Source organism: Mauremys reevesii, linkage group 4, assembly GCF_016161935.1.
Source record: "Mauremys reevesii isolate NIE-2019 linkage group 4, ASM1616193v1, whole genome shotgun sequence".
Classification (NCBI taxonomy): Eukaryota; Metazoa; Chordata; order Testudines; family Geoemydidae; genus Mauremys; species Mauremys reevesii.
Window position 1 is genome coordinate 58,206,558 of NC_052626.1, and position 482,257 is coordinate 58,688,814.

At 42.1% G+C, this 482,257-nt stretch overlaps 5 protein-coding genes and 2 long non-coding RNA genes across 13 annotated transcripts; 2 read left to right on the plus strand and 5 right to left on the minus strand.

The window, feature by feature from the left end:
* Positions 1 to 11,073: 11,073 nt before the first annotated feature.
* Positions 11,074 to 230,131, minus strand: FSIP1 (fibrous sheath interacting protein 1). 3 transcript variants are annotated; one of them, XM_039533502.1, is made up of 14 exons: positions 229,927 to 230,131; positions 228,251 to 228,440; positions 219,563 to 219,694; positions 211,710 to 211,881; positions 210,506 to 210,595; positions 208,038 to 208,210; positions 203,311 to 203,404; positions 200,118 to 200,216; positions 193,177 to 193,289; positions 192,210 to 192,320; positions 183,417 to 183,581; positions 158,959 to 159,096; positions 63,342 to 63,888; positions 54,884 to 54,968 (listed from the first exon to the last, which is right to left on the minus strand). In XM_039533502.1, exons 2-14 carry the CDS (start codon positions 228,320 to 228,322, stop codon positions 54,934 to 54,936), a joined length of 1,941 nt encoding a protein of 646 aa, XP_039389436.1. In that variant the 5' UTR covers positions 228,323 to 228,440; positions 229,927 to 230,131; the 3' UTR covers positions 54,884 to 54,933. The 3 variants fall into 3 exon arrangements, with proteins under 3 accessions (XP_039389437.1, XP_039389436.1, XP_039389438.1); XM_039533503.1 differs by lacking the exons at positions 54,884 to 54,968; positions 228,251 to 228,440; positions 229,927 to 230,131 and adding exons at positions 11,074 to 11,141; positions 222,250 to 222,407; XM_039533504.1 differs by lacking the exon at positions 210,506 to 210,595.
* Positions 18,733 to 38,656, plus strand: THBS1 (thrombospondin 1). The gene is made up of 22 exons (XM_039533499.1): positions 18,733 to 19,070; positions 19,335 to 19,427; positions 20,350 to 20,927; positions 21,545 to 21,620; positions 21,905 to 22,101; positions 22,262 to 22,387; positions 23,408 to 23,501; positions 25,270 to 25,443; positions 25,900 to 26,076; positions 26,466 to 26,639; positions 27,247 to 27,374; positions 27,516 to 27,668; positions 28,216 to 28,434; positions 29,077 to 29,184; positions 29,868 to 30,027; positions 30,540 to 30,658; positions 32,847 to 33,081; positions 33,616 to 33,843; positions 33,977 to 34,248; positions 35,104 to 35,201; positions 35,327 to 35,466; positions 36,218 to 38,656. The coding sequence occupies exons 2-22, from the start codon at positions 19,361 to 19,363 to the stop codon at positions 36,223 to 36,225; spliced, it is 3,531 nt and encodes a 1,176-aa protein (XP_039389433.1). The 5' UTR covers positions 18,733 to 19,070; positions 19,335 to 19,360; the 3' UTR covers positions 36,226 to 38,656.
* A 6,757-nt stretch (positions 230,132 to 236,888) lies between the features above and the next one.
* Positions 236,889 to 304,736, minus strand: GPR176 (G protein-coupled receptor 176). Of its 4 annotated transcripts, none has more exons than XM_039533506.1 (3): positions 304,338 to 304,736; positions 247,621 to 247,873; positions 236,889 to 242,056 (listed from the first exon to the last, which is right to left on the minus strand). In XM_039533506.1, the coding sequence occupies exons 2-3, from the start codon at positions 247,863 to 247,865 to the stop codon at positions 240,946 to 240,948; spliced, it is 1,356 nt and encodes a 451-aa protein (XP_039389440.1). In that variant the 5' UTR covers positions 247,866 to 247,873; positions 304,338 to 304,736; the 3' UTR covers positions 236,889 to 240,945. The 4 variants fall into 4 exon arrangements, 2 of the variants coding, with proteins under 2 accessions (XP_039389440.1, XP_039389439.1); XM_039533505.1 differs by lacking the exon at positions 304,338 to 304,736 and adding an exon at positions 301,352 to 302,509; XR_005597357.1 differs by lacking the exons at positions 236,889 to 242,056; positions 247,621 to 247,873 and adding exons at positions 302,510 to 302,624; positions 303,229 to 303,420.
* Positions 304,737 to 315,751: 11,015 nt separating this feature from the next.
* Positions 315,752 to 383,083, plus strand: EIF2AK4 (eukaryotic translation initiation factor 2 alpha kinase 4). Of its 2 annotated transcripts, XM_039536294.1 has the most exons (40): positions 315,752 to 316,194; positions 319,962 to 320,077; positions 321,376 to 321,478; positions 326,854 to 327,027; positions 328,873 to 328,953; positions 329,492 to 329,640; positions 341,153 to 341,268; positions 342,364 to 342,521; positions 344,083 to 344,618; positions 345,010 to 345,119; positions 345,780 to 345,937; positions 346,620 to 347,035; positions 348,727 to 348,796; positions 349,953 to 350,036; positions 350,765 to 350,887; positions 351,284 to 351,388; positions 351,893 to 351,953; positions 353,155 to 353,234; positions 354,935 to 355,036; positions 355,652 to 355,702; positions 356,583 to 356,652; positions 357,107 to 357,303; positions 357,924 to 357,999; positions 359,732 to 359,853; positions 364,842 to 364,891; positions 365,018 to 365,186; positions 365,699 to 365,815; positions 366,569 to 366,634; positions 367,226 to 367,396; positions 368,091 to 368,225; positions 368,306 to 368,413; positions 369,128 to 369,256; positions 371,083 to 371,169; positions 372,647 to 372,759; positions 373,956 to 374,014; positions 374,654 to 374,751; positions 378,566 to 378,634; positions 379,313 to 379,357; positions 380,471 to 380,589; positions 382,652 to 383,083. In XM_039536294.1, the coding sequence occupies exons 1-40, from the start codon at positions 316,057 to 316,059 to the stop codon at positions 382,707 to 382,709; spliced, it is 4,989 nt and encodes a 1,662-aa protein (XP_039392228.1). In that variant the 5' UTR covers positions 315,752 to 316,056; the 3' UTR covers positions 382,710 to 383,083. The 2 variants fall into 2 exon arrangements, with proteins under 2 accessions (XP_039392228.1, XP_039392229.1); XM_039536295.1 differs by lacking the exon at positions 356,583 to 356,652 and having other exon boundaries at positions 316,057 to 316,194; positions 357,067 to 357,303; positions 382,652 to 382,709.
* A 2,292-nt stretch (positions 383,084 to 385,375) lies between these two features.
* Positions 385,376 to 389,382, minus strand: SRP14 (signal recognition particle 14). Its single transcript, XM_039533298.1, has 5 exons — positions 389,040 to 389,382; positions 388,073 to 388,145; positions 387,383 to 387,495; positions 386,512 to 386,544; positions 385,376 to 386,095 (listed from the first exon to the last, which is right to left on the minus strand). Exons 1-5 carry the CDS (start codon positions 389,061 to 389,063, stop codon positions 386,006 to 386,008), a joined length of 333 nt encoding a protein of 110 aa, XP_039389232.1. The 5' UTR covers positions 389,064 to 389,382; the 3' UTR covers positions 385,376 to 386,005.
* Positions 389,383 to 415,784: 26,402 nt separating this feature from the next.
* On the minus strand, positions 415,785 to 425,242 carry LOC120403246. The gene is made up of 4 exons (XR_005597504.1): positions 424,383 to 425,242; positions 423,819 to 423,924; positions 416,955 to 416,994; positions 415,785 to 416,828 (listed from the first exon to the last, which is right to left on the minus strand). It is a non-coding gene; the product is annotated as an uncharacterized LOC120403246 (long non-coding RNA).
* A 10,370-nt stretch (positions 425,243 to 435,612) lies between these two features.
* LOC120403245 lies at positions 435,613 to 448,607 on the minus strand. Its single transcript, XR_005597503.1, has 6 exons — positions 448,503 to 448,607; positions 447,639 to 447,718; positions 446,199 to 446,301; positions 439,890 to 439,997; positions 436,314 to 436,428; positions 435,613 to 435,793 (listed from the first exon to the last, which is right to left on the minus strand). It is a non-coding gene; the product is annotated as an uncharacterized LOC120403245 (long non-coding RNA).
* Between the last annotated feature and the right edge of the window lie 33,650 nt (positions 448,608 to 482,257).

The window sequence follows — 482,257 nt, forward strand, 5'->3', positions numbered from 1 at the left end:
TCTCTGTAAAATGCTGACCACAAAATCTCTGGCATCAGAACTAGCAAACCGCCCATCAATGCATGACATTTTGTGCACTTTATTCTTTAACTGGATTTGAGCTAATGAAGGGGTCTTACATCATTGCCACTCAGGCAGAAAAATGACAAACGCAGAGCAGATGGCACAATTCCTTTTCTGTCCAAGTACAGTTACCTTTAGTAGAAATATTAAAGCAGCAAAGTTTATTTGTCAGCCAATGACAAAGTCTGTGTCTAATTTTCAGCTACGCAAAGCCTAAGTGTCCAAAGGGTTCGGCAGTCAGGTAGCATCACACAGCCACCTTGTCTAACTTCCACGGTAGCCAAGAAATTAAAACATTCCTCTCATTTTGCTCTGGAAGATGCTTTCAGAAGCACTACTAGGCACAAAGAAGTTTCTATGTGTTCCGTTTTATGAATAGGCTTTTGCTGCAGCCTATTGTTTCCATCCGCAGTTACAATGTTTCAATCAGAGGAAGAAATGGTTCATTATGTGGCTAGGTTATCAAAATATAAGAGGAAAAAGTAATGAGGTCCCCAGTTCTTTGTCAGGTAAGAGGAATAATTCAGATAATTTAAAATCATTTATAAAACAAACTGTTTAATAAAATAGTTTAAATCCTGGAACTTTAATTTTTCTTGAGATTTGATTTCAGGTTTATAGTTGATGGTACTGAAAACTAATGAAGGGGAACTTTGATTTGAGGCTACTTTCTGCCACCCTTACTCACATTGTGAAGTGCCTTCTTCCATGAGTACTCCCACTGAACGCAATGTGACAGCTCATTCACCAGAAATTGACAGACTCTGGACCTTGGGGTAAAGTTTTCAAAAGTGTCTGAGGGCTTGTCTACATTTGAAATGTTGCTTCAGTGTAGACACTACATATGCTGACGGGGAGGGGGGGGGGGTTCTCCTGTCAGCACAGGTAACCCATTTCCACAACAGGTGATAGCTAGGTCAACTGAAGAATTCTTCTGTTAACCTAGGGCTGTCTACATCAGAGATTAGGTCGACTTAACTATGTCATTCAGGGGTGTGGATTTTTCACACCTTTAAGCAACATAGCTGGGTCGACCTAACTTTTTAGTGTAAACCAAGCTTAATTTTGAGCCTAAATCCCATTTTCAAAAGTTACTTAGGCACTTAGAAGCTGGGGTATCATTGAAAGTCAAGCTTTAGTATCTTACCAATTTCCCATTATTCCTGTTTCTTTTTAAATGGACACTTATTTATGACCTACCTGCAGTTTGAAATGATTTCTTATTTGGGAATAAAATGATTTGTTGAAAATACAGAACAAAATCCTATCCATCTGTGCAAATGGAACAAAACAATTAAAGGTCAATGTGATGTCATAGGAAAAAGCTAGATCCTGTAGTGTTAAAAGGATGATGTGCCTGTGCCTGACAGTGAGGAATCTTTTCATGCATGGTGCAAGAATGAAGATGACAACTAGAGGCTACATCTGACTCTCAAGAAGATGGTCAGAGAAGATGCACACTTCAGAATCTGAGTTTAAAAAAACTGAAGGAAGAACACCAGATGCTACCTGCTATCTGACCAGATGCTAACATATGTGCAAATAGCAACAGTTTACTCTTCGTACATTGTAGTACACCTCTACCCCGATATAATGCTGTCCTCGGGAGCCAAAAAAAAATCTGACTGCTTTATAGGTGAAACCGCATTATATCGAACTTGCTTTGATCCACCGGAGTGTGCAGCCCCGCCAGAGCACTGCTTTACCACATTATATCTGAATTCATGTTATATCAGGTCGCATTATGTCGGGATAGAGGTGTACATGGTAAACCAGAGCAGAACACTGACCACGTCCCTGAGGTGAGACTTCTTAACATCAGCGATTGTTGCAGCATTTCTTCCATTGTCTACATTCAGATATTATTATACGTTTCAACAGTTGTAGGTCATCCCATGTTTTTCTGTTATTAGATAGCAGAGATAACAGGGTTTTCTGCTGGAACAAACAGCAGGATGTTGGGAATATTGATAATTTAATAGCATACTTTTGTTTGGCTTTGCTGGGGGAGGGCACAGATGGGGTAGTGGGAGAAGGCAAGCTTTGGGAGTCCTTTTCATTTCCTCTCCCCTTTTACTTTCCAGTCACTAACTTCAAAAGCCTAGCACCACTTTGGCAAGAAAGATGGGTGAGAAGTGCTCAGCCTTGCTCCTTCCAATGCCATCAACATTATTCTGTGCATCGCCAGACAGAAGGGGTGGGAGGGCAGAAATCTCCCCCCTCCAATGAAGCCAAGCATGGGCTTGATCCAAAGCCTATTCAAGGCAATGGACAGAGTCCCATTGGTATCAGTAGACGTGATCAGGCCCCAGGTCTGCACTCCCAACCCGAGACAGCAACGGAGGAGGGCAGGGCCTATGTTTGGATCCTCCTAAAGCACATGCCACCTGGCTTGAATTCCTTTTGTCACATATGCTGTTATGTTCTTCACATCCTAGCTCAGGTACATTATGCTCCATTTCACACTAAAGTCTTTTTGAAAACTAATGCTCACTCTCATTTTGAATTTCTGGAGTGTAGACTCTCAGCTCATTTGTTAGGAAAGCATGTAACTGTTCTAGTGGATGTACTTTGGTATGAATTATTTCACTGTTAATCTACTTTCCTTCCCTCACATGACAGGATTAAGATTTTATGGGGCCCTGTGTAAAAAAAAACCCAAACAAACAATGTCATTGTTGTCACCCAATTACACATAGGTTCAAGTCCCATCTTTTTTCCTTCCTTCAGGCAGTTAATACTTCCACAAGCTATCTCTCAGGCCCCACTCTTACGCTCCTCTCACATGCAAGAGTGTAGGTTACTGGCTGTTCAACGACCTCCCCTGAACTGCAGGCAGATCATGAAAAGGTACAAGGGGAAAAGCAACATTTTTAGGTCAGTTTCTTCAGATTACGCTCATGAGCTGGCTGACAGCATCTTTTAAATTAATATCTGGGCCAGTGACATTTTGAAGAGCATTTGAAGTTTCTCTGTACTAGGACCCTGTGCAAGTGCTACATTGGCAAGAGCACTCCCAAATGACTCATGGCCAGACATTTGTTTTTAAACACACATGAGGAAGGGCCAGGGGTCTTCAAAATAGTTATTCTTCCCCAAAGGAATTTGAAAACAAATACATCTATAGGGATTTTCTTTCCACTACAGATCTGAGTCAATCTTTGACATGATATACAGAGAGAGCCAAAGGCTTGGTTATTCTAAATCATTTGTACTGTGTATATTATTTTGCTTTACTGACATCACTTTCTGTGCAAAACTATCCTCCTCATGAGAGATCCACAAGACATTTATTTTGGTTTTCTTCTGTAAAAATACTTTCATAATATTTTTGATAGTGATCAATTGTCACCCAAAAGCATCCTTTTTGTCTGCATTTATCTCAACTTCTTAGGTCCCAAAATCCCTTGGGAATTCTGGTCTTAACAGCTGGGTTAGAAATACCAAGAGAGTGAATGTTCTTGTGCTTTCTCTTTTTGGCTACAAGCAGGAGGGGAGACCATGTCTATAGGAGTTCCCATGCCAGAAAAGATCAACAATTTAGTTAGCTCAGCATCCTGTCTCTAACCGTGCCCCAAAGCTGGATGATTCAGAGCAAACCACAAAATCCTCACGTTACATTTACTTGTGCAATGTGATACGATGGGGGTGAAGTACAATAGGGTACTTGCCACACACACTCTCCCTCCCTCCCTTAAGGCCTGGGGTGACACTGCAGCACCCAGTTTCCCCTGCTCAGAGCCCCTTAACAACTCCATGCAGCCTGAAAGGTGTGAGACAGAAGTTCCCTGCTGGGGTTCTATTTTAGGAGAGTCCAAATAAAAATAAATAAAGTCTCTTCTGCCCAGACTCCAGGCAGCCCAAGCCCCTTATCCCTGAGGGACTGTCTCTTTCTGCTAACAAAGCACGTAGAGGGGAATACACAAAACCTGGCTTGCCTTTCTTTGCCTTCTCCCTGCTCCAGCCCCTGGTTGTCATTCAAGCACCTCATTCTCCTTCTGAGTCAGGACCCCCTAGTCCAGTTATAACCAAACAATCACTTTTACTCCCTGCTGGAACCAGCCTTGATCCCTGCAGCACTCACCTGTAGCTACTTTCTCAGACCAACTGCAGCTTTCCAGGCTTCTCTCCTGCTGGCACTCCCAGCCCTGACCAGCTGGAGTGTTATGCTCCCACTCAAGCTCCATTCCCCAGAGACTACCACAGGCATCACTCCTTTCCTCCCTTATCTCCCCAGGCTTGGCCTGAGTTAATCACATGTCCAAAATCATTCTCCCACCTGGGGAGGTGAGCTGATCTTGTCCCAGGTGGGGCTGAGGCCCCATTTCCCCATGAAGGGGCCAGCCACCATGTGACATGATTTTTTTTCCCCTGATGGTCACCATAGTTTAATGATCAATATATTTCAGCAATTCATCAGGTTAGATATCAACAATATCACCGTACGGACACCTTAATTTTAAATGGTGCATGCCCATTTCTCATGTTAATTTAATGTGCTGTGACATTCTCTCTTACACTGCTGGACTTTTCAGATATATTTCATATCACCAGCCATGCAAAATCACAGAATTGTTGATAATCTGAGATACAGTCAGACTTTGCACTGATGTCTCTCCAGTGCATTCTGAATGCTGCACTCACTTTACAGCAGGAATAAAATATACAAGCTAGATGAAAAAAGTGACGTGTCACCTTATTATTTGCCAGGCCAAGCTATTGCATGAAGTTCAGGCATGTTGGCTCTGTGGGGTCCAATAGAACACTGCCAGTCTTGTTACCTACCGTTCCCTCAACATCCTATCTTACCAATATGAAGGGCCACACAGGGCAAAGGACTATAACTAATAAGCAGTCACTGAAGCACCACTTGGTACAAAACACCAGTGGCTCGGTTTCTGAATACTGCTAAGAAGCAGTGCTGTATGTGTCAGCCTGCTATCACTGTCCCCCCACAGTGTACATCCAGCAGTAACACAAGGTACAGCCACAGCAAAGGGATAATAATCACTAATATGGCAAGAGCAGTTAGACTTCGGTATCTAACACTGTCTGATGGTGGGCAAAATCAGGCAGTACATCATAGGGAGCCTCCCTGCACAAGAAGCTAACGATGCGCCTACTTAAGCCCAGAATTTGTGAGAGGTTAGACTATCTGATCCCACTCCTGTCCCATTTACAGTAGTTACCAGCTAATTTTTCTTTGAGAGATATATGGTATGTACCAGCAGAGTGGGTCACCTGAGCCAGCAACATTATGGTATCGTTCACCCACAGCATCTCTCTCCCCATGGCTTTTCATGCTCAAAGGCTAACGTGCTGTAAGGTATGAAAGCATTTATACATAAGCAGAAAGAGCCTAACCCTCTAGGAAAACCCTGTGTAAAGCCAAGAGCTCTGAGTAGCAGGCGGAAGGCTGCTTTTATATAGCATTCCCTGGCTCTCCTCAGAGCCTGATTTGGGCCTTCAGTCCCTAGCCTGCTTCCTTACCCTACTCCGAGCACCTGTGGGAGAGCTGAGGCGGAAGTTAACTCCCTGCTTCTGCTGATCAGCTGGGGCCTCTATGCCCTATCATAGGGTCTATATAGATTTTTAAAACTCTGCAGCAATAGGTTAGTTTTGCATGTGAGTAAACTCATTATTCCATTGGTTGTTGATTGAAGTATATTAGCACAAACTTTCTAGCACATTCAGTTGCTAGACCACAGCTGTGTACTACCTAATGATGGTATTATTATTATTTTAAATACTTAGCATTCATATGGCATCTTCTATTTGAAGTTTTCAATGAACTTTGCAAACATTCAGTCATTTTCACAGCAAAACTCTCTGAGGTGAGTATTATTATCCCTATTGTATAGATGGGTAAACTGAGGCATGGATTGGTGACATATCTTGGATCACACAGTAAGTCAGTAGCAGCACTGGGAATTGAACCTAGAAGCCCAGACTCCCCATCCTCTGTTCTGATCACAGGATAATCCCTCCCCAGAATAGCCTTATTCTCTTCCTTGTTCCTATTAAAGTTCAAATACTTATTTTCACTTCCTACTTGATTAATAACACTGCAGTTATTCATGTTTATGCATCAACCTTTGTATTTTTGTCTCTGTACAAGTTTTCACTTTAATAACTGCCTGCACAGCATTTCATATGCTGGGAAGGGGAAGAATTAATTACAGTAACAACCCAATGCAATGCTGTAAACTCTGTAGTGGAAATGGCAATTAATGCAGAAAGGGATTTTTCTAGTTTAAAAAATAAGGCTGAATTGTGAAAACGTAGATGCAAGTATTTCCTGTGTCACTGAATCCCTTGTCTTATGAAACTACTGCAAGCTGACGTTTTCAAAGCATCATTTACAGACAGAAAGTACTAAAACATCATGATTTAAAAGATCAGCTACCACGAATGAATCAGGATTTCATCTGAAAATGTATCAATGAGTACATTATAAATACTGTCAAGATTTTCCTTTTGTGGCTACCAGTGGCATGCAAATTTAAAATCTAGTTACCTTTATGCAAATACATTCTGCATTCTAGTTGTCTGGGTTTCGATACATAGAACTCTTTAGCCTATTAATATTCTCAAGATCTTGTTTATATTTAAACATATCCAGGACACACACACACACACACACACACATATATATGGAACTTCAAATGCTGGCCTTCCATCTAAATAGCATCAATCTGTTCCCTATCTAATAAGGATGTTTATTAAAAAAGGAAAAGGCTGATTTAGTTGACAAAGTACTGGATATAAACTATGTCCAAATCATATAATCAATATTGGCTAGCTTACTGCAGGGTCAAAGCCTAGAGACTCACACTATAACCAAGCCATGGTCATAATTGATACTACAATACCCAAATAATATTATAATTCCTTTTGTAAAAAGAAAAAATCCTGTTTTACAGCCTCATAGGCCGTGTGTCTGTGTGCAGATAGATGTGGAATTCCCTGTCTCCAGTTCAGCTCATGCCAAGTTTGTAGCTACAACTCCATCCATTTAGTAATTTGCTTTCAAAATCTAGAGACACTAACTATTCAGAGAACTTCTCTACAAACATGCCTTTCCTTAAATATACCATGTGACAGTGTCTTTCAGATTAGTGGTCCTTTTCCCTTTGGCTTGCATGAGTTACCTGACTTCAAATTACATTTTCCAATAGAGAAAACGGGGGAAGCAGGGAAAGGAAAATAACTTAATTTTCTGTGCAGATCACACATTCCACTGCCCTTTTAGTTTGTCTTCTGAAAGCTCAGATTAAACACGATTTCATACTTGTACTTGGATTGGTTATTTTGTATAGAACATTGCCTGCTTAGGAATAAACATCTTGTCAGATACAAAGCAACACAGACTGATTTATTCAGCAGTATAAGAACTGTTTCTAGCATGTGATGAGCTGAAAAACTACATATTGATTTATTAACTCCACGGATTAAAAGTCTTCTTGAAGTAAAATGCTTTTTATCTGTTTTTAATTAAAACCAGAAGATATTCTGTTACCTGTACCAGTACATATATTCATTAAATGCAAATGTATATATACATGCTTAAGTGTGCATGGGTGAGCTGGAGGTTGTATGTGTTACATCTGCAAAGTTGCATCACCTTTGGTTCTGTTTTATGAATTTTTTAGGGCCCTGGAATAAGCTTTAGTAGCTCCAGCTTTGTTTAAACTTTTAAAATATTAAGTAATATTTTCTCCCCCCGCATGATGAAAGGTTATCCAGTGACCACAAAGGAGAGATTTTTTCCCTATCCTGACAGAAACTGCTCTCTACAAAGGGTAGTTATGGAATACTGGCATGTAGAATAAGTTATTAGGAAAGGTCATAAGCAGAAAGAGTATATACTTGAATTCAAAGAACAGCTAGATTTTTTTCTGGAAAAGGGCATTCAGTGGTGTGGTGAAAAAAAGCAGGAAGGCAGGATTAAGAATAGCCAAAAAAGGGCAGATACCTTGGGTCAGCAGGTAGGTTTTTAAAAAATACGTTTTACACACAACAAATCCTGCCACTTGGCAGGGAGTTAGATAAGATGAATCTTGTGGTCCCTTCTGACCCTGTGGTTCTGTGATTCTATGTGTGCTTGAGCACCTGAGCAGGGATCTAGATGTGCACACATGGGTGTATAGTGGAGCTAGAGGAGTTCCTTTGTGTTGCTGAGTAGCTGACCAATTCCTTTAACAACACCCTACATTGTTGGGCTGTCATTTAGGTGAAAGTTACTGAGAGGAAACTGCAAACTCCAGTTTCCTGCATACTGACTCTTGACCTAAACTTTCAAAGCAGCCTTAAAAATGGAGACACCCCAAAGCATCCAACTTTATTACTTAAATGTAGGCCCTGATTTTCAAAGGCCCTGAGTACCTGCAACTCCTACTGAGTTCAATGGATTTGGGAATACTCAGAACTTCAGGAAATCAGGCTTCTTATTAGATGAACATGGATTTAAGAGCCTAATTTATACATCCAGATTTGAAGATTTTGGCCTTTGTGTCTAAGTTTGGAAGCACAAAATGTGCAGCCTCCAAATTAGAGGCCACTTTTCCAAATGTAGTCCTCAGTATCTTCAAATTCCCCATCTGTAAAACGTGAACAATAAAGCTTCCCTACCTGAAATGTTCACCGATACTTCAGTGATGAGTGCCCTAACAATGACAATTAATAACATAAAAAATAAATGTAAGCGTCCCCACTTTACTTCACCAGCATGTGTCAGCCTTGACTCTGGCCCCTTTCCATGCCACTTACTGGTTAGTGGCATAGTTACTAAAAACAGTGTTTATATTCACATATCACATGCTTCATAACTGGTTAATAACCAGTGAACCTTAACAGCATGCTGCTCTGCGGGAGATCTAATCTTCCACATGGTTCCATTTCTGTAACTGATTGAGTGCTGTTTGCCGTGTTTCCAGGACCTCTAACTGTGCCACTGGAACTGATAAATCCAGTCCTTCCTCTTCTCATAACACTTTGCAGTTAGGCCTCCCACAAAGCTCTTTACCATATATTGTGGGTGCCATTCTATAGCCTTGTGTACAGTAAGGAATTTTCACAAAAAATTCCCACCTTAATACCACCTCACCTGCACCAGAGTCAAAAACATTGGGAGCACTAATGTAAATAGCTCTCTGGCCCTGGCAGCCATTTTCAATGGGGTGTTGAGTAGACTTTGGCAAAACTCTCATTGAGGTCAATGGGAGTTTTGCCTCGCAAAAGACTGAGTAAAGTTGAAGGATTTGGTCTCTAGAATCTTATTGGGAGTCACCAGATGGCACTAAGACAGTTATTCTAACAAGCTCTGCTTGACTGAATGCACAGGCAGTTAGACCTCAGAAGAAATGTGTTAGTTGCAATGCAGGGTTCTTTTAGTGTGTGTGTGTCACCAGCAAATCCCTGAATGCCTCTTTCACTGGAATAATTTCATAGCTGCATGACCACCACCTACTATGAAATTAAACAAGAGTATTATATGGTGTCAGAAACATTGCAACCCTCATGACTACATAACAATTCTAATGAATATCAGTTTTATATCCCAATCAAGGCAACAGGACTAAACTGGGAGGAGTGGTTGATACGCTGGAGGGTAGGGATAGGATACAGAGGGACCTAGACAAATTAGAGGATTGGGCCAAAAGAAATATGATGAGGTTCAACAAGGACAAGTGCAGAGTCCTGCACTTAGGACGGAAGAATCCCATGCACTGCTACAGACTAGGGACCGAATGGCTGGGCAGCAGTTCTGCAGAAAAGGACCTAGGGGTTACGGTGGACGAAAAGCTGAATATGAGTCAACAGTGTGCCCTTGTTGCCAAGAAGGCTAATGGCATTTTGGGTTGTATAAGTAGGGGCATTTCCAGCAGATCGAGGGATGTGATCATTCCCCTCTTCTCAGCACTGGTGAGGCCTCATCCGGAGTACAGTGTCCAGTTTTGGGCCCCACACTACAAGAAGGATGTGAATAAATTGGAGAGAGTCCAGCGGAGGGCAACAAAAATGATTAGGGGGCTGGAGCACATGACTTATGAGGGGAGGCTGAGGGAACTGGGATTGTTTAGTCTGCAGAAGAGAAGAATGAGGGGGGATTTGATAGCTGCTTTCAACTACCTGAAAGGGGGTTCCAAAGAGGATGGATCTAGACTGTTCTCAGTGGTAGAAGATGACAGAACAAGGAGTAATGGTCTCAAGTTGCAGAGGGGGAGGTTTAGGTTGGACATTAGGAAAAACTTTTTCCTTAGTAGGGTGGTGAAGAACTGGAATGGGTTACCTAGGGAGATGGTGGAATCTCCTTCCTTAGAGGTTTTTAAGGTCAGGCTTGACAAAGCCCTGGCTGGGATGATTTAGTTGGGTTTGGTCCTGCTTTGAGCAGGGGGTTGGACTAGATGACCTCCTGAGGTCCCTTCCAACCCTGAGATTCTATGATTCTATGATCATGTGACTTAAATTGACAGTCAGCCATTGCCCTTTTTCCATATAAATTATGCTGTATGTGGTTTGTATTTAGGAGACACAAGTCATAGTAGGATACAATTCTAAATGGTATTGTATAAGGACCTGATCCTGCACACACTTATTCATACCAGTGGTCAAGGCAACAGGACTATAGACATGAGTAAGGAGTATGGCAATGAGTAAAGACCTGCAGGATTTGACTCTGACTTTGTGATATAGAAAAGACTAACACAATTTGAAGATGGAAAGGATCTTCATGTGTTTCATATACACTGTGCATCTAGTATATGTACAGTATCCAGCTAGTTTACAACAGCAGCAGGCTTGTGAAGTTTCAAGTGGGTAAACTAATATTTCAGTTGTCTGAAGGACTCAAAGACTTTATGGGTCATTTCATGTTCAAAGTAATTTGGCAACATTTCTTTCTCCAATAAATTTTTGCAACAAAATCATGAAAATAACTATATGAGGCAATGTTTTTCAGTCTCTTCCTTCAAAATGAAACAGAATCTTTTCATTTCTGTGGTCTTCAGAAAGTTGTCCACGTCACTATCTATGTGCATGTTGTGTAACAGCTGCTGCATTGACCCACTGCTGATACCCTGCAGAATTGGTAAAAAAACAACACGCAAGCAATTACTTTTTGTTTTACAGCCCAGCAGTGCTGATGTAGCCTGCTGATCTAAAACAAATTCACAACACAGTTGTGACAGAGGCTGCTCCATCAGCTCCTCAGTAAGAAGAATTTAACAAATACGTTGCAATTTTCAAGCTCTCTTCCACTTTAAAATATAATCACAATGTCTGCTATTACTTTCTATGTTCCAATACTTTTTAAAACATCAGTAACTGAAAATGCAGTGCCTGAAAGTCACAGACTCAACAATTAGCATGCAGTTATTCTTTCTTCTCTGGAGTACATACAGTTTATTCATAGGTTATGTTAATTATCTTAGATACATATTTTTAAGATGTGTAATGACAGCACAGAAATTTCATATATATATGAGTGTATATATAATGTTCAACTTCTGAACATATCAGCACCAACCTAGTTCTATTCATTTCACACTATTATGTCTGGCATAGATCTGCCTTCCAGTGCTCTTTTCACTGACAGTTAAAATAAAAAATCATGTAATCATACAGGATTTGTATTTTTTTTAAACCCTATATTTTGATCCTATTAATTGACCTTTTCCTTCTAATTAAAAAAAGATGGAAAGAATAGAAGTAGGGTGGGTCCATATTTGACTCTAGCATTTTGCCATAATGGTCACATGTTGTGGTTAATGCATCTCTGTTCCTTCTCATTATAACTTAATCCTGCCTCAACTGTCTAATATAAAGGTAATTCAGAGACTCATTCGGAGTATGATGGTGCAGTTACCTCTCTCCTCCCATTTTGTAAGTGAGAATGAATTCAACAAATCTCTTTCCTACTGTGTATGTGATTGTCATGAAAGGAACATAAGATCCTCATCTGCTTGTTGAAAGTACAAGAGAACACACTTGGTCACATTCTGCTCCTGGATGCTGATGAGCGTCAAGGACCCCAGTGCAGCAAAACTCTTAAGTGCACGCTTGAGGCCATCCCTGTTCAGCATAGCATTTAAACTTGGGCTTAACTTCGGCACATGCTTGAAGTCCAATTAAAATCAAGGGAACTTCAGCGAATGTTTAAAGCTAAATGTGCTCAAATGCTTTGCTGAACAGGGATGGTTTGCTGAATCAAGGGTTAGATATTTGCATCAGAGGTTGAATATGACCCATTGTTAACAAAGTAAGTTAACCAAGAAGTTACCATTATAACGTTTTGACTGAATACAATACTATGCAAACATTGTTCCTATATTAAACTTAGCAACAAAAGTCAAGCTAATATTTGCGTTCTTTCAGTGCAGACCACCTTTTCCTTTATTAATTGTTTTAAACAGGAGGAAAAGCAACATTTCCTTTGACTTTGTAGTTTTGTTTTTTTGATAGTAACAAGAAATGTAACTTTGAAGGAAGAGGATCATTGCACTAACAGGTTCTTTTGATGTCCAACCACAAGGCAACTCTGACGTCCAGTAGTAATATTTTGGGTTGTTTGTTTGTGAAAAACAGCAAACTGGGGGAAAACAGTCTTAAACAGTTGATCTTGTTATTCTTGTTGTGCGTCTGCTGCCATCAGTACAGTAGCACGTGCAGTTGACTGTAAGCGAGTCATCTCACCACAATATTACTCCTTTAAAGCACATTCCTCCTATGAAACTGAGCTGTCCTTTGCCAATACCAAAATCTGACTAACAGTAAACAAATGCATCTGGGCTTATATTGCAATTTAGCAGAAACTCAGACAGCTGCAAAGATCTCCTCTTAGTAAGTGGTTGGGACCCAGTTCAATAACATATCAGTCAAGTGGTCATTTGCAATTTCCCACATTTTTTACATAGGTGTAGGGCCACATTTGATGCAAGGAATTGAAAGGCAAAAATATCTACATTCTGAGTTTTGGATGCATTCAGCATGCAGCTTGGGTTTGGATGAGAACATACATACAAACAAAAAAAAACTGATGTGCAGACCACCCCCGACACACAGACATACTCTGGAAGAAGAAATTAAGTTTTTAACTGGAATTTGTCTGGGTGGCCTCTTTCACTGAGATGCAATTGAGCCACCGGCCAGTGACCACACGATCAAGTATCATACAGCAGGAGTTCTGCCTGCACACAAATCCTCACTCCCAACATTATTTATCCATTTCCTTTCTGCAGCTAAACATCACTTTCCTTAAAAAAAAATATGACAACTAAATAGTGTTGCTCAGCCTGTGTGCTGGGTTGCGGGGATAATGCACCGGGAGGCACCAGGATGACAATGAAAATGAGGAGGAAGAAGATAATGGCTGACACTCCAAGGAAACGTGAGTGATGCGAGTCAGAGGGCTAAACGCTTTGCACTATCTTTTGGTCTGCTATTGTATTTCACTGTTTGCGGAATTGTTTATCTATAGTTCACCAAAGAAAGTCAGTACATGAAGCAAAAAGAGAATTGTGGCTTGTACATCATAAGATTTTTTAAAAGCATTGCTAAATTGTCAAGCAAAACAAAATAATCCCCATAGCTTCATCACTGATCACTGCAATTTAGAAGTTTGTGGTATAGTGAACAACACAGATACATTATACAGCTTCTTTGGGGACTTTCCATTTATGGGAATAAGATACATAGGGTCAGATCCACAGGTAGCATAAATTGTCATAGTTCCATTTACTTCAATGGTGCTATGCCAATTTACAATAGCTGAAGATCTAGACCACAGCCACTATACCCACAATACTTTGGTGTACATCATTACAAGTCCACTCAGTCCTACTTCTTGTTCAGCCAATCACTAAGAGTAACAAGTTTGTTTACATTTATGGGACATAATGCTGCCCGCTTCTTATTTAGAATGTCACCTGAAAGTGAGAACAGGTATTCTCATGGCACTTTTGTAGCCAGCATTACATGGTATTTATGTGCCAGGTATGCTTAACATTCATATGCCCCTTCATATTTTAGCCTCCATTCCAGAGGTCATGCTTCCATGCTGATGATGCTCACTAAAAATATAATGTGTTAATTAAATTTGTGATTGAACTCTTTAGGGGAGAATTGTATGTCCCCTGTTCTGTTTTACCCACATTCTGCCATATATTTCATGTTATAGCAGTCTGGAATGATGACCCAGCATATGGTGTTCATTTTAGAACACTTTCACTGCAGATTTGACAAAACGCAAAGAAGGTACCAATGTAAGATTTCTAAAGATAGCTACAGCACTTGACCCAAGTTTTAAGAATCTGAAATGCCTTCCAAAATCTGAGAGGGACGAGGTGTGGAGCATGCTTTCAGAAGTCTTAAAAGAGCAACACTCTGATGCGGAAACTACAGAACCCGAACCCCAAAAAAGAAAATCAACCTTCTGCTGGTGGCATCTGACTCAGATTATGAAAATGAACATGCATCAGTCTGCACTGCTTTAGATCATTATTAAGCAGAACCTGTCATCAACATGGACACGTACTCTAGAATGGTGGTTGAAGCATAAAGGGACATATGAATCTTTAGTGCATCTGGCACATAAATATCTTATGACACTGGCTACAACAGTGCCACGCGAAAGTCTGTTCTCACTTTCAGGTGACATTGTAAACAAAAAGCAGGCAGCATTATCTCCTGCATAGTTATTTGTCTTAGTGATTGGCTGGACAAGAAGTAGGACTGAGCAGACTTGTAGGCTCTAAAGTTTTATATTGTTTTGGTTTTGAATGCAGTTATCTTTTGTACATAATTCTACATTTTTAAGTTCAACTTTCATGATAAAGAGATTGCACTACAGTACTTGTATTAGGTGAATTTAAAAATACTACTTCTTTTATTTTTATAGTGCAAATATTTGTAATCAAAAATAAAGTGAGCACTGTACACGTTGTATTCTGTGCTATAATTGAAATCAATATATTTTAAAATGTAGAAAACATCCACAAATATTTAAATAAATGGTATTCTATTATTTTTAACAGCACAATTAATGGCATGATTAATCGTTATTAATTTTTAATTACACAATTAATAGCAATTAACTTTTGTAATTGCTTGACAGCCCTAAATAAAACATTAATATACTATCTTATACATTACTTATTGCTTTTCCCTTACAAGGACAGCCCATATTTTACTATACCCACACCATGGAAAGAGACATCACTTTTTTCCAATCTATCTTTTTAAACCATCAACCTTTCCCCACCCCTGAAATCTGGGTAATGGTGCAGATCCTCATCTGATGTAATTTGTCATAGGTGTATTGAATTCACTGAAGCTATAACAATTACACCAGTTGATGCTCTTTACATTTCCATGTCTGTCTCCCCACACAACCTCCACAGAGGGTCAAAGCTCTCTTAAAATACATGCAAGGGGCTTGTTTCTCAACAGCAATACACACACCAAGAGTGAGGAGAACCTCTTTCTCAGTTCTTGCTCCTTCATCCTGCAGAGATAGTCTGGTTAAAGATGGTTTCAGAGTAGCAGCCGTGTTAGTCTGTATCCGCAAAAAAACCAGGAGTACTTGTGGCACCTTAAAGACTAACAAATTTATTTAAGCATGAGCTTTCGTGAGCTACAGCTCACTTCTTCGGATCCGAAGGCATCCGAAGAAGTGAGCTGTAGCTCACAAAAGCTCATGCTTAAATAAATTTGTTAGTCTTTAAGGTGCCACAAGTACTCCTGGTTTTTTTGGTTAAAGATGATCACTCTTATGTCAGAGCAAAAGAAGTGCATGTTCACTACAGCATTTGTAATGTTTCTTTTTTGGGCCAAAGTACCCTGTGCTGTATATCAGAACATATCGCAGGGGATATTGTGTTTTTATGCTTGAATCATGCAAAACAGCTGAACCAATTGGGTTCCAACTTAAAAAAAAAACTATAAATGCCAGGCTGAGACCAAGCATAGGAAATTTCATTCCAAAACAAATTAGAGGAAGTTCTGAGCAATCAAAAAGGGTAAAGGGTGCTCTTTCCCAACAGATATTTGAGTTTCCAAATGAGAATGCATTTCTGCCGCTGAACACATGTAATGTATGGTTTCAGACTAGCAGCCATGTTACTCTGTATCCATAAAAAGAACAGGAGTACTTGTGGCACCTTAGAGACTAACAAATTTATTTGAGCATAAGCTTTTATGGGCTACAGCCCACTTCATTGGATGCATAGAATACAACATATAAGAAGAGTATATATATATACATACAGAGATAATGCCATACCAACTCTAAGAGGCTAATTAATTAAGATGACTTGTTATCAGCAGGAAAAAACTTCTGTAGTGATACTCAAGATGGTCAATTACAGACAGTTGACAAGAGGTGTAAGGATAGTTATCATTAGAGTCCTTTGCCATTTATCCCTGTCTGGACTGCTGTCTCCCAGTGTGTGGTGTAAATGCCACATCTCTTGATGTTTATCTTGAGGGTGTCTTTAAACTGTTTCTTTTGACTTCCCCATTTCCTTTCTCCTTTGGTGAATTGGACGTACAGCAGTTGTTTTGGTAGGTGTATATCAGGCATGTGCACACAGTGCCTGCTCCACCTCAGCTGGTGCTGGATAATCCGGGCCTCAACACTGAAGATGTTGGCCTCTGTGCGGGCACTGGCATTAGTGCCGCAATCCTCCCCTTTATGCTGAGGATCTTCTGAAGAAAGTGCTGGTGCTGATGTTCCAGGGTTTCCGGTGTTTTTTATAGGTCACTCAAGTCTCACAGCCATGTCCTCTACACACTACATACAATACACTCAGGGCCGGCTCCAGGCACCAGCTTATCAAGCAGGTGCTTGGGGCGGCAACTCCAGAGCGGGGCGGCACTTTCAGGTATTCAGCGGCAATTCGGCGGAGGGTCCCTCACTCCCGCTCGGAGTGAAGGACCTTCCACTGAATTGCCACAGATCGTGATAGCGGCTTTTTTTTTTTTTTTTTTTTTTTGGCTGCTTGGGGCAGCAAAAGCCCTGGAGCCGGCCCTGAATACACTCATACACTACTCACACACACACTGCATACTTATATATACATGCATTACACACACATTGCATAGTATATATACACAACTTACACTACTATTCATATGCACTACCCACTACATACACTAAACTCATACACTCCAAACATACCATACACTACATGTACTATACTACATTCATACTCAGCATTATTACTGGCACACACTACACATCGGGCATATGTACATAAAGTCACACATATCCTGCCACCTATCCAACCCACTCGTACACTAGAGTACACTCACTCGGAATTTAAACTGCATAATTAACCTGGAGACACGTGTCTAGCTGTTACTGATCTGACTTGCTATCAAGCTTGGGTTGGGGGGATGTGTGGGCGCTTGTCTGGAGAAGACTGAGAACCTGGGTCTCCTGGTAACAACAACAAGGCTGTACAGCTAGATCTGATTAGCTCATAGGACTCATCCCACCCACTCCATTGCGTGGAAGGGCTCTCACGTCAGTGCCAGAGGACATGAATGGGATTCCAGACAGCTGGAGTAATGCTGGCAAGGGACAGGTTCTGTCAGTGTGCACTGCACCGAGATCCCCTATACACTAGGAGAGTACTGAAAACTCAACCACCGCCACCCAGGAGAATTGCACAGCTTCCCAGACATTAACGTACATCTCCTCAGAAGCGCCCGGGGAACAGAGACGACCGGAAGGAGAGATTTTTAGGAAGCAGAGAAAAGAAAGAACTGGCAGCAGTTTCTTTCCCTGTGAGCGAATAGCGATTGATGAGGAATTTGGTGACATAATTCTCTTTAACACTCAAACAAGAATCGCACAAAAAGTACAACTGGGGAGAGCTGGTTTGCAGGGGTGGGGGTGAGTTTCTAGATGCAACTTCACTCTTCCCTGTAAAAGAAAAAATGCACTTTCCCCTTAGGAATGATTAACTAGAGACCCATTTCCCCTCCGGCAGTGGCCATAAGAATTCGCAGAGCGCCGCCACGTGGACAGCTTGGGTTGTACCACGGCGAACTTGACCGGGACGCGAAGGCTTTTTGAAAGTGTGCCGGTGATCAGGGAAATGCATCGCGTTAGAGCCCCAACCCGCGCCCCATTGAAGGTCCGAGCCCCGCTGTGCAGACAGCTTGGCCGAGACGGCCCAGGGTTTCAGCCGGTGCGCACGAGCACAGACTAGTAGAGCCGCAGCCCAGCAGTGATCCGCAATGAATTAACTACTGGGCAGGAGTGGGGAAACCAGACTGGGGGAATCAGCTCTGTCACTGCCGGGTTGCTCCCCTCTCTCCCATAGAGACCCGGGTGCTGAACCACTCCAGCGTGTGGGCTCGGGTGCGCGATCCTCTCAGGAATTTCGACTGGGGGCAGAGCAAATCCCTTGACAGGTCTATGGCAGTGGCATGGCAGAGCCCCCACCATGTGCTGCTGTGCGCAGAGTTGAGAGGCTGGAGTGTGATCATCGCCCTCCCCCCCCCCCACACACTTTCTTTTTTTTTTTTTTTTTTTTTAAGGTTTGTTTCTCTCTTGTTGTGAGGTAACTGGATAAACACCAGCCCGCTTCCTGCCCGGCTGCTGCTGATTGGCCCGCGGGACTTTCAGGAATGCGAGCGACCCTTTAAAGGCGAGAGCAGCTCCTCCAGCCACTTCACTGCACCGGCCAGGGGCTGCAAGCCAAGGGAAACCTGCGGGGGCCGCAAGCAGCTACCGATCCGATCCACCAGCAAGCAGGACTCGCTGTTACCCTCGGACTGCTCCGGGAACACGCGAGACCCCGCTGCAAAGAGACACGGGCACTACTGGCTGTGGGGCTTTGCTGAGCGCGTGTAGAGCGCTCGGGACAACAACTCGCCTGCGAGTCCCCAGGAGACTCCAGGGGCTTCAGAAGGATATTGGTCGCTCTTTAGTCTGAGGCTGCGGAAGATATTTCCTCCTCTGGGTTATCTCTAGGGTCTCATCATCTTTTCTTGTAAAGGTAAGTGCTGAAGTAGCACTTTTCTCCCCTCCCTGCGACGTACGGTAATTTCTAAGAGACAAATCAAGCAGGGGGAAAACCCAACTGAAATGCGCGAGGGTTTGTGTGCATCTAGCTGCATATGCACTCTCCGGTGATCTCTCCCCCACCTAGCCGCCCTTCGCAGTGTCAGGGCACCTGACAACCTTACTGACTGCCAGCGGCCCCGAACGTTACTGTTCTGAATGTAATGGCTCTGAGATGTCCTTTTATTGTTGTTCCAAGGTTTGTCTGGGGGACCGAGCTCTGCCATGGAGCTATCAGGCGGACTTTTTCTCCTCCTAATGCTTGGTGTCTGTGGAACAAACCAGATCCCAGGTAAGAGCAGTGGCTTCATTCTGTAGCTGGTGATTATAAAGCGATTTGTTGGGTCAATATTAATGGTCAGGTTTTGTTTGTTTGTTTTATTTTTTGTAAAGGCTTCTGGTATCTTTGGTGTTGACTTTGAAGGAATGAAACCTTAAACTGTGATGAAGAGCTGCTTTGATCTTTCTAGCCCACAAAAATGCATTAGCCTGAGGAATATTCAGATTAGTGGTTATGAACAGCAAATTATTTCCTCCTGTGGAGAATTTATGTAACCTTCAAACCAGGAAGGCTTGAGCACTCAAGGACTTGAAAGTAGAACATGGTTTGCTCCCCTTTCCACACTATGCTGGAAAAAAAAATGTAGCTGCGGAGCTAAAAGAGCAATTCTCCCCTATCTTGCCTGTACTGTGCATTAGTTAGCAGCATAGACCATGGGAGCCATATATTATTTATGTACTATTTGAGATCTCTGTAGGTGATCAGAGAACTCTCCTTAAATTTTAAAATGGGATGTGACAGAAGTGGGCTCTCTGCTCTCCTCCCTTTGTGTCTCCTGGTGTGCTTCCCCTCCTCTATTGGTGCTCAAAACTCCACTCACTGTCCAGCTACCTTTGTGCCTAAGTCGGGATGTAAGTGACACTCACCTGCCTACTGGCATCCCACCTGGAATGCACCATGCCCTTCTGCATAGCAGCCCCCCTACAGAACTGAAATAGCTTCACTGCTGCCCCTGCCTGCACGGTCTCTCCACCAGCTCCCCATGCCACTGGACTGACTTCCAACTCCCCTTTAAAAGCCCCCACTCAGCCTCAGTGAACACCAGCCCTTTCACAGCCCACAGCGCCAGAGTGTGCTCCCCCACCGCAGGGTTGCACAGCCACTCAGCCCCTTACTGACCTTGTTCACAGCGCTTGCTCTGGTCTCTCCACAGAGTCTGGGGGAGATGACAACAGTGTGTTTGATCTCTTCGAACTCATCGGCTTCTCTCGCAAGGGGGCCGGACGTCGGGCAACTGGGGTGCACTTGGTGAAGGGACCTGAGCCCTCCAGCCCTGCTTACCGCATTGAGGATGCCAGCCGCATCCCAGCCGTGCCTGATGACAAGTTCCAAGATTTGCTGGATGCCATCTATGCTGAGAAGGGCTTCATCTTGCTGGCTACCCTCCGGCAGGCCAAGAAGAGCCGAGGCACCCTGCTGGTCGTGGAGCGCAAGGACAGCTCTGGCCATATCTTCAACCTGGTGTCTAATGGCAAGGCAGGCACCCTAGACCTGAGCCTGGCCGGTGATGGCAAGCAGCAGGTGGTGTCAGTGGAAGATGCCCTGCTGGCCACTGGGCACTGGAAGAATATCACCCTGTTCGTGCAGGAGGACCGGGCCCAGCTGTATGTAGGGTGTGAGAAAATGGAGAATGCTGAACTGGACATCCCCATCCAAAACATCTTCACCAGGGACCTGGCCAGCAGTGCCAAGCTACGCATCGCCAAGGGTGGCGTCAATGACAATTTCCAGGTTAGGCTCCTTCTCTCAGTCAGCAGCTCCATGGGGCTCCTGCAACGAGAGAAATGCTTAAAGGCACAGTGGCCGCACCTAGACACCCTAGAGACACAGAGTAGTAATGAGAATAGGAGGGGTGCAGCCACTGATCAGCTTGTGCAGGAAAACTGTCCACGTCCAACATAAATAGTCTCTACAATCTACTTGGATGCTTGCGTGTTAATGGTGGGTTGTAGAAAATCCTCTTCAAATCCCAAGCTCAGTTAAGCTTTAGACTCATTGGGTGAGAGATGGTGAATTTTCTAAGACTACAAGAAGAACTCGAAGTTTCTGATCAGATAAATAGTTGTGTAGCAAATTTTGGTAAACAAAAACAAAGTCCAGAATATAGAGAGAAGAAAGGACATTGTGTGTCTGTGGAGTTATTAGACACTTAGAGCTGGGGAAAAGAGTGTTCAGACATAGGGCTTGCTATCACTGAGTAAACGGGGGTAGTGAAGCATTCTGGACACATGCCTCACCCTATTGCCTTTGATTTTTATGTTTAAATTGAAACTGGATTTTCTGTGCAAAATTACACTTCTCGCCCCTGTAATTGCTACAAAAAGTTGTCATTTTTCCTCTGTCCACAGGGAGTGCTGCAGAATGTGCGGTTTGTCTTTGGAACAACCCTGGAAGCCATCCTAAGGAACAAAGGTTGCTCCAGCTGTAAGTCTGCAACTTTTTCTGAATCCACTGACCTATTCAAAATAGGATTCCTCAGCATGCTAGGAAGACAAGTTGAGACAGAATTCAGAAGTATGCTGAAATGGAAATCATTATTGTATAAGAAATTACATGACTTTTTCAGGCTTACAGGCAAATAAATGAACCTGGTGACAGCTATGTTAGTAGGTGTTATGCACACTTCAAACGATGAATTTTTCACTTGTAATCTTGAGAGAGCAAGTGTGTGTATCTATATTAACATGCATATACTGTCTTGTTTTTAGCCACTAGTGCGATCATTACATTGGACAATCCCATCAATGGCTCCAGTCCAGCTATCCGTACTAATTACATTGGCCATAAAACAAAGGATAACCAGGCAGTCTGTGGCTTCTCCTGTGATGAACTTACAAATATGTTTGTGGAAATGCAAGGGTTGAGGTCCATGGTTACAACACTTCAAGACAGAGTGCGCAAAGTGGTAAGTGCCGAGTAAATCCAAAGTAGTTTTCATTAGCTAGTATTTGAGAGTGAAATACAACTCTCCTTTAAGACTTGTAGACCAAACTACAAGTGTTGGGACAAAGGAGAGCTTAGTACAGAAGATACCTGTAATGCTTTTTCTTTTCTGTTTCATTAAGACTGAAGAAAATGAATTGATCGCCAAAGTAGTGCAAATCACTCCTGGTGTGTGCATTCATAATGGAATTCTGCACAAAAATAAAGAAGAGTGGACTATTGATAGCTGCACTGAATGTACTTGCCAGGTAAAGACGTCTTACAGTTCACAGCATGCCAGCATCTGTATATAAACAACTGCTACCTAAATGATATTTGTTATGTAAAAGAATGAATCCTACAGAAAACTAGGCACACTTAAACTGCATATTGTATCATCCTCTGAAAGACCCATCTAGCACCCAGTGGTAGGCTGTGCTGTAAATGCAGCTTTCATTTTATGTTGCTGAAAAAGCATTTTAGGAGGGCGTAGGCTAAAAACATCCAACTGATATAGTAGTCTATTAACCAATCTATTTCAGTGATTTGGGGAATGCCTCTGTTTGGTTTACACAAACCAAAAAGTAAACTAAGTTAAATACTTGGGTTCCAAATTAGGCGCTCAACTGCACCTTTTACTTACTTAAATGAATAGGAATGAATCCTTGCAGTTCACCAGAAAATGTAACCAGTTAAAAGAAAATCCTGATTCTATAATGAAACTGTTAATGTCACTGAATTTGCAGACATTTTGCAGCCTGAAAGGAAGGACTATTTCAAAGTTGGTAACTGCTAGCCAAAACTACCACAGAACTATACAAGGAATTCATTCTTCAATCTGTTCTGTTCCTGTGGAATGCTATAAAATATCCTAAAATGCTGAATAATGCCATAAATATAATTCCACAGACTTCTTTTCTTAAAACTCCTTTTATGGCATTCTTCAAATCTTAATTATACCTTCTTAAAAACACTTTGGAGTACAAATCCCTCAAAGCCTGCTTCAATTTGGAAACCAAAGGCTAACTATTGGATATAAATGGAATACTTGTAGGCCTTCATATTCTTTTTAACTTGTTCCAGTCATTCCTAGACCAGTTATTAGCTGAATACAACTACCACTATTGTGTCAGCTCTAAATACAACAAGGAGTCATGCAGTAGACTTACTACTGAATCTTTTCCAAGAAGTTCAGTAGATAATAGTCTTTAGCATTTGACCATTTTCAGCTTAAAATTTCAGCTTAAATTTCTTTGTACTTGCTTAGTTATAATTCTTCTTCTTTGTAGAATTCTGCCACTATATGCAGGAAAGTGTCTTGCCCTCTCATGCCTTGTTCTAATGCCACCGTTCCTGATGGGGAGTGCTGCCCGCGATGCTGGCGTAAGTAGTTAAATTTGCTTGGAATTTTAGCTGTAATCTGCTCTGCTGTCTCACTTAGCTAGATATACTGTACTAAAATGTACTCTAAATAACACAATTGGGTATAGGGTTACACCACTGGAGAACCATTAGCCTTAGTTTGCATTAACTGAATTTTGACACCCTTAAATGATCATGCAGTCCTGTTCTAAATAGACTATAGTTGATAAATTAACTATATTAAATTCTAATTACCACTTATCAAAGTAATGACCACTGCGATACTGGAAACATGAAGATACTTCAGGCAGTCCAGGCATGTTTGCAATGAAAGGAGGGTGGGGTGGACATTTCAGATGTGGTTACTTGCTTTTGAATTTGGTCTTTATGGCACTGATCCAAAGAAACATGCCACATAAAGGAAGTTTAACTGTCCCTCAAAAGCCGGTATTACAAAGTACTGTAGACAATGTAGTCTGATGTAACCAGTATTGAAACTGGAATGCTCTAATACCAATCAAACATAAGTTCTTCTTTTAAATCATCTGAATTTGGAACTGCTGTATTTGGATAGCTTAGTATCAACTTTCTCCAGCAAAATATTTGACTTTTCAGTATAAAATTTGCAGAAAGACTGTATCTCTTAAAATATCAGAGAACTAAAGCTACCACCATCAGGTTCTCTGATAACAACTTTTCTGATTAGATTTCTATCTTCCTCCACAATAAATATAACTATACTGTAAACTATTTACAAGAATATTTTGTCTTGATTATGCTTTTAAAGTGAATCTTCAGAGATTTAGCAACTGAACTATGACCACAATATAACACGAATAATGAATTTAGGAATGACAATAAAAGCAAAAATAGCATAGAACTCAAGTCATAATGACACGTGTTAGTTTTTGATATAGCACAGCTTTCGCTGTATTACATCTGAGTGAACAGAGGGTGCTTGTATAGTAAACAAGTGGCCTTATATCTTCAAAGTTTATGGTGAAAAATAAGAATGCAGGTGCTAAAGTTACAACATATGTACCTAATAACTAGAGCTGTGCAGAGGATGGACATTCTGTTTCATGAAAGATTTTGAAATTTGGCTTCATTTTGAATCTGAACAAAACCTGAAAATTTCAAAATTCCCCAAATCAAAGTTTTGAAAACTTTGTTTTGGACTGATCAAAACACTTCATTTGGATTTCTACTCTTTAAATCATATCACATAAAATATATTTTCCCAACAAAAAGTGAAACAATTCATTCTGAAAATGTCAAAATTGGATATTTTGACATTATTGGAACTTTTTTTTCAAGGTTTCTCTCCAAAATGAAATTTTGGCAGAAGAAACATGATTTTGCAAAGCATTTAGATTTTGACCGAACTGCATTTTCTGATTAAAAAATGGCTCTGAAGTTCTTCCAAGCAGCACAACTTATGGCCTAATGGGTTCAAGATAAGCAGCAATAGAACATACATGCAGCCCTTGCCTAACTGTAAGCTGGTCCTCCAAACAGTGAACTGAGAAACTCTTATGAAAGTAAAGTTCAGCACTAAACTAGTTGTGTTGCCCTTGGCTTCCTCTGTGCTTGGCCACTGAGACAACACCACAGAACCTTTAAAGTTCATGCTAAAATGTTTTGTAAAAGGAAGGGAAATGACAAATGTAGCCTTTGGGGTTTTTTTTGTTTGTTTGTTTGTTTTTGTCGGGGGAAAAGAGTTTAAACACAGTCTATAAAATAGAAGTTTTTTATTCACATTTTAAGTATAAATGTACTTCTGTTACAGCCAGTGACTATGCAGAGGATGGCTGGTCCCCTTGGTCTGAGTGGACTTCATGCTCTGTGACCTGTGGGAATGGGGTTCAGCAGAGAGGCCGTTCTTGTGATAGTCTCAATAATCGCTGTGAAGGTTCCTCTGTGCAGACTCGTACCTGCCACATTCAGGAGTGCGATAAGAGATGTAAGTATTTCATCTGCTTGCATAGTTCATAAAAATTACCTGAGTCCACCCTTGGCTTCCACAGTTGTAATTTAAGTTTTAAATTAACACAAGTCATAGTAATGATTTAAACCACAATAAGCTGCTTACAGATGGTACAAAACATTAGTCTCTAGCTCTAGCAGTTCCTGGATTTTTGTCTACTAAACTCATGTCAAAATTGAAATGTATGCAATGGAAGCAAGCATGAATGTTTGTTTTGGCACTGGGCCTGAACTAAACATAGCAAAATCTCAGGCCAGCATGCATTTATTTTTTTTTTAATCTGTAGCTACAATGGTGGTGTAGTAAAACTCTGGTTTTTATTTAATAATGGCATTCACACACTGCCAAAAGTCTTCTAGGAACTATGCAGACATGCCTTAAAGAACTCACAGATATCTCATAGATAGTAATAGGTGTTTGTCTCTTCTAAAGTCAAACAGGATGGTGGTTGGAGCCATTGGTCACCATGGTCATCATGTTCTGTTACCTGTGGCACTGGCATGATCACTAGAATCCGTCTTTGCAACTCTCCAGTCCCACAGATGAATGGCAAACCGTGTGAGGGTGAGGCAAGAGAAACCAAATCATGCCAGAAAGACCCTTGCCCAAGTAAGTATACTGGTCAAATAGAGACTATTACATTATTTAGCTTAAACAACAAACCTCTTGAGCTGGAAGTTGTTACATAATCTATTCCTGGCAACTGTCTCTTGTTTAATCAACTGCTGGGTAAAATCTCATATTTTATCTGTAGTGGCTTTTTCTAATAAGAAGTAAATTAAAAATTAGTTTGAATAACACTCAGGCTCTAATTTTAGCAAACTTAGAAATGAAAAATTTAGGTGCTGCCATTCTGTCTTTATTATTTCACGATGTCTAAGTGCAGCAGTGGTCTTGACAAATACATCAATACCTAGGTTAGATGCAGCTAGTAGTATCTTGCTGAATTTACAATCAGTTCTGTGAATGGTTACATTTTGCATGGATTTGCTTTGTAGTAAATGGAAACTGGGGACCCTGGTCTCCATGGGATGTATGTACAGTCACATGTGGAGGAGGCATTCAAAAACGTGGACGTCTTTGCAATGATCCTGAGCCTCAGTATGGTGGGAAGGACTGTGTAGGTCATGCCACAGGGACCCAGGTCTGCAACAAGCAGGACTGTCCAATTGGTGAGTAACTTTAGTTTTAAAAAAATGATATTTTTGTAGCCCTGAGATACATTTACATCTTCAAATACCTGTGCAAAAACTACACCTCATCTGAAGTCTGTATTATCTACATTTTAGTGATGGGGAAAACTGAGAGTCAAATTCTGCTTTCCATTACATTGCTACAAATCTAGAGTAACACAATTGATTTCAGTGCCATTACTTTGGATTTCTATTTGTGTAACTGAGGGTAGAATACGACAATAGCTGGATGACTTTGTCAAGCCAACACAACAAGTCAGTGGCAAAGCTGAGATTAGATCTGAAGGAGTTTTTGACTCCTAGACCCATGATCAATCCATTAGACGACAATTCTTTCTGTAGCTAAGAATGCAACTGAAACCAATCACTTCTTCTTTTCTTTTGGCATTCTAATGTCACTGCCACGTAGAAATGTACCATTAGTGTCTTCCATTGGTTAGTGAGGCTGTTTTCAAGTCTAAAATGCTGCCATGCCCCTTTAAAACAGTCCAAAAAGTTTGTTTGAATTCACATATTGGCCATATCCAGCACCTTAACAGACTACTAAAACGATTGACATTTACCATGATTTACTCTTGTGTCTCAGATGGATGCCTGTCTAATCCCTGCTTTGCGGGAACAACATGTACCAGCTCCCCTGATGGTTCCTGGAAGTGTGGTGCCTGCCCTACTGGTTACCATGGCAATGGTGTTCAATGCAAAGATATTGATGAGGTGAGAAGTTTGAGTTCTGGTTTTTAGCCTTTTTTTTTTTTTAATAAAAGTACAAAACACTAAACTACACGTTAAAAATCCAAATGTCCTAAGAAATCCTCTGTCTAATTTTCCCTTTTACCCCAATCTTTCCCACATCAGTGTCAAGAGGTTCCTGATACCTGCTTTGTCCTCAGTGGAGTGCACAGGTGTGAGAACACTGAACCTGGATACAACTGCTTGCCATGCCCACCACGTTTCACTGGAACACAGCCTTTTGGTCGTGGTATTGAGGATGCCACAGCTAACAAGCAGGTACTGCCAAGTTGAGAATTTTCCTGGTTTATAAAACCTCCCAGCTGCCTTCTGTATTCTGCCTTCTGTGTCCTGAAAAGGTTTGAAGTTTTCAGAAAAGAGAAAAAGCAAGTTCTTTACCAGCCTTCGTGGTCTGGGAATTTAAAGGTTATCTGAAAAGAGACGGCATAGTACAAGCATATAATCTGCTTCAGTAAAATGAGTTTTAGAAGCTGTTGCTTTCTTAGCCCTTTAAAGGCGGGAAGGTGTGTATGTCATGAGTTTGGGGGAATGAACATTTGATGAAATGTTGCCAATTCAGAAATTAAGTAAATATTTAACACGTGACTATTTAGACCTGTACGTGCCTGATCCCTTTGAAGATGAAAGGTTTGAATAAGGAAAAATAGTAATTAATGCGAAGATGGCAACGCTCCAAGATTTTGTTTCTGAAGGATCTAGAATCAAAACAGCCATAAATTCCTCTTGCCTTAGTGGTATATCCAGGAAGAATGAGGATAGAGACTTTTGCAATGGTTTTACTGTCTTTGTGTGTGTGGTCTTTTAGGTCTGCAAACCACGTAATCCATGCACAGATGGAACTCATGATTGCAACAAGAATGCCAAGTGCAATTACCTTGGCCACTTCAGTGACCCCATGTACCGCTGTGAGTGTAAACCAGGCTATGCTGGCAATGGCATAATCTGTGGTGAAGATACTGATTTAGATGGATGGCCAAATGAGGACCTGGTCTGTGTTACCAATGCTACTTATCACTGCAAAAAAGTAAGAAAATTCCCCTGTTCTCCCACTTACGGTTTTAAGAAATTGCCTTAGTATATATCTGAGGAATGTGCTAAATGCTCAATATTTTAAAGGCTTATGAGACAGTCAGGCCTTTGAGTAATTACAAGTATTAAACTACCTATAGTGCAAGATAGGAATATATTCCTTCAGGGATATCATGGCATTGTATTGTCAGAAAAAGTCCCAGATTGTCAGAGAACCTGTTATTACAGTAGTTGAGTCATGCCTGTAACGTTCAGGAATTCTGAACATTCCAGTAATTACAAAAATACCACATGTATGTTCCTACAAAGAGCCTATTTTTAGCCACTCAAACATTCTCAAATGTGACAGAGGAAAGCTTTAGGCAAAAAAGATACAGGGGAAGATTATCAAGTGCTTAAGCACCATCTTCAAAAATAACATGCACTTAAGCTTCTAAGTGACTTTTGAAAACTTTATCTGCAGTCTTTAATAATTATGATGACTGGTTGAAATCAATGGAATTACACTGAGATAACACCAGTGGAAATGAGATCTGAATTATGCTGTATAGCTCTAGCTGTTCATGCTCTTAAAAAAAGAGAGAGAAAATGGCATTTATGCCTGGGATAAAAATATTGTGTACTTTCTCCTTTCTAGGATAACTGTCCCAATCTTCCCAACTCTGGGCAGGAAGACTATGATAAGGATGGAATTGGTGATGCCTGTGATGATGATGATGATAATGATAACATTCCAGATGACAGGGTAAGGCAATATGAAAGATTCATGCCTTTTCTAGTGTATCTTTTCCTTTCCCCACTCCCAGTGGTCAAGTCCTGGCCTCTGACCTTAATCTTAACAGAAGATTGTAGGAAATTGACGGGCTCGAAGGGAAAGTTGGCTATCTGAAAAGAGGTGGCTAACTCTGATTGATTGCATCTTCAGTGGTTCTGGGAACTAGCTGCAGCTGCCTGAGCTTTGAAAATGAGATTGACTGACTCTTGACTTCATGCTTTATTCATTACAATAGCAGCCTAACCAAGGTTTTCAGAATGTCATTGTAATTCACCACTGCTGCAAGTGAGCAACTTTATCACTTCTGCTATTTACACCAGTGGTAAATCTGAGATGCAAAGGGCTTGAAATATTAGCCAACGTTGTTAAGTAGGGTGCATGGTTTTTTGCAAATTCTAAATTTGTTTTATTCCACTTCTTCCTCCGAGACATCATTTGGATCCATTACAATCTGAGTTTATTTTTTAAAAGAAACTGTAGTTCTGATCTGTCCACTGAAGAGGGCTTAACTAGTTTGAATTTTCAAGCATTTTCTTAACTTGCATTAAATCTCTTCCTAAAACAAAAGCCATACATTTGAATTGTGTTGATAAAGCACCAAAATAGTTCTCTCTTTATTAATAGTGGTTTTGGGCCTCTCCTCCCTCTTGTAGGACAACTGTGCATTCATTTACAACCCGCAGCAGTATGACTATGATAGGGATGATGTTGGTGACCGCTGTGATAACTGTCCCTACAATCACAACCCTGATCAAACTGACACTGATAACAATGGAGAAGGAGATGCATGTGCTGTGGATATTGATGGAGATGGTAAGGTGTTCTGTTGCCATTTCCACCCTCCTACACATACGCAGATACTTCAGTACTGCATAGATGGCAGTTATATATTGCCTCTGTGGTGCCACTGTCTCATACTAGATAGAAAGTCAGGTGTGTGATCAAGTCACCTCCTAGTGACTGATGCTATAAGCACTAATCCTATTACAGCCAATAGACATTCTCCTTTTAGTTTAGGAGCCTGTATTTTTTTGAAGCAGGTGGTCCTGATTTATAGCCCTGTTCACACTGGCAATGGGTGTGAGATATAACTAATGAAGTCCTGTGCTATCCCATGGTTGTAACAGGTCTCAATCGGTTGTTAGATAAATTACTGTAGATTATGCTGTACAAGTGTGGGTATTTTAGCAACATACAAACTGCTGGCTTAATTGTCAGCCTTATTAACTTTTTGCAGTTCCATTGCCAGTATACAGTATTCAGATTGTGGATTTTATGATCTATGTAAGCCACTTGAATTCATCAACTCTGCTCTGCTCCTTTAGGCATTCTTAATGAAAGGGATAACTGCCAGTATGTCTACAATGTAGACCAGAGAGATACAGATTTGGATGGAGTTGGAGATCAGTGTGACAACTGCCCTATGGAACACAATCCAGACCAGGTAGGTTTTTTATTCTGACCTCTCTCTGGACCTGCTATTCAATCTTATTTACCATTTAATTTTTACCCTTTATTATACACGCTGTGCTGACATGACAAATGATGCCTTTATCAGGTGATAACATACCTCACAGGGAGTTCACACAGCTGCTAGCTATTGACTGAAAAATCGAGTAACGGAGGTTTGTGGGACTCTTGCTTGAAGTCATGTGTGTCCTGAGCATTTTTAATGGGAGACACTCATGTCTGTAAACTTGTCCATGGATCTTGTCAGTTGCAGTAACTCTGGGAGTACAGCATGAAATTCACATGGGTAACAACCAATTTTAAACAGCCTATGAGAATTTCTTCTCAATGATTCTACTGTACAGTCTGGAGTGTAGTCAAATCAACATGCTGTACAAGAAAAACTAAGACTATGTAAATTACAAAGACACACGCATTACTAGGGCTGGAGTTAAAAAAAAAAACACTGGATCCAAATTAGCTTAAAATAAAGGAATAATGTGACTCAAAAAGCAACAGTTTTAAAAAAAAAAAAAACAACAACCCCCAAACATTTGCCAGGTGCTTGACATTAATGCAGGGTGTATGCTGAACATCACAGTGTGTGCTAGGAACAGAGGTAGGTCTTAGGCATGGCAGGGCCAGAGGCTTAACTAGTGCAGTGCCTTGCATTTCATTTCCTATAGACACATTGCTTTTTTGAGACGAAGGTTAAAGCAGTACAAAACCACCACATTTCAAACGATTGCCCTTGCCAATACAATAAGGGTAATGCTGCCTGCTTTGCCCTCTTTATGGCAAAGGCTCAAAGGCATATTCCAACATTCATAAATAATATGAAGAACTAATCTTTACAAGATTAAGTGGAGGTGAGGGAGTTTCCAGCCCCTCCCACTGAATTTGCTGGTTCTAAGACACTTGACGGCAGCAGTGGGTAAAGCCTGTACAGTCCTGTCAAGTAAAAGGCAGTAAGATGAATAGCTTCAGGGGCATAACTGGAATGCTTGTATGGTTCCAGAAAAGTTGTTGCAAATCAGTGGAATCCAGTGTAGTACCGTAGTTGCCTGGGCAATGTTACATGCAAGGATTTAAATTAGGCTTAGAAAGTTAGGTGGCTTTACATTTGCCGTTTACTTGATTTCTTTCTAATAGATGGAGGTGAAGCGCGGGGGAAGCATGGTCCAGTCTATTGTTTTTGTTTTCATGGGTTTTCATGGAGTGTTTTCTTGAATCGTTGTTTTAAATTAATCCACAAAACTCTGTGTAAGTATTTCTGTAGGGCAGAGTATTAAGGAAAAAATAATTTAAACTCTAGTACTTGTAGCAATTCAGAATGTGTAAGTTAAAATGGCCTCTGATATTTCAATAACTCCTGGGGTCTGAGGAGTGTCTGCAAGAATATAGGACAGGCTCACGTTTGATAGCTCTAACAAATATAAAGCTAGATGCCATGTGATCATATTACAGAAACTAACTTTTTTTGTATATACTTTAGCAAAAACAAGATGCTAAAGTATATACAAAATACAAACAGAAGAGGTTTTCCAAACATAGTCCATTACTAAAGGAAGTAACTATCTCCTTACAATACCACGTAGTCTGTATGTTTATAGAGGGCTTTGGAGGCTGTTGCTGTAATTAAGAAAATTATGACATGGAGCGGAAGCCATACAACAGTCTGTCAAAACTTTCTTGTAATGTAAGAGTGATCTAATGGCTAGGTACATACCAAAGTCAGTTTCATATGGCGCTTGGAACAGAAAGATACTAGGTGCAAGACGGAGGGTAAATTGACACTAGATCTCTGCAAATCTCATGGAGTAAATAGAGACTAGCCTGCAGTGGCAGAACCATTACATGCATAATTGTACATATCCTGGGGAAAAACTGAAAACCACACTATTCTCTGAGCCCCAGATATTCAGATAAATAAGCCTAAAGCAATTGGTTAGTGAAATGTTAATAATAAAGTAGTTCAAAAGAAGTTAGCACTTATCTGAATCACAAAATGAGTGTAAGAATTTAATACTGGTCCTTTTTCTTTAAGTGAATAGCAATCCCAAATTCTAGCCTTCAAGATTTGTATTTCTATGTCTTTCTTGTCAGCATCCTCAAGTGCTGCAAGAAGTGTTGGCATTTTAAAGCTTGTTCTTCAAGCTTTTCCTCTTCTCCTTCTCCAACAGGAGGATTCTGACTCTGACCGCATAGGTGATAAATGTGACAACAATCAGGACATAGATGAAGATGGCCATCAAAATAACCTAGATAACTGCCCCTATGTGCCCAATGCCAATCAAGCTGACCATGACAAGGATGGCAAAGGTGATGCCTGTGACCATGATGATGACAATGATGGTATCCCTGATGACAAAGATAACTGCAGACTGGTTGCCAACCCAGACCAGACTGACTCTGATGGTACGTAAGATGAACATTATAATATCAAAACCAGTAATTTTCCACAAAGGCTTGTCTAGCATTACATACAGATGTGTAAAAAATTCTGTTATGAATAACTTGTTCTCTTTTTTAAATGGTTTAAAAAAAAAAGTGTATACAGTTTGTATTAGTATTATGTCATTCCTTTTTACTGCAGATCTTATGCTCATTCCCAGTAACTTAATGAAGTTTGGGAATATGCCAAAATGGAAGAAATACTGGGATAGGGAGAAAGGATATGAACATATTAATCCATCATGGCTACTGTAATTAATGTAAACCTAAACCATATCTTTAAAAAAACTTCTTGACACTAAGATACCAGGGTGAATATGTAAATAAATCTAGGCCTCTTACAAGAATTTGCCTTGTGGTAGTGGCACCGCCAAAACATTGCAACAGATTTCAGTCTCAAATATCATGTATGACTTTGAGGCAACTGTAGTGATACATCATTCTCAAATTATGCCAATGAGTTTTCAGAGTTATCACTGTGAACCTATACTTTTGTAGGTGATGGACGTGGAGATGCTTGCAAAGATGACTTTGACCAAGACAATGTGCCAGACATTGATGACATCTGCCCTGAGAATGTTGACATCAGTGAGACAGACTTCCGTCGATTTCAGATGGTTCCCCTGGATCCCAAGGGAACATCGCAAAATGATCCTAACTGGGTGGTTCGTCACCAGGGTAAAGAGCTGGTTCAGACTGTCAATTGTGATCCTGGACTTGCAGTGGGTGAGTACAACATTTTGGATCCTCTCTCCTCATAGTGTCTTATAAAAAAAAAGTCTAGAAACTTAGCTTTAGGTCCAGCATAAGACTAATAAAAGCAGAGGCTTCAAACTTGGCTTCCTTATTCTTCACCCAGGATTTGATGAATTCAATGCTGTGGACTTCAGTGGCACATTCTTCATCAATACAGAAAGGGATGATGACTATGCTGGCTTTGTATTTGGTTATCAGTCTAGCAGCCGTTTCTATGTAGTCATGTGGAAGCAGATCACCCAGTCCTATTGGGACTCAACACCAACCAAAGCTCAAGGATACTCAGGTCTTTCTATCAAAGTCGTGAACTCTACCACAGGTCCTGGAGAGCACCTTCGAAATGCTCTGTGGCACACAGGAAACACCGCTGGGCAGGTAAGAACTGCATTTGAGGTTAATTATTTTCTTGCACCGGAAGCCAGGCTTTATTCTAACAATAAGCATGGTAATTCTGGGGAGTTTATGCATCCTGTTAGTGTAGAAAGGGGCTCTTAGAAGAAACAATTATTTGTAATTTGTAGTTGTAGGATTTTCTGTATAAACTTGATTATGAAGCATAAGTTCTACATAGTTTCCCTTTGGAGCTAAGGGACTCTACTAAGTTTAAAACAAGTAGGGAGTCCATTATTTCTGATGACCTTCTGAAACGTTCAACATCCAGCACTAGGCAGATTGAATAATTAAATAGGAACCTCTCTAGGAGTAGAGTAAATCAGATGGGTTTCAAAAGACTCTATTCAGAGCCTGTCTTTTGGATACACCAGGGTTTCTCAAACAGGGGTCGCCGCTTGTGTAGGGAAAGCCCCTGGCGGGGCGGGCTGGGCTGGTGTGTTTACCTGCCCTGTCCGCTGGTCCGGCCGATCGTGGCTCCTACTGGCTGTGGATCGCTGCCCTGGGCCAATGGGAGCTGCTGGAAATGGCAACCAGTATGTCCCTCAGCCCACGCCGCTTCCAGCAGCTCCCATTGGCCTGGAGCAGCAATCCGCAGCCAGTGGGACCGCGATCGGCCGGATCTGCAGACGGGGCAGGTAAACACACCGGCCCGGCCCAATAGGGGCTTTTCCTACACAAGCAGCGACCCCTGTTTGAGAAACCCTGGGTTACACTATCCAGCTTTAGGCCCTTATTTTGAATATAAAAGCTTCTCGAGATGTTGTCATGGTGTCAAAATATTGCCTAAATAATTGGATTCCTCTGTTGGTTATTTATAATTGTATCCTTCTTTTTTAGGTGCGGACCTTGTGGCATGACCCTCGTCACATAGGCTGGAAAGATTTTACTGCCTACAGATGGCGTCTTAGCCACAGACCAAAGACTGGCTACATTAGGTAACTATTGTTGTGATATATCCGAAGGGACTTGAGGGCAAATGTCATTTTGGTAATGGTTAGCTTATATTAAAGATAAACTTACCGCAGCTGACAAGGATGATTTATTACTGCTCTTCTTGCAGAGTTGTAATGTATGAAGGGAAGAAAATCATGGCTGATTCAGGACCAATCTATGATAAAACCTATGCTGGTGGTCGGTTAGGATTATTTGTCTTCTCTCAAGAAATGGTGTTCTTCTCAGATCTTAAATATGAATGCAGAGGTAAGGATGGCATCTTGTTGGGATGACATTTTATTGAAGTACATTGAAATAATGTACATTGAAATAATGTAAACAATTGAAATAATTGTTTTCTTCAGAGGCAACTTTCTTTAAAATAAATTTAAAGGTGAAATTTATCAATTTAAATGCTGTGCGATTATACAACATTTTGATCATCTTATACTACTCTTGAGCCACATGCAGGATTTCTTTTGAGATCCGTGTGAGTTGTGCAGGGATGGATAGAGGACATCCTGTTAATGAATTTTGCATAGTTAAGTTACCATCCACTTAAAGTGAAATGTTGAAGAGACTTAATTGCAGGACATAATGTTTTAAGAGGCATATAAAATATATTTACTTCATGCTTTGAACTACAGCTAGTGATTGTTTTTTTTTAAACACCTGGCCAGATTTTTCAAATGCATGTGCATAAACTGCAGTCTGAAAAGACAAAATCCTTACTTTCATATTAATGTACACATATGCACCTGCAAACAAATCCCAATTGACTTGGACCCATGCAAAATGTATGCACAGCTCATGGTTTATGTGCCCATACAAGTCAGGGTTTATGTGTTCAGCTGAGTTAGAGTGCATGCACACTTGAAAACCTAGCCCATCACATAACTCAAATCTTTCTTACATTCCTGGCTATTTCAGCATAGTCCCTAATTATGATTAATAATACAGAAATATTTTAATTCATTCTGTAATAAGTTTTCTGTCTCCTTCTGCCCTTCCTCCACAGATCCATAATCACGAGGTTATTGATCCAGAGACTATTTAAAAATGCTGGTATTGCACCTTCTGAAATGTTTAATATTTTACAAACCCTGGGACCATTGTATTCCTTCCTCCTTTTCTGCCTGCACAAATGTGGACTCAAAACACATGACCTGCCTCAAGAATGCTTTTGAAAGAATGAAACTGAAAGTACACTCAACATGTGACCTCGGCTAAAATGGAAGGAAACAAATGTATTTTTAATGAATGAGAATTTGTCTTCATCTAAAAAGCACACATTTGCTTCAGCAAGAAAGACATTTGCTTTGCTGTTTATCATAGTGTAATGTCACTGCCTCTCTTTTACTGGTGGTCCCACCAAGTAGCATTTTTGTAATAAGAACATCTTTGGATGTGCTTTGGACTACTTAAAAATGAAAGACATTTCAATATGTGAGGAAAGGGGATTTGGGATGGGAGGGTGGACTTTTAAAGGTTAAACAGAAAATTGCCATGTTTGTCTAAGGTGTCTATGCTCTCTGGGGTTTATATCCAGGTAACTTGGAGAAACTGTTACATTTTGGACTAAATATCTTTCAGGTGATTAAAATATATTCGTTGATTTCATGATGTAGACTAGCTGTATTAGCAAGTTAATCCATACAGTATAAAATAGAAACTGTAAAATGGATCCCCAGTGTGGGAAGAGGGCATAAAGATTGACACACAGGATTACACCAGCTTGGTGAGAACTGGGATTCACAATTGGAATCTAGTGCCATTGCCTGATTAAATAGAGATATTTATTTTATTCCACATGTAGCAAGTGCAGATGTAGCAAGAACTTTTAAAAGTGTTGGAAAGCACACCATCTCAATTAGCACCTGTGCTGGCCTTCAAGGAACAATCTGTGCTTTATATTTTATGGTTAAAAAGGCACAACAAATGACAATAGTAACATTCCTTTTTCTACAAATTTCATGGACTTTTTTTTTTTAACGCCTCACTTTTTGGGAGGAGGAAGAAGGCTGTAGATAAAACATTAAAATGTAAAATATTTATTTTTTACCTATCCTGGATGTCGTAATGACTGAAGGACTATTGATAAAACAAAACACAATAAATGCGTCAAGACTATCCATATAATCATTGTTACAAGTCTTCAAGACTGTACAATTGTAAATACAGATTATTTATTAATTCTGTTCTATACTGAACCTAGATTTTAGTTTAGAAAGCTTTTTTGTTTGGATCAGATAGCTGAGATGTATTAATTACAAAAAGCAACTTTCCCATAAAGAATGTGGAGCACAGGGAACAGCAGCAGGCAGGGAATGGAATGAATGTTTGTTGGCTTTTTCTCAGTCAGCGTTTCATGTGTTGTGGTTTTGGTTTTTTTTTGTTTTGTTTTGTTTTTTACTACTTTGTGCAAGGCAATTGGTGATGGCCTGGTAGGTTACCTTTCTGCTTCTTTAAGAAACCACAAGGCCTATTTAGATACTGTCAGTTCTTATCTCTTGAGCCTGTTACTGGAGAGACTGGACAGCATTTGTTACTAGTTAATCATTTACATAGTGCCATTAGATGTACATGGTGTTTGACCATTGGTCAACAATATGCCAGACAAAGAACAGAATCCCTGCCCCGACAAGTTTTCATACTAGAGGCACAAATGGCACTTGTCTGTATAGCATTGGATTGTAGCCATTTATGAAGTTGCAGGTCGCACATTGGAATGATCCATGTGCAGTGGTGAAAATATGAGGCTTCACAGAGAAGGTGGGATTTTAGGTGCTCCTTGGGGAGGGGGGAAGACATATGTTAATTGAAGCTGTTCCAGGTGTAAAGGGCAGCATGATTATACCTATAATCCTTTGTCTTTCCAAAAAAAAAGGAAAAAAATAACAAGGTGAAACTTTTACGTACAAATATTACCTCATTGTGTGACTGAGAAAAAAATCTTTAGATCAAGCAGAATTTAAATGTCTAAAACTTTAAAGCTACTGTAGAACTTTTTAAAAAATTAAATGCTGTACATAGTCAAATTCTCTTTGCAGAAAAGTATATTCCCAGTAAGAAAATGGCATTGAAACAATGTTAAATACTATTTCTAATGTTGTGTTATATTTTTGTCATCTTGTATACCATTGCTTGTATTTTTATAAATTATTTTTCTCATTGCCATTGTAATAGTTAATCTCATAATTGTGTAGATACGCTATTTAAATAATTTATCAGGAAGTGCTACCTGTAGAGTTAGTATTTCTATTTTTATAAAATGTTTGCACACTGAATTGAAGAGTCTTTTGCTCCACCGCCCATGTTTTTGCTATTAGCATAATTTTCTAAGAACATGCTTTTTTGTACACATTTTTAACCATTTTACATTTTAAAGCTGTGTAAGTTGTACAATAAAATTGCTTACATACAAGGAACAATAAACCAATATGGAAATTTATATTTACATCTTTTATCTAGTTTCATTTCTTCTCGCTATGATTCTATGGGCTACTTGAATTAATGGGTCAGTTAACATTAACTCAGTTGTGAAGGCTCAACTTAATAAGGATAGCAAACTAATATAGTAATGATAGGGATGATATGAAAATGAAGATTTTCCTAGAAATATAGAACAGGGCCAGGATTGAAGTCAACGGCAAATCAGGATTATATCCTGTACGTTAAGCACCAGATGAAAGTATGATGTAGACATGAATGTGTTCTATACTGTGGGCATGCTCCATGAAGGCATGGCTGGTCAGTATGCATTAGAATATGTCAATGGTAGCCACTGACCTGCTATTGGAACCTGGTAGTAAAATGTCAAGTTACTGGGGTTTCACTCTATTAATATTAATATTTTTATTGGACCAACTTCTAGCCAACAGAAGTTGGTCTGACAACAGATATCTCACTCAGCTTACCTCTCTAATATGCTGGGACTAACATGGTTACCATGGCCGGCTTTAGGAAATGTGGGGCCTGATTCAAATAGTTTAGATGGGGCCCCGGCGGCGCTCTGGGTCTTCGCTCCAGGTCTTCCACAGCACTGAAGGACCTGCCACCGAAATACCAAAATGCCACCGAAGACCCGGAGCAAGTGAAGGCCCCGTCGCCAGAGCGCCGCCAGGTGAGTAAAAATTAAAAAGGCACCTAAGTTAGGCACTCTTCTTTAGGGCATGGGGCCCTCTTAGGCACGGGGCCCAATTTGGGGGAATCGACTTAAAGCCGACCCTGATGGTTACAACACCACTGCAAACATCCATTATCAGGGCTTTTAAGGAAGGCAGCGGTAGAAAAACTTTGTGTCCTAACAAAAGGAGGTGTGAGGGGGAAAAAGGAGAATCATTCTGTAGGGTGCAGCTGTCTCAACAGAGTGCAGTTTTCAGTCCCTCTGCACCAGCAGAGGGTTATCAAGCCCTTTTCATTAATGACACAATATGGCAGCCACTCCAAATAAATTTAGAGTATGGTATATGTTATGGATTTACAGTGTCTGTGCTATGCCCCAGCCTTTGAACAGTCCTCTGGGGCTACCCCTTTAGTGTGTTAGACCCCCGCAGGTTCACCCTGTTCCACAAGGGTAGGCCATGCAGCCTCAATAACTCTGGGAGTGAGCCACTGGGCTCCAGAACTCCTGTTTCACACCATTAGGTCTGCCCAGGGGGTCTGAATGAGCTAGACAGATGTTCAGAGATACTTACCCCCTTCAGAGATCAATGCATGTCAGTATGTAAAGCAACACCAAGCAGCCTTCTCAAAACCAGGTTGGTTTTAGTAGTCAACTGTGATACAGGGTTGGGAAGTCCTCAGGTTAGTATAAAGAAGCAAAGGTTAAGACAGAATTCATGCTGGCCAAAGCTGGGCTCCACCCACCCACGCTGCTGTAGAATCCATCTGGCCTCTCTCCCTCTGTGACCCTTTGCCTCTCAGTCCCAAATGAGCTGCTGTATATCTGTGTGAACCCAGCTCTTTAACACAGCTCCTGACATCCATCTTCTTTGTTCTCTCAACATCGCCATGTTATGTTTGCATGTTCAGTTACTTTTGCAACTAGGTGTTGATCTTTGGGGTTTCCATTATCCCTATGGGGTCCTTCCCTTCAAACATATGGATTGCAGCCCTTGATATCTCATTCACCCCCCACCCCAGACCACTATGTGACATACCTCATGCCTTCTCTCTGTTCCAGGAGAAATATTTGAAACTTATTGCACCCACTGGGTAGCAATACCAAGCCAAATGGGTCAACTAATAGGCCTATCATTCATAAAAATACTACAAAAAATTCCCACTTCCAGTACAGCACATACTTCAGACAAATTGTCAACGGCTTATATATATATGGAACTCACTGCTGAAAAGTAATGAGGCTGAAATCAGTTTGCTCAGGAATTTCTCAGTTGTTGCAATAGCAAATCCTGGAAAATATGTAAAAATCTCATGATGGCACCCATGACCCTCTGCTACTTTTCAGGGTGTCAGCTGGTGTTGTTCTAACCTCAGTGGTGCTACACCAATTTACCATTAGTTGAAGATCTGTCCTAATATTCCTTTTTCCACAGCTAAAAGATTGTTCAAGACACCAGAAGTATACAGACACCAGTGCTAGGACCTGCTGCCTGCTCTTGTTGTCTTCAACTGGATATTTTTAAAAAATTTCTTCTCTGGAAAAATAGCAAAGGGTCATGGATAGTTTTTGGTGTTCAAGTGTTCATTTTTTTTCTTAATGGCACTACTTATAGATGCCAAGAATTCTGAAGGAACTCAACTGTGAAATTGCAGAACTATTAACTGTAGACTGTAACGTAACATTTAAATCAGCTTCTCTACCAAATGACTGGAGGATAGCTAATGTGACACCAATTTTTTAAAAGGGCACCTGAGGTGATCCTGGCAATTACAGGCCAGTAAACCTGACTTCCGTACTGGACAAACTGGTTGAAACTATAATAAAGAAAAAAATTGTCAGACACATAGATGAACATAATTTGTTGGGGAAGAGTCAATATGGGTTTTGTAAAGGGAAATCATGCCTAACCAATCTACTAGAATTCTTTGAGGGAGTCAACAAGCATATGGACAAGGGGGATCTAGTGGATATAGTGTACTTAGATTTTCAGAAAGCCTTTTTCAAGGTCCCTCACCAAAGGGATAAGAACTAGATTAAATTCATGAAAGACAGGACCATCAATGGCTATTAGCCAGGATGGGCAGGGATGGTGTCCCTAGCCTCTGTTTGCCACAAGCTTGGAATGAGCGACAGGGAATGGATTACTTGATGATTATCTGTTCTGTTCATTCTGTGACATTGCACTTCTTATGTTTTATGGAAATATACTTATGAGTGTAAATGTGATGTAACTGGAATATGCTTTGTGCAAAAGGTTTCTTGTAAGGTATTATTACAAAGTGTATGATCTACTGAGTGTGTTCATCCTATTTGTTTGCAGGTATTATTTCTATGTCTGGAGTCAGGAGAATAAGATATAAACTTGTATTACTGATGTAAACATGTTAAGTGGAAGCCATTAAGGGTGCTTCAGAATCAATGAACTGTGAATGGGTTTGTTTACCTGCAAGCCTTCCTGTGTACCTGTCCTTCAGCTACTAAATGAAGAAGGAGGTCTGACAGTGATATGTGATCTTGTCACCTGAACTGGAATCCATCTTAAAACTGGTGTTTTTCCATTTAGAAGGAGGGGTGGGGATCCAGAGAGACAAAAGATTCCCGCCTGGTGCCAAAGCTATAAAAGGGGGTAGAACAGAACAAAGGGGGCTTCCGGTCATGAGAAAACCCCTAGTTACCACCTGAGCTGAACTAACAAGGACTGTGCCAGGGGAAAGGATTGGGCCCAGACTAGAAAGGAGTCTAGTCTGTGAAAGAAGCATATTGGAACATCTCTGAGGGTGAGACTTTCCTGTATACAGTTTCTTAATGTATTAGGCTTAGACGTGCGTGTTTTGTTTTGTTTTGCGTGGTACCACTTAAATCCTACTTTTTATACTCAATAAAATCACTTTTGTTTATTAATGAACCCAGAGTAAGTGATTAATACCTGGGGGACCAAACAGCTGTGCATATCTCTCTATCAGTGTTATAGAGGGTGGACAATTTATGAGTTTACCCTGTATAAGCTTTATACAGACTAAAATGGATTTATTTGGGGTTTGGATCCCTTTGGGGTCTGGATGCTGGAGACAGGAGTATTTGCTGAGCTGTTTTCAGTTAAGTCTGCAGCTTTGGGGGTGTGGTTCAGACCCTGGGTCTGTGTTGCAGCAGGCTAGTGTGTCTGGCTCAACAAGACAGGGTTCTAGAGTCCCAAGCCATCAGAGAAAACAGGCTCAGAGGTAGTTTCAGCACATCAGGTGAGAGTCCCAAGGGGATCTCTGTGAACGAACCCATCACACATTCCCTCTGGGGTACCTGGCATTAGCCACTGTCAGAAGACAGGATACTGGGCTAGATGGACCTTTGTTCTGACCCAGTATGGCCGTTCTTATGCCAAGGTTGGTACCAGCACACAATGGCTAGCAATTTGTTTGTAAATGACAGAAAGGAAATCTCTGCTGTGCTAAGTAAGCACCACTTGCAAATAATTTTTAAAGGGAAACATCATACTTTCCCCTCCTTCACCTGTGGGGAACCAGCAGAATATTTCTCTTATAGAATCCCTTCCTCTATAGTCTGGATCTCTGATGTATTCAGGGTGTGGTATTAGATTGTCATCAAACTGTTGCTGCAAAACTGATAATTTAAAAGGAGAGGGAACAAAAGCATGCAAAGACCATGGGCTCTTGTTTTGTAATAAATGGGAAAAGTACAATTTTGTACCTCATGCCCTGCTCTTTGCAATAGTCTGAACTACACTCTATCCACCATAAACCTTTTAGCACATATAGATTCTCAGTGACACATAAGGAATGACCGGTACAGCTGAGTGAGGGTAGATGCAAAATTGCTTTTTGCATTTGATCTAGGAGCAAGTTCTACATTGGTCCACACCCCAGTATAGCTTAGAGCAGCCTCACAACTTTGTGTTCTTCCCACTCAACTGGTAGTTTAGGCATTAGGGTGTGATGGATGGGAATAAGAGCTAAAATTTACTTTACCTACATGTAATTTTTCTTTCCCTGAAGTGGGCATCTTGTTCTCCATGTTCCATTACAACTGAGTTATTCTTCTTCATCCGCCAAGCACAGCTGGTGCTTTTTCTTTTCCTTTCATTTCAACCTCTCTCTCTCTCTCTCTAACTTCACAATGACTCCAGGTGGAGCTGTTCACAGAACTGACTGTCTGTAATAGCCCAGCCAACTGCTCAAGTTGAAAAAATGAATTATACATTCTGACTAATAAACACTATGAAAAATTAGCAATATCCTGGCAGGATACTTTATCTTTTGTCTACTTATTCATTTATTATACAAAAAATGGAAATGGAGACATACAGAAAAGAAGATCCCAATATGAAGAAATCCCAATATTTCTCCATCTTTCCCTGCAGGAATGGTCCATAAGGGAAAAAGGAAGGATTAAAGTATCTTCCCTCCAACTATATGTTAATGCAAATTAGGTAATGACTTGGATGGGGATCAGCATGTGCCCACTTCAGAGAAGAAAAATTGCAGGTGGGTAAGTGTTAATTTTCTCCCTAATAGACACTTAATGCTCAGTAAGCCATTCCAAGTTGGAAGTAGCCAGTAATAAAGCAATCACCACAAATGGGAAGGAAACTTAAAACATCAACAAAACTGAACCATGAGGAAAAACAGCTCTTACGTTAGATGCCTGGGTGTTTGTTTGCTTTCCCCTTTCTTCCTTCACCCACTAGATGAAGGATTTTCTGAAGGAAAACCAAGAGAGAGACAACAGAACCTTTTGTCCAAAAGCTGTATCAGGCAAAAACACAACACAACTATTTTAAAATGATAAAGGAATGCACTGAAGATCAGGAATTACTTGAATGAAGTTTCTTCACAGGAAATGGTCAGGTACCTGCCAATGTATCTTGTCTTTAATATGTCTGTCTTTCAGAGTGTAATAAGATCCACAGAACAAGGTCTGTCTTTATATTTGTGTCCTGTGCAGCTATGAGCACATTTTTGGAATTTAAATAATAAAATTAATTATATACATAAAAACTGAAAATAAGCGATATGATTTAAAATTGCTTGTAGAAACTAATACTTAGGGCAGGAAAAAGGGAGTATAACTCTATAGTGTATTACTTTTTTTATTTTGTTTGGGGAAGAGGAAGAGCTTTTCAGATAAAATTCATATCTGAAAATTCAGACAGAGCATTAATGAGTTTACCGAAATCCATCTGAATGAATGGAAATAATAATCTCTCTGCTGTCCATCCCTGATTATAGTGTGAATTTATCCTTCTTAGCATACGTTGTCTGCTGCTCTTTTCTACTTCCAATTTTTTCCACACCGTTCTGAATTCCTAACAAACATGATGTAGTAATACCTACTTTTATCATAAAGCAAACTTCCCCTCTTTAATCTGTGTGGTAGATCACCATAGGCTGTTCTTGGCCTGTGCTCAGAGTTTCCACTGACACCATGGATACCACAGGAGTTCTATGTGGGAAATTAGAGCAAAATATGCACCAGAGAGCCACAGAGTGGATATGATAACAGCCATAGTCCATCTCAGAAAAGACCATTTGCATCATGGTTTTTTCTTCTTTTTATGACACATTTGGGGTGTTTATTCTCCCTTTGCAATATGTATATAGTTTTTATAGCCCTAATGGGAGTATTTATGCCCACCAAGAGAATAAAAGATTCTATTATCCACAATTTCACTCTTTTGCTCCCAATTATCTGTAGTCCACAGATGATTTTGTCAGGAAATCCAGACATAGGCAGATACCTCCAGTACACTTCATCTAATGGGCCAGATCCACAGCAAGTGTAAACTGTCATAGGTCTGTTGACTTCAATGGAGCTATGACAATTTACACCAGCTGAAGATATGGCCCAATAATTTTATATCACTGTCCTACACCAAAACCAACACTTAAGAGTTCCTTGAATCACCATAGCTAAATAGGTATTGCAGAGCTTTTCCAGAAATCATGTAAGAGTGAGATATGACTTCTATTTTAAACATGTTAGTAGCAGGCTATGAAAGAGGTCTCAAATATAAATGCTCCTATTATTTGTCTATCTGAGCAAAAAGCAATGTGGAATTGATCATTAAAAGGAAGCCAGCCATGGAAAATTGACACACATAATCACTGAATAATGACAGGTTTCAGAGTAGCAGCCGTGTTAGTCTGTATCCGCAGAAAGAACAGGAGTACTTGTGGCACCTTAGAGACTAACAAATTTATTTGAGCATAAACTTTAGTGGGCTAAAACCCACTTCATCGGATGCATGCACTGACGTTATTCATTATCAACACTTGAGCATTTCCCAATACAGAACAATAGTGCTACATACAATATACATTACTCAGAGTTTCACTGACAATGACACAATGGAGTGCTCATTTTCTGCTCAGAAAACAGATGGGTCTTACGCAAAAATCTTCTGTTATCAGATGACGAAGTGCTGACATAAAATACTTTTTGTGAACAATCAGGTTACTTGGTAAATTGGGTACCTTTTCTTTTAGTAAAAACTTTACATTTTTGGAACAGAATTATTTGCAACCTGCTGAAAGACTCATACTGGGAAATATGACAAGAAACAAAGCAGTACAAAGTTGAACGTAGTCAAACTTTTTCTTTGCACAGCAAAAATCAACAGTCTCAAAACTGAAAAGGTCTGGTAAAGCTTGTGGGATAACTGTAAGTGTGAATATCCTTTGCTCGGCTGTGTCAGAGTGTAAGCAAAGAGCTGGGAAAGCCTAAAAAAAACTTCTTAAATACTATTTTGTTGCAAATAGTTTTATGGGTTGAAATGGTGCCTTTTAGTTTGACAGACCCGTTACCAAATCCTGATTCAGGTCACAAATGTAAACATATTTAAAGGTCTTAGCCTCTGGTGTTGCATCACCACACACACTAACAATCTCTTACATTTCAGCCTAGCTGGCAGACTGCCCAAGAATGGTCCAAAAGCAGGGGTTATTGCAGGTCATGACTCAGAGGCATTGGAAAAACTAGGGAAAAAATACTATTCTTTTGCACCCAACCTGTCTTTTTGCATTTCATCCATGATGCTTCAGCAAATGATATTTTGTGGTTACCACATTTTGTCTCTGTTATTATGAGTGTCGTTTTGAAACCAAAAGTTAAAATATTTTCCAAATGTTTTCATTTCCTGTGGTTTTACCTAAAATAAAAGAATTTAAAGGAGGCCTCGATTTTATGTTTCAATTACCAAACCACACACATAATGACAGGCAAGAAACGTGGTCATGCTGAAGAAAACTAGCTGTGATTTAGAGTGTTTGATACCAAAGTCACACAAACATTTGGGTTAGTATTTTCCAAAGTGGCCTCTGAGTTTGGGTGTCCACCTTGAGATACTTTGGGCTACATTTTTACGGGTGTTGAGAACTCACATCTTCCAGTAATGACAGCTGGAATATTGATTGTCCAGCACCTCAGAAGATTAGGCCTACAATGTCTCAAGTTCAGCATCCAAAAATGGCGGCACACAAAAATCAAAGACAACTTTTTACAGTTCCTTTTGTTCACCATGGCCACTACCACTGAGCCCAGTGCAGGGTGTGAATAAAATTGCTGAAACCTCTGGGATGCCACCTGGTATTTGTGCTCCATGCACTTAGCCATTGGTGGAACAGATGTTGGGGGTTGCCACAGTGACCTGATGGGTTGCATTATCACCTCATTTATACGAAGGGTTACCTTCCCTGCAATAGCCAAGTGCAAAATGTCTATATGTTTGTGAGAAATCTCCTCCAAAACCTCCATCTGAATACCAGGAGATACAGCTATCTTTTTCAGAAACTCTTTGTAGATTTTGTAGTCATCCAGTACCAGAGAGGAAGCTTCCAGTACAAGAGCCTCATCAAGTGATGAGGATTATGTATTCAATGGAGGTTGATCTTGCACTGCTGAGGTAGATTATTAGTCCAAGGCAAGTTGGGGAAGCTCCAGCAAATCTGTCTCTGGAGACAGTTTAGTAACAACCATTTGTGTTTTTTTCATACTAGGGTGTGGGGGGTGATTCCTGTCTTGGCGATTTGCTTCTATGAGGAAGCAGAAATGTTTATCAGGATTCCTGAAGCATCCCTCAATGTGTCCAATATGACCAGTGAGGAGGCTGATACAGTACTGGAGGCCAGTTGTGCCTATACCAAGTTTCCCAATCCCTGGATCTGCTCCTGACAGAGGGTCTTATGTGAGAGCAGGAGTGGATTCTGGAGGAGGCCCTGGACTCTCTGAAGTAGGAGACCTGGGAACCCACCGATGAGGAGTAAGAGAACTCTGAAGGCCAAGGTGGTCCAGAGGAGACTTTGGAGACCAGGACATGAATCTATGTTGAGACTGCAGTACTGGCAGCAGCACTGAAGGCTCCTTAGAAACTGGTACTGTGTGGAGTCAGTACCAGAGGCCTAGATATCAACACCAAAGACGCCAATGAGTGCAGTACCAGCCCAGAGATTGATGGGGCTGCAACAAACCCTAACGTTAGTGCTGATGACAGTGGCACATGTGCCGGTGCCAGTAGAGGATCTTCACCCTGAATCAGTGGTGATGGCAGTACTAAAAGGCACAACAGGTCCCTGGCAGCCACATAGGCTTCTGGTGTTGTTGGCACTGAAATGGATGGCTACCCCACTGTAAGCAGCAATGATAGATCTCCTACAGTCTCTTGTATGTTGGACATTAGAAAAAACTTCTTGTCAGAGTAGTTAAGCACTGGACTAAATTGCCTAGGGAGGATGTGGAATCTCCATCATTGGAGGTTTTTAAGAGCAGTTTAGATAAACACCTGCCAGGGATTGTCTAATACTTGTCCTGCCTTGAGCGCAGGGGGATGAATTAGAAGACCTCTTGATGTCCTTTCCAGTCCTACACTTCTATAATTTTACTGCCATCACTGATGAAGTAGTCGGCCTCAACGGTCCCAGGGTGGGAACCTGAGTCAATGGCTCAGCCCTTTGAGACTTACTGTGAGCTGGTACCAGGGAGTTGAAGGGTGCCCTCTACCTTCTGTACTGGAGTGGCCTTTCACTGCGGAGAAGCTCCGTACAGAGATCTTCAAAGAAATCATTGCCATCTTCCTCGTTTGTTTCAGAGGATGTGAGTGGTCCAAGCTCTTATGCCTTGAAGAGGACAACCCCAGTGAAGGGGATCGCTTACAGTCCTGTCTACAGGCAAGGCCAAGGGAGTATTCCTAGACTGAGTCTATGAATGAATTCCTTTTTGCAGACTGAGGGGGTTCCAATGTGGGGTGAAGAGCAGTCTCCATAAGAATATATAGAAGGTGCTCTTCTCTCTGCATCTTCATTCTGGATTTGAACCCCTGGCAGATTGGACATCTATCTCTAGTGTGACCCTCAACCAAACACTTTAAACAGCAAAAATGAGGGTAACTGACAGGCATTGGCTTATGGCAGGTTGAGAAGGGCTTAAAACTAGGGGATTTTGGCACAGGTTTCCCTGGTATTGGGCGAGGCCTGGAGGCCCACCAGATACAAAGAAACTAAAAGAAAAAAAGATGTCCATAGGTCACGTTAGATAAAAAAGCTAATTATAAGTAACTTTGTTCACAGCTGAACGGGGCTTTAAAACACAGAAATGCAGTACAAACCACAAGTACAAACCACAGACAGTAAGAAGGAACTGAAGGATGAGCAGGATAGTTGTTCCTTTATACTCTCTGTTGGGACACAAGGAAGACAGGGAGCATGCAGGTACCATTGAGGAATACGCTCCAGTACCGGTGCACGAGATGCATACACACCTGCAGTGTAATGGACATATGCAAGAACACAAAGAACAGGGGGCTTTGTTTTCTAATACAAGGTTCTTCTCAATAACCCTCTTAACCAAATTATATGTAGAGCTTACTGATAATACATTAGCCCTTTAATGCTATTTCTTAAAAATAATTAAATTATAGAAATTCCATGTATACGTAGGACGACATTAAAGGCCTGCAGCTAATTCATAGCTCACCATGAATATCATACAGTACATACACAGAAAATAGCACTGAACAACCCAGACATGTCCGAGATGCTCTGATTATATTTATTCCATTAGGACACAGATTTATTGTTTTAACAAAACCTTTCGGAATAAATTGAGCTGAGTAGATTTGTAAATGTCAGTGAAATCTGCTTACTGTAGTTCTTTTATCCAAAGAAGTGTGGCATATCAAATGCCCAGTACTTGTGAATAGTTGTTGCTAAGTGACTCAAAATAAAATGAAAAGACATTTACAAATTTACATTAAATTACAATTCAAAACTTTAAAGTACAAATATTAGGGCAACATTTTCTCAACTGAGTCTGCAAAAAAGTGAGTGCCTGCTATATATGCAACCCGAGTAACTTTTGAGAGAATATAAATCTCAGACAATATATACTGTACATAAGGGAACAGAAAATAAAGTGATTCTTCTCTGAAAAGTGATTACTTAACAGATCTGCTCCCTGAGTATTGAGAGTCATATCTGCTTACTACTTTTTTCTCCCATTAGAATGGCAGAGTCAATACAGCTATAAGTGAGCTGAATTCTTCCTAGAGAAGGGCCTGGCCACAGTGATCCATGTATTTTTCATCTCCAGATTGGAATAATGTAATTCACTGTCTCTGAAGTTGAATGTGAAAGCAAATTCAAAGGCTCCAGTTTGTGAAGAATGCAACTGCCCAGTTCTTCTATGGGTGATCACATCACCGCTGCCCTCTGCCTCCACTGGCTTTTAAACTATTTCTGCTGCAAGTTCAAGGCCTTTGCCTTGATCTTATTTAAGAATCAGGTCTCAGCTACATCAAAGATTGCATCTTCATCTAGGAACTGTAAGACAGATATGTTCCCTATCTGCCCACGATGAAGTCCTTGACAGCTGGAGATAAGGCAATCTCAGCAAGGGAATCCAGTTGTGGAAGACGATTAGACTAATCCAGAGTCTGACTATTTTTAGGACATACTGCAAGACCTTTGATAAAGCTTTTGTACCAGAACCAGAATGATCCTTACAACAATCATCACTGCAAAAAAACAAAACAGAACAATAACCAATGAAGAGCTGAAGATACCAGGAGGTCCATTAGAGACCATGCTATGCCAACTGAGTTAACCTGGGAAATACTCAAGTACTAGAGAGATAGGAGCTAATATAAAAACTTTAAGATAGAGAAATAGCAATCATGTTGCTCATGAGACTCTGCACAAATTGCACTCTGATCTGTGAAAGAATGATTCAATTCTTTCACATAGTCAGTCTGAGAATTCTCAACTACAATCGCTTTATGTGAAACTTCACCTCGATTGGAGGCATTTGTGCCATGTACATCCAAGGTTCAGGTTCCAGAACTAAAGAGTTGAGTATTTTACAAGTGTTGATGTCAGTTGTTGTAGCTATCTTTGGCCTTGTCTATGTGGGGATATTCAGAAATGTTACAGCAAATCAACTAAAGGTGTGAAGTCAATGCACAAAAGTTAAAGCATGTTAAACCCCTGTGTGGCTGCTCTCATACAAAAGTAAAGTGGCACGTAGATGCCACTTCTGAATGAGAGCATCCACATAAGGTTTAAGGCAACTTAATTTAGGAGCTTTAACTTCAAACCCTTAGTTGATTCATTTTAGCTTTCATGAGTGTCCTTGTGTAGACAAGCCCTTAGAAAGGTCCTTCCACCAAATTACCCATTTGGTTTCTCATCTGAACTCACACATTCATCTGAGGGGAATCTTCATCACTGCAACTGGATCCTTCAGCTGGCCCTTTTACTTTAGGCCCTGATCCAGAAAAACATTTAAGCACAGTTTGAATTCAATGGGGTTACTCATGTGCTGAAAGTTGAGTGAGTAATTAAGTGCTTTGCTGGATTGGGGCCTTAGTTACATGTGCCTTAGGAAGAGGATTGGAGTATGAAGAGAGGGAGGGGCATTAGGCAGCTGCCCAACTGAATTGAAGCATCACTTGTACATTGTCATTCTTTTAGCTGCATCCAAATGGGAAATAGTGTGGGTGAGCTCCCCAGGGATAAAATCGACATGGTTATAGAACCCACTCGATAGTCATGAAGGGTGGGCCAGGAAAAAGGAGAAGGAGTGGAACCAGGGAACTTGGTGTTCCCTGCACAAAGAAAATCAACTGAGAGATATCAGTGTAAGGGTTTTGGGGAGAAGCAGGTCTAAACCTGCTGGAACAGGATGTAGCAAAAGCAGCTGCAGGCAGGGGTAGCAGAAGAGCAAATGGCAGCAAGACCGCAGGGAAGGGGCCAACTGCAGAGGTGCACATGCCTTAATCACATAAACAGGAATTTTGTGTGGCTGTAGCAATAGGATGAACAGGGAGATCTGCAGGAGAGACTGCACACTACAACTCTACGTCTGGGAAGCCGGCAGCATGGAAACAACACTGTGAGGACTCTCCCCATTAGCATGCAGCAGTTGGAATTACTGAAGTGAGTGGGTAAGCAGAGAATGGGACAGAAGAGAGTCATGTGACAAATGGAAGGAAACACGTTTCTGAAAAAAGGGCCAGAGGGAACACCAAAAATTTGAAATAAACTCTACAATTCTAAAATAAGAAATTTACCAGCAATACAATTTTGAATTCTACCCATCTTTAACTTAAAATGAGGTAACACAAATGGCTACTGAAAGAGCCAGTAAATCAACTCTTCTTACACTTTCTAGTAAATCAACTCTTTTTACACTTTTTGACTTAGACACTTAGAGCTTGATCCAGGTCCTACTGAAAACAATGGGAGCCCTTCCACAAACTTCAGTGAGAGTCAAATCAAGTGCTCACAGAACATACTTTTGGAATACATGAGATGAGATCCTCACCACTGCTCTGGTCCCTTTAAGCCACATAAAATGGCCGGGATAGCAAGAAGGGGCCCTAAAAGGATTCCCCCAGGGCAGGCATTATGCTAAGGCCAGGGCTGGGGCAGGAAACTATGTGGTGGAGGGGCTGTATCACAGAGTACTGAGCAGATTCTGCAGCCCACTGTCATACGTTAAACAGGTTCCAGGGTCCTCTCCAACCCCCAGAGCAGCCCAAGATCAGGAGGGCATAAAGGGGGCTTAAAATTGCTGTAGCCCATCACCATGCACTGCGAGTTCTGTTCTGCATCTCTTGGAGTTGCAACATAGAACCTCACCCATGGAGATTAGGAAAAATAGAAGAAAGTAGGGTCAGTAAAATGGATACAAGAGAGCAGATTCTGAGACTTTTACCTATGTTTGATCATAGAAACTGGCAACATCTTGGGTCTGAATTTATTGTTACATTTTATACACATTTTACATATAGTTATGACTTTAATAAAGATTGCTGGTATATTGTTGTGACAGATAGTCTGCTCCTTAAAAAGATATGGGGAGAAAGGAAAGGGGTCCCAGACAATAAGGAATGAGCTGGGAGAAGGGGTCAGCATAAATGCTGCCTCCTTCTTCACAGCAGGGCAGGTGTCTGTGAAAGGGCCAAGCTGAGGAGAAAGCCCTGAAGCTCACCTGAACCACAGTCCCAGGAAAGAGAGCTGTGGGAAACTTCTGCGTTAAGGAGGAAAAGTATAAAGGACAGTTTGGAAGATAGCCCCATTTGTGCCAGAGAAGCTGAGAGGGAGGCCTATTTGTATGACGTTCTTCCTTTTGAGTTAAAAAAAACTAGACCCCTAAAGGGATGCTATTCAATATACAAGCCCCACTGGATTTATTAAAACTCTCACTTGAGGAGACTGAAGTAGAGACACAATGGTGGCACTGCACTGGGCTGTCAGGGGACACTCCATGGGTGAGGCCACCCACTACAATTATGTATTTATCTATTGTTGTATTACCTCACGAATATTTTGTATGTATGAGATATTTTGATTTAACTTTTTATGCTCTCCAAAAATGTTCCTAGGCTGCTAGTCCCCATGATAACTTCACTGTTAGCCTTTAATTTTCAGATGTAATATATAAATCATGCATACAATGTGGTGGCCATGATCTGGAGGGGTTTGGGTCTGGTTCCTGAGCCCAGCATTCACTAAACTGCTAACGGGACAAGTGGCACTTGATTATGGCAAATATAATGCATCAGTTATGTAAATTCATAAGATAAAACATACTGGGCTAGTTTCTGATCGGTTAAATCCATGTAAATCCCAAGTAAGTCAATGGAGTAACTCAATTTGCATTTACATTGGTATCACAGATTAGACTTTGAATATGTTTATTACTTTGAGTTCAGATTAGATCATGTATGACCTTTGCCATTACTGACTTTGTATCAGTACAACCAGAAGTTTCTTCTCAATGAATGGTGGATAGCCAGCATGATATTCTAAGAGAAAATTTATGGTTTTAGCTTGTGTTAACTGAACACTTGTCAATGTGATATATGTGGAGGTCACATTAAATTAATAGATTTCTTTGATGTAACCACCAAATTATCTTTGTTAGCACGACCATTTTTCCCCTCAGAATCTTTTAAAAAATCACTTTAAAAAGTTATTTTATTCTCACATAATAGTGAAAAGAAGATTGCCTCTTTAAGAAAGCAAAAATTCAAGGGACAGAGTAGCGAGGGAGGGAGTGTGGACAAAGTAAATTTTTAATACTGTTATCTCAAACATAAAACAGCTGCTGTTTTCCACTCTACTGCTAGGCATTACCAGAAGGTTTCAGATTCCGATATTATCATTCCAGGTCCTGCATACCTTCTGTTACGTCCAACTTCTAAATTCCGTCTTCAGTTCTTGTTCAGACAAAACTCCCATTAAGGACTGTGGATCTGACTTTCAGTTACACTATTAGGCTTCTCTATACTGTTAAATTGGTGTAGAGGAGCTTTAGTGCAACTGAGAAGCAGATCCTAAGAACGGATTACAGAGACTGACTCTCTATGCAAATTAGTTATGTACCTCAACGGAAACCTAAAGCTACTCGCCACATGATTAAATTCTTATCTTCACCTATTGCTTAATCCTGCAAAGTGATGAGCACTCTAGCTCTAATCCAGCACTTATGCACATACTTAACTATATGCATAGGAGTAGTCCTATTGATGTCAATTATTGTTTATTTAAAAATAAGCAAATGATTATGCACTTTGTTGAATCAGGGACAGAGCGCTCACCACTTTACAGAATCCAGGCCATACCACAAACAACTCCACTGCAGACAGGAACAGATGCAGTCAGATTTTAGCCATTTTTCTTCAAAACAGTTAAGTGTATGCAAAAAAAGAAAAAAATAGATTATTAGAATTGACATGTCATATTTTTTACAAAGTTCATATTCAATTTTACTGAATTCAGTACAACTTTGTGATTATATCTACTACTGTATGTTGAAAAAATGTACATTGCTGGTAAAACACGAACAATATTATGTAAAATATTCACCAGAAACGCAATTAAGTGGAATATTTTCCCTTTAGAACCCGAACTGCAATGTGTGACAATAATAACTTTCTCTGTAAGAAGAAACTATTTCACAGTAATAATTATGGTACGCAGTGTATATATGCATGACGATTTCACTGCATTCAGAGTCTGAAATGATCACGTATTAATGAAAAACACTAAGTGTAGTTTACCAATGTTTTATAAAAATGACTGTAAGTTGGAGTATGTATATTACTCTGGTGCCACATCTTCAATCTTCAGATCATCTGCACAAAAGAAGAAATCATACATGAATTGCTTGAAGGCCAATAATATTCACAAGTATCAATGAAAAAAGTAGTAACTGATTGTGATACACAATCTTCCTGAACACTAATAAGGCCAAAGAAAGCTGGGAATAAGAGCAGTCACTCAAGCATATCTACTGATTGGACTCTGAAAATTGAGAAATACCAACTTTTGATGTACATGCCTGCATCTGTGGATAAGTTCGGCTTCTGTTTATCCCAATAGGCATCACATGTGCATCCAAGGGTATTTGACCATCTGCCTTTACCAGTTCTCAATGGGAAGTAGCGACTTCACTCACCTCTCAATGATAACTGTAATCACTGTTCTCTTAAGGTAAGTGCTTTTTTAGCTCTGAAAGTAATTTTGCATCATAGACCATGTTATGATGTATTTGAAATTAAAACTCATACCATTTTGGAAATAAACAACTAGCTTTATATTTCTGAATTATTTGAAAGTGTAACATTATCCACTACTTAACTTAAACCACCACAGACGATGTCCAAGCTCATGAGCTAGATAGAGGTCTGAAATTTCGAAGAAGAAAATAGAAGGTTAGGCTGTAGAGCTCCAGTGACAGTTCTTTCCAGGTGAAAAGCTATCTCAAGAAAAAGGCACCCAGAAGATAATCAGTATAAAGAGTTTGAGCAAGATAGCTGGTCACAAAGATTAATAATATAAAGAGAAATAAGTCTGGTATTATGTGACTGTAATCAATGTTAGGTGTTTTCTTTTTAATGCAGTTATGAAGGTACCTGTGTATTTATTTAGAAAGTCAGTGTTTTTGATCACATGGTCCTAGCAAACAGTCCGCCTCCCAGGACCACTATTTCCCGGAAACCATTGACTTTACTGGAGTTACTGTCAGCTGACCGGGATGAGGGTGGTCTAGCCTAGTGGTGGGACCAAGCATCAGGAACCAAGGACCAAGATCAGAGCCGGAGTCAGTAATCAGAAGCCAGAGCCAAGGGTCAAACTGGAGGTCAGGAACTGGAGCAAGAAGGGTAGCAATCAAGAAGGGATTCAAGGCAGGGACAGGACAGAGGACAGGCTGGGTGCAAGGCAGAGGCAGCAGGAACAAAGTAACACAAACACAGTTGTGGGTATAAGCACTGAGTAGCCAATACGCTGCTACTAGCTTAAGAACCAGCCTACTGCCCCCTGCTGGTAGCGTGACCAATCAGGCAGCCTGCTACAGGCCAGATGTCTGGATGAGGCTGCCTGGAGAGTAGATAGTTATTCAGAATTTACAGTCATAGGAGAAAGCAGAATTTGGCCCATTTAGTTAATCTTCAACTTTCCTGCAGACCTGAAGACAACATTCTTCTTTTCATCAATTCTAGCAGCAGGGGCCCTATGCATAAAGAAGTCAAATCCTGCCAGTTCTGGTTAGTTGTCTGTTTTCTTGCCTTACCTGACACTCTACGCACTCACTGAAAAAGTGCAATAATAAATTCTCGATTTTGTGCCATAAATGGCAATGGATGCTTGAGTATTAAGATCTGATAATTACCTGCAAGTCTGTTAACTGGATTCTTTTTAATAGTACTAAATGTGTAAATCTTGCTAGGATTCTTCACTCTTCTTACAATGAAATTGTGTTTTTTAGGTAACTAAGTGATGCAGGAAGTTATAGTATCTCTTGAAGTTAAACATCTTCATTTACTTTTTTGATCATGAGAGACAGTGAGGTGAAACAAGGTTCAACATTTTTGTCTGAAAGCTAAATAAATGGATGACGCCTCAAATTCCTGCAGGGAGTTTAAGCTACCAATTTTTAATAAAATTTCTCTGTGTGTCTATATTGCCATCTAAATTGAAAGGGATTAATAAACCAACCATATGACAAACGGCCAAATTCTTGGTTGATCAACTATAACTCCAAGTTTCATGCCTGCATCTGGGAGGCAGAATGTATCAGACACATTTCTCTATGAGGTGACATTCTGTTTTACTGTTTTCTTCCAGATATTGAAGGACCTCAAGTATTTATGACATAGTTTAAGATTTTCTCTGCATTCTACAGATCAAAACATGCTCCATGTCTTAACTCTTGGGGGATATACATTGACATTGATGTAACTGATTATTCCTCAGCACAGAGTACTTCTAAAATATCACAGTAAGCACTAAAATATTACAGTAAGATATTGTAAAAGTCATGGATCGCTGCAGTCTGTATTTCTGCCTGCTTCAAGGGAGCTAATACTGTAAGATACTAGCATGTAAGATTCACTTGCATGACAAAACAAGAAGGTCCACTGCAAATAGTAAGGAACAGGTGAAAAGCAGGCATGAATCCCTATATACTTAAATAGAGATGAAGGAATATGAACAACTTCTGAGTTTTTCATTCTGTTTGCGGGATACTGTATAATATCTACTTCAGAAAGTGAATCTACAGGAATATATGTCAATACTCTAGAGTACATCCATTCTCCAAAGGACTATATTTTCATAAGTAATTTAAAGAAAAAAAGATGTGATAAAAATTGTCTTTTTGAGCTTTTGCAAGAACTTGGATAACCTTTTCCCTTCTCAAATAAGTTAAGATAAAATAGACTTTCTTGCCTCCTGAGCTCTGAAAGTCTCAGTGAACATCCCAAAGTAGACCTTATAAGAGAAATCTTATCTCTGAGAAAACAATACAGCCTTCAATAGAAACACTTGAGAGGTACAAATGTAAATACCGAAGGCCAATGCACATACCTTCTCCCAGAAGGGCTATAGGCCAATGCCCATGCTCTCCTGGCCTTGTAGGAAAGAGTAGAAACACTGCTAACTTTCTAAATTGTCTGAGTCCAAAACATGGTCAAGGATTTTTAAATAAGTATCTTTCACAAAGACCCTATCTTTTAGAAAAGCATAATTACCACATATTAAACGTCCATGATACTAGGAATTATAGTCATACTACATTTAGCAGTACAGTACATGGCTAACTATATTAGGATTTTTTCATTGAAATTATATATGCACAGTGTGCTTTAGTAAAAAATATTAATGAGTCACGATAAATCTATTTTTTCTATCTTCGAGGTCAATGGATAACTCATGCATAATGGACCAAATCTTGGTCTTAAATAGCTTTGTTGGATGGAGTTCAATCCAGCTGCAAGGCCCATCTTGAATTGTGTCACCGACTCAGATTCTCAGAAGTCAAATGTCCCAAAGAATAGTTCATGATTCTAAACCTCAGGCCTGAGTATTAGCTCTATTACACCAGCTTTACACTGGCATAATGCCATTCACTTAAACAGTTACACTAAAGTAAAACCAGAGTAACAGAGTGAAACATCAAACTCCCACATCCAAACTACCACATATGATGTTCCAGAGGTGTTTTGAGATGATATCAGAGAAGACAATGCTAACATTGAGAGAGAGGCTGGCTTCCTCCTCAGCTGAGCAAGAACTGGGGAAACTACATGATGGCCTGCAGAGGCTCTGAAATAAAGCTATCAGCCATTCTCATAGTAGTTCGGAATGTGTAAACATGCCTGATCTGCCTACAACCATGGCCATTAAGGTCTTACCGCTACCTTCCCTTGGATTTGGGGCTATGTGGCTAACCAGTGAAGTGGTCTGCTAGAATTTTTCACTATGTTTCCTATTTCCAAAAAAGTAAAACATTCAATTATCCTTAGTGTGGTTCTTGTATTAGGCGTAGTTTAAATATGTATACATAACATGATGCAATTATGGGGATGGCTCTTTTAAAAATAATTTAAAAACACAACCCTGGAGCTTGGAATAAAGGATTAAGAAATCTGTTTAAATAAATATGGGTTGAAACTTTGAAAAGAAATGTATTAGCCAGAGATTGGAATCCACAGGAGTCTCCAAGGGTCTAATTCCTACGTTAGTCAACATAATTTATCACATCTAGCTACTGGAGTAATACTGGGCTCATCAATATAATATTGAATAATTTCACAACCTGGATAAAGGTTATGAACTTCCAGACATGGCCATGAACAAATGTTATATCTACACATGATTTGTCTTTGCAGGAATCACTTTAGTCCTTTGGATAAATAATGGGATCTTCTCTTTAATGTTATATATATAATCAATAATAAACTGACAAAAATAATTAAAATACCTCACATTTGTCTCTGAATTTTAAGTTCTACATGTATTTTAATGTCAGAATGGCACATCTAAATACTCTCTATTGGCCTCAATTTATGGGGAACTGGAAAATGGTTGTCAGTTATGAAAACTGATATTATAAATGTCTGAATTCTTTTTTTATACTTCCTTTCATTCTGCCCTACAGATCATCAACTTTTCATGAGTCATATCCACTTGTTCCAATTACCTGACCAGAACCAATGTGATGAGTCTAAGGCCTGGCCTACACTGCGGGGGCAGGGGAGGGGGGTTAGCTACGTTGGTCTAAGTTACGCAACTTCTGCTATGAAAATAGCGTAACTGAAGTCCATGTACTTAGAGCTACTTACCGCGGCGTCTTCACTGTGGTAGGTCGACTGCTGACGCTCCCCCGTCAACTCCACCTAAACTTCTTGTTCCGGTGGAGTACCGGAGTTGACGGGAGAGCGCTCAGCGGTCAACTTCACTAGACGCAATAAATCGACCTCCGCTGGATCGATCGCTCCAGAGGTAAGTGTAGACATGCCCAAAGACTCATGTGATAGCAGGTAAATGTGAAGGGGCTTTTCATTATGAAAAACTGAACCACAAAAGTTTGGGCAGAAAAATCTCTGCTACTTACCTACTTTCTTTCAAAGTATTTGATAAACAAAACAGGTTGGTAAATAACTATGTGCATTTAAACTTTACATATCTTAAAGTGTATATAGCTGAGTATTATTCAACAATTAAAGAAACAAAGAATAAATACATCAGACAATGTTGTGCTGAGATAGTGAATGTTAGGTTCCAGGGAGGCCTCGGCCTACCCAAGGTGCTCTGCAAGAACGAGGACGACACACACTCTGTGAGTAATTGGCTTTACTGAAGGTAACGTGACACACCCGCAACGGGGACTCCAAGCGTGGCTGTCACAGAGGCGGGGAACCCAGCGCCTTGGAGCTCTGCCTGGTACGGAGTCCGAAAGCTGCTACAAAGCATACTCATATTTATATACCAATAGCAAGCCAGCTCATACATAATGCAAAAGGGGCTTTCCACCCTCCGGGACCGCCCGGGGCCGCCCTCCATGGCCCAGGGCCAGGGACTTTCCACACAGCGGCTGCAACCGGTCTTGGCCGGTTGACACAGGCGCACCGTGCCCTACAGTAACCTGGCGCTGAGAAAGCGGAGCTGCCTAAGCTAGGCCGTAACAATCTCTTCCGCAATGCCCTTGCCTTCCTACAGTGAACTATCATGACACTAAGACTCTTATATTATTATTAAGGCTACATTTTAATCATGGGTATTTTTAGTAAAAGTCATGGACAGGTCACAGGCAGTAAACAAAAATTCATGGCCCGTGACCTGTCCATGACTCTTACTATATACCCCTGACTGAAACTTGGTTGGGGGGGGTGCCTTGGTGGGGAGAGTGGCCCTGGAGGTGCCGCAAGTGCTGGGCGGGACGGCCCGGAGAGCACTGTGGCTACTGGGGAGGGGGATGCGGCTCGTGGCCACCACGGGTGTTGGGGGAGTCATGGCCTCAGGGGCGCCTCAGGTGCTGGGGGGGTGCAGTTGGTGGGGCTGGAGCAGGCTCCCTACTCAGCTCCTGGGAAGTGGTGGCCCCAGCTCCTAGTTCCACTCCACCCCAAGCCCCAGTTCTACAGCTCCCATTGGCTGGGAACAGTGGCCAATGAGAGCTGCAGGGGTGGTGCCTGCGGGCAGAGTCAGCACATGGAGCTAGGAGCTGAGGGAGGGGAGTTGCTGTCACCCTTCCAGGGAGCTCCCCCACCCCAAGTAAGCAACACCCCGCACCCCAATCCCCAGTCCTGAGCCCTCCCCCCACTCAAACTCCTACTGCTGGGGGGTCAGGCCAAGACTGCCCCAGCAGCAGCCAATGTGCCTGACCCAGGGGCTGCCCAAGCTGCTCAGGCAGTCCCCAGGCCAGCCACACCAGCCGCTGCAGAAGTCATGGAGGTGACAGAAAGTTACGGAATCCGTGACCTGGTGACCTCCATGACAAACATGGAGCCTTAATTATTATGTAATAAATCTAACAAATTAATTCTATAGACTTCAACGCTTTACCATGTGATGTTCTACATGGGAAAATTACTTACCAGTGTTTGTTTTGTTATGATCTCCTCTTTTCCCTACTCTGCAAGAAAGATACCTCAAGTTATGCTAGTATGGCTCCAATGTCCTATCAGGAAGCAGGAACTAAGTGAAATTGCCAGTCTCACAGCCCTATATGAGATGATGGATCAGCTGCAAATTCTGTCACCTGTTTACCCCTTTTTCCAGATCATTTGTGACTATCTTGAACAGCACTGGTCCCAGTACAAATCTCTGGGGGAAACCACTATTTACTCCTTTCATTCTGAAAACTGACCATTTAATCCTACCCTTTGTTTCCTATCTTTTAACCAGTTACCAATCCAGGAGAGGACCTACCCTCTGAAAGTCCAAGTACACTCTATCCACTGGATCACCCTTGTCCACATGTTTGTTGACCCCCCCCCCCATCAAAGAATTCTAATAGATTCTTGTGGAACAATGTCTCTTTACAAAAGCTGTGTTGACTCTTACCCAACAAATCGCGTATATGTCTGATCATTCTGTTCTTAAAACTTTGTAAAGAAGGCTATTTGCTTCCTGGCTTGTCATCTCTGTTTTGTCCTTCTCTGATCTCTTCTCTCTGTCATCCTTACACCTGTCATTATCGTATTTCTTTTGAGAAGGAAAGAGGAGAAAGATCTTGCAGAGTTGTTTCCCCATGCTTCCAGGATGAGGTGGTAAGATAAGACCGGGGTGTGGTAAGCAGGGTCTTATCTCTGCAGGCTCAGTTTTTGACAGTCTTTCTTACCTCCTCATTCCTGATATGTGGAGTGATAACAGTATAATGTGAGGCATCATTTTTACAGAATGGGGGAAGCCGAATAATGTGCAATCAAAGCAACCATCATAATCAGAGCTCAGAAATGCCACTGCAATAAGGAGGTGTGATGGTGCTCTGCTAAGTTATACCTGAATCCAAAATTGGAATGATTAGATATATAATGACAATAATTAGTAAACAATGAGGTCTAATTTAGTAAATTAAAGAGGATTTTGTTAAATTACAATATAACCAAACTATCTTGATTTATCACAGACTCTGTAACAATAAAAATGTTTTACCAATCTGATGCAATTTTAAGCTAACAATGATGTATAGATATGTTTCTAGCTGATTTATTAGAACATAATTCTTTTTTTAAAAAAAAAGACGGGTGATTCGCACTGCTATTAGGCTAAAAATCTGAATTTGGATTTTTATTAAAATATCGTAATACAAACATTTTGCATCAGTAAAAGAAATTAGAAATATGGACACCCCTAAAATTTTATAGTAATATATAGTCTCTATTTAACTCTGCACTGGGTGATATGTACAAGTCTGTCTTTACTGAATGTAAAGAACAAAAACCAATATATAGAATACCAATATGGATATTTAGTATACTTTTATACCATGTGCATGCTGTCAGCATATAGGGTTGAAGTGCTGTAAGCAATTCTGATTAATTTTTCTTATATTTAGATCATGATATCATTTTATTTTATTTTTTAAGTATGGAGCTTGTCATATCAGAGAAGCAACTCAATAGATATGTGTTGGGACTCATGTGAATTAGCCTGGAAACTACTATGAGACTAACAGATTCATTTGGGCATAAGCTTTCGTGGGTAAACTTCTTCAGGTGCATGGAGTGAAAGTTACAGATGCACGCATTATATAATAACACATGAAGAGAAGGGAGTACTCTTTGATACTATTGATAGTATAATCAATATAAGAAGATTCCAGGACTGTCACTCTGAAGCGATAGAAACAGCTACAAGCATGATTGAGGCCTCTTTTTGTTCAGAATATCACCAGGTTGAATCCTCACTGGGTTTTGCAATCTGTTACCATCCAATTTTTAAATTCTCAGTCATTTTGACTTTATGAATGATGCCCATGTGACAGCATGGGCTTTCAGCTACTAGTATTTCAAAAAACTATTAATTTTGGGGGCAATTACATCAGGGCAAGAATTTTGAAAAACAGCTTGCGTGTGTTATTTTTGGCATGGTTTTATGCTTTATAAAAGTACTTTGTTGCCCCACCACTGTAATTGTACTGCATTAGTGAATACCTTTGGTGAGAACCTGCTTCTTTTGTTCATCTTAATCAAAAGCCTATTCTAAATGGTTAAGAGCCTCACCTCCTCTGGTTTGCAATGGTATGCTGGGAATGTCAGCCTCTGTGGATAGCTCATTGTTCATGCTGATGCAATAAAATAGTTCATCCAAGAAAGAGGGTTTTTTCAATCTTTCTGCGCTGAGTGCTCTTGACATAAAGTAACCTTCAGTATTATTCTTATTCTCCATCTCCTGTGAACTTTCTAGGTCATCAGGTTCTTCTATTTGGGCCACAGAATCGTTTGATAAATGACTAATGGCCAAAGCTTTACTGAGATAGTAGCCAGAGGTTTCACCCTCTGCACTTTCACATATACTTTTATCTTCGATACCAGCCCTTTCCTGAGCTGTTAACATCCCCACACTATGGCCTTCATCTAACAGTTTGGATAGAGTAGACCTGGAGAGCAGGGTGGAGTCTTGAGTTGTGTAACAAGAGGGACTCATTCCATCAGAAAGAGATTCCTGTAGTTCTGGCACTGGAACATTGCTTATTGTTCTTGAGAACTGCATACATTCTTCCAGAAGAGTCACAAGCTGCCCTTCAGAGAGACGAGGTAGTTCTTCAGGCTAGAAAAAACAAGCAAAAATTTCTTCCTGTCAAAATATAACTATTAATAAAACCATCACAAAAGAGTTTGGCAGACACAAAAGAATGAATAGGACTCTTGAACATTGATGATATTATTTTGGGGGTTTCCTGAGTTTAAATATGCTTATATGTAATTATACTACTTATTAAACCATTCCAAAAGGTGCGAGATAGATTAGACACTGAAACTTGTTAAGGAGGCCTGCTGTACACCAGGCACTTAATGGAGAGGCCTTTCATTTCACCTGCAATCTCACACAAGTCTTCGTATTATTAAAGATAAAAGCATACCGGTAGTTGTTTACTTACTAAGTTAAACAGTTTAGTGAGTTTTTAAAAATATAATATGTCCTTGTTGATTTCAGGGCTCTAGTCTCTTTCAATTATCAATAGAAACAGAATACATAGCTGAAAGATCCATAGTAATTTGGATGATATATTTGGAGCTCTTACACCCATCTATTCTTTTTTCAGTCAATTTCTTATACTAACAATGAGGGGGCAGTTATGTTAGACAGGGCTTATGACGCAAAAGTTCAGTCATCACAACCTTTAATGCTCCTGTGTAACAGAACAGAGCAACACCACACACTGGTGTAAGGCAGGTACTGAAGAAGATTATGTTTTCCAGCTGAAACTACAGGGAGTTTAGATACTCAAAGTGTAGATACTCAAATCGCAATTTGGCCAGAGTATCGGGGTAACAAAATGTTACTTTTACAAAAAGTATAAGTTTTTGGGTTTTTTTAAGATCACAATTGAGCAGGGCCTCAGTTTTACCTGACATCCAAACATGATGGGCCAGATGATCAACTGATGATTTCAATACAGCTACACCAATGTATACTACCTGGAGATCTGACCCACTACAAAACCTCCAACACCTCGATCCAGCATTGATCCAGCACTGACTCAGAGAACAGTGCCACCCACCAGCATCAACACCATTTCCTGCAGTACCTGGCTTTTTTCTGCAGGACTCTTATCCAAGTACTGACCTAACATGACACTGCTTACTTTATGTGATGTGAAGAGATCACAGCCCAAAGGGGCATAGTTGCATGGATTACATGTTAAAACTGCTCATTCATGTTTATGAATCGGAATAGCCTTCAGTCAAGAAGAAATGAATATTTCTTTGTTAAATATGTCTGAGGTATTAAAAGTTTCAAGTTGACTCTACAAATCAACAAGTTAGAGATCAGGGGTCGCTTCCAGTCATCACTCTACAGTGAGTGAGTTTTCAAATCTTAGTGTCCTTTAAAATATCAAATAGATAAAAAGGATTTGAAAAAGCCTGCATTATCAAGCCACCACCAGGTACTGAATGACAGACAGTATGAACTGAGTTTATTTGCAGTGTTGCACAGAATCAACAGCAAGGATGATGTCTGGGAAAATGCTTTTAAAAGAACAAAAGCCGATCTAAGATCCCATATCAGTAGCAGTTATAGGTAAAAAATCGTTCAAAGCAACAATCACTCGACTTGAGTTACAATTTATACATATGGATTTCCAATATATTAACACACTAATGAGAACATAAAGATTACATAACGTTTTAGTACTAAGCAAGAGTATTAATACTTGCAAAGTCTTGTTTACAAATCTGCTGAGTGTTAATGCACAATAATTATTAATAAGTCCAGTCCAGAGGATGATAAATATTAAAATTCAACAATATGCCCTTACCTAGAATATTGTATTCAGTTCGCCCCATTTCTGAAAGGAGTTAGCAGAATTAGAAGGGGCTCAGAGATACAGTTAGGACTCCTCCATGACCACATGACTGTCTTCATCCTGTGCAATGACTCAACCTCTGAGCCCTTTGTCATTCAAACTGGTGTAAAACAAGGCTGTGTACTGGCACCCACCCTTTTCTCCATTTTCTTAGCAGCTATGAAAACGTTAACCCAAGACCGTCTACCACAGGGCATTGGCATCCAATATTGGATTGACGGCAACCTCTTCAACCTTTCTCATCTCCGTGCCAGAACTAAAGTAATATCAGCAACAATAACCAAACTGCAGTATGCAGATGATTGTGCTGGAGTTGCACACTCAAAGGAGGATCTTCAAACAGCCCTTAATTGCGTCTCTGAAGCTTACAAAAGCCTAGGGCTAACTCTGAACATCAGCAAAACAAAAGTTCTCCACCAGCCAATCCCTGGTCAATCATCAGACCCAGCAAGGAAGATCTATATGGACAAAGAAGAACTGGAAAATGTAGAATAATTTGCTTATCTTCCCAGCCATCTCTCATGGAGGGCAGACACAGACATTGAGATTCAGCACAGAATTCCCTGTGCCAGCCTTGCCTTTGGTAGACTCGCTGGGTGTTCAACAATCACATCAGAACACATGCTAGACTGAGGGCATCTTGGTTTCATTCCAATTGAGAACAATGGGAGATGGCAGCCATTTAACTAAAAGGCTGTTTACTACTGTTGTTTTTTAAAGAACAGTGCTAATTGTCTGTATTATAGGTAGAATTTTATTTTGGTGAACATAAAGCACGGTAATTACATGAAGACTTAATTAATCTAAAGAATAATGGTATAATTTAGTTTTCATTAACTAAATAGATCCTGGACCAAGTTATGGCCCTTTTATACCATTTTCTCATACTTTTAGGTTTTCATAACAGTGAAGAAAATCTTTATTAGCACGGGATGGAGCCAGAGACTCCTGTAACTAACCCAAAAATACAGGAGAAATCCATTTGAACTCAGGACTTTAACTCCCACTTCTAAGCACAATCCACTACCCCATGCTGTCTCTCTAAACTTCTTGTAGTAGTGCTTTAACTTGTAGGGCAAATTTTTTTGCAAGTACTTTTTATTTAAAAGGTAACTCGTGAGCATTTAAAGATATAGTGATATCATACCATGTGACAATTAACACACCACAACTAAGAAATATGTATTATTTCTGTCCTTTTAATCCACAGTGCCACTTACATGGGGATTACTTTTAGTGATTACATGACAATCTGCAGAAGTATGTAAATACTAACATAAGGAATTACACTGTGTTTACAAGGAACAGCATACTCTAGTTACCATGTAACTAAAGAGGTGTTATTAGTTAAAAATAAACACTTTAATGTACAGGGTTTTACAGCAAATATTTTTTAAATTTGTGCACCTATGTTTTGTATACAAAGCTGGTAATTGCACATGTAAATGAGAAACTGCATCCCAGATCCTCAAAGGTATTTAGGCAACTAACTCCAATTAGGTTTCCGAGGGGTAGCTGTGTTAGTCTGTATCAGCAAAAATGGGGCATCCTTGTGGCACCTTAGGCATGGTCTACACTAGTGGGGGGGGGATTGATCTAAGATACACAACTTCAGCTATGAGAATAGCGTAGCCGAAGTCTACATATCTTAGATCAAATTAAAATGACTTACTTCGCGTCCTCGCAGCGCTGGATCGACAGCCGCAGCTCCCCCGTCGACTTTGCTTCCGCTTCTCGCACTGCTGGAATTCAGCAGTCAATGGGAGAGCGATCGGGGATCGATTTATTGCGTCTACACTACACGTGATAAATTGATCCCCGATAGATTGATCGCTACCCAGACATACCCTTAGAGACTAACACATTTATTTGGGCATAAGCTTTCGTGGGCTATAACGCACTTCATCAGATGCATAGAGTGTCATGTGCTGTATATTTATACCGGCTTACTGTATTTTTCACTCCATGCACCCGATGAAGTGGGTTATAGCCCACGAAAGCTTATGCCCAAAGAAATTTGTTAGTCTCTAAGGTGCCACAAGGTCTCCTTGTTGTTTTAATTCCAATTAAAATCAATGGCAATTAGGTGCCTAAATATCTTTGAAGATCTGGGTCTAAAAGCACATTTTCCAGTTTGTCATTGTGTAATTTTCTACTGTATATGTAACTGTCCTTTCTACATGTGAAACAGCATTTGTAGGATGGGTGCCTATAGTTATGGTTGTGTGCCATTATCTGTTGTGTGCATACACAAATGTGTTCCAACGTGAGTTAAACTGTGAATGCATATTTCCCTTTGTATATGTTGGCCTCCAGATTTTGAAGATTTGACTCTAAAGTGCTACCTTCACTTAATCTGCTATTATTTATATATTTCCATTCAGAGTAAAATATTTTTGTTGAAAGGCTGACAAATTCAGTTAAACAGCTGCCTTTGGACATAGTTTGTCTGTATTTATATCTTTTCATGGGCTCTGATTTCACATTATTGCTTGTTCCCATGCCATAGAAAATATCTCTGAGTGTTCTTGAGCTACAGTAAGATTTTTAGTAAATGGAGAACGGATACTGAATAATCTACTGCAAAATTAATAGATTGTTCAGTAATGTGGGGAAGGCGTTGAAGTGTAGTGAATGTTCAGAAAAAACTACATAAATTAATTTTTTTAAAGATTCTGGTTTCCCTCCTAACAAAAGTGGAGCTGAGTTATCCTGTGCCATTTCATTTATTCAGGTGTGAGGGTTTCTGGTTTTTGAGTATCTTGAAGTCTGATCTTGAGTTATAAAAATATTAATCTATGAATGAATGCTTACAGTTGTGAAGGTTTGCTTTTCTAGCTGGTTTCAAAAAGCATAGAGAAATGGGAATATTTTCTACTAAAAATATTCAAAAACTAAAAGCAAAGACTCACATGAGTAATGCAATCCTGTAATTATTCACCCAAAATCAAGTTGCGTGTTCACTAGCGAAACTGATTTACACCTCTACCCCGATATAACGCGGTTGTGGGGAGCCAAAAATCCCTACCGCATTATAGGTGAAATGCTGTTATATTGGGGTAGCAGTGGCAGGGCTCCGGCAGTAATTTAAAGAGCTCCAGACTCCAGCCGCTGCAGGGAGCCCGAGCCCTTTAAATTGCTGGCCGACCCCGCTGCCACAACCCCGGGGTAGTGGCAGCAGGGTTCCAGTGGTGATTTAAAGGACCCGGGGCTCCCCGCATCAGCCAGAGCCCTGGACCCTTTAAAGCGCAGCCCGAGCCCTGCTGCCGCAGCCCCAGGGTAGCAGTAGCAGGGCTCCCCGCAGCCCTGGGTGGTGGGGCTCAGACTTTGGCTTCAGTCCCGAACCCCAGCAAGTCTAACAACAGCCCTGGCAATCCCATTAAAATGGGGTCCCGACCCACAGTTTGAGAACTGGTAGAGCAGAGAGTATGTTTATAAAATATGCAGATGATACCAAGATGGGAGGAGTTGCAAGCACTTTGGAGGGCAGGATTAGAATTGAAAATGACTTTTACAAATTAGAGAACTGGTCTGAAATCAACAAAATAAAATTCAATAAAGACAAGTTCAAAGTACTTCACTTAGGAAGGAAAAATCAAAAACACAGCTACAAAATGGGAAATAACTGGCTAGATGGTAATACTGCAGAAAAGGAGCTGGGGGTTATAGTGCATCACAAACTGAGTAAGAGTCAACGATGTGATGCAGTTGCAAAAAAAGCTAATATCGTTCTGGGCTGAATTAACAAGAGTGATGCATGTAAGACACAGGAGGTAATTGTCCTGCTCTACTTGGCATAGGCGCCAACTCCATGGGTTCCCCAGGGCTGCAGCACCCATGTAAAAAAAATTAGCTCCCCTCCCTCCCCCACTCCCATCCGCCGGTGGCTGCCACTGATCAACACCTCTCCTCCCTCCCTCCCAGTGCCTCTTGCACGCCGCGATCAGCTGTTCTGTGGCATGAAGTAGGTGCTGGGAGGGAGGAGGAGGAACAGGGACAGGGAGTGCTTTGGGGAGGCAGCAGAAAGAGGTGGGGCAGGACCTTGGGGGAAGGGGTGAAGTGGGATTGGGGCCTGGTGCTGAGCGGGGGTTGAGCACACCCAGAGAAAATTAGAAGCCAGCGCCTGTGCTACTCAGCACTGGTGAAGCCTCAGCTGGAGTACTGTGTTCAGTTCTTGACATCACAATTTAGAAACGATGTGGACAAATTGGAGAGAGTACAGAGGAAAGCAACAAAAATGAGAAAAGGTTTAGAAAACCTGACCAATGAGGAAAGGTCGATTAAAAAAATTGTGCATGTTTAGTCTTGAGAAAAGAAGACCGGAGGGGGGCCCGTTAACAGTCTTCAAATAAAGGCTATTATAAAGAGAACTGTGATCAATTGTTCTCCATGTCCACTGAAAGCAGGACAAGAAATAATTGACTTAATCTGCAGCAAGGGAGATTTAGGTTAGATATTAGGAAAAACTTTCTAACTATAATGGTAGTTAAATTCTGGAATAGGCTTCCAAGGGAGGCTGTGGAATTGCAGGTTTTTAAGAACAGTTTGGAGAAACACCTGTCAGGGATGGTCCAGGATATTTGGTCCTGCCTCAGTGCAAGAAGCTGGACTTGAGGACTTTTTGAGGTCCTTTCCAGCCCTACATTTCTATGATTTTATAGTGCTTTTGTACATTTTAAAGCTCCTAGATAGGATCACATGAAGTTAGTTTTAGAATCTTGAGTTAGGTAAAGTGTAGATGACTGAGATGTACATGAACAGGGTGGTGGCCTAATTCCTATGAGGTCAAGGGGGATTAGTAATTTATCATCTGTTTACGGGGCCTCCGAGTTATTCAGGGATGATGGGGCTCACCTATCCGACTGGGGAGCTGACATATTAAAGAAGATGTCAGTAAATGTCTAGGACCCTGGTCAGCAATGGGGAGAGGCCAGCCAAACTAATTGCTGGCTCCTCCTTGAGGTAAATGTCCAGTGCAGGTATTCCATAGAGAATGGATACAGACAGGTGGATAGGTAAAGGATTTTAAGGAGGCACTTTTTAAAGGAGCAGAGAAAGAGTGTTAGGGGCTCCAGTGACTGGTACAGCAAGGAGTCAATCCCCCTCCTTTATGACCCCCCTTAACCCTCCTAAGGGAGGGAGAGGGTGGTAGGATCTGAGCAGTGGGTTGGCTGAGATTAGAATGGAAAAGGGGGAGGGCTGATGGCAGCCCCTGAGTATATGATTATGGAATTACCTGCACTGTACAATTTTTATCAGCTGAGTACTCCCAGATATTTAAAAATAAAGTTGTGACCTAATTAAAACCACATCCAGTCCCTCCTGTCCTTCTTCCAGCCTAGCTGGACAATGACCCTGTCATCTACTCACAAATTGGGACAGGTGGTCAGTACTGAAATCAGAGCAAAGAGGCTGCTCTTAGTGTCCATTCAAGTACTAGCTTTGGAAATTCTATTTAGAGAAGTCTGAATAACTGGGGGAAATGATGGGAATATACTTACATTAAATGTATTGTTTATATGAAACCACATAAGCACTTTAATACCTGGGGTTATATAGAAAATTGATACAATATAATATTTGTATATGTAAATAAAATAATTCTTTTATGGTTAACTGTACACTTTTAGGAGGCTCAATACTTGGAATCAACAGTAAATTCTTAGGATGACACTAAATTCCAGTTCTTCTAAGCTTTCACTGTCCTCACTGTAATGTACTTACAAAACCTCATTAAACAGATAAAACATTTACATAGATACTATTTTAATAACAGATAAATGCATCATTCACATTATTCAGAATATAGAAACCACATACTAGACAAGGCAAAATGATCTATGAAGTCTGGTTCCTATTATAATTGGAAAAGCTCCAATTGTTCTTGCTAATTTTTAATAGGGCACTGAATCCCATTCAATTGCTAGGCTTTTTACTGCTAATGGTCCAAGAAACTAATTCCTAGCCTGGAGTCCTGGATGCCTGTTAATGACCTTTCCAGCAGGAATCTATTTATGTGTGCAGCTAGTTCTCCTGACCCCAGTTGCCTTTCTCTACCTGAGGGTCTTTTGTGTTTAGCTGAATTCCTCAGTGGCATGGGTCTATAGGATAAATCTTACTGCATGTGGTAGGAATGCACACTTGTACTTAGTTTGTGTACAGACCTGCTGTGACTCTGGGCTTACAAGTTCAAAGCATTAGGAATGTTTTCAATTTCTATACAATAATGGAGACAGACTACTAAATGCATTCCTTATATTAGAAAAAAAGACAGAAAGGAATATTTAAGCCTTTTTGTTTTGTGATTTGATATATTTTTGTTGTTCACCTTGGAGGTACTACAGTTAACTGCTGTGACTGTCTCTGAAGTTGTTCAGTATGATTCCTTAAAATTGTTGGAGATGTATTTTAGCTGTAATGCAATGTCAAATGTACGGTTTGTAATCTGTTCTGAAATAATCTTCTCCCTTCCTGCTGAAAGGAATCCATTACAAGAGTGCAATAACCTACTGAAACAATGATCTGGCTTTTGACATATCAGCACTGGTATCATTTGGAAGTTTTAAATAGTTATTTACTAAATGATAAATACCACTTTAAGTGCATAGCTCTATCATATCACTGACAAGGCAATCCTTGCCCTGTACCTTTCCATTTAGCATTTCACACCAACGCGCCCTATCAACAGTCAGGCAATGCCATACATTACCCTGCCTCCTCAATAATCACACATTTGTCCGTCAACACCACTCATTAGGATATTTGTTTAATCTAATACATTGCATACAAAAACAAATGGAGACAGTTTATTATTAAATGTGAATGATTTGCCTGAAGTTTTCCAAAACACATTAAGGCCCAGACCCTGCAAACACTTACACACATGCTTAACTTTGGGCAAGTAAATAGCATTTCTGAAGTCAGCACAGGACTGGGGTTTACAAAACTTGAAAATTGGTTTTAAGTTGCTGGGTCTTATGCTGATCAGAGCCACATGTTAATTCTGAAGTGCAATTGCCAGTTGCCCGTTATGTCTTTCTACTTTTTTTAGAAACACTAAGAACACAGAAAACAGATTAAAGGAAAAAAATTGTCTGCTATCTGTGAGGTTAATTCCAAGAGGAGATGTAACGAAGACTGCTAAAAAGAATGGGCCGCCAATATAGCTAAACAAGGGTTAATCTGGCCCAGAGTCTCCACTAATTTTGTGCCATTAAAAAATTAAGGAATGCAGCCAGACAGAATAACTTGAAATATTTATTTTGTTATTTGTAATCCTATTTGCAAATTTTAATGATGCTAAAACTATTATTATTCTAAAGTGTATACTCCACTGAAATGCTGTTCAGTTAAAATTTAAGGACAACAATTAAAACATCATGAAACACAGCATACAGAAACTAAATAAAATACTAACAAGCCACAGTACAAAGATATATTTACATCTGAAAAGAAATCAATTAGAGCTACACAAAGGCTTGCATCCGTTCATGCAAATGTCAGTTTTCAGCATTACACCAGGTTCATGAAGAATCCAACTAACTGAGTAACAGGCGCAATTTGTCTTAGAATCAGAGAATATCAGGGTTGGAAGGGACCTCAGGAGGTCATCTAGTCCAACCCCCTGCTCCAAGCAGGACCAATCATCCGGACAGATTTTTGCCCCAGATCCCTAAATGGCCCCCTCGAGGATTGAACTCACAACCCTGAGTTTAGCAGACCAAGCTCAAACCACTGAGTAACAAGACAAGACACTCGGCTTCTAGAGGCAGAGAGAGTACTCTGAATTAGCCAGAAGAAAACTAGTCAATTTCCTTCACACAATTTGAAATGAGTGATTAAAAAAGACAGAGGTATAAGGATCCCAGGTAATATTAACCATCATTCAACATCCAGAGGTATCAAGCCATTAGGGGTGGATTAGGGTGACCAGATGTCCCGATTTTATAGGGACAGTCCTGATTTTTGGGTCTTTCATATATAGGCTCCTATTACCCCACAACCCCCATCCTGATTTTTCACAGTTGACATCCAAAAAGCTTCTAACAGTGGTTGTCAACTGACAGAATTAACACATGCCCATCAAGCCAATGACATTGGAAAAACAGAAGCAGCAAACGCAGGATCCAGATGACAGATCTACCTTATGGCTAAACATGCCACTGCAAAAGAACTATTTTGATAACAAGAATTGGCCATGTGAGCAGAAACCCATTAATGGTATGTCTACACTCAATGTAAACTATGGGTTAGTGGGATTTAATCCTACATTCAGTCTTTTCTAACCCATGCTCAAGTCCATAATGTGAGCACATAAAGCATCCCTGACTTCTGCTGCCCGGGTGCAACCAGCTCCAACTGTGGTAGCTGCACTTTCTGGCTGAGGTTACCCATCCATCATCCCCTCTCTGTCATAGGTCCATTCAGAGGGAAGTGGCTCACCTCTGGCTTCACAAAGATTATCAAGAGCACAGCGAGTCACTGTAATGTGACAGCATTGATGACACTGGTATCCAAACAGTCTGTAGGCATCTCCAATGTGATTTTAATCTGCCAAAAGCACATTCAACAACCATTCTATTCCTGCTGATAGTGTAATTAATTTTTCTTTTGCTAGGGCCTCCAAAATCAGGGTATGGTTTCATAAACCAAGGCAAAAGGAGTATGTTGAGTCCCCCAGAATAATGGTGGAGACACTGACTCCATTTATGTCAATGTTATTTGGTGGGAATAGTGTCTCATCCTGTCCATGAATGTAGAGTCCCGAGCGGCTCTGGAGCGCAGACCCAAGTCAAACCAACCAGAGTCCCTAGTTCCTTCCTGAAATGTGGCTGCTCTAGCCCTATGACCATGATGCACAGTGGGAAAACTTTACTGCCTACCATCCATGTTACAGGAAGTTTGAATAACCCACCAACGCAGTCTGCCAAGCAGTCATTTTGCTCTATGTGCTCCCAGCTATCGGAGACAGCAACATGGAGGAGGTGCCTTTTGAAGAACTTCTCTTGCTTGTGCTTTCACTCCTGTGTCAGGAAACTGGCAGAGCATCTGTGAGGCACTGGTGGACATTTCAATGGTATTTTCTGTCCCACCAAAGTACCTGACAGATTTCCTGATGGAGCAGGAGGAAGCGGCAGAGGAGGAGTACCCTGTCATGGCAGACTTGCACTGGCAGATGTTGCTCAGTACAATTGGCATGGCCACTGATGCCCTCTACGTAGACAGTGCTTCTGGCGCAGGGCCACAAACACAGGCTGGTGGGATCATGCTGTCATGCAGACCTGGGCTGATCAGCAGTAAGTCCAGAACGTTTGCATGAAGAAAGCAAATCTGGAGCTTTGTGAGCAGCTTGCTGCCACCCTCCACCATAAAAAGACACAATTGAGGTCCACCTTGCCAGTCCAGAAGCAGGTTACTATTACTATCTGGAAGCTAGCTACACCAGACTGCTACAGGTCCGTTGCCAACCAATTTGGGGTTGGAAAGTCCACTGTGGGTAAAGTGGTGGCAGAGGTTTCTGAGGCAATCAGGCACGTGATTACCCCAATGAGGTGGTCATTAATGATATTCCATAGGTAAAGCTACTTTTGAAAGAATGGGGATTCCTAACTTCGCCATGGTCATTGATGGGACTTGTGCCCACAGTTTGTCTTCCTCAAGAAGCACATGGGTACTACATCTACTTGTGGACCATAGAGGCCAATTTATGAATGTCAATGTGAGCTGTACTGGAAAAGTTCATGATGCCTGAGTTTTTCGCCGCTCGGGACTCTACATTCATGGACAGGATGAGACACTATTCCCACCAAATAACATTGACATAAATGGAGTCAGTGTCTCCACCATTATTCTGGGGGACTCAACATACTCCTTTTGCCTTGGTTTATGAAACCATACCCTGATTTTGGAGGCCCTAGCAAAAGAAAAATTAATTACACTATCAGCAGGAATAGAATGGTTGTTGAATGTGCTTTTGGCAGATTAAAATCACATTGGAGATGCCTACAGACTGTTTGGATACCAGTGTCATCAATGCTGTCACATTACAGTGACTCGCTGTGCTCTTCATAATCTTTGTGAAGCCAGAGGTGAGCCACTTCCCCCTGAATGGACCTATGACAGAGAGGGGATGATGGATGGGTAACCTCAGCCAGAAAGTGCAGTTACCACAGTTGGAGCTGGTTGCACCCGGGCAGCAGAAGTCAGGGATGCTTTATGTGCTCACATTATGGACTTGCATGGCCCAATGGAAGAGGGAGAATAGTGTCTGTAAGAATGTGTTTGTGGGAGGAAGGGGCTAATCAAATGTTGAAGCAGGGCATTTAGTGCTTTGGAAGGTGTGTGGGCTTGATTGCCATACAATGTATTTATGAATGACATGATGATTAATGAACTGTGGGGGTCAGTATGGGGTTATGTATGGAATTTATTGAAATGTGAATTGCTGTACTTTGGGTTGCTTATTAATGTTCCTAATCATGTTTTTAGCTTATCAGACAGCTTGATTGTATCATGTGTCAAACTCCACATAAAGCGGGCACATTGTTGGCGAGTTGTTGGAGGTGCAGTCTTTGTCCCTGGTCTTCCGGTACTTGCTTTTCAGCCTCTTAATACACTCTCTGCACTGATCACCTGTCAGGAAAATCTGCAAGGCTGCCAGCCCTTTAGCTGTTGGTACACATGGTCATTCCTGGTGCTTTTGTTAAATTCCAGTTTTACTGGCCTCACACCAGAGATTCACCAAAATCTGGCTGTGCTCCCGTGATGATAAAGCAGCTCATTTCTCAAAAGGCATGCTCTGCTCAGGCTCCATTGCAAATCCAGGAGGCTCTCCGAGAGTGTGCTTGCAGATTGGTGATCAGAAGACAATGGGTTAATGGTGACCTGAACTGCTGCTGTACGCCGGGGAGTGGGGTGGGGTGCAGTGGTCAATTTCCATTTTCAGTAGAGTCAACTGGGATAGAGAGAATTAAGGAATTTGGCCCACGGAATTCTGGGATACTTCAGGTGGACTCTCAGGACACGAGTCAAGCGGGGCTGCTTCTACACTGCAAAGCAATTGGGCTCAAACCCTGGGTCCTGGTTTGACTCATCTCAGACTCTGCAAGGTCCTGGGACCCTGGGTCCAAGCCCTGCATTAGCATAATTGCAGTGTAGATGAGAGGGGGGTTAGGCTTGATTCTGAGTTTAAACATGGATTTATGTCACAGTACATTGCAGTGTAGGCATACCATAAAATTTGGAGAAAGTAGTTATTGACAGAAGCACAACAAATGGCAGAATAATCATTTTACTTAACAAAGGAGCTCAGGTCATCTATACTAACCTTGTATATTTCATATCAACTCTAGTAGGGCTTTTGATACTGTCTCACATGACCTTCTCATAACTAAACTAGAGAATATAGCCTAGATGAACATACTATAAGGTGGGTGCACAAGTGGTTTGAAAACTGTATTCAGAGAGTAGGTATCAATGGTTCACAATCAAGCTGGAAGGGCATATTGAGTGGGGTCCTGCAGGGATCTGTCCTGGGTCCAGTTCTAGTCAATATCTTCATACATGATTTGGATAATGCCATAGAGAGTACTCTTATAAAGTTTACAGGTGATACCAAGCTGGGAGGGGTTGCAAACGCTATGGAGGACAGGATTAGAATTCAAAATTATCTTGAAAAAATGGAGAAATTGTTTGAAATAAATAGGATACAATTCAATAATGACAAATGCAAAGTACTACACTTACGAAGGAATAATCAATAGCACACATGCAAAATGGGAAATAACTCCCTAGGAGGGAGTACTGCAGAAAATGGTCTGGGGGTTATAGTGGATATCAAACTAAATCAGTCAACAATGTGACACTATTGCAAAAAAAAGCAAACATGATTCTGGGACGTATTAGCAGGAGTGTGGTAAGCAAGACACAAGAAGTAATTCTTCCACTCTGCTCTTCAATGATAAGGCCTCACCTGGAATACAATGTCCAGTTCTGTGCACCACACTTCAGGAAAGATGTGGATGAACTGGAGAAAGTTCTGAGGAGAGCAACCACAATGATTAAAGGTCTAGAAAACATGACTTACAGGGGAAAGAGTGGTGGGGGGAATGATAATCTTCAAATACATAAAAAGTTGTTATACACAGAAGGATGATAAATTGTACTCCTTATCCATGAAGGACAGGACAAAAAGTAATGGGCTTAAATTGCAGCAAGGGAGATTTAGGTTAGACTTTATGAAAAACTTCCTAACTATAGGGGTAGTTAAGCACTGGAACAAATTACCTAGGGAGATTGTGGAATCTCTGTCATGGGAGGTTTTTAAGAACAAGTTAGACAAACACCTGTCAGGGATGGTCTAGATAACACTGTCCTGCCTCAGTGTAGGGGACTGGACTAGATGACCTACTGAGGTCCCTTCCAGGTCTTCATTCTATGATTCTATGACTGAGGAGAGTATAAAAGCCAGGATGAACTGGCTGCTTTTGAGAAATACGTATTTCACAAGCTCAGCAGAGAGGAGAACTATGAAGACATTTACTTGTGGATACCAAGGAGATTATCCATATAGAGATCTATTGCAACATATTAATATACTTAGTCATTATACTGCATTGATTTCTATACAATTGTTTCCCCAATGAGAACTTGAAATAAGTAAACTATTTTTTCTTCAACTCATTCCTTCTTCTTCTCCCTTATTGAAAAATTCAGTGCATATTTCATGCCTAATCTATTTTAATTGGGTAAATTGAAACTGCTTCAAAGTAAATTCAACATAAACTTAAGTTCAAATGAACAAAATCAACTCTAGTTTAATAGGCACATAACTAAAAAAAAACTAAAATCATTTTCTGCACAGAAAAAGAGGCCTAAAAATAAATATATCTGTAACACTGAGTTTGCTCTACAGTTTACAGACCAATTTTTGTCACAAAAGAACATCAAAACACCAATTTCACTGAGCTTTTCTTATTTAAATCTATGCTAGATGTAAAAAAAAATCATTGCCAGCCAATCCATCCATCCAGTTAATTAAAGTGCCTCTTACCAAGCATAATCCCAACTATCACTGCCGCACTAGGATTTTCGGGAACTGAAACCTGGATAGACAATGAAAGCAGTCTTCTCCTGAAGGTCTCAATCCTATAGTGATGCTAAGCACTCTGACTCTGATCCAACACAGTACCCAGACATATGGTTAACTTTAAACAAGTGCTTAGGTGATTTGTTTGCTCAGGCCGCAGCCGTCAGCGTCTGGCTGGATCAAGCTCTATGCTTTTGTGTAAAGTCAAAAGCACTGACAAGGATGATGCTGCCATTCCTACCACCATCAACAAAGAATCACTTTTGTCAGTGATAATCAACCTCCTTTTTTATTTTCGTCAATGCTAACCAAAGCCTCCATTTTATTTTTAAAAAAATTAAAACATAGGAATTGCCACACAGGATCAGACCCAGGGTCCAGCTCACTGAAGGAGTGACATGTTTGGAGTTAAACTACTACTGCTACTCTCTAGTAAGATTTTAAAAAGTACAAATTGCTAGATATTGGTTTGAAAGCAGATAATTATACCATTAAAGAATAATGTATATAAAATTCATATAGGACACCTAATCATTGTAGTATTTGTGTGCTTCATATTGTTTAAACAAAATAATATTAAAACAAACAACAAATACCAGTAATACTATAGTCTATTGGTTAAGGTCCTTAATTTACAACAAAATAACCTCCATGCAAGAGCAATGTTTAAAGACAATTGGATCTCTACATAGTTTTACATGTTTAAGTAGACTTCTAGTGAGTATTATCCTCCTGCATCTCAAAGCACTCTCTCATGATAAATGTAATTTTGCACATGAATACCACCACCACAGATAATATGTGCATGTATGTATGTATGTATGTATGTGTGTTATTATGGAGGGATGGTAGCCATTCCACAGTGAAGGCTGCAACTATCTTCTCATTATAAGCCCATTAGTATGCAACCACCCCAAAGTCATACGCATAATATCTTTTATTTTTAAATATACGTTTTGCATATGTCACAAAACAAGTCTTTCAGGAATGTTCTAGAGAGATTTCTAAAATGTTGTCAAGTATCAGAGGAGTAGCCGTGTTAGTCTGGATCTGTAAAAGCAGCAAAGAGTCATGTGGCACCTTATAGACTAACAGACGTATTGGAGCATGAGCTTTCGTGGGTGAATACCCACTTCATCGGATGCATGCATCTGACATCTATAAGGTACCACAGGACTCTTTGCTGCCTCTAAAATGTTGTAACTTTTTATTTTCAAATCCCTCTGCCAGTGAAGCCATGTGCCTAGAGCCTGAAACAAAACTTACTGAAGTCAAAGGGAGTATTTCCTTTGTTTTCAGTGGACTTTGGATCCAACCCCTAGTTATCATGAATCCAATTAAAATTGGACCCAATCAAAAAATGACCCAATCAATTTTTTTCTAATTATAGACACGTAATGACTTTAATGTAGGATATATGCAGACCTTCCTTGGACATTCCAAATAAATGCTCACTTGAAATCTTCTGCCCACTGGCATAAGGCTTCTGCTATCAGTTACCTATATTTAACTATCTACCTATCTACACACACACACACACGAGCTGCCATTGGGGCAGGATCAACTTCATTGGTCCTCCTGCGTGTTCACTGTATGCAGGGGCGGCTCTACAAATTTGGCCGCCCCAAGCAATCATGCCCCCGGCGCGCCGAGCGGAGCAGCGAGCAGCCTGCCGAGCAGCGAGCGACCTGCCGCTGCGCATGACCGGCTCCGTGGGTCGCTGGGCTCTGGCTGGGCGGCTGCGGACGGTGAGCTGGCGCTGGTCGGGGCTGCCGGCTGCGGCGGCGCCTGCCGCTGCCGCAGCGCGCAGCGGGACAGAGCGACCCCAGCCGCCCGCTCGCCGCCGTCAGGTCGTCATCTCGGTGTCCGGTCGGGCGGTGCACCGCCGACATGACGACGACACTGCGGCGGTGCGGCAGGCCCCCTGCCCCCCCTGGGAGGCCCTGGCCCGGGGCGCTTCTGAGCTGCCGCCTTCCCCCGCCCTGACTGTATGATATGGACAAAAGCCCAGAAAGAGAAGACTAACCTGAAGAAAAATCAATAGGTGTTTTAAGAAAAAAAAAGAACAGTTGTGTTGATTAAAGGTCAAAATCTCAGCTTTGTTTTAAAAATTCTTTGTCCCTCCTCAGATGGCCCACTGAAGCTTAACTAATTTGTGATTGCAGGAAAAAATTAATAATGGTATCATGTTGAATTCCTAAGTGTTTCGTGAGTAACTGCCAGATACATTCAGAATGTTTGCTGATTTACTAATGCTGCTGTTGGTTTATCTGAGTCTTTTCTTTACTTCACTTTTCTTACTTTTACATGACATGAGTAGAGATTCATGTTCTTACACTTACTAAAAGGAGTATTTTCTTTGCTCAGAAACCGGAACTGGTTCAAATAGGTTTGAAAAGCCAAAGAAAATGTTTTCCCAAAGCAAGTATACTGTTCATCACATTCTTCCATAGGGCTCTTGTGTATGGAAATAGAACAGACAGATGCATGTAGCTCCTTCCAAAGGCCCTGCCATCATTTCAGAAAGAAAAACTGTAGTCAGAAATTTCTGTTATCTTTCTTTTCATATTTTTTTCAGTAGCTCATAAAAATTATCCACACATTGGTGAGCACTACTACAATATGAGATTCCCATTGTAGCTTACCAGTAACCTCACCCTTAACCTGAAGAAACCACCTCCACTGAATCTGTGAAAGAATTCAAATTCCTTGCTGACTCAAACCTTGACATCTCATAACCAGACTCAGTTGTGCCAAAGTTACCTTAACCCCATCTATATACATACACAAATGTATGTATACCCCAAATGTATACCCCAAATTAAAAAACATAGTAAGGGAACCAAAAAAGTGCACTGTGGCTAACCAACAAAGTAAAAGAAGCAGAGAGAGGCAAAAAGGCATCCTTTAAAAAGTGGAAGTTAAATCCTAGCGAGGAAAATAGGAGGGATCACAAACTCTGGCAAATTTAATGTAAAAATATAATTAGGAAGGCCAAAAAAGAATTTGAAAAACAGCTAGCCAAAGACTCAAAAAGTAATAGCAAAAAAATGTTTAAGTACATCAGAAGCAGGAAGCCTGCTAAACAACTAGTGGGGCCACTGGACAATCAAGATGCTAAAGGAGCACTCAAGGACGATAAGGCCATTGAGGAGACCCTAAATGAATTCTTTGCATCGGTCTTCACAGCTGAGGATGGGAGGGATATTCCCAAACCTGAGCCATTTCATTTTAGGTGATAAATCTGAGGAACTGTTCCAGATTGAGGTGTCATTAGAGGAGGTTTGGGGACAAATTGATAAACTAAACAGTAATAAGTCACCAGGACCAGATGGTATTCATCCAAGAGTTCTGAAGGAACTCAAATATGAAATTGAACTACTAACTATAGTTTGTAACCTATCATTTAAATCAGCTTCTGCGCCAAATGACTGGAGGATAGCTAATGTGACGCCAATTTTTTAAAAGGCTCCAGAGGTGATCCCGGCAATTACAGTACTGACTTCAGTACTGGGTAAACTGGCTGAAACGATAGTAAAGAACAAAATTGTCAGAGACATAGATGAACATAAATTTGTTGAGAAAAAGCCAACATGATTTTTGTAAAGAAAAATCATGTCTCACCAATCTACTAGAATTCTTTGAGGGGGATCAACAAGCATGTGGACAAGGGGCCTCCAGTGGATATAGTATACTTAGATTTTCAGAAAGCCTTTGACAAGGTACCTTACCAAAGGCTCTTAACCAAAAGTAAGCTGCCCTAGGATAAAAGGAACTGGTTAAAAGATTGGTAACTGGTTAAAAGATAGGAAACAAAAGGTAGGAACAAATGGTCAGTTTTCAGAATGGAGAGAGGTAAATAGTGATGTCCCCCAGGGGTCTGTACTGGGACCAGTCCTATTCAACATATTCATAAATGATCTGGAAAAAGGGCTGAACATGGAGGTGGCAACATTTGCAGATGATGCAAAACTATTCAAGATAGTTAAGTCCCAAGCAGACGGCGAAGAGCTACACAAGGATCTCACAATACTGGTGGGCAACAAAATAGCAGATGACAGTCAATGTTGATAAATGCAAAGTTTGCACATTGGAAAACATAATCCCAACTATACATATAAAATGATGGGGTCTAAATTAGCTGTTACCACTCAGGAAGGAGATCTTGGAGTCATTGTGGATAGTTCTCTGAAAACATCCACTCAATGTGCAGCAGTAGTCAAAAAAGCAGACAGAATGTTGGGAATCATTGAGAAAGGAGGAATAGATAATAAGACAGAAAATATCATATTGCCTCTATATAAAACCAGGGTACACCCACATCTTGAATACTGCGTGCAGATGTAGTCCCCTCATCTCAAAAGAGATATATTGGAATTTGAAAAGGTTCAGAAAAGGGCAACAAAAATGATTAGGGGCATGGAACGGCTGCCATATGAGGAGAGATTAATAAGACTGGGACTTTTCAGCTTGGAAAAGAGACGACTAAGGGGAATATGATTGACGTCTATAAAATAATGACTGGTGTGGAGAAAGTAAATAAGGAAGTGTTATTTACTCCGTCTCATAACACAACAAGTGGGGGTCACCAAATGAAATTAATAGGCAGCAGGTTTAAAACAAACAAAAGGAATTATTTTTTCCACACAACGTACAGTCAACCTGCAGAACTACTTGCCAGAGGGTGTTGTGAAGGCCAAGGCTATAAAGGGGTTCAAAAAAGAACTAGATTAGTTCATGGAGGATAGGTCCATCAATGGCTATTAGCCTCCCTAGCTTCTGTTTGCCAGAAGCTGGGAATGGGTGACAGGGAATGGATTACTTGATGATTACCTGTTATGTTCATTCCCTCTGGGGTACCTGGCATTGGCCACTGTCGGAAGGTCTACACATGTTTCATGAATAGTAAATGAATGAAGATTCAGCTCTCTTGTTTTTCTATCTGAAGACCCACCTGTGTAACTAGGAAGAGACTTTCTGATGCCAAAGTTGCAATTCACATACACACATACATTGCTACCAACTCTCGCAATTTTATCAGAGGTCTTGAAATATTTGGTGTTCTTCTTAAAGCCCCAGCTTCTGAAGTCAAGCAATTAAGTGAAAATCTCAGCTTTCTTTTAGAAATTTTTAAAAAGCAAGTTCTCATGGTTGTAGAGAGAAGCTTGAAAACGTATGCCCCCATTGGCCCAGAACAGTGATCCGCGGCCAGTGGGAGCCACGATCGGCTGGACCTGCGGACGGGGCAGGTAAACACACTGGCCCGGCCCGCCAGGGGCTTTCCCTACACAAGCGGCGACCGTTGTTTGAGAAACCCTGCTTTAGATGAACCACGAATGCAGAACAATAAAGGCTGAGGGAGTGAAGACTGAAAACCCGAAGAGTAACTTTTATAGGGATCCTGTAAAAAAGGTCACTCCATTTATCCTTTGATTTCCACCCAATCCCTCAAGGCCCATGTTGAAAAAGAAGGCGGGGGGGGACATCATTCCATTTTACCTTTGACTGTCATGAAGTCCCCATAAGCCTCTTATTGTAGCAATTTTCCATTAATTAATGGTGGGACATGATTCCCTCCTGGGCCCAGTTAATATCATGCTCAAATTTATTACAGGGATGGACCACAACATAACAACAAAAATATCAACTTCCTCTGCATTTCTTCCAACTAAGTTGCCTCAGTGAATTCACAAATAGTATCTACTTTAATTTAAAAAAGGAATTAGATTCCCTTTGTTTACTAATTAAAATATAATTAAATATAGCTATTTGCATGCATGTTCTGTTGAAGAACTATCGAGCAGGACGCAATGTTAATGATTCCTGTTTGACAGATATGAGTTTCACATTTTTGCTTTTTCCTGCATAGACATTAATAAATCTGACTGCATAGAGCAGCAGTTGAAACATTTACTGTTTGCACTGATGACAGATACACTAAAATTCATTGTACAGGACTTTGATTAGCCAGCCAAAGTCCTGTACACAACCTTTATTTTCTCCACAAAAAAGTCGCTGTTCTTTCCTTCCACTGCAGTTATTTTAGTTTTGTTTAATTCTCAAGGCCTTAGAAATAAGAGCCACTTTCAGGGTCTCCCGTTGTTCTTCTCACTGATAAGCTCTTTCTCAAGTGCTAGAACACCAGACAGCTGAAAAAGTACATTCATTCAAATTCTTGCAATTCCTAGTTCTTTATCAATTCATCTACTGTAGCTAACCAGTAAGGGTGTCTTTCTTTAATAAGCAAGGGAAGGCTGTGGTAGTAGTACTTAAGTAGTAGGAGCCCTAGACCTGTGAAAACAACAAAGCTATATACAAACACCAAAATCACCAACGCTGTGTCACATATCTCATGACAGATGCGTAAGAAACTAGATGGAACCCCGCATATCTTATTTTGTACAGGGTCCCTCTGAAGGCTGGCACTACAATCATCCTTTTACATAATTCCCGTCTCCTTCCCAAATGGTCATCATGGATGCTCATGCTCCCCATGTTTCAATTAATGTGAAAAACATAAAAATAAGATATTTGTCTAGTGAGAGAGATTTTGCATGAATAATTCTTAAAGGTTTTTGCCAAATAAGATATCTATGTGAGCTTCCTCCCTCTCCAAACTTATGACTCAAGCTCTGTTATAGTTACAGGGTCAAGAATCAGCTGGCAAAAATATGTCACAGACAGTATGTTTTAACCATTGACCTTCAAATGTCTTGTGTCATACAAATATGGCAAAAAAGTGAAACTGCGCCAGTATTCACCATTGTGAAAATCTATGAAAATGTCATTTGCCAAATTCTCTTTCTGCACAAATCTTTCTGCACAATTAATTATATAGGTGACAATATTGCTATAGCAATGCAGCACAAAATGGTACACTAGGTGATTTTACATTACAATTACTTAGGTTGAATATATTGCACTTACTCAAAGTACCGTATTTTCTGCACCATAAGGCGCACCGGATTATAAGGCGCAGTCTCAATTACAGGATCTATTTCTGTACTTAACCCATACATAAGGCGCACCATATTATAAGGCGCATGCTAAAACATACGGTCTACAAAAAAAGGTAACGGTGTTCATAGTGTAGTAAAAAGGTAACGGAAGCAAAACAGTGAGTTTAGTTGAACTTTATTCTACTATTTAACAATACACTCACATTATTTTTTAATCAATCTTCTCCAACAAATCCATCAAAGTCCTCATCTTCTGTGTCTGAATTGAACAGCTGGGCAATTTCCCCATCAAACATGCCCGGTTCTCTCTCATCATTGTCGGAGTCAGTCTCGTTGCCAGGTGGCTGTTCAGCAATGATGCCGGCTTTCGCGAAAGCTCGGACAACAGTTAAAGCAGATACCTTAGCCCAGGCATCCACAATCCATTCACATATGGTGGCGTAACTCGCCCGGCGCTGCCTCCCAGTGTTAGTAAAGGTGTGTTCGCCGTCTGTCATCCATCGCTCCCACGCTGTTCGCAACTTCACTTTGAACGCCCTGTTTACACCAATGTCCAGTGGTTGGAGTTCTTTTGTTAATCCTCCCGGAATGATGGCAAGCTCCGAATTCATTTGCTTCACTTGGTTTTTCACAGTAGCGGTAAGATGGGAACGCATGGAGTCGCAGATCAACAGGGACGGTGATGCGTGGAAAAAACCATCCGGTCTCTTTACATACACCTCTCTCAGCCACTCTCTCATTTTCTCCTCGTCCATCCAGCCCTTTTGATTGGCCTTAACGATGATTCCAGCTGGAAACTTTTCTTTTGGCAGCGTCTTCCTCTTAAAAATGACCATAGGTGGTAGTTTCTGTCCATTACCATGGCAACCAAGAACAACAGTGAAAGCCGACTTCTCATGCCCCGTGGTGCGTATCGATACCGTGCTGGTCCCCTTTTTCTCCACAGTATGGTTCACGGGGATGTCAAAAGCGAGGGGGACCTCGTCCATGTTGGTGATGTGGTTGGGCTGGATCTTTTTGTCAGTAATCTTGTTACTGCAGTAGGTGCGGAAGATGGCCAGCTTTTCTTTGTAATCCACCGGCAGTTGCTGCGCCACGGTAGTTCTTGCGCGGATGGAGAGATGACGCCTTTTCATAAAACGAAAGCACCAAGATGGACCTCCTTGAAAGTGTTCGATCTTCATGTCTTGTGCTATCGTTGTTGCCTTCAGTCGAATGGTGACTGTAGAGAGGCTTCTCCCGGCTGTTCTTTGTTCAATAATCCATTGTTCAAGTTGGTCTTCTAACTGTGGCCACCTCGATTTGTTCCCGCAGAAACTCTGTTTCGTCTTCTTAACTTGGCGCAGTTCATTTTCTTGCTTCCTCCACTTCCGAACCATAGATTCATTGATGTTGAATTCTTTCACAGCTGCTCTATTCCCATTTACAACTGCGTAACTGATAGCCTGTAGTTTGAATTGTGCCTCGTAAGCATGTCTCTTCACTGGTGCCATTTTCGGGGGTCCTTAGACAAACAAATGTTGTTTTGCAGCATACCGGTAGTATACCTACCGGAGGAGTGGAGAAGGTAAACGTACGTACTGTACGTATTACGTAATGTTCTCTGATTGGTTTATCGCTGCCAGCGTACGTAGTTTACGTATTACGTCCCTGTGTCAGCGAAAAATGGTCCGACAGTCAATCAAGCAAAGCGCTTACCAAAGTCGCACAACAACATTTTTACAGATTTTGGAACTCAGTGCACACATAAGATGCACCGGATTATAAGACGCACGGCCAATTTTTGAGAAAATTTAAGGCTCTTAGGTGCGCCTTATAGTGCGGAAAATACGGTAATTACATTTGCCAAAATATTATTGAATAAAATATTCAGAATCTAAAATTAAACTCTCTATAGTTTAACAATACCCTTAAGTCCTTAAATTCAGTTACCTTTCCACTGATTTCAATTATACTTACACAATTAAGCACATGCATAAGTGCCATCCTAAATAAGGATGGAGTTAACAGGCTTAAATACTTTTCTGAATTGGGGGCAAAAAATTAAGTTGATGCACTAGTCTTAAAGTCTCTGTGACAAAAGTTTCTTACAGTTAATTATAAAATCTCAATAGTGTAGGAAGGTTTAGTCAACATATTTTAATTTCTGATCTATTTTGTGCAGGATATGCTGAATAACATTAATTGTAGACATTTCATTCATTCATTCATTCATGCCCATCACCCCAGTCAGGGTATGGGCCGCCAACCACAGATCTCCAGAGTCCTCTATCCTGGGCCATTTGCTCTAACTGGTTCCAGGTATAGCCCATTTTTGTGCAATCAGCCTGACATTTACCCAAACATTAATTTTAACTAGTTTTGCTTTTAGGAAAGCAAAACTATTCTGGAAATATATCACAGAAAGGTTCAAATGTTTTTGTATTCCTAGTAAGAGAAATGCAGTTAATTTCATTTCAAGTGCAGTTATATGTGTGATTTACAGGAAAGTTTATATACCCCAGCCATTTGAAAGATTATTTCCATTACAATTAAAAAGTACACATTTTAAAATTAACTTTTTGGTGATTGTGATAATTTCATTTATACCACTTTCACACAAATGTACCTACACTGACTTCAGTGGAATTACTCCTGATTTACACCAGCATGAAAGGAAAATCAGGATCAATACTTCTCTTGCTAGAGAAAAGACATCAATGCACAAAAATATTCAGATTTTTTAAATGGAGAAAGAATATGTTTTTAAAAGAAATATGTATGGTAAAATGATCATGACTTCACTGGAGCTAACTAAACTGTCTTTTTGCCTATGAGGTCAAAGTTCACATATCACTGATAAGATCTGAAAGATTAATTTACAAAAAGTCTGCATGATCACATTACAAGGTCAATGGTAGAAACGCAAAACTCTCTGTACCCAGCAGTTTGGTAATTTCTTTACTACATATTGGAATTCTTTACCCAGTTACTTTAGTAAAAAACAGCTAACATTCACAACTGTGCTTCTGATCTGAATTAATTTTGACAAGTTTTGGTTTAACAAGATATTGCACTGCTCATATTTATGTGGAATTTTATTATCATAGCTACTGATCAGCAGGCAATGCCACAGTCAAATATTGTATGTATATCTTCAAGGTATTTAACAGAAGGCTCCTTTGTTTCATAACACTAATTCAGACAGAGTGTTCCTATGGAAACACTATAGGAAAATTATTGTTTTTTCTAAAACACAATAGTAGCAGCTTAGGATGGATTAAATCAATTTAACCGACATAACTTATTTTGCCAAGAGCACTGATGATTTTATTGAAGTTTGAGCATTTAAACGGTTTCAGGATGGTCAGTCAAACTATTCAAGTCAAATGTACTGGAGTTCTGATTTAGTCATAGGGCAGCCTTAATATGAAAAATACCATAGGTATCCATGGAAAGATTTGTGTGCCTCTAAACATTCATGTTCCTCATCTCTTCCATAATCAATTTCACTAAATGTAGAATGTACATGTGAAGGCTACAGGTCTAGAAGTCTGGAGATTTTATGTTAACTATAGATTATCCTAATTTGCATATTTGATAGATGTGCATTTGGCTATTTTTATTTTTATAATGACAAATGGGACAGAAGGTAAGGTACTTTGGACCTTTCCCTGGACACACGAGCCAGGCCTATTCAAATTCTATACACATAAAAAATCAAAGCTGAATTAACCATGTAAAGAATGCATCTTCAAGAATGCATCAAAAGCACTGAACCATGGTTGTATCCTTCACAATCACAACTTGTTTATTTCCTAATTTAAATGATTTTATTTCAGAGAGTTACATTCAGCGAAGAGAAAGTTAAATCTGAGATGTGTATAGTTTTAAGGACGCAATCACTGAGTAAAGGGAAGGAATTTTTCACAATCACATAACAATGGTAAGATGATTACAAGTGGATAGCAAAGTAAGTAAAGACAGAATAAACTTCAGTGTAACACAATGGGCGATGAACTGGCAAAGAGCAGTAAAAGGTGGTTTGGTCATCTGAGTCTCAAAATCAGCAACATGGAGTCTAGTTGCAAAACATTAGTAATTTTCATCATGTTTCGTATAATAGGTTTTTCCATTACTCAAATATCCTGTTTAACTCATTGTTCTAGGCATTCCTGTGATTTGATTGCAGTGCACTGCCACCCTTTTACAGGTCAGTCGTGTGAACTCATGCATTCATGTGCATGATCACGCATTCCTACAACTATATAAAAAGCATATTACAAACCTATCTGATTGAACAAAGAAGGCTATGTGTGGATAAAAAATAGGCCTAAGAATAAAAGCTTGATTGAGCTTAGATGTACATTGACCCCTATGAGTTTTATATTACAGCCCTGTGCACTAACACTAGATCATCACACCACACAGATGAAGGTTCTCAGTGCATCTGAATAACTGAAACAACTAGGTGAAACAGCCTTGAGTTCATCTCTTTTAAATGCCTTGTAATTTTGCATCTCTTATTCATGGTTTAGGGGTTAAGGTAGGAATGCTTCTTAGATACCTCTCACAAGACTTTCTTTATGATGTCTGCAGACTCAATTTGTGTTTCTTTACTATATGTTTCTGTATTTGTTAATGTGATGTATAGAAGATTTTTCCATATATTCATATTTTGCATTTATTTAATCTAGCTCAAATGAAAAATGAATTTGTTAAGACAACAAAAGTCAGTTAGCAAAAACTTAGGAAAACAACTATCTAGCCATCTACAGTACTTCTATGGTCTCCATCACTGCAGTATCTGAGCACCTCACAATCTTTAATATATTTATCCTTACAACACTCCTGTGAAAAGAGTGCTATCTTCCCATTTTACAGATGGGGAACTGAGGCAAAGACAGAGTAAGTGATTTGTCACGGGTCACATAGGAAGTGTGTCTCACAGCATGAATTTAACCCAGATCTCCCATAGCCCATACTAATGCCTTAACCACTGGACCATCATTCCTCTCAAGATGTTCCAAGAGTTTATTTGGTCTAAATTCATATAATGAGGATGTCATTGAAAAAATGTGTCACTTTTAATGAGAGAATGGAGAATTTAAATTCCCATTTTTCAAGATATACCACTTGCCCTTTAAAATTAATTCCAATCTTGTATTCCAAAAGCACAGAAACACCAGAACAGGCACAGGCGGGGGAAAATGCATATAGTAACAATATAATAAAATAATAATATATTAAGAACTATAGTAATAATATGAATGTGTAAGAAATCATTCCCTATTCTACAGTGAAAGCAGCCAATTATATAATAAAAACATCCTCAGTATTTTACTCTTAGGCATACACATAAGCTTGGACCACAGTGTACCCAAAAACCACAAAGTCAACCCATATGTACATGAAAATAAGCTATGTGGAAAAATCCATCTTAAAAAAAATCAAGAATAATAAGTGGATTGACAAAATAATTTTATTTAATCAAGTATACAAAAAAAGGACTTTATTTTCCTATGACTTGGAGAAAAGTTTATGCTGGAAGACAACTTAATAAAACAACTCTGACAATATGTACAGGTGAGATATAAATAGGATACATATCATTTAGATCTAAGGGACAAGCTCTCTACCCCAGATCTGGCCTCTTTATGTGGTCTTAGCAGCTGGTTGATTGAGCTCAAAGCTCCCTGACACTGATGTGAAGGGGAGGTCCTGATTTGACCAATGACCATGAATCCCTAAGATCACAAAGGGCAGAGCTGGAGCAAAGGGAACTCCATGGAACTCTACTGCATACATTGGCAGGAACCATCCACCAATCCAGGGAAGACAGGATAGTTGCCGGTATCTGAGTCAACAATTGTCCAGCAAATGATGAGAGGGACAGTAGACAGATTTCAACCACCCTTGTATGATTCTGAGGTGAAGTCTAGCATGCTGAGTTACATATGTGCAAGCTGCCATGTGACCTAGAAGTTTCAGGCAATTCCTTACTGTTGTATGGGAATATACCTTGAATTCTTTGGATAGGTTGAATGTTGCTTGAAATCAGGCTTGTCAAATATGCTCTCACTGACATTGAGTCCAGAACCACTCCTATAAATTCAATCCTTTGTATGAGAAGAACTGATTTGGCAGTGTTGGTTAACAGATCCAACACATGAAAGAGGGACTGGATCTTCTTGATGACTTCAGGCAGAACATCCAAACACATACATTTTGCAAATTCATTCTGAAAGGTAGGGTGGTTAAGTGAATGAGACTTGCCATATTAGAAACCTGGGATGAAATCCTGGCCCTAGTGAAGTCAATAGCAAAACTCCCATTGACATCAATTTTCACCCCGAGCCCTACATTGCCAAGTTCAATGTTGGGGGGGAAGGGAGAGGAGTGAAAGAGAGGCTCTACATCTAGTTGTCCACTTACACTTGAAAAAAATGCTACACATATGGGCAACTTCATTGTTCTTTACATCTGCTTTGAATACTGAGCATAAATTATATTTTTGACCAGAGCTCTTTAGGTCAAAGAGATATTTATGTCTAGACTAGATTGAACACTTCTAATTTTCTGACCTGCTCCTTATCCTGACTTTGCCAAAAGGTGGGAAAATTCACAGATTATTGTTATCGGGAGCTCACATGATGTAATTTGTAAAAATAAAAGATGTGATGAAATATGTTATCCATGTGCAAGTTAAACAAAATGCCTCTTAGATTCCTGATCTTAAAGTATTTCCATCTGTCTTGATAAACGTTAAGTGTGCTTGACTCGTCTGTTTTTAATCAGTTGGTTACAGCAACCAGCACAGTATGTCTTTACAGATGTCCAACAAAATGAGATGGTAATGCAGGAAAGAGCCAAAGAAACATGAAAGGCAAGGAAGTGCAATCATTTGGCTCAAAAACATTAATGTGAACACCTTGGCAAAATGACTAAATAGTTAATCTAACATGAACACTTTATATCTGACATGAAAACAAAACCTTCTGATTAACAATTCAGAAGTTTGTTTTGATTTGAGTAGTCAACAAATGGTTTCACTGTATTAGCATCTATGGACCAGATTCTGACCTTGGTTACGCTGTGGTAAAATTGAAGTAGTTCCACTGAAGTATTTAGATTTACTGCACATTTTATACTGGTGTAACTGAAACTAGAGTCAAGCTCACTCTCACTGAGATTTCATATGATTTGCAAACTATGCTGTTTGGTATTTTAACAAATACAGTTCAATCTTTGTGTCAGAAACAGGAAATCCAAAAATACAATTTCTGATTCAGAGCATTATACGATCCAAATACTGAGCTGATGATAATGTTGTAAAATTTGAAGTGATCTCGCACTAACAAAGACTGGATATTAGATTCAGTCACATTGCTAGAAAAGCATTTTTAATGTAATTATTAAAAGATCTGATATATCCTTTGCTTTGCAAAATGTATAAGCTCTTTAGAAATTAATTTTTGAAATAATCAGTCTGTCACGCTGTCCGGAGTGGCTCACGATTATGAGTGCCAACCTAAGGGTACTCGGTCAAAAAGCAGCACATATATCTGTGAACAAACTTTGTCAGTTATGAAGCTGAATTAATGTAAACTGCGGTACTGCCTCACAGATGACCATCTGCATGCTGTACTTTACATGAGTGCCTCTCACTTTGAGTCAAATGTCAACAAATGGATTGCTCAGAAACAACCTCAGACTTCACGCTAACTCAGAAAGTGAACTCTTTATTTGTGATTAGGGAGAAGGTTATGTGTTTTTTCCTGTTTTTTTCCCGTTTTCTATCATTCTGTTTTATGCACTGATTTGTTTATTTGTTTTTAATAGACAATGCTGTAGATAGAAACAACCTATCTAAATATATACAAAAAAGCTGAATTTAAAATATAAATCAATACAGGTGACTTTAAATCTTATTACAATATGTTGAATCTGTTTGGCCTGTACAAGGTTGTGCTTAGGTTTATGTGGCCTTCCTCTGTTATAAGGTTGGTCACCACTGCTTTACACTATAAATTAATATTCAGTCTATGGACCTTTTCCCAGTCCCCAAATCATGAAGATGGAGAGCCAGTCCCTCTGCTGTAGTTGCCAATGCTTGTGTCATGGACAGTGAATCTACTAAAATGAGTTTATTTTGGCAATGAGAGACTGGCTGGATGTGCCTTACTAGAACAGATACCATGTGCCTCCTTACACTCTCTAGATAAGCCAATAAATGTTAATCTGCAATACAAAAATAATATACTTGCACAATAAACAGTCTGAAAACCATAGACTACTTAACACATAGTGGGAAATACAGTGTCTGTGGCAAGTTTTGGTTATTTTGTAAGTTACTCTTATTATACAATGTATCAGAGAGGTAGCCGTGTTAGTCTGGTTCTGTAAAAGCAGCAAAGAATCCTGTGGCACCTTATAGACTAACAGACGTTTTGCAGCATGAGCTTTTGTGGGTGAATGCCCACTTCGTCGGATGTATTATTATACAATATTAGGGTCTTCACACTATGAAATTAATTCTGACTCTCATGCTGAGGAGTCAATTCCATGAGAAAGATGAAGAGCATTTTTAACTTCCACTGACGCTGCTCAGCACCTCTGAGGTCTAGGCCCATACTGAGGTCTATATACGCGGGCGTGCACACACACACTTAAAAAAAATTATGTGGCAGTGTTTTACAGACTACTAATATGCCATCTCAAAACATGCATAGTGCATGTCAGTATAACATCACCCAATCAAAGGTTCCCTGTCCTAGATCTTATAGATTTGTGGATGTTTAACATGTATTTCCAAAGAGACTCTTTATTGTCTTGCCTGCAGAAACATAAATGACATACAACAGCTTGTGTTAAACATTTAATAGACTGTAAGAAATACAGCCCCATCACTTATTCCACATCAGCACAGTAGAACCCTTTGGCTGTTTCTACACATACCTTTTTTCTCTAAAATTTCCCACTATTTCTGACATCACTGGTACCAAAGGGAGGAGTGCTGGTGTAGAAAAGGCTTCAAGGGCACCAGCATTTTAAAAATGTAACATCTAACAATGCTCAGAGAGGTCCAGATCACATCGTGCTTAAAACATCAGTAGATACTGGCAGCTCGTCTACATTGACATACTACTGTGGATGGAGCTATACCAGTGGTTGAACTATAGGATATATTAAGAAAAAAAAATTCCTAGCATTGACAAGTCTTAACATATAGATAAATTGAGCACAGACATCATGGACTGGAATATGATCATCACTACTGAAAATACACAAACTTCCTTCCAAAAGGCATTTAGAATCAGTTGGCATGACTATGGCAGAATAGAAATATAATTGCTCCATAACCCCTAATAAAACTTATAAAATTTAAAATAATGTATCTGTTATTTAGAGTTTAAGGAAGGTGAAAAACTTGAACAATCCAAAACATGCTAAATAATATATCTCACCTTACTTATTTAGGTTATTCAAATACATAGTCTATTATCTAGCTGTAATACATTGTGTGTGATCCAGTCAGACCTTAAAAGCTATAATCTGGTCAGAACATGGATGGGAGACTTCTAAAGAACTAGTTGCTACAGTGAATAATGTTCATGATTCATCTGGCTGTGCTCTTCCCTTTTAATCACTACTGAATTTCAAGCATGGATGCTTGAAAGCACTGTTGTACTGGAGATGCCTTCTTCTGAATGAGATGTAAACTCAAGGTCTTAATCAATTTGTTAATAAAAACTGGTTACTGACCTTCCATAACTGTTGTTCTTCAAGATGTGTTGCTCATGTCTATTCCACATTAGGGGTGTGTGAGCCATGTGCACCATTTCTGGAGATTTTCCCCTCAATGCTATCAGTCGGGTTAGCTCTAGCACCCTCTATTGCTGTGTGCTTATGTGCAGGCATAAGGAGCACTGCTGGCTCCGCACCCTCTCAGTTTCTTCTTGCCAGCTAACTCCGACAGAGGGGTAGGAGGGTGGGCTGTGGAATGGACATAAACAACACATCTCGAAGAACAACAGTTAAGGAAGGTCAATAACAGTTTTTTCTTCTTTGAGTGCTTGCCCATTCCACGTTAGGTGACTCACAAACAGTCTCCAAAGGATGTGGGCTCAGAGTTCATGGACATGCGTATTGCAACACTGCTCTCCCGAATGTGGCATCATCATGAGCCTGTTGGGTGATGGCATAGTAGGATGAGAAGGTATGAACTGATGACCAGGTTGTGCAGATGTATTGGATCAGAACCTGGGTCAGCAATGCTGCTGAAGAGGCCTGAGCTCTCATGTAATGAGCGGTCAAGATGGCAGGCAGTGGAACATTCGCCTGCTCGTAGCATGCCCAAATACAGGAGGTTATTCAGAATGAGATTATCTGGGCTGAAACTGGTAGGCCTTTCATCCTCTCTGCTATTGCCACAAAGTCATCTTGATGCAGAAGAGAGGACATGCCTAACATCCAACGAGCGAAGCTGCTGCTCTTCTGAATTTTTGTGCCGCTTCGGGAAGAAGACTGGCAGGAAAATGGCATCATTGGTATGGAACTGCAAGACCACCTTTGGCAGAAAGGCTGGATGCAGGCGCAGTTGAACCTTGTCCTTGAAGAATACCGTATACGGTGGTTCTGACGTAAGGGCCCTGATTTCAGAGTCCCTTCTGGCTTAGGTAATTGCTATCAGGAAGGCAACCTTCCAGGAGAGAAACAGAAGAGGACACAATGCTACTGGCTCAAAGGGAGGGCCCATGAGTTTCAATAGGACCAAGTTCAAATCTCACGAGGGAATCAGTTCACAAACGTGATGGTAAAGTCTCTCTAACCTCTTAAGAAAACAGAATGTAATCTCATGAGAGAAAAATGACCTACCACCCACTGGTGGATGGAAGGCCTAAATTGTTGCTAGGTGCACCTTGATAGATGTGAGGCCGGACTTCTTGTTTTAGGTGGCGCAAACAGTCCAGAGTAGACTGAAGGGAAGACCGAGTTGGAGAAAGGCCTCATTAGGACAACCATATTGAGAAACGCTTCCGCTTGGCGAGGTAGGTAGCCATAGTAGATGACCTCCTACTACCCAGCAAGACCCGTCAAATGTGTTCCAAACAGGCTTGCTTCTCCAGGCTCAGCCATGGAGCTTCCATGCGTTCAGATGAAAGGCACCAGAAGGCAAGCTGTTCAAGTCTCCCTGTACCTCGACGACTGGCTAATCAAGGGTCGCCCAGAGGCCCAAGTAAAGAATAGCATCAGCCTGGTCCAAGCCACCTTTCAAGCACTGGGCCTGTTGACAAACGAGCAAAAGTCAACTCTCATTCCAGCACAGAGAATAGACTTTATCAGGGCAAGCAAGGCCAGATCCTTCCCTTTAGAGACTCGATTCCAGACAATGTTGGACCTGGTATCAAAGGTCATGGTCCACTCAATCACAACAGCCCAGGTTTGCCTCAAGCTCCTGGGACACATGCCCGTGTGTACTTATGTGATACGACACACAAGGCTGCACCTCAGGCCCCTGCAGGCATGGTTAGCTTCAGTGTACTCATCGAACAGAGACCATTTGTACTCAGTACTTGCTGGTCCTCACCTCCCTCGACTGGTGGAAGGATGCCCAGTTGGCAATGGTAGGTGTTCCCTTTGTTCCCCTCCTGCCCCCCTCCATCAATGTCCCTAGTGTCGGATGCTTCAGACTTAAGTTGGACAGCCCACCTCGATCAGCTCAGGACACAGGCCCTGTGGCCCCAGGAAGAGCTCTCCCTGCATATAAATGTTAGGGAGCTCAGAGTGGTCCACTTAGCTTGTAAAGTGTTTCTTCCCCAGATCACAGGCAAGGTAGTGCAAATACTGACAGACAACACTGTGACCATGTTCTACATCAAGAAGCAGGGAGGAACATGCTCCTCCACCCTATGTCAGGAGGCCATTCATCTATGGGACTTCTGTGTGAAGCACTCCATCGACTCTGAGGCTTCCCCGGAATGTCCTAGCAGATCACGTCAGCAGATCTTTCTTCACTCACCATGAGTGATCCCTTCACCCAGAGGTCACCAGGTTCATCTTCCAAAGATGGGGATCTCCCCATATAGACCTATTGATAACCAAGGAGAACAGGAAATGCCATCAGTTTTGCTTGCTGAGAGGGTACTGCCCAGAGTTCCCTTTCAGATGTTTTCCAGCTTCCATGGACAGAGCTATTCTATGCATTTCCTCCAGTTCCTCTGGTACACAAGGTCTATCTAAAAATCAAGCAGGACAATGCGAGTTATTCTTTTAACCCCAACATGGCTGTGCCAACACTGGTTTGGCACACTGCTAAACTTATCAGAAGCACCCACACCCCAACTCTGCCCAAACCTGATCTCACAAGACCAGCACGGGCAAGTGCCCTCTCTCAAAGCACTGCTTTTTATGTTTCTTCCTCAGCACCGGAGATGGAGAGCAGTGCCAGGATACACGTGGTGCTGGAGGAGCACTTTGTGCCAAGGCCAAAGTGCTAGGTGTCAAATCTAAGAGGTTTTGCTATGAAGGTGGTCTAAGGGCGGCTTCCGTTAGGATAGCCCTCTGTCTAGCCTCTCTGTCTTTCTTCGAGGCTTAAAGTCTCAACAAATCTGACAGCGCTCTCTTACATGAGCTTCTCCCAAACGCTTCAGACAACTGGAGTGTGGGTTGCTCATGGACGTAGGCAGTGGTGAGCTGGAGCCAGTTCCCACTGGTTTGCGGGAACTGGTTGTTAAATTTAGAAGCCCTTTTAGAACTAGTTGTCCCGCGAGGGACAACTGGTTCGAAAACGGCTTTTAAATTTAACAAAAGCCCCAGCAGCTCCCTGCCCTTCCCCCGGCCCCAGCTCACCTCACTCCGCCTCTGCCTCCTCCCCTGAACGTTCCCGAGGCTTCTCCTCCCCCTCCCCGGCTTCCTGCAAATCAGTTGTTCGCGTGGGAAGCCTGGGAGAGCTGAGAAGGAAGCAGTGGCTTCCCGCAGGTGAGCTGGGGCAGGAGGGAGGGGGTGCAAGGAGGGCTCAAGGCGCCACACAGCTATGGCCTGGCCCCCGACCCCATCCCCAGGCAGCGCGGCTCTGGCCCGGTCCCAACAGCGGCCGGCCGGGTGGCGCAGTTCCGGACCGGTTCCGACCTCGGCTGGCCAGGCGGCGCGGCTCTGGTCCCAACCCTGGCCGAGTGGCACAGCCCGGCCCCGGCCCGGCCCCCACCTCCAGGCAGCGCAGAAAGGGGGCAGGGAGCATGGAGTGGGTGTTGGATAGAGGTCATGGGTGTTGGGGGGGTGCATTAGTGTCGGGGCGGTGAGAGGGCAGGGAACAGGGGGATTGAATGGGGGCAAAGGTCTGGGGGGGCAGTCAGGAAGGAGCAGGGGTTGGATGGGGCGGCAGTGGGCAGTCACGGGACAGGGAAGGGGGGTGGATGGGGCAGAGGTCCGAGGGGGGGCTGTCAAGGAACGTGGGGATTTGGATGAGGCAGGAGTCCCGGGGGGAGGGGGCATGACACCATCATGGGGTGAGGAGGAGGGAACCGGTTGTTAATATGTTGGCAGCTCATCACTACCGATAGGAACCCTAACCTTAGCTCCAAGTGCCTTACCCTTAGGGACCCTAACCCTAGGGCAGGAAGCCGTACCTATAGGAACCCTAACCCTAGCTCCAAGTGCCCTACCCATAGGAACCCTAACCCTAGCTCCAAGTGCCCTACCCATAGGAACCCTAACCCTAGCTCCAAGTGCCCTACCCATAGGAACCCTAACCCTAGGGCGGGAAGCCCTACCCATAGGAACCCTAACCCTAGGGCGGGAAGCCCTACCCATAGGAACCCTAACCCTAGGGCGGGAAGCCCTACCCATAGGAATCCTAACCCTATCTCCAAGTGCCCTACCCATAGGCAGTGGTGAGCTGGAGCCGGTTCCCACCGGTTCGCGGGAACTGGTTGTTAAATTTAGAAGCCCTTTTAGAACCGGTTGTCCTGCGAGGGACAACTGGTTCGAAAACGGCTTTTAAATTTAACAAAAGCCCCAGCAGATCCCTGCCCTTCCCCCGGCCCCAGCTCATCTCACTCCGCCTCTGCCTCCTCCCCTGAATGCTCCCAAGGCTTCTCCTCCCCGTCTCCGGCATCCCGCGAATTAGCTATTAGCGCAGAAAGCCTGGGAGAGCTGAGAAGGAAGCAGCAGCTTCCGTCAGGTGAGCTGGGGCAGGGGGGCGAGGAGGGCTCCAGGCGCCGCACGGCTCCAGCCTGGTCCCCGACGCCATCCCCGGTCGGCGCGGCGCAGCTCTGGCCCGACCTCTGGGCCCGGCCGGCTGGGCGGTACAGCTCCAGCCCGGCCTGACCTCGGCCAGCTGGGCGTCCCGACTCCGTCCCCGTCCCCGGCCAGCTGGGCACCCTGACTCCGGCCCCGGCCAGCTGGGCGCCCTGACTCTGGCCCCAGCCGAGCGCCCCGGCTCCAGTCCCAACCCTGGCCAAGCGGCCCGGCCCGGCCCCCACCTCCAGGCAGCGCGGTAACGGGGCAGGGAGCATGGAGGAGGTGTTGGATAGAGGGCAGGTCAGTTGGGGGGGTGGATTAGTGTCGAGGCAGTCAGAGGGCAGGGAACAGGGGGATCGAATGGGGGCAAGGGTCCCGGGGGGGCAGTCAGGAAGGAGCAGGGGTTGGATAGGGCAGCAGGGGGCAGTCAGGGGACAGGGAAGGGGGGTGGATGGGGCAGGGGTCCGGGGGTGGGGGCTGTCAAGGAACGTGGGGGGTTGGATGGGGCAGGAGTCCCGGGGTGGGGGTATGACCCCCTCATGGGGTGAGGAGGAGGGAACCGGTTGTTAATATTTTGGCAGCTCATCACTGGATGTAGGCTTACCACAGGAGGCACAAGGTTTGAAGCCAGGAAACCCCCTCAATGATAAAGGAGGGGTTCTGATTATGTACATTATTTATACTACAACTACACTAAGATTAATAAACTACAGTACAGAGAAGAAACCACTGAAAAATGCCTTGCTGAAGCAAGAGGAGTTGTTTCAGCAACCATGATGGGTGGTAAGAAGGAACTGAGAGCATGCGGGGCCAGCAGCTCCCCTTATGCTGGTGCAAAAGCACATGGCACCAGAGTGCGCTAGAGCAAGCCCAACAGAGGCCATTGAGGGGAAAATTTCTAGCAACAGTGCACGCGGCACACGCAAAGAAGAAAGATTCCTTGTGTCTCTATGTAAGTATAGGGGGTTTAGCCTTGGTGTCTTGGCCAAATTCCAGTCCAGGTAACTTTCTGCCTAATTAAGGTATATGTTTCAACCCTGCTGATTTCTTTGGAGGGCGAAGTTTGTTAAGTGCTGTGTGAACCTTAAAGACAAAAGATACTATATAAATGTCAATTATTATTACTACTAAGTACAGGGGTGGCTCTACCTTTTTGGCCGCCCCAAGCAGTCATGCGCGGGAGGCGCCCCGGAGCCGCGGGAGCAGCGGACCTCCCGCGGGCATGACTGCAGAGGGACCGCTGGTCCCGCGTGGCTCGGCTGGACCTCCCGCGGCTGCGGACGGTTCGCGGGCCCAGCGGCTCCGCATGAGCTGCCGCAGTCATGCCTGCGAGAGGTCCAGCCGAGCCGCGGGACGAGCGCCCCCTCCGCAGTCATGCCTGCGGCAGGTCCAGTTGTCCCGGGGCTCCGGTGGACCTCCCGCAGGCATGACTGCGGCAGGTCTGCCGGCCCAGCCTGCCGCCCCCTTCTCCCCCCCCCCCCCTGCGATTTTGCCGCCCTAGGCACCAGCTTGTTTTGCTGGTGCCTAGAGCCGCCCCTGACTAAGTAGCACAGAAGAATGGTAAAGATTAAAGGAGAAATCTTGTTCTAAACTGTAACAGTGATTTAAAAAAATAAATCTTATACCAATAAAATACTGATAAATAAATGCATACAGTACTTTGATGAAGAAAGTTGTTCCTAACTATACTGTCATCCATCTACTAGAAGCCATTACATTTTGTCAACACAGTAATGCTCCAGGCTGACAGCCACTTTTCTTTTCAGTTATAGCAATCAGTGAGCTTGATTCAGGATCAGTCCATCTAGGGATTGACTGCAATCATAGCATACCCATCAATTCTGCATACCCGCATAATCTCTCACCTTTATCAAGAACATATGCAGAGCCCCACAGCATTTCACAGCAGCTACTTAACTGAGAGAGAAATGGGACAAGTATTGAAACACGTTTGAGACTTTTTCTTTGCATAATAGAGATGGAAATACCATTGTGGATTGATACTTAGCAAACATATCTTCTCAAAATTAAGGTATAGAATTTTACATGGTAAACCGGATAACAGGAAGAGGAATTTCTGGAAGAAATGCAATAGCTGCAAACAGGGGCGGCTCTAGCAATTGCGCCGCCCCAAGCAGGGCGGCGCGCCGCGGGGGGGCACTCTAGCGGTCGCCGGTCCCGCGGCTCCGGTGGACCTCCTGCAGACGTGCCTGCAGAGGGTCCGGTGGTCCCGCGGCTTGGGTGGACCTCCCGCAGGCATGCCTGCGGATGCTCCATCCGAGCCGCAGGACCAGAGCGGATCCGCCGCAGGCCCACCGGAGCCGCCTGCTGCCCTCCCGCCGGCATGCCGCCCCAAGCGCGCGCTTGGCGCGCTGGGGTCTAGAGCCGGCCCTGGCTGCAAATGAAGTATTGCCTATTACTGTCAATGTGCTGAAATGCAGGAATAAAAGTATATCTATAAACAAGCCTTCCAGAAAAAGAGGGAAACTTCTCCAAAACTGAATTAACAAATGAGCCTGTAAAGCAGCATCTGCCATCAATGGTTGTAGCTAGGACTATCAATGTTTACGTTTTATCAAGCCTAAAGTAGGCAAAATATTAAGACAATTTTTTTAAAAAAATTAATGTATATATAATACTTGGCATACTACATAGCATTTATCATAGAAGAACCTGAACCTCTAAGCACTTTATATTAAATAAGCTTCTCAAAAGATGGGGAAACTGAAGTAGGGAGAGGTTATTTATTTATTTTTATTTTTTTATTTATTTAATGGTCAAATTTTCAAAAGCTTGTGCAAGCAGCTAAAGAGCAGAGCATGTTTAGGTGCTCAGAGGATTTTAAGAACAGGTATTTAGTCATGTCCATGTCCTCTGAACACACTGGGAGATGAGCACTCCAAAAGGCAAGTCCAGGGCATAGTTAAGGTGTTGGCGACTCAACTGGCGTTTTTTTAAAGCAGTGATTCTCAACCTCTTTGGGCTCAGGACCTATTTGTTAATCTTGATGGCCTGTTGCAAGGCCAGGGGCAGGGAGTTGAGTCAGGTCCTGCCCCAAAGGGGTGGGAAGCCCTCGGGGGAGAAATGACCTGTCACAACCCAGTAAATAGGCCAGGGGGTCAGGTCCTGCCCCTGAGGGGTGGGAGACCAGGTCCTTCCCACAGGGTTTAGAGGTCCTGGGGATGGGTCCACGGCCCTGTGGGGATCCCAAGCCCACCTTGCACTCAACCTGGCAGCAGTGTCTTCTGGGGCTCTGGTCCCATGGGGCTGGCTGGAGCTGGCTCCCTGCTCTAGGCACTGCCTCTGGAATCACAGCATTGCTCAGGTTTGCCCTGCCTCCCTCATGGGGGGGCGAACTGGGCCAAATTTGTGAGAGTGGCACTGCGATCTGGAGCATGGGGTTGCAGTGCCAGTCACTCAAATTTGGCTTGACTGGCCCACTGTCATCAGGATGGAGGGGCGACTGGCCAAACCTGAGTGATGCTATGACCCAAGCTGGGAACTGAGCCCAGCCAGCCCCATGGAACTGGAACCCCAGGAGCCGCCACATGACCCCCTGAAACATTTTGGCAACCCAATTTTGGGTCATGACCCTTCGGTTGAGAAACCCTGTTTTAAAGCACTCAGAGCTCCACATTCATTCGACAAAGTGCTTCAAACTTAAGTCATGTCAGTGACTCTCCATTTTGATTAATTTTCATGTAGCCAAAGACTCTATTAGTCACCCCCGTTTCCTTAAACACTGGTTACACAGGCCCCAGACTATGACCCAAGCCACTGCGGTCAATCCCCTTTAGTGATATCTAATTTTAAAGCAAACCACTTTTTCTTAATAAAAGCCACTGACCATTTCTTAACCTGCATTTTTTCTGAATGTATTATTACCACAAAAATGTCCAATTCTGAGCAGTGACTAGATGCTGGCAAGTATGAATGTGCAGCACTGCTTGAACAGAAGGGATTTCACAACAACTAGTTAATTTATCAGAAAGTTACTGATCTCTTATCTTTGCTCACTTCTCACTACTGAGATAAGCATATTTCTGGTAAATCCAGGTGGCCAGAAGATCTTTCAGTGCACATCCTTCCTTTGTTCCTGCTGGAACAAGAACTCTGTTTAAATTCTGCCACAATGTGGACTGGCACCATTTTTAAAAACAAGTTACTGCTAAGCTGGCTGGTTACTCATTACACTTGGTAGAGAGTTGTGGTGGGGACAGGGAGGTTGAGCAGAGTTCTCTGCAGGGGATATAACTGGTTATTATTGTTATAATCATTTATTATTTGCATTATTGTAGCACCTAGGAACCGTATTCATGGACCAGGACCATATTGTGCTAGGTACTGAATAAACATAACAAAATGATGGTCCCTGTCCCAAGGTACTTAAAATCTAAGCTATTGTTGTCTGTGTGCCCATGACAAGAGGAAAGTGTCTTCAGTATCTTTTCATGTAATAGTGAATATCCCCTACCCTACTCCATCCCGGACCCAGTTGCAAGTCACAGAACATAACTCACTATAACAAGGGTGAGAGCGATCTTTGAGTTAGTACAATCTTCAGAGATTCAAGTTGCTCCTGACAAAGCATGTTTCCTGAGATGGTCTTGCATTTATATTCTAAATCAAAGCTTCCTCTAAGCTTCACAGCTGTGCAGCTGCCTATTAAGCCCCACGCAGGGGCTCAGGGCTGCGGTGGAGAGAGATGCCTCTCCCCACCAGCCCCAACATGGACCTGCTGCGGTGAAGAGAGATGCTCTCTTCACCGGCCCCAGTACAGACATACTGGCTCCAACATAGACCTACCTTGGATTTGCCACGGCCGGGGGAGAGGCACCAACCCAGCCCTGGCGGGGACCTGCAGTGGCTGGAGGAGAGGCACCTCTCCTCCCCACTCCCAGCCCAGGTGCTGCTGTGGGAAGAGAGAGCTGGGAGGAATCCTCTCTCCCCATCATAGCCCCTGGGCAGCCTGCGCCCCAAATCCCGTACCCCCAGCCAGAGCCCTCACTCTCCTGCATCCCGACCCTCTGCCTCAGCCCTGAGCCCCCCCACACACTCCGTGCCCCTTGGCCCCACCCCCACCACATGAATTTTGTTATGTGCACCAATATGGAGGTGATCACCTCCATACTGGTGCACATAACAAAATTCATTCCGCACATGCAAGGGAAAAATTAGAGGGAACACTGTTCTAAATACATCGATTTTGGGCCAAAATAAGCTGCAGTAGCTCCTTATCCAGCATACGCTCCTTGTACTCCTTTCTCCTACACTTACCCTTAGTAGGCATAATATGACAAGCAAGGATTTACTCATATCCATCCATCCACACATACACAAACACTGTGTAGTTTCCTGTCAAGTGCTTGGGCCCCAGAGTAGCAGAAGGACATGTTTATTTTGGCCAGCAATTCCGAGGCATCATTAGCTCCTATGATAGGAGGAAAGTCCTGGTGGCCAAGCACTTTTCTAGAGCCAAAGTGCAGGCAGTCGCCCAGTAGAGGGGTTGAATGTTCAGAGTTACAGCACCAGCTCCCCTCAACTTTGAAGCATCCAAAAAGAAATTTCTCAAATTCCCTGCTGTGCATCCAAACTGCTCCCACACTAAATTCTCCAGCAGTTGACTAGTCCAAGTTCACAGTGAGTCAGGGTGCATCTACACTGTGATATAAAAACAGAAGCACCAAGTCGCAGAGCCTCGGACTCCAGAGCTATAAAATTCTAAATGTAGACATTCAGGCGTGGTATGGAGACTGGGCTCTGAGGCCTGAGAAGGGGGATGGTCTCAGAGCTCAAGCTGCAGCTTGAGCCCAAATGTCTATACTGCAATTTTTAACCCTGCAGCCTGAGCCCCGCAAACCCAAGTCAGCTGACCTGGGCTCTGAGACTCAGTGCCAGAGGTTCTTTATCACAGCTTAGATGTACCATCAGTGACAGAACCAGCAAGGGATCCCATGTATCCTGATTCCCAGTCCTGTGCTTTAATCATTAGGAAACATTTGTCTATTGATTTTTTTCCTATACAGGTTAAGAATACTTAATAGAATTCTGGAAGTGAGAAAATAGAAAATATTTTGAAATTGACTTCCCTTACTCTATTCTGCCTCTTAGAAGAGAGAAGCAAGCTGTACTTTAACATTACCGTAAGAAAAAATTAGCTCACTGAACAGAAATACCAACTGCCTTGCCTTAGTTTAAATCCATTCTGTAGAAACAAATTAGCTGAGCTGCAAACTCATTGTAACAAGCACGGTGACAAAATAAAATCAACACAATAGTTTCCTAGACTCTGGAGAAAAGTTGCCCCCAACCATCTCTAATTAGAGCTAAATTGGCTTTAATTTTCTTTTTCTCTTATAAAATGATGGAATTTCATGGACTGACTAAAGCTTTTAAACCCGGCTTACACCAGTACTGAATATTGCAACAAAAGAACCTGAAGTTACATGCCTACTGGCTGGCTGGATTTCTGCCACTCCTGCTTACTATACAACACAATACCATTAACTGATGTCACAGTAGAAGAATTTTCCTCCCCTGGAGTCACATATTCTAGAGGTGGTAACGTTCAGGTCAAATATGCCAGATTCAGTATCCAATTTCAAATTCATGCTGATAAGGACTGAAGAGAAGGGATGGAAAATACACACTTGAGCCTTGGCAGTACCTGCAGCTATATTCATAACCACAATAAAAAAATTGTACTTGGTACTCACAATACTTCCTTATAATATGAGGTTAGGAATGAGAGTGGACTAAGCCATTCTCATTGAGGGGAACTTGGGCAGAAGTAACAATGTGTGGTGAATTGAGAGGAATAATGTAAGAAACAACAGGGGCTAGAGGATTAAAACAGTCTGAATTTAGATGATAAAGAAACAGACAAAGGTACCAAAAGAATAACTTTCAGATTTTTTTTTAATGTTTCTGAAAGCATTATTCAGTGATCCACTGTGCTCTATTTAAGTGCTGTTCCAGTGGGAAGAAAAGAATCTCATCAGGGTAGGTATTGTGCAGTGGAATTCAACAAAGCATTGTCCAGAGACATTGTCTATTCATCTCTGCCACCTGGTTTTGAATCCAGCTTCACTAATGGCAACTAAAAGCTTCTTGAATTGAAAAGCTTTAGGAGACCGCAAGTGAAATAAATGCAGAGAGACTCAGTATAGCTTTAAGCAAACAAGGGTTTACACTGCATGCTTTAAAACGTATGGAGAGTGGTACGCTTGCATTGACATGAAAAAGCAAGGATTTCTTTAATTTCATTAACTGCACAAAAGACTAATCTTCTATAATTCTTAGACAGCTATAACTGAAGCAATCAACCATAGCAGTGTCATGAGGTATATTAAAATAAAAGGAATCAAAATAAAGTTACAATAATGGCTAAATAATCATAATTTGTATTTTCTTTTCAGACACTGATTATTGGTGTCTAACCTCTGCAATAACCCACCTCTAACTTCCTTCCCCCTTTTATTACATCCCACAATTATGACAAATGCTAATAAATACTAATCCTTAAATTTCAATGTCAGATTAAAATCTTCCATTTTAGCATCAGTAGAGAATTTGGAAATACGGTAGTTTTAGAAAAGATGATCACTACTTAAAGCAGCTGTTTTCCTAAGAAAGGCACTGTCCATTTGCACCTGATTCATAGCAAAGTACATACATTCCCCACTCTTTGCTTTAAAATTGAGTTTCTGTAACTTTCACCACCACTGCTCTCCTCAGGTTCAGAAAAGATACTCAGATTTTCTTGTTGGGGCTTATAATCATAGAATCATAGGGTTAGAAGAGACCGCAGGGGTCATCTAATCTAATGCCCTGACAAGATGCACAATTTGTTGTGTCTAAACTATCCAAGACATATAGCTATCAAGCCTCCTTTTGAAAACCTCCAGCAAAGGAGTTTCCACAACCTCCCTAGGCAGTCTGTTCCATTGTCCTACAGTTAGGAAGTTTTTCCTGAGATTTAATCTAACCCCGCTATGCTGTAGTTTGAACTCATTGCCTCTTGTCCTGTTCTCTGTGGCAAGAGAGAACACCTTTTCTCCATCTTTTTTATGGCAGCCTTTCAAGTATTTGAAGACCACTATCATGTCCCCCCTTAATATCCTCTTTTCCAAACTAAACATACCCACTTCCTTCAGCCTTTGCTCATATGGCTTGCATTCCATCCCTTTGATCATCTTTGTCGCTCGCCTCTGTCACTTTCCAGTTTCTCTACATCCTTTCTATACATTGGACATAGTACTCCAGCTGAGGCCTAACCAGCGCAGAGCAGAGAGATACTATCACCTCCTGTGACTTGCTGGCTATGCCTCTGTTAATGCAACCTAAAAATGCATTTGCTTTTTTTGCTACAGCATCACATTGCTGATTCATGTTGAGGTTGTGATCCACCACAACTCCCAGATCCTTCTCAGCAGTGCTGCTCCCACACCAATTATCCCCCATTCTGTATTTGTGAATTTGATTTTTCTTCTCTAAGCGTAGCATCTTACATTTGTCTTTGTTGAATTTCATTTTGTTGTCTACAGTTCAGTTCTCCAGACTAACCCTAACCCTAACCCTGCATGCAGAAGGGGAGGAAAGTGCTGCCTCAGGAGATCCTGTTATCTGTTTACATGCTCTGCTGCACTGCCACTCTGCACCCTCCCCTGCAGTGCTGCCAAGACTGGCTTCACTTCCTGTTTCTATAGTAACAAGAAGTTCCTAAGGGAAGCATGTCATAGGCAGAAGCTAGCAGAGATCAAGGACACAGAGCATATGGCCCATGGGCACATAGCTTTGTTCTTTCCTTGAATGGAGGAGGGTGATGGGAAGCTGGGGCAGTCAGTGATGATAGAGGGTGTAATGATGGAAGAAATGGAAGGATGAAGCCAGGAGTAGACTGGGAAAGATCATGATAATTAATTTCAAGGTAAAGGAGCAGAGCAGAGATAATGACCACAATGGAGAGGTGAGGAAGGAGAGACAAAGAAATGGAGAAAACAGAGATGGAGGTGGGGACAGAGAAGTTGTGAGGGAGACAAAGACAGGAAGATGGGAGGACTTGGAAACATAACACAAAAAGAGGAGAAAATTGATAAAGAGGAAAAGAAGAAAAAATAGTATGAAACAGAGATGGAAAAAGAACAAGTCAACTAAAGAAAAGAATAAGCAAGAAACGACAAGTTAAAGATGATTTTTCTTTTAATAATGTATTCATTTCACTATTTTTCTTTTTATTTTGCTGGCAGAAAAGAGGAAACCTGAAAGAATAGGAGTACCTCTGGGTCAAATTTGACTTCTCTGGAGAACAGGGATACTTTGTTCAGGATGATTGTGGTCCTTGAGTGGGGACTAAGGGAAGGGAAGCTGGGCACTAGCCATTCTACTCCATCTCCAATTCAAGCACAGCTCCTCAGACATAAATATTTTAAAAGAGCTCCGCAGATAAATATTTCTAAACTTTTCAATAGATGGTCAGGACAATCTGTTTCATTTTCCTTTTGGCTAAATCATTTTCACTTAGGATAGGTGGAATCAGGACCGCCCAGAGTGGAGGACAAGAGGGGCAATTTGCTCCAGGCCCCGGGCGCCACAGGGGCCCCCACGAGAGTTTTTCGGGGCCCCTGGAGCGGGGTCCTTCACTCGCTCCGGGGGGCCCGGAAAACTCTTGCGGGGCCAGGCCCAGGAGCTTCTTCCGCTCCCGGTCTTCGCTGGCGGGGGGTCCTTCCACTCCGGGGCAGAAGGACCCCCCACTGGCGAATTACCACCGAAGCGGGACCCGCCGCCGAAGTTCAGCTCGGTCTTTGGCGGTAATTCGGCGGCGGGGGGCCCTTCCGTTCAGGGACCCGCCGCCTAAGTGCCCCGAAGACCCACAGTGGGGGCCCCCCACCGCCGAATTACCGCCGAAGACCGGGCTGCACTTTGGCGGCGGGTCCCGCTTCGGCGGTAATTCGGCGGCGGGGGGGGCCCCACCGCGGGTCTTCGGGGCACTTCGGCGGCGGGTCCCGGAACGGAAGGGGCCCCCGCCGCCGAAGACCCCAGACCCCCGGAATCCTCTGGGCGGCCCTGGGTGGAATTTCCTATGAAAGATCCATTCTGGAATAGACAGTTCCCGTTGCTGATTTGTTAAGTGAAAATGTTTAAGGAAGTAAACAATTTTTCCCCCCATCGTCTCTTCTCGAACAAGCTTTCACTGGAAGAGGTCAAAGCACTCCCAAGGAAGTTCAGCCTAAAAGACTGAGAAATATTTCTGTAGAAATAACTTTTAACTTGCTACCTTTAAAAGAATTTAACAATATCATAAAACACAGGCAGATATTGATTCTTTTTGCTACAGGATAGGTTTGCAATGAGGGATAAATGATAGCAGAAAGGTGGGCTTGAGCCAAAAGAAGTCCCCCTTAATTGCACTCATATTATTCTATGAAGTAGAGACACAAAAAGCTTGTTGGACACTCCATTTGCCCCCTAGTCATACACTTCCAGCTGGAAATGAAAACAAAAATAGAACATCCCGATGAAACCTTGAAGAAAGGGAATATATGAAGCTGATCATTCTTGCTGATCCATTTGTTACAGTCCAGGCTGTCTTCCTAGCTGATGGTTGTCAGACTGTGTTAATCAGAACTAAACTTTGGATCCCACATGCTTACAAGCCATCTGGGCAGCATCCAGACACTGTTCCTATTTCTGGCATCTAAGGGTACACCCCCTGCATCAGTGAGTCTCAGAGCCCGGGTCAAATGACTCAGGCTCACAGTATGTGGCTAAAACCAGCAGTGTAGATGTTCCTGCTCGGACTATAAAACCAGGCTGGGGGAGTGGTGGGGAATCTCAAAGCCCAAGCTCCTAGTGGAAATGTTTTCACTGTCATTTTTAGCCCTGTAGTGTGAGTCCAAGTCAGTTGACCCAGGCTCTGAGACTCGCTGCAGGTTTTTGGATTTTTTTGCAATGCAGATGTACTCTAGGGTGCAGAGTCCCTGTCTGAAACCTTTCTTTGGAACGTGGATCCTGAGGATATGTCTACGCTACAATTAGACACCCATGGCTGGTGCATTTCAGCTGATTCATGTTCGTGGGGCCCAGGCTAAGGGGCTGTTTAATTGCAGTGTAATTGTTTCGGCTGAGGCTAGAGACTGGGCTCTAGGGCCCTGCGAGGTGGGAGGGCCCCAGAGTTTGGGCTTCAGCAAACAGCTCCTTAAGCTGAGCCCCATGAGCCCAAGTCAGCTGGCTTGGGTCAACCACAGGTGTGTAATTGCAATGTAGAGACACTGTGACAGTCCCACTGCCCTAAGCCCCAAGACCAGTGCTGAGACTTCCCATAGCTCCCTGTCATTCATGCATGCTTCCCCAGAATCCACTTCCATGAGCTCTCTGGTTTATAGTTTAACTCTTCAGGGATATGTGGCAGGTAAAGTAACGAGCACAAGTTTTGCAAAGGAAATTATTAAACACAGTCATTTACTCAGACAGCATAAGAGTTACAGGCCTATGCAAAACAATAAATGCCTGGATCAATCCTCTACCTAACTGTACAGGGGAATGAGAAGCAGATAGCAACTCTACCTCTACTGGTTATTTCACTATCTCTTCCCGATTAAAATGACTGAATGATTAAAAAAGAGTAAATGAACAGATGTGTCCCTGTAATATCAAAGCAAACTGCACACTTACCAGTGGTTCCTACCCCTGCAACATACTCGCCTGTGCTGGACTGTAGGGACTGGCTTGACTGCTCGAGTCAAGAACAGGTCCTGGCTCACTGCACCACTGATCCCCGGTCACCTGTCCCCCATATTCCTCCTCCTCTTCCTCATCCAGCACCTTCTCTTCACAGTTCACTTCTGGGGCCTGTGACTCCAGCTCCCCCGAAGTATCCACACGACTCTTGAAAGTGGTCATGGGGTCTCCGCCAACGATGGCATGCGGGTCTTTATAAAAGTGGCATGTCTCTGGCTCTGCACCAGAGCAACTGTTAGCCTCCCTTGCCTTCTGGTATGCCTTTCTCAGCTCCTTGGCTTTCATGCAGCCCTGCTGCATGCCCTCTTGTAGCCCTTCTCCACCATGACCTGAGTGACCTTCTTGTAGATAACGATGGCTGGATCTGAGCTGTGCCTGCACAGCCTCTTCTCAGACCCAGGAGATCCACCTCCTGTGTGCTCGAGAGACACTAGATGAGCTCTCCACACCCAGGGGCGGCTCTAGACATTTTGCTGCCCCAAGCATGGAGGGTCCACTGGTCCCGCAGCTTTGGCGGACCTCCAGCAGGCATGCCTGCAGGAGGTCCGCTGAAGCCGCGGGACCAGCGGACCCTCAGCAGGCACGCCTGCGGGAGGTCCACCGAAGCCGCGGGACCAGTGGACCCTCCACAGGCAAGCCGTCGAAGGCACCCTGCCTGCCGCCCTAGCAGGGAGCAGCAGAGCGCCCCCCGCGGCTTGCCACCCCAGGCATGCGCTTGGAGCGCTGGTGCTTGGAGCCGCCCCTGTCCACACCAAGCAAACAGGAAATGGAATTTCAAAAATTCGCAGGACTTTAAAAAGGAATGAGTGTGTACCTTTGTACTGACTGCCAGGCAGCAGCATTCAAAATGGTGACAAGAGCGGTCACGGTGGGGCATTGTGGGATACCTCCTGGAGGCCACTAAGGTCGATGTAAGTAACACAGTGTCTACATTGACACTGTGTTAGTCTAACTACATCAACCTAAGTGCTCTTGTCGAGGTGGCGTTATTAGGTCGGTGTAACGAGTGACTTACATAGACAGGAGTGACATTTTAGTGTAGATGCTTACAGAGTTAGGTTGATGTAAGCTGCCTTACATCATCTTAACTCAGTAGTGTAGATCAGGTGTCAAAACCCTCACCATCCCTGAGAGCCCTTGGGTTTGGCTAGTGTCCTAGGGGGAAAGCAAAGCCTCTCCTCCCGCATTCCTCCCACTGTATCTTCTATTTCTGGGGATGGACTGGCCCCTTTGCTTAGAATGAATGTCAGTTATCTCATTTAAAAGCAGTCTGTGCCACGTTTTCTCTTTTTTCACTGGAGATTTTACAAGCTCCAAATCTTCCCCTCCCCCACCCCCTTCTCACTCACACACACACACACTGGATTGCTGGCAGAGAGTCATTAAGAGTCAATGGCTTGCCAATAGCAACCCCAGTGTTCTACAAGGGTACAATTATTCAATACTGATGGCTCCTCGATAGCCCTATTTCAGCTTCCAAGACAGTCTGTTTCTGCTACAAAACAGAGGATCTAATCTAATCCACACCAAAGGTCACAATCAGAAATATTTCAGAAAATATAAAGAAATAAGTTGACAGACATATTCCTCAAATGTCACACCATTCCATTGTGTCAACTATGAATTTAATACCCTTAAGACTTTGAGGAGAAAAAGATTCTCTCCCTTTCTGATTTTCCATTTCCCTGAGAGTCATGACTTGCCTCTCCATGCCTCCAAGAGTCACTAACTAACCTGCTCTGTTCATCTTTTTCAGGTGCTCTGCTGCTCCCCCATTTGAATCATACATAAAGTTGGGAAAGAGGAAGAGCCAAGAGATGACCCTCACATAAAAGAGATTTCAAATCATGCAATAACCCAATCAAGGTGCTGGTTTCACCATGTAACAATGTGATTCACACAAAATCAATGCCTCAGAAAGCTCCTCCTGTGACTGGTGTGTTTCCTCACAGAGCAGAGGATATATGGTAAATAGGAGACAGGTGGATTTGCTGCTTCTTTCATGTTGACTGGCACTGTAATAGTTACAACATGATAAAGTTATATTTAATAACTACCGACAGTAGCACATCCCCTATTTATTACATTTTCTTTTATAGCACACAGTTTGTATTTGGAAGCCTGCCCAGAAATATCTGATAGACATTTAATACATGGGAAAGCTTTGGAAATAGTAAGCAAAAGGAAAGTAAGTGTCTGCTATTCCTTGAGCAATGGAGAGTTCTTTAAGAGAGAAACACAGACACATGCAGTGATAGCAATCTTTCCAAAAGTCGTTCTTTATTGAAGGATACCTCTCGACCAATTTACTTCTACAATATACCATTCTAAAGGCTTATGTGTGAATGTATGTATGGAATAAACGAAAGTGTTAAATAGAGATATGTAAAACAAAGTATTTTCCTTTCATTGATCTAAAAGAAGACAAATAAAAACGTATGGAAACCACTTAAATAAGCAACTTACATTTAGAGATACAGTGTGGGTGAGGTAATATCTTTTATCATTTCAACTTCTGCTGGTGAAAGAGACAAGCTTTCAGGCTTACACACAGCTCTTCTTCAGGTCTGGGAAACTTAATCAGAGTGCCACAGGCCTGGTCTACACGACCAAGTTAAGTCGATGCAAGGCAGCTTACATTTACCTAACTCTGTAAGCGTCTACTCTAAAATGTCACTGCTGTCAATGTAACTCACCTGCTATGCTGACTTAATACCTCTACCTGCATGAGAGGTGTAGTGGTTATGTTGACATACTTGGGTCGATGCAATGTCAGTGTAGACACTGCATTACTTACATTGACTTTAGTGGCCTCCAGGGGGTGGCCCCCAATGCCCCACCATGACCATTGAACTCTGATACCCTGCAGCCAGGTACACAGATGAATGTCCCTCCCCTTTTAAAGCTCTGCAAATTTTTGAAATTCCATTTCCTATTTGCTTGGTGTGGAGAACTCAGATAGCAATTGCCCAGCTGACCATGTCGGCTCCACACTGCAGATGTGTTCCTGCCTGCAGTACACAGGAGGTGGTGGATCTCCTGGGCCTGTGGGGAGAAGAGGCTGTGCAGGCACAGCTCCGATCCAGCCATAGAAATGTTAATATCTATGAGCAGATCACTCAAAGCATGGTGGAGAAGGGCTACAAGACGGACATGCAGCATTGCTGAGTTAATGCCAAGGAGCTGCAGCGGGCATACCAAAAGGCAAGGGAGGCGAACAGTTGCTCTGGTGCAGAGTCACAGACGTGCCACTTTTACAAGGAGCAGCATGCCATCCTCAGCGGCGACCCCACCAACACACCAAGGGCAAAGTAGATACTTCAGAGGAGACAGTGTCACAGGCCACCAGAGTGAAACCTGAAGATGATGTGTTGGACGAGGAAGAGGAGGAGGGGACTGGATGATCCAGTAGCACAGCGAGCCTGATGTATGACAAGGAACCTCTGGTAAGTATGCAGTTTGCTTTGAAATTACAGTCGCACATCTGTTCATTTACTCTTTTAATCATGCTACAAGAGGTAGTGAAAAACAATAGAAATAGAGTTGCTCTCTGCTTCTCATTCCCTCTCCCCCGTTAATCAAAGGGAGGGCCCTGAAGAACAGTTTGCTCATGTGCACCAGGATGTCACTCCGATGAATCCTCCATTCCAGAGAGGGCAGTGGGGAAGCTGTCCCTGTCCTGTCCCACCCACCAGCTGTGCTCAGGTACGGGTCTGCTTGCTTGAGTCACTCTGCCTGCCACTATCGGTGAATAAGAAGGGGAGCTTCTTTCTTGCAGTGAGGGGGCAAATTGGGAGGGCTCAGGGTAGAGAGGAAGGGGGGATGCCAGGGACACTGGGGATGATCATGAGGATCCCAGGGTGGACGTGGAGGCAGCATAGGCCAGGGCTGGGAGTCTGGTAGGGGGAGGGGCAAGGAAGGAGCCATGTGGCTGGCCTGGATGAGCGTCGGGGATGGAGAAGGGGAGCAGCAGGGCCAGGGGCTCATGATTGGGTGTGGGGTGTTTGGAGGAGAAAAACCCACAGGGGATTTGTGTTGGAGAGAGATTTTTCTTGGCCTGGGTTCCTCCGGCCATGCAATAAGCTAGATGGAAATCTCTGATGTGCTTTTAGCAATGCACGGGATTCCTTTAAAGTGATAAAGGTAGGAAACAGGTATTTTACTTTAAATAAGGCCCTGCCTGAGTTCCAAATATTGCATGAGTGCAGAATCAGACTCATATTTCAGGAAAGGAAACCAAACTTCTCATGTGATCTGAGCCAGCCTACTAGTAGCTGGTGAGCACTTAAAACTCCAGTGCATCCTCCAAATGTTTGTTGTGTGTTAATATGAAATTCAAAGGAGGGGGAGGATGGTCTTGTGGTTAAAACACTGGCTTCTCTTTATAAGACCTAAATATTATTAGTTTGCCAGAGACTTCTTTTATGCAAGTCGCTTAATCATAGAATCATAGAACTTAAGATCAGAAGGGACCATTATGATCATCTAGTCTGACCTCCTGCAAGATGCATGCCACAAAAGCTGACCCACCCACTCCTGAAATAATTCTCTGCCTTGACTCAGCTGTTGAAGTCCCCAAATCCTGATTTAAAGACTTCAAGTAGCAGATAATCCGCCAGCAAGCGACCCCTGCCCCATGCTGCGGAGAAAGGCGAAAAACCTCCAGGGCCACTGCCAATCTATCCTGGAGGAAAATTCCTTCCCGACCCAAAATATGGTGATCAGCTGAACCCCGAGCATGCGGGCAAGACTCTCCAGCCAGACACTCAGGAAAAAGACTTTCAATATCCCAACATTGACCCTCGGTACTAATTACCAGTGGTCGCACGTTATTGCCCTGTTGACTAAATCACGTTATCCTATCAAACATATTAATTCTTCTCTGCCTTAGTCTCCCTATCTATAAAATGGGGATGATTCTTAGCTAAGAAGGGCATATAATGATGAACTTCTCTGTGAAACTTTGCAAGACTGTGCTATAGAAGGACAAAGTATTTATTAAAATATTAGGGATGAGACTTTAAAGAATGGGTGCTTAAGTTAGGCACATAGGGCATTATCTTGCATCGCTCAACTCAAGGATACCATTGCCATTGATCTTAATGGGAACAGGATCAGAGCCCTAAATCCTTATTGAGGTTCCTAAGTAAGTGGCCCAGTTTTTCAAAGCACCATCAGCTTCATTTTTGAAAAACTGGGTCACATATTTCAGAGCCTAACTGGAGCACATATTTAAAGGGGGGAAAGTCTTGGTCGGTGTGTCTGGAGGTTATTGCCTTCTTTGAGGCAACAATTATTGCTCTTTGGGCATTTTAAAAAAAATCGTCAGCCAACACTTGTAGAACATTTAAGAGCAATTGTCATGCAAGGGTATGGAACTAACTGACATGTGAGCAATATCAAGGTAACTTGGTGCAAGTTACTCATTCTTCCCTGACTATGAACACATTTTGCATTTGAGTAATGCTTGCAAAATTGTTATGAAAATTTACCAGCAGAGACACAAATTGTACTAACCTGAACTTACAATATTTTAATGAAAGCAATATTTTACTTGCTTGTTTCCCCTCCTCTCCCCCCCCCCCAAAAAAAAAATTGTTTACCATGCGTGTGTGGAGTTTTGTAAGGCAGAATCAAGTCAGACTATGGGAAATGCTTCAGGAATGTGTGCTGATTACGTTAGCAGTTCCAGAGTTTTGTAACCGATAATGTGCATTCCCTAAATTAGTAGATTAGAGCCCAATCCTTCAAACATTTCCACACATGTGCAATGTTATTTATACACGTAGTCTTATTGAAATCAATTAGAGTATGGTATGACCTCATCTGGAATACTATGCGCAGATCAGATCAGATAGGGATAAAGCATAAATAGAGGGAGTTCAGGCATGGGTGTTGAGATTAAGCTCTCATAAGTAAAGATATGGAAAAGACTGGCATATTTACCAGAAAGATGTGCTAAAATTTTCAGAAGAGCCCCAGGAGTTAGGTGTACAACTCCCATTGAACTTCAATGGAATTTCAGTGTTTAACTTTCCCAGGCGCCTTTGAAAATCCTAGCTGAGATGAATGAGGGAGGACCTGATAAATTTGTAGAAAACAATGAATGGTACGAAGAAGGTAGATTGGGAACTTCTGTTCACCCTGTCTCATACTCTGGGAACAAGGGGCTATTAAATGATATTGAAAGGCGAATTCAATTCTTGTAAAGGGAATTATATTTTTCACACAATGCAAAACCAGCTTGTGGAATTCACTGCAATCTCATTGAGGCCAGAAGTTGAGAAGGAGTCCAAAAAGGATTAGACATTTATGGATAGTAAGAATATCCAAGTTATAATAGTAATTATACGTTAAAAGAAATACCCCAAGGAATTTTGGAAGGGATATAAACCCTTAACATTCTGTAGGGCATAAGCTAACCTCTGCTTTTGGGGAATAGGAGTAAACTTTCCTATATTTCTGTGTTCCTGTTCTTAGAAACAAGTATAACAGATTTTTGGAGTCCATCTAGATTTAAAATTGAGGGTGTTAAGTATATATATTTAAAATAGCCATTAATTAACCCTATGCAATATGAATTCTCTAACCAACTTGCATCTTAAAAATAAAGCAAAACAAAGAACAAAAGTAAAATCTTAGTAAACTAAGCAGCATCAGTTGTTCATCTTGTTAAACTGCCATCTTCACAATAAATCCTGAGTTGTGCTGTTTACATTACTGAATGCTGGAGGCAGAGGCAGAAAAGGTGGGTAAATATGCATTTATTTTGTGGATTTCTAATAGTGCACTACAGTGCTGCATTTAATTGTGTGTTACCAGCTGCCTCATCATTCAGTTTATTTTTACTTTTTCTGCAAATGAAATATTCCTTTTTTTACAAGTCAAAAACTCAGGAGTTAATGAGATATTCATGGTTAACTGCAGGCTAAATCTTTCTCTTTGAGCCTTTTAAGGTTGGGTCCTCAACCTCATTACAGACTCGCCCCACTAGTGTGAAGAAATATAGGCCTATAATGTTTAACTATGGTTTGATGCACTGTTGTGTTCTGTGTATGACAGAGCCATTGAGCTTCCTTATGCTATACAGAACAGTTCTGTGCACTCGAGTTCTCTTGTGCCTCTATCTATCCCTTCCAATTAACAGGAGGATAGACTGAAGAAGAGAGTTCCTTCAGGCCTGAGCTCAATAGAACCTCCCAGTGTCTTTTTTGATCTCAGGTGTTCCAAAGAATAATTTTCCAGTCCTGGGTGGTGTTCCATGAATGCTTGTCAGCTTTATTTTGCTCGTCAAAGCATCTGTTATAGAGGTACAAACATGTGGTAATTGTTGCAGCTTAAAAATAAACCATACAAATTTCTCCTCATCCTAACAACAGGGAGTATCTCTGCAGACATTTTTCCACCAGATGCTCTTTCTCCTGGGGTCTTTCCGGAGCACAAACTGCTTGATCGATAATGATTTGTCAAGTTTCCAGTATATATGAAAGATCTAAGGTTGGCTGTAGAGTAATATTTCCTGAAAGCAGGGTTGCAAAAGTGCTTACACTTTTTATTAAGATGGCCACCATCCAAGTCCCCTTTACACCAGGCCTGTGACAGTCAGTCTGGAATTCCCTACGGGTCTAGGAGTCCTACATTCCTCACCCTCCAGGTGGGCAGAAATGTAGGATCGCGGCTAAAAACACGTCAACTTGAAAATCATATTTCTGTCTGAAAACTTTGTACCTACTATAGTGACAAGCTAACAAGTAAAATTATGAAAACCAAAAGAGATTAGGGTATGGGGGGGAGTCTCCTCTACTTTTTTTCAGTTTGTTTATTTATGTATTTATGGCAGTTTGTGTATAATCACTTTGTGCACAGTGGGATACCTATCCAGAGTGTACTGCTCTCTGCATCAATGTAAGCGCTGCTAGTGAGGATGCACACCACCAACACAAGGAGTGTAATGTGGACATGCAAAGGCGATTTAATTACTGTGGCAGCTGTATGTCGACGTAACTAAGATCAGCTTAATGTTGTTGTGTAGACTTGCTTACAGTTAAACACTGGATGGAACAGATTTTTTAGCATGAATAGTTAACACGTTTCAAGAGACCATTCAACATGAAATAGTAACCCGTTAACATCCCTCCAGTCACGGGGAAGGAGGAGGTGGGGGGAAGAAGTTGGGGGGAAGGGTTGTTAGTGAGTGACAGATTGTTGTAATCAGCCATAAAATCCAGTGTCTCTCTTTAGTCCATGATTTTTTGTGTCTAGCAAAGTCATGAATTTAAGCTCCCAGGCCCATTTTTGAAGGTGCTGTGCAGATTTCCTTTGATGATGAGGGCTTGAGAGGTAAGCTATGGAGTGACAGCATTGTCAAAAGTGTTTACCCACAGATGATACAGTATTCATATCTTTCATCATTTTTCTGTGTCAGTTCATTTGAGAGTACAGTGATTGTCTGGTTTCACCCACATAGTTGCTATTGGGGCATTTAGTGCACTGGATGAGGTACACCACATATTGTGAAAGGCATGTATAGGACCCATGGATCTTGAAAGGTGTGTTGTGGGGAGTGTTGATCATTGTAGCAGTGGAGATATGCCTGCAAGTTTTGCATCAGTTGTTCTGGCAGGGTCTGATGCCACTTTGAAATTGTGTGTCCTGGTCTATAGGAAGCTAGGCCAAAGCTGAGTGCTTTTGAAAATGCCACCCATAATTTTTGTGAGGGTTTTAAATAAGAGTTTTATGTTGGGTTTTTATTTTGGGGTTGCAGATTAATTTTGAGAATACTGATCAGTTATTTTGGGTCAGTATTAAGATCACTGTGGTGTGATGAAATGTATTTTTCTTTGTACTTGATAAGAATAATGTATTTATGTTTATCTTGTGTGCAGCATAGAATTTATTATGCCCTTTACTATTCATTTAGGGATTGATCCTATGAAGTGCTGAGATTCTTCAACTCTCGATGAATTCAAAAGAAGTTAAGGCTGCTGAGCATTTTGCCAGATCAAAGCCTTACTTTTGATTTTGAGTGCCTGGATTGTGTAAACAGTGTGATACGTAAGCACACTTTTAAGGAATCCTTTTAAACACAGACATTATAAAATACACAAAATTAAACAGACTAATATGAAAAGATAAAATGATTCTGATTTATGAATTATATTTCTCCCGTTTAAAATATATATTTTCCCAACAAAATAATTAAACTTCACCTCTTGATATTACTCTTATAGCCAAATATACTTCTCATAGCTACCTAATTTAAAAAATATTAAACTTTGGCAGTAAATCACCTTCAATTTTTCAAATGCCTTTGGTATTGAATTCTAGGTCTGCAGCTAGAGAAAAAGAGAAAACAAGACAAGTGTATTACTATTGCACAGCAGGATTCAGATTCCTTTTTCTAAGTAAAATTCCAGACATTCCATCTGTTTCCCATAAAAGGAGAAAATAGTCAGTGTTAAAGTGGATCAGAAGCGGTGCATCTACAGTTAAAGAATATCAGAAAAAAAGCTAGCCAAACCAACACACCTATTGCAAGAATATTTATGCTTAATACTCAGCAAAAACTGTTGTAATACATGAACTGCAAGTCATTGCTTGACCTTAAAATTAGTTAAAAATTGTCCAAATGATTTGAAGCTACTTAACTAGTAAGCGGATAAAGTCAGTTTTGGGTCTGATTTGCAAAGCCCCATTCAGCCATAGGTGCAACCACTAGGTTGGAGGCGGAGGCAGAGGGAGAGGGAAATGTGTTCTCCCCCTCACTTTTCACTATCCCTTTGATGTCTCCTAACAGTAAAGCTTCAGGTCTCTTATGACATTACATCTGGTTGCCCACAATTTTTTTCCATATTGGACCTATGAACATAACAGATTATCTATGCTGAATGTGCATAATTATATAAGCAAATCCCTAAATTTCCATATGTAAATCCAGTAATTGTATGAAATTACACAATTGGTGTGCCCAACCACTGTATGTGGATTATGAACAGTTTGCCAACTGGATGGGACTCTGAAAATTGGACCTTTTTCTGTGTCACCTGACTGGCCAAGATAACATATGAAAAAAAAATTATGTTAGTTTTGAGATTTAAAATCACAGAAAGTTCAGAAATAAGGCTTCCACAATAACTTCAGTTCTATACCTTTCTCTATATGCATTATAAAACAAGCTCAGTACTAAGTACATATCAAACTGGAGATTTAAAATGAAAGCTGTTTTTCACTTATTCTATCCAGGCATTTCTCAAGTTTTTTTAAAAAACAAACATGCATTTTTGTCATCTTCAAATAACTCAGAAGTGGCTCAATGGATTTTTGTGAAGTTTTCCAAAATAATTCACTTCTAGGCTTACTCCAAGTTCAATGGATAAGATTTTATTTTGTTGCTCTCAGATTTCTGAACATTCAAATTATGGCGCCAATGCTGCAAACACATATGTGAGTAATTCTGCTCACGAATTGCCCTTAGAATTCACATTACACATGTGGGCTTGTAGGATCAGACTCTAACAGCAATATAAAGAATCTAGTAACTTAAACAAGCTATGGAATTGGTTAGCCACATAAAGATTTCTGCCTGCATTAGCTCCAGTCCTGCAAACATGTAAGCACATGCACAGCTTTACAGACATGAATAGTTCACCTGGTTTCACTAAGACTACTTGTTAAGTACATACTTATGTCTTGGCCAGATCAGGACCTTAATTTGGATATAGGGTGACCAGATGTCTCGATTTTATAGGGGCAGTCCTGATATTCAGGGCTTTTTATTATAAGAGTGCCTATTACTCTCCACCCCCTTTCCTGATTTTTCACACTTTCTATCTGGTCACCCTATTTTATAGTAAGTCAGGAAGTAAGTAAATTACAGTAGAAATTTGTTAGTCATCTCAATCAAGTTCCTACTGGATTCAATGGCATGTCAAAAAACCACAACCACCACATTTGGCACCTTTCACAGCACTCCTAGAAAAGGCAAGGATTGAAGATGCAAGGAGACTTATTCCAGGTGAGGGCTGCTTCCACATATAAATTAGTTGTACCAATTAATTACAGTATCACTATTTACTTTATTTGTCATGCCCTAAATTCATATTTCTTTATTTTCTTCAAAATGGCTCAAGTTTTATCATTCTTAACTTTAAATTAAATGGCTTTTAATGCTGCATCCAGTCAAAACCTCATCAAGTTGTTATAGTGGGCTTAGTCATTTGTGAATTCACCTGTTTTACATTAAGGCAACGAAATGTAAGGCTCTCAAGTCTGTTCCACAGAAACATCTACATACATATATTTTGGCCATATTATTTCAAATATTATAATTATCCCCATTGTTGAGGGATCTGGGTACACTGACACATGAAAAAAGGAATAATTATACTATGTTTTCTTTGTAGAAATACTGTAATATCTCTTGTGAAACACACAGAGAAAGCATTAACAATTTTATGAACTTAGGTAATAGATACCCCTCAAGAATTTTTAATATTTAAGCTAAACTCCAACCCAGCAGTTTGCCTTGTTGTTACGCGGATGAAACACACTAGGAGCAAGATCACTATTTTTCTTATCAATGGTTCTGGTGTTCAGTTCAAGATCAATAAACAGTTGTCAAAATGAAATGATACTGAAGGCTACAGCAATGAGCCACCAGTATTTCATACAACCTAAGCCAAATTATTCTCCTGTTTCATTAATCCTTTCAGAACTAGAATGTTAAAGAAAAACAGATGTCTGAAGAGAAAGATGCATGATTGTTGTTTGTACAAATCATCACTTCCTTGCCATCTAATTAGCATTCCAGATTCCCCATCACTCTTGTTTTATTACATATGTGGTCCTGATGGGACTCTCAGAGTGTGGGGAATCCATTTATTGTTATATCCCGATGAAATAATCCATTTAATAGTTTTACTAGTGATATTCTCTCCTTCCAACAAAAACAATTACTTATGTTATTAACTTATAAAAAAGAAATTGAAATTCATATGCATAGAACATACATCAAGCTCCTTTTTAAGGTGTCTCAAAAGTTGAACATCTGAAAATGGAGATACCACAATAACTAGTCATTTTTGAAAATCTCTGCCACCATCTCTCTTTTCTCTATGCCGATTTACATAGATAAATGCTAAGGGGAATGACATCAACATGGGTAATATTAGGCACCCCATGAGACCAAACCCTTCATTCACTGACACTATATATGGCTGAGTACTGGAAAAATTTGGGTGATATAGCTTATACCTGCCTTTGTACTCAAAATAGAATATATAGGTATTCTTCTGAATATTTTAGGGTGGATCTCAGAAAAGTGGACTAGTCAAAAATGAGTCATTTACAACAAGCCCTACAGACCTTGGCATGCTACTGTGATGCTCGCAGATCAGGTGTCAGCTCATGCCAAGGTTCCTAGGCCACACTGAACACTGGCAAATGCATAGGTGGAGCTGACAATTGGCAGCCAAGACACCTGTTATCACTAAATTTTAACTCACTGCTTGTAGTTCCATGAGAGTTCCAGGACTGTGGAGAAGAGCTATTTTCTGTTTTGCATTCTTTTGTTTCTATGTTGGATGAAAGTCGGTCTTGTGGTAAACTCACCAAACTGGAACTCAGGGGATCTAGGTTCAGTTGTTAACTCAGCAAGGATTCCCAAAGATGCAATGACAAATAAGAGTACGCACTTCTGGCATATGGCTTCTGATAGCACAAACAATGAATCAGATGTTTGGTAAGTGATGCAGCCACTCTATCCCAGCACCATCAACTGGCAATGTCAAGCACATCCATCCACCATCAAGCGGGCAGTCCATAATCAAATGACATGCTGTTTGTTCTTGAGCTCCACAGGAGCAGGAGGGGGAGCTCAAGAAGCCCCAATGGCAAAGATGTAAGTTAAACAGCCCATGACTATAATGTATCCTGTTATAACAAAGAAGAATCTTTTGGTTCATATGGTTGTTCGGAGAGGCATGTGAGAGGTGATTTGGGGAGACTAGAGGATGCAGATCTGTATTGTCTATCGGCCAAGAAATGCACCACTTATCCAAAATATTGTCCTGCACACCCTGTTCCCGCTGTTCCTTAAAGAGGTCATATCCGATGTACTGTCTGAGAGGCTCAACTATTTCAGGAAAGAGATGTCTTGACTATGGTCAGCATTTTTGATGTTGCTTTGGGGTGAAATCGTGAAGTAAGTTATCTTAATAATTGGCTGCATGCAGTAATACAGCCAGGGCCCTACCTTTGTGCCTAATCGTCAGAGAAGCTATGCCCGCCAGAACTGGAAGGCTGGAGATGGAAGTTGTCCAGATCACACCAGTGGATCAGAGGGCAGAGTGGATCTTTGATTTCAACTTGCCACAATGATGACTGGAGTTCCATGCTGGCTAGGGTGTGACAAGGGGGCCAGAGAAAGTTGAACTGTGACTCAGTTCCAATAAACTATCATACTCTTCACTGATTTTCAAAAGGTGATATGTCCTTGCTGTCCAATCTTACTATTTTCCTCATGTAAAACTCTCATTAAAGCCACTGTGACTTTCATCTGAGCAAGGATGTCAAGATCAATCCCATACTCTCCAGTGTACATTTTTTTTCTCTTCCACGCATTTCAGACTTTGGTCAGACGCAAACATGAAATCCCTTGGCCTTTTTACAGAAGTGCTATTTTTTGGTTTAGTGAAATAAATCCTATTTAGAATTACAGTATGCCTGAATTTTAAAGTGAATGGATATGAATTAACATGCGTCTTCCTTACATTCCCAGGTTTTCTTGCAAAGAATGTTCCCACTAATAAATATTTCCTCAAAATAAATCAAGAGTTCAACATTTAAAATGTAAGTGATACTCCTGTGTCAGTCTTTGGAATTCTTTATCTGGATTGTGTATCAACACTATTTAGCTTAATCTGACATATGGCATATATGGATGGTCAACTAGCAGATCATAGCTTCAGGGAGTTATTACTAAACAAAACAGGGTTTGGGACACATGTTGAAACAGATTAGTTTAAGAGCAAACGGGGTTAGAGAATGGTAGGTGCACATTTTGTTGCAGAAATAGTATGACTGGGGAAAGTTAAAAATCAAAACCAAAACTGCACGTTAAAATCTGCAAGCAACGCAGTGAAATTTCTTTCCTTTTTTTTGCATGCACAGTAGAATTTTCAAAAATAAAATAATTACTATTATGTCCAAAAATGTTTTAAAGCAACAAGAACAGCCCAGAAACATATACTGTGACCTCATAATTCTACAGGCACACAGTAGGCTGAAAATGAGATCTTGTATGGTACTTTATTCATGCTACATACTGTGCCTAATCTATTCACCCCACTGCGAGATGTAAAGGGAAACATTAAAACTAGGCTAAAAAATGGAATAAAATTTGCCTGAAAGAAGTACAAAGGAAGAAGCAGAACTCCTGGAGCTGAGCAAAAGCTCTCCCAGAGCACATTCCACATGGTCGAGTCTCTTGGACTCTTTAGAAGGGGTCACTCCAAGGTCCTAGATACCTGTAATAAGTACTAGATGTCATGATAAATTGGTGTAATGTAAGTACTTAGATTAGATTAGGACAGATACATTAGATAGAGACAGACAAATGAAAAACAAGTTGGGGCAGCTGGAGTTCAGGGCTGGAGAACAACCACTCTACATAGCATACACTCCACCCGAACCATTAGAACTACTGCCAACAAAGCAAGTAGAAGACATTGCTGCTAGTAACAGGGCAAGCAAAGTAACGATAAATAAATAAATTAAATAAATGAAAGATAAGAGAAGGCGGGGAAGGAATGGGGTTACAGCAATAACATCAAGTGATTGTTTAGGTTAGTAATACAAGCAGCCTAAGAAGTGCTGCAAGGGCTTTAACATGGCTGTATAGTCGCAGTTCCAGTGCTGGGAGAGAGCTTTCCCAACGCTGTAATAAAACCGCCTACGTGAGGCTCCCAGAGCTGTAGCACTGTCTACACTGCCACTTTATAGTGCTGAAACTTGCATCGCTCAGGGAGGGTGTTTTTTCACACCCCGAGCGAAGAAAAGTGCTGTAACTGGCGGTATAGACAAGGCCTCAGTGGCAAGCCCTGTGGGTTTAGACTCCCTTTCAGGAGAAAACAAAGTAGGTTTAAGCATATTCCATTTTAATCAAAGTAGATTTAAACATACTCCATTTACTGCATTTATGTTTATCTTTCAAATATTTGTCAATTTTCTTGATACCCATCTAGCTACTACTAAAAATATTAAAATAAGGTATTTCCCTTGCATAGTTCCATCTTCTCCTACTTGATCCTGCACATTTACGATATCTGTTATTTACATGACAAAAGAAAAGACTCCAAGTGAGAAACGCTGTAATTAATTCAGTAGAAGATCCAGCTGAAGTGGAAGGTGGGCAATGAAATGGTATGCTCCTATCCATCCTAACACAAATATCAGCAGAAACAGAAAAGGGCTCTGAGAAAAACACTAGCCAAACAGATTTCCTGTTGTAGACATATCTTGCTTTACTTAAGTTTATTCCACTATCTTGTTAAAACATTCCATTCTGCTACCTGGGGAAGCCATTAAAATATTTTCATAAACATGAGAATGTCCTGGCACACCTTAGGGCACTGGAACCATTTAAAGATATTATCAGTCTAATAGTTCATTCCCCCATTTGATATACAATACACTTGGATGAAGGACAGGCAGGCAGTTTAATGAATTAATAACATTAAAAAGGGGGAAATGGTAATGTTTGGTCATCCCACAACTCAGATATATTTTCTGGACAAATTGGGTTGCACAAATATAAGTGAGGGCAAAATTTGTCTAAACTGATCAAACAAGGAATTTTTTCCATAAGGTTCATTTTCCCATGGATTTTTTTCCACCATATGAGATTACAGAGAGGTCAACCATGAAAGTACAAGCAAGATTTAACTAAGTCATTCTGTACCTGGCTGACATCCAAATATAAGGTCAGGTGAGGTAATATACTCAGTGGTTTGGGGATTAAGTTTTTACTTATTTGCATGTGAACTAGGTTCAGTGAAGTGTCAAACTTTAACTGAGATATTATTCTAATGCTTAACCACCATCCTTCCTTCCCACATTTTTAAGATTGCTTAGTTGTTAATATCCATTCACAACAATGGGAGTTCATTCTTCATTGTTTAAGGGCTGTGTTCTCAAAGCATAGAGATTCTTCTTATGCAAGTCTGTCCAAAAACTGATGTCTTGCTGATTCTCCCCATGAATATGAAACCAAGTATGGACTGGAGGGCTCCATCTCCCAAACTGAGTGATAATTTAGGCCCCAAACCTTCAAATGGCTCTGCATCAACAGACGCCTGAATCCACTGACTTCTGCATGGAGTATGGGATCATCCCATACTGGAACTAGCTGTAGAACTGTGTCCTTAAGTTTGGGCCCTTAAAAGAAATGCAAAAATTGATTCAGAACAATTCTAACAAGCAGGCTGGATGATTCAATGTATATGAACACACTAAAATACAGAAGGAAACCTAATTTAAAGATTAGACGAACTGTCAAGTTCTCTCTTCTCCAGGCAACAGATTGTTGCAAAAATGAAAACAGGGATGAGAGGGAGGAAATTTTCAAAAATGGAAGACATTAGGCTATTAGATACTGGGTTCCTCTTCTCCAAGCCTAAACATATCAAAACATGTTCCACACCAGTTAAGTAAAGACATACATGCAATTTAATAGTGCCCTAACAGATTTAATTTCCAACCTGAGAATGTATATAAATAATAGCTTACCTGCATATAGCACCTTGTTCCTGAAGGATCCCAAAGTGGTTTACAAAACCACACAGGAATCACTTCATTTACCACTTGAGTAGAATAAGTCAACTGTTTAGCAGTGCACAACATTAAAAAAAAGCAACATATGACAGGATGCAAAGAACAAATCAACTAATTAAAATTACAGGGGAATTTCAGGTATGCAGAATATAATTACCCATGCAGGAATTTGTCCAGGACACTGGGGTTAATACCTCTACCCTTGTTAGGAGTAATGTAGATCTGTAATGACCATAAGTAGTTACAGCTTCTGTTTTATATTTCATCCATCAGACTGCCATCCCCCTGGAAAATGTGCTGGGAAGCCTGCTTCTCAGAAAGAGAAATTGAATAAAATCCAATCTCTCCTGCTAAAGAAAACCATCAAGCAACAGCAGAAAGGTTTTATTCAAGATACTTCTTGATAATCAAAGAGATAAGAGCGCCAGTCCATCTTGAGTCTCAGAGACCAGAATCTCTGAGGGAGGGACAAAGGGAAATTCAACATGATCATCCCAGGAACCATTGTGCCTCTTCTAAAACAAGGCAACTAGCTATGTGATCTTGCTCATGTGGACATTTGCACAGTGTCCTTTGATCTGGCTGCCCTGACCATGTCAAGGGCCATTCAGTTCAAGACAAGGCAGCCTGTGCTGCCTGCTTTCAGGATATTTCCATGTCAGACATATGCAAGGCAGCCACATGGTCCTTACTCCATATAAATGTGATATTGCTTGAATTCTGACTCAAGGGAGGAGCTCTGCTTGGGTTTCTCAAATAGTGCAGCACTTGTTTCTAAGGAAAAGGAGCAGTAACTTTCCCACACCATAGAATGTTTGTTTCTTTATTGACTGAGACCTGTTTTTTGAGATGGCCAACATAAGTTTTGTGGTTTGGATGCATCCCCAAGCTGTCCAGATGTTAAACCTGATACCCTAAGAGTTATCTCACCACTTCCCTATTTTAGATTGTATATTATTGGTATTATCCTAGTACATTCTTCTGGCTGCAGTAGTTGCAGTTATATTCCTTTTTCTTTAGTGACATCCCTCAAGCAAGTTATTCTCCAGGAGTGAAAATCCTGCTCATATGGTATCTGCAAAACAGGGAGATTTACTTGCCTTTTAACTCTATTTCTCTAAATATATCACTCCAGTTGTGTTCTCACCCACCTGATGACCTCCCCTGAGATGCTGGAGAGGAACCTGCTATCGAAGAGATGATTTTCTCTTATATCTTTATTTCTGTAGCATTTTGAGACACTAATTTTTCAATCATTTTATTTTTGTTATGATTTTCTTTGCAGAATCTTCACTTTCTGCTCAAATAGCAACTGCCTGGAAGGTTTCAAGGATGGCAATTGAGAGTCCTGTCTAGTGTACGAATCACACATTAACCCCCTGCTGCAGCCCTAAAGACTACAAACATACAACCTTGAAGAGTTCCACCTATATAGCTGGAGGAAGCAACTGATCCAGTGGTGAGAGTCTTTCCAAAATTACATCTTCAGATAGGAAGGGTAGGAATCCCCTTTTGCAAGCAAAATTGGTATTTCCAGTATAATCTCCTTTTGCAAAAGCCTCCTAAGCGTACAGCAGCACAACTCCCTTTGAAACAGCTTTAGGGATTCTGAAACGGTTTCATGGGTTCACAATTTAATTACAGAGAAAATATTCTAGTCAAGCGTAAATAATTATTCAATGTGGTTTGATGGTAACTGCATGCATAGGAGGAGTTACAGCAGCCAACAAAGCTAAAGCAGGGGAGTTTGAGTTAAAAAAAAACTAAACAAACAAAAAACAAGTTATATTATCAGCTTTGCTACTGACTTAATAAGTAACATTGGGCAAGTCACTTAATTTTTTGGTACTTCGGTTTCTCCAGCCATAATATACCTACCTCTGTAAAGTGCTTTGAGATCATAGGATGAAACATACAATATAAGTATAAAATATTATGCCTACTGACATGTTGCACATTACTTTTTTCTTTTGCACACTTATTTTCGGTAACATTTTTACTGTTTTAGAAATCATAAACTTGGGGATAATATGTGTCATCCTTAAATTGCCTTATGCCACTCTTTACTTCCATGTATTATTTATAATTTGCATGGGAATGTCTACTTTATCATAATAATCCAAGCTAAAAAGGCATTTATAGTTTTCTAGCTTCCTGACTTTATTTAAATTTACCAAATCTGCTGAAAAGATCAGAATCAAACTGCGTAAAAAAAATGCACAACAAAAAGAAATACACCCATCATCCATTTCAGTTCAGTGCCCTAGACTTTCTATTGTAGTTTAATCCCATCATCTCTCAGAGTAAAGCCTGTTACTATATAAAAGGAAAGTGCAAAGCTCCCAATTTAAGGACTAGTTACAACTCATTAAAGTGAGGACACATATAATGTGAAGCATTAGAATTTATACGGAAATATAATGAGTGGCTATGAATCAACCCTGCATAGATTAAACTAATTCCTGGAATGCTATTATGGAGAGTACCTTGTGCAGAAAGAATGATCCTTCTGTTTGCACAGCAACTAAACAGCTTCAATTTACTTTTAATCGATTTGAATAGAGATAAAGGCCCAGCATTTCAAAATGTGGTCTTCTAAACATAATCAGCCAGAATTATGCCTGTTTCACGGTGCAGTACTTGCAACCTGGTTACAGGAAGAAGGGATAAGGCTGCACTCAGTTTATTTCACTGCTTAATTTATATGGTAATTACAGCACCATAGCCAGAATGGAGAGCATCTGCCAAAACTGAAGGCCCCACAATAATAAAACTGACATGGGCTGTGATATTGTTGAAGTGCTGACTAAGAAACTTCTTTTATCTCCTTTTGAAGCCATAAAATGGTATGCCTGTTATTACTAGCAGGGAATTTTAACAGCTTTGCATTGACAGCAATTATGTAACACATGCACAAAACAATAGAGTTTCACATCACTTAATAAATCCTTGAGCTCTCTTAGTGCCAGCTCTCTTGCTGGCTGGATTTTATGGTCTGGTGACTCCATCTGACCTCCAGAATATTGGAGTATACAAACCACAATAGCAGTAGAAAATTATTAGAAACAACTGGCTTTTGTCCCCATTAGATCGATTTAATAAACGGGGCATGATGCATAATCATGGGTTAATTAAAAGATTTGCTCATTCACTTTATTCTCTGTAGCTAAATGTTATGAATGTCTGGCAAGAAATCAAGCAAGATATATATGAGTTTACTCACTTAAAAGAACATCCTTTATCAAACATCTATTACGTGGTGGGAAATGTCAGTTTCTGAGCCATATCATATGAAACAAATGTCAAGTTGTTTTGGATTGAAATTTTATCAGCATAAAACAATTTCTGTTGAATTTCCCTAAATCTAAATCTGCATAATTGCCACCAATTATCCACTTGGGATCATCAGTCCGGAACTTCCAATGCTAAATTCTAATGCATTTGTATTAGTACTTGGCATATAAATAAACTCTTAACTCCAGTGCCAAGAATCTGGAACTAAACACACTGGAAATGTTCTTATTATTATAAAAAGTAAAGAGAACAAAGAGAAGATTAAGGGAGGACTAGATTGCAGTCTATAAGTATCTACATGGGGAACAAATATCTAGCGGAGAAAGATATACATGATTCAATGGTTGAAAGTTGAAGCTAGACAAATTAAGACTGGAAATAAGATGTAAATTTATAACAGTGAGAGTAACTAACAATTGGAACAATTTACCAAGAGTGGTGATGGATTCCTCATCACTGAATTTTTAAATCAAAAATGGATGTTCTTTGAAAGATATGCTCTAGGAATTATTTTGGGGATGTTCAATGGCATGTGCTATACAGAAGGCCAGACTAGATGATCACAATGGTCCCTTCTGGCCTTGGAATCTATGACTCTATGAAAGGAATACCTATCAAAGAGGGATGTTTGGCTGACTGGAAAAGATGAGTACAGAGAAAGGTAAATAAGTTATAAATGTAGCGTGGACTTAATACAAATACAGCTGTAGGGAAAGGTAAACTAGCAACAGGCGAATCCTTCCTACCTTCCTTACACCAACCTGCCTGAGTACCAAGACCAACTACCTAGGGCAACTGCAAATTATTATTATTATTATTAATATAAAAGTGTATTCCTTTATTTGAATCCTAAACTTTCTGCCTCAATATCTTGTAGTAGTGAGGTCCACAAGATAATTATTCATTACATAATTTTTTTCCTTTTTCAATTTGCTGTTAAATGTCATCTGTGTCCTCTTAGTCTTGTATCATTAGACACAGTAAAACAGGGAGGGAGGGAGAGAAGGAGCGAGGGAGCGGAAAATAGATAATCATCTATATATATTTAAAGGGAGACTATATTAAGGACAGAAAGGAATTGTTTAAGGAGTTAATTACATTCCATGAGTCCTACTTTATGTAAAGAAAACTGTATCCTGGGCAATAGAAACTCTTCCCAACAGAGTGATTTATCGGATTTTGAAATAATATTCCAAGGGAAATTGCAGAAGTCCCATGTCCGCTGTATATGCACAAACCAATACAGGCCAAAACATTAAAAAATATAATGTAGGGAATAATCTTGCACTGACAGGGGGAGTAATCAGGTGACCTAACAGCTCTGTTCCTTATCTACCTCCTATCAGTCCATATTTTTTAGCAAGTTACCTGCAGGACATTAGGCACATACCATTATCTATTTAAGCTGTGAGCCACAAGGACAGACAACTTTGTATGACAGCTGAGTGAATATCTCAAAAAATATTTCTAGGAATATTCACTCAAAATAAAATTCAATGTTGCTTTGTCTATGTTTGTCTTTTGGGGTTGCTTTCTGAGAACAGTTCATCAATTGAGTTTACTGGCAAAAACATTCACAAGAAACAATGAATTTTAAGTGAATATGAGAGACTATCTGCAGAAAGCAAATTCTGAACTTAAGCATGAGTATTTACATTGGAAACCTGCTTCTAAGAGTTAATCTCATTCACACAGCGATAAGAGAAAAGTAAACTGCAAAACGCCTCTGGCATCTGGGCTGACCTGTAGAAGTACAGGCAGGAAAAAGTGATGCGGCTAAAAGATCAAGAGAGCTGGATCCCATCAAATAGTCAAGGCCAACAGCCTTGTACAGCAGAAAAGGAAGTGGTCCAGAGGAGAATAGCGGAGATAGCCTTGAGCTTAGAAAAGAGATGGGCTGTGAACTGGAGCACAGAGTTCCTGGACTAGTAAAATTGTTTGTATGGATTTTTTTTTTATTTGAACTGCTGTTTGCATGCTGGTGGGGGAATAGCATTAGCAGAACTGATGTTTACACTGGGGAAAGCCATTTACTTGAACTGGTTTTGCATGCAGAAAGGAGGGTCTTGGTGAGGAATACACCGTTAACTTGTGGGAAGCCAAAAGTGTCAAGCTAATTCTATAAACAGCAGTTCAAACAAAGCTTTCCTCTCCTGAGTACATACAACCAGCTGAGAGGGCAGAATAATATCTGAATGTAAAGGGTTGGAGAGGAAGACAATCTTTTCTATTACAAGGCCCATATATATAGTCTATTCAGCTGACCAGTATCAACCTAACATTATCCACAAATAGGGACATCTCTTCCAGTATCATCTGTACCAGAAATACCAAATAAGCCGAATAGTTATGGAAGAACATCTCTATTAGAGTACAATACCGTGTAACTAAAAACCTGTTGTGTGATTAGATTCTTTAGATTCATGAGGGAAAGGTTCCAGAGCTTTTCCAAAATCAGTTTTAATCCTGTTTATAGAGTCAAAAGCAAAATGCCTCTGAGAAAGAAACAGGAGCATTCCAGCTGGAAACAGAAGAATGGGCATGAGGGAGATCAGGAGAAGGAATGGGATGGGATCACTGGGACAAGTGGAGAAGTTACAGAAGGAGAGCAAATGAGACACTTCTGTATCTGTGACAGGGAAGAAGGAAGAGAACTGGAGGGGAATTAGTGGAATCAGAATTGCTCAAGGGTGTTTTGTAGACTCTATACCAATAAAATTTAACAGATTCTTCTTTAGCACAAATAGTAGCAACCTCTACTTTGGAAGCAGTGTCTGAATTATCTCTCTGCTGACATGCAGTCCCATGTAGCCATCGTGTAACAGCATAGTGATAAATGTGAAGTCATAGGTAGTCATGGCTTTGTGACACTGTGTTTTCAAAAGTGAGAAAAAAATATATTTTAAAAAAGTAAAAAATTGAGAAAATGCTAGGGAAAAGATGTAAAAAGTAGGAAAAGTTGAAAAGAGTAAGAAAAAAGCTGAAAAAACAAGTGGGAATCTGGGACTCTTGATTTTTAATCCTACTCTGCTACCAATCTCCCTGTGCAATTTTTGATGAGTCACTTAACCTCTGTGCCTCCAATTTGTACACTATTATATACATGTTTCACAAGAGTGTGGTGAAGCTTAAGATGCCAAACCTTTACTTACTAGTGTGTGGAGAGACTGCTGTACCCACACAGAGCCCCAATTAATTCAATACCCACACAGAGCCCCAATTAATTCAATACCGCTCTGTGTGGGCACAGAAGTCCAGCCACTTGCTATTATATGCAGGATCAAGGCCTAACTAATAATAGTTATGAAGTCCTTTGAGATCCTGGGGTGCCAAGTAAAATATAAGTTTGCAATGTTACTTGACTGCTATAAATGTATTCAGTTCAATTGGTTTCAAGTGTTCCGGGAAATTATTTGTATGTGTTAAATTACTAACAGTTCATATAAATAAGCATCTTTTGCTTTTACAATTATTTGTTTTGAAAGTAATTATCACATTTTCAAATGGAGGAATTCATATTAAGAGAATTCTAGCTAAGTGCTCATCTTCCTCTTTTCGTTTTCGCTACTGTGAAAAACTGTCTATATTAAGAACATTATAATAATTTTTTGTTTCAAGCATCTGAGCAAAATAACTGCACAGCAGTTAATTTGTTTTTCTGTTGCATATTGTTTATGGCAGTGCTTTCTTATATCATTTTTTGTTTATACAGTAAGTGTTATGTGCAGAACATCTGGTTTTCATACTAATAATTACTTCCAGGAGGAAAGTGCTACCACTTTTCATTCTGAAATAGTTCTGTATAACCACATGAATAGAACACATATTGCAGAATTACATAAGCAAAATATGATTAAATGTTATTTATCAAACCTTCAGTACCTGCTGGCTAATAGCGCTTTGCTGAGGTGAGGTCAACACAGTGACAGAATAAGAGTTGTCTTCATTAAGACATGTGGTATGCTTTTTTCCTTTCAGTTTATACAGTGAAGCATTTAATAGGAAATCACTATGATAAATAAATATTGTACATGTAAACACGTTTATGAGGAAACCAGATGTTAGAGGATAGCGTGTATACTAATACATAATTTTTGTCTACTTATGTTACTTATGTATAGGCTTGGGAGAGTCGATTTTTGTATTGGTAAATGTTGATAAATGTCAATTTCACTGTACATACACAAACCACTGAAAAACTATCTCCATCAGTAATAATCCAAATTTACAGATAGACAAAGTAAGAAAAATGCTGCTAGAGAACTTATTAGAGTTTGATTTAGGGCTATTTACTTTGTATATTTTGATATATGAGATTGACAACTTGTGTTTTAGTGATAATAAAGCTCTAACTTTTTTAACCTCACCATTTACTGTCAAATAATTATTACCTGACCTCCCATAATTTCCCACGGTAAAAATTTAAAGTGATAAAAATAGAAAAATGCTTAAAAACACAGATATTATCTGTCAAATTATCAGAAATAAAAATTATATATTGACAAGTCTACTTCTGTGTTACTCAAGTTTCTAACAGACCACCACTGTAAGATCCAAATGAGTTCTGAAAACATGTTATGGTTATTTTCAAGATGTTACTTAATACGCTAGGATCACAGAAAAAAAACTGTATAAGAGTGCAAGCTCACTAGACAGATAACTATATTGTAGGTTTGACAAAACTAGATATGAGAAGGTTGCTCACCCTGTACAGTAAGTGGGGCTCTTTGAGATGGTTGTCCCTGTGGGTGCTCCACTTTAGGTGTTTTGGCGCCCTGCACTTATAATCGGAGATTTGTAATAGCGATGCCCCGGTTGGCCGCACCGCTCCAAGCGGCTACCTAGCATATGCAGCCAACCAACCCCCAGTTCCTTCTCTACCCCAGAGGATCAGCGTGAAACTCCGAAGAAGAGGGGAGGAGTAGGGGGGTAGTGACACACCCACAGGAACAACCATCTCAAAGAACCTCAGTTACTGCACAGGGTGAGTAACCTTCTCTTCTTCTTTGAGGAGTGTCCCTGTGGGTGCTCCACTTTAGGTGACTATGGAGCAGTACCCCTCAATGGAGGGGGAGCTTCGGAGTTGGTTTATTGACTGTGGCTAGCACTGAGAGTCCAAACTGTGCATCTGCAGCTGATTGTTGCTCGAGATCATAGTGCTTAGTAAAAGTGTGGGCAGAGGCCCAGGTGGCAGCTTTGCAAGTGTCCGTGATGGGTATGTCATTGAGAAATGCTGTTGCTGTTGATAATGCTCTAGTGGAGTGTGTGCAAACTCCTGGTGGAGCAGGTAGATTGTTCTGCTGGTAACACAAATGGATACAGCCCGAGATCCATTTAGAGATGGTCTGACCCTTTGATCGTTCTGTTGTGGAGAGAAAGTTGAAACAATTTTCAAAATGGTTTTGTTCTTTCTAGGTAAAAGGTTAGCGGTCTTCAGATGTTGAGCATGTGAAGAGAAGCCTCCCTGTTGTTGGTGTGTGGTTTCAGGAAAAACACAGGTAAGTATATCTGTAGGTTTAGATGAAAGGACGAGGCTACCTTGGGTATGAATTTGGGGTGCGGTTGTAGGACCGCTTTGTCTTTACAGAATGTGGTAGGTGGGTATACCATTAAGGCACCTAGCTCTCCTACCCTTCTCGCTGACGTGATGGCGATCAGGAAGGCCACCTTTATTGATAGATGTAGCAACAAACAAGTCGCTAAGGGTTCAAATGGTTTCGCCATGAGGCTACGAGGACGAGGTTAAGATCCCACATGGGTGTAGGGTCTTTTAGCATTGGGTAGGTATTCATCATGCCTTTTAGAAAACGCTTAGTCGCTGGATGAGCAAAGATAGTGGCTCCATCCATGTTATAACAGAACAAGGTGATTGCAGCGAGGTGTACTCTGATGGAGCTATTGGATAGCCTTGATTTTTTGAGACCCAGTATATATTCCAGGACCCTGGGTAGTGGGGCAGAGCATGAAGAAATATGGTTAGTCTCACACCAGGTGCGAAATCATGTCCACTTCTGTGTATATGTTTTCCATGTGCTTAGTCTGTGGCTGTTCAAGAGTATGCTTTTAACTTTGTCGGAATAGTCTTTGTCAATACCTGTTAGCCATGTTGAAGCCAGGCCTTGAGATGGAGAAAAGCTAGGTTGGGGGTGATTGACGCATCCTGAGTCCTGTGTCAGGAGGTGAGGTATTAAAGGGAGGGTTCGAGGTAGTTTCACTGCCATCTGTCTCAGGTATGGGAACCATGTTTGTCTGGCCCATGTAGGGGCAATGAGAATGACCCTGGACTTGTCTTGCCTGATCTTGTGCATAACCCGACTCAGAAGTGGAATTGGAGGGACCGCATATAATAGGGGTGCCTCCCATTTCATGAGTCGGGCATCACCCAGGGAGTGGTGTCGCAGTCCCACTTGGGAGCAGTATTGAGGGCACTTTGTGTTGTGAGCTGTGGCAAATAGGTCTATAGAGGGGAACCCCCATAGGTTGAAGATAGCGGTGAGGGTTACATAGTCCACCTCCCACTCGTAGGTTTGTGAGAAGTCTCTGCTCAATTGGTCTGCCGTGGTGTTCTGGTGTCCCGGCAGTTAGGATGCTGAGATGTCTACGTTGTGGGAGATGCACCAATTCCAGAGGCGTATTGCCTCCATGCACAGAGGGTTTGATCGAGCTCCCCCTTGGTGGTTTATGTAGAACATGCATGCTATGTGGTCCATAAGGACTTTGATAGTAGTGTTGTGGATTAGAGGAAGGAAATGCTTGCCTGCATTTCTGACTGCTCTTAGTTCTAGTATGTTTATATGCAAGTTGGCTTCCGCTGCTGACCAACAACCCTGGATCATGTTGTCACCTAGGTGAGCTCCCCTTCCCATGAGGGAGGCATCCGTGGTGATTGTTATTGTAGGAGCTTTCTGTTCGAATGGGACACCTGAGCAGACATTTTGTGGGCATGTCCACCACTCGAGGGAATCCTTCACTTTGTGGGGCATGGTGAGCCGCCTGTTGAGGGAGTGCTTGTGTGGTATGTAGCAAGTGCAAAGCCAGGCTTGTAGGGATCTCATATGCAGTCTGGCACATTTGACAACAAAAGCTGTGGCAGCCATGTGCCCCAAAAGTTGTAGGCACATCCTGGCGGACGTTTGTGGGCTGTGTGACCGTAGCAGTCAGAGTGGTTAAGTTGAGGAAGCACTGTTGAGGGAGGCAGTTGAGATAGGCTTCTATAAATTCTAATTGTTGGACAGGGACCAAAGTGAACTTCTGAAGATTTATTTGGAGTCTGAGGTTCATAAAGAGGGCCATTGTGGTTTGTGTGTTCATAATAGGCAGTCGTCTAGGTATGGAAAAATCATGACCCCATGTCTGCGAAGGTGAGCTGCAGTGACAGAGAAGACCTTGGAAAAGACCCTTGGGGCGGTTAACAGTCCAAAGGGTAACACTTTGTATTGGTAATGTTGATGTCCTAGGGTGAAGCGCAAGAATCTTCTATCATGGTGTCATGAAAGTAAGCATCTTGTAGGTTGAGAGATGAGAACCAATCTCCTTTTTCCAATGCCAAAATTATTATTGATAGGGTCACCATTTTGAATCACTGTGTTCTCACAAACTTGTTGAATTTGCATAGAACCAGAATGAGTCTCCATCCGCCGTTCTTTTTCTGAGTGAGGAAATAATGGGAATAAAATCCTCTTCCCCTGTGTTGAGGTGGCACTGGTTCCATGGCCCCTAATTACAGGAGATGGTTTATTTCCTGTTGTAATAGGGGCTCGTGAGAGGGGTCCCTGAAGAGGGATGGCAAAGGGGGCGGGTAGGTGGGATAGAAATAAATGGGATGGAGTAACCCTGCTGAATAATTTCCAGGACCTATCTGTCTGTAGTGATCTTGCTCCAGACTGGGTAATATGGTGACAGGCGGTCCCCGAATGTTGTTAAGGTGGGGTTAAGTTCTGATGTTAGAAAGTAGAGAGGTTTCAGGCCCTCAACCAGATCTTCAAAACGACTGCCTGGAGGTGGAAGGCTGGGACATGGAAGGCTGATCTTGATTCTGTCTTTATCCCATCTGCCTCTGTTTGAGGCATTCCGTATAGTTTCTTTTGGGCTGGGAGTATATTGCAGCCCAGAATTTTTGGCTGTAAAACCTGCCTTGCTTTTTTCTTGATTCCAGGAACATAGATGCCCAGAGTCTTTAAGGTGGCCCGGGAGTCCTTTAAAGTATGTAAGTATGCATCTGTGGATTCCGTGAACAGTTTCTGACCCTCAAACGGTAGGTCTTCCACAGCACCTCCCTCGGGAGTCTAGAGAGATGTAACCATGATGCCCAACACATGACAACGGAGGTCACGATGGAGCATGCTGCTGTGTCCGTGGAATCGAGGGAAGTTTGGAGGGTCGTCTTTGCAATGAAAGAGTCTTCGGAGATGTTGGACTTACACGCTTCTCTCTTGTCCTCTGGGAGATGTTCAATAAAGATGACATTGTAGAAAACAGGTTGTGAGTGTATTTTGCGAGCAATGCAGAGTAATTTGTGACATGGAATTGCAAGGTGGAAGAAGAATAAGCTTTGTGCCCAAAGAGGTCTAGCCTCTTCCAGTCCTTGTCATAAGGGGTGGATCTGGACTGTTGCTGTTTGCCCCTCTGATTTACTGCCTCCATGACCAGTGAATTAGGAGTGGGGTGACTAAAGAGAAATTCAGCCCCTTTTGCCGGCATGTAATATTTTTTATCCAACCTTTTGCATGAAGGAGGAGCCATGGCTAGAGTTTGCCAGATGATTTTGGCAGGATCCATTTTGGCAGCGTTAATTGGCAGTTCTATTTTTGCCACTGGAGAATGTCAGTGAGCTTACGTTGAGTCTCAGGGAGCTCAGACAAGGAGATGTCGAGGGAGTCCACCACCCTCTTGAAAGGGTCCTGACAGGACCTGAAGTCATCCCCCGATGTGGGAGGTGGTGACATGATCATTTCATCTGGAGATGAAGATGAGATATGCATAGGTGGCAAGGTGTCTCCTTCAGGTGTGTCCTGCTGCTCTTCAGTCTCCTCATCCTGGGCCTCTGAAGGCACTGGGTCCATTGGTGAGGGATGGAAGGGTGTTCTGGAGACCAGTGGGTTAGGCGGTCTAATTTTCTGGGCCCTATAAATGGTCCATGGGTCCCAATATGGCCAATTGGGTGGGAGGGCCATACGAGGTGACAGCCAGGATTGGGGCTGCCAAGCTTGCATGTCTACCAGTGGCTGGTTATGTGAGGGTCCAGATTTAGGAGAGGAGTGGCGAGGGGTGTACAGTCCTGGGTCATCCTCATCCTCATCAGTGGAGGGAGGTGGCGCCGAAGCCCCTGGGGTGATGATCTGGCTTGGTTCAGGCCTTGCTGGGGTACCATCTGTACCAAATAGGGGGATGTCTGGTGTAGAAGAAACTGTCAGGTCCACCTGTCTAGTGAAAAGTTCTGGTACCGCAAAGCTCAGTGCCTGGGATGGCAGCGCAGTCTGAGAGGAGAGGGTCAGAACTGCTGGTGCCAAGGTCTTGCTGAGCTGTATATGTGCAGCAGGTGGCACCATTACAGCAGTCAGTGCCAGGACGGTCTTTGGCACGGTTGATACTGAGCTAGGGAGCGTTGGTTTAGATCGCGTACCTTACTGAGAGCCTGCCCATACCAGGTCCATGGCTCCTCAGGAAGTCTCGATACCAGATGCTCCCTGTACCTCTCAGTCCGAGGCTCTCAGTGCTGTTGGTACCGGGGCAGATTTTTCACCAGGAGATTGTTTCTTTTTAGGCGAATCTCGCTGTGGCGATGACTGAGACCAGTGTTTGGTCACCTTTTTAGGAACAGGGTCCTTAGAAGCGGTCTTGGTAGTGGAGCCCTTGTCTAATGATGCTGCTGGCAACCATTGGCCAAGAGGCATCCTGGACTCTGGGTCAGAGGCTGGCCTGAGGGATTTCTCCATAATGAGTAATTTAAATTGGAGGTCCCTGGCTTTTAGTGTCCTGGCAGTCAGTTTTTTCCAATGAGGGACACTTTTGAGGAATATGGGTCTCTCCGAGACAGCGGACGCACTGAGCATGGCCGTCTGGCAGCATTTAAATCCAGGGGAACCAGGCATGCCTGAGGAAGGTCCAGCTCTGGAGAGAATCGGGGCAGCCCATTTCCAAGAAGTCGTTGGTGGTGGAGGGTCGCTAGGGTAGGAGGAGAAAAGCTACCCTAAAATATTTTTTTAAATATGGAAAAAAAAGGTTAACTAGATTAGAGGGGATAAAAGAAAAAGGAAGAAATATAAACGTTCTATGGAGTTGAAGGGGCACTGCTGTCACGCTGACTCAAGCCAAGGGCAGTAGAGAAGGAACCGGGGGTCGTCTGGCTGTGCATGCTAGGTAGCCGCTCAGAGTGGCATGAGATGGCTGTCGCATGTGTGTGGCCAACCAGGGCACTACTACAAGTCTCTGATTATAAGCGCAGGGCGCCAGGACACCTAAAGTGTACATTCCTTGAAGAAGAAATATTATTGCTTTCCTAAGGTTTTGGGGATTGGGAGAGTTGGGGGGAAGGGGGTTGTTGCTGTTTTGTTTGTTTGTTTGGACTTAGTACTGCACTCCTATTGACTTCAGCTCGAGTTTTGCCTCCATAGAGACTGCTGGATTGGGCCCACTGAGTTAAATTAACGCCAGTGCATAGGGCTTGGACAAGATCATATGCACTACTTTAGCCTCACCTAAAGTCCTAACATAGGGTTTAAATGGTGCGTGAGGCTTTGTCCAGCTTCTCGGAACTAAAATAAATTTTACCCTGTGACTTTCTCACAGACACGTATTGTACATCATTACTACCTACTATACCATCAAGGGTATAAGGAGACACTTCCGGCCAATATTTTCTGAAGACATCAATGTGTGCTAACATTTTCCAACTTTCATATATCCATTTAATTTGTTCTCTGCCCTCCCTATTCTAAAATGTTGACTTCCTCATGAGGCTCTGAAAATTATTTTTATATTTATATAATATATTTTCCCACCTTAAGATTTAAGTTTGTATACAGGATAGGATACAAAAGGTAAACACACAATACTAGAATCACTGTTAAGAATTTACAACCACATTTTATGCTCAGCTGTTGAACCACCTGCCTGGTCAGAATGATAATTAACAAACTCTTTCCACAGCTGTGCAGACATCCCTGATGACACTGGTTCTCAAATTAAACAAAACCGTGTTTGGCTTGTGCTCAAGAAAAATGGGTATGGCAGATATAACTAATGGAAAAGGATATGAGTAGTTTACTGGTACTAAGTACTGTGAAGCTGAAATAAAGAGAAACTAAACTATTTAAAAATAAGCTAATAGGGTCCCAATTAAGGTAATATGTCATCACGTACCCACCTGTTATTCTCATTTACTTTGAAAATACCAAAACAATTACAAGTACATAAGGTCAATGTGGACTTAAAGTAAAGCACTGGGAATCAAGATTTTTTTTGTAGCTTCACAGAAAAGAAAATATGGGGTCCAGAGGAGTTTCCTGTTAATAGCTTGCCTAGATGTAGGATCAAAATCCATCATCTTTGACACTGCAGAAACCCCATATCTTCTGAGTAGGGTTCTCACTTATCACAAACAGATAACTAATGGAAGCCATATTTCAAAATGTAAAAAACACCACTAGATTTGTTAACCTTTGTATACAACATTCCTTTTATCAATGCTCAGCAACAAGTCTTCAGAAGCTGAACATTTTTGAAGCAGTAACGACAATGCAGTTGACTAAACACAGCTAAACTCAATGGTTTCCAGGAAACTGAAAGATGAAAGAATGTGGAAAGACACTGCCATAGCTTCAAATGAAGAACAAGTGAACTAAGGCCAAAAAGAAAACCAAAAAGAAATTCAACAAGGGCCTAGAAACCATGGTCAGATAAATTTCAGTTGGATTGAGACTTCAGAATGCATTTTTAACATGGCATACAATACATTCCTTGGTATATTATTTCACTTAAGACTTTTTTTTAAGAAGTTGGGAGGGGAAGTCACATTGCAAAGCCCGTAATGATTCTCATTTACTTACAGCATAACAGTATAACTGATTTATTTTTATTTTTAAATACTAAGAACATAAGAATGGCCATACTGGGTCAGACCAAAGGTCCATCCGTCCCAGTATCCCATCTACCAACAGTGACCAATGCCAGGTGTCCCAGAGGGAGTGAACCTAACACATAATGATCAAGTGATCTCTCTCCTGCCATCCATCTCCACCCTCTGACAAACAGAGGCTAGGAACACCATTCCTTACCCATCCTATCTAATAGACATTAATGGACTTAACCTCCATGAATTTATCTAGTTCTCTTTTAAACCCTGTTATAGTCCTAGCCTTCACAACCTCCTCAGGCAAGGAGTTCCACAGGCTGACTGTGCGCTGTGTAAAGAAGAACTTCCTTTTATTTGTTTTAAACCTGCTGTCCATTAATTTCATTTGGTGGCCCCTATTTCTTATATTATAGAAACAAGGAAATAACTTTTCCTTATTCACTTTCTCCACACCACTCATGATTTTATATACCTCTTTCATATCCCCCTTTAGACACCTCTTTTCCAACCTGAAAAGTCCTAGCCTCTTTAATCTCTCCTCATATGGGACCCGTTCCAAACCCCTAATCATTTTAGCTGCCCTTCTCTGAACCTAATGCCAGTATATCTTTTTTGAGATGAGGAGACCACATCTGTACACAGTATTCAAGATGTGGGCATACCATGGATTTATATAAGGGTAATAAGATAGTCTCCGTCTTATTCTCTATCCCTTTTTGAATGATTCCTAACATCCTGCTTGCTTTTTTACTGCTGCTGCACACTGCGTGGACGTCTTCAGAGAACTATCCACGATGACTCTGTCTTCAAGATCTCTTTCCTGTTTAGTTGTAGCTAAATTAGCACCCATCATATTGTATGTATAGTTGGGGTTATTTTTTCTAATGAGCATTACTTTACATTTATCCACATTACATTTCATTTGCCATTTTGTTGCCCAATCACATAATAACTAAAATTATGACTCAACATTAAGGGGCACATGTTGCTTCCCTTTGTGGGTTCAGCAGTTACCAGATCCAGGGAGATTCTACTGCATGTATATGCAAGGGTAAGGGAGGAGTAGGTGGAGGCTGTTGGGATTTTAGGAGATAACATAGTGGTGAGCACCTAGTATTGGATGTCATGGACCCCAGGTCCACTGGGTTTCCCTGTGCTCTCTCACACAGGCACGGGTCAAGGGAGGTGAATAAATCCACCAACCACAGCTCCTTGCTGAAGAGGATCACAGATCTTACTGCAAACTGGAAGGGACCCTGAAAGGTCACCGAGTCCAGTCCCCTGCCTTCACTAGCAGGACCAAGTATTGATTTTGCCCCAGATCCCTAAGTGGGCCCCCTCAAGGATTGAACTCACAACCCTAGGTTTAGCAGACCAATGCTCAAACCACTGAGCTATCTTTCCCCACTCACCCACCTTGTCTCTCTAATTATTTTTATGACTGTGGCAAGCCATTTCCTAACACACAGTGTAGGACTGTGCACATTCCTGCTACCTGAATTATCAATTACTTCTAGTACAGACATATGTCAAACAGGAATTTTATTTACTTGGGAATTTAATTTGTTATAATGCAAACAGATGTAATATCTTAATAATCAAATCAGTAATAATATCATACATTTAAAAAATGTCATTCATACAGAAAGATAAAGCCCCTTATAAATATGCATATAAGCATCACATCCCCTACTGTTGAAATGCAGCCTCCTCTAAGGTGGAACATAGAAGTTCTTTTCAGCACACAGCCATATTACAGAACAATTTAGGGTAAAGTGAAGGAGAATACCCTATCCAAGTACAACAGGAATTTTAAACAGAGTATCGTTACCCAAACTAGAATTTGAGTCAAGTATCAGAGGGTTAGCCATGTTAGTCTGGATCTGTAAAAAGCGACAAAGAGCCCTGTGGCACCTTATAGACTAACAGACGTATTGGAGCATAAACTTTCATGGGTGAACACCCACTTTGTCAGATGCATGTGATATACATGTGCAAATATGAGTATACATCATAGCTGACATCCCTAACTTGTGGAAAGTGCCATGAGCTCTGCCATGATACAAGCAGTCATGATCAAGTTGAGGATCACACCCCCAGCTTGAGTAGACATACTCACGTTAGCTCCCATCACCTAGTGCACTAAAAATAAAATATAGCCATAGCAGCACAAACTGTGGGATGAGCTAGGGTCTTGGACAGATACATACTCAGGAAGGCTAGCCTATCCTACCATCTTGTGCTGCTGCTCGATAATGCTGGCTTGATGACAGCTGGTATGAGCATGTCTACTCAATCTGGCAATCACACCCTCAGCTCCAAGTGTAGATGTACCCTCAATTTTACATAATATAGAAGCACTTTCAGCAGCGCAATGGTCCCTAGCCCATAACTAGGCATTGCTTACTGACTCAGAGGGAAGGGTGCCACCTATTCAATAATGAACATTTCCTGAAAAAAAATGAGCTTTCAGGGCAAAGTCTGCCATCAAACACTGCCAGGGCCAAGCACTCAGTTTTGCCATGAAACTACTAGAGGAAAAGTTAAAGAGCTGCTTCCCTAACTAAGGAGTTATGCTATGCAAACTATGTCCAAAATTTTCAAACTTGGGTGCACAGGCAGCTAAGTAAATGTGGTCTGATTTTTAGAGAGACTGAAAAGTCAGGTCACTTATATTTAGCTTCCTATATACAGACTGGATACCTGAATGTAGCCATCCAAATTTGAAAATTTTGGCCTAAGATGTCTAGTTACTGCAGATGACATGTCATGATAATATAGGAAAGCAATCATGTTTATTAATACAGGGATCTAAAATTAGGAGATGATTGATAATCCAAAAACTAGTAATTTACATATAACCTTAATCCTTTTGGTAGTGGATTCCCACAATAATAAATGAAGACTGGGAAGTGGCCAGTTTTGGCATGTCATTATGATGTACTCTAAGAAAGTGACACAACAAATTTGGCCAGTGCTGAGATGTCATTCCAAGAAGCTTCACTTCTGAGATGTTGTTTCCTAGAATATCATTCATAACGACAAGATAAGTGGAGTATCTTCTGAAGGTTGATGTTCTTTCAATGAAGAAATGTATACTATTTTATTTTTATTATTTCATCTACTGGGAGGGAAACCCCACCTTAATTTACATTTGGATGCTTCCATATTTTATGCAGACAACCCAGAGAATTTATAAGATATGGCATATCCATATAATTTTGAAACTGTATGTCATAATTTCATTGTTATGCTACCAGCAACAGGTTATGTAAAAATGTAATATTTCCTTCAGAAGTAGTTTTATTAATTAAATGTTCTGATGTAGTTCTCATACTATGCAGTAAAGCTAACCTAGTCATGGCTGTGGCAAATTGCTGGCACTATTATGATGGGTCCCATGCTTTCTCCTCTTGTGGGGGTTCAGGGCACCATTTCTCACCCCGAACCGGGGTATCAACTGTCCCACTAGTGTCCCAGAAAAGGGGAGTGGAGAGGGAGGGACCCGGACCCGCCCTGTACTCCGGGTCCCAGCCCAGGGGCCCTAGGGATAGCGGTGAACCACTTGAACTAGTGATTCCTTCCCCTAGGCTACTTCCCTCTCCGGCCCTTCAGCTTGTGGGGCTTCCTGCCCTCTCTCTGCTTGGGCCAAATTTCTCCCAACCCCTTGTGTCTGTAGAGTCCCTCTGCTCTGCACAAGCCAGGTTTTCCTTTACCTAGGGTCTTGGTCTTCTGACCCACTACAGCACTTCTCCAAACTGCTCTCCTCCAAACTACTCTCCGCTCCAACACCAAACCACTCTGCTTCAACTCCTTCAACTGTCTGACTGAAGCAGGAGGGTTTTATCAGGTGACTGGCTTCAGGTGCTCTAACTGGCTTAATTGGTTCCAGGTGTTCTAATTAATCTGTAGCAGCCTCTCTTCCCTCTACAGGGAATAAGGCTCTCATCATCCTGAGGCTTACATATCTCCCATCTATCACTCTTCTGCTGCCCTCTGGCTGTGCTATATCACATATCCCCCCCCACACACACCCCGCTCAACACCATGGGGTTGGGCTACTTGGGACAAGAAGCAATGTTGTCGTGACAGGCCATCAGCATTGCCGTGTTGGCTTCCGGCCCTATGCTGTACACGGAAATGGAAGGGTTGCAAGAATAGGAACCATCTAGTCATTCTTGCATTCTTCTCCTTGTTTCTGTGCATCCACTGGAGCGGGGCGTGGTCTGTCACAAGGGTAAACCGCCACACCAGCAGTAGTAGCGGAGAGCCTCCATGGCCCATTTTACCACCAGACATTCCTTTTCAACAACGGCATACTTTTGTTCACTGGGGAGGAGTTTCCGGCTGAGGTACAGGATTGGGTGTTCCTCCTCCCCTACCATCTGTGAAAGGACGGCTCCTAGCCCTACCTCCGAGGCATCTGTTTGTAGGATGAATTCCTTCTCGAAGTCTGAGGCTATGAGCACTGGATGACTGCAAAGGGCTGTCCTTAAATCTGTGAATGCTCCTTCAGCCTCATCAGTCCACTTTACTATCTTGGGGCCCCGAGCTTTTATCAGGTCTGTCAACGGTCCTGCTCTTGTGGTGAAATGGGGGATGAATCTCCAGTAGTACCCTACTATCCCTAGAAATGCTCTGACCTGCTTTTTGCGGACCAGTCAAGGCCAACCCTGTATTGTCTCCACTTTGTTCCATTGGGGTTTCACCAAGACTCTCCCTACTACAGACCCAAGGTATCTGGCCTCAGCTAGCCCTATCACGCACTTGGGAGGGTTGGCAGTGAGGCCAGCTTTCTGAAGGGAATCTAGCACCGCTTCTACTTTTCCTAGGTGTGTTTCCCAGTCAGGGCTATGGAGGACTATGTCATCTAAATAGGCGGCAGCATAGTTGGCATGGCGTCGGAGCAATTTGTCCATAAGTCGTTGGAATGTTGCAGGGGCCCCATGGAGTCCGAAAGAGAGGAAAGTGTATTGGAACAGGCCATTGGGTGTAAAGAAGGCAGTCTTCTCCTTGGAATCCTTGGCCAGGGGAATTTGCCAATATCCTTTTCTCAGGTCCAGGGTGGTTAGGTATCGGGCCTTGCCTAACTGATAATTAGTTGGTTGATGCATAGTATCGGATAGGCATCGAATTGGGATACTTCATTCAACTTCCAGAAGTCGTTGCAAAACCACAGGGTGCTGTCAGGCTTGGGGACTAGGACAATAGGGCTGGACCACTGGCTGTGGGATTTTTCAATAACCCCGAGCTTCAGCATCTTCTTCATTCCCGTCCTAATTTCTTCCCTTTTAGCTTCCAGTATTCGGTATGGTCTTAATGTCACTCTTACTCCAAGACTGGTGATAATGTGATGTTGGATCAGTGTCGTACGGTCCGGCTGTGTACAGAACATGTCTTGGTTCTGTTGGATCATATCAATGACCTCTGTTCATTGTTCTGGGGTTAATTTGGGGGATATCCTCACCTGCCCCTGTGGGTCATCTGGCTGGGGTGGAGCTCCCTGAATGACCAGGCACATCTCTCGGTCATGCCAGGGCTTCAGTAAGTTGACGTGGTAGATCTGCTCTGGCCTTCGGCAGTCTGGTTGTCTGACCCTATAGTCCACCTCCCCAGTGGCTTCCACTATCTCATACGGCCCATGCCAGCTGGCCAGGAGTTTGCTTTCTACTGTCAGCACTAGCACCATCACCCTTTCTCCCGGCTGAAATCTCCATCTTTTCACCCAACGGTTGTAATATCTCTGCTGGGCCTCTTGTGCTTTTTCCAAATGTTCTCATACTATGGGGGTCACTCGAGCTATTCACTATCTCATCTGTGTTACATGCTCAATGACATTCTTTCCTGGGTTGGGTTGTTCTTCCCAATCCTCCTTGGCGATATCTAATATTCCATGTGGGTGGCGTCCGTATAGTAGCTCAAAGGGAGAGAAACCAGTGGATGCCTGGAGAACTTCCCGTATTGCAAACATTAGGTACGGTAGAAGGGTATCCCCATCTTTTCTGTCCTGTGCTACCACCTTCTAGATCATACTTTTAAGGATACGGTTAAACCACTCAACCAGGCCATCTGTTTTTGTATGGTAGACTGAGATCTGTAGGGCCTGGATGCATAAGTACATAAGTACATAAGCAGGGTACATAAGTCCTTCATTAATTTTGACATGAAGGCGGTTCCTTGGTCAGTCAAGATCTCCTTAGGGATGCCCACTCTGGCAAAAACCTGGAGTAGTTCTTTTGCTATTGCCTTGGATGTGGGGTTTCTTAAAGGAATGGCTTCTGGGTACCATGTGGCATAGTCAAGGATGACTAGTACATTTCGGTGGCCCTGTGCCAATCTTTCTAGCAGGCCCACTAGGTCCATGGCTATCCTCTCGAAAGGGACTTCAATAATAGGCAAAGGTACTAATTGGGCCCGCAAGTGAGGTCGAGGGCTATGCTACTGGCATTCTGGGCAGAAGGCACAATAGCGTTGGACCTCCGCGCATATTTCTGGCCAATAAAACCTTCTTAGGATTCTGTTCAGTGTCTTGTCTACTCCTAGCTGTCCCCCAATACATGACTGTGAACTAATTCTAGTACTGCCCTTGTGTGTTTCCGTGGGACTAAGAGCTGCTCTACTTCTTCCCCTCGTATTTGCGCTATCCGGTACAACAGATCGCGTTTGAACACATAATATGGCCTTGGGGCTTTGGTCTTTCCCTCCACAGGTACGCCATTCACTTCCACTACCTCCTCCCTCACATTCACGTATAGCGGGTCATTGGCTTGGTCCTGTCCGAAATTCTCACATGCTGGTCCAATCTGAGCTAATTCCAGGGGACCTATTTCAACTCCATCCCCCGGGTTGCTCCTACTTGGGTTAGGACCCGCCTCTGAGTTCTCACTGGCCTGAATTGTCTCCTGGCCTCTTGAACAGGTTCGCCTGCCAACAAGAGAGGTTTTCTGGTTCCCTGCTAGAATCCTGGTCCCTAATCTTTTATCTGGCCTCCTTTCCCACCTAGACTTTCCGGTTTTCCCAGGGGATGAAAATAACTCTGGGGCAAATCCAGCAAAAATTAGGGTAAGGCTATCTGCAGGTGCCTCAGTCTCAGTCTGGGTGTTGCTACCCTCCTCTGGCTCTACTAGGGGAACTAGGCTCTCAAACCCTGGGAAGTCCCTATCAATTAAGACCAGGTAGGGGAGCCTGGGGACCACCCCTGCAGTTACCCTGGTAGTGTTCCCCTGGATCTCAATCCGTACTGGGATTGGGGGGTAAAAATTTATGGTGCCATGAATGCACGTTACCGCTGTGTTTTTTGCCCAGGTTAGTTGGTCTTGCGCCATCAACTTCAGAGACCAGCGTGACAGCACTTCCAGAATCCACTAATGCTATGGCCTCAATACCATTCATTTTTATTGACCTTGTATACCCATACGGGGTCATTGCGACCCCTACCAGGCCAATTAGGCCACATTGCTCCCCGTGATCCCCCAGATTGCAGTGCATAGGCTCTTCCCTGTTGGGGCATTGGGCTGCTATCTTGGGGCTTACATATCTCCCTGTAACGGGTTGGACTCACCCCTGCGGCACCTCCTACTGGTCGTCCTCGGGAATTAGCTCAGTCCAGTGTCCAGAGCGCCCTCTGCAGGCCAGTGATCCACCTGTCTGCTACTGGCCCCCGTGTCCCTCCCAGGACCCCGGTGCCCCTTTAACTGGGTCTCTCCCTCCCAGGGGAACCCCCACCCCACTATTCCCACTTTGCCTCAGTATTGGCTACTGCCCAGTCTCCATCTCGCCCCTGTTCACTGGGGCAGACTGCAGTATCAGCCACTCATCATAGGCAAAGGGGTTTGGACCTGCTGCCTTTGCCTACCCCTGGGTTGCCCCCTGCAACCCCCAGTACCTCTTGGCCTAACGCTAGGCTGCAGCCTGGGGCTTTCCAGGCAGGAGCTCCCCAGCTCTTATGCCTTTCCCCAGCCCTGCTCCACTCTAGGTACCTTGTCTAGCTCCCTGCAGCCAGGCCCTTTTCCCTCTACAGGCAGAGGGAGAATGTTTGGGCTCCTGGCTCACAGCCTTTTATAGGGGCAAGCTGTGGCCTGATTGGGGTGTGGCCCAGCTGCGGCCACTTCCCCAATCAGCACAGCTCTGAGAGCAGCAGCTCTCAAGCCCTGCCAGGCCGCTTTTAAACCCCTCAGGGCAGGAGCGGGTAACCACCCTGCTACACTCCCATCTATCACTCTCCTGCTGCCCTATGGCCGTGCTATATCACATGGCATACACATTACTTCAGGCTGTTTCTATGTTGATAAATACTGTAAATAAATAATAGGCTCTAGTCATATAAGGTTCTATATGCATACAATCCAGTCAAAGAAACACGTTTGGCATGTTACGGGGGGTTGCGCGCCATAGCAGATACCAAGAAAACACTGTGTTGTGCTGATCAAACCTTGAAACTGAGCTATTAACATTCATAACATTCTAATGACTCAGTAGCCCATTACATTCCAAAGTGCAGTAATGTCCTGTTGTGGACCACCACACAGAGCTGCAGACACACTGCCTGTGATTATATTTGCCTCATTAGCAAGGGTCAGTGACGAGAGAGAGAGTAATGCATGGGTCAGTGACTGGAATGGATGACATAGCATGGATTTATTTTATCAGTTCCCCAGCAGACTTAATTCTGTTAAATTGAAGATTCACAAGATTGGCTTAAACTATTTGATTAACAATTACTTATATGCTAACCACAACGTACTAAGGTGGAGGTCAACCACAGTTTAGAAATTGAATAGATGAGGAGCTAAATATGTTCTCTTGCTGAAGTGGCACATATTTGGATGGAGTCCTTGAATCTCTCATTGTCTCTTTGGGTCTGATCCTGTACTATTTATGTAGGTAAACCTCACTGAAGTCAGTGAGAATAAAAGAGTCAATTAGCCAAGCTCACTTTGCAACACCTATTTAAAGAGTGCAAGATTAGGTCTTTACAGTGTGAATTAGATGGAAGGGTTTACGGTATATATCTCAAACTGGATTAATGTTGAAAGCAAGCTTGCTAAAAAGTCAGCCAAAGTTGGCAAGCAAGCAACAGCTCTTAATACCGCCTGTTGGAAGTTGTAATGTTTTTCTTTTCCTTCTGCCTTTCTTTGTTTCCTGCTGTTTAATAAGGAACTTTCCCTATTACGTAAATAAGCTCCCTTTATTTTTGCTTCTGAGAAAACTTCAGATTCAGTTATTTTTCTTTATCATCTCCTCTCTTTATGAAGGACCTTTGTACCCTCATCTTAGGATATGTCTAAAGTGCAATTAAAAACCTCAGGCTGGAATGTGCCAGCTGACTCAGACATTCAGCTGTAGACCAGGCTCTAGGACCCTGCAAATTGGGAGGATCACAGAGCTCAGGCTGTAGCCCAAGCCTGAACATCTACACCACAATTAAACAGCACCTTAGCCTAAGTCCCATGAGCCCAAGTCAGCTGAGACTGGCCATCCCCAGATGTCTAATTGCAGTGTAGACATACCCTTAGGCTGTTTGATCCTCCTGTGTCCACACTGTCACTCTCATGGCCCATTTGTGGCATTACTACAGAAGACAACCACAGTCATCTCTATACCCTCAATCAGTGACTGTGATATGCCCATTGTTCTCTGCCTCCACTGAGAACAGAGCTCCCTTTCCTCCAAGAGCTTCACACAGTAATTTCCCAAATATTAGACTTTGTTCAGCTTGAAAAACAAAATAAGTATTTTTGTCTTTTTTACAAAATGGAAGAAAAACAAAAATAGAAAATAAACGTTATCTTACACATTTAACATGTAATTTACTATAAAATTCTTTAAACAGGCACTAAAAATTAAATTACTGAATATTTGTATAGCTCACCTTATTCATCAGATAGAGAATGAATTCATTCCTATAGTAACAACTATATGACAAACATATAATATCTCTAGGAGTGTGACAGATCTTCCTAGAAGGAATGGTCTCCCTTCTCCCAAGTTAAAACAGTTATGGGGGAAAAGATCATTTGATCCCAAAATTTAACCTAAAAAGTCACAAAATACATATTAACTTTTGGGGGGAAAAATTATTCAGCCCCTTCTTTGAATACACAAATGTATAATTTATTTTTCTTTTACCCAGCATAATTCTTTTTAAAAAACCAAAACTTTTTGTATCCATCTGTTTAAAATGAACAAAAGGGAGTATATAATTGTCAAATATACCAAAATAAATCATTAACTTTCTCTAATTTTGTTTGGCTAAAAAGTACATCCTACACTTTTCTTGTACCAGTTCTCTTTTCATGTTAATTAAGAATCACACTAGCTCTGGGAAATATATTAATGTGCTGAATGCTAAATCTGTAAAAGTTCTGACTCTTGCCCCCCTACCCACTCCGCACTTCTGCAAACCTAGGGGTAGCTACCTACACAGAGGGAGGCCACTCAACATCTTATGATACTTAAACTACTGAAGATGATCTATCTAAGGCAATGTCTACACTATGCCCCTTATTATAGATGCAGCCTACACCAACAGAAGGAGGAGTTTTTCTGTTGGTACAGGAACACCACAGTCCCAAAGGATATTGTATACATTGATAGAAGCCCTGTTCCATTGGCACAGCTGTTTTGTGAAAAAACACAGGGGGGTTTGTCAGCATAGCTATGTTAGCCAGGGGTGTGTTTTTTCAGATTCCTGGCCAATGTAGCTATGCCGATGTAACTTTTAAGTGCAGACCAAGCCTAACGTATTTATGTGGCACCCCATTATTACAGTAACTGAGCATTTCACAATAATTTATCTTCAAAACATCTTTGTGAAATTGGTTAGTGCTATTATCCTCATTTTACAAATGGGGAACTGAGGCATGGAGAAACTAAAGACAGACATTTTGAAAATCCTAAGTAATTTAGGAGCACAGTCCCTTTGAAAGTCAGTGGGACTTGTGCTCCTAAATCAATCAGGCACATCTGAAACATTCATCCTAAGTCACTTGCCCAAGGTCACAACAGGAAATCTATGGCAGATGAGGGAACTGAATCCAGGTTTATGAGTCCCAGACTAGCACCCTAATCATCTGACAAGCTTTCCTCTTTGGAACAAAGACAATGTGAGCCAAAGCAACAAAAATTGAGTAAAAAGCAATCCAGTTGTGGGACTTATTTTCAAAACAGGGCCAAAATTTCCTCTCAGTTACACCAGTGGCATCTGTGATCAGTCAGTGAGGTTGTTCCAGTTTAACTTACAGGACGATTTAGTGCATATTAGAAATCAAAACTTCTGCAAATTTAAACACTCTTTGTATTGAGGTCTGGCTTCTTGTTACTGCCTTGAAAGCCCTGACTAATTCTGGCCCTCTTCACTTTAGTCTTGTTTTACATCACATGCAGGAGCGGATTTACCATGAAACAACAAGGGCTCCCCCCAAAATGCAGGACAAATATCTGACAACCTGCCCCCGAATCCTGGCTAGCAGTGCAGCAGGGCTCAGGCCACCCCCCTTACCCCATCCTGTACCCCAACCCCCTGCCCCAATCAAGGTATCTCACTTTATTTTCATTTAATCCCCTTAACTTATAATATAGGAGGAGGATGAAGAAAAAAAGGGGGGACAAGAGAGCACGTTCTTTTTCTTGGCTGGGTCGTGAGGGGAGGGGGTCCAAAAATGAAGTTGCGCACAAGGCCCCACTAACTCTAAATCCACCACTGATCACATGCCATGCCTTCTGCTCTTCCAGAGATGCCGGCCTCATCCAACCACTTGGCAGCTTCTCACACAAACATTTCTGTGGCTCCTTCTACATTGACCCCTACAGCATAGAACATTTTTGAAGGACCTACTCTTTCCATAATCCAGCTCATCTGAAGGCCACCTCTGCCTTACTACCTTTGAGAAATTTGCTAACAACCCAGAGAAATAATTTGGAATAGTTTACCTGTCCTACTTAAATTAACAAATTTATTTATTTATTTTTAACTGAACTTACAGTATACCCCTTTTTTCCTGCCTTCTGCGTGTCTGTCTATCTTTAGATTGTGAGTTCCTTAAAACAGGAAAGCACCAAGTGCACTGTGAACACTATCAGAAATAATAACACTACCAACAACTCCCCCTCCTCCTCATTAGAAAGTAGTGATCCAGGTTAAGAATCTTGCCATCATTTTCAACAATGGCCTTTCTGTACAAACTTGTGTGTCAGATATGGTTCAAAATTGCTCTTTTCCAAGTGCACAGTTTGTGTCATTATTTAGCCTGTGATGATTTGATGACAGCATGCCAGCCAGAGGGGCACACCACGCACTTCCATCAGGTGGAGAATGCTCAGTAGAGAATACCACGGTAAGAACATTTTGTTGCTTTGTAAATTTGGGGCATAACAAATGACAACACCATCTAGCCAAATTCTTAATCAAATAGAAAAGTCTGCTCAGCCAGTTCCAGGAGTTCCATCTGTTCCACCTGAATCCAACTGGTTATATACCAACAGCAAAAATAGCTTAAAAATTAATGATATTTATCTGCTAAGCTGTTTCCTCCAGAATTTCCCTACTGTTTCCACATCCTTTTGCCTGGAAAATACACAGAAACAGTCTAGGTCCTTAATCTTTAAGTGGGCACTAACAGAAATCTGATCAATTAAAAAAAGATAAATTAGAAGTATTTTAAGGTACCATGCTGAAACTGGCTGGAATGTTTTAGTTTTATAAACCCATTTTCTTCATTTTTAAATGTTTTTCTCTTGCTTTTTGCAATATGAAAGACTGACAAAACTAAACGAGAAAACTAACTGGTCACACAGGGGAAACCATGAAACTGACTATATTCAAAAGGTTGTTAAATGCACAAATTTGGAAACTAATAAATTACTTTTCTACAATCTCTTCCAGTTACTGCTATTTAAGGGATTACTCACAACAGTAGATAAAAGAATTTTGTATTGATGTAAACAAAAATTATTTTTATTGAGGTTTCTTTTTTACCATTCCATCAGTGGTCATCACTCATCATCATCTGTCAACTGTAGAAATGAGCCCTCTCTCTCTCTCCAAACTCTAGTCTCTGTATTGTTAATCTCCATACAAGAGACAGATACAAACAGTGTCTTCATTTTAGTTTTAAAGCATAGGTCATAGATTACACTCAGACCATTGTCCTTGGGACAGACATTTCTGGGATGACAAGCTTATACGTGAGACTTCTTGCAGCAATTTTTTTCTCACTCAACTTGAGAAATGCTTGTTGAATCAACTATGCTGAAACACCTCTCAGCTGAAAAGACAAGGAGCTCTTCAGGTCAGTCAGAAACCATCTACAATTTATTTTATAGAAATCAGTTTTCCTGCATCAAGTTGCCCATGCCGGTTTTCCCTCTGCTCAGTTTCTTGTCCACTCTGGTGCAATTGTGAATTACAATTTAGCCCTCAAGCAACAGCCTAGGAAAACACCTCCCCTTTAAGCATAAAACAAGAGTCCAAACAAAAACACACATCCAAAACTTCAAAGAAACAAGTCCTTCAGCCCTGGGCTTAAACAATAGCCCCAACATGGTCTGTCCTGGTCTACTGTCCTGTTGATGCCATAACTAAAAAGGCACCTTCTCCAGAAATTCTGGAAGGGCCCTAAGTAAGAACCACTAACAACAATGAGTCTCCAGCCCATACTAGAATCATATTGTCCTTAACCTTCTCCTTATATTTCATCCTCCCCAGAACTTCCATGTATTATCTCTTTACATGCCTTTTTCACAGCTCTTCATGGGCTGACAGCTTCCCTGCTTCCCACACCATGTCTAACCTCTCTCTCTAGAGTGCTTCTCCACAAGCAAGTTCTGATGTCCACAATTCAAGAAAGATGTTGATAATTGCACAGGGTTGAGAGAAGAGCCACAAGAAAGATTGGAAAACAGGCCTTACAGTGACAGACTCAAGAAACTCAATCTCTTTACTTTAAAGAGACAAAAGTGACTTGATTACAGTCCATAAGTAACTACATGGGGAAAAAAACTTTGATAATGGGTTTTACAGTCTAGCAAAGGTATAACAAGATCCAGGGCTAAAAGTTGAAGCTAGATAAATTCACACTAGAAGTAAGACACAAAATAGAAAGAGTCATTAACCACTGGAACAATTTACCGAGGATTGTGGTGGATTTCCATCGCTGGCAATTTTTAAAGCAAGATTGGATTTTTTTCTAAAAGACATGCTCTTGTTCAAACACAAATTAATTCAGGGAAGTCCTATGGTCTGTGTTACACAGGTAAGACAAGATGATCACAATGATCCCTTCTGGCTTCATAATCTATTAATAAAAATAAGCAGCTGTTCTCCTTCAACTCTGAGAAACTTACCCTAAGCAAAATATCTGAACGTTGCAGTTCACCTAGCATTAGTTTTGCTATGACACTGCTTTCAAGCTATAACAGAAAAATGTGTCCACAAATTAGAGTTAAAGGGAAAGAAGTCTGATATGTTATTTGGAAGATTCATTTGATCACCCAGGTTTGGGCTTGTTGTCAACCCTTGCTCTATGTTTTAGGCATAAATACAATATATTTTGTGCTTAAAGGATCTTTGTAAATTTCATTTCTCTTTCCCCCACTTCTCTTACTCCAAAATAATTATTGTTAAGACTGAGAAATTACCCAGTTTTTTTCTAAAGTGTTACTGCGTTGCAATTCACATTTTAAACACTTACTAACATTTTAACTTTCTTGCCTCCTATTGGTCTTCAGGTACTGTATTGGGCTAGGTAAATAATTGTCAGTTTAAAAAAAATCATACAAATTAAACAAAACTAGCTCACAGAGTTAATGTTAGAGCACAATGAATTATTTCAAACATGTGAAGAAGCTACACTAAATTCTGTAAGTTATTAGAAAGTACTTAAAATATGTACTTCTTTATGTATATATAGCAGTCACTCTTGAAAGGCTTCTTCCATTCTAAAAGAGTTTGAGAGATATTTCCTATATATATAAATGGGGAGTATCATCAGAACCTGGGAATCTCTCAAAACTAGAGAAACTTGTATCATATATTTCTTCTTTTAGGGTTAATTTTATAAGCATATGTAATTTTAAGCCCCAGAACAGTTTTCAAGCTTAAACTTACAAGATTTCCCTCCAGATTTTTCAGCTGTTGATTAATCTCTTTAAGTCGGTTTTGTTGCTCACGTTGCTCATGTGTCTCTCGCAGGGCCTTCTCACCTGGAACTGCTTCCAAACTTCTATTTGCATAAGCCAGAGATTCCTGACAAAAGTAAGAGTGGACACAGCTAAAACATCTTAAAATATATGCTTTAAAGCAGAAAAAAAGCTAATTAGACCTTTACAGAAAAAGGTGAGAGAACATAAATATTTATGCATAATTGGTTAGTTTCACATTTTGGTCAATGTATGTTAATAGTATTTAAATATCAAACAGGATTTTTTCCACAAAGAGTATTAATTTACTCTCTTCAAACTTGTAAAGGAGAAGAATAAACATTCATATTGAAGATTTCCAACAGTGGAGGGAGGACTTTTCAACAGCACACAGCACTGGTCTAACTCCAGTTGACTTCAGTGGGACCAGTTAGGCCAATGCTGAGTGCTTTTGAAAATCTCAGTTAAAATATTTCTCTCCGATACGAAGCCTGAGTAAACAGCCTTTGCACAATGGATCTATGTGGGGACATGAAAGACAAAATCCATCCTCTAACCCATAGCCAAGCCATGCGGCACACATGCAGCTGGACTGCAACCACTACTACAGAGCATAGGTGTACAATTTTACAAATATTCAGTAGTCTGGGACCAGATTCTAATGTTCTTATGCACAGTGAGTATTACCTTAATTATTGAAATCAACTGGACTGTTTGCGGGATCAAGGTAATATTCAATGTGAGTAAGACCAGAATGGAATCTAGCCAACTGGGAATGCTAAATATTGACAAAATTGCAAATCTACAAATGAGAAAAACAGGGTTTGCCTTTGGTAACCAAGGATTCAATATAAGAATCCAAGTCATAGAGTAGTCAAAGTAAGAGCAAAAAAAATTCCCAAACTCTAATTACCTTTAACCCAAGAGAGTATGTCCAACCCTTTAAATAAAATCCTAGTCTAATTAATCACTCTTATTTTCAAAAGCAACTCATCCATTCCTGATTAACATATATTCCTCCTCACTTAACGTTGTAGTTATGTTCCTGAAAAATGCGACTTTAAGCGAAACAATGTTAAGCGAATCCAATTTCCCCATAAGAATTAATGTAAATGTGGGGGTTACGTTCCAGGGAAATTTTTTTCACCAGACAAAAGACTATATATATCACACACACACACACAGTATAAATTTTAAACAAACAATTTAATACTGGTACACAGTGATGATGATTGTAAAGCTTGGTTGAGGTGGAGGAGTCAGAGGGTGGGATATTTCCCAGGGAATGCCATACTGCTAAATGAACTAGCAGTTGACCCTCAAGGGTTAACTCTCACAACACTCTACAAGGCAGCAGGAAAGGAGGGAGGGCAGACAGAGACACACACCCTGTGTGTGTGAGAAAAAATGTGCATTTCCCCTTTAAGTAGCTGACCCCAGGCTTAAGTACACTGCCTTGTTAATTAAATCAGCTTGCTGAGACCGCAGCTACTGCCTAGAAGCTCCCTCTCACTGTTGTGTGTCCCCCACACGCTCTATGGAAGATGGGGTAAGCAGGGTGCAGGAGCGGGGGGGAGGGGGAGACACCCTGAAATTAGCCCCGCTCTTCCCTCTTCCCCCGTACAGCAAGCAGGAGTCTCTGGGAGCAGCTGCAAGGCAAAAGGCAGGAGCAGCACATGGCAGTGGGGGGAGGGACAGCTGCTCCACAAGGAACTTAGGGGAGTGGGGAGCTGATAGAGGTGCTGCTGGTCCACCCTGGTTCCAACCACCCACCAACTAGATGCAACAGGCTGCTCTTCCTGCAAGCAGTGGACAAAACAGGCGGCTGCCAAACAACGTCAGAAGGGAGCATTTCACAACTTTAAACAAGCATGTTCCCTAATTGATCAGCAACTTAACATCAAAACAACGTTAACCAGAACAACTTTAAGTGAGGAGTTCCTGTACTATACTTAACTGGAAAGAGGGACAGTTTTCTAGATTTAATGATTCAGGTGAAAACTTCTCAGCATACAGGCTACAGTTTGTAAAAAGTGTGACTGTTTAAAAACAATATATTTTCTGGCCAAAATACATATGACAAATAAGTGACTTTAAGGGGCTTTAAACCATAACACCAGTGAATCATGAAATATGGAGTGAGTATTTGACAGTATAAGAGCTATCACACAATGGCTCCCAGTATCACAATTCCAAGAAATCTCAAGCACAGCGGAAGAAGGTATAAGAAGAGTCATCTATTGAAGCCTGGAATCTCCTCAAACTGAACCAGCTTAACCCTCAATAGGGTGAGCTATCTTCAGCCAAATGAGAACTGTCTTCAGCCAAGATTCTCAATAATGACCACCTATGGCTAGGTACCTAAATGCATATTTAGCTCTCTACATAAGTGGACTGAAGTCAATAGGCATGCACGATTAACATCTTTGCAGGGTAGAATATCAAGAACCTGCACCACTTATCTCTATTTCTATACATTAATTCAATATACCAGTATATCATCTGCATATTTTCAATATGAATGGAGAAGTGGCTCAAGAAACCAATAATAAAGATTAAAAGTTACTCCTCTTCAGGCACAGCATTTATTAGGAGTTGATGTAAGGCTTTTTTTCTCCCATGACTGCAATGTAAGAAAACCCATTTATTTGGTAAAATAGAAAAGATTGTGACAACTTTACATTTTCTTACAAATTACTAAATCCACCTTCATAATCTGCATACTTACAGAGATGGTGCCAGTTCTATGGGTACCATTCAGTGTGGATTATAGCTGTGATTATAATTTGTTTAGGAAAATAACTAAGTGTTATAAGACATAGAGAGAGGGAGAACACAGTTAGTGGTACTGCAAGGTCACTAAATGTTATATTGTATTTCCCATTCATTTTGCTTCACTATTATTTTATTTGGGGGGTTGAGTTTATGGATAGGAGGTGGATATTTTAATATGAATTTAGACTTCAATGAATAGAGCTTAAATTGCATGTAAAGCTGCAAAAATGTTTTTATCTCAATATGACATAGCTTTAAAAGGGTAATGATGAGAGAAGCCACTCAACTCAAAAGTTACTGGCTCCAAGTTCCATTTTGTCCTGCACATTGTCCTGAACAAGACTTTTTACTGGCATTGTTCCTGGTCCTGCAAACACTTAGACACATGCTTCACTTTGTGCTCATGAGAAGTCCCACTGCATAAGTGCTTGGAGGAGAAATAATAGGTGTGGAAGGCAACTGTGACATATTTCCATCCCCACCCCCAACATTTCACCCCATTATAGTCACTCAACATGTTTGAGTCTTGTTGCTTCTCTGGTATATGCTATATGGTCCTATGAGGAAGAAGGCATATTGGGGCTACCTAAAGCTACTATTTTATCCTACTCCAAACATGTCTTTTAAAACTCTGCTGTAATGCCTACCAATCCCTGCCAGCTGACAATCACTAGGCAGACAGTGAACTATGAGTCTATGACTACTGTTTAACATTTCAAAGCTGTTTGTTTCAATGTTTGCTCATGAACCCCTTCTCCTCACATCCCAAATCTATCTGTTCCAGCCACTTGTTTCTTGCCATATGTCTTTTTACTTCATTTCTGAAAAACAAGCACATATTGTCTGAGTTCTCATACAAGGCCCCTACCATAATACAAATAAATAATTATAGAATAGTAATAAAAGGTCAAATTATTCCAAAGCAGCGTGTTTTGTTGGGAACAGTTTCAACAGGAGAGATTAAGAGTCTAACTCTATATATCCCAATGATTAGGGCACTCCCCAGGGAGGTAGGAGATTCACGTTCAAGTTCCTGCTCTGAACCAGAAGAGGGATGATTTGAACCTGGGTCTCCTACATCTTGGGTGAGTGTTCTAACCACTGGGTATTGGACATCAAGGCAGGGGAGTACAACTTCCTCCTCCTCCTGTCTTTTGTGCAGGGTATGCATGCTCAGGGCACATACACACACCCACTTAAGAAAAATATAACAGGGAAACTATGAGTTAGGGTTACATTAATAATTCTGACACAGACCTTACAGTCAACTTGTATGTATACACAAAACAGACTATTTTTTCCACTGGCCAGCACAGAAATAGTCAAATATGTATTCAAACATCATTCAGATGATTATTGAAATGTTTACTATATCGAAGCTATGACATTTTGAATATTTGTGAACAATTGTAATGGAATTAAATGTGTGTAAATTTGAGAAGTTATCAGTTAGAGGTAGAACTTATTATCTAGGTAGTTCATTAGCAAGACAGATTGAATGGATTACATGATTTGTTATTGCAGCTTAGTCAAAAAGGAATATAAACACTATGACTATTTCTCTTTAGAATTATTGTTGTGCACCAGTAGCACACACGGAACACAGAATTAAACAAAGTTAAGAGCCTGACCCTTTCCCCACTTAAATCAATGGCAAAATGGCAATTATCTTCAATGAGAGCAAGATTTAACCTCAAGACAAACCATGTACCACGAAAAGCACAAAGACGACAAGGCAACAATGTGGTTACTCAACACAGCAGATTTTGACTTTTGTACATATGTAATATTAAAGGACTTCAAAACTAGTGGGGACTAACAGTAAAGCTCAGTACAAGAACTATGCTTAGATGGATTTAAAAATGGAGGGATTGGAATTTGCCACATCAGGATGGTAAGGGCATTTGAGGCATAGAAGGAAGCACAATGGAAGGGAAGGAACATGCAAATGAGATTGTCAGAAAGAACTCAGTAGAGCAGTGAGGGATGAGAAAATATTGGCAGGAGCAGAGTTGGGCAGAACTGTGCAGGTCAAACCAATCAGTAGGAAGGCAAAGCTAAGGGAGGAATTGAAGAGGAGGAGATGTAGTCAAAGCAGTGGGCAAGCAAGATGATTTCAGTAAGAACAGGTATAGTTAGACTGGAGGGGTACAATGTGGAAGGCAAAAAAGGAGAATGTACAATAATCTGAATTATGGATTAATAAAGCCTCAAAAGGGATTTTAACTTTAGAGATGAAGAAAGGACAGAATTTAGAATTGTTATACACCAGGGGTAGGCAACCCTATGGCATGTGTGCTGAAGGCGGCACGTGAGCTGATTTTCAGCGGCACTCACACTGCCTGGGTCCTGGCCACCAGTCCAGGAGGCTCCGCGTTTTAATTTAATTTTAGATTAGAGTGAAGATGGAAAAGATGACAACCCAAGATGACCACCATTTCCCAAATACGGCACTCTTTATTCTGACAAAGACACCTGATAAAATACATTTTGCCCTGAAATTCTCTTGTGGCACAAACAGGCCCTTTGATTACTAGTCCCATTGATCTACCAATGCTGTTAAAATGCTTCTAAACAGCATCCATTACTTAGAGTATAGGTACCTGCTCATCTAATCCATCATGTTGGTGTGGATGCTAGGAGCACACACTGCCAGAGGATTCTTTAATGAAAACATGAGCTCCCTATGCAACCTTTTGCTCTTTTGACAAGTTACTTATATAATTCATCTGGTTATTGTAGCTGACTGCTGTGACTAAGATGTCCAGTTTTTCTAATGAAATAAGCCCCTATCAAAGATAAATGGAGATCCAAGAGGTTTGCTGTGACTGCCTTCATATCATAATTAGGGCTCCGTATCTGTCATGGAGGTCGTGGAAGTCACGGATTCCGTGACTTTCCGCAACCTTCGTGACTTCTGCAGGGGCTAGGGTGGCTGACCCCACAGCCACCCAAGCAGCTGGCTCCAGGGCCAGCAACTCATGTGGCCCTCAGGAGAGCCACATCAACCGTTGCTCCGGCAGCCCCCGGCAGCAGTCCCAGGTTGGCCGGAGCAGCCGTGGTCCATGGTCCTGGGCAGCAGTCCCCAGCTGACTGGCTGGAGCAGCCGTGGTCCAGGTCAGTGGTCCCCGGCCGGCTGGCCAGAGCAATGGCAGCGGTCCCCAGCTGGTTGGCTGGAGCAGTTGCGGTCCAGGGCAGCTGTCCTCGGCCAGCTGGAGCAGCTGCAGTCAACGGCCCTGGGCAGTGATCCCCAGGCAGCTGCCAGAGCAGCCATGGGTCGTAGCCCCTGGCAGCAGGTGTCACTGGCCCCGGGCACACACTCCCAGCAGTCGCCCCAACACTGCCTCTTAGAAGCGGACCCTCCATGGCTCTCCAGAGCCCCTTCCACAAGATTTAATCACAGGAATTTTTAGTATAAGTCATGGACAGGTCACGGGCCATGAATTTTTGTTTATTGCCCATGACCTGTCCATGACTTTTACTAAAAATACCCATGACTAAATCATAGCCTTAATCACAATCAAGCATGCAAATGTTCTGAGGGACTCTTTGTTCACTGATCCTGGGTTTATTTTATTCCCAGATGAGTTTCCAGTTCTTCAAGTTGGCATTTGTAGTCACCATACCAACTCTGCATCCTGTTGTCCAAACCTAGCAAACAGACAATAGTGTGTCTTTAGTTAACGAGGTCAGACAATTTATTCTACCCTACAAAGCTTACGTTTCCCATCCCATTTTTTCAAAATTGTATTAAACTGAATCGATATTTTTAAGGAACACAAAACAAATTAAGAGACAGGCATTTGTAAAAACATTTAATTAAGATGGCATAAGGAGAAATGCTTCTGATAGAAATAAGGTTTTCATGAGAACCATTTCTAAGTAAAAAAGAATATTAACCAATATTCTGGATCCAACTGGACTGATTGCAAAGAGATTAATAAAGTACACTTCTGTAATACCCAAACTGCAGTACTGTAGGCTTAACGCCAGTTGTTAAAGATTTCAGAAACAAAGTCACAGCATAATTCCTAGACCCTGAAAATATAGCTAATAGCGACAAGAAGCAGTTCTCTCCAGGAGCTTATGGTAATTAAATGTTTGTACATGATACAATTTTATTTTGGGAATCTACTTAGAAAGTACAATTCTTGGCAGAAAAAATGGACAGATTTATTACACACACTGGAGGCTAAATTTCTTAAATTAGTGATAGTATTCTAAACAGAAACAAAAACAGATGATTTAGAAACGACAACCATGTTCTTTTTATTATTCATCATCATGACTACACTATTCTTTCTTCAGAAACTATGGGTGATATTCTCGCCCCAATGAAGCAAATGGGAGTTTTGCCATTGACTTCAGTGAAGCCAGGATTTCACCTCATGAGTCAAATTCGTCTCCAATAGGAGTTGCACCCATGTCAGAAGAATTTAGACTTTGTGCTGCACTGAATTAAGCTACATGGCAGGAATTCTATCTCGGGCTTACAGACACTGTTTATAAATTTGTTGCTCTTCACTGTAAAAAAAACCAAAACCCTAATGCTCCCTCACACAGCAAATTTCCTACATTTCTGTAAGCTGTCTTAACCATGAAGCCCAGAGTCCTGTACCACAAGCAGGGCTGAAGCTTGGAACCCTGAGGAGGGCTGAAGGTCGGAGCTCTGCACCTCGAGGGGGCTACAGGCCCAAGCCCCGCAAGGCCAGAGGTAAAGGGATCAGAATTTTTTCGTGCGCGCGCGTGGAGGGGGATGGGTGGGAAGAGATCACAATTTTTTTTAAAAGTCCAAATGGGGTCGCCAGCACAAAAAGTTTGAGAAACACTGCTCTAAAGTTTTAAATTGTTTTATTTTTGAGTGAAGGTATGTAAAAAAAAAAATTAAAATCTACATTTGTAAATTGCACTTTCACAATAAAGATTTTTACAGTGCATATATTTGTAATAAAAATAATATAAAGTGAGCACTGTACACTTGGTATTCTGTGTTGTAACTGTAATCAATATATTTGAAAACGTAGAAAACATAAATATTTAAATAAATGGTATTCTATTATTAACAGTACGATTAAAACTGCAATTAATCGCGATGTAATTTTTTTAATCTTACAATTAATTTTTTTAATTGCTTGACAGTGCTAGTTCTAAACCCTGCTCCAAAGCAGACCCACTGGGGATTTGATACTGGGCCTCCCATAGCCCGAGTGAGTGCCCTATCCACTGGTTTATATGGAAGAAGGGGGAGTACCACCTCCTCATTTTCTGTGCAAAAGGACTGACTTAGCTTAGATCCCTAACTCTAGGAGAGAGTTTGCAGAGATAAGTGCCTCCTGTTGCACAGCCTTGGGCACTTAACTCCCATTGAGGGCCAGGATTTAGGCCATACTTCTCTTCTCAGCATTTCATACTGGCTAGCTTAGGCAGCTCCTTGCTCAGTGTGATAGCTTTTGTGAATCCCATTTGTAGACCCCTAAATCACCACATACATTGTATAAGGAGCCTCAGTGGGCTCTGGGCTGAAGAGTCCACTGGGAAGCCATTACCTAATGTTAGGCACTACAACACTAAGCCTAAATTGTGGATCTGGCCAAATAATAGTCCCAGGGAGAATATATGCTACAGCAATGATACTCAAACCTCAGTGGGTCAGGAGCAAAATTAGTGATCAACATTACCCAAAAGAGAGTCACAATCATGTGAATTCATTGTTTCATTTACTATAGTACTATATATTCATATTTAAACAGTATGACAGGGGAAATATTTAGTGTACACACACACACACACACACACACACACTATTCTCACAGCAAATAAGATAATACCCTAATGCCAGTTGATAACTTAATTGGTTAATAACATAGTAAAAGGATCCTGATGGTTAATAACTTGCATTGGGTAATAATTAAACAGCACAGTGTTTTGACACCCTGTGCTGCAAAATGTTGCAGGACACATTAAAGAGCCACTTGCAGTTCACGAGCCACAGTCTGGGTTTCACTGTGCTACAGTAGGTTGAATAGCTCTGCCAAAAACAGCTCTCTGGGTTGCAGGGGCCCAGATGCCCGAATGTCTCTCCATTACTCTAGGACATGCCACAGAAGCCAATCTCCCTCCTGCAGCTCTCTCAGCCCTTTATAGTAATCACCTGACCCCTTCCCAGCTGGTCCGATAATTGAATGTGGCTGGTTATCCCCAGATGTCCAGCCCGTAAAGGGGCAGACTACCTTGTTACACAATTACAGCTTCCCATTTTTAATTGAGGATGGGGTGGGGAGCTAAAAAGATAGTGCATGCTTTTTCAAAGTGTCGTGGAAGTATATTAACAGTTACATATAGTGAGATGCAGGCTGCACAGGAAAAAGACAACTATATAGAGAGAGCTTGCAGTTCAACTATACAGTACAGTTTGGGGAGAAGTTAAAACAAAATAGCAGATGCTTGACAATGTTCCAAATTATCACACGCATTAGCCACAACATCATTTGGCCAGAATGCTTGGTGCAAGACGAACTGTTCCCAAAAATGATCTTAGGAAGTACTTACGCTAGTTTAGGTTTCTAGAAATAAAGTAAGGGATTTATTTTGTTAGAAAAACAGGAAATGCCATGAAAAATTTGAAAAAGGTATCAGAGGATACTCCAGTTTGCTCTGAAGAAGGATCAGTTGCACTGTTGTTGCTTTAGTTATTTTGTTTTAGAAGCTCACAGAAACCTCAAAAGCACAGATGTTTCTTCTTTGTGCACATAGTGATTAAAAATATATCAATGCAGGCAAAAGAGAATGAAGTGCAATCGAGAGAGCTAGATTAATATAGATATAGTTCTAAACAGTCCTATACCCTGAAATATTTTAGTATAACATGTTTCTGTTGTCAAATATTTATAACCTAGTCAAATTTAGTATTTTTATATTAAATGATAGCATCTGATAGGGTTCATGCTTTATTTTGACATCCTACATATTGAAATCATATCTTAGTTCTACCAACAAAATCCTCTTTTTTAAAACTGACAGAGTAGCATTTGGGACAGTCTCCAGTTACAGGAAATTGTTATACTTCTGGGAGTGGAATGGGCGGAGGGGGTTGTCCACCTGAAAATCTAACTTAGAAAAAAAGAGAACCCTCTGAAAAATGTTTGACTTAGTGCTTTAAAAACAACAAACACAACACTTCTCTGAACATTCCAGTTGCATGGTGCACAGTTCCAGGCCCCACCATAGGCGGCAGGTTTGTATAATTTTTGGTGGGGCCCAAAATGGTGGTGCCCCCCCGCTCCCGCCCTGTAAGCCGATATAAAATGAAGCTACAACGCGTCAGTGCCACAAGATTACAAGGGTCAATTAAAAGTGGAAAGTCAGAAGCAGCACTTGCCTACTTCAATATACAGTATTATATTTTGTTGCATCTGTTGTGATGAAGTGGGAATGTTCTTAATATTTTCTCTGAATACTGTGTGGGTGCCTCAGTTTCCCCTGCAAGATGCCAACTGAAGGTGTTGGGGACAAAGAGATCAGGTGGCCTCCTTGTCCAGAAGAGACACAGAGGCCAGAGGAGGGAGTGTCAGTTTGGAGCTGGCTGGGGAAATTGGGAGAGACCCAGAACTTGGTTCTGGGCTCCCCACCCCCCAAGATGGACCTGACAGAGGGGTTCTGTTTTCTGTACCAACAAGCTCTGTTTAAACTGTGTTCCCGTCATCTAATAAACCTTCTGTTTTACTGTCTGGCTGAGAGTCACATCTGACTGCAGAGTTGGGGTGCAGCGACCTCTGGTTGCCCCAGGACCAGCCTGGGCAGACTCACTTTGGAAAGTGCATGACGTGGAAGGGCATGCTGAATGCTCCGAGGTCAGACCCAGGAAGGTGTAAGCTTCTTGCCCTGGAGACAGTATGCTCCGAGAGGAGGCTCCCCCAGAGTCCTGACTGGCTTTGTATGGAGATGTTCCAAAGCATCACAGCATCCCCTTCCACACCGTGCACTTCCCAGAAGTCCGCACAGGCACTGACACTCCCTCCTCCGGCCTTTGTCTCTTTTCCAGGCATTAGCAGCCACCCTGATCTCTCTGTTCTCCAACACCTTCAGTTGGCACCTTGCAGGGGAAACTGATTTGGGAGAAATGAAGTAAAAGCTGCCCAAACCGAGCTTGAGCACTCCTGAATTTTGAGGTGTTCAAATCTGGAAGGCAGGTGCTGGGGGTGGGAGAGGGCTGTGGGCTCCATGGGGGAGCATGGCAGCAACTGTCTGGAGCTGCATGGAGCCAGATACGCTGGTCTGAGTGGCACAGTAAGCAGTTTGGGGGTTGGAGAAGAGGTAGGAGTGCCGGGGGCCAGCCAAGGGACACGGAGCAGGGGGCGTTGGATGGGGCAGAGGTTCGAAGGGGCAGTCAGGGGACAGGCAGCAATTGGATAGGCATGGGAGTCTAAGAGGTTTATCAGGGGACAGGTAGGGGGTGCGGTCCTGGGGGGGGACGGGGGGTGGGGTCTCCGGCGGGGGCAGGTGGGGACAAGGAGACGGGCGGCGTCGAGAGGGGCTGAGGTCCCAAGGGGCAGTTAGGGGCAGGGGTCTCGGGAGGGGGTAATTGGGAACAAGGACCAGTGGGGCTTAGATAGGGGTGGAGGTTCTGGGGGCAGTTGGGGCAGGGGTCTGGGAGGGGGCAATCAGCGGACAGAGGCTGGGATTCAAAGGGCTCTGGGCTGCTGGCAGCCACGGGATCCCAGAGCCCTTTAAAGCCCAGCCCCGGCTGGGAGTCAGAGGACTCTGGGCTGCCTGCAACCGCAGGGAGCCCAGAGCCTTTTAAATCCCAGCCGGGGCCGGGAATCAGAGGGCTCTGGGCTGCCCACTGCGGCGGGGAGCCCAGAGCCCTTTAAATCTCAGCCGCGGCTGGGATTTAAAGGGCTCTGGGCTGCCTGCACCCGCGGGGAGCACAGAGCTTTTAAAATCCCAGCCGGGGGCCGGGAATCAGAGGCTCTGGGCTCCCGCCGCAGCAGGCAGCCCAGAGCCCTCTGATTCCCGACGCGGCTGGGATTTAAAGGCTCTGGGCTGCCCGCAACCGCGGGGAGCCCAGAGCCTTTTAAAGCCCCGCCGCCGCCGGGAATCCGAGGGCTCTGGGCTGCCCGCTGCAGCAGGCTGCCCAGAGCCCTCTGATTCCCGGCCGCGACTGGGATTTAAAGGGCTCTGGGCTGCCAGCAAACGCGGGAGCCCAGAGCCTTTAAATCCCAGCCGCGGCCAGGAATCAGAGGGCTCTGGGCTTCCGCTGCGCGGGAGCCCAGAGCCCTTTAAATCCCAGCCGCAGCCGGGAATCAGAGGGCTCTGCGCTGTCCGCTGCGGCGGGCAGCCCAGAGCCTTTTAAATCCCAGCCGCAGCCGGGAATCAGAGGGCTCTGGGCTTCCAGCTGCAGCAGGCAGCCCAGAGCCCTCTGATTCCCGGCCGCTGGGATTTAAAGGGCTCTGGGCTGCCTGCAACCGCGGGAGCCCAGAGCCTTTTAAATCCCAGCCACGGCCGGGAATCAGAGGGCTCTGGGCTTCCGCTGCAGCAGGCAGCCCAGAGCCCTCTGATTCCCGGCCGCGCTGGGATTTAAAGGCTCTGGGCTGCCTGCAAACGCGGGAGCCCAGAGCCTTTTAAATCCCAGCCGCGGCCGGGAATCACAGGGCTCTGGGCTTCCGCTGCAGCAGGCAGCCCAGAGCCCTCTGATTCCCGGCCGCGGCTGGGATTTAAAGGGCTCTGGGCTGCCTGCAACCGCGGGAGCCCAGAGCCTTTTAAATCCCAGCCGCGGCCGGGAATCAGAGGGCTCTGGGCTTCCGCTGCAGCAGGCAGCCCAGAGCCCTCTGATTCCGGCCGGCTGGGATTTAAAGGGCTCTGGGCTGCCTGCAACCGGGAGCCCAGAGCCTTTAAATCCCAGCCGCGGCCGGGAATCAGAGGGCTCTGGGCTTCCCGCAGCAGGCAGCCCAGAGCCCTCTGATTCCCGGCGCGGCTGGGATTTAAGGCTCTGGGCTCCCGCGTTTGCAGGCAGCCCAGAGCCCTCTGATTCCCGGCCGCGGCTGGGATTTAAAGGGCTCTGGGCTGCCTGCAACGCGGGAGCCCAGAGCCTTTAAATCCCAGCCGCGGCCGGGAATCAGAGGGCTCTGGGCTTCCCGCTGCGGGCAGCCCAGAGCCCTCTGATTCCCGGCCGCGGCTGGGATTTAAAGGGCTCTGGGTTGCCTGAAACCGCGGGGAGCCCAGAGCCTTTTAAATCCCAGCTGCGGCAGGGAGTCAGAGGGCTCTGGGCTTCCGCTGCAGCAGGCAGCCCAGAGCCCTCTGATTCCCGGCCACGGCTGGGATTTAAAGGGCTCTGGGCTGCCTGCAAACGGGAGCCCAGAGCCTTTTAAATCCCAGCCGCGCCGGGAATCAGAGGGCTCTGGGATGCCCGCTGCAGCGGAAGCCCAGAGCCCTCTGATTCCCGGCCGCGGCTGGGATTTAAAGGGCTCTGGGCTGCCTGCAACCGCGGGAGCCCAGAGCCTTTTAAATCCCAGCCGCGGCCGGGAATCAGAGGGCTCTGGGCTTCCGCTGCAGCAGGCAGCCCAGAGCCCTCTGATTCCCGGCCGCGGCTGGGATTTAAAGGTCTCTGGGCTGCCTGCAACCGCGGGAGCCCAGATACTTTTAAATCGCAGCCGCGTCTGGTATTTATTGGGCTCTGGGCTGCCTGCAACCGCGGGGATCGCAGAGCCTATTAAAGCCCAGCCGCGGCCGGGAATCAGAGGGCTCTGGGCTGCCTGCAACCGCGGGAGCCCAGAGCCTTTAAATCCCAGCGCGGCCGGGAATCAGAGGGCTCTGGGCTTCCCGCTGCAGCAGGCAGCCCAGAGCCCTCTGATTCCCGGCCGCGGCTGGGATTTAAAGGGCTCTGGGCTGCCTGCAAACGCGGGGAGCCCAGAGCCTTTTAAATCCCAGCCGCAGCCAGGAATCAGAGGGCTCTGGGCTTCCCGCTGCAGCAGGCAGCCCAGAACCCTCTGATTCCCGGCTGCGGCTGGGATTTAAAGGGCTCTGGGCAGCCCTGGCGGCGGCGGCGGCAGCGGCGGGGGGCGCTCTAAGCAGGGGAGAAAAAACATTGGTGGGGCAGAGCCCCTGCTTGGGATTTATTCATGGGGCTAAAGCCCCAGAGCCCCATATAAGTCGGCGCCTATGGGCCCCACTACACTCCATGCATCATTCTGAAGTGATCACACAGAAATGAGCCTCCAGTCGGGACATAGACAAAATGGATCTTTCCCTGCCCCTTAGCAAGATACGTTAGCCCAAGGGAAAGCCCAATGGGTGGGAGACAGGCGATGTAGACTCAATACTTCTACTCACTTGTGGTAATAATTCTGTAGTATTTTTAGTAAAATAATTTTGTGCCCTTCACAATCCTCATTACTGAAACAGACCTTTATCCTCCTACCTTAGGAGGGAGACACGTATCCGCCCCACCCCCCATTTTACATAAAAAATAACTGGAAGGTTAAACAAGGTTTCTAGCTGAGCTGGGAATAGAACCCCAGGATGAAATCTTGGGCCCACTGAAGTAAAAGGGAGTTCTGACAGAAACTTCAGGGGGCCCCAAGTTTTCACCCTAGGTCTCTAATATGGCAACTCCAAGTCTCATCCACTTACCCACACAGCCTCTCAAAAAGGATTTGTCAAATCTGTGTGCTTAGCCTGGGGGGTCTGTAACATGGGGTGGTTCCTGCATGTGTAACTCATTGTTTTGATATGCTACACATCCCCCCTTTACTATCTGGCCCACAGAGGAGAACAGCCTACCAGATTGAAAATCTCTTCCATTTGGCCAGGTAGGTAGCCCTGGTGGCAGGTTTCCTACTGCCAGGGAGGACTTGTCTGACAGGGTCCACACAGGAGAGCTCAATCAGGTTCAGCCATGGAGTTTCCATGCCATGAGGTGCAACAACTCGAGGTTCGGGTGCTGCAGACGGCCGTGATCCTGAGTTAACATGTCCGGGAAGAGTGGTAAGGTGATCGGGGCTTCCACAGACATTTCGAGGAGGGGTGTGTACCAGTATTGGCAGGGCCAGGCTGGAGCTATTAATATCACCGAAGCTTCATCCCTTCGTACTCTGAGGAACACCTTGTGAACGAGAGGAATGGGAGGGAATGCATATAGGAGGTGGTCCCCCCACAGGAGGAGGAACGCACCCACAATGGATCCTGGGCTGTGATTCAGGAAGAAGCAAAACTGCTGACACTTCCTGTTGTGTCCTGTTGTGTTGCATGTACGAGTGGTCATATGTCCCAGGAGTTTCAGGCAATTCCTTGCTGTGGTGGTAGGGAACTGCCTGAGACTTCGAATGATATCACCTACAGCCCAGAATCTCACTTCTGGGAGGTATGTCCCGGCCTGTGTCGAGTCCAGTACTGCCCAGGATGGAAGGTGCTCACTTAATAAACAGCTATTCAGTATTTTGCTTCAACCTCATTTTTTCTAATGTGTGGTGCAATGCCTTAGGCCTGGTCTACACTAGGACTTTAATTCGAATTTATCAGCGTTAATTCGAACTAACCGCTCAACCGTCCACACCAGGAAGCCATTTAATTCGAACTAGAGGGCTCTTTAGTTCGAATTTGGTACTCCACCCCGGCAGGTGGAGTAACGCTAAATTCGCACTTGCTAGCTCGAATTAGGCTTGGTGTGGATGCTAATCGAACTTAGCAGCTCCGGGAGCTATCCCACAGTGCACCACTCTGTTGACGCTCTGGACAGCAGTCCGAGCTTGGATTCTCTGGCCAGCCACACAGGAAATGACCCGCGAAAATTTGAATTCATTTTCCTGTCTGGGCGGTTTGAATCTGACGTTCTGGTTGCACATCGGGGCGAGCTCCGCAGCACCTGCAACGATGCAGAGCTCTCCAGCAGAGGAGTCCGGGCAATCCCAGAATAGAAAGAGGTCCCCAGCATGGAGTGACCGGGAAGTCCAGGATCTGATCGCTGTGTGGGGCGAGGAGTCTGTGCTCTCGGAGCTGCGCTCCAACAAGCGGAACGCGAAGACGTTCGAGAAGGTTTCTAAAGCCATGAAAGACAAAGGATACAGCCGGGATGCGATGCAGTGCCGCGTGAAAGTGAAGGACCTAAGACAAGGGTATCAAAAAGTCAGAGCGCAAGCGGACGCCCGGAGCCCAGCCCCAGACATGCCGCTTCTACGAGGCACTGCATGCCATTCTAGGTGGGTCTGCCACCAGTGCCCCACCAGTGACGGTGGACTCCGAGGACGGAATAGTGTACCGGGACAGTTCCTCTCCTGTTCGCCGATGGGGAAGATGAGGAAGGGTCTTTAGAGGACGGCGCAGGCGACATGGAACCCACTCCCGCTTTCCTGACAGCCAGGATCTCTTCATCACCCTCACAGAGATCCTACCAACCCTCCCGCCCGTTAACCAGGACTCGGAATCAGGGAAGGATCAGGCGGTAAGTGCAACACACGTATAAACATTTATTTTTATAACATTGTTATAGAAAAATAGAAACAGTATTTACAAAATTCTAAATATTAAACTATAATATATATTAAATTATATGAAGAGAAGGTCCACACAAATGGACTTTAAGAAATTCTAAATATTTACAAATTAAAACATTCTAAATATTAAACTATAATATATATTAAACTATATAAAGAGAAGGTCCACACAAATGGGGATAGAAAAATAGTCCTCTAGCGACATTTCTACGAAGGTGTCATTCAGTTCCTCGCAAAGCCTCCGCATGAGGTTCGCCGGAAGAGGTCGCTTGTTAGCGCTCCGTGGAAGCAGACTCTTCCACGCCAGGACATCCGAATATAGAGTGGAACCATCGCCTCTACTAGCATTGCTGCATATGGTCCTGGTCTGTGCAGTGCGTCCGTAACATGCGGTCTTTCTGGGCACGAGTGACCCGCCTCAGGGTGATCTCGGTCTGCAAATACTGCATCTAAGTAGGGCAATTAGTGTAGTGTTACTATTGTTAATGGTTTACAATTAGGTTGCATAACAATGACCTCGCCTAACAGCCACGTGCGAGAGTCCACAGAGAACAAGCATGCATTGATCGTTCCCGTGCGCTGGCGGGAGGGGCTGCTAAAGGCTTATCCTTTCTGCTTTGCACATTGCCTTTAGCAGGAGAGCACAGCTAACCAGTAACTGATAAGCAGTATGTACTGTAAGGCTTACCAGGACTTTGTGCAAGAGGGATGCAGCTATCTTTCCTCGCTTGTGCGCTCTCCAGTGCAATGGCGCCGCCAATGAGAGCGTATTCCGAAATCTCGGACTAGTTCTGAGATCTCCTGAGACTTGGTTCCCTCTTTGGTCTTGTTAACTGAAACTGACTAGACTGTGTTTACTGTTGGCAAACATGTATGTGTTCAAGGAAATCACCTACTTTTTCACATCACACAGCTTCGGCTCCTTCCCGGACTGCCCCGCCATCCCCCTCGCAGAGGCTGGCTCGGATTAGACGCCGAAAGAAAAAGACAAGGGACGACATGTTCCAGGAACTGATGGCCAGCTCCAGAGCGGAGGCGGCAGAGCAGAGACAGTCGAGGGAGAGCCTGTGTCAGCAGCATCGCACACACCTGGAACGGGAGGATAGGTGGCGGCAGGAAGACCAGCAGGCGACTCAAACGCTGCTTGGTCTAATGAGGGAGCAAACGGAGACGCTCCGGCGCCTTGTAGATGTTCTGCAAGACCGCAGTCAGGAGGAGAGAGCCCCCCTGCAGTGCATCTGCAACCGCCCTCCAACGCCAAGAAGTCCTGTCCCCCCCTCACCCAAAGTGACAAGACGGAGGGGCGGTAGGGGCCGTGAGAACTGTCCCTGCACCGCAGCACACCGATAATGTTAGAGACAACTGTCGCGCTGTAAATTTGTACAAGCTCTTTCTTTACAGCATCAACCAGTCCCAACTCCAAGTTCAAACCCCCCACTGTGTATTACATTATTAAAAGCGGTTTGGTGTTACTGACTGTTTCCGTCACGTTTCTGGTGTCAGAAGACTTTCTGTTGTTCTGTGGGGGGGGGGGGGAATTGTAATGTCACTGCATAGCCCACAGTGCCATGCTACAGACTTGGCTGCAGGGTCAACTGCAGGGCACACACAGACTGCAGTCACTAGGCACCAGGGACAGTCTGTGTGGTGTATGCTGCCCGGTCTTTCCTTGATGTGTATGCTTGTGCAGGGTCCTGGTGCCTGACATCCCCGAATGTAAAGGCAGGCTTCCTTCACATGCATTTGGACCGTAGTCACGATCCTCCCGGTGCCACGAGCCCCAAAGAGACCTCATCCAGGGGCAGATACTCACCCTTCCCCACACCCTCCCCTTCCAACGCCCAAACCCACAGCCGTCATGGTAACCCCTATCCAAGGACAGCACCCTCGCCCCTTCCTGCAAACCCACCCATCAGTGCACACCTTAACCAGCACAGAATGCTTCCATGTTTCAACGAATAAACAGAAATGCAAAGTCAACGAAAGATTTATTATTAATTACTAAAACATGTCCTTAGTTTTAAAACGTCCTTGGGAAGTGGGGAAAACTTGGTTTATGATCAGGCTCTCTTAAAATCAAGTGGACAGTCACAGGTTACCCTGCTCTGCAGGAAACTCGCTTTCAAAGCCTCCCTGATGCATATCGCTTCCGCTGGGATATTCTCTCAGCACGGGTGTCTGGCTGATCGTAAACAGCAGCCAGGCGATTTGCCTCAACCTCCCAAGCGGCCAAAAGGTCTCGCCCTTGCTCTCACAGAGATTGTGGAGCACACAGCAAGCAGCAATAACTACGGGATATTCTTTTCGCTGATGTCCGAGCGAGTCAGTAAGGTCCGCCATCTCCCTTGAGACGTCCAAAGCACACTCCACCACCATTCTGCACTTGCTCAGCCGGTAGTTGAAGAGTTCCTTTTCAGTGTCCAAGGCGCCTGTATAGGGCTTCATGAGCCAGGGCATTAGCGGGTAGGCCGGGTCCCCGAGGATCACTGTAGGCATCTGCACATCCCCAACCGTTATTTTGTGGTCCGGGAAGAAAGTGCCTGCCTGGAGGCGTCTAAACAGACCAGAGTTCCTGAACACACGCGTCATGAACCTTGCCCGCCCACCCGACGTTGATGTTGGTAAACGTCCCCTATGGTCCACCACAGCTTGCAGCACCATTGAAAAGTAGCCCTTTCGGTTAATGTACTCGCTGGCCTGGTGGGCTGGTGCCAGGATAGGGATGTGAGTCCCATCTATAGCCCCACCGCAGTTTGGGAATCCCATCGCGCGAAGCCATCTATGATGGCCTGGACATTTCCGACAGTCACTACCTTTGAGAGCAGTTGCTCAACGATTGCGTGGGCTACTTGAATGACAGCAATCCCCACGGTAGATTTGCCCACGCCAAAGTGGTTCGCTACTGACCGGTAGCTGTCTGGCGTGGCAAGTTTCCAGAGGGCTATGGCCACTCGCTTCTGCACAGTCAGGGCTGCTCGCATCCTTGTGTCCTGGCGCTTCAGGGCAGGGGACAGCAAGTCACACAGTTCAAGGAAAGTGCCCCACGCATCCTGAAGTTTCGCAGCCACTCTGTGTCATCCCAGACCTGCAGCACTATGCGGTCCCACCAGTCTGTGCTTGTTTCCCGGGCCCAGAATCGCCGTTCCACACCATGAACTTGACCCATTGCCACCATGATCTCCACTGCCCGGCGTACCCTGCTTTGTGAGAGGTCTGCGCCACTCTCCTCACCGTGCTGCCGGAGCCTCCTCGCCCGATTTCTCAGCATCTGACTGTGGAAGAGGTGGACGATAATGTGCGAGGAGTTGACAACGGCCATAAGTGCAGCGATGATCGCAGCGGGCTCCATGCTCGCAGTGCTGTGGCGTCCACGCTGTAACCGACCAGAGAAGGGCGCGAACAGATTTCCCGCCGGCGCTTTCAAGGAAGACAGGGAGGGCGGGATTGACGGTTCAATGACGACACATTTTTCCCCCCAGCATGCATTGGGGGGAAATCCCACAATTCAAATGGGCAGCGGGGAGTGCGGGAACTGTGGGATAGGTTCCCACAGTGCACCGCTTCCAAAGTCGAAGCTGGCCCCGTGAATGTGGACTAAGAAGTTCGAATTTGTGTATTTAGTATGGATACACAAATTCGACTTATTAAGGTCGAATCCACAAATTCGACTTAAGTAGATTCGAAATAGTCCTGTAGTGTAGACAAGCCCTTATTTACTGCACACTATTCAAATCCGGTAACACAGAATTGTTAATTTTCTCCTGGGTTTTCTATGGTGATCATGCCTATAGTATCAGAGTGCTTCACAAAAATTAATTTTCAAAGCATCCTTGCAAGGCAAGGGACGGGGGTGGTATTCCCATTTTATAAATGAGGAACTGAGGCACAGAGAGATTAAGGTGACCAGTTCCCACTAATTTTAGGAGCCCAATTTGAGATACTGAGGTCCTGATTTTTCAGAGTACTTAGCATACATCACTTTATACATTCAAAGCAAAGTTCCCACTGACTTCAGCTGCCATTGGGAGTATTCAGCATTTTTGTAAGTCAGATCCCAGGGTCTTACTTTGGGCACCCAGAAGATGAGGAACGCACAATTAGTGACCACCTGTGAAAAAAAAGTTTGGTTTACATGACTTGCCTACCATCACATAAGAACTCTGAGGCAAAGATAGGGATAAAATCTAAATCTCCAGGGCAGCATTCAACTGCTTTAATCGTGAGACTATCCATTCTCTTCCCACAATCCCATGACTCCTTCACGAATCACTTAACTGCTGCAACAAATGAGGCAGGGGTTCTACAAACAATCAGACACCTTCAATACATAAACTTGAGTCATCCCCAGAGCAGGTCCATCCTGTGCAGTGATGGAGGCAGGCATTTTGTGGAAAACATAGCATGCCATCATGTAATTAAAGACATAATGCAGAAATGCCCAAGCAGGCTAAATTAATGTTATATAGGCAACTTCAATTCTAGCATTTCCTAACTTTCGAGTGCTTGACTTTAGAACCTTAGTGTTATTTTACCATAGTTTTTATGTTTCTAATATTACTATAACTTCAAAGCTCATTTTGAGTGATTACTACTAACTGTAGCTTATCTACCAAATGATGGTGTGTGGAAGGCAAGTGCTAAAAGAAGGTGTGTTTTTTTCCTGGTTTATTCTTTAATATTTTCCCTTTTTTGGTAACTTTTTTTTAGGCACTTTTTATTTGCTTAGCATTTGGCTGAATGATGAAGCATGCAAAACACCATAACTCCATGCCCTTGCATGTATTATTGGTTACCTAATCTCATATCATATACGCTCATCCTCCTATAAATCTTCGGCAGTACAATCGGTGAAAGAGATGTTCTTATCCTGGGGCACATTATATCTGTTGTGGAGCAGATCTGTCACAGTTAAAATTTATAAATCAAGTTATTCATTCTAAAAGTTCAACACAGTGATTACAGGAAAGGGAAAATCCCCAGAGCATTCAACAGGAAACACTTGAAGCAAATGTTCTCTTCTTTCAAACCCCAATAACTATTATTTTTCAAGCACCCAGAAATGTGCTACATGCCTTACAAAGCACCTAAAAGACAGTGTCCCTAGAGTAGGGTGACCAGACAGCAAGCGTGAAAAATCAGGACGGGGTGGGGGGTAATAGGAGACTATATAAGAAAATGACCCAAAAACCGGGACTGTCCCTATAAAATCGGGACATCTGGTCGCCCTACCTTAGAGTGTACAACCTAAATACAATATGACAAACATAAGGGTTACACAGATAATGGAAAGAAGGGAAAGGAGAAGCAAAGATGGAAATGGGTGACAAGTTCTGTTTCCTTTATTGTTTAGTTTGGTTACCTTTCTTCCACCTCACTTCTGTAGGAAACATGGCAAAATGAGTTTTTAATGAGGGATTTCAATGACGTCAGGGATGTTGGTTGACAAACTGGAGAAAGCATTCCAAGAATAAGGGACAGGAGGGAGGCCCTGTCACAAAACTAAATAAAGGGGATATCAAGGCTGAAATCGCTTATGGAGCAGAGGAAAAGCAAAAGGAGACCAACTCAGTGATGTAAAGAGGGGTTATGTGATAAGGCCTTGAAGGCAAGTACAAGAAGTTTGAATTGCAGTGGAGTGGCTCAGAGGAGACAACATCTTGACGCAACAGACAAGAAAGACTTTTGGCAGCAGCAATTTGAATGAACAGGAGGAGCAGAGGTTAATATTGAAACATCCAAGATGAAGAGATTGCCACAGCGGAGGCAGGAGATGGTGAGGCTTTGGACAAATCAAAAAGGGTGGATTTTAGAGCCGTTTTGGAAGAAAAAGTTACCTGACCTTGCCCTTGTTAAAGGACTTTTGGGAGAGAAGGAGACGTAGGACAAAAACTTTCAGTCTTTTGCTCTTCATAGACTACTCCTGCAGTTTTCCCAGGTCAGAGTTATCCTGAAGTCCACACAAAAAATAGAACCCTCTCTGAAGTTGGCTTTTCTATCTCTCTTCTGTAGATCTGAAAAGATTCCCTAATGTTCTGAGGTAATAAGGATTACTTGTTGCTCTTGTCTATTTAATAAAAAGTAACTGTCAAAAAGGCATTTGAAAAGGATTGGAGGAAAGGGTTCTGTTGGTGTTAGGCTGCAGAAGATCAAGGCTTCATTAGGAGTGAGGCGGTGAGAGTAGATTCAGGATTATATATATACAGTAATTACAGATTGAGAACAATTATCTGGGTACCAATTGGTTAACACAAAGTTTAGATAAAACCTATCACCACATTTAAATAGAGAGTATAAAAGGATGCTGGACTGAATTAATAAAGTCCTTTTAAAGGGTTCAATTGTTAGGTACATTTCATCCAAATGGTTTTCTTGTTAGGAAGAATATTTGAGTAAAAACAAAGATACCATATAAAACCTTGCAAATAATTTCCTAAATTAGAATGTCAAAAAAACCCACCTTTATGTACTTCAAAACTGCCAGTTTATGGTCAATTTGTAATCAGTGGTATAGAATATTTATTTATGGAATTAATATACTCTACAGTTCTTTAGTTTTCATAACATACCTAAAAGGTAATGAAATGTTTTTAAACTTTCTAAAAAGCATATACACACAGTATTTCAGATGTTGTGTATTGTTGTTGTTTTTTGTGGTCAAGTCAACTCAAAAACTTCAGAGCATTTTTCTGCAAAAGCAATGACAGGTCTAATGTGGCCAAACATAGTGCTTCTTATCAAGAATAGTCCAACTGACTTCAACTGGACTGCCCATGGTTGTGAGTGTTATACTGGATAGTGTTTGCAGGATTGGACCCATAAGCCTAAAAACAATGTATATTAACCGTATTTATGAACAGGGCCACCCAGAGGATTCAGGGGGCCTGGCGTCTTTGGCAGCGTGGAGGTCCCCGCCGCCGAATTGCCGCAGAAGACCCGGCACATAAGGACCACCCCCCCCCCCACTGCAGGTCTTCAGGGAACTTCGGAGGCGGGTCCCGGAGCGGAAGCACCCTCTGCCGCCAAATTGCCACCGAAGACCCGGCACTTAGGCGGTGGGTCCCAGGGTGGAAGGACCCCCTGTTCCAGGGGCCATGAAAAACTCTCATGGGGGCCCCTGCAGGGCCCGGGGCAAATTGCCCCACTTGCCCCCCCTCTGGACGGCCCTGTTTATTAATGTGATTAAATTAATGACCAGTGGGGGTTGCTGCTTCACACACTAAAACATCTGTTCCTAGTAGGGCATTAACATTAGTATCAGGAAGAGCTTCCTCCTGCACTCGTACAGCTGGAGGAACATTTCTATTATTCTGACAAAATGTCAGAAACAGGATGCCAAAAAGGAGATAATTCAGAATAATGTAAAAATAAAACTAATGATACAATTTTAAAAAACTGTAAACCTCCATGGAGAAGACAAATTCACTCCTCTTCAGCTCAAAGAGATTTTTGTTTCTTTGATAAATAGATGACTGAAGACATATGGCTTTGCAAATATATGGCTCTGTAGAAACATCTGTTCCAACAGCACGGTAGATGTAGTACAAGAGAACAAATTTGTGTAAAGAGATGCAAAAATTGGGATATGTCACTGCATTACTTTTGTTTACAATAATGAACACTGTACTATACATTTTTAGTCAGCATTTTCAAAAATACACACCAGTATTTTGCTTTAGTCAACCCAAACTTTCTGCCCATTAATTCACAGTACACTACATTACTGGAAGACAAGAATGAGAATTTAGACTCCTCCAGGCACAAAATCTGAACAGTGCTTTTTTCCAAGTAAAAGAACTTTAACACCTTTTACTACTAGCATCCAAAAGGGGATTATTTTCACTACATTTGTTACTGTTTCTAACTGCACATACTTCAGCAACAGATCATGGAAAACTGTCTGAATCTTCAAAAACAAAGGGGAAACTCAATTTTAGTCCCCAAAAGACAGCTGTCAGCAACTATGGTAACACCACATTATAAAAGAGCAACTGAAGACCACTGTGTGTTTAATAAATTTCAAGTTACAGTATTCAGATTTTGCATCTGAAACTTCCTGATATATTTAAGTGTATTTTTCACTTTTCTACATGTTTATTTTCATTAAACCTCAACGTATATTCCAAAAAAGAAATCTATAATTCATAGGCATTGTGCATTACTGTACCTGATAAATTTGGCTTGGGACTTTTGAGCAGGAGCTGTGACTTGCAGAGAAATCTCCATTAGAGAGTACTACTTGGAGTTTAGCATCTATTTCATTTAGGTGATGATATTCCATTGGTTCAGGTGTGTACCCTTCTCCTGGTATTAGCCAACCAGATACATCTTCCTATAAAAAGTTAAGATAAATGGTTATTTCATATGACCAAAGAAAATGGCTGTTTAAGGCAAACATCAACATATATTACTTTTCAAAGAAATGTTATTTTTAAGAACTAAAATATAGTGAGCTCTCAATCACATGAGTGTAAATCTGAGCTCCCCTGAAATTAATGATGTTCTTCTAGTGTACCTGAGAACAAAATTTCATCCAATAATTGCAGGCATACATTTTTAATGTTTCTTAAATATAACTAATCATCAATTTTTAAAAAGTGTATGCAAACCTCCTACGTTAAAAAAAATCTACATTCTAAAAAACACACATTTATACCATCATATTTCCATGAATCATTAAAATTTAACAGAAAAAAATACTGCATATGTACAATACAGTTTTGCAATGCTTATAACTTCTTCTTTCTAAACAGTGGTTTTAAATAAGACAAACATGTCCTCATTAAGTTAGAAATCTTCAAATGAAGTCAGATACCAGAAAGCAAATCAAAAACTAAACCTCAGACTTCTTGACATGTAAAAATTTATTTAAATCTCAAAAATCTCAGAGACAGTAATCAAACTAATATGTCACTGCATAAATAAACAAGAGAAATTTTAAGTCAAAAGGTAGTTTTAAAAAAAGTTTCAAATGCTTGAAAATATAGGCTCTGAATAAAGGCTCTCCTTCAAACATAAATACCACCTCATTAATGTAATGTATATGTGAGTTCAAGGGTGTGCATAAGCTTCACATTATAACTTCTCCCCAAGAAATCAGATGCCACAGCTAGCACACCAGTGTTATCTGATAAGCAGAGTGGGAACAGGACAGAAATAAGCAGAATCAAGACAAAAGACTAGCTGAAGGGGAGAAGAATCATGAGGGCCTGCTTTTGTGAATGTCGGGCATATAACTGTATGCAAAAACATGTAGTTTGTTTAAGTTAGTATCTGAATCTTTCCTGCACCATAAAACATCATTTAGGGCATGAACAAGACTCTACCATCTCTATCATGCTGTCTGCTCAAATAGCTACCTTGCTGTGTTTCTATACAGTAATTTTTTTTACAGGGATAGGTCCTTGGCCTATCACTCAACCCCTTTTCATCTGGTCCCTATGCTTTGAGCTTGGGTGGCTCTACCAGGAAAGAAAGTCACTGAAACACACAGGCTTTCTCACTGTGTTAAGGTGCAGTTCCAAGAGGACACATGTCTAGTGACACTTTAAACTGGCCATTTAGACACTTAGTTGGGTACCTATGGCAAAATTACACTCTAACATTGGTGTAAATTGACTCAGTGCTTTACTCTGGATTTACAGCAGTGAACTTTACAGTGGTATTTAAATCCCAGTTTTTGGAGGGTAGATGGGAGGGGAAATCAGGTCTCGAGTGACTAAGCATGAAGAAATCATTAGTTAATTAATGAATCCTTTCAATAAAGGGCCTAATCCTGCAAGCTTTCTGCATATGGAACTCTCATTGATTTCAGTAGGAGTTCAGCACTGGGGATTTCGCAGGACTGGAGCCATAATCTTTTGTAGACAAATGGTGCTACACAGAAAAAATTGGTCCATGAAATGACACTGGTAAAAGGAGAAAATAACTAAATATAGCTTTCATTTATTACTCTAAATAATAAACTGGTATCACTTCAAAGTGACATCTTATAGTAGTTCCGAGGCATTATATTTTTTTAAAAAAATGAAACTTAAAATGTTTTAAATGTAAGTAATTGAATGGATTGGTGAAGATTCTTTAAAACCAATCTCTTGTGTGAATCAATTCACTAGAAAGAAAGTCTCTAACATGCAGTCTGAGAAAAACATACACATCAGTCCTAATTTAGTGCAATTCATGCCAAAAATAATACCTTGCAAACTCTAACTATTGTCTTTCCCTGACAATATCTCTCTATGCAAAAATGGATTATATACACCGCAGGCTACAATATGAATTATGTAAGAGAATACACATGGAATTAATAGCAACCAAGAGTTGCCAGAAGTCAGAGGAGTCTGCATACTTTTATGATAAAAACCTGGAATAAACCTGAAAAAAATTAGAAGAGCATGTCAAACTAAATTCAACAGACAACCACAAATTAGTAGCAAAATTTACTGTTCTTTTATAGCAATACATCATGTCTATATAAAAAACAAGAGCCACCTCAACAAGTCAAAAGTAGGTTCTCTAATGGCTTCTCATACAAGCATGCATTCCAAAACTAACTGGAGGTGAAGGAAGTTACAAAATCACCTTCTGGAGCCAATTAATGAAAATATCACATCAGGCTGCAGCTTGCTGAGCAAATGAAAAATTGCACAGAAATAAGTACACAACATAACTAGTTCCAGTTTAAAATAGCATGTTACGATGGCAAGATGACGTCTAGAAGCAAGTTCAATACATATATAATTTCTCTTGTACTCTCAAAACAGCCTTAGTGATTTTAAGTTTTTCATAAAAAGAAAACTTCTGAGAGTCCTACTGCCAGTTTCCAGTTCATTAAATCAGAAAATGCTTTTCCAACAACATAGTAAAGTCTTATTATTATTCTCTTAGAATATTTGAGACAAATTACACTCTTGCAAATTTGATGGTCAAACTACCCTGACAAAGAGCTTTTGAAATGTTTTAAATGATAAGAAATCTCTTTTACAAAGGTTGTAGATCTAAAGGAAAAATCCTATTTGCGTTGACAGTTATCTAGCAGAACTGACTGAATGCACAGTTGCTTAATGCAGAATACAATTCACAGACCATTTATGTAACATAGTTATGGCGTCTGATTTTTGGTTTTAACCAATAAACATAGACAATACATCCCTGGGGTTAAAAAAATGAAGGCTGTGTTTATTGGATAAACATTGGAAAAACACTGGTAATGGTTACTTGTGTCTAATGTCTTGCCTACATGGAGCAGTAATGAGGACTACAGGGATGTGATTTCTTAAGCATGCTAATGTGTTGCACGTTACTTGGTCCTCATAGGCCCTTCTGGTGCACACTAAAGGTTCCCTAGTGCGCTTTAACATAGTGCTGTTTGAAACAGCACTATGTTAAAATGCACTAGGGAACATTACAAAGAGATTCTCATTATAAGTTATATTATATACATTACTCATTACAGTATATACAATGGAAATGCCCAGAAGCCCCTTGATTTTAAACATCTACAAAAAAACTCAAAAACTGCTAAAAAATAAACCCTGAAAAAAACCAAGCTTTAAATATAGTGTGCCAAATTTGTCCTGACTTACATCCCACATAACATCAGTGAAGCCAATGAGATTGGACGGACTGTAAGTCAGGGCAGTATGTGCCTGGCAAAGAGCTGGTCTCCCAAGGCGCACCCTACGTGAGGGACGAGCTTTAAACTCACACAGCCTTTAATCTTCCATCTCTGGCACAGGTCTGGCTGTAGGAGAGAGAGCCCTGCCACTGAGTCTGTGGAAGTCCACACCTTCCAGGGCTATCAAAGATCAAAAAGAAAACCACATACATGAACACATACAAAATTACAGCAAGACTCTCTGAAGGAACTAGCAAGCAATAGACTGGTTCAGCACCCACAAGTAAGTCTCTACTAATAGTTCCAAAGTAATGGTTCAGCATCAGGCCCTCCATTCTCTTGAAGGGAGCCTCAACAGGCCGTGGCTCCCTGAGCAGCTCCTGCCTTCTGCTCAACCGTCTCCAAGAATTGAAGGCTTTGCCTAGAGCAGTTCATTAACCCTCACCAGCCAGTGTCAGGTTTATACACCCCATCACAGTGCCCAAAAGTGTTAATCAGTTCTTGAAACAACAAGTATCAGAGCCAATTTGAAACAGTCAAGATTAGTCATTATTTTTTGATAATTTCCTCAAAATCTTCCCTAACAAAGGTCTCAGGAAATGCCTAGGTCAGATTATAAATCAAATGTGGGGAAAAATAATCCATCTCTAGGCTGGTCAGGTCTCAAATGACTAAGGAAAACATTTTCCTTTCTGTTTCCCCATTTTGGCCATAATATTCACATTTGTTTTCTAACGATCATTTAATAAAATAATCCTAAAATTGTCACTCCTATTTTCTCGTGTTTACTGTGTATTAAGTCTGCAGCAATAAACAAGCATTTCCTAATGTGAGCTGCTGAAAGTCTGTCACATACAACAGAAAGTCTCTAATAGGTATCCAAATAACATGGTGACTGGTCCCAATATGAGAACCCAGGTAGACTGTTGCATTTCCATGGCCATGCTGCCATCAGAGTTGGTATAAGAAACAGCTAAAGCATTGCTAGGCTGAATCTTCATTATTCATCCTAAACAGGTGACTCCTGATACACAGAAAACCTTTATTAACTATTTTTGAAGTTGTTTCCTGTTTTAAAAATCTGAGGGACTACACATCTAGAGAGAAGACATAAATCTGCATGTAGTAGAGAATGCCATTCTTCATGTTTGGAAAATGCATTACTATTTTTGATGTTGCCCTCCAAAAAACTGTTTAAAAGACTTTCAAGTGAAGGCATTTCTGAAAGGGTCTCTCTCAGGTTTTTCTTTTGCTAATGTGAAAAGTGTGTGCTAGAATGTGGAGCATATTAAAAAAAAAAAGAGGGCAGAAGAGGTTTGGGGTTTTTACATTCTGTTTCTATTAGAATCTTAAAATATTTATGTATCCTATTGACTAAAATGTCATTTTCATGCTGCCAAATCTGTTTCAAGCAGATCTGATAGTATGCTCTGAACCATGGTCTGGTAGTATGCTCTGAACCATTTTCTGCAGGAATAGTTAACACATTGAGGGAAGGGAAGATTGACATAATCTGGTGAACTATACTTTCAAATTTTGTTCTTCTAAAACTCACCAAATTAAAGATAGAGCAAAAGCATCTTCAACTACCTCAGTTCCTCTGAGCCACAGTAGCAGGCAGACCTCAAAACGTGCACCTGGATTTTCATTAGGCCTCCCCTATTGTTTGTAATTTTAGTATTAATCATTGCACACAGTTGATTAATTACAATAATCAGCATAGCTTTTTAAGCATTTCTGGAAGTTTTTGGTTTCTCAGCCCTATTATGCAGCTCCCAGTCAGATGTAATATAGCTTCCTATCCAGAGATTTTACTTGCTTCCAATATGCACACCATCTGCCTAGTCTACTTCAGAGTTCAGAGAGAGATTACCCATGTAAATGCTGTGTGATGCAAGTTCCTTTCCCAAGGGCCAGAAAAGAAACTGAGAGGCCAGGTCTTGTCTTCTCATTCCTTGCAGGGCAAAGCTCTGAGCCCTTCTTCAGGGATTAAGAAAAAGTGGATACCCTGATGGGCATTGGTTTCAGAAGATTCTGGTGCTCTGCAGCAACCTGGCACACTTACAAATAGTGGGAATGTGCAGAGGCTACCCGAAGAACCTGCGTTCACTTCCAATCCCAATCTCCACCTGAGCACAAACTGAATGAGTGAGGCTATGGCTACACTTGCACTTCAAAGCGCTGCCGCAGCAGCACTTTGAAGCGCTAAGTGTAGTCAAAGCGCCAGCGCTGGGAGAGCTGTCCGTACTCCACCTCCCTGTGGGGAATAACGTACAGCGCTGGGAGCCGCGCTCCCAGCGCTGGGGCTTTGACCACACTGGCGCTTTGCAGCGCTGCAATTTGCAGCGCTGGAGAGGGTGTGTTTTCACACCCTGCTGCAGCGCTGCAAATTTGCAAGTGTAGCCATGCCCAGAGTTTTGTTCATCTTTTGCCCTACCAAACTAGCCCAGTCTGTTTCCTAAAGTCAGCCAACTTACAAATCAACCAACTTACAAAGCTTTCTGGAAACACATTTCCAAGAAGACTTTGTAGATTGCCTGCAATATAAGGTCTTTAATCACAAAGAATGCTTTGTTTGAAAGGTAAATTTCCCTTCTAAAATAATTTGCAATGGATGGAATACAGCTCTGTATTCACACCATACATATTATTGTAATAATCTTTGTACACAGTATGCCTCAATAAGGTACCATTTGAAAACTCGTAATTTGCTGGTCAGTACAGTCCTGATAAAACATGTGTGCAACATTGTATGGGAAGTTATACGTTTCCCCTGTATTCCCCAAACCACACAGCTCTGCCTGGGCAGAAGTCAGGTCCGTCATAGACAAAAGAAGGAATGTGTGCTTGCCTTAATCTGCATTTAAGCAGTAAACAGAGTCATCAAGCAGGAAAGAAAAACAAAGGAAATTCAAATAGGTGAGAAAACCAGTGGGGAATATCCTTCCAGATAAACTCTTTATCTCCTGGTTCTCAGCTGGAAATGTTTTTCAAGAGGAGGAAAAACTATAAAAAGGAGGGACAAACAGCCCAAGGCACCACACACTCTCTCTCTCTCTCTCTCTCCCTGCTCATTTCATTCTCTACACATGAGAAGACAAAAGGAAACAGCGGTTGGACTTTGGGAGCGGGGTCCTGATCTGAGAGTTGGTCAGTAATCTGCTGGAGCATGTGGTGAGAAAGTTTGCTTTGCAACTAAGATAGTTTGTTGAGTAGATATTATTAAGTGTTTTATCTTTATTTTTCTTGTTACCATTTCTGGCTATTATGCCTCATTACTCACAGTCACTTAAAATATCTTTGCAGTTAATACATTTATTTTACTATTTTATCTAACCAAGTGTGTTTAAGTTGGAGTGTCTGGGTACTCTACTCAAAACAAGATGGCTTATTATTCTCTTAAAAGAATAATGGACTTCATATGTTTGTCCTGTCCTGGAGATGGCTGGGCAGTAAACAACATATATTTCTGGGGGAAGATCCCAGACTGGGGGTGGGTTGAGGTCACTATGCAGTACAACCAAGGCTGGTGAGAGCCAGGGTGTAGATGGCCAGCTGCATTTACACATAGACACTCAGGCGGTGGCTTGCATGCCAGAAGGTTGTTTGTGAGCGGCCCAGATAGGAGCTACTACAGTAAGGCATTGTAGGGCACCTAATGTTGCAGGACAGGTGTGACAAATCCTCCCACTGATCTGGATTATGGCCTGGTATGTCACAACAACATTACACTATTAGAAATATATGGCATTATAATGTTTCAATGGTACAACGCAGCAAAATACTGTTAGAGAGTTCCTGGCTTATAAACTTCAACACAGTTATACCTCTGGACATTGCTTAATCTCAACCTCACTCCCATTCAATTGATGGTATTAGGACAGTATATGCTTATAACTTCTATGGTGATCCCATCACAAATGGATATAACATTGTCGTCTTCCTTACCCATAATGCTTGTTGAGCAATGAACATAACATGGTGTGCATCTAATGCAGTCATATTCAACTTTAGGGAAATTGATGGTAACGTGTTACCAGAAAAAAGGATGGCACAATAATTTACAGTACTCAGCTAAATTTTTAAAAAGTAGTAGAATCTGATACTATTAAGAGATGAAAAACACTGTTCACTTATTTCCCAATCATATATTAACTTTGAAACTTTACATTTAAAAAAATTACAGAAGCTAAACAAAGAGTAAATAGTGTAAATCACACTTTTTCCCTTAAACCTACTATCTTAAATCTGCAGTAAAACCTGAAAAGAAAGACAAAGCTAGAGATTTATAGTTTGATAACTGGATCAGACCAGCGGGCCATCTAGCCCAATGTCCCATCTTCCAACGCTGGCCAGTGCCAGATGCTTCAGAAAGAATGAACAAGGCACTTTATCAAGTGCTCTAGTCTCAGCTTCTGGCAATCAGAGGTTTAGGGACACCCAGAGCATGGGGTTGCATCCATGGCTATCTTGGCTAATAGCCATTGATGGACCTAGCCTCTGTGAACTTACTTAATTCCTTTTTGAGCCCAGTTATACTTTTGACCTTCACGACATCCCCTGGCAACAATTTCCACAGGGTGATTGTGTTGTATGAAGAAGTAGTCACCTGATGCTTTTTTATTTCATTGGGTGACCCCTGGTTTTTGTGAAGAGGTAAATAACACATCCCTATTCACTTTTCCCACATCATCCATGATTTGATAGAGCTCTATCCTATCCCCCCTTAGTTGTCTCTTTTCTAAGCTGAACAGCTCCAGTCTTTTTAACCTCTTCTTGTATGAAAGCCATTCTGTACCCATAATAATTTTTGTTGCCCTTTTCTGTACTTTTTCCAATTCTAATACATCTTTTTTGAGATTAGGCAATCAGAACTAGATGCAGTATTTAAGGGGTAGGTATACCAAGGGTTTACATAGTGGCATTATGATATTTTCTGTCTTCTTATCTATCCCTTTCCTAATGGTTCCTAACATGGTTAGGTTTTTTGACTGCCACTGCACATTGAGCAGATATTGTCAGAGAACAATCCACAATGACTCCAAGATCTCTTTCCTGAGTGGTAACTACTAATTACAGACCCCATCACTTTGTATGTATAGGTTAAATTATGTATTCCAATATGCATTACTTTGCACTTACCAACACTGAATTTCATCTGCCATTTGTTGCCCTGTCACCCAGTTTTGTGAGACTCTTTTGTGACTCTTCATGGTTTGCTTTGGACTTTGATTTTGTATCATCTGCAAACTTTGAGGTAAACTCACTGTTTACCTCCTTTGCCATATCATAAACATCCATGAAAGTCCAGTCATGACTCAGTGCAAATTAAAATCATCATACCTCAATGCCTTGAAGTTCATTGCCATTGTCTTCTATATCTTTCAACAGCTCAACCAATCTTTTCTTCTCTTCTGCTAGCATAACCAGTTGGCTCCCTGAATCCTTTGCCAGCTGAAATATTTATGGATAGAAAGCATTAAAAATAAAACTATAAAACTGGGTTTGCTCACAATACTGACAATGGAAAACAGGTTTTCATTTCTGTGCTACTAGTTAAAACCCAAAACCTAGCTGATCGAAACCATTCACAAATCTAGTGGCCTGTAAGAAGTAAATTAGTATTCTTATTCCTGTTCATGGCACAGAAGTGTGCACACATCAAAAAACCTCTACCACATCTGGCAACCTTGTTGCAGAGAATGTTAGCAGATGGGTCAAGAACTAAATGATGCATGGAAAGAAAACTGCCCTATGTTAGCAGTAAAGTGCTCCTCTCCATCAGGGTTGAGAAATACTGGCTAAATGGTATAGGACACGTTGCTGTGCCATAGCCTTTGCAACAACTGTTCTGTAGATAGAGAATTTCAAGTCATTCAGTGTCCACCCATTATTTTTTAAGAACACCAAACATCATTTTTTCTTTTTTTAGAAACAGGTTATAAAGAAGTACTTGTCTACAAAATGTATGGGCTGTGGCCAGGCACAGATTGGAAAATATAAACTTTCTCGTTGTATGACCATCTAAAAGCAAATGGGGAAATGGGGACCTAATCTGCAAATTTGGGCAACCAGTGAAGGATGAATACTCAGGAGCACTTTGCAATGAGCAACACATTTTTGTAGTATAATGTTGTTCATTTAATCTTGATTAACTTTTACAGAGTTAATAATGGGATGTGTCTTGATCAAGAAACCAACCTATTTGTAGAAGTGTGTATACACTGTCACTTTTTTTTTTTTTGGCAATGTATTTAGTATACATCGGTAACTCCCTAATCTTTTAGTAATTTTAGTCCTTAACACATACCTCGATATTCTTTTTAATAAAATCTTGACTATTTTTACTTCTGGTGTCACTTTTATGGTGTGTTTTTCCTGTTACTTTCAGTGAGCCACTTGTTTCGATTTCATTTAGATGGTCTGTAGTTAAAAAAAAAAACAGTTGCAAAAATGTGATTGTTGCCTCTCCAACAGACAAAATCAATAATTTCTATTTTCATTATTATTTATTATATTTATAGTATTGGAAGTATTACTTATATTTACCATTAGAAACTATTATCATAACCATTTCAACAGTTAAATATGGTACATGCAAGTTTTTCAGGGTGCCCATTTAGCAAAGTTATTTCTTATATAAGATTATAGTTTTGTGAAGGCCAAAATATTTTTTATGGAGATCTGACCTCAAAAATGTTAAACACATTGCCATGATTTTAAACCCATTCTTTTTAAACCTCTTACTGTTTGAACTATATCACCAGTATTAGATAAATTAAGTGGTGATTTTTTGGGAAAGCATGCAACTGTTTGGGGATATTTCAAGCAGATTTCTTAAATGAAACAGCTGAAAAACAGATGAGGTCTTTGATGTTCTACAGTCCCTTGTTGTAACAATTTTTGTTTTAAAACTCACCTTAAATCTCTGCAAGTTATGAAACAAACATGGTTTCTTAGTAACAGTCTTAAATATATTATGTGTGATCATTACATTTAAAGATATATTCTTATAAGCAGATCAGATTATTTAGAAAGTAGCACACTGAACATTTAATTCACCCTCAAGCTATTTTCAGATTTAATGTTTTCTGAATAGTTTCTCCAAAAGCCATATGAAAAGACAATATATGGTATGTGCCATTCAGAGATTTCTAATAATTTTAAAGTGGTAATTCTTTCATGACTTTGGAATGATCCAGATTCCAAAGATTTATAAATGACAAAACTAAACAATCACATTTAATGTCCTATAAATCTCACAAATTGATCTGTTCTCCTGCATACCTAATAGTTCTCTTTTTTTCTTTGATCTTGGGGTTAGACACAAGTTTGGGGATTATTTGATTATAAAACTAGAATGTGCTTCCTTATCATTGGATTTATAAAAAGATTAACTATCGCAGCCTCTAGGAGCAAATACATTACAATTAAAGAATATGCAATCTGACCAAAAAAGGCAATTAAAAGAAAGCTCACTGGATCATATAAGACGTTCTACCTACTCCTCCACACAGAAGTCTTAGGGTATGTCTACACTACAAAATTAAATCAATTTTATAGAAGTCGATTTTTAGAAATTTATTTTATACAGTTGATTGTGTATGTCCCCACTAAGCACATGAAGTCGGCAGAGTACATCCTCACTATCGCGACTAGCATTGACTTATGGAACGGTGCACAGTGGGTAGCTATCCTACAGTTCCCGCAGTCTCTGCCACCCATTGGAATTCTGGGTTAAGCTTCCAATGCCTGATGGGGCAAAAACATTGTCATGGGTGGTTTTGGGTACATGTCGTCAGTCACCCCTCCCTCCGTGAAAGAACGGCTGTCAATTGTTTCACACCTCTTTTCCTGGGTTACCCATGCAGACGCCATACCACGGCAAGCATGGAGCCCACTCAGCTCACTGTCACACACTTTAAAAGCTCGCTGGTGCTGTTTGCTGACTAGGTCAGACCTCAGCGCAACCAACATTCCCATTGTTATTGCTGCTTCCTGTGTGCTCCATAATATCTGTGAGAGTAAGGGGGAAATGTTTATGGCGGGGTGGGAGGTTGAGGCAAATCGCCTGGCATCCAATTTTGAGCAACCAGACACCAGGGCGATTAGAAGAGCACAGCAAGGCGTGCTGCACATCAGAGAGGCTTTGAAAACCAGTTTCATGACTGGCCAGGCTACGGTGTAACAGTTGTGTGTGTTTCTCCTTGATGCAAACCCACCCCCTTTGTTGATTTTAATTCCATGTAAGACAACCACCCCACCCTTTTCGAAATAAAGTAACTATTGTTTTGAAACCATGCATTCTTTCTTTATTAATTAAAAAAAAAAAAGAGATAACGGACAAGGTAGCCCAGGTGAGGTGGAGGAGGAGGGAAGTACACGGCCACATTGCTTACTGTAGCCCCACTAAAAATCAAACTGTTTGAATCACAGCCTTCTGCTGCTTGGGCCATCCTCTGGAGTGGAGTGGCTGGGTGCCTGGAGCCTCCCCACCCCTCGCGTTCTTGGGAGTCTGGGTGAGAAGGCTATGGAACATGGAGAGGAGGGTAGGCGGTTATACAGTGGATGCAGCAGGGGTCGGTGCTCTTGCTGGCTTTCCTCAGCATCGCATCCTGCTTCCACTCTTCGTGCTCATTTAATTCTTTCCTGGCCTCTGCCACTGAATGCTTCCATGCATTAAGCTGTGCCCGATCAGCACGGGAGGACTGCATGAGCTCGGAAAACATGTCATCGCAAGAGCATTTTTTTCGCCTTCTAATCTGCGATAAGCTCAGGGACGGAGATGATAGGGGGAACATAGAAACATCTACACTCTATGATTCTGGGGGCACTTCATGGTCACCTGTGCTGCTGAGTGCTGCTGAGTTCGCCATGCTGACCAAACAGAAAATTAAATTCAAAAGTTCCCGGAGCTTTTCCTGTGTACCTGGCTAGTGCATCAGAGTTCAAAGTGCTGTCCAGAGCGGTCACACTGGAGCACTCTGGGATAGCTCCCAGAGGCCAGTACCGTCGATTTGCATCCACACTACCCCAAATTCGACCCAGCAAGGTTGATTTTAGCACTAAACCCCTCATCGGGGGAGGAGTACAGAAGTCAATTTTAAGATATCTTTAAGTTGATGGAACAGGGTTGGTTGTGTAGACGCATTCATTTTAAAATCAATCTAACATGGCTACATTCAACCTAACCCCGTAGTGTAGACCAGGCCTTAGTATATACAGAGGCTGTGCAACGTTCTTTAAGGTCAAACAAACTCTGGCTGTGCAAATAGCAATGAAGGAGGTGAATTCCCAAGTGGAGGGCCTCCCCCTTGAAGAAAAATTGCCTCCAACCCACCAGGGTTCAAATCTAGGGCCTATTAGGAAAAAGCATCCCAAACTATCTTAATTGCTATCACAGAGCATAGGAGAGACATTACCTTGAAGCTAACCAGGAACCAGAGTATGCAGGGTTTTATAGATAAAAATGAACACTTTGCATTGCATCCTGAAGCCAATGCAGTCTACAAGCACAGGTGTAATAAGTGTCATATAAGAAACACTGCTTAACACCGCATTCTGTGCTGGCCAAAGTCTGAATGGCCTCAAAGGTAGACTCACATCGAATATCTAATGCAGAATGACAAGGACATGGATATTTGTGGCAAGGAATGCATCGAAGAGGAAAGACTACAACCTGATGTCTGGACCAGAGGAAAGAGACTATGGCCCCAATCCAGCAGAGCATGTAACTGGATTAAATGTAAAATAAAGCACATAAATAGTCCCATTAATGGGACTACGCAAGTATTTATGGTCAAGCACAGCCTTCTCTGCTTTACTGGCTCGGGCTTATCTTGGCTTCTACCTGGGAACTCAAGCAGCAGCCAAGAATACAACAGACTTCAAGATTACAAACCAATCCACAATAACAAGAAGCCTGAGTAGAAACAGCAAATATCACCTCCTCCTTAGTGCATCCCCACCCCACACAAACACACACCTCATCTCTCCTGTTGTGAATGATCTCTAGCCAAGTCCCTCTCATCCAATCCCCCATCTTGGCCAGTCACCAAGAAACCAGGTTACTTTGAATCACATAATATGCTTGTAGAGCTGAGCGTGATTGGCATACTGGTGGCAAAGGCAACTTAAAACATTTCACTACTCCCCTAGTGGTCATGTATACATGCTGAAAATAATCTTTTGAGTAAATGAGCAACTGCCTAATGCCACCCACTGGAATCTCACACAGATGGAAGAATACAGACACTGAAACACAACTCAGTCTGGACTGATGCCTGCCACAATAGTGACAGGTTTCAGAGTAGCAGCCGTGTTAGTCTGTATCCATAAAAAGAACAAGAGAAATTTGTTAGTCTCTTGTGGCACCTAAGAAACTAACAAATTTATTTGAGCATACGCTTTCATGGGCTACAGCCCACTTCATCGGATGCATAGAATGGAACATATAAGAAGAGTATATATATACACATACAGAGAAGAGATGACCTGCTATCAGCAGGAAAAAAAACTTTTGTAGTGATCATCAAGATGGTCAATTACAGACAGTTGACAAGAGGTGTAAAGATAGTTGTCATAAGGAAATAGATTCAAGTAGTGTAATGACTCAGCCATTCCCAGTCTCTATTCAAGCCAGAGTTAATGGCTTGCAAATCAATTCAAGCTCAGTAGTTTCTCATTGGAGTCTGTTTTTGAAGTCTTTCTGTTGCAAAATTGCCACCTTCAGGTCTGTTACTGAGTGGCCAGAGAGGTTGAAGTGTTCTCAATAGTGCCACAATAGTATTATAAGCAATAGCATCTAAACAACAGACTAACCTAAAAGAACTAGCAAGGATGTCTGATCTTTGTCAGGAAATCCTCAAACATCAAGACAAGTGCAGTCTGTACCATAATCAGTTTAATAGAAAACAAAACAAAACAAAAAAAAACACTAAACTGAAGGAGATTAAGGAAGTCTGAAGATGTCAAACAGGGCCAGAGAACCTTGACCCAAAATAGGAACATTAGACACTGGGTAATACTTCACTTTGCATCAACTGCCAGATTTGAGAGATGGTTTCTTGAGCATAGGCCTAATAATTGTACACGTAAGGGAAGATGGTGCCTCATAGTAAGTGTATGACTCAGTCAGGAGCACTTTAATTACCTGAAAATCAACAAGGAATCACACAAAAAGTGGAAACATGTACAAATGTAAGGATGAATACAAAAGAACAGCACAAGCATATAGGGACAAAATCAAAAAGGCTAAGGCAAAATGATTTACATCTAGCAAGAGACATAACATACAATAAGAACAGGTTCTTTATATACATTAGGAGCAAGAGAAAGACTCAGGAAAGTGTAGGTCCTCTACGTAGCAAGGAATAAGATCTAACAACTGATGATATCAAGAAGGCTTAGGTGTTTAACACCTATTTTGTCTCAGTCTCCATTAAAAAGGTTAATGGTGACCAGATACTCAACACAATTAATATTAACAACAAGAGGAAAGGAACACAAGCCAAAACAGAGAAAGAACTGGTCAAAGAATATTTAGATAAATTAGATGTATTCAAGCTGTCAGGGCCTGATTAAATTCACCTTAGGTTACTTAGAGAACTAGCTGAAGCAATTTCTGAAGCATTAAAAATTATCTTTGAGAACTCATGGAAGACAGGTGAGGTGCCAGAGGACTAGAGAGGGACAAATATAGTATCTAGCTTTCAAAAGGGAAACAAAGAGGACCTGGGGAATTACAGACCAGTCAGCCTAACTGGAACAAATTATTAAACATTCATTTTGTTGTAAGCACCCAGAGGATAACAGGATTATAAGGAATAACCACCATGGATTGATGAAGAACAAATCATGCCAAACCAACCTAATTTCCTTCTTCAACAGAGTTACTGGCCCAGTGAATTGGGGGGAAGCAGTACAGGTGATATATCTTGATTTCAGTAAGGCTTTAGACACAGTCCCACATGACATTCTCAAAAGCAAACTAGAGAAATATGATCTAGATAAAATTACTGTAAGGCTGGAGAACAACTATTTGAAAGACCATACTCAAAAGTGTAGTTATCAATGGTTTGCTCAAACTAGGTGGCAGATAGTATATAGCTGGACTCCACCTGGGAGTGGAAAGTATGCTTATAAAATCTGCAGATGACACCAAGCTGAGAGGGGTTTCAAGCCCTTTGGAGGACAGGATTAGAATTCAAAATTACCTTGAAAAACTGGAGAATTGGTTTTAATTCAACAAGATGACATTCAATAAAGACAAGTGCAAAGTACTTCCCTTAAGAAGGAAAAATCAAATGCACAATTACAAAATGGGGAATAGCTGATGAGGTGGTAGTACTGCTGAAAAGGATCTGGAGGTTACAGTGCCTCACAAATTGAATATGAATCAACACCATGATGCAACTGGCTAATATTCTGGGGTGTTTTAACAGGAGTGTCATATGTAAGACACAGGAGGTAATTGCCCTGCTCTACTCGGCACTGGTGAGGCCACAGCGGGAGTATTTTGGGCACCACACTTCAGGAAATATGTGGACAAACTGGAGAGAGTCCAGAGGAGAGCAACAAAAATGAGAAAAGGTTTAGAAAGCCTGACCTAGGAAGAAATGTTACACAAAAATGGGCATATTTAGTCATGAAAAAAGAAGACTGAGGGGGGACCTGCTAAAAGTCTTCAGACATGTTCAGGGCTGTTATAAAGAGGATGGTGATCAATTGTTCTCTATGTCCACTGGAATTAGGACAAGAAGTAAAGATCTTAATCTACAGCAAGGAAGATTTATGTCTGATATTAAAACTCTGGAATAGGCTTCCATGGAGGTTGTGGAATCACCATAATTGAGTTTTAAGAACAGGTTAGACAAATACCTGTCACAGATGGTTTAGGTTTTAACTGGTGGTGCCTCAATGCAGGGCCTGGACTTGATACTTCTAGAAGACCCTTTCAGCTACACATTTCTACAATCCTATGATTAGCAATATTAGATTAATAACAGAGATAAATTTTATACAATTTCCAAAAAGAACCACATTGTTGATAAACTCCTAAATTTTTCAATCAGATTGTAAGCTTGTATTACCTATTTATATTACATACATTATAGGAATGTTATGTTTTCCAACATCTATTTGGCACACAATGCTTCCCTTTCAGCCTTGATTTTTTTGGAACATTTTACTCATTCAAATCCAGAATATAAAAGCTCATTACATAATTATAGGACTGTAATAAGGGCTTACCCTGTACAGCTTTCTTTTCATTGCGGTCATAATCTTCTGAATTAATTTGTGTGTGAAATACTGAAATAAATATTTCATCTTCTTCAGAATGGGAAGGATCTGTTAATTAGAAGTGTATTGAATAATTGTTGAATACTTATTTAAAGCAGATTTTTGTGACTTAACAGTATGATTTATGTACATTTCTCCAAGTTCGATACACAAGAGTCATAGAAGTTTATTATTGGTTTTCTTCAAGTAGTTACAACAATACAATAAAACATTTTACAAGAGATAGAATAGATGGAGCAAAAGAAAAGACGAGAGGTGAGTAAGAGAGTCAATCTGTGAGTAAAAGAATCATTATGAACAAGGGCAAGTAAGACTGGAAGAAAATATCAAAATGTATTATACCACTTCTGATGTATCTATGAAGTCTGATAGAGGTTTTGAGTAAATAAACACGTTTATTTTTTCTTCTATTGCATTTGCAGGCTTCTATAGGGCTGGTAATTATACGTAAGTGATACAGCCTGGGGCCAAAATGTTCAAAAGCTTCAGTAGACATGAATAGCCATTTGGGGAATCATCTAGAGGTTCAATTGAAAGTTAAGTGCCCAGGGGATTTTCACAGCGGGTGTCTAGCTGTGCCCAAGTTGTCAGAAATCCAACTGGCCTCTGTCAGGAGTGTGATCTGGGAGAAATGGGTGCCAAACATCCCAGTGCTCAAGAGCTGCTTCAAGTACTCCAAGTGTTAGTAATGCTCCTGGCAAGAATTAGCCAGGGAGTGCAGGTTAAGGAGAAGCCCCTCACTGGCTGCTCTGCAACCTGTGCACACTTAAAGAGCACATACTGTAAGAATTCCCCATACATTTGAAAGCTATAACTAATATGAAATAAACAAATTAATACTATCCTTCCCAGCTGAAAGCATGATGGTGATTGTCATTTAGTAACAACTGAATGAGAGTTTTATAGCTGCAAAGTCTAATTTCTGCCACAATTAGGGAAAATGTGTTTCTGCGGCTAGAGAGGTTGAGACACAAGTGGATGGATATAAGTGATTTTGTAGATGTAGCTGGCATTTGATACTCTAATAACTCTTTTCAAAAGAGACTATTTTCAAAACAGCCTCCCTTGCATCATTTGTTGTCATCAAATAAAATAAAAGCTAAATATTCAAGCGCTAAAAGACAAAGTTTATTTTGTTCAGTTCTTTATTTTCAACCAGGGAAAGTTCCTCTGCTGCCAATCATACAAAATGACCTGATGAACGAAAAGTGTTAACATTCTACATAAAACCTTGAGGCAAGGAGGACCCTGGAAAAAAATCTACACTATGCACAGAGCTGTCCTGGTGCCATGCACCAAAATCCACATGACCCATACAGCAGTAGTTACCTTTGAAAAGAAAAAGGAAGTGCAGTGTGGAGTTTGTTAAGAATAACCTCATAAACAAATTTTCTTTCCATATTTTAAAGGTTAAGAGACCTAGTATAGCATATTCTTTTTATTAGATGCTGACACCTACTGGACAGTTTTAAATTACTGTAAAGCTGATTTGTAAATCTTGTGGGTTTTGCCCCTGAACAGTAAACTAAATACATGTTATGCAGTTATTGATGTAAAAATCCTCTTCTCCTGTGTATACTTCTTTACCATTTTCAAAAAGTCCAACACAGAATGGTATAATTCAGTTATAAAACTACACAAAGTCGCAACAGGTCTGACATTAATGGTCAGACAACCATACAAAAAACCTTTCTGATAGGAAAAAAAAAATTATAATCCAAGATGATTCCAAGTAAAGATTCTCTCATTAAATTTTGTAACAGCCAATAATATAATATTTTTAAGTTTGGAGTGCACGAGGTGATGAGAATCAAAATTCTACAGTGCAACAGGCTACCAAAAGACAACTTTTATTTAAGAGGTTGAAATATCTTTTAGATTACAGAGATCAAAAAATTGTACTCCAAGAAATCTTTCCCCAACCAAAAAGAAAAAGTCTGTGTTTAAAAGCTGGACAAAACAATTAATAAATTTGAGAGCAGTATAAGCATTGCCAAAGTAATTCAGTGCAAAGCACAGTCAAAATCAAAGGTGGTAAGAGCAAAGCAGGTGTATTTGCTGCATTTTAAATGCAAAAGAGTTATTTTTTAATTATTCTTTGCAACAACACTGCATAGCCAATTACCCCACAGAATGCTGTGTGTAACTTCAAAAAGTTGTCTGACCCTGGATTTAATAACCAGAAAGTTAAAATTCATTAAAGGTATATTTTTGAAACTCTGAATCTGATTATTGTTGTAATCAGAGGTTTACTTAGTGTGTTGTACAATAGCATCTCAATGCACTGGAATTCCAGTTCCATTTGAAATGTTCAGGAGTAGCCAGGTAAAGAGTGTTATAGGCTGTGGGTTAAATATCCTTGGTTTCAGTAAAGCTTATTTTCCAGATTTCTTTCTACAGTGCTTTAATGTCATTCCTTCTGAGAAGCAGAAGCAGCAGTATTCAGAGCATCTGCTGGGCCAACCTTCCTTTTCAATAGGATAGTTATGACCACAGCCTCACACCACAGGAGACCATATATCTGCTCTGCTGGATAGCGCCTTTTAAAAATGTTTAGCTTTGCTGATGAATTTCCAGATAAGGCTGAATGGTTAGGGATCAAAAGTCAAAATGTAAATGTGAGGGATAAAAAAATGAAGATAAAATTGCCCATAGTTAGATTCTGAAGACACATACAGGGTTCTGTACAGATTTCAATAAAATGGCGTTCGCCAACTCAGTCTATAAAGCAGCTTAGAATTTTTTTTTCTAACATCAGCCCTGATTTATCTATCACAGACATAAGTTATTCACATTTTTCCTACCTTGCTGCTACTTAGTTAAACCTTCAAGGCTACCCAGTCATTTGAAATACTGCAGAATTATTGCAAACAAAAATCTGTAAAGCAATACTGCCTTGAGAAGGCATGTGCAGCAGCAAAAATACTTTTTACTCAGTTTGAGGTTTAGAAAAATTGTCTTTTCAAGTTTTTACGTGTAAGGACTATTTTATTGATAAAAGTTTAAAACTGCACTTGTTATGGAAAACATTTTATTCTATTTTAATAGTAGTGATAACTTAGAATTTACAGAAATACAGCTATAATCAACATATAAAATAATCTTATGAGATATTTATCATTTACCTGTTTTACTTACTTACCAACAGTCTCCTGCAATGAGGAGGTCAAAGCTAAAAATTTGTTTGTATTTTCTATCTCCTCTTGAGTTCCTGAAGCACTTAGTGAGGTTACAGACTATTTAAAAGAGGGAAAATATGAAAATATAAGATGGCAGCAAATAAATGATCAGATTGGAATTACGGTAAAATACTTTTCCTGATGACCTATCAGAGCCCCAAGTCTAGCAAACTTCAGATTACACACCAAAAGCCTTTTTTGTCAATCAAGCTTTTGGGTGAACATTATTTTCTTACTGTTTTTCTCTTGCTTTTTTGCATGATTTGAATGTCTTAGACCCTCTGAGCATTTATGAAAGTAGCACAGATTTTTAAGCCCTGTATACTCTTATAATTATTGTACATCATCTATATATGGATTATAGGAACTACTATATAGTTTTATACATACATAAATTTGAATCCTGATAGACTTGCAGTATGATTTACATGGCATATACTGCTTTACCATTTCAAACCAAATTTTATACATATTATATGCAGGGCTGGTAGCACTGGCTATTATTAACATTGCAAGACACCTCCAATATAAGACTCTATTTTCACCTACTCATAACCTTGCCTAAATATAACTGTTTGGTCTGAAATTTCCCAGACTTCAAGCTGATTTTTTTGAAAGTTTCAGCCAAAATAGTTCAACCATTTCTGAGAATGAGATTCTGGGAAAATATGTACTGTAATGTTAACAAAATTCTGGTGACCTTTTTGGTGAGAAGCTCTAGTATTCCCACACACTAGAGCAGGGACTTGAAAGGGCTGGGCTTTTTGTCAGGAATGTACCTTTTATTGTTAGGCCAAGTTATAAGTCTTTGAAAAATTTCAGTCCACACATGCTCAGCAGAGACTTCTTAGGGTTTAGCAGCTAAAATCTCCGAAGAGTCTGTGTGCACTTATTCCCTCACAGCTCCAACATGTGATTGGACAGTGCATGGTGCCATCACCACAGAGCAAGTGAGCATGCTCCACACCAAGAAACAGATTGGGACACAAAAAATGGTGAGATTGGGACTGGCTGGGCAAAACACTGAGAATCAGTTGTCTGGAGGTTAGGAGAACACTCTGCTAGACACACCTGATCTGTGCTGGAGAGCCCAGGCAGCAGCTGAGAAAACTTGACATTCTTGTCAGTTTCGCCACTGCTATGGTGAAACTAAAAAGAATGTTAATTTCATATATTTCCTTTCAAGAAAATCATGTTTTTGTGTTTCCAAAAATAAATTCTGATCCCACTGAGGGGTACCAAAGGAAACTGCACCATCTGCTCAAGAAACTCCCGGAAGAAGCACTGGAACAAATCTACATAGACACACCCCTAGATCCCTGACCAGGGTATTCTATCTGCTATTCAAGATCCATAAACCTGGAAATCCTGGACGCCCCATCATCTCAAGCATTGGCAACCTGACAGCAGGATTGTCTGGCTAAGTGGACTCTTTCCTCAGGCCCTATGCTACCAGTACTCCCAGCTATCTTCAAGACACCACTGACTTCCTGAGGAAACTACAATCCATTGGTGATCTTCCAGAAAACACCATCCTAGCCACTATGGATGTAGAAGCCCTCTACACCAACATTCCACACAAAGATGGACTACAAACCGTTAGGAACAATATCCCCAATAATGTCACAGCAAACCTGGTGGCTGAGCTTTGTGACTTTGTCCTCACCCATAACTATTTCAGATTTGGGGACAATTTATACCTTCAAGTCAGCAGCACTGCTATGGGTACCTGCATGGCCTCTCAGTATGCCAACATTTTTATGGCTGACTTAGAATAACGCTTCCTCAGCTCTTGTCTCCTTATGCCCCTACTCTACTTGGGCTACATTGATGACATCTTCATCATCCGGACCCATGGGAAGGAGGCTTTTGAGGAATTCCACCAGGATTTCAACAATTTCTACCCCACCATCAACCTCATCCTGGACCAGTCCACACAAGAGATCCACTTCCTGGACACTACAGTGCAAATAAGCGATGGTCAGATAACCACCACCCTATACTGGAAACCTACTGACCACTATACTTATGTACAGGCCTCCAGCTTTCATCCAGACCACATCACATGATCCATTGTCTACAGCCAAGCCCTAAGATACAACCGCATTTGCTCCAATCCCTCAGACAGAGACAAACACCTACAGGATCTCTATCAAGCATTCATAAAACTACAGTACCCACCAGGGGAAGTGAAGAAACAGATTGACAGAGCCAGAAGGGTACCCAGAAGTCACCTACTACAGGACAGGCCCAACAAAGAAAGTTACAGAACGCCACTAGCCATCACCTACAGCCCCCAACTAAAACCTCTCCAGTGCATCATCAAGGATCTACAACTTATCCTGAAGGACGATCCCTCACTCTCACAGACCTTGGGAGACAGGCCAGTCCTCGCTTACAGACAGACCCCCAAACTGAAGCAAATACTCACCAGCAACTACACACCACACAACAGAAACACTAACCCAGGAACCAATCCCTACAGCAAACCTCGTTGCCTACTCTGTCCCCATATCTACTCTAGCGACACTATCAGCCACACAATCAGGAACTCATTCACCTGCACATCTATTGTTATATATGCCATCATGTGTCAGCAATACCCCTGCCATGTACATTGGCCAAATCGGACAGTCTCTATGCAAAAGAATAAATGGACACAAATCAGACATCAAGAATTGTAATATTCAAAAACCAGTAGGAGAACAGTTCAATCTCCCTGGACACCCAATAACAGACTTAAAAGTGGCCATTCTTCAACAAAAAAAAACTTCAAAAACAGACTTCAATGAGAAACTGCAGAACTGGAATTAATTTGCAAACTTGACAACATCAAATTAGGCCTGAATAAAGACTGGGAGTGGCTGGGTCACCACAAAAAATAATTTTCCCTCTGTTGATGTCCACCCCTTCTTGTCAACTGTTGGGAATGGGCCACATCCATCCGAATTGAATTGGCCTCGTTAGCACTGACCCCCCACTTGGTAAGGCAACTCCCATCTTTTCATGTGCTGTATATTTATACCTGCCTACTTTTTTTCACTCCATGCATCTGCTGAAGTGGGTTATAGCCCACAAAAGCTTATGCCCAAATAAATTTGTTAGTCTCTAAGGTGCCACAAGGATTCCTCGTTGTTTTGTTTTGGGAGACATTTCTGTAAAATCTGGTTTTGCTCTGAATCAGACCAAAAGCAAATTGCAAAATACCAACATTTTTGGCAAACCAAAACCCCTGAGTTTTGTCCAGCTCTATCAGACGTCCTCATAAGACATGTGATTTCTCTGCCAACAAAAATTGCTCTTCTTTTCATAGAGTGCATAGTAATGGGAGAAGCTGTACCAAAGGTTTTGAATGTCTTTGTTATAATCACCTCTGTAGGTTCTGTTCACATCTACCGTATACATTTCTACTTCCTTTGGATGTCTGGATGCATCCAAAATAGGACTACAATGCCACTTCATATTATATGAGGAAAATTATGGTGACCTTGTGGATGGAGGCCAGCTTACTTCACTGAACTACCATGTTTGACAGAATGTGTAACTGAGCTTTTACTAAGAGCATGCTAAGTGCTGAAACCCCTTCGGATAAGGTAATGAGAATGCAAGATACTTTCAGGGAGAAAAGGAAGAGACCTACCAACCATGAAGCTGAAAAGTAGTTTTCTGAGAATTGTAGATCCTACACACAGATCAAATTTGTTACAGGAATCTGCATATTGCCAAAGAACTGATAAGAGTGATGAGTGCTCACGAATTAATTATGTAGCGGTAATGACAAATTCTCATGGGTTTCTTACATTGCCACATGTCTGAAGTTGCTGACTGATCTTTCCAAAAAGTGTTTGCATGAGCCTCTTGGTCAGAACAAACTAAAGAGTGTCCTTTGCTTCAGCTGACAGCCTGACTTTGCCCTGATGTGTGTCCCTTGCAACACCAATATCTAAACCTCAAGAGATACACAGATACATTTGTGAATTTCCTCTGAAATGCTAGGACAGTGTGTATCATCTTCTTAGAATGACTGTCTGTAGTTCCTTCCTCTCAGCTTCCCAGACACAATTTAGACAGCACTGGATATTGGTACAGGCTAGTTCCCTGTTGCACTATGCTTTGTGTGTGCACTGAGAGTTTGAGAGGAGGTTCTAGTTGCAACTAAATCTGATCTGAGAACCAAGACCTGAGGGGTTAATAATAAGATGATTATAATAATGTACAGTTCTTTCTGTTCCCTTTCATGTCAGTGTCCTTCACCAGTCAATAACTATTGAATAATAAACGGTGTTCATGAAACTAGACCAGGGGTTCTCAAACTTCATTGCGCCGTGTCCCCCTTCTGACAACAAAAATTACTTCACAACCTTAGGAAGGGGGACTGAAGCCAGAGCCCCACTGCCCTGGAGGGGTGGGGGGGGAATCCCAAGTCTCACCACTCTGGGCAAGGGGGGCCAAAGCTGCAACCATCACCCAGGGCTGAAGCCATCAGTCTTTTGCTTCGGCTCTGGGCAATGGGGCTCGGGCTTCAGTCCTGGGCCTCAGCAAGTCTAAGCCAGCCCTGGCAACCCCATTTGAAGGGGGTCACAACACACAGTTTGAGAACTGCTGAACTAGACTGTTCCCTTCCACAAGATAGCATTCTGAGATAATGTTTTATTGGTAAATATTAAAAAAAAAATCACACATTGCTAACCTGAAGTTCTTCCCAAAGTTTTGCCCTCACTTCTCTGCCTTGTTTTTTAATTTCTCTTTCTCTAGATTGTTTCTTTGCCAGTATCTTGTCCAATTTATTCATCTTCTTTATCGCTTCTTGAATCCGGGGATCTATATCTTTCTCTTCAGTATTATCTAGATTGGTAGAATTTGCTGTAGATTAGATATAAAATAGAATGTGAGCTTCAAGCATTTAATAAAATAATCACCAGTCAACTTCGGCAGTAACTTCAGTAGGAATAGGACCATTCACTAGCATATGTTGCTTTCTGTTGGTTGGTTGGTTACAGCAGGAAAGAAATATACAGGTCCTTCTAGAAGATAACAGAACTTTTCCTTTGTGGTAAAAAGATAGCGGTAGATGTTTGTGTTTCTGGACACATAGAACCAGAGTTCTAGTTTGGCAGGTGTGTAATATTTATTCTGGGGAGGTAGTAATTTATCCATAGCAAAGGTTGTAACCACAATTCCATAATAAGGCTGAAACTCAAAAAAAATTCTCATGCTTTCAAATTTTTAAAGGTAAATCTCATTGACAACTAAAATGTGGCCTGAATTTTTTTTATGAAATTAAGTCATTTTGAGATCAAGAAAATTTTAAACAGCTCCATTTTTAAAATGCTACAAAGCATCTAAAGTTTTAATATGTTCCTCTACCTACTCAAGAAAAAGTTTTGATACCAAAAGATGGGAAACTCAGGTACATTTTGACATTTGATCTGGAAATAAGCAGTTAAGGACATAAACAATAATATGCTTAAGAAATTACCATTATTTCAAAATTAAACAGGATTCTCTGTCAATGATGCCAACAGAGAAATATATATTTGTGATCAACCTCTGAACAGGTCTGGTCTTTTCTAAATTGAAAGGAAATTTCAGGATCTAGTAAGATAGTTCTTCTGCAGGCATTCCCCACTAAAATTGCCCCTTTGTTTATAGGAATGTGCACAAGTCCACTTATTTGAAGAATTAAGAGAGGAAGAAAGAGCTGACGTGACCTGCCAAAGTTACATGGAAAACATGTAATAGAGCCAGAACAGAACACTGATCCAAGGCTTACTATTCACTAGATCAGTGGTCACCAACCACTCTATCACAATTGACTGGTCGATCCTAAAGACTCTCCTAGTCGATCGCGATGTCTGGTGGTGCAGCAGGGCTGCCACTAAGCATCTAGTGCATCCCCCGCAGCCCCATGGAGGTGTGGGGGTGGAGTGGGTCTCAGCACACTGCTCCTGCATGCAAGCACTGCCCCCGTAGCTCCCATTGGCCAGAAATGGGGAACTGTGGCCAATGGGAGCTGAGGGGAGGGTGCAAGCAAAGAAGGGCAGCACGCAGGGCCACAGGTGTGCGATGGCCCCTTCCAGGAACAACGTGGGGCAAGGGCAGGCAGGAAGCCTGCCTTAGCCTCGCTGCACCACCAACCAGGAGCTGCCCACAGTAAGTGCCGCCCGGTGGGAGGCTGCACTCCAAGCCCCAGCCCTGAGCCCCCTCCCGGAGCCACACCCCACACTCCCTCCTGCACCCCAACCCCCTGCCCCAGCCCTGACCCCCTCCCAGAGCCAGCACCCCAAACCCCCTCCTGCACCCCAACCCTCTGCCCCAGGCTCAGCCCAGAGCCCCCTCCCACACTGCAAACCTCTCAGCCCCAGCCCACAGCCCACACCCACTCCCAAACTCCTGCCCCTGCCCCAGCCCGGTGACAGTGAGGGTGGGGGAGAGCAAGCGATGGGGGGGATGGAGTGAATGGGGCAGGGCTTCGGGGAAGGGGCAGGGCCTTGGGGAAGGGGCGGGGTAGATCCTGCATTGCCCTTAAATTCAAAAAGTGATCTTGGGCGTAAAAAGGTTGGAGACCATTACACTAGATTATATGGTGCCTCCCTTATGAATTACTTGACAACTCTGGGCTATATCGTCAGTTGGCATAAACTGGTACAGAGCCATAAAAGTCAATGATATATTTTTTTGCTATGAATGGCCTCGTTATCCATATAAATGAGTAATCCATTTTTAATTCCTAAAAAATTATTGGCCTCAATGATATGGAACAACAGTTGCAATCTTAACTATAGAATCACAAGTAGCAATTTTATACTTGGACATGAATTTAACAGCCTAGTAAGGAAAAGTATTATAACAACACTCTTCCACATCCCAGACAGATAATACTTTTTGATTTTCTGATATTTTGGAACCAGATTCACCTTTACAGGGGCTCAGCTGTGCTGGGGGGGAATTCACTACAAGGGAGGATATTAGTGGTTCTGCCAGGGGAAAGCAGCTTTAAAATCAAACTTGGTCTCCATGCCTAAGAGTGCCTCTCCCACCTGGCATGGACATGTAGAATTACTGAACAAATCCAAATCCAAATCTTCATCAGACCATTCCTGCCATAGTGGAATGGATGTGGTACAAGTTGCCTAACACTGCTCCAGACACACTTACCACCACTGGGTTCTGCAGACTTGTGTTGACAAAACCCAGAAAGGTGTATCAGGCACTCAGACACCACATCCATCGCTATAGTATGAAAACCTAGATAGAATCAAATCCACAAACTTAAACTCTTGACCTTGACACTACACGAACAGTTATTTTTCCTTCCTTTTCTTTTATTTAAAGAACTTAAATTTAAAAAAAACACAACCCTCTTGTACCCTCATTAATTCCCCTCTTGAAATATCACCACCACACACTTCTCTTCCCTCTCCTCACTCCTCCTTCGCCTTTTCTAAGAATCTGTTTTACTGCTCTGTTCACTCAATGCATCTGAAAAATAATACCTTCTTTCACATTGGTTAGTTTCCACTGAGATGCTTTATTGAATTTAGAAGCTTGAGTTTCAACACACTCATCTTCAGAACCTACTGAGCTAGAAATCTATTCTGATAAAAGACCATCACAAAAATATAGATTATTTCATATAACTTAAAATATTTGACTGAAATGTTAAATATCAAAAGAACAAAGTACAATTTTTCTTCCTGTCAATCATAAAATACCATCTCTAAAACACTCCACAGCAGATTACTGTCTAGAAAAAGCACATTCCAGCACATTATGACCTTGTGGTTAGAACACAGGACTAGTAATCAAGCAATCTGCTTCACTCCTGGCCCTACTGAAGAATCTTGATGTGACCTGGAACAAGTCATTTAAGCTTTCTGTGCCTTCATCTCCCTACTTGTAAAATGGCAATATATGCTTACTCATGTTTTAGGGTGTGAGAAATATCGGGAAGCTTTATTTTATTAATATTTGTAAAGTGTATTAGCACCTTCCATCTGAAGATCTCCTATAAGTACCAAGTATTATTATTAGAAAATGCAGTACTTCATTTTATTTAAAATATTTCTTTTTCATATTGTACACTTGCAGTTGCTAGGCTGGAAAAACTGAGATAACTGACAAATGCTAGGGCACCTGTCATCCATGACTTAATTATATAAGTTAATTCATATAAGTGAAAATACGAAATACTAAGAAAAAAGTTCTGCTCTCATATCCATAGGATGAATTTTGACTCCATCATTCTGTTCATACAGACACAGAATTCCCCATTTGCAGATTCAAGAGTAGAATTTTACCAAATGTCTATAACAGTAGTTGGCATTGCTGACCAACAAGGTAAACTTAGTCATTCTCATACCTGGACACTCATTAGCATTTTGTATCTGCTGCTGAAAAATGCAGTTAATTTCCCCCTCAGAAGTCTGTTTTCTCATTTTCTTGATTTCATGCTTCTCGCTATCATCATCTTTGTCTTCCTCTACACTGCTGTTTGGTGAATTGTCTTCTTTACGATCAGCTGGTATAGAAACCTAAAAATTATGTAAATTAACAATTTCCACAAAAGTATTAATCTTTTAAAAATACTTTCTTTTCTTTCTTATGACTGCTAATAATAGTGACACCAAATCAGACTTTGAAGTTCTGCAGCTGCTTCTATCCAAGGATCTCAGAGCACTTTACAAATAAAAAAGCTTTACAACACCTCTGTCAGGGACATAGGTATTATCCTCATTTTACATAAGAGTGAACTGCGGCACAAAGTAATAAAATAAGTTGCTCAAAACCTCACAGCAAGTCAATGCAGTACTTGAACTCTGGCATCCTGATTCCCAGACACTGATATAATGCTACACCACACTCCTTGCCCTGAAATTCAAATTTGATTTCAAATATTAATATCTTCACAGTGGGGGCAAACACTGTACTTACGCTGGAATTTGTTGAATAATTAAATAATGACACTGGAGACATCTCTTAATTGTATTCCACTCATTACAGAGCCCTCACCTTAGTCAGGATGTGCTTAATCAGGAATTCCACTTAGCTGAGATCTCCCAAGTGTGTTCAGTTTACAAGTGCAATGACATTTATTCTAACTTGTTTGCAGCGTTAGTTGTAGCCATGTTGGTCCCAGGATATTAGGTAGACAAGATGGATAAAGTAATATTTTTTATTGGACCAACTTCCCTTGGTGAAAGAGACAAGCTTTTGAGCTACACAGAGTTGAAGAAGAGCTCTGTGTAGCTTGAAAGCAAGTCTCTTTCATCAACAGAAGTTGGTCCAATAAAAGATATTGTCACATCTATTCTAACTGTTAACCAGGCAAACACAACCCAGAATCTGAAAGTCAAGTTATGCCCTTTCTGGCTCACGTATCAGCATTAAGCCTGTAAGAAAGTTGTGACTCTTTTTGTTCAAAAGGTGCAGATGCTGCTTGGTATAGTTGTGGTTTTAGTACAGTCAGTTCAAATTTGAGTGGTGTTGCAACTCCATGAGCCAGGCTGCATCACCACTCATTCAAATTTGGCCCAACCACACCTTTAGGGGAGTGGTCAGACCAAATCTGACTGAGGGTCACAACGCCACTCACTCAAATTTGGTCTACCCACCCCTATGAAGGGACAGCTAGGCCAAATTCAAGTGAGTGGTGTTGCAACCTGGCACACAGGGTCACAACACTACTGAAATTTGTGACAACTATAAAAAGTTAAGGTGTGTGATAAAAGCTGAGGTTTCCGCAACAAAATCACAGCCTGCAACTTTCATATACCTTTAATTATCATCAGTAGTAAAAGATTCTGTGGCCCTAAGAACTCCTCAGTGCCAACTGGCAAGGGGGTTACAAGAATATCCTGGTATGTACAATCTGGTGCACTAAAGAATATTGGGTCTTAAATGAAAGCCAGGGTCCCACTGGTCATTAATATCATTGTGAAATGTCCGTACAGATCCTATGTAAAGAGTTATGTATATATACTGACAATACATTCATCAAGTCTGTGTGATGTTAGTGCCAGCTCTGGCCAAGGCCATAGGCATTAGCTAAGAACTAACAAACTCATAGCTAGAGACCAAACCAGCTCATCTGTATGTTAGTTTTTTCAAAATAGGTATTAGTCTTACAAGGATGTATTCAGTGTTTAGACTTTGTGAAATGCTTGTAAATTGCTGCATGCATTAATCTCACTTGTAACGTCTGTATTCCATGCCATAAGGAAATATGTAAGCTTTGCTTTATAACTCTGAAAATGTTTGCACTGAACTTGTGAAGCCAGGCACGGGAATCATCTCCCCTGCCCATTTAGGTGGCCTACCAAGATGAAATGAGACATTAAGAAACATCGTGACACCAAGGATTGGTGAATGGCTCTATCACACCTTAGAAATGTACATGCAAGGGAGCTCATCTCATAGTGGAAGATTAAGGACATGTCTACACTACAAAATTATGTGGACCTATGTTACATCGGCATACAGCTGCCACAGTAATTAAATCACTTTTGCGTGTCCAAACTTCACTCCTCGTATCAGCAACACATGTCCTCACTAGCAGTGCTTATATCGATGCAGAGAGAAGTTCACCATGGGTACTTATTACACTGTGCAATTTGCCACCATCTAGCACAGGGTATTTTTGTGAGGTTTGCAATGCCTCATGGGTCCCAAAAAAGTCATGCAGGGCTGACTGGGAGCATGATTTCAACATCCCAAATTGCAGTATTCTCCATCCCATAATTTCATCTGCATCCCATAATGTTTCACACCTTTTTTCAAAATCCCCACAAACCCATGCTTCCTGCTTTCTGTCCGTCATCTGTGTCAGAAGCATGGATCCCACACAGCTCTGCACTACTGTGATGAGCATTGCAAGCATAGGGCACCTGATCCTGAAGTATTTGCAGAGCCACGGGGAACATGAGTCCGTGGAGGCTAGATAGTGGTGGGATGTAGAAACAATTCAAAGTTGTTGGAGGCATTCATGGGGCAACTGCAGATGGTGGCATGCTGGTGCCGGGCCCAAGAAACGAGCACTGACTGATGGGATCACATTGTCATGCAGGTTTGGGATGATAAGCAGTGGCTGCAGAACTTTCAGATGGGCAAGGTCACATTCCTGAATCTATGTGCAGATCTCACCCCAATCCTCCAGTGCATCAACACCAAAATGTGATCTGCACTGAAGTGGTGATTCCTCTGTGGAAACTTATGACACCTGATTGCTACTGATCAGTCAGGAATCAGTTTGGAGCTGAGAAATCCACCATGGGGGCTGTTGTGATGCAAGTGCGCAGGGCCATGTGAGTCTGTGCAAGTTGCAGGATACAGTGGATGGTTGTGCAGCAGTGGGGTTCCCAAACTGTGGTGGGGTTATAGATGGCACATATATCCCTATTTTGATGCCTGACCACCTTGCCAGAGAGTACATCAACAAAAAGAGATACTTTTCTATGTAATGTAAGCGCTGGTGGATCGCTAGGGACACTTTATTGACATCAATGTGGGCTAGTCAGGGAAAATGCATGAGGCTCGCATCTTTCAAAACACAGGACTGCTCAGAAAGCTGCAAGCAGCGACTTTCTTTCCAGACTGGCAGATTAGCACTGGGAATACTGAAGTACCAACTGTGATCCTGGGAGACCCAGCCTACCCCTTATTCCCATGGCTCATGAAGCCGTACCCTTGCAAGGAACGCTGTAACTACCAGCTCAGCCGATGCAGAATGACACTTGAATGTGCCTTTGGTCGTTTAAAAGGTCGCTGGCACTGTCTACTCACGAGACTGGACTTCAGTGACAAAAGTATTCCACCACTTATAGCTGCCTGCTGTGTCCTGCACAACATCTATGAAGCAAAGGGGGAAAAGTTTCTGCTGGAATGGAGGGCAGACATGGAACAGCTGTCTGCTGATTTTGAGTGGCCAGATACCAGGGCTATAAGAAGAGCTCAACACAAAGCTGTTTGGCTCAGAGAGGCTTTGAAAGACCATTTCAATAGTGAGCCACAGTAATGTGTGTTGCTGTAATGTGCTCTACCTGGCACTGCTCTTTTGCACCCCAGTATGAATCTTGTAGTGAGTGTTGTGTGTGTAGTAATATAACACTGCAAATGCACCTATTGCTAGCACCCCAGCCAGCATATGTTGTGAACTAATAAAGATGAATTAAGTTTCCATAAATAGAGTTTTATCCCATACCCATGCAAGCAGACACATTATAACTAAATAAAACTTAAGTAAAGGGAAAAGAACTTTTGAAGGGGGAAAGAACAGTAATTTCCATTTCAGAAACACATACAACAACTGTGTCTTTTACAGGTCAGTGCATGTACAGCTGTGACTGCCTGTACTTCTCCCCTGGGGTAGAGTGGTAGGCGTAGTGCAGCGGCCCGAGATGCTACATGGAATGTGTGTGTGTAGGGAGGTCCCAGAATACCATTTTCTATGGGCTGCAGAGGAACGTGAGCATGGTACAGTTGAACCTGATGGTCAACAAGAGTCTGCAGCATGTCTGTTTGCTGCTGGAGAAGTGCTAGCATCTCCTGCTGCACTTTCCTGTCCATTTCCCACGTCTTTCTCCTCTCCGCTCTATCCCTGGTCATGCTGTCTGCAGGAGTGATTCTCCAAGCCCAGTGCTCAGTATCCAAAGCAGCAGAGGCTTGCAGGATCTCTTGGAACATGTCATCCCATATCCTCTTCGTTCTCGTCCCTATCTGGTTGAGCCGCTCCACTGGTGTGGATGGAAAGAGCCTCAAGGCCACATTTCCAGCTGCAAAAGATACAATGCACATAGGTACAACTGTGAGTGTATTCACAAGATAAATGGAAACCTGCTATACAGAACTCACTGCCCTTGATCCACACAAGATGCAAGCACTACATTCTCACTTCGCTTTGGGACTGATGGATCACGGTGACAGTCCCAGCTATGGTGAGCATGGCCTTGAGGGAAAGGGGCGAGTTAGGGAAATAAGGGGGCACAGCTCATGGGCATGAGTACATGCATATTGGGCAACTGAACTGAATACTGGCACCGATTTCCACAGGCGGGCATGATTTTAACTGATATCTCACTCCTGAGGGTAACGGAGGCTGAAAGGGAACAGCGTCCAAATGCCGACTGGGGCCATATACTGCTAGGCTGTGTGATGCAATGATGTCTGACGACGTAATCGCTGAATGGCATGGGAAAGCATCTTATTGCAGCAGAAGAAATCAGGCAGCCCTCCCAGAAACCTTCAGCAGAGAACTGCAGACTACCTCCAGGAAAGTTTCCTTGAGATCTCTGGAGGATTCATAGGACGTTCCAGTGCACAAACTGTTTCCTGGGGCTCCCTCTGCTGAACTCCACAGGGGAATGAAAAGCAGATGGCAACTCTACTTCTATTGGTTGTTTCACTACCTCATCTAGCATAAGTAAAAAAAGAGTAAATCAACATGTATGTCTTGGTACTTTGTGGGTTCCATCCCCACAATATCAAAGGAAACTGCATACTTACCAAAGGTTTCTTTCCCTGTATCACGCTCGCCTGTCCTGGACTGCGCAGGATTCTAAAACATGTCCTGTCTTGCTGCACAGCTGGATTCATCGGTCGCTTGTTCCTCATATTCCTCCTGCTCTTCACTGGTCACAGTGGGGGCCTATAACACTTCCTAACTATCCATGGGACTCTTTTGGGTGGTGGTGGGGTCTCATCCGAGGATGATATGCAGCTCTGTGTAAAAGCAGCAGGTCAATGGCTCCACACCAGGGCAATTATTAACCTCCCTTGCTTTCTGGTTTGCCAGCTGCATCTCCTTGGCTTTCATGCTGCTGCTTCCTTTTATAGCCCTCCTCCTCCATGACCCAAGCAATCTGCTCGTAGATGTCGACATTTCTATGGCTGGATTGGAGCTGTGCCTGCACCGCCTCTTCTCCTCACAGACTCAGATCAAACACCTCTTGTGCACTCCAGGCAAGAGCACATCTGCAGCGTGGAACCAGCATGGTCAGCTAGGAAGTTGTCAGGTATGCTTGAGAGTCGCTATGTGAGCTCTCCAAGCTGAGCAAACATGGAATGCCATTTCAAAAATTCACAGGGCTTTAAAGGGGAGAGGCAGCTTCCTGTGTACCTGGCCACTGGGCAGCAGAATTCAAAACGGTGACCAGAGTGGGGTCAAGGTAGGGCATTGTGGGACACCTCCTGGAGGCCACTAACAGTCGATGTCAATCTAAACTCTACGCCGCTTGTGGAGGTGGAATTAAGTTGGCATAGCAGGTAAATTACATCAGAGGGAGCAAAATTTTAGTGAAGACACTAACATGGTTATGTCTATATAAGTCAGTCTAACTCTGTTGTGTAGGCCTAACTGTAAAAGATAAAACAGGGTCACAAGAGAATTTTTCATCTCTTTGCTGTTTGAACTCTTACAGGGCCAGAGAATTTAAACTGAAGTGAGAGAACCCCCGGATTATCCTTGTGTTTGCTCTGAAAGATGTTTTGAATTGACAGATCACTACAACTCTGTCACTCTTAGGTTTTAAACTGCAACTCATCAGTGTGCACGTTAGCTTGCTTTAACCTGTAAATAACTCAAGTCTTTTTCCTACATAATAAGCCTGTAGATAGTTCATGACAGGATTGGCTACAGGCAGTGTCTTTGGTGTAAGATCTAGGGTACCAATTGATCTAAGGTAAATGACTGGTCTCTTGGGGACTGGAAGCAACCTGAATACTGTATGATTTTTGGTGAGAGCAATCACTTAATCACTAAGTCCAGCCTGCTTTGGTAGCAAGATAGACTGGAGAGCCTAAGTGGACTGTCTGTGACTTCACAGTAAGACTATTACAATGATCCAGGAGTTCACATTTGTTACTGGGTTGGTGAAATCTAATTATAGAACATATCATCAGTTTGGAGTGTCTTCCCTGATTCTGACACACTGTCCTGAGATAGGCACTCATGGTCGTGAGCCACTTCAGGCAGCATGCCAGCCTGTATCAAAGCAGAGCTGACAAACAAGTTTTCTGTTTGCCAGAGAAAAGATGTTTATTCTTCTCTCTGTCAGCATGTAAACTGAGCATTGTAAGTCGACACAATGGAAGCCACATTTCCATACAAAGTCAACAGGTGGAGGGATGTGAAATCAACAAGAAGGCAGCACACTGGAGAATAAACTCTGGGTACAGGCTATGAACTTTGGGGGATAGAAGGAGAAGGTAAGGAAGACATCCCTTTATCCTTCGCTTAGGAAGTAATCAAGCAGAGTGATTACATTCTGGAAAACAGGATCACAACTAACCTTGGCTGAAATGCTGCAAAGGACATTTGGGGTGAAATAGACTAACCTTCTGTCTATAGAAGTTTATTAGAAATCACGTTATGATTTTGTTTTATACATTCCCTTTGTTTCCATTATTTTTATTCACTATTACCTGAATCTCAAATCTTTGATAATAAATGTATCATTGTTTTCACTAAAAACATATCCCAGTGCTGTGATACTATACAAAGAGATGACCCGGCGTTGAATCATTCAAGATGGTGTGTACACGCTTCCGTGGGGCCAGTAGACCTGATATTTCTGTGAGTGTTCAGCGGATAAAAGGCTGGACACTACAGGGAAATGCTGAAAAGAGGCTCAGGGACTGGGGTGCACCTATTCATAATCTGCAAGGCAAAGTAAGGGCTGACATAGCCTAGATGACTTTGTTTGGGCAGCTAACAGGCTGGTAGTGTCAAGGAGCTAATATACAATTAAGCACAAGAAAGTCTCCCTCATGCTGGAGGAAAGGGGAGGTTTTAACAAGGTGATTCACAATCCTGGGTACCCCACGAACCATCACAGACTCTGTCCCAAGTTACATCTGTGCAACCCTCCTGTTATCAATGGGGTAACAAAGGTTTAATTGAGGGAAGAATTTAGTTAACAATTTGACTAGTGATACATAAAACAGAATAGATGGAAAAAGTAGTACAGATTTATGTAAGTCGTTAAAGCAAGCAAATATTACTCTAAATACATACAAAGAGATGACCTGTGTACACACACTCACTCTTGAAACTAGAACTGCATTTTAAGTTACTTTCTTTCTATGATAATACTGACTAGCACTTACATATAAATTTTCATCCTTAAAGCGCTTTATAAATATTTTACCAAGGTTTATTCTTTTCATTTTATATATAGGGAAAAATAAGACATGGAAGTTGTGACATGCCAAAGCTCATACCTTTGACAAGCATGGCTCTGGTGTTAGAACCTCCAAAGATGCACTTAGAGCTCTGCTTACAGGATGCGCTCTTGAGCTAGATGCAGGCCTTGAAATTTCATCCAAGTTTCCCCTGGTAATATCCATTGTGATCTAAAATGGAGAAACAGAGAACAACAAATGCTACCACATATCAATAGTTTATATATTAAACAAAAAAACCCACAAGGCTTAGGCAACAAATTAAACAAACCTAGAAGCCCTACCCCTAACAAATTATACAACATTTATAAACAATGTATACAATACACATATGCTTAAGAAAAGTGCAAAACAAAGTTAGGTATATGGGTTATGTAGGGTCCCAGACCTAGCCAAAAATTAAGTAGGTTGGTGGCAGGCATTATAAGTGTATCTGAACAGCATGTTCAATCCCTAAAAATGTTCTCACCAAGAAGAAATACCAAAACAGACCATTTTAAACCTTAGCTCAACAAGGATAGCATCAACAAAAGAAAACAGCAAGGTTGAAGTATTTAGTGGACATATAGAATACATCGCAGTAAATGATGTGAAATGTATGCTACAGTCAAATGGCAGTGGGCAATACGATTTTCACATCAGCGTAAGGCATACCACAATATTATTATTTAAAATCATATACACAGAACATTACATTTACACAGCATTTTACAAATACAGAAAAGTGGCAGGTATAGCAGAAAGGAGAAATTTACAGTACTTATTTATTCTGATTTGCAAAGCTTTTAATCATTCAATCAATTGGCTCCCCATCCTATATTTTGGCTGCAACACTTTAAATTTACATTCATATTAAAACATTTCATATAATTATATAGTTACATGGTGGGTTGATCTTATTTATGGAAGGATGAGCAATGAGACACACTCCAAACCCAGATAAATCTTCCTAAACCTTCAGACACTGTCCTCCCCAAATGCCTGAGATAAATGATGAGCCTTGCAAAGCATATGGAAAGTAAATCCACACAACACTTGACTATTGCAAAAACAAGGAGTTTAATCAATGGGGATATCAAATAGAAGAAACTCTAATCAATTTCTTACTCTTTAATCAAAGAGTAACAAGAGAATGGACGGGGGAAAAGAGAAAAGTCAAATTTAACACTGAAGTAGTGAGCCTGGGAGACAGAAAGGTGAGCAGTACAGGTCATAAACGTCTGCAACTTCTCATATATATAATTTCTTCCTGTTGTGTTCTTTCAGATTTATTTTTCAAGTTAACTGTTTTAGGAAAATTATATTCATATTTTATTTCTCTTTATAGCTAAATTTCTGAGGTGGTCAAAAATTCTCAAACAGTCAAGAAAGGAGCATTTTGGGCCATCAGAAATTGTTTTTTCACTAAAACAAAAATTGTGTCTTATATTTTTCAGTTTCTTTCCTCCCTTTTTCAGTGACCAAATTGGAAAAAAATGGTGGGACTTGACAAAAAAAGAAGAAAGAGCATTCAAAAAAGAAAAGAAAGAAAAGGGGAATAAAGCTCCAAAAAAACAAACAAAATAAAAACTTTTAAAACTAAACTTCATAGATACTTTTGCAAAAGTTTTAAATCAATTCAAAACTGTTTCTTTTTAAGAAGCATGGAAAGAAAAGGACTGAAATTCCCTATATGGCTAGGTGCAAACAATTAATCCAAAGTGAGATCATAAGCCACATGACAAGATATTTGTCTAATGTCTAATTTTAGACATTTCTTCGGGTTGCTGGAAAACATGCTAATAAATGTAAGAGAGGAAATACAGAGGCGGCAATATATTTTATTGAACTAGCTTCTGATGATGAAAAAGACCAGCTCTTGCGCTACAAGGTGCTCTTCTCTGCAGGTGTGGGAAAGATACTCTTTTAAAAATGTTTTTTTTTTTAAAGATTACCTTTCCCAGACCTAAAGAAGCTATCCATGTAGCTCAAAAGCATGTCTCTTTCACCACCAGAAGCTGGTCCAATAAAAGATATTATTTGACCCACCTGGTCACTCTCATATCCCGGACCAACACAGTTACAAAACAGCCAACAGCCACAGATGTAATCAGACATTGCCAATCACATAGCTGAAGCATTTCTTGTGCCCTGGTTATTCCATCATGAACAGGGAATAACTTACACCCAAGAAGTCTCTTCCTTGAGACAGTCGGATGCAAATACCTGGGCCCCAGGCGTGCTTCCCTTAAAATTAATGGTGGGTGCTGCTACCAGGCGACGCTGGCCACATGGCCCCGTCCAGCGCTCTGCCCCGCTGTGTGTGGGTGCACTTGGAGCAGTGCAAACCCAGACAGCAGAATATACTTCTCCAGCCCCGCAGCATGGAGCTCCTGCCCTGGGGCAACTGGTGGGATGAGTGGCCCTGGTTAGCTCCACTCTGGAGAATGCACCTCCCGTGGTGCCCGTCACAGGAGATGCAATGAGGGTGAGGCTCTGCAGAGGAGCCCCTGCCCCCCCATCCACAGGTGCAAGAACTAGGGGCGCTACTGCACCCCCTGGCTCAATGTGGTTTCCATCATATATAGGATTTACAGTTTGGTTCAATGGCTCTCAGCCCCCCTGACCTGCCCTGCCCTCCAACGGGCCCTCAGCTCCGAGCCCTGTGCTGGGCAACAAACCAGAGCCCACAGTTAACGAGCCCCACAGCGTGGGCGGCCCTGACTCCGCCCCTCCCCTACACTCACCCTGCGGGAGCGCAGCCAGGCGCTGCAACAACGGACTCAGCGCGGGCCCGCGCGTGCCCCGCTCCGCTCCCCTCCTCGTGCCGGCTGGCGCACCGAGCTCCTTCCCCAGCCCCGCCGCGCTCCCGTGCACAGTACATCCGGGAACGCCGTTTCCATGCCAACCAACAACTACGGTCTCTACGTTTATTTCTCGCGAGAACTGTAACCCCACGCTCTTTACTCCCTGCCGTCGCCTGAGAGTGGGCGGTACCATTCACGGGGAAAGGGGGGCGGGGGGATCGCTGTCCGCAGCAGGCCCTACCTCTACGCAGCTAGCTGAGGGAGGGTTCATCTGCCTCCCTTTGTAAGGGGCTCGTCGTGCCCCATGGTTCAGCCCTGACGCCGCACGTTCTGTCATTGAAATTAAAGCTCTGGTCTGGAAATAAGCGAGTGGTGGGAATGGGCCTGGCAAGCTCGGGCCGGGCGTAAACACAGCGCCGTCAGTCCTGCCTTGCAGGCGGGCCAGAGCCACTGGCGGCAACTGTCAACTCCCTGCTGAAGCAAACCCCCCTCTCGCTAGCTAGAAAGCCTGCACTGAGACTCACGAGAGCCTTGTCTGTTGTCCAAACTGGGAGCGTGGACAGGAATAAGTGAAATGTAAACTCCCTTTTCAAAACCCAATTAACTTTTACTGCTTCAAATATTAGTAAACTAGGTCATGAAATAATTTTAAAACAATTTGTTAAAAATTCTTGATGAAAACTAAAGACATTTATAGAGTCCCTTTTCATCCACTAGATGGTGCAGCAAGCTGCCCTTTTGGGGGGGGGGCACACATTGTATCTAAATTCCATGGGGGCCCAGGAATCGCTCGCTATAATAGGATTTCTGGATGGGTTAAACTCTTACCAGCTTACATAGGATTGAATGTAGCATCTGCTAAAGCAGGGGGGAGGGGGTTAGGGTTAGTATTCCAATATTCCAAACTGTAATCTGACCTTGAGCAGTTTAACTCGATAGCGTCAGGCTTTCTACACCACCCATCCTTCATAGCCCTTTAATTGGTTCACTTCTTGACAAGTAGTTGCTGCATCCCTCAGTAAGAGTTTCCAACTGTGGCTCTTCTACCTGTCAGGAAAGTTTCTCCAGAGATGCAGATGTGTGCCTATTGAATACACATATATACTCCATGATAGGGTCTCAGTCTTATTCGCTGTGTTTGCCCTCATTTTTGTAAGGTCTATATCCTGTCACATCACAACACATACTTCCAGATAATGAATGATTCTTTCAAAATATTTTTGAGTGAGTGATATTGATTACGAAGGGTACTGGACATTTTGACCTGAAGACTGAAATCCTCTCTGTTTAGGATAACCAGCCCAGCAGTATTTCATGCCTCCCAAGAATTCAAAGAAATAATCGCTCTTTCTGTGTTTATTCATAGAGCAGGTACTGAACTAGCAGCAGCAGGGCAACTTTCCCCACACTAATAGATATATCAGCCCTGACCTATTAGTGGAAGAGTCATCATAACCATCCCGCTCTCTGCTCAGCTTACTAACAAGGGTGCCAGTAATGATGGCAGGGGGGGTTGATTATGTGGACACCTCCTCATTTGGAACTAGACTAAAACCACTGAACAGTCAAATGATTATTACCTGTAGTCACAACTGTTACTTGGGATGGATCTGAACACCTTACAGAGGCAAAAAGCTTTATCTTATTACCATTCCTTCTCTCATCCAGTGCTGTCTCAACAATTGGCCCAATTACTCATTGCCCTATGGCTCCTTTGTGGCAGCTGGGCTGGTGCCAAAGAGCCATGACAGTAGTGCAGGGGCAAGGGGGTTTGTATGCCACCTATTCAGGAATAACAAACTTAGGGAACATTCCAGAGCAGCGTGAGGACAAACAGGGAGGCATGTTCATAGGAGCCATTACAATAGGGGCACAAGGTTGCACTGGCCTCCACAAATCCCTGAATGGAGGAGGTGCAAGCCACCTCAGAAACCAGTACAAGGATTTATCTAGCCCAATTTGTCTAACATATAATGCTAATTTGTAGAAAGGGTGAAATCCCATAGAATCCACCATCATATGACAGTCAACAACTTCAAGTTTTCTTCATAGAATCATAGAATCATAGAATTCAAGATCAGAAGGGACCATTATGATCATCTAGTCTGACCTCCTGCAAGATGCAGGCCACATAAGCCGATCCACCCACTCCTTAGCAAGTGACCCCTGCCCCATGCTTCGGAGGAAGGCGAAAAACCTCCAGGGCCATTGCCAATCTTCCCTGGAGGAAAATTCCTTCCCGACCACAAATATGGCGGTCAGCTGAACCCCGAGCATGCGGGCAAGACTCTCCAGCCAAACCCTCTGGAAAAGGTTATATCATACCAGGCACTTAATTGACCTATTGACTAAGCCCATTATCCTATCATATCATCCCCTCCATAAACTTATCTAGCTTAATCTTAAAGTCATGGAGGTCCTTCGCCCCCACTGTTTCCCTCGGTAGACTGTTCCAGTATTGCACTCCCCTGATGGTTAGAAACCTTCGTCTAATTTCAAGCCTGAATTTCCTGACTGACAGTTTATATCCGTTCGTCCTCGTGTCCACATTAGCACTGAGCTGAAATAATTCTTCTCCTTCCCTGGTATTTATCCCTCTGATATATTTAAAGAGTGCAATCATATCTCCTCTTATCCTTCTTTTGGTTAAGGAAAACAAACCGAGCTCCTCAAGTCTCCTTTCATACGAAAGGCCTTCCATTCCTCGGATCATTCTAGTGGCCCTTCTTTGTACCTGTTCTAGTTTGAATTCATCCTTCTTAAACATGGGAGACCAAAACTGCACACAATACTCCAAATGAGGTCTCACCAACGCCTTATATAACGGGACTAGCACCTCCTTATCCCTACTAGAAATACCTCGCCTAATGCAACCCAAGACCGCATTAGCTTTTTAACGCCACATCACATTGCCTACTCATAGTCATCCTATGATCAACCAGGACTCCTAGGTCCTTCTCCTCCTCCGTTACTTCCAACTGGTGCGTCCCCAGCTTATAACTAAAGTTCTTGTTAGACATCCCTAAGTGCATAACCTTACACTTCTCACTATTGAATTTCATCCTGTTACTAATACTCCAGTTTACAAGGTCATCTAAATCTCCCTGGAGAATATCCCGATCCTCTTCCGAATTGACAATACCCCCCAACTTGGTGTCATCCGCAAACTTTATCAGCCCACTCCTACTCTTGGTTCCCAGGTCAGCAATAAATAGATTGAATAAAATCGGACCCAAAACCGAGCCTTGAGGAACTCCGCTGGTAACCCCCCTCCAACCGGACAGTTCCCCCTTCAATACTACCCTCTGCAGTCTCCCCTTTAACCAGCTCCTTATCCACCTCTGGATTTTCATTTCGATCCCCATCTTTTCCAATTTAACCAGTAATTCTTCATGCGGTACCGTATCAAACGCCTTACTGAAATCCAGATATATGAGATCCACCGCATTTCCCTTGTCTAAAACATCTGTTACTCTCTCAAAGAAGGAGATCAAGTTCATAAGTGTCTAGTTTTTTTAAGAACAAAAGCTAGGTTGAGATGATAAGAGCTGTGTGACACATTCAACTTGAATCAACCTTGCTACAGGCTTGTGCTACATTCTTGAGCCAGCAGCAATTCATTAGACCTTGTGTGCCCCTGAACTGTCTATTGACTCCGCTTGGGAACTCTTTAAATCTCTATCGGGACATCTGCAAGCACTCCAAGGCTGCTTTTCATGGTGTATCTCATGTTCAAGACATAGGGACAGGGCACTTGCTGGAGGCAATGTCCAATTGCTGCCTCTTAACTAGTTTCAGAGAGAGCACACAGCACAGGCAAGGCACATTGCCCCTAAGTGCAGGATGCCACCCACTACAGTTGGAAAAAACATACTGCATTTTCACGCTATGCTGTTCTCAAAGGCTCACACCATTAATGTAAGTTAAAGAAAGGACTCAGAACAAAACCCCAAAGATAGAAGTGGCTGATTTTTTTCTAAGAGGGAACTTCATATTTCAGTGAGATTAAGTTAGCACTCTCTCACTTTCTCAGTGTTTTAGAAACAAATGCTTTTATGGCCTCCCCCTGGTTCACCTGAGAGTTAGCCTAAATCGTTAATTTCTCATTTGCCAGGGCAGGGAATGTGTACCTTGCCACAAGTGTAAATGAAAACCATTTTTTCAGGCCAAACACAGGTACTATTGTCAAATGAAGGAAAAGTCTGCTCTAAGTGTCAGCTTTCATATTTCAGCTAGTTTGGACAAAGACCTATTTTAAAAAGTGGTTGATTTTAATGTAAGAAAAGCATACTTGTTTTATTCCTCTGAGAACTAAAAAATGTCTGCATGGACTTTGTTTCATCTTTGAAAAATAATTCATCTTTGGGCAGAACATAGAACATTTGAGACCAAAAATTAAATATTTAAGCAAGAGCTGAGCACATGAAAAGGAGAGGTTACAATACAAAGCATATTTCAGATTTAACTATAAACACTTACAACTAGCACCTGTTATAACCTATGTGTGTGTGTCTCTACATGTATTAGAAGTTACATTATAATACAGATTATAACATGCAGGAAGGCACAAGGTGGCTTGTGCCTTTCTCCCCACAAATAGTGTAGATGTTTCATATATATTCCTAATAGTTGTATCTCACTCACTGTCAGAAATTCCCATATTACAAACTGACTGCCATCTCACAAAAGCTGCTGAAACAGCAGGAGACAGCAAGCTAACATAACCCCCCTATGAGAGTAGGCCAGGGCCAGTAACCTTGACTACATTTTTTATTGCTGCTTGTCCCTACAGAATGAGGCAGGGATTGCCACACGGCTGTCAGAGCTAACAGTTAATTGTCTTAACACTGCTGTCTCAAATCAGAGCAGATTTTATGACCGACAAGCATTACTTATCCTTTGGGAATTTCACAAAGGAAGAGAAGTAGGTTTGCATAGGTAGCCCTCAGGCCTGTGGTACGGAGGGTTGTCAATTTGTAAGACACCCACACATAGTACAAGAAGAAGGTGATTTATTAAGAGTCAACACAAAAGTTGTACAATATATACACATGTAAATGCTGCCTAGAGGATGTGACCCTATCTTTGGAAAGGCTACTCCGCTTCAGCAGCCCCATCCCTCGGACTCCCAGTACCAACATAGCAGAATGTTCTCTGAATATGGCCTCTATCATTAGCTCTATATTTCCACAGCACACCCCTTCAAAATTGGAAACAAGTCACCTGGAAGTTTTAATAGACTATGAAACCATTAACTCTTTTGGCTGTTATACTGTAGAAGCATGGTGTCATGTTGTAGTTAAAGGACTGTGACACTGGGGATATGACTCTAGACGGAATTAACCTCTCTCTATGCCTCACTTTCCCTATCCATAAAATGAGGATAACACTTCCCTGACTCACATGAGTGTCAAGAAGCTTAATTGAGTGGTTTTCAAGCAGAAGTGCATGTACCCCTGGGGTAATCAACTAATCTAGATATTTGCCTCATTTTGCATCAGGCTACATAAAAAGCACTAGTGAAGTCAGTACAAACTAAAATTTCATACAATTACTTTTTTTTTTTTACCTCTCCATAATATCAGTGTTTCTCAAGCTGGGGGTGGCGACTTCCCAGGGAGGTCATGGGGTGGATTTAGTGGGGTTGCAAGTGCATGGCCAGCATCAGGGTGTGGTAAGCAGGGACCCTGCAAAGCTATGATACAAGCTGAAGCCTAAGCCCCACCTTTTTCTTCCCTTTTTACATCAAACACACTTCTCAAATGCCCAGCACAAAACTAAGGCCAGCACTGGCAGCAGCCAAAACTTGCAACTAGCTCCTGTTGTAACCTACTGTATTTGTGTCTCTACATGTATTAGAAGTTATAATCCGTATTATAATGTAACATGCAGGAAGGACAAAGCACCTGTGTATAACAACAACAACAAAAAGAGACCCCACCTTGTGCCTTTCTCCCACAAATACTGGCATTATCGAGGATCCCAGACCAGTCAGAGCTCTGAGAATGCCCATCACTTCTGTTCATCACGATGAGCACTGTTCCTTGTTGTCATTCTGTTTCACATGTGTTTGTTAAAGTTGTCCAACTATTTTGGGGGGTACATTAGATATTCACCTGCTCAGATATTCCCTAAGGGAACAGTAAGATTATTATCTATCTGTACAACAAACTAATGAGAATATCTTCATATGAGAGCATGATGAACGCAGAGGGACTGATTCTGAAATTGGTGTGATTGAGGCAGGGTATAATGGGATAGAATAGGGCCAAAAATTCTCATCACACTCACATTTTTTGTGTGTCTATCGGAGATACCCCTCGCTTGCTCTTTCCTCTCCTTATATTCTCCCCTCAATTACCATGTTAGCCCTGTGATTGTCACCCAAATGCTCACAATCCCCCACCAGAATGCGTGTAATTGAGCTCATCTAAATTGCCTAAGCACCATACACATAGACTCTGGCAGTAGTGCTGGATAAACCTCATATAGTTCAAAGTTTAAAATTAATCCAGATAAATATCCAAAATGTGGCTGCTTCTCTGAAACCAATCTGGATTATATAACCCTCTTATTCCTACAAAATTAGGCTTGAAAGCTCTTTAAAACAGGATTTTCTGAGGATTCTTCTTCATCTAGTTCCTCACTTTCAAGGTTCTGTACATCACAGTTCTTCCAGCCATCCCTCTCACTGTGCAGTGTTCCATTCCCTCCTGATGTCCTTATTTGTACCCTTCTCTCTCTGGTGTTAACAACTTCTTCTGTACCTGTGAACCTCTCTGCTTGGAACTGCCTCTCTTTCCTTGGGTATCCAATTATCAGAAGATCTCAGCACCTGCAGCTCCCACTGAAGCTGGAGATTGTAATTGCTCAGCAGTGTCTGAGGGCCACATCCTCAGAAGAATAGCAGTGAAAGTTAGGAACCTAAATAACTTGGTGGGTACCTAAGTGATTCCCCCAGCCCATTTCTTTTTTTAATTCAAATCTCTACTCACAATACTTATCCTGTACAGTCATTGACCATTAAGCTATCGGAGGGTGGGTCGGGGGGAAACCTGCATTATTTGACATTTGTATCATCAACTTCTGTATAATATGCTAGATCAATATTATCTGTCGAATTTAAATAATAAACTCCTTAGTGGCAAGGACTGTGTGATTCAGTAATGGCTTGTAATGCATGGAAACAGCAATGACCCCACAAGTACCTTCTTTTGAGAGTGTCTAGTCCTTCCTTATTATCCCCATGGCTGGGTTCCCCTCATATAGGAATCATTTTTCCATAATGCCTTTCTGGGAAATATGCCCTTTAAAGAGGGCAGAGCCAAGCAGCTATAGATCTGAAGTGGCCATTTTGCAAATGGACTCTGCTTGTTGTATCTCCCTCTCTTTCTACCAGTAGGGTCTATGGCAGTGGTTCTCAACCTTTTTTCTTCGTGGACCACTTGAAAATTACTGAGAGTCTCAGCAGCCCACTTAATGATCTTTCCAAATGTTGTTTGTACCATTAGCTAACTATTGTAAAATGCTTTAGATAAAAGTGCTATATAAAAAAAAACATTTTTTTATTCTACAAATAAAAGCACACAACTCATATTTTAATATCAGTAGTCTTACCTCTCTAATGCGATGGATGTGCCCTCTCTCCCCCGCCGCAGCAGCCCCTGAGCTGGGGCTGGGAATGAGGGGGTTCTCTGCCCCACCACACCAATCACAGAGCTGGGGCTGGGAAGAAGGGCCTTCTATCCCCAGCAGCCGTAGCCCTGGAGCTGGGGAAAGTTGCCTCTTTCTCTGGCCACCACAGCCCTGGACATCCAAAATTCCTCTCAACTACCCTCTATTTCCCCTAAGGCCACCACCTCACCTTACATATACATCTAATTAGTGAAGCCATGCCTGCACAGCTCCACTAATTAGGTGGGTGGCCCTTCATTCTCTCATGTGTGGCCACCCAGGTGTGCACCTTAGAGGGAACTATCCACGGACAACCTGAATGGAGTTCGCGGACCACAGTTTGAGAACCTTTTGTCTATTGTGTTTTACTCTTCTTCCTGCTGAGGAGACAGCATATGCTCAGTCTCTTTTTTCATGTATGTACAGTGCTGAGTTCACCTCTAGCACTCAATAAATACATTTATTAAGCTGTGATCATTTTAGAGGACAATATGATAAATTCTTGCCCAGTATTGCTAACTCACATGTTCAAAATCCTGAGTTGCCCCCGCCCAAATCATCAGCTTTTTAAAGCATTTTAAACTTTGGGGGTTTTCCTTTGCCCTCTGGTTTCTGAGCCCTTCAGATACACTCATGGCATATTTTCAAGTTTTTCTCTACAACCATGAGGGCCAGAAACACAGGGTTTTTTTAAATGAAATCTGAGATTCTCACACAATAAGAGGAGCTGGGGATTCAAACCAACACACCAAATATTATGAGACTGACAGTAAAATCATAAGATTTGGCAGCACGGCTGTCCTGACTTACACCCCATGCAACTCCTCTGAGCGTGGTTATGTTGCATGGGCTGTAAATCAGGGAACAACTGGATTCACTCTAAAGAAAATGACAGCGCTTTTGTAAAGGTCATGAAATCTTCTTCATGTTAGTAACACAGCAGATGGTGTTTATGTTTTAAACAACACTATAAATATAAAAGCTAAAACAGATGCAGTTTTCATTTTGCCTTTCTGAGAATGGGTAAATTTTGTTCCATAAAAAACACCAGAAACTCTGTATCCTGAAAGGGGGAGGCAGAAATTTAATTAGAGAAAACTTGTGCGTAGAGAGGACACAGAAGGCAAGAACACTCCAAGATGTGCTCTTCATGTGAAATGATAGGTTAGATCATGATTAGGGCACATTCATACAAGCCCCCTTGATACATTCATAATACAGTTTCCATGGCAACAGAATTCATTTACCTTTCTTTTCCTAAACCAATCAAGAAGCAGCACAAATTAGGGAAAATGCCATGGAAAACTTGCTCCCATTAATATCACTTTAATTTTAACATGGCACCCAGTTTTAGTTCATGTCAGATTTTGTTTCAGCAAAACTGAAACACTAATTTCATCTGCTTTAGAACAGACTAGATGGCAAAATACCAATAGCATTTTTTAACTCTCCGGATCATTTATCTTCTAAACATTCTTTGTATTCCCACCAAAGAGAATCTTCTCCTGCCATCAGGCAAAATTATTAGGGTAGATGGTAGCGATGGAGGTGCCCTGTGACAAAGTGAACTCCACTTCCTGGCCAGTTCAGACAGTTTTGCAGTCATAAACACACAGTGGGCATTTATTTCCATTTTACACACCAATACCATGCAACACAGCTTATAGCACGCACAGACATACGTACATACATCAATCCTCTAAACCTTCCTTCTGAGCTCATCTTAAGATACCCCTCACTTGCTCTTTCCTCTCCTTATATTCTCCCCTCAATTACCATGTTAGCCCTGTGATTGTCACCCAAATGCTCACAATCCCCCACCAGAATGTGTGTAATTGCCCTCAGCTGGGCTGCAGCCTTTCCCAGGCTGCAGCAATGCCAGTGATCAGGGTGTAGCTGATAGCACTCTGTCACCCAGATCATAACCAGAAAGCCTTAGTACTCAAATCAGAAAAACAATTTTTTAGGAGAACCATTTCTCTAAATTTTAGAAAAACTGGCCTTTTTCTTGTATTTTTTTCTTCTATAAAGGTAAGCTAATTATGGGAAAAAACAACCTTTTTTTTTTTTTTTTTACTCATTTGACTCTTTGACTCATAGTGGTCTGAATACAGGACCATGAACCAAGAATTCCAGAGGTCATATCCTAGCTGTTATACTGACTTCCTCGGAAGCACTGAGCAAATCAAAGTGCAATAGCCCAGTCCCGAGGTGTGTTGTACCAACAGTACAGTCTTGCTTCTAGGTGTTTTGGGGGCTGCATATAATATTTCTTCTACTTTGGCACAGCACCCTGAGTATGGAGTGAAATCCTGGCCCCATTGAAGTCAATGGGAAAACAGAATTGCATTGGAGCCCCAGAACAGCTCTGTGTCCAAAGGCTGGCTGATGAGTGGGTAAAAGTGATCAGGGAGCAGGAGGCTCTGCAACTGCTCAGGCCACAGTGGCACCGGAACGGGGGTGGGGGGGGGGTCAAGGAGCCATGGCCCTCTCACTTTTGAAAAAGGACAGGCCTGGCCCATCCACTTTTCACCACAGGCCCGGCCTCCTGCCCCTGCTCTTCTCTCCGAGGCCCAGCCCACCCTGGCAAGGCCAGAAGCTGGAGCCCAGCCCGAGTAAGAGCAGTCTGGGCCGCCACGGACCCTCCATTTGCTCAGGATGGGGGGCCCAAGAGCAGTCCCTGGCCCATGTCCCTGCCTCCCGGCTCCCCTGCCCAGGGCATTTGGAGGGTCCATAGTTTCCCACAGCTGCCTGGGTGGCAGCTGCAGAGGGCTGCCAGGTGTCCGGATTTCAAACGGAATGACCAATCGAAAAGGGACCCTGGCGGGTCCAGTCAGCATGGCTCACCACGCGGTGCAGTGGGGCTAAGGCAGGCTCCCTGCCTCCTCTGGCTTTGCATGGCTCCCAGAAGTGGCATGTCCCTCCTCTGGCTCCTATGCGTAGGGGCAGCCAGGGGGCTCTGCACTAGGGTTGGCAATTTTCTAGTCACACAAAACCGAACACCCTAGCCCAGCCCTTTCCAAGGCCCTGCTCCCACTCACTACATTCCCCCTCCCTTGGTGGCTCACTCTCTGCCACCCTCACTTACTTTCACTGGGCTGGGGAAGGGGGTTGGGGTGCAGGAGGGGGTGAGGACTCTAACTTGGGGTGTGGGCTCCAGGGTGGGGCCAGAAATGAGGTGTTCAGTGTGTGGGAGGGGACTCCAGGCTGGGGCAGGGAGTTGGGGTGAGGGCTCCAGCTGTGGCTCTGGGGTGGGACTGGGGATGAGGTGTGTGGGGTGCAGGAAGGGGCTCTGGGCTTGGGGCTGAGATATTTGGAGTGCTGGAGTGGGCTGCGTGTTGAGGCAGGGGGTTGGGTATGGAAGGGGTGAGGGCTCTGGGATGGGGCTGGGGATGAGGGATTTGGGTGTAGGAGAGGGCTCCAGGCTGGGGGGTGAGGCCAAGGGATTCAGAGTGCTGGAGGGGGCTGCGGGTTGAGGCAGGGGTTGAGGTGCAGGAGGGGGTGAGGGCTCTGGGCTGGGGGTGCTGGCTCTGGGGTGGGGCTGGGGCTGAGGGTTAGGAGTGCAGGAGGGGGCTCCAGGCTGGGGGTGGGGCTGAGGGACTTGGAGTGCAGAAGGGGACTGCAGGTCAAGTTAGGGGTTTGGGGTGCAGGAGGGGGTGAGGGCTCTGGGGTGGGGCCAGGGATGAGAGGTTGTGGGTGCAGGAGGGTGCTCTGGGTTTGGGAGGGCATAAGGTTGGGGCTCGGGAGGGGGTGAGGCCTCTGTCTCAGGATGCAGGGTCTGGGGTGGGGCTGAGGATGAGGAGTTTGGGTGCAGGAGGGGGCTCTAGGCTTGGGGGGGTTCAGGGCTGGGGCAGGAGGTTGGGGTGTGGGCTTACCTTGGGCGGCTCCCGGGCAGCGGTGCAGCAGGGGGGGCCAAAGCAGACTGCCTGCCTGTCCTGGCACCGCACTGCACGCTCACCAGAAGTAGCCAGCGGGTTCTGGTCCTAGGTGAGGAGGGCAGGAGGCTCCACACACCACTCTCGCCCGCAGGCACTGCCTCCCCCAACTCCCATTGGCCGGTTCCCAGCCAATGGCAGTGCAGTGCTCAGGGTGGGGACAGTGCGTGGAGCCCCCCTCGCCTAGGACCCGGACCTGCTGACCATTTCTGGGACACAGGGTGGAGCCAGGATAGGTAGGGAATAGCCTGCCTTAGCGACGCAGCACAGCCGACCAGACCTTTAATGGCCCAGTCAGCATTGCTGACCAGAGCTGCCAGGGTCCCTTTTTGACCGGGTGTTCCAGTCAAAAACTGGACACCTGGTCACCCTACTCTGCATGATACCGCCACCCCAAGCGCCAGCTCTGCAGCTCCCATTAACTGGGAACTGTGGCCAATGGGAGCTGCAGGGGCGGTGCCTGTGGACGGGGCAGTGTGCAGAGCCACCTAGCTGTGCCTCTGCATAGCAGCGAGAGCGGGATAAGCTACTGCTTCTGGGAGCTGCTTGAGGTAAGTGCTGCCCAGAGCCTGAACCCCTGAGCCCCTCCCACACCCCAACCCCCTGCCCCAGCCTTGATCTCCCTCCCACCCTCCAAACCCCTCAATCCCAGCCTGGAGAACCCTCCTGCACCCCAAATCCCTCATCCCAAGCCCCATACCAGAGGCCTCCTTGCATCCCTTCTTGCATCCCAACCCACTGCCTTAGCCTGGAGCTCCCTTCTACACCCTGAACTCCTCATTTCTGGCCCCACCTCGGAGCCCGCACCCCCAGCCAGAGCCCTCACCCCCTGCCATACCCCAAACCTCTGAGACAGCTTGGTGAAAATGAGCGAGTAAGTGAGGGAGAGCAAGCAATAGAGGGAGCAGGGATGGAGTGAGAGGGGACAAAGCCACAGAGAAGGGGCGGGACAGGGGAGGGGCCTCAGAGGCGGGGCGGAACAAGAGTGTTCGGTTTTGTGCAAGTAGAAAGTTGGCAACCCTACTCAGGCCAGGCTAGAAGCTGGAGCCAGGTAGGGGTAAGCACTGCATGGGCAGTTCTGGGTAGCCGCAGACTCTCCACCTGCCCTGGGCACAGGGCTCAGGAGGTGGGGACTGCTCTCAGGCACCCACACTCCAGGCAAGTGGAGGGACTCGGCTCCCCGGCCTGGCTCTGGCTTCCCGCTTGGCTGGGGGGCAGGGTCTTGGTGTAAGAGGAGAGGCATGGGGGGACACCTTAGCATTCTACCTCTCTGCTTTTGTTCTCCTATCTGTAAGACAAATACAATACCTGCTGGCACCTACCTCAGAGCAGTGTCTGGGAAAAGAGCAAATCAGTGTTTGGAAAGCCTCTAAGTGCTAAGCACTGAGTATGCACAAGAGGAGTTCAAGGAGCAAAGAAATGTTATTACATTCCACATTTTGGTGCTGCTGAGTAAAGTAACCAGAAAAATCAATCTTGCAGAACTCCACTGACCTTGACTGGTGTAGCAGCTTTAAAATTGACATGAAATGAAGATCTTTCTTGGCAGCACTCCTACTGTTCCTCTCTGGCCTCCAGGGAACAGGAGGGAGGCTGCAGCTTTTCTCAGTTCAAGTAGTAGAGCTTGTGTGCTCAGAGTTGTATAGAACAGGGTTCAAGTTGCGGGGGGTATTTAATTTTGTTCAGGTGTCAACGTTTTATTGCAGATTAGCACCCAGGTTTTTGGGTTTTAGGTTTTTTTCTGTATGAAGAAAATTGATGTGTCCTTGAATTATAGGTAATTAAAGATTACTATGACTAGTACCAAAGCAGCAGTTCAATAGGTACAGATACCATTATACCTTCTTTATAACACCTATTTTAATAACTCCTAATTTTACATAGAAAAAAGTATTTTTCAAATGAAATAAAATGTGAATACTTTTCAGGTATACTCTTTTTGTTTTGAAAGTCTGAAGGCAGTCAGCTGAACCATTAAGTTATGGCTCCTTACAAATGAGTTTTATTGAAATCATACAGTGTCTTACCTTTTCATGAGTGCTCTTTAGCTTTAAAAAAATGAAAGCTTGATTGTAACACTTTAAACCATACATACCTAAAGATATGCCATTAAAGCCTAGTAGAGAGAAAGAGGCTATTTTAAAAAGCCTTTTATAATCCACTTTGCAAAGTCTATATGCTCTTTTGCAAGCTTTGTAAGAGCCATGCCCTGGAAGGAGAGGAGACAGGAGCTGTGAGAAGCTTCTTCAGGACACAGCAAGTTCTTCAGGACAGAGCAAGACAGGGAGCTGGGCATCCTACAGAATTCTAAAGCTCTGCGGGGCAAGAGGAAGACAGGAAACAAGAGTGCAGATGCATTTATTCTAGATGCTGTGTAAACTGTGAATATTTGAATACATTGTAAGCTTTCCCTCAACCTTTCATTTCCATTACATTCTGTTGCTTAGTTGTTTTGTCTTTAAACTGCAGAGTTGCTTGATATACATACGCTTCAACTTTAAATGTTAAGCTAGCAACTTAAAAAGTAACAACATTTTTTGTCTGATGTTTTAGGGTTCGGTGTGATAGCCCCAAACATCACAAGATTAATGAAACTGGGAGTTCAAATCTAGTGGTGTATTCCAGATACAAAACAAGGATACAACAACCCCTTGGAAACTGATTATTAAAGTACTTGCAAGCAGACCTCTAGTATAGACAAGAGAAAAGGATTATAAAAGGGAACAAATATCAGAGTAGAGCAAACCTGACAGCTTTTTATCTGCAAAATATACATACAGGTATACATGTGTATAAATATATATTAAAAATCAAGTGCATACATTAAATTACTACAACTTCAGAACAACCAAATGTTCTAATGTACTAAAAGACTCCTGGCTTTCTATGCAAGTGTATCCTGCTAGGCAATCAAAATCCATTGTTGCCAGAGGAGCCAACCAATGCAGCACTACAATACTGAATAATTGCTTTGTTTTAAACCCATATGTTATTTAAATATTACATTATTTTCAGGGGGTATTTGGGTACAGGAAATTGACATTGTTTTCAAATCTGTACTTTTCCTTGTAAAAGATTTATTCTTCCGTACATTATGAGTTATGAGTGATTTTTCTGTATTCTTTCTTCTGTGGAGTTATAATGTTATTCTTAAAGGGATAAGATTATCTTTCAGTCTCTTTGCCTCCCCAAATTACCTCAGTCTTTTCTTCCTTCTTTTTCCATCATTCAATTTTCTTTACTTTCCCCAATGGTCAGTATGGGGATAGGTGTTTGGGTCCCCCCCTCCCATTTGATTTGATGATCAGGAGAAGGTAGAACTCCTGATAGTTAGCTCTTTCCTCATAGCAGGTTATCAGAAAGCATATTGCACAGCTGGAAGTCAGAAGCCAACAAATAGCCTGTAATAGGTATACAAACCCCACACAGGGTGACACAAGGTTAATGAGCTATTGTAGACTCAGATGGCCCTACCCTGCTATACTTGTGAAAGATGTCAGACTTGGAGGGAAGAGCTTAAAAGGAATAGGAAGTCATTTTTCTGCGGGGAAGCAAAGAAATCTGCAGGGGACATGACTTCTGCATGCGCACAGTGGTGCAGAATTCCCCAGGAGTAATCTGAGTGCTGGAGTATTAAGCAAGATGCTCATCCTGAGTTGAATCATACAAACTGGTGTGTATGGGGGACAGCAGACCTGGTATTCTGTGAGTGTTTAGTGGATAAGGGGCTGGACACTACAGCCCAGAGGAGAGTGCTTGGGTGGCTAACAGGCTGGTGGTGTCAGGGAGCTGACACCTGGGTAAGTATAAGAAAGTCTCTCTCATGCTGGAGGCAGGGGCATAACAAGGTGACTCACAGTCCTGGGTACCCCAAGAACTATCACAGGTATGTGTTTGTGTTTGTTGACAACCCTAGAAGAGGTGGACTATCTGTGGCTCTGCTAGAGATCTGAGACTTTCGTGACTGGAATAGTGTGGTGTAAAACCTAGACAGTACAGAGCAGAGGCTTAGGTAAATGCATGGGCCTGCTCCAACATTTAGGAGGCACCCTGATGAAAGAATGTAGTGACAAGCCCTATTATGATAATGACTGTTCCTGGTGATCTATCCTGCTATCCAGCACCCTAAAAGTGAAATACTCCCTAGCTCATTATCACTCACCTGAATTATTTATTGTTCTTTGACTATAGTTCTATCAGAGTGTTGGTTGCTTATAGTCTGACTAAAGCATCTGTATTATGCGCTATCCAGGGGCTCATTCCTTCTCTGAACACAAAAGATCTGCTTTCATACATTTCTCTGATTCTCACAGAAGTTCAAATGGATAAACTCTGCTGCAAAAATGACTAAAATAAAATGTTTCCAGCTATCATTTATATTCCAAAGCAATTCTTAAAGTGTAAAAAATGCATCCTAATCAAATTTGTTTCCTGAAACAATGCAGTGTCCCAAGTGGCAGTTTGAAAAAAGTACAAGCCAGCTTCTAAATACATTCAGTGTGAATGGAAACATATATGTTTGTCTTCATAATGAAAAACAACCAAACCCGGTCACCCTCCAAAACAATCCAGGATTAAAAAGGCCAAATTCATTTCTGGTGTAAATCTATTGAATTTGACTCCATGTTTATCATTGTTATATTGAACGTGAAAGTAGGAATGGGCAAAACCAAGGGTGGCTTTGTTTTTTCAAGGGAGGTTCAGAGCTGGGTTCCATTTTATCTGAAGTCCCAAGTTTGGAGAAAGGGGAAAGGTTCAGATGAAGACTGCTGGCTTTGGCTCATGCCTACTAGGAAGTAGACCACAAATGTTTAATTTAACCAAAAGCATATAAGGAAGATGCAGCAGCTGACAGCTTTCTTTTTTAGATGTGTTGTTAATAAAGGCTGCTGATCTAGTAACTCTGAAAAAACAAACACACATTCCATTGTAATATTTTATCAACACTTACAAAATATAACTACCAACGGTGATTCTCAACATTTTCCATCCTGGGACCTTCCACTCGCCAGACCCCATTCCCATGTAGCTAAATGGGAAGAGCAGGGTGGTTGTGACCTGTTTGTGACCCTTCTGAGGTTATGGCCCCCAGACTGAGAATCCCTAAACTAGCATAGCAACAAACCTAAAAGGAGAGGATGAGAAACATGGTTTACAATGGAGTTTAAAAACTACTCTTCACATTTTTGTTAAAATGTTTGCTTTGAGTGACTTGTAGACATGAATCACCCTTAGCTCTCTCTGAAATCACTGTCCTGCTTCAGATGTGTCTAAGGAAGAACAGTTATTCATCAAACTCTACCTAGGCAGAATTTTTTCTTTCTTTTAACTCTGGGCTGTCAGATTTGGCAAGTTATTTTAAACTAGACAATACATTTTAAAGAAAACTACTTTCTAAACAGACAGCAGGCTACAGGTGAGGGCTTGGCATGCACCAAAGATCTAAACTACAGACGGAGAACAAGTGTGCACAAAGAGTACTAGGGTATCATCACTCTGTGCTTTTGATAATCTACAGTGTGAGACAATAGCAAATGCAGAGATGGAAGAAAGGAAGGGCTGCTTGCAACGGAACAAGGATTAAAGTTCCAGGGGTACAGTAGTTTTAAGGTTGTCTTACAGACTGTCACAGTTTAAAATTCACATTCAAGATACGCAAAACAATACATCTGTAATCAAGGAGGAAGGTGAGCTACAGTACAATGCCTGAGCACTCCTAGATAGACTAGCTTGTTGATAGAATGGACAGTTTGGTTCTGATTCACAAAGGATTTAGGCACCAGGTGTAGAAATCTGCTGTGAAAGTCATACATTGGATGATCTAGTATGAGATGAGTGGTGTAAATTACAATTAGCATATTTGGGGTTTATGCCCACCACTAAAAGGAAATTTAGAGGTTGTGCTGTCTCCCTATACCCACCAAAGGTAAAGAATGGCACTTACATTTATTCCATTCGGAGGCTAACCATCAGCTTGCTGCAACATCACTTTTTTGTAAGGTATTGCCATTTCTGCACCTTGGGAAATGCAGGCAAATAAAGGCAATGCCTTGTGTTTTCACAAAACAGTCAAAAGAAGAGGGCACAAGCAGACCACTCTGCAGGCACATATTTACCCAGGACTCTTTTGCTATTTACAGCATGCTGAAATCATGCACCCAGTAGGCATATGCACCATGCACATCACCAGGGGATCTAACTGCCATTGGCTCATGCCCTCAGCACATCTATGCATGCTTCTTTGGGAAGAAACTGTATCACATGGTCTACAGTCTACTTTTCATTAAACTACAGGAATGCATTTGTTTTTAAAGGGAGGAAATGGCTATTTTAGAAGTTTTTTCTGTTAATTTTTAAACAATTTGGGGGGCCTCCTACACCAGCAATTGGGCTTCCTCATGCTAATTGATCTTTTTTAGGCCAAAAGTGAGCATATTTTAACTGAGAAAATAACTGGGCTACAAAAGGAAGAGGAGAGCAACATGTATAAGAAACCTATGGGCTGTTCCTGACATGGCAATTTTTTTTTACTTTGCTGTAAGAGGTCAGCTAAAGAGAAAGGGCATCTTTTTATATTTCATTAATGAAACTCTCAGAAACTTGCTGTGTCCACTTTAGTGTAGAATGGGCATGGCCTAGCTATTTTGTGCTCCCTGAAGTCCTGCCTATTGGCTTGCTGCTGCAACACAGAATAGTTATGTTTTCATTTTACTAAACACTGGAGTGCCCAGTAAACCAGCTGCCAGACCACACCATGAAAGTTTCACAGGAAATGTACACAAAGCCATACACACCCTTTGGAAGTGAATCAGACCTGTACTACTGTACAAATAAAGCAGGAATGACATCAGTAGCTATTTAATGAAAATACATTCATAAGGAACACTTCTGTTATATCTTTCCCTTTTGTTTTTATGTATTTGGCACAAAAATCAGCCTGTAACAAATTTCAACATAACAATGATCCATGGGATCACATGGACAGTAGAAAGTGGCCTTCCTTTGTTATTCAGAGCTCCTGCTCCTTCTAGGAATCCACCTTGGGAAAGATACTGACTTTATTGTTCCTGCTGATTTTTCTTTCTGCTTTACACTTGGGCTGCTTTGTCTGGATGAGCTCTTCGGGGGTATTCCCCAAGGGAGGCAGCAGTCGCTTCTTACTATTTCGATTTTCTGAAAGCCACTGTGGAGGCAACTCAAACGGCCCAAAGCCAAACTGCGTTGAATATTTGTCATTAACCAGATCTGCTTCTGTTGGCATGGCAGGGGCCACCTGAGCAGCTGAGTCAGCAATGGTGTGTTGTAGACATTTCTGAACTAACGTCTGTTCTACCTCTAAACTGGTGGTAGGGATTTCCTTCTGCTGAAAGTCACCAGAACCAATGGATTTTGTTTCATTCTCCTCATCATCCTCTGTTGGCTTGAAGATTTGCTGCTGCCCAATGTGAAACATCTCCAGAAGCTGGCTACCAGAGCGGACATTGGGCTCCAAGTTGGTATCTGCAACACTCCCAGAGCTGATAATGTTCCTCCTACTATACCTCCGGTGTAGCTGCACTATTGTCCCCATTAAGCACTTCCGTACAGATTTGTTTACAGTCAAAAAGAGCAAAGGATTGGCTAGCAGGGAGACTTTAGGCAACCAGATGGCAGTGAGGAACAAGAAGACTGAAATATCTGGTATGTTGAGTATGGTGCGGTAAATCACCAGAGTCACGTAGGGAACGCTGCAGAAAATAAAGATCATAACCATGGAGAGCAGCATGGCATGAAGCTCAGCTTCTCTCTGGGAGGCATAGGGAATAGAAATAGTGTTCTGAGGGGTTCTTAAGGCAGCTATGATGACTTTTTTCTTTTGGCTGGCACTCAGTGCTCTGCGGATAAGAATCATAAAAAAAAACACCACAGCCACTGGTACAATAACAGTGGTGATGTTATAAATAATGACATACACCAAGTGACCTAGGGAGTAGCTCCAGGATCCTGTGCAGGTGGACATGGCATAAATATCAGAAACATTGGTCACAGCAAATACAGGAATGCTGGCCACCACGGCATGGGCCCAGATGTAGATAACCAGGTCTCGAGACTTCGCATCAGATATCTTTCTTTCCAATGGGTATAAAACTGAGTAGTACCTGCCAAAAAACAAGGACAGTTTAAAGAGATGTGAATATATGTATTGATTGTTTGAGATCATACAGTTAGAGAATCATAGGACTGGAAGGGACCTTGAGAGATCATCTAGTCCAGTCCCCTGCACTCATGGCAGGACTAAGTATTATCTTGACCATTCCTGACAGGTGTTTGTCTAACCTGCTCTTAAAAATCTCCAATGCTGGAGATTCCACAACCTCCCTAGGCAATTTATTCCAGTGCTTAACCACCCTGACAGTTAGGAAGTTTTTTCTAATGTCCAACCTAAACCTCCCTTGCTGCAATTTAAGCCCGTTGCTTCTTCTCCTATCCTCAGAGGTTAAGAAAAAAAATCTCCCTCCTCCTTGTAACAACCTTTTATGTACCTGAAAACTGTTATCATGTCCCCCATCAGTCTTCTTTTTTCCAGACTAAACAAACCCAGTTTTTTCAATCTTCCCTCATAGTTCATGTTTTCTAGTTTGTCGCTTTTCTCTGGACTCTCTCCAATTTGTCCACATCCTTCCTGAAATGTGCCACCCAGAACTGGACACAATACTCCACTTGAGGCCTAATCAGTGCAGAGAACAGTGGAAGAATTACTACTCATGTCTTGCTTACAACACTCCTGCTAATACATCCCAGAATGATGTTCGCTTTTTTCGCAACAGCGTTACACTGTTGACTCATATTTAGCCTGTGGTCCACTATGACCCCAAATCCTTTTCCACAGTAACCCTTCCTAGGCAGTCATTTCCCATATTGTATGTGTGCAACTGATTGTTCCGTCCTAAGTGGAGTACTTTGCATTTGTCCTTATTGAATTTCATCCTATTTACGTCAGACCATTTCTCCAGTTTGTCCAGATCATTTTGAATTTTAATCCTATCCTCCAAAGCACTTGCAATCCCTCCCAGCTTGGTATCACCTGCAAACTTTATAAGTGTACTCCAGTTTATAAGACAGTCTCCTGCCTTGAAGGAGGGAGATGAAGATAGTGTTTTGGTAGCTGTCTGAGTGTGATGTGGGTTGCCAAATGACTACCAGTTTCTGCTTTCTCTTAAACAAGAGTCTGGCTTTACAGGTCTGGCTCTAGAACAGGACTGAAGATCCACACCTGGGAAGCACATGATCAGTGATAAAGCAATAGCTATCCCTACCGTACCTGGGATTATATTACATTTTTGTTTGTATTTATGTTCATTAAAAATAACTTATACTGGTCTTAAAACTTCCAAGTGGCTCTCTCATAATTTTCTTACCTCCATGCACATTGCACTGGTCATATTCAGAAAAAAAGAATAATAATGACTGAGGCACATTTATGTTCACTCAAAAGGCCACAGTCTCAATGTTAATCTGAAGGATGTCCTATGATGGATTACCTCTCACAGTACTTAGCACCAAAAAAAACCCCAAAACACAAAGTGTCAGAGGTCACAAACAGGGACAAAATAATCCCAACATTTGTATGTAGGGCAATAAGAAATGTGGATAGATTTTGCCAGAACAGTAGGCTAATGCACCGTCAATGTCTTCATCCTAAATATCTTCTGATGTTGTTTCTAAACAAAATGTAATTGTAAGATATACCTGGCTGATATGATTGGAGAATGGTTGCAGTATTTGGTGTCATGTGGCATGCAAGTCAGTGAAGTGAGAGGCCTGTCACATACATGCTTTTGGCTGTGGTAAGTCACCTACTCTGTGTAAGCAAGCATGATGTCTATAAGCGCTGTAAAATTCAGGAGTCTTAGCTTTACTCTTCGAGAGAGTACTAAAAATAAATTGGATATAATTTTACTTGGCATGTGCATGAAAACAGGTACAAGAATTTTTTAAAACATTTTGCTTTGTAGTATGGTTGGTGCTTAACTACAAGGCTTCTGTCAGTACAGTATGATTTCTGCATCTAGGTGCAATGTATGTAGCACTGCATGTGTCCCTCTACTGTAGAAAATAGTGTGGATTTGATTTTCAAAAGTTGTGGTGCCCAAGGCCATCAGTAAATGGATAATTATACACATACCTAGCAATTTGCACAGGGCCGGCTCCAGGGGTTTGGCCGCCCCAAGCAGCCAAAAAAAAAAAAAAAAAGCCGCTATCACGATCTGCGGCAATTCAGTGGGAGGTCCTTTGCTCCGAGCGGGAGTGAGAGACCCTCCGCCGAATTGCCCCCGAATACGTGAAAGTGCCGCCCCTCTCCGGAGTTGCCGCCCCAAGCACCTGCTTGATAAGCGGGTGTCTGGAGCCGGCCCTGAATTTGCATATGCATCTGTGGTAACTGAACAAATTACATGCTCAAATTCATATTCTTGTTTGCTTGCAGATGTGGATGTTTGAGTTTTTAAAAATCAGGATCCGCTCATGTATTTGTGATGTTATTGTCCTTTAGGTGGCTTATTTCTAATCATAGGGATTCTCCTTATCAAGTGGTAGGAGCTTGTGCTTTTTGATGCTGAAGGTCATGAATATTATCACTGAGGCCCACATAGTATGCAGTTTCACTGGTGACCATGGTGTCTGTTGCTTATATGGTCGCAGATAGCTGTATAGTGTTTATTGTTTGAGATACTGATGCTTGAATATGAATCTTGAGTATTTCTCATCCCAATAAATGCCATGCAAAGCCCCCGTATACTCTTCCTTGAAGATGTCAGAGATGAACAATAGCTTCAATTTAAGCCCCAGCCAATTAATAAATATAAAAATACATATCAGACTTCAAAGGCATCTCATGATACCACAGATATGCCTTATGGCTTTTACTGCTAGAGATGCTATTAGAAGCTGAAATTGCTGATAGCAGATCAACCTTGAATAGAAGCCCCCATCCATGGAGATTAGTTTAACTGGATACAACAGTTTTGTATACAGAGTAGTCATTGTAAAGTGTCCATACAGTATCTCACCAGGGCACAAGTAACTAATGAAGCCTAGGGAACTACAAAACATGAGGTTTTAATAATCAGCCCCACTCAGCCCCTTTTGTTTAAAGAGAAAAGTACAATTCTTTTTCAGTCTCTCTTCAAACCAGAACAAACCAAGAGTCCAGAAACTGGGTTTAGCTAACACCATCCTTAAGCTGTGAACAGTAAAGAGGAAATGTGTCTAGTCAGATTGAGCTGTTCAAAACACTGCCAGTTTGGTTCATAGGGCTTCCTGTAAACTTCTTCTTTTATTAGTTTGGGTGAGTTCCCATCCTGAGTTTCCTTTTGAGCTCAGAGTTTAAACAACATCAAAAACTCAAAGGAAAACTCAATTGAGTTTCTAGTGATTTCCAAAAGACAACAGAGAGTCCTGTGGCACCTTTAAGACTAACAGATGTATTGGAGCATAAGCTTTCATGGGTGAATACCCATTTTGTCACATGCGTCTGACGAAGTGGGTATTCACCCACGAAAGCTTATGCTCCAATACATCTGTTAGTCTTAAAGGTGTCACAGGACTCTCTGTTGCTTTTTACAGATCCAGACTAACATGGCTACTCCTCTGATACTAGTGATTTCCACTCCACCATTAATTAGTCTAAGTGCTCTTGAAACTTGGCCAGTTTTGCTCAAACAAGGTGCAAACTTTGTAATGAAACCCAAAGTAGCAAATTATAATTACAAAGCTGAATCCTTCAAAACAGGGGTGTATATAATGGAACAATACGCATATAAATTATGCACCCAAGCCTGCAAACCCTGAGTGAGTGGCTGTCTCTATCTCCAACTAAAAAAATCAATGAGAGCTCTGTTTGCAGAAGCCCTGCAGGATTGATCCCTATGTTTACTTGTATATATTATCCTGATGCTCACTAGTGCTGTAACAGTTATGGGCCAATCACTTTTCCCCATTTGAAAATTCTGTTTTTCTTGGGCTCGTGCATTTAGTTTGCATTGCGTGAAATACAATTCTCCCTCTTGATCATGCCTGAAATGTCAGGATGTAGTAGATCCTCAACACCCTAAGGGATAATTTTCTTTTCTCCCCAGTCAGGCACCATATAGGGAAGGAAGAGTCAAATCATAAAGACCAGTAAATACAGAAATTAGAATGAAAGTTCAAGAGGCACTTCCAGGCATAGCTGTAGTTTCTAATATTTTGCCCAATATTAATGGAAAGGTACTGAACGAAATTCATACCTGGTTTAACCCTGCTGAAGTCAATAGATGATTCAGTTCCTTACAGAAGTGACTCAAGTTAACTACACAGTTACCAGATTAGCACAAACAGCATTCTATGATATACAATGTAGGGATCATTACTTGCAAGTAACATACAACTTTGATGTGAGGTAACAATTTAGTTGGCATTAATTATGCAATTTACTTGTATCATACTGATTTTTACAAGACAGTTTGCTTTCCTTTGGCAGCTGTAACATCCATTTATCTTATGTCATGTGACCAACCTGCCCACTATTAATCTTACACACTGCATATTTCTGTTTTGGTCCAGCACCCTGTTGGACTCAGGTATGTGCAAGGAGACAGCCACCCACTAAGGGGACACTAAGACCCCCAGGCTGCCCCTCTCTGCCCACGGTGTGGCCTGGCAGAAAGCTGCCAAGAGGAGCCAGCCAGAGTCTCCAGTCGGTAGGGGAAGAAGCAGCCAAAGCAAGGACTGTTCATGCTTTGGAGAATTTTCTCTAGTGTTGACTGTATTTTCTCTGCCCTGTGCTGATTGGCTGTTTGCTCCAACCCTCCCACTCCCTCACAGTCTCTTCACCTCAGCTTCACTCCAGACCTGCCCCTCTTACCTGCCCTGTCCCCCTTACCCTCTCGCCTTCAGGGCCCCTGTCCCATTTTCTTTCCATTTACTTTATCCTTTCCCATCTATAGCTACCTAAAGAGAGTGAGAAAACTATGGAAATAACATGGTGTTTGCTGCCATCACACAATTCATTCTGCTTGTGCGTTGTTCCCCGTTCCCCACCCTAGGTCTGTCTGGTCTATTTATATTGTAGGCTCTTTGAGGCAGGGACCATCTTTTTGGTTTATGTTTATACAACGCCTAGTACAATGGGTCCTGGTCCATGACTGGGGCTCCTATGTACTATGGTGATATAAATAGTGATTTTGTATTAGTCTGGAACCAAAAATGTGTATTTTGCTCACAGAACCACTCATGTGAAACTGTACTTTTCCCTGTTAATAGAGATCTGCCTCAAGATGGGTGGGATCAGAAAGTATTAATCACATAATGAGCGAGTTAATGGACAAGTATCCAAGATGTTTGTTCAACCCAAAGATTTATTACTAAGAAGGATTAATGACAGGAGGAATAAGAGGCTAGAAGCATCTTTGAAGATACATCTGCATATCAAAACTGCTTTGTGAAGTCCATAGATATCAGGATAAACTGAAATGAAACTGTTCCACACAACAGAGATTAATCTTTATATCCATACTTGTGTGCAAGGAAATTGAACTTTGGGGACACAAAGCTGGTGTGGAGGCAGTTGATATATTGGCACAAGGCACCATTAAACAATATTTGACATTCAGATGTGTGTAATTAAGCGGGGAAGGAAATAAAGAAAATCAAGGACAGGATGCTAGTAAATTTGATTTCTTACCTGTCCAAAGCAATGGCAGGAAAACTAAGGATGGTCACTGAGCAGAAGACTTTATGCAAGAACTTGACAATTTTACAGAAGAGCATGGTGTAGATCCACCAACAGCAGTGTGGACTGGCACTAAGGACAATATCAAAAGGCACACAGACTAGACTGGCACAGATCCCAGAGCAGGCCAAATTCTTAATGAAGCAGTTTGTTACTGATTTAAATACTGATGTTCTGCAGGTCGACCACAGCACCATGAAGTTTCCTGGGAAAAGGGGGAAGAAAAAGACAAAATACAAATCTATACTTTTGACTGATTTGAATGTTTCAAAGTACTTCAATAAAAGCACTTGTTTAGAATTAGCTATATATCTTTGGCTCTGTTTAATATTTGTATTATGTAAGCAGAGCAAGAGCACGTATGTATGTGCATGCAAAATTGGACACAAAGAGTTCAGTTTCCAAACATAGGTGGTTAAATAGGATGCTCAAACCATGCACTTAGGGTATGTCTACACTTACCGCGCGGGTCGACGCGGTGAGTTCGACTTCTCGGAGTTCGAACTATCGCGTCTAATCTAGACGCGATAGTTCGAATTCCCCGCGCGCTCCGGTCGACTCCGGAACTCCACCACTGCAAACGGCGGTGGTGGAGTCGACCTTGGAGCCGTGGACTTCGATCCCGCGGCATCTGGATGGGTGAGTAGTTCAAACTAAGGTCGTTCGAGTTCAGCTACGCTATTCCCGTAGCTGAACTTGCGGACCTTAGTTCGACACCCCCCCCTAGTGTAGACCAGGCCTTAGATGCTTAAACTGACACATAGATGTTTCAAATGGGCAGTTTGTTCTGAGTATCCAAATATGGAAATCTATTAAAGTTACCCACATTTCAAAAAATTGGCACACAGTATTTTTAAAGATGGATATACAGAGTAAGAAAACAAAGATTCCAGGTAAAGCTGATTTTACACTACTAGTCTGGGTGTGAAAATGGGTCAGCAGCCTGCTTTATTTACTACCTCTGGAGACCTTGGTACAAGCTTACAATAGTGCATTGAGGCCTGTACTAGGCGACAAATGAATGAGATTTATCTTCATTTACTTTTCATATAGACAATAAATGTCTAATTATACCAAGGGAAAAAAAGAGAAGAGAAACACACAAGATGGAATCAACCAAGTTTTTGCAATATTCAAGATATATATAGTCTACAGTTTGAAGAGAAATGTGGGATGAGGGAGCGGGGAGGAAAAGAAAAAGGAAAGGCAGAAATCAACATTAGTTCAGATACTATTTATCACTGATCACACTCTACTCCTGACACAAAAAGTCTGAAATCAAAGACTCAGTTCTTCCTGAATAACCTCAACAGTAACTAATAATACACAATGTTATGGCAGGTGTCACCAAGTGGTGCTTTTATACATAGTCTTTCAAGTTCTTTTTCTTTAGTGTGCAACATAATGTTCAGTCTTGGGAAGACATGCTGTGCTGTTGTTAGTATTTCTTAGGCAGGGTTCTCTGTAGGAGGTAGCTTCTGAAGAGAGGGAGTTTTGTGAGCAGCAGAAAAGTTTGCTATCTGCCTTTGGCTTTGATAAAATAAATTCTTGAGGCAGTAACTCGTGTTGCTGCTGGGCTGAGATTCCTGGAAAAAGGGACTGACTGCCCTGCATGCTGTCTGACCACCTTTATTCTAGAACTGGAGTATGGGTATAAATAAAACAAGTTGTACTTAGCATATACTCAAAATTCTATGTCACTGATATCTTCTCCACTGGGAAGCTGACCTGCAAGGCTCCAGATATTTGTTACTTCTCAGCAGAAGCATGACACTGGTGTCAGAAGAAGGGACAACACCAGCATGCCATTTTTCAGGATAATTGTAGACCCTAAAATCCCTGCATGTTTCCCCTAATTTTAAACAGAACCAGTAACAGAACACATATATCCAGTGACAAGACATATACCCACTACAACTAGAGAGCTGCATTTGCCAACCTTTTCAAAAGTGGCTCAGAAATATCACCCACAAAGCTTATCACCTAACACACAGAAAGACTTCTATGCTACAAACAGAAGGCCAGAGAAATATCACTGCCCCTGCTGAAGGCACAACCGATCCAGATGGGTAGTTGGTTTCACAAGAAGTTGCTAAAGGCCCACAGCTGTCATTGTACAGAGAAGGACTCCTTACCCATGACATTAAAATCTCACAGCAGCAGCACAATGGGAAAGGAAGCAATCTGCCTTTGCGGCACGTAGTGCTGGGTCCCTCCTGCTGCACACCAAGATGTCAAAAATTCAGATACGAGATTGAGCACAAACAGATTACAAGAGAGAGATCTGTACAGAAAAGAGAACATTCCCTAATAGGAAAAACACAACCAGAGATCACAACTAGTGTTAACAGACAGATAGAAATGCCATTGAGTTGAGTGTAGGTCCTTGCTTCATCCTGCCAACTAGCTTTTTAGAAACTAGCCAGTATCTTTACTGTATCATTTCAGAAAAGTGTGCAGTATAACTTCTGAAATATTCCCCATTAATGTGCTGTATAGGATTACAGTAAATAAATATAACTCTTACACCATACAATTGATATAAAATTGAATTATCTCTTATTACCCAAATTCCTATTTGGTAGCTGAGAAAATATTTAGCTAAGTATTTACTATTTGATGTGTTTAAAAATGGAATCATCATCTAGTTTTGGCAGGTGCCTTGGGCATGATAAAATATTCACCAAGCAGCATTCAATCAGCTGTGTTTGAAGCTTCCTAAAGCACTAGGAGGGACAGTAGTCAGTCAATCATATCACTTGCTCAACAAAGTATTCCTAGTTATTCCTATCCTCCAGTTATTAAAGGAGGACACTTCAGACAGTAACAACATACTATTAAGATGCCCTGGAGCAGGGGAGAAGCTGATAGCTTTGTTTGTAAATTGAACCCATTTACCTATTTTGAATTTCTTTAGTAGCTCTTCACAGTAAATCACTAAATCACTGCAAGGTTCACCTCTATTAGAATGAATACAAATAAAGAAGTTGAGAAAGAAAAGCAACTAGTGGGAGTTTTTATGGTTCAGACACTGCTAGAGAAGTGTTGAGCCATGCTTCATATTCCTGTGGCATAAAGTCTAATGAAGCAGGACAGTCTGATTCTAGAGAGACAGCCCTGGAGTCAGTTTTATAAACCATTAATTGTCCTATGATTTCTTCCATTGGGAGGTATAGAGGAAATGAAAATAGGACAAGTCCTGACCAAACCTGGCTGATGAGTGGGAGGAGTAGAGTCCACAAGGCATTGTTCCTCTCTCTCTCTAAGATGGAGGAATCCTTTACCTATACATGATGCAACTGGACCCCCACATGTTTAGTGGGTCATGTCAAACATAGCTTGGGGACAGAGCTGAGTGCAAGCACTCAAAAGGGTATTATACCTCCAAAACCAATGGTTTTTCAATGGAAAATTAATCAGGCACTAATGCTACTCAGAGAAGCATTAACTTTATTTGTACTTGCAGCCATGGCTACCTAGCTCCTAGGCAAGCCAGGTTACCAGAGGAGAATAGGACATTGGGCATTATGCATGGAGTAGCAAGCGCTCCATGCCAATTCCTTGAAATCAGATTTTCCACCATATGCCACAAAGCCTTCGCCTCAGAGAAAATAAGGCACTGAAAACTTCACGCAGGAGTCATAGTATGGAGATGATCAAAGCCTACACAGTAAACTGCAGAGTTTTCCATATCAGTTTTGCTCTCCCATCATCCATTTATTTTCATGGGATAGGATGACAGTGTTCTAGGTGACTGAGTTATTTAACTAGCATTACAGCAGTCTGTGCTTTGAGTCTTTTCCATACTTGTATAGACGGAGTTGTCCCTTTTCTGTCCACGTTCCTCTGTCATTAGCTGTTGGAATTTGTGAAAGATCCCAGACTACTATTGTATTCTGTCTGGTTTATAGCTCCATGTTTCAGATCATCACAGCTGAAAATACTGTAGACATTTTCTATCAAAGGTTATTTTCCTAGGTGCTTTGGATAACAACTCCTCTAGAGCCAGGCCACCTTGGACTCACATTTCGTAAACTACACCAGATTGTGTTAGTCAGTTCTTGGATGGGAGACTTCCATAGGAAGCAGTGCTGGTGATTCAATAGATGGTACTGACCCCTCAGTACTAAACTAATGCATCTCTTATGGCAACCTTGGTATAGCAAGTCACTTACTGTTGTTTAAGATTTAAAAGATGTTAGAGGAAAGGACAAAGCTGTACTTTAATTAAAAAGGAGAAATATAAATTCTTGTTTGGTAGTAGTTCTTAATGGGCAAATATCTACAATAAAACAACCACTACAACTGGCATTAGTTGGCAACCTTGCTGGCATTCTGTGTGACTTTCAATGACAGGTAGATGCCTAACTCCCATTTGGGCTTTTGGAAATGTTTCCCAGCAACAATGAGGAAAGGTAATGGTCATCACTGGCCTCTGCAGGCTCCACTGAGAAATAGATCCTTTAAATTTAGAAAAAAAATTAAGTATATAGTCTGCCAAACTAATTTAAATACAGTTAGTTTATCCACTTGTACTACTATAAATTTTAATACACAATAAATATCTTTATGCACTATATATTCATTATGATGTATTTGTATGTAATAAATGGTTGCCTTAGGTAACCCCAACTTTTTTTTATTCTGAAATTTTAGGGAGACCAATGTAAGCAGAGTTACAATAATGAAAATACACAGAGAAGTAGAGTCAGAAAAAAAAGTTACTACAAGAATGGGTTAATACATCACGCTGAAAAATAGTCTGCTAAGTCGACAAACTCCGGCAAACATTTGTATAGTGTTCATGGAATCCATGAGTAGCAACATTCTCAAAACTTTTATTATTATCAGTAAAGTTGCATTCTGATTAAAAGTGGTGAAACAGGTAGAAACATTAAACTCAGTTGTCAGCGCACCTTTTTGTACACCAAGCTCCACCATTCTTAAATGTCTTTGCTAGACTCAAAGTGTTGATCCAGGAGTTAAAATTAAACTGAGATAATTTTGTAACAACATCTCTTAATAATAACTCTAATAATACGTAAAACCCTGAATAATATCTTTAACAACCAGCAAGATGATCACAATAGAAACCAGAGATAGTCATCTAAAAGAAATATCTTTGCCACTAAGTCAGAATAAAGTTTTTATTCGCTATGGATTTACTCATGAAACCTTAGCTAACATACCCTGATGTATCTAGTCTTCACCTGGATATCAAATTATACTTTGTGAACATTAGCTAGATCAGGATTGAAGCAAAACGCCCAATACAAAGCCCACACACTTCAAATCTGACTTCTTTTTCTTACTTCTTACTTTCATGAACTCTCACATCCCACCTAGAGTGGAATTCACTGGATGTAAGTATCTTTACAGCAGTAACAAAAACGTCAAAGTTGGTAATACAACTGGTTGGAAAATGGATTCCCCTACCTCCATGGACAATTTCATTGAAAACAATGTTTTAAACATTGATACCGCCTCTTAAAAACCAACAATTTTCAATTTTCAGTAACAACCAAGACAAAATATTTTTTTAATTTTCTGATTTTTTTCCTTAATCAAAATAAAAGTCATATAGACTGACAGTATGCATCCTCTTTGCATAGGGGAAATATAAAGCAAAGTTTCTAAATTCCCTAACCAATGAATTTTATAATGAGTAGGACTTCTAGGTACTATCGTAATACAAATAAATAATAGTAATTCTTGCTTGCTTACATTAATGTCATTACCACACTTCTGTTAAATCTATGGCCAATTAATTTTGATTTCACTCTTTTTTTCAACTCTTGTTTTTTCACTTCTTAATTCAGATGTGTGCGCAGCCAGATCTTTTACATCTGAGACAAAACGTCTGCTGCAGGAGTAACTAATGTTAAACAGAGTGGCTGCTGCACACTGGAATTATTACGTCAGGACCAGCAGTTAAGAGAACCATCCACTCTACCCGACCTATGCCACACTTCTTTCTTTCTTACGCACCAACAGGGGATGTAGAGGGGTATTTTAATACCTTGTGGCAAATAGCACAGGACGGAGACTTATGTTTACACATCTAGGGTAAACTTTTGGACCATTTAAGTCAACAGAAAACCTCCCATTAATTTCAGTGTAGCCAGAATTTCACCTCTGTGATATTTCACTGCACACCTGAGGTGATACACAACTCCCTATCTACATGCCACATGGGCTGTTACAAGATTGCTTTCCCAAACAGTCTAGATTAAAATCTGGGTTGTTTCCCTGTTTTGTTTTTTAATTTCTTCTGCTAAAACTATTAGGTAATCCTTTTGGGATGCCACACAGTGCTATACCATGGGGATCAGCAAATGCTCCCATACAGAAAAAAATACATCAGCTCTAGAACAGTGTGCACCAATGTGGGTGAATTTAATTGTTTCCAATACGTTTCAAGATGTGTGTTGTATCCTTGGGGGCAGCAGTTTTAGGAAGAAATCACTTGAGACACAGAGAGCTGTAGACCTTGAAAAGCAGACATTTATTGCCACACACTGAACTAACCAACAACCAGCCAAAACTGGCTGGGCTATCCCCTAATAATCTAACTCAGCTGCCATAGCAACAACAAGATTCTATTACTACAACAACCAGATACACAACATATTCCTCCCCCCTTAATGAGAACATCCCCTAAATAAAATAAACACTATACTAGAGAAGGAGGATAGACTGCCTCCGTTCCTGGCTAAAACTCAGGGATGATTTTGCCCCGTAACCATGGGCTTGCCCAAGCTAAAGATCGAGCCATTGAGGAGGCCTTCTGTCTCTAGGTGGATTACGGCAAACTTTTGGTGTTGGTGCACCCGAAAGCATCTTGGGTGCAGGCCTGACAATGGGCTCAGGGTTCGTAGTGCGAACGGCTGAGGATGTGGTATCAGCTCGTTCAAGGGGATGTATCTCCGCCGCAGGCAGTAATGGAGGGGGAAAGTCAGGAACAGGTGACTCTTGATTTGGTGTCTTGCCATTTGCCTTCATAAAATTTCCAAATTCCTGAGAGACAAACTGCGGTCCATTGTCACTCACAAGTTGTTCTGGCAGACCAAAACAACTAAAGAGTCCCGTAGTTTTTGGATAGTACTCTCTGCAGTAGTGGACTGCATTATAGACACTTCTGGCCATTTAGAATGGGCATCTACCACCACCAAGAACAGGCTTCCTTTTGGTGGGCCAGCGAAGTCAACGTGAATACGCTGCCACGGGTTTTCAGGCCAGTCTCATGGGTGCAGGGGTGCCCACTGGGGTGCATTCCTCACACCCTGACATGACATACAAGCTCTTATCTTTTCTTCAATAGCACTGTCCAATCCCAGCCACCAAAAATAGCTTTGTGCAATTTCCTTTATGCGCACTATTCCACAGTGACTGGAATGTAGCTATTCTAACATCTGTGATCTCAGTAGTGGTGGGATGATGACACATCTTCCCCACAACAAACCAGAATGGACTGATAACTTCATTCTCCTGGACATGTAGGTAATGAGGTCGGGTGAGACCGGAGAGGTTCACTGAGATGTTCCATGCATCACAAGGTCCATAACTTTGGACAATACTTGGTCAACACAAGTTGCCTTCTTTACCTGAGTAGCAGTGATGGGTGTGTTCTCTACCTGTTCAAAGTAAAAGATTTCCTTCTTGGCAATATCTTGACATTTGACTGGCAAAGGCAGCCTTGAGAGACCATCTGCATTGCCATGCAGAGTGGATTTCTGATAGCGGATTCCATATGTGTGTGTGGAAAGCAACAATACCCCTCATTGCATACAACTAGCAACTAATGGGGGAATGCCTGTGTGTGGTCCAAAAATTGAAGTCAGAGGCTGATGGTCTGTGAGAAGTGTAAATTTCCATCCAAACAGGTACTGATGAAACTTCCAAAGTCCAAAAATGATTTCCAGTGCCTCAGGTTTGATTTGGGCATAGTTAGTTTCTGCTTTGCTTAGGGTGTGTGAAGCAAAAGCAATAGGTCGTTCTTCTCCTGAAGGCATAATGTATGACACGACCACTCCCACTCCATAAGGGAAGGCATCGCAGGCCAACTGCAGAGGTAAGGCTGGATCAAAGTGCATCAGAACTCCCAAATTTAGCAATGCACCCTTAGCTTTGTTAAATGCAACATCACAGGCTTAAGTTCACTTCCAGACCTTGTTCTGAGTTCGTGAAGTGATTTTAACAATGTAGCTAACTGAGAGATGAACTTCCCATAATAGTTTAATAGTCCTAGAAATGAGCGAAGCTGGCTAACATTTTGAGGAGGTGGAGCCTCCACAATAACCTTAACTTTTTCAGGGGCCTTATGAAGACCCGTAGCATCAATGATGTGTCCCAAATATTCAACAGAGGACTGGAAGAATTCACACTTGTCTTTGCAGACTCGTAGGCCATACTCTTCCAATCTTTGTAGGGTAGCCTCTAAATTCTTTAGGTGATCCTCCTCATTCCTTCCAGTGACCAAGATGTCATCCAGATAGCACTGGACTGCTGGAAAGCCACACAAGATCTGGTCCATAGCCCTCTGGAACAAGGTGGGAGCAGACGTTATTCCAAAGTTAACAACCAGCCAAAACCGGCTGGGCTATCCCCTAATAATCTAACTCAGTTGCCATAGCAACAACAAGATTATATTACTACAACTACCAAATACACAACAATGTGCATTTTTGTATTTTTGAGCAAAATTCATTGTAAACTTGATTATTTTTTCATTCCAAGAATCAGCCAGTCTATTCACATATGCATTATTTTAAAGATAATGTTTCTTTTTCACATGCTTGCAGTTATCATTCACACATGACTCTGAGAGATTTGAAACTGGTATGCAAATTGATGATAGTTGCTTGCTCCTGCATTTAAAATACTGGTTGTGTTCTATCTCTCTCCAATACACCAAACTACTGGAATGCATTTATAAATTTTCATGTATACAGCTGTCTTTAAATAGAAAAGTGTAACATTTCCTCCATCTTGCTGAGATTTCACTAAGCACATTCCTTCCCTCTCCCCACTTCCTTCTTTGTCTGGCTTTAAGGAATTTAATAACCATAATGCAATAGCCTTTAGTAACAAGCCATACTCCAGACCTAGCTTCTTCCATTTACACATAGCTCCTTATGCTACAAACACCCTACACACACCACTACCATTTTCATCAATGGGATTTAAGAATGTAGAGAGTTGGTAGGATTGGGCCCATAATGGTCCAACATTCATCCTGGTGCAAACATACTGAAACCAATGGAGTTACCCCAGAGATTAATTTGGCTGATACATGGTAACCAGCTGTGAAACATTTGGTTATAGATGTAAATTATCTTTGAAGCCCTTTTATTTAGAGTGTGTTCTGTGATTATGCTGGGTTCCTTTCCCAAGAGTGAGCTTCTTTTACTAGTGTAAATATAAAAGGTGGGAACATGGAGTATTTGTGGGAGATTGATTGGCAAATTGTTGTTGAAGAAGTTCTCCTGTTGAAGGAATACATGGCTTGTGTCCAGGGCTGGCTCCAGGCACCAGCTCAGCAAGCAGGTGCTTGGGGCAGCCCAGGGGAAGAGGCGGCACGTCGGGCTCTTCAGCGGCAATTTGGTGGCAGCGGGTCCCTCGGTCCCTCTCGGAGGGAAGGACCTGTCGCCGAATTGCCGCTGAAGAAGAAACTGGAGCTGCCACCGATCGCTTTCCCCCGCCCCCCCACCGCCGCTTGGGGAGGCAAAAACCCTGGAGCCAGCCCTGCTTGTGTCCTGGAGCTATTACACAAAGGTGAATGTGAGATTTATTGCCATTGGTTTACTCTGTATAACTAACTTGGTAAACCAGAAGTATAAAAAACCCTTTTCCTACTGAGGCATTGACAGCTTTCCAGGAGCTCAAATGCTGCACTTAATTCCATAAAATGGAACAGATAAAAGCCAGCCACAACTCGATCGTAAAGATGTGGCGTTTGCATATCCTCTATCACCATAGTCTCTCAGTGCCTTCCAAATAGAAATAACAACCCAAGTCCCAGCAGTCAAAGCTCCCTCTTGATCCCAACAGCTTTTCACAGGGATCCACCTCTTACTTAAAAACGAGGAAGGCAGTGGGCTGTAATCTAGTGTACTACTGACTGCATTCCACCATATCCCTGAGCCAAACTGACTAGCGCATAAAACTAACCTTGAAACACTCTCATCACAACCTCAAACCTACACTTTTTTGGCTTACACGTGAGTGCCATATGCTTGGTAACTTGAATCTGTTTTAGGCATGTATACAGAGGAATGAAGTAAGTCTTACTCAGATACGAGAGATCAGCGCTCATTTTCTTTGAATGCCTGAGTGGATACAAAAATGTCCCTTAGAATACTAAAAATAGTTGGAGTAAACACTGTGCAGTGGAGCTTGATGTTCTATAAAATCCTTGTCTGCCAGAGGAGTAGGTGTTCAGAAAGTCTGTCTATCATGTTCCTGCCTCTGTGAATGCCTATCTGCTTTTACAGGTATAAAAGTTTCACATATTTACTTTCTCTTCATCGTAAAACGTACTGTCAGTGTAATCTGGAGCGATATTGTATCCAACAATTACACCACATTATATCACTAGTTCCCAACGGTACGTACATAGCATGTTCTGTCATTCTTTATTTGCCTTTTATTTCCTTATTAATCACACTGTGGAAAGAAAAAACACAAAAGGAAGACTCTAAAACTAGACAACTTATTAAAATAAATACAGGCATCACTAGAAGAAAATAGAAGCAGCACCCTGTCACTATTTGCAAAGTGATTAATTTTTTTGTATCTTCATTGAAAGGGTTTCCTTTTCAGGAAATCTATATGTGCATCTCCTGCTATGGTCCCAGCAGTGTGAGTGTTAGTACAGATAAGGCGTTGGCACTTTTACCCGTTGTCTAAAGTTACTCTGAGGAGTTAGATGACATGGGGTTAAAATTCCAATGCTTGTCTACATTAGGACTCCCACTATGGCTACCACTGGTGGCACACTTTAAGCGTAGACTTCCTCACAGACTAGAAGTGTGGTTTCGCTATAGCAGGCAAAGACCTATGTGACAAATGCTCCTCTCCACTCCATCTGAGGAGCAGTGGTAGGGCCTTGTACACCACACCCGGCTCTACAAGGCCACATCTTCACTCTCAAGCCAGATCTGCTCTAGGGAACTGTAGCAAAAGAATCCTTACTGCAGGTGCAGGTGCAGCTGCATCGGACAGACCCCCCATGTGAGCTAGGATTGCTGGCTATTGGCGCTTTTACCACCATCTCAATTAAACCTTCTCAGGATGTTCCTGTCACTGAATGACTTGCTAAAATTCCCTAATGTGGACATGGTCTGAAGCCAATATTACCCTATGGAAAGTGTTTGTTGCTGACAACAAGTGACAGCAATGAGTGCAGATGACCTAGTGCTAGATATGATTTAACTGCAAGAAAAGCCAAGGAAAATGTATTCTCAGTGATTCTCAACCTTTCTAGACTACTGTACCCCTTTCAGGAGTCTGATTTGTCTTGCATACCCCAAGTTTCACCTCACTTAAAAACTACTTGTTTATAAAATCAGACATAAAAATCTGAAAGTGTCACAGCACACTATTACTGAAAAAGTGCTTATGTTTTCATTTTGTCTGTATGAAATTTTAGTTTGTACTGACTTAGCTAGGCTTTTTATGTAGCTTGTTGTAACACCAGGCAAATATCTAGATGAGCTGATGTACCCCCTGGAAGACCTCTGCGTACCCCCAGGGGTACATTTACCCCTGGTTGAGAACCATTGTTGTAATACCAGCTCAAAAACAATTGAAAGCCAAATTCTAAAAAACAGCAAAAGCCTGTTATTTCATCACGCATTTCTCTTCTAATTTCACAATTCTCACTTGATTTCTCACCTTGCATTCTGTGCCATTAGGGTGACCAGATGTCCTGATTGTATAGGGACAGTCACAATTTTTGGGTCTTTTTCTTATATAGGCTTCTATTACCTTCCACCCCCGTCCCGATTTTTCACATTTGCTATCTGGTCACCCCTGTTTAACTCTCCTGCTGGTTCTGACACCAGTAAGAAATGCTGCTAGAGTGTAAGGGAGATGGAATCATTAGAGCTGTGACCTCTTTTATTTATCCATTACAAACAGGAGGAGGACACAGGAGGAGGTGGAGAGCATTTACTTCTGTGGTTGGCTGATTTTTCACTTGGTAAATTAGTGGGTTTTCAAGCTGAATCTGTGTCATTGGCACACTATGTGGGAACCAAATAAATGATGACTGAAATCCTTTCTAACTTCCAATAAATGGTAATTTCATCAGTTTCAAACCTAGAAAATGTTTTTGTAAATCAACTCAGTAAATTGCATAGCCCTTTGGAATCAGCACTTAATAGCATCTCTCTTATATATGTTTCAGAGTAGCAGCTGTGTTAGTCTGTATCCGCAAAAAGAACAGGAGTACTTGTGGCACCTTAGAGACTAACAAATTTATTTGAGCATAAGCTTTCATAGGCTACAGCCCACTTCATCAGATGCATGCAGTGGAAAATACAGTAGGAAGACATATATATACACAGAGAACATGAAACAATGGGTGTTACCATACACATTCTAACAAGAGTGATCAGTTAAGGTGAGCTATTACCAGCAGGAGTCACCTACTACAGGACAGACCCAACAAAGAAAGTAACAGAACGCCACTAGCCGTCACCTTCAGCCCCCAACTAAAACCTCTCCAGCGCATCATCAAGGATCTACAACCTATCCTGAAAGACAATCCATCACTCTCACAGATCTTGGGAGACAGGCCAGTCCTTGCTTACAGACAGCCCTCCAACCTGTAGCAAATACTCACCAGCAACTACAGACCACACAACAAAAACACTAACCCAGGAACCTATCCTTGCAACAAAGCCCATTGCCAACTCTGTCCACATATCTATTCAGGGGACACCATCATAGGACCTAATCACATCAACCACACTATCAGAGGCTCGTTCATCTGCACATCTACCAATGTGATATATGCCATCATGTGCCAGCAATGTCCCTCTGCCATGTACATTGGACAAACCAGACAGTCTCTACATAAAAGAATAAATGGACACAAATCAGACGTCAAGAATTATTACATTCAAAAACCAGTTGGAGAACACTTCAATCTCCTTGGTCACTCAATTACAGACCTAAAAGTCACAATATTACAACAAAAAAACTTCAAAAACAGACTCCAACGAGAGTCTGCTGAATTGGAATTAATTTGCAAAATGGACACCGTTAAATTAGGCTTGAATAAAGACTGGGAGTGGATGTAAAACAATTTCCCCATTTTTATTTCCCCCCCTTTCCCCCCGTTCCTCCCAACTTCTTGTCAACTACTGCAAATGGACCATTCTGATTACCACTACAAAAAAAATTTTTCTCTCCTGCTGGTAATAACTCACCTTAACTGATGTGGAAGCAGGGAAAGAATTAATAAGGATTTGAAGGGGATCTTAATGCATGTCAGTCAGTTAGCAAGAGTTAGCCCAGCTGTAACCCTAATGACGTGAGACTTCTAGAAGCAAGGATAGTGTGAGGCAGAGGGAAAGAACTGTGTAAAAAGTTATTACGACCTTGTAACTGATAACCAAATATGCAGCCTGGTGTCTTCTAGGAGTGAGAAAACAAGATAGCAGAATGGCTTATGTATAAACAAAATGAAGTTGTTGCTCTTTATTGTCTGTATTATTGCTAGTTATTGTCTGTAACAAAAGTATAAAGGCTTGCTGTAATTGTTTACCAGTTGAGAGACCTGTCCGGGACTGGGGCAACCCTGTGTCCTATGGCACTCTCTCCCTCCATTGTAATTACTGGAGAAATAATAAAGTATTTGATTTTGCTGCACCCAAAAGAAAAAGCAAGAACTGAGTTTTTCTCCGACACTGATCACTCTCGTTAGAGTGTGTATGGTAACACCCATTGTTTCCATGTTCTCTGTGTGTGTGTGTATTATATATATATATCTTCCTACTGTATTTTCCACAGCATCCATCTGATGAAGTGGGTTGTAGCCCACGAATGCTTATGCTCAAATAAATTTGTTAGTCTCTAAGGTGCCACAAGTACTCCTGTTCTCTTATATATGTAAACCAGTGATGATTGCAGTGTTGTTGTAGATATGTTGGTCCCAAGATATTACAGAGACAAAGTGGGTGAGGTCATATCTTTTATTGGAGGAACTTCTGTTGGTGAAATAGACAAGCTTTCAAGCTTACACAGAGCTTTTCTTCCGGTCTGGGAAAGGTACTCAGAGTGTCACAGCTAAATTCAAGGTGGAACAGATAGTTTAGCACAAGTAGTTAACACATATTTTAAGAGACCATTCAAGGTGAAATGGCCCTCTGCTGTCATCAGACAAAAAGAGGGGTTAGTGGGTTATAGATTTTTGAAATAAGTCAAATCTTTATTAAGGCCATGATTTTTTAGTATCTAGCAAAGTTATGAATTTAGTTCCCAGGCTCATCATTTGAAGCTGTTTATTAGTTTTCCTTTGAGGATGAGGGCTGAGAGGTCAGATTTGGAGTGATTGCTTTGTGAAAAGTGTTCACTCACAGGCAACACAGTGCTTATATCATTTTGCTGTGTTCCACCTTGCATTTAGCTGTGGCACTCTGAGTACATTTCCCAGAAGAAAAGCTCTGTGTAAGCTGGAAAGCTAGTCTCTTTCACCAACAGACCAGGGGCGGCTCTAGCCGTTTCGCCGCCCCAAACATGGCGGCACGCCGCGGGGGGCGCTCTGTCGGTCGCCGGTCCCACAGTTCCGGTGGACCTCCGCAGGCAAGCCACGGGACCAGCGGACCCTCCGCAGGCATGCCTGCGGGAGGTCCACCGGAGCCGCCTGCCGCCCTCCCGGCGAACGGCAGAGCGCCCCCGCGGCATGCCGCCCCAAGCACGCGCTTGGCGTGCTGGGGTCTGGAGCCGCCCCTGCAACAGACGTTCCAATAAAAGTTATTATCTCACCCACTTTGTCTCAGTGATGGTAGGGCAGTTTGGTTGGGATCAATATCCAAGCCAGGATGCTTATTTCATCCTCTTTGGTCCAGAAACCTGACTGTAAATCTCACAAGATTTTGTCCCTTTGTGAGATGTCTAATAGTTCCTGTTTTGGGTCCAGGTCAGAAATATCTTGATTATGCAGTGCTTATGTTGCCCTGAATACATTCTAGGTGGAATTATTTGCCCACAGAAGCCAGTAAAGTTCCTTAAAGGATATTAGGGACCAGATTCTTGACTGATGAAAATCAGCATAGATTCTCTGAAGTCAATGGAGCTTCACAGACTTACATCGGGTTAAGAATCTGGCCCTACAAGTTTAGCTAGTGATGAAAGAAATCGACAAAGAAGTAGATGTTGCTCACTAATTTTAAACAAAAGAAAAACTATTCAGGAATTGATATTTTTATATTGCAGCAAGCAACCAATAATGCACAAAGGCTGACATAGGAACAACAATTGTCTACCTTCCGGAAAATTTAGAATGTCTGTCTTTGGGAAACAAGAACACGCAGCACTGTGCAAAACTTTAACAAATCTAGGAAACAGGTAAAAAATGAAACCAGAAAGTATGGGTCAGATTTAAGAACCTGGCTGTGCTAAACTCTGAGCGCTGGATTAATGGTTTTGGTGAAAACATACAAAGATGAGTGTTTTTTATATGGTTATGTCCTTAATCTGGGGAAAACTTGGTATTTGTAGACTTTTATTTTGAGATTTTGGGGTTTATTTGATCACATGCCAAACCGTAGTGGTGTCACATGAAAAATAATGCATAAAATATCAGCAAATGAACCGCCATAACAGAACACTTTGTTTTTCTTTAGTCCAGCAGGCTGAAAGTTCATAAAAAGGCATATCTCAACAAACTGAAAAACATACTATGCTTGAAAAATACAGTGTTTAATTACAACTGGCTTTTCTGAGTCTCTTACTTGTGGCAGCCATTTTGCGATACAAGATATGATTTGTCCCACTGACAGTCTGGAAGCTTAGAGAGATTTTAAACTAGTTTTCAATCTGCAGTTATACTGGTGTAATGGTCAGAAAAGGTTTGTGTTTACTATTTACATAAAATATTTCTTTTTGAACACTGAGCCTTTGAAGAACCTTAAATTCAACTGTCATATTTAAACACATTTTAGAAGTAAACAATACGTTCAGCAAACAAGGCAAATCCTTCTTCACCCACATACTACATCCTCCTTTTCCCCTTTCAAGCAACATTATTTCATTTTCAGTAATTTCACTTTGTGTTTTTTTACTTTCTCAAGCAGCAATTTATCTCTTCTAGTATTGTCTGCTAAGGTTAAAGTACAACCTTTCGATGTAAAACACCTACATTATTGCAGCTTTATGGTTTGGAATTTAAATAATATTTAGCTTTCATATAGCGCCTCAAAGCCATTTACACCAGCTTAATCCTCACAATAGTTTTTGAGGTAAATAAGTTCGTAAACACACAAACATCAAGAAATTCAAAGTTTTGGTTCCTATAGCAACCATAACTTGTCCTTAGAATAAATAGGAGCTCCACCCCAAGCCGCAACTTCAAAGCAGTTGACACAGCTATTTTTTTATTGCAATTCCACTACCCCAAGTGTGAGTGAGCGAGTGACCCCTCTACCTTGGGTCCTCCTCTCATTCCTCTTATTTACCCTCCCACTTAGTGGATTTGGCTAAATATCATCTGAATTCCTGTCCAGCCGCCCTCTTTGGCTAACTCCGCTCTGCTTCATGACTATGTAGGTATATTCAAGTTTATGTGTTTAGGGGATGATATCATTGAGATTCTTCTGCTCATGTCCCAGATGCGAATTAGTGCAGATTTGCGTATGGTCTTTGAGATAATTCCAGCCCCTGGTATGTTCCCCCAGGGAATCCGCTTAGAGCAGGGGTATTGTAGGGGCCAGTATAGATACAGCCCCAGCATAGGGATATGCCAAGCATGGGGGTCGGAAGAGGAATGGCTCTGCACTCTGGAAGTTCTGGAAAGCAAAGTAACACAAAACTATCTCCAAAATATCGGAGATGCCAACTGCAAGGAAATGAACAAACTAAAAAGTGTTTGGATTTGAGTCAATGGTGATCAGAAATCCTCAAAAGATGCTTCATTCTCCTTTCACAGTTTCTCAGGCTGTGATCTCAAGTACCTTTTCAGGGATTCATTCTATTCTCTTCCCATAGATTGAAAGTGGACAGTTAGTGGTATGACTGTTTTAATTATTATTCTTGGTTTGATAAAGGACTCAGGACTGTCCACACTCATTACTTGTCTTTGGTCTGTTTGTCAATGACAACAAAATATTCACACTCTGATTCCACCCATTCCCCTTGCCTGCGGTGATCTGAGAACTCTCAAGAGCATTTGAGTGTCAAGAAAAACCAAGCCCTTGTTTCGTTAAAGTACACTTGACTTGATAGAATTTCTTGCCTCTGTGACTCTTAATTTAAGTCAGGCCCAGCTCTCCTATTCTAGTCCAGGTGTGCCTAGTGGGATGTAATGAGGAGGGTGGGGCTGCCAGTGGGAGTTATAAATGAGACAGCCCAAAGGCAAGGAGGAGTCCAGAATCCTCAGGGAAAGGATGCCCTGAAGGAGAGTCCAGAATGGGAGAGTTAAGAACCCAAGCCCAGATTTTAAAAGCCATTTAGGCACTGCTGCACTCAGTGTCGCAACACTAACTGATTTAGGAGCCTATATGTCATATTTTAAAGGGATTTAGGCACTTGCAAGTCTAAGTTGCATCAGCTGTAAATAGGATTTAGAGTCCTAAGTGCCTAAATCCCTTTTAAACTGAAATTTAGGCTCCTAAATCAGGGGTTGTGACATTCAGCACAGCGATGCCCAAATCGCTTTAAAAATCTGGGCCCCAAAGCTCAGAATAAGAACAGCGCTGGGTTGAGAGCTTCAGGGAAGGGATACCCCAAAGGAGGGAGTGGTAATGAGCAAAGAAGCCAGATCAGGGTGGCGAAAGCAGAAACTTCCCCAGGCTGGAGATCCATGGGTAGAGAGGGCTGGTGTCTGAGAGCAGCAGAGGGAGATGCCGAGACAGAGAGCTAAACCAGTGGACCTAAGAGGGCTGAAGGCTGGGGAATGATGGAGGGCTGAGCCTGCTGATGTCTCTGGGCAGGGGTTGGAGCCGTAGCTGGGAGCTGGGGCATGGTGACAGCTGTTGGAGCACTACTTGGTGTTTAGCTGGACTGCTGGGACTTGAAAGAGTGAATGTACTGTTTGGACTATGCTGGGGACATCTGGATTGTGGTTGTGAGACTTTTTGCACCAAATCAACCCTGCAAAGAGCTATTTATATTTGGAAAGCTTGTCTGGAGTTACTGCACACTGTGCAAGAGGGAAATGGAGGTGGGGGCCCGCTTGCAGGGCCACCCGTGAGGCCACAAGGGGACATGCTGGAGGCAGTCATCCTGTGATAGTGACACTGACCCCCTCAGAGAACTTGAAACTATTTCCAATTTTTCTGCAAGGTGGAGATTTAAGATTACTACTGGATCAGGATCTACAACTGCCCCCACACCAGGCACCAGCATGAACACGTGGGGTTACTGTCAAAATATAAACAAATACATTAAAATCCTGACAAAATAAATGGTTCTTTGAAAGTCCAGATTTGACCTTCTAGCCATGGAAAGCACCTAGAACTTTACGAAATCAGGGCCCTGTTGTGCTCAGCCCTGTACCAACACATACCAGTTCTTGTCCCAAAGACTTTACCAGATGACAAGATAAAGGGTAAAGGAAAACAGATGCATGGAGAGGTGAAATGACTTGCCCAAGGCCATGCACCAGGTCAACAATAGAATAGGAAGAGATCCCAGGTCTCCTAAGTCTCAGCATACTGCCGCATCCACTGAATCATGCTCCCTCTCAGCTACAGAATGTCTAGAGCTACCAAACTTCATGGTAGCCATCCTCACATAGCAAATCCAAGGTGGTAACTGGAACCTTGCTCTTGCTCCCAAGGGACTGTACTAAAACAGCAGACACTTCTGAAAATTCAGTTGGTCCACTTGACCACAGATCTTGTCCAAACTGCATCTCCCTTGCTATAACATGGATGTCTTTTTGCATTTTTCTTTATAAAGAGAGGAGTCAAAAGCCCAATTATATTCTGAAAATCTATCTTTGCAGGGTCTTTTAATAAGAACCAGACTCTTACAAGAGAGGCAGTGATATTTATTATACTCTCAAAGATGCAGAATTCAAAGTCAAGCAGCAGACAACTATTACCTAGAATCTCTTTGTTAATACATTGAATTTAATTGCAAATAGGGGAGTTATTACAGAGCAAGTGAATTTCATTTTTAGAAAGAATACTATTATCATTTCCAGAAAGTCTGTCTCTTTGGCTGTAGCTGGCAGACATCTACAACTGTCGGAAATGCAAGTGAGTGACTCTGCTACCTTGGGTTCTCCTTTCACTCCTCTTATTTACACACTACCAAGCTGGATTTGGCTAAATATGGTCTGGATTCCTGTCCAGTCACCCTCTGTTGGCTAACTCCACTAATTCATGAGCATGCATGTATATTCAAGTTTATGTGCATTGGGGATGATACCATTGAGATTGTTCCTCTCCTGTACCAGGTACTAATTAGTGCAGATTCAGTTATGATCTTTGAATGGATTCCAGCCCCTGCTATGTTCCCTCAGGGAATCCTCTTAGTGCGGGGGTGTCATAGGGGCCAGGATAGATACATCCCCAGCATAGGAGCATGCCAAAGGTGAGGCTAGGAAAGAGAATGGCTAAAGTGCTCTGGAAAGCAGAGTAGCTCACATGGGGCCACGGGGAAGCTGCCATAAGTTAGACCAGTCTCTTGGTGGAACCAGGGGCTGCCCTAACTTATGCTAGGAGCCACTGTGACTACCAGAGTAGACTAGAATCTGTGAGATTTAAACGTGGTTCAAAGTCACCTTTCCATCCTCCCCCTCCTGCGTCTTTTGTGCTGTGCCTCCTGAGAAGTGCAGCAGAGAATCTGGCTCAATGTGCATCTCAAACTATTTGGATTAGTCCAGTTGTTAAAAGGTGTTCTAGTCCTTCAGCTGCAAGTTACAGGCTTATTTTTCCCTCTCTCCTCTGAGTCAAAGAGGAGTCATTAGAATCTTACCCTTGACTTTTGGAAAATAGGTTTGTATTGTCTTGAACTAATTTTAACAACCATCAGAAAGATCAAACAGGAAGCGTCCCGTGATTTGCAAGATCTAGCAATAGGGGTCGGTGCCATTAAGCATTTAGGGCCTGATTCGCAAAGGGATTCAGGCATTCTGGCTGAGTGTTTCAAAACCTAACTTTTAGGTGCCTAGGAAATCACAGGAACACTCTGTAATTCAGAAACCCTGAATTAGGTACCTGGACTCCCTGTACAATGAATGGGAAGACTCAGGTGCCTTAGAATGCAACTCACAAAGCCAGCATGCTAGGTGGGGAGTCACCTAAGCTAGCCAATGATAGATGCTGATAAGAGAGGTGTGTCTTAAGTCCCTCTCATCTTTCAGAAATAGACACCTAAATCCAGGCTGCAGCAAAGAGATCCATGAACAGTGGGAAGACAGGCACTTCTCTGTCTAACTTGTGTGCGGATCCCAATCTGGTAGAGGTGGCAGGTGCCTCTTCAGATTCCTTCTTCTCATTAGGCAGAGAGGGGACTAAAACCGGTGGCCTCCCACATCGTAAATGAGTTCCTTAACCACAGGGCTAAAAGTTATGAGGGAGGTCTCCCTCCCCTTACTTATTCTGTGTGGAGTTAGTTTCTGAAGGGCCTCACACAATTTAGGCAGGGGCACAGCTGTCTTGCCCTGGTTCATGAGTCGCTTTGAGGCTTAGGCGGAAGATAGTTGCCCGGCTGCCTAGAGTGAGGCAGCAGCACACATGCTCAGAGGCAGGAACATAAGCGCCTAGAGAACTTTTACTGCAGAAACTTAGGCACCAAGTGAATTTAGGCACCTACAGAGTTAGGCGGCAGCCAAGTGGGAGTTTTGTGAATTGCAGTGGCACTTAAAAATAGGATTTAGGTCCCCAAGTCTGAAGGTTAGGTGCCTAAATACCTTTGTGAATCCCATACCTAGTCACCCAAACTACCGTCAGCTACCTCTGGCTGCTGGCACAAAACAGGGCATTACTATGTATTTCAATTCTTATTTAAAGTCCTGAGCAGTGAACCTCCTACCTCCCACACTGCAGACATTATGAACCTAATATAAACCTGATTCTCCTCTGCCTTGCACACTTATGCCTGTGCAAAGGTGTAAAATGCTACCGAACCAGAATAAAGGCAGTGCATTTCTTTTGTATTTAATATTGTTCTGATTGTTGGTCCTGGCTATTGAGATAATACTCCTAAAGGAAGCTGGTCGCTGCCATATTGTATTACATAATGCTATATTTCAGACATCAAAATACAGGATCCATTGAACAATTTGTTTTACTTTTATTGCATTACTGTTTAGTTATTTTTCCTCTTAGTTTTTGACTAAAAAGAAGATACTTCCAGTTAACATTTGTTAAAAATGACTGAGTAACAGGTGAATGCACAGCTGAAAAAAAACTGTGTTCATTAGATGTAATCATGAAAGAGTAGTCTTCTATTATTGGTAATTGAGGTCCTCCTGTATACTTTCATACTCTCTCAAGAAAGACTTGATTCTCACCATTAGATTCAACTTCTATTCTCCTTAGGAGCTCACACTATAAAAGGCTGCAGCCTAAAGTTACCATAGCAACAGTTATTTCGTAGAACTGAAACAATTTTCTCAGTAGGAACATAGACTTGTGAGTCATTTTTTGTTTTACACCCAAGACGGCACATGAAGATCCGGTGCCATTTCTGAAGCAATCTGAATGGACTTCCTTCCCCATTCCTAAAACGCCAAAGTAACTGAACAAAACAAAACAAAAAAGTCCTAACTTTATTCTATACGAATTTTTGCAATGTAATTACTCACCAGGCCATCTACGATCCTTAAGGTGCTTTTACTTTTATTTCTTTACACAGAAATTACTTAGAGCTAAAACACCTTTGGCATATTGGCTTTATTTTCTTTTATCTCTCAGTGGAAATATTTTAAGACTCTCTCAAGTCTCTAGTTTCATGCTGCCTTTGTAACAAAAGAAGTTCTTGCTGATCCCACAAACATAGTGAACAGAGTCAAAGAATACACAACGGGAAGAGAAAAATAACATCAAGCCACTATTAATTCTTGAAGTTTCAGAGATTCAAGTATTTGATTATATAAATTAAAACAACAACAAAAATCAGTAAGACAAAATTACATGGACAAATATTTTGTCTAGTTGCCATGTTAAGGCATTTCACTGAGACATATGTTTATAGAATTCCAGCTTTTTTTATTCAGATTTTCAAGGGAAAGAACAACATATAAATTAAATACCCAAGCAGTAAACTATCAACATCAAAGACCAGAGTGAAATCCTGGCCTCACTGAAGTCAATGGGAGTTTTGCCATTGACTTAGATGAGACCCAGATTTCACCCCAGGACGCCATACCAGTCAAGTGTTCTGATTTCAGCAGAATTGTTTTAATTTTGCGTATAGAAAGAAGTCCACCTCTCTCTCTTTTGTTTTCCTGCAAAGCCCTGCTAACAAAGCAGGGGCGGCTCTACAAATCACGCTGCCCCAAGCAGCGCGGAGCGCTGCGCCGCCCTTCCCCAGTCCCGCGGCGGGTCCCCTCTTCCCGCGGCTCCGGCATCCTGGGGAGGGACGAGCGGACCTGCCGCAGTCATGCCTGCGGGAGCTCAACCGGAGCCGCGGGAAGACGGGACCCGCCGCAGGCATGACTGCGGCAGGTCCGCTAGTCCCGGGCTCCGGTGGACCTGCCGCAGGCATGCCGGCGGGAGCTCCACCGGAGCCAAATGCCGCCCTTCCCAGGACGCCGCCCCAAGCGGGCGCTTGGCCCGCTGGTGCCTAGAGCCGCCCCTGTAACAAAGGGTCATCACTGTAATGCCTCTACAACACCCATTCCCCACAAACTTTTTTGAAATCTTGGTATCTTTTCTAGCCACTAACTGGATTCCCCATTTGTCCTGGATCCTCTTACAAAAGAATTCTGCTGTTTTCAGCTTAATCCTGTGGTGGCCTGGCACTTTTAGGTCTAATAAGTGTCCTAGATTCCTTTGTGCTAGCTATCACTGTGTCTCCTTTGACTGCCTCCATGGAAACCCTGTTAATTTTTGCCACCCTCATCTGTTGCTATTGCAAGAGTCAGAACATTGGCAGGTATGTAGTTCAGGCTGACCCAAATTCTGTATTTCCTCCTTCAGGGAGGTGCAAGTCCCCTTGGCATATACCGGAGTCAACCAGGCACAGCATAGGCCATGCAGAAGATGCACGGAGCTTGCTGAAGTGAAGGGACTCAGAACCAATCATATTGACTGAAGAAGTGCTGTAAATCAAAAATAGATTTTTTTTTAAATCAAATTTACTTGGTTTTAGGAATAGTGGAATGACTAAAAGTAAGGGACTCAGAAATCCTCTGGCAATAAACCAATGCTTGGGACCAAACAAGATCCAAAGTAATAGTAAAAGACTGCTTGGAAAGTCTTGATTTTTGTTCTTGCCATCTTGTATTCATATTAGTTCAATGTTATTTGAATTTTCTCTGTACCTAGAGAGCTGTATAATTTGCACAGCATTCATCATCCAGAAATACAGGCACTGAAGCAAGGTTCTGCCAAACCTGTACTTGAGTATGTGTGTTGGATCCTCTTATAACTGAGTCTGCATTTCCCTACAGCTGTTCTGCACCAATAGCTAATGGAGGAACAAATTCTCCTTTTACTGTACCAAAGTTCTAGAGGAGATGATTGCACTAATGAGATTGGGAAACACTGTGATCATTTCCCCTGCCCCCTTCCTCCTTTTTGTCTCACATTAGATCTATGCTTACTAAAAGACACCAAAAACATTATTCAATCTAAATTAGTACCTAGTACAACTGCCAGCAAAGCAGGTAATAAATCCAGCAGCAATCAAGGGCTCAATCACTGCATAACTGACTTTGGCTTAAATATTTAACCTCTCTGTCACTGCAGAAATACTACATTATTTATATTTCAACAAATTCCTCTATTTCCATATCTGTCACCTTTGTTTTAAAGGTTACTATCCTGCCATTCAGCCTACATTTTCATGTAATTGGGATGGCCCCACATTTTAAAATCCTTCCATTAAGATATAAAAGAAACAAGAAAATAAAGCACAACTTCATGGTAGTCAGAATATCAGTTTTGCTCATGTATCATGTATCATCTTGCATGATAACCACTCTCTCTTTATCCTATATACCAGATTCTCAGCTCCCCAGATAGCAACAGTGATAGCAGAACAGGGCACTTCAGATACCTCTGCACCATCTGCAACCCATGTTCTCTTGACTATTATATATTAAGTAGCAACAAAAATTCCACCCAATCTAAAGAATGCCAATATTTTGACCATTTTTAAGAAAGGGGACAAGTCAATGTGTGGGAATTACAGAGGTATTGTCCTCCTCTCCATTGCCAGTAAGATTCTTGCTCACATCCTTTTGAACTGTCTCCTCCCACTTGCTGAAAATGTTCTTCTGGAATCCCAATGTGGTTTCAGACCATCTCAGGGCACCACCACCATGATTTTTGTTGCACAGCAGATCCAAGAGAAGTGTAGAGAACAATACCAGCCATTGTTTATGGCATATATTGACCTAACTAAGGCCTTTGATTCCATCAGTCATGAAGCATTATGGAAGGTGCTGTCTAGGTTCGGTTGTCCATTGAAGTTCATTCATGTTCTCAGGCTACTTCATGATGGGATGACTGCCAACGTTCTCTGTAATAGGTTGGAGATGGACCCATTCAACATCCATACTAGTGTTAAGCTGGGTTCTGTTATTGCCCCAATTCTTTTTTCCATCTAATCCGTAATCTTTATTCTTATTTGTGACCACCTTTCTTCTGGAATTGGGATTGAGTGTCGCATAGATGGCCAGCTCTTCAATCTGCGACATCTTCATTCTAAAACTAAAGTCACCAGGAATGTTATTACTGACCTTCAGTATGCTGACTACTGTGCTATCCTCATGCACACTGAGGCTGACTTGCAATCCATCCTAGAGCTCTTCTTAGGTGCCTATCATAGCCTGGGACATTCCCTCAACGTTAGGAAGACTAAGGTGCATCACCAGCCTGCCCCAGCACAAGTTGCCTCTCTTCTCCCACAAACAGTCATGGCATTTCCCTTACACTTAGTAGCCATCTCTCCCCGACAGTCAGTCTTGATGTGGAGATTGAACATATGTGCTGTCACAACAGATCCTCTTTCGGAAAGTTCCTCCATTGTGTCTATATTGACAGAGATCTGCAAATGGAAACTAAGATCCTGGTCTACAATGCAGTAGTCATCCCCATTCTTCTTTTTGGGTGCAAGACATGGTGACATACTAAAGCCATCTTCAGTGTCTGGAGTGGCACCAACAGCGCTACCTTAGGAAGATTCTCTGTATCAATTGGGAAGACTAATGCCAGCATGGTCTCTGCAACTAACATTATCAATGCTGAGGCAAAAATTATGAAACATCAACTTTGCTGGGCTGGTCATTGGGTGCGGATGGCTGATACTCGTCTTCCGAAGCAAGTCCTCTTTTCTCAATTTAGTCATGGTAAGAGGATCCATGGGGGATAGAGGAAACACTACAAGGATACCCTGAAAGTATATCTTAAGAAGGGAGGCATTGACCCCATGAACTGGGAAGAGCTAGCTGGCAATAGACTGCAATGGCATCGCATCATACATCAAGTCTCAGCCCATTTTGAAGAGCATCACCTTGCTCAAGAGGCTGAGAAATGGCAGAGAAGAAAGGAAAGGGTACAGCATCCCAGCCAGCAGTTGTGCTCATTCCTGTCAATATGTGGAAAAACCTGTAGAGCACAAATTAGACTTCTCAGCCATCTTAAGTCTCACCATGACTTTTCCCCTTGGTAGACATCATCCTTATATTAAGGGACAGATGATGATGATGATTTTTGCCAGAGCTGGGTCTCTCGGGTCCTCTCCCATTCCCGGGAGACTGAGGATCAAGCTGGGCAGCCAGAGCGTATAGAGCCTCCATCCCTGCCAGGCTGCGTGCTCTACTCACTGTGAGCAGAATCTAGCGGCCCATAATGGTGGCCAGCAGCTCTGCAGCCCCAATTCTGTGGGGAAAATATGTAATTCTGCACAAATTATGCATTGCACAGTGGCACAGAATTCCCCCAGGAATCTTACAATAAGCCACTCACCTCCTGCTCCTGAACAGCAGCAGCACATCCTCCATTCCCTAAGGAGGGGGGCAGGAGGAGAATGAGAGGGGAGAGGGTGAAGAGACAAGGTTCGATAAATAGAGGGGGCGAAGGGGAAATGTCAAAGAGGAATAAGTGGAGAAGGGTAGGAGTGGGGAAAGAGAACCGGGGAAGGAGGAGGAAAACAATGATGGAGAAAAAGTAAATGGGAGACAGAACAGGACACAGAAAGGAGAGAAAGCAGGAGGGGAAGGGTGAAAAACACTAAAACTAATAATAGATAGGGGGAGCCATACTGAAAGTCAAGCCTCTTTATTTGATCATATCGGAAAGAAGTTTCTCTCAAGGAACTACACAGCACTTAGCAGCTGATCTTTATTTACAACTGAACCCAAGTAACCTGAAAATAGGAGAGGAAGAAAGGGATAGAGAAAGAAGGAACCACTTTTGATGTGACTAAGGACAAGAAAATATAATTATTTTTTTTAGGCAAACTATTTCTCTGAGTAGATGGAAGAATAATAATATAAGAAAAAGTGCTCAGTGTTGCAGTATATAAATAGCTCCAGCTGAGAGCATAACAATAGTTCTACTTCTGTTTGTTTTTCAGGGCTAAAATATATTTTTTATTAAAAAGCAACACTGGATCTTTCCAACAGCTGTGCCTTGCAAGTGCTGTAATATTGTCAGTTGACTCAAGCTTGTTCCTGCTGGGAGGGCTGTGATTTGTCACATTCAAAAAAAAAAACCTTTCTGCGACCACCTATTGGTTTGCACATTACTATACTATGACTTTATATATGATTTATAGAGAAGACAGAGATTTATAGATGTTAAAAGCTACTAACACACACTATCTATGTATCTTAGATATTTCCGTGGCGGCCATCATTTTAGTAATTAAGCACAAAAGTACGAATTTTTGCTCCCTATTATGCACAAGGGAAGAAACAGGTAATACAGTTCCTAATGAAGCAGGTTAATTGTGAATAATGTGAATGTAATAAAGAACCCAGTAGGACATGGTCACCTCAGTAGGACATCCAAATTCATTTGTATTTTTAAATTGACATCTCTTGTATATTTAAACTGACATACCAATTTGGTGCACTTACCTGCCCATATGGCATCCTGATGCAGGACTTGATGGTTCTATTACAACACCCACATTTAGAAACTAGGCCTATGTATTTGTTTCCAGGAATACATGATGTTTAGCTACCAGAAAATTGTAATGTGTAGCATCTTCCAGGCTCCCATACCAAAGTGTATGATGTTCTGCATTAGTGAAGCATTAACAAAAATACAGTATCCTTGGTGAAGTAAACTGACAGCTGATTAACAGGCATGACTAGCAATCAAAGACTGCAGTAATTATTAAAATTGAACACTTTCCAGCTCCTGCTGTTATAATTATTTCTCTAGCTTTTACCTTTTTTTACCTTTGCAATAGCATTATTTGAAATACAACATGACTATTAATATGAAAGCAATTCTGTGTGTTCTGAGCATAGAGTGTGGAAGAAAAGAATGGAATTCAAAAGGAGCCCCTCTAATTTAAATGAACACTATACATTCTCACTGGAGTTTAAGATATCGATACCTCACTGAGTTTAACTACCAAAACTTGGATCTGTATTTTTAGTACCAAATGGACTCCATACAGTAACTTAAAATCTTCCATTCATGAAAGAAACTCGTGCAAGTGTGTGACTATTCTCCAGATACTGAAATATTCAAGGCCCAATTCACATCAAGTAGCACTTAATCATCTGATTAGTCCCAATAATAAAGGGACTATTTGTGCAAGTAATTACTCTTGAATATGAAATAAGGTGTGCAAAATTAGGCCCTTGTTTTTCCGCTGATCCTAGAAGGCTGTTGTAGCAGATACAGAGGTCATGATCTCTTCACAGCACAGCCACAAAAAAAAGGTTCATGTTAATAATGACTTACTGCATAGCTGTATAGCCTTCAAGTATTGACCTAAAATGGATTTTAAAAAAATGTGCAAATCCGGTCCTTGGGCATAAAGTTGATGCTGCTGGCTTCTTTTCATTTGGATCTAGAACCCTCTTCTAATTAACTCAAATATTTATTGAAATTCCACTTATGGTTAATATCTAAATGTGTCAGTGCATTGCAATTTGAAAACTTTAAGTAAAAACTCCCATTGATCGTATAGAATGCAGGCTTGGGCCCATATTGAACTTTCATTTATACAGTATGGTCAAATTCTGCCCTCATTTATAAATACCTATTCCATTCCCATTGAAATAAGAAGCAATTAATTAGTGGCAGAACTAGACCCATAGTGATAGAGTTCAAGATATTTTTCATAGCTATAAAAATACCACAATATTATATTGGATTTTTTAAAAAAAACCTAGTTGCTCCAAAGTCTACAAAAGATTCTGCATTATACTTTGACAAATCCAGTTGTGGGGGGGTTCGTATTTCAGTGTCTGGTCAATTCGCATTGTCAGACACTAAATTTGAAAGTACAATAGTTTCCCCTTATTTGAATGTTCATTATGTGTTAATTCCAGGAAGAAAGCCTTTCAAGAAGCCAACGGGAGATTTAAAATCTATGATACTGTTATTTTTACTTTGTGAGACAATCATAATTTTAGTTCCTTATAAATGGCTTTTTGTCTCAATTTATGCTGAAGATCGTTTGGATCTTTATATATCCTTTATTATTTGCACCAGTGGTACACTTGCTTGTATGAATACTGAACACAACACAATTTTACACACCCACATATGCCCCTATATCTATAAAAACTCCAGTCTTTTGTGCTGGATAGCTGGATTTGTAGAAACCTCTTTCTGTGTAATTTCATAGCAATAGTATTAAAAAGAAAGTAGATACACACTAAAACTAAATACAGTCCTTGGATATAGCAACTCTCATCATGTATACACTGAGTGACTGATGAAAAACCGTTAAACTGAAGTAAAAACAGCTGGATATATCACATTATCTAGCTATTTTCTTATATAGCACCCACTGCTCTGTACTAGAGTGCCATTTCAAACACAAAAACAAACCAACGGAGTACACTTTCACAAGAATGTTTTTATATTTTATTCTTACATAGGCGAACTAATGAATATGGATTGTTGCAGCCGTCGCCTACAACACCACATTCTGGAAAAGATATTGTATAGAAAAATGAATTATTGAACAGTAATTACAGAAATTCTCTCTGATTTTTTACAGACAATGAAAATAGCAGCTCAAGCGCTGAAGTGCCCCGGGAAGTACAAATCGTGTCTAACGAAGAGGCACTCAGAGTGAAGCAATATATTGTGTGAAGTTACCCTCACTCCTCGATTTGTTACCGTGTTCACTTGAATAAAAAGGCAATGTCTTTTGGCAAAGAAACAGAAGGCTCATCACATGCATCCGACGAAGTGGGTATTCACCCACGAAAACTCATGCTCCAAAACGTCTGTTAGTCTATAAGGTGCCACAGGATTGTTTGCTGCTTTTACAGCTCTAGACTAACACGGCTACCACTCTGATAGAAGGCTCATCTGCACTAGAACAGTTTTACAGAGTGTATGTGTATGTGTATGGCACAAAAATATGTTAAAACTCACTTTTTCAAAGTGTTTGAAATGAGGGCCAGATCCACAAATGGACTTAGGGCATCTAAACACCAGAGCCCTCACCCCCTCCTGCACCCCAACCCCCTTCCTCCAATCTCAAACCACAGCCCCCTCCCACATTCCAAATCCTTCAGCCCCACCCCCCAGCCTGGATCCCCCTCCTGCATCCCAAACCCCTCATCCCCACCCCAGAGCCTTCACCCCCAGCCAGAGCCCTCACCCGCTCCTGCACCCCAACTCCCTGCCCCAGCCCAGACCCCCCTCCTGCACCCTTAACCCCTCATTTCTGGCCCCATCCCTGAGCCCACACCCCCCAATTAGAGCCCTCACCCCCTCCCACCACCCAGCCCCCTGCCCCTGCCCCAGCCCAGTGAAAGTGAGTGAGGGTGGTGGAGAGCAAGCCACCGAGGGAGGAGGAATGTAGTGAGCGGGGGTGGGGCCTTGGGGAAGAGGCAGGGCTAGGGTGTTCAGTTTTGTGCGATTAGAAAGTTGACAACCCTATTCAAAATGTGGGATAAGGAGGAGATGCTGGTTCGCTCCTTATAACTTTCAACCCAGTGATCGGAGCTCTTACCCAGGATATGGGAGTCCAAGGTTCAGTTTACCCCTCTCTGCCTGATGGAGAGAAAGGATTGGGGTGGGGGAGATCTCACAAGTATCAGGAGGGTGCCCTAAACACTGGACTATGGGAAACTCTGATATGGGGCTCCGTCAGTCTCTCCTGTTGAAGCTGTTCCACTTTGGAGATATACCGTACTTAAAGGGTATGGCGGGTACAGGGAGAGGAGAAGAACGAGATACTCTATAGCCTGGTGGTTAGGGCATCGAACTGGGAGACCCAGGGTCCAGTCCCCCGTTACAATGACTCATTCATCCAAAGTGGAATATAGAGTAATTAGACTTTGGTAATGGCTCCATCTAAAAGTAGCAGCTGAATTGGGAAGACATTCTTGCACATACACCTTACTGGAAACTTACATAGCAGCTTTCATGAAAACACAGATAGCAAGGTTATGAGCTATTATTAATTAAGAGTGAAACACAGACTTTAAAACCAGAGTGATCTTTCCTCTATGTTTTGAAAATTGCATGAACACATTAGGCAAAATATAGCAATCGTTTACAGCAGTTCCATCTGAAGATTTCTTTGTTATGTGACGTTTGGGTTCCTTTAAAGTTTTTCTACATTCTTTTTGAGTTATAAGTCATTTAAAATTAATGGAGTGTTAATATTGACAGCCTGGGACATCAGGATCCTATACTAGCAACAAAAAAAATGTACAGCACAGCTGCCCCACACTACCCTACGTTGTTGTACTCAACCTTGATGTGGAGGGTCCTCTTCTTATCAGACAATATTGTAGCTGTGTCCATGATTCATTCAGCCCTTCCCCTTTGTGCTTAGACTTCTAGTAACAGGGCCAGAGGTGTGAGCAACTTTTGGGGAGGGGAAGGGAGGAGGGTATTATGATCCTTCACTGTTTTTCTTTTCTTTTCTCTTCTCATGTTTTAGAAATAGCAATTCTAGATTCAGCACTAGGAGAAAACACATTATTTGAAGTTTCCAATCTGCTTTAAAGCCTACACAATAAAAAATTATTGAGGTGTTACAACCTTTCAGACTAGTTTAAAACGGCATTTTAAAGAGCCATTTAAATAGCCCTAAAATCAATCTTTGCTTCATATTTGAAAGTGCCTCAGGAGTAGAGAAATAAAATATTCAGCATTTCAAGCAGGGAGAAATCTGCTTAACATTTCAAGCTTTACTTATCGAGCATGTTAAAGGGAAGCATAAAATCATAGAAATGTAGGGCAGAAAGGGACCTAGAGAGATCATCAGGTCTATCCTGTGCACTGAGGCAGGACCAAATAAATGTAGACCATCCCTGACAGGTGTTTGTTTACCCTGTTCTTAAAAATCATAATTAATTACAATTATTTAACCATCTAAGGCATTTTTGATAAAAATAATATTTATTGAATACATACATGCAAAAAAGTGCAAATGCAACGTTAAAGGTTGAGTATTTAGATATACAAAAAACAATTCAGAAAATGCAAACGTTAATGTTCTTATTACACCATTAACTCACCGACATTGAACAAACTGTAAGTTATACATTGAACAGCCTACTTAGCACTAAAAATGTCATCACTGGCAGTGTAGCAGAACAAACATTGCTTGCATTTCCTTAATCTTTCTTGTGTCTAGATGCTTAATCTTAAAATTGCATTAATATAATTATTTTGCACCTAATTCCCTACAGGTTTTAAGCTAATCCTTCCCCCCCCCCCCCCCAAACAAAAATACTCGTTCAGGCTTTCAGCCTCATGACTTATTATGATTAGGCTTGAAGAAGTAGATTTTTATCAGTAAATGTCTGTAAACTTCAATTTCACCATACACACACAAATACACACAAACAGAAAAAAAATATTTCCATCAATAATAAGCAACATTTACAGATACACAAAGTAAGAGAAAAGCTGCACAAAAACTGAATAACATTTGATTTAAGGATATTTACCTTGTATATTTTGACAAGCAATTTTGAAAATTTATGTTTTAAAAGTTATAAAAAACTTTTTTTTGAATCTCAACATTTGTCATTAAATAATTGTCTGATCCCCCCAAAAAAATTTCCTGCAACTGTGAAAATTTAAATCAATAAAAATAAAAAGATGCTTAAAATAAACAATCGATATTATCTGTCAAAATTGTAAAAAAAAAAAAAATCAAATTCTACCAAGCTTAACTATAATGTTAATGGCAGTCACATAGCTAAAATCTCTGCAGTTCTTTGAAACTGTAATCCACAACCACCACAAATAATTAGTAAGAAACATTCTTACAAAAACCAAAGGAAGTTGCTAGCCTTTTCAAAGTTATATAGTTTTGAATTTTACTCATTAATGTTATTTTGCAAATAAAATGAAAATTAAAAACAAAATTGCAGGATGGCCCACAGATCAATTTCAGTATCTTGTTCTCTGGGCAAGCTTGGTTTGAAAGCATGGGAAAGGCAACACTTAATATCTCTCCATTGAGACCATCCTGCCTGATTCAAGAACAGTGCTGACTGTTTCCAGAACATTTCACATCCAAACCCCTTTTACTGGAAGGAAGGTCACTATGATACATGAGGCTTGAAGAAGGCTCACACCATAAGCCAAACTATAAAAGTAAACCAATAAAATTACAGGAGTTTAGAGTTAAGGCTACTCCTCCATCCTTCAAGCAGCCCACTGCCATAGACCTAGATTGTCACAGCCCTAACTTGGCTGCACAAGAGAGTAAGACAACTGGACTCCCCAGTTATACCCTGCTCAAGACTGTGAGGAGAATGGACTATTACTCCAATATTCCCTGCTGTGAGCAAATGAGTGGAGAGGGGCAAAGAGATGGAAGAGCTTCAGCTCTGCCCTTTCTACTCTCTGGCCAAGCTCACAAATGGAAATAAAATGCTCCCCAAGAAGAGATGAAGTCACTTAGTCCCCTTCACCCCAGAGAAAAGGAGCTGGTGTCAAACTGTTATTTTGAATAATATGCAGATCATTGCTGCACTCTGTGGTCTTCACATGCTAGATGCAACTTCTATGTTTGGTGTATAAAAGGAGCACTCTCCACTCCCAGAGTCATGGACTCAAAACATCACTGCAGATGGGGCCCTATCATTTGTAATCTATTACTTTATCCTTGCCTGCCATTTTTCCTGTTCTGCTCTGCAATAAAATATCTCAATGCCATTAGGGGACTTCTCATGTTCTACTCATTTACCCTTCAAATCCGCCAACTTCGCCCCAGTGATTAATATTAATACAACCTGACACCCCCAGCTGCAGTCAACCAGAGGAACTAGAAAGCATTATTTGGTTATACTTATACTGTTATTGTCCTTCAAAAATAGGAATTAAAAATAACTAACAATAATGCAATTATTGGTCTTACACTGCTCTAACAATACATAAAGCTGAAATCCATTTTAGTGCCAACTGTATAATTTATTCTTTCGCCCCTTTCCTTTATTAACTTATTAAAGACAAAGATATCTTTCAACCAGTTCATGTTGCCAGGAAACAGAATATGTTGAAGAACAAATGTCAGCAACAAAATAAGATCTTTCTCTTCCTTTCACCCATACACATACCCTCCCAGAATTACCATTACCACTAATAATTTTGTTTCACAAATATAAGCGTAGAGTTTGACAGAGACTCTGTTTCTAACTTACTGGTTTTTGTTTGGCTGTAGCAACAACAAATCTGATAGCTAGTAGAGTTGAGCTAATACAGCACAGTGAATGTAGCTTCTTTCTGCTCTGGGAATGTTCACAAACAGATCAATAATTCAATTTACATATATTTTTAAATGAAATATTTCAGATTTTCCCCCAAATGAATTAATCACAGTTTGCTGTGAGTATTCAATACTCAGTATTTAAAATTCAACACGTGTGACCAGTCATAACTATCCAATACAAGTTACATGGTATTGATTATTTTTTGTAAATGGGTAAGAACATCTCAGAACCAAGAAAGGGTTCTGAAGAAACCTCTGGGGCTTTTAAATCCTTCCAGGAGAGGTAACAGATAAATAGGATTAGGGAATTTTAAATCTTAATGTTTCAGAATCACAGAGGCCTTGACTAAGACATCGTTCTTAGGAAAAGTAGGCTATTGTAAGATTTTTAGATTAGGGAGAACATTTTCAAAAGCACCAGCATGATGTAGAGCCTAAATTCCATTGAATTTTAATTAAATCTGGGCTCCTAAATCACTTTTGAAGATGGAACTCAGGTTCTTTTGAAAATTTTACTCTAGATGTGGACTTCACATTTTCTCCCATCACATTCAAACAAAGTAACTGTGGTCTTGTCTAGACTAAGATTTAAAAGCTGTGATATTAATATCTTGGAGGATAAGACTACTACTGGCTATTAGCCAAGATGGTCAGGGACACAACCCCATACTCTGGGTGTCTCTAAAGCTCCAATTGCCAGAAGCTGGGACTGGAGAACAGGATGGATCACTCAATAATTGCCCTGTTCTGATAATGGCCAGTGCCAGATACTTCAGAGGGAATGAACAGAAGACAGGATACTGGGCTAGAGGGACCATTGGTCTGATTCCGTACAGCGATTCTTATGTTCCTACTTTCATACATATCACCGCTTGGTTACCTGCCTTAATTCCATGGCTTTGACAACATAATTTCTAATATAGATACATAACTCCTTAAATCGTATCCATAGACAGAATTCATAATGACTATGACCACCAGTGGGTTACTGGCTCTTGGCAGAGACCTCACATGCCACCCTTTGGTAAAAACTTAATATGCATTCATCTGACCCAGGATCTCACAATGGGTATGGAACTCTGGCCACCTGCTCTCCTTTGCTGTCTCACTGAACGTACTGCTGGGGGGTGTTTGTGCCTCCTATGGCTTTCATCCTTTTTCTGCTGCATGCCCCATGTCTAAGCATCTGTCTAATGTGAGATTGCCTTCCTGGAGCAGCTGCCTCTGCAGGTAGTGACCCCAAGTGCCACAGACTATGCTGTCCTTAGTTAGGGAAATTGCATGTAGCAGCCAGTGTGTGTAAGGCTATAACACAGAGGTCTATCCCCTACCCTTCGGATTGGTCTCTAGTGAAAAACCTCTGTTGCTCCATAGTTTCATTCTGTTTGGGGAGTGATACACCCCCAGGACTGTTAGCACTGCTGTGAAGCTTGAGGCAGGCGTGAGGTTCAGTGCATTGCAAATTTTTCTGCCATGTTCCCCAGTAAGGTAAAATAAGAGTTTTGCTTTGTTACTGGTATTGTCATCCTGCATGGCCAGGTCTGTGAACAGCTTGAACTCCTCCTTCCATTATGTCTGCCACTGGGCTAGGTTTGTGTCTGCAAAATCCAGGGTTCCAGAGGGCTTCACATTTCCAGGTTACTTCTTAGATGTTGCCGCCATATTTCATTTGCAAAGGCTGAAGCTGAATGCAGGTTAAATTGAACTAGGGTGACCAGAAGCAAGTGTGTGATGCAAGAAGTGGACAGCATTCCTTCCTCCACTCAGAAAATGAGCACACACTCTGAAGTTGAGCTTGAGAAGCAGGGTGGTCTTGGAACATACTAGATTTAGTGGTGGCATGATGCAGTGCACAAACAGGTTGCAAGGGTCCAATCCTACATTTCTTGTGTAACCACAACTTCCAATCTGTACGAACAGTTAGTGTGTGGCAAGCTGGAGTGTAAATCTACTTGAACTAGCCTGCCGTGCACTAAACTGTCAGTGTGGACCCTACTATTGTATGCAAAAAGTTCCATATTGTGCTTTGAACTACTTCTATTTAAAAGCAAGGAGATCAAAGCAGACTATTGAACTTTTAGTGTGCAATAGCAAGGTCTAAATGGAAAAGCAGCATGCGACAGGCTAGTGTGAGGTACATTTATACCCCATCTTACTGCAAATTGACTGTTCATATAGACAGGTTGGATGTACAACCCTGCCATAAATCTGTACAAACATTTGCAGCAGAAAACATGTTTATTGTGTCAATGCCATTAACTTCAGCAAGCTTGCTTCAGGGATGAATTTGATCCATTTTTATAAGCAGAGGTCTTCCCTTAAAACCAAAGAACATTATTTGGAATAGGCATCTGTGTGTTAGTATATATGTAATAAGACAACTGAATAAGACTCATTGATTTGGACTGTGTGCATCTGTGAGAGCTCTTTTTGCTTTTAGCTCATGTGGTTTTATAACCAAAGTTTGCTTTGAATTTTGGATATGAAATTAACCAGAAAAATCTAAATGAAACTCAGCCTCAATTGCCCATTTTCAACTGGTTTCAAATCAAAACCATTCATTACATTTTTGTTCAAATTTAGTGCAAAACCAAGCAAACAAAAATTGCAGAACATGGACATGCTTGTTACAAACTTAAAAAACCATGCGAGTTTAACAACAAAATTTGATACAGCTATAGCAGTTATTACCCAGAGAGAGAACATGTGAGCAAGCAGAGAGAAAATTACAGAAGATTACTGACCAAGAAGAGAATCAGGAGTCAGAATGAGACAAGATGTAATGGGTCATATTCATTCATGGTGTAACTTTATTTTCTTCAAAAGAGCTTCACCAGGGTAGGATGTGACTTAATACATTGCAGAATTACTACTCCTAGATTCAAGTCTAGAACCAAATTCTGCTCTGCCTTTTTTTTTTTTTTTTTTTAAACACACACACACACACACTCCGGTATTAGTGGGATCATATGGGTGCAAATCAAACCAGATTTTGCTCCTAGACAGCTTAATGATTGTCAGTAGAGAGACAATAGTAGCGAGGTGCTCCAAAAATTCAAGGTTTCAGGTTATTTAGAATTTGTTGTTTAAAGGAGATTCTCCTTGCTTCAAATTTAAAAAAACCCAACAATATTCTAGCCCCCTAGTACTGTTCTAAATCAATGCACTGCTGCCTTTTCTGCTCAGCAGCCAGGTACACTGAATCAATACAGCAACAACATAGATGACCTTCCCCCATCCATTCTAATGGAGTGTTAGCATCGAACTAGTCAGATCAACAGTTCTCAGTACATTTGTCCAAAATCTTTCTGGCTCAAGTAATTTAAACTTAATTTTAAAAAGTCTGTGTGAGCCTACAAATCAATATCAACTTTACAAATATTAAGTACACCACACTGGATTTTTGACTGGTAAGTGATCGCATCTCATTATAAATGGCTGGCATGTACAGAATGAAATGTATTAAACTGTAGACTCACAGTGCTTTTCTATTTCAGCTATTTTTCTGATTATTGCAGGTGTAGTTGTAGGCGATCTAAGAAGGGCAGAACTCTTTTTACCAAATTTAGAACAAATTCAAAAAATGTGGCACCAGCTAACACTTCTTGATAGCCACTTCCTGTGAGTGAGCCCTTTGAGGGCTTAAACTGATACCTCTCCACCTCCCTTGAGGACAGAAGACAATTATAATTGATAGTCCCCTTGTGACCATGGGGCCTGGAGGGGGGCACACTAAGAATGCTTAATCAGGGCAAACTTCAAGGAATAGGGTAGAAAGTCCCCCAAACTGGTGGTTTATTCTATAATTAGATTCACCAAGCCAGCAACCAAACAGCTTCTATAATACCATACTGGTTACCAAGAAGCTAAAATACAGTCCCCTTTAAGCAATCCAGCTTTTGGCTCCCATCCACACAGCCAAGTCTAATATAGTGAGGGGTTACTAAAACCCTTATTCACCATAAATAAAGTTCTACCAATCTCAAAAGACTGCCACCAGGGTCAATGAATATTTCAAATCTCACCCAAATACACGCTTACAGACAATCTTTATTAACTAAATCTATTAATAAAAAGAAAAAAAAGGGAGCGTGATGTATGGTTAAGAGATCAATATACAGAGAGATCAATATACAGATATGAGTTAAGTTCTTAGGTCAGTTTCATAGCAAAGATGGTGAGGCTGCTGATTTGTAAAAGTCCTAGAATCAATTTAAAGTGCTACAGGCCAATAGGCAGACCATGTGCAGAGTCTGTTCAAATTCTTCCATGATAATTCCAGGGTGAATCCAGAGTATATCTGGAGGCCTCAGTTTTCTGACTTAGACTTTCCCTAAGTTTAAGCAGATCTGAGATAAAAAGGATCAGGCCTGAAGCTTCCTTTATAGCAGAAGCAAATTGGGTGCTGACAGTAACTCCACCACGTGAGTTTTGATGAAAGTGAGCTAACAGTTTGGTCTCTATTCAGTGGGTCCTTTCTCAGATAATATATTAAGCAACAGCCATTCAAACAGTTCACAGGTAGATTACTATGTGGAGTTAATAGTTCCAAAGAGAAATGAGGACAATAACATTATTACACCACAAATCCCATTTGAATAATAATATCCCCTTCTGATCTCTGAATCAATAGAATACAGTAACGAATCATTAAAGACAGGAACAAGATTTTAGCATCTATAAGCTAATTTAATCTTGTTAAATTTCTAACAAGATATAGGTAAACACAGATGCGTACAATTAGTATCTACTCTTAATTCTCTAACAATACAGGCCTACATATTAAACATTCTAGTCTATTTAACATGGCTTTGATAACTATCTACAAGGAATGCCCCTGTTTACCCTTTCAGTGCCTTCTGTTAAGTTATGGGTCATGCACTGGTGGACCAGTTTGCCAGTGTCACACCTCTAACATAACAGTCACCATCACCAGTTTCAATTCAGGTTGCCTTAATAACAAGTTTACTAGAGGAAAATAAAGAATTGTTAAAAAAAACAAACAGAATAAAAAATCAGAACTAACTACTATGCAAAAGTATAGCCAACTAGGCTAGTTATTTTAGTTACAAACTAGTCAGTAACTAGTTTTCTAAAACTATACATTTCAGAATATCAGACCCCACTCCTTCATTAGCCACAGTTGGGCTCAGTGAAGATGGGATAGTCACCATCTTGGTTGACACCAATAATTGAACCAGGGACCTCCAGGCATAATGCCTAAATGTTCAACAGTGACCAGTGATTCTGGTTCTCTTAATTTTGTGGGTGATCAATTTGAGATATTTCAAAGAAGCCTAACTTTCAGAGGGTGGGTGCTCAATACTTTCTGAAGTCAGGCCTCTTTAAGGTGTCCCAACTTTGGCACCTAAAAATTGAAGTACCCAAGATCACTAGTCATTTTTGAACAACGGCAACAACACAGACAGCAAAGGTGCCCCGCGCTGAGTGGCCGTGGTCACACTGTACGGCTTTATTCCAGGCGTCTAAGAGCTCCACTAGGTTATTACTAGTCTGGTTCAGCCAGCTTAATTGCAGGTGATCGCATGGTTGCCACCAGTCCATGACCAGTCCCTTCCTGACCTTAAGTCCGATCTTCAGAGCTCAATGAGTGAGGACCTTGTCTCCAAGATGAACAACATCACCAAAAAGGGCCAGCCAGCAGTGGCCAATGACAAACTTCATTCCTGTCAAGGCCAGTTCTCGATACATTCCTATAACCGATAAGATGGTTTGACTTTATACCCAATAGTCACTTTGGCAATGCAAATGAAATGCCTCCAGCTTCCTGATGTCTTATTTAAGTAGCGTCCATGTTTCAGATCCATATAAGAGGATTGTAAGTACGCAAGTTTGATAAATCTGTACTTTTTTATATAGCGTCACCTTCTTTTGGCTCCAGACCCTATGCAGGCCCTTCATGGCTCAGCCCAGTTGATGACAGTTTGCTGCCTAGATTGATGAAGTCATCCACTATGGTTTGTCCGGAAGCACAAATGTCCCAACTTTTGTGCTGACGCTCTGGATTTTTGTTTTTGCCCAAAAAACCCTTAGCCAAACAGCAGCTGCCTCAAGCTTGAAGCTCTTACTTCTGAACATTTACACCTAAATCTATAACTTGAGAGGAAAGTGCTGTAACAGACTCATATCCTCCATGGATCATGCAGAGTGGGACAAACAACACAGATTGATCGGTAGGTTTTACAGGAACAGAGGTCTGCCCACCCAGAGCTCATTGAAGAATTAGGGTCTTGATTTGCTTCCGTCTCTGACAGCAGCAAGCTGTCAGTTCCTCTTAGTCTGTGCCCCATGACTCCTTTAAGTTGCATCCAGGGTATATGAGCATCTTCAAGCCTCCAAACCTTTATCATAACCCAGTTAAGGGGCTTTCCATGGGTACCTTCTCTGTAATATAAGAGGCCATTTCTGTCCTCTTCAGGGCTTTGTACCAGGTTTGAAAACTTGCTATTAAAATGTGGCACCTTAACTCATCAGTGATGCACCATCAAAATTTTATTTCCCAAATTACAACATATTTTATTAGGTTCATTATCCCTCCCTGTAAATTCAGTTTTTTAATATTGTTTGGTTATGAAACAAAGCTTGTAACTTTTAAAACTCTATTTTAATGACTCTTTTTGCTCTTTTCATCTTGACCACCTCCTAACTTTTCCTACGAGATTTTCATGACAAATAATCACAGCTCTTGCCAGGAAGAACTAGGGCAACAACTGTCACTGCAGACAAACCAGCATAAAACCCCAAAAGCAGCAATGTGGACTGATTGTGAATCAAATAAAATGAGCCATACACTGGCTAACATCTTTGTTTATATAAACATTGTTTAATATCATCTGTCACCATGAATCAATTTAAACCTTTCTCTTGCAGCCAATCAAAGTAAAGTGTAAGATTCTTCCTCTCTCCTGTCACAATGTTACTAGTATATCATGCATTTCCCATATACAGTCCTCCTATATACTCATGTGGGAAGACACACTTTCTCTAGTAAGCCAAGAGCCTATTAATGTGTGTCTCTTTATAACACTGCTTTTTCTGCTTCTGCTGTTACCTCTGACAAACTTTCACTTGGTTTCTTGCTAAGTAGACATAAACCACCAAAATATTCTTCTACATTTACAGTAATAAATAGTAAGTAATGGACTATGAAGGCAAAAAGCATGGCCATTTAAAACATGTACCAAGGAGGCCTTGCTTCCCACAACCAGTGGCTCAGTTAGATGGTCCAAGTGGGGATCCCAAAGTATCACATTCCTTCTTAGCCATTCCTCATTTTAGTCACTTTCCTCATTCTGTAAGATGACACTTATAGCAAAGGCTACCTCCAGGATTCCAGCATTGCTCTGTAACCACCTACCAGAAGGTGTGAGGAAGTGTTGCTGACATCACCATCCACCACAAAGGTACAGAGTACTGTCACCTTGCTATGCCCAAACGGCCCAAGGACAGGAAAGCTGAAGTTATTGCAGATCTGGTATTAAGCAACATACATTGGTGCACTTGCACAGAACTCCTAAGAGGAGTCCTGGACCACTGGTGGGGGGGGGGGGGTGCAGTGAGACAGATGTATGTCAGGGCTGCTGGGAGGTGCAGGGACTGTGTGTCAGGATGGAAGAGGGCTGGTGGAGGGTTGTTGGGATGTGTGTGTGGAGTATGGTATGTATCAGGCAGGGGCACTTTAAGGAAGGGGACCCCCCAATTTCTATAGTGAATAGGGCCCCAAAATTCTTTAATGACCTGCCTACTAACTCTGCTTACTGTGCCTTTCACTGAGCCATTTGTGTCAATCTTTCTGGCTCTTTAACAAGAGCAGTAAATAGATGTGCATTGGATCAACAGGGCAGAGAGCAAAATGCTCCTCACCTACTAGCAAATTGTTCAGAGAGGCAAGTGCGTTGATCTTCTTCCCCGACTTCCACTCATACAAGGTAAACTTATTGTAAATATAAATTAACACCTCTGTAACACCATTTGTTAACATTAATCCTGTATAAGCTCTCTTTAGAAGTGTGCGCAAAAGCAGCTTTACCCAAGTCAGGTTCCATTCTGGTTTGAACCAGTGCGCCCCCTTGCAGGAAAGTGTGGTGTTGCAGGAGAGCCTTTATTCTGGGTGAGGGGAAAAAGTCAACTATCAACAAGTCCAAATAGCCAGTTAAATGTTAAAGAGCACGCTCTTGTGGAGGGTCTCATTTATTAACAGAAAAGCCAATGCAGAACATAAACAAAACTTTCACTCCAATATCCCAGCAGGTCGACTAAGTCGGTCTTAGACCATGTCCCCTACCTGGCCTCAGTGCTTACCTCTACTAAGGCTCTTCCCCAAAGGTCCTCTTGGTTCTAGTCTGCGCCCCTGGGGTTACGCCTCTTTACTGAAGTAATGTCCTTCTCTGGAGTCAAGGGGAGGCCATCCATTGCAACTCTTCCCCAAGGCTAGCAGGTTATCCTTGCCAGGCTAGGCTTCGGGAGACCCCTGGCATGCCTGCTGACAGCCTCCTAGACAGAAGGCTGCAATCTTCTCCAGAAGTTCCTCTTACAGGCTTCCCATCCTGATGAATTCCCTAGAGCAGCAGTTCTCAACCAGGGGTCTGCAGCCCACTTGGGGTCCATGAGCCCTTTTATGGGGATGACGGGGCTCTGCAGGGCAGAAACCAGGAGCCACAGAGCTGAAGCCCTGAGCCCCGGTGTCCCCCCACAGGGCTGAAGCCCCGAGCTGTGGGGTTGAATCCCGGAGCCCCAAGCCCTGGGGTTCCCCATGTGGCAGAAGCCCTGAGACCATGGGCAGAGTTGGGTGGCTCAGGGGCATTGACCCCCAAAAACTGCAGTGCCAGAGTGGGGCAGTCCCGAGGCAACTCTACACATTCCCAGCTGCTCCCCTTCCCGCTCCCGAGGCCCCACCCCCTGGCCAGGTCAGAGGCAGGAAGCCGGATCCTGTCAGTGCAGGGAAGGCAACCGCAGGGTTCCCAGTCTCCTGCTGCTGCTGGTGCCCAGGGTTGGGCTACTCCTCAGCTCCCAGCCCCCTGTGACTGCTCACATAGCCAGTAAGAGCCACCAGAATGGGGAAAGCTGGTTCTGGGGCAGGCAGAACCCTTGGGGAAGCAGTGACCACAGCCCCAAACTCTGCCATCCCTGCACCCTGAGCTACCCCCCTGCCTGTACCTTGAGCTGTTTTCAATTTTTTTGAGCTGAGCCCCCCACTTTGGAGTAATAAATTTTTGGTTACACACACACACACAAACCCTGGGTGGCCTGCTGAGGTGAGTCAGGGGGTGGAGGTAGCACTCCCGCCCTGAGCCCTGCTGGCTTCTGCCCCCACCCCACAAATAGAAATCAAACTACACCTGTATCTGTTGCCACTCCCCCGATCCAGAACCCCAAGTCCCCCCATGCCCATTGGGCCCTGGAGTTTTTATAGCATGTTGGGGGGGCTCAGAAAAAAAAGATTGAGAACCCTTGACCCAGAGAGCCCCCTAGGCTCCCTGCTCAGCTCTCTTAATTCAGAGAGGTCAGAACTTCTTGTCAAATGTTGGAAATGGGTGATGTCCACCTTGATTGCATTGGCCTCATTAGCACTACAAAAGTAATTTTCCTCCTCTGATATTCATCCCTTGTCAACTGTTGAGAATAGGCCACCTCCACCTTAATTGAATTAGCCTCATTAGCACTGACCCCCACTTGGTAAGGCAACTCCCATCTTTTCATGTGCTGAAATATTTATACTGCTTTCTGTATTTTTCACTCCATGCATCTGATGAAGTGGGTTTTAGCCCACAAAAGCTTATGCCCAAATAAATATGTTATTCTCTAAGGTGCCACAAGGACTCCTCGTTGTTCTTCCTCTTTGAGAAAGCCTTTCCACCACAGCAAGAATTACACTCACAACATTGAAAACACTTCCCCCCCACCCCAGCAAAAATAAAAATAAAAACCTGTGGCAAACAAATCAACCAACCAACCCAAACCAAAAGATAGACATAGCAGGCTTTTTACTGCAAAATGAGAAGAGAGCCAGAGATTCCAGGAAGTACACCAGGGACTTTGTTATTGATTTTATGGCAAAGGCACTGAGATACCAGAGATTGGTGGCAATAAAAAATGTTGAGATATATAATTTCCTTCCATTGTTTACTTGTATATCCTGTTAGGAGCCTTTAGGAAAGGGATAGATAAGACAGAAAATGCCATTATGCCACTATATCAATCCATGGTACACCCACGCTTTGATTACTGCATGCAGTTCTGGTCATCCCATCTCAAAAAAAGATATATTAGAATTGGAAAAGGTAGAGAAAAGGGCAAGAAAAATTATTAGGGATTTGAAACAGCTTCCATACGAGGAGAGATTTAAAAGACTGGCACATACGCCGGCTTCTAATTTTCCTCAGGGGTGCTCAACCCCAGGCCCTGCCCCCACTCTACCTCTTCCCTCAAGTCCCCTCCCTGTCCCCCCCCTTCCCACCTCTGCTCCACCTCCAGCCCATTCCCACTCCACCTCTTCCCCCAAACCCACACCCTGTCCCGCCTCGTCCCATTTCTACTCCACCTCTTCCCCCAAGGCCCCACCACTGCCCCCCACTTCCTGTCCCCACTCCTTCCCCACCCTACCTCTTCCCCACCCTCTGCTCTGAGTATACCCCACCCCCACTCCTCCCAGCACCTCCTGCAGGCTGCGGAACAGCTGTTCTGTGGTGTGCAGGAAGCACTGGGAGGGAGGGGGAGGAGTTGATTGGCAGGGACCACCAGTGGGCAGAGAGCTTGGCTGATGGTGGGTGCTAAGCACCTGCTAGTTTTTTTCTGTGGGTGCTCCAGCCCTGGGTGCTCCACCCCTAGAGCACCCACGGAGTTGGCACCTCTGAAGACTGGGACTGTTCAACTTAGAAAAGAGACGACTAAGGGGGGATATGAAAGAGGTCTATAAAATCATGACAGGTGTGAAGAAAGTGAATAAGGAAGTGTTGTTTACCCCTTCACATAACACAAGAACCGGGAGTCACCAAATGAAATTAATAGGCAGCAGGTTAAAAAATATAACAAACATGCTTCTTCACATTCTGCACAGTCAACCTGTGGAACTCATTGCCAGGGAATGTTGTGAAGGCCAAGAGTATAACTGGGTTCAAAGAAGAATTAGGTAAGTTCACGGAGAATAGATCCATCAATGGCTATTAGCCAGCATGGTCAGGGACGCAACCCCATGCTCTGGGTGTCCCTAAAGTTCTGACTACCAGAAGCTGGGACTGGATCATCGGGGATGAATCACTCGACAATTGCCTTCTTCTGTTCATTCCCTCTGAAGCATCAGGCACTGGCCAGTACTGGAAGACAGAATTCTAGGCTAGATGGACCATTGGTCTGACCCAGTATGGCAATTCTCAGGTTCTTATGTTCTGTGTGCAAAACTAAGGATTTTAAGGAAGATTCATTATATCTGAAATAAATATAGGGTAAGGAAACAAATTGCATTATATAGATTATTTTGGTACACTTGCCCTTTTTAGGTACTTTCCACATTGTTAGTCTAGTGCCTGAAAGTTTAGTTAATATTTAATTGTCATAATCTCTGTATTACCCTTACTAGACCTTAATCTCCCTCTTCAGGAGCTAGCCATGTGTCATGATTACAGGCAAGCCATGCCTTAGACCCCTTTTAGTCCCTCTTGAGGGCACACTCTTGGGGACAGATTTCATTACTTCCACGCCTCTGGGTGGAACCATGTGGTCCTACCACTCAGACTAGATCTCTGGTCTGCAGTCCCCATTTACCAACTGTATTAACGTGACAGGCCCAACGCTGTTTGGCACCTATAAGCCCTTTTCCTCACCGGACCTGTGTGCAGCAAGCTAATTAAAGCTGGTTCTGACAGATGGTTTAAACTCCCTCATAGATTTCTACCACAGCGTCAACACCACCACCTGTTCATTAAACTCTTTCTGGAACACTCCCACACTAGCATCAACTTCCTGGACATCACAGTCAGCTTCAACAATAGAATCCTACAGACAACCATATGCAAGAAACCCAGAATATCGCCACCCCTCCCTTCACAGATCCAGTAACTACCCCAAATGCACCAAGAAATCTATCATCAATACGCAGGTACTCAGGTTAGGTACCACATAATATGCTCTGAGGAAAAAGTCCAGGATATACACCTTAACACACTTAAAACCACCTTCACCAAACAAAGACATTCCATTACTTCTCTAATGGAATGGGCCATCCAAATACCCCAAAAAGAACCTGCTTCAATACAGAAATAAAACCACCTCCGACTGCAGACCCCTAGTTGTTACTAACCACCCCACACTGGAACCCCTACGGGGTATCAACAAACAATTGCAATCCATACCTGATGGGGACCCCCATCTTGAAAGAAATATTTCCTGAACCCCCACTTCTGGCCTTCAGACAACCCCTCCCCACTGCCTCTCCAAGCAAACTCAGAAGCAAACTCCCCACATATCAGGACACACCAACTCAAAGTGGCACCAGACTGCCAGGACAACAGATGAAAAAGCTGCAGACATATCTCCACTGCTACAACGATCAACAACGTCCCCCACAATTTACCTGTCAAGATCCATAGATCCTACACATGCCTATCACAACATGTGGTATACCTCATTCTGTGCACTAAATGCCTCACTAACAACTATGTGGGTTAACCCAGACAATCACTGTGCTCTCAAATGAACACCCTATCATCAGTAAGTGAACACTTTTCACAAAGCAGTCACTCTATATACCCATCAGTCCTCATCCTCAAAAGGAAACCTGCACAACACCTTCAAAAGATGAACCTGGGAGCTTAAATTCATTATTCTGCTAGACACTAAAAATCATGGCCTGAAGAGAAACACTGGATTTATGGTTTATTACAACAACAACCTGTAACCCATTACCCCCCTCTTTTTGTCGTAGGACTGCAGAGATGTTAATGGGCCACTCTACCTTGAATGGTCCCTTACAATATGTGCTAACTACTTATGCTAACAATCTGTTCCATTTTCCATGTTGCTGTGATGCTGGGAGTACCTTTCCCAGACCTGAAGAAGAGCTCTGTGTGGCTCAAAAGCTTGTCTCTCACACCAACAGAAGTTGGTCCATCTTGTCTCTCTTATTTACCAAAGGCACACAGCACTCAGACCAAAGGGATAAAACAAAGAATCCTGTAACATATCCCCCCTCCCCAGCTAAACCTTACTCTTTCTTTGCAAGCTTAGTGAGTTCCATTCAGCCCAGTTACTTCCATCTCTGGGTTGGGAGAGAAAGCCTACTTTCTGCACCTCCTTCTTAGTGTGTCTGTCTCCATCTCTCCTTAGGGAGCTGCTGACAACCCATTTGACCTCTGCTTCTTCCCTAGTAGGCCCAGCTCTGGCTTTTTTGCTGCCCCAAGCGGCGAAGGAAAAAAAAAAAAAGCCGTGATCAGCGGCACTTCAGTGGCAGCTCAACCGCTTCATTCCTTGGCGGCAATTCGCAGCGGGTCCTTCGCTCCAAGAGGGACCTGCCACTGAATTGCTGCAGAAGACCCGGATGTGCCTCCCCGTCCCATTGGCCGCCCCAAGCACCTGCTTCGTTCGCTGGTGCCTGGAGCCAGCCCTGTTCCCTAGGCCAGCATCTTTAAAGTTTTAGCAACTTGCTAGTTATAGCACTTCATTGATTATTTTTTCCCTTTTGTTCATGAAGCTGCAGTTTTAGAATACACATCAATGATTTTTTTTTCTTTTTGGAAGGGCAGGGGATTCCGGAAACTTTATTTATATGATGTGGAGAATGAGGGAGTTCTGTATATTCTTTTTTTTTATAAATATCATGTGCACCTCAGTTTACCTGTGTAATATCCCTCATGGCTGCACTGAATTAAATCAAAGGAGGCTGTGTGTGTGAAGGAGGGGACAAACAGGAAACCAAACAATGGCAAAACATAAGAGACATTATTAAGGGCACAAGAGCAATCTATCCCACTGTGTAGGAAAGATAGGAAGTATGGGAAAAGACCTCACTGGCTTAACCAGGAGCTCTTCAGCGCTCTGAAACTCATAAGAGACTTTCTCCACTGCAACTTGAGACCATTGCTCCTTGTTCTGTCCTCTGCCACCACTGAGAACAGCCAAGCTCCATCCCCTTTGGAACCCCTGTTCAGGTAGTTAAAGGCTGCTATCAAATCTCCCCCCCACCACACACACACACACACACATTCTCTTCTGCAGACTAAACTCTAGTTCCCTCAGCCTCTCCTCATAAGTCATGTGCCCCAGCCCCCTGATCTTTTTTTTTACCCTCCACTGCACTCTCTCCAATTTGTCCATATCCTTTCTGTAGTGGGGGGCCCCAAAACTGGATGCAATACTTCAGATGTGGCCTCACCAGTGCTGAATAGAGAGGAATAATCACTTCCCTTCACTTGGACCCCCTGCAGAGTCCCATTACTGTTGCACCCAGACTCATCCCCTCCCCTCCCACCACCACCCCCTCCCCCCCCACCAAACAAGCCCCTGTGCATCCAGATCCCCAACACACACCCAGATCCCACACTGAGCCATCTGCACCCAGATTGCCCCACAGGGGCACAGCTACTGAGACAGTTCTAGTAGCACTAAAAGACAACCTTTTAGTTGTCCAGGGCCATAAGATCTCCATGATCATACTGCTGGAATTTTATGCTATTATTGACACAGTGGACCAAAAGGTATTGATTTCACATGAGAAGATGTCCCAGCACTACAATAGCTACAATTGTTCCTCTGCAGTAGAGAGGAGAGCAGTGATGAATAACTGCTCCTTCTCTCCAAAGGCTTTCACCTGCAGGGTCCCACATGCTACCCCTTCTTCTCTACAGTATCCACATGAGACCACTGGCAAAGGCAGCAAGATACTACAGGCTCAGCTGTCAACAGTATGCTGATGGCACACAACTATACATATTCTGAAATGATGCAAGTACCATCACTACTAAAAATGTCGGAATTCCTACAAGAAATCAGCTCTTGGATGATGAGCTGAAGCTGTACCCAGGCAAGACTGAAGTAATGCTGGTTGAAAAGGAGAAACTCTGAAGAGCTACCCAAGATGTTGTCTCCCCCTTTCATTGACGGTATACAGCCTCCCTTTATCAAAGTGGTGTAAAGTCTCGGGGTTCTGTTTGACTAAGTTTGGGTAACTAGGTAGCAGAAGTATCTAAAAATGCCTCCTTTTACATCCAGCTTGCTAGGAAACTTCACCCCTTCCTTCCACTCAAGGACCTGGCCACAGTGATCCATCTACCTGTTACACTTAAGTCACAGCCTTCCACACTGGCTGTGGAGAAGGAAGAGGGGTGGGTTTGCTTTGCCCCAGAGAAAGGCCTGTAGAGTAAGACCCAAAACTTCATAATGTGTGTGTGTGTGTGTGTGTGTGTGTGTGTGTGTGTGTGTGTGTGTGTGTGTGTAAAACTGTAGCACAAGTTTGTCCGCTACATAATTATTGTTTATAGCAGCAATTCTAACCTTTAACTGCACTAAATTATAAAAAGGATTTTTAGACCAAAGTTCATGTTTGTCCAGTCAAAACCTGGCATTCTCTGATTCTTTATTACTGATGTCAGAAATGCTGAAGTAGAAAATGAAGGTTATTCAAAATATTTACACATTTAAAAAAAAATAATGAGACCCACATCATTGCATGCCCTTCTGATATTTTTGGTTTGTGTCTACCAGTTAAACCCTCTGTCACATATTTAAAGGTCACTGTCCATATTCAGGCGTTGGCAGGCTAGTGCCAGCTGGGATCCATTCCCCTTTAAAGCAAAGTAACATCTGCTAATCTAATATTGTCAATTAAATTATAAAATATATCATCTGAGAATGTACTGTTAATGTATTTTTAACATTAGCCATAAAAAAAAATTACTGGAGCTGTTTGTTTACTTTGTGTAGAAAACTAAAGTCAAATACCAAAACCATTCACACTAAACAACCTCTTCACATATTAAAAGGAAAAACTAACATAAATACACCACTTCCTGTTACAAGTCTTCCCACAAGTCACAGGTATTAAAGAAAAAAAAACATTATACATCTCTCTTTAAGCATGTTGTTAACTTCCCATGGTAAAGTTATGTAAATGCTTAACTTGTTACTGTTAAACCTGTTACTGTTAAATTTTCTTGTAGGGCTCAATCTACATATGGGTATTTAAGGTAATGAGGCTGCTCACATGAGTATTGATTTGTGGATCTGGTCCCTAGGTTTATATTACAACTACAGTTTCACAGGGTTTAATCTTAAAGATTACAAAGTAAATCCACACCACAGAAACCTAATATTTAAGCATTTGCATAACTTTACCATGGGAAGTTAACAACATGCTTAAATGTGTGTAGGATCAGCTTCCATTCAAGTGACCTGAAACAAATGACAAACTATCAGAAGTTGAACCCTCTACATCCTGAAATTACATTCAACACAGTGCTATCTGCAATATATGTACACCGCTGTTCTGTCAGACAGGAAGGATGATTCAGTGATTAGGGCACTAGCCTGGAACTCAAGGGAGTGGGGTTCAATTCCCTGCTCTGTGTTACAGACTTCCTGTGTGACCTTGGGCTAGTCACTTTGTCTCTCAGCGTTTTGTGACTCATCTCCTATCTGTAAAATGGAAATAATCTAACTTCCCTACCACACAGGGGTGTTGTGAGGATAAGTACATTCAATGGAGGGAGGTACTCAGATATTATGATAATAAGAAGCCATAAACACTTAAAATAGTTAGTGATTCAGTGCAGCAGAGACCTATACAGGGAGAATGGATTTTCAAAAACTAAGAGGTAGAAGTAGTTTTAGTTACTATACCTGCTCCAAGCCCCCTGACCATTTTTGTTGATTTACAATCACATTTTCCTATTAAAAAAAGTCTTCCCCTCCTTTTTTGTTGTGTGAAAGATCTGCTGACAAAGGCCCCAGACTGCAATCTAATCTGCAGATGCACCCTTGCACCTATGCCAAAGGGTCAGTTACTTCACTGGAGGTCTTGCTGGGTGAATCAGATTGCAATTTGCCAACTCTCATGATTTTATGAGAAGTCTTGTGAAATTTAGTATTTTTCCTTAAAGCCCAATTCCTGGGAAGACACCAATTACATGAAAGCAAGTTTTTAGCTCTCATGCCTGTAGAGAAAAATCCGAATAGATAACCCCCATGCTATTCTAAAGCCTCAAGAAACAGAAGGCAAATGAATTGTTTAAAAATCTAATTTTTAAGCCTGATTTTTTTTTTGGAGTCTGATTCATGAATGCCAATATTAGGACTGGGGGTTAACTGAGTATACATATAATTACTTGTATTACAATAGCACCTACAGTAGTGGTTCCCAAACTTTAACAACCTGTGAACCCCTTTCACTAAAATGTCACGTCTCGCGAACCCCCTCCTAAAAATGAATGTTTCCAGGGATTTTCTCCTTTACCCAAGTATAAATTATAAAAGCAGTGATCTTGGAAATATAAAATTTGTTTTTATGACATGCTTATTACACACTATTTAAGTTATTTATCATTACAGTATTTTTATTACATTATGAAAACGGCAACACTCTTCCAAGATCTCACTTTAGTAGTTTGTATCACTTTGGATAAGCCTGTTATAAGACAAGGCTCCTATGTTTCATCAAGGAGTATCAGCTGTGAAACAGCATGAAGGTATTTAAGAAGACAACTCAAATTGTTCCTCCTACACAAGCATTCAGGTCTTGAGCAGTCCAGGCAAACAACGCATGTTACAACAACTCTTAAACTTGTTCTTCATAATAATTTTAAAAACAATACTAGCTGCCTATTTAATTTTAAAAAACAGCAAAAAATATCCACCTCCCTTTCCATTTCTTATAAGGAGTCCTGAAATTTAAACCTCCTCAGTGTGATAGATCCAAGAGCTAAGCTGATCAAAGCAAGTGTAAGTCCAGGGGCTCCAGGCTGCTGGCCCCCTCCTGTCTGGGGTCCCTAGGGACAGCTCTGTCTGCCATTAGGGAATTCCTCCCCCCCCCTCCCCGAGAACCTCCTATAACATTTTGCAAACCCCAGTTTGGGAACCACTGACCTAGAGACTTCGACAGATTCGGTGGATGCACTGTGCTAGGAACTTTACAAACGCCTAGTAAGAGAATCCATACTACAAAGAGCTTTACAGTCTGAATAGACAAGACAGACAAAGGGCAGAAGAAAAGAAGAATTATCTCCATTTTACAGATGGGGAAAACTAAGGCCCAAAGAGTAAATGACTTATTCAGTATCACACAGCAAGGCTGTGGCAGAGCTAGAAATTGAACCTGAATATGAGTCCCAGTCCAATGTCTATCACAGGACTATTCTTATTCTGTATTCAGAAAGGAAACTATTCAGTATAATCATTTAAGTTAGACTAAAGAAATATGAATTGTTACCAGGGAGAATTTAATTTTAAAATTAATCACCACCATCAAAATATATCCTAGCACCACTGAAAATGTTCAGTCAGTTGTGTCCAAAAGACTGTAGCCTCATCCTGAGAGGTGGGGACCATCTGCAAGTCCCCTAGAACTCAGTCAAAGCCACAGGTGCTCAGTAGCTCTCAGGATCAGCTCCTATGTGAAAAGTCTCATCTTATTAAAATAATTGGCTTTGCATGACTTACCTATTAGTGGCATTTTATTAAAATCTAATGTATTGATCTCCCAAACTGTATAAATTAAGATCACCTACAGGTATGACAGACAAAACTGTTTCTAATGCCTGTCTTGGCTTGTCTCTTGAAAGAAAAGCAAATGTAATTGATAACAAAATGCCACATTACAAATCCTTAGAAAGCAAATATATACAAATGAGTAAAGTTATGTAATAATATATTAGCAGTTACTACCATGTATCTAAACTGTACATGATCTTAATTAAGTTTAATTTGTTAGCTATTACATGGCAAATAAGTACAATATCACATGGATAACTTACAGCACAAACATTTACAAAGGATTCAATTGAAATCTGCAGGAGACCAATGTAAAATTGACAGTCTCAAATATAAAAATTCAGTATCATTTACCCAAAACATTTTAAATTAATTTCTATTATAATTACTGTATATCCCATTATCTTTGAAAATAAGAGCACAATCAATGCATTATCCTTTCATTTATTTGAATTCCCAAGGGAAAGTTCAGTAAATAATACATATGCATATCAAGGCAATTTCAACTAATTTTTGGTAGCTGTAATCTATATTACAGAGAGCATCAGAAACCTATAGAAAACTCAAAGGCACACTTTATTAATTCCACTTGAGGAGAAAGCAAAAACCTAAAATGACAACCAAGAGTTGCCTGTGTGGTAGTAATTTGTGACCACAGTAATTATTGTTTGGGTGTGGGTCACAGACTGCAGCCACCAGTAAACATAACAGAAAAACTGCAACAATGCTTACTTACCCAACAGAGAGCCTATAAAGATGACAATTTGCACAGTGGTAGTGAAATGTCTGTAGGTTTGCTCCTCACTGTACTCCCCATTTTCTAAGGGTCCGATCCCATTGTAGCTTCTATTGTTCCACACAATTTGTGTATTAGATACATTCTTAATTTCTAAAGCTCTGGTGACATCCTGATAGAGGGCATGGTCACTTTCATTCCTTGAAATCCAGCTTCCATTGTACCCCATGGTGAGTGTTCTTTCTTCCTTCTCCCTACCTAATAATCACACATGATTGAACCAATGCTTTCCACTGAACAGAGCGTACAGGCAAAAGAACTGCTTTTGTGAATAAAGCCAAGCTGATTGTACCCAGCAAAGTCTTCACAGAATGTGTGTCCCGGAAAGCAGGCTTGACTTGTCATGTCTCTACCTCATGAATCATTATACCCAGGAAAGGAAAGAAGGGGGAAAAACATGACTCTGCCCTGCTATTACTTTTCCCATATTTCTTGTTTCTCCATGTCACAGTGTTTCCTCAGCATGTTTTACCGCAACAAACATGAATGAGAAAAATCCAGTCCACATCATACATCACCCTCCCAGCAGATCACAATAAAAACAACTTATTGTACATTAATATAGGATTGGAAAACTTACAGAAAAATCAGCTGTTTTTCCCCGTTCTCAGTCTTTGCTTAGCTTTTTCACAAAAGAGAGGAAAAGCATCTCTTTTTCAGTGCCAAGTCCCTACAACTGTCCTAACGCACTATATCCACTTTTCTTACTGTGAAAAATGAATTAATTTTGCATATATGTTCTTGCTCACTTGATAGTAAGAAGATACTTAAATTCCATTCAGAGGAAAGTAAATGAATGTTCAATGGCTTCCACAAAGCACCAGCTGTTTCCCATGAAATATAATTTTTAAATCCTAAAACTGATACCACTCCAGTCTTCAATGAACCAAAAAAACCACCATAATCCTATGTGACCTTCTGTGAGTGTACCCCCAGATCAAGCACAATTCTCTTTAAAAATTGTAATACATGACAGAGCATCCAAGTAATAGAATCAACATGCATTTCATCTATCTGTATTCTTGATGCTCCACAGATTGCAGAAAACCTTCAAGTCCTCAGAGCTTTCAGCAAGTCTGCTTGCAGCACTGGCTGCTTGCTGCTGTGTTCAGAGAGAACCTAAAGAAGAGAGATTAGATCACATGACCCTCAGCTGAAGGCTTTGGTTTTTGATAGCAGCCATCTTGCTTTTGAAGCTGTCAGCTCAACGTGCCTGAGAAAGAGAGGAAAAGCTGAAGTTTATTTTTTGAAGGGGGAAAGTTTCTGCCAATAACTAAAATAATTCTAATATTAGGAGGGAGGGGGAAAGTATTTTATTGTCAGCTTCTGCTGGTAATTTTTATTTTGTTCAAAATTAGGAGTTTCCAAATTTATATTCTTGCAAACCAGTCCTGCAATGTCTAGGGTCAAATTTCCAAAAACCTGTCTAAAGCTGCATGAACATATCATCTGTTCATGCAGAGTAGGTAGCTTTTAACTGGCTGATGTAGGTGTTTGGACATGCAAATTCTGTTGTTTCATTGCACAAATAACAGTGCGTGCAAATTATAGGCAGTTGGGATAAAGTAATTTTACCAATTTTTTCTTAGATTGGGTGAAATTTTAGCTTCCTGGCTTATTAAAATCAATCTGAGTAATATCTTTTTGAAAATATATACTTTAAGGTTCCCAGTAAATTTACAAATGTTAACTTATTCAGATATATAGTTACATTTTTAAATATGTTACATTAATGTGGGCTGGTAAAGGGTTTCTCAGCTACTGGCAATCAATTATTTCTTGTTGTAAAGATTGGTGAATTAAGTTATTACACCTACGTTTCCCTGTTGTGAATAGAGAACATAGCCAACAGACAGCAGGTTGCACAGGGATCATCTCACCCTCTGTGATCATGATTTCCTATGACAGCTATGTTCCACTAGAAAATTTAAACTGTCAACCTCAAAAGTGAACTCGTGTAGGAAAAACAACTTTCACAGTAATTGGTCAGCAAATCAGGAACTCCATCCCTGAAAGAATGGGGATGACCATGAACGTTAACTCCTCCAAAGAAAAACGCAACTCTCTTTATTCTAGCCTTCCCATAACACCAGACTTTTAAAAATATGATACAAAATAAACAAAATCTGCTCATTCTTTAGTCTTAACTTAAACTTTATCTCTGGCGATTATGCATTATAATAGTCTTTAATTACATGATCACAGTGTATTTCTAGAGTCACACACTGATAAATTATGTTAGAAGAACATTAAGGTTACAAATTTAAGCACTCAAAAGTTAGTAAATGCCAGAATTAGAGTTACCTAACAACGTTATTTCAGCCCACTCGGAAGGATGCATTATGATAAAGTCTATAATTACATGATCCACATCCAATTCCCCTTCTCCACTCCCCACCCCCACAAGACCCCTGCCTCATTCAGTGCATGGGACAGACATTGCTCACTATTCAATGTTTAGTTTTCTCTTCATTTTAATATGTGTGGCCTCAGGTCTTATTTACAGCACACTACTCAAACTCTGCTCTGTAGTCAGAATTATTAATTTCCTCATGGGGTTTTCTATGGTGCTCATCACTATAGAATCAGAATGCTTCACAAAGATTGATTAATTTATTTTCACAGCACCCCTGTGAGATGGGGGCAAGGACAGATATCCTCATTTTACAGCTGGGAAACTGCACCAGAGGGATTAAGTTCAAAAGTATCTATTAATTTTGGGTAAAATTGGAGACCTCTAGGACATGATTTTTCAGAGTTTCTTGGCAAAGTACTTTATATGTTCAAAGTACAAGCTCCCAAGACTTCAGCTGTGGTTGTTCATCACTTCTGTAAATCAGACCCCAAAGTATCAAGTCAGGCACCAAGAAATTGACAAACATACAATTAGTGACTACCTGTGAAAAATTTAGTTGAAATGACTCACCTAGCAACACTAGGAACTCTTTGAAAAGGGTGTCATGGGGTGCTCTACTCACTGCTAGAGCACCTCCTTCTGGTCATGTCTGAGGATTAGCTATGCAGGCCAATGCCCCCTTCCTGCGGTTGCACTCTGTTTCTCACTGTGTCGGGACTCAACTGCTCTTGCTTCATGGTTTGACCTTTGGCCAGGTCACTGTAGTTTCTCCTTCTGCATTCTCAAAGTCTCTCAGGACCCATTGTCCTAGGCAGTCTTCTCTTTCATTGCCCCTTAATGGTGCCACTTCCCCTACATGTTAGATCCTACAACATGCAGTCAAGTTCTGCACAATCCCAAGCCTTACTGCCATATCCTTAGGTTGTTTTCTACCTGGCTGTCTCTTACCCTGAAAGTGACTGCAGCCCCTCTCTTTCTACAGTCCCCTTCTGCTCCCAGCCACTGGGCTTTATACAGGTGCCTCCTGTTCCTCTCCAGCTGCATTTCTGCTTTAATTAACCCTCATTACTCCCTGGTTCCTCTTCCAGGTGTAATGTATGCAATTAATTGGCCCACCTAGACACCTTAACTCCTTCAGGCCTTGTGTCAGGTGGACCCCCCCATCACAAGGGGCAATAATAGAATCCAGTTCTCCAGGGCAGCATTAAACTGCCTTGACCTTGAGACCACCCTCTCTCTTCCTGCAGCCCTCACTCACTACACACCCTCCAATTTCTATAACAAATGAGGCAGGAGTCCTACTTCCTCCTTCTGTACACAAACCTGATTCACCCTCAGAGCATGTCCATCCTGCACATGGAAAGAGGCAGGGGTCCTGTGGAAAATATGTATGTGATCATATAGTTAAAGACTGTATCATAATGCACATGCTCAAGGAAACTGAGTTTAGGTTTCACAGGCAACCTTAATTCTGTCATTTTATAATTTTTGAGTGTTTGATTTTGCAACCTTAATAATGTTCTTTCAATGTATTTCGTGTGTGTAAAGAACATTTAGATCCACCACGCAGAATGTCATGTACAACTTACATGTGGTAGGTTGCAGACAGGGCTGGCCTTACTGTGAGGCGAACTGAGGCAGCCGCCTCAGGTGCCAGACTTTGGGGGGGGGGCACCACTAGGACCCAGAGTGTAGAAAATTGTGTCTGTTGCTGATGCATATGTATTCTCTCTGCTCTAGATGCACAGAGATGGTGGAGTGCTGTGCTGGAGGAAGGAGGGCACAAGAGACATAACAGGCAGGCAGGAGAAAAGGTGAGAGGGAATAACAGAAAGCAGTAGGAGCTGCAGGGAGAGAGAGGAGGAGGAGCCTCTTATGTCCCTCTCTAGCACCCCCAAGAGCCTGGACTGATTAACACCAGCTTCTCAGGGAGCTTCCTGTTTCCTGCTGCTTCCCTGAACCCACTTGAGAACAGGCAGTCAACTGAAGTAGTAGGAGCCAGTTAGGCCCTTAAGACGCTGATATCTTCCCTCACTCAGGCCCTGCTACCAGCCTGATTATTTGTCCCCTTCAACTGAGTGTTGAGAGCCACTATAGCTGGCACAGAACAGCAATCGAGTGAAAGAAGAAAACGCCCCTCTGGGGCAGCATTCAGAAAAAGAAAGAAAACAAAGGAAGCTTTTCTATCTAAGCAGGAAGGGCTCTCCTGAGATACATAGACACAAATGTTCACGGTGAGCCTTCTGGTCCCAGTGAGGATGTGAGTGGTGAGGTGATGCCTGATCTTCCAGTTAGTCAGAGTGCAGGTGACCTGGCAGCTACTGCAGCATCCATATCTCCATCTCAAATGGATGTAACCATGCACATTCCTGAAGAAAAGTGTAGATCAGAGAAGAGTGTGGTGGAGGCACAAGAAACAGCTGCTGCTGAGTTTAGTTCCTTAAGTCTAGATGATCCAGGACTGTGGACCCACTAGAGCAGTAGCCTGAGGGACTTCCTTGTACTGCATGGGCCACAGCAAGTGAAAAAACTTAATGTTCCTCAAAGACAATGAAAATAGAAGTTTCCATCCAACACATTACTGCATGAAATTCCCAATGGTGACAAAGTGGAGAGGCCATGGCTTATGTATTCAAAAACCCAGAATGCTGCATACTGTTTTTCTTGCAAACTCTTCCAGTCTAATGTTCCAGCCACATTGGGTTCTACAGGAACAAAGGACTGGAAAAATCTGGCTAGAAATCTGACATGCCTTGAGAAGGCAGGAAATCACCAGAGAGCATTCCATAGGTGGAAAGAGTTTGAGATGAGACTAAGGTTAAAGGCCACCATAGATGATCAGCATCAAGAGAAGATTGCGTCAGAGTGTCTTTACTTGCAAAATGTTCTGAAAAGGCTCATTGCCACTGTGAGAATACTTGCTATCCAAAACCTAGCACTACGTGGCACTTCAGATCAGCTGTATGTGCCAAACACTGGAAACTTCCTTAAAATTGTGGAGCTGATGGCTGAGTTTGAGACTGTACTCGAGGAGCATCAAAGAAGAGTCACCACCCAAGAAATGTACACATACCACTACCTGGGAAAAACAATTCAAAATAAGATCATACAGTTACTGGCAACAAAAGTCAAACAAGATTGTGGCAGATCTGAAGTCAGCAAGATATTACTCTATTATTCTGGACTGCACACCAGACATCAGCCATATGGAACAAATGACTTTAATGGTGCGTTTTGTAATAACAACAGAACCTAGTGAAAATGTCGCTGCAATGGTGACTGTCAGAGAGCATTTTCTAGAATTTATTGACATTGATGATACTATAGGCAGGGCCGGCTCCAGCGTTTTTGCTTCCGCACGCAGGAAAAAAAAAAAAGGCGCGATCGGCGGCACTTCGGCGGCAGCTTTGCCACGCCGCTTCATTCTTCGTCGGCAATTCGGCAGTAGGTCCTTCCTTCCGAGAGGGACTGAGGGACCCGCCGCCAAATTGCCGCCGAAGAGCTGGACCTGCCACCCCTTTCTGTTGGCCGCCCCAAGCACCTGCTTGCTGCGCTGGTGCCTGGAGCTGGCCCTGACTACAGGAGCTGGTATGACAAATGTGCTTCTTAAAAAGCTGGAAGATATGGGAATTGCGATAGCTGACATGAGAGGTTAGGGCTACGATAATGGTGCCAACATGAGAGGAAAGAACAGAGGAGTGCAGACTTGGATCCGAGAGTTAAACCCTCGAAACTTTTTTGTCCCATGCAGGTCTCATTCATTGAACTTGGTGGTCAGTGATGCAGCATCAGCTTCTAGTGAGGCTGCTGAATTTTATTTAATTCAAAGCATCTATGTATTTTTCTCTGCATCAACTCATCGATGGGAAATTTTGAAGCAACATCTGGGAACATCCTCTCTGATACTGAAACCACTGAGTGCCACACGATGGGAAAGTTGAGTGGAGGCGATAAAGCCTATCAAACACCAAATTGGGAAGATAGATGATGCCATAGTTGCCATTATGGAGGATAATGCTATGACAGGAACTGTTTGTGGGAGAACAGTGGCAGAGGGAAATGGAATCACCAGAAACATACATACTTCAAATTTCTGTGTGGCTTAGTGTTGTGGCATGACATACTGTTTGAAATAAATGTTGTAAGCAAGAGACGCCAAGGTGTTGACTTTGATATATCTGGAGCAATGGAACAACTGGACAAAGCAAAGTCATACCTACAATCTTACCGGTCAGATGAGGGATTTCAAAATGGTCTCAAGAGTACACAGAAGTTGGCAGAGGAACTTCACACTGAAGCTATTTTCCCACCCATTCAAGAATACAAGAGTCACTGAAGAAGATATTTTGATTACGAAGCATGGGATAATTCCATAAGAGACCCCAAACAACAATTCAAAGTTGAATTCTTTAACCAGATGCTAGATTGTGCAATACAGTCAGTTGAAGAACGTTTCATGCAGCTCAAGGAACACAGCAGTATATTTGGGATTTTATATAATATTCCAAAACTCCTTACTATACCTGAAGAAGACCTACACCAACAATGCAGGGGACTAGAGACAGTGTTGACACATGATGACATGCGTAATATTGATGCGAGTGATTTAGATGATGAACTGAAAGCCCTTTCAAGATACATTTCAGCAGGATCAACTCCAAAGACTGTTTTGGAAAATATGTGCACAAATAAGATGACCACCCTCTTTCTAAATGCTATTGTTGCTCTGTGTATACTTCTAACACTTCCTGTAACATTTGCCAGTGGAGAACGCAGCTTCTCCAAGTTGAAGTTAATAAAAACACATCTCCTCTCCACAATGACACAGGAGAAGCTGGTTGGCCTTGCAACCATCTCAATAGAGCATGAGCTGGCCCAGACTGTGGACCTTCAGCAGGAAGCAGTTCAAATCTCTGCAACCAAGAAGGCACGGAAAGCACCACTTTGATTATTCAAACACATAAAAATGCTAGTGTTTACTATGCAGACAAGAAAAGTTACATTTGCTGTTCAGGCATTTGAAAGTTAAGTGTTACTTAACATTTTTTAACAAGACATTTAGTTCTCCTTTATTGGGGTAGGTAGAAGAGCAGTACCATGAGAGGAGTAGAAAAGGAAGAAGGCAGAATTGAGACCTTTCAAAGTTTTGGCCCAAGTGAGGGAGCATGGGCGTGTCATTTGAGCTCTCCGCCTCAGGTGCAAAATGTTGTGGGCTGTCCCTGGTTGCAGAGCTGCTGCTAGCAGGTCAGGCTCCTATACCAGACATAGACTGGTTACAGAGCTTCCTTCTCAAAGAGAGACACTAGAGAGATTTGTTCAGTTTAAGTTCCTTTAATGTACTGGCAGGCATGGCTGAGGTTAGCTTAAATAAGGTATGTTAGACTGGCACCTAGTGATGGCAGTATAATACAGTTTAGCAGTGCATTACATCTCCCCCTTTAAGTTTGGAATTCCTACCATTTACAAAATTTACACTATCATACCATCTTTAAAGTTCAGTACATGTCAGTCTGTTGAAGGTCTCTGAATCATACTGGATTTCTCATTACACAACATGAACACATAACTATTTGGTCATCTGGCTCTCCATTAGTTGCAATGACTGGCTGTTGTCCATTTGGAATCTTTGAGTCTTCTTCTATTCTGCATATACCATCTGCAGATTCTTCTCCATTGACTGGTCTATCTCAGGAACAAACTGTAGATATCAACAGTTTCTGTTGAACTCTCCACTGTCAGTCTCGATCACATATGATCTGGGCACTTAATTATTTTTCTTTACAACAGCTAGACTTGTCCATCCTTTTTCTCCATCCAGTTTGCACAAACATGGTCACCAAATTCTAGGCCCATTAGTTTTCTAACTGAGTGATGTCTTTTATAAAAATGTTTGTAAGCTCTTTCTGCCTTTGCATCCAATTTGGCTGCTTTCTTCATGCCTGGTCACTTTGGAGATAGATTCTTTTCCAAAGTTGGAACAGTAGTTCTGAGTGATCTTCCCATCAGGAGTTGTGCCAGACTATGTTCAGTAGCTCAGCTGTTATTGGTGTTGATCTGTAATTCAAGAGCAATGATTGGATCTTCCTGGTGTAGGATTTTCTTGGCTGCCTGTACAGCTCTCTCAGCCTCTCCATTTGCTTGTGGGTAATGTGGACTGCTAGTAATATGATCAAAATCATATTTTGTTCGGACTGATTTAAATTCTGCAGCAGTGAATTGTGGTCCACTGTGCATCACTAGTTACTCTGGAATACAAAAGTGAGCAAAAATGCACTCCAGTTCCCCAATACACTGCAACAAGTTATGTCTTTCAAGTACATTATTTCTATATACCTGGAAAAATAGTCCACTCCATCCAAATATTGATGTTCTCTCAATTTGCATAAATCTGCAGCTAGTCTTTTCCAGGGTTTGTCTGGTAGAGGTGTTGTTATTCTATATGGTTCAGAATTGTCTCTGAAGGTTATTTGTACTGAATCTCTATTCCAAAGTCCAATATAATCAAATCATAATCAAATCATCTGTCAAGTTCTTTCACCTTTCTCACTAGGCCCATCATGGCGGCCACACTGTGGCTGAGAAGGTTGTTGGTCTTTGATCCTTTGATCACATGAATTCTGAATGCAAAGCTGTTGGCTTTGTAAGTTGTTTCTCTGGTGACTGACCCACGCAGTTCAGAATACCTCTAGGGCTAGTGAGAGCAGTCAGGTGACTTCAGCTTTGAGAGGGGTTGATGGTGATTGTAAATCCCTTCTGAAATGACTGTGACATCAGCTCCAAGGTCCATTTTAAAGTCAATAGTCTTTCCATGAATATTTAGTTTCACTGTCCAAGCAGGCTCTGTGTCATCACAAGGTGACAGATCCCAGAAACAATGGCTCTTAACTGTACTCTGTAATTGTAGCTCTCTCTCTCACTGCCTTACTGCAACAAATGACTACAAAATGTCCATATTTTGTGCATTTATTACATATTTCATTTTTAGCTGGACATGTCTTTAGCTATGACATTTTTGTACATTATTCTGAAAGGCTTTGTAGTTTTCCTCGAATTTACTCATAGCCTCAGGGCTTTTATGGTAATGACTTTTAGCAGTCATGCTGAGTCTTTTTGCTGCTTCTGAGTTAATTTCAGGTTTATCAAATTGCTCCTGCCTTTTGTTCTGCTGTTTAACTAGCTCAGACTACTTTGCTATCTGTATAGCTGTGTTTAGGCTTAAATCTGTTTTTAATTGTGGCTGCTATGAAAGATTTTTATCTGTTAACCCAATAACCATCCTGTCTCTGAAATTTTCATGTTTTGCAGTCCCCAAATCACAGCTTTTAGCCAATGCATGAAGAACTCTTATAAAACATTCAACATTTTCCCCTGGTCTTTGAATTGTCTAGTGAAAACATGCTCTTTCAAAAACCACATTTCTCTGAGGTATAAAGTATTCATCAAACATAGCCCGAATCCTTTCATAGTCATCTTTGTGATTGTCTTCAGCAAAGGCAAAAGATTTAAGGATATGTTCTGCCTGCTTCCCGAGCATAAATAAAGAGAATACCTAGATGTCTCCATTTCCTTGTGGAGTCTGGTTGCAATGCAAAATCTTGCAAAATACTGCTTCCAGTCTGTCCATTCTGTAGGTTTATTAAAATGAATGTTTTCTGGGGCTCTGAAGAGTGGCATGTTGATGAGATCAATCCTGCAACCTGTGTTGCTTTGTTTCTTCTGTTTGCAAGTTTTGTTGCGACTTTCCTTCTGTGTCTGTTCTCCTCTGGCTCTAATTTACTCCTGACACTATGTCATTGTACACAATAGGTTGCAGGTCTGCTACTAGCAGGTTAGGCTCCTGCACCAGGTGGAAGCTATAGAGCCTCCTTCTCAGAGACATCGGAGATCCTTTTAATGTACTGCCAGGTAAAACTGAGGTTAGCTTAAATAATGTATGTTATATACAGCGCCATCTAGTAGCTGAACAGTATAATACAGTTTCACTATTACACAGACCTCTGCCACTTGAGCTAAAGTGAATGACAACCTACAATTGCTGACATCTTCTGTATGCACCAGATGGGAATGGGACATATTGTATTAATTTAGATGGAATATATAATAGAAGAAAAGGACAAAGGTGTTAACATAATGCAGTCACTGTCCAACATGAATCAGTGTTAAACAAGGTTCAGGATTTGGAATACACAGACTTCAGCCTGCTTAGTACCATGACAAACACACTATTAAAAATTCTTTAACTTTTAATTAAAGATAAACAAAAGAAATAAAAACAGTTAAAGCATATGAAATGTGAAGTATTACATACGGCTTTCGTTTTAACAACATCCCTTGTTCCCTTTCCCTTTAGCTGAAGGGAGTTTTTACAAGGAAAAGCGCCCTTGTTTGATAGTTTCTTAGATCAGTGGTTCTCAACCAGGGGTATGCAGAGGTCCTCCAGGGGTACATCTACTCATCTAGATATTTGTCTAGTTTTACAACAGGCTACATAAAAAGCACTAATGAAATCAGTACAAACTAAAATTTCATAGAGACAATGACTTGTTTATACTGATCTGTATACTTTACACTGAAATGTAAGTACAATATTTATATTACAATTGATTTATTTTATAATTCTAGGGTAAAAATGAGAAAGTGAGCAATTTTTCAGTAACAGTGTGCTGTGACACTTTTGTATTTCTGTCTGATTTTGTAAGCAAGTAGTTTTTAAGTGAGGTGAAACTTGGGGTACGCAAGACAAATCAGACTCCTGAAAGGGGTACAATAGTCTGGAAAGATTGAGAGCCACTGTCTTAGATGGCATCAAAGATGGTAAGACCTGTCCTTTTGGGGAAAAGAAAGGAAGTTGAGACAGGCTGGAGCTGTTGATGTTAAAGTCCAATCCTGTTTCTCCCACGCACTGTTTGGGATTCAGCTGGAGCCAGTAGAGGTGGCTATGTCTTCTGGGTCCCTTTCTCTGCCTGGTCTGGTTGGGACATCTCTCAGAATCAGGATGACAAAGGAAACTATTACTGTGCTTCGTTTGACAATAAACCTGGCTCGGATTCCTTCGTACCTTACTAGAGTCTGTGGTCTTTGGGGGTTCTCTCGGGGTTTGCTGTGTCAGCTATCTGTGCAGAAATGGGGCAGCACACAGAGGGAACACGCATGCAGCCAACTGTTATTATCATCGAACAAGGGCAGAGCACCATACCGGTAGCTACTGACAACAGTTACTTCTTGCAGAATGACACCAACAACCCTTCCAGTCCCAGGTTTCTACAAATTTGTCCTCCCTGAGTTCTTTTAACTATCAGACACTCAGACTTTTCCCCTTTGGTTCATCACCCCCAGTGACATGAAACCAGCTCCTCAGATACTGGCTTACTTTGGTCCCCACACTCCACCCAGTTTGCACATCAGAGATGTGCTTGGGGTAAAAATAAACAAAAGGTTTATTTAATAGAAAAAACACAGATTCAAAGATGAAATAGTAAGGGAAAGCAAACATACAAATTACACAGTAAATAAAGATGCAACCACAGGCTTTACACTTCCATGTTAGATGAATTCCCTTTTCTAATACAAGTTACCTATTGCCTTTTAACAGTTTCCCAGTGTACCCTTTAACTATAGGAGAGATCCAATGTTTCACGAACAGCTTCCTACCTAGAGGCTATCCCTCGGTTTCTGGATATCTTTCACCTCAAACTCCTTCCATTTTAAAAGGGTTTGTTTGTTTTTTCTTTAGTCACTATACCTATTCAAGGTGAGGAAATCCTCAGTTGTCACAATGTCTTTCTGTTAACTTTAATGGCCCATCCTAGACTTTTCCTGGGTTGTACAGGGAATGGGTACTTGAAGCTGGGTTCATGTAAACAACTGGTTTGGGAGGTAGTACCTCCCTGCCTGATTTCTTCACTGTCCTGTTGTAAGATGATGCTAAAGTTGTACCACAATTAAAATTTATTATTTTCTCTATATGCCCATGTATGCATTCATAACCATGGTCTGTAGTCATATCTTATAATGACCATCAAGTTCATAACATTACAAGCTTTCATAAAAGACCTTACTCGGTATGTGTTATAGTACAATAATATTGTATACAATTGTTGGATCCAGTGTTGTTGTACTTGTGTCAGTCCCAGGATATTAGAAAGACAAGATGGGTGAAGTAACATCTTTTATTAGACCAACTTCTGTTGATGAGACAGACAGACTTTCAAGCTTACACAGAACTCTTCTTCAGGTCTAGACCTGAAGCTCAAAAGTTTCTCTCTCTCATCAACAGAAGTTGCTCTGATAAAAGATATTACCTCATCCACCTTGTCTCTCTTGAATACAATCAGTTGATTTAACTGGTTATTTTTTGTGGGGGGCGGGGGTTAAAGATTCTGCTCTCCAATGGGAGTGTCTGGACCCCAACTGTTACAACCTCCCACACGTTTCTAAGTTCCTGGAGGGCTGTGGTCCCCCTCCCCCATGGAATTACATTCACTCATGGCCCACAATGATACATAAACTAGTAAGATTTCCCAAAGATATTGCAGGAAATTGCCATATTTGTCACATATGCCACCTAAGTTTGCAGCTAAATAAATGACTTTTGCAGTAAACTGACTTGTCCGCTGCATTGTGTCTAAAGGCTATATCCATTTATTCATTATTCCTGTATATATTTCTGTATATAAATATTTTTTCACAGAAAATAAAGAGGGACTGATGCAAATATTTACACTTCTGTTTATTCCCTGGAGACAACTACTACCAAATAGCACATTCTGCTATTCCTTATATAGGAAGGCATCAGAGGGTGGCTGTCTAGTACCTGCTGGTGAATCTTACTACCTGGAGTTGTAACTACCTGGAAAAGGAAAGTTGTGCAGAATGTGTGTCCAACTCCTGAATGCCCAGAAACACAGGAACCAACTTTGATTTCCCAGGGGTGTTCCACCCACGCTCCGCCCCAGCTCTGCCGCTTGCTGTGCCCCCTCTGCTCCCGCCCCTTCCTGCTCCCACCCCCTTGCTCCGCCTCTTCCTGCCCCTGCTTCTCCCCATATCCCCCAGCACCTCCTGCCCGCTGCTGAACATCTGATCAGCAGCGGGCAGGAGGCTCTGGGGGGAGGGGAGGAGCTGATCGGCGGTGCTCACCAGTGGGTGCTGAGTACCCACTCTTTTTTTTTCAGTGGGTCAGGTGCTCCAGCCCCAAAGCACACACAGAGTTGGTGCCTATCCCTAGAAAAATCTGCAGAGATACACTACGAGCACTGAGAACAATGTGTCAGGACAGAGTAAGCATGATAATTATCTGCAGTTTTAAGTGATTCTTACTTCTGAAATATAACACTTGCTTCTGCAATGATTTGGATATCTACTGAATTCTATCCTAGTTTCCTTATATTAAGGAATAATAAGGTTTTATGAATTAACAGCTCTTCAATGTAGCAAGATTTTGCACAATATAGTCTTTATTAATAGTAACCATACTTTGCCGTTCTATAATTATTTTCATCTGAGGCTATCTAAGCACCTTAAAAATACAGTAGAACCTCAGTTACGAACACCTCAAGGAATGGAGGGTGTTTGTAAATCTGAACAAAATGTTAGGTTCTTTCAAAAGTTTACAACAGAACATGAACTTAATACAGCTTTGAAACTTTACTATGCATTGCATGAAACAGAATTTTATTAAGCTTCTGGGGCTGGGATCATGTCTTCCTGTGTATTCATGCAGCAACTAGCAAAATGGGGCTGCGATCTTAATTGCGCCCACGCCCCCAAAAGATAGTGCATGAGACGTCTCTAGGGTTCATAAACACTAGAAACTATCCGTTTACCTAACAGACTTTGCAATATTTACAGTCTTAGAGTGAGGACTTTTTGAGAGCCAGTTCCAGTCAAGTTCAGAGTATCATTTCCCCCGCGGGTGCTCCAGTCTTGTTCCTTTCCCCTTCACCCGGCAGACGCCAGGAGGGGTCTGGGAGGATCTGGGGCTGAGCTGGAGAAGCGCTGTGCAAATGTCAGGACACGTCCCGGGGCTGAGCTGTAGGGAGGAGGCCGTGGCGGGGGCCTGGGAGGCCCTTGTTTCACTGTGCCTGAGAAGCGGCGGCTCCTCCTGCGACCGCGGGGGGCAGCACCAGCGGCGGGTGGGGCCTGCAGCAGAGACCGGCTCCCAAGGTGGAAGGGCCGCGCTCTCGCTGGCGCCCCTGCCGCCTCCACGGTGGCAGGCGCCCGGTGCGGCCAGTGCTTGGCGGCGGCCCTGCCATGGCTGGCAGCGGCTCCCGCTGCAGCTGCCGGAGCTGACATGGCCCGGGTGAGCGGCGCGCCGGGGGCGGAGGAGGCCCCGGAGAGTTACCCGCTCCGCCAGGAGAACGAGCTGCAGGTGCTGGAGTCCATCTACGGGCAGGACTTCCGAGACCTGCGGCAGGAGCGGCCCTGGAAGGTAGCGAGCTGCGCGGCCTGCGGCAGCCCGGCGCGTGGATGCCTGGCCGAGCCCCCGGCGCCCGCAGGGAGCCCGGCGCGTGGGGCGGCCGCGTGGGTGCCTGGCCGAGTCCCCGGCGCCCGCAGGGAGCCCGGCGCGTGGGTGGGGGGGTGCCCTGAAGGGAGCCCGGTTAGCCTGGCATTGCTGCGACAAAAAGTGTGTCCTGCTGGGGTGTCCCCTTGTCCTGCCCATCCCCCTTCCGAGGAGCCTGGGGCGGGGTTTCTGTACAGAACCCCCACCCGGGGGGGGGCCCTTTCCAGCCCCTCTGCCTCGCCCCCCTGCCGCTCTCCACATAGACCCGCATGGAGGGGGCGTTGCCCGCTGCTGGAGCTACCCCACATCCTCTCGCACAGCGCGCAAGGCGGTCCCTGCGTGGCCTGCCCAGCCAGATGTGCGCGGCTCCCTGCCCTTACGGCCCCGGAGCTGGTGCTAACGCGAGAGCCCCGGGTGCGGTAAAGGGAGGGAGCCTTGTTCCTGACACGCTGTCAGGCAAGCGCTGCAAGTTTCGAGTGTGTCCCCCCAGCCCAGTTCCATGCACTGCAGCGGGACCTTTCTTGGAGACCTGGCAAAGCTTTTCTTACTTCCCTTGCGGAGCAGGGTGTAAGCGACAGGGCCTGCCTCCGCTAGCACACCCAGCATTACCAGCACTGGGTTGGCACTACAGGAACAGTGGAAAGTTAAAACAATAATAATGATAAACTGAGCAGACTGCTTTTCAGGCCACATTTACGCTAGGGAGTTGTAGCAAAAATGATTTGTTTAGCTGCAGCTATAGCCAAAGCTCAAGCCACTGCTGGACTTTTTATCCCAGTATTAATTACACTTTTCAAGGAGCAGCTTTAATATTGAATTTAATTAATACAATTAACTAAGAAGCTGCTGACCCCGTGTCTAGACTAGGGTTGCCACTGATGCTACCATTGAAAATTGGTGGGAAGTTTTTGCTAAAACTCTCTAGTGTAATAAAGGCTAAAATGGGTTTCCTCCATCTGGAACTCCACTTGAAAGTTCTGCATATAGTAATCAATAAACAGAAATGAGCAAGACTGTTAATAGGGATCTGGGATCAGCAATGGGAATTGTCCCGTTGTTCTTCTCCCAAGAGCTGTTTCTAAACATAACTAATGGATTCATTATCAAGGAAAGAATGTGTTTCCCTGGCACTCCCTCCCCATCAAGCTGCTGCTAACCTAAGACATCTGTGTATGACACTTAATGGCATCAGGGAATTATCACCTGCATGTTCTAGAACGATGTAAATGAAATAAAAGGATAATATGGGGTTGACTTTAAAGGAAAGCCCCTCCCATCCTCACCTAAACTGATATGTTGTTGTATATGATAATTCCACTCTCGTGCTGTATAACTAACGTCATCCATCTCTTCTAGATGCCTGTGTAAAGTACAGATCATTTTGGATTGCCACTTAGAATTTTTTATTACTGGCTCCCCCAAAAAGCTTGCTGCTAAACTGACAGTTCTGTGTATAAAAATACGGCTTGTGTGCTGTGTAAACTGTCTTTAAACTTATATGATCCTTAACAAATATACTTTTATTCATGATTAACAAAGTTTTGGTGGTGTTTCTCTTGTGATGGTCTGAGTAACTGCTAGATTAAACTAGGAGGTAAATCCTCACTGTTTTCCCTATTTGAGTAACTCAGTTCTCTCGCCCTAGCTAGTCTCTCAGAGGTGTTCTGAGAGAGGCCCTTCATTCCTTTGCCAAGACCAGCCACCATTTCTCTCTTTGAGCAGGGCACGCCTTCAGAACATTTTTAGAACGTGGTTGCTGACATCACCAAGTCTTTGATTTCTCAAGAACACCAGAAGCATTCAGCCTCCTTTCTGGTTGCCCATTTTCTTCCAATGCTTTGATGGCCCTCTATATAACTGACTTTATAATTAATCCTCAGCACCCTTTTTAAATTCTATCTATAATTAATACTCTGCATATGCAACTTTTTAATTTATTGTCAGCATTCTTATTTCCTCTGTAGTTGATTAATTCCTTAATAGATTAATTGCATACCTATTTGCTTAATTGACTCACCTCATAACTGGTTCTCTGCATTGATTCATATTACTGCTGTTTCTCTGTATATTTGTTGCATACTATAATTGATTCACCATATAACATTTCCCTGATTATTTGGCTCACACTAACTTTCAATTTCTCAATAATTGTTTCTTAGGATAACTGATTAATAATTCTACTCTTCTCTAATTCTTTCCATTCCCCTTCTAGATGTTATAGTCTCTTCCCACATATTCTCTGCTGCTTCCTCCTCACCTCCAAAGTGATATCATCTCAGCCCGGGCCCTTCCTTTCTGCCGTTCCCAACTCCTACAAACTTCTCTGCTGGACTTGCCACTTCCAACCTCACTTATCCCTACCCATGCCTGTTCCCTTTTTTTGCTACTCAGGGGACTACCTGCGGTGTCTCTGAAAGTATCACTGCCATCCCTTACCTTTTATATCTGCCACTCCCCATATCTCATGATTCTCACTGAAACTTGAGGTCAATATTTTCAATATGGACTTAATCCCTTCCTAAATTATACTGAACTAAGGCTACTTTACTCCTGAATAGAGAATCCACATGTAGTTTAACATATTTTAACTTATGTGCATTAACTTCACACCTTTAGTTGAGTCACATTAACTTTCCTGAGTGTCCCCATGTAGACAAGCCCATACACTCCTGGCCCTGAGGAACATGGTGGGGGCGTTGGAATGTTTCTAGCATGTGTTTTCCTCTTGTCGCTCTTCCTTTGTCATTCCAGCTCCCTCTTCTTTCCTTTCTACCACCATGTTTGTCATCTATGACTCACCTTTCTTCTGGCTTTTGTCCTTAGTAAATCCAGACTCCCAATGTCAAAAAGTTTCTGTGTACTTTTTCCACTTTACTTTAAGTCAGTTTGCAAAAAACGTTTAAAAAAACTGAAAAGGAAAGAGAGAAACTCTGCGAATATGCCTAAAATAAAAAAGCTCCATCTCTGTGCTCTAGCAGGGTTATATGGAAGCTGTGAAGGCCTAACACTGAGGGCATTCTTCACTAACAACTGTGGCTGTGTAGTCATGGCTCTCCCAGCGCTTTAAAAAATCCACCTCCACGAGGGGAATAGCTACCAGTGCTGGGAGCACTGTCTACACTGCCACTTTACAGCGCTGAAACTTGCAGTGCTCAGGGGGGTGTTTTTTCACACTCCTGAGCAAGAAAGTTGCAGTGCTGTAAAGTGGCAGTGTAGACAAGGCCTAAGTGTAAGTTTAGATTTCTTTCTTTGTGGAATGCCCCTCTAATTTGCTGTCTGTGACATTCCACAAATAACTCTCAATTACATTCATTTAAAAAAATGCCAGTCACTTTTCACATACTTTCTCCATTTAAAATATAGTGAACCACTGTTTAACCTCACCGATTAATCCCAGAACTCCCTCTTACCTAAATATGACTCATGGTAGGACACTACTTCTTCAGAATATCTCTATCTGCACTTATTCCATGAATCTTCCCACATAGGCTGGATAAACTAAGGTTGAACTGTTTAAAATAAGATAATCAATGGAGTTAGTTCATATGTTCACTAATCAATTGTAAATAAATTCATAGATTTTTAAGGCCAGGAGGGATCATTGGAATCATCCAGTCTGACCTCCTGCATAACACAGGATGGGACTTCCCTGAATTAATTCCTGCTTAAATTAAAAGCCTTGTTTTATATTTTAGGTAAAACAACCTCCGGAAATCAGTTTAGTTCTGCGTCCTCGGGGTTTGACAGGTGACAATGAAGTTTATGCCAAAGTTGATTTGTGGGTCAAATGTCCCCAAACCTACCCTGATACGTGAGTGAAAATCAAAATATAGTCTTCTAATATTTTCTCTATTCTCTCCTTGACAAAAATGAAAGTTGAAGTCTAACATTGTGTTCATTGCCCTTATTCTTGCCTTGATTTAAATGTGTCTCTATTCGTTAGACATATAGTGTTGAAGCATAAAAGTGGGTAACCTTATCTCTATAATTAATCCATCTGAAAACATGTCTCTGAGATAGATAGAAGTATCCTCAGCCGTTCTGTGATGTAGCTGCCAGTGAGTAATAGAGATGCATCTGCCAATTGGAGACTTAAGCACTAATTCAGCAAGATATTTAAGCCCATATGTAACTTTAAACATGCGAATACTTTCACTGAAATCATTGAGACAACTCATGAATTTAAAGTTAACACAGTGCCGAATGGGGAACAAAATCTTCAACTTTAAAACTGTCTGCTTGTCATAGTTCTATCATCTGCTGGTCCTGTATTGTGCTGAATTAGCCTTTTGGAGGGCTAATGGATATTTCCTTTGAATTATGAAAAGGGTTGTTGTTGTGGTTGATCGGCCGCTACTGGGATTTGGCCTTGATAGTAATTTTCTGGACAAGTATTGTTGTGTCAGAACAGCCCAATAGTCCATCTGCCACCAACAGTGGCCAGTGTCAGATACCTCAAAGAAAAATAGTATGCCCAGTTGTGCAATGATCTAACATATGGGAAGGGAACTGTTGTTCCTGACCAAGTGATGATTTCATTATATTCTGAAGCTTGAGGCTTGATAACCATTATATTTTTTGTTTAAGATAGTATAACTGCAGATGTTTTTCTTACTCCCATAATTGTCTAAGCTTTTTAAAAATGTCAGTTATTTATCTGAATGTACTTTATTGCAGTGTATTCCTCAGACTAATTATATATTGCTTACATAAAAAAAAGGAAAATCAGCAAATCCAAAAGTGGCATATCTTATGCCAGAAATGTGTACTGCATTTTCAGTACATCTCTTTAAAAAAAATAATGTATTGGGTTAGAACTGTAGTTGTCCCAGACTATGGAGTTACCCTGATGGTTTTTCTGCTAGTTGAAACTGTTGAGTACTTGTGTGCAAGCAATTCGGATTATGTTGAGTGTAAAGCAGAACTTTTTTATAATCATGTAGCTAGAGTATTACTTGTTTGGGTGTTGAATGACAATGGTTGGGTTCCTGCAAAAAAAAAAAAAAAAAAAGTCTTATTGACCTGTCGTGTGGTCTATATGGGTCTCCTTATCTGTCTGTACACCTTATCCTTAATAAGAGAACATTTCTTGTGATGTCTTTTCTCCAGTGTCCCTGAAATACAGCTGAAAAATGCAAAAGGTTTGTCAAATGAAAACATTAATTTGTTAAAATCCAGACTAGAGGAATTGGCAAAACAACGCTGCGGAGAGGTAAGAGTTCTCACTTTGTGAAAAGCCTAATTGATTGTAAATAGTGGTGAAAATTATGTATAGTAAAATGTTATCAAAATAAGGAACTACAAATACATCAAAACTAGAATGTGATTATATATTATAGTAAAGCAGGGTGAAGGTTCTGTTCTTCCCATAATGGTTTCTCAACTCAGGAAAGTTCAGTGTAGGCATCCAGCAAAAATAAACTACATAGAGACTGAGTTTGCATTCGCTGCCTGTCTAGGGACTGTGGGATCATATCCTTAGAATGTTTGTCATCTTATAGAAAGTAACAAGCAGTGTATAAAATTGAGAGGATTTTATAAAGTTTGTTGATTTTACAATGAAATTAAAATTCGTTGTAACTATTTAGTCAAAAACACTTTTTACTTGGTGAAGGCAAAGGCAGTGTGGTCTAGTGCACTCAACAGTGGATTGTGGGACAAGAGATCTGGATTCTAAGCCCAACTCTACTGGTCACGTCATGGAAATGTGCCTCAATTTCCATATCTGTAAGATGGGGATATTAATACTGACCTTCTTTTGTAAAGCACTTTGAGATCTATGCATGAAAAGTACTAATTAGACAGGAGCTAAATATTCTGATTATTTATATACTACAAAATATAGATTTTGTATTTACTTTATTCAGATTTTAATAAACACTTCAAGTATGTTAACTACAAGCAACAATGTAAATGTTTTACAAACTCAGTATCCATGTAGACTGAATATGGACTGAAATGATCCAAATGGTTGACAGTGAATGTGGAAGCCTTTTGTAAAAGTAGTGTTTGCAATATGCATTTCTTATGTGCATGTGCATATTTTACATATAAATATGTTTGTGTTTAACTTGCTTGTTTTAACCTTGAAAAAGAAAAAAAAATAAGCAGCAGTAACTCCTACAATGTATTAAAACAGGAGAATATTTTTGCTACCAATTTTCTATGTCCATATGCCAGTTCACTTGGCACATATACCTCTTTTTCCATTTATACAGCATATTCTTGTTGTATTATTTTTAATATGTTCTCTGATAGCTACTTTCATAAGAATTATTTTTAGATAATTTTTCATTCAAATTGTGTTTAGTAATGAATTGTTACTACAATACTTTTTGGTACCTTCTAGGAATTAACAGTTCAACAATGTACTCTTGATTTTTATAATAGATGTGTTAATGATAAATGAAAGCAATATTTGAACTAAGACAGATGTTCTCAGACTGCGATCTATGCACCGGGGTGGTCCCCTGTGCGCTTGCTGGTGGTCCTTGGAGAAGTGACTGCTCACATCATGTTGACATTCCTCCTTCCTTCTAGCTGCTTCTATCACATTAAAAGAGCTAAAATAATCAAATAATTTCCTAATATTACTGTTCCATGTGAGCAATTTCCTGTACTTGCTACAGGAATATATTATACAATCATGAATCAGGGTTATCCTTACTATCAGGAATGGGAGGGTGATCCCTGAGAGCCTCCTTATTAGATTGTGGTCCGCTATGTGGATCCCCCCCGCAAAGGAGGGTCCTTATATTCCTACTCTAAGTAAGGGTATGTTAAACAGTAAGTGGAAAGCTTTATTTCTAAATAAACATTCTAAAAAATACCTCCTTTATTTTCTCTCTCTCTGCACTTGCTTTTAGTTCAGTGATGCTGTAGGAAGGGTGTTTTGCTTTGTGCATGGCACAAACAAATGTGTTCATGGTGTGCTATGTCTTCTGTTCCACACTGCCTTCTGGCTTCATTATTATGAGCAATCCAGGGATTAAATATTTAAGATTCTAGGAAATTTCAATTCCCTATAGGCAGACAGTTTAATGTGTTGTTGTTACATGCACACCTGAATTGAAACCAAACCCTATGCTATGGGTTTATCAGTAGATCACTCAGCTGAAAAGGTGAAACCCTCTTTGTGCTGTTGCTTTCATTTTGGAGAGTTGATAGTCTTTTTCACTCAAGGGGTTAATTGACTTGAAAAGGCTATTACTAGATGGTGTATGGGACAGGTAATGGCCTTTCATCCTAGGTCATCAGCATACTGGCCAGCATTTTTCAGATTAACTTCCAGAGGCATCCCATCCCTCCAATGTCTCCACAGTCCTTCCACTAATATCCCTGTTCCGTCTTTCTCATCCCACCCAGTACACTGCCCTGTACTCTATAGAATACACAACAAGGTGAGCAGAGTTCCAGCTGCCTCCCCCTCTGGGCCCCACCCCAGTGGGGCTATAGTAAACGTGGCTGTTGGCAGTGGTCAGGGAAGCATGGCCATAGTTACACCTGGTAAAATGGAGAAAAGACGCTCGCTCTTGGCAGGATGCTTGCAGCAGAACAAAACCCCTTGGGCCTACCCCCTCCCTGCTCCCCTGTGTCCTGGAAGAGGAGGGGGCATTACCCTCTTTCATCCCCCTCCTGCTGTACCAAAAAGCCTGGGGAGAATGGGGCATGAACCACCCTGCCTGATCTCTGAACCCCCCTTGCTGCATTGAGGCCCTAGGTGAGTGGGGCTGTTCCCCATCTCTGAACCTTTGCCATCCATCCTCTCCCTCCTGCAGTCAAGGCCTGGAGAAGAATGGGGCATAATCCCGTCCCTGACATACTGATCTTCCAACCCACCTTTCAGTATCTGCCTCTATCTTGCGCTGCCAGGGCTGTATGCTTTTACCACCGTGCCCCCCGCTTCATGCTCCCCTTGTCCTACCATTGGCAGCTGACGCTGCCCCTCCCACACTCCCATTGGCAGAAGCATAGCAAAGGTCAGCTGCGTTACCCAGAATCTTGTGTGTCAGCCACACAGCGTATCAGTTTCTGTCACTGACTCAGAAAGAACACAACAGGCTGATGCATGTGTGGCCAACACACATGATTCTGGGTAAGGTAGATATGCCAGTGATAACACTATTAAGTCAGGAGTCAGGAGTTTTTTTGCTTGCGAACGGCAGTGTCCTTGACCTATTGGGAGACTTGGTCAGTCTGGTCATCAGTTCATATCCAGCCAAAATTGGCAGTGACTGAAAATCATTATCATTTGACAGGCCAAGCAGTGTAATTAGGTAGTAGTCTCAATCCCATTCCTATTGGATGGTGAAGGAACTGCTGCGCTTAATGTTTGTAGCAAATGCTTAAAACATAATCATCATTATCAACTCAGTTGACACATTTTTTGCAGTCTCAGGAAGGCTAACAACTGTGTGGTCTTTAGGGACTGATGTGCTCTCTGAGCACACAGAAGCAGTTTCTCCAGTCCAGAGCATGGTTGCGGCATATTGGGGAAGCTTGCAATACCTTTCACTGTCCATGTTGCTTTGTTTAAGGAATGTAGGGATTCATTTATCAGAGCTATCCATCTGGTCTTTTTATTTTATTTATAGAAAATGGTTTTTAGTGAGAGGGAACTGTGCCTTGCTGACTTTGACAGTGTTGATTTTCAGTGTCAATCTGCATAAAAGTTGGAACTGAGATGAGCTGTCTTTCATCAGGATGCCAAGTTACCCTAGATGATGAAAAGTGGTCACCACCAAAGTGGTTCTACAGCTGTAAGTCTGGATTTGGCTTGCAGAGAGAAGATCACAATTTAATATCAGCAAATAAATAAACAATATGTTCTCAGCAACATGGACAATAATATGCAGCTATAGAGACACTAAATGGCTTGCATTTTATAATATGAAATGTTTTTTGACCATGTACAGAAGAACACTAGAACTCTTTGAGGAGGTCAACAAGCATGTGGACAAAGGATATCCTGGGTATATACTGTATTTAGATTTTCAGAAAGCCTTTGACAAGGTCCCTTACCAAAGGCTCTTAAGCAAAATAAGCAATCATAGGATAAGGGGAAAGGTTCTCTCATGGATTGGTAACTGGTTAAAAGATAGGAAACAAAGGGTAGGAATAAATGGTCAGTTTTCAGAACGGAGAGAGGTAAATAGTAGTGTCCCCAAGGGATCTGTACTGGGCTCCGTCCTATTTTACATATTTATAAACAATCTGGGAAAAGAGGTAAACAGTGAGGTGGCAAAATTTGCAGACGATACAAAATTACTCAAGATAGTTAAGTCCCAGGCAGACTGCAAAAAGCTACAAAAGGATCTCACAAAACTGGGTGACTGGGCAACAAAATGGCAGATGAAATTTAATGTTGATAAATGCAAAGTAATGCATATTGGGAAAACATAATCCTAACTGTGGGTCTAAATTAGCTGCCACCACTCAAAAAAAGAGCTCTTGGAGTCATTGTGGATAGTTCTCTGAAATCATCCACTCAATGTGTAGCAGCAGTCAAAAAAGTGAACAGAATGTTGGGAATCATCAAGAAAGGGATAGATAATAAGACAGAAAATATCATATGGCTCCTGTATAAATCCATGGTAAGCCCACACCTTGAATACTGCATGCATGCAGATGTGGTAGCCCCATCTCAAAAAAGACATATTAGAATTGGAAAAGGTTCAGAAAAGGGCAATAAAAATGATTAGGGGTATAGAATGGCTTCCATATAAGGAGAGATTAATAAGACTCGGACTTTTCAGCTTGTAAAAGAGGCAACTAAGGGTGGATATGATAGAGGGCTATAAAATCATAAGTGGTATAGAGAAAGTAAATAAGGAAGTGTTATTTACTCCACATAATACAAGAACAAGGGGCCACCAAATGAAATTAATAGGTAGCAGGTTTAAAACAAACACAAAAAAGTATTTTTTTTTATGCAACACACTGTCAACCTCTGGAACTCCTTGCCAGAGGCTGTTGTGAAGGCCAATACTATAATGGGGTTCAAAAGGGAGCTAGATAGATTCATGGAAGATAGGTCCATCAATGGTTATTAGCTAGGATGGGCAGGAATGGTGTCCCTAGCCTCTGTTTGCCAGAAGCTAGGATTGGGTGACAGGGCATGGATCACTTGATGATAACCTATCTATTCATTCCCTTTGGGGCACCTGCCATTTTCCACTATCAGAGGACAGGATACTGGGCTTGATGGACCTTTGGTCTGACCCAGTATGGCCGTTCTTTTTATTTATTTATTTTCTTTTGTTCTTAGTACCATTAAAATAATTTGGTTTGGAAGAAGTTATGTTTTATCCAGGAGAGTGTTTGCATATTTGTAGTGAAATTAGTGCATTTTTTTGAGAAAGCTATCTTTGATGCCCTATTAGTGACTATCATGTCACAGTTAATAACCATAGTTCTGACAGACAGTGGTATAAGGAGAAATGTGTTACATTCTCATAATAACTAACTGAGCATTATCAATGAGAATCTACTGACTTTATTGCTTTTCTAAAGCCTCATTACTATATCATTTTGTATTTTGAACTGTTTTGAAAACTGGGTGTCATTTGTGTTTACCTCTTTTTTTAGGTGATGATATTTGAACTTGCGGACCACATACAGTCATTTCTCAGTGAATATAATAAGCCACCCTCTAAGTCTTTTCATGAAGAAATGCTAAAAAATCAGCAAAAGGAACAAGAGAGACTGGCCCAGGAAGAACAGCGTCGGATGCAAGAAGCTAAGAGAAGAGAGGAACAGGAGGTAAAAGAATTAAAATGTTCATTTTCTCATTGTTTGTTATGAATATGTAAACTTTATAAGTGGATCCTTTATATATAACTAGTTGTGACGTTCCCCTCTGGTGTTATCTGGACTGGTGATCTGTTAGGTCACTCCAATCCTTGACTCTGGGAGCCAACCTTACCATGCTCTGCTGTGAGAACCCCCACTCCTGGGCTGTTCACGCACAGCCTCTGGCATGTAAGCTGCTCTTTGAATTGTGCAACCAAATGACACTATCCAATATCTCCAGTCCCAGACACAACCCTAGGAACCTCCGTCTTGCAGTGTCCGGTTATGCCTGCAGCCTGCCGGACACTACAAGCTTATATGAGTTTGTCAATTTAACAAAGAAATTGATATGTACCAGGCTTGTTATCCCAAGGGGAGTCTCTGACGTGCTTCAAACCAAACGCACTGCTTCAGGTAGAATAAACAAACAGATTTATTAACTACACAGATAAATTTAGAGTGATTATAAGTCAAAGCATAACAAGTCAGATTTAGTCAAGTGAAATAAAAGAAAAATGCATTCTAAGCTGACCTTAACACTTTCAATGTCCTTAAAAACTTAGATGCTTCTCACTACAGGCTGATTGGTTGCTCTTCAGCCAGGCTCTCCTCTTTGATCAGCACTTCAGTCACTTGGTGGAAGAGAGAGGGAGCATGGCAAACATCTCTCCCTTTTATCATGTCCTTTCTTCCCTCTTGGCTTCCCCCTAGTCCCCCCCGACTCCTTCAGAGTCAAGTGAGCATTACCCCTTTGCAGTCCCAAACTGACCAAAGGAAGGGGGGGTGATTCACTCGAGACTCCAACAGATCCTCTGTTGTTGCCTAGGCCAGTGTCCTTTGTTCCTGTGGGGCTGGGCTGGGTTTGTCCTATACCTGCCCTGATGAGGTGTGAACTGCTGCTCTGCTCTTGGAGAGTTTTTCCCTGGGCTTGCTTTAAGCCATGGGGATACATTTTCAGCCTCATAACTATATACATGAAATTATAACCTAGAACATTACTGTAACAACAATGCTCAGTGCATCTTGAGCCTTACGAAGACACCCAACATGACAAACTTTGCACTGGATACCACTCGATCATTTTGCAAGGATGAACATGGGGGTGCTGGGTGTTCCCCTGAGGTACAGAGCGTTACAATAGTTTATAAAGGTTACTAGTTAAAAGATATTTTAATAAATGGCTAATCAGTTGGTATAGATTGTTACAATGCAACAGGGTAATAGCTTTCTTATAACAATGACTTATAGTCATCAATAACACCTTTTTTTCTGGTGTGCTTATAACCATCAGTAATGCATATTGCTTGTTATGACCTTGTTATGGACATCATTTATTATTAACCTATTGTAAACCATTTTCTATATAAAGTTTTATTTATGTGTGACCATATAAATATTTGAAGTGCATTTCATCTTCGACTACAAAGGGAGTCGGTGTGTTAGCTCACACCAGAACACCAGATATCCTGGAAACTGGTCTTGTCTTCATACCACATCTCCCTACATACCTGCAGTACCTCTGTTTTGGAGTATAATAAATCCGTGCCTAAAACTTGTTATTCTTAGCATCATTAAGAGGCTATGTCTTTGAAAGGAATTTTCCTTTTGTTACCACTCCCCTTCTCTTTAACGTGGAATTGTTATCATTTCCTTGAAGTAGCTAAGAAAGTGATTTGACTGAATTATTTATGCATCTGGGATTACTAGATCCTTTTAAAAATCCTTGAAAAATCAATACTTTAGCTTTTTTCTCAGAAGTAAAATTAAAGATTGTTGTTTGTTTCACATTTCTGATACCAGTAAAATGTATTTCAGCAACGTGAAATTCTTGATGAGATTCAGAGAAGGGAGGAGGAGAAGAGAGAAGGAAGAAAAAAGAAAGAAATGGCAAAACAGGTATTATTTTTAACCTAATGTGCAAGAACACTTTGTAATATTTGCTGTAAGCAATATAGCACGATTATAAAAACTAAGGAGAATAAAATGAATACATTTGTATCACATGCTTTCTTAATTTTCTCTATGAAATATTTGTGATGGGTATTTGTAAATTTAAGTAATTATTTTTGTTCTTGAAGTGTAGCTGTTGCTTCTGAAATTAATTTGGTATATACTGAATTTTATCTATCTTATTGTATCTTCTCAGGGCACTGACATTCTGTATTAATTTATCCAAGTGAAAGTTATCAAACAGACTAAATAAAGCTAATCTATAATCAATTTCAACATGAAATGACTTTATGTTCATGCCAGTGCATAATGCTGAAACCTTCCGATTCTCAATCTTGTTCCCCAACTTCACATATGTACTCATAGTGGAAACCTACCATTTCCTTGCCTAGGTGATTTTACAAGATGCATAGTGAAGTTAATCCATGCATTTTGAAGACAGAAGCAATCCTTTTACTTGTTTGTTTCTTTCACCTATTCCCAGGAACGTTTGGAAATTGCCACTTTTACAAGCCAAGAAAATTTTTTCAAAAGAGACACTGTAGGGAACAAATCTCCTTCTGGTTTAAATGGAGGTGCTCTGGAACATGGAGGGAACAATAAGCATCGCACAAATTCCACTGGGCGTTCAAAGTATGTAATGTTTCATTTTGGATGTGGTCAGGGTTTTTTACTATTTGGCAAATATTAGATTTTAAAGTGCTGTGGGCTTCATGCAATACTTTATAATTAGAGTTGGAAGTATTATCAACATTTACTGATAAAAATCTAATCATCTGTTTCACTGCACACATGCGCGCACACACACACGAAAAAATATTTCTGCGATGATAATAGATGTATACATATAGGCAAAGTAAGAAAAATGCAGCTTGAGAACTTACTAGATTGATTTAAGGATATTATATTTTGACATGTGATGTTGACAGTTTATAAATTAATGGTTATAAAGCTTTAACTTTTTGAATCTCCATGATTACTGTGATTAAGTAATTTATTTTCTGACCCCCCCATTGTCTAATCTCCTCCTCATAATTTCCTGCAACTGAAAATTTAAATAAATCTAGAAAAAAATGCTTGATGATAAACATTGATATTACTTGTTGAAATTACAAAAATTGAATTCTGACAAGCCTGTTTATAAGCTTTGTTTAAATTGGGAGTGCTTAACATGATAGCGATAAGTAGAAAACTTTCTTGTGTGGGGGAGGCTTATCCATCAGTTTAAATTAAAAATATATGTTTCTGTCCTTTGTGGCTATGAGGAAAACATTCTGAATGTGAATTGATGCAGTGCTGTCTTCCTAAATCTGCATTCTAGTGGCAGTTCCAGGTGAAAATTATCTGGTTCCAATTGATTTGAGATACTAGAACAAAGCAGCAAAGATATTAGTCTGTTCTGATTCATGTGGTTACTGGTCCTCCACTTGAAAACAAATCAATACTAATTGAGACTACTGAAAGGAGTCTAATATATTTCCAGTAGAACAGACAGATTGGGACAGTATAAGTTGTGAATTTCCTATTCCCAAATCCTGTCTTCAATGGATAACCTGAGCAGTTTGCCACATCAGAACAAAAAGAAATCCTCCTCCTCCTCCATCTCTAGTCTCTGTAGTTGCTGCTCCAGCATAAGGCTCAAATGGCCTCTGTATCAGTGATGCTATTGTCTCCCTTGCTGCTTGGGTGGGAATGGCTGGTGGATTCAAGTAGTGGTAGAACCAGAGCTCTGTCCCAATTCCCACAGCAAAGACAGAGGATTCAGAATGCTACTGCAGGTTCATGTGAATAACTGCGCACCCACTGTTTTCCGTATGAACAATGGGAAGATTGGTGCACTATCTAAAAAATGCAGGAATACAAAAGACAAAGATAAGTTTGAAAAATATGGAACAAACAAGACACACTAACTCTACCGCTCTATTCCTTTGCTTATGGTTGTTACCCATCCCTTTATCTGCATGTTGCTTTAACTTGTATCTTATCTACAAAGCATGTAGCTCATATTTCTTTCACTCTTCTTGTTAGTTATGGTTTGTGTTTTCTTTTCCTCCTCTGATAGCTTTATTACACACTCTTTGATTAATATTTTAAAATATTTTCTCCACAAATATTTCACAAAAGTTAAAGATGTCTTTAATACAAAAACTCTTGTGCCATCTCTATCTGCTCATGTGATGCTTTCACTGCCCACCCTCTTCTGTCCTGCATATTCATATTTGACCACCATTATATTCCATAAAGCTTTTAAATATTCCTAAATTGTCTTTTCTTCTCTTTAATAAGGTTTCACTAGGCTGTACTAAGATGATTTATTTGTGCCTGCTATACAAAAGACAAATGACCTTGATATATGAAATCACAATAATACATGCTGTTCTTATTTGTGTGTGTGTATAAACTGCATCTTCTGTAGGGACTTGGCACAGTATCATTTATATTTTACTTGTTCATGTAAAATACATAGATCTTTTTTTCCAACTCTCCTTAATGTGTTGGCAATAAATAGAGACAGCTGAAACCTCTCCTGGTGCCATTGTTAGTTTCTTGTTGCAGTATTAACAAAATAGTTTGCCAGTTTAATTTTTGAAGGTTGTCTTCACAACAAGAGGGAGTAGGGGTTTTATTTGTTAATGAAACCTTACATTCTGTCCAAATACAGTAATATGATATGAGTTTAAACTATCATCAGTTTCATATTACTTCAGATACTTGTCTTGTGATGAATAGGATTTGCTGCACTAGTCCATCTCAGAAGAACAATTTTATCTATAAGAATGAGAAATTAATTACTTTTTTTGTCATAGTCCTAATTTGAGGACTGTATCAGTTTTAATTAAGGTCCTTGTAAAATTATGCAGTTTATTAAGTGTTTTAAAATGTTGGTTAGAAATACTAACATAATATGTGCACCTGTATAGCCAGATAAACTTCTCTTTTTTATGAGTGACACCTGTGGTGAGTTGGACATAAACTCTTTTAGAAGGTCAATTTTGATACATGCACTCTGGTGTTGACACTGGAAATTATGCAGCAGCTCCATAACATTTTAAATCCCTAAATTTTAATGGACTATTAACATTGATATTTAAGTATGAATTATATAAATATTTAATATGAGAATTAATAATAGTCAATATAGTAACTCCATGTTATTTTACTATTTTCTGCTTTGGGAGCTGTGGAGGCAGTTTGGGTTTAGGATAGTTACATTTGCTGAATGTTTCTGCCAAAATAACTAGCAGTGATCTAGTTACATGATGATGTAAATTGTCATCTGTGGGTTTTAGCATTAACAGACCAATGAGATGAATGGGGCAATTCACACCTCTGAGCTATTTTTTTCTGCCTGTGCAAATTCAGTCATTACATTGACTACGGCCAGGTCTACACTACAGACCTATGTCGGTATAACTACGTTGCTCAGGGGTGTGAAAAATCCACAGCCCAGAGCAACGTAGTTATACTGACCTAACCCCCCATGTAGACAGCGCTGTGTTGGTGGGAGAGCTTCTCCTGCCAACATAGCTACTGCGTCTCAGGGAGGTGGATTAACTACGCTGACAGGAGAAGTTCACCTGTTGGCATAGGAACATCTTCACTAAGGCTGTTTCTACACTGTGCACCTTACGACGGCGTGGCTGTGTCGCTGCAGCCATGCCGATGTAAGGTGCACTACGTGGTTGCTCTTTGTCGCCAGGAGAGAGCTCTCCTGGCAACAAAATTAAGCCACCTCTAGTGAGAAGTGGTAGCTTTGTCCCACTGACAAAGTGGTGTCCACATTGATGCTTTTCGTTGCTAAAAGTTTTCTCGTTCAGGGGTGTGTTTTTTCTCAACCCTGAGCGACAAAAGTTTTAGTGACAAAAGTGGCACTGTAGACATAGCCTAAAGTACCACAGCTGTGCAGCTGCAGCGCTGTATGTGCAGACATGCCCTTACATTTAGCATGTGTTTTTATGGTTATCCTCATCATCATGAAGGGCTAGAAACATATTTTTAAATAATGAAAGCTAAGATTTTACACCAGGAGGTGGATTTCAAGGCATGGGGGGGATTCCATTTTAATTTCCACCACTACAGCATCGCAGAATCCATGAGGCCCTAGCTATGAGTGAGCAGTTTCTTATGGGACTTTTATGATTGTTTTTAGGATTTCTTTTTAAACTGTACCAAATAGAATAACCTGATGTATTTATCTGATAGGGCAAATGAGTATCAGCACAGTAAATTAGTCAGCTCTCCCTTAGGAGGAATAACTTGATAGTACTGTTAAACACAACCTTTCTCGAGTGCCCAGGGAGCAGCCAGACAGAAGTAGTGTTCCAAGGGGAAATGTGCATGTTGGTCCCTTGGAAAATAATTTTCTAGCACTAATTAAATCCTAAGTCTGTTAATGAAGTTCTAAGGGGAACTGTGCATTGAGAATTCTGTTCCCCATAGTCTGTCTGTAGCAGCTCCATGGAGTCATCTCAGCAGCACACCAGTAATCTTGGGAGTAGCGTGGCACTTATTTTCAGAATTCTGCTTTTCATTTCTGTAGGGTTTTTTTCTGCTGTGATTTGAACTGAGGGTACCCAAACTTTGTAACACTGAGGGTGCATGTAATTTGTATATAAATCTTACATAATTATTTTAGCAAATGTAAATGTGTACAAGCAGGGTAGCTTGTTTTGGAATCTCCCTTGCTGAATAAAGATTGCTTGTTTGAGTTCACCGGCAATACCAGCAATACTACTTAGTGCTACTAAATCTTTAAATTGCTTTACAGACTTACTGATGGGTCAGTGAAAACCTGGTGTTGGTCAGGTTTATCTTTTCTTTGCATTGATAGGACGTGTGGGGACTAAGGCTGCATTTAGTTCTTGGCTTTTGCTTTGAGCATCCGTCCTTTAAAACAAGAACAACAAATTGCCATATTTGTGTGGTCCCAAACAGTGCAGTTTCTGCTTAGAATTAATTCTGCATTGCTTTGTCACTGGACATATGTAATGATTCATAACTACTTGTAGATAGGAATTGATTGACTGTTATGAAGTTTTATGTGCAGCATCAATATTTGAACACTTCTTCTGACTTTATAAATGAAAGCCTCTGCGCAGTGTTTTCCATTAACTCTGTTGTCGTTGCTACTTAAGCACTAGTAGTGTGCTTCATGCTAGAAGCCTGTACAGAGAGTATAAGGGAAAACTCACTGGTCATATTATCTCATTTAGATCCCCAAAAATTTCAGCCAGAATGGTTCAGCCATTTCTGAGAATGAGGCTAGAGAAAAGTCTGATGTTTTGCTAAAGTTAAAATCTGGTGACCTTTTCTTTGAAAACCTCTATTAGCCCCATGCTTTGGAGAAGGAAATTGAAATTTGTCAGGGAGTGGCCTCTGTCAGGGATGTGTCTGTTGTCTCCATGTGAAAATCTGCCCAAACTTGGTGCAGTTATAAGCCTTTGAAAAATCTTCAGATATATTTTTTATTTTAGGAGCTAAAAATCTCTGAAGACTCCATCCTCACTAGGCATAAAGCCTCTCACAGCTCCTAGTGCTGTTCAGACTGTGCATATGCCATCCCCACAGAGCAACTGAGCATGCTCCCTCCATCCCAGCACTACAGGAGCAATGCTGGACCTCCTTGAAATTGCTGCTCCAGGCCAGGATGGAGCTAGATCCTGGAACTGCAAGTAGGGAGTCTCTCTCTTCTGCGCTCTGTGCTGTGACCTAGGCAGTGTAGAGGAAGATGTTGTCTGATATAAATGCAGAGGTGACAACAGCTGGAGCCAGGAGGGGAAAGGAATAGATTGTGATAAATTTAGTGAGACTCTGGCTGGAGTGGAGAAGAGAAAGTGGGACTGGGAGGTAGGGGAAGGGGATTCTGGGACTGGTTGGGCAAGGAGACTGAGAAGAGAAGCCAGGAAGTGGAGAGATGGAGACATGGAGCTGGGAATGCAGTAGAGAAACAACAAACTGGAGCTCAGGGAGGGAGACTGGGACTGGAAGCCTGTGAGGGGAGTAGGAGGAGACAGATTAGGACTATCTGGGCTAGGAAACTGGGATGATGAACCATTGGTAGGGAAGGGATATGGCAGAAGGGATCAGCTTTGGCGGGAATGGGCAGAAGAGTCTGTTTCCAATAGAACATGTGCTCCTCCAGAGCCCGGAATGGAACTCAGGATTCCTGAATCTCACCATCTCTTTGTTGTCAGCAAATATCTGTAAAACCTATGTGGAAATGGTGTGTTGAGTCCCCCTCTTGTGCTGCTCCAGGTGGAGGATAACTTACTAAAGCTATCAGTTACTGCATTAACTCAAGTGGCAGAGGTGTGTGCAGTGGATAGAAAGGATGTCAACAGGAGGCCACATGATTAAATTTGTTTTTCTCAGTTTGCTTTTTAAAAAACTCAGGAAACCACACAAAATATGATGAGACTATTACTGTTGCAAAGTCCAAATGCTCAAAAAATTAGGAAATACTAGTGCAACCTTAATTAATTTTCCTTGTGTGTATGTATTAGTATACAGTCTTTAAGTGTTAAGTTCTCCTCACACCTTCTATGGGCCATCTTAATTATCACTTCAAAAAGTTTTTTTCCTCCTGCTAACGATAGCTCATCTCAATTGATTAGACTCTGCCTGTTGGTATGCATACTTCCACCTTTTCATGTTCTCTGTATGTATAAATATCCCCTGTCTGTGTGTTCCATTCTATGCATCCGAAGAAGTGAGCTGTAGCTCACGAAAGCTCATGCTTAAATAAATTTGTTAGTCTTTAAGGTGCCACAAGTACTCCTGTTTTTTTTGCGGATACAGGCTAACACGGCTGCTACTCTGAAACCAGTCTTTAATTATGTGGCCACATACTATTTTTCTGCAGGACCCCTGATTTCATTCAGTGCACAGGGTGGACCTGCTGTAAGGATGAACTGGGGCTGTGTACTAAAGAAAGCTGTTGTCTGTAGGACCCTGCCTCATTTGTTGCAGAAGTAGGAGGGTGTATAGTGAATGAGGCAGGGGAGTGTGCAAGAAGTGAAAGGATGGTCTCATAGTTAAGGGTAGTTGAATGCTGCCTTGAAGAACTGGATTCTATCGCTACCTTGTCCACAAAGTTCCTCTGTGACTGTCTTGTAGACCTGTTGATCAGTCAATCTAGCTTTAATAAAACAGTTGCATGTGCTTTCTTTCTTGAGGGTTAAATACAAATTTTATTCGTTCTTCCTCAGACTGGGAAAGGACATGCGCAAAGCCCTTTACATTTTTTTTAATTGCTTCACTACCAGTGCATTCCATGTGCAGTCTTCCCAGCTTTGGTCTCAGCTCATGAGCTGTAAGCATCCCAGTATCTGGTATCTGAATTGCCTGCAGCTTTCAGAATTTAAATTGACTGCATAACTGCTCCAGTAAATGGCTTTCATCTGCCTATCCTGACTTCAGTTCATAAATTAGCAGTTCCAGTTCAGAAGATTCATCCTTACCAGACACACAAGGTACCCATTCTTTCTGAACCACCCACTCTTCACAAATTCAGGAAAACTGTTTTGTTTTTTTCTGGCCCGTCCCCTGTGCTGTTTGGCCCAGAGCCTGCTTTCCTCACCAGGCATAACCATTCACTTCCATCCCCTAGAATCAAATCAGGGCAATTAATTCCCGTTTCTTTTGACTAATTGTTGGCATGGTAACTCCAATTTCCAAGTGTCGGCACTCTCTGGAACTAGTTAATTTCCAAAGAAAGTGAAAAAGAACTAGAACAGGAAAATGGTACAGCATAAGTAGGCATAAAGCCTGCGGCAGGGAAGACAAGCTGAGAGTTTCTCTCATACTCCATTTATATCACATTTATGCATTTAATCATACCATTTGCAGCACAAAACTTTTATAAAATACAGAATTTTCTTAAAGATAAAGAGAAAAAACCTCTTCCAACTTACACAATTCCACAGTGCTTCAGAGTTCCCTGTCACAATGATTCTAGGCAAGTCACGTAAACCACACTTTTCCCAAGTGGTCATTAATTGTGTGTTTCTTATTTTCTGGGTGCCGAGCTTGATACTCTGGGGTCTCATTTACTGAAGATCTGAGCACTCAAAGCTACAATTGAAATCAGTGAGATCTGTGCTATGAACATGTCAAGTTCTTTATAATACTAAATATTCTGAAAAATCAGGTCCTAGTCACCTGAAATTGGCACCCAAAATTAGTGGATACTTTTGACCTTAATCTCTCTGGGCCATCACCTCCACTCACAGTGGTTTTGTTAAGATAAATTCATGTTTGTGAAGGACTCTAGTGATGGGTGCCATAGAAAAGCCCATGAGAAAATGTATAACTCTGTTTTCCAATCCCGGTTTGAATAGTGTGCAGTAAATAAGGCCTGGGCTACACATTGAACACGGAAGATAAAAGGAAATATTGAGTAGCTGTTCATTAACTGAGCACCATCCATCCTGTTCACCAAATGAGGCAGAGGTCCTGTACTAAAAACAGTGTGTGATCATGTAAATAAAGCCTGTATGGTAATACTTAGGCACAAGGAGGCCAAATTAAAGATGCACACTCAACCTTAATTCCTGCATTTCCAAACTTCTGAGTGCTTGATTGTGCAGCCATAAAAATAGATTTAACATAGATTTTTGTGTGTAATACATAATAGTGTGATTGAAGATCAGCTTAATGCAGTGAGTAGTACTTAATAATCAGCTTGAACAAGGCAAGGTTGTTGATGAGCAATCACTGTACACCTTGTGGTCAAAGTGTATTTTGACAACAGATTGGATTTTACTTGACCAGTAGATGGAAATTGTTCTATACTTGAACAGATTTGGCCTATATTTCATGAAGAACAGTAGTAAATATACTTGCTAGTCTCTACATTTGTCTGAGGTGTAAGTTACAAACTTTAGATTCTTTTAAGTTTACCACTGTTAATAAATGTCTACACACTACATTTGAAGGAGGGCGGAATACATGGGAAAGAGAGGATTATGTATTCTTGTTTAAGAAAAAAACAAACAAACCTGTGCAGAGGCAATAAATAGGCTGAACAGTTTTGTAGTAATTGTATTCTGTACCATAAAAAAACCCAAATGCATAAATTACTACTCCTCCTCCTCCATGGAAAATCCCAAAGGGATCACTGCCTCCTTGCAGATGGAGCACCACTTAGATCAATCTCTGGCTAGGCCCAAAGGCGATCTGGCTGGATATTCAGTTTATGTCCATCCCTAGCAATCTAATTGTGCCACCTGACACTTTTGCTGCCCACATGATCGCTGGCCATGTAACCTGCCGGAAACAAAAGACCCCTAGATTTCCTATATGTTGTCATAGGATCCAGGTTATTTTGCAAATATTTTGGAGCACTTTGTCAAAAATATTCACTTAAGGGAGTGAAGGGAGGTGGTGAGCAATGTGCTTAATCTTTGTTTGTGAATAGTGTGATTAACTACAACTTGCCAACTACAAGAGCAGTTTCTCCTCCCTTGGTTTTCACACCTCAACTGCTAGAAGAGGGCCTCATCCTCCCTGATTGAACTAACCTCGTTATCTCTAGCCTGCTTCTTGCTTGTATATATATACCTGCCCCTGGAAATTTCCACTACATGCATCCGACGAAGTGGGTATTCACCCACGAAAGCTCATGCTCCAATACGTCTGTTAGTCTATAAGGTGCCACAGGACTCTTTGCTGCTTTTACGGATCCAGACTAACACGGCTACCCCTCTGATAGTGTGATTAATGACGCTCATGTATGGGGAAGAACGATAATAGACCTTTTTTGTTAAAAAAAATAAATAAAAATAAAATCTTAATCGGACCAGGCCATGTTTGCTGTCTGATTATAAATCTTCAGTGAAATTAACTACCTCTTAAGACAAAATGGAAACACTCACATGTTCAGTTTCTCTAAATTAAATTAAAAAGGAACTTGCAGCCTCAGATAGTTTTAAAATCCTTTTGAAAAGAAGGTGCTTGGATACCATGGTGACTGACAGTATAAATACCTAGATAGATGATGAAAACTATGAAAGTCTTGAGTAGGGTGACCAAGTGTCTCGATTTAATATTTGGGTTGGTTTTTTTTAATATGGGCTCCTATTATCCCCCCACCCCCTGTCCCGATTTTTCACACTTGCTATCTGGTCACTCTAGTCTTGAGTTGGACATCATGTTGCCATTGGTAAATGTGTCTAGATTAATGACCTGGCAATGCGCTTGCTCATTTTTATGCTGTTGCTCACAACTCAAAATTGCTTAAATCCCACTGTCAAAAGTGACTCGGGCACTTAGGACCTTCTGGACATTTTAACCCGAGCCTCCAATTATGTGCAGTCTTTGGATACAAAATGTAATTGAAAATTTACCACCTAGTTATTGGTAGTGTTCAAAGAGCTCAGTCTTGCTCTCTAACTATTGCTGTCCCATGTGTTTGGCTCTTCGTAAGGTTAGAAGCAAAAGCTGTTATTTGGCCAGGGGAAACTGCCTTGAGGAGATGTTGATATACAACAGTGTCAGGTACCCTGACTGTTCTGTCCTTAATTCTGTGCTGTTCTAAACTCTAGCAGTTGATGTGCAGTACATCTACGTGACTATTTGAAGTGCTATTCTTGGAAGGCCCATCTATTGAGATGGCTTTCAGTGCACAATCCTGCAAAATAACTGTTTTTTTTCTGAAGCAGTGTGGTTTTCATGGCTGGAAGTGTTATATACTTCTGATTGTTTTAGGTTCCTTATATTTTCCACCAAGAGACATCTCATCAAGGAGCAACTGTGCAATTTAATCAATTTATTTAAATAATGTAAAGATCATCTAATATAGTGGCATGTACAATATATTTAACTTACTATTTTCACAGAACGGTGTATTTCTTTGTGTAATAGTATTTACTGTACATCTGTCAGAAGAATCTTCTTTTATACAACGTTTATGTCATAAATGCTTTGGGGACCTTTCTTGTTAATTTAGTTTTTTTCCTTCTTTTGCATAATTGAACATTTCAAAAGGCTTCTAGCCTTTGTGCTAACTGTATGTGCTAACATATATTTTTGCCATCTCTAAGTATCACTGATTGTTATTTGGAAAGGGCTTTCTGTGTGCTGGTGTTTTTGCTAACAGAATTTTGAAGCTGATTAAACCTGTGCAGGAACTTTAATTCCTGATCCTGTTAAAATGTAGATAATTTGAGTGATTTTGGATGGTGGCTGCCTCATTGTTGAGTGTCCTTTGTGAGCGTCTGCAAACACAGCAATATTTATATTAACTTTGAAAAACACCGAGTGCCAGGCGCTCTGCGGTTAGAGGGGAATAATACTGCTGTGTTGCTGGTTCAGTATACACTGGCAAGCGAAGCATTCTCTACTCAAGAAATAAATTCTTGTATCCAGTAACATTTTATATTGTTTTTTAAATGATTTCATCTTTAATAACCTAATTTCCTCTTCACAAAAGAAATACTATATACTATTTTGTTTCATGCAGCTCAGACAGTGAAACTAGGTTGGTCTGTTTCATATGGGGGTTCTAACACGTTAGCAGAAGGCCATTTTATTGGGGTTTCCAGGGAAGCAGGCAATGCTTAATTAAAAAATAAACCTGTTACTTAATATTTCCTTTTAAAAAACCTGTTTCTATAAACATTTGGCCCATACCCAATCCTTTTTTGAACAAAATCTAAGATTTAGGGACTAGTCTGCTGCAGCAGACGGCATTGAATTTAGCAAAATTAAATCCATTTCTTTCAAATATTCTTTTAAATATTTTGAAAGATGTAGCAAAATCGAGTGTGTTCATTGACTGTATTCAGAACTACAGTATCAATTACAGGTATATTCAGAGTAGAATTGCCATCAGAGGCTGCAGAAGCATTAAGGCCTGTATTAAGCATGGAAGCATAAGCTTAAGTGCTTTGCTGAATTGGGGCCTAAGTATAGAGACCCACTGCAATATGTTAACTTATCTATAAGCTAATTACACCTAAGATCCTGATCTTGCAGTTGGATTTATGCAAGTAGATGTTTGCTCTTATGCAGTCCCATTGAAATCAATGGGTATCTCATTGGGTGCAAAGGTCTGCTTCTCCAGATCCATTTACAAGATTGAGACCTGTATCAATTGTATTAGTAATATATTTCCAAACTGAAGAAACACTGTTCACATTTACAGGCGAGAACGTCAACATTCTGCATGTAGTAGTGAAGATTCTCCTGGAAATTATGAAATTTTGAACTTCAGTACTGGTGGTGCTGGTCAGCTTACTGTTCACAAAGGAAAATGTATAGGTGAGCAAAACAGCAATTGAAACTTTACTTTTTAAAAGCATGCATTGCTCACATAAGAGGATCGGGTGGATAGGTGTTTGCCACATGGAGGGAATCATGCTGAAGGGACTTTTAAATAGTGTAAATAGGGGTAAAGTGTGGAGGGTGGGATGGGAAGGGGAAGGATGTTGTTCTAAGGGCTCCAATAGGGATATGGAGAACCTCAGTCAAGGATGTGAGGGAGAAATGAGAGATTTTACTTGAGTGAATATTGTTTGTTTGTTTTAGGGATATTTGAAGTGAAATGTATCTAGATCTTCAAATAAACATTTCCAGGGGAGAAAACATTTCAGTGTGTTTACTGTTATTCTTTACTTGACTATTATAAAAACCAAATCCATTTATTTAGTATATTTGTAAATAGAAGGCTTGTTAAACATTGCTACCAAGTTTGAAAATTTTACAGCTATTAATGAAATACTTAAAACCAATTATAATAATAGGGCTAGACAATACTAGAATGCCCCCCACCATTGTTAGCACTGGTACTACAGCATGAATAGGAGAGTTTCACAAAAACCTCAGTGTAGACAAGCATCTGAGCTTTATACACGCTGCTGAATTTAACCATCAAACTTCTTCTGCATTCTCTCTCACTATGTCACTTTAATGGATTTGCTGTTGAAAATATTACTGTGAACAAACATAGTTTCATTATTTATTGTAGATTTTGAAGACACATGATTAAACTACTATATATAGAATTAAGCATTTGGTCAGAGGAAAAGGATGTTTGGTTACTGAAACCTCAAATTCTTACATAAAACATATAAGTCATTTTATTTTAATGTAAAGTTTGTTGTACATTTCCTGTAGTTTGATTTTTTTTTTTTTGTCAATCATTTGATTTCAATGGAGCTGATATTCTGCAGGCAATTTATATCAAATTCAGTTACAGATTTTGTTCTCATTTTGATTAGGTTTATATTTTAACATTTAACCTAATTAACTAAAAAGCAAACCTTTTAATGTTTATTCATCATTTGTAGGAACTCTTTCAGGCCCATTAGAAGTGAAAGAAGTTATGTTTTTCTCTCTCCCTCTTTTTATGTGTAGACAAGGATGAACAGCTTGGAAAATCAGTCTACAATGCCTTGGAAATATATACTGGCAACTTTGTCTTAGTATATGAATGGGTTCTTCAATGGCAGAAAAAAATGGGAAGATTTCTTACAACTCAAGAAAAGGAAAAAGTTGATAAATGCAAAAAACAGGTACTAAATACACTTATTTTCTATTTGGCTTGAATTTTTTTTTCGTGCTTTTGCTCTGGCTGTCAGCTATACTGTGTAGCATTGTATATTGAACTGAGACGCTGGTGATGAGATTGAAAATTCCAGTGTTTGAACATCATTCACTAACAGAGATGTTGATTTGTTCAGAGGTCATAGGCATATTTTCTATAATACGTACGTAAAGTCTGTTAATACAATATTAAGGAAAAATCTAGAGAAGGGGAAAATCGAGCTTCTCTGGCACAGCCCTATGGCAGAAGAAAATGTTGTCTTTGGTACCTGGCTGTGATGTCCTCACTTAACACTGGGATAGGGCTCTCAAGCTGAAATTTTTAAGGTACAAATGTGCTGCTGTGCATGCTCAGTAGAACATATTTAAGTCTTTTGGCTTGAAGTTTTAGGGGAAAATTCTGCCCTGATTTGAAACCTTTGCAAATCAAATATTGGGCTGAGACCAAATAATGTGACATTTCAGCTCAAAGGGGGATTTTTTTAATTAAAAGGTGAGCAAGTGGAAACAGATTTATTACAGAAGTGCTATTGTAACTTAAAATACAATATTTGGGACTGTGAATTTAATACATAGCACTCCCTTGTGGAGACAAAAGGTATTCAAATAGAGATGTGGGACACAAAGGAGTGTGAGTGAATTTTGGGAATCTTTTAGTACATAAAAGGCTATAACTTAATTTATAGTAGATATTTTTTATTATCTAGCTTATACATCTGACACCCTATTATTGCATTAAGGGCATGTCCATCAACCCCATTTCAGAATAAGTTAGATTTGAACAAACAATTCTCCACAAAGGAGAGGCAGAACAGAGGTGCTTGAGGAAGGGAACCTAAGAGCCAGAAAAAAAAAGCTGGCGCAAACCCTACCACTCCCAGAAACACTACAGGAGCAGAATTTCAGGGTTATGCATTCCTTTAATCTTTCCAGGAGTCACATCCTGTGTATTCAGTATAATTACACTGAGTAAGCTGGTCATTAATTCTAAAATGTGTGCTTAAAGTCAGTTCCCATCAGGACACATTGCTACACCCTGTTTGCCATCTCCTTTGAATACACTAAGTTATCTGGGCATCTCCCAGGGCCTTTGTATTATTTGGGTTACGCTGTGTTACACTCTGATTTAAAAATTACTAATGAGTACATCTCAAAAGGCACCAGGATGGTTTTTCTTCAGGTAGCACCCAAATATTTGGATGTTGATTGAAACTTGAGCTAAACCCTTGACTATGCAAGATTTAAGTTGGTGCTGTTGAGAGAATAGCCTTTGGTGTTTCAATGCTTCCATTCCCATCTTATTTAGAAGCCAGGAAGTGCAGAAGCATGAGAACACAAAACATCTCTTACTGAAATTATCCAAATCTTTTTCAAACCTCAAAAAAATTGATTTAGGGTCTTGGTATGAAGTTTGGTTCTTTTCTTGTGCATACAAGTTCACTTGTCCTTATTAAAAATGTACTTTTTTAATACCACTTTCATGACGTGAGATTTCGTTAATGCATGTTATATTTTGTTTCTCTTAAACAGATTCAGGGTGCAGAAACAGAGTTCAGCTCACTGATGAAGCTAAATCACCCAAACATAGTACGTTACATGTCCATGATCCTTAAAGAGCATGATGATTCAATTGTGGTAGATATTTTAGTGGAGCATATTAATGGATCTAGCCTTTCTACACACCTGAGCAAAGAGGTCCCGATTCCCATTGATCAGCTGCGCCACTATGCAACCCAACTTTTGTCTGCTCTTGACTACTTGCACAGTAATTCAGTGGTGCACAAAGTCCTATGTGCTTCCAGTATCCTGGTAGATACCGAAGGAAATATCAAAGTGACGGACTACAGCATTTCAAAGCGCCTAGCTGATATCTGTAAGGAGGATGTTTTTGAGCAAACCAAAGTTCGATTTAGTGAGGATGCTCTGCCTAACAAGCCTGGAAAAAAAGGAGATGTCTGGCGTCTGGGCCTGCTACTGCTTTCTCTCAGCCAGGGACAAGTAACCAGGGAATATCCGGTCACTATTCCTAATGACTTACCTGCTGACTTTGAAGATTTTCTGAAAAAGTATGTGTCCATCGTTTTGTTCCTTTTCTCTGCCATCTTATTTTTTTTCCCTTTTCTAACTTCTAAAATAAAGTTTTCTGGAACAGATTTTTTCAACAGTATAACCAAATCCATCTGTCTTACTAGTAATAATTCTATAGAAGAATGATGGTCCAGGGCTTTCTGCATTAGCCTGGGACTCTGGAGATGTGGATTCAATTCCATGTCCCACCACAGCCTTCCTGTGTGACCTTGGGCAAATCACTTAGTCTCTTTGTGCCTCTATTCTCTATCTGTAAAACAGTGGTAATCGTATTTCCCTTCATGTTTCTAAAATGTAGGGGAGCTCTGTGGTAGTTTACAGCCCATACATAGTTTTGTGAAAAAATATTTGTTTCTGGTTGGTTTCTAGATGTGTTTGTTTGGAAGATAAGGAAAGATGGAGTCCTCAGCAGTTGTTACAACACAGTTTTATAAATCCTCCACAAATGAAAATACCTGTAGTGGAAGAAAATCCAGATGGTAAAGAATTCAGTCTCTTCTGCTATACCCTGGCATTAAGTAATTAATGATGGAAAGTTAAACACCAATACATATATGAAATTAGGTGCATGCAGGTAGCTTGAGCTGTAGGAATATCAAGAACCTGTGCTTATTTGTATAAAATATTTTATAAGGTAAAGACCACAGTATCTTTGTTTTGTGGCTACTTGATGTGAACTGGCTCAGTCTGTACCCCACCTTCAGCAGAACACACTGACCCTGAATTAGTGTCCAGTCTAGCTCCCTTCCTGTAGTCTGGCTTTACTGGTAATTCAGAAACAATAACAGAATGTAAAACCTTAGCCTAAACTTTCTCCTGAGCAAGGCTGTTCCTAGGATTTCCCTCCTCTAGTCCAAAGACACTTTTTCCAAACCTTTTCTGTTATTGTTGGAGCTAAGTGTGCTTATCTAGTGGCATGATTCATTAGTACTTACCCTGAACTTTAATGCAGGGTTTTAGTACCTGAGCCTAGGATAACCCAACAGGAGAGCCCTACTTTCCAGGTCTTAATCTGCCATCCTGTCATACTTGATCATGGTTCTTTAAAGTATGTCTCATTATTCCTTCTGATGACTGGTTAACATTGCATTGCTTTTTTCCACATTCTGTACTATGGTCAACTGTTACCTTTGTTTCAGATTCAGCAGGAATAGATTACATTGAGACTGTTACCGCCAGCAGTCACGTACCTAGTGCTGCATTCTTCACAGAAACACAGAGGCAATTTTCACGTTACTACACTGAGTTTGAAGAGTTACAGCTCCTTGGCAAAGGGGCTTTTGGAGCAGTCATCAAGGTTCAGTATGGAAAGTCATTCCCCTTCGTTTTATAGAACCATTCTTGTGTATGCACTTTTTCCATGAAATATATATTAAATGTTATGGTATTTCATTTTTGAAATACGTGGAACTCTCATGAGCATTGTTATCCTTACTGATAGCCCTGAGCAGAGGCCAAGAATTGAATAGGCCTAACTACACTTTTGCTCTAGTCCAGGAGTCAGCAACCTTTCAGCAGTGGTGTGTCGAGTATTCATTTATTCACTCTGATTTAAGGTTTCGTGTGCCAGTCATACATTTTAACGTTTTTAGAAGGTCTCTTTCTATAAATCTATAATATATAACTAAACTATTGTTGTATGTGAAGTAAATAAGGTTTTTAAAATGTTTAAGAAGCTTCATTTAAAATTTAATTAAAATGCAGAGCCCGCCAGGACCTGGGGAGTGTGAGTGCCACTGAAAATCATCTCGCGTGCCGCCTTTGACACGCATGCCATAGGTTGCCTACCCCTGCTCTAGTTCCTGGGGTCAGGGTAGAGGTATACTGGTGAGGCAGTGTGGGGAGGCTTACACTGCAGTTGCATTTGTTTCACAGATAAATGGAGGACTTCTTCAGTGCTGTCACTCTGGCACCTTTCAGGAGCTCCAACTGTGAATGAACTAACAGTCCTGTAAGGTTAGATTTATTTTAATTCGCAGGTACAAAACAAACTTGATGGCTGCTACTATGCTGTGAAACGTATTCACATAAATCCTGCCAGCAAGCAGTTCCGGAGAATTAAAGGTGAAGTAACGTTACTTTCTCGTCTGAATCATGAAAATATTGTGAGGTACTACAATGCTTGGATAGAAAAACATGAAAACCCCCCTCCCAGTACCTCAACATCAGAAACTACAGAAGGGAAAAAAACATCTGCCAAGTTAGATCTGAATGGGAAGAATGAAGAAGAATCAACAGATGATGTGGAAGCCAATGCCCCTCCTCCTGTTTTGACAAGTTCAGTTGAGTGGAGCACCTCTTGTGAGAGATCTTCTAGCACCAAATTTAGTGGAGCTGATCAGGAGTCCAGTGATGAAGATGATGATGGTGGAGGAGTGTTTTCACAGTCATTCTTGTAAGTAGGCTTTAGCATTAGGAAGAAAATTGTCAAGTCCAAATTCTGATCTCCCTTTTACATCCCATATCTGTTTGGCAAATAACATTTATCCATAATCAGAGGTGAAAGTAAGCCGGTATGCCCTGTTATGGTGCAAGAGCCGGTGCGCCGTATTGGCGCGGATCAGCTTCCTCTGGTGACAATTTAAAGGGACAGTTGGAGCTCCTGAAAGGTCCCGGCAGCAGCTGGAGCCTCAGGCCCTTTAAATTGCTGCCAGAGCCCTGGGGCTGCCAGAGCCCTGGGGCTCCCACTGCCGCTACCCTCCGGGGCCCTTTAAATCGCCACCCGAGCCCCGCTGCTGGAGCCCTGGGGTAGCGGCAGCGGGGCTCTGGCGGTGATTTAAAGGGTCAGGGGCTCCCGGCTGCCACTACTGCAGCTGAGCCCCAGGCCCTTTAAAGCTCTGCCAGAGCGCGGGGCCCCAGGGTAGCGGTGGCAGCCGTGAGCCCCCTACGATGGTGATTTAAAGTGCCCAGGGCTCAGCTGTGGTAGCGGCAGCCCCGGGCCCTTTAAATCACCCCTGGGGCTCCCAGCCGCCTCTGCAGCTGGTAGCTCCGGGGGTGATTTAAAGGGCCCGGGGCTCCCAGCTGCTGCTACCACAGCCCCAGCCCTGGCCCCTTTGAATCCTGATTTAAAGCGCCCGGGGATTTAAAGGCCTCGACTCTTCCGGTTGAGGCCCCACTCCCTCCCAAGGACTCTGGAGTACTAGTAAATCCTTTAAGTTACTTTCACCCCCATCCATAATGTGCTATTCCAAATGAACATTTTAATGTTTTGTATAATACTTTATTTGCCAGCAGCCAAATAGCCGTGATGAGCAAAATTTACAATAGATCAGTGGCAGCTTGCATTGGGGGGGCAGGGAGGGATGGAAAGTTCAGCCTTAAGCTTCTAAGCGTTTTTATAAATGGGGTTATTTTGGAAGATAAGATTGCTCAATCCTGCTCTATTGAACATTTTTTTCCCTACCTGACAAAAGCCTGATATGCTGTCCAGGAGAAATTGTTAGCAGTGCTGCCAGCATTAGACACTGGAAGAGAAAAGCAAAGGGAGAACTAAGTGCTTAATCCTGCAAGCGTGAATGAGAATAAAGTCACTCGCATCAGTAATCCCCTTGATGCGTTTGCAGAATGAGGCCATACAATAGTTTTATCCTATATCAGAGACAGTCTACTTGTTGGGCACAGACAAAAAGTAGTGGCTCCAGAAAAGTCAAATCAGATGCCAGGAAGTAGCAGGACAAATAGGAGAGTGAGAGCAAGATAAAATCATCTGACCTCAAGTAAGAAAAGTAGCTGGGATGTGTTCCTCCACTATATTTTTTTTTTGTCAGTGATGGGACATGATCTTCTGTGGACACATTTCTGAAATATATATGTGAAATCTGCCTAAGAGGTACAGAAATAAAATATATGTTTGGAAATACTTGTCTCCCTTTTAGTAACTTGGAGATATGATGATCTGTCAAGAAATATTTTTGCTGCATTTAAGCACACAGTTTGGGTGCATTTTTTTTGTCATGACTGTAATAGCTAAGCTCAAATTTTCTATGTTTATAGTAAATAACATACTAATATCCTTGCAAAAGGGATGGTAAATGTATTCATTACAAATACAAGTTTGCTTTTTCTTCTTTCTTTTTTCCTAAACAGACCAGCTGCAGATTCTGAAAGCGATATAATTTTTGATAATGAGGATGAAAACAGTAAAAGTCCTACTCTGGTAAATATAAAATTACTAAGTACTGGAAGAACAAAGGGGATAAAGTAACATTTGGAGGTAGGAATATAAATTTACAAACCGCAGATCAATCTGGCTCTTCGATATATAGGGACACCATTGGAGATCGTCCCTGAAAGCAACCAGTGTGTATTGTAACAATAATAAAATGGTCTCTTGCTTATAGATGGAAACTGAGAGTCAGGACTCCTATTTTCATTGAGTTAAATGAGACTACTCATTTGTAAACTCATGAGCATGGGTGCTTGAAAGTTTGGAGTTTTAGTATTCACCAAATTTTAGTAGCTGATCTCTGAGTGCCGAAATTAAAGATGAATGCTTTATATTAATTGAAAGCTGGGATGCTGAGCTGCTTTTAGATTATATAAATCAAATATTTTTATTATAGTTCTAGTAGTTCTTAATTTAACAATTGAAATGGGGGGAAAGAGGATATTAATCAGAATAATGTGATTTATTTTTTTTAAGGTCCAACCCCTTCCCACTTGCTGCATGAAATCATTACAACATATCACTGGAGAATCATTAAAAAGCTGATGTTCCCAGTTATTTTGTAGCAGACGGAATACGTCTCTAGTTCTAATGGTTGACAAGATATTTGACCTTAAATCTATCTTTCCTCCTTCTATTTGTGCTCTTTTGGCACTGTGGACAACTTGTATCAATATAGCTTTCAGTCACTAACTTTGATATGGGTTAAAAACACAAACTCCAGTGCAATGCATTTTGATCACTAAAGAATAGACTTTTTGTTGGATTTTGTAATATATTTATTAGTGTTATGTAATAGTTCACTGAACTGTATGGTAACATTTTACTTTTCTAAGTATATTACCCATGCTTTTTTTCCACAAAGGTAGTTTGAGGTTCAGATTAAATACAGATATTCCACTGTGTACCCTTTCTCTATTACTTGGTAATGATAAGAATATTCATTAATATTTTGAAAATGAAGCAGTGTTAATGGATAGATAAGGTACGACACTTCTTCCTGTCTTACTATGCTCACAATTCAGCCACAGAAAGTCACAATCAAGAATGTATTCTGGTCATCTGAAAATGATTTGATGATTAAGGAACTGGACCTCTCTGTATTAGCTTAACTGTTGTTTGTTTGTTTGTTGTTTCTGTGGTGTAGGATGAAGAATGCCATCAAAAGAATAGTCACAGTAAAGAAGACTCCACTTCAGTGGTTCAGACAGTACACAGTCTGTTCATTCAGGTTAGACATCTGATGTGGGTGGTATTTGGTTATGGAGAATAGCAAGGTTATTAGATAAACCATACATTGTGTAAACACAAATTAATTGCTTTCTCTGTGTTGCTGGACAAGTAACCAAACAGAATCAGATTGCTGAAATGAAACTCTGAAGATTAAGGTTTCTTTAGTATATAAAACTAGGATGTTTTTTAAAAAGGTTTGGCCAATTAATGTATGTATTCTTGTTATGGAAAAAAGAATGTGAAATACATCGAACCTGTCAACATAAGACTTCTGGTCTTCTCTGGTATGGCAATTCCTGCATGTATTTACATATATACGTTGTTTTAATACAAGCAGTTAAAGACCTAAGTAAAATCAACCCAGAAATATTTTAAAAGCCATTTTAAACTAGCATTTTTTTCTAGACTAGAGTTCCACTGGGTGTTTTTTGTTGTTTTTAAATTAGAGTCAGGGAGGGGTTGGTTTTTAAGTGTTTGTTAGTACAAGAATGACGGAAGTTGTGATAATATCCATAGATGACAATACAATTTTTTTCTAGTAGAAATACTTTCTCACAGAAAATTCCAGATTGTTGGACATCACAGTTATGGAGATAGGGTGTTTACAAGTTGCTCTAGACTGTGTTTGGTTGTAGTACAGAGCTGAGTATTAACATATTGACAGAGGAAATCTTCTGACAATTTTTTTTCTTAACTACAAACATCTCTCTTTCCTTGTGTCTGAAGATGGAGTATTGTGAAAAGAGCACATTACGGGACACTATTGACCAGGGATTGTATGAAGATACTAGTCGGCTTTGGAGACTTTTCCGAGAAATTTTGGATGGATTAGCTTACATACATGAGAAGGTTAGTAAATGTTACAATATCTACACTCGTTAGCAACTGTCAAATCTATACAATGATTTTTCTTGTTTCACACCCAGTTTTATAAGGTTCTGGAATAGTGCATCATAAACCTGCATTGGTGTTTTTAAATTGGTCTAGTCTTGTTTTATTGTTACCACAATTTAGTTAGTTTTAAAATACCTTATTGGGTATATATTGTCACTTAAAATTATTTTTTGCTGTTTTTAGCACCTTCAAATATTTTCCCAGTATCAATCACTGATGAATTAGTGGAATGGGTTGGTACTGTATACAGAACCAAAAAGGGGGTCCCTTTCCAATACTGTTTTATAGCCTGGAAGGAATTTTTCTCTCAGCCACTCTGATTCAAACTTTTTTTTTTTTCTGTGTTAACAGGGAATGATTCACAGAGATTTGAAGCCTGTGAACATTTTTTTAGATTTTGATGATCATGTGAAAATTGGTGATTTTGGTTTAGCTACAGATCACCCAGCATATGCAGTAAGTATTACATAAAATTAAGCTTTGCAACACACATCTAGGCCATTACAGAAAGCAAATGAAATAATTTTAATTTGGTACAGGAGTAACATGTAAAGGAAAAATGTCAATAAAACCTAATGTTGTTCAGCAGATTTAAATGTGCAGTCCATAATTCCTTTATCATTTCACTATTGCATATTCTAGTGTAGGATTATAAATTGTATAAAAGCATTTTCTGTATTTACACATACATATGCCAAAGGGTTAAATGCATTTCACACTCATTAACTGGTTAAAGTGTTGTCTAGAATTGTGGTAGTTGATCTTTAGAAGTTTAAGCCAAACATTTTAAACGTAGGTGCCAAAAGTTACAGACTTGTATTTATATTTGGGAATAGAGGCTAATAAATGATGAAAATGCTTTATTCTGAAGAAGTCTTTTTAGTTAAGTCACTATATTCATTGCAATCATGAAAATTATAAAATATCTGACCTTCGTGTGTATTTACTTTTCTGTTTCAGGCAGACACTAAACAAGGAGAAGATCAGTCAGGAAGCCATCTGGCCAAATCTGACCCTTCAGGTAAGTGCAAAAAATATTGTTTACTCTAACTGATGCCAAGAAAAATTGTACATCCAACAGTCTTGCTTTCTGTACTCAAATGGAGTGAAATCTGCCCCTCTCCTATGCAAAACAAAAGGCCCTTTCTATATTCAGGTTTTATTTATTTATTTTATTTTGCACCACAAAAAAAAGTGTGTGTATGTGTACATATATATTATCCAAATCATCTGGCTTTGGGCAGCGATGTCTGTCTCTACTCCATGTTATGAGCTGGAATAGCAGCTGCTGTCCTTCCATACCCTCTTTGCCAGGAGGTCATTGCCACTTGATCTACATAAAAGTAAATTCACTCTCTCTCTTAACCTAACTCTATAGGTCAGGGCAGATCCCATCTCTGACCTGCATGGGTTGCAGAGATTCCTATGTGGACACTCTGCCTATACTTTCTCCCACCCATGCAGGACTTTTGCAAGACTTCAGTGGTACAAACCTCCACAGAGTGTGTCTGTGTGTGCGGTGGGGGGGACTCTTTATACATTATCATTTGATCTACCTTGCAAATATGTTGAGGATGAATATAATGAGAATTAAATTTGGTTGTGACTTTAGTCTTAGTACACCTCTACCCCGCTATAACGCGACCTGATATAACACGGGTTCACATATAGCACAGTAGCAGCGGGGCTCCGGAGGCACTTTAAAGGGTCCGGGGCTCCGGCTGCTGCGGGGAGCCCTGGGCCCTTTAAACCACCGCTGGAGCCCTGCTGCCGCTACCCTGGGGCTGTGGCAGCGGGGCTCCGATGGCGATTTAAAGGGCCTGGGGCTCCCCGCGGTAGGAGCCTCGGGCCCTTTAAATCACCGCTGCAGCCCTGCCACCGCTTCCCCAATATAAAGGCGTTTCACCTATAATGCGGTAGGGATTTTTGGCTCCCCACAACCATGTTGTATCAGGGTAGAGGTGTATTAACATACTGTGTCACAGTGTCATAATGGAATCCTATAAGGACAGGGTGATTGGCATACAAAAAGGAGACATGTCCAAGTTATGCCTATTTTGCCTACAAATATGTAGGATATTTCACTCCTCAACTTTCACAAAGACTGAATTCCCATTTAAAGAAGAGTTTAAAAAAAAAGAAAGCTACATTTTCTTAACCATTAGATGCTGTATTCCACTTGCAGGTTCTGTGAAACTAGTAACTCTTTTATATCCATACAGATAATTTGACAGGGATGGTTGGCACTGCACTATATGTGAGCCCTGAAGTCCAAGGAAATACTAAATCTTCATATAATCAGGTAATATTAATAGGACTTAATACAAGGGCATTTTGAGAGAATAGCAGTAGAGGTTTCTATTTTGAGTTGCATAATGTATGATCTTCACCTGTTGTAAATAAGATCTGACCATCCATAGACTATCCAGTGATTTAAATGTAAAGGCTTAAAATGCCACAGGTCCTTAATATACAGTAATTTTTAAAAATGTACACAGTACCCATTTTTAATGTGATTAGTTGGGTAAGTTCATTATATTAATAAAATCAAGACACTAGTCAAAGTTAGGGACACTTCAAAAACATTTTTATCTCTTTAGAAGTAAGATTTGTTATCACTTGTTTGTTGACTACAGAAATAACAATTTTGTATTGCTAAATTTGCTTGCTAAATTTCCATCTAGGTTGCATTTCCGTTTGTTTGTTTGTTTAAAGTTTGTCATTCAAAAATATTGCATTATTTCTCATACTTTCTGCAAAATTCAGAGTTAACAGAATTTCAGTTAATTTCTGTTTTCACTGAAGTTACTGCAGAGAATCATAGAATTGTAGGATTAGAAGGGACCTTAAGGGGTCAGCTAATCCAGTCCCTTGCACTCATGTCAGGACTAATTATTATCTAGACCATTCCTGACAGGTGTTTGTCTAACCTACTCATAAAAATATCCAATGATGGAGATTCCACAACCACCCTGGGCAATTTATTCCAGTGCTTAACCACCCTGACAATTAGCACGTTTTAGTCATGCTAGTTAGAAAATGCTTCATTACCAAAATGGGTTTCAGTGAAATATATCTTTCCCATAATTCCATTTTAGACTTGATATATATATGTCCAAAAATGGGTTTGCACGGTGTCCTTCGCCTACTTTAATCACTCACTTAGTAGGACTAAACTATGAGAATGTATGATGAGGCTAAAGAATAGGCAAACCACTAGCTTGAGAAAGTGAAAATATAATTGCTAATAGGATTGGGCAAAAATAGACTGCAGCAGTGTAATTGTACACAAAGTGACATCAAAAGAGAACAAAAAAAGCAGACATTTTCTTTTGAGGGAGGGCAACTAAGTCCTTCTCAGAGCACAAAAGAGCCTTCCTGCAAAGGCAGACAAGATGCAGCTCCTTCTAGGTTGGATATTAGGAAACACTATTTCACTAGGAGGGTGGTGAAGCACTGGAATGGGTTACCTAGAGAGGTGGTGGAATCTCCATTCTTAGAGGTTTTTAAGGACCGGGTTGACAAAGCTCTGGCTGGGATGATTTAGCTGGTGTTAGTCCTACTTTGAGCAGGGGATTGGACAAGATGACCTCCTGAGGTCTCTTCCAACCCTAATATTCAATGATTCTATGATTCCTTCTAGATACTTAAGATGGAGAACAAGTATCAAGAGTAGATAAATTCTTAAATAAAAAAAGATCCTGTTTTCATACAAGTGTGGTTCAAGAGAAGAAATATTTGGTGCCATGTATAAACAGAATATTTTCTAAATAGAAATGTTTTCAAAATAAAATGTACTTCCTACTTACCTCATGAGACTGGTGAGGATAAAGTATATTGAAGATTGTGAAGCAGATACTGTAGTAATGGAGGCCATATAAGTACTTAGAATAGAATGGAAAATATGTTCATTTTTGTCTGCTGCTAAGTTACTATCATCATAGATCAGAGACACTTCTCTTGCAGTTAGGTTTACTACTTACTTGATTTTTATTTCCCTAGAAAGTTGACCTTTTCAGTCTGGGTATAATATTCTTTGAGATGTCCTACCGTCCCATGAGTACTGCATCAGAAAGGATCTTTGTTCTCAGCCAGCTAAGACGAGTATGTATAAATGTTGGGGGCTGGGGAGATTGGAGGGGAGGGTCTTCGTCAAATACTTCATTGAGTAATAGAGAAGGAAAAAGTATGCAAAATGTTAACAGTATGCTTTATATCGCAACCAAATGTTTGAAGGTTTTTTTTATAGTAAGCTAAAGGGAGGAAAATGCATAATTGTCACATGAAGAAAATTGGGGTTTTCTGTATAAACCACATTAACTTATTGTGGTATTTGTCCCCTTCTAGTGACAGGACTATGTTTTTGGTTTGAGTAAACTGTTGCCTCTAGGTTAATGGAAGCACAAGAATCAGAGGCTCAAGCTTTTAGATCAAGAGGTCAATCAGTCCTTCTTGGTTAACACCTAGCAGCTTGTCACACAGAGGGTATGGGGCTATGGTTGTACCTTGTAAACTCTTATTCTGTGTGTTACAAAGCACCATATACATGCTTATGAATAATAATAGAACACTGTCTTGGCAATTTTAACTATAACAGCTAACTCAATTTGTTTGCTTTGAGTAATAAAAATATCTAGACTTACTGTTTCTGATATATACCTGTGTTAATAAGGTTAGCTTGCGTCCTTATTCTAATTCAAATATATTTCTCTTTTTTAGTCTCCTATTGAATTTCCAAAAGACTTTGATGAAGTGAAACATGAAAAGCAGGTAATTTTATAGACATTTTAATTATTAGGTGTTCTCTGTTAAGAAATGTTAATGATTATTTTTTCACTTCATTTTAAATTAGTAAGCTCTGCCAAGTCATCACATGACACTGGAACAAAGTAAAAAAGAAAACTCAAAAGGCTAAAGCAATTAATACAATTGACATTGAAATATATTTAAAACACAAAGTTCCTGAGTGCGGTCATAATGGATTAACAAACTGCAGAGTTCATCGGCGTACCTTTTAAACTCTGAAGGACTATTTTGACTCTAGGTTCAGACAAATTGAAGCTACACTGTACAGCAATTAATTTAACCCTTTGAAAACTCTTTGTTTCAAACATAGTGGGATGTATTGTAGAAAAAAAGATTTGTAAGGTGAAATGATAGCTATAAGTTGTGTCCATGGGCAATGGCCACCAGTAGCTCACTCTGGCAGCTGGGGACAGCTGGAGCCTAATGGATTCAAATGCTATTTTAGGTTATTTTATAGCTAATTTCTCTCAACCATGCCCCTACTCCATGGGGGAGGAGTGGGGTGCTGCAGAGATACCATACTTTCCTGTACACCATCTGGAGATTTTCTTTACATTAGGAGAGTCCTTGGGTAGCCAGTAACACCAGCTTTCTGGCTGCTTTGCCCTGCTGAACAGTGATATGGCTCTTTGTTAGAGCATCATAAGAACATCAGAATGGCCATACTGGGTCAGACCAAAGGTCCATCTAGCACAGTATCCTGTCTTCTGACAGTGGCCAGTGCCAGGTGCTTCAGAGAGAATGACCAGAACACATAATCATATAGTGATCCATCCCCTGTTGCCTATTCCCAGCTTCTGGCAAACAGAGGCTAGGGACACCATCCCTATTTATTTTTTTTCAGCAGTTTACTAAAAGAATCCCAATACTTGAAGTTATACCAAATAGCCAACAAATGGAATCTTCATTAGCCAGTAAGATTCCTGCTTTTATATCTGTATTTTATAAATCCTTATTGCATGTTTTTATCTGTATATCTTCTATAAATTAATAGTATTTAGTATCTTACTTTACATTATATTGAGTTTTTGCATCATTTTGTGTCTGTTATGAAATTATTACACAGCATCCCAAGAGTCTTGCCTGGGGGAGGATAAATTTTTAGGGATAATAGTATTCTTACTCTGTTGATATCCCAGTTAAAGATATTCAGAACTAGTGAGGAAAGAATAATTTTTCTCACAAGATTCAAATAATATCTAAACTTTTCGATACATGAGTATCTTACTGACATGATAATGTAACTGATAATGCTTACTGAGGTATTCATCCCATGAGATGTTTTTAATAGTAGTTAAATTAGTAATAGATTTTGGTTTAATTTGTAGAGATCAGTTATTACTTGGTTGTTGGACCATAATCCTGCAGAACGACCAACTGCTGTGGAGCTCTTAAAAAGTGAACGTCTCCCGCCACCCCAGATGGAGGAATCAGAACTTCATGAAGTGCTTCATCATACCTTGGCAAATGTAGATGGGAAAGCTTACCGGACTATGATGGGCCAGATATTTTCACAACGCATCTCTCCGGCAATGGATTACACCTATGACAGCGACATGCTAAAGGTTAGTTTTAAATTGATTTTTAATAACTCCAACCAAGAAAATGTAGATGTGACTCAGCTCAAAACCTGTACTTCATAATGTTTTACCTCAGTGCTTAGCGTCCCTTTCTAAACTGATAATTTAATACCATTGGTCTGATATCTCCAATCTAATTCATATCCTGCTCCCCATTTGAGTTTCACATACTTAGTGAAGAATTAAACTAAATTTCGCTATGGCAACAAATGGCCACAAACCTGCATGCATATGATTGCTTCTTACTCTTAGCTATTATAATAGTCATGATACTCACATCTAAGTGTCAGTAAAATATTTTTGTTTTGGGGCAACAGCCATTTCTACCCTGTCAGACAATCCCGTTTAATGGCTGCAGTCAAGATTCTCTTCTTATTCTAAAACACTTAAAAATGATTGTTCTAAATGTGTTTTGTTTCCTTCTTTCCATTGCACTTTTTAACTCGTAATCAGTGTATAATGGGAATGTTATGTGTGGAAAGAATAAGGACATTATGTTGTATACAGTGCTTATTGTAGTTTGCTATGGTCATTTGATTATGTTGATGTCTTCTGTATTGAATATAATTAAGTGCTCCTTATTTTGGGGTGGTTGTTGTTTTCAGGGTAGTTTTTCCATTCGAGCAGCCAAGATACAGCAGCATGTATGTGAGACTGTCAGCCGGATCTTTAGAAGACATGGTAGGTTTATGTTCAGATGTTACTGTTCCTTTTGTTTTTTCCGTACTCAGAAAATGGTATTGAATGGATTTGAGAGACGGTGAAATGTTTTCACTATTAAAAAACTAATCACAAGGTTGCATGAGATGATAGATGCATATTTAGAACTTCGACCTTCATTGTGGCTTCCATAAGAGCAACTGGTTTGAAATGTCAATTATTAATCTACTATAAATAGAATATGATGAGGATCTCAAATCTTAGTCCATGTAAATCTTTTGTCTTTGAATTTATACTAAATGATTTTGTTATGATGACCAACACTTCAGAGGTTTTTCAGGGTAGGGTATGCTATATGAATATTGTTTTAGGTTAACATGTAGACCATAGTAAGACAGTGATAGATAAAACTTGCTAAGGCTAGTTCAAAGAAATGGGGGGAGGGAGAGGGGAAACCATACAAATGTTGGAAAACTTAGAAACCTTTTCAGTCACATTATAACAATCACTTGTTGAATTTTCCATTAAATTATTTCCAGAAAGCAAAAATCAATTTTTAAAGTGTGTCATACTTTTGAAATTTTTCTTAAACCAACTATTTAGGAGAAATCTAAAGGTTTTCACAAAAGATTCTGTTTTTGGGAAACATCTCTAATATTTATACTTGCTGTGGCTGAATCAACATGTACAGATTTTTATGGGTACATACTTCTGTGCTCAAAAGTATTTTTAGAGTTGAAACAAATATTTTCAGGAGGGAGGGAAGGAGGTTTTGATTTATTTACATTGTTATAAGGTTTATAGGATATAGGTCTGATTAGAGGACAGATAATTTATCTGGAAAGTGCAACAGACTCTGACTTCCAGATCAAATTTGCTCATTTACAGTTGAAAAGATTTTCTAACTTCTAGCCCTTCAGACTTAAACCAGGGATCCTAAGGTCAAGCTGGGTTTGTTCTTACTCATGTATTATAGCAAGTAATAAAAATTCTTCATTGGAACTTGACAATAATGTTGATTATATGCGAGTCAGAAAATAATCCAACTCGATGTCCTGTATTTGTATGGACATCCAGTAGTAAAAAGATAATATAAATTACTCTAGTCATTAAGGGCAGTAGCTGTGACTTCAAAAAACCACAATGAAAAGTGGTATTTTGCAAAAAAAAAATTTCTGACGATAACCCATTTTTAAAGATGACTTTGAAAAAATAAACAAAGGTGTTAACAGCATTAGCCCAGCAACTGAACCGCAAACTTTTGTGCTGCCATGTGGGCCACTCTGTGAGATTCCTAGACTCTGCCTTTCAGTACTTGGGAAGAAGGATCCTCAGCTCACCTTGCTGGCAGCAACCATACCTGACAAATATAATAGTATTGACGAGCTTAAAGAGACCCTTAGCTGTCCTTTTGTAAGCCTTTGTGGAAGCTGGAGGTTGAAGAGGAAGGTAAAACTGATGATGATTTCAGAATTCTGTCTAGGGTATGGAGTTAGTCTGTGGGATTCTGTGATTATCCTCACATATCTCTTCTGCCTCTCCTCCCCCTCCCCAAGGAAAAAAAAAAGGTAACAGTTAAGTCTATCAGTTTATTCATAGACCCCAAAATTAATCTATTTCAAAAGGTAACATTATAAACAAATTTTACTTTAGATTCTTATACACTTGGAGTTTTGATTTTTTTTTCTTTTTAATGGCTTCTGAAGAGAAGGTGTGACCTCTATTCGAATTGTGTTTTACCAATTTTGCATAGGAGCTATCAAGCTGCATACCCCACTGCTAATGCCTAGAAATAAGAAACTGTATGACCATAATGAAGCTTCATATTTCATGGATCACAGCGGGATGCTGTTGATGCTTCCTTATGATCTCAGGGTAAGCAGTATACCCTTTATACTTTAAGCTAGTAGGTTTGGGGAATGTTGTAGTTTCTATTATTGTCTTTGATTCACTAATCAAGTTTTAGGCACAGTCTTCTACTTCTTTCTCCCAACACTCAGGCATCTGATTGTATTCTGCCTATCTGTTTTTTCCTTGACTCCCAATCTCTCTCCTCTACTCTGAGTTGCTGACATTTCCAGAAATGATAGAGAGGATAGAAAAAATGGCCACTGGAAAAAAGTAACCTTTGCAAGTTTGCCTTACTTTTTGCATCATAATTGATTTCACCCAACAGTCCAGGGAGTGTGTCCAGTCAGAACTGTGCCTGCATTTGTCTCCATGTGTAAGCATCACACCAGTCACAAAAATGAACTACAAAGAGTGGAAGTACACTGAATACTGAAAAACATTGCTACATTTTCCACACTTAAACACATCTTAAAAAAAACAAATTTAAGAAAAAATGCTACACTACAAATATAGTGGATGACGGTGTTGTAGATTTGTTTTTTCACTTATGCACATGTGAGGGAAAAGATTATGTAACTCACTTTTTAAGGTCCCTTCCTTCACACTTGTGACCCAACAAGAATAACAGCATCCCACTTCATTTCCTCTTCAGAAATCTGCCTACACTATGTGTGTAACTGCCATCGCCCTAATGTGGCTACTGCCTATGTTGCCTATTTTGTAATTTTTTACCTTCCTACATACTCTCAAAAACAGTCATTGTCCTGGCCACAGCAGGAGAAAGACAGGAGGCAATGGATCATAGGAACTAGGGGTGCTATTGCACCCTCGGGCTTGAAGTGGGTTTTCGTCATATACAGGATTTACGGTTTGGTTCAGTGGCTCTCAGCACCCCCACTATACAAATTAGTCCAGCACCTCTGCAATGGATGTGGTTTAATTAAGCTGCAAATTTATTCAAACGTCACATATCTGGGAATACAGTGAAGGACATCATTATTTTCATAATCGTTTCTGCCTATTTGGAAGGACTGCTGTCAGCCCTTCCAGTCTGGTCCCAGCCCATTTCTGGGAACCTGCTACCCTCCCGTCCTGTGAGTGTGAAAGGGGGCTGGAAAAGAGGGGGGTTGTCTTCCTGCTGTACTGAACCCCAACCCTCCTTCCCCATCCCTTAAGGGGATGCCTTCTCCTAAATCCAAAGCCAGTTTATCAGAGAACTCTGTCCCTGCTGTATCAGTACCTGCAGTGGACACCTGCCACAAACAGGCACCAACATTTAGCTTGGATGCCTCCCTACAGCCCAACTGCTGCAAGAGGGAGCTTCTCCAAAACTGCCCAGGATGTACCTACCCCCACCTCTGAGCAGTGTTGCCCACCTGGTCCAACCACTTCCTGCTCCTCCCTGCTATGTTCAGGTAAATTTTCCCCTTCCTTCTTCCCCCCCCCCCCCCCCCCCCGGTAACCCAGTTGCAGAGTGTGTCCCCTAAAAGAGCAACAACCCCTTTTCTTCTGGTCAGCTGGAAAAAGACCCACTGCATTCAGTTGCAGGAAGCACATTTTGTGGTCAGGGGTGGCCCTATGTATTTTGCCGCCCCAAGCACGGCAGTCAGGCGGCCTTCGGCAGCATGCCTGCAGGAGGTCCGCTGGTAATGTGGATTCGGCGGCATGCCTGCGGGAAGTCCGCTGGTCCCATGCCCTCGGCGTACCCCCCGCCGAATTGCTGCCAAAGCCGCGGGACCGGCGGACCTCTCGCAGGCAAGCCGCCGAAGGCAGCCTGACTGCTGCCCTCACGGCGACTGGCAGACCGCATCCCGCGGCTTGCCGCCCCAGGCACGCGCTTGGTGCGCTGGTGCCTGGAGCTGCCCCTGTCTGTGGTACTGCTTCAGAGAAAGACTGCAGTTTGTACTGATGAACTGGTGTGCCAACAAAGTTATCTTCACCTTTCTCTGCCTCCAGTGAAATCACAGATTGTTTTCTTCAGCCACAGCTCCAGATATAGCGGATACCCAGTTCAGTTCGGCTTAAACAAAAGGTTTTGTTGGTAGTTTTACAGAAACTGATATGAAAGGAAGCTGCACTAAACCTAAAATGACAGAATATTACAAGATTCTCTTGCCTGTAGCTTGTGAGATATTATGGATAAATCTCTCTCCTTGACTGGGAAGGTTACAGCAGAAAAGACAGGCTCCTCTGTGGAACCCCCAAGATTGTGTGCAGTCCCCACCTTCCAGTTATAGGCTGTCTTTCTCTCATGCGATATGTCTTAACTTTACTCAAGAATGGTCAGCTACTTGTTGAGACTATTTGAATAGTTTGTCATCTGGAAGTATTCACTTTTCACCAAGTCTTGCATACCATGCCTATTAGCCTTTGTGTATCATGGCTGCATGACAGTTCCAAGAATCCATGTGCAAGATTTTTCTCACCATAATATCTACTACATAACCATCATGGCGGTTAATCATCCTAGTTCAACAAAACATGCACTGTTTGACTACAGCTGGTCTTTTACTTCACCTATGGGACTCTGTTTGACTCCTCTATAGTTATTAATAAGGCTACGATTATGTCACAGAAGTCATGGAATCCGTGATTTCCAGAGACCTCAGTGGCCTTTTGTGCTTCAGCCCCTGAGCCACAAGGCTGGACCTGTCAGCTAGGGGGCCCTAGTGCTCTGAGCTGCAGGGGCTGCTGCAGCTGCCAGCCCTGGAACTTGAAGCTGGGCAGGGCCTTGGAGCTCCCAGCTGCAGGGGAGGGCGCCCAGAGCTCCCAGCCACTACGGGGGGACCCTGCAGCTCTGAGCTGCTGCAGGTGGCAGGGGCTCCCGGAGCTCCCAGCCACAGGGGGCGGCCCCAAAGTTCTGAGCTGTGGCTGGGGCCCCACAGCTCCTAGCCCCACGGGTGGTCCCTGCAGCTCCCAGCCTCCAGTCCTGGAGCTCTGGCCTCCATGGGCAGCGGGGCCCCTGCAGCTCCCAGCCACCCTGAGCGGCAGCAGTGGTGGGTGCTAGAACCCCCACTCACCATTTTGTCACAGCAATTTTTAGTAAAAGTCAGTGGCAGGTCACAGGCTTCTGTGGATTTTTGCTTATTGCCTGTGACCTGTCCATGACTTTTACTAAAAATAACCGTGACAAAATCTTAGCCTTAGTTATTAACCACATTTGCAGCTTGTCAGTTATTTAAGTACCTTGTACCCAATTTCCAGTTTATATTTTTAGTAGGGCTGTCAAGCGATTAAAAAAATGTATCATGATTAATCGTGCTGTTAAACAATAGTAGAATACCATTTATTTAATTGTTTGATGTTTTCTACATTTTCAAATATACTGATTTCAATTACAACACAGAATACAAAGTGTACAGTGCTCACTTTATATTTATTTTTTATTACAAATATTTGCACTGTAAAAAACAAAAGAAATAGTATTTTTCAATTCACCTAATATAAGTACTGTAGTGCAATCTCTTTCTACATTTGTAAGTTCAACTTTCACTATAATTATGTACAAAAAATAACTGCATTCAATATGCAGGTAAAACAGAACAGGAGACCTACAATTCTCCCCCAAGGAGTTCAGTCGCAAATTTAATTAACACATTTTTTTTTAATGAGCATCATCAGCATGGAAAAATGTCCTCTGGAATGGTGGCCGAAGCATGAAGGTCATACGAATGTTTAGCATATCTGGTATGTAAATACCTTGCAATGCTGGCTACAAAAGTGCCATGCAAATACCTGTTCTCAGTTTCAGGTGACATTGTAAATAAGAAGCAGGCAGCAGTATCTCCTGTAAATGTAAACAAACGTATTTGTCTTAGTGATTGGCTGAAGGAGAAGTAGGCTCCAGAGTTTTACATTGTTTTGTTTTTGAGTGCAGTTATGTAACAACAACAAAAAAATCTACATTCGTAAGTTACACTTTCACAATAAAGAGATTGCACTACACAGTACTTGTATGAGGTGAATTAAAAAATACTATTTGTTTTATCATTTTTACAGTGGAAATATTTGTAATAAAAATAATATAAAGTGAGCACTGTACACTTCGTATTCTGTTGTAATAGGAATCAAAGTTGGGCGGAGGGATAGCTCAGTGGTTTGAGCATTGGCCTGCTAAACCCAGCATTGAGTGTTCAATCCTTGAGGGTGCCATTTAGGGAACTGGGGTAAAAATCTGTCTGGGGAGTGGTCCTGCTTTGAGCAGGGGGTTGGACTAGATGACCTCCTGAGGTCCCTTCTAACCCTGATATTCTATTATTCTAATATATTTGAAAATGTAGAAAAACATCCAAAAATATGTAATAAACAATAGAACACCAATTGAAATTTAACAGCAATTAATAGTGATTAATTTTTTTAATCACAATTAATTTTTGAGTTAATCGTGTGAGTTAACGGTGATTAATCAACAACCCTAATTTTTAAAAGTATAAAGGCTGAAGACTTTTTTAGTGTCATCCTTCAATAGTGCTAGTTGTAATGTCTAATTCTGCCTCTGTTACCCCAGTTTTAGACCAGTGTGATACCATTGGTGTAATAAAAGGAAGAATCAGACGAAATGCTATCCCTACTCTAAGGGCCTCCACAGTTTTGAGCTCTTTGTTGGAATGAGTGGTTTCCTAAAATGTGTTGGTTACAGAAGCATTGACTGAATATGGCAGCTGATAATCTCCTTCTGTGTTCCTGGAAATAGGGTTTTATTAACAGCACACAAACAGTCGTGGTTAGTATGCCTTTTTTTGCTAGATACATACCCCCTTTTGCAATGCATACCTCCTGTATCAGCATAACTGAGAAACTGAGTTCTCCCCCACTCAAAGGGTGAACACCATTTTCCTGAAAGATACACCAGAGATGCTTAATACAATTTAGCTGTGACAAATACACATTTTCTGAGACATTATTACAGATGGGAGAATAAAGGTGTAACTGCATGATCTATAATTCAGCATAAGTCAGAATGAAGTTATGCATATTTGTCTCAACCACCTTTTTTTTTTGTTTGTTTTCAGATTCCTTTTGCAAGATTTGTAGCTAGAAATAATATATCAAACTTGAAAAGGTAAGAAAATGGCTGGGAGGAATTATGCCTCATCCACTTGTTGCACATGTAACTTTCTACAAAATGATGGAATAAATGACAGCACTGAAGGTATTGTATTGATTCCTTCTTTGGTGTTTTTTGTAGATATTGTATAGAGCGTGTATACAGACCTCGGAAGTTAGACCGCTGTCACCCCAAAGAACTCCTAGAATGTGCATTTGACATCATCACTTCCAGTGGAAACAGCTTTTTACCTATTGCAGAAACAATCTACGCTATTTCTGAAATCATCCAAGAATTTCCAGTACTACAGGTTGTTCCCTCATCTTACCTCCTTGACTAACATACGTTTTTCATTGTCTTTGATTTTTTAACCATAAAAGGCTATTTCATTAGAGAGGGAATTGTAAATACGGAAATATGTAGCCACAATGACTAGAAAAAGACCTTCTCACCTTGTAACACACTAAATATTTCCAAGTTTTGACTTTTGATAAAACTTGCAAACTGAGTCAGTATAATATAAACTGTAAATGAAAAGTTTTTTCAAGTACGATTTCCAATGAACAGTCTGTTTGCAATGTGTACACTATTGGATATTTTTACAGCACTGTTTGAAATAATAGCTATCTTCTTTTAGGTGAGTGAGAGTTTGTCTCTTAATCCCGACATTAAAAATATAAAATGGCACAAATCCTGCCAGTTCTGTAGTACACAGAAGGGAGTTAAGGTGATGGGGAGATTCAAAGTTAGTCTTATGAAACAGAAAAGCTATTTTACATACTGGAATGCCAGTAAAACATAGGATATTTTTTCCTCTGTTAGGAAAGAAACTATAGTATTTACTTGAACCACACTGCCTTATTGAAAGCTATACTCTTGCACTGTGGGATACCAGAAGAGAAACTCAATCAAGTCTACATCATTCTGTATGATGCAATGGTAAGATATTAATGACTCCTGCAGAGATCAGTTTAATAACTGTAAAGTGCCACATTAATTATAGATCCATCTTTAAATGTGAGTAATAACACTTTGGTAATTTACCAGAGAGTATTTTAACCGTATATTAAAAGTGGTGGATTATTCCAGATGATCAGTTTGTATTAAAGCTTTTTCTGCTATCTCCTTATAGGAGAACTGTTATCTTAAAACACAGATTTATTTTGGGGTGGGGGGGAGGGAATTCTTTACCTATATGACTAAAAACATCCTAGATTGTTAAAACTGAAAACATTGCATTCAGATATATTTTTATTGTTTTGTTTTGCTTTTACTTCACACAGTTTGATCAGAGAAAATGGACTAGTCAGTTTCATTTGTGAACACTGCAGAGGAATGTTTAAATCACAACAAAGACCTTCCATAGGTTTTTTTTAACTTCATGTAATATTTCTGTTTAGCATTCGGTTTGTATTTTTTTAAGCAAAAGCTTTTTTTTAAATAGACTTTTTACCTGTAATATGACCAAACCAGATATGGAATCACCGAGAGACAAGTAAACATTTTGCCATTGTTTACAGTGATATTTCAGAGAGTAATTGATTGAAGATGGGTACATCAAAGGGGGGAGGGGGAGTAACCAAGGAGCTGCATTATTAATTCTCATCTCAATCAATTAGTAAACATTTTCTCTCAAAAGTGAATTTTCTAAAAATATGCTACAAAATAATGATGGTTTTTGTTGTACTTTAGACCGAAAAGTTAACAAAAAGGGAAGTAGAAGCCAAATTTTGTAATCTTTCTCTGTCGTCAAACAGCGTAAGTAGTTCAACATTACACATTATATTTGAATTTCCCTATAAATTGTTATGTCTATAGTACTTTATTTACTATGAAACCCATTAAAACCTCAACTAAGAATATGCCACTCATTGTATAGAGATGATGCCATTGCATTTGCAACTGAAATGCCATTGATCTCTTTACTGTCATACCTCTTTGGAAATGGTCTAACTTGTCTCTTTCAGCGTTACTATTTTCTTGGTTTCTCCCTTTTTTAATGTTTGTGTTTCAGATTATGCAGATGTTCAAAGGGTAAATGGAATATCGTAGACTGAGATTTCCAAAAGAAAACTGTGTGGGATACTAAATATTATTATGCAGAGTTAGGTGCATGAATACAGAGATTGGGTTGAGAGAGATCTCTCACCATCCAACTTTTTGATGCTCTGATTAGGAATTCTCCTGTGTCCACTCCCTCCCCCAAATTCTTAAGCAGAATTATTAGTCTGCTCTGTAAAACAAGTATAAATGGTAAACCTTTAGTCACAACAAACCAAACGCTATGTTGTTGTTCATATGCCTTCTATTCAAGCTTGTGTATGGTATTGTATCTGTGTATATTTTCAGCTTTGTCAACTGTACAGATTTATTGAGCAGAAGGGAGAGTTGAATGATTTAAGCCCATTGATAAACACAATGATAAAACAAAAAACTGGTGTCACCCAGCTGGTAAAGCACGGCATGAAAGATCTGGAGGAAGTCATGGGTTTCTTAAAGAAGCTTGGTATAAAACTTCAGGTTTGTAAAGTAGTCAGATTATAAATTCATTGGTTTATAGCTCTTTACAACTGCTCTGTCTTAATAAACCTTTCCCCAGGGACAAATCCATGGATAGTCTGATGAACAGAAAAAAGCACCATCAAATTGTGGTACTGTATATGATAAACACTACTGGTGACGCCTGTTTTTAGATCCTCAGTCTCAGAGTAGGGCCTGTATTGGTAAGAGACTTGCAGCTGAAGAATACTTATATCTGTGTAATTGAACTATTTCAGTTGCATTCTTAGTTGAAAAATAATTTTCTCTACATACATATCACTGAGAGCACTAAGGGATTCTTTGAACATTTTAAAATTTTATATTTTGAAAATTTTAAGTTTCTAAAATACTGATGTTAACAATTGAAATAGCTCATTTTCTTTAAAGCCTTGCTATTTATTTGCTATTTGGGACATATACACAAATCTTCAGTAGTTCATGTCCCCTTGTGATCCTTTAGATTTAAGACATTCTTTCCTCCCTCAGATTTTTTGGCTGAATCTGTCTCTTCAGGAATCAGTATTTTAATTGCAGTATTAAATCTCCTCAAAAGCAGAAAAACCATGTTAAGTTTTCATGATCTGCTGATGTGTACATTTTAATACTTTACAATTGTGTGACTAGAACTGGTGTAAGACTTAGTGAAGGTATAATACTCATTTTTGTTTTATAGGTGTCTATAAATTTAGGACTCGTTTACAAAGTGCAACAGCATAATGGAGTCATCTTTCAGTTTATAGCATACATCAAACGCAGACAAAGAACTGTGCATGAAATTCTTGCAGCTGGAGGCAGATATGATCATCTGGTGTGTGTAATTAACTTTTTTTTTTAAAAGCATATACTTATTTGATACCTTACTAAAAGCATTGTTTCTTGTCTCTTCAGATTCCACAGTTCAGAGGGCCGCAAACAGTAGGACCTCTTCCTTCTGCTGTTGGAGTCAGTATAGCTATAGATAAAATAACTGCTGCAGTTTCCAGTATGGAGGACTCTGTAAGTTTCGGTTCCCGTTTCATTCGTATTTCTGTCATTTCAGTAATCTGTATGTAGCCATAGATAGTCAAGAAATATTAAGAGGTTCAGATGTGTTTCAAAATAATTCCATACTAAAACAGACAGAAGCCTCAAGATATGGTGCATTTTCCTTTGCTTCTATCTATGTAGATTTTTTAACAAATTGGTAAAGTGAAATGTAGTACATGGCTTGTTTAATGGCATAAAAATTTCGTTTTTTAAATTTATTCAGTGATTAATAATCTGTGAAAGGGGAAAAGATATGTTTTCCCGTATGTAGAGTCATGTTCTTCCCCTTAAAAAAAAAAAATCATATTTTTGTCCCTAGCCCTTCTTTTTGTCATAAAATGGGCTTCTCTACATAAATGATAACAATTTCACTCAGCAGCAGAATGTGTATATTTTTAATCCTTCTTTGTGAAGAGGTACATTAACATTGCTAAATGGGGAGGAGATAAAGCCAGGTAACTCACTGATTTAGGCTTTGCAAGTGCTTTTTCTGTAACAGGGTCAGATTTGCTGAAGAGCTTAATTAAAAAAATGCTTAATAATGAACCATCTCCTAATCTCTGCCTAATTTGCATGAAAAGCAGCACAATAATGTATTTGTTCTCTAGTAATATCAACATGTTTACACCTGAAAACAAGCTCTAGTTGCTCATATTGCCCCTCTCACTTCTACTTTTCTTCCAGGTTACTATGGGCTCTTGTGATCTGTTGGTTGTGAGTGTTGGGCAGATGTCAATGACGAGAGCCATCAATATCATTCAAAAACTCTGGACTGCGGGAATTCCAGCTGATATCATGTATGACTGGTCCCAGGTAAAGAGTCTGTCTACATATTTGTTAGCTATATGTCAGTTTCATCAAGGCTGGTATTGCTAAAGCAGCCTCTTAGACGTTATTCATTTATAGAATCATAGTATTGAGCAGCTGGGTGCAATTCAGCTATCCTTAAATCAATGAAGATTATGTTTGCTTTTATAGTATTTTTCCTCTGTAGCTCTCATCACCTTTCACAATGTGAATAAGCATCATAATCTTTGTTTTAGAGCACAGACAGACTAGGTGATGTACCCATGGTCACTCACTGAGGGCATGATACAAAGCCCACTGAAGCCAGTGGAAAGACTCTTACTGAATTCATGGGGCTTTGGGTATGTCATGAGTCAGGGTCAACAGTGAGAGAAGAACCAAGTCTCCTGATTCCAAATCCAGTGCTATATTCACTGGGTTATGCTGTTTCCATGGGATGACATGTAGTGGAGATGGCTTTATTGAAAAGCACCCAAGATTCTGGAGATCCTGGACAAGTATTTGACATAAATCTTCCCCAAAAATGTATTTTACCAACCTACATCAACAATATAAAAACAAAAAGTATACTTTTACCCCCAAAAAATGGAACCGAGGGAGTCATTCATAGGAGGAAATGGAAAGGTTCTAAATATTGGGTCAATAGTGGCAATAATGAAAAACACCTTTTGCAGGAGCAGTTTTCATGTACTGTTTAGAAGTGGGAAGGGACGGGCTAACATGGCTGCGAGGCAGCATATTCTGCTCTCTAATGGCCACTACAGTGGCGTAACAAAGCTGTACTCCAGGGACTGCAGACGGTACCGTTTGATTACTGACCTAAAACATACAAGTGTCACCACAGCGTTAGTCATTAAGAATATCCAGTGCTGCAAGATTCCTGGAAATGCTATTTGTATTGAAGGGCTGACTTCTCATTCCCTTACAATGAGCCCAAACGAAACAGTAGGTGCCCAGCACAGATATATTATGGGACGATAAACAAAGTACTTACCCACCTCTGGACAGTCTGGTTCAGTTTATTTACATACATGCTAAATGGTGAATGTCAAAGGAAATGCCATGGAATTGCCCATTCAGAATGCCCCGCAGCATAGAGTTCTGAGTCACTTAGCTGCCTTGCTGACATTATGGTATTCTATTGCCTTAGTATTGGCAACAATTCCCCTACTTTTTCTCACTTTTTTCCTGCATCTGGCTATATGCTGTTGAAGTGCAGGTATAACTGGTGTTTAATACCCTTCAAGTCACTTGTTTTTTCCTGTGTGTACATTGGCCCTTTCTGGCCTCGAGGCTGTTCACAGATGGTAGTTGCAACCTCCTGATTGCACTTAACCTTGGACAGTTTTCTGCCTTGACATCTAATGCTGACAAACTTTTACGTCAGTACAGCAAGCATTGGCCCTGATTCTTCGCTGAGAACTGCACAGGTGGACACCCTGTGCAAAGCCCAGTTGAAGTCAGTGGAGCTCCACACAGGGACAGGGATCCATCCAGGCAAATCTCCGTGCAGGAGTGGGGCTAGTAATGAACGATACAAACACTGGAAGAAAAGCCCATTCTTGCTAATAGATGCAACGGAGACAAATATCCAGCTTCCACTTCTAATTCTTGGTGAAACACACTTTAGCGAGTTATAGGCTTTGAAACATGAAAATAAAGAAATTGACAAGGAGATTGTTCTTCCTGGACCAATGTACAAAGCTTTTCATTACTCAGAAGGTCAATACGTACAGTATATATGTATTTCCAGTCAACTTGAGATTTTGATTGTCTAAATTGCCGTTTTATACTCTACTCCACTTCTCTACTATTACTTTTTCTTGTTTTAGTCCCAAGAAGAACTGCAAGAGTATTGCAAATGTTCTGGGATCACATATGTGACTCTTGTCTCTGAGAAAGAAGGAAATCATGTAAAGGTAAAGGTGGGGTTGGGGAGAATTTTCGTAAATACTTCAGATTAATAATCTACTCTTCTATGTGTTTTTGTGGAGCTCATACAATATTTTCTGGGGAAAGTGCTCTATAATTCAATAGTTGGCATTTCAGCTCAATACAGTTTCAGAGTTAATAAGTAGTACAAAATTACTCTGAAGAATGGATAGTGGATGCACAGCAGACCCAGCTTTCTAGTTTTTTACCAGGCCCAGTCTCCCTCCTCTTTTATCTGGGGAGAAAAAAAGAATCTGGTAACTTAAATACAAATGTGGTAACTTAGACTGAGACTCATCTAAGCTGTATTTGTGTATTTTTTTAAAAGGTAGTGACCAAGTGTTACCACTACGTAATGGCTGTTTGGTGACATTATGCAATGAATTGGTGGTCTCTGACCTCTTCCAATTGGGCAGTTGTTTACATTACAAAACAAATACCAAGAAAATTGGCAGCCTTATTGGCAGCTAGCAAAATAGACAATGTTTAAATAGACATAGAACTATGACCCACAATTTCTATTTGTCTCTCCAGGTCAGGGTTAATGTGCAAAGGCATTATTGTAAGGAAGCTTGAATTGCCACTGTCTGTACTGTATCTCTTCTGTGCATAAACAGAGATTTTTGGTGCCCAAAGCTGTCACTGATTCTGGGCATTATCTTTGCTGCTACTTTTAATCATTTTCATAAAAAAACAGTGATCTGTTAAAATCATTTGCCCCTATATGGCATGATTGTATAACCTAACTATAGTGTATAACGGAAAGATACTTTTCACTTGCTTCAATTATTAATCTTCTTCTTATGCTAACTGTAAGAACAAGTTGATCTTGACAATTATTTGATCACAGAGTGATGTATCTAGGCATTAAAGATACAATGAAAAAAACGCATTTAATCTTTAAAACCTAGTGATGGTATTTTGTTACGTTAGAGCAGAAATACAAAGAGCATCTCAATATATTAAATGGCAGAGCGATTCTCTAGTTTAATTAGTCTTTTCATAATTAATAAAACAAAAACTGCGCAAATATGTGTAGGTTTAAATGCTAGAGAGTTACCTCTCTGCAAATTCAGTGAAAGGCAACCACATTCCAAATTAATCCTTTAATTTAAAACAGAGAGAGAGACCCCTGTGTTTAACGCAGTATTTCCCTCCGGACACCAGCCAGAGGTCATTATCCCATATTAACAAGTGAAAGCGGCCAAGCCTAAGCAGTGAAAATGCAAAAGAAATTATTATTAGTTATTTGGTTGCAGAAATCTAATCAACCAAGCCAGAGGGTTTAATTGGCCAGTGACCAGATGAACTGATTGAGACTGAGACTGTCTTATACCATCTGATAATTACATCTTTAATAGGTGATGAGCCTATTCAAACTTACTTTTCTTTATTTCCACGGTATATTTATGTAGATTTCCAGATTTAACAAACTCATTAAAATGTTAAATTACCATTTTGTAGGTGAAATCCTTCGAGAAGGAAAGGCAGACGGAGAAAAGGATTTTAGAGACTGAGCTAGTAGATCACCTGGCCCAGAAACTGAAGACTAAAGTCTGCGATGAAAGAAGTAACAGGTAGCTGCATAAATAGTGAACAGGAGTAGTCAAATTAAAGGTCTTTCAAAATAAGACTTCAGTTGAGGTTTCTATTACATTGATTTTTAATTAAAATTACCACTGAGAAAGATTTGCCAAATTCCTTTTTGAAAAAGAAGGAAAATAATGTGATAGTATGACTTCTGTTATGTCTTGAGATTTGCCGAAGGCAACTGAGAGTAACATTTTGAAGTATTCTTCCTACTGTTTTACAGATTTAGGGCCAGATTTTCAGCTGGGCTTCTATGTGAGCAAAATTGGTCAAACTTGCAACATGTGAGCATACCTGCCTAAACTTTGATATTACTTATTAATTGTATTGCAGTAGCACCTATGAGCCCCTTTCGTGGACCAGGGCCTTATTGTGCTAGATGCTGTACAAACAGAACAAAAGAGGTCCCTGCTCCAAAAAGCTTACAGTAAAATTCTTGCATTTATTAGAACCATTCAAGTATGCACATGGGCATGTGAAAGCAACAGTGCGGCCTGAATAATCAGGTCTTTACTTTTGTACTGTCACAGATGTACATGCAATAATCATCAAAAGATTGGCCGTCAGTATTATTCTTGAATAGCTTTGCAAAGCGTAGCTCTGTAATAGGAAACTTCCATACTGGGACTCATTTGAAGAAAAGTCCAGCTATGTGGGTGTTTTTTTAACAATTTGATTTGCAAGAAAAGCTCTTTCTTTTGCCTCCTGCTCATCTCCTCCTGCTTGATCAGGCCATGAAGTCCAACTATTTTTCCTGTTTGACATTCATTTATTGAAGTTAACATGACTTATGTTACTGAAGCAACTTTATATGACATAAATGCAAGATCCTATATAGGAGTAGCAAGGTAATGAAAAAGAAACCTGGTGTCTAAAATATTTCCCATTTACAATTAGTGAATGTAGCAAGGAAAGTTTTGCTGTTTACTATAATTGTTGAAGACAGTTCTTTTTAAATTAACAAGTTTAATTGTGTGTTGGCATTTCTTAACTAATCAAAAATACAGGATTTAATTTGCAAATATATGCTGAAAATCTCCATTACATTTTTTTCAGCTAATTGGAGTGAAAAGAATACAAAATACCTTTGCATGTGAAAGTTTGCTAACAGTAGCTTACATTACTGTACTGCTTTTACATTATGTGTCTATTTTTATAACTGTTTTTGTTTGCTTGCTTTTAGAGAAACTTCAGATACTCTCTCAGTACAGAATCTAAAAGGATCATTTGCTAATACTTCAGGTATATAATCGCTAATTCTAAAATTGACTTTTTGTGTATAGTAAACATTCTTTGAAATAAAGTAGTATATATTTTAATCACATTACAATAATTGCTATAAACAAACCACAAACGTCTTTCCTTACAACTTTTACCTGGCTAGAGTAATTTCTTTCTAATCTCAAATGCTGTGTCTAAAATTTGAAAAGTTTAAATTACATTTTCCTATAAAATGCAGAAGTCATTTTATAATAAACTTACAGGAAATTTGGCCCACCAGTCAAAATGTTCACAAGGCATGAAAGACTTCTTGCCACACTAAATAAACTAAAACTTTGTTTACAGTAGACATTTCTGATTCTGTAGCTGGAAGTGGCTATCTTGCTGCAAAGTGATGTGATTTATAATGCGGACAGTGCAGAAAACTAATGGAGACGACTCTCAACCAGGTTCCATCCTGTAAGAATCAGAAGATTTTGCAGGATGAGTCCCTTTAAGTTGCAGCCACAAAAATTGCATAATTGCTTCAATAGCACCCATCATAGTAGTAAATAAGTCTTGACCCATTAAGATTAGTGGGGGGTAGTTTTGTTTAAAACAGGATATAACATGCTTGTTTATGTGAAGAAAGAATACATTCTCAAACTGTTTGCATTTTAGGTTTATTTGAACCACATGGAACTTCTGTAGTGCCAAATGTGAGTGTTATAGCTCCTGAAAAATTGCCTGCCAGTGTCAGACGGCGTTATGAAACTCAGGTATATGTAGGTTTTTTTTTTTCTTTCAGTTTTGGTTTGAATTTTTTTTCTGGCCTGCATGTAGCTGTAATATCATGATCACAGGCTGCTTGTCCTGCAGGATCTGTGCCTTCTTTAGTCTGCAGCATGGACAGTGAATGAGGCAAAGGGTTACAAGAAGAGGAAAATTGATTTTTTTCATGGGTGTAAAGCATTGAAATGGGACCCAAGGAGACTAGTTCTTCGCTCTAACACAGACTTTCCACATGATTGGGGACAAGGCTATTATGAACATAAGAACGGTCATACTGGGTCATACTGGGTCAGACCAAAGGTCCATCAAGCCCAGTATCCTGTCTTCTGACAGTGGCCAATGGCAGATGCCCCAAAGGGAATGAACAGACAGGTTATCATCAAGTGATCCATGCTCTGTCACCCAATCCCAGCTTCTGGCAAACAGAGGCTAGGGGACACCATCCCTGCCCATCCTGGCAAATAGCCGTTGATGGACCTATCTTCCATGAATCTATCTAGCTCCGTTTTGAACCCCATTATAGTATTGGCTTTCACAACACCCTCTGGCAAGGAGTTCCAGAGGTTGACAGTGCATTGTGTGAAAAAAAACTTTCTTGTGTCTGTTTTAAACCTGCTACCTATTAATTTCATTTGGTGGCCCCTTGTTCTTGTATTATGAAAAGGAGTAAATAACACTTCCTTATTTTCTCTCTATATACCACTCATGATTTTATAGACCTTTATCATATCCCACCTTAGTCACCTCTTTTCCAAGCTGAATTTCCACATGATTGGGGACAAGGCTATTGAACATAAAACGAACGGCCACTGGGTCATACTGTCAGGACCCAAAGGTCCATCAAGCCCCCTCCTCCTGTCTCTGACAGTGTGGCCAATGATGATGCCCCAAAGGGAAAGACACAGACATCATATCATCATCCATCCATGCTCACATCCATCAGCTTCTGGCAAACAGGCAGGGGGGGACACCCATCTGCCCCATCCTGGCAATGAAGCCGGACCTCTCTCTCCATGAATCTATCTAGCCTCGTTTTGAACCCCCCTATTATATTATTGGCTCACCACACTCAACTCAGTTGAGAGAGGTTGACAGTGTATGTGTGTGAAAAAAAAAAACTGTCTTGTTTTAAACTTTTACCTGTTTATTTTTTTTTTTTTGCCTTGTATTATGTTTCCTATTGTATAATAAAGTATAAATAACACTCCTTATTTTCTCTCTATATACCATACACCTTTATCATATCTTTTTTTAGTCATAAAGTCCCAATCTTATTAATTTCTCCTCATATGGAAGCCGTTCTGTACCTCTAATCATTTTTGTTGCCCTTTTCTGAACCATTTCCAATTCCAATATATCTTTTTTGAGATGGGGCGACCATATCTGCATGCAGTATTCAAGGTGTGGGTGTACCATGGATTTATATAGAGGCAATATGATATTTTCTGTCTTATTTTCTGTCATAATGCATGTGTACAAGACAGCTCAGTGAAGATTCTATGTGGAACCTTAATTCTGGCATTTCCTGACTTTTGAGTGCTTAAGAAAATGTTAAGGTTACAAGTTAAACATATATCAGAGGGGTAGCCATGTTAGTCTGGATCTGTAAAAGCAGCAAAGAATCCTGTGGCACCTTATAGACTAACAGACGTTTTGCAGCATGAGCTTTCGTGGGTGAATACCCACTTCTTCGGATGCAAGTAGTGGAAATTTCCAGGGGCAGGTGTGTGTGTATATGTATATATATATATATATATATATATGCAAGCAAGAAGCAAGCTAGAGATAACGAGGTTAGTTCAATGAGGGAGGATGAGGCCCTGTTCTAGCAGTAGAGGTGTGAAAACCAAGAGAGGAGAAACTGGTTCTGTAGTTGGCAAACCATTCACAGTCTTTGTTTAATCCTGAGCTGATGGTGTCAAATTTGCAGATGAACTGGAGCTCAGCAGTTTCTCTTTGAAGTCTGGTCCTGAAGTTTTTTTGCTGTAGGATGGCCACCTTAAGATCTGCTATTGTGTGGCCAGGGAGGTTGAAGTGTTCTCCTACAGGTTTTTGTATATTGCCATTCCTAATATCTGATTTGTGTCTATTTATCCTTTTCCTTAGAGACTGTCCAGTTTGGCCAATGTACATAGCAGAGGGGCATTGCTGGCATATGATGGCGTATATTACATTGGTGGATGTGCAGGTGAATGAACCAGTGATGCTGTGGCTGATCTGGTTAGGTCCTGTGATGGTGTCGCTGGTGTAGATATGTGGGCAGAGTTGGCATCGAGGTTTGTTGCATGGATTGGTTCCTGAGCTAGAGTTACTATGGTGCGGTGTGCAGTTACTGGTGAGAATATGCTTCAGGTTGGCAGGTTGTCTGTGGGCGAGGACTGGCCTGCCACCCAAGGCCTGTGAAAGTGTGGGATCATTGTCCAGGATGGGTTGTAGATCCCTGATGATGCGTTGGAGGGGTTTTAGCTGGGGACTGTATGTGATGGCCAGTGGAGTCCTGTTGGTTTCTTTCTTGGGTTTGTCTTGCAGTAGGAGGCTTCTGGGTACACGTCTGGCTCTGTTGATCTGTTTCCTTATTTCCTAGTGCGGGTACTGTAGTTTTGAGAATGCTTGGTGGAGATTTTGTAGGTGTTGGTCTCTGTCTGAGGGGTTAGAGCAGATGTGGTTGTACCTCAGTGCTGTAGACAATGGATCGTGTGGTGTGTCCGGGATGGAAGCTGGAGGCATGAAGGTAGGCATAGTGGTCGGTAGGTTTTCGGTATAGGGTGGTGTTAATGTGACCATCACTTATTTGCACTGTGGTATCTAGAAAGTGGACCTCCCGTGTAGATTGGTCCAGGCTGAGGTTGATGGTGGGGTGGAAGCTGTTGAAATCTTGGTGGAATTTTTCATATTTTGTATTTAATGTGTACGCAGTGGACTCAAACATTTGCCCTCTATAGTTTAATATTTCATTATGGCCTCTCAAGCTAGGGGGTGCAAGCAAAAGTTTTCCAACATGATGCATACTAACAGTGCCCCGCTTTGCTTAAAACAAAATGTTTAGTGGTATAATGTTAGACCACTGTATGAAAGAGAAATGGAGTTTTCCTCACTTGGATGCTAACAATGTACCAAACGTAAGAAAAAAAGAACAGGCTCCAATCCAAAGAGGATAGAAAATTCAGGATGTACTGGCTTCCAAAATACTTGGATTGTATAATGGGATATAATTTTCCTTCCATATCAGCAAAACCCATTTTTTAATGTAAGAATGCAACAATTTTTATAGACTGCTGGATTCTCATCCTGCTCCAGAAAGGAGGCAGTAATGCAATGTAATGGGACTGAATGCACCAGTAGTTCAATATCCTATTGCCCAAAATGCAGCTATCTTCTCTGAAATGCAGAAGAGCTACAGTGTATTCCAGGACTGCCTTCTGTGATTCTACTGCCAATTTCTGATTAAAGTGGTGTCCTCTTATCTTTGTGAAAGGTGGCCTCCACTAGTGCCCAGGAACAGCATATCTTTGACTCTGTCTAGGGAAATTCATAATCATGTGTTAATTCTGCCTAACCTCATTAGTCCTAATATCATCTCTCCTAATTGGCAAAAATACTTCATGAGTGGGTATGAGCCCTCTGCTCATGCTCCTGATGTTAATGTAAGATGCCCGCATATTCCTAGTTAACAATTGACCATCTGGCATTACTGAGAATTAAATCTTATGTTTCCTAAAATAGAAAACAAAGGTTCCCAACATCAGTGTAACAGGAGAAATTTGTATGCAACTTTTAACCACTATTAATTTTAATATGCAGGTACAAACAAGACTCCAGACCTTCATTACTAATCTGCAGCAGAAAACAAGTGAGATTGAAATTTTAGCCGTAAGTCTGTTTTCTACAGCCTAAATGAAATGGCAAATGCTTGGTCATTAGAGTCTTTAATGTTAATGGCTAGCAAGGTAGCTGTCACCAGCTGTAATCTCAAATTTTAGAATTAGCAATTATAACCAAATTTAGAAATCTGTTGTAAAATAAAACCCACACAATGTTTAGCTAGTATAGTGTGAAAGCTTCCTGCTGTATGAATTGAGACTGTTGCATATAGTAAAATGTTTACATTTTAACTATTTGCACCTCTAACTCCTGTGTTGTGGTGGATTTAATAGTAATTTGTTGCTGCAGCGTATCACTATAAAGCATATTTAAATGTTACTTTCTGGGTTCCCTCTCAACACTTTCTGAAGAGGTTAAAAATAGTGCATCCTTCCTATGTGCCCTTTAGGAATAAGCATGTTTACCTTTTTTGAAATTAAGGGAAGACTTTCCATGTTCACAGATAAGCTCTGCCAACCATAAATTATCTTTGGAAATGCCTAAAATTCTGATGCAGTCCAAATGTGTTTGCAAAACTTCTTTATAAATTAGAGATTAAATTTTGAGATCTTCACATGGCCAGAATGATGCCAGGACTAGAACTGGAAAAATAAGTTACTTTTACTTGTTAAACTATATAACATTCGATTCCTTGACATTGACCACTTTGCCCTGCTATTTTTGCAGGTAGATCTGTCAAAAGAAACTCTAATACACTTCTTGTCACTAGAGGTAAGCAATGAGTTGTGTATATGTAATTTGGATTTAACAGTAGGTTTTCAAGGGTTTGAAGTTAATGGGGGTGAAATCCTGTCCTTATTGAAGTCAATGGTAAAATTCTCACCCAGTTTTGTTTTTTTTAAGAGTTTAAGAAAGGCTAAACAATTATGTACAGACACAAATGGTTTAGAACAAGCCTTGAAAAATCCATTTGGATTTTCCAAATGCACAAGTAGGAAACTTTCCCTCTTGAGTTGGTGGAGTCCTTAGCCAACAATTTTTGCAGAATTTCAGCTTTCATTTAACATAAAGAAAAGGTTTTTAGTCTTTGTTCATGAAGATATCGTGTTGAATGTGAACAGAGCAGTGTTGTCTTGAGCTCTGGCTGCTCCTGGCTTTCCCAGGCAGCAGCCATTGAAATTAACATGATTCTGATTAGTGTTATGGCTACTGCTCAGAACCCTGTGAGCTACAGTGCATAATGTGAGTTTTGTTCTGCTGCAGCATGGGAGTATACCGCAGCGAAGATGTGTGATGGAGTTCTTTGTGAGGGAGGATGACCCAAACAGCATAAGATGAGGAATTGAGTCAATAAGCAAAAACCTTATCCCCATTTCTCAATGCTGTTGGGAAGTTGAGCTGAGGATAAATTATGGTACTGTGGACAAGTCAGGAGACAGAAGCAGTGGGAGGGAAAGTGGTGGCTTTTATATCAGTTCAGAAGGGGAAAAGCCCATCCGTGGCAGAAGAGACCAAAGAATGATCTGGTGCATGTACATGTGAAAGAACAGGGGTGGGACAGGAGGATCACGTGTTTCTACAATGGTGATAACTCTGTAGAGTAAAAGTGGGCCACTCCAGCCTTCACAGCATGATGCTGCTGTCCTACTGTAGGAGGGGAGAAGCTGATCACCAGCAGCCTCCTTACAAAGATCTCTGCTGTAACAGAGTCAAGTTGTACATGCAGTTTTGTGCATTTTGTTTCAAGAAGCTAGTTCTTTGGCAGGTTAAGAAATAGAGTATTACTATTCAGAAAAGTGAACCCTCCCCTCAGTGACACTGTTTTTTCATTCATAATGAAATGTAATATATATGAAAATTCCTCTTGTCCTTTTTTCCTTACAGTATGATGGAGATGAACAAGCCTTTTACACGACTGTAAAACAACTGATGTCACGATTACCAAAGCAGAGATACCTACAAGCCGTTTGTGATGAAATTTACAATATCAAAATAGAAAAGAGGTAAATATATTTGTTACACTACTGTAGGTGCTGCAACAATTGAGCTGTTCCACACATTTTAACTGTGGTAAATAAGCTGCTGTAAATTTTCTGTAGAAAAAAAGCAAAGAATGCACCCTCTTAAGGTGAACACACCTGACTGGTCCTCTTGTCCCCATTTTTATAGTCTTAAGGTTAACATTATAGTCTTAACATTCATCTAAACACCACAAAAAGAACAGGAGTACTTGTGGCACCTTAGAGACTAACACATTTATTTGAGCATAAGCTTTTGTGGGTCTGATGAAGTGGGCTTTAGCCCACGAAAGCTTATGCTCAGATAAATGTGTTAGTCTCCAAGGTGCCACAAGTACTTCTAATTCTTTTTGCTGATACAGACTAGCATAGCTACCACTCTGAAACCTAAACACCAGAGTTTATATAAGTATGTAACTGAGCTGTGGGACATGTAAATTCTTGACAGGGAGAGGTTAGTTGACATTTAATCATCACATTTTCCTCTCTGGGTAATTTACACATTTGGCTTTTGGCAGCATAACTAGTAACAGATTTAGACAGATGTGGGTTCTGATAGCTGGGAATCTTTGTTCTCCTATGTCAACTGTGCAGAATTTCCTTTCTGACATAAAGACTTGGACTTCAGGACTATTCAGTATCCATGGCTCCCACTGATTTTGGTGGAAGCTGCAGATATTTGGCATAGGTGAAAAGGTTAAGGACCTTTTAAACAAACTCTTTCCATTGATATATAGTAAAGTGCATCATAAAATACCCTCAGCATAAATGCAGAAAAAAAATGTGTAGAAGAAAATAATTTAGAACTCAAAATTCCTGGTTTAACTTTTCATTGACCATTTCATTCTCTTAAAAATTGAATATTTCAAAGTTAAATATTAACTTTCTGTGCATTTTGTTGCGAGCCGCTCTTCCCTCTCCAACATGAGCAGTACTCAGTTAACTTTGGTGAGCCATTCAATGAGACTAGAATTTGGCTTTCTAATAATAGTGCCTTTCAGTACGGGAGATATCAAACACTTTAGAAAACAATGACACCATCCCTAATCATGCATTAACAGCACAGACAAATTCCAGTATTCCTCAACAGCTTGTAAAGCTCTGAATACTAAAACCCAATGACTGCACTCTCTCCTTTAGTAGGAGACTTCAGAGGATCTTCTGTTAACTTTTTTTAGTTGTTTAGATAACATTTCCACACTCAACCTCTACTTTATATGAGGAGAAAAAACTAAATTTGAAACAGAACCTTCTCAGAAAAGAAAGGTAAGTATATTAAAATTGAGTGTAGAGGTGCTCCCAACTTGATTGTTTGTCACTTAGCTGCTATTGAAAGCCAATAAAATAGTGTTTAAGCTACTGTAAAGTGAGAAGTTTTATCAATCCTTACCTGGCCCTTTTAAGTTCAGGTGTTTTTGCAACACACACGCACTAACCCTTTCACAAATAGTCAGCAGGTTTCCAGTATTCCACTTCTTTGAAGTGTTGACATTCCATTAAATTATATGCTACCTGTCCCCAGTGATGGTGCATGTTGTTCTACGTAAATTAGATAGCCCCTTGCATGGTCAAAATTAAATCTCTCTCCCCTTCTGCCTAAGTGGAAGAAAATTTAATTCCCTGTTCTAGAATTCAAAGCCTTAGTCATCTGGAAACATTAAAGGATGGAGATCATTTTTATTTAGGATAGCAAAAAGAGGTATAATGAGGAAAGGGTTGAAATTAGGAGTAAAAATTTAGGCTAAATTTTAGGAAAAACTTTGACAGTGATGTCTGTTCAGGGAAATTGTAGCAATACCATTACTTGGATCCTGTTAAAATAAGTGGACATAACACAAGAAAAATTAATTAGAACAATCCTGCATTTACAGCAGGATTGACTGATGTACAATAAGATCTTTCCTATCTCTACGGGTCTTAGAGATAAATTATGGCCTCTGAATTCTCCTGTCTCTAGACATTACTATTTTTGGAGTGTTTAGAATGATCACCGACTTACTCTGTTCTCTTGGAGGTAAATTCTAACACTGTCCTTTTTCCTCTACAGAATTCCTGTGCTTATCCTGTACTCTTATCGAGATGACTGCTACAAAATTCTGTTTTAGTTCTAAATTCTGTTGGTGGGATGCTTAAATAGCATGTGACTACCAAAAGATACATAATCTGGAACCATTAATTAAATAATGTGAAATAATTGTTGTACATTCATTATGACTTTTGATATAGGAATATATATACACTTCATGAAATTTCAGTAAGCTGTGATATAAAGAGACTTGGGCAATTACTGCCTTTATTTTTTTAGTGTGTAGTAGCCAGCTTCATACTTTGCATTTTTATATGTAAAATGTATTAAAAGCGTCATAAAAAAGTTCAAAATAAATGTTAAATGGTCATGTTTCTTAATGCACAGTCAGATTACTGAAAGACATTGTACCTTACACTTCTAAACTTCTTTCATGTAATAGTATTTGCTTGCACAATATCAGTGTTAAGCAAGAAAAATGAAACTGACTCAGTAAAAGAACTGCAGAGCTGTTCCAGAATGTCTAACTTACAGCTGCCTTACTACATCAGTTAATGCTGCAGCCTACTGAATAGTACTATAACTAAATTTATTTTTTTAAAAGCTAGTTTAAGTAAATAGCCAGTGTTTTTCAAATATGTATGGCATTAATCATCAGTATATGGGATAAAAAACCCCATGAATGTTCTTAAAATAAGGGGTCTTACAATCCCCTTATATAACATTCACTTCCTTTGTAAGCCAGCTGCAGATGGTGGAGGAGCAAGAATCAGTAGGAATGAATTTTACAACACTAATATAAAACAGGTTTGCTTTGAAAATAAATACCACTGTGTCCCAACAGCTTAAGCAATAAAATCAGGGGAGAGAGGAAGTGCGTTTTAGGAATGATTTTTAAAAGTAAAAGGTATAAGTGGACTTAAGATGCCCCAGCAACCTTAACTTAACCCCAACCCCCACCCATCTAGAGGGGAGTTTTCTGATGGTTAGACCCACCATTTCCACTCTGCTCTCATTGCTCGTCCTTTATATGGCTGCAGTGACAGCCTCTTCTCTCAGTTCTGAGATCTGGCTGCAGGAAGGACCAATTTCAGGGAAAGTCTTGGCACAGAGCACACTCAGTACAGATAGCAGCATACTTAAGGAATTTTGCTAACATGCCTCTAAGCATGTCCAGTGGTGATTGTTAGAGGCTTATAACTAGGGCTATCAGTTAACTCAGGCAATTAAATGAAAAAATGAATCAATTAATTGGAGTTTTAATTGCACTGATAAACAATAAAATACCAGTTGAAATGTATTGAATATTGTGGCTTTTTTCTACATTTTCAAATATATTTCAATTACAACACAAATATAAAGTGAGTACTGTAGACCTTGTATTCTATATACATATGCACTGAACAATAGTATTTTTCAATTCACCTAATACAAGTACTGTAGTACAATCTCCTTATCGTGAAAGTTGAACTTACAAATGTAGAATTGGGAAGAAAAAACTAAGTTCAACTTTCACGATAAGGAGATTGTACTACAGTACTTGTATTAGGTGAATTGAAAAATACTATGTTTTTACAGTGCAAATATTTGTAATAAACAAATATAAAGTGAGCACCATACACTTTGTATTCTGTGTTGTAAGTGAAATTAATATATTTGAAAAAGTAGAAAACATCCAAAAATATTTAAATAAATGCTTTTCTATTATTAACAGCACAATTAGTCACTTGACAGCCCTACTATAACACAATCAAGGATGGGTGAAATTTCTCCAGGACAACTTAAGACACCTCTCTGATCCCCACCACCTGCAAAGCTTTAAGTCCTTACTCCCCACTATGGAAGTGCTAAAACTATTCCACTGAGAAATTAAGAATCTTTCCTAAACCACAGTTTCAGAAACAGCTAAACTGTGTTAGCTGTAACTTTCCGCACCAAAAAAAACCCGACAGCCCAAGCAGAACCCCAACATGGAAAATTCAAGCCCAAAAGGTTAGCAATGTTAAGTAAGAACAGGATCTTAGGATAGAAAGGTTTAGGCAATCCTAACTTCTTCGACTGTAAGCTCTTTGGGGCAGAGACTGTATTCTTAGTTTGCATTGTGCCTACCAGACCTTGATCCTGTTCCACAACTGGGGCTCCTAAGTGGTATGATAATATAGACATTCATCCCAGTCCCCCTTATAATTAAGGGTACAACTTTATTTACAGGATTGCTTAATTTTGTCTTTTGTGGGGGGGGGTTCTGCCACCCTAAAGTCCAGCAGCTTTCCCCATTCTGAGTTTCATTGACCCTAGCACAAGTACAGCATTTGGTTTGACTACATAGGTATACAGTGCCTTCCTTTAAGCTGCTTATGGTATGCCATCTTAGTCCTGTACTCAAGTGAACTTTCCAGTGCTGCAGTCTCTGCCCCTTTATTACATAGCTAGACTTAGTATGACCCTCCTATGACCTTCAGCAAAGAGTGACCAGAGGAATTACCTTCCACTTACTCCAGGGGAGAGGCCACTAGTTTTTTAGAACAGAAATTATAGACAGCTCAGACTGTTACAAGAAAATTCCATACCTATTTATACAAGTACAAAAGATCACTATGTATGTGCAGAAGGAGGGGTTCTCATGCCTGTATCACTACTTGTAAGTAGTACAAGACCTGTGTGACTGGCTGCTTGGATCCCCACTGCAAACATGGACTAGCGTATGATCAGACTAAAGACCAATACAATTACAGTAGTCATTTCAACCAAATGCACTTCTGATTGTTTAATAGGAACAAGCAAATATTACCGTTTCACAACAAAGCATCGAGATACTATATTTACAATTTTCAGAGTGGTAGCAATATAACCATTCAAAGTAAGAAGCACCAAATCCCTGAACACATTCATAAGAATGAGACTTTTACTGAAACAGTCATTGCAATTGTAACATGAAGTTCTAGGACTTGCTTCTTTTGGCCATGACCTCTTAACCTCCAACCACTTCTAGAAGCTAAAATAGAAAAAAGTCAACTTTCCCACTAATTCTCAACTTCCCTAGGTCTTATCTACAGAATTAGGCTTTCATTCACTACTTAAGATCTACTCTTACTTTGCCTTTGTGACTACCCACTGCATCCCCCAAAACAGTTTACAGACTATCCTGTGTAACAAAACATGGCCGCTGAGAGTGAAGAGGTTTCAGTCTAATCTTGTGAATATTCCTGCCAAATAACAATCTACAGAAACTACCTTTTATTTTCATTTTATTTAAGTGAAGGTATTGTTCACATCTCAGTATTCTACCGCCAAAAGAAAGTGTTGACTTAGGAAAAAATGGACTTTGAAGGCTAGAATGCAAATCTTGCAGTAATGGAAAGACGTTATGTTCCATCACTGGGTTGCTTTACTTTTCTTATTTTTGCTTTTCTTGTCTTTCTTCTTCAGGCCATCCATGTTAGCTCTCAACAGGTTGGAATAGGCCTGCAATCATGAAATAAGCATCTTTAAGATAGACCAAATACTCAGAGGCAGTGCACTGGAGTAAAAAATAAAAGTTATACAAAATCTCCATTTTAGATAACCTATATTTCCACACAGCTCCTTTTTACAGAATGTTCAAACTCATCAGGAAACCACTCTTTTCTTCCTCACAAGGACACAAGAGTTAAATAAGATGCTTTGGAGAATGTCATGCAAATGAAGAGACCATATACGTACCAAGATATGGAAGCATGTGTCCTATAACTTAAATATTTAACCAACCCACCCATTGAGAGATGTGAAAGAGCTAGGAGAATGATTTGTAGCTTTCCATGGCTTATCTTAAATTATCGAATATTCCTCTTTACTATACAGAAGAACAAAAAAGAAGAAAAGAGAAAACATAGGAAACTTACCATCTGGAATTTGTTTACTTCCTTTGAGCTTACCTGTGAAAAGCAAATTCGGATGTTAAGCATAAAATACAGGAAACATTTTATCCTAGGACTAAAAATTTCAATAGACGTTTGCCTGTCAGTTAAACACCAGGTCCCACCTAGCAGCACTTATGTCTGACCAAGTGATCACATTCAATCTCATGAAGAGTTGGCATCAAAATAGGTTCAGAGACCACATGTGGAGGGGTAACAGGAAAGTACTCTTGATAACAGATCTAGTTTTTTGGAGGACTATTCCCCCTCCTACCACCACCAATTTAAGTCACCTCTCAGTAAAAGGGTAGCATTTCCTCTACAAATCTACAAACTTCAAACAGTGAACAATCCTCAGTGTAAAGTCCCAAGCCAATTACATCTGCTTATTCTAGGGTGACCAGATGTCCCGATTTTAGGGTCTTTTTCTTACATAGGCTCATATTACCCACTGTCCCGATTTTTCATGTTTGCTGTCTGGTCACCCTAGATTATTCCAGTGCCTTCCACTTCTGTCTATATTACAGACTAAATTATCCTGGCTAGTTTTTCAACATAATATACTCTCTTCAGATTCCTTTTCATTCATTTGTGACATTCATTCAAGTTCTCCCACAGCACATTCAAACTCTCTCAGGAACACTGAGCCCCATATCTCCAGCATCCAAATGCCCATGCTATTGTCATATGCCCAAGCTGTGACTGCTCTCAGACCTGACACTGATGGTTTATTCACCACATGTAAAAATTCCAGATAATGCTACATGAGCTAAAGTTGGCCTTCAGCCTGAATGATGCAGGCAATTATTTCAGGAACAAACGAGTTTGCACTCTCTGACCCAGATTTGCTACCTACCACTGTGCTAATCTTTTTCTTCCCATCCGTTGCTCTCAGAAGACATTTATTGTCCGCTGGCTCAAAACCTTCCACATGGCCCTTACGTGGAATGGGTTTTGTTCGACCATCATCTGTATTGAAAACACAAGGCATGTCGTAATCTGTTTATCCAGATTTTATGAAAACAGATAAATTTTTCCAAAATCTCAGTGCATCAAGAGGATGCCAACCACCACCACCACCAACAACCTGTATACCACTTGCTTGTAAAAGCAATTTGGAATCCAAGTCACCATATCAAAGATTTTTCTGCACAGGTTATATACCCTGAAGCTATGCAGCATATGCCGCCCCTCAGGAACGGGTAGTGAGCTATTTTGCTGGCCCAGTTCTCCTCTCTACAGCATTTATAAATCTGAGAAATAAAATTTCCATAATATCTCTTTTAAAAAGTTCCAATGACAGCTGTTCAATATTTCATTGCAATGTTTAAATTTCAAGCAGTGCATCACTAACAATTTAAAAGTGAAATGACTTGACTTTTCTTTGCCTAAGCTGAGAGAAATGCAAAAAGTATACAAAGAGCATAAATCGCTAAAACTGGATTTTTTTAAATTCTCATTTAATGATAACGGTATTAGGAACAGGAGAACTTGGATTAAAGGAACACTGTCCGTTTAAATCAAATATAAAGGCATTGATACTTACATTTTTTCAGTGTTATATAAACACTTCCTGAGGTTCTGCATTTTTGAAAAAGCCTTGTTAGTTCTGTCAAGAACTGTAAATGAAAGACGAGACCCATCTCTGGTTAAGACTGGAAGGGGGGGTCAATAGACAGGAAAGTTTTCTGCTAGGTGGCAAATACTGCCACTCTCAATGTAATTAACGACAGATGTCTCATTAAAGTAGCATTCTTACAACACAATGCGTCCCAGCAATTTATACACAGAATTTGCATGGATTAAACCAGTGTAGGTGTTGTATGAAGAAATATTTATACAGCTTCCTTCACCCAAAAGACACAGGGAGCTAAGCTATTTAAAGTAGCCCTGTTGGGAACACAGTCTTTATCAACAACGTTTTGTAAAATCTAGAAGTTAGTAGCATCCGTATTAGCATTACTGTGCTATTTGATAAAAGTTTAGTTTTAAAATCCGAGGGAGACACTTCAGCTCGATGTAGACGCTTTCTTGAGCGTTTGCACATCGAGCAGAACCGCAATTTGCTGGCATGAGAGAACCTGAAAGTCAGGCCGCCCCCACTGTTGTCACTGGTCCCTGCTGGGCGCAACGCCCGGGGAAAACCAGCCCCGCAGATGGTGAAAGCGGCACTAAGGGCCGGGCCGCAGCTTCCAAGCAACCGCTGCCTGCAGCCAGCCCGACTGGCCCCAGCCGCTGCCCCGGGCTCTTAGGCGAGGCCCGGAGCCCTGCCGGCCCTGGGGCTTATCGGCAGGGCAGGGCAGGGGAGCCCGTGCCCCGGGGAGCGTGTCCAGCGGCCACTGAGCTGAGCGGCGCGGCCCGGCCCGGCGGGGACCCGCATATGCCGCACGGGAGCGGCTCGGCTCGGCTGGCCAGGGGCCGAAGGGGCGCCCGGCAGCCCCCCCCTCCAGGGGCCCATGGAGCGGGATGGGCCCGGGGCAGCCCCGGGGACGGCGGCCCGGCCCGGCCCGCACCTGCTCGCTCTCTAGCAGCACCATCGCGCCGCCCCACCGACCCGCCGCCGCCTGCCCCGGAACCGGAAGAGCCGCTCCGAGCGCGCGGCCATGGAGCGCGGGGCGGGGCCGCTGCTCCCTGCTGCCCCCCGGGGCGCAGCCTGAGGGCGGGAGAGCGCCTGGGGGCCTGTGCTACGGGTCCCGCCTGAGTCTGTCCCGGGGCGCTGCAGCCTCGGCCCCGGGCGTCTCCCTGTCAGCCCGGCTGGGGTCCTGGGGAGCCGCCGGGTGCGCCCCCTCCGGCCCTGCCCCCTTTGAGCTGTCTCGGGCCGGGGGGCGCTGCGGGGGCAGGGCTGCTCCGCTGGCCCCTTTATCTGCAGGCAGCGTCCTGGTATCCGCCCAGCAGTGCCATGCCTCAGGCAGCTGGTCCTGCGGTTACCAACCCTCCAGGCTTGGACTGGAGTCTCCTGGAATTAAAGATTGCTAGACTGTCATGTGATGAAATCTCCAGGAATACAGCCAATGGAAACTGGCAACTCTACAATGCCAGATGCTTCAGAGAAGGGTGCAGGAAATAAGCAGTTGAGCGGGGTGGGCAAACTTTTTGGGAATGGAAATTGCATGGCAGGCCATGAATGCTCACAAAATTGGGGTTGGGGTGTAGAAGGGGGTGGGGGCTCTGGCTGGGGGTGCAGGCTCTGGGGTGGTGCCAGAAATGACGCATTCAGGATGCTGGGGTGGGGGTAAGGGCTATGTCAGGAAGTGACAGCTCTGGAGCTGGGGGATTTGGGGTGTAGGAGGGTACTCCAGGCTGGGCCAAGGGGTTCAGAGGGCAGGAGAGGGATCAGGGCTGGGGCAGAGAGTGAGGGTAGGGGGGGGTTCTGGCTCAAGGTGCAGGCTCTGGGGTGGGACCAGAAATGAGTTTGGGGTGCAGGGGGTTTGAGAGCTCCAGCTGGGGGTGCAGGCTCTGAGCTGGGGGTGCAGATTTGGGGTGTAGAAGGGTGCTCCAGGCTGGGACCAGGGCCGGCTCCAGACCCCAGCGCGCCAAGCAGGCGCATGGGGTGGCATTGTCCCGGCAGGGCGGCATTTGGCTCCGGCGGACCTTCCGTAGTCATGCCTGCGGGAGGTCCACCGGAGCCCCGGGACGAGCGGACCTGCCGCAGGCATGACTGCGGAGGGTCCCCTCTTCCCGCGGCTCCGCTTGAGCTCCCTCAGGCATGACTGCGGCGGGTGTGCTGGTCCTGCGGCTCCGACGGAGCTCCCGCAGGCATGCCTGCGGATGCTCCATCGGAGCTGTGGAACCAACGCACCCGCTGCAGACACTTCTGCCCCGGCCGCGGGACCGGGGAAGGGCGGTGAGCGCGCCGCCCTGCTTGGGGCGGCGTAATTTCTAGAGCCACCCCTGGCTGGGACCAAGGGATTTGGAGGCCAGGAGGGGGATCAGGACTGGGGCAGTGGATTGCGGCACAGGAGGGGCTGGGGCTCCAGGAGGCACTTACCTCAAGCAGCAGCTTGTCCTTCCTCCAGGTCCTATGCAGAGGCGCAGCCAGGAAGCTCTGTGCACTGCCCTGTCCACAGGCACTGCCCCTGCAGCTCCCATTGGGGGCTGCGCTTGGGGTGGGGGCAGAATGTAGAGCCCCCTTGCTGCCACTAAACGTAGGAGCTGGAGGGGGTACATGCCACTGCTTCCGGGAGCAGCGCAGAGCCGTGGCACGCACGCACAGACGGAGCAGCCACAGACCCCACTCCCCAGCTGGAGCACAGGAGCAGGACAAGCCCCACACCCTGCTCCCCAGTGGAAGCTCGAGGGCCGGATTAAATCGGCTGGTGGGCCAGATGTGGCCGGTGGGCTGTAGTTTGCCCACCCTTGAGTTATGTCATAACCTCTTCCTACCTGAAAGTTTCTAAGCCCTATAAAGTGGAGGTGGGTTGTATCCTGAAGCATAAAGGATTGTATCCTTCTCACATTTTTTGATAAGCTTTACTAAAGTAAGTGGAGAGTCTCAGCATCCACATAAACGTCCAGGGAGTTTAGCTTTCTAACACTCCTCTGATGTAGGGAACCATTATTATTCCCATTTGACAAATGTGGAAGTTGAGGCACAGAGGAGATGAGGGATTTGGCTAGCATCACTCAGCAAGTCTGTGGTGAGCTGGGAATTGAACATAGATCTCCTGATTCCCCGTCCAGAACTCATGGTTTGAATTGGGAAGACAAAGGGGGACATGGACGACTCTTATGGTCGGGAGGAGAACACATTCAGAATGATTACATGAGTCAAGTGTAACTAATGAAGTGCTATGTGAGTTTGCAAACCTCCTGAAACAAAAGCTTTGAGAAGTGTGAACTGCCCCACTTCATTTCCATGAGATGTTTACTCAGAGCCCAATAATGATAATATAAATGTCAGCATTGTTAACTATTTTACTGCTGATGAAAACATGTAAGAAAGGAAAGGGATGACCATGTTACAAAGGTTTGCATAATGTATTGTGAGTGAGTGACCTCATTGGCACCACAAGTGGATGGTGAATGCACAAGTTATCCCAACTTATTTTTTTCTCCAGTGAAGGGAGCTAAGCCAAGCCCAAGGAGCCTAGCAGAAGGCTTGGGTGCATTTTTGCACTGAAGGGCAGTTCAGACTGGAGCCCAGTAGATCAAGTGTGCTCATACTTACAATATGAGGGGATCAGGGCCAATAATGAATAACGATGGTGGCATCTCATTCTGGCTTCTCAAGTGAGGAGAACTTGATTTATTCAGGAACTTGAAGAACACCACTTATCTTTTTCATTTCCAATTGTAATCCTCTCTGAACCTTACCCACAATGCTGTTTTTCCTAACCCTGCTCTCCACTGATCCCACTGCCAGCACCCATTTCCCTTTCCACTCTGAACTCTCCATATAAATGTTTAATCAAAAAGAGCTTCTGAATGGACAGACCAGTACATAAGACATTCATATTAGAGAGTCTAGGTAGGTGAGCTAATATCTTGGACCAACTTCTGTTGGTGAAAGAGAAGTTTTCAAGCTACCTTGTCCCTGTAATATCCTGGGACCAACACAGCTACAACAACAACCAACCATTCATATGTTTATTACTCTCTTTGCAGGACAATACTATGGTGTTACTTATAAAAACTATTCATAAAGTGTGTCCACAAGGGAATTACCAAAAGTAGTCTATACGGATGATGGGTCATGAACAAGAACTTATTCCCTGTTCCAATTATATTGAAGTAAATTTGCCAAGTTCATAGAAGAATCATAGAAGATTAGGATTGGAAGACACTTCAGGAGGTCATCTAATCAAACCCCCTGCTCAAAGAAGGACCAACCCCAACTAAATCATCCCAGCCAGGGCTTCATCAAGCCAGGCCCCAAAAACCTCCAAGGATGGAGACCCTACCACCTCCCCAGGCAACCCACTCCAGTCCTCCACCACCCTCCCAGTGAAACAGTTCCTCCGAACATCCAATCCAGACTTCCCCCGCTGCAACCCGAGACCACCGCTCTGCCACCACTGAGAACGGTCCAGCTCCATCCTCCCGGGAACTCCCCCTCAGGTAGCCAAAGGCTGCCACCAGATCCCCCCTCATTCTTCTCTTCTGCACACCAAACAAGCCGAGTTCCCGCAGCCTCCCACCACAAGCCACGTGCCCCAGCTAATGCTAATTGCCACTAAAGGACATAAAATCCTGCCTGATATGACACTTTCTCTGAAGTGCTATGGAAAGGATTTTGGGTTATGTCTGAGAATGACTGGTTATAGTTTCAGGGAATGACAAATTAACTTCAGAATATGAAAAGGGTAAGACTCTTAGCCTTGTACAATAAATGGCTAAGTGAAAACAAAGTGTATTAGGGTGGAGAGAAAGGGCACTTTCCATCCATAATACTTGTAGTTGTTGACCAAGGTCAAAATTCTGAAGAGTGGAAATTTCCTGTCAGTCCTACATTGGTTCAGCTATAATTGTAGGGTTCTCTGCAGGAAGTGAAATTTGATCTAGTGCTTTTTCATATTTCTAAGAAAGCTCAGAAACTGACAAACTTTGTCTTTTGGTCTTCACGGGCCTGACAATGGGTATTGAAAAAATAATTCTTCACCAATGCGTGGGGGGAAAAAAGAAGCAGCATGCCAAATATTTTAGCTCAGTAGATGGATAAACCTCTGAGTGTACAGTCCCACACCCAGAGATGAAGTTTCCTCTAGGGTCAGCACCTAATTTGTTAATGGTAAAATGATCCAAGCTGTTCTCATGAGAAAAAAAATTACACAACAACAACGCCTTAGAGTTATAGGTAGGGTCCTACTAAATTCATGGCCATGAAAAACACGTCACAGACTCTGAAATCTGGTCTCCCTCCCCGCCCATGTGAAATCTGGTCCTTTGTGTGTTTTTGCCTTATACTATACAGATTTCACAGGGGAGACCAGCGTTTCTCAAATTGGGGATCCTGACCCAATAGGAAGTTGCAGGAGGGGTCACAAGGTTATTTGGGTGAGGGGGGGGCTTGCAGTATTGCCTCCCTTACTTCTGCGCTGCCTTCAGAGCTGGGCGGCCAGTGTGTGGCGGTTGCTGACCGAGGTCCCAGCTCTTCAGGCAGCAGCCTGGAAATAAGGGTGGCAATACCATACCATACCACCCTTACTTCTGCACTGCTGCTGGCGGTGGCTCTGCCTTCAGAGCTGGGCTCCAGACCAGCAGCCACCACTCTCCAGCTGCATAGTTCTGAAGGCAGCACTGCCGCCAGCAGCAGCACAGAAGTAAGAGTAGCAAGCAGTACCAGAAACACCCGGCCCCCACGTACAATAGCCTTTTGACCCCTCCCCCCCCCCAACTCCTTTCTGGGTCAGGCCCCCTACAATTACAACATTGTGAAATATCAGGTTTAAATAGCTGAAACCATGAAATTTACTATTTTTAAAATTCTGACTGAAATTGACCAAAATGGAATGTGAATTTGGTAAAGACCTAGTTATAGGTCAATAAATATTGAAGAATTGATCTTTTTCAGCACCTAATAGCAGTTGCAGTATGTCTGCAGATTGCCTACGAGGCAGTAGAGGGTGCTATGACTACACAGACAAACTAAGATCAACAGTGTGGGCCTGAAGTACAAGTAAAAAAATATAGGAGAGACACAAGAGATCACAGCAGTGGCAAGGCTCAGATGAAATCTACCACATTATATGATTCACTCGTTTATGCTGCTGGTTTCAAGGTAATTCAACCGCTCTTTCACGGATTTCTGATGTTGAAGGGTCCCCCGTCCCAGTCTCTTTTCAACTGTTATATTTACCAGAAGGAAAAAATATTTTCTAAGTCTTCTGAGTACAGGTTTTCTAATGGGACATCAACATCATAATCATTAGCAGTAGTAGTAGCACTGGCCAAAGCCCCACTGTGTTATCATCATCATCATGGCAAATTCCAAAGGGATGTAGCCTCCGAGTGCCACCCGGATTGATCTCTAGCTAGGTCTTTAAAGCAATCTAGCTGGATGTTCAGTCTACATCTGGCATTTGCAATCTTACAGCATTACCAAAGCTTTTGGTGACCATGCGATCACTGACTGCATAGCAGCATGCCTTAGTAAACTGAACACACTTCATATTTCATTGATCTTTCATCCTAATAACCAGTCCATACGAAGAAAGCCACGGAAACCGAGTCAGTGCTGATGGAGATGGTTGGTGAGTTCAGTTACACATATCCACATTGCTGATCTTGTCCTGCCATTTAACATGGAGCAGCTGATGAAGATGACAAGAATCAGAAACAGGAGCACAAATCTGGTGCTCTTCACTTTTCCTCAGCACCCAGGTTTCACTGAGGTACAGTAAAGTTGGTAAAAGTGTGATTCTATACAGCCACAACTTTGTAGCAAGCTTGATACCACAATATCACCACAGAGGCCACAGAAGGGCCTGAAACATGGCAGCAGCTACTGCTAAATGAGCAGCCACATCTTTTGAGCATCCTCCAGGACTGTCTGTGATGCTTCCCAAGTATTTGACAGTTGCCATCTGCTCAATATCCCATCCAGACAGTTTAATACTACACTGGTTGTAATTTGGAGTTAGAAGCTGCTTGATGGTAATGGTGAGGGACTTAATTTTATGTGGACCAAATCATCTTGCTTCTTGCCCAGCCAGACTGGCTATCAGCTACAGCGATTCACCAAACTTAGCCAATTAGACAATATAATGGAACTTTTTCATATTTGAAATGTCAAAGCAGAATGGTTTTTAGCTCTGTACCACTGACAGCTGTCTCCTTGAGCTTATTCATCAACCAATCAATGCCAATATTGAACAACAATGGTGACAGGACACATCCTTGCCGAACTCCCATGGAAACAGGAAACCATGCCATGTATTTGCCATTGATGCAAACAAACTTTCTGTTCCAATACTGAGCTCTTCTGTCAATGGCATTGTTTTCTCATGGTGCTAAACGCTGTACAAAGCGATGGCCCCTGCCGTAAAGAGCTTACAATCTAAGTATAAGACAAGAGAAAACAGACAGAGGGAGCACAATGAAAGAGTGACACAGCTGGTCAACATGATAATTAACAGTCACAGCACCTCAGCTGCCTAACCACTGTAAGAGACATTCATAGAATCATGACAGAGGAGAGTTTCAACCAGGAATTTGAAGGGGGTCACTGTGATAGCTTGATGGATTTTTATGGGGAGCTCGTTCCATGCATAAGGAATAACATGGGAAAAGACGCAACAGTGCTTTCAGATTTGTAGTGCAGATCCATGGAAAATTGTCCAGTAGTTGCATACTGCATGTCCTGATGAAACAGAAGAACAGAAATGGAAAAAACACAGCAATTACAATATATATCCTTTTGGACACTTCCGTGATCATGGACACTGGGAGAAAAGAGAAGCCCAATTCCATACAGGCCTGGTAACAGAGATTAAGAATGGTCTTTTGGCCAAAGCACTGCACTGGGATTTAGGAGATCTGAAATCTATCACTGAGGTTTATGACTTTGGACAAGTCACTTATCTTCCCAGTACCTATCAGTGCCCCTACTTATAAAATGGAGATAATTATACTTCCCTTCTTCACAGGGTTGTTTTGAAGGTAAATTCGTTAATGTTTATGGAACGCTCAGATGATATGAGCATCATAGAAGGGATTTTTTTGCCTACAATTCTCTCATTCTGCCACAAGGAGCCACTGCTGTAGCTGCCAGAGTTTGCCTTTCCGCTCCCTTGCTGCCCTTACACTAAGTCTGTGGTTCTCAAACAGGGGTACGTGTACCACTGGGGGTACGCAGAGGTCTTCCAGGGGGTACATCAGCTCATCTAGATACTTACCTAGTTTTACAACGGGCTACATAAAAAGCATTAGCAAAGTCAGTGCAAAGCTAACATTTGATACAGACAATGACTGGTTTATACTGTTCCATATACAGTACTAAACACTGAATGTAAGTACAATATTCATATTCCAATTGATTTATTTTATAATTATATGGTAAAAATGAAAAAGTGAGCAATTTTTCAGTAATAGTGCTCTGTGACACTTTTGTATTTTTATGTTTGATTTTGTAAGCAAGTCATTTTTAAGTCAGGTGAAACTTGGGGGTACGCAAGACAAAGCAGACTCCTGAAAGGGATACGGTAGTCTGGAAAGGTTGAGAACCACTGCTCTAAGTGTTTCAGTGGAACCTCAGAGTGTTACCAGACCCCATCAACCTTAAGCAAAGAAAGCAACTTCCCTTAGGGGAGTTAGGGAGACAGGAAGGAGGAACACAAGGGGGGAACAACCAAGGGGCATGGGGAGAAAGGAAGAAACGGTGAGATCCAGAGACAAGGAAAAGAAAGATAACCCTAGATGGGAAAGAAAGGAAAAACATCCCACATGGGAGGGATATGAGAGAGAAAAACCACAGGGAGAAAAGTTGCAGCTTCCAGAACAAGGGGACATCAAAGATTACAGAGGGAGAGAGTAATGGAAAAACACTGCAGTGACTGAATGGGAGACAGCCTGTAAAAATGGTGCAGGGAAAGGGAGACATGCCCCCCGCCCCCAAGACAACAGGTACGAGCTGTACCAGTAGCAACAGGAATCAGTGGATACTGGCATGTGACAGGAGCATTGCCCTTTTGTAACCCTAATCCATGTCATGTGACTGGGGTGAGGCAATAAAGATAAGTCTCTTATCAACACTCCTGGTTGCTAGCCGTTATACATAGTGTCAGAAGAAAACTAAAATGAAATCATGAAATTTACAATTTGTAAAATCCTATGACCGTGAAATTGACCAAAATGGACTGTGAATTTGGTAGGGCCCTGGTTATGGGTCAATAAATATTGGAGAATTGATCTTTTTTAGCACCTATTATCAGTTGCAGTCTCTCCGCTGATTGCCTAAGAGGCAGTGAAGCCACCCGAATCATTGATCTTGAAGGAAAACTGGCAGAGAACTGGAATAGGTGGTTGCAATAGCCAGGGCTGGCTTTAGGCCCATTCCCCCGATTCCCCGGAATCGGGCCCTGTGCCTAAGAGGACCCCGCACCTGCACCTAAGAGGGCCCCGCTGCGGAGGTCTTCGGCAGCATTTTGGTGGCGGGGGGTCCGCCCCGGGGGTCTTTAGTGGTGTTTCGATGGCAGGGGGTCCGGTGCCACAGAAAACCTGGACCGGACCCCCTGCAGCCGCCGTGCTGCCGAAGCCCCAGACCACCACCAGGTATTTGAATTGGGCCCTGTGGGTCATAAAGCCGGCCCTGGCAATAGCAGTGGTTTTTCTGGAAGCTGGCAATACTGAAGAAGACCAAAAAAGGTTAAATCATCTACACTGCTACATGCAATAGTAGATCTCCTGAGGTCTCTTCCAACCCTAATACTCTATGCTTCTATGACAGTCTCAGAGGCAGGAAACAGAATGTGAAAGAACTACTAGAACTAAATTAAAGTTTTTATCACCTTTGGTCAAACATCAGCAAAGATCTATTTGCATTACATGGAAAAGATTATCTCATTGGTGCACTACCAGTCTTTTTTTTTTTTTCTTTTTTCAATTGAGCTGTTTCATACCACATTGAGCAACAATGTAATAACATAATGTAAATTACAGTTTTCTCACCATGGGACTCTACATGAGTTAATAACAGATAATGGCCCACAATTCACAAGTGGTTCATTTTGGCAGTTCTCTTTGATCTGTCGTTCAGGCACACCACGGTCAAGCCCTAACTATGCACAGTCCAACAGGTTAGCGGAAAAGTTAGTACAGATGCAAAGAACTTGATAACAACAACAAAACCCCAACATGTTCAAGGGGTCTATAATTAGCATTGTTAGCATATTGCAACACACCTCACAGCTTTATTAAGATCACCAGTTCAGAGACTAATGGGCAGAAGGAAAAACTTTTTAGTGTCAACATCTAACAGACTCCTTGAGCAAAAGCCAATTAACCCTGAAGTAGCTACAGAAGAACTATATGCCAGAAAATTAGTAGAGAAGAAATACTATGGCAAGAATGCCAGTTAATGTCTTTACAAATGGGAGAGGCTATTAAATTTTAAACAGAAATTGACTGGCAGGTTGCCACGGTAATAGGTATGTATCATCAGCACCAACAGGGCCGGCTTTAGGCACTGCGGGGCCCGATTCGAAAGAGCTGCCACCGAAGACAGCGGCGGGACTTCGACGGCAGCTCAATTAGCTGCCAGTGCCTTCGGCAGCATGGCAGCGGAGGGTCCTTCTGCCGCGGCAGCGATCGAGCTGCCACCAAAGACAGCGTCAGGACTTTGGCGGCAGCTGTATTGGCCGCCGGTGCTTTTGGAGGCCCAGCAGAGGAAAGTCCTTAGGGGCGTGGGGCCCGATTTGGGGGAATCGGATGTATCGCCCTAAAACCAGCCCTGAGCACCAAGGTCATATTCCCTAACCCGGGGGTGGCCCGTGAGCCATTTTAAGCCGGCCTGCAAGCTCCAGCTGGAGAGTGAGGTCTGAGGCTTGCCCCACTCAAGCACTGCAGCTGGGGCGCTGAGTTGGGGGCCACACCATGCGGCTCCCAGAAGCAGCCACATGGCCCCACTCGGGCTCCTACGCACTCCAGTGGGAGCTGCAGGGGTGGTGCCTGCGGATGGGGCAGCGTGCAGAGCTGCCTGGCCACACCTCCACATAGGAGCCAGAGAAGGGATATGCCACTGCTTCTGGGAGCCGCTTGAGGTAAGCGCCGCTCGGAGCCTGCACCCCTGAGCCTCTCCCCATGCCCCAATCCCCTGCCCCAGCCCTGATCTCCCTCCCGCCCTCCAAATCCCTCTATGCCAGTCCAGAGCGCCCTCCTATACCCCAAACTCCTCTTCCCCAGCCCCATCCCAGAGCCCGCATCCCCAGCCAGAACCTGCACCCCCTCCTGCACCCCGCCCCAGCCCTGATTCCATGCCCCCACCCTGCGAACCCCTCGGTCCCAGCCCTGAGCACCCTCCTACACCCCAAACTACTCAACCCCATCCCAGAGCCCTCACCCCCAGCCAGAGCCCTCACCCCCTACCACACCCCAACCAATTTTGTGAGCATTCATGGCCCGCCGTACAATCTCTATTCCCCGATGTGGCCCTCAGGCCAAAAAGTTTGCCCACCACTGCCCTAACCACTCGTGTGGGTGACTCCTACAGAAGGAACAGAAAACATCTAAACAAAAATAAGGAACTTTGGTTCTCTTTTCTTGAGGACATCCAGAGTACCACAGACTGGGCTAGTGGAGCTGGTGCTAGCGCTCTAAAAATAACAGTGTAAACAGCGCTTTGAAGTTGCAGCTCAGGTTGGCTTCAGAGCCTGTGCTGTAGCCTGAGCCACAACTCCAAAGTGCTGTCTATACAGCTATTTTTAGAGCTCCGTTTATATATTTCTTATCCCTCCAACTGTACCTGTTTCCCTACCCCTATATATTTTACCTGGGGGGTTAGGGTGGGGGAGCAGATTAATCCTGAGAATGCAAGGCAGAGGTGAACAGTAGGAACAGGGAAAGCTGAATGACCACAGATGCAGGGCTGTCCTTAGGCATACGCAGCTGCATAGGGCACCCGAAAATTTGGGGCACCACCAGGACAGCAGGTAAGAGCAAGTCAGCTCCCGCACATACATCATGCGCTGCAGTCTCCTTAGGCAGGGGCCGTATTCACAAAGGCGAATGTGCCGGTGTGGCACATTCTGCATGGGGGAGAGCGTACCAGGATCTCTGCGGGGAACTGTGACTCTCTGCCGGGCGGAGGGCCGAGCGGCTCCATATCCTTTGCTGTCTCATCCCTTCCCCCCCAGACTGCGAGCCTGGGCTGCTGCAGCATCTGCTACATACGAAGCTCGGTGTGTGTCAGCAATGGAATGGGGGTCTCCTGGGGGTATGTGGGCGGGGGCTGTGCCCCAAGTCGGGCATAGGGGCACCAGTTTAATAATACTGCGTAGGGCCCCATCAATCTGAAGGCTGGCCCTGCACAGATCTACCTACCCTGTTGTGCACTTTAAATATGTTCCCATGGGTACAGGTAAAGCAGTGGCAGTTCCTTTAGAACTTTATTTAGAAGTCTAAATAATAGTTCCTTTATTTAGAAGTCTAAATAATAAGATGGGTGAACTAGAGTGCCTTGTGATAAAGGAGGATATTGATATAATAGGCATCACAGAAGAAACCTGGAGGAGCAGAGCAAATCAATGGATCACAATCATTCCACAAAATAAAATATAAGGACAGAACAGGCCAGCAGGGGAGGGAGGGAGTATAGAAAAGAAAGTGTAGATTCAAATAAAAAAAAAATAAAAATCTTAAGTAATCCCACAGGTTCCATAGAGTCTCTATGAATTTCAATATTAATAAAAAAATAAAAATATAACATTAGGTCTCGACCACCACCCCAGACCAGACCAGGTGATGATGAAATGATGAGAATGCTATGAAATTAGAAATTAATAAGGAAATAATTATAATAATAGTGAATATTGGGATTATTTCCATTGATTGACTGGGAATGCAGAGATACAATTTCTATGCAGATCAAAAATCTAAAATTTTTTTCATGGAGCTGCTTCATGGAGCTGCTGAGAGGCGGCGAAGGGAAGGCGGGCGAGTTATGGGGAGCGCTTAGAGTGGAGGTAGAGTAGCTGGAGAGCAGGGGCTATAGGAAATAGTGACCATACAATATATAATAATATATACAATAGAATGGAACAACAACTGCCCACCACACCACTGCCCCACCACTGCAAAAATTTCAAAAAAAAAAAAAAAAAAGGGAAAAACAAAAGTTAAAAGGAAAAAGTAAGTGAAAATGACTAAAGTGAATTTGAAATCTTAATAAAGCCTTAATTAAACACAACAGACATAAGAACCAACCAAAATCAATAAATACCCAAAAGAAAAAAAAGAAAAAAAAAAAGAAAAAGAGCCAAGAACTTAAAGAGCCAAAGAAAAAAAGAAAAAAAAAAAAAAGAAGAAAAAAAAAAAAAAAAAAGTGAGGGAAAAAGAAAGGAGCACAAATAGAAAAGCAAAAAGCAAAGAAAAGCCAAGAAAAGAATAAGAAAGAGTAGCAAGAAAAAAAAATAAATAAAAAAACCAAAAAAAAATTTTTTAAAATAATTACAAACAACAAAAGGAGCCTCCTTGATGAAGAAAATACAAACCTGATGATGAAAATGATAAGAAAGCGCAAAAGATGATAAAATAAAGATGAGAAACTCATGAATGAGCCTCAGTCTTCGGGAGAGATTCCAGTTGGAAGATGCCCAGATTGGCTGAGCTATGCTTGCTTGAATTGGAATGTGATCAGTAGAGGAGGTTTTGGAAGTCAGTGAGAGGTTCAACATTAACAGATTGATTCACACAGATGATTGACACAAGAGTGATTAAGGAATTCACACAAGAGTCTGAAAGACTCAAATGTGAAGAAGAAAACTGTAACTAAACTAAGGTTTGTAAAGCTTTAAATATCAATGACTGGAAGTTAATGAATGGAAAATAAATAATTAAAAATATAAAAAAAAAAATTACAGAATTCTGAACGGTAAGTCTAGACCCGGTAAATAATCAATAATAATAGTAACAAAAAAAATTGAAAAAAATATAGAAGAAAAAAAAAAAAAAAAACATAACAACAAACATAAAGCAATTTTCATAGTTCTTTGGGGGAAATTAAAAATCTGGTCAAGGGATTCTAATTCAACAGGTGAACAAAACAAACAACAAGACAAGATCAATGGGATATTTCAGAAAAGCTTTGAAAAGGTCCCTCACCGGGAAGGCTTAAAAAGAAAGCCTTTGTCAGGGGATAAGTCATGGGATAAAAAAGGAGAGAAAGGATTATGGAATTAGGGGTAAAGGAAAGGAGGGGAATTAGGAATAATATAGAATTCAAAGAAGAGGGACTAATGGTGTGGTGTTCAGGGTCAGAGTCTAGGACCAATCCTATTCAATTTATTCATAAATGATCTGGAGAAAGATTCAAAAAGTTCACAAAAGAGTTTGAAAGGGATTGTAAAGAACTAAGAAAGTTAAAGATGAAGCAAGATGTAAAGAAGATTGTGAAGAAGCAGATAAACTAAAATGAAAAAAAAAAAATTGGACAAAAAAATGAAAAATGAAAAATGTAAAATAAAAATAATAAAAAAAAAATAAAAAATAACAACAAATACATAAATAATGATAATTTTAGCAACAACACAGAGTCAAAAAAACAAAGTTAGATGAAGGTGATAGTTCTTCTGAAGATGCGTGACAAAGTCTGCAGATGCAAAAAAAGAAAAGGAAAAAAGGGAAAAAAAAAAGGAAAAAGGAAAAAGAAAAAGGGAAATAAAATAAATTAAGACTATAAATACATTATTATGCCCACATCACAATACCTGTATCTCTATGTGATGTCCTCTCCTCAAAAAAGAAAGGCTAAAAAAAGAAAAAAGGAGAAAAGGAAAGACTAAAATGAAAGAAGAAAAAAGAGAAGGTAAGAGGAAAGAGAGGGGAAGGACTAAGAGGAGAGAAAAGAGAAGAAGAGAAGACAGAAGAAGACAAAGAATAGATAAATATAATAAATGAGAGTGAGATAAGAGAAGGAGAAATGAGGAGAAAGTAAGTAAATTATTATAAGGGGCAGAAAAAAAAAATTAAAAAGCAAAAATTTATAACAAAGAAATTCTAAAAAAAAATAAAAAGAAGTTCTCTTGAGGAACTGAACAAAGGAGGAACTGAAACAGGGAGAGGAGGTTTAGGAGGTTAAAAATATGACTAATGATGGATAAAAAAATAGGTGGCTATAATGGTAATGGCTATTAGCCAGGATGGAGAGGGTAAGAGGATGGGTAATGAGATGGATGGATGAGAGAGGATGGAGAGATGGAGCATGGGAGATCATTAGATTCATTGATCATCTGCCCCTCCCTCAGTGGCACCTGGCTGGGACTGATGGGCTGGCACTGATGGGTCTGATGAGGGACCTGCTTTCTTACCTTCTTTCTTATGTTCTTGAAATTTGCCTCTCTTCACTCCCTGTGTTGGCAGTAGCCTCTATCGTAGCTCATATATACAGAGCTGAGGGCCAGGAACTAACTTGCTGGTTCAAGCTTCTCTTCTTCAGTGATAGTTCACCTGTGAGCAGACATGCAACTAAGTAAACCATGTCCATTCTAAGCAGAGTGCAGCCTTCCAGCCTTTAATGATTTTGGGAATAAACATGGGAACTCCTCAGAGGAGGAAGAACAAAAAAAAATATAACAAATTGAAAAAATAAAAAGCAGGAAGAAAAAAGGTTTTTGTTTTTTTTTTAAAAATAGCAGAGACAGAAAAGTGCTCCAACAAAAATAGTGGGGAAGTTACTCTGATGATTTTGCAGCTAACGTATACAACCTGAAGTGGAGTGAAGCAGGGTTGTGTACTGGCTGCTACATTGTTTAATATTTACTTCTCGTACCTGCCTCAACATGTGTGCTGTGATGTTCAAGGGGGTGTCTATCTTAGCACTAGACATCCTAGAGTTTGTTTAACATAGCTCTGAACCTTGCAAACACAAAGGTGAATTAGATCTTCATAAGGGACCTGTTGTTTGCAGATGATGCAGCCCTTGTGGCTCACAGTGTTGATGCCCTATAACATCTTATTACCAAGTTCTCTGATTCATGAAAAATCTTTGGGCCAGCACTAAGCGTGAAGAAGACTGTTATCATGCACCAAGGCTCTTCAGAACCAGTTCCAGATATCCCCTTAGAGGGTATTCATCTGAATGTTGTTGACCAATTTTGCTACCTTGGCCCTACTGTTACCAGCAGTGTAGATCTTGATGCTGAGATCACTAGTAGCATCGGCAAAGCAGCCAGGAGCTTTGGTCTTTTGCAAGATGGAGCCCAGAATAATAACAAATTGTCAACTAAAGTGAAAATCCATATTTATAAAATGTGTTTTGTCCACTGTTCTATATGACTTAGAACCATGGATGACTTACGCCAAACATACCAAAAGACTAAACAGTTTTCATATCAGATGCTTGCACAAAATTCTTCTAATAAGATGGCAAGACAGAGTGACAAATGTGGACCTGCCCCTCCCCACCAGCCCCAGCATGGACCCCTTCCCTGGACTTGCTGCAGCCAGGGGAGAGGACGCCCTCCCTCGGCCCAGCCCAACCCCACTGGAGCTGCTGTGGCCGGGGAGAGGCACCTCTCCCCTGGCCCCAAGCTGCTGGGGTGAGAGAGGTCTGGGGGAGGAAGTCCTCTCTTGCCACTGCTGCCCTGGGGCAGCCTGCACCCCAAACTCCTCATCCCTGTCCCCACCCCAGAGCCCGCACCCCCCTGCACCCCAACCCTCTTCTCCAGCCCTGAGCCCCCTTCCGCACCCCAATCCCCTCTTCCCCAACCCCCCCCCCAAGCCTTCACCCCTAGCCGGAGCCCTCTCCCCCTGCACCCAACCCCCTGCCCCAGCCCTGAGCCTCCTCCTACACGCCAAATCCCTCAGCCCCACCCCCACCACATGAATTTTGTCATGTGCACCATTATAAAGATGATGTGTGACACATACTGGTGTACATAACAAAATTCGTTCCGCACATGGATGTAAAAAATGAGAAGGAACACTGGTCTCCATGCTCTCTGATCTTAGAGTCAGGATATGCATAAATATATGTGGGGCTCCAGACACTGGGGCACTGTATCAGACAAGTTTCTCTCTCTCCCTCATATATATACACACACACACACAATTTCCTCTCTTTTTGTCTCTCAATTTCTTCCCTTTTAACTTTCTTGAGAGATCCCCAGATTCCAGGAGAGTAAAACCTAGTTACTACTATAGTAATAACACTAATTAATAATAGTCACTGCTATTGGACAGCCTGTCATCCATTCAAAGCACTTCATTAACATTAAAGGCTAAATTCTCCCTTCAGTTATACCCTTGAAGGCCCTCTGAAGTTAATGGAGTTGCGTGGATATAGCAGAGAGCAACTAATTAACTTGTCCCTTTAGAGTGACATGTTCTATAGACTAAGTTCTTTCTGGCAAAGACTATTAGTTGCTTTCAACAATTCATCCAACGGGGGGCTGATTGAGCCCCACATTAAAGTCAATGGCAAAACTTCTGTGGACTTCAGTGGTGCTGGATCAGGCTCATTTAGCACCATGTACTCTGAGAATGTGATATAAATCATAAATAAATACTTACCAAACCACACACCATCTCTCTCTGGCAGAAAGCAGACATATAGTGATCACGTCATGTTGGCTATACGTAACACAACTGAGATGAAATGGAGAATACCATATCCGACTGAAATTGCAATGGTAAGTTTAGGTCAGCAGAAAGTCATTACATAAACTGGGCTTTAGCCTGGATGCCAGTTAATAATAGGGGATGGTGTAATTATGAAAAGCGCCATGAGAACTTTAATCTCCTCCATGTTACATCTCATTGAGAAGATGGAACACCAGCGCACAGGGCTCCCTAACACCATGCTGAGGCTTTGTTTCCTACTAACTTACCAACACCATTTCCTGTAGCACCTCTGTGTTCCTTGGATGTCTCCTAACCCAATACCAATCTGGCTTGACTTGTGAGATATAAGAGGATCACAGTACAAGTTGGAATGACCAAAAGACAATAATTTCCCAACAGCCCGAGTAAGAACACACAATGTCTGACGTAAGAACTGTGCAGAGCAGCAGGGAGGTAATGTTACCATTCAAAAGTAGTGAAGTGATAGAGATTATATTGAACATTATTTCTTTCACTTTAATGTGCCCTAATTTCAGAAATGCGGTTTTGAAAAGTTTCCGTCAGAGATTTCCAGGAATATTACAGTCCTCTTTGAAGAGCTGCCGCATTTACCTACATATTCAGACTTCACTTGTATTTCTCCCTCATCCCCTAGTGCCCCTCCAAAAATGCAGACACTTTCTAAGAACCGGGTGGCCGTGGTGAGGCCACTTTCAGCTACCAGCAGCTGGGCTGTATTCACTGGTGTCAGAGGTTGGAGGAAGCCGTTTCCTGTTTTGATGGTATTCAATGCCATTTAACAATAGGGGGAAAGAAAGCTGCATTAAGACTGCAGGATCTAAGCATGGGGAAATTGTTTTCAACATTACAGCTCTGCACATCTCCCTGTTCTGCCCCTAACCTCGCCTCCATCGCCTGTTCCTAAGTCTAAAAGTGAGAGGCAGCGGTGGAGAGAAGAGGAGGAAGAGACAGTTAGGGCTTGGATAACAGGTACTTATAGATGTCTCTGCCACAAATGGCCTAAAGGTCTAAGCATCAAGTTTGAAATACTAGACTGCCTAAAATTACTGGTTCATATCTCAGTCCTTCCTTCTAAGTGAGATACGCCGGGGTCCATGTGTGGGTCTTTCAGAGACTTGGTGCAGCAAATTTCAATCACGCTTTCTGTGGTGAAACTATTTTGTCTTGTCTACTAAGCAGTTAAATTGTTTTCAGCACCAGATGCAGGGGACCAGTAGCTGATAACCATTTTTAGCAATGGTCAGCTTACTGGAGTAGAAAGGACATTAGTGTAGGATGTGCTTAGCCATTTCCCCTCAGTACAGGAGTTCTTATCACCTCTCTTACCTGCAGATTCCTTAATCCCCTCGGATCTGTCTCAGTTCACAGAATGTCTTTATCCCTTTCCCCCTCTCATTCTACTTCCCCATAACGTATACTTGTACAGCATCTCTCACTTCAGTCCATGCAGGTCATCCTCAGGGACTCTCCATCTAGGAATCCCAGCTCACTTGCCCTCTTTTTCAGAAAGCAAGCTCTGGGGCTAAGAGTTTGGGGTACAAGTGGGTAAAGAACAAGTTAATTAAAGTAAACAATATAGCTTCTACTGGAGCCATGCAACAACAGGAAACAGGTGTTTCTAGAAACCCAGAGAGTAATTTGAGTTTGTCACCTTCCCTCCCACTTCATTTCTGCACCCCCCGCCTGGCACTCCTGAACACGCACTGTCTTCAAACATGCAGAGAGCAGGAGCGTACAAGGGCCCCGGGCAGATTAGAAGTTGCAGACTCTTCAGCACCTGCACTGCAGAAATCTCAAAGTGAGTCACCTCCATCTGCAGTAGCAGGTAACCCAGCCATTGTCAATCAACTCTGCAGAGCCTAAAGCACAACACTGTCAAAACTGAGCTTGTAAATGTAATTCCTTTACAATGGCCTATAACCTTAAAGAACCTCAGAATCATCATAAGTAAGTCCTGCAGTTTTTAGCTACATTCCAGAATGATTTTGCTTTAAGGGCACACAGCCATCAGGTGTTGAGATAGGGTTACAGTACAGCGGGACAGGAACCTCCAAGTCTGAGTGTGCGGTGAGGGGAAATGTGCTTCTGATGCCAATTGGTGTTGTTCTGAACTGGTTGGGACTGGGTTACAATGCCAGTGCTAAAGATAAAAAGAATTGGAGGGTGCCAGGAATGAAATGGATTGGGGCATAACACCAGGGTAGTAGGAGAACGTAAAAAATAAAACTATCTTGGACCCAGACTGCATTATGAAATCTACCATGCTTAAATACAGTAATTGCCCAACCATGTTATATCACTGTCTGGACTTGCCTGTGTAGACAGAGCCAAACTGTTATCATTATGTTCAGAAACTTCTCTCTCTCTTTCTCTCTCTTTACCAGGGACACCAGGAAAGAGTATTTAACACTAAAAAAACAACAACTAGACTCGTTAAGGCCACATCTACACTAAATACAACGTTGTCTGTAGCCAAGCCATGATATGCTTCTCTGATCTCAGTTCTTCAAACATAGAATATCAGGGTTGGAAGGGACCTCAAGAGGTCATCTAGTCCAACCCTCTGCTCAAATGACTGAGGTGTGTTCACACAGCAGTTTTTTTTCCACAACACAGCCCTGCGTCAACTGCATTTGTATGTCTACACCTATCATCCTGCTTGACCATGCAAAGGACTAGAACTACACAGCAGGCACATCCCAAAACCGAGGCATTGGGTGTGGTAGGGCCAGGGGAGAGTGAGCAGGAGATGTGCCAAATGTAGGCTAACCCAACCTATCACACTTTCAGGGCTGTGGGCTAGGACTTGGTGGAACGAGAGAGCCAAGTTCCCCTTTGCCTAGCTCTGGTACGGGCAGAGCTAAGGGATTCGGGATACACTGAACTAAAAGAGGAGCAGCAGGACCTATCACTAGGCCAGCTGACCAAACAGACAACCTTGCTACAGGGAGCCAGAGATAGAGCACTTCTGGTGACAGTTGCCTATGAGAATACCAAACTATCTCCAAGATTTACCAGCTGAATCTGTGGTAAAGATGGACTCCAACTCAACTATGTGCTAGCAACCTCTGGCTGCAGGGACACAGGGTGGGGGTCTGGGCATCACATTATTTGTTTTTAATGTTTATATTTAAATGCTTGTAAAATAGAGATGTATCATGATCAGTGGAACTGGAGTCAGAGGGCCCATGTTCCCTAGAGAGACTGTTATTGCAGGGATACCGGGAAATCGGGGAATGTGAGGAGTTGGGCTGGAAGCAATGCAGCCATATGGGCGAAGCAGTGCACAGTGTTTAATAAAGCTCCACCAGTTCAGCTTAACTTGCATTCAGCTGCACTCTTTGCTAGTGAAATGGGGGACTCGGGAGGTTGGGTGCTGCTGTGTTGGAGTAGCTGGGGGTTTCAGAGTAAGCCCACCCACTGTTCATCCCACAGCAGCTGCTGCCATGTCTCATGTCCTGCAGGACTGGCTGCTCTCAGCTCCCCACTCCAGGCATTGTGACCTGTTCCCTTGCGCACAAGGTTGCTGCACCACTCAGGTTTGGCCTGGATTCTCTAACAGGCGTGGCAGGGCCAAATTTGAATGAGTGGTGCTGTGAACCAATGAGCTGGGGCCAGGTTGAAATCCATGGAGTGAGGATTCGAGCCCAACCAGCCCTTCAGGACATGAGCCGCTTCAAAAGGGACAGGGGGTTTTGTGGGTCAAAGCAGGACAGTCCCACAAAACCTGGGACTGTTGGGAGATCTGAAATAAGACAACCTTTTCCGATGTCCCCTTCTTCCTTGAAATTATAGCTTGTGGCTTCCTATCTTTAGTTTATAGGAATTGGGTAGTATCCCCTTAAATAGTTTGGGAGCTCTCTACTGGACCTCTCTGTCTTCTATTGCACAAGCCCCAGAACGTAACGGGGAGAAGTATATATATGTACTAGACATTGGCAGTTTATATATAACTAGTAAACATAGTTATTTGGAACTCAACTATGTCCATGTGGTCTTTGCAGAGTCTTAATGTTGGGTAGAGAGCAAAGACAATGCTGCCTCTTTCACTTTTCATGAGGCAGCTCAGATTTTTATGGGTCACTCCCACATGTTGCTAGCCATTTTGAAAGTCCCCAAATCTACTCTGGGTACAACACTGTGACTTATTATTCAATTGCAATGCAGGGTCATGGCATGATGTGAAAAGTTTGTGCAGCAAGAAGCAAGAACACTGGTAAATCTCATGTGACAGAAAGCACAAGCACTCCCTTGGGATCACCAGTCCACCCTGTGGCAGCAGGGATTCCAGCAAGGCCTGTCCTGGGCCTAATCTCCACAGCAGCAGGAATTTTGGGAAGATCAGTCCTGCTGCTGTTCCCCATCCACCCCTGTAATGGAAACAATGATTCTAAGGAGGCCTATACTCCCATGATCCCCAATTTGCAGGAATTCCAGGGAGACTTGTCTTGGGCCCAAGCATTACCAGCAGCAGGAACTCTATACGTACAGCATCTCCAAAATCTGGTTTTGCCAGATGTTGGTGTTTGACCAAAGGCAGGCCCTGAGATCGGTCATCAGACTCCGCTGACTTACATTATACTTATATACAATCCTTTGGCCTTTGGAAGGAATTAAATAGTACATTCTGCTCCAAGCTGAATGGAAAACCACTTGACCTTTGGAAAGGTGTCAGTTCCATAACACAGTGCTTTCAGCCAAAGACTGTGCCGTGAGACTGATTTGTCACTTAGGCATCGGTCTAGCGCAGAACTGCTAATCTCCTTCAGATTTAAGGAGGCTGTTTGCTGCCAGGACTTCTCTGCCAAAAGATAACATTATAATCCTGATAATCAGGCGCTCTATGATGATAAAATGGCAGCTGCCTGCACCTGTATGAAGAGTTTCATTCTGACAAGCTTGTTAAATACGGAAAAGCCATTTGTGCTGTTTTCTATGGAACAAAGCAGAGCCTTTTACTCAGAGGTATCTGAATGCAATGTCCAGTCCTAAACTAGAAATGGAGAAGATGGAACAGACTATGCCTTATCTCTTAAGGCTTATCACCAAGTAGACTGGTTTCTAGCTGCAGCAATGAATTGCTTATTGCATTATAAACTATTTCTGAGGACTGCTGTCAGTTCTAAGAACGCCTCATTTAGGCCTCTCTAAACTATAACTTTTAGCGGAGTGTGTAACCAAACAGTGGCATGGTTGACTTTAAATAAGATGTGTGCGTACATACAACATAATGAAGGCTACGATTTAGTCACATAGGTCACCGCAGTCACAGATTCCATGACTTCGCCAGATCTCTGTGACTTTTAGGGCTTAACAGGAGAAGGAGGCGGGACTGTGGGCCCCTGCCCTGCAACAGGGGCTGGCTGGAACAAGGACCCTGCAGCTCCAGCCCAGCAACTTCCTCCGGGGGCTGCAGCCGGGCCATGTGTGCAGCCAGGGCCGTGTGCCCCAGCCCCGTGGTGTCCCAGGCTCGACAGAGCTGCAGCCAGGGCTGCGCAGCCCAGCCCTGTGGCTTTCGCCAAAGGCTGCAGCTGGGCCAAACGCCCTCCTTGTGGCTTCCCAGCAGTGTGCCCAAGGAGTGTGCCCAGCGCTTGGCGGAGGCTGCAGTTGGGTTGCACACTCCTACCCCACAGCTCTGGAGCAAGGGCTGTGTCCCTCGTGGCTGCTCCCACCGCTGCGGCCACTGGAATCGGGGCTGTGCCCCCTGCCACTTTTACTAAAAAGAACTGAAAAAATTTAGCCTTAAACATAATTAATATGTGATAATAGCGACTGCTATCTGTCGCCCCTGCAAGAGGCTTAAGTTGCACCTGGTCAGCTTTCTAAATTACTGTTGCTTTGCTGTTTTGATGGCACCTCTCTAACTATGCCTGTGTAACTGAACTAGGAAATGTTCAAAGCTCTATGTACAACATGACATCCCAGAGAGCATTGCTCCATGTCTCACTGATACCATGCTGTGCTTTTCCTTGGACACTCTATCCCCTGCTGAGGCAGTATGGGAAAACTGCCCAGATTTGCTCAAAATGCACAAGTTTTTAGACTAATGAAGATGACCTTTTGGTAACTCTGCACATGGTTCTCCCTATCTCTTGGGTGAGGCCTAAAGCGGGGGGGGCAGGGGAGCTCACAGCCAGATTTCCTCAGTAAGGACTTCTCCTATTTGTTGCAGGGCAGTGATCCTCCAGGAGATGGCTTCTCTCCCCACCCTTGCCTGGGCTGCTGGACCTCTCTTTACTCTGCTTCTTTCCCCAGCAGAATGCCTGAGGTGGAGCTTTCCTATCCCAGTACCGCTCCAGCTGCTCTCTTGACTGCATGTAGTTGGATGTCCTTTTCCATAACTGCTTTGATTTTCATCACTTTCACTGATGAAACTGGGAGACAGTGCAGCATGTTAATGGATTCAATGTCCTGATACCCACCCGCCAACTTCCTGCTCAGAGCACCAGCTAACATCAGTAATCATCCTGGATAATATCTGACCTCTGCCTGGTAGCACTGGAGGCATGTCACTATGTGCTGCAATCTCTTTGGAGTACTAAGAAGGGACTTTGCCAGGACTGTCTCTAGGGGTTTGTGGTCTGATTGCACTATTACAGGTGGACACAGGTGTACTGTTGGAATCACTCCACTCCATAAACCACAGTCAGTAGCTCTTTTTCTATTTGGGTGTGCCCCTGTTCAGTCTCTGGCAGAGTTTTGCTGGCATAAGAAACTGACTGCTCCTGCAAAAAAGCTACATCCAGTTCTTTCTCCCGTGCATCACACTAGAGAGTCAGTGGTTCTCCTGGCTCGTTGTACTTCAGGGCAGGGGCATCTGTTATCATTTGTTTCAGTACACTCAATGCTTGCTGTTGGGAACCTGCCCAATCCCACTCAGAATCCTGACTTGTGAGCAGACATGGGTTCCACTACTGCCTCCAGGTGTGGCTAGAACTGGGACCAAAAAAATTATCATTCCTACAAAGTGCTGTAACCATTTCACATCCACTAGATCCACATCCACATGTAACCATGTCTCTGACTGCCTTGATCTTGTTGGGATCTGCTTTGGTCCATGGGAGCAGATGTCCAATGTATGTCACCTGACACTCTGAGTTGCATTTTTTCTGGGCTGAGTTTTATGTTCTTGTCCCTGCATTGCTGTAGAAAAGCTTATAGTTTCCCATCATGGTCTAATTTAGCTTCTGTGTCATTGCTGTCTTCACCACAATGAGGATATCACCTGCAATTATTTTCCCAGGCAGTCCTTCCAGCACTTGGGTGAGTCTTCTCCGGAACACCTCTGTTGCTGGGTTTAGGGTTAGGGTTAGGGTGTGGGCAGCAATTCAATGCATGGTTCAGAGGCTTTGGGTCTATGCAGATGTGTAATTTGCCTAATGGCTTCTTTGCCATTGGCGGGCTTCTTAACCAGGCTCTACTGGCCTCCACAGATGCTATGATACTCCTGTTCTGCAGATTCTCTGCGCACTGAATTATGTAGTGCCACTGAAATTTTCCTTCTTGGTAAGCACATAGGTTCCACTGGGAGGTCTCCTTCAACTCACGGCTTTTCTTTAAGATACCCATTGCTTTTGAAAACATTCCCATATGCATTTAAAATTGTCTTAACTGTCCATGGGACTCCTCCTTTTGCTTCTTGCACTGCAGCTATAAAATTCTGATGCTGCACCTTGATCAAAACCACAGTTTGTATGACCCCAGGAGAGGTCTGTGGTGCTTCCCTCCACCACCATAAACTTCAGTTGGCACCATCTGTTATTTTTCAGGTTAGTTACTATGAGGTCACTTTTTCCTATGGGCTGCATTATGCTCTCATTGTATATTATTAACTTGCGCCTGCTCTTTGTAATGGGTGCGTGTCATGGGGTCCCCAGGGTGTAACCTGGACTGTGGGACCACTGAGCTCTCCAAACCCACCAACCCGGGCTGCCTCTCACACTGTTATGCTGATGTTAAGCTACAAACCTCTGACAGGCCCCACACTTACACAGACATCCACTGGCAGGGACACACCCAACTGAGTTACATGAGTAATCTCCCAGCCACTCATGAACCATCAATAGGGAGGCTCCAGCCAATTCCCCCCAGCTTCCCATTCTTGAACCCCAGAACTGTACCATCTTGCACCAGTCATAAGCCTGGCCAGTGTAAGCTCATTACCCAGTTTTCCACTACTTCATAGGAAAATGGACACATCAGCCTTTGTAATCTGAGCTGAGATTCCCCGAAACACTTCAACCAAAACACATTGTTTTAGGTAAAATATAAAATAGATATTAAGTGATTATGTGTAGCGGGCATGAGATCAAAATTGTTTACTTAAGAAATAAAAATAAATTCCCAGTCTAAATTCTCTAAACTAGCAGGATTTGAATCAAGCAGTATCTCAACCTGACAGATGGTACAAGCAGGTTACAGTTCCTCAATACACAGGCTGAGACTAACTTCCCCAGTTCAAAGTCTTTGTCCTGCGGGGGGAGGTGGGAGGATAGAGGCCAGCCACTCCCAGTCTTTATTCAAGCCTAATTGACAGTGTCCAGGGAGACTAAAGTGCTCTCCTACTGGTTTTTGAATGTTATAATTCTTGATGTTTGATTTTGCAAAAGAATAAATGGACACAAATCAGACATCAAGAATTGTAACATTCAAAAACCAGTAGGAGAGCACTTCAATGTCCCTGGACACTCAATAACAGACTTAAAAGTCACTGTTCTTCAACCAAAAAAACCCTTCAAAAACAGACTTCAATGAGAAACTGCAGAACTGGAATTAATTTGCAAACTTGACACCATCAAATTAGGCCTGAATAAAGACTGGGAATGGCTGAGTCACTAGAAAAAATAATTTTCCCCTCTGTTGATACTCACACCTTGTCAACTGCTGGGAATGGGCCACATCTACCATGACTGAATTGGCCTCGTTAGCACTGACCCCCGACTTGGTAAGTAAGTCAACTCCCATCTTTTCATGTGCTGTATATTTATACCTACTTACTTTTTTTCCCACTCTGATGAAGTGGGTTATAGCCCACAAAAGCTTATGCCCAAATACATTTGTTAGTCTCTAAGGTGCCACAAGGACTCCAGGATATTAATATTCAACGGATCAAGACTTTTAAAATGATACCTCACACAAGCCATACTTTGTACAAAACATCTCAATTATATGACAATGATGAATAAGTGGGTTCTAGGGTGCTTACACTGAGGTGCTGTGTGTCACAGTGCATTTGAGTCCAATTCACCCCAAGGAATCACACTGCAGGAGGCCCTGCTATCCAGCTGAAATCGCACCATAGTTGCATGCACAGAGACTGGTGGTGTCCCTGTTGTTTCCTGTCCTGGCAGCCTAAACCTGATATGTTCTCAGACACAAGGAGAGACTCATGATGATGAACCACCACTGGCTGGTGTGCCTTTTCCTGCTGAATCTTTTTGAGAACTGGTTCTGCTCTTGTACACTCTGCTAAAATGGTTTAAAGTGCCACAAAGGTACTTCTCCTTTACCCGCTCCTGCTGTCTCCCACAGTAAATGCATCTCACTCTGGATATGGAACCCTGGCCACCTGCTCTCCTCTGCTGTTGTCTCCCTCCATGTATTCCAGGGGGTGTTGTGCCTCCAAGGGCTTTCATGTCTAAGCATTTGTCTAATGTGACACCACCTTCTCAGAGCAGCCATACCTGAGCATGGTGATCCCAAGTGCCACAGACTATCCTGTCCTGAATTGGGAAGTCTGTCAAGTCCCCAGAATTTCATGTAGCAGCCAGTGTGTGTAAGGCAGTAACATAAGGGGTCTTTCCCCTCCCCTTTGGGCTGGTCTCTAGTGCAAAGCCTGTGTCACTCCACAGTTTCATTCTGCTTTGGGGAGCAATACGTCCCCAGGGCTCCTAGGACTGTACTACTGTGAGGCTTGAGGCAGGGGTGAGTTTCAGAGTGCTGCAGGCTTCTCTGCCTTGTTCCCCAGTGAAGTCAAATAACAATATTATGATCCTGCTGTGTCATCCTGCATGGCCAGGCCTGTGAATAGCTCAAACGCCTCCTTCCTTGGAAGGCATCTCTGGGCTAGGTTTGTGTCTGCAAAATCCAGGGCTCCAGGGGGCTTCATATAGAGATCCCTGGTTTCCACAGACAGGTGCTGCACTGCAGACTAAACACTGCCACCATGTTTGTGAGAGCCTGAATGCAGGATAAGCTGAACAAGTGGCACTTTATCAAATCCTGACCACTCTCCTGTCGAGGCAGCTGAGTTGCTTCCAGACATTCCCGGTTTCCACTGGCGTCCTGTCAATAACAGTCCCTCCAGAAAGCATGGGCCTTCTGGCTCTAGTTCTACTGATCACAATATACCACCCAGAGCTTCCCACACTCCAGGGGTAGCACCTCACCCTCTCACTGGCCGGGCCTCCCATGCAGCAGAGGTAAGACTTCTCTGGCTTTAACCAACTTGAAATGTTGGGAGGTATGTTATTTGGTCAGAATGTTGTAGTCAGCTTTAAGCCTTTGATGAGAAAGCCTCCATCAGCAAAGCCCAGTAGCGGTCGACACTGGAACTACGGTACCACTGCAGCTGCCTGAATGACGAGGTGATAAAGAGAGGAAAAAATTGTTCCAGTGGAAGACGCTAAATTTGCTGAAGGTTCTTACATCCCACACACGGATGAAACATGGCAGAGTTGTCCCATGGTAGATTTAAGAAATAGGAACCTTTCCATCTCATCTGCCTTTATGTCCTCTTTTTTTCCCCTCCACATTTGGTCAAGGACTTTGGGCTACCTTATTGCTCATATCCCAACCTGAGGCCTGAATTAGATTTTTAGGTGCAAAACCTCTTCTCTACTGACACAGGGTGCTGTTTCTGGCAAGAAAGATATTGTCATGTTCTCCCTTTATTGTTCTCTTTTGTTTTCCTCCTGCTTTCTTCTGTCTCTCCCCTCCTCTCTTTCCCTTCTCTTCTATAAGGGCACCTCAATCAATTTTTCACATGGTAAGCACAACTGAACCACTTTCACTTTGACTTAGCATGGTGTCTACACATACACTTTATGGCAAAACAGGCAATTCAAAAACTAAAAAGAAGATAATAAAAACACAAGTTGTAAGTTAATGTCAACAATCAGGAAAACGTATTATAAATTTTAATACTAGAGACTAACAACATTCAAATACAAATGAAACTTTAAAGGTGCACTTACCATGCAGAGTCCTGGAAGAGGAGCAGTATTCTTCGAATTCCTGTTGTGAGAATGGAATTGTTCCTGAGTGCAGCAACCGATGAGCACAGAGCAGGTGGAGCCAGGCAGATCCCAGACATCACCACCAATCCCTGTGGAGCCATCCCTGCTGCAGATGCTGGCCCCAGCACCTCACCTGTTGAGTCCATGCCATGCTCAACTTCCATCTTCCAGCCCAGCCCAGCCAGCTGCAGTGTCGCTCCCATCCCTAAGTTCCCTTACAGCCATACCTGAAGGAGCTGAGCATGCCCAGGAGCACCTGAAGTCACTGACCACTCCTGCCCCCAACATGTGTTACAGTTGCAGGTGCCACTGCTCTTCTGTACTGTTTCCTTTCCTTATCTTCTCTCATCCCTTCTCCCAGATCTCTCTCTCCCTCACCCATCCATCACCCCCTTCTTTCCTAATAGTCTTTCCTTGCTGCATTCCCTGTCTTGTATCTCTCCATTCCCCTGTGATGCTTTTTCCTAACTGTGAAGCAGACAAAGAGGAAATGAGAACTCCCTTTAGAGTCTCTTCTGGGCAAGTGTTCTTTGATGGAGCAGACTGTAATACTGGTCACTGATTGTCCCTCAGCTTTAGAGTCAGTTCATGTAGCCATGTTGGAGAGGCCTGTGACTGAATAAATGTGGCTCAATGAGACTGAATTTCCCTTATCCCAGAAAAAGGTGCTCACTTCCTCTGAGGATGGAGGAGTGACTGAATGAGCAAGACAAGTGAATCTCTTTTTTACCCAAAAAGAGAATAGTCCTTCCATGGGGTGAAGAAGCAGTGGGGCCCCCTGAAGGAGAAGTGTACAGATGCCTGTGACTGACTGAACATTATTATTGATTATATGACAATAGCGTCTAGAAACACCAGTAAGGATTGAGGTCCCATTGTGCTCGGTGCTGTACAAATCTATATACAAGATGGTCCTTGCTCAAAGCGCTTACAAGCTATTTAAAGACTAAATTCATTTCTTACACTAACGTTACAGTCCCTAGCGAAAGGCTGAAATGCTTTCTTGGAACAGGTTGGGGAAATCCCTCTCTATGTCTGGAGTGAAATGAAAGTCCCATCTCTCTGGGTGACAGAAGATTTCTCTCACTTTTCTCAGCTACGTATTTTGCTGTTGTTCATAAACTAGAAAACAAACCCAGTGTTTCAGGGGCTGTGCAAACTACAGCTTGTTCTCAGATGCTCTTGTTGCAGGGAGCAAGCCTCTGGCTGATTCACTAGCTGTAAAAATAAACACAGTCCGGGGGGGAAGCTGCAGGGTGCCAAAGGAGGAGTAGAAGCTGCAGCAGCTGGTGTTTTCTTTGCTGTTTCTTTTCAAGGGACCCAGACAGGTTGGAGGTGCAAGTGATTAATGTAGAAATGATAACACCTCCCTGCCCCCTCATAGAGGAAAGGCAACTCCTTATGTATCGCTGTTCTTCAAACTCTTCCCATTCCAAACTTAAAACATCCCATCGCCTCTGATGCAATACAGTGGGGACTGACAGCACATCTGTGTGTATTAACTGTACACTGTGTGGTTTTCCTATATGCTGAGGGTTTATTCTGCAAGTTTTATAGGGTTGCACACACATTCTCTGAGACTTTCCCTCTTGGATTTGTCTAGTCCCAGGGCAGCATACTATATCTCTTGTTTACAACTGATTCTTTGCTAGGTGGTTCCATGCCACCCCCTTTAGAATAGGAAACATATTGGAGGCATGTCTGGAGCACACTGCACTCCATTGATCCCTGCCTCCATAATGGCTCCTATGTGGCTCTAGAATGAACCACAGATCAGAGACTCCTTATTTCTGTTGCAGCGATTTGCCTTGCTCTTGCCTTTTTTGTGCAGGAGAAAAAAAATCCAGTAGACACAGGCAGGCAAGGGTGGGCATTTAGTTTCCAAGGCTAATGAACTAAAGAGGGATGGCAGAAGGTCCATACGATAACTTACGGACAAAGATTTCCCATAAGTGATAGCTAAAGTCCTGAGGTGAAGGAGCCTGGTTGTCATCTTTCTCAAGTGGGGCTAATAAGAGGCAAAAATTAAAGTCTGTAGATGTTTGTTTATAAAGACAATAAAATCTTCCTGTTTACTCAGTTGTTCATTTATTTAGAGAACAGGACAGGTTCACTTTGGGGACTGGTGATGGGATAGGGAACCTTTAACATCTAGGTCATTGGTTGTAATCCAGAAAAGGTTAGCAGTGGCGGAAAATTGATTCTTCACTATATGACAAATGACTGGTAGCTGTGTGGAAAATCAAATGTTCACAGGGTGATTTCCAGTGGGCAGGTGGCCGTGTCACACAATCACCATCAATGATACATCTTCTGTCTGACAATCTCTACAGAAAAGACAGAGATTAACTGGACAGAGAGAACGTACAGACCAAAAGGTTGAGGCACATTGGCAGGGCTGTACCAAGCTGCTCACGCTGCTGTTTTACCTGCTCTGTGCACAAACAAAGGATTTCAGTCTCCAGGACTGTCAGCCTGGCACTTGCTACTTTTCAACACTGAATCTGAATGTACTTTCCAAACTGTAGTCCAAGCCTGTATTCAGTAAAAATGCTCTGTTATTTTTAATGTGGATGTTGGTGTGTATGCTCCTCACTCTGTGTGGTATATGCATGTATAATTGTGACAAGGCCTGATTTACGGAAGCACAGACCATGCATGTTTGTGAAGCGCTGTGTGGATGTTCCCAGAATGTATCAATGTATGTTTGTTTCTCTTTGTGCGCTGGAGGAGGGGGAAGAGGAGGGCTGCTAAAGACTGGGTGAGTCACGAACACACTGGAAGCTTCTTTAGTTTTACTGTGCAAGGCTGGCTCCTGCCAAGACAAGTGCTGGCAAATCCTGCAGCAAAACGGGGGGAGGAGGGGAGAAGGGAGACAGAGCAGAGCTGGCTAGTCCTCTACATTTTAAAATGATGGCCCTGTGGGGTCTAAGAGAGCTGTGTGCATATGCAATACAATTGTGTGTTGCCAAGAGTGTCTGTATAGATATATGTCAGCAAGAGGGCATGTCTTTCTGTGCCCTCGCCTTCACCTGTTAAAAAGGTGTGTTTTTTAATCTTAGGGTAACCAGCAACCATGAGCTATTGTGTGGCAAAAAAAATCACAGTGAAGAACAGGCAATTTAGTTTTTTTCTGTGAGGTAAATTTAGGTGAGGTCATCCCCTATGCCCCTACCTGGGGCTGACCTTGCCTAGTTTCTCTCACAGTAAAACTGAAGTGACTTGTCTTCACTGTGTTTTTGTGTCATGATAGCTCATGTGCATTAGCTAACCTGAGGTAAAGAACATACTTTTTTTTTTTTAAGCACTGAAGACATGGCCTGTGAGAATTGTAGCAGTTCCTAATGTATCAATGTGTATTAGGCTAATTGTGTGTGTGAGAGAGTGAGAATTTTCTCAGCTTTTGATAGTTAAATTCTGGGCCTGCCTCTACACTCCTAGTTTAACACAATTTTAGATCAGGTTCAGGGAGTACACATTGTTCTCCGGGGCATAATTTTTAAACCTTCCTACACCTATGTTACAGAGCTGTGCTGTAGGCTCATTTCAGAGGTAGTCGTGAACAAAATGAAGAGCAAGGTTTCTTTATAAATGTGGCATGCCTATTCTACATCAGTTTGAAAACAGCTGACAAGAAGGGGTGAATATTAAGAGTTGGCAACAGGGTCTGTTGTAGGGATTGGTTCCTGGGTTAGTGTTTCTGTTGTGTAGCTTCTGGGGAGTATTTGCTTCAGGTTGGGAGGCTGTAAGCAAGGACTGGCCTGTCTTCCAAGGTCTGTGAGAGTGAACACTAACCCAGGAACCAATCCCTGCAACAAACCCCGTTGCCAACTCTGCCCACATATCTATTCAAGGGACAGCATCATAGGACCTAACCACAACAGCCACACCATCCGGGGCTCATTCATCTGCGCATCTACCTATGCAATATATGCCATCATGGTCCAGCAATGCCCCTCTGCCATGTACATTGGCCAAACCAGACAGTCTCTGTGCAAAAGAATAAATGGACACAAATCAGACATCAAGAAATGTAACATTCAAAAACCAGTAGGAGAGCACTTCAATCTCCCTGGACACTCAATAACAGACTTAAAAGTGGCAATTGTTCAACAACAACAAACTTCAAAAACAGACTTCAACAAGAAATTGCAGAACTGGAATTAATTTGCAAACTGGACACCATCAAATTAGGCCTGAATAAAGACTGGGAGTGGATGGGTCACTACAAAAGTAAAATTTTCCCTCTCTTGATATTCACCCCTTCTTGTCAACTGTGGAGAATAGGCCACTTCCACCTTAACTGAATTGGCCTCGTTAGCACTGACCCTCCACTTGGTAAGGCAACCCCCATCTTTTCATGTGCTGTGATACTGTATTTTTCACTCCATGCATCTGGTGAAGCGGGTTTTAGCCTACGAAAGCTTATGCCCAAATAAATTTATTAGTCTCTAAGGTGTCACAAGGACTCCTCGTTGTTTTTGCTGATACAGACTAACACAGCTACCATTCTGAAACCTGTCTATACCACTTGCCACCCTTAAAGATGTTCTGGCTGACCCAGTGAGGATTCCAAAAGGAGTTCATACCAGAACATGGGAGCCTGCCAGACTCCCAGTGCCAGCTCAGCTCTACCCTCACCCCACACTTTTGGGCAATTGTCTCTCTGGGCAAGGCTAGTCTTTCCCTCTCCTTGTGCTCAGAAATTCTAGAGGGGTTATGCCTGGCTGCTGGCTCAGGGCTGCACTGGGTGGAGACTGCATGTGGCTTCTCACAGAGCAAAGCCAACCCCAATCTGGGCTCAAATATCCCTCTCTACACCCTATTGCATACTATATGAACATTTTAAAGACTGCCAAAGACTCTTTGGCATTCAGCAAAATGCACAACCTAAGTTGTGGATTGAAATAAAAATAATTAGGAGGTAAGAGTTGACAGTGTGCATAGCACTGTACAAAGCACAGAGGACGAGAAAGCCCAAGTTGTTTGAAATCTAAAGGTGAGATTGTGCCCAGCTCCTGTGTGGGCGTGTGTAAGGGAGGGACCTCTTTGGGACAGGGACTTTGTTGTTGTTCTGTGGTTGTACAGCACCTAGCACAGTGGGGTCCTGGTCCACAACTGGGGATCCTAGGAGCTGCAGCAATTCTGCTGCTAATGATAATGAGCCTTCCTGCTGCCCCTTGTGTTCTCCGAGTCAGGCACAATGGGAGTTGTGAGGAAGTATCAGAGATTCACCCAGGGCTTTAGACAGATAAAATAGAATTGGTCAAAAGAATTTGAATGTTCAACTAAAATCTTTTGCACAACTGAAATTTTTGGCAACAGTTTGTTTGTTTTTTGACAATTTTCAACTGGTTCTGACATAAAATCAGTATCAGCAATCTCCATCTACCCCTCAACCTAGCGTAATTAGTTGGGCGATTTCTTATAGGCAGGTTCCTATGTATTCTGTAGTTCCACAACCATGATACTTGCCATGGAATTCGCCACTAGCCACAGAACTGTGTTTCAGAATCTCAGCTCTCATTTTAAAAAAAATATGTTTATACCCCTTCTGGTTATGAAGGGTTGTTTGAATCATTAAAATAATTGTTCCTAGATAATTGCTTTGACAAAAGGGAAAGTTTGCTAATAAATTTGACAAATATTATTTGACCATCCATGGAGTTTAATGGATAATGGAAATATGTATTCACTTATTATTAATTCAATAGCTGACAGAAAATGTCAACAGATATATTATTTGCAATTATTATTCAGGCAGCTTGGAGTACTATAATATATAACATACTAATAATTGCTCCTGACAACAGATGTTCTCAATATTCTATTTACATATGAGAGATATTATTGGAGGAGAGGAGACCCCAGATGTTACAGGGAGTCCATACAGTATCTGTTAACATTAGGGAGTTATAGAGAAGTTTGAGGAGGGAAAGAAGAATGTAACTCATCTAGGAGAGATTTTTTTGGAGGTAACGCGTGAGGAAAATGATCAACAACTTGTTCAGATATAAAGAATGGCGCTTCTAAATGGTGGACATTTGGCATATATATGGATTGGGTTTATAACCTCTCCCCCAATATGAGACATCCCTTAAAAGGGCCAGAGAAAGAACAAGAATGATTCTTTAGCTCAGTGGTTTGTCACTCACCAATGATGCAGGATACTCAAGCCCAATTTCCAATGACTATTTATGCAATATGGAACAGTTTCAACAGAAAAGATTGAGAGACCCTCCACTCCAGAATATCCCATAGCCCAGTGTTTAGAGCACTCTCCTGAAAGCTGGAAGATGTAAGTCCAAATCAGAGGGAGTTGGGATTTGAACCTGGCTCTCCCACAGTCTGAGAGAGTATTCTAAATACTGGTTTATCCTCCTGCAGCTGCGTTTTGTTCAGGGTTTGATCTATTAGGCTACCTGTAAGAACACCTACTTGCTCAGGCAAGAAAGGCAGGGGAATGCCTACTTGAGAATCCTACCAGGGCTTAGGTGTGAGCTAAGTGCCTGGGAGTCAGGACTTACGTGTGCACATGCCCAAGACAGATTTTTAGGCACCCACAGGACTTAATCAGCAGAAATTTAGGCACTTATAGGGTTAGGCAGAAGCTGAGTGGGTGTTCTGAGGATTGAAATTTTGGACTTAGGTACCTAAATCCCTTTGGAATCTAACCCTTAGTGCACCTTTGATCCTAGGTTCAGGCCTGGGAAAAGTTAATCTGCTAGCCTGTTTGGAGCCAGGCTTGTGGACATTTCTCAAGTAACAGTATCCCCACTATTTCCTTAAGTACCCTTGGTAGTCTCTCTGCCAGTCCCTTACCTTTATCACTATTTATTTGTTTCCCTCTAACAGCCATCTTTGCTTTAACCACATGCAGTCGGGCAGGATGATATCAAACAGGTAAATTGGGGTGCACATAATATTCCTAAAAAAGAATAAAAGCAACTGCTTCATTCTCCACAATTGGCATAACAATGGTCAGGAAAGGGTAAACAAGCTGCTGGTGTTGGAAGTCAAACAGCTACTTGGAATTGCTGGAGTTTGTTTTTCTAAACATAAGAATAAATAGATATTTTAATAAGACATTCTTATTTTACACAAAGGAAATCAATAAAACAAGAAAGAATGAAAGTAAAGTCTCTTTGAGAGAGCACTGTGTACACGCCTCACTCCATAACAATAGCCATCTGGAATAGAAACTGCTCCTCAAAGTCAAGGGTCTCACAGAAAGCAGGCAGGCAGACTCTTTAGAAATTATACAGTGCAGTAAACAGAAAACAGTCATAATAACTACATGCAGCACAGAACTGAAACCTCCAAGAGGAACTATCATGCCACCCCATAATCAACCTCTCCCTTACTGCTAACTGCCTCCTTTCTTACCTTAGTTCTCTTTGTGGGATTTTTGGGCTTGCTTGTGGGGAGGGAGAATCAAGGCTAGATGTGAGAAAGAAGTCTTGAGAGCTTTTGCCCCAGTGAGCAACCTTAGCTTATATGCACCAAGCTGTTTTGAGTACAGGCTGCAGTTTATAATCCATCTACTGTTAGGCCCAAAGCTCTGTGGGCTTGAGGTGCAATGTGAATGTTTTCCAGTTGTTCATAACTCTGTACACTGGGCTGGATTATTTGATTCACTGAGATATAAGTGAGAATTAATGGGAGAGGGGCATCTTTCCAGCTAATATTTAGGTAGACTACAAACAAGGTGTTACTGATTGCTGAAGTTGGTTCACTTGTTCATCTATATATGGGGAACCATATCCCTGTGCACATTTCATCAGCTTTCTTTTGCAATCAGTATCATTGTCAACTGCAAATTACAGCTGTGTTTCATGAGAAGCTGAGAGTAAGTAATGGAGCCATGGCAAAACCTTAGCAAGGAAAGAATTTCCTCCATAAGCAAGTGGGAGTGTTCCCTTGTAGCTAATGGTAGCAGCAATTCTTAAATCAAAGGGCATAATGGGACTATCTCTAGACAGCAACGTGCTTTAGATCATGTTCCTGTCTGTGTCTGTTTATACATATTGTGCTTGGACGATCCCCTTTTTCTATTAGCAAGATTCCCCTTCCCTCCCCCCACAGCTGAGTTGTGGAGAAGCTGAGAGGCTGTGGGTACTCGATGCTGATTAAATTCTGCTGACTGAGGAAGATGTCAAACTCTACCCAAAGCAGAGAGCCGCCAAGGAAAAGCTGCTTTTCTTTGCTTTTGACAGCTGGAGCCATGAATTTAAGCAGAGGTCTCACCTTCAGGCAAGTCAACAGCTGGGCAGAGAGCAGTCCCTCTTAAAGGGAAAGGGCTCTAAATTTTCAGGAGTTCGGTGTTACCAAAAGGTGAAGAAATTGAAGTACAGGAGAACATTCATTTGAAAGAAGGTGGTGCAGCTGCTCCCTCCCCCCCATATATTTTTTTCTCTTGTTAAAGAACCACCAAGTGACAAACAAGAAAGAGGAAATGAAAGTCCAGCCAGAAATCCTACCAGTGGTGTTTTCTTCTCTTCCCCTGCCCCTTAAAATGTACTACTAAAAAATAAGGAGGCAGAATAAAAAAATTGTTGTGCAGAAATTCACAGTCCATGAAATCTAGGCTTCCTGAGAAACAAAAATGTATGTACTAGGCCTTCTATACTTCTATATTTGTTAAGGCCACACACGTTGTGGGAATTGCTGGCTCAGTAGACTGGTAATGGGTTAGTGGATTTTTTTTACCACTGGGTTGCCTATCTAAGTCTAGCTCTGTATCGTGTTGATCATAAGGTTTTTAGTATCTAATGGCTGTTCAGTTCCTATGTGACATGGGTTTTCTGGTCTCCATTCAGTGGATAGATGTCCATGTCCCAAAACTCTGTCCTAGCTGCCGCTAATTGTCAATAACCACCTAATTGCCAGTCAGAATGGAGAGATCGAGTACGGAATGGTCATTGAAATGGAATTAATCTACACAAACATTTCCTCCCTAAAAATTCCTGCATTTGCTACTACATTTTCAGCTCCATTAGTGATAGTGGTGGAAGCCCTAGCAAAGACAAGTTTTGACCAATGTGCCAAACAACTAAACCAAATATAAATGCGATTTCATATTTTTTTAATGTATGCCAAGAGAAAGGAGATTAAATGCAATTTCTGTTAGTGATGATTGATGACTTCAGATAAGAACCAACCCACAACTTTGCCCAAATTTGGGCCAAATCTAACCGCCCACATTTTTTCAAATTAAAAAATGATTGGTAATTTTTTACTAAAATTATATTTCAGTACTAAGCAGCTCTGAAATTCCAGTTTTTCACAACAATTAAAAATGGAAGCGTGAATATCATGAAAGGCTGTTTTCATGGAACCAGTATTTCAGCTCCTCTCAAGCAGGAAGGAACTGGAAACTGGTGCAAAGTCTGTTCTTATAAGATTTCCAAGCCAATTTTATCGATCCGCATGGTTCAGTTAGAAGTTTGGCTAAGTATTGAACCAGCGGGGTATTTTTCTGAACCAAATCACTGAACTTTTAAGGATCATCCACCATCACTGATTATCATCGTAAAATCCAGGATCTAGCTGAAGTCATCCTAAGGCATCAACTGAAACACCATCCTTGTGAGCACTACAGCCAGGCTTGCCAGCCTTTTGAGTGTGCCTACTGAAATAAACTCAACCGCCACCACATCATGACATTTATGGCATGATGTTGCAATGTCCCATGTTGTTACTTTAGTGTAAAATCATGATAACGCGTCCACATATTATGTTGCAGCAAAGCATCATCATCTTGTGTTGCAATGTTGCTGCTGTAACTGTGCCAATACTCAAAGAAAGGCCACAAATATTCACTGCTTGTAAAAGAATTCACTCCTTTTACTCCCCTTCTGTGTTTGCTTCTCACTAATATTCTAGCAAACAAGTTTATTGGCAAAGATGATTGCAGAAACAGCAAATTTAAGGGAATTCAGGCAAATATTTGAGGAAAATCCATTTAAAATTCATTTTCTGCAAACATTCACACTGGAAAGCTGATTCTGAGTTACATTCATCTAGCCATACCATGTAATCTATGTGACCAGTCACACACATTTAATTTTAGGCACTTAGTATGATTAATGAATAAACTAGAGAAAATCATTATGTGCTCATAGATGATTTTCCAAGAGAAAAAATGTGAGATTCTTCTGATAAAGAATCCATTAGGAATTATTCTCCTAACTCTAGTTCCCATATGTTTTGGGGATCAAAAATGATTTTGTGATCTGCAAATCTCTCTCAAGCCCTGTGTGTAAGACATAGGATCATCTTATTAAAACTGGAGTCATCCTGAAAAATCTGGGACAGGTGATAATCACAACTTCAGCTCATAAAGTGCTAACCTAACAGTAGTGGGAGTCAGATGGCTAAAATCCTGCATGCTACTTTGACATTTTAGGGCATGTAAGTGTGTAAATTCATCAGCTTGGTGTCAATGAGAATCAGGCCCTGAATCTTCTTTCCGCCTTTTGTCACTTAGAACAGATTCTCAGGGCTAGATGAATGTAGATTTTGTATTTGATTGGACAATAGCCTCCCACATTTTCATGCTCCGAGTATGTATTAGAGACAGCAATAGATAAGTTCATCTGTGCTAGAGATCACTCTGTTCCTGTTACCAGGAAATAGTTAATATTCTTCCCCGCTACGGCCCACATGCACCTGCAGGTCTGTGGTGTGTGGTTTCTTCTCACAGCTGCATCTGTGACTCTGCAGCCTACATGGAGGTTATAAAGTGTAAATGGAGAGTTTGTGAGATTATCCTTCAGTGGTAATGCAGCCTCAAGGGCTAGTACAGAGGCAGTGAAACCATTATCTTAGTAGAGAAGCAATTTCTGTGTGGTGAGCAGTTTCAACGAAGCACAATTCTCAGCTGTTGTATTTCCCACTTATACAGTATCTTCCATCTGAAGATCTCAAACCACTTTATATACATCAGTTAATGCATCTTTACAACACCCATTTGAAGTAGATATTTGTTATTATCATCCTGATTGTCCAGATGAAGAAAATGAGATAGAGGTTAAATAAGTTGCTTGCGGTCACAGACAGCAAGTCTGTGACAGAGCAAGATATGGAATTCAGATCTTCTGATTCCCAGTCCTGTGCTTTAGCCACTCAATCATCCTTCTGCTCCCATAGTTAGTTATCTAATAGCCTTAAGCAAGGAAAGAATTGTTAACCCCAATAGCTAAAAGCCATAGTTAACTACATCAGCTAGCTCACAGCAGCCAGTGGATTACTGGGGTCAGTAGTTATAAGGGAGAGTTGTCTGCTAGCCCTGGGCAGAGGGAATAGTAATTAGGATAATCTGTTATAAACTACACTCACATGTTCTGAATAAAATGACAGCAAAAGGGCTCAATTCTTTCCTGCATCTGAGGTCTGCTTGGTGCAGGAGTGGTGGAATGTAAGTGTTGAGCTCATCAGGAAGCTGGTTATAACGCCCTGTTTTGTGGGCTAATCTACTTTGGCCCTAGCTCTGGCATGAGTTAAAGTAATTGCTAGGCGGCTCTAGCTTATGCCAGCTGTAGGATTCTGTTAGAGACTATGCCCCAACTAAAGATCAGCACTTGAGGAAAAGTCCCCCTGCAATTCTTTACTTGCTTTCTCGTTCCCTATGCCATTGCTGGTTGGGGACAATTGGCATGTGAGCCAGATGCACTGGCTTTATGCCAGCTGAGAATGCCCTGCTATTAGGGGAATTTTTAGCCAAAGGCACTAGGCCTCTATTCTTAGTAAAAATGTCCTGGTATCTTTAAGGCTACACCTTCTAAACGGAGCGAGGAGGCTTTCATGCAGAAAATAAGAGCACATGTGCATCCAAATATGGCATGACTGCATGCACAAGTCAGGCAAATGCAGACAAATGGAATTACCATACACAATTCCTGCTCCACTTTTGAAGATGGAGTTTTACTTAATGTCCGTGCAATGAAGACAGCATTTCATTTTCAAGCAAAAGGAACTCATGTTATATGAGGCTATGTAACTGGAAGAAGATGCTGTCATTCTGTTTTCTGTGTGTTGCACCTTTAAGGGAAAATCTTCTCTGCACTGCCTGCACTGTTGTTGTTTTTTTGTTTTGGTTTTTTTGCACTTCTGGTCCAAAATACAAGTGTTACAGAGCAAGCCTCTGTTTTCTTACTCTCTCTCTCATGGAGACTTTATATTTGTGCTTTCTTGTTTTTTGCTTTTCTTAATCTGAAATAAAAGTTGCCTGGAATGTTTTCCCATTCATAAAACAGATCAGTCCCCATTTCTGACCACACCACCTGGTTCTTGGAAGGCTCAGGGTTTGAATTAACATTCCTAGGATGATGATGATTATTGTTATTAATTAATTGAATTACCAACTACCTAGAAGCCCTAGTCATGATCCAGAGGGCTGTACACACAGAACAAAAAGATGGTCCCAGCCCCAAGGAGCTTACAGTCTAACTTGTGGTTTATGGATTTTTAAGGGTCTGATTCTCCTTTTAGTTATATTAGTGTAAAACTTAGTTGGAGATACTCCTGATTTGTGCTTGTGTAAATGAGAGGAGAATCAGGCTCTATGTGTTTCAAAGCCGGTGCTATGCCACTAAGCCATCTGCCTCTGGCCACACAGGGGAGTAATGCCAAATTAGGCAATAAAAGACATTGCTTACTTTGTACAACCTTTTATTTTCCTCCTTAAATTATTTTTAGTTAAACAACTCTCTGCCAAGGAGCTCTGTCTATGTACAGAACTGCTCTGGTCACCACCACTGTTACTAGGGACTTGAGCTTTATGGCCCTCATAACACTGAAGGGCGAAGGTCAAGCTGTGGAGCCATTGTGCCAGCCCCACATTTCTTTTTAAACACATGTGAGAGACAAAGCTCCCCTGAGACCCCTATGGAAAACTGCCTTAGGGGGAGATGGGACAGAGAGCAAGAGAGCACTGGCCTGACAGATAAAAGCTACATCAAAAGAAGCAGGGAGCAGCTGTCCATCTGGAGAGGGGGGGTTCTTCTCTTTTCTTTTAACAGAGAGAGAGACTGTCTCAGAGAATAGTCTTAAAGTATTTTGCATGCAAAGAAAAAAAGGGGGAAAAACAACCCATAAGGAGGAGGGTAGAAAACCCCCCACACCAAACAGAAGGAGGTGCTGCTTGCCTGGAATCCCAGGTTGAATCACTTAAATCACTTTTAGTGCCTCCAGTGCAAGTTACTGCCTCTGTTTATAGAGTTCCAGCTAGACGCCCAAAGTGAACACACTTCCCAAATCAACATCTGAACTCAGGTCTGAATCAAAACTAATATAAACTTCAAAACTCCTTCATTCTGACAAAGCTTTTGTTTTGTGGATGGGTCTATTTTAATCCTGTAAAGGAAGAAACATATCCTGATCCACAGACAGCTCACTGTATTTGCTGTAGTGTAGACAATTTCATTACACAAAATCTCCAGTGCACATAATAGCTAATAATAACCTCGGTACATACTGATAACTGTTGATTATTAAAACAGTACAAAGTTACTCTACTGTTCTAACAGTAACACATTCCATGTACTCATTTTATTAATGTATTTAGCTTTAGATACACAAAAAGCCCCAGTTCCCAGCCTTAGGTGCTTTAACAGTTGCTACAACACACACACACACACACACACAAAAACCACAGCCAACCCTTAGCCCAAACAAATCCAGCAGCAAATCCCAGCCCACACAATAAAGCAACCAGCTGACAAGAATATCTCCCTCTCCAGCCCTTGCCAGAGACCCCTCTCCCCCACTTCTGCTTGCATCTCAGAGCACTTAAAAGGACACCAAGAAGTTTAGGTCTTAAATGTAGGTTGAAAGTGTCCCTTTAAAACTATATAATGACACAGATGTATAAACTGAGAAAGTTCATTTGCTCTTTTGTTCAGTTGTTTTCCCACACATCCAACTCATACCTCAAGGTTTTAAATTGTTTGAATATCTGAGAGCAGCCCAACCTGTAAAATTTGGATCCAGGTTTCAATGCCCTCCCTCCCCCCAATCTGATGGTGTTTTGATCTGGGGCTTAGGTTTGGTCTGTAATAGCTATCCCAATATGGTAGCATTTGAGCACCTCACAATCTTTAATGTATTCATCTTGCCAACACCCTTATAAGGTTGGGAAATACTATTATCTCCACTTTACAGATGGGGAGCTAAGGCTCTGATCCTCAAAAGTATTTAGGCTCCTAACTTCTACTGATTTCCATCAAAATGAGAAACACCCTAAGTCCAAAGTCACTCAGGAAGTCCATAGCCGAGCAGTGAATTTAACCTGTGTTTCACAAGTCCTAGTCCAGTACCTAAACACTGAATCAGCTTTCCTCTCAGGAAGCAGAGACTGGATCCAAATATGAAATGCATCTCTGGGTCTACAGCAGGGGTAGGCAACCTATGGCACGTGTGCCAAAGGCATCACACGAGCTGATTTTCAATGGCACTCACACTGCCCGGGTCCTGGCCACCAGTCCAGGAGGCTCTGCATTTTAATTTAATTTTAAATGAAGCTTCTTAAACATTTTAAAAACCTTATTTACTTAACACACAACAATAGTTTAGTTATATATTATAGACATAGAAAGAGACCTTCTAAAAACGTTAAAATGTATTACTGGCACGTGAAACCTTAAATTAAAGTGAATAAATGAAGACTCGGCACACCACTTCTGAAAGGTTGCTGACCCCTGGTCTAGAGGCAGATTCCAATCTCCTCCAAGTTCTGTGGTTTGGTTTGGGCCCATCTTCATTAAAGATGGTATTTACATAACAGACTGTAATGGCTGGATGAGGAAAGTAATAATCTTTAAAAACATGCATCGGGACATAACTTGAGGTGTTAGAACAGAGTTCCCCTCCCAAATAATACAGACGTGCATGACTGGCTGAATACATTGTGGGATTTTTCTCCTTCTTTGTAGCACCTGGTTTAAGTCTTTACAGGAGGCAAGACACCAGACTAACTGGATCAATGATCTGTTCAGGTACGGTAAGGCCTATGGTCTGTTACTTCATACATATGGTTTTAAATGATTCCTTCTGTAGAAACTTCAGTGAATCCTGCAGGTTGATGGAGGGTATGACCATGTTCATGATCCAATCTGTGATGCTCACCAGCCCAAAGTGTCTTTCCATTTTTGTCACACACTGTTGTGTGCCATGGTGCCATCCCACATCTATCCACAAATCATTATGATTCAGGCTATCTGGCATCCAAAGAATAACTGGGACATGGTGCACCTGTGTGTGTGATATTGCATGTAATACTTCAAGCCTCACAAGCTTGGGTAAAGAGACGTATGTATCTTTGGAAATGTCAGGAGATGTTGCCACTCTGGGTTTCATGTACTGCCGCCTTAAACTGAGAGGCATTTCTCTGCCTGCTACAGGGATATCTGAAAGGCAACTGCCATTTCGTGTTGCTGAAGCAAGCTTGAGTCTGACTTGCACCCTCCTGATCAGCGCAGGCTGAGGGCACAACATCTGCACCCTCCAATTCTAGGCCTGCCTGGCTCCCACATAAGCTAGACCAGCCTCAGGGGCTACACTAGCTTATGCAGTCCCTCATACCCACATATGGGACACCCTGGTTCAGAATACCCAAAAGACAGAGCATTATCCATATCCCCATCAGCCTCAGGATTGCCCTTGATACTCCCCTGCACCAAGTACTGCAACCAGGGGCGGCTCTAGGAATTGCGCCGCCCCAAGCAGGGCGGCGCACCGCGGGGGGGCGCTCTGGCGGTCGCCGGTCCCGCGGCTCCGGTGGACCTCCTGCAGACGTGCCTGCGGAGGGTCCGCTGGTCCCACGGCTCCAGTGGACCTCCCGCAGGCATGCCTGCAGGTGGTCCACCGGAGCCGCCTGCCGCCCTCCCGCGGCACGCCGCCCCAAGCGTGCGCTTAGCGCGCTGGGGTCTGGAGCCGGCCCTGACTGCAACAGGATCTCTTATTCTGTCCCGATGCTGTTCAGAGATATTCCTGGCTGGGCAGGGGGAGGAGCATCCACCTGTGTTCTGGATAAGAATATTACAGGTGAAATCACTGTGATCTCGCAATATCTCTCTCTCATCCTCCTCCATGGAGGCCTTATATTTGTTCTTTCTTTGTTTGAGTTCCTTAATCAGAAATAAGTCACCTAGACTGAGATATACATATTTCCCTCCTTGTGTGTGAGGGAAAAAACAAGAAAGAATGACAAAAGATTCAGCTCAGAATCTGTGATATGTCACCATCCATATCAGGTTGCAGTCTGGCACTTGTAAAATTCACATCAACCCCACAGGCATATTTCCTTAATTTCAAGGATCTGATGGTAAGGAAAAAGTTTATCTGTAGTGCTCTGATTTACATGGCAGTTTTAAGCACCAAAAAATCAAACTACCACTTGGGACCCCATACCCTTGTGCTGTCTTGGCAATTCACAAGCCTGCCTAATCTCCCCTTCTAGATGTGGGGCCAGAGTGGGAAGAAGCCCATAGCCCAGTCCTTCCGAGTAGCTCAGGATTCCATTTTTTCTTGAAGCCCCACAAACTGTCAAAGTCAGTTCTGATGGCCTCAGTGAAAAGCAGAGTGCTAGTTTTTCCCAACAATGTGCTAGCTGCCATGAGCTGTGCTCGATCTGTAGCACTAAGATGAAAAGTTTGTCACTGATGTGGTACGAAATGGTGTGGACAATTCATAGTGTCTCTCTCTTTCTCTTGTAACAGATCAGACTAAAACCAGTACTTCAGTGATCCCTTTGTCTCCCAGGCTGTGTCTATATTAAGGTTTGGGGTTGTTTTTGTTTTTTTACATTTCTCTCTACTGCTGTCATTGGTTCTGCTCCATTGGTGGTAGCAATGGTAGGAGCATGAGTGTAGGCCTTGAGTCTAATTCTCAGTTTACACTAGTAAATATGGAGTGACTCTGTTGACTAGAGATTTACTCCAACGTATTTGAGATCAGAATCTAGCCTTTGTTTGGAATCCATTTGGACCTTTGGCTAAAATCAAGCATGTATAATCTTGTTTAATCTTGTGTATACCTGTTTAAAAGCCTGTGTAATGTTGCAACAGTTGCAATCCATGGGTTGCCCTGATTAAGTAGACCTAAGGCAAAATGTGTGGGGCCAGAGAGAGGTGTTCCTAATGGCCGTGCATAAATTCTGGCATTTGCTTCTGTTGGAGATCCATAGGAGCTCTTAGCGTGGCATACTTCTTGCGTTATTTAAAAAAAAAATCCCTATAAAAACCCTACAGATTTGGAGGACAAACCTGAAGACTTGATTAGGGAAGTTCCCAGACCAGCTTCCACAGATTCTAAAGAAAAGACCCATAGGAATTTCACAGACTGGGGAGAAACTGAAGATTTTAAAAAAATCTCCATGAGGTTTCCTTTCTCCTCGCTCACCAGCACTTATTGTGCTTTTCAGGACTAGAAAATCCTCAGGCCACAATCCTCAGCACACACCTACACAGGGAAAGCTCATGAGAGGAGCGACAGTGTTAACTCAACACCCTCATCAGATAGTATAAAACCTTCTGCAAAAGCTTTTAGAAGCTATATATACTTTATATATTTTACTGCTGCCTGTAATGAAAGGGTTACAGTCTCATAGAATGTAAAAGTCCGGGCTGACTTGGCTGGAACAGACATTAACTTCCACAGTAAATCTGGCAGGAGCTGGTAATTACAGAAAAAGCAGCCAGGGGTCATGGCCAGCCAAGGCTCTGGGGTAACAGAGCAGAAAATCAAAACAGAGGGGGAGGGGAAATCATGTTCATCATAGTCTTAGGGCTGAGGTCGGTCTCCTCCAAACTGTCAGGAGCCTGTTGTCGATTGTTATGTTTAAAAGGAGCCCCTGGAAGATGAGGTAATAATAATGTTAAACATTAACTGTGTTAGTGCTCCCACTGCACCGTAAATTCACCTCCACCCCAGCACAGTTGGGAATGGCAGAGCACTTTGTAGAGACAGTCAGAAAGTGCAGTTTTCTAATTGTGCTTTTAGATTTGTCCCTTTTCCCACTGAATTGTGGCACTAACTCTGGACTTAAAGGCTCCTGCTTCTTTGATTGTTTACTCCCACTTCAGAGCCCTGGTTCAGCTCAAAGGTCACTGTCCATATGCACGCAATCCTCATCCCACCATTGGTTCAGCCTCAGCAATGGGGCTAATGTCTGTCTGCATACCTGCAGTGTTGTTTTCAAGGTGGTGGTGAGAGTGCTTTTCCACTCACTCACTAGTGGCAGGACAAAATCTCAAATGCAGAGTGGCAGAGAATGTGCTGACCTCATCATGATAAAGCCTTGGAAATAGGGAGACTGACTATATGACGGCCTTGCAGTACAATTGCAGAGCCCATACTGCAGGGTCTGGCCTTACAGCTGATCTAAATTGAGGTCTGTCATATGGCTATGTCTCTGAAATGCAAATACTACCCTGTCTCATCCAGGAAGATGGTGGGGATAGGGGCATGGCAGTGTGGGAAGAGGTGTAAAATGCAGATCTGTTTACAAACTGTAAAATTCACCTTCCATTGAGTAAATCAGAGGCTTTTCAGCATCCCGGTGGGCTTCTCTCACACACAAGCAGACTCTCATGCTATGCTGTTCCTTTCCCACCCCAATTTAAATGCCTCATGTCTCAACATAGTTACTCTTGTTAAACACATGATGTATTATCACAAGAACAATATGAGACAGGTAGGCTGGAAAGTTGGGTTCTACGCCTGGCTGCGTCAGTGACTTGCAGCATGTCCTTGGGCAAGTCACTCACTGTAACCTCTCGCTGTCTCATCTTCCCCATCTGTAAAATGGGGATAAAAAACCCTACTTTAGAGATGTGCTGAGCCTTAATTAATTTATGTTTATAAATAACTTTTATTAGGAACTTTAAGATGCTTCCAAGACAAGGCCAACAGAAATGTAAAATAGTATTATTGATAATAACAATTAATGAAGTTTAATACACTTTCAGGTGCATCTGAAGTTATTCTATCCTCTTGAAAAAGTTGTCACAACTTATAATTCTACATGCCTTATACACAGTCTGCTCACTTGTTTTGCAACTGTGTTCTGCTTCAAGGAACAAGCCTTGTCACTATCTCCTCTAGGCTAGAGACAAGAACAAGAGCCCCTTTAACTTCAAACCAGAGTCCCATCTAAGGCTGAGTGACCATGGATAAAGCTGGAAAAAGTGGTTTGTTTACTCATTACACTGTAATTAGCTGCGCGCATCTGCTTCTTTTAGTGTATTATATGTTGTCTAACGAAGCGGAGATACACTAAGATAGAAACTTATTAAAAACTCAGGGCTATGAACTTACCCAGAGAAAAGGGCATTGCAGCAGCAGCAGAAGGTCCAAGCACCAGCTGAAGGTCAGGAGCAGCACTTCTGTCTGTGGTTTCCAGGCCGTCTGACACTTGCTGACTCAATTTATTCTGTAAGAAATGTTGGTTTTACAGTAAAATGTCACACACCTAAAATTTCCATTGACATAATATCTGAAATTGCCCTTTTGAAGATGGCTACAGCACTTCTGCTAAAGGTAATTGGGCCTGTTCTGTGTTCTCTGAGTCTCATGCCAATTTAGAACTGAAAGTTTGTATTCGTTTTTCATGTTCCACTTTCATTAAGATGAGAAAATTTTTGGAAGGTTATGTGGACTAGAGTCCAATGAAATGCTTCCATATTGTCCTCAGTTATCTTTGTTCAGTTACTAGTAGATCTGAAGCATTGGTGGCAAACCATGAAACAAAGGGCCACGGTGAGAGGTGATGTGTGAGGTGAAATAACTTGCACATCATTAAGAGGGCGTAAGAGAGTTTAACTTGGTAGAAAGTGTAACAAAATATAAGTTAAATCCTATCCTCCTGCATGTTGCTTTTCCTGATGCACCTCTGTCTTTCAGTCCATCAGCATGTAGAAAGTGTAGAATTATGCAAGTGGCGGATTGGTCCCGCTGTTGTGGGGAACTTTCCTGGCTTATACACTACCTTGGTGGAATTGGCTAGCGAAAGGATCGGAGTCTTCACTCCAACTCCTTTACCTAGAGGCCTTCCTGACCTCAAGGACTCCCGTTTCACTCTCCTGGGTGGCAGAGTCCTCGTAACCCTGACAAGGCTGGGCCCAGGATTCCTGGGGGGCTCAACCCCCAACCTTGTGGTCACTTAGGTCAGGGTCTAGGCCAGGGGTCGGCAACCTCTGGCACGTGGCTCGCCAGGGTAAACAAACGGGCTGGGCCAGTTTGTTTATCTGCCGCGTTGGCAGGTTCGGCAGACCACAGCTCCCACTGGTCGCGGTTCGCCGTCCCAGGCCAATGGGGGTGGTGGGAAGCCACAGCCAGCACATTCCTCAGCCCGCGGCGCTTCCCGCCGATGCGGCAGGTAAACAAACTAGCCTGGCCCTGGTGAGCCATGTACCAGAGGTTGCCGACCCCTGGTCTAGGGTGTTCCCACTCCATAGTGCTCTCTCCCTGACCCACTGAGCATTACATATAGTTCAAGCAAATACACTTTATTAAACAGCAATCAATTTAAAAAAGAAGGAAAAACTGGGAACGGTTAAAGGAAAATACATAACTCCACTCTGTGGCATCGGGACATCACAACCAGCATCTCTGGAATGTAAGGGAAGTTCACAGTCTGTTCCTCACACGTCCCAGGCCCTGGCTGTGCTGCAGGGATGCTGCGGGTCGGACACTTGCTCTGGCGGTGGCCACACGTTCTCAGGCTCTAGGTGGCAGGGCCCTTTTCCCCAGTGTCAGGGCTCCCCCTCCCCCTCTGGGGTTACAATCCCCCTCCAAGTCTGGCCTGCAAGGCCTCTTGGCTACAGTGTCTCCCTGCACTGGGCCCACTGCCCAGGGTCCTCCCTCGCTCTTCTCAACTGCTCACCGCACCCAGCCAGCCCCAGCTCCACTCTGCCTCAGCACTGCTGCTGCTCTGCCTCCAGCCCCCTGGGCTGCTCCTTCTGGTTCTGGTTGGCGCGTCTTTGCTCCCCAGCTCAGCCCGGGCTCCTGCTTTCTCCTTAGCTCAGCCCCACTCTGGCCCAGGCAGCTCCAGACCACATGGAGGACAGGACCCCTCCCCTCCTGATTCCCTCATTAGCCTGCCCGTCCTGTCAGGAGTGTTTGCTGACCTGGAGTGTTGGCCTCTCCTCATTGCCCCTGGGGACTGTCAGTCTCAGGGTCCTGGTCTCCCATCAACCCTTCCCCTTTCATTTGGTACTGGGAGATGGCCAACCAAAAATCCCCAATAAGGTTTAGTAAGGGGTCAACCTTACATTTAGTTAGACTCCCTTTCTCCCACTTGTACCCACTTCATGACATGTAGTTTGCACCACCTTACACATCACCTTGGAATCTGGTTACATATATTCATTTTACTTACTTGGTTTGACAGAACGTTGAATGTGGTCAGAATGCCTAGCTGGTTGTAGTGACAGCCTGAGAGTGTTGGGATGAGACTCTAGTTCAGAAAGGCTGCCAGAGATCAAATTTAGGACAACGTGAACATGAAAAACACAGGTGGCTCAGGTGACTGGTGATAGGAAATAGACCTTTTGCCCTAGATCACTCATTCTAATCTCACCAGGCTGGTAATGATCTAACTTACCGGTAATTATTATGTGATGGCTGTGATTTGGAATATGTGAAATGAGTCGATGGTCTAAATCCAGTTCCTTGTGGACAATAAATGAATTGCTTCTGAAAAGTAAGGCTAACCCTAACCTTCACCTCAAACTGAACCTTTTGTGAGGTTCAAAAATGATGATAAAGTTTTAGTTTTCATGTTCACTGCTGCCTCTGCACACCTGGTTTCTTGCTGGAAGCCAAAGTACCAAAATACAGTGAGAACGGCTGTTCTTCTCGTATTTCTGGCTGGATAAAAAAAACAGAAGTACTAGAAGTCTCAAGAGAGCCTTTTCTCATGAGATTTCCAGCCCAGTTTTGCAAATCAGGAAATTCAGACTGTCAGAATAAGCTTCAGATATGCTTTCAAACATCGCGGTGTTTAGCTGAATTGAACCTCTGACTTATTTGAGGTTCTTCCATCACTAGGGTGACAGGTCCCCTTGTCACACTACTACAGTTTGTCCCCTTATTTGTAGCCTCAATAAGGCCAAAAACTGAATGGACTTAGAGAGTCACTACTTTCTCACCATGAGAGGAGGTCACTCTGTAACAGGGTGCTGGCACATTGGTAGGGCTATGTGTGGGAAGCTTGCACTGCGGCCCAATATGGTTCTTGTTGTCTACCAAAGACCTCCATTCCAAAGACTGTTAAACAAGCAGTGTCTACAAGCCTTCAGTTCACTGAGGGTCGAATTTACCCCTATGCAGAGGACCAAGGTCAATGCATCCCTTAAACCCTATTCAAAACGTAACACATAAAGACACAAGGAAAATAATAGTACAGGGATTTTACAGTGATGTGGGAATAATTTTTACTTTAACCCTAAATACCATTTTATTTAACCTCAATGTCATGATGCAGCATTTCTGACATAAATCATTTAGACTAACAAAAGTGAGAGATTATCGGGTTTGTGTGGGATGAAGGTAAATATGAATTTTGTAACATGGCACAGATGAGAGGTAAATTATGGTGAAGCAGGCATCTTGATCCCACCTTTAAGGAAAAGCCGAATCCTCTTCCACAAAACCAAGGCTGACTCATTGCTTAATGAACTGAACATTGCTCACAAAAGCTTAGCTCTGAGTTCCTTTTTTATATACTGAATGTGTCTTCACGAAGAACCACAAAATTGCACTTTGCCTTAGAAACGCCTGCTGCATAGTAGTAATAAATCCCAAGGGTAACAAAAAGGTCCTAGAGGAATTGTTTATTTAACCTTCTTAACCTCCTCCCCCGCTCCCACCCTAGTACCTAAACCCACTCACTTGCTTATTAGGAATTATGAGGTAGGTTCCCAGGGTCACTGCTTTTACATTGTGGTTCCAAAGAAGTGTAGAAACTGTTCTGTTCTTTCCTTGTACTTGCTAGCACCGCTGACAATGAAAAAAGGAAAATATAGACATAGCTTATGTCTCAGTGGAGCCACAGCAAGTTACTGCTATGTTGCACTTATAAACCATTCACAGAGTCTTTCATCCAGTGATCTCAAAGCACTTTACAAAGCTGGGTAAGTGTTATTATCCATATTTTACAGCTGGGGAAGCGGGCCCAGAGGATAAGGTGCTGTCTAAAACTGGAGAATTTTTCCAAAAATGGTGCAGCTGCTCCAGAGTTAGCAAGGTCAGGAGCCATAATGCAGATAGCTCTCCAGCTTCAGCACTGAAAACAGCTATTGGAGCCACAGACCTGTCTACATAGGAAGCTACAAACGTTGCTAATACCAGCTGCACCAACATGAGCAACAGTGGATTTTTTTGTAAAAATTCTCTAATGCAAAGAAGGCCTCAGCAACTCGCCCAAGATCACAGAACCAGTTAGTGTCAGGGTCAGGAATAGCTTTGCTCCCAGCATGATTAGGGATATGAGTAAACCATTGGGCTGGGAGGCTGGAATCATTTCCTGGGAAGTGAAACAGGGAGGCCAGTCTTAGAAGACCTCAGTGCTATTACTGCAGAGAAATATTCCAAGAGATTGCCCGGTAGAACATGATCCAGATGCTAGAGTGAATTCAGTCTGAAACACCTCGATTCCTTTTGCCTCTGGAAACATGTTACAGCAGATCTACTCCAGCTACTAATGCAAGAAAACAGTGGTGCTAAATGGCCCAGGAAGCCTTTTCCATAGAAAAGCACCACTTTTTGTCACATTCCGTTATTTTTAAACCAGTCCTCTCTCCTATTTCGACTGTAAGCTCTTTGGGGCAAGGGCTGTCTTTTTTGTTGTTTGTACAGAGCCTAGCACAATGGGGTCCTGGTCCATGACTGGGGCTCCTAAGCACCATGGTAATACAAACAAATAATAATACATTGTCACCAAAACTATTATAGACCTAGGTTAGGACTGATCTCATCTGTGAAGATTTCCACTAGTCATGTGACTAGACCTTTGGTAATAGTGCAGAGCAGATGGGCTAAGTCTGAAATTGCACTTTACCTCTGTGTAGCCCTTTTTCTTACCCTTTGACCTATCAGTTTGAATGCTGCTGACAAAGGTTTTCAACAGCCCACTTTGATTACAATATCTCAGGTACCTGCTTCAGTAAAAGTCAGTCAGCTTGACTCCCTCACCTTGAGCCTCCATGGGTCTGGTTGACAGTGTAGTCACTGATGTGTGAAAGCCAGTGTTCCCTTGCTCACTCATTTGCTCTCAACCCCCACACCCCATGGCCATTGAAATGTTGCTTTTGGCAGGACCTAGGAGGTAGGGGAGGGACAATTAGCATGAACACTCATTGTTTTCAGAATGTTTTTCTTAATGTCTCAGAAAAAAAGAAGGATCAGGTTGAAAGGTCATTTGACCTCTTTGTTTTCTTTGGAATGGGAGATTCAAACCCTTCAGAAAGTGTTTTATTAGTTCTTCTGAATTTCATTTTCCACTTGGGTTTTCTCTCTAGGCATTGCTCTTTGAAGGCACCAGCAGACAGTGCCCATGTTTATCAAACTGGGGGGTTATTTAAGGAGAAAAACAACATCGATTCCTTGGCTAACAGAAAGCAGTTCTTTTGTATTTAATTTTAAAAATAAGAGACAAAATTCCACTCCGTTAATTTCAAGGGATTGAATAGCTCAGGGGATTGATAAAGGGATATAGAGCTTTTTGCCATTGGGGGTTAATTTGTCTTCAACTAAGGTTGATATTAATCAAAAGTTGTTTCATTCACTGCTGAGCAGATAGCAATTCAAAATAGGTTTGTGGCCTTAGTGAAGTTTGTAGTGGACAGAGGCTGGTATCACAAATTGGCACAAAGTTGCATTATTGATTGCAGTCTCAGCACACAAGCTACTGAATGAGTGGACCCTACCAAATTCACGGAAATGAAAAACGTGTCACGGACCGTGAAATCTGGTCTCCCCCCATGAAATCTGATCTTTTGTGTGCTTTTACCCTATATTATACAGATTTCACAGGGGAGACCAGCGTTTCACAAATTGGGGGGCCTTCCCCTAAAGGGACTTGTGGGGGGTCACAAGTTTATTTTAGGGGGATCATGGTTTGCCCCCCTTACTTATGTGCAGAGCCATCCTGTCTATAGGACTGACCAGGGCAATTGCCCCGGGCCCTGTGCTTTGGGGGGCCCCGCGCTTCGGAATGTGGGGGTCCAGTGCGGCCTGAGAGGTTAGCGGGGGGCCTGGTGCCCAGGGCCGGCTCTAACTTTTTTGCCACCCCAAGCAAAAAAGAAGAGCGCAGCCCCGCTGAAACATCCCCCCGAGCGCCGCCCCACCAAAACACGCCCCCCGAGTGCTGTGCCACGCCGCCGAAACAAAAATAACAACAACAAAAAAACCTGGAGCGCCGCCCCACCGAACCAAAAAAAAAAACAAAAAATCACAACCCAAGCACCCCCCGCCACCCCGAGATTGGCCGCCCCTTACAAGGTGCTGCCCCAAGCACGTGCTTGGTCGGCTGGTGCCTGGAGCTGGCCCTGCTGGTGCTGGCAGCAACAAGCGACCCAGACCCAGCCTGCCCTGCTCTGCTCCACTGGCTCCCGGTGTCGCTCAGGGGAGGGGGCAAAAGCCAGAAAGAGGTGGGGTGGGGGCAGGGGCTTGGGGGAATGGGTGGAATTGGGACAGGGAGAGGCAGGGGGAGAATAGGTGGGGAGGGGGCTTGGGGGAAGGGGTGGAGTGGGGGCGGGGCCTAGGCCAGAGCAGGGGAGGTTGTCCCGGGCCCCGTACCCCCTTAGGGACGGCCTTGCTTCTGTGCTGCCTTCAGAGCTGGGTGGATGGAGAGCAGTGGATGTTGGCCAGGTGCCCAGCTCTGAAGGCAGAGCCACCACCAGCAGCCGTGCAGAAGTAAGGGTAGCAGTACCGCACCCCCCCCCCCACAATAACTTTGCAACCCCTCCCCCCAACTCCTTTTTGGGTCAGGACCCCTACAATTACAACACTATAAAATTTCAGATTTAAATAGCTGAAATCATGAAAATAATGATTTTTAAAATCCTATGACCGGGAAATTGACCAACATTGACCATGAATTTGCTAGGGTCCTGTGAAGCATGGTCATAATATGATCCTGGGTAGGCAAATGTGACCTAGTGTATACAGCAGTGGACTAGGAGTCAGAAGGACAGGGTTCAAGGCACTGTGCTGTGCTTCAGTTTCCCTATCTGTAAAATGGGGATAATGAAACATACATCCTTTGTAAAGCGCTTTGAGAACTACGGACGAAACGTGCTATATAACGGCTAGGTGGTATTATTACTTTGAGGTGGTCAGGTTTGGGATACTATTAAGTAGGTTGGTGTGGGGAAAGCTTGTGCTGCCACGTGCTATCCTGTACCTGTTATGCAGCTAAATAGAACACATCAGTTTTTAGTCCCCTCAGTTTAGCCCCTTCTAATGAGCACCATGTTCACCAGAGTAAAATGTAGCTTAAAAAAAAAATTACTTTCAGGGTTGTTTAGAGTGACCATCCCATGGCTTCAATGAAGCTGAATTGCCATAAGAAAATAGTGCTGCCTGCATCCAAGAAACAAATCTTAAAAGCTGCATCCCACTCTTTATCAGAACAAAGCATAAAGATGTACAGTAAAGGGAGGGGGGGAGAAAAGGGAGCATGGAACAACTGGGGAGCAAGGAAAAAGGGAAGCGGGAATAGGGTAGCAATTGTGGGGTAGCAAAAAAGGAGAGAAGCAATTAGAGGACAGGAGGGAAGAGAAAAACAGATACCAGATATGAGAAGAAGTGTGGAGAACAGGAAAAGCATGTCAGATTCGGGACATGAGAGAGAAGGAGCAAAAAGTAGAAGAGAGTAGTGGTCTGATTAGATATGAGCCACACTTGTGATATTCAGCTCTGCAGTGCATATGGTTTAGATTAGAGCCAGGTCTAGCATTTGGATTTGATGGCATCAAAATCTTGCGAACCCTTCTTGTGAGATTTCAACCCAAAATGTTGGCAATCTCATGAAGATCAGCTGTTCTTGTGAGATTTTCTCCATCTGGGGACACACCAGAAGCACATCAGAAAATAGGCCCCTCTGGTTTTGGATCTGACCTGGAACCAAACCCATCCAAATCTGGAATCAAAAGTGGTTTTGATGCAAGAATCCAAATATATACCCAACCAAAATGTGAATGGAAGAAGATGGATTTCAATTTCAGGATCTAGTTTGAGCCTCTCTCTAGTTATGGCCAAAATACTGAAGATCATTTTGGAGTACGGGATGGATGAAGAGAAGTTCTGGGCACCATTTGTGAGAATTGCTGATTAATTCTCCCTACAAATTGTCAAAAGAAGAGAAACGCTCCTTTAACATGTCTTCCTATTCCTATTTCCACCAAACTGGTTCAAATGTCCTCCTAGGAGATGGGAAGAAAAGTAGGGAATACTGCTGCATCAACCAGATATTTCTGTTTTTTGTGCCCTTAGGTTTATTCTTTTCCCAACTGAACTGGCACATACATCTGTGCTTAGAAGCTCCTTCTGCTTGGGATCTGCAGTCCACTAACTGCCCTCCCCAACGTACACACAAAACCATTATTTCTCTAAGTCCTGGCACAGAGGTGGCTGCACACAAAGTCCCCTCATCAGAAGTTGCCCAATCACATTTGCTCTGTGATTTCATGAAGAAGCAGGGCTCAGTCCCGTACTTTCTCCCTACATTTTCCAGTGTGTGAAATGTAACATTAATAAAATAACAATAATACCTAGCTCTTACATCAAACTTTTCATTTTTAGATCTCAAAGTGCTTTACAGAAGAGGTCATTATAATTGTCCTTACTCAGATGTGTAACAGTATTGATTCAGTGGAAGATATATTTGGTGTTGGTAAAATGTTTATAACTTATTGCAAAGACCTCAGCGACAAACACAGTTTTCTTTGTCAGGGAGGGAGGGCCAATCTGCTCTCCATATTTACAAGTTACCACTCCCTTCCTAAAGGCTGTGCCTTGGGATGATCTTCCTCCAGCTGTGAGGGCCAGGGATTCTCCTCAAGAGATTGCCTGACAGCACCACTCCTAGATGAGTAAGTGAGGATCACTGCAGACTCATATAAGGTGCTTCCTCCCCCAAAGGTTGATCCGAATGCCTCTGTAGTGCTCCAAGTCCTGTCAGCCCCAGGAAGCAAGAGGCAAGCCTGGATGAAGCTTTTCTTTACAAAAAAAAAAAAGGAGTCTTGCCACCTCTTTTCCCCACTAAGACATAGTTTTAGTGTTCATGGAGACAGCCATCCATTTTGCAATATGGCAGAGCCCTGTATTAAAGGGCATCAGATACCTTTGGATAAATGGGATCCCATGTCGAATGGCAGGGAGAAAATGGATGCTTCACATTTATGTCAGGGGATGCCATAATGCTTTGTTTAAGCAGTAGAGTTGGTACTTTATGGGTTTGGCATGACAGATCCAGTTCTACAAAGAAAAATCCACTGAGAATTATAGCTTGAATCGGTGTGAGTTTTGGAGGTAGGCAGTATATGTGAATATGAGCCACAAAAACAAAATTTTGACCCTCTTTTCAAGCAGGGTGACCAACGCCCTGGCAGCTCTGTAAAGCATTGACTCTGTTACCTAATCTCCAGCTGTGGGCCCTGCTTCGTGCCAAGTCTCCTTTGGCTCTGTCTAGTAATAATCGTTTCTGGAGTCCAGCCAGGGACTGCTGCCAGTTCCAGTCACACTCTGCTAATGCAAGAGGCAGAGTTTATTAATTCATCGCCAAGGCCCATTGTCTGGGACACTGCCTGGCTGTTTATTTACTCCAATATGGTCTGTATTTACTCAGACAGAGCAAGCGAAGGGACATTGTTTAACTTTGCAAGCCCTTCTGCTGGAGTAGACATGTGACCTTATGCAGGGCTCCAGATAAATGTTCAGAACTTGTGAGTCTTTTTTTAGTAGTATGGCCTCAGATAACTCTGGTAGCTAGTTGCCGAATTGTGGCAATCTCATAACAACGTTCTCATATGAAATGATTGATTGGTTGATTGGTTTTGTCCCATAGAAGCTAAAAGGAGAAAAGCAAGTGTGTAACCTAGAACTAAGGACATAAAATACAAACTCTAAGCTAGGTTAAGTTCCTGCCTTAAAAGAAAACCACAAGACAGGACATGTACAGCTGAGGCTACACTCTACCTTTAATTGACCCGAGTGTTGGGTTGCCACCTGTCTGCATTTGACCCGGACAGTCTGGTTTTTTGGCTTCTGTGTTCAGGTGCCACTTATGGTTGCCAGGTACCTGGGGAAGAGGCAGAGAAGGGGTGGGGCTTCAGAGAAGAGGTGGGGCATGGACAGAGCCTTGGGAGAAGAGGCAGGGCAGGACCTCAGGGTCCCGTTACCAGCAATTAGAAATGTGGCAACTCTACCCCACTGTGTCTATGGATTTTTGGGGGGAGGGTCTTAGAAGGGTATGGCATGTTACAGGATAGTAGTATATTTGCTATAATGTCTAAGGGCACATCAGGGGAAGGCACTAAGGCCCAGTCTATGCATACAGCTGTTGTACTGGGATGGCTATTTTGGTTAGTGGTGTGATTTTTTTGGTACTGATTTAGTTATACCAGGACAACCCCTAGCAATGATGCAGTTATGCTGGTATAAAGGTGACTGAAGGCTACTCTACAATTAAAAATTATATTGACCTAGCTACATCACTCAGGGCTGTGAGAAATGTGCCCTGAGTGCTGTAATTAGGTCTAACTAATGCCTGGTGTAGATGCATCTAAATCAATGGAAGAATTTTTCTGTCAACGTAGCTACGGCTTGTCAGAGGTGGATTAACTATATCGATGGACAACCGCCTTCTGCTGATGTAGCGCCGTAGTGTAGATGCTCCCTACAGCAGCACAGTGGCAGCTCTGTCGTTGTGCCGCTGTAGTGGCAGCAGTATAGTGCCCTGCCCAAATGGGAATAGCTATAGGATATAAAGCACCTTTACTGGTATATCTGTAGCCACTCTATGCAGGTTATCTAAAGCGCTACAATATTTGTTCGTAGACAAGCCCTTGAGGGGAGGGGGGAGACAGAGTGGCAACCTGAACTGTGTATGCCCTTGTTTGGGTTGATTTAAGTCAGATCCTCTATGCTATTGTAACACAGTTTTGTATTTAATTTCCTGTGTTTGTAACTCAAGCCAACTTCCAGTGTTGCATGTGTGAATGTTTGTTTGGGTTTTTGTAAGGGCCTTTCAGTTACTGGAAAGCATGAGGATTTTTAAATAGCTGTTAACACTAAACTAAAAGCCTGATCTTCCTTCCATTGTGGTCAGTGATAAAACTCTGATCGATTTAAAACAGGAATGGTGTTGAGCCCCAAGGGCCAGATTCACCATTGACCCAAGGCCTGTGCTGCCAGCTCAGAATAGGAGCATTTTACTCTCACTTTGCACAGGTGTAAAGGAGCACACAAGGTACAGGGCAGTGGTAAATTGGGCCATATCTTCATTCGTGTCTTGTTTTTTTAAAACAAAACTGGTCAGACACTTCCTACTGTGAAAACAGCAATCATGCTCATCAGCACTATCAGCAACCACTTCCCACCCTGCACACACACACTTTGGGTATGAACAATCAATACCATGGCCTGCATATGAAATCTGCTGGTGGGGTCCTGACTCCTAGTCTTTCAGGAACTATGAGAACAATTGGCTGTCCAAGCTGAAAGAAAGAGAGGGTTACATCAACTGGGAACAATCCCAAGAAGTGCACATGGGCTTATCTTGCTCTGCAATAGCATCTACCCTTATGAGATTCCCCAGAAAGACATTACATTGCATTGCCGTGGTAATGTTTGTTTGCGGTGTTGTTTGGCAATTGTAGCTGTGGTTGCCAGTTGACCCCCACCCCCACCCCTGGTATGGTTTCACGTCAGGTAACACATTGGTTTTGTTTCAGTGACACGGTGATACCATGGTTGGCTGTGCTGTACAGTAGCACAGCCGAGTCTTTGTTATTCTGTCAGCAGAGCTATTTATACATTGTGACTCTCCTAAGGGCTGCTTCCTGTGTTGTTGCTCTTCCACAGGCCAAAGCAGTCTGCCCAGATATGTGGAGTAGCTAATGCCATTCATTTGTTTACTGGTATTTTCTGCGTGGAGCACATTATACTTGTGCTATGTGAACTGTACATGCTCCCTGTTCATTTCTGGGTGTAATTTAAAGTGTTTATTCTTAACTTTATAAGCCCCTGAATGATTAGATCCTAGGTTCCTCTCCGATGTGTGATACTGCAATGGTTCAGATTAACCGAGATGCTGGTACCAACACACCTCTTAGTTTAACTGGGAGGGGGCTGGGGACAGGGTTACTTCTGTGAAGTAGAGTCTATGGCAGGGTCTCAAACACGCGGCCCGCGGGCTGCATGCAGCCCGCAAAGTTATTTTCTGCGGCCCACAAGCGCCTCACAGCCCCCCCCACCCCCCCGCCATCCCCCAGCGTTTACCTAGAGCGGCTCTGGCCCTGCGTGGACCGGGCAGGCTCCCTGCCTGCCTGCCCGCCCTGCCCCCGCGCTGCCCGGGGAAGCGGAAAGAACATGGGGGAGGAGAGGCGCAGGGGTGTGTGTTGATGTTGCTTCAGGCACTGCTCCCAGCAGCTCCCATTGGCTGCAGTTCCCCATTCCTGGCCAATGGGAGATGCTGGGGGCGGTGCCTGAAGCAACAGCAACACACGCCCCTGTGCCCTTGCTCCCCCATGTTCCAGCCGCTTCCCAGATCAGCGCGGGGGCAGGGCGGGCAGGCAGGCAGGGAACCTGCCCTGCCCCAGTGCATGCCGGGCCAGAGCCCACCCCTCGAGCCCCTCCTGCTGTCGAACCCCCTGCTCTGAGCCCCTTGCCGCACCCTGCACCCCGACCCCCTGCCATACCCCTCCTGCACCCCAACCCACTGTCCTGAGCCCCCTTCCGCACCCTGATGCCCTGCTGTACCCTGCACCCTGACCCCCTCCCCTGATCCTCCTGCTGCACCCCGCACCCCTCCTGAACCCCAACCCACTGCCCTGAGCCCCACCACACCCCTCCTGCACCCCAATCCCCTGCCCTCACCCCCTGCTGCACCCCTCATCCCTCCTGCAATCCACACCCCAACTCCCTGCCCTGAGCTCCTGCCACACCCCACACCCCTCCTGCACCCCCTGGGGGCAGGGAGGGGGCAGAGTTGGGGTGGGGATTTTGGGGAAGAGGTTGAAATGGGGACAGGGAAGGGGTGGGAAGAGGCAGAGCAGGGGGTGGGGCCTCATGGAAGGGGTGGAGTGGAAGCAGGGCCAAGGGCGGCGGGGGAGAGGTGTCAGTAATGAGGCCCTTGGGCCAATGTACTAGTCCTCATGTGGCCCCCGTGGTCATTTGAGTTTGAGACCCCTGGTCTATGGGCTAGTCTACACTGGCAATGCTAATGCGCTGCCACAGCAGCACTTTAACATGGCTTGTGTAGTTGCAGCATAGCGCTGGGAGAGAGCGCTCTAAAAAAGCCCACCTCCATGAGGGGCGTAGCTACCAGCCGTGGGTGCGCGGCTACCAGCACTGGGAGCACTGTCTACACAGGTGCTTTACAGCGCTGAAACTTGCTGTGCGCAGGGGGGTGTTTCCCCCCCCCCCCTCCCCGAGTGAGAAAGTTGCAGAGCTGTAAAGTGCCAGGCTAGACAAGCCCTATAACATGCCTCTCCCGCTGGTTCACTTGAGCCCAAATTTGTTGACCTTTAGCTCATGCATGCTGTAAGTTCACTTTATGTCCCATGCTTTTTCTGGGACAGGTTGGCTGTACTGAGTAATGTGGGAAGCCTAGTTTGGGGTGAATTGGGGAGGACATTATTTTGGACATTGGTCCTAATTTGTATATTTTATTAGTTAATTTTTAAACATGCACCCAGGGCTCTAGATCTATTTTTAAATAAACCAAAACAGAAATAAATAATTGCTTGGTATGGGCTTTGATGCTATAGAAATAGCAAGTCAGGAGGGAACACTTTACTAACCTCAACAGAAAAAAAACTGGACTGAGTGAAAACAGGCTCTAAAAGAAAAAGGAAAAAAGACACACCAACAACATGTATTTTAGAAGGAAAGGGGGAAATAGTACAGGAATGAACAAAAGATAAGAATGAAAATGGGAAAGTTATTTTTAAAAATGTATTTTATAGAAGATTTTTATGCTCAGACATTGCAGTAAACCGTGTTGCACATGCATTTCCATTAGAGAGAACCATAAATATGTATGTGGAAGGGAGTGGTAATTGGACAAAGGATACAGATTTCTGAAAACTAATACTATAAGCTGCTCTAGCATTTGCCTGCATTGTTCGTGCCTGCCAATTCATCCCTGAGTACAACAAAAGTCTTTATGTGTATCATATTAAAGGCTACATGCAATTGAACTGAAAATGACACTCTCTCTCCTGCATAGTGAAGGTAGCTCCTAAAAAGACTTGGATTTTTCAGCTTGGAAGAGAGATGACTGAGGGGGGATATGTCTAGAAAATCATGAATGGTGTGGAGAAATTGAATAAGGACATGTTATTTACCCCTTCACATAACCCAAGAACCAGGGGTCACCCAATGAAATCAGTAGGCAGCAGGTTTAAAAGGAACAGAAGGAAGTATTGCTAAACACAACATACTGTTAACCTGTGTAACTCATTGCCGGGGAATGTTGTGAAGGCCAAACTATAACAAGGTTCAAAAAAGAATTAGATAAGTTCATGGAGGGTAGGTCCATTAATAGCTATTAGCCAAGATGGTCAGGGGATGCAATGCCATGCTCAGGGTATCCCTAGGCTCTGACTGCCAGAAGCTGGGAGTGGATAACAGGGGATGGATCATTTGATGACTGCCTGTTCTGTTCATTCCCTCTGAAGCACCTGACATTGGCCACTGTCAGGAGTCAGGATACTCGGCTAGATGGACTATGGTCTGACCCATTATGGCTGTTCTTATGTTCTCCATCTGTGGCAGTGGAAGAAAGAGGGAGACAATCAGAAGGTCCGTGTGGGCAAGGTTTCTGAAGGGGTTAGAACATTTCTATGCAGAATGGCTGCTGGGTACCATCCCAGAAGTAGCTGCATACAGCTAGTGAGTAATTATCCTTATATCTTCTTCTTCAGCGCTTAGCCAGATAGTCAGCCGTAGCTATTGTTCGCCATTTGGTCCATTCCTGCACAATCACACAGGCTTGACGGCCTGAGAGTCCAACATCGGAACTGACTTTATGAACCCATGTAATAGGGGGTCTGCCTCTGGGCCGCCTCCACCCCTCGGTTGGTGGAATTTTAGCACGGATGTTACAAGCCACCCAGAGCAGTTTATAAAATGCTTTGGGATCCTTCTGCATAGAGTGAGCTACAAGGTTCAGTTTCTTTGCATTCCTAAATGTCTGACTAACATAGGGACTTACATGAGACCCATCTGGCAGAAACTCAGTCCACACAAGTTAGAGGATGCTGGTGGGTTGAAGCAAACACCTAGTAGGCTTGCACAGATGATGTATGTCCTGGTTGAGAAGGATCCCAAAATGTTTTACAAGCTGCATATAGGGGACATCGTTGTACATGTCATATTCAACAATTGCTTCTCTCATTAATGTTACAAAATTGTGGCCACTTATTGCATCCTGATTGTCACATGCATGGCATCCTGAAACTTTGCACAATAGTAGGGCAAGAAGTCTGGACCAAAAGCACAGGCATCTACCATTTGGACCAAAGGAAATTCTCTTTTGTTTGCATGGTGTCTGTGACAGGCCGCTGAACAGGTCTGATTCTATACTATGGAGCTCAAGTGTACAATACATTTTTAGCCAGTGCATTACAATAAGTTCACTAGCAAACCCAAAGAGCTTCAGTGACTGGGACTGGAATATAGAATCTTTCATTTTAGATTGCTAGTTCAAATCTGGCCTAGACTGCTATACCCTCTGAAGGCTGTCTAGTATCTGCTGTGAAAAAAAATGGTGGTTGCAGTCCATTTCCTAGTGAGCAACTGTTCCCATGTTACAACCACCACCACAACTGACTAACTGGCACTCTTGTTAGTAATCTCAGAAAATAAGACAACTGAATAGACATGGAGACTAAATTTCACCCTCTTCACTAGAGGTGATCCCTCCAATGCAGGGTTGAGGCATATTGGCAGAGCACTGTGGGGAAGCTTGCCTTTGTCAGTCCTGTTCTGTGGGAGGACTTGGCTTACAGAGATGTGAAAGGTGCCAGACTGACAAGCACAGCATTAATGTAAAATCTGTTCTTTAAAATGTGTCCTATGCTGTAGTAGGTTGTATACCATCTGGTTGAACTATTTGCTGAAGTGGGAGTTCTTATAATTGGCTGGACTCAGACAAGAGACTCACAAGTTTTCATAAGTGTGATTTAGCATAGGTGTGAAATGTCCTCTTCTTCTTTGTCTGGTTTGTCAGCCAGGAGATGTCTGTTCCAGAAGCAAAGGTCAAAAACAGTAGTTAGTGTGCGCAATGTTTGTTTTGTATAAGACCAAAGGCAGGGGCTGCACTTACAACCCATTAGGAGAGAATACATTGTGGGTGCAGTGTTGGGGAGTGCAGAAAGAGCAGCTTTGGAAGTGGACAGCTGGTAAATGATGGGCTGATGCTTGGGTGGTTAAAGACTAAACCAGAATAAATAAATAAATGTTATAAAGAACTGAGCAGGGGACTCCAAGTATTTCTGAACCATGTAGCGGCAAAGAAATGGGTGCCTCAGGGGAGTACTGAGTGCACAGCTCAGCAATTCATTAACTACAGAGACTGGAATGATTAAAGATTTCATATTAAAGACTGAAGAGTGGCCCCATGTAAGGCCAGATACCCACCACTCTCCCTTCCATGCCCACAAGGGTGAGCATCCTACTAGTACCTAAACAAGGGCCAACCCACCTTTCCTGGAAGTCAATGGGAGTTGTATTCTGCTAAGATTCTTACACTGTGCCTATCACAGTAGCATATGAGCACCTACTGTTTTGCTGCTAGCATCTACAAGAGCAGGATCAGACCCTAAATGCATGTTTCATTGGCGCTACCTTTGATAAAGGTAGGCTCCATGTCAGCTTTCTTGCACAGGGAGTGAGTGGCAGCCTGCTAGGTCAGCTCTAGATCCCTGGCTTCCCTGTGACTCTCTCATTCTACTACTTCTATTTTTGAAGATCCTTCTGAATAACATATACAGTTTCAGACCATGGGGAATTATGCTATCCAGGCAGCTGTAGTTTATTTGTGTCAAGGTAGGGGCACTAATGTGTATTTGGCCATTCAGAATCACAATTCTTTCAACATCTTCTAAATCTCAACTTCATCATTTCTACATAAATGGTGTCTGGTAACTATTTCAACAGCTTAACCCTTAAATCACTGGATTCCCCCAGTCTTTACCACTCCCCCAAATGCTTCTCTTTATGTGCATGTGTGTTTGTATGATACACAAGGGCTTAGGGTATGGCTACACTGACGAGTTGCAGCGCTGGTAGTTTGCAGCGCTGGTCGTCCAGCTGTGCAGGGCCAGCGCTGCAGTGTGGCCACACTGACAGCTACCAGCGCTGCAGTGTGGCCACATTTGCAGAATTTGCAGCACTGTACTGAGAGGTGCATTGTGGGCAGCTATCCCACAGAGCACCTCGTCCTGTTTTGGCGCCGTTTTGCCGCTGAGTATTGTGGGAAGGGGAAGGAAGTGTGTGGGTCATTCCGCTTCCTGTTCCAACGCCCCGTGGTGCATCGCTTCACTTCCCAGCAGTCCACGTTTCTAGCCATTGTGAGTGCAGCACGCTTTCTGTGTGAAATGGAGCCTGAGCTGCTGAGGACTTTGCTGATGACTGTCGCCAGCACATCACGTTTGGCAGTTGAGCTATTCCTTCAGCTCCAAAGTGACAGTGAGGAGTCCGACGATGATCTGGATTTGCCTAATGCGGGTGACATGAAATTGCTTGTGGCGGTAATGGAAATGCTCAGCACCGTGGAACGCCGCTTTTGGGCTCGTGAAACAAGCAGTGAGTGGTGGGATCACATTGTCATGGAAGTCTGGGATGAGGAGCAGTGGCTGCAGAACTTTTGTATGAGAAAAGCCACTTTCATGGGACTGTGTGCTGAGCTCGCCCCCACCCTGCGGCGCAAGGACACGAGATTGAGAGCTGCCCTGACGGTGGAGAAGCGTGTGGCTATTGCAATCTGGAAGCTGGCAACTCCAGACAGCTACCGATCGGTCGGGAACCAGTTTGGAGTGGGAAAGTTGACCGTGGGAATCGTTTTGATGCAAGTTTGCAGGGCCATTAATCGCATCCTGCTAAGGAGAATCGTGGCTGTGGGAAACGTGCAGGACATTGTGGATGGCTTTGCAGAAATGGGTTTCCCTAACTGTGGAGGGGCAATAGATGGGACACATATTCCTATTCTGGCACCACCCCACCTAGCCTACGAGTACATTAATCGCAAGGGGTATTTCTCTATGGTTCTCCAGGCGCTTGTGGATCACCGTGGGCATTTCATTGACATTTACACAGGCTGGCCTGGAAAGGTGCATGATGCACGCATCTTTCGGAACAGTGGCCTGTTCAGGAATATGCAGGAAGGGACATTTTTCCCAGACCGAAAGATCACAGTAGGGGACGTTGAAATGCCCATTGTGATCCTTGGGGACCCTGCTTACCCATTAATGCCTTGGCTCATGAAACCCTATACAGGGAAGCTGGACAGGAGCCAGGACCGTTTCAACTACAGGCTGAGCTGGTGCCGAATGACAGTGGAGTGTGCTTTCGGCCGTTTAAAGGGGCGCTGGAGAGCCCTTTATGGGAAGCTAGACTTGGGGGAAAGCAGCATCCCTGCGGTTATATCTGCGTGCTGTACCCTCCATAATATTTGTGAAGGGAAGGGTGAAACGTTCAGCCAGGCATGGACCAACGAGGTGCAAGTCCTGGAGGCTGAATTTGCACAGCCAGACAGCAGGGCTACTAGAGACGCCCACCACAGGGCAACAAGGATTAGGGATGCCTTGAGGGAGGAATTTGAGGCTGAAAGCCAACAGTAATGTTTTTTGCCTTGACCAGGAGTGACGTGCACTGGTTACAGTGCTTTTAAGTGCCTGTGTTTTCCTTGCTGTTTGTTACCTGTGTTTTCCTTGGGGTTTGTTATCTTTCACTTTATGCAATAATAAAAACTGTTTCATAATCAAAGAAATCATTTATTTTAAAAAAAGCAAATAAACGGGCAGGGGGGTTAGTTGTTGAACTGTACATTCATAGGTTTGCATATGTACTGCCAGGAGTGCTGTGCACCTCAGGATTGTACTGTTGCATGGTGATGGGGGTTGAGTGCAGAGGGTAAGGGTCGTAGTTCTCTGGGCTCATAGGTGACCGTACAGGTGTCGGGGGCAGCTGGTGATGGTGTAGGTAAGAACCTGGATGCTGGGGAACGGGACTTGGAGCTGACATTGGTGCATAGGGGAAAGAGGTTTGGGAGGGTGGGGGTTCGGCACGGTAGTGCTCTGCCTGCATTGCTACCAGTGACTGCATACAGTCTGTTTGGCGTGCCATGAGGTTTATAAGCTGCCTCGTGGTTTTCTTCAGCGTCAACGCCTTTCTCCTGCTTTCTGTTTCCTTCCAGTGCTGCATCTTTTCTCTCCATTCCTGCGCAGTTTTATTCTCTGTTGCACACTGGTTCATAACTGCCTTCACCAAATCTTCTTTGCTTTTGTTAGGCTTCCTTCTCAGGTTCTGAAGCTTTCTTTCAGTCACTGATAACACCGGACCAGGACTAGTCAAGGACACCTTAAAAAATCAGCAAATGATACATTTTAGTAGAGCCTGCATTGTGTATAATCTGAAGTTAGTTTCAAGTCTCACACTGTAGCATTCCTCAGACATTTCAAACACAGCTAGAGAATTCACAGCCTCCCAGAAATGGTAAGTTAGGGTAGTAGTCAATAAAACCTCCATGTCCCTCAGGAATTAACCCTGGGGTTCCTGCCGTGGTTTGCTTGGGCAGGGTGCTTTTTGCTTCATGGGTACAGTGCCTGTTTTTGGGCTTTGTTAAAGGCAGGCAGCAAGCAGCACTTGGGGAAAGCAGCACTGAAACACTCCCTCCATTTCCCACAGGAGTTAATACTTGAAGATATCTCCTTGCTGCGGGTTACCAAAGAAGCAAGGGAGGGTCTCCTACAACAATGCGGATTCTGCCCTGGCCCGTATGCAGCTTGCCTGTGTTCATCCATGGTTCCCCCACCCCTCCTGGAACAGTGGCGCGGACGCGTTAGCCTGACTGGGACAGGGACCACACTGGCTCTCCCTTTAAACTTGGTCACGCGAATTGCCTATGCTCTTGCAGAAACTTTTGAAGAGATTACAGAGGCAGATTACCGCGACGTGATAGACCACATCAATGGGATATTCCATGTCTAGGCATGCAGGCATGCAGCCATACCACCTCCCCTCCTCTCCCAAAACCTTTGCATTGCAATAAAAGCTGCTTACCTGGGACCTGCTCCTGTGATTCTTCTGCACCAAGCCCCAGGGGCTGCGACTGGCTAGCTTCCTCCTGGCTTGAGAAGAGCTCCTGACTGCATGCCTCATGGGACTCCGGGGTGTCTTCCCCCACCACAGTAGCCTCACTGTCTGCCTCCCCCTCCCCCTCCTCTACCGGCTCTGAACTGTCCATCGTGGTCCTTGGATTTACAGAGGGGTCACCCCCATAAATCGCATCCAGCTCCTTGTAAAACCGGCAGGTCGTGGGGGCAGCGCCGGCTCTGCGGGTCCCCTCACGTGCTTTGCAATAGGCACTCCGCAGCTCCTTTACTTTAACCCTGCACTGCAGCGCGTCACGCTCATGGCCCCTTTCCAGCCTGGCTCTTGATACCTGGGCAAAGGTATCATAATTCTTACGGCTAGAGCGCAGCTGTGCCTGCACAGATTCCTCCCCCCAAACACTGATGAGGTCCATCAGCTCGCCATTGCTCCATGCTGGGGCTAGTTTGCCACGTGGAGGCATGGTCACCTGTAAAGATTCACTGATTGCACTCCACACCTGGCTGAGCAAACAGGAAGGGGATTTTTAAAATTCCTGGGGCATTTAAAGGGCGGGTCACCTGAGGCCAGGGCAGTAGAGTCTGACCTGATGAGCAGAGTGGCTGAACAGGCATTCTGGGATACATCCTTATACCCTGGAGGCCAATCACAGCACTGGTGTGTGGCCACACTTGATGACCAGCGCTGCAGCACCAGCGCTGGAATCCTTATTCCCCATGCCGAGTGAGGTGTACGGCCAGCGCTGCAGCCAGGGAGTTGCAGCGCTGGAAGTGCCATGCAGGTGTGGCCACTTACTAATTGCAGCGCTGGTGGAGGCTTTCCAGCGCTGCAAATCGCCAGTGTAGCCATACCCTTAGTCTTCAACTGGTTTAAAAAAAAAAAAAAAGTTTTGCACTTAAATTTTCCTCCCACAATCAGCTGTGACAGGGCTGCCTACTTTCATGCAGTATGTGCCTTTGATTGTAAAGCATTGGGTACAGGCTTATTTCTTTCACCAAAGCTTTATGCTTCTACAATTCTATCTTTTCTCCAACTAACATTTCCTTCAGTTCTTTGTTTTCTTCCCTTAAAGCCTTCAATTTTGCAGCCCTGCCAAACTGTCTGCATTTTCTTAAATTCTCATTTCCTCTGGCACTCACTTCCATGCTTATAGTTACAGTAACTTAAAAAAAAGATTTTACATTGAGCCCAATTTCCAGTCTGTATCTTCAGTTTTAATATTGCTTCACTGCTGACTTTATTCTCATGTTTCTGCTTGATGCAAATGTACCTGCTTCAGTTTGGAAACATTAATTCACTTCAAAGTCAGACCTGTTTAAAAAAAACAAACAAAACAAACAAAAAAAACCAAGGAGAGGGTGGAGTTTGATGCGTTCTGGTTCCTTTTATTAAACTTAGTTTTTATATGCTGTGCAAAGGCCTAATTTGTGTTTAGTTTTATGTCAGATGTTGCTGGTTACCCATCTCTCTTCTGCCTTGGGCCTCATTGTGCTGTTCACAAAATCAGCATTGTGTGTGAGATTTGTTTTCTTACACACACACACACACACACACACACACACACACACAGGCTGATGCTTCTTGAGAGGTGCAGATTAAAGATGCTGAATAGCTCTCATGAGTCATTAAGCATCATGTTGAATCTGAACCTCCGTGCACCAAGAATAGATTAAGATATTTGCTAAACAAGATGGTAAACAGAAGTAAAAATAATGATTTTCCTTTAAGCCTAGACTTTCAAGGCATTTTAAAATAATGAAACTTCACAATTCCATTATTAAATGTTTTCACAGCCATTTTTCACATGCGTCAACTGAGACAAAGAGGTTGAGGCCTAGATTTTCAAGATCATTTGTATACCTGCATGCCTCAGTTCTACATGCACTTACCCCAATTGCACATATAATCATAGCAAGTATGCATGTGAATTAGAGGCACACACGCACACTTTTCTGAAACATCTGAGCCTAAGTGACTTTCCTAACCACAAAGTGAATCAGGGCTAGAGGTGGTGATAGAATCCAGGAGTTCTGACACCCAGTTCTCTTGCAGTTTCTTCTACTTTTCTTTAGAAAGTAGGGCTTGCCTTATATAGGACATTGGCCTTTGCATTGTCTTGATCAGTGAACATAGTCATACAAGAAAGAGACTTTCTAAAACCACTATCTTCTAGAAGACTGTATGAAGTACAGAAGGGGCAGTGGGAGCAGTGGGAAACTGATTTTGTGAAATGTAATAAGAGCATAACTAAGTTTGCTCTAGACAAAGATTCTCTGACTATCTGGGGAACATAGAGAGACCCTTAAGGGGAAGTTGAGACACACCAGTAGTTGGGGAAATGAAAGACCATCATTTTTGAAGACTGTCATCAGAAGTCGCAAATCTCTTGCTGCTTAGTGAGAAAAACCCCCTTCCATGATTTGCTATGCACTTAATCAGACATATGTCAACTTCCTCAATCTGATACTTTAAAGAAGTTATCAGCACTAAGGGTCACATTATTACTAAAGTAAATCCAGGAATTAGTAGCAAATCTGAAGGTGGAAGACAATATGGGTGAAAGAATCATGAAATCTGTAACTTCATGATCCCTAAGTAAAGGAAGGAGTGAAAGCAGCAGCAGGAGGACAATGGATTTTAAAAAAAAAAGCAGATTTCAAACTCGGAGTTGACAGATAAGCGCCTATGTGAATAATATCAAAGGGAAAAAGGAGTTCTGGACAGCTGGCAGTTTCTCAAGAAGACAATATTAAACACACAACTACAGACTAACCTGATGCAAAAGATAGGAAGAATAGTACAAAACCAGTATCGCTCCACCAGGAGCTTCTTTAGTTACCTGAAAATCAAAAAGGAATCCTACAAAAATTGGAAACATGAACAAATTGCTAAAAAAGGACTACAAAGAATAGCACAAGTATGTAGGAACAAAATCAGAAAGTCTAAGGCACAAAATGAATTACACCTAGCAAGGGACATAAAAAAACCAATAAGACAATGTTTGTTAAATACATTAGGAGCAAGAGGATGAAAGGCAAGTATAGGTCTCTGTGACAGGGCAACATTTTCCCAGTTTTCTGATGCCCCAGAACCTGCTCAGACCCACTTTTGTCTTATGCGTTGGTTGTATTTTATTCTAAACCTGTTCACAAACAAACACCAGTAGGGTACAATATCACAATTTTAACTTCCAGAGCCCTACCAAGGACTGAAAGAAGTAGGAGGAAAAGTGGTCCCCCCCCTTCTCTCTAGAAGGCTCCGTCATTCAAGGCTCAGCTAGTCCTGTTCTCCCTCCTGTAAGACTGCCTTACTGTCTTTTTATCAGGTTGTTCAGCTGAAGACTAATTAGTTCCTTCCCTCCACAGTCTCTCCCGATTCACTAATTATTCAATCAGCTCTTACTGGGGAACTAATTGAGGAGAGTGCTGATCCAGAATTCAGAGGAGATGACTTAAATAGAATGGTAACATGGAGACCTCAGAGCAGGATGGTCAGGCAGCAGAAGAAAAATGTAGGGCTCTTGAATCAGAATGAAAACTTTGTGCTCCTAAAAAAATAGAAGCTTCATCAGGAAAATACCTTCCCAAAACACTGATTAAATACTTCCTTTAGATTTAAAGATATTGTCTCAGTTCTTCCAATAAGGGAAGCTTTGGAGACACCTGTTTCTCAGTCATTACATTATTACTTCTAATGAGTAATATGTTGGTCTCAAAATATTCAGTATATTTGTCTCCCTCAGAGCTAAAAAAGGTCAGCCACATTCTCATTATTATGCATGGATATTCCAGCCATCACAAGCATGTTCAATAAGCATCCATGGGCTATGGTCAAGAAGTGTTGAGAAAAGGGTCTAGTAGCCAGCAATAAACATTTCCCTTCTTTAGAGTGAAGCTCATTAATTTTGACTCCATTTTAAGGCTTTTGGCTCTGGCAATGGTTGAGTTTGATACTGTGTGGTCAGGGAGAGCTTTACAATTCCACAAATATTTATTTTTAGATCTTGCACATTTGAATTGTCACAGCAGTTTGGCAACTCTGTATTGGTGTCTCATTGCAGGGGGACTATCTAGCAACTGCAGTAGCAACCAACGACAGAGAGAGGGTAGAAATCCACCCATGTTTCTGGGTCAGGAAGACCACATGGTCCAACAGGGAGACCTAAAAAGTAAAGAGATCACATAGAGATTCAGACCAAGAAAACCCTGCAGTGCAGAACTACGTGTGAAGTTTCAGTTCTCTATTATGATACTTTTGAAATGGTCTCTGCACCTTTAATGGATGAGTTAGGCACCTGAAACCATACTGGAGATGACTTTTTTCACATTTTTCTGTCCATTTTCAATGCATCCCAATGGAACAGTGAAGTACCAAGCTATGCACAAAGTCTCATGAGAGTTAATTGTGATCAGCTCCCAAGTGCTCACAAGAGGCACCGTTAAAAGCCAAGAGCCTTGGTCTGTTGAAGAGAGGCTCTTGTTGGAGGAGGAATCTTGACAGCTCAGGCTCTTGACAGGGAATCAAGTCTTCTGGGAGATTCAAGGTTCTTGAGGGGGTAAAGAGACTTCTTGACAACTTTATAGGCACTTGGACTCAGTATATTTTCATTTTACTCTCTAGATCATTGTTGGGAACCTGCAGCCCACGGGCCACATGCGGCCTGTCAGGGTAATCCGCTGGTGTGCCGCGAGACAGTTTGTTTACATTGACAGTCCGCAGGCATGGCCGCCCGCAGTGCCCAGTGGCTGTGGTTCACCGTTCCCGGCCAATGGGAGCTGCATGTTTTCCAGAGGGTGTGGAAAATACATGGGTGCAGTGAAAAATGGACTGGAGGATAGAGGAAGCAAGGAGAAAAGAATGATTAAAGAACTCCACTGCATCCTTTGATAGGGACATGCAACCCTAAAGATTTCTTCACTTGCTACATCACTGCTCCAGAATGATGGCACTGCTATCACCACTCTTCCTTCCTGAGCTGTGACTTATTAGCAAGAGGTGTTCCTGTCGAGGGATACAGTGTGCTCCTTGCCCAGTGTTCCCTGCCCAGGGCCGGTGCAAGGATGTTTCCACCTTGCGCCCTCCCTGAGCCTTGCGGCAGCTCCCTGCCTCCCCCTTGCCCTGAGGCACCCCCCCAGCAGTTTCCCCCCCCACCCTGAGGCGCCTCCCCCACGGCAGCTTTCCCCCCCCGCCCGGGAGCCGTGCGGCAGCTCCCACCCCAGCTCACCTCTGCTCCGCCCCTCCCCAAGCCCTGTGGCAGCTCCCCACCCCCTCCGCCTGAGGCACCTCCCCCGGCCCACGGCTGCTCCCCCGGCCCAGGGAGCCGTGTGGCAGTTCCCCGCCCCAGCTCACCTCTGCTCCGCCTCCTCCTCGAGCACGCTGTCGCTGCTCCACTTCTCCCACCTCTCAGGTTTGCGGTGCCAATCAGCTGTTTGGCGCCGCAAGCCTGGGAGAGAGAGAAGCAGAGCAGGGCGGAATGCTCAGGGGAGGAGGCGGAGCAGAGGTGAGCTGGGGCGGGGAGTTCCCCTGCTTGCCACCCCCCCCTTACTTGCTGCAGACGGCCCTCCCCGCACCTCTCTGCCCCAGCTCCCTCTGCCTAAATGCTGACGATGACTGGGGTGGCCAAAGATCCGGTCGCCGCCGAAGAAAATACCGCCCTCCCAAACACCAGCACCCTAGGCGACTACCTAGGTTGCCTAATAGGTTGCACCGGCCCTGTCCCTGTCCCTGCCCCTGCTGGTTGCACGAGTTAGGGACCGTGATGGGTAATGGAACTCAAGTCTCAGACAGCACTGCAAAGCTCAGCCCTTAAAACAAACTCACAGCATCCAAAAACAAAACAAAAAAAAAAATCTGGTATACTTATGCTCAAAGCCATACATTCGACACAGACTCAAGAGATGATAGTTTATAACTGAGCAGTATGATTAAAAAAGAACCCATAATTTGTGTGTGCAGAAACGTTATAATTTCTGATTGTAGCGGGGTGGTCACTCCCCTCTGGCCCTGAAGGGGTTAAAGCAGCCCTGGAGAGGGCTGCAGCTGGGGAAAAGGAGTGAAAGCAGCAAAGCTAGGCTGCTTGAGGTAGCAGCCACAGCTGTGGCCCGCTCAATTAGAGCCCAGCTGACTCTGACAAGAGGGCTGTGGGGCAGAAGTTGGAGGAGTCTCACTGTGGTGAGAAGGGCTAGCTGCCTGAGAGGAAGGTACCTGAATTGGAGCAGTGCTAGGAAATAGGGCTGGGGGGCTTCCAGCCTGGTAAAACCCTAGGCTGAAGGCCTATGAAGAGGTACTGGGGCTACAGAGGTGCAGCCTGGGACTAGGCAGAGGCAGCTGGTCCTAACTCCTTGCAAATGATGAGTGGCCATTACAGACTGCAGTCTGCCCCAGTGAGAGGGGGCTAGATGATGACCTGGCAAGGTGGGTTTAGAGGGTTGGGGGTTCCCCAGGGAGGGGAGACTGAGCATGTGGAAGCACTACCTCAGGGTTCTGCCCACAGCAAAGGGGCACTGGGGTCTGAGATGGACACGGGGCCTGAGGCAAGCAAGATATTGGCCAGCAGAGGGTGCTGCGGAGGCTGAAGAGCTAATGCAGGAAAAATTGTTGAAAAGTATTGTTGAAAAATTGGTAACAAGGCTCTGGACACTTGGCTCACATTGGACACCTGTGCAAAGCCCATTTCTGAGCACAGGTTCAAAAAAAAAAAAAAACAACCCGCACGCATGCAGAGCAGGTGGAACCAACAGGATGTGCACATAACAAACTTAAGTACCTAGAGGATCATCTTTTCTATCTTCAAGCTCCTGCTCTCTATGCCCCCCACTTCCCAAGTCACATTAATCACTGTTCTGGGCTGACTCGTATCTAATTTTGCATTGTAAGCTCTTCAGGGCAGAGACTGTGTCTTCTCAGCACCGAGAACACTATCAGGCAGTTGATTAACAAAACAAGTAGAGGGGCAGAAATAGCTCTGCATGGGGTCATGGGGCATCTATCAAGGCTGGTAATGACCTAAAGTAGCTACTAGCTACTAGCTGTCTAGTGTTTGGTAGCCTCTGACATGAGTTGGTGTTTTAGTACAGTCATCTGCAGATATGTCCAGATCACAAATACCACCACATTTTCCACTAAGTCAAAGTGATATCCTCGTAGACAGAAGACAGACCAAGGATTGAACCAGCATGAAAACTAAACTGCTCCTGTACCTAAAGCTGATCTCAGTAGACCAAGATTGGCAGATTAGCAAAAGTTAAAAAATCATGAGTCAGACTCCAAATAAATAATTTGCTCAAAAAAATTGATTAAAAAAATGTTTTGACCACCTTGTGCCCTTCTTTCCCAGTATGTGTGTGGGTGAGAGAGAATTACAGTGTTGTCAACTCTTCCAAGTTTATTGGGAAAGATTTAATGGAAAACTGGGCATCAGGATTCTTGGCTCAGCAGATTGTAGTCTAGTAACTACAAACAGCATAACCAAATGCAACACGCTCATCTTTGAGTCATCTGCCTGGAGTGAATTTGGGATATCTGGATATAAAAACATGAGCCTCTACCACTTGAATTAAAGAAGCTCTCTTAGGAGCACTAGCAGAGTCAAACTGTTACATGTGGTTTTGTTGCTAAACACAGAAGCACATTGTGTTAGTGTGGGTTACAGAAACACCTAATTTGATATTTTCCTTGTGAAAAACTATGTGGCAAAGAGACTCAGATTTGGATTGTGTTCCTATCTCCTTTGAAGTGATCTTAATTATCTTATAATGAAATGGATGAATGATAGATACTCTTCAGGGTATGAGATGGTGGCTTATAATAAGGTTTTGATGGATATTCAAATAGACAACAGACAGTGAGAGTTAGGACTAGAACTCATGGTCTCTCAGGCATGGTGGAGTCTCTCTTGAGATTTTTGCTTCCCCAAAATTATGTGAAGGCTGGAGTTTTTGCATCATTGCAAGATTGCCTGCAGCCAGGGCCAAAATTGCATTAACATAGAAGTTTAGGACTGGAAGGGATATCAATAGGGTGACCAGATGTCCCGATTTTATAAGGACAGTCCTGATACTTGGGGCTGATATAGGTGCCAATTACCCCCCACGTGGTGTCCTGATTTTTCACACTTGCTATCTAGTCACCCTAGATATCAATAGGTAGCCTAGTCCACTCCCATGCACTCAAAGCAGGACTACATAATAACTAGACCATTCTTGACAGGCGTTTGTCTAACCTGTTCTTAAAAACCTCCAGTGAGGGAGATTCCACAGCCTTCCTAGGCAATTCATTCCAGTGCTTAACTACCCTGATAGTTGGGAAGTTTTTTCTAATGCCCAACCTAAACCGCCCTTGCTGCAATGTAAGCCCACTGCTTCTTGTCCTATCCTCAAAGGTTAACAAAAGCAATTTTTCACCCACCTCCTTGTAACAACCTTTTATGTCCTTGAAAATTGTTATCATGTCCTTCCTCTCCCCTCCGCCATCTCTTCTCCAGATGAAACAAACCCAAGTTTTTCAATCTTTCCTCATAGGTCATGTTTTCTAAACCTTTAATCATTTTTGTTGCTCTCCACTGGACTTTCTCCAATTTGACCACATCTTTTTGTGAGAGTTGCTAAGGAAGTTTGCACTTCAGCTATCTGTGTAGCATTTGCTCTGAGGATAAATATAGGACTTCATACTTTAGCTAAAGTCTTCACTAGATTTGATGAAAAGAAATGATGTTTCTGAATTGTTGGTGCACCTTTCCTTGTAAAGGTGAACAGCTTAGGTCCAAGAATAGGCCCATTACCACTGAGAGCAGTTTTCTACACTGTATGCAGCATACATTCCTCCAGTTTCTCTGCTAGGCCTGTAGAAGCTGTTGAACCTATCAATATATCCCCTTAAGCACTACCTGGCAAAGTAAAGCAGCGGCCCACACCTGTACCACATGAGGGTCCTGCCTCTCAGGAGAGAAGACATTAAAAATAAAAACCCACCTCTAAGGCAAGGAAGTGCCATGTACTGTAGTAATATGACTTTGTCTTTATAGAGCATCTTCCATTTGACACTCTCAAAACTCCCTACGAACTAATGGATTAAGCCTCACATGGGATATCAATAAATCAGTATTCACAAATGGCTAAACTGAGGCCCAGATAGACTAAGTGACTCGCAGTAAGTTATCACACAACACAGTATCAGATCCAGGAATAAACCTAGCTTTCCTTCCCCCTCCCCCCAAATCTATTCTTTAACCATTGCACCACCTATGGCAAGTGACCCAGCCCAAGCACCCTTCCTTTAATCAAGAGATTACAGCCCATCTGGGACAGCAGCGGCATTCCAATTTAACATGATGCTCCTGGATGGGTCATCAGAAACAGGGATCAAACCCTGGGAACAACAGATCGAGGAGAATAAGCCTCTACTTTCTAAGCTGAAAGATCCAGCCCTGTTAGTTCAAACCCCCATGTGGTCCAGCCTCTGTGTGAGCAGGGGTTAAATATTTCCCTTAGCCAGAGAAGCTCACTCCAAGGTTCAACCCAACTCATATTCCAAGATGGGACACCACTTATAACCCAATCCAGGTTGGTTAGTGGCAGTGGGAATTGAACCCAGGATCTCTGGATGTAGAAGAATGAGCCTCTGCTGCCCAAGCTAAAAAAGACTTTCATTGCCCAAAGGCTATAGCAGATTCAGTGTGGCACAGAGGCTAGAGAGAGCCACACTTAGTGTGGTTTGCATAAGGATATACTGTACATGCAGGGAATCATGTAAAAGCACTGTGCTCCAAGGACTATATAATAAGCATATCTGCACCACAAGGCAACCTCCACCATCACCAAGGGTGAAGAATGGTTGCATGCCAGCACCTGTATGCAATGCAACCCCCTTCTGCATCCCCAGACCTAGCTTAGAAGGGGCACCACCAAGAGTAACTACTACATGCATATTTAAGAAATAAATAAATCCAGGACACATCTTGTACAGTTGCAAGAATTCAACAGACCTTCTCTGAAATAATCACTGAAGCTGTGCAATTTCCATGCCCATTTTGACAGCAGGAATTTAGGATCTGGACAATGCAGCAGAGAAGAACTCTTGCTGTTCCAACCCAGACTCTGAAACGCAGCATCACTGTGCTGTAACTGGCCCAAAGATGGATTAAGAATTGCCTTTTTTCTTAGGAGGGTAGATTGATAGTGTTATTTTTGTGAGCGAGGCTGTCTAGAGAAATGACATTTAGCTCAGGAATAAGGTTAAACCTGTGACCATTGTTTGTGTGCACAATTCAGTTTCACTTGAGCCCTCTACTCATGTGAATTATGAGTCATGATTGCTAAGAAGATAGAATGAAGGCCTTGTCTTGTATTAGATATCATATTATTAGTGTAGTCCCAGGCAGGACTACAGACATAAGGGAAAAAATCAGTCACAGGTTCTGGAAAGCTTCAGACAGCTGGCAATTGTATTGCATTCCCCCTAGTGGACACTGTTCAGGTTGCTGTATTTTGATCCCACTACTGGGTCTCACATCTTAGGATGGCTAGAGTCTGGGCTCTGCCTCAGTCTCTGGGGCTCAACCAGGACTGCCTGGGGGCAGGGGTGGGGGGAAGTGGGGCAATTTGCCCCAAGCCCCAGAGGGGCCCCATGAACCCTGGCCTGGCAGCAGTCCAGGTCTTCGGCAGCATTTTGGGGGCAGGGGGCCCTTCAGTCGCTCCGGGTCTTCGGCGGCATTTCAGCAGCAGGGGGCCCTTCAGTGCTGCCAAAGAAGCGGAGCGACTGAAGGGCCCCCTGCCACCAAAGACCCAGACTGCTGCCAGGTGAGTACAAGCGCCGCAGCTCCTTTGCTTTGCCCCAGTCCCCCTGAATCCTCTGGGCAGCCCTGGGCTCGACAGGCACTTTCACAGTGTCAATCCTCTAGCATGCTTTCCTGAAAGATGGGACTCTGCAGTCCAATTCCCTACACTCTGAAACTAGGGCCAGTTCTCCCAAGTCTCCCCAGTGGCTCTTGCATGTTCCCAGACCTCCACTGAAGCTTTGGACCCAGAAACTATGAGACAGTGAAAGCAAAGGGACACAGACTTTGCAAAGGAATTTCTAAACCAATCACACCTTAACACACACTTAGATACACAACATGTGCAAGAGATGCACAGATTTAGGGAGTAATGATAAACACCTGTAGACAAAACCTTTCTTCCAGTGACCAGAGAGCCCTTTGGGTTTCAGTCAGTGTCTTCTAGGGAGTCCAGGATTCTTTCTTACCACTTGCACAGCCTTGTGTTCTAGTCTCTGCTCAAATAGTCAGTGAGAGAGAGCCTTCCTTTTGTAAAAAGTTCCAGTCCCTCATCAGGTGATTCTCCTGAGAGGCTTCAAGTCACTCATCAGGTATTTTGTTGCTTTGGTTACAAGCCCACCTGGGACAGCTGCTTCCTTGGGGGCAGACAGCCAACTCATTGTCCTGGGAATTTGAATGGAAGATCATCCAGGTTAACAGTTCCTGATTGCTCTCCATTGTTAGTCCTCTACTAACACCTCCTGGAAGCCCAATTCAAGATGGAGGTTAAAAGGCAACAGTGAAAGTACAGTGTACTTTAAAGTCAAAATGGTATTCACAATACAAAATGGGATTTGTAGTTTGATATAGACATATTGTCATGGAATTACAGGGGTGCACAATGCCCCAGACTTTATATAGTTTCTTTGGGAGTACCGCTATTATTTGCGAGGCTCTTGGCTTAGCTTTTTATGAGGGCAAGCCTCGTGGCTACATTAGTTCAAGATTGGGCTTTATGGGTTCAGCACGCCTGTTGCTCACAGGGGCTTTACAGCAAGTCCAAATGAGTTCAAATTCCTGCTACAGATTTTACTCCTTCAGGGAGCAATGCAATCAGTAAGTGTCAGCAGCAACACCATAAACAAGTCAGCATTTATTAGTCAGCTGTAGCACAATATTTAAGAGTGCAGGTTTGAATGGTAAAGCAAAGCTTAAGTCAGTTTGCCCCACATATTGCCCCACGGTTCCATAATCTCCTGGGATTCATCATCTTCGGTCTCCCTCTCACCCTGTGTATCTGCTTGGGTAGCCGGAAACTTAAAACACACCTGGCCTCTTTGTCCCAAGTTTCAGCCCCTGCTGTCTTCCCATGTTCAGCTTGCCTTCCTTTCCCAGTCATTAAAAGCTAATGTTTGGTTGTTGGCGCTTCTATTGTCTCTCCAGGACACTCCATTCATCTGTGTTGATTCCAGTCAGTTCTTGAGAATATAACCAGTTCCAAATCCAATCCAGACAGGCTCACATGACATACAGCCATGCCTCACTACCCTTCTCCCCAGGGAGAAATTAACCCCTTCAGACTCAATAGGTAGCAGTACAAGGTGAGTGGGAAAACTAAGTCATGCTTATTGTTCATAACAATATTACCAATATTTTCTCCACACATAGACAGACATAAACTAATCTGTCACACAGGTGAATAGGCCAGGTAGATCTGATTTTCTAGAGCCTGAATCAATGCCCATTGAAGTTAATGGGAGTTCTTCCATAGATTTCAATGGGTTTTGGATCAGGCTATTAGTATGTATTAGCTATAACAGGTGCTTGGTATATTGTCTCTTTACAAGGTGGTACAAGGGCATATAACTAGGGTAGTGGAATACAATTAAGAAAGAAAAAAGGTAGGATGAATATTGGGGAAAAAATCCTGTCAGTGAGATTTATTAGGCTGTGGAACAGTCTCTCTAGGGAAGTAGTGGAAAGCCAGTCACTTGGGACATTTAAAGTTAGACTAATCAAAGCACTAGAGAATATGCTCTAGGGAACATGCCTGCACTGACAGGCGGATGGACTACATGACCTAATACTGTCAGAAGCGGCCTGTCTGTATCAGGACTCAGAGGAGAAGACAGAGCAAGTTATTTGTTCTCACCCTTCTGAAGAGCCTCAGGAATTCCTGACTAAAGAAAAGCAGGTCTAAGAATTGTGCTTGAGGGTACAAATTCTGAGTGGACAAGAAAATTTGCCTGTAAAACAGCCGGCAACTGTGAATGGGGTCACAGAGAGATCTTGAGGAGATTGTTGAAATCCTTTTTAAAAAACAACATACAGACACTTTTTTTCTTGTAACTCTTGCCAAATTCTGAAAGAAATGGTGAAGCATTTTAGATGACTGTAAGGAGGAGGAAAGGGATTGGACTGAAAAAACTTTGACTGTTTTGTAGGAATGTTTCTCTTCCCCCACTACCTTCTGAGGTTGTAGCAAAAGAGCAAGAACCCCTCACTGAGAAGGATCCCTGTCTATTTTTGAGGTCTTATTAATTAATATGAGTGGGAATTAAACACAGAGAAAAAAACCCAATAGTCCTTTGTCTGTGGACATTATCAATCCTTTTGTGTTCTCTCTGCATGGAACTAAACATGACTTCAGGCTTTTCAGTTGTTAATGACCCACTGCCTCTATAAAATGTTTCTTCTCCCATCCAATCCATCCCCAAACGTTACCATCTGTTGGCTGTTGAATGGCCTTTGTGAAAGGTGATTGTCATCTCAGCCCGGTTCCCAATGGACAAGTGCATACCTTATGAAAAGCCCCCCCACAATTGGCACCCTTGTTGGCAGTCTTAGCGTAAAGGTTGAAGAGTGACTGAGTACTGAAACCAAATCCCTTCACATACACAGATGGTCCTGCCATCTCAGGGTTGAGCGGCACGTTAGCAGGGCAGTATGTGGAAGAAACCTGAACTATAACTGACGGGCTTTGCCTGCTCTGTTGATACAGAAGACTTCATGCTTCAGACCTATCATTCTGGCACCTTTCACCAGTGGTTAATTAACTAAAGAATTTTAAAGTAGTCACCCCTGAACATGGCTGTCACTTCACTGTCTCAAACAGAATTCACACTGCCTAAAAACAAACACACACAGAAGAACTATTCTAATAAATCATCTGCAATAAATGCCAGGGATAGTAAAGGAAAATGACTCAAAGAACTTTTTCCTCATATAACCCATTAGCCATCTCCTGCTTATTATTTCTGTTTGAAGTTTCCCATAAACTCTGGAACTCATTAAGTTATGCAAAAATCAAGATTTGTTGTCCATTTACTAAAAGCTAGTGGTCTCCATCATACAGAGTTTTCATGACTGTTGCTGTTTTGATTTGAGCTACAGACATAAATAGGGTCATCTCCAGCCACAGAGGGTGGATGTTTAGTTTACAGCATTGAGGTTAAGCATGTGACTAAGAGTGAAAAACAGAGGATCCTTTGTATACATCAAGAGTCCTGAGGCAACAGAGAGGGAGAATGCTGACACAGATTTCAATAGGGAAAGAAAAGAGACCATTATAATTTAGAGAGGAGAGAATTAAATAATTTAGGAGAAATCAAGGTTTAAAGACCTTTCATCTGGAACATTTATATTGATGTCAGAGACTTAATTTTGTTCCAGGGACAAACAGACATCGGGACCTCAAAATAACAAAAAGCAATACCTGTATCAGATGGGAAGGAAGTCTAAGTAGTAGCAAACACTCATCAGTAGCAAGTATTAAAATATAATAGCAAGTAGTTCAGTGCTAATAGCTATCATCCACTTTTTAATTCAAATCCCTGTTGGAAGGAAGCATATTTGTTTTCATGCAGCATTTTAATGCTAATTAGCAATATGTGTATGCTTATATAAAGTCTGCTCCATTTTCAGACATACCACTTCATTCTCCAATCATGTGGGATTGTACATGTATTGAATGCTCCCTAGCTTGTATTGGAAGCTCCTTGAAGCAGGGACTTTGTTTGTCATTATATGGCAGTAAGCAAACTCCTACTGTTCAGCAAATATATGTACAATTATTCAGACAGAAACAGCTGTCCTGACCTGCCAGAAAGGAGGACATTAATTGGCAAGTTGCCTCTGCTCCTCACCTGCGGTGGAAAATTGCTCAGCTTGGGTGATGCCCCCAAAAGCACAGGGGCCAAGTCATTTCTGTTGCACATGGTTAAAAATGTCCCTGGCTGTTTGTTTGTTTGTTTGTTTGTTTGAATGCCACAATGCAGTTGAAGCTCCCCATTTTAAGCCACTATGTTCCAGTCACTTAGGTCTGTCTCAAAAAATGACTTTTTGGACCCCCTCCAAAAAACAAATAAACATAAAAGGGACTTGGTGCTAGACCAGAAATGAATGGATTTTCTAAAGTATCTTTTAAATACCGATCTATTTCTGAATGATTCGGATGTGTAAGCAGACAGAAGTTTGCTTTGGGCAGTGTTCATATACATCATGCTCAGCAAGGACCGGTACGTTTGCCATATATCAAGGTATTTAATTTTGAAATTTTCTGGACGTTTAATCACAGTCCACTAAGTGCAGTAGCTTCTTCACCTTAACTTCAGCAAAAGGAGGCACTGGAATTTAGTGCTTTATGTATCTGGTTGTGTAAGGCGAGGAGAACTTTGAGCATCAGAACAGTGCATTTATTATAATTTTATTTTATTTCAAAGGTAGGCTGAACACTTCTTAATAAACACTTTCCTGCTGCACTAACCCAACTTAAACTATTTATCTCATCACTAAAGTGTACCATTTAAAGTTAATGGTATGAAACTAAAACACATTTTTTAAAAGCTGTTACTATGGTGCAAATACGTCCTAGGAAGAACACATCATGATTGCCTCACCACGTTACAAGGAAAGGACAGTGGCTGGAAGCAGACTGTGTGAGGGACTCTGCTCCTATCTAATTTTGATTAGTATGCACGTTTGAGTCTAGTCAGGATCTGAGGAGGAAATCGCCACCTTGTTGTTGATCCTAGTGGGAGTACTCCAATGTGTAAGAGCATGTTGGATTTGATTTTGATGCTCGAGCCCATCATCTCTCTTCACCCCAGGTTCTAATGTATACAGTTAAAAAAAAAACCTCACTTGGCTGCACTCATATGACTACAGGCTGTGATAGCATCTAATTTCATAATTTAAGCAAGGCTGGGTTTAGTCCTTTGGGAGATCTCCAAGGAAGGATTGTGTTCCAGCCAGCCATTTGTGCACCAGCCTATGTTTCCTGTTAGGTAAAAGCTCTTTCAGCTGTTCCAGCTACATGTCAGTGCTAAGACCATACAGTTAGTTTTTAAAGGCCACATTTTATTTTAATAAAAAAATTATGAAAAAATGAGATTTTAATCATACAAGAGTCAGGAAATTCAGAGTTAATTCCCCCAGCTGCATCAATCTTACCTCTGTCCCCTTGTATGAATGTATTACAATAAGCTCTTTCATAATCACATGACACTGGGCAGGGGACACATGTCTCAGCAAATCTAATACAATGAAAAGAAATTGTACTTTTTTCTATAATTTTAGATGTGCATGTTGCTTTTCATATTACTGCATACATCATGTGTTCATGGAATGAAAGGCCCTATTGTAATGCATACACCAAAACAAGGCAACTTAACATTGGAGTAGGAACATTAACTCAGTTTCCTAGGCCTTTTGGAGATGAAAAACTCACTAGTAACATTGCTTTAATGAAGTATATTAAAATTATTAAACACATACATTGTCCTGCCTGGACTGGTTACCATTATTCAATGGAAATATTTCCTCCAATCATTTACAGGAACTCAATAAAATTGAATTCCACAAAGGGGTACACATCAGGGTCCTAAGTATAAGTGCATTTACTAGCGCAGTGAAATCAGGAATTTGACTTTGCAACTGGGAGGGATGCATTACCATCTGGGATGACTTGGGGAATCTGTACAATTCATGGATGCTGTGAGATTATGAATTCTCTGTGTATCTTTACCAAGCTGAAAACTTCATTTTAAAAGTGGTCCTTTGTCTTCTATTGTCTTTTCACCTCCATGTTGGACCAAAATTCCAACAGTGGTAGTGGCAAAGGCCTAACAAGAGAGGGTTGTTAAACCATGCTGGTCCCCTACTGAGAAAGGACAAAGAGCTTGTTTCAATGCTAGAGAAGGTTTCAGAGTGGTAGCCGTGCTAGTCTGTATTAGCAAAAATGAGGAGACCTTGTGGCACGTTAGAGACTAACAAATTTATTTGGGCTAAGCTTTCATGGGTTAGAACCCACTTCATCAGATGCATGAAGTGAAAAAATACAAGAACAGGTATAAATACATGAAAGGATGGGGGTTTCTTTACCAAGTGTTAGGTCAAGCTAATGAGATAAATCAATTAACAGCAGGATACCAAGGGAGGAAAAATAAGTGTTGAAGTGGTAAGAGAGTGGCCCATTACAGACCGTTGACAAGAAGGTGTGAGTAACAGTAGGAAGAAATTAGTAGTGGGGAAATTAAGTTTAGGTTTTGTAATGACCCAACCACTCCCAGTCTTTATTCAGGCCTAATCTGATGGTATCCAGTTTGCAAATTAATTCCAATTCTGCAGCTTCACGTTGGAGTCTGTTTTTGAAGTTTTTTTGTTGAAGAATTGCCACTTTTAGGTCTGTTATTGAGTGACCAGAAAGACTGAAGTGCTCTCCTACTGGTTTTTGAATGTTATGATTCCTGATGTCAGATTTGTGTCCATTTATTCTTTTGTGTAGACCAGGGGTCGGCAACCTTTCAGAAGTGGTGTGCCGAGTCTTCATTTATTCACTCTAATTTATGGTTTCATGTGCCGGTAATACATTTTAACCTTTTTAAAAGGTCTCTTTCTATAAGTCTATAATATATAACTAAACTATTGTTGTAAAGTAAATAAGGTTTCAAAATGTTTAAGAAGCTTCATTTAAATTAAAATTAAAATGCAGAGCCCCCCAGAGCAGTGGCCAGGACCCGGGCAGTGTGAGTGCCACTGAAAATCAGCTCGTGTGCCGCCTTTGGCACATGTGCCATAGGTTGCCTACCCCTGGTGTAGACTGTCTGGTTTGGCCAATGTACATGACAGAGGGGCATTGCTGGCACATGATGACATATCACATTGGTAGATGTGCAGGTGAACAAGCCTTGGATGGTGTGGCTGATGTGGTTAGGTCCTATGATGGTGTCCCTTGAAAAGATATATGGACAGAGTTGGCACTGGGGTTTGTAGCAGGGTTTGGCTCCTGGGTTAGTGTTTTTGTTGTGTGGTGTGTAGTTGTTGGTGAGTATTTGCTTCAGGTTGGGGGATTGTCTATAGGTGAGGACTGGCCTGTCTCCCACGGTCTGTGAGAGTGAGGGATTGTCCTTCAGGATAGGTTGTAGATCATTGATGATGCGCTGGAGAGGTTTTAGTTGGGGGCTGTAGGTGACGGCTAGTGGCATTCTGTTACACCATCATAGGACCTAACCATATCAGCCACACCATCTGGGGCCTGTTCACCTGCATATCTACCAATGTGATATATGCCATCATGTGCCAGCAATGCCCCTCTGCCATATACATTGGCCAAAGCAGACAGTTTATGCAAAAGAATAAATGGACACAAGTCTGACATCAGATTAGGCCTGAATAAAGACTGGGTGCGGGTGGGTCATTACAAAACCTAAACTTAACCCCCATCCTTTCATGTATTTATACCTACTCCTGTATTTTTCACTTCATGCATCTGATGAAGTGGGTTCTAGCCCATGAAAACTTATGCCCAGATAAATTTGTTAGTCTCTAAGGTGCCACAAGGACTCCTAGTTGTTTATGCTAGAGAACTGATTTGTCAGGGGAAGGTCACCTTGGCAACAAAGCCACCTGGCAGGGGTCTGTGATCACCTGGGGAAGCTGAGCAGGACATCTGATAAAGGGGGCTAAAAAGTTGTAAGAGTGCAGGAGCTGCTTTACTCTATGGCCATTTTTCTCCTGTTTAAGAGGAGTGAGAAGCAACTCAACAATATGTAGGGGCCTGATGAGAGTCTCTCCTACAACCTGAACACAGCTGTTCCCCCAAGGGAAGGGTGAAGTAGTGAGGAGCATTGCATTTAGAATGTTTGTTTTCTAAATGATCTATACTCTGTATATTTCTCAGGTGATTAAGTAAAGAATAATGTGTTAGATTCTGGTCAAAGTGTCTGTGTGTGTTGTATGCTTCACAATTACCACGTGTCTCCTGAGAGAGTTAAATGATAACCCAGAAGACACTCACTTTTGGTGGGCTTCCAGAAGCAGGTGAATAAGCTGCAGAAGAGTCTGAAGGGTCAGCACTCTAGGCAATTGAACACCCGTGTTCCAACTCTCAAGTTGGGGTACTAGAGAAAGGGCCTGTACCTCAAGTATGTGCCTAGGGCAGTGAGTCTCAAACTTTTGTACTGATGACCCCTTTCGCATAGCAAGCCTCTGAGTGCAACCCTGCCCCCCTTATGAATTATAAACACTTAAATATATTTAACTCCGTTATAAATGCAGGAGGCAAAGTGGGGTTTGGGGTGGAAGCTCGCGACCCCCGCCCCATGTAATAACCTCACAATCTCCTGAGGGGTTCCGACCCCCAGTTTGAGAACCCCTGGCCTAGGGGCAGTGGCTGAGCTCCAGTCAAGCTCTGGAGACAGACACCCAGGCAGCTGGAGGCTCTGTTCCCTCACAGCAGTCTAGGGAGTAGCCAAAGAAGGGCGCTCAGCTAGGACTGGTGACACCGTCATTCTCCAGAGCCACAGCTCATTTGCATAAAATAGTAGTAGTATAGACCTGCATCTTCCTTGGTTAACAAATGTAATTACATTCATCATCAATAAAAGCCTGCAGCTGATCAACTTTGAAGGCGCTTGCATAGGAAGAGCAGGTAAACAGCTGCCAGAAGCCACATTTTAAGTGTCTGGAGGCAGCACATTGTTACCTGTGTTAAGATACAATTTTCAACTTTGTGGATGGAAATGGAAAGTTTAGCCATGCAACTCCTATTAGCAACAGCCCTGTAAAGCCCAGTTTACTATGGTGAGAATACAGCCTCAAAAGCTTCATATTTTATGTATTTGATTATTCAGTCACCAGTGGGCTGGGAAATACTTGTTTTTTTTCTGTGCAGAGATAGAGTATTAAAGGAAAATCTTGACTTAGCTGCAGAGGTTGGTAAAGGCTAGGTAATAGAGAGTATACACATGGATCTACCAGCCATTTACAGAGTTTACCAACCGAAGTTATACTTCCATATTATTTTACTAAATTACAGAACTGTTGGTCAGTTTGTGAAGGTTCAGGTCACTAAGATGGAGTGTCATACAGCCATTAAACCATACAAAAAGCAAAAGAACAGAATATATAGCATTTAACAATTTTATTAAAAATTGTACCAGTTATTAGAAAAAAATTCCAAGTATTAAAAAGCACCAGAGAGAAAGCACAAAGCAAATATACTGCACAGATACAAAAAAGGAGCTCCTCCCAGTCATCAACACTACAGGCAGGAGTCCTGGAGGCACACAGCCATGATAAACAAAATGCTACATTCTCACTGGGTCTCAGTCCATGGCAGAGAGGGCGTGTGCACTTCAGGACTAGTCTAGACAAAGATTTCACAAGAGAGCATCGGCTGTACTTCTCCAGCTGGGAGAACATAAGATTCATTCAGTAGGGACACTCTCCATGAAAGTGTAAGAGTATTTTTAACAATACATTGAGAACCTCTCCCCCCCTCATCCCTTTGATTCTCCAAAGGCAGCCACTGGAGGCAATTAATTACTCCAAAGTTTAAAAATGAAACATTTCTGACAAGAGTAGAAAATTCCAAGGGGAGATGAAGCTGTACATCAAAATATCTATGGATACTGCTCATCTATAGATCTTTAGAGAGAAATGCAGAGGAGATCTGAATACATTTCTGATACCACAGAAGGAAAGGAAGAGGATTTGGAAAAGAGATACATGCCCAAGTTGGGAGGAGAGGGGTGGGTTGTTTGTTTTAAGTAGTCTAACTTTGGGCACCAAAAGTCCATATTTAGTGTCAGGATTTTCAAAAGCACCTAACTCTCTTAGGTGCTTTTGAAAATCCCCCATTAGGAGCCTAACTTTAAGCACCCATTTAGTAAGATCTTGGCCATGTTTGTCTTCTTACATCATGTGACTACAACACATCAGTGAGAAGGGAGAAGTGTTACATCCCCTTTCTACCCTCAACTTTTCCTCACATAGTAGTTTGACCAAACTGGAGTGGTCTTCTGAGGGGTGCAGGTCTAAAGTTGTCTCCCTGGAGCTGAGGAGTCTGTGGCGATGCTCTCCTGGGGCTGAATCCACAAATCAGGGAGACTCCACTTGATTTTTAAAGATAACTTTGTACATGCAAAATCTTCTTAATAAAATTTAAAAACAGTTTAAAGATCTACACTTCCCACACCCTCCCTCCATTCCCCAAAGGCAGCAAATAGTCTGAAGACAGAACTGGAAAATGGCTTTTAAAAAACTCTACAGACTTAATTCACTTCCCAGAAACCAACTTCCAGCATGGGATTCATAGGAAGAGACCCTCCCTTCTGTGCGGGAAGATGGTGGGAGGTGAGGAAGAAAGAAGGGAGAGATGTCCGACTGCCTTTTTATGCAAACACACAGACAGACAGACACACAATTACATTCCAGTGCATTTGATGTGTTTGGTCTTTTTCTGCTTTTCCTTATGGGTAAGAACTAAGTTGTGTACTACCTGCGTGAACATGTACAAACCAAAGAAACAATGATCATAAGAGCTTTTTAGGAACTGTAAGAGATCTTGAACAATCTCTCACCATTTCCTTGAGGTATTTTTTTCTTTCTGAAACAAATCAAAAGCAACAGGGAGGTGTTGGGTTGGGATTTTTTTTTGTTTCTTTTTTTTTAAATGACCATAAATGCCAATTTAAAAACAATATTATTTGGAATGACTATGAATAGCTTCGCTGTCAACTCTTAATACTCTGTAGGACTTAACCCACATGCAGAACTCCCATTAGTGAGAATGGGCATTGCAGAGATGAATCAAGGGCATTATATCCTGTCAAGATTGCTCATAGTAATTAATATGAGCCTTCCCTTTAACCGAAGTAGGGCGGTTAGTAAAACCATCCCTTGAATGTACCTGATATGTTCCAATATTACCACTTCTATAGCTTCACTGGAAAGCATAGTAGGTGCTACTGAGGATCAACAAAGGAAGGGTTAAAATGAATCAAAAATTGACTTTGCAGAGTTTAGACATCAGGTTGCACCAACTGCCTAGAGTCTTTGTTTTACCTCCAGCTAGTTTATTAGAATTCAGAACATGTAATTTCCCAAAGGGAAGGGGAAACCTTCCTCCTCTCTCCGTGAGCCAAATTCATCTGTAGTATCACTTCATTGACTGCAATGAAATTACACTGGTATGAAGTGGCCTCAAGGTGTCTAAATCTGGTCACATCTCAGATGGCTTTTATTCAACCTCGGTTCAAGCCCGAAGGAGCAAAGGCAGCTAGTTACTCCTAGTTGACAGTGAAAGTAACCAAGTCTTCACAAGTGACCCTTTGTCACAGAGGTTGGGGTTCCTCTTCCCTATCCTGCTGTGGATATAGGCAAAGCTTAAAAAGGAAAGGCTAAACAGAACATTTCACTCAAGGGCCAGTCTCCAAAAACACTGACAGTGTGACAAGTAGTAAGATAAGCTTCAGTTGGCAGCAGAAGACAGGCAGACTTGGTACAATGGGAAAATTGGAATAGAATACCCACAGAAACCAACGAAACAGTAGCAGTTAATACACACAGTAAGTTACACAGAGGTCCACTGCTAGCAGAGATGATCAGCACCTTGGCAGAAGCCTTCAGTCCCACATCTATTTCCAATGTCAGCTCTTTCTGTTGGAAGTCCATTCCCTTGTCTACCTCCACCTTATCCTAGCTATGGCAGTTTGCAACTAACCTTGGGCAGTCACTTTGTAATTACTGGCTCAGCTTTCATGAATTGCAGGAAACAGAGTAAGACTAACACCCACTAGCAACAGGCTCACTGGATCCAGGTAAGGTTTAGGTTACAAGAGAGAGGTTTGAAGAGGCAGGAGGGAGAGAGGCAGAAATAAATTCTCTCCTCTCTCAAGTCAATAATGTCAGGGTCGGAAGCCATTTTGGTGATCTGGAAAGGGAGACAGACTTCAAACACAGTAGGTGCTGTCAGCTGAAACTCAAGTTGTCTTGTCTGTTGCCCATTAAACTAGAAGTAACTTTAGGAGAAAGCCAACTGTTCTCTAAATTGCTAGAGACACTTCACTAGTGTTTGAGTATCATAGAAAAGGAGCTAAAACTGAAATCCCACCCCTTCACTCAGGCAAACTACCAATTAAATCAGTCAAGAATTGCCCCTCCCCTCACCAGATTTAGACCTTGCTAATTAAAAATACTTCCCTAACCTATCCACATACAATATTTCTAACTGTGCTCAGACTGTAATAAGCACTTTGAGGGGAGGATTTTCTCAACAGAAGTACATACTGAAGTGGGCCTTGCCTAGACAAACAGTGCACAGATGAAGAGCATGTGCTGCTAAACAATACTGTAGAAATTTAAGGGAGGCTGACAGTAGACCTACCCTCCCTACTTATCTGGAGGCAACAGAACCATATGGTTGGGCAAAGGAAGGGGACCACTCTAGATAACAATCCATTATTTCCTGAAGAAGATACGCTGTTAAGTAGTGACCAAATCCTGTTCCCTTTGAAGTCAATAGCAAAATCCCCCTGGACATCAAAGGAGTAGATTAAGATCCTTAGATTTAGGGTGGATAGAACCCTGGTTCCTTTGTTAAAGAAAAACATCAGTACAAACAAGGAGTCCTTGTGGCACCTTAGAGACTAACAAATTTATTTGGGCATAAGCTATAACCCACTTCATCAGATGAATGGAGTGGAAAATACAGTAAGCAGGTATATATATACACACACAGCATATGAAAAGATGGGAGTTGCCTTACTAAGTAGGGGGTCAATGCTAATAAGGCGAATTCAATTAGGGTGGATGTGGCCCATTCCCAACAGTTGATAAGAAGGTGTAATATCCAAGGGAAAATTATTTTTTGTAGCGACCCAGTCTTTATTCAGGCCTAATTTGATTGTGTCAAGTTTGCAAATTAATTCCAGTTCTGCAGTTTCTCATTGTAGTCTGTTTTTGAAGTTTTTTTGTTGAAGAATGGCCACTTTTAAGTCTGTTACTGAGTGTCCAGGGAGATTGAAGTGCTCTCCTACTGGTTTTTGAATATTACAATTCTTGATGTCTGATTTGTGTCTATTTAGTCTTTTGCTAGAGACTGTCCAGTTTGACCAATGTACGTGGCAAAGGGGCACTGCTGGCACATGATGACATATCACATTGATAGATGTGCAGGTGAACAAGCCCCTGATGGTGTGGCACCATCAAATTAGGCCTGCATAAAGACTGGGAGTGGTTGGCTCACTACACAAAATAATTTTCCTTCTGTTGATACTCTCACTTCTGTCAACTGTTGGGAATGGGCCACATCCACCCTAATGGAATTGGCCTTGTTAGCACTGACCCCCTACCTGGTAATATATGTGCTGTATATTTTTACCTGCCTACTGTATTTTCCACTCCATGTGTCTGATGAAGTGGGTTATAGCCCATGAAAGTTTATGCCCAAATAAATTTGTTAATCTCTAAGGTGCCACAAGGACTCCTGGTTGTTTTTACTGATACAGACTAACACGGCTACCCCTCAACAACATCAGTGGTTGTCAAACCTCTTGTTAAAAGGCAGCAGCACGCATACAGGAGTCAGACTGTGTCTAGAACTAGTCTTGTAAATACAGTGAAGTCTTGTTTATATTCCAGTCTTCACTGCAAATACAGGAACAAGTGGATTCCAACTTAAGACCTTGGAATAGACAGTTTTGATAAATCCACTGCTAGCAGTGGACATTGTGGCCAGGAAAGGCTCCATCTCTCCGTGAGCCAAACAATTCTGTACAGTTAGATGGTCTACAAAACTATTTCAGCCATTTATTCCCCCCACTAAGAAGGGTGCTATTACAGAATAAGCTAGTGAGGGCAGATCATCATCTAGTACCTATATCAAACTTACTTTTTCATCTTACACTTCTATCGTGGTTGGCTGAGGAGTCCAGGGAGACTTATTTGCTTTGGGGTTTAACTGACCAGGCTGGAATTTAAGGAAGAAAGAGGATGCTAGTTTGATTTCTTGATATGGTGATGAAGTAGTGTTCTAAAGTCAGATGGGCTTGCCCAATCTTTGCTCGCTTCATAAGGCTGTTATTAATCTGACCCCTCTGTGATGGGATGAAAGGATTTCAGCCAAACAGTAGGGAAATGAGTGTGCATTACCTATGTCTGCACCATACTGGCTGACAGCTTTGTTTCATTCCTTCCCCACTGCAACCTCTAAAGCTCCATGCCCCTCTCCCTCAGAGTTTCCTTGACAAGCCTACACCTCATGAGCGGTGGGTATAATAGGCCTCCCATGGCGCTGCCACAGCCACCGGACCCTGGTTGCGGGGTTTGGTGGCTAAGATTTTGCTTTATTATGCCCCATGCAGGTTCCGGTGTGGTTGAGGAGGCAGTATGTGCTATTCAGCTTCCTGGGTTCATCAGTAATCTCTCTGGACTCCAGGGAGATTACTGATGAATCCAGGAAGCTAAGTAGCACATACTGCCTCCTCAACTGCCCCAGAACCTGCATGGTGCATATCAAAAGCGTCTTTGAAGAGACGCTTTTCCTTGGGTCTGGGGAGGGGAGGAGAGGCGCGGCAGCAGCTAGCCCAGGGCTCCTCCAGCCAACGGGTGTGTGTGTGCTTGAGGCTTCTCTGGGTGTGGAGCTTGTGGCTCTGGCCACAGG

Excerpts from the sequence above, each read along its gene's own strand:
- THBS1 (XM_039533499.1), top strand. The coding sequence starts at position 19,361 with ATGGAGCTATCAGGCGGACTTTTTCTCCTCCTAATGCTTGGTGTCTGT. Across the intron at positions 26,077-26,465 it reads CCAGAAAGACCCTTGCCCAA|TAAATGGAAACTGGGGACCC; the intron begins GTAAGTATACTG and ends TTTGCTTTGTAG. Across the intron at positions 27,669-28,215 it reads ATGCCACAGCTAACAAGCAG|GTCTGCAAACCACGTAATCC; the intron begins GTACTGCCAAGT and ends GTGGTCTTTTAG.
- FSIP1 (XM_039533502.1), bottom strand. The coding sequence starts at position 228,322 with ATGGGCATTCTCAGAGCTCTGACTGGTCTGGGATCCTCGATAATGCCA. Across the intron at positions 210,596-211,709 it reads AAATGCTAATGAGTGTCCAG|GTTTTCATACTATAGCGATG; the intron begins GTATGAGAATGA and ends GATTCTATCTAG. Across the intron at positions 200,217-203,310 it reads CTCATTGCAGGAGACTGTTG|ATCCTTCCCATTCTGAAGAA; the intron begins GTAAGTAAGTAA and ends TCTAATTAACAG.
- GPR176 (XM_039533505.1), bottom strand. The coding sequence starts at position 301,580 with ATGGGGTACAATGGAAGCTGGATTTCAAGGAATGAAAGTGACCATGCC. Across the intron at positions 247,874-301,351 it reads CTTTATAGGCTCTCTGTTGG|GAAACTTCATGGTGCTGTGG; the intron begins GTAAGTAAGCAT and ends CCCTTTTCCCAG. Across the intron at positions 242,057-247,620 it reads CCTGCCATTGCTTTGGACAG|GTACTACTCAGTTTTATACC; the intron begins GTAAGAAATCAA and ends GTTTTTTGGCAG.
- EIF2AK4 (XM_039536294.1), top strand. The coding sequence starts at position 316,057 with ATGGCCCGGGTGAGCGGCGCGCCGGGGGCGGAGGAGGCCCCGGAGAGT. Across the intron at positions 350,888-351,283 it reads TAGCTTACATACATGAGAAG|GGAATGATTCACAGAGATTT; the intron begins GTTAGTAAATGT and ends CTGTGTTAACAG. Across the intron at positions 355,037-355,651 it reads TTCTCAGCCAGCTAAGACGA|TCTCCTATTGAATTTCCAAA; the intron begins GTATGTATAAAT and ends TCTCTTTTTTAG.
- SRP14 (XM_039533298.1), bottom strand. The coding sequence starts at position 389,063 with ATGGTGCTGCTAGAGAGCGAGCAG. Across the intron at positions 387,496-388,072 it reads TTATATAACACTGAAAAAAT|ATGATGGTCGAACAAAACCC; the intron begins GTAAGTATCAAT and ends TTTTCAATACAG. Across the intron at positions 386,096-386,511 it reads AAGTAAACAAATTCCAGATG|GCCTATTCCAACCTGTTGAG; the intron begins GTAAGTTTCCTA and ends TCATGATTGCAG.